This window comes from Triturus cristatus, chromosome 7 (assembly GCF_964204655.1).
Source record: "Triturus cristatus chromosome 7, aTriCri1.1, whole genome shotgun sequence".
Classification (NCBI taxonomy): domain Eukaryota; kingdom Metazoa; phylum Chordata; class Amphibia; order Caudata; family Salamandridae; genus Triturus; species Triturus cristatus.
The window spans coordinates 1,041,320,709-1,041,897,424 of record NC_140590.1 but is presented as its reverse complement, the minus strand read 5'-3'; the positions used below and the strand labels follow the sequence as shown (position 1 = coordinate 1,041,897,424).

At 44.2% G+C, this 576,716-nt stretch overlaps 1 protein-coding gene and 1 pseudogene across 2 annotated transcripts; both read right to left on the bottom strand.

The window, feature by feature from the left end:
* Positions 1–88,254: 88,254 nt before the first annotated feature.
* Positions 88,255–93,169, bottom strand: LOC146811061 (uncharacterized; annotated as a pseudogene).
* An 88,708-nt stretch (positions 93,170–181,877) lies between these two features.
* On the bottom strand, positions 181,878–536,295 carry JAKMIP2 (janus kinase and microtubule interacting protein 2). 2 transcript variants are annotated; one of them, XM_085618096.1, is made up of 23 exons: positions 536,164–536,295; positions 370,975–371,021; positions 362,270–362,554; positions 335,173–335,670; positions 317,922–318,137; positions 317,173–317,271; positions 315,787–315,933; positions 314,893–315,033; positions 312,406–312,462; positions 307,986–308,105; positions 299,197–299,325; positions 277,790–277,873; positions 258,745–258,807; positions 255,285–255,383; positions 254,020–254,118; positions 249,425–249,478; positions 238,458–238,523; positions 237,877–237,945; positions 236,599–236,676; positions 212,512–212,715; positions 205,482–205,547; positions 201,356–201,428; positions 181,878–187,208 (listed from the first exon to the last, which is right to left on the bottom strand). In XM_085618096.1, the coding sequence occupies exons 3-22, from the start codon at positions 362,399–362,401 to the stop codon at positions 201,378–201,380; spliced, it is 2,472 nt and encodes an 823-aa protein (XP_085474222.1). In that variant the 5' UTR covers positions 362,402–362,554; positions 370,975–371,021; positions 536,164–536,295; the 3' UTR covers positions 181,878–187,208; positions 201,356–201,377. The 2 variants fall into 2 exon arrangements, with proteins under 2 accessions (XP_085474222.1, XP_085474223.1); XM_085618097.1 differs by lacking the exon at positions 201,356–201,428.
* Between the last annotated feature and the right edge of the window lie 40,421 nt (positions 536,296–576,716).

Here is a 576,716-nt window from a genome sequence, read left to right as displayed (position 1 = left end):
TTTCATGTTGTAGTTCACCGACATCAGTCCCATGTCAGTAGCTGTACTGAAACTGAGCTGACTGGCATTAGTAGCTGTACCTTGAAGCAAATGGATGGGTGCTTGCACCTTCGTCTTCTTGTATTTCATTGTCACTACATGCCTTTTTATGGGCGTCGATGCAGCCCATGTGTACACTTTGGTTTTCAATGGCGTAAATCGTGGTAATGGAGATAATTCATTGTATTTCTCTTTAGGCATTATGTTTATCGACGCATCACTGTTGATGATGAAAGGTATCAAGCAACCATTTATTTTTTATGTGACATTTGGATAATGTTTGTATGACTTTGATGCTTTGTTATGTCATCTTTTCTTTAACTGACATTTTTCCTCACATGCAGCCAGTTCCACATGTGAACATTTCTCTGAGGTAAACATCGAGATAGCACACCCATATTCCTCACTTTCACTTGATATTGAGGTGGAAGAACTGTTTGACAATGATTTAGATGATGATCAACTTCGTTCGGTGTCAATTTGCCTCAATTGATGTCACCGCTTGGCCTTGTGGATGTGGGTCGAATGTTGCTTCTGGACTGTTCTGGCGGCCATTTTTGTATCACAGTGTGACGCACTTACATTTTTCTTTGCTTTACAAACTGTCACAAAATGTTTCTCTTTCCTACAGCCTTTACATATCAATGATTGGACATTTACCTTCCTGTGGAAATGAAAACCCACATCTAAAACATAACTTCTTTTTACATGTAGACATCATTTTGTGTCCTTCAGTCTTTTGCTCACTTTTTATACTCATGACTGATACACCCTGGGCTCCTCCGGCCTCCATGTCAGCAGCTCGTCTTTCAACATGTTCCTCCGCTCTGTCAGCCATCAACACTCGCTCCAGATTAAGAGTTTCTCTCAGCATTCGTCGTCTGAATAAATCGGACAGGCATCTCTAAGACGTATACAAAGCACAGCGATCCAGCACATCACATGATCATTATAAAATACAATATTGTATAACGAAGAATATCATTCCATTCAGCAAGTCTGGTTTCAGATTTCTTTATTTAATTTCTTCTTTAAAATCAGCGTAGCCAACGTGTTTCGTCCTTACGGACTTCTTCAGGGCTACAAATAAGTACACACATAATATACATTATATTTACAATAATAATCATAGCTATATTTACAGTTATATATACAATATGAAAAAAAAATTGGTATCATTAATTCTAGCGTCCAAAGACCTAAAAAGCATTTCCTACTGACACTTACTTGTGGTTCAAAGTAACGGTCCCTCCATCTCGCAGTCCATGTGGTAATGGAACAGTCATAGAGCCTCACTTTAAATAGCCCATGTTATGTGTCACCTGAGGTGAGTCAGGACCATAATTAGCCCTAAATGATCGTAAGAGCGTCCGCCATCTTGTAGGGGCATAAGTGACGCAAATAAGTCGAAAGAGTGGTCAAAAGATGGCTCTCCAATTAAATTGTGTGCTCTCATTCTATGTTGTAAAAGGTGCTGTGCATGAATTGGTTTCATTTGTTGATACTTGGGATGTTACCAGCAACACTATATCGCAAGTCACATGGACTGCGAGATGGAGGGACCGTTCCCTTGAACCACAAGTAAGTGTCAGTAGGAAAACGCTTTTTAGGTCTTTGGACACCAGACTTAATGATACCAACTTCTGTCCGTGTACATCAGCGCTTTGTTTTAAAAAAAAACAAATTCTTAGTGGATGCAATGTTGAACATTTGGCATTTTACATCCTTATCCCTGTATAATATTTTGTTAAGTATACTGTTCTTACATAGAGGCTGGCGTTTTAAACCTTCTTATTTGGTTTACTACCCCTCAACTTATCATGGTATTAAATGACCTCCGTTTGTTGGGAACCATCTTTTTAATATATCTAATGGCATATTATACCTACACACCTGTGCATTGGTTTTAAAAGATATTTTTTCCTTAGCTGATGCAATGCTTAACATTTGCACTTTATACTCAACATTGTATGATAATGCGCTGAGTATATCGTTCATATATAGAGGCTTGCGACTTAAACCCCTTAATTGGGACCACTACCCCCTAATTTATCATGGCATTTAACGGCCTCTATTAGTTGGGAACCATTTCCTATTACTACTTTTTAAGCACTTTTAATGGTACGCTATATCAATATACCTGCACAAAGTTGCATGCCTATATAGCAGGTCACTGTTTGTGAGGATTTGGCTAGTACTTAATATATTAGCTTGAATTTTAAGAAAAATTAGGTACATGATCTGAGAGAACCTTTCTTTTCTCCTTTTTTTCATTGTAATCTACAGATAGACAAAACCTTAGACCCCTATAGGGCAATAGCCGCACCGAGAACATCATACAAATCCGTGAAAACGAATACGGTATGCCCTGCTTATTTTGCACGGTAGAACTGAGACTGTTTTATAGGCTCAATGGATAAATCAGTACATCTTATATCTATGTCTTTCTTTCTGTCATATATCTAGGCCATACACAAATTTGTTTTTATAAAAGGGAGTGTCTGCCATAGATTGTAGCACTAAAGAAATACAAGACTAAGCCCCTTTTATTACAATTTTGGTAAGATTGTGTTTGTTTTAAAAAATCAGCCCTTAAATGTAATACGAGATATACTATTATCTGACAAACCTGTATATCTTGAAGCTATGTTTTTTCTTTTATCAAACACTTGGGCTGCATATATTTTTTGTTTCTTAAGGAAGCGTTTAACATGACTTTCAGCATTGAGGAAACCCAAGAAAAAGCCCCTCTTATCACAATTTGGTAAGATTGCTTCTCTATCTTTAATCGAGAAACTTGTCCTAGTCCCCATGTATAACCAAATGGTACACTTATGTTTAATTAGTTGACTTTCACAGTATATTATTAAAACGTTCTTGCCCCATCCATGTGCTGGTTGAAACATTAACAATAAATGTAATCTATAGATGTTTATTTGAAAGAAATGCATCTAAGGATGTGATATTCAGGCCAGATTCACTTTGAATACAATATGTGACAGCTAGTGATTCAGCAGGTTCAGAGCTAATGATGTCTATCTCGAGTCTTCAAAACTTAATGTGCAGAACGTAGTTGTAAAATATAGGCTGTTGATTTGTTTTTTTTTTCATATTGTATATATAACTGTAAATATAGCTATGATTGTTATTGTAAATATAATGTACATTATGTGTGTACTTATTTGTAGCCCTGAAGAAGTCCGTAAGGACGAAACACGTTGGCTACGCTGATTTTAAAGAAGAAATTAAATAAAAAAATCTGAAACCAGACTTGCTGAATGGAATGATATTCTTCATTAAACAATATTGTATTTTATAATGATCATGTGGTGTGCTGGATCGCAGTGCTTTGTTTATGATTTATAGGATCCTAGGAGGTTTAGAGGTATTGAACCTCAGATCCTTGGCACCCGAGAAATTAATATAGACGTTGACCCCACTGAATGATAGGTGCAGTCATTATTGCCCCATACCTCGTTCTCTTTGTGCATGGTTAACTCTAAGACGTATAACTTCTTCATCATTACATTAATTGAACTTGCAGTGTTTGATAAGTTGATTAGTCTCTCAACAAATTCATCAATTCTTTCACCAACTTTTTTTCGTTCTTGACTGAAAATGTTTCTTTCTTAATCAATTTTAGAGCTGGGGTTTGACTCCATATGCATGAAGCATTGATTTCGCACTTCAAAAGTGACACATGTGGCATGCATGAGCAGTTTACTTTGACCACAGAAAACTCTCTGGGAGAGCACATAATTCTTTGGGTTACTTATCCTTTGTCTTGTTTCCAGTTGTAGCGTCCTCCCCAGCCTGGGCACCTGCCAATGACTATGCCACACACACACGGAGCTCAATATTACACATCTTTATTTGTCTGCATCATTCTAAAACAAGCTTTCATTGCGTTCCACTCTGACACCTACATCACAGCTCTACAGAGTCCTTTAGGAGCCAAAAGGGTTCTATCTCGCCTGATAGTACAGTATGTTAGGAATACTGGAAAAAGTATTTGTGGTTGAATGGATATTGTTAGCTCAAAACATAAAATCCCTCCTTTTGCCTTGCAAATAATGTTGCAGATGCAGCAGTGCATCTGCCCTTGTGTCATGACTCACAGAAAGAATTGTGTATCACAGAACAGGAAGCAGACTCACAGCACTCTCTTTATCTACTTATATGTAAATGCAGATTCAGCCAGAGAAAGTATTGTAAACTTTGGAAGGCTGTATCGTGGAAGTTGCAATGATAAACTAGACTGATAACTAGCACTGAGATATTCCCTTACAAGTTATTTGTTCACTTCCGTTTTGACATAGGCAGCACAAGTATCTAAACCAGTTGGGAAGTTGTCTGCCAATTAATTACTTTAATGGCTGTTCCACTTGCCAGTTAGGGCAACGCAGCGCAGCGCAGCACAGCACAGCAAGACAACTTGCTGCACTGCATTGCGTAACAGGGAGAGGGCAGGAATGTACCATATATACTAAGATATGGTGCATTCCTGTCTTCTCCCTGGCAGGCTCACTGAGTGCTGTCTAGCACCAATGCCGGCACTCTTCATCATGGTGCAAGGGTGCCTGAGTTACAGGCAGGATTGTTTTTGACACTTTCCTTCACAAAAACAATCATCTGAGGCTTTTTCTCTCTGCAGAGCACTTAGAAAAAGGGAAAAACAAGGAGAAATTAAGCAATTTCTCCTTGTTACGCCTCACCTGGCAAAGCATAGCATTTTGACTCATTCCCAGATTTACTAGTGTTAGTAATTCTGGAAAAGCCCCACAAACCATGGGTGGATGCATGGGAACACCCTCGCTCCAACCATGGTATGCCTTCCAGAGCAGAGTAACGCAATGCAGCGAGTTGCACTGTCTTCGTTACTCCAGATTTACTATGCTATGCAGAGCCAAGGTGGTTACTCCTGGCATGGTAAATATCACTTAAGGGCTTGCATCACCTTGGACGTCTTGCGTAACGCAATGACAACACAAGTCTTAAGTAAATCTGGGCCTTAGTTTGTCACCCAGCTTTCTGTTCATCCACTTTGTTATTTTCCGATACACCCAGAACCCCTAGATCTGATGATTAGAGAAATGTAGTATCTTCTCTCTCTCTCTTTGCTCTTTTGTTTGCTTTCCTGCTTAAATTGCTTAGCTGGTACTCTCATGACTCCCCTGTATTTAGGTTTCTAATTGAAGCAACTGCTCATCACTTCCTCATTTGCCCTGGAGCTTGGTAATCTTCAAACGTAAATACCTATCAATGCTTGCATTTGTGCTACTTTTCTCTTAAAGTGATCACAAATACTATGAGCACCACACATTGGAAGACTCCGCTACTGAACCTTTTTGCCACAGATGCAGCTGCCTCCTGTATGTATCTCTTTCCTGTCCCCATTTTTGTTCTGCATCCTCATTAGGTGTGGAGGTGTCAATCTTGAACTTGACACCTTCGGCATCACTCTTGAAAGCCCCAAACAAGACAGTACTTGGTTTGAGATCCACTAGTAACCTCCTTGACACTAACCCCTCACTGGCCCTACAGATACCTTGCATTTCTAAACAAAGCCATCACCAGTGTAAAGGAACATCATGACCGTTTAGAAACAGATCCAATTCAAGATTATCAATGCACCACAGTTTACAATTATTTTGGAAATGCATTTGCTAATCCAGCATTATTGTCTTACGGAAAGGTAAACATACACTATCAAATTTGCATTCCTATATTAGTCAAACTTCTTTATATGCTGATATCTGGAATTCAGGTGAAATCACCACCAAAAGGTGCGATTTCTCATACAATTGCCAATTAGAAGTAATGGAGTAATTTTGCAAGCAGTATTGACATAGTCAGGATATGATGGGTGTTTCCAGGCGCAAATTTGTCAGATCACAATTTTAGGAAACAGTCCAAAATGGCCTGAAAGTTTGAATGTCATGCTGAAATCGCATGCAAGAGCACTGATTTAGCATGTTATACCCATTCACTAGTAGTTTACTTATAATCCTATGATAACTATCCATTCCAAAGTTACTTATACCCTCTTCGTCTGTAAATTCAGGTTCAAAATTACTGATTCTGAATTACTGCATAACTTAGACTATGGGCCTTCATATTTACTGCAACACATTTACAAATACAAGCCAAGCATAGGCCATTCATGACAGAAGAAAATTATACTTCCTTCCTCCCCCAATATACTTTATTCCAAGAAGATGTTATGCCCAGAGACAGGAAAAACCTTAGGTCTAAGGAACTTTACAATTGCCATGTTGACCTAATACATCAGGTAGCTCTTCCATGCAGCTCAATACATGTGCTGATGGAACAGTATGAACAGTATCTTAAGGAGGACTTGCATAGTAACCGGTAATGGATTTATTCGACCTTCCCCATCTTATTTTTTTAACTGTCAAACTGGTGGGCATATTTACAAGAAACTAATGCAGAGCGGTGCAGGAAGTCATTTTGCTGCTCCGCGCTGCGTTAGTTTCAAAGCACAGGGATGCAACATATTTACCACAATATGTTGCATATCTGTGCTTCTCCCTGCGCTGCATTACAAACTGCTGCCATGCGCCGGCGCAGGCACACTTGCATCATGGTGCAAGAATGCCTGCGTGATAGGGAGGTTGTTTTTGTACAGAAAGTGGCACCTTCCTGGACAAAAACAATAAATTGAGGGGATTTCCTCTTCTAATGTGTGCTGTAGAATGCAGCACACATTGAAAGAGGGAAAAAATGAGGACAAATGAAAACATTTCTCCTTGTTGCACCTCGCTACAGCATTCTGACGCATTTCCAGATTTCCGATTCCTCGTAAATCTGGAAATGCATCAGTGGACATGGGTATTGCGTGGGAATACCTACAGCAACACCTCTGTCACACCCCTAACACGCAAAGTGTTGCATGAACAGGTGCGATATTTACAAGCACAGGTTAAGTCACGCAGGGTGACTTTACCTGTGCTGGTAAATATCACTCAGCAGGCTGCGCCACCGGTGCGCCACACAACTTGATGCACCGGCAGCGCAAGGGGCTTGTAAATCTGCCCCTGAATGTGCTGAAATATGTACAATAATTCTTTGAACAGTCAGTGCATTCTAAAGTTGCATTAACGGGCATTAACAGGTAATGCATAACTTATCAATTCAATAATTTGAAGTGTTTTGCTTTGCACCACCATTTCACCTTATGGCTGCTTCACTTTCATTAATGTGCCAGGCGGTATAGATCTAGGAAAAGACTTGCAAAGGCAATTCACTTGGCTAAGATTGATATCTCAAGAGTTAACACTCCAAATGTAAAGCTGGGAGATGGGTTATTGGTAGCTGTTCTCAGTGAGCATTAATTGGGGACAGCCCCTTTATGAAGAGACACAGCACTGATGATGTTTTTCTCTGAGCTAATAAGTTCCTTGAAATAGATTTTGTGGGTGTTTTATATAGTGCTACCTTGACCCAAGGGCATTAGAGCACTTCTCTTGAAAACCTGATTACATTATTTTTTTTAATGTAGTTTAGAAATGGGGACATTAAGGGTGTTAGACTTGGCAAGCGTAGTGTGGGTTCCCCTGACTTTTTGCCTCTCCCCTCTGCATTTTTACAGCGTACTGGATTTTGTTTTTGCTGGCTTAGATGCTTTGGGCATTTTGCCACTGCTGATCTGTGTAAAAGTGCAACTGCTCCCTGTGTAAATTGTAATTAAGATTGGTTATTCATGATTGGTATATTTGATTTACTGTTAATTCCCTTGTAAATGCACTGTGTGTGCCTGTAAATCAAATGCTACTAGTGGGCCTGCAGCACTGATTGTGCCACCCACACGAGTAGCCTTTCAAAAGTGTCTCAGACCTGACACTGAAGTGTCTACGCACACAGTTCTAACTGCCATGACGACCTGGCAAGTGCACCCACTTACCAGGCCCTAACCTTCCCTTTTCTTACATATATGTCACCCCTAAGGTAGGCCCAAGGTACCAACCAGGGCAGGGTGAGCTGATTGTTAAAGGTAGGACATGTACTGATGTGTTTTACATGTCCTGATAGTGAAATACTGTGTAGGTCGTTTTCACTATTGCTAGGACTAGGTCTTTCATAGGCTATCATTGAAGCGTCACTGCAACATTTTACATGTGTAACTTTCCATTGGGAACAGCTAGAGATTTGGAGTTTAGACTCTCTGAACTCAGAATTTAATAACTTACCTTTTCGTAAAGGTGGTTTTTAAATTGTGTGTTTGAAAATGCCACTTTTAGGGAGTGGCCATTTTCTAATTTAACCATTCATTCTGTGTGCCTCTGCCTGTTTATGTATTCCCCGTCTGGTTATGGAGTGGCAGAAGCTGGGGGTGTTCATTCACTCTAGACAGTCGCAAGTGGGGTGAGGTGTGTCCTGCCTTTCCTGGATGACTCATAGACAGGCTGAATAGACCTTTCTGCATTTAGGGGCAGATTTACAAGGAAGTGACGCATCTGCATAGATGCGTCAGATTCCTTGCGTCAGTGCCAAATGTCTGAACGCATTTATTGGCGCAAAAGTGACGCATTGCTGGAGTTGCTCATGAAAGTGATGCAGCTCCAGCAATGCACCACAATAGATGGGTAAGTCCCATTCAAAAAGCCCTGCGTCATTCCTTCCGCCTGGTCTGAGCAGGCGTAAGGATTTGGACGCAGTGAAGGCATAGAGTGAAGCAGTGAAATCTTGTAGATTTCACTGCGTCAGTTCTACATGACTTATTGCGTGGGAAAGCCCACCCTGCATACATTATACCTGACGCAGGTATAATGTGACGCAGGGGTTTACAACGTGATGCATCTCCCTAGATGCGTTGCGTTGTAAATGGGCCGCAATATTTACACCGCCACTGTGTCACAAAAGAGACGCAACGGCGGCGCAAAAGTCACGCAAGGGGCTTGTAAATCTGCCCCTTAGAGTCTTGGGAGGAGTTTTCACTAGCACCTAAATAGGCTGTGTCTGCTCTGCATAATTCTGTCTCCACCTCCTGTTGTGAAGCCGAACCAGGGAGGGCAGAACTGGTTTGTACTGAGCTCAGAGACACTTGAAACAAAGATACATAGAGAAAATGGGGTATAAGTAGTGGACCTAAACCCCCAGAATTTTAGATTACTTCTGGACTAAGAGGACCCTGCAAAGACGAAGAGCTGCAGACCTGTCAGGAGGAGTACTGCTCCTTTGCTGTGTGTTGCTTTGCAGGTTTGGCCCGCAGTTGCTGCTTCTGTCACTGGGCAGTGGAAAAGACTGGATGTTTGCCTTGCTGTGGTATCCTGCTTAGGAAGATTCTCCAAGGGCTTGAAGTAGAGCGTGCATCCTGTTCTGAAGTCTAAGGGACATAAAGACTTCACCTGCAACTTGCTAAACAGCACCTGGACTCTTCGACTGGACTCCTGATTGCCAAAAGGTACCAATTCCAGTTTCGGGGCACTTGGAATTGTGTGGAACATCAATGGCGTGAGCTGCGGCCTGGCCGGGGCCCTGGGCACCGCTCGTGAAGTGTACGACGCATTGCCCCTCTGCAATGCAGCTCCGACACCCGCCAACGCCTGCAAGTTATCGACGTGGGTGACTCCCCGAACTTACAGACACAGTACTACTGAACTGAACCAACACCTTATCGCCGATGCCACCTCACCTTCCTTCCAGCCCGGAATTGATGCCTCGCATCCTCGTGAACTCGACGCCTCACCTTCCCTTGGCCCATCGACGCCTCACCTCTGTGCCACCCTGCAGCGTATTTTGACTTCATTTCCAAGGTACCGTTACTTGGGGGTCCGTATGACTTCGTTGCTGGCCCGCACACCTTGCGTTCTGGCCCATACTTTGGATTTGTGCCTCTCATGACATCGTAATAGTTCCAGTTGGAGCTATATGTTTCTACAAGCTTTATTTTTGCAAAAATTGTTCTAAAATTGATATCTTCATATATGTATGGTGGATTTTTTTCGTTTGGGTCTTGCTTGGTTTAGATAAAGATACTTTATTCTTCTAAACTGGTGGGGTGTCCATTTGTAGTGTTTTCCTGTGTTACTGTGTGTTTGGGTATAATACTTTACACATTGCCTTTGGGATAAGCCCGTCTGGTCCAGCCAAGATACCAAGGGTGTGAGCAGGGGTTCTCTAAAGTGTATCACTCCCTTATTTTGACTAGAAGGAAGGGTCCCTACTTGGACAAGGTGTATACCTCTGCCAACTAGAAACCCCCAAATCTAACAATGGGCCTGATTTACTGTTTGGCAGAGGGGTACTCCATCACAGATGTGTCAGATATTCCATTTGCCTTATTACAAGTGCATTATATCGTAGTCCAGCATGGTATATTTATGGGACATTCTCCTATCACTTCTGTTGTGATTTTTCTCTATAGTTTATTTATGGTGAACTCATGACATGTTTGCCAATTAACTGAATGGTTACATCAAGCAGACAGTGCTGCGACTGATTTATTCAGCCTTTTTTCGGGCATTAGGTCCCATACTTATCAAGGTGTGCATCACCCTTGCACCACGCAAGCAGGCACAAGGGTGAAACAAAACCTATATGAGATTTATCAAGCCACGCAAGGCCACCTCGCATGGCCCTGCATGGGTTAATAAATCTAGAGTAACGCAAGGCAGCGCAAATTGCTGCCTTGCGTTACTCTGCCCTAGGGAGGCATTCCATGGGTGGAGCGTGGGTGTTCCCACGCATCCACTCATTGGATTTTGGGGCATTCTCAGATTTAAGGTTAATGCTAGACCTGGGAATGCGTCAAAATGATAAGACTCCCTAATTGAAGCGAAAGAGCAAAATGCCTCTCAGCATTTTTTGTGTGCAGGACGGTACCCCTTCCTGCACAAATGCAATCCTGCCTACAATGCAGACACCCTTGCTCCATGACACAAGGGTGCCTGCTTCGGCACGAGGCAGCCAAAAGCGTGTCAGCGCTGGGAAAGGTCTGGTACGCGCTGTATAATGTTATATACAACACATTCCTGCCCTTTCCATTTCATGTAGCCCAGTGAAGTCTCTTGCTGCGTTGTGCTGCATGAAAGATTGATACATTTGCCCCTATGTCTCTTGTACCAACCAGATAATAACCAAACTTCAACAACACCATTCGTTCTGTGTTCCTCCAGGGAGTTGCGGGTTCAAATTTCAACATTTCGAATTGTTCACAGCACCTGATCTGCCCGCACAAACTCTGCATTTTGTGCAACAGGATTATTGGTATTTGGAAAGTACTTGAAAGAGAGACCCAGGCTTGGGTGCAGAAATGCATGAAACTTCCAAGCAGTGGCAAGGTGTCTTTGACCTTTATTAGTTTCCTTGTTGCTTAGAGGCTCCATTCGAGATATTGATTGAATGTGTGCAGATTTAGCAAGTGAAACATGGTGTGTTTCCTACTATAAATAGTATCCTTTGTAAACAAGCCAAGCATCACTGTTCAGTGAGGTTTAAGTAATCTGCCTGGCAGCTGAGGCCTATTCCATCGGAAAATGAATTACTTCAAAGTCACTGCACATCCGGGGTTAATTGATCAGAACCTGCAATGCTCTGTCTGTGATATTCCTGTTTTACAGCCCTGGGACACCGACAGCTGCTAAAAATAATGAAACATCTGCAAATGTAACCACTCAGGTAGTACAGGGGCGATGCCCCTGGAAAGAATTTTTGCCATCATACTCGTATCTGCAGTTCTAAAGGTAAAGCGCCTTGTGTAAAAATGGAATCATCATTGGTGGTACAAAAATGATACTGCAAAATGCATCATTTCTAGAATAACCATTTCGGAATATACGTTTAGGTAAACGAAGCCCGATACAAAAAGTAGGCGTCACAGCGAGCGCAGAACAAATAGTGGCTTGTGCCTCGAGGCTAAGAGGTCACAGTCCATATTCCGACCCTGAGACAGGCCCGCCCCCCCACCTTGCATGAAGAAAACTTGGTTGCACAGGTCGCCAGATTCTGATCACCCCAAGAACTGATTAAATGCAGCATGAGGATGTAATGTACGACAAATAGAGATGTCCTCAAGATATATTTTATGAGCCATCAAGACCACCTGTGTTGCAGCTGAGAACTCACCACAAAGTTTATGTTAACTTTCTTTAAAATAGCATATGTCAGAATGTGGGACTAGAGTGAATGAACTGATATGAAAGCAGCACCAAGGGGTCTCAGTCACCATTTTCACTTTCCTTAAAGGTTTCGGTTGGCACCCGCCGCCATGTCACAGTGGCCATCTTGAACCCTTCGCTTTGTCCTTTCTGTCTCCGTCTCTTCCCACCTTTGCAGGTGGCTAAGGGACCGTGGAGGGGCATCATCAGGTGTCACCCTGAAAGAGAGGACAGGCTGCCTCAGGAGAGGCAGCAAGTTTAAATACTCTAGGAACCACGGGCTCGCTCTCCTTCGACGCTGTGACTGCTACGGGGTCCTGCGCCCCCTCTGCTCCTGGGCCGGGTCCACGTTTTCCTGTTCCTGAACAGGAAAAGGCATGCTCCCTCCCCTCCTGTAAGCCAATCACAACGCTGCAATGGCAGCCTTTTGATTGGTGCAGAGTCCCGGACAGCGCCCAGTCGGGCACCTGTAGAGAGGCCATTTTCTCTATGTAGGCTGCATGCAGAAAATTTAGAGTGCGCATGACTGCTTAGGTCGGCCCCAGTGCTGACCAAACAGTCAGGGTACTCAGAGTGGTGCAAGCCACTCCTCCCGACCCGAAAACCCGCCTGCCCCAACCATACCCCTGCCTTCTCCTTTCTCGCACCGCAAGAGGCAGAAAATAAATGGGTATTTAAAATACCATTTTATTTTCGGCTTCTCACACCACGAGAAAGCAGTGGGGCGGCGCTCCTCCGCCCTAATGGAGGAGCCGCCCCTGGACTCTAACTTGGGGTGTGGCTGAAAATAGAAACTAGAACAGAGAGGCCTAAAAGCACACAATATGATGTTCAATCTGGATCGGTTAAAGCTTTTATGTTGGTTTGGGGTTGGCTGTTGTGTTAGGTTGGCCTAAATGTCGGTTTGGCTCTCTAGTCCTAAACTAGGGTTGCTCGCATCCCAAATTCTGCTTTGGCCGTGAAGGGAGGGTGTGGTTGGGGTTTGCCATGAGTTCTAGGCCCCCTCTGTGCTTTGGCTTTCAATCCGTGCAAATATTAAAATCTACAAGAACTGGCAATCAAGGATGTCTACTACACACACATATATATAAATGTGTTTAGGTCACATTTTACTCTTAAACTATGCTAGGACATCACACATTCTGATTCTCATCCTCGATGCTAGATTGAGACAACTGCAAATGTATTTGCGTAATTATTTGAAATTTGAGTATTTGTGTGAAATTTAAACACAGCATTTGGTGCTATTTTAGCACACAAAAAAACACAAGCACCACAAACAACAGGCACTTGCGTTTGTGTTGTTTCTGTCTGCTTCCACTACATTTTTGTATAGAATGGCGCACGACGTAGCATTATAGTGTAATTTTACATAGCATGTGTAATGCAAAATTAGACAGGATTGTACCCACATAATGGAAAAATCTCCTCAGTCTATTAGCTTCTAGCATTGGGTGAGGCAAATTTTAAATTATGGAACGAAATTCCCAAATTTTGGCTTTAATGGAAGTTCACATTATGTACTTTTTCCTTGCTGACGTTTTCTGCTTAAACAACCCTAAAGCCCAGGACTGGAATGGGAACCCAAAGCAGCCCTGGCAAACGTTATCAGACCAGCCCCCACATGGTGCATAGCGAGCGAGCGTAGCAAGTGAGCCTAACCACTACAAGGTGGTTTGGGGGGGTGTTCTTCCACCATGAAAAACTGAAAGACAATGGAGCATTCTGCAACACATTTTCATTATATTTGCAAATGTATTCGTTTTTAAAGCATGATCTTAAAGTGCACTAGGATACGGCAATCTGTAATGGGGCTCTTCAATGATTCCCTCATTATCACCCTCCAACGCAGCCTCTCGTGTCTCCATAGCCCCTCGCACACACATGTATTTTATTTGTTTTATAGCACCCTTCATACCAGTTTAGTGTGTCAGAGCATATTACATCACACACACACACAGAGACAATGAATCATACGTATGTGAACCTGTGTATAGAAAATGTTACATAAAACAAAGAGGACAACAAGGTGTAGGATTCACATGTCATCCATACTGGAAGGCGTTTTTTAAGAGTCCTTGGTCTGGGAAAGCACAGACTTAGGATTCAGAATGTAACACAGTGGTTAGGGATGACTTTATTAATAAGAATGTATTTCTACCCAAAGAAACTCTTTCTAGCAAAATTAGGACAATGAAAGACTGGGGGAAAAAGACATAACGTTCTAACCTAGATTACGATTGAAATTTATGAACTGCACAGTAACAAAAGAATCTCTGTGGCAAAATCAGTAACCCACTGAGCTATGCACATAAAATAATGTTCTGTGATCTGTATAGTGCATGCTGTTTGCAGCAGGCATAGTAACCCTCTGCACTAACTTGGGTGATCCAAAACTGCCAATAGACAAAACTCCAATCTCCCTCCATCAGGTACATTAATCACCAGGGTTATCTTGGCCCTTTTATTGTTGCCTGAAAACTGTTGGATATGCAAGGAACTCTGCAGTGCTTTTAAACCCACTGCATTGTTTCAAAACCGGACCCCAGCAACAAAAGCGCCCCCCAGCCAGCCTTCCAGTCTCCTGAGTAAAGGCGCGATGCCCAGTTCTGCCATTCCAGCCTTGCTACAGCCGATATCTCATATCACCTTTTTGCACAAGGTATGCCCTCTTGTTAAAAAATAATAACCATCCTAGATACCAACAAACCACATTTTTCTCCTAAAGCATAATTTCACAAATTACGTGCAGTACTTCATGATGGTTCTAGATGAAGACATTGGTCTTACAGCTTTCCCAAAATGTGACCATACCAAGGCAGTAGACAATTAATTTACTGTTCTAATCAGCCTACATTTCAACACTGTTAATTGCACAACAGAGGCAGAGTCATGAATGGTGGGGTTGTGATTATGTTTGTGTTTGATAAGTGTCTCTGTATATTATAGTAAGACAGTGTCTTTTTAAATAATGAACACAAAATATGGAGCCTCATTTACAAAAAAAGGATGCAGCACTGTGCCGCAAGCCACTTTGCTTCATTTTGAAAGCACAGAGATGCGCTTATTAAAGACAATACGACACATACGTGTGTTTTCCCATGCACTGGTGCCAATTGGCTGCCATGCTCTGACACAGGTACTCTTGCGCCATGTTGTAAGAGTGCCTACGTTGTGGTGATTATTGCATTTGTAGGGGAAGGGACAGCTTCCTGAACAAAAACAATCATTGGTGGCATTTTCCTTTTTCTATGTATGGTGCAAAATGCAGCCTACATAGAAAGAGGAAAGAATGAGGAGAAATAAAAGTATTTCTTCTTGTGCCATTCCTTCGTGTCACTCTGGGAGGCGTAGGATTCTGAGGCATTCCCAGTTTTACAAAACTTTGTAAATCTGGGAATGTGTCAGGTTCCATGGATGTTGCAGGAAAACACCCACGGAACGCCTCTTTCATGCAGGGTAGTGCATGAAAGGGGCTCATATTTACCAGAGCATGAAAAGTCACGCAGGGTGACTTTACGTGGCCATGTACATATGGGCAGGCACACTGTGCCACAAGTGCGTCAAAAATAGTGATGCACTGGTGGCACAATCGCCTTATAAATGAGGCCCAAAGAACCTTAAACTCACCTCTGGCCTGACACAGCAGATAATTACTATATTTCGATAACACCATCAAAGGTTGGCACTCCATGAAATGAATACCAGCCTTCACAGTGTTTCAGTACATGCAGATGGTACTTTAGTTGGCACCCTGACAGACAAGCACACAATGCACTGGCTACATCAATTAAAGATCTTATGAGGGTACCAAGTAGAATAAAAGGCATGAAGTGGTAGCAAAAGGCTGCGCTGACTAGTGCAAACCACCGGGTATGGGTTTATGCTGTACAAAGTAGCTGACACACTGCGCCATTAGAACAGCAGGTGGACACTGTGTCTAAAAGACAATGTTAACTTCACATACACACTTCTACAAACTATAGAATTCTTTTTAGTATTTTTGTTTTAATTAAGGTATTTATTACAGCCTCAACTGTGACGAAATGTCCAGTAAATATACATCACTATAAAAAAGAACAGAAACATGTACATGGTTAATTAATAAAGAAAGTAAAGAAAATAAAAGATTAGGACAACTCAGAGTCAGTAGGTAGGAATAGTATAACACAGAGAAAAATAAGAATTATCCAGATATTAAAATATCAAAATATCAGTCTATGAGTTAAACCTACGTAAAAAAGGGGGGAGGTAGAGGTGGAGACTAGGTTTATCCTCCTTTATGATACGTAACACACAAAAATCGAATACTTCGAAGAAAACCTGCCCAAAGGAATGGTGATTGGATACAGTGAGAATCCACTGTAATCACTTTCCTTTTTGTTATTACTGATATGGAATAATTCATTAACAACTGTATGTATATTGAGTGCATGTGCATTATGTGTGCATGAGTGCATCCTTATAAGAGTATCTATTACGAGTGGTACTCACAGGACTAGTTCCCATGTAGTCCTGAAGAAGAGCCAATAGGGGAAGGGCTCAAAACATGTTGACTATCCATTACTGAGACAATCAGACTCATTGTGGTCTTTGTTTTCAGTAATAACCCCTGATTTTAACCTCTGACTAGGGGTGAGATTAAAATAGTGACCCACTAGTTAGGTATTTCTAACTTCACCTTTTCCGCTGCCCTTTACTTCACCTTTTTGAATTACACCAGTGAGTGCTCCTGCGTAATCGCTAAATCGCAGCACTCCTCAATCCGTAGAGGATCGTGATGAACCCCAATGATGAAGCATGCCACCTAGGGGTAACCCTGGTGGGTGAGGGGTCTCTAGAGAAAAAGGTTTTCTTCTAGTAAGCGATTGCAGTGAATTCTCGCTGTATCCAATCACCATTCCTTTGGGCAGGTTATGAGTTAAACCTGACAAGATGACCACATTGACTAAAGGAATGCTAAAACAAGATCATTTTTAAGTCACTCTGGAAAATTAAGGACGAGGAAGCTAACCATAACTGGGAGAAAGACAATTCCAGAAGCGGGAAGCCACTGCTGAAGGGATCGGGTGTATTTTTAATCCTTTTATACCCTCTGGATTGTTAAGGTTTACAGGTCTCAACTCCTCATTGTCTTCCAGCATAAACATGGCTGTCATGTGGGGATGTTGTTTCCAAACCCAAGGAAGGTTTTTTTTAGGCAGTCCAATTTGACTTTAATCAGACCCTCACTGATCGCCCAAATGGAAATCTTCAGAGTGGGCATCATGTGACTGGATCTGAGAAAGATGACAAATTACCTGGCAACAGCTTGAAACACAGTTTTTCAAAATAGTAACAGATGAACCCAATAGGTTTCTCTTCATAATCTGACATACGTGGGAACACTTTGGACTGTGAAGTTTCATGTTTAAGTTGGAGACTGATGGTGCTTGGGACTGTGAATTTATGTTATAGTGTTTTGGAGAATGTGCCCGGTCTCTGAGCTTTCAAGGAAAAGGTGAATGGGATATGTGGCCTAACGACCAGATCTGCTGACTTGGGAACCGGGGAACCAGGCTCAAGTTCGGCCTTGTTTTAACAACCTTTAATTTCAGGCAAATTACATAGGGCCTGATTTAGAGTTTGGCGGGGGTACTCCAACACAAATCCCATCCGCCTTATTACAAGTGCATTATAATTATAATCAGGCCCTAAGTGATTTGGCCAGAACCACCGGATGTTGAGTCAAGACTGGGACTCGAACCTTCTTTAGAACAAGATTCAAAGATGACTGGGCTATGTCTAGGATGTAGATGCACCTGAAAGGAACACATGCTTGGAGAGGGTCAGTCAAACATTTGATCTTCGTCATAAAATTTCAACTTCTCACAAAACAGCATGCCCATTCTTAAATTGATATTCCATTTCTGTAAATTATGTCACAGACAAAAAGAGGGAAAAAGTGTATGCTTTTGTGCATATACGTGTATGCACGTTCGTGAGTGGGATGGTAATGTAGGATCTTCATTGAAAAAAACTTGGGTTTAGTGTTTGCCAAAATTGCTATATCACAATTGATCAGTGAACAGTGGATTAACGAATCTGCTGCAGAGATCAACATGCGTGTATCCTGCAGCTCACTTCATTGATTACGCCGGACCATAAAGTAAGCCCATAAACAACCAACAAACTGACCCACTCACTGACTGTCAGACTAGCACTTCTTGCAACGCAAGGTTGCCTACTAGGCCAGTCCTACCTTGACATCAGTCACAAAGCATGTGACCAAGAGACGGCTTATATTTGTATTGTTGGCTGTATAAATAGTTCTTATAAATGCTACATAAATTAAGAAGTTTCAAATGATTGTTTAACTATACTTTGCACAAGTCGGCGAAGGCTAAAGGAACAGCGGCTCCCTAGAAAGCTTCCAGTAAACCCCATCTCAGATTTATTTGGCATGATTACCGAGCATCGATTGGTTGTGAGTGGACAGGCGCGTGAAACACGTGAACCAGCGCGCGCGCTCACTCACATAGCAAGTGCAGAGGTCTGGGCCTTTCAACCTTGTAAATTGTTGGAGAAGATTCGCTCTGTCCCTTTGATGTGTCCGGAGTGCAGCCTCGGCCAGGGCCTGCTCTAAAGCTCACAATCCCCCCCGTATGGAAGAGGGATGAGACGGTTCGCTGACGCCAGCCCGCCGCGCTGCTTTGCTGTCCTGTGTGAATAAAGCCACATAATGCCGCATTTAAAAAAAGAAATTTCACTCCTCCAGACCGTAAACGTTCGTTAAACCACAACAGCTCAGTCTATGAATCAGAGAGATTGTTTCTCTCGGTTGCCATGGTAATCCATAAATACTGGCCAGGAGAACAGAGAGGAATCCGAGTGTGTCTTTGGGCCCGACCATGTCGCTCCCCTCGGGGCGTCAACGAAGAATGCAATAATTCAGTGCCTATTATCGTCTGCAAATATTTCAAAAGAAACCATGTGAAGGGTGGACGGGTCGTTTCAGATCCGTGCAGTGAGAAGTGTTTCTGGAGTCATTTTTGTTTTTCTTGCATTATAGTGCTTTCATTGTGTGATACTTGTTTGCGATAACAGATGCTGTCACCTCCAAACTCAAAGGCATTTACTTTCATCCTTGACCTTGTTAGGTAGGTCGCTCCCTCGCCGCACATCACCGCTGCTGTGGTAAGTTCTGAGCCCCGTGATCTGTGTCCCGTTTTTTTCCTCTGTGCCCCATTTCATTTCTGTGCCCCGTGATCTGTGCCCCGTTTTTTTCCTCTGTGCCCCCGTGATCTGTGCCCCGTTTCCTTTCTGTGCCCCGTGATTTGTGCCCCGTTTTTTCCTCTGTGCCACGTGATCTGTGCCCCGCTTTTTCCCTCTATGCCCCTGTGATCTGTGCCCCGTTTCCTTTCTGTGCCCCGTGATCTGTGCCCCTCTTTTTTCCTCTGTGCCCCCGTGATCTGTGCCCCGTTTCCTTTCTGTGCCCCGTGATCTGTACCCCGTTTTCTTCCTGTGCCCCGTGATTCTGTGCCCTTGCCCCCGTGCCATCCACCGCTCCCGTTCCCGCCGCTGTATCCCCTGCAGCCCCGCCCCCCTGACTGTCCACTCGCTGCCCCTGCCTCCCGCCTCCCAGCTGCTCCTCCCTCCCTCCTCCCCATATATGGCGGCCGCTGCGCGGTGAGGTGAGCGACCCTTGACCCTGTTATGTAGGTCGCTCCCTCTCCGCACAGCACCGCTTGTGCGTCCTGTCCCTGCCCCAGCTGCTGCTGCTGAGGTGAGTTCTGTGCCCCGTGATCTGTGCCCCGTTTTTTTCCTCTGTGCCCCGTGATCTGTGCCCCGTTTCCTTTCTGTGCCCCATGATCTGTGCCCCGTTTTTTCCTCTGTGCCACGTGATCTGTGCCCCGCTTTTTTCCTCTGTGCCCTTGTGATCTGTGCCCCGTTTCCTTTCTGTGCCCCATGATCTGTGCCCCGCTTTTTTCCTCTGTGCCCCCATGATCTGTGCCCCGTTTCCTTTCTGTGCCCCGTGATCTGTGACCCGTTTTTTTCCTCTGCCCCCGTGATTCTGTGCCCTTGCCCCCGTGCCGTCCACTGCTCCCGTTCCCGCCGCTGCATCCCCTGCGGCCCCGCCCCTGACTGTCCATTCGCTGCCCCTGCCTCCCGCCTCCCAGCTGCTCCTCCCTCCCTCCTCCCTATATATGGCAGCCGCTGCGTGGCCGTGCTGCGGGCGAGTCACTGGCGCACCTAAGGCAAGCCCGTGTGCGCCCGTCCGCACCTGGACCTAGCCCAGCGCCAGGACCCCTGGCCCCCGCGAACGCCACGACGCCCGCCTCTGCTACGACTCCAGCACCCTCCATGTACTCAATGCCGGCCGATCATGCACCTGCTGCCTGGTCGCCCCGAAGCGCACTCAAGGACCCTCCTCCTGCCGGAACTGCAGCTTCACCAGCATCCGGCCCACCAACCCACCTACCAAAGAACCCAACTACCTCAGATGCATCCTTCTCAACACACGCTCCGCTTGCAAACACTCCGTGGAACTCTGGGAGCTACTGGACTCCAACACCCCAGACGTCGCCTTCCTGACGGAGACCTAGCTGAACCCCTCCTCGGCACCCGACATCGCCATAGCCTTCCCAGAAGGCTATAAGATCACCCGCAGGGACCGCACCAATGGAGTAGGAGGAGTAATCGCCATCGTCCACAGGAACACCTTCAAAGTCTCAACCAACACCGACGACACCCTCAGCACCGCCGAACACCTGCACTTCCAGATCCACACCGATCCCAACACCACCCTCAGAGGAACCCTCATCTACAGACCCCCGGACCACCAGCACAGTTTAGCGACTCCATCACCGACCTCGTCAGCACACACGCCCTCGCCTCCACGGACTACATCCTCCTCGGGGACCTGAACTTCCACCTCGAGAACAACAACGACACCATCTCCTCCACCCTGATCGACAACCTCGCCAACCTCGGACTCCGACAACTCGTCACTACACCCACTCACTCTGCCGGCCACACGCTTGACCCCATCTTCTCCGTAAGCTCCCACGTTTCCTTCAACCACACCACTGAGCTCCACTGGACCGATCACCGCTGAATCCACTTCACCTTCCGGAAGCCCACCACGCATCACCGCACCCAACAGATGCCGCGCCGCTGCTGGAGCAAAGTCACCGAAGACCAGCTTTTCACCCCCCTCACCCAGAACCCACCCACAGATCCGACCGACCCCGACACCGCCGCTCGCAACCCCGACAGTGGATCAACGACTGCGCCAACACTCTCGCCCCCCTCAAGAAACCCTCCAACACCCACGCTAGCAAGAAAGCCAGCTGGTTCACCGAAAACCTCCAAGCCTGCTTGCAAACCTGCCGAAAACTCGAAAAAACCTGGATCTGTGAACGAACACCAGAAAGCTACACCGCCCACAAGCACGCCACCCGCAGACACAACCACCTCATCAGATCCCCCAAAAGGACCTCCTTCAAAGACCGCCTAGACAACAATGCACACAACAGCAAAGAGCTCTTCAACATCGTAAAGGAACTCTCCAACACCAACGACATCCCACCTTCACAAGACCTGTGCGACTCGCTGGCCACCTTCTTCCATCGCAAGATCACAGACATCCACGACAGCTTCAACACCGTCACCACGCCGGCAACCACTGAGACCCCCGCTCCCACGACCACCACCCGCACCAACCGCCTGATCTCCTGGACCAACATCAACGACGACGAGACCATCTAGATCATGAACACTGTCCACTCTGGATCCCCGGAAGACCCCTGCCCACACCACATCTTCAACAAAGCCAGCAGCACCATCGCACCCCATCTCTGGAAAACCATCAACATCTCCTTCGAGACAGCGATCTTCCCGGAGAGCTGGAAGCACGCAGAGATCAACGCCTTACTCAAGAAACCCAAGGCGGACCCCAAGGACCTCAAGAACTTCCGACCCATCTCCCTGCTCCCGGCGAAGATCATCGAAAAGGCTGTCAACAAACTACTGACCAGCTTCCTCGAGGAGAACAGCATCCTGGACCCGTCCCAGTCCGGGTTCTGCAGCAACCACAGCACCGAAACTGCCCTCATCGCCACCACCGATGACATCAGGTCCCTGCTAGACAAAGGAGAAACTGTGGCCCTCATCCTCCTGGACCTGTCAGCCGCCTTCGACGCGGTCTGCCACCGCACACTACGAACACGCGTCTACGACGCCGGAATCCAAGAGAAAGCCCTCCTCCTTCCTCTCCGGCAGTACACAGAGCGTCCGCCTCCCCCCCTTCCGCTCCGAAGCCACCGAGATCATCTGCGGCGTACCTCAAGGCTCATCCCTCAGCCCAACGTTGTTCAACATCTACATGGCACCACTCGCCCACATTGCACAACCGCACAACCTCAACATCATCTCCTACACCGACGACACCCATCCTCTCCCTCACCAAGGATCCCCACACCGCCAAAACCAACCTCCACGAAGGAATGAAGGCCGTCGCCGACTGGATGAGGAACAGCCGACTAAAGCTGAAGTCGGACAAGACGGAGGACCTCATCCTCGGATCCACCCCCTTGGCCTGGGATGACTCCTGGTGGCTGACTGCACTAGGAACACCCCCAACACCCACCGACCACGCACGTAACCTAGGGGTCATCCTCGACTCTGCCCTCTCCATCTCTCCATGACGAAGCAGGTCTACGCCGTCTCCTCCTCCTGCTTCAACACCCTCCGCATGCTTCGCAGGATCTTCAAGTGGCTCCCCACCAAAACAAGAAGGACGGTCACCCAGGCCCTCGTCAGCAGTGGACTGGACTACGGAAACACACTCTACGCAGGAGCCCCGCCCAAACTCCTGAAACGGCTTCAACGCATCCAGAACGCCTCCTCACGCCTGATCCTCGACATCCCTTGCCGCAGCCACATTACACCCCACCTGAGAGACCTACACTGGCTCCCTGTCAACAAGAGGATAACCTTCAAACTCCTCACCCACGCACACAAGGCACTCCACAACACCGGACCAACGTACCTCAACAGTCGACGCAGCCTCTACACCCCCACCCACCAGCTCCACTCCGCAGACCGCGCCCTCGCCCCCGTCCCCTGCATCCGAAAAGTGACCGCCGGCGGCAGATCATACTCCCACCTCGCCGCCAGGACATGGAACACCCTCCCCACCCGCCTGCGGCAGACCGAAGACCTTCTGACCTTCAGAAGACTTCTCAAGACCTGGCTCTTTGAACAGTAGCAGCTTCCCCCCCTTCCCCCCTAGCTCCTTGAGACCCTTGCGGGTATGTAGTGCGCTTTCAAATGCCATGATTGATTGATTGATTGATTCATCCCACTAAGAGTCAAACATGCCCACCTCTCCCAAGCACATCTCACATCTTTCCTTTATCAATCAACTTCAATTAATGTACTCCTATTCAGAACACTGGAGTAAATGTATGAGTTCTCGAGCACACTAACTTAACAAACTCAACACCACTAATTTTACTAGCAAAAGGAAGCACGCATGACAAAACTATTACCTATTTACAACTAATCTTGGGTTCTAGAGAAGTGTGCTGTTCGCAAGAAAGTGTATTAACACCTCATCAGGAGCAGTAAGCGCTATACAGATACAATAAAAATGAGCTGCAGAAGGATGAAAGGCTGAATCAGCCCAGACAAGATTTGAACCCATTGCTTACCCCTCTCACAATTTCTGCAGCGATGACATTTATCTCCTGCACTGCTCAGTCGTGGCGTGAGCAGGTAAGTGCGGTGGGGTGGGGCGGGGGAGGGGAGGGTGTAAGTGACAAGCAACGGAATAGGGAAAATAAAATAAATTAATAAATAAATAAAACCAATTACCTTGAGCTCGCCGCATTGCCGAGTCGGTGATACGGCAAACGCAAGGTAAGTGGTTTTATTTATTTTATTTTCCTTGTTCTGCTGTTTGTCACTTCCACACCCCCGCCCCCGTCCTGCCCTACCGCGCTTTACTGCATGAGCCGCCACTGGCACTACTTTACCGCCATCAGCATCAAGACCACTCCAGAAGGCCTGGAAATGGCCAGAACCATGCTAGGTTAAAAAAAAGGACTATGTGATACAAAACATACGTCACTCTATTCGCAAAAGACTATTTGCCTAAAAAAGGCCCAACGACGAGTGGTAGTTGTGCATGGCTCCCTACAGTTGTGACGTTTTGTGAGAATGTATTCATTTTCATCTAGAAGCACCTGTGTTAGTAAACCATTGGATTGTTTCAATCAATTAGTGTACATCAGGGGTTTTCTGCCTAAAGAGAGACGGGCACCTGTACTTCATCCATTACTCAAGCGTACCTTTTATCTTATGTGGGAAGAATGTGAACCAAAAGTATATATGTGTCCTTAATCTTCTACAGGAAAATACCCAACTTCAATAAAAAAATATTTCTAGGTTAAATCAAGAGATTTTTATTAAATTGTACAATAGCACATACAAAAACTTGGTGGTTGTATCACATACTTAAACGTCTGTGATGTAAAGGTGTAAACTTCTTGCAGACCTGTGCAGAAAAAAAAGAAGGATTTCTGAACACTCTCAGTCTATCAGAAGCATGGTGAGAAGCCCATCAAGCATGTCCATCACGTCTCATTTCACAGTCCATCAAGAAGAATTGACCACTCCCCGTGTTTCTTTCTCTTTTGTCATTCTTTCGATCCTTCTCCTTCCTCTTTAAGTACAGGTCAGTAAATTAGATTTTCTGTTATACCTACATGGTTTTAATCAGATTTTCTGAAATACTAAGGTCCTGGCAAATTTATCTTTGCACCACCTACTTCTTCTCGAAAACATCCTCGTTTGTTTACCTTGGCAATGATTGGCGAGGGGCAGTGGTAAAGGTGCTCACTGCAGTGTTTTCTCATAGTGTTGGCATGCAAGGCCCTGAAGTATATACCTCCAGCAGACAATTCAAATCAAGGCCAGATACCCAGATAGAGAAATATCAGGAACAACGCGGGCAGAGCCATGTGTCCCAGAACACCGCAAGCATAACCACACTTGCCCGAAAAATGCACCTGCCTTAACCACGGATATGCGTGGTTAAAGCAGATATCGCTCTAGTGTTCAGGATGGGCGACTTCTCGTGGAGAAGCGTTGTAACAGGAAGCTCCAGACGCAGATAGGTAAGTGGGGCTGAGGCTGAGTCTGGAGGGTCACTTTCGTGGGTTGGGGTGGGGTACTTTTTGGAAGAGGGCAGGTTTTTAGGGCTCAAGGCGGGGTAGGGGATTGGGGTAGTTTTAAGGACTGGGTTTAAGGGGGAGTTTTTTAGGAATGGGGAGGTTTTAGGGCACAGGGTGCGGGGGGCGGGGTAGTTTAAAAAAAATGGAGGCAGGGTTTTAGGGCTCTGGGCAGTGTATGGTGTTGGGATAGATTTAGGGGCAGTGCAGGGAGGCGGGGGCGGGGTAGTGTATGTGAAGGGGCTGAGTTTTATGCCTCAGGGCAGGGGGAGGGAAAGAGGTAGCATTCGGGGTTCAGGCTGAATGGTAGAGGCACGTGTGGTTTATCCATACGTGCCTCTATCATACAACCACTTAGATAGGTCTGTAATTCCAGGTGCCCATTTCTCTGTAGTCACAACATCAACATTCTCAAAAACCTACACCTCTGTAGGACCAGGGCCATTACTTCCACATTCTTTACAAAACAAAATGGACATTTGGACATAGGAAATCCCAAGAAGACCTCCCACACAGGGCCAAAATCTCTCCTTGAAGCTCTAAATCCTATCCACGCACACACACTTGGTTAGATGACCTTAAATATATTGCAAATATGGGCCTCTCAGTGTGTATAGGATTTAGCGTCTTGTTCAGCTGCAGTCTGGCTGATAACTCCCTGTCTTTCGGTCTAACTTTGACCAAATTTATAAGTCATGGATAAAATATGTAGATGTGTGGGATCGATGACGTAGAGGGATTTCTTACATAGTCAGGTATGGTTGGCTGAAGCCTGAACCAAAGGGCTGCAAGTGCTACTACTAACCTTTCCCCAATCTTTGAAGATGATTTGTCACCAGGGACAAAGGTAGGAGCTGTCTATGCTACCTTATTTCAACAACATAGTCGGTACCTCTTTTTAAGGCAATACCAACTCCCCACTCAGTATCTTCTGCAGTGATTTTCCTAAATGAGATCTTTTGTGGCAAGAGGATCCAGGACATCCTCAGTTAATCGGCATTGGTGCGAAGTGGGCGGTAGCGATAGGGTTGATCTGGGAAGTCTAGAGTGCTACCCAGAGCTACTCTTGGACCCCTTCGAAGTGTGCCCCGATGTAAGGTTTGTATCCCAAACAGACAGAGTCCCCAGAGGACTGACCAGACTCATCACTAGCTGACTGTGCAATGACCAACAGAAAAAGGTGCAATCAAGGGGAAAACATGTTACTTTAGCTCAAGGCTGAGAAAAAACTCTAAAAGTTAACAAATGCTATTGAATTTGGAAAATGATGAAGAGTACTGACATTCCATATGTAAGCCTGCCCCAACTGGATGTGCCCTTAATTCGAACATTATTGATCTGTTGAAGTTCTGAGTCCTAGCGAGAGAGTGTGTTTGCGTTGTGAATTGTCACTTCCATTGTATGTGTACATTGAGGGTCGATAATGTGGAATACAGAATTGGAAGCGGTAGTTTTATGGTGCAGTTACTTTCTGGAGGTTGGGAGATGGAGGCAGTTATAAGGATGATTAGTATATATTGGCCTTGTTTTTGTAATGGAGCTTCAGGCAGGGGCGTGGGTTGGTCAGTATGATGGGGGGGGGGGGGGGGGTGAGCTTCAGATTTTCCAACAACCGGGCTGGCATGTAATGGTAAAATACATTTTACGCCTAGCAGGGTTCATGATGGGAGGTGCCTAAGGGGCAGTGGAAAGAGAGAGGAATACGAATTGGTAAGAGTACAAAGAGAGAAAACACAATATTTTGTAATAACCAACACTTTTTAGGACTTTCAAAACAGAAGGGAGTGTGTGTGTGTTTTTGTCTGTGTGTATGTATAAATTCCTGGTGAAAACCTACAGACATCTCATCATATCTGACTGAAAACACCTGTACGCAACTATTTATCAGAAAGTACATTTATTAGGGGGTTTAACACTCCAAACATCCCCTCTGAAGCTACGCCCCTGGCTTCAGGTAAAATATACAAAACAAGTTTGTGGTCGCAAACCATGTGATCTACAAAATCACAGAATACATGATTTGCAATGTATTAAACCCCTTCTCAGTGATGGTTCCTCCGCTATTGCGGAGGAGCATTGCCCCCCCCCTGCCGGCCGGAGCAAAAGTTGAAAAATAAAAAAAAAATAAAGCAGGTTTGATATCGTGTTTTTTTTTTTTCTTGGCCAAGTTCTGGCAGAGGGGCCTAATCCATGATCGTCATGGGAGAGGAGTGGTAGGTGTACTACTATCAGTGCGCATGTGGGTTTGGCCACCGTCTCAAATCAGCCAAACCGATGTGCACAGTGAGCTGACTACAATCCAAACTGTGTTGCCAGGTTGGAGACAGCAGGCACAACTTCCCATTCTCTCTGGGAATGCAAATTGAGGGCGTTCAGTCCAGTCCGGACACTGCTCTCATGCTGCTGCCAGCAGAATGAGAGCAGCATAAGGACTGGCCGCAGGGGAGTCTGGGAGCCTGTGCTGCACTGGAGTCAGAAGAGTGGTGATGTGAAGATGCGACAGGCATTCAGGTAAGTTATTTTCTTTTCTTTTCTTTTTTTTTGGGTGTTGTTATTTTTGTCCCTTCCCACATCCCCGCGCCCTGTGCTTTGCCTCGACACCAGCAGTGACTGCCCTTACTGAGAGTCAGAAAAGCCATTTTAGCATGAAAAAAGGGTCCGATGGGTCAGTATAAATCACAGTTAGGAGGTTAAGTAAAAGGGATATCCCAAAGTAATTGAAATTCAAAATGGCAGAACACCCAATTAAGGTGGTATTTGCTGCTGTTGTTGCTGAGAGGGGTGGACCACAAGCCCCAGCCATATCCGCAGCAGAGGAGGCCGCAGGAAGCCACTGAGTCCCTTCCATGCCAGGAGGCGCTTGTTAAAAGCACACCAGGCTCCCGCAGCACGTGAGCCATTGCTGCTGATGTTGCTGAGAGGGGGCGGACCACAATCCTCAGCCATCTTCGCGGCAGAGGAAGGTGCTGAGTCCCTTCCACGCAAGAAGGCACTTGCTAAAAGCCCACTGGGCTCCCGCAGCACGGTAGCCTTTGCTTCTGTTGTTGCTGAGAGGGGGCGTACCACAAGCCCCAGGCATCTCTGTGGCAGACAAAGCAGCAGAGTCCCTTCCACGCCAGGAGGCCCTTGTTAAAAGGCCACCGGGCTCTTGCAGCGTGAGAGCTGTTGCTGATGTTGTTGCTGATAGGGAGCGGACCACAAGCCCCAGCCCTCTCTGCGGCAGAGGAAGCCGTAGGAAGCTGCCATGTCTCTTCCCCACCAGGAGGTGTTTTTTAAAAGCCCACCAGGCTCCCACAGCAAGAGACGTGTGCGGTACACGCCCGGGAGCATGTCTGTGTGAAGACCAGGCTAAGAACAGGCCTGTCTGCGCCAGTCCACGGCCGGTCGAGGCTGGGCTGGGCCAACTCTCTTAGCTGTTGTCTGGATCCTGTTCTTAAATTTCTGCAATGGAATCTCTGAAGATTTAAGTAGTAGCGAAGCCTTGTTCTGCGACTGCCAACAGGCCATGATCAATTGAGGTGACAATTTTGATTCCTTTATGTATTGTTTGTATGTAGGATACTAATCATGGGAAGATGTAAAGCTGCAGCAGTTGCAACCCCCGCTAGTGCCACACTGGATGGTATTCTGCAGAAGGCTGTGAGGGTAATTAATAAGGAAATTGAAATGACAGAGCAAAGACTTTCCCTTGTCCCTATTCCATCAGTTTCTCCTCTGGCCTCTTCGGACATTTGTATCAGAAACACTGAGTCCAGGCCCCAATTACTACTTTCGCCTGAAATGAACATTATCGCCAAAGATAGCTGTTGTAAAAATGTTGATTCAATCTTGCCGATACCTAACTTGTCTATGGGGGAGCCCAGATGCAGACAGGGTATATGAGGGAAAAGGAAAAGGGTAGAGGGGCGAAGATAGATCCCAAGTCAAAGGGTCAGTGCCCTGTGCTTAAAAAAAACAGGAACGTGCCTTTAAAAGGGGGGCCAATAGGGCAAGAGGTGGTTTGGGGAGGGGGGCCTCGCAAGAGACACTGGATACTTCCTTCCTTACCAAAGTAAATCAAATGATAGTAGAGGCCTTGAGCCCTATTTTCGAACGTCTGGGTCATATTGAAGATCAGCTATGTTTATTGGTAAGGAATTCTAAAAATGAAACATCACACAGCTAGGTAAGGTATGCGGCTCATCACACTGACAACCATAACGCATTCCCCACTGAAAGAAGCGCCCCCTCGAGTATCACACACTCCTCCACTTCGAATGTAGCTGGCCCCAATAAGTCTACTTTTCTGATTAATCAGGATCCCTGGGTAACAGTTCCATCTGAGAGAACACGGGAGACGTGCCAAGGGGGTGGCACTTCTGGTCAGACCAGGCGGACCAATGGGAGATTGTACCATGCGTACACCAATTGTCCACCACTCTCATGTACTGACAGGGGCAGGGAAGGTTCGCAAGATTTATTAAATCTACCGCCTGACTGCACACCTATACCCTGGTATTAGCTGGAGACCCCCACTGCCATCAGGGTCGCATGAAGACTGTCAAAGCCTTATAAACAAATCTGCCCATTGGTGCTCTAGCAAAATAAATGGCCAGACTAAGTTGCTCGATAACATCATTATGACACGCCGGGTGGGCTGGTTATGCCACACACCGAAATCTCTGGGGGGTGACTGTGTGGTCCTCACCGTCAAGGACCCAAGAAATACATTCTTTGTGTTGCAGCACCTTAAGGATGTGTTGGGGAAGAATGGTCCCGTAAGAGCATAGCCCCTAGGGTTCTTTTATCCTCCCCATATGGGCCTATACCTCCGAGAAAGGCAAAATCAATCCAGACACAAACAAGGCAAATTTAGTAACACCCAGCCTATCACCCTGTCAAATCATTTTTAAGTGTTTTCTGGTCAAACAGATATTGATTGACTGCAGGATTTGCCCAGTCAACCAGACAATGAGAGAAGCCTAGCCAATTTAGGTAAACATCTTTGGGGTATGGCATGTGAGGAGGTAAATGCATCTGTACAAGAGGTTACTCCAGTTGATGACATATCTGAGGTGCCTTTCAGCTTAAACCAGGGCCCTGCTCAGCAGGCAGTAGTTGCCATGGAAAACTTAAAACACTATCATGGAACATAGCAGGCATTTGTGCCAAATTGGTGAATGAGGTCTGGGTGGTTTTCATTGAAGGCTTTGACCTTTTATGTTTACAAGAAACCTGGTCTTTAGATTATAATTTTATGTATGGCTACTGCTCTTTCTGTGTTCCTGCAACTCACTCTTATCAGGGAGAGCAAAGGGTGGTATTATGGTGCTTATTGCGGTTAAACATGGACCTATAGTAGTCAAATGTATAAGTGTATCTCCTTGGATCCAACTAATAACCATCTCAGGTCTGGCAATGGTTAAAATAATATTGGTAAATTGTTACCCTTACATTTTTGACAAAGGTAATTGTCAAGTAATAGAGTCCCTGCAAGTGGAAATTATGAAAGCAACCATGAAATGGCAACCATTATGTCTTTTATGGGTTGGGGATTTTAATTGTACAATTTGTAAGTTTAATTCTCAGAGTGTGTGCGTTGGAAGACATTTAGGGGCAGCCTCTGACTCACTTTACTCACTCTCCCCAGGGCGATGCGCTAAATTCTATTCTTATGGCCAATGATCTAAGTTTTTTAAATAACTATGGTTGCAAGCCTTCTTTGGATCACCCAACTTTCATTGGTGTTGGTAGAGTTAATGTCAAAGCACTTCACCAAGTTGGTCCAGGATTTTAAGGTTAAGCCAAATTGTGCGAGTGATCACTACCCTCTGATTGTTTCTTTTGATCTGCAACCAAATAGTGGGTGTGGTGATAATCACCCAATCCTTTTTAACCCTAACAAAGGATGTAGGCTGCACTGGGGACATGTAAACCCGGTAAAATTTGAGGAAGACACTATTATAAGTAAATATACCCTAATGGATAGATGTTTACAGTTTGATTCTTCCCCAACAGAAGTGGTTCTGGTGTTCGAGCTATTTTGCCATGATGTAGCACAGAGGCTGACCAGAAAAGTCACCCAAAAGCAACCGCTTGAGGTGCGATGGTTCAATACAGAATGCTCCACAGCCCACAAGGAATTCAAAAGTGCACTATGTAATACCCCCCATGACAGGAAGCTAATCGAAGCCACAAGGAGTAAACACAAAAGGGTGATTGAAGATAGGAAAAAGGAATTAAAGAAGATGGTGTGGGATGACCTGGAACAAGCTGGCTCTCTCAGAGATTAAAAAAAGATCCTGGGAAATCTTTAACGCACATTGTTTACAGAAGAGGTGAGGCAGATGGACTCACTGATCCTAGGAGAAACATGGGAAGCCCATTTTGTAGGAATTTTTAATCCCTTGCATAAGGGGCCAGAGGATGAAACAAAGAAAACTGCCTTTGACCTAACTTTAGCCACCGAACTAAGTCTATCCATTACAGTGGACGAGGTAGAGGTTGCTCTATCACAGGGCATTTGTCTGAAGGTCCCTGGCCCTGATGGAGTGCCCCTTGACCTCTTTAAAAATAACCTTAAGCTCTGGGCACCTTTGCTTACGAATATCTTCAAAGAAGACATTATTGGCCCATTGTCCTCCTCATGGAAGGAAGCAACAGTGGTCCACGAATTTAAAAAAGGAGCAAGAAGTGACCCGGCGTGTTTTAGGCCCATTTCATTGATTGATGCCACGGCTAAGGTTTTGGGCAGGGTCCTCCTTGCACGCTTGGAAGATTGGGCAACAGAAAATGGGATTATGTCCAATACTCAGTATGGTTTTAGGAGGGGGTGGGGTACAACTGAACAATGTCTTAATTTATCTCTAATCATTAATAAGCAGGTAAGGTCCATGAAGAGCTCTATCCATCTGGACTTCATCGACCTATCTAGTGATTTTGATACTGTCAACCAAGATAAAGTATGGGCTATGTTGGAAGGTATGGGTGTGGAAAAAGCGTTATTAACGCTACTCCGCAGACTCCACTCTGGCAACACAGTCATAATAAGATATGGCAGTAAAGAGGAAAAGACACACCCAATTATTTCTATGGAGGGAGTCAGGCAAGGATGCATCCTAGACCCCTTCCTGTTTTGAATTTATACAAATGGGTTGAACGCTTTCTTATTAAGTAAGGTACTTGATTTTCCCAAAATTGGCAATAAACCTGTCCCGCTTTTCTCTTATGCAAATGACACGGTTTTATTAGCAAGGACAGCCATGAGTTTGCAGAAATCTCTTGATGCTTTTACAGATTTTATGACCTCGCTTGATTTAAAAGTTAATTTTATCAAATCATATACAATTATATGTGGACCTAAAACCAAAACGTTTATTGTGCAGGGAAATAAGATGGGAGAGGTCAGTAATTTCTCATACTTGGGCAATCTTTTTAACAATCAGTTGACATGGGAACCACGTTTCACCTTAAGAGCACAGCAGACAAGTAGGGAGATGGATGCACTATTCCGTTTTGCTTGCAAATTGGGGCATAAGCCTGTGAAGGAACAAATTACCTTTTATAGAGCCAAATTTCTCTCTATTGCCAAATATGGGGCTGGGGTTTGTGCCTAGACTAAAATCCAACACCCTGTAGTAATCGAAAATAAATGTATGAAAAGATTACTGAAGCTCCCGAAAATCGCTCCTACCCTATTCTGCCACATGAAACTACGCTTAGAATTTATAGAAGACCTGTAGGCAGTGCCTCTTTGCTCCTATGGGCCAAGATATGGACCTCTGAGGATTTAACGTTTCACCTGATGTTTTCAAAGACTGCCTAAAATCAGACAATGTTTTAAAGATTCCATGGTTTGAATATTTAAGGAGGCAATACCATGAGATTGGTCTGGAATATGTTTTTGAAAACAATGAAGGAATTCCCCTGAATGCCAAACGTATTATCAAGGAGGGGTACTGTTCCAGGGGCAATAGGCTTATTAGTTACCCCTGTTTCCTCCTGCCCCTGCCCAATTTTATCTATTTTTTTCTATCAAGTCTCAGTTCTGATTTTATCCAACCGGGTTCCGTTTATCCACTGTGCACTTTTTGCTGGCATTTCCTCACCAAGGAGGGTGGTCAAAAAAGCTTATGCCCTGCCCATGTGATAATGCCTCCGTTCAAAGCACTATGCACTTAATATTATTTTGTACATTGTATAAATCGGAAAGTACTACATTTTTGCTCCCATTACTGAGAAATACTCGCCCTTGCTAGTATATTGATGGTTCTAACTTTTTACTGTCGTTGGCTACTGCTGAAATCTGTATTGCAGTAGCTAATTCCATAAGAGGCTCTATTGCGATCAGAAAGCATTATGAGATAGATTTGCTTAGAGAGGTTAACTTTTTATTGTGAATCTTCTATGTATTGTAATTTAATCCTTTTAATTTGTAAATCTTTTTGTGGATCTCTGAACCGAAATAAAGTTATTATTGACTTGACTTGGTGGTATTGGATCCCATTTGTGAATCATGTTGGGCAGATTTAGGTAAATAGTGATCCAAGGGACTACTGTCTGATCTCCCAGTTGTGTTCCCGAATGATAAATTTAAAGCAGCACCTGTCCCTCCAAGAGGCATGGACTGTTGTTTGAGAACAAAATAGGGTTGGGCAAGCAAACACGTCTTTTCTCCCTTGTAGGTCATCATCCACACATTCATAGCCCATTTCAGGAGCTTGCAAGTAGCAACCTGCCTAATTATTGTTAATTTTTTGCAGGTGGTTGGGCAATTTAGAATGCACCCGGTTTGTACATAAGTCGAATGACAAATTGCCAACTTGTTTGTAAACCAGTTTTTTGGATGTTTTGGAAGCAGACATTAGTACAGTGGGCTCCAGGCACCGGAAATTATCCTAATTTCTCATATTCACAGCAGTGATGAGCTGACAACGTTTACATGCTGTAGATTGCATGACAGAGAACTTGGATTTAGCACAGAAGTAAACACCCTCACAATGTGATGAAAATTCATGAAAAAATACCATCAGGGGTCAGATTACAGGTTAACAAGCAGCAATATCTGGAACAATAACCCTTGTATGAAAATTCAGTGCACTAACGACTTCATAGATATAAATATAATTCACAAAAGTATTTCCCATTGGATTTACACTTTCTTACATTAACCCATATGGGGTGATGTCTTTGTAAATGATATTTAGAACACAGATATGTATGCCAAATGACATTCGTACAACAACTTTCTGGTACCACATGTGTAAAGCAGCTGTACTTTTATATACAGTATCTGGTTTTATTCAGACGAACTACTCTTAACAAATTTTAAAAAACACGATATTTGTGTCTCTTTAGTACAATTTGTCTGTCTATAGTTACACTCTTTAAAGTGTTTTGTTGCATTGCTTGCCGTCTCTACATTAATGTACTGGTAAGTATTCCTTTTATCCAGCGGCGGTCCGTGCAGGTATACATGGTGGGACAGGGAAGGGGCGGGCGAGGGGGAAGTCGACAGATGCTGGAATTGGGAAAATTGGGAAATTTACATACATTTACATAAATAAATAAATCCTATTCCGTCGTCAGTCGACATCCCTCCCCCGCCCCACACCACCGCGCTTACCTGCACGGACCGCTACTGCTTTTATCACTGTCCCAGGAAGCATTGTTTTATTTTCCCATTTTCAGGCTGGTTGGGGCAGGTTAATCAGGCCTTGTTTTAAGATAGCTAAACCTGTTCCTGGAGAATAAAAAACCCTCTGGGCATCATTTAGATGTTGGCATGAGCAGAGTATCTGCCACAATCAACAGATGCCCAGCCCATCTACCTGGCAATTGGACCTGCGAATGTACATTTCCACCGGGGGTGACTCTTGACACAGCAGCCTGCCACCCAAAGGCAAGATGCATTACAGAGACGGTAGCCTTGTCCTATTTAGGGTGGGGCCACCATCACAAACGTGTCTTTCCCTGGACCATCTGTGAAGGAATAGCAGTTCTGGGGTGGAAAATGTGAAAATGTCCGAGTGAGAATACACCCTGTACTACAGAGACAATTGTCTTTTGCTTTTCAGCAGCAATTTCCCTTCGTTTGTTGATGAAAAGCAAATCCAGAGTGGACGCAAAATGCACGGAGGGCTGCTCAGTATTCAAGTGTGGTGAAATTACGCCACATGGGCAGATACATAATCATCACAGAGATATCCGCCCGGGATATGGTGATTTCTGAATGATGCAGTCGCCATCATCGAGGAGGAGGAGGCCAGGGGCTTATTTTCAGATGACCTGGTTGGCTGGCAAGCCACCCACTGAGCCCCTCTGTCTCGGTTCTGCCTTTAAAATATGGGCACTAAGGCCCCAGGGTCCAAATCCAGGGTCCAATTTTTTATCTTTTTTCTATTTAACATTTACATGCGGATTTGACTAAGTTATTCTATCAAGCACCGGCATGATTTTATATTGTTTCAAATGAAACCCAGCTGATCTTTGGTCTATATATCATATTGTCCTGCAGCCACAAGCCAGGAAATCATTAGTATTATAAAAATGTATCTCTCTTATGGGCTGGTTGATGTCTATTCATTTTCTAAAATTGAACCCTGGTCACCTTACCAGATATGTCCTTCAAGATTCACCCTAGAAGATAAACTTACGGGCCAATCGCCCATGTACTTGTCAATCTTGGTATCTACGTCAACAGTAACATGTCCCTAGAATCTCAGAATGCTAAAGGAGAAAGTGTAAACTTCTTTTAGCAGAAAACACTCATAATAGTTCTACCTTATAGCGAGCTCCATTCCTGTATCCCAGTGGACAAAGCCAATCCTAGGTACAACTCTAATTGTCCTATTGGATTTCAGACAACTTATCCTTTGTGGAGAAGAAACAAAATTGGCTTACTTCAAAACTTTTTTAGGCCCTGTGTTTATTGGTTTATCACGGAAGAACCATATCTTATTGACTCTGCTTTTGCTTCAATGGCTACCTGTTCAAAAACAAGTACTCTTCAAAGCCAGGACTAATATTCATAGTGCCACTCACCAAAATTCCTATGGTTCAGTTGATTTGAGTCTTAAATAATTAGCATGCGCTAGGATGAGCTGTTTTTTCAGCTGATCATGTTCTTCTTAAATAAAGATTTTTAAGTTGGTGCATACAAGTTCCTGGAACTCTCTGTCGGTGTCCCTATGGCATGAATCCTGTTTTTTACAATTCAAAAAGTTGCTTGAAAACGTTTTTTGTGTATTAGTCTCATCTACCTTTTCTCTCGGTTTCCTCCTGTGTCATCTGTACATCCCAGTTCCTTCTGATGTCATGGTGCTTTGGCTCCTAGGGATTCCATGACAGATCCTAGTCTCCCAGGTGATGGAATTGTGTTGGTTCAAAGGACTGGTGGTTGTTACCTGTACCTGGGACCTGGATGGGTTTCTTCTTACTAAGAATAAAACCTGAATTTCTACACTACTACCTGCCTCCTGCGTGAACCTTTCAGCTGTTACAAGATCTTACACTGGCGTAGTCGGCAGCTGAAAGGAAAGAAGAACCCAACAGCCCCAACATTTTATTTAACCAGGTACTGTGAGATTTACACACTCAAAGACTGGGAGCTATCACCGTGCTTTCCTTGCTACCTTAGTGAAATAAGCAGCAGGATTCGCAGGTAAGTATAAGACAAGGTTTATTCGATCCGTGAATACACTCCACCCGTAGCATGAGCGTCCTCTCACTCAGACGTCCGAACGGCAACTGACCAGATACCATCGGAACGCCCGTGAGTAGAACACCATGCCCGAGCTACATTTGAAAGGATACCATACATCACCTAGAGGCATCGCGCGCCTAACACTCTACTACGGCGCGCGATACCGAGTACTACCTACTACATCACCTTCCCCTTTTACAAAAAACACAGAAGATACAACGTGCCTACAGTAAAAATATCATTTTCCTCATTTCATTTTTCCCCTGTGACAACACATGTCAATTCATATCTAGAATAACATTCTTACCATATCACCTAACAAAATCCTTAAGTCTTCTGGGAATCCTAGAAGTGCGTCCACTAGAAGTGTGGAAACTGCTCATGCCCCCATAAGACTGTGCTGAAATTTTATTTCCGCTAGAACATACACCCTCCCCAATGAGTCCAGTACCCAAGTCATTAGAACTCGAACCCTCATAAGACAGAGTGCGTGTACCTGACTGGGACTCGTTCAGCTTTAGCCAATACCCCCAGTGAAGTTCATCACCCACATTTTCCTGTCTTTTCAACAAAATATTGGCTTGTATGTCAGAAATCTTAACGAGCTGTCTCTTGTTCCACCACCCCCTACTTCCAACAAAAGCGGCCCCCTTACTTACTTTGCACACCCTTTCTCGTTTTAAAAACTTTGATTCCCCTTTTTTCACTTTAGTTGGTTTCCTAATTAGGACCCAATCCCCCACAACAACATCTTCTAATGTTGGGTGGCACCTTTTATCAAAACTTTCCTTCATTAGTAACTGCTTAGAGCAAACCCTCTTGGCAACGTCCTTAATATCTACCTTCTTTTCAATAGACCTCTCTTTTAACCAAGATGGAGATAGAGATGTGTGGGCTTCCCTACCTCTCAACAACGAAAAAGGCGATACCCCAGTTGTACAGTGAGGGGAGATATTATAGCTCCACAATTTCTCCTCTAGAAATGCATTTGCATCCAAGCCTGCCGCCAGAGCAGTTTGAACACCTTCCTTTACAATTTTATTCCCCCTTTCGACCAATCCGTTGGAGGTTGGGGAATACAATGCTACCTTGAGGTGTTTTACATCAAGCTGCCTCAAAAATGTACACATCTTTTGCGACACAAAATGTGTGCCATTGTCAGTGACAATACCCTTTGGGGCACCCTCGATCGAAAAGATGTTCCTTAAAAACGTTAAAGTTGATTCTGTATCAGGAGACTCAATGAAACTATAATACATCCATTTGGAAAAATAATCCACTGCCAATAAAATGAATTTTTTATCTTGATTAAGCACGGAGTATGGTCCAGAAAAATCCAGGCCAATTTTTTCCCATGGGGAACCCGGGAATTCGGTAGGATGGAGCGGGGTTTTCAAAGTTCGCCAATGCTTATCTGACAACAAGCACTCAGGGCAATTATCGATAGTGGACTTTACTTGTGCATCTATCGCGGGCCACCAATAATGCTGTTTAATCTTCATCGTAGTTTTAGTGGACCCTAGATGACCTGAATGGGCGTTACTTATAATTACAGGGCGCAATTCGGCCGGGGGAACAAACTTGTCCCCCCGCAGAACAACCCCATTTTCAACCGACAACTCACTCGCCACTTGGCCGAAAGTTCTAAGATCTCCGACCAAACCCCTAGGCTCAGGCCATGTACCAGACGAATACTCAACTACCTTCATTAGTATCGCATCCCTGTCACATGCATCTCTCCACGCACTCTCCGACAAAATTGAATCACACTCTTGAATCGCATCCACCACTGCGACACACTCCACATCATCCAACACAGCATCATCTTCATCATCCTTTTCCATTAGTAGTCTTGACAAGCAGTCCGCTCTAAAAATTTTCCCGCCTGGATATGTTTAACCGAAAAATTAAATTCTTGGACTTTGGAGACCAAACGCATTAGTCTAGCTGACATGCTGGACGAATTGATATTGTTAAAAATATACACCAAAGGCTTATGGTCTGTTACCAACTCGAACTTCCGGCCCCAAACATACATTTTGAACTTATGTATGGCCCATGCACACGCTAGTGCTTCCCTCTCTATCGTGCTGTATAGTTTCTCACATTGTTTCAAAGACCGAGAAGCAAACGCCACAGTTTATTCACGTCCGTTTACTCTTTGGCTCAGTACCGCTCCTAACCCAGACATACTGGCATCTACAGTTATAAGGGACGTACAATCGTCCCTAAATGCAAACAAGGCTTGAGCAGATACAATCAGCTTCTTAACGTTCTTGAACGCTGATTCCAGATCATCATTCCATTTAAAACTACGTCCTTTTTTAAGCAATTCGCGCATAGGCTCTACGGACTGAGCATAATTAGGAACAAACCTAGCATAGTATTCTGCCAACCCCAGAAACAAACGCAGGGCGTCCTTGTCACTTGGAGCTTTTGCCTCCTCAATTGCCCTAATCACTGAAAACTTGGGTTTAATTCCATTCTTGGACACCATGTGCCCTAAGTATTCAAATTCTTGTACCGCGAACTTGCACTTGTCCGCTCTCACGGTCATTTCTCTGGCCTCGAGAACGGTAAGGACCTGCCTTAAAACTTTATCGTGTTCCTCACGAGACTTAGCATAGATCAAAATGTCGTCCAAGTATGCCTGGACCCCCACAATCCCTTCAAACAGTGTATCCATTAACTTTTGGAACACACTCCCTGCAGATGCTAACCCAAATGGGAGATGAAGGAATTTATACGCCCCAAATGGTGTCACAAAGGTAGTTAGCTCTTGTGATTCCTTTGACAATGGAACTTGGTGGTACGCTGACCTAAGGTCAATCAAAGAAAACCACTTTGCACCTCCTAGATTTGCAAGCAACTCGTGTATTCTGGGCAGCGGGTGACAATCCACCACTATATTTTTGTTAAGGGTGCGCAAGTCGGCGCAAAGCCTAATTTCGCCAGATTTTTTTCGCGCAACCACGATGGGTGCCACCCACTGAGAAGAATCCGTCGGTGTTATGATCTTTTGTTCGCACAAATTTTTCAACATGAGTTTAAGATCCTCACGAACGCTCATGGGAACCGAACGGACCTTATGAGAAACAGGGTGTGAACCCGGAACCAGCTTAATGTGGTGTTCCACCCCTTTAACTTTCCCTACAGTTTCTCTAAAAACAAGTTTAAACTCCCTGAGCAGATCTTGTAACTCACTGTCGTTACCTGTTTCTATCGTCTCAATGTCGCAAATGGGCATCTTCCCTAGTTTAATTGGATTCTCATCTCCCGGAACTAGATACAACCCCATCCGAGCTAGATCCTTCCACCCGATTAGATTCTTGCCCTTCTCTGCCACATAAATTTTAGTCATGGTCTCTCTACCCAAACATTGTACCATGCCCGTAAAATACCCCAGCATATTTATATCCTTTTCCCCGAAGGCTTTGGGATGTACATCTGACGTGAGCAAGTCTTTGTCCTTCCAAAATTCATAAAAAGTTGTGTCCCTTAAAGTGGTTATCGGTGACCCTGAATCCGCCATAACCTGTAAAGAAACATTATCAATTTCAGCTGAACATAAAGGACCTTTGATACAACACGTTCCACACTCTAAAGTTACAATAACATTGTTCAAAGAACTTGTACAATCATCAACTTCAGCTTGTAAATATCGGATATTAACCGGTTTCTTAGCGTTTCTGCAAACCCCCTGGAAATGGCCTATTTTCTTGCAAATTACACAGCGTTTTGAAACCGCTGGGCATCCCGGAAAATTACCAATGTGGTTTCTAGATCCACACCTATAACAAAATACATTTTGTTTCTTCTGTACAAATGTATTTCCCTTGGACTTAACATTGACTAATGCTACAGTATTTTCTTGATCTGGCTCAATCGAGTCCACAGCATTGATACCAGGTTTGGCGTCAGCTTGCATAACCTTGCTTGTAATCGTTGAACGTTCAATGCTAAGGGCTAACTCAATAACCTCAGACAAAGGAGGGTTTTTACAACTCAAAATCCTTTCCCTGATTTTACGAGATACACAATTAAAAACAAATTGGTCTCTTATATAATTGTCAGATAATGGACCGAAACCGCAGGTGGTAGCCAACACCTTGAGAGCGGGGACGTACTCCTCCACCTTTTCTTCTTCTTTTTGTTTACGTGTATAAAAATTGTGTCGCTCCAGCATAATATTAGGCTCTTCTTCAAATTGTTTTTTAAGTCTAGCGACAGCTTCCACATATACATTCCAACGGCTATCCCTGGACTGTGCGGCTGGAGGTGGAATGGGTACAATACTATCAAAAATCCTTTGTGCTGCTTGACCCAGGCAACCAAAATATATAGCAAATTTGCGTGCAGGAGAATAACCGTCGGTGTCTATAGCTACAAGATGGTTTTCGAAAAGTCTAAACCATTCCAACCAGATGATAGGTGGGCTACCAGGTTTGCTTAAGAAAGGTGGCGGTTGAGTAAGGTTGAGATTATTTTGTTGATTACTTGCAGACATTCTCCTTCTCTTTTTAAAAAAAAAAAAATGTATTTACCAAATGTCTCTCAAATGTCTCTCAAATACTTCTCAATTGAATCAAACAACAAAGAATATCTTAACCGGCTCTCCCTGACCAAACTTGTCGTGAGTATAGCTGTAAAATGTTACGAACACTGCAAGGGTGATGGTGGTACAATCTCGTGAAAGTCTAATAAAAGCAGCCAAACTGAATATGCAGTGTTTTTAAATAAATGGTGTAAACTATGACGTGTGTATCGTCGCAGAATGAATCCAACACACACGAAATGGGGATTTAAATGACGTGTGTATCGTCGAAGTATGCAGCAGTATTTATAATCCAATCTAGAATGACGTGCGTGTCGTCGAATTATTATTATTAGTGACACGCTGGTACTCGTAATATTCCCCTGGCTGAATTAACTTTTCAAAATATGACGTGCGTGCCGTCGAAATGAGGCACGCAGGCAGGCAGTGACCGGTTTAAGCTTTACCGGCAGAGTTGCGAGCATTTGACCCCAATCCAAGATGGCGTCACGTTAATCACGTGTTGACGTCACATGGGGGGTTGAGTAGTTCGGCAACAGTCATGCGCATGCGTGGAGACTGAATAACTCCCCCTCAGCGATGCGCGAGGAACGCCCACACAATTTACCTTCGGATGCCTCTACCTCTCTCGAGACGATCGACGAAGGCTGGACTTGATGGCAGCAATATCGACAGGCCTCGAAAACTTCGTATATGGAGCCTCCAGAAAATCGCCAAAATCTGCGTGGTTCGACGGGTGGAGCAAATCCCGGTCGTCGCCAGATGAAATAAGCTGCAGGATTCGCAGGTAAGTATAAGACAAGGTTTATTCGATCCGTGAATACACTCCACCCGTAGCATGAGCGTCCTCTCACTCAGACGTCCGAACGGCAACTGACCAGATACCATCGGAACGCCCGTGAGTAGAACACCATGCCCGAGCTACATTTGAAAGGATACCATACATCACCTAGAGGCATCGCGCGCCTAACACTCTACTACGGCACGCGATACCGAGTACTACCTACTACACTTAGGGATATCTGACTCGGGCTCGTCTTATGTGTTGTGTTTTGTGGTCTTCATCTCTCATTAATTGGAGTGTTCACAGTGCTTAGACTTCATCCGTTATTACATTTGAATCTTTGGAATATTTGTTGGATCTGAATATTTTCCTTGGATTGTGTACTTTGGTGATCCCCTACAGCAGCAAATATTTAAACAAAGATATTTCCTGGAAGAGTTATGTTTCAAGCTGCGGCGTTTTAATACATTGTCAAAAGCTTCGTCTTTGCTGTGGAAAGTGCCTCATGTTGAAACTGCATTATTTTATGAGGAATGGGGATGATGAAAATTGATGTTTAAAAATCTGCCGTGTTTCTAACTCCAGCGTGCGCAATATTTGAACTTTCAGCGCACGCCTTTATTGTACTGGAAGTCTCCCTGCTCGTGTACTTGTGAAGCTAGCGTCCGCATTGCTTGAAATTTCAGCACGAGCCTTCATTCTTCTTGAAATCTCTCAGCTCGTGTGCATCTGAAGTTTACCTCACAGTGGTGCCTCTTTTGAATCACTTCAGCCTTCGGACACGCCATTCTTCGACGCACTTTCAGGAACAAGGTCTTCCCCTAATGATCCGCCTTCAACATGATCACACGCGTCACGCCTCAACACTAGAACACCTGTTGTTTACTGAGCGAGACGTTCTTCACGCTGCACCCAGCAGTACGGCAGCCACCCTTGGTGTATTTTATGTGCTCTGTTAACCTTTGCACATTTTCAAATGAAAATACAGGTATCATTTCAATTTGCTTTTGAGAGTTAACACACTGCGCTCCTTTTATTTGGACTCATGCATGTTTCAGAAGCAAAGTACATGCATTGTGATAAGTGAGTACTGCAATCACCTTCAAAATTTTAATTTATTTCTACGGCTGTGACACGCACACACAAGTTCTTTGGAGTAGATATATTAATTTTCACTCATTGCTCTTTGCGTGTCATCTTTTTGGCATCATCTCTGTGGCACGCACACATCACTTTGGATTGACTCATAATTTTTCTTTGCTGCAAAATTGGTTATAATTATTCTTATTTTGTTTCTTTATGTTGGTGTCATTCATAGTGTTTAAGGTTCTTCATTAACCTAGTTTTTTTTCTGGGTTATATTTTAGTGTCTAACTCAAAACAATTGTTATTGTATGTTCTATACTAGTACAAGTTCTTCAGTTTAGCTCTGACAGTCATGCAGAACGTAACTGCCCCTCCCTTCTTTCTCATGTCCCCGGGTGAACCTCCCATAAAGTGGCAAAAGTGGATGAAGGTTTTTGAAAGGTATGCAAGAGTGTGTGGGGTAAGTTCGAGCGCTGAGCGTAGGTCTTCTCTTCTGCTTCACTGTTTAGGGTCAGAAGGGCAAGATGTTTTTGATCACCTTCCAGAAATCACACATGCAGTAGAAAAAGATTTGAATGAATTTGAAATCTGCATAAAAAACTCGATAAACACTATTTGCCTAAGGTGAGCACGATATTACAAAGATATCAGTTTTCAAAAAGGTTACAAAATGAAGGTGAAACAGTTGAGGATTATATCACTCAACTCAGAAAGCTTGCTTCATCATGTAAATTTGCTGCTTTGTTGGATGAAAGGATCAGGGACCAGTTCATGCTAGGGTGTAACATTGAGAAGATACGTGAGGAGTTATGGTTGAGGGATGAACCATCCTTAGATGAGGTCATCCAAGTGGCTAAGAGGCTCGAGCACTCTCTCAAGTGTGTGTAAAAAAGATAAGCAGGCTACTGTTCAAGTTGTTAAGAAGGAAACCAAAACTACTACTAAATCTGAAGGTGTTGGTAAGAATAAAAATAAACCAGTTTCATTTAAATGCTAAAGGTGTGACAAAGTAGGCCACTTAGCTAATGACAAGAGATTTCCTGCCTTAAATGTTGTTTGTTCAAAATGTGAGAAAAAGGGGCATCTTTCAATTGTATGCAAAACTAAGGGTCGGTCTTCCAATGTCAAATGTGTTGAAGCTGAAATTCCAGAGGAAGATTTTGTCTGTGGCCAAATAGTTGTCCAAGTTGACTCTGATACACAACGTAAGTTGTGTCCACTTGATGACATACAAGTAGAAGGTCAATCCACCAGGGTGTTGTTTGACTCTGGTGCCAAGATCACCATAGTTTCAAGATTATTTTATCAAAATAGGTTGGCTCATACGGTCTCACTGTTGAAACCTGATATACATCATCATAATCTTTATTTCGGTTGTAAAACCATAAAAGATACACTCATATTCTTCCTTGGCAGTGGAGCCCATGATACAGTTAACACAAGTTAATAAGATATGTAATACACCAGGTTCAAATGGACAAGTATCACGTACTAAGAGTTGTAAACACCGAGGAAATTACTAAGATGCAACATTTCTATGTGTGTACTCAATTAAAAATCAAGTAAAAAGATAAAAACTGAATATAGTGCGAGTGCAATAATGACTAACAATGTCCACAATTTAAAAAGATTTTGATATAAACTTTGAGAAGGAAGTTAAAAACAGGAACCTTGGAATTAAAGCACACTCGAGTTGTAAGGTTTTTACTACAGCTGGTCCCTGGCACAAGGAAAAGTGGACAGGAGCCTTCGCCTAATGGCCCAGACCCGGCCAAGAAATTTTGCAATGGCACATACAAAGGATAGTCTCGTAACCGATCTTAAAATCCGTAGTGCGTCAAGATGGCTATGGGTCCCCAACTGTCTGCATAGTGGGACCAACCAATTCCTTCTTGGTCTGTCGTTGGCTGGACATGCAAAGAAAACATGGCCCACAGTTTCGTTTGGGTCTGGACAGGATGGGCATCCCTTGGGCTGGCTGGTGTTGTTTAGCCAAAGGTTGGTAAAGGCATTGATGGGTAAGCAGCCAAGCCTAAACTGGGTATACAATTTCCTGTCCCCAGGCACTTTGATAATATGAAGATATTTCTCAAGGTATTTTGAGGATTTTATGTCTAAAAATACATCGGTTAAACAACCATGACGAATCCTCGAAAAGGTGGTCTGTTCTACCAATAGCCAATATTGACGCTTTAGCTGGTCCTTTGAGTACCGTGGTGGAGAGCTAGCAGGCTCATTAGGGAGGCCAATTGCTGCCCGAACAGTGTTAACATATTTTATACACCCAATTTTTTTGTTCCTGTCCAGGGCGGACACTTCGTTAAAAGCAGCAACATAAGGGGCCAGGTCGGGGGTAGTGACCAGCCTATACCAAAAAAGCAAGGGGCGCAGACTCGCTTGGTCATGTATAGACCTAACTCCCAGGTCCAGTTTCAAAGGAAGGTGGGGGGTGCTTTGGGGCAGGGCTATAAGACTCCTAAGAAACTTGTTTTCAACTGTTGTTAGTTTCCTTGCGTCCACCAGACCCTACAGTTCTGCCCCTTAGTGTACACTACTCACAACCTTTGAGCTATAGAGTTTAAGAGCTAGGGCTACGGGCTTCGTATATGATAAGCAAATCTCGCGCCGCACTGCCCCTGCTAGCTGAGAGAATTGTAGGGATGCCTTCTTCAGCTGATTATTCCAGGTCATCCTATCAGAGACCACTATACCCAAAAATTCAAAGGAGCTAACTCTCTCCAAAGGGACATTATCTAGGACCAGGTTCCGTTTAAAGGATTTACGAGGGTTCATTATCATCAACTTGGTTTTGTGGGTATTAATAACCAAGCCCCTTGCATCACAGAAAGCCTTACATTTGTCCAGGAGCTTCTGGAGACCCATAGGAGTTTTAGAGACCAAAAGGGTATCATCAGCGAACAGTAAAGTAGCTATCTTCTGGTTCTCCAACGAAGGGGCATCTGCTGGAGCTGAACATAAAAGGTCGACAATCTGGTTGACATAAAGGCAAAAAAGGGTAGGGGCCAAAACGCACCCTTGGCGTACCCCGCGCCGGATCTTAATTGAGTCGGTAAGTTGCCTCTGGTTGCCCCACCTCACACGTGCAAAGTTATCATCATGAAACCTGACCAAAGGTTCTAAAATTTTGAGGGGCATTCCCATATTCATGAGGGTTTGCCAGAGTTGGTCTCTGGGGACAAGGTCGAAGGTGGTTTTGAGGTCTATAAAGGCAAGATATAAGCTGCCTTTGCCCAACACAACCACCTTCCAATATAGCAAGAGAAGGCGAAAAACCTGGTCAATAGTGCTGGTCTTCCATTGAAAGCCTGCCTGTAAGGGAGAGAGGATGTTCTTCTCATCCATCCAGGTTTGGATTTTAGTTAAAAGCGAGCGACAGAAGACCTTTTGAGCGCAATCCATCAAGCTAATTGGGTGGTAGTTGGAGGGCTTAGACCTGTCCCCTTTTTTAAAGATTGGAATCACTTCCGCCCCCTTCCACGAGTCTGGAATCTTTCCTCCTCCGGCAATGTCATTGGTCAAGTTCATAGAATACGTTGCCCAGTTCGCCCTGTCAGCGCGGAAGAGATCGCCTGGGATGCCGTCTGGGCCTGGGCTTTAGCAAGTATAATGGCATCTAAGGAGCTCATAATCTCTTTCCTAGTAAATACAATTATGCTTCGTTGGGCGTCCAAGCTGGGGGGCATCCGGAAACTATTGGCAGTATTACCTAAAGAATATAGCTCATTAAAATGATTGTACCATTCTAGTGGTGTAATGTTGTTAGCCAGGGGAGGGTTGCGTTCAAAATTTGTCTTGGCCACTAACAGCCAGAATTGTCGAGGGTCAGGATGACCAATAGCCTCCTCTAGCTCTTCCTATCTCCCTTCATCCCATAGCTTTTTGGCTATGCCCTGCACCTGTTTATAGGCCCTTCTGCAGTCACGGATGCTTGCTTGGTCGCTGATTTTAATAGCTGTGGTCAATATTGCTCTAGCAAGCCTACAGTCTATATTGTACCACGGATTTGCCCCAAGGTGGCTACCCCGGAAGGATCTGGTCTTTGAAAAGGGGATGTAGAAGAAGATAGCCAATTGCTCGAAGAATGCTCCGTGAAGGGCATTACAGGAGTTCAAGGAGTGAGAGTCGCTACTTGCTGGTTCCAATGTCGCTAAATGCTCGGCTAGAACTTCATTGATCTTTTGCATTTTAAGTTTGTCAGCCAGGGCCATGGGCCATTTAAGCCGACGCTTATCATTTGTGGCACTCAACTCCCTTGTACATAGTGGGGCAGTAGAGTCCTGCCAAATACTCCCCCATAGATGGCTAATAGATAAGTGTAGGGAGTTTGGATCACTGTCGCAGGCCTGGTGTATAAACATGTGCTGAACTTGAGGCCACAGGGTCAGATCCACTAATATATAGTCGATCCGACTTGACCCCTTTGTTCCTATTAAGGTCATCCCACCACTTCTGTTGGAATTGGTACGTCCATTGGTAGCCCTTAGCCTGTATTTCAGGGAGATTGTGTTCAGTTGGAGGGCAGCATGGGACCAATTTTTCATTGGGGTTAATTCCAACGAGGGTACCCTCCAAACTTTGTCCTCTTCGGACACGTCAAGGGACTCGACCCAATCAAGGGGTTCGAATGTAACATTAAAATCACCACCAATTATCAGCGGATAGCTGACATTCCTATCTCCCAATAGGTTATCCAAGGCAAGGAGAGTCGGTGAGCTACCACCTCTAGCGCTCCTGGCATATACATTGTACATATCGACAGTTAATCCATTCCCCTGAGCTAGCCATACCCCAAAATGTCCTTTGGCTTATGGTGGTGAACCCATTCCACTACGTGGTTATTTTGTAGAACTCATTGAATACAAGAACCATTACACATCCGGTAAGATTTATGTTTCTGAGAAAGGTGATAGCATAATCAGCTGTTTCACCTGGGGGATTTTGGGGTCACGCTTGATCCAGGTAGTGACTGTCCCATAAAATTAAAGAATGATGTAAACTTAATTTGTGAGGGACCTCTTGATATTGAAACTAAGGTCAAGCAGTCCCTCCCCAATGCTTTGAGGATGAACTTGGTTGCCTAATGGGGTTCAAACTTGATATCCGTCTATGCCCTGACTCACAACCGTTTTGCTGTAAAGCAAGAAGTGTTTCCTTGTCTGTGAGGAATGAAATAAGAAAAGAGTTGGACAAACTCAAGCAGGGTGGAATTATTGAAGAAGTTAATGAGACTGATTGGTTGACCCCTGTGGTAGGAGCCCGCAAGGCCAATGGTTCTCTTCGTCTGTGTATAGACTTGGGACAGCTAAATAAATGTGTAGTAGTAGACCGTTATCCCCTTCCAAACATCTCAGAACTCTTGGTCTTGCTTGGGGATGCCAAGGTATTCACCACGATTGACTTGGCTGCGGCATACCACCAAATTGAACTTGCAGAAACTTCAAGGGACTATACAGCTTTGTGAGGATGCCGTTTGGTCTCGTGTCTGCGGCATCCGTTTTTCAGCGTGTAATGGAAAAGCTTCTTAAAGACTGTAAAGGAGTTTGTGTTTATCAAGATGACATTCTTGTGTTTGGGAAAGATCATAGTGAACATGAGAATCATCTTAATGTTGTCTTAAGTAAGTTGTGTGAGGCCAATCTTACCATCAAAGCTGAAAAATGTCGATTTGGTACGTCTTCCATTCATTACCTAGGGCACACAATTTCAGGTGAGGGGATTGCTCCTAAGGCTGACTTGGTTGACACCATTTCTCTTATGTCTGCACCCTCTAGTACAGTAGAACTCATGAAGTTTCTTGGGATGATTGAATATTATAACAAGTTCATTGAAAACTTTGCAGAGAACAGTTGTTTTATGAGAGCCCTCTTGAGGAAGGGTGTTGAATTCAAGTGGTGCGAGAAGTGTGATCATGAGTTTCTTTCCCTCAAGAAAAAAGCTTGGTGATGCTCCAAAACTTAAAAGTTTCAATCCCTCAAAAACTTCCATAATAACAACGGATGCCAGCCTCAAAGGTTTGGGGGCTGTCCTGCAACAAGAAGGTGAAGGGGGAATGAAGACTATTATGTTTCTTTCTTGTGGTCTCAAAGACGCTGAGCCTCTCTACTCCGTTATTGAACGGGAAGCCTTGGCTGTGTTTTGGGCCATTAAAAAACGTAAGAGGTTTTTGTGGGGAAACAAGTTTTTGGTAAAAACTGATCCAAAGCCCCTTTGTGAAACTTTTAAAAAGAAAGGGATTGATCTTGTCTCTAGTAGAATTACGAAGTGGGTCACAGCTCTCCAGGAGTATGATTTTGATATCAGATATATTCCTGGAGTAGAGAATGGCATTGCTGATACCCTGTCTAGGCTTGTGGGTGAAGTGGAAAGGGATAGTGTTGATGAAGATTGTGATGATAATGATATTCATGTGTGTGAAGTTAGTGAAGGGATTGTTGATGAGGATCAGTGGTGACTTGAGCTGTCTTCTGATCCTGCTCTTTCAGAGGTATTATCGCCAATTCATAAGGGCTGGAAGTCGAAGAAACAAGGATCTGAAGAGGCTGCCAAGTTTTGGGGCCTTAAGGATGAGATGTCTGTTTGTGATGGTGTGCTACTTGTGGAACAAGGCGTGTTCCACCAACTAAACTTCGCCAAACCTTAATTGATTTAGCCCACAGATCACATTCTGGGATGTCAAAAACCAAGGAGAGACTTCGGTCATCTTATTGGTGGTCAGGTATGGACCTTCATGTGGAGAGAGTTGTGAGAGATTGCATGGTGTGCTCCACAAGTGAGAAGTCTAAGATAACAAGGGTACAGCCTATGGTTATCAGGGATCTTCCCAGTGGGCCGTGGAAAGAGGTGGCTCTAAGACATACTAGGTCCAGTTCACTCAAATGGTCAACAGGGTTTCATCTTGGTACTAATAGATCTTTTCTCCAGGTGGCCTGAAGTGCAGTTTACCTCTAACATTGAGACTGTGAGTGTTATCAAATTTCTAGAAACCCTCATGTCTAAAGAAGGGTATCCTGAAACCATTCTCACAGATAACGGGGTGCAGTTAGTCTCGCGTGAGATGGGGACATTCCTTAAAGGTTGAGGAATCAGGCACAAAAAAAGTTCTCTTTACCGCCCAGAGACAAATTGAGTCATTGAGAGATTCAATAGGGTGTTGAAGGAGACTATCTCTTGGGCCAAGGCTGCTGGTTTCAATTGGAAGGAGGAAGTTCTTAAAAAAGTAGAATGCTATAGGATGACTCCACATAGCATGACTGGGAAGGCACCTTTTGTTCTGTTCAGAGGTAAGTCTCCTTGTACTTTGGTTGAACCTGCTTGGGTGAGACATTTAGAGGAAACTGCCTCTTCCTCTGGTTCGCAGAGGGTTTCTCCTGACTGGCGTAAGAGAAAGAGGCCAAGAGTCTTTCCAGAAAATTGCATTTTGATTCAAGAAAGTCCACAAAAAACTACCATGGTCAAGGTTGGGGACTTAGTTGTTATCAGACAACCTCTTCCGTCAGCGTCCCGGAAGCGGCCAGCGCCAGCTACTATGTGTGTTTGTTTCCTCAGCCTTCTGCTGCACCTCAAAGGTATAGTAGGGCTGAGCTGTACCAGCTCCGCACTCCTCATTGCCAATGAGGTTCTGGAGAACCCTAACACAATTTGTGAGTTTTGTAATTTTTCATCGTGCACCGCTACCACAGACACTCCTGCCCCAGAGCTCCCAGGTGGGGACAGTCAGGCGGGCCCCTCTATCCAGGCAGCCCTAATTAACGCTTGCTCTTTGGTCTGCCACTTGCAGGATGTTTGGGACCTTCTCGAGGGTGAGTCTCTGGATCTGCTTTTTATTACGGAGACGTGGCTCCACGAGTTCTCCAACCATGTTATAGAACTAGCCATACCCAGAGGTTTTAAAGTGTCGCATAATGGGCAGAGGAGGTGGGGTTGCGGTGGTGTATAGGGACAAGTGGTCCCTTCAATGGGGTGATATTGTGACTATTGGAGATGGGGAGGCTTTGGATTTTTCCCTGACCATCTCCCTCCAATTTTCACTGGGTGGTATTTTCGTCTACAGACCTCCGGGTCCCGCAGGCACCTTTCGTAAAGCATTGGATGATATTATTATACCTCGCTCACTGGATTTCTCCCACTTTCTACTTCTTGGTGATTTGAACATCTATTTGGACTGTACTGAGGAAGGGGATATGTGGGAGTTCGCTGATTCACTGCACCTAGCCCAGATATCCCAATGGGTTAATTCCCCCACCCATTGCGGAGGACACATCCTGGACACTATTTGCTCTAACTTTCCGAATGTTATTAAGCCTCTGTGAGACCGGCCTCGTGGCGTGGGCCCTCCCGACCAGCAAGTCACACTACAAACACGCCAAACCTCGTGGGCACGGCCTTTCGGCTTCCGTGGACCAACATCCCGAGGGCCGACCACATCCCCAACACGCATGCCTGGCCGAGGGAGAACTACACCCCCCCCAAACCAGACCGAGAGGCGCCGACTCTGTCACACCTCTGGTCTCTTCCCCGAGGGAGGTTTCGATCGGCCACCAGGCCCCCGTTGAGCGGGCGCCTCTCCTGCTGGGCGTCTGGAGTCCCTCCCGGACACATCTGAACAGATCAAGGGGCTGAGCGACAGGAAACCCCGACACACCACCCCCCAGGCACCAGACCCCTCTCCGCGAGGACTCCGGACTTCAAAGAGGAAGGGGAGTATAACAAGGGGTGCTGAAGGGACGAGAGGCAGAGAAGACCTGGACTGACGAGAGCCTGCTGACCTGGTCGCGGCTCGATCGCTCACCGAACAGAAGATCGCTATCCGAACTCTGAAACCACCTGAGCCCTGCGGACGCTGTTGCGGCTCCCCGAACTCTGAAACCATCTGAGCCCTGCTGACGCCGTCGCGGCTCCCCGAACCCTGAACCATCTGAGCCCTGCTGACGCCGTCGCGGCTCCCCGAACTCTGATCCATCTGAGCCCTGCTGACGCCGTCGCGGCTCCCTGAACCAAGACCCTCCGGTGCCTGCTGAGTGACTCGCGGCCCGTTCCTCCAAGAGAATCGGCAGAGATCGCCGAGAGAAGCAACATCCCCTCAGCTCGAGGATTGAGAGCTGGGCGCCGGATAACTCGCAGAGACACTGATTCAAAGACTGTCCCGCTACCCCCTTTTCCCTCATCACAAGATCGCTGCCGCTTGTGGCATTTACTTTTGCACCTGCTTACCGGATCATAAAGATCCCTGACAACTACCGATAAAGACTTATTGCCTTATAAACGACCTACTGTGTGGTGTCCCTCTATCCGAAGAGAGAGTAAGCGCAGCGCGTGCGATCCTAGGTGCGAGACCCTTCCAGGAAGGGCCTCTCTGCTCTTGCTTGGCCTAATTCTGGGAAAGGTGGGCCTCAGGGTGGTCGGGAGCACACTCCGCAGCCTCCCCGGGGAATGCCTTCCAACATTTTGTGGCAGACGACGGGATCCGAGCCAACACCTAGAGATCGTGCAGTAGACGGCTGACGCACTACCGAGAAGAATGGAAGGAGAAACTTCACTAGGTGCCGCAGGCACCAACCCAAGCACGGCATTTCAAAAAGACCAGTTAGAATCTTATACGCACCGAGAACTGAAACAATTTTGCAAAGACTTTGGAATCGCTACCACCGGACTGAGCACGAAAGAGGACTTCCAGGGGACATTAAAAACCTGGGTCGAGGCAGAAGCTCCCCGGACACAAACAGAAGGAGAAACCCCCAACGAACCACGAAGCAGCCCGGGGAGGAACGGCACCCCCGAGGGGGGCCTATCCCCAGAGGAACTAGCGGACCGAGAAAGAGGTCGCAACCACGAACTGGAACTAGCAAAACTAAAAATCGAAGGAGAGATAAAACTGGCTGAGAAAAAACTGGCGGTGGAACAGTTACGCCTACAAGGAGAACTAGAGGAAAAGAAACGACAGAGAGAACACGAAGAAAAGAAACTCCAACTAGAGCACGAACGTAGCCTAAAAGAAATCGAGCTCCAGGCCAAGAGGGCGGAGGCCCGACCCTCGGAAACCCAACCCATCTCCTCCACTGTGGAACCGAAGGTCCACATCCCCAAGGATGTGGTGAGAGAATATTATAAGAACGACGACATTCAGCAGTGGTTCAAGGCCTACGAAGTCGCCATGACCTCCCACCGAGTCCCGCAGAAAGACTGGGGGGCTGGACTGTGGGGCCGGTTCCTGAGTGAGGGGAGAGATACCCTGCTGGACCTGCCCTCCACGGTAATGAACTCCTACAGTCACATGAAAGAGGCCCTGGTAGCCAGATATGGGCTCACCCCTGAAATGTACCAGCAACGGTTTAGAGACTGCAAAAAGATACCCGGTACCACCTGGGTGGAGTACGTGAACTTTTACAGCCGGGCCTTGGACGGATGGATCAAGGGCAGCAAGGTCTCCACCTTTGAGGAGCTGTTCGACCTAATCGCATGGGAACACTTGGTCGCTAATTGCTTCGTAGAGCTGCGCCAGCACCTCCTGGACAGCAAACTCACAGACCCTCGGAAACTGGCCGTCGAGGCTGACCGGTGGGTGAACACCCGGACCTCCCGGGGGCCCGTGGGAGACTACGGTCGCCACAGTCAGGGACCCCCCCGCCAGAGAGGCGGAGGGAACCAAGGCCGGCCAAGGGAGCTCCCGGGGGGATCCCCGCTCAGCCCTCCCAGCAGAGGACAATCTCCACCCTTTCCAGCTCCACCTCCGGCCAGCACCGGGCCACCCGGGAGGCCGGGGCCCCGAGTGAGGATCACCTGTTTCCGCTGCCAGCAGACCGGACACTATGCCAGTGACCCTCAGTGTCCCCTGTACCAGCGGACCGCCACCACAACCCCGCCGGCTCGACAGATGGCCTCTGTAGCCCTGGGAGAAGAGGTGGAAGACTCTGAAGAATGGGAACCAGCCGCCATGGCCTTGGTCTCCCTAGGGGACCGGGAGATGGTCCCCGGAACGCCCCTGCCCGCCAACACGAAGAAGTACCGACAGCAGGTAACGGTCACCGCATCAAGGGGCTCCGGGACACGGGGGCGAGTGTCACGGCGGTCCATTGCCACCTGATTTCCGAGGATCAGATCCTGCCTGACGCCTTTTGCCCCGTCATATCATCAGACAATTCCGAGAGCCTCTGCCGGATGGCCCTAGTCCCCTTCGAATGGGGGGAGTCACCGGCAAGTTAAAAGTAGCGGTCCGAACCTCCCAGCCCGTGGACTGCCTCCTGGGCAACGACCTGGAGAACTCCCCGTGGGGACAAGTGGAACGAAGGGCCCACCTCGAGATGATGGGCCTACCCGAGTGGGTATGCGCCACCACGCGCTCGATGACTCTCCGGGCGCCTTCCTCCGAGGGGGGAGAGGCCAGGCCCCTGAGCACCGCCACTATCCCCGAGAGCCAGAATACACCACCAGAGGCCAACGACCCCCTTCTGGACGAACCAACCGCTCCCGGCGAAGAATCCGGGCCTTCCGACCCCGAAGCCCTGACCAAACTCGGGGACTTGACAGAACTGGCCCCGTGGCCCTGCGAAGGGGGCCCCTCCCGTGAAGAGGTCTGCCAAGAACAATCCACCTGTCCGTCCCTCATTGGGCCCCGACAACAGGCCGAGGCCCAAGCAGCCGGCGACCGGACTGGCACCCACTGGGTATACTGGGAGAACGGACTGCTTTACAGCGAACAGAAGTCGGCCGAGTTGGGATCGGCCCGAGTACTAGTCGTACCCCTACGCTTCCGAAATCTTCTCCTGGGCCTGGCCCATGAAGTACCCCTGGCCGGACACTTAGGCCAGGACAAGACCTACCAGCGACTCGTCACCCACTTCTATTGGCCCAAGATGCGAGCAAATGTGGAGGCCCACTGCAAGTCCTGCCCCACGTGCCAGGCAAGCGGAAAGAGTGGGGGCAAGCGCAAGGCTCCGCTCCAACCCTTCCCCGTTGTCAGTACCCCTTTTGAGCGGGTAGGAATCGACATTGTCGGACCCCTGGACCCCAAGACTGCCCAGGGCCACCGATTCATCCTCGTCCTGGTGGACCATGCCACCCGTTACCCCGAAGCCATCCCTCTCCGCACCGTGACGGCCCCCGTGGTGGGCCGGGCCTTGATGGGGATCTTCTCCCGCATGGGGTTCCCCCGCGAAGTCGTGAGTGACCGGGGCACAAACTTTATCTCCCGCTATATGAAGTCCCTCTGGCAGCAGTGCGGAGTATCGTACAAATTCACCACCCCGTACCACCCCCAAGGAAACGGCCTAGTCGAGCGCTTTAACAAGACATTGAAAGGGATGATCATGGGCCTCGAGGAACCCCTACGCCGGAGGTGGGACGTCCTCCTCCCATGTCTCCTGTTCGCCTACCGGGAGGTTCCCCAAAAATCCCTGGGATTCAGCCCATTCGAACTGTTATACGGACACCCCGTCCGAGGACCCCTGAGCCTGGTCAAAGAGGGGTGGGAAGCGACCCCCCGGGGGACCCCCCCGGACGTGTTCCGTTACATCTTGGCGCTCCGCAACCAGACCCGAAAATTCAGGGAACTCGCAGAAGCAAACCTTGAGGCCAGTCAAGAAGAGATGAAGCGCTGGTATGACCAGAATGCTACGCTGGTCGAGTTTCAGCCGGGCCAACAAGTCTGGGTCATGGCCCCGGTGAGACCCTGCGCTCTCCAAGATAAATGGACTGGGCCCTACAAGGTGATCGAGCGGAAGAGCCAAGTCACCTATCTCATCGATGTGCAGTCCCCGCGGAACCCCCTCCGGGTTCTCCACGTGAACCGCCTCAAGCCCCACTTTGTACGGACCGAATTAAGTCTACTCCTAGCCACCGACGATGGGGCCGAAGAAGACACCGAGCCCCTCCCAGACCCCCTGGGGGCGAAGGAAACCGATGGATCCGTGGAAGGAGTGAGACTGTCGACCGCCCTCACAGCCCAACAGACCGACGACTGCCGCCAGCTACTAGGGCAGTTCGCGGATCTCTTCTCCCTGACCCCTGGGGTCACCAGCTGGTGTGTCCACGACGTGGACACCGGAGACAGCCCGCCCGTGAGACATCGGGCCTACCGGGTCCCTGATCGGGTCCGGACCTGCATCCAGACCGAGATGGCAAAGATGTTAGACCTCGGGGTGATTGAACCCTCCGACAGCCCCTGGGCCAGCCCGGTAGTCCTGGTTCCGAAAACGACTACCCCGGGTGTTGCCCCCGAGCTGAGATTCTGCGTGGACTACCGAGGCCTCAATGCGGTCACCCGAGCAGACGCTCATCCTATCCCCCGTGCCGACGAACTCATTGACCGCCTTGGGGCCGCCTGCTACCTCAGCACCTTCGACCTGACCAGTGGGTACTGGCAGATTGCCCTCACCGAGGGAGCCAAGGAGCGCTCCGCCTTCTCCACTCCAGATGGGCACTACCGCTTTAGAGTGATGCCGTTCGGAATGAAAAATGCCCCGGCCACCTTCCAGCGGCTGGTGAACAGGGTCCTGGCCGGACTAGAGGGGTTCAGCGCGGCATACCTTGACGACATAGCAGTCTTCAGCTCCCAATGGACGAGCACCTCCAGCACCTCCGTCAAGTCCTGCTGGCTCTACGCCGGGCCGGCCTCACCATCAAAGCTAGCAAATGTCAGATTGGGCACGGCTCCGTAACTTATCTGGGGCACCAGGTGGGGAGTGGGCAGGTCGCCCCCCTCCAGCCGAAGATCGACGCCATCTTGTCTTGGGAACCCCCTGCAACCCAAACGGAAGTCCGAGCCTTCCTGGGCCTCACCGGCTACTACCGTAGGTTCATTAAAAACTATGGCAGCATCGCCGGCCCTCTCACAGAACTAACCTCCAAAAAACACCCCAAGAAAATACACTGGACTCCCGCCTGCCAGACGGCGTTCGACACCCTAAAGGCCGCAATGTGCGCGGCTCCGGTACTCAAAGCACCCGACTACGCCCAGGAGTTTGTGGTCCAGACGGACGCCTCGGAACACGGCATCGGGGCAGTCCTCTCGCAATATGAAGACAAAGGCATAGATCAGCCCATCGCCTTCATCAGCCGACGGTTGCTGCCCCGGGAACAGCGGTGGAGCACAATTGAACGAGAGACGTTCGCCGTAGTCTGGGCCCTCAAAAAGCTACGGCCCTACCTGTTCGGAACACACTTCCGAGTGCAAACGGATCATCGACCCCTGCGGTGGTTGATGCAGATGCGAGGGGAAAACCCAAAACCGCTACGCTGGTCCATCTCTCTCCAGGGGATGGATTTCACTGTGGAACATCGCCCCGGGACTGACCACGGCCTGTCCCGATTCTTCCGTTTCAGCGAGGAGAACTCCCAAGTGGATGGGTAGTTCTCCCCGCCTTTCAGCTGGGGGGGGCACGTGTGAGACCGGCCTCGTGGCGTGGGCCCTCCCGACCAGCAAGTCACACTACAAACACGCCAAACCTCGTGGGCACGGCCTTTCGGCTTCCGTGGACCAACATCCCGAGGGCCGACCACATCCCCAACACGCATGCCCGGCCGAGGGAGAATTACACCCCCCCCAAACCAGATCGAGAGGCGCCGACTCTGTCACACCTCTGGTCTCTTCCCCGAGGGAGGTTTCGATCGGCCACCAGGCCCCCGGTGAGCGGGCGCCTCTCCTGCTGGGCGTCTGGAGTCCCTCCCGGACACATCTGAACAGATCAAGGGGCTGAGCGACAGGAAACCCCGACACACCGCCCCACAGGCACCAGACCCCTCTCCGCGAGGACTCCGGACTTCAAAGAGAAAGGGGAGTATAACAAGGGGTGCTGAAGGGACGAGAGGCAGAGAAGACCTGGACTGACGAGAGCCTGCTGACCTGGTCGCGGCTCGATCGCTCACCGAACAGAAGATCGCTATCCGAACTCTGAAACCACCTGAGCCCTGCGAACGCTGTCGCGGCTCCCCGAACTCTGAAACCATCTGAGCCCTGCTGACGCCGTCGCGGCTTCCCGAACCCTGAACCATCTGAGCCCTGCTGACGCCGTTGCGGCTCCCCGAACTCTGATCCATCTGAGCCCTGCTGACGCCGTCGCGGCTCCCTGAACTAAGACCCTCCGGTGCATGCTGAGTGACTCGCGGCCCGTTCCTCCAAGAGAATCGGCAGAGATCGCCGAGAGAAGCAACATCCCCTCAGCTCGAGGATTGAGAGCTGGGCGCCGGATAACTCGCAGAGACACTGATTCAAAGACTGTCCCGCTACCCCCTTTTCCCTCATCACAAGATCGCTGCCGCTTGTGGCATTTACTTTTGCACCTGCTTACCGGATCATAAAGATCCCTGACAACTACCGATAAAGACTTATTGCCTTATAAACGACCTACTGTGTGGTGTCCCTCTATCCGAAGAGAGAGTAAGCGCAGCGCGTGCGATCCTAGGTGCGAGACCCTTCCAGGAAGGGCCTCTCTGCTCTTGCTCGGCCTAATTCTGGGAAAGGTGGGCCTCAGGGTGGTCGGGAGCACACTCCGCAGCCTCCCCGGGGAACGCCTTCCAACAGCCTCCTTTTCAAGTAACCTGGACTGATCATGTGGTTATTCCTTTCTCCTGGTTTCTTAAGGACCCTCTCCTTCCTAAAAAACCCACCCAGCATAGACCGGCGCCCAAAATCAACCCAGACGCCTTCAGATTATCTTTGGCAGGGTCCAAGCCAGACTTAGCCCAAGATCTGGAGGAAGCTTGGGAAAACGTTAGTAGCTGGATCGCTCAGGCGGTTGAGCTTACTTCCCTTCCTTTCCCCCCAGGAGAGCCAGAGACTCCCCTTCAAAATCTTGGTTCTCTGAGGAGCTCAAAACACAGAAGCGCACATGTAAAAAACTAGAGCGGAGCAGGCGTCAATCCTATTGCCCTCTGGCAAAAGGGCTGTTAAGGAAAGCTCAAAAACTGTATGCCATATTGCAGGCCAAGAGCCTGCACTATAGTGAGAGAATCGCTCTTTCAAAAAACAACGCTAAAGAAATCTTCTCCATTGTACAGAGTTTTCTGGTACCGACTGCTGAAAGTACCATTCTTCCCACGTCGGCTGTCTAGTGTGAGAAACTATTGAGTTTTTTTATCGACAAAATTCTGGCAATTAAGGAACATTTTAAGATATCCTCGACTTCGACTTCATCAGTCGAGTGCTCTGCCCCATCAGCTGTATTAGGGGGACCACATGGATCTTCTGCTCTCTCTGCTTTTTCCCCCACCACTTTGCAAGATTCTCTGGCAATTTTAAAAACTCTTACATCTAGTTCCCCGTCCAGTCCCTGAGCGGCCAGGCTGTTGGCCTCAGTGGCTGAGACAGTCAACCTAGAGGTTAACACTCTGATTAATCTATCCCTGAGGACAGCCACTGTGCCTCTGATGTGGAAGCAAGCTACCGGCCAATTTCGCTGCTTTCAGCCGTGGCCAAAGTCTGTGAGAAGGCGATAAATAAAGAACTTACCTCCTTCGTGGAAGAGGAAGGCTTGTTCTATCCAGCCCAATCAGGATTTAGGGCCAATTATAGTACTGAGTCGGCCTTGGTTGAAGTGACTGAGGCCATCAGAGAGTGGTTGGACGCTGGTGGCAGAGCGGCTCTGATTTTATTAGACCTCACTGCGGCATTTGATACCGTCCCTCACTCGCTGCTTTTGGCCCGGCTGTCTGACATTGGGGTGACAGGTTCCACGCTGAGTTGGATTGGCTTATTTTTGGACCAATGCTCTCAGCAAGTTTGGATGCCCGCGTTCGCCTCTACACCACAATCTCTGTCCACCGGAGTCCCTCAGGTCTCCACGCTGAGCCCTCTCCTTTTTAATATATATGTGACTCCTCTGATTTATCTGGCAGAGGAGCTGGGGGCCAAGATCATCACCTACGCTGATGATACCCAGCTCCTCTTCACTTGGAGTAAAGATGACTCTTCTCCGGTCCAGGCCAGAGCTTGTTTGTTGGCTGTTTTCAAATGGCTTCATGCTGCAGAGCTTAAGTGCAACAAGGATAAGTCTGAAATCCTCTTGTACGGTACCTTTCCCCCTCAGTTCAAAGAATCCCTCTGGCCGGCCGAATCTCCTTTACCCAACTCAGACAGCCAACCAGTAAAAAATCTGGGGATTTGGTTTAATGAGGATCTCAGGTTTACCACTCAGATAGAAAAATTAGCAGGACAATGTTTTGGTGCCCTAAGATCACTTAGGAAGTTTCTGCCACTCCTACCGCAGCCTGCCAAAGAGATGGTTACCCACGCCCTAATACAGTCGTGCATTGATTATGCAAACGCACTTTATGTTGGCGTTCCTGGCTACCAGTTGAAAAAACTTCAGTCTATCCAGAATGCCGCAGCCAGGGTTTTACTGAATATCCCTTGAAGATCAAGCATACGACAACATCTGCGTGATCTCCACTGGCTGTCAGTTGCTGAAAGAGTGAGATTTAAACCCCTTACCATGGTGCACGCAGCCCTGTATCAGTCCGGCCCTGGCTATCTCAGGAAGCGTTTTTAATTCTACATGCCCTCAAGAATTTGAAACCTGCGTTCTATGGCACAGTTCCTCACAGTGATTCCACGTTTCTGCCGGGTGAGAATGGGCGGCAGCTCTTTGGCCTATAAGGCTGCCGTGGCTTGGAACACACTCCCTTTGGAACTGCGCTGTATTCAAGCTGCTAAGCTGTTCAGGAAACAGCTGAAAAAGCTGCTCTTTGTATCAACTCTTCTGTCTGACTCCCACTCTCTCACAAGGTACCTCGCCGGGACACTGCTGATTAGCCACGCGCAATATAAATGCATATAACATAATATAACAACCTGGGTCCAAAGTTAAGTTCTCTAAACCTATACGTGTCATAAAGGTGCTGTTAGAACTCAAGATCATAGAGTATGGAATTTGAATAGGATATCTGTGTACAAAGGAGAAGAGTTTTCTGGGCCTTCAGTGTAAATAAAGACTTCTAACACTGCCAATTTTGCTCCACCACGTGTGTCCTCTAGGATTGTTAAGAGGCCAAGCTATTTGAGTGATTTTGTATCTTGAAATTTTGTTCTTGTATTTTCTCCTGTTTGTTTTGTTCTTGTTTTTTTTTCATTTTCTTTCTCACATTTTTTTTGTGTTAACGGGGGAAGGTGTGTGGCATCTGTACATCCCAGTTCCTTCTGATGTCATGGTGCTTTGGCTCCTATGGATTCCATGACAGGTCCTAGTCTCCCAGGTGATGGAATTGTGTTGGTTCAAGGGACTGGTGGCTGTTACCTGTACTGGCTGGGACCTGGATGGGTTTCTTCTTACTAAGAATAAAACCTGAATTTCTACACTACTACCTGCCTCCTGCATGATCCTTTCAGCTGTTACAGGATCTTACACCTCCCTTATTTCTCTCTGTTGCCGATTACAAGCCGTCTTGTTGCTGCTGGACAGTCCATGACCCTCCGGTCAGTGTGATCTTCAAAAGCATTTTTAACATAAAATTAAAACATTACCATAACGGGATTTTTACTTCATTTTTATTTGATTTAGGCAGCCATGAATTACACCACTAGCTTTTCCATCTGGGACATGGACCATTGCTTTGCTGTTCTGCCAACCTCTCAGTGAAAATTCGACTTTCTCAGTCGAGATACAACCATGTATAACATTTTCAGGAACTCCTGGTTCATTTGACTTTGATCTTGCTTGATTGCTGCCTAATGGAACCACTGCAAATGGCCTTAAGAGGGTGCCAGATTGCAACAATTGCCTTCAAACATGGTCTAAGAGTGGGGAATTTAAAGAAAGGCCCTGCATGAGCCACATCCAGCCCCTCTGAGCATGTTGCAGGAGACAAGAAAGAAGGCACGTGGTACAACTACTGCTACTTTGCCATGGTCATTCCCACCCTGGCTACTGACATTATTTTTGCCAGGTTCGAGCACTATTGGCCAGCAGGAGACCAGACTCAGGGGAGAGTGGGGACAAGAGCGGGAACGGGGACGCTATGCTTTTACATCAGCAGGCGGGTGCTACACATGAAAGGATGTACTGGGGGCAAGGGCTGCTACTGTGGAAGTTGCACTGGACGTTGGCTGCTTGGGCTGTGTCTGGAAAGTAACACTCTAGATTGGGGTTTCAATGTGAAAAGGTTGCAGTGGGCATTGGAAATTGGGACATGACCACCAGAAGGGAGAAGCAGAGGTTGTATTGTCCCCGTGCCCTGCACCTTTTCAGGCTCGTTGTCATGCTGCAATATTTATTGTTAGATTTTAAAATAAGCCTGCCTTGTTTATTGACGAGGAGGTAGCTAATAATGGTGCAAGTTGTTGTATCTGCTGTGTCTTCTCTTTCCCTGGAAGACATATTTTTGTAACTTATAAACAGATCCTTGTCCCAAGCTGCAGTTGTCAACACAAGCGCCACAAGACCACCTTGCATGCCTGTGTTGGGTATTTTGATAGGACAGTGGAGGTTGCACCTAAGCAGGTTGCACAGGACTTTGGAAACTGAGGTTGTGCCTGACACATTTGTATTGTGCTCTGGGGCTGCTTTCGAGGAGGTTCACAGGTCATTTCTGGGTGAGACTTTAGGCATTTTCGAGGTGCAAATGTACGTAGAAAGTCAAAGCTATTTGGCATTTTGGTTGTGCCTCGAATGTGGGACAGCACCTGGTCATTTGCGCTGAAGCTAGGCATATAGTGGGTGTGCCTGGGTTTTTCATGATGTGATTGATTTCCAAATGTGTTTGGCAAATCACCTTTATCCCCCTGGTATATCAAGGAAGCACCCCAATTCATATATTGATGGCAAATATTATGTTATTTTATTACCTTTGTTAGTATTGTAGGGTTAACTCCAATGATGTCACTTACATTGGTGCTATCAGGGTAAAAGGTCGCATAACATGTTTTGTCAGAGCATCGGGGTCAAACATGAAGTGATGCAATATCTGCTCACCTGTTTTCATAGGTCAACAGAAATCTCTCTTTTCAGAAATAATAAGCATTTTACTGACACGAAACCAGCGTCTGTTGGTATGAGGAAAACGTTTATCTCCTGAACTAATCAACCTCTCACAGTGATACAGTCTGAGCTTCAAACAGATTCTCCATGGAATGATCTAAAGCAGTCAATATTTATTATTTGAGGTAAGCAGGAATATGCATTAAATACAAGGACTGCTCGCCCCTTCTCTTGGCATGATGCATCTTGCGAGTGAGCTTGGAGTCTTGTTTAGATTTACACAACGAATTGATCTGAAGCTTGGTGCATTCGGTGCAATACACACAGGTTTAATACTGGCACATTTCATGTTTCTAAGGGCCTCATTATGACTTTTGCAGTCTTGGAGCAGGGCTTCCACACCGCTGCCCTGCTCTGAGACTGCCAAAGCCATAAAAAACTGCCCACCAGAGTGCGACTTTTAAAGTCTCTGGCTGGCCGTTCTTTGGCAGTCCTACGCCAGTGCCTTTGAAAACGGCACCACAATGGAAGATTCAAAGGCAGTTCCTGCAGGGCATAGACTGTTAAATCCATGCCCTGCAGGAATTGGGGGTGCATGCAGAAGGTGTCAGAACATGTGCCGCCCTGCATGGACCCTAGGCACAAGGGGCCCTGTAGAGCACCTTTGCTTGCTCTTTGCCACACTTTTCATGGCGGTCGCACTTCCATGAAAAGTGTGGTGATGAGGAAACTCGTAACATGCTTGGTGGGGGCGCAGCAGCCCCACTAAGCATATTGCAGCCTCAAGACTGCCAAGATCCTTGGCTGTTGCAGTGGTCCCAGGATGGCCCAACCACCCTGGTCATAATAGGGCGGTCGGAAGACCATCATCGACGTGCCCCCATGAGTCTGGCGGTACGTGGACTGCCAAACTCGTAATAAGGCCCTAAATGTTCTTCTTTCTGCAACTGAGTTAAAGTTGTTGCCATGATCATATATTTTGAATCAAGTCTTCAAGCTGGGATTAGCATGCAGGTATCCAGATTCCAAGTCAGAAAATGTATTGCCTGGGAGGTGAGAAGTAAGAGGACAGTTGGCAAAAATGAGCTACAGTTTTATCCGCTCAACTCCTTTCCATTTAGGACCCAATTCCTAGTCAGAAAGCAATCCCAATTCGACAAGTAATGAGTGATGCCACTCAAATCAGGATTTCAAGAATAGTGGCAAAACTGTACTCCCAATAATTTTTGTCCTGGCCCTCTAACTGGCAAATGCCTGGTGAAATGAAACAGACGGGAATTGAGGAATTACTGTGAGCAATGGGTGCACAAATGCTGCTTCCCCAATAATATTCTTAATTTCTAGGGAGAATCCTTGACATCTCGTCTTGGAATCCCTAATCCTCAAGGTGTCAGTAAATCTGGTTTATCTGCAGTTGCATAACGAAACTTGTGGGGGCTCCCTGCAAAGTACATGGAGGGCACCCTGGGACCCAGTCAGGAGCTCTCAGGCCAGGGGCCCGCCGCCCATGCACAGTACCTTAGGGGGACCCCTGGAGCTCAGGCCCCCCCCCACCAACACCTTGGGGGCTGCGGGGTCTAATGTTACGCCACTGTTTCTTCGGGTCACTTACAATGGGAACCTTAGAGCGCAGGAGATGTTGGCAGAATAGCAGCCATCTCCGCCATGGGAAAACACTCCCTACTGACCCAACACAGGCAAAGGTGGTATTGAACGGTCAAACGGTAGCTCATCCTACCCCAGTCAAAGCACCCTTTTCCTTTCCTCTTTGGTTGGATAGTGTTATCTTTTTCATCTGAGTCAGACGGTGTGGCCAAGGAGTTTAACAACTGCATGGCACACATCACCGGATGGATGCAGGAAAATTGTCTCAAGCTGAATACTGAGAAAACTGAGGTCTTACTTTATGCAAAGAAAACGTCCTTTTGGAACAAATCATGGTGGCTGGTCGTCTCTGGACACTGTTCATCTCCTGTTCAAAAAGTAAAAAATCTGAGAGTCATGCTTGATAATCAACTGTCCTTTTCAGATCAGATCAATTACATCACATCTTTATGTTTTTATACCTTGAAGAACTTAAAAAAGATCTTCCCATCTGATCTACAAAAAAATAGTAATTGTTGCCTTGGCTCTATCGAAGATAGACTATTGTAATGTTCTCTATTTGGGAGCACAAAAGCACATGCAGTGAAAGCTTCCATTTTGGCCTGTCCATGCTAGGGTGAAATTTAAGGCCTTATGCATCATCCACAAGGCCCTCCATGACTTTGGACCTGCCATCTTTCAGAAGTCACTTATGTGGCATGTCCCTTGATGCGATCTTAGATCATCCACCGCTTTATTGGTGGTCATCCCCAGGGCCAAGAAGGCAAACTGGGGGGGGGCAGAAGTTCTTTCCACTTGGCCTGTAAGTTGTGGAACACCATGCCATTCACATTAAGGTCTCAAACTAGCAGGTCGGTGTTCAGAAAATCCTTGAAGACTTTGCTTTTTGCTTCTTGTGTCTAAGCATCTCTCCCGGTCTCTTGCTTGGTAATAGCACTCACTAGCACTAAGACGCCTTGGCATTTACGCGCTTTAGAAAAACTGTACTTACTTAGTTTTTGTCTATCTTCAGACGGAAAAAAGAGCTGATGTGTCTGCTCTGCTGCCTTGTTATGGTGGCCATTTGGCCACTCTTATTTTTCCCAAAGCAGCTCCCAACAAGGGGGTGGAGGACAGTGTTTGGAAAAAAGGTCACGAATGCAGTTGCCAATTCTAAATACAACAGCCTGGCTTTGGTTGAGGCATCTTTAGTCAACATGATGTCCCAGCTGTACGGCAGCCTATCGGCTAGTGGCTAAATGAAGCCATTAGTCACTAAATTATGCCTCATTCAGTTCATGAGATGAAGAGGAGGATACTTGAGACAGGAGGAGCAAGTAATGAACAGGATCTTCAACAATTTATTACATTAAAAGATATATGAGCTACTCGAGCAGGTTAACATCAAAATGATCCTAGCAATGAAATATGAAGAGTGAGAAAGCAGGGTTCCACCGACACTGTGGCCGCCTTTTCCGCTCTGCATGTGTCATCTCCACTTGGCGAAAATTGAGGACAGGCTTTCTGAGGTACTTCAGAATAAAGAGTCAAAAGATCATTCCTCTGACACAAAATCTTAACAGAGACGGAGACTGGGACCAATAATCATGTTCAGATGTGAATAATGCAGAGGAACGTGGAGAGCTCGATGCGAGCTACAATTGCTTGGCAGGAGAGGGAAAGAAAAAAAAAGTCCTTGTAAGGAGAGGCTGGCTCTCTCCTCCCCTCCCGCTTTCTCCTCTTAATACGCTCTGTAGACCTTTCAATAAATGGATCCTTGTGTCCAGGGATCAGCGTGCAGATCTACTGAAGTGCGTAACAGGACTAGGAACCAAAAGCAGTCCTGGCAAAAATGTTGAAACCAGCCTTGGCTCCCCCTTCCCCACTCTCTCTGTCCATACATCCATTTTCTGTCTCTTGCCATCTCTTCTGTGTGTCTACTCCATCCTCCATCCTCTCTCTCTCTCTCTCTCTCTCTCTCTCTCTCTTTCTCTCTCTTTCTCTCTCTCTCTCTCCCTCTCTCTCTCTCTCAATCTCTCTCTCTCTCTCTCTCTTTCTCTCTCTCACTCCCTCCCTCCCTCTCCCTCCCTGCTGTTATAAAGAGATAAATGTACCAGTAGGAGCCTTCAGACTTAAAAAAAAAAGCCTCTTAACGAACCAGCCCACCAGGATAATGTGATACAATATATTAGAATAGACATGTGTGCAACAGACTACCATAACAGCACAAATGGCTTTGACTGTTGGCGGATCACCACTATTTCAAGTCAGGTCTAACATTGATCATGAGCCCCCCCTCCCGTGGCACACTGCACTTAGCATTACAAGCGTACTCAATTATTTCCCTTCCTGAGATCTTTTAACATAAACGTGGAAATTGAAAAAGACTTATTGGGTTTCTTCTGTCTCAATTGTTGATACAATGCACTTGGGGGCATATTTATCATAGTGTTGCCTTACCCTTGCGGCACGCAAGCTAACACAAGGGCAACGCAGCACTAAAGTTACATTTACCAAGCAATACTAGGCCACCTTGTATGGCCCTGCAGTACTTAGTGAATCTGGAGTAATGCAGGGTAGCGCAAGTCGCTCCCTTGCAGTGCTCTGCTCCAGGGAGGCGTTCTATGGGTGGTGCATGGGTGGTCCCATGCATCCACCCATGGATTTTGCTGCATTCCCAGATTTACACGAGTGGTAGACCTGGGAATGTATGAAAATGCTGCGCCTTCCCAGGGGAGGCGTCACTAGGCAAAATAAGTTTACTTATCCTAATTTTGTACTCTTTATATGTGTGCTGCATTTGCAGCACACATACAAAGATGAAAAAGACTCAGAATTTTTGTTTTTGTGTAGAAAGGTATCCCTTCCTGTACAAAAACAATCCTGCCTATAACGCTGACACCCTTGCTCCACGGTGCAAAGGTGCATGTGTTGGTGCCAGCACAAGGAATGGACAGGAATGTGCCATATAATGTTCAATACGGTGCATTCCTGCCCTCTACCTTTCACACAGCGCAGCTCACTTAGGTGCCGTGCTGCACTGAGTTGCGTGAAAGTTTGATAAATCGGTACCTTGATGTGACCTAATTGTGCCAAAAAACGAGTGACAGCTGTGGAATTGGGGACCGGTTGAATTGGTACAGAAGGGTTATTTTAATCCAGTGGGCTCTCTTCTATTCCTGCAGGTGAATCCGCTGTCAGAGAAGCCGTTGATTCAGATAATACTGGGGATGTGCGCTCTGCTACTGATTTATTTGATTTTATACCATCAGGGTCCACACGTATATGGTTTGCATCAAATTCAGCTCCTTTTATTTGCTCTAATTGTTCTGCTTCAGATATACTATTCTAGCTACTCTGGCTGAGACTGAGACTGAGAGGCTCAGGTCTGTCAGCAGTATCTCTAGTGCTACAGTGTATTTCTGAAATAGCCTCATAAAGCGCACTTGCTATATTGTTGCAAGTAGAGGAGTTATCTACAGGCGATCTTGCTGCTAAGACTTCCGTTACCTTGCCTGACTGCAATAGACGGAGCAGGGGCTTACCTATTTTCGAGTTGTTCTTAGCGATGTTTCCTCCCTTAGGCTCCTCTGCAGAATCCTCCTGCATGTTAGTGCCTCCACACACCGGCAGCCGTCCTGCTCACACCGCTCGTGTATTCTTAGGCGGAGCCATGCTGTCTGCTTGGCTCGAAAATCTCTTCCAGCTGGCTACCGAGTGATAGCCGCCCCCCCCAGTGCAGCCACCGGCCAGCGCCAAGTATTGCCTGCATTCAACGCGTACATCGCGTTCACCGCCTCCCCGCTCCAGGCGTTCACAACAGCGCACGTGTAAGTGGTTTTTTTTTCCAATTGCAGCTTAAACCTGCATTTCTTGCCTTCCTGTCTTACCACTCTCCTTCTCAGAGAGCAAGACGCTGTTACATTTCCTTTTTACAGCTGATTAGGTATGGGGGCTCGGGAGCTCCTCCGTGTGCTGCCTCTCCTCGGACGGTGTCAATCCGCCATTTTGCCCCTCCTCCCAAGGGAGAGAGGAGTGACTGAGGATCAGTTTGGTGTGGGGCAAATTAATTTCAAAGGCTCTGCTACTATATCTCTTGATGCAACCCCACCCCTGTCTTTGCAAAGTGAGAACCCTGCAATGGAAGAGGAGGGGTGAATGGCCCAACAGTTACCGTTGAGGGACAGTGCTACAAATTGTGAAAAACCTGGTTATTCAAACTGATCCAGCTGCCTTACAGGAGCGTAAGGAAACTACCGAAAAGAAAGACAGCCCAGCACTCAATCTTTCCAATAAAAAGAGGAATGCTAGAGCTAAAGCTGCGAAGGGTGTAAAAAAATCAATATTGGTCATCATAATCCCAACTCTTCGCGGGTTAGAGATCCTCCTGTGGACAGTCCTCTTCGTCGCTGGGTTCAAGCAAAAGGCGGGGTCAGATCTATAATATCACGGCTATCGGGGGCTAGTCCCTCTGATGCTCTGGAGGAAGAAGAAATGGCAGAAATAGGAACGGATATTTCAGATACGGAGACCCCTGCTTCATGTTCTGAAACGCTCCAACAAGTGACACATCAGATAAAGGAGAAAGATCAGTCTGAGAAGACTCAGGACTTAGAGCAAGTATCGCTGTCTTTGATTTTCCAAGCCCTACAGGATCAGTGAACAGAAGCACAGGAATACTATGCTCAAGCCAGAGCTGATAATCAAAGTATCCAACAGTCACTAAAGGAGGTGAATATGAAGATCGGGACGCTTACTAATGATATTGTGGAGTTGCAACAGAGAGTGGAGACCACTGAAGAATCTAACGCTCAGGCTGCTTACTCACTGCAAAAACACAAGGAATTTATTTCAGCCTTGCAGCTTAAGGAAGAACATATGGAGAACCGCCAGAGGTGTCATAATTTAAGGCTTTTCGGTGTCCCAGAGGATGAAGAGGGGTCAGACCCGAGAGCGTTTATAGTCCAGCTTCTACTGAAGGCTTTCCCCGATCTGGAAGACTGGGATTGGGACGGTCAAGTACAAAGAGCGCATAGACTTCCGCTGGCAAAATCTAAACAGGGATCGCATAATCCTAGGCCATTCCTGATTTTCTTTGGACATTTTTTGGCTATGGCAGGCTGTATCCTTAAAAGTTTGTCCTAGCTCTCCGGTATCTGTTGGTGCTTATACTATTTTTGTCCATTCTGACCTCTGCAAGGTGACAATGGACAGATGTTGGAAGCTGTGCTAATTGATTGATACATTAAAGGCTAGTGGGGCACAAGTGTTCTTGCAGGAGCCTGCCCGTCTGAAAGTTATACGGGAGGGCCAATCGTACTTTTTCTTATCCGAAAAGGAGGTTAAATAAGCAATTCATAGATGGCAAAAAAAAAACTCAGACAAAACTTAATGTGTATTTGTGCTACTTTGCATCAAGAAGTTGGGGGAAAAGGGGAGAGAGAGGGAAATGGGGGAATAGGGTTTTAGGATTGATGATTTGATAACATGATTACAATGTTTTAATGTTTTTTTTTCTTATCCCTTCTTTTCTCTTCTCTGGAATTCTCTGGAATTCTCACTCCTTATCGGACCTAGATGGGACTTAAATATTCACTTACAATCAGATTTTCTTTTGGTGAGGGTGTGGGTTCAGCTCGGGTAACACCGTAGCTGCCAATTCAGCAGCAGCTGGTGAGAGGGTATAATTCCTCCTCTACGATACAGGGAGGGTGGACTCCTCAGGAAGGGGAGGGATGATGGGGCGGGTTTAAAAGACAGGAAATAGTCAAAAAAGGGGTATCTGCGAAACTTAGAAGTAAAACTATAAAGAGAACAGATGTAAATGAATTGTTTAAAAGAGCAGAGGGGCAAAAGGAATTGGGTAGTATGAAAATAAAAGGGAATTATACTCATTATAGATCGGATTAAGTGCCTTGTTTGGAATGATGCTGGTCTCAACAGTAGAATGAAACGGCAATTGGTTTATGAAGAGTTGAAAATGTATAACCCCCAGTTGATGTTGTTAACGGAGACACATCTCGCATATAAAGACGGCGGCTTTTTTAAGCAGTTGGGTTTTGAGACAATAGTTTGTACAACACAAGCTACTTCAACAAGGGGTACTGCTATATTAAAAGACAGACAATTTAATTGTACAATATGTAGGACTCTGGCTGATCAGAGGGGTAGATGGGCCATGGCACAGTTGGAAATCAGGGGGAAGAAATGTGTTTTTTGTTCAATCTATGGCTCTAATTTTGACGACCCTATGGTTATTGATACTTTAAATATGGAAATTTTAGACTGGGAGGGGGAGCGGGTGGTAATGGGTGATTTTCACTGAGTTATGGATTATAATATAGATACCACTAGACAAGGGGCTACCCATAGAATGCAGAAGACTCACGCAGCAATTATAGAACTGGGACGGCTGCAATCTATTAGAGATATATGGGGGTACTTAAACCCAACTATTCCAGGGTACACGTACTATTCCGCCCCTCATAAGTTGTACCCTAGAATCAATATGGTATGGATATCAGACTACGTATTAGCATTATTACCGGATATAGAAATATGTCCATGGGTCACTTCTGATCCCAATCCTTTATTTTTGTCATTTGATTTGGAATATGAAGGCAGGACACCCTAGATACCTTCTAACAGATAAGGGATACTTGGATAATATTAGAAGCCAGCTTGAATTATTTCTCAGATAGAATAGAGGCTCGGCCTCCCCATCTATGGTTTGGGATACTATGAAAGCTGTCGTAAGAGGTATAACTCAACAATGTATACGACAACAGAATAAAGTCTGTGCAAAGGCGAGCAAAGAGGCTATCCAAGCAGTCCGAAGAGCTGAGGAATTAAATTCAGTAGCAATTTGTCTCGGTTCTAATGATCAAGATCAGCTGCTTTTGGCATTGATAGATGCTAGGCTAGATATAAGGAAGACATTCAGAGAGAAAAACGCTGCTAGATGCTATAAGCAAAGGGCGATGCAATATGAATATGGAGAACAAATAGGCAAAGTCTTGGCATATAAAGTAGCAGAGGATTGGGCTAAAACTCAAATAAGGAGTATAAAAAGGAGTAAATAATCCTCTGTATTCTCAACCAAAAGAACAATTCTCTTTGTTTTATAAAGAGCTATATACGTCAGCTATAGATCCAGGAGAAGAGGAGATGCGGCGGTACCTCCAGGATAGAACCGTCCCAATAGTGAGCGACAAAACATCAGAATCACTGGAGAGAGATATTACGGCGGAGGAAATAGATTTGGCAATATCTTCTCTGCCAACTGGAAAGGCAGCGGGAGAAGATTCTATACTCATAGAATTTTATAAGATATTCAAAGATATTCTGACTCCACTGTTTAGAATGGTTATGCAAAGTATAGGTATCAGGGGGAAGGCACCAGAATCCTGGAGCTTAACACAAATGGTGTTTTTTCTAAAAGAGAGCAAGCCGGCTGATGAATGTGGCTCTTATCGGCCAATTTCATTAATCAATGTAGATGCCAAGATCTTTGCTAAGATCTTAGCAAACCTACTCTCTTCATCCATGCCTGGGCTGGTCTCTCCTCATCAACATGGGTTTATCCAAGGCAGGGATACTACAGCCCATGTTAACATGGCAATAGGGGCATTTGATGTGGCTAAAAGGCGGGCAATCCCTGTAGGTATGATTTTTTCAGATGCTGAGAAGGCTTTTGACAGAGTCGGATGGGGTTTGTCTATGGGCTATACTTGACAAGTTTGGGCTTAAAAGCCAATTTAAGCGGTGGATACAAGCCCAATATGATAAGCAAATTTATTATACTCAGGCCTCCAGTTAAAAGCCTTCCCGATTTATTCTGGCACTAGACAGGGGTGCCCCCTCTCTCCCTTATTATTTGCATTATATATTGAGCCGTTTATCTGTACCCTGCAATCGCATCTTCAAATTATAAAGTTCAGTTGTATTTCAGGATATAAACTGAATATTTAAAAAAAAAAAAAAAATACTACTTAATTTCAAACCTGAAAAACCAACCAACCTGCATTGTAGCTACCTATCTGGTGGTTAGGCTATCCGCGTGGATAGACAAGATATTCTCCCTGAAGCATGAATTTCTATTGAAAGACACAATTAATACTCTCAGGAAGTGGCGCAAACCTCCGATTGGAATAATTGGATGCTCCAATATTATCAAGATGAAGATTCTGCCCATATGTTTGTATTTATTTAGTTCTATCCCTATGCGGGTTCCGAATTTATTTTTCAAGAAATTGGAGGGAGCTCTGAATAGCTTCATATGGCGATATAAAAAAACTAGACGAGCTATTGGTTTGTTAAAGCTACCTTATGAACAAGGAGGACTTGATTTCCACGATTTTAAAAATTACTTTTGGTCTGCTTTTGTAACCCATATCCGCAGCCTCTTAAAGCCTGACTACATAAACTTCTTCCATCAATTTATACTTGGTGAGGACAGTAATATGTACATATACAGGACTAACAACCCAGACTATTTTAGGAGAGTCAAGTTTAAGACAATAAGGGGTAGCACGTTCATCTGGCGCTCTATTTTTACTAGATGTAATATGTCACTTCCTTATGGGATAATCCGTTACTCCCAGAGATTTTCCATGATGCTGTTAGGAAACGATGGACTAGATACGGGGTGACTTGTTTGGGAGATCTCTATGGCTACAATGGATTTGTTTGCTTTAGTAGCTTACAGATGTTGCACAAACTGCCTGATTATATGTTTTTAAAATACTTACAGATTAGAGAATATTTGGTCAGACACTTAAATCTGATTAAACCAACTAGCTCTGAGGTACGGGAATGTCTATATAGCGGGAAAACGAAGTCTGTGATAAGTGAAATGTATAAATGCTTACAGAATCTAAGGAAAAATGACTCTGAAAGATTAGCGGGCGGAGGAGTATAGCTTTGGGATCAGAGGTCACATCAAACGCTATAGAACAAGCACTGAATACTGTAGCTAGCCCAGTGCATTCCATTAATTTGCGAGGCAGCAATTCCACACTATATGTTTGCTATATTATACGCTGCAAAAAATATCCAAATGAGCTAGGCTTGGTTCGGGCAGTGATAGGACAAAATGCCCCAGGTGCGATCTATATGCTGCGAATATTACTCATATGTTTGCAACCTGCCCTGAATTAGAGACATATTGGCAGCAGATCGGCAAGTATTTTCTCAGAGGCTGGGGATAACGACATCAATAACAGTTACAGAAATTATGTTGGGATGTAAGATAGCATTTGCTAGACTTACGCGATTAGCTTCAATGATTCAAATCGCTGCTAGATTGGCAATAGCCCGTGTATGGCTCTCTTCCAAGCCACCTTCTGTAAATGATTGGTGGCAGTTGGTAAAGGATATGTATGAAATGGAAAGAGCTTTCGCTAAGGCAAGGGGTACACGCTCTATGATAAAGCTAGAAGCAATATGGGGGCAGTTGTTTTAAGCCACGCTATAATCTTCCTTTGAGGTATTTGCTGTTGGTTTGTTTTGTTGCTCTCTCTAGTTCCTGTCTTTATATTATATATTTTGCTTATTTCCCCTGTTTTCTTGTCATTTTCTATGCTCCTTTATTTGATTTTTGTTTGCTTGTATTGTTTTCCTATGTATGAAAATTGGTGTAGTGTTTGTACCCCATTTGTTGCCAATAAAAAATATATATATAAAAAAAAAAGAAGGGTTATTTTACGATCATGGGTCCATTGTTCATAGTGGTCTAGACTCCCTGAATTCAGATGCACAATGTTCAAGGTCCAAGTGTGCTCTTTGACCGTAGACTTATTATCCAATCAAGCTTCACATTTGCAATCCAGACTCTAACATCTATCACATGGTCCATAGGGACATTGTCGTCTTCTCTAAGTTAGCATGAGCACGCTGCAGACAGTACACTGCTTTGCGCACGTTACTATATAGCTTTATTTTTGCACCTGCTTTGTTTGTAATATTCACATGAGAATCGACCACTGTCTCACTCTCTGCAGGTTACTAGGATTTAGTCTGAACATTGTGAGCAAGATCGATAAACAATGCCCCTTGTTATTCTGTGCTGGTCAGGCCCTAGCACCTAGAGGCAGCTGTTGTTTGGGACAATGTACTTTGGTCTTATTGGAATACCCAAATAGGTAGCACACACTTGGAGAGGGACCTTTCCAGGGAGAAGAGCGAGACAGCACCCATGATGTAAAACTACCATCTATGAGCTAAAGTATGGGGTCTGCAGACAAAACCCAGAGATCTTCTAATATGTAATAATACTGCTTCTAAGCAAGGGAAAGGAGGTTAGGCAATACTGTCTTTTTCATGATGACATCTCCTTTCATGATTTATGGACTAGCTGCTATGCTGACCGTATTTGTATTATGCATTTTTCTGCTTGTTGAGGCACGTATACTGCATGTTAGAGCATGTTAGTTAAAATAAATATTTTAAACCGGTTTGTGTTTCTGTCAGATCTTATTCTGGACAAGTACAAGAGTGTGAGTGAAAAGGTGTGCCTTGCAACCGTGATTCCTGAGACATTTGGGAGTGTTGTGTTCTGGGGTGTCTAATCACTTGTTTCTCTGTGAGTGAGTAGGATAGCAAGTGAGACACTATAGCTAGTCGGTCCTGGGCTCATGGGTACTGAGGTGGTAGGATGACTCAGTCCCTATACACTAGAGTCCCATAAACCTACACATTGTTCTATTTTTGGGCAGAATCCCTGCAACACATCACTTTTTGGATGCTCTTAAGACTTCCTTCCCAACTCTCAACCTGCAATCGCAGGTCATTGTTAATGTGTGAAGTTGCCACAATGATGATGATGATGAAAATGATACAGCAATATTCTGCTACTAACTTCCCTAATTAAAAGTGAAGCTGTGAACAAAATGGTTGAAAATCTCACTCAGTTTGTGAGTGGGAATGGTTGCCATGAATCTTTTAGCCTGGCACCATGAATGTAGGGAAACTCTATGAGAGTCCTATAGAGACCTCTTTCCAGATAGCCATTAACTTGGATTCCACTGTTTATATAAAACTTTCTAGAAGCTGAATGTTTACTGCCCAGGAAAGGGAGAGGATGTGGAGTAACAGCCAGACTTTCCTGCTTTGGCACTGGGGAGCCAGGTTTGAGTCACTGCATCAGGTTATACGGAGAAAATCACGTAATCACTCCTTCCCTAAAAAACTGAGGGGCATATTTATTAAGACATTATTCAGCACAATAAATCGCTGCGCTACGTGATAGGGAAAGGGCAGGAATGTGCAGTATCTAAAAATATATGCTGCATTCCTGTCCTTTCTCTGTGCTGGCACATAATGTGCTGCCTTGTGCCAATGCAGGCCCCTTTTGACCATGGTGCAAGGATGTCTGCATTGTAAGCTGGATTGTTTTTGTGCAGGAAGGTACCCCTTCCTGCACAAAATGAATCCTGTAAGGCATTTGCCTCTTTCTCTGTGTCCTGCACAATGCAGCACACATAAAAAGAGGAAGTAATGAGAAGAAATTAAAATAATTCTCCTTGCTATGCCTCACCTGGGGAGGTGTTGCCTTTTGACACTTTCCCAGGTCTACCACTAATGATAAATCTGGGAATGTGCCAAACTGCATGGAATGCCTCCCTGGAGCAGAGTAAGCAACGCAGAGATTTGTGCTGCATTGCGTTACTCTAGATTTATCAAGCCACTCAGGGCCACGCACAAACGATGGTCTTGAGTGGCTTGATAAATCCAAAGTAGGTTTTGCGTCACCCTCACGCCCCCTTGCATGGTGCAAGGGCAACGCACAACCTACATAAATATGCCACTCAATGGGGCTTGTTTACAAGCCCCTGCACCGCTGGTTCGTCACTTTTTATATGGGTCAAAGTGACGCACCAGTAGTGCACGGCGCTTGTAAATAGGCCCCAGTGTGTTCTACTGTAATGTACCTGATGCGCACGTAAAGCGCTCCAATACATTCAGGTCGAGTTCACGCCATATCAAGGTGCAAAAGAATGTTTCTTTTCATTCTCCAGCCCATTTGTTCTCCCACATGGCAGAGATGAGTTCTCCTACAATCAATCCCGCGACAAACAGGACACACACAAATATAAACAAAAAGCAGTGATTATCTTCCCCTGTCAGCAATGCTCCGAGGATAAAATGTATGCACAGTAGTGGCTGCTACATGAAGGGTGTTATGGTGCAGCATGGGGGGATTTAAAAAAATAAATAAAATATACCTGGAATGGCAGGCCGGCCGCCGCCTCACCTCCATCCATGTCCTCTTCCTGTCTCCAGTCCTGGCCAGCAGCAGGAAGCACCCGGTCACACAGGCTCCCCTGAGCCAATCACAACGCTGCATGCAGCATTGTGTTTGATCTGAGTGCCGTGGTTCGGTGCTCAGATTGGAACAGGGAGCCTGTGCATGTTCCTCACCAGGTTGTGTAATGCAGCCTGGTGGAGGACATGCAAAGTGGGCATGACTATGTGGCCGGCCCTCAACAGTCATGAGCACTTAGGGTGTGCAAACCACTCCTCCCCCTGCTCAGGCCAGCCCCGCCCTGCCACTGACTGCAATAGGAAAAATAAAATGATAACAATGTTATATTATTATCATTTTATTTTTCCTTTTAAGCAGTGGGGCAACGCTCCTCCGCCTTAGTGGAGGAGCCACCACTGTGTAAGCAGAAACACCAATTAGACCAGCAGGATTTGTTGAGCAGCCATTTGAATAAACAACATAAACACATTCAAATATCTCACTGCATTCCCCTCCTGCAGCGTTAACCAGAGAAGTTACTGAACCAAAGAAGCAAGAATGTTTCTCAGACATATTCTAGACAGACAAAGAAATAAAAAAAAATCCATGCCCTTTTCATGACCAGCTGGTAATCAAATTGCCTTCGGTATGTTCTCATTGCTAAAGAATGACGAGAGGGCTGCAGATAAGCGCCCAGGCCAGCTCTCGGCGGGGCCTGGCACACTCCCAGAGCTGCTGTTTTCACTTCCCTCAAGAGTAATTTGAACAGCACTGTGATTGGCTTCCTGAAGGACGCTCTCGTGTGCTGCAGTGCTGAGCTAAAGAAATTGACAGGGTGCCTAAAACCGCTGAACACAAAACCCAAACGACAGACTTTCCTTCTTCTTCCTGGCAGAATTGCTAATCAAGAAGCTAAGGTTGTTCTCTCGAAAATTAGCCATGTGAATAAAACTGTGACGGGGGCTTGTGCCAATATAAGGCCTCTGAAGCACCACGCCTTACAGTGCTATGAGAAGGCAATACATTCCTTTAAAAATAGCCTCGATTTTACTGGGGGTAGTGGAGCACCTAGACAGCAGGAACATTTTTCGCAGGGCTCCAAAAACCCTTGCACCACAGCAAGCTGCCATGTTCATGACAAAGAGCCCTCCTTTACCAGAGACAGGAAAATAGTGAAATCAAGCACTGTCATGCATAGTAAACACAGCACAGAAGCCATTTAAGGTTGTAGAATAATTGTTTAAAATTAATTACTGAAGCAATATATCGATCTTCGACCCATTACAGTACAGGCTACTATTCCCCTACTTGACTTGTCCACAAGAAGACTATCCTCTTTGTAATACTACCAGTTCTAATGCGCTAAGAAACTTACCATCAAACTTACACTTTCTTATCCACGCAAATCCACGCAATCTAACTGGCTTCCAGGAAGCACCTCCCCATATAAGGATATTTCTACCATCACCAAAGCCTGCATATATCCCATTCCTTCTTGACCACCTTCTCCACCATTGTCATTCATGGATTAGAATAATTTCTTCCCTAGGGTAGTATCACAGCCGCTCCACCCGGTCTCAACAACAAAGTATGTTCGGTCACTAAGTTCCCATTTCATCCCTTCAATCCCCTCCAGCTTTCAAAAAATCCTGACACTCCCACCTTTCTACATTGCATGTCCTCTTGGCAGCTACATGTTCTTTCACTCTGTCAAGTTCTAGAGGTAGCAACCACTCTGTTCCTTATCTTCTCACTTAGACAATCATTCTGAACGCTGTCCTTATTTTGAGCCTGCTATATCTACACTAGACCACCATCTTCTATCTCCTTGAGAGTTTTGTGTGGTGAGACACTAGCATCCACCCATGAGAGATTGCGATGGATGATGTTTGATCATGGGTCAAGTGTGTTTTCTACATTGGTGGGAAGCACATCGTGTTTCTTAAATACCCCTCACACACCAAAAGGGCCCTTGGTGTCATGCTTCATCATAGGGGTCTTAGCGTCCCTCTACGGAACACGGCGTGCTACTACCAGCGAATGTGTGGGAGCACTGATGTTTTCACTATGTGTAGTGTGAGAGAGGGTGAATAGTCACTGTATGTATCACTTTTGCAGGTCACGATTGCTACATCCGGAGTAATTTTGCATACCTGATGATTTTTAGGTCTCGCCTGACCCAGCGCATGCGCTGGTCTGGCAAGACTTATTGAGAGGGCTCCAAAAAGTGCTACCAGGCCAGCCTAGAGCTACAGTGCATGTGCGCGGGCGCGCGCACCACGCTTTACCGCAATTACTTTCACTTTCGCGGCCGCACGGCCGCTTTGATGTTTGATCGTGATCCAGATCGCGATCACTTTAACTTTTGCGGCCGCACGGCTGCTTTGCATAGCCAATAGGTCTCGCTTTTGGGACCTTATAAGTATTTAGTTATGCAACTGTTGCATGGCTAAACACTGATAAGGTCCCAAAGGCGAGACCTATTGGCTATGCCAATGCTTGTTATATATTGTGTTTCTTTTTCAGATTGTACTTAAGGAATTACCTTTTTGCAAATCAGATTGAGACCATTGTGTCGTATTTGTAGTATTTACTATCTGCCTACACAGAGCATCTAATCATTGTTGACATTGTCACACATTTCATGTGAGTAGGGTAGGGATCTTTGTACGCATCCTGAAGAAGAAGCAGCACACTTCGAAACATGATGACACACAAAGGAGGTCTTGTACATTAACACAACACACCTCCGCCTCACACCTTTTAATATTACCGGCACCAAAGCATATTACATTTTTCTACTCCACAGGTGCTCGGTATTTTTTAACATTCACTTATCACTCACTCCTGACCCTACCACTCACCCTCTCTCACACTACACATAGTGAAAACATCAGTGCTCCCGCGCATTCGCTGGTAGTAGCACGCCGCGTTCCGTAGAGGGACGCAAAGACCACTATGATGAAGCATGACACCAAGGGCCCTTTTGGTGTGTGAGGGGTATTTAAGAAACACGATGTGCTTCCCACAATGTAGGAAACACACTTGACCCATGATCAAACATCATCCATCACAATCTCTCAGAGGTGGATCCTTTTGTTTATAAATAATTGTAAGGGGAGGTCGAATCCACCCTAGGTGGACGTTTAGGACACCAACTCTCCACTCCCTCCTTTGGTATTTATTGGAGACACTAGCATCCACACCTTCTCTCTCACCGTAGGCACCAGTGGGGTCCATCTCAAAAGTAATTCAGTTATAATATATTTATTTCATATACTTGAAATAAATCACAATGTATGCATTTGAAGAGATACAAGGTTGCATTGACGCTCTCCACCCACATGAGACCTGTACCGCATCCTCCTCCACCTTCTGAAGTTGCATTAATGCATTAAAATCTGTATAATATGATGTAAATATTTTCGCAAGGACAGGCCTCTCTATACTGGTCTTTCTTACCAGTTTGTTTTTGTAATTATTGAAATAGTGTGTATTCTTCTACCAGTGACTTCTATCTATCCCTATCCATCACGAGCACACCCATGCCTCAATTTCCCCTTCATGCAACCTTGTATCTCTTCAAATGCATAAATTGTGATTTATTTCAAGTATATGAAATAAATATACTATAACTGAATTACTTTTGGCGCATTTTCTTGTTTTACATTTATTGTATGCTTTAAAAACTCTTATCTTGCTACTTTGGAACGTAGTTGTCTTTCTACATGGTATTAATTACTAGTGTTGACTGTGATTGCAACACACACTAGATAGATTGTAATTCAATTCTTCCTTGAGCAGTCACGGACCAATTTTTTCATTCCCGCATTGTACCCAGGTCTGGTGACAATTATTGGGTTACCCCATTATTCTGTAATGATTTGGACTCAAAGCATAAAATGATAATAAATCTAAGTCATTTTCATTTTTTGTTTCTCACTGCTAAAAAGCAGTGGTGCGATGCTGTTCCGCCATAGCGGAGTAGCCATCCTGATCCAGAGTAGGCACTTTGGGCTTTAAACCTGTATATCTCCAGTTCTACTGATTTGATTTTTATCATTTTAACCTTTTTTTATTTATTAAAGATTACTCTATTTTTCTAAACTGATGTGGTGTTGTTTTGCAGTGTGTTTTCCCTCTGTTACTAATTTAAGTGTTGCACAAATACTTTGCACATTGCCACTGAGTTAAGCCTGACTGCTCTGTGCCGAGCTACCTGAGGGTTGACTACAGGTTAATTTAGGGTTTGCTTGTGCCCTCACCCTGACAAGAACTGTGGTTCTTGCTTGAGTAGGGTCTCATCTCCCTCAACCAGTAACCCAATTTCTTACACTGGAGATCAACAGTGAGGATTTGGACTAGTGTGTGTGCAGTGCCATAAAGTAAATTTAGTGATACTCTACATCACATATAAATATTTTGAGACCATTTCGATATTTTTATATTCTTCTTGATTAGCTTTCTTTCATTTTCAAAATCTACCCTCATTTCCACTTGACTGTCTGAAACCATACCTGCATTAATGTAGTTTGAGCTGGCCACTTGGAAAATTACACTGTGGCTGGGCTTTACCAGTTATGTAAAGAAAGGGGACTAAAAATGAAGAAGGGCACCAACATGTTGGAGCTGCAGAAAGCTCTGAGGTCAGAGGCAGAGGTCCACCAGTTGATGACAGCCACAGGGGAGCAGGATAAAAAGGATTATATGGATGAGTAGGACCTAGACATCAGCCCCAAAATACTGCCTTCAGTGGAAGAGAATGACCCAACTCCTGAGTTAGCACTCCTTGCCAGATTGGGAAGGAGTGTCTCCTCACATAGCCTGTCCCCAGTGATGCTGGCGGAAAGGAAGGCAGAGAGGGAGCTCAGGCTACAGATGGCCCACCTCATAATGGAGGAGAGGAAGTTGGATATGGAAAAGAATAAAACTGGCCCATGAGTGGAGCATTAAGGAGCTGAAACTTACATCAAATATGGCAAATTCCAGCAGAAATGGTGACAGCATATCCTCAGTGTCTGAATGAGACAAGATGGTGTTTATACCCAAAGATCTGATACCCAGTTATGTGCTAAAATGAGACATTGAGAAATGCTTTTCAGCTTATGAGGTGACCCTGAGAGTACACACTATCGCAGAGGAGCACTGGGGGCAGGGGTGGCCTGTGGAAGCATATGCCTCCAGTGGGTATGGAAACTCTTTCGACCCAAGAAATAGAGGAGTAGAGGAGTACACTCCCATGAAAATCATTTTCAAGCTAAATTTGGTTTGACCCCTGATAAGTGAAGTGCTGCCAGAGGTTCAGGGACAGCTACAAAATCCCCAATCAGTCTTGGGTGGATTACTTGGACTACTCTAACAAGGTACTGAATGGCTGGGTGAGGGGCACCAGAGTTAATTATTGGGTTCTATGTACAACTAGATTCTCAGTGAGAGCATGCTCAATATTTGTTTTACAGACCTGTAACAGCACCTAGTGAACAGCAAGCTGACTGCTCCCAGGAAACTTGCTGAGGAAGCGGAACCTCTGTTTCAGCACCAGAATATCCAACAAGGCATCTGGTTGGACTCCCAAAAAGGTCACCAGGAGTTCCACTAGAAGAAAGAGGGGGGAGAAAAACTTCAAAGTAAGGAGTTCTCAATAGGCCCCGAAAGTAATTCTCAAGGAAATGACGTAGGGATTCTGTTGGTAAACAGAACTGTGTCTTGGGATGTCAGGACATCTGAATGTAGGGGCAGTGTCTCTGTATCACGCTACAGCCTGGTAACCTATATCCAGGCTAGCTCTCAGTGCCTCACCTGAACTCCTAACCTTCCCAAAGTAGCAGGTGATTTTGGAAAACCTAGAACATGAACTTCTAGTCCCAAAGGGAACTGTGGTATTAGATAACTTTTCATTTCTCACTCATGCATTTCCTCAGTAAACAAATGAAAGACATGATGAAAGTTTGTAATACATTTATTGAAACTATTGTAGTCTGTTATGAAGCAGATGTGCTGCGATTAGTAAACAAATACAACTAAGTAAAAGTAATCAACATTACTAGCAGATTGTATAAAATGAACAACCAAACCATGGCAAATTATCTAGAGGTCTAGGCCTATTCTTACTATGCAAGCAAATGGATTTATTAGTGATCTCTGGAATTAGCAAAGGACCCCATACCTGGTGTGCGATCATTCTAGGACAGGTCTCTCTGCCAGAAATCTTTCTGCCCACAAGGGGACAAAACACAGTTTATATGATAAAACTATTGTGTTTTAAAGCTGCAGCTGCCCACTGTGTTATATCTAAAAAGTTAGGAGCTGTTGCTGACTGAGCAGAAAATAGTACAGCATGGTGTTATGTATTCTAAACGTCCTTGTATGAAATGTGCAGATGAAATCTAAAGCAGAGTCACTGAATAACAAAACAACATATATGCTAAACTATGGGAGAACCAAGGTGGGCTCAGAAGTGACATCACTACACCCCCTCTTTGGTCTGGAAAGTAACATAGCGAATAACTAAATGATAAATGTCACAAGCTAAGCAAATTCAAAGTGATGCTAAGAAGCATAATAATCAAATGTATAAGTATTTTCGTTAATGAAACTGGAAATTTAAAAAAGGTGGCCCAATTAAGTTGAGGACGGGGCACCCAAAAGTTCTTCCACAAGATCAATGTTTAGCGAATCCAAAATGGATTCAGTCTCCATAGACGATGGATATCTGAAGAACCCCATTCAAATTCTCCAAAGAGCAGACATGATCCTCATTATCAGCCGATGCTGAGGAAGTGGTCTGTAATCGTGCATCTGTGTTATTACAGCTGAAGAGCAGAAATACCGGTGCAGAAGCACCCATCTCACCAGTAGGGAGTAGCTCATACCTTGCATCCTGAAGCAGCTTCAAGGTCATGGGACAACCCTGAAAATGGGTCATAATCGGACTTATCAACAGGTTCATGTCTTTAGGATCAGGCAACTGCAGAGCAGGACTAGGCTTGGGTGGAGCTTGGGGAGTTGTTGAAAAACTCAGTGAAGTTCTGTTGAGTTCCGCAGGCAATGTATTACAGTATTCTACTCTTGAGTCTATACCTAACAGAACACAATATAATCTACTGCAGAGTGTGGGCAGTAAGTGCATGGCTGCAAGCATGACTTGTGCAAAAAAAGGACTCCAAGGACATCATCTTACCAACTGTAAGAACACAGCAACACGGATGCCGTCAGTTCTTCCCTATCTCTTCATTCTCGGACCCTTTGCTGGTTGCAGCTTGGTGGCTTCGATCATGAAAGCAATGCAGAGGATGAACCACTCCTTGCTGGCACGTGCCAGCAGGCCCATGTTGCCAGTGAACAGAAACAGGCTCATCCCTAGAGTCACAAACGGAAGAGAGGCAGCTACCGTGCCTAAAGCCGCTCTCATTCTCAGCTGCTCTGGCCACTGATCCGGTTCTGGACTCAGGAGCAGAGAGAGACCAGGCTCCAGCAGTCTTGCCATTATTTACTGCACAACACTGATGAGCAGCGCATGAGAAATGGAATCCCACTGAATGAAAGGAGGAGCAGCTCAGCACAGCACCTCCTACACACAGGCACCCACTGTTTGATATCTGGCCATCTTTCAGCAGCTGACTTTTCCCAGCTAGCAAAGTCTCTGGTATGAGAGCCCTGTTGTGTGTTTGTTGATCCGTGATATTTTTAATATGAATAGGGCACAGCATGTGTCACCGTATTGATCTGCGCCACTGTTTGGTGGAGTACAGTAGCGCTCTGTGCATGGTATGCGCCCCTTTGCATGTGATGTGTACCTTCCACAGCTCTGCCCCATCCAGCTTCATTAACAGGTATGGAGTGGACTATGTATGGAGACGGTGGAGTCGGAGAGAGGGCACTACGTGCACTGGAGACAGCACAAATGGCTGGGTGCTGTACCTGCACTCTCCTTTAGCTTGTCTGAATCTGCCTTCCTCCTCCCAGCCCCACTCTGGCTGAGATCCCTGCCCTCCAAACCCAGACCAGCACAAGAAGTTGAAGACCCCCCGACCCACCTGTCCCACCTACCCTTCACCTACAACCACCTCCCTGCCTCGCACCTGATCTGCCCCTCTTGGTGCAGTTACCGAAGGTGCTACCTGCATCCAGCACCACGAAGTATCCTGGACTGGTCAGCAGACAAGATGTTGCATTCTGGAACTTGTAGTTTATGGTGTTCGGTGTCAAGTTTTCCGATATGCCAAGTGCTGCTACCTAAAAAAACAGGCATATTGGAGATGCTTCTTCAATTAAGGGAATATTTTATTAGGCACTTCTGACTGGGGGGGGCTGGGGTGATAACAAGGAATGGGAAGGATGAATATTGGGGTGGGGGTGTGACTACAGGTGAAGCAGGGGTAGAACGTACTCGCCAGTGATTATTAAAATAGTTAACATAGCTAGAATAAACATCACATGTTGGATCATAATGTTTTTTTGGACATGTTACCTTCAAGTGCCAATAGAATAAGTGCAGGCTGCCAGCTCTCTGAAAGCCAGCCATTTTTACCACATTTAGTTTTAGCCTAGGAAACATAAAACAACTAATTAACCCGTGCAAAGAAAGACACGTACATTGTATGTTACAAATAGACAGCTTTCTATTAAAGATTTCAGCATTAACACATTAACCTATCATCAACAGCTACATGGGAATGCTGATGCTTCGAGGCATGATGTTTCATAAAGGATGCGTTGCAAGTTTCTTTTTTAAAATATGGATTATGAAAGTGTTCAACCTTAGTTGACTTTTAATCTTCCAAGAATTTGCGAGTGTGGAGGTGCTGTGGACGTTGCTGACTGCAGTAGGTTTAGTTCGAGCCATTATAGTTCTGCCTATAAATTTGACTGATGTTAAACAGTCTATACTGCCACCCAGTGGACAAACATGCCCAGGCTTATTTACTAAAAGTCTCCTGAGCCCCGTCTTTATTAAAGGTGAGTGCGCCGGTAAACTGCGCTCCGGCGGTGGTTGATGGAGTTTTATTTGCTGAACTACGCACTCCAAGCGAAGCGCGGAGTTGCAAAACTCCACAAACTCCACTGCCGGAGTGAAGTGTGCCACCTACCCCTATGCAGCACAGATGTCAAGTGCCCACTCGAAGGGACACCATAGGCAATGGAACACGGGCTGTATGCAAGTAAAAACGGCCGGTCGGAATGATAATGATCAGTCAACATTCAGCTCCTGGAGCAGTGGGACTTAAAAGACATATCATGTGCTCACATCGTAGCTGGGCTGGTGGTAGTTCCATTATCAGTAGGCTTTGAAATAGGGAATTCATTGAGGAGTAACAAAAATAAGACCAAAATGCCGCAAAGGAGGAATAACAACAAAGGTATGCCCCTAAAAATACTCGAAAACAGGGAATGTATGAATGCCGGCATTACTCCAAAGATTTTCTGGAAGGTACTGACTAAGCCAGTCCCAATTGTATTCAAAAGGTGTGACATACAGGCAGTATTTGAAGCATTAAATATGTGATGCACAAGCTCACCAAAATGCTGTGGGAGATTTGTGCTTAAAAGTGACTGTATTTCACTTGACGTCCTTGCAACCTGAGGTTTAAAGGTTTCTTGGGTAGAAGTTAATGCCACATCTTTTTGAAACAATACGGCTTTGAGTCAGCTTAGCTTGTTAAAGTCTGCCTTCAAAGTTGGAATTGAAGGCCGCAACGAACTATGAGAAACCACATGTGTAGGTGGGAAGAGCATGTTATTGCAGCCGGTCAGTATCTGGGAAACAAACAGGACTCATGGGATCCCCGTCTTCATTCCACAACAGTCTTGATCGCTTAACATTAAATAACTTCCATTGGAAAGGACAGTAAGGAGGGGGAGAATTGAAGGGGCTGGTATTCCTTTTAGAAAATAGGCCAGATTAACTACCAAAGTGTTACATGCCCCGTGAATTATAACATGTTTACAATCAAGTGAGTGGCTGATGGATAAGTCACACTGCTGTGTCCATGGTATAATAAAGACATATAATCTTGCATTTTTTTTTATGGAGTTTAATATAGTGCGAACTTGACCCGGTATCGGGTATCAGAGCGCTTTACATAGCACCAGTTTAGTTACATGAGGATTCAATTTTTTGTTAATAATATAAATAACAGACAACATTATGTTATTCAAACTGTAAATGCAAGAAGATAATGTATTAATGCAATTATCAACAAAAGCAAGTACTTTATCCAAAATATCTTGATAGATTAGCCTTAAATATGTAGCTGCTTCCATTTGTGACAATTTCCAAATTTCATTGTAAGCTGCACAAATGAATCTTTTAGAACACAGGGACTTGAGACCCAACAAACAATCAGATAGGTCCATTTCTTCGGACAGAAGGGTAAGATAGTGTTTTACTGCAGATAGTGTGGAATGTTCCTACCATTGTTGGCAGAATTTCCCTACCAAGTAGGTGGTGACTATCCATGAGTGTTGAGAATGGGAATAACAAGAGTTGGGTCTGATTGCCTTAAACCTTGGTGTGAAATTTAAAAAAAACAAGCATAATAACCATTTGTGACCCCTGACTGCAATAACCACCCATTTGGATCTGAAAGTGTGGTGTTAAATGTACCATTTTGCACCATATTATTGAGCTTTCCTTCAGTATAATGTGTTAAAGGTTGCCAATCATCAACTGGGGCAATGGAAGGAATGTTGGGAGAATTCTTATCTTTAATTTTAGCAAATCCCAGACAAGTAGTCTGTTGAACTGTGTCATTTAGAAAAATCATTTGTGTTGGAATTAAACAGACTCTAAATAAAGTGTCTGTTCCCTGAACATGCCAAAGTTTGGTACCTCAAATTGATTTCATGTCAATGGTCTCCTTCCAGCACTCATATCCTTTTAAGGATAATTATTTGACAAACAAATCTGTATACCTTAGCATAGTTGTGTCAGCATGTATGTCTTTGCCAGTATATAGACAAGTTTAAAATAAAAGAATTTCAGGTCTAATGCTTCATGTCCCGAAAAACATGTGAATTTATCTCGATATGCTTTTGAGCTTCTGTGTGGTGGGGTTTGTACAGTGTTCCCTTTGTGTGTAATTGCAAATTGTACGTTCAACACTGGCTCAATGTAACTAGTAGTGTCCATAATGATGATAACAGAACATTTCACCATAATTAGCAGAATTTAGATACAGGCCCTCACTTTCAAAATGAGTGTAATATTCCAACTCTGAGAGCATGGAGTTTACGGTATCATGATACATCCCAATCATCAGAATGTAACCCAGGTACAATAACATCGTCCATAGAGCCTTTAATGACATAAGGAATGTGCAATATTTCTGTAAGGCCAAATATATCATAGGGGACCTTATCCCAAACAATTCCATCTGTTACTGGGACAGCTGAAATGTTTACAAGAGACAAGTCTCTTTTCCGTTTATGAGAAGATGAGTGAGGTGTCAACACCTCATCCACCAGTTCTGTGGCAGAGCAATCTGGAAGATAATGGCCATTGATCAGCAAGAAGAAAACAGTCACAAATCCAATCCAAAGAAATAGAAAATTCAAGGAAAGAGTCATCCAAACATATATCCAACGAGGGACCAGATAGGTGTGTTTCAGCCATAAAAAGGAAACACAGGCCTGTGTAGGCAGAGTTTAGGTGGAACTGTCAAAAGAGTCAAATGAGAACTCATCTGATCCCAATAGCCAGAAACCATTTGTTGAAAAACAGGAGCTATAGGTGAAGTAAGAGAACCGGTAGAGTCCACTAGTTGCAGATCAGTATAAACAATATCATCTGCAGGAGACGCAGTAATAAGTACAGCACTCATGTCCGTCATATGGCTGACATTTATAGTGGTATTAGGAAGCAACTGAAGTTCATTCTTCGCCCCCTTCCCCAGCTGGGGAGAAACAGCTTTGACGAAGATCACAAGCTGCAGAGGAATTTCCTGTATGGCAGCGAGGGGAGTTAAAGAACTACCAAGGACTCCTTGTTGGCTACTGTTTAGAGTCGGCCACATGATGGAACTTGTGATCAATGGAGACAAAACGATTGTCTTTAAAACCAGCAAGCAGTAGCAACATTACAATTCTTGTACCTTGAATGCCAAGGACTGACATGGGTGGTATGGTGGACCAAATGCCTTCTTTACTGCAATATTTTCCCAAATGAGAACCCCAGTTCGTGGTATCCAGGCAAAAAGTGATGTCTGCTCTTTGATTCCAGTAGAGCCAGACGTCTTCAGCTGCTCAGCTGCTCTTTGGATTGGCCTTTGCGGATGTTTTGTAAATCCTGTAAGCACAATGATCATTTATGTCAGAGGGTATGGCCACTGCCACAATGTCTGGACCGTCAAGGTTGGGAACATACATTTTGATGCAACAGAGGACCTCGTATGGGATTCTGCCACCCAGAGATTGTTTAGAGAGATTATTAAATGCCTTTGCACCTCGTATGGGTGAATGATCCAACTACGCCCTGTACCTATTACTCGTGTGGTTAAGGATTGCTTTAAGTCACAGTTCATCCTCTCCACCACTGAATTTCCATCAGGATGGTATGGAGAAGAATAACGCACCTCTACACCCAGGGAAGCCATAGTATCCTTATATGCTTTTGAGGTTAAAGCAGGGCCCTGGTCTGAGTGGAATTTGGTGCATGCACGTGTTCTGATAAAGACTTGCAAATCTTTAATAACAGTGCAAGCATCATCTGAAGACTGGGGCCACACCCAAAGGAACATTGAGCAGCAATCAACTGCTAGTAGGATAAATGTAGATGCTCCATCCAAATTAGGAGAGTCACAATGGTCCAAATACATTTTACCGAAAGGCTTGTTTGAAATCAACAGGTGTGTCTCCGGTGGGCATGCCACTGTGGAACTTTTAATTTGCTGACAAATTTCTAAACAAAGGATATATTTATTGGCCTGTTCATATAAGCAATGCGACCAATAATATTGCAATAGCAACACAATTGTGTCTGCCACACCGGCATGAGCAGAAGCAGCACCTTCATGTGCAGCTATCACTAAGGCTAGCCTGCGGTCTTGGTTGGGAATGAAACAATTGCCAACCCCTGGAATAGGAACAGAAGGAACTCTTTGTTCACTTAAATGGTACATCTATTTAGCTGGAAAGCCTTTAGGCAAAGGACTTCCGTCACGTGAGCAGTCACTGCAGCTAATATATCTTTATCTGCCCTCGTATGAGAATGAGTAATCACCGCAACAGTTGCAGCTGTACATTTGGCCACTTTCTCAGCCAAGGAATTCCCTACAACATGTGGTCTCACAGGCTGATGAGTCAATGTATAAATGACATCAATCCATGACAACCTATCTTGTAGGTCTGCCACTTTTACCTAAAGCAATTTATGCTTTATAGTGTTGCTTTTAGATTATTTGACTCCATTTTGGTGCCAATAGTGCATATTGTCACTAAAAGACACAATAATACGAATCACACACTATGAGTGTTCGGAATTCAAGATCCATATGTTCTAGTGCAAGAAGTCAACCTAGTTCTTGTAGAATGGAGAGCTTTAGCATTAGTAACATTGACTGTTGTGACAGCCTCAAAGGCTGGAATGAGAGGAACAACAATGATGCATTTCTCTTGTGCAAGTGGTCTTTCTTTTAGTATAGCAGTCAGAATTTTTCTGTGGATGCAAAACGCATCTCAACATTGGAAAATCAATGTGATGTATATGAAATCTGCACTGTTTCACCTTCATTAAAGGTGATATGTGTAAAGCCAGTGACACCCACAACTACACGGATGACCAGGTTTGTATTATTTACATGTGTATGTAAGTGATGCGTTGCAAGCAAGTTAGATTGTAATGATCTGATTATGTGTGTATGTTCTGATGTCCAATTAGAACTGGGAAAATAGGGTTGAATTAATTTCTATAATGATTTAATGTGTTGTGCATAATCTGACATGTATGTTGTGCCAAAATTAAGGAATCCTAATAAGGATTGTAGTTTCCTAAGGGTGTTTGGTGGTTAAAGTAAAGCACACTTCTTAAGGAAGTGTGGTGTAAGGCTTTTTCCCTCATGGGTACATTTATATCCTAGAAAAAGGACACTTAGAAATGCTATATTAGATTTCTTAAAATAGAACTTGTAGCCAGATTTGGTAAATCCCACTATAATGTGATCTACTCTGGTCAAATGTGTGTTTAACTCATCGTCTGTCAAGTAGATATTATCTACATAGGGCAATGCGTCTGGGTCAATATCATGTAGGATTAACTTGATGTGGGCAATAAACAGTCCTGGACTATTCTTATACCCCATGGGAAGTAGAGAAAAACAACATTGAAAGCCCAGTGCCAAAAAGGCAATCCAATCCCTGGTTTCAGGCACTATGGGGCTCATTAGGATGTCGGCGGGACGAACACTGATGGCACGTCGGTGTCGCTCCCACCGATATCCGAAGCAGCGGTCAAACAGCTGCACTACAATGCGGTTGGCCCAACTGCATGTCTGAGAGAAAGACCGCTGAAATTCCAACAGGCTCAATGAGCCTGTCGGCCCTGAGGTCAGATTGGAATCCCTACAATGGGGGCGGTGTCTGCTCGGGCACCGCTGTAGGGATTACAATGGCCTTTTCCGATGGCCTTTCAATGGTGGTCCAACCGCTATTGAACGGCCGTCGGAAACTGACTTTGGGGGGCCCCTAGCAAGGCCACCATCCCTCTGCGGCCTCCGCTCTGAGGCCGGGGGTGAACCACAGGTGCACCCTCAAACATGGCCCATGTGGCAGGCACCATGAGGCGCCTGCCACAGGGTGCAGGGATGTTTAAAAGCATGTCTATTGGCATTGTGGCTTATGCTGCGGCCCTTTTCTGGGCCACGGCACAAGCCTCAATTCAAAGAGGAATGCTTCCGAACGCCTCTACGGCAGTTGGACCCTAATTAGATGGTCAGGATTACCGACTACCTGTCGGCCAGTCCCATTACTGCAACAATGCCGGTCGGACACTCTTCCGACCGGCATCATAGTTAGGGCATTTTGGCAGGAAAAAATATCCAAGTTTTTTTGTATTTTTTTACGGACTATATTATTTATAAGTGCTGTACTATTGTGTATTTTGTATTGTAAATGTGCTTGTATGACTATTTAAATGTCTATAGTCTAAGACAATACGATATGAAAGATCCAGTTTTAAGACAGGACATTTGAGAGAGACAGGGTTCAACTACTCCCTGGTACTCTAATTGAGAGATTATGTCTCTAGCAGGTGCCTTAGCATCCTGTTTTGTGGGGTATTGATGTTCAACTTATGGGCTGGGCCTAATGGGTATTATATGGTAAGGCGAATCCTTATCTCAGCCGACATGATTGCAATATAAAGCTGGGGTTAATGCAAGAGCCCATTCTGCGGCATATGCTTGTTTGACCTCATTAAGGACAAGCACAGAAAATGCTGATAGTATAATAACATCTTCACCTTGTTGGGAAGTTCATATAAACTATGGGGGCCAATCGACCTCTGCTAAGAGAATGTCATATGATAATGTTCCATTTTCCCAGAATATTACTCGAATAGTGGGCCATATGTCACCGTCAATTTGAATGTCCAATTCATGTAATCTGTCTAGAGTGGCTACGTGTCTGTCTGGTGTTTCAACTGTTACATATTGATCAGTTGCTTAACCTGCCAGAAACTCTTGGAGATTCCGGCGCACTATAGTGATCTCTGCTGTGCTGTCGAGGAGAGTCACCACCCACCTCCTGTTCAGGAGGAGAGTGCTCATTGTTTGTGGTGTACTTCAGAGTTAAAGACGCAACTTTCTTTTTTAGAAATTGGTGCTTAAATTGAGGAGGTTTCTCCTTCATCTTTATCTTCATGTCAGACAAGCAGTGTGAGTCCTTTTTTGGTTTCATGTACTCTAATTGTCTGCGTTCAGAACTATCTTCCTCTCTCATAGTGTTTCTCAGATGAGTCGTGAAAGGAACGAAAAGGACGAGTATCAGAAAGCTGATACCTATTAGATGTTTCAATTGTGTGCGATCACACAAATTGTAGAGTGTGTCAGAGGGCTCCAGATGCAGAGAACCTCCTCCAGACCTGGCCTTTTCCTAAGGTTTGGGTTTCTCCCATTGTTTTTTAACAAACTCCAGGTTCTGCTTGGCAGTGTCCTTGTTGGAGCCAGGTTTGCCTAGTTGCGGTTTACTGGACCTGGTTCCCAAATATTCCGTCCTATAGAGGTATATACTTCAGTAATAATTAAAGGTATCTCACGTTCCTGTTGACTGGTGCAACCTTCATGTGCCGCTGTCATATAGCCAGAGAAGCTGTTTCGTCTTTAATGTTAGACAGAATCGTTGTGGAAACCAGGGGAACATTTCCCATTAACTTCATCTCCAAATCTTGGGTGGCAGCTGCCCCGTGTTAGTTCTGTATTTGTTTTAACTGACATGTGTGTAGTGCCATATGTAATGGTATAGACAGCGGCAAAGACTGTGCCCCAAGTGTTACAGTCAACTATTTGAAGGACCATCCCATTGGGTAAGCACATAGTCAATATTTTTTGCTTGTCCTGTAGTCCAGTAAGGGGCAACACTGCTTCAATATGATCTATTTTTTGGGATATCTAAAAAGGAATTCCTCACGAATTGTGGGAATTTTACCTATAATTGAATAAATAATTACAGAACTTATTGTTGGTTCTGCAGGCAACTGCGGTTGCCCTGCTAGGCCTGCCCTTGCTAGGACAGCCATCAAGGTGCATGAAACAAACTGAGTTAAGCATCTATATAGTCAAACTATTCCATTGTATAACTGCACTAGCTCATTAGCATTGAGATTTTCTAAACAAGGGAATGGTGTATAACCAGCTAATGCTGTCCAGGTGGCCCCCTCATTACTAAGGGGACCCGATTGGACATGACCAAGTACATGTATCATGGTGCCTCTGAACCAATTATGATGTTCCCAATGTGAAAGTGGAATTTCTAAGCGCTGATATGCTCGGCATTGTTGAAATGCTGCAAGGTTAGTCTATTCATGAAATGTTCCTGTGTTAGCATTCACAGCTGGAAAACTGAGCCAACAATAAAAGACTTCTAAACAGAAAGCCTCAACCACGAAGATTATGTCACCACTAGGCCTGGGCAAAAATTTCGTTCCGTTCGCGGAAATTGCGATAATTTGACATTTTTGCGTTCCGCGGAGAGCGCGAAAATGTCAAAAATTCCGGTTTCCGCAGCTTGGCGATAATTTGTTTCTTGCTCGCGCTGTAAAATGATACATTCTCGCGCGCGCGCGATCGCCTTACCTGAATCCCTGCGTTCGCCGACAAGTTTTCTTGATCCGGTCGCGTTCTCCATGAGATGTTGTATTGTTTTTAGCCATTTGCGCTGTCTCGCGACAGTTCGCGCCCGCAGTGACGTCATGCGTCGCGCGATCACGTCTTTCTTCTCGCGATCATGCACCGCGAGAACAACTCAAAACAAGATGGCCGCGCCCGCAAGCAACCACATGGGTAAGTTGGCGACCCGCAACCATGCAGAAAATCTCGCGAACATGCCGGAAAAAAACTTCCGCATCTTTGCGATATTTCTGCTTGTTTGCGATAATTTTAAACATTCTCGCGATAATTTGCGAAGGTTAATTCCGCAAATTCCGCCCACCCCTAGTCACCACCTATATTGCCAAGACCATGTAAAGTTAAATGTGCATGGACTGTGGGTTTGCAATTGTCAGGAATTGGGATAGGCTGTGGCTGCACCATATACAGAACAGTAATGGAAACAAAGTGCAGACACTAATATGGATAATCCTTTTAAAGGTTCAAGCTTGAACAACCAAAAGAAAAAAATAGGTGCTTCCTAAAATACCATGGAGGATAAATTCCCAACACCATGGATGTTTCCAGAGGAAGTTTAACCCGTTTGCTGTGTGCATCAGCCAACGGCTGTCGTGAGCACTACCTCCCTAGTGCTGCGCACGTCCATTGGCCGACACGGCCCCTCCCGTGCACGGAAACGCCTGCACCGCGGCGGATTTTACGCCGTGGTTAATGGGTTAAGGGTACTATGGGCACGCACAAGTACTACTTCGGAGACCTGTTAAATAAGTACCTGACTAATTGTTGGTGGCGCCATGTTGCAGGGATTCTGCTGGTAAACAGAACTGTGCCTTGGGATGCCAGGATGTCAGAATGTAGGAACTGTGGGCCAGATGTATCAAAGGGTTTTACCCATTCTTTGTCTATGGGAAAATGTGTTGATATATGGCTCTGTGTCCTCTCTACTACATCATTGCCTGGCAACCCTAATCCGGGCCAGCTCACAGTGCCTCACCCGAACTCCTAATCTTCCCAGAGTAGCAGGTGATATTGCCAAACCTAGAACATGATCCACTAGTCCCTAAGGGAACCATAGAAACAGATCATCACCTTTTGACTCTCACTCAAGCGTGCCCTCAGTAAACAAAGGAAAGACACAATGAAAGTTTCCACTACTTTTATTGAAACTATAGTAGTCTATTATGTAGCAGATGTGCTGTGATTAGTAGACAAATACAACTAAGCAAAGTAATCAACAATAATAACAAACTGTATACAATGAGTAACCCAACTACGACAATTTATCTTTCGGTCTAGGCCTATTCTTATTGGGTAACCAAAGGGATAAATTAGTGATCTCTGGCATTAGCAATGGACCCCATACCTGGCGTGTGTTTGTTCCAGGAAAGGTCTCTCTGAAAGAATTCTCTCTGCCCAAAAAAGAGACAAAATACAGTTTGCATGGTACAATTATTGTGTTGGAAAGCTGCAGCTGGGCTGCCAAGTTATGTCTAATACTTTAGGAGCTGTTGCTGACTGAGCAGAAAACAGTACAAAATGTTTTTATGTATTCTAAAGGCTCTTGTACGAAAGAGGGAGACAAAATCCCAATAAGAGTCACTGAACAACAAAACAACATGTACAGCGTATTTCTAAAATAATGTCATAAAAACGAAAGTGTTAAATGCAGCTATGCTAGTAGAAGCAGTCTAAAACATTTAATACGCTAAACTAAGGGAGAACCAAGGTGGTCCCAGAAGGGACCTCACCACAGGAACAGTGGTAACCAGTCCCTATCTGAATCAAAGGCAGCTACCAAGAAGAGTAAAGGTGGGGGGCACTGTAAACCAGCCCCTGACATTCCCGCAGTCCAGACTCACAGGACACACTGTCTGAGCTTGGTGAGAGCAGGCTGAGGGAGGGACCATCAGGGAGGAATACTGCAAGGTGCAGAAAGAGTACCCCACTCTAGACAGCTTGAGGTGGCAAGCTAAAGCCCAGGCAGCAGAAGATACCTCTGGAAATCGCCTTATCTTTTGGGAGAATTACCTGTTCCTAGATGTAGGGCAGCCTTTGTGCTGGTGGTTCCCCAGTGCTTCTGGGGTTGTCTCACTACATACTCCTGGCAGGACATCTGGGGCAAGACAAGACCTTCACCAGGCTTGTTGCCAACTTCTATTGGCCCCGGATAAAGATGGCCTCAAATGCATTCTGTAGGTCCTGTCCAACTTGCCAGGTCAGTGGGAAGTCAGGGGAAAGCTCCCAGCTCCCCTGACCCCATTACCTGTCGCTGGCACTCCCTTTGAGAGGATGGGTATTGACACCCAAGGCACCTTTAGGCAACAGGTTCATCCTGGTCATGCTGGATCACGCCACCTACTACCCAGAGGCCATCCCTCTGAGGTCACTGGCTGCACCAGCTGTGTCCAAGGCCCTGATGGATATTTTTACCCATGTGGGATTCCCTAAAGAGGTAGTGTCTGACAGAGGCACTAACTTCTTGTCAGTGTCCATGTAGTCCATATGGGATGAATGGAGTGACTTATATGTTCTCTACACACTCATCGTCCACAAACAAACAGGCTTGTGGAGAGATTCAGCAAAACCCTCAAAGGAATGATAATGGGCCTACCTGAGCCCATGGGTCATAATTGGGATGTCATCCTGTCAGGCCTTCTGTTTGCCTACAGGGAAGTGCCACAGAAGGAACTGAGTTTAGCCCCTTTGAACCGGTCTATGGCCACCCTGTTAGTAGACCATTCAGCCCTGTAAGAGAGGTGTGGGAGCAAGTTGCCAGGAACTCCCCACAGGATGAGGTTAGCTACATGCTGGCCCTCTGCAACCAGATGCATTGCTTCTGGAAAAAGGCGAAAAGCAATCTTGAGACCAATCAAGAAGATACCAAACACTGGTGTGACCAGAAGGCTACTCTGGTAGAGTTTCAACATGACCAGAAGGTGTGGGTTATGGAACCTGTGGAGCCCAGGGCTTTCCTGGAACACTAGACGGCCATATGAGGTAAAGGAGCGGATGGGGGAGTCCACCTACCTGGTGGATATCAAAACCCCAAGAAACCCCATAAGGGTGCTCCATGAGAACCCCCTCAAACCACACTTTGAGAGGTTTGAAGTCAGCATGCTCCGGGTGATAGATGAAGGGGTGGAAGAGAAGAGCAAGCCTCTCCTTGACCTCCTGTCTGGTCAGGAGCATGATGGATCAGTAGAGATTGTAAACCTCTCCACTACTCTGACTCTAGAACAGCAGATTGACTATCGCTGATTGCTGGGGCCATTTGACGCTCTGTTCTCCCTCACCCCTGGGCTCACACATTTGTGCACCCATGGCATCGACACTGGAGACAGTGCGCTTGTTAAAAATAAAATGTACAGGTTTTCAGACAAGGTGAGAACCAGTATCAGGGAGGAGGTCTCCAAGATGCTGGTGTTAGTGGTGATTGAGCCCTTCAACAGGGCTTGGTCCAGCCCTGTGTTGTTAATACCCAAGGTTGCCCTACCGAGAATCACTCCAGAACTTACATTCTGTGCGGACTATAGAGAAGTCAAATCTATCATGAAGACTGACGCTCACCTCAACCCCTGAGCTGATGAACTCATCGACAGGCTGGGTACTGCCACATTCCTCAGTAGCTTTGATCTTACCTCAGGGCACAGGCAGATTGCTGTGACTGAGGGGATAAAAAGAGAGATCTGTATTCTTGACCCCAGAGGACCACTACCAATTGAAGGATTTGCCCTTTGTCCTTAAATAATGCCACTGCCACCTTTCCGAGGTTGGTCAGCAGGGCCCGAGCAGGGAAAGAGGCATTCTGTGCCAACTGTCTGGATGACATAGTTCTATTCAGTTCCAGCTGGAAGGAACACCTGTACCACATTCAGGAGGTGCTTCAGGCCCTGCAGCATGCAGGCTTGACTATCAAGGCCAGTAAGTGCCAGATTGAACAGGGTTCTGGGGTATATCTGGGCCACATAATGAGCAGTAACAAGATGCAGCCCCTCTGGATCAAGATTGAGACTACCCTCGTCTGGCAACTCCCTAAAACACAGACTCAGATGAGGGCCTCCCTAGGCCTCATAGAATACTAAAGGAGTTTGTGAAGGGGTATGGCATCATTGTTGCCCCTTAACAGAGCTGACTTCAAAGATGCAGCCCAGAAGGGTAATCTGGACAGAGGCCTGCCAGAAAGCCTTTGAGACCCTCAAGGAGGCCATGTGTACAGCACCTGTACTCATGGCTCCTGACTTCTCTAAGGTGTACATTGTGCAGACGGATGCTTCAGAGGATGGCATAGGGGCTGTCTTTGCACAATTAAATGAGGGGGGCCTAGACCAACCAGTAGTCTTCATTAGAAGGAGGTTACTTCCCTGGGAACAGAGGTGGAATGCAGTTGAAATGGAGGCCTTTGCTGCTATCTGGGCACTGAAGAAGCTGAGACCATACCTGTCTAGGACTCACTTCTGTGTTCAGACAGACCACAGGCCCCTCAGATGGCTCATGTAAATGAGGGGTGAAAATCCCAAACTGTGGATGTGCCCCAACTCTCTACAGGGATGCCATTTGCAGTGGAACGCCGTCCTGAGTCAGACGATGCCAGTGCTGATGGTCTATCCAGGTTCTTCTGTGAATTGAACTTCCAAGAGGTAGGGTAGTTCGCCCCACTTTCAGCTGGGGGTGGCACATGCTAGACCAGTTAGCCTTAGGGCGGTCTTCCCCAAACGTTTTACCTTCCTCCTTCATTTTTGCTGATCTTGTTTTTGCTGGTCTTAGGACTCTGTGCACTTTACAACTGCTAACCTGTGCTAAAGGGCATGTGCTCACTCCTTAAAACATGGAAACATTGGCTTATCCACAATTGGCATTTTTAATGTACTTGTAAGTCCATACTAAAGTGGTACTACATGTGCCCAGGTCCTGTCACTTAAATGCTACTCATGGGCCTGCAGCACTGATTGTGCCACCCACTCAAGTAGCCCTTTAAACATGTCTCAGGCCTACCAGTGCAGCCTGTATGAGCAGTCTTCAACTGCCATTTTGACCTGGCAAAATATGAGTTGTAATCTTTTCTTTTCTTTCTCTCTTTTTGACAATTCTCTCCATGTTTAATCCAAGTTTAAACCAGTTCAAAAAGATAAAACGAGATATTCAGGTCTTCCCTGTTTTATTCGCCATGCAAATAGTTTCAGCAAATGACAATCCACTATGCCTTTTTTACAACTAAAATTCACAATTTCATCCATGATGTAACACATCCAATGCATTTCGAGAACAAAGTCTCTACTTCAGGGGTTAACTGAAACCGGAAAATCGGAATCAACGTAAAGTCAGAGTCAAAGTAACATATCACCACAACCAAAATGATTCTGTGATGCTTAATGCTCTGGGTTCACCATCAAGTGATACTTATATTTGTTTATTATCGCCATACAAAACCCCCCCACAAACATTACACATTTAAAATGTACAGCCTCCTGACACTTCGCCCTCGAACCATCCCCCCATGTACTACATTCACATTACTAAAACGCACTGAAAAACAACCACTGTGTGCTAATGAAACAAACATAAACAAACGTACTTGTTTAAATTATGCAGAGACTTCTAACTCAAATGAATACCCATGTGCAAATTCATTTGAGTTAGAAGTCATCAAAGAATCATCGTGGGTGCGGTGTTGGGTGGAACATGATATTCTATTTTGACTCTGACTGCACGTTGTTTCCAATTTTCCAGTTTCGGTTAACCCCTGAAGAAGAGACGTTGTTCTCAAAATACATTGGTTGGGTTATATCATGGATGAAATTGTGAATTTTAATTGTAAATAAAAAAAGAAAGAATAGGCATTGTGGATTGTCCTTTGCTGGAATCATTTGAATGGTGAATAAAACATGGAAGACCTGAATATCTCGTCTCATCTTTTTTAACTGGTTTAAACTTGGATTAAACATGGATAAAATTGTTAAAAAGAGAGTAAGAAAAGGTTAAAAATGTTTAGTACAAGAGTGAATAGACTCACAGTGGCCTACAGGCCAGTTAAGGGCTGAGCACCTGAAGTTTGGTGTTCCAGGCATTGGACATGTATTCTGCTTCAAGTTTCCACACGCTTCAGGCAGAAGCACATACCAAGGATTGCACGCCAAATACTATTGCCATAGAGCATTATTTAAAAATGGGTAAAAACGTAGTAAAGTAAGGTGTGCATTCTGTCACGTATCTTCTCAAAATATACATTTTGCCAGGCCCAAACCTTCCTTTCTAAATCATATGTCATCCCTAGAGTAGGCCCTGGACTGCACAGAGGGCACAGGGTGTGAGGTGTATTTAAAAAGTAGGTCATGTCATTTAAAATTTTACATGTCCTGGTAGTGAAAAACACTTACATTTGTTTTTTACTACTCCAAGGCGTACCTCTCCCTTAGGATAACATTGGAGTTAACTTAATACATTTTATAGGCTGTAATTTCCATGTGGGGCAGGTAAGCAGTTTATGTTTGGTGTCTTTGGAAATGTAATGAACAATTCTCTCTTACGGTAAAGTTACACTTTAAATTGCAAATTTGACAATGACACTTTTAGAAAATTGGCATTTTCCTGCCATAGCCACTTTGTGTCTGTAACCTGTCCCTTGGGCACATGCCTAGGTAAAGCCGACAGTTGGGCTTTGTGTATTCCATCTAGACTGCCACACATAATAGAGAGCTTAGGTGTGCCTGGATGGGCCATCACTGTCAGGATGGGAGGACAGACCTGAGCACAGCCCACTTACAATTGAATAGGCAGTGTCCTTTCTCCACACAATGCGTACCCCCTGTAGGTAACCTGGAGCTAGGACAGAGAAGGCAGGATGCCTGTGGACTTTAAAGTGAAATCTCTAGAAGCATCTCCCACCTTCCAGAGGAAGGGTACCAGGTATAAATATTGGATCTCAGACACCACCTAGTCAGTACACTTCTGGATCTGTGGATACTCTGTTAGGAAGAAGGACTGCTGTGCTGCTGAAAGGACTGACACTTTGCTGGACTACTGCCTCACTGCAAAATACTGTCTCCTGAACTGCCGCCTTGCTGTGCTGACCAGCTATTGCTGCTGCCCACTTGCCTGAGTGTGAAAGACTGGGCCTGCATCTGTTTGGCCCAGGACCCCAAAGTGACTCCAAGGTCTAGTTGGCTGGTCTCCTGACCAGTGCCTCAGGGGCAGAAGACTCCAACAACCTTGAGTCCAGCACCTGGACTCTGCCAGCTGTGAGTCCCAACCTGCAAAGTGGTCTACCCCAGCCCTGAACCCTTGAAAGTGGGCTTGAAGGAGCTCTGCCAGCCCATCTGTGGATCCAGCAGAAACGACACATCTCATCTGCTGTGTGGTACAATCCCAAGCAGAAATGATGCATCACCTCTCCTGCAAGGGTTCTCTCAGTGCAAGGATTGCACATTGACCTCGCAGCCTGCATCGGAACCACAGCATGTGAGAAGCTTACCCAACACAGGTCCTCACATTGCAAATCTCTCTTCTACGGCAGCCTTGATGTGGGTTCTCACATCTCAGCCTCACAGCCCCTCCAAACCAGTGCATCACCTTGAATGCATGACACTTTCTCAACGATGGACTTTGCGTCGCAAGCCCTCATTGACAGGATCCTCAACAACATTGCCGGACTTCGCATCGCAGCTCAGCAGGTCATCAGAACCAATGCATCTCCTTGGCTGCTCGATACATCCTTAGTGCGGGACCTCACAACACACTACAACCAGGACCTGAGGAACTTTGTTCAGCTAGCCTAACTGGATCCCTGTAGCTGGCCCGTGCTCCACAGTTGGCGCTTTGTGCTTTTTGGGGCTATTTCCACAGAAATCTTTAAACCTGCATATCTCTGTTTCTACTGATTGGATTTTTGCCATTTTGGCACTTATTTTATTTATGAAAAATAACTCTATTTTTATAAACTGGTGTGGGGTCTTTTTGTGTTTTGTCACTGTGTTACTGTTTGAAGTGTTGCATAAATAGTTTACACATTACCTCTGAGTTAAGCCTAACTCCTCGGTGCCAAGCTACTCAAGGGTTAAGCACAAGTTAATTTAAGGCGTGCTTGTGACTTCACCCTGACAACGATTTTGGTCCCTGCTTGAGTAGGGTCTCACCCTTTAACCACTAACCCAATTACTTATAATAGCCATTATTTGTGATATAAACCAGGTACAATGCAGCAGAGATTTACGAATGTATGCTTTAAGACCACATGAATGAATCAATGCACCCTTGCCTGAATGTACATGGGTCATTGCAAACACTAAGAGAGGTCTTAAAAGCCACACCCATGTACTATAAAAACCAATGAATCAGAGTTTTTACTTTCAACCACAGCATTGATGAATATATCCCAGTGCATTCAATGTTGTACCAAATAAAGAGGAAAGGTGTTGCTTGTTTGATTTACAAAAATTATTGTTGAACGTTACCAAAGCAGACTACATCAGACAGGATAAGGGTTTTAATGTGCATGTGCGAGTTGAGATGTGAGGGCACGAGCTAGCATTTGTGGTTTTTTTTGTGAATGTATACATATTTGTGTGTGTGAAAATATTTATCTGTGGCTGTTTGTGTGTTTACGTGCATTATGTGAGTTAGAGGTGGGCGAACCAACAAAGGGGCTTATCATCAAGGCGGCGCTATGAAATTATTGCCGCTTTTGCGTCCGTTTTACGGGCGAAAAGCGGCGATAATTTCATCGCCTTATCAGCAAAGACACGCTATCGCGTGTTTTGCTGACTTAGTGCCCGTTACAACAACGCCCAGCTTTGCATCGCTAATGAGATGCAAAGTGGGCGTTCCGTCCCAAAATAACTGGAGAAATGTCGCTAACCGACATTTCTCAAATTATCAATGGGCACGCTAACAAGCATAGCGATAAGAAAAGTAGCACTAACCATGGTTATCGCTACTTTCCTTACGCCTGCTTTTAGTTTGACTTAGCCATGATAGCCAATGGAAGGTGGATATCATGGTTAAGTATGCCCTGCCCTATCAACAACGTAGAGCCATACGATTATCGCTGGATTTCCAGCGATAATCGCACATTTGGCAGCTTGCGCCTGGAATTTTATCATTTTTGAGATAAGCGTTGCTGAGCTATCTCAGCGATAAAATTCAGCGTTAGCCGGCGATAATTATCCTAGCGCTAAGTGCGCTTAGCGATAATTATCGCCGGTTGTTGCTGATATGCCCCAAAGTATCAAGGAGAGCCGAGCCAGAACCGAGCCAAGGGTCTGGCTCAGATCTTAGAGCCCATGACCAAACATCCCTGGAAATATTTGCTAGGGAAATATACAAAAAAACTTGAAAGAAAATATGATAAAGTCTCTTCAAAATGAATAAAAATGTATTTCTTTAACGTGGAAGCTTTAACATTATTAAGGCCCATTACACCACTGCAATGAGAGGTATCAAGAGTGATAGTTTTGTACAACTGGTAGTCTGAACACACATATCTGAAAGTGCTTTCATATGCAATAATGAAGAAAAAGAGTTTTGGCGAAATAATAAATTTGCTTAAGATCATACTTGTTAAGTGGGGAAGCCGCGAATTATCCAGGTTTACTGTTTTCACTTTGTACAAATCAGCCAGGAAATGGACCTCTACTTGTCTTTCCTTATATAATATTAAGGCTTTGTTTTTACCCTTCAGTTCATTTTCTGTAGTTTTTAAATTCAGCACGAGCTCGAACCAAGGCGAGCGCTTCACATGAGCACCAGTCAAGTTACACAAGATGACCTGCATCGTTTATAGGCAGGGGGAAATTTAGTTACGTGCCCAGAATAGCAGAATGTTGAGCCGATGCAGAGACTCGAACCTGGCTTACCTGTTCTACAGTGGGCAGCAGTGAGTAATGCCACATCATGGGTGGAGGGAGAGAGTGAGGGAGAAAGGCAGGCAGGGCACATGAAAGCTCTGCTCGGTATGGGCTTGAGGTTCCACCAGGACCTCAAGTTGAGTCAGTCTTCAGGCTCGAGCCTGGCTTGAGCTTTCAGTGGCCCGCTCGCCTCTTATGTTAGCGTATACATTGTTTGTGCGCGTGTTTGTGAACATTTTTACGATACTGTACATGAGTTATCCAGCAGATTGTTTTTTTTTTTGTTTTTTTTATTGTACGCACATGTGCTTGCATGCAGCACATGTAGATATCTGAAGAGACAAATGTATAAAGCCTGGGAGTGTGTACAAGGAAATTGGCTGGTGGGGAATGGGATCTCTGTTATGAAGGTGTATCTGCTTTATCGCTGTTGCATGCCGAGCGGCCAGCAGGTGTTTCACCCTGCTTAGCATTCTATTTTACAATTTGGCAACAAGTTCCTAAAGTGGAGGTTTGTAGGTGAAAAGCAAACAAAACATGTCATTTACATGTAATGAGTTTTCACCGGTCAGACACACAGGTGCGTTTTATTGTACATCGCGTCCTCTTCAAAGGTCACACAATGGCGACTCTTGGCGTAGGGACTGCCACTTTGAGAGTCCATCGGGACAGAACAGTTGAAGCTACGCTATCAGAAAATCCACGGATCACACTCCTCTGACAGAGACAGGGAACCACAAATCTAGCCGTGTGGCAGCACCGCCAATGTATGGCTTTACTCTCAACACTCAGGGAAGGTTACCCTTCCTGCACAAAAATAATCATCCCTGCAATGCAGGCACCCTTGCACCATGGTGCAAAGGTGCCTGTGTTGGCGCACGGCAGCTCATTGTGCGCCAGTGCAGGGGAAAAGGAGAGGAATGTGCCGTATCTAATAGATATGGCGCATTCCTGCTCTTATCTTTTGCCTGGGCAGCAGGGCCTACTGGCCTGCCCTACGGCAAAACAGCCATAAATGTGGCCCTCAGCCTCTAAATGGGGCAGTTAGTATGAAATGAAAATACAAGAGATGGTCCATGGAATATTTTTCCAAACGCAATAAAACCGAAATGCTCGAGTATTCATCCACTGAAAAGATAGGAAGCCCGATCGTCACTTTAAAACAATGAGTTTTTAGGTCTTGCCTAGCGACGCAGCGCATGTACTACTTGCCCTGGCGAGCTCTATTGTTGTCGGTTTCTTGGGCGAAGGGGGACAGGACATGTGCACGCGTCGGACAGGACAGGCCATGTGTACGCGTACGGCTCACACGTTCAGCACATCGCGTCGGACAGTAAAGGCGATGTGCACGCGTACGGCTAGCGCGTTCAGTACAACGCACGCTCAGCACAGCACGCATAGCACGCTTTCACTTTCCCTCCCACCCCCCATCGGCTCCAGATTCACAGGGCTCTCACATTCTCATTTGTTCTATGAGGTAAATCTCAGATTTCCCTAACACGTGCTTGAGTGTGACCGTTCTGGTCTCGTGACCTTGCCTCTGAAACCATGGAGTCACTCACTCCATCAATGAAGGCTGCATGATTAGATATCACGAGGACACCGGTTGCAATAACGTTTAATGTTAAACGGAAGAGCCGCCTTCACCTGGAACCATACCAGTACTCTGCAGGGGGGCATAACTAAGGGAGAATGAGAGTAGGGTTTGGCGCTAAAGTCCATACAAGCGGAGGGGAGAGGCAGCTTATCATTAATTATGACACCGCTTTCAAAGAAAGGTAGCCATGTCCAGCCTATTGTTCATAACTGCTGACACCCTGATCCAATCAGTTTGCTATGCTTATCATTAAACACTATTCATGAGCAGCCATTGCGTTGCTGAGGGTGGAAGGGGTGCCAAAACCTCTGTAACCCTGCTCTAAGCTCCTTGGACGACTTTCGTCTTGGCTTTGGACTGGAGAGGACTGCAGCATTCTCGGTCTTCGCAGTCAAGTTGGTACCAGGCTAGACGCTGCACTTTGCACCCGTTGCCCAGACATAGCCATGGAGGAGGCAGAACCAAGCGCTGGCACTTTGGCATTCCACATGCCCGACTGGTTGGTGAGTGCTTGGGAAACACTTTCACGCTGCTTCGACTGCCATAGGGGATGCCTTACTGTTGGCTTGTGTGCTAAAAGCTCATGAGTTAATCTCACAAACCATCCCTGGAGTTGGTTTTACTGCAAACCCTCTCTTAGTGCTCTTATCAACTCTGATGATCTCACCTCTTACTACTCTTAAATGTCCACAAACGACATTTGGCAAATCCTCCCCCTCTGAACTTTTGGTTAAGGTGCTAGGAGCACTTCTGCATTTTAGGCGCTATTTTTACACTATGAAATAAAAGGATTGTATTGTAGTCTGCTCTTGCTCGTTCAGGTATAGTGTGCCAGGGTTAGTTCCCTTACAAGTTTACCTTTGTTGCATGAGGTGGGGCAAGTGATCATGCACTGAACTGGCCCTGTGGTGGACGTTGTGTTCTAGAATTGCATGTGTTTATTGCTGTTGGGTTAGTTCAGTATTTGCTTAAATTATTATTATTTTTATTTAATGCTTGAGACCCCCGTGTTGAACCTCTCAGTTGAGGCAGACCATGTGTAAACAATCACCAGGGACTTCTGGTAAGTGTAAAATTAGGACCCGCCACCAAGGCTTCAGCCAGTATTCGATTATTTTTAAATTGTTGAATATTTGTAGGTCGGGCATCTCTCAATGTAAATCTTTGGCTTATCACGTGAACCCGGCAGAGAAAACACGCTGATATGAATCTCTTGTGGGCAGTAACTAAGTCTCAACACTTTCCTCTTTCACCTGTGATAGGTGCGAGGCTCCTGGAAAGGCAGGTTGAGGTTCTCTCATGCTGCTGTAGAGGATGCGGGTCTTCAGTAACCTGCAAATACCACTCCCAAGAGACTAGAAGCGTTTCAAAATGTACTTCATTCTATATAAAATGCGAATGTAATTTGCACATTGTCTTTCTACCTTTATTATTGTAAAGTGCATTGAATGAAGTAGCTTGTGATGGTACAATATAAACAAGCATTTGCAATGCAATAGGTCTTGCATTTGGAGCAGTTTGAGCTATTGGCATTGTAAATGACTGTGCCTTTTATTTATGTGTTATGAAAACCTGCAAGCAGTGCATAAACACGCACTTTGTACAGATAGTCCTTGCTTATGAAAAGCAAGGCTGGCTGTAAAAGAGGCGCAGTTATTGCCAGCCTTGCTTCTCGTAAGCAAAGGCTATAAGTACAGAGTGCATGTTTACGCACCTATTGCAAGTTTTCAAAACACATCAATAAAAGGCATTGTCATTTACAATGCGAATAGCTCAAACTCTCGCAGAAGCGTGACCTATTGCATTGTAAATGCTTATTTAATTGAGGCACCGAATGGCAGGTTTACAGGCTAAGGGTAGGGTCTGGTTTCTCAGTCCTTTAAGAGTTAATTTTCCCTTTCGACATATCGAGAGTTCTTGGGGACTTATTTACAAGGCGGCGATAATAAATTATCGCAGCTTTTGCAGCCGTTTTCGGCCGAAAAGCAGCGATAATTTTATCGCCTAATTAGCAAGGTCACGCTAACGCATGAAACCTTGCTTTAGCGCCTGGAATCTTAACGTCCAGCTTTGCATCTCTAATGAGATGCAAAGTGGGCGTACCTGACATGACAGGAGAAATGTCGCTAAGCGACATTTCTCCTATCATCAAGCCCCACGCTTTGAAGCATAGCAGCAGGAAAAGTAGCGATAACCCCTGTTATCGCTACTTTCCTTACACCTGCTTCAGGACTGACTTAGCCATGATATCCTATGGAAGATGGATATCATGGCTAAGTTTGTGAGTCCCTATCAACAAGCTAACGCCACATTTTGTGAGATTATCGCTGGGTTTCCAGCGATAATCTCAAGTTAGGCAGTTAGCGTTAGGATTTTTATCGCTTTTGAGATAAGCGTTACTAATAGCACGCTATCTCAGCGATAAAAATCCACTTTAGCCGGCGATAATTATCCTAGCGCTAAGTGCACTTAGCGATAATTATCGCCGGTTGTTGCTGATATGCCCCTTGAGGTTTCTTGATGTATGACGTCAGCGACACAGAGGGATGAACCAGGATGGATGGAGAGTATTTGTACCATCACTCTGCATGGCAGGACATATTTCCAAAAACAAGACATAGGCCACTGCGTGAAAATCAGTGGGGGTGTAAAAAGTGTTGTCAGCTTTAAAGGAAGACAATATTTAATTAAACCACACCATTAAAATACAAAAGAGATCAAATGATGGGTAAAACCTACTTCAAAGACACATTTTAAGCTAAAAGCGAGGCTAAACTGTCATCTAATGAGAAGCACATGAATGCAATTGCTAGACTGTACTTGGTTGGGTGCGGTTGTGAAAAGCAGGAAATAATTAAAACCACACAGGAAGGATTACGTTCCCTTGAGAGCGTTTAAGTGAACTGTTTTTAGAACATTCAGCACCGGTGTCCATTCAGCTGACTTCTTAGCGTTTCTAAATTCAGCAAATGGGGTATTGTGAATAAAGCGGATTCACCAGAATCCCACTATTTTCTTAAAATGAGAAACATGGTTTAGAATAGGGGCCTCCTGCTTCTGCAGCCGACAACATGGCCGCCTTAGTAAGTGTCCTGAGGCTCTATGACACCTGGTAGCAGGGCCCCTCCGAACCTGGCGACACGAAGAGATCTCTCGCCTAAATCTGCTGGCCGGTGGTCAGGTGGGCGCTGGGTGAATGAAGTCTAGTGGTTGGACTTGGAGGGGGATCGGGGAGAACGTTTCCAAAGGTTGGCATCTCCTCGGAGTCATGGCACATAACCCGATCCGATGCAATCAATGGGGCTCACTTAAGAAGTGCAGCAGAAGACAGAGACATTGATTTGTGTTTACTGCTTTCTTCTGTGTTTGTGTACAGTGTGGTCTAAAGAGAGCTTAATATAAACCAAAGGTGGTGACAGCCCAATTGACTCGCACGCTCTTTTCCGTCCTCTCCATATGCAGGGACTATACTGCCACCTTGTGGCAATATGACAGAATACCTATTTTTGCTGAAATAGGAGGTGAGGGAGGCCTGTGCTATCGGTGCTGCTGCATAAAGGCCCAGGATGCACACTGTGTCCTCTTGCACCAATCCATTCTCTCAGCCACACCCTCACCGATAAAGACAAGGGGCGGGGTATGCGTAGTTGAGACGTTTGATGCATTTGTCATTGCTGTACTATTGCTGTACTATTTGCTGCCACCAAACGGGAGTCAAGCTGTGCATCGAGCACGTCGCCACTGGAGGAGGCAAATGTGTTGGGATGAAGCATGACCACAGATCCAATTACATAAGGAAAAGTGTGGCTTTATCTTCGTACGCCACACCGAATTTTAGTTGGTGTACAGCGTGGTAAACTTCAGGCTATGGCACAATATATTATATTATCTTAGAACAATATGGGAAAAAGTGACATAATGGTGGCGCAAGGGGCTTGTAAATAAGCGCACTGGATTGAGATTGAGAGGCGAACAAAGGAGCCTGGCTGCTTGATCTACAACATGCATAAAATATGTTTTGTACCTCCACCTATGTAATTGTGTCTTGTAATTTGATGCACATATCTCTTGCAACACAGCCTCAGCAATAAGACAGGTAAACAATAGCGATTTATTTTCATTGTCATCGTATTTATATAGCTCATCACTACTATTAATGTGGTGGCAAAGTTCTGTTACCTTTTCCCAGAAGCACGTGCAAATACATGGCTATATTAATGCAAAGGGTTTTAGACTGTGGGACTTATATGGATGTGGACCCAGATTAACTATGCTTGTGGTCGGGGTTGTGTCACTTATTGGCGCTTCCTGAGCCTAAATCATTTTTGGAATTTATTAAGTCATGCTAAGCCAAGTAGCATGGTTTGCATGGTTTAGAAAATAGAAAATAATGTAATGCAGCACATAGCACTGCTGTTATAAATTGTTTTTTGATTGAGGAAGATGAAGACCCTTTTCAAACAGCAACCACAATCCTTGTCAGGATGTACCACAAAAGTCACTATATTAACATGTGCCTAACTGTCTGGCTTAGCACAAAAGCAGTCAGGCTTAAGTTAGAGGCAAAGTGTAAAGTGTTTATGCAACGCACAAGCAGTAATAAAGTGAGAACACAACACAAAAACCCACACCTAATTTGAAAAAGAGAGTAAAATGTTATCAATAAAATGAGACTAAAACAACAAAAAAACAGTAGAACCAGAGATATTCAAGTTAAACATTTTAGGTAAGTATAACCAGTGCTTAATTTGTGCCGGAGCTTTCCGGTGCTCAGCACCGGCACTTATTTCCCAGGGCCGGGGCTGTTGAATTAATTTTACCCTCCCTGGGCAGCCCAACCAAGTACCACCCATTAGGGATTAGACTAATGCATTTTAGTGCTGGTGTCCGCATCACCGCACTAAAATGCATTAGTCACGCATTCACATCTGCCTGAATTGAATGTGAATGAAGCGCTGCGGCTTGCATATAATTTAAAAAGAAAAGCGCTGCTGCTGCGCTCAGCAATTCATTTACCTGCCTCGGAGCTCACAGTAGATGATGGCCTCAGGGGATTTTGAACTATGTCTTTTCAGACGTTTTTTTTGAAACGGCACCGGATATAAAAGAACACAAATCTGTTTTGTTGAGGGCCGACCTCAGCCTCTGGGACAAGTGGTTCCGGTGCATTCAGTACTGGGTGCATTCTTCCCTGGAGGCGGAAGCAGAATCTGCTCTGCACGGGCCAGGCACAGCTCACGTAGATTCGGGGCTGCTTTTCATGTTTTCCACACAAAGCTCACATTCCTGTTCAATGTCCTGGTGACAGTTTCAGCCTGGATTCACAATTGTCTTAACTGCTGCTGCAACTCACCGGACAAGTGGTGCTGTTTGCGACCCATTTTGATAATAGTGGGCATTGCCTCCTCAAACCATGCACTCCTCTCTGGCCTGCTGCTGCAGCAGCCCCTGGAAATCATGGTTTTTGCCAGCCCTTCAGGCCTCTGTTGTGGTGGCACAGGCCGATGCACGAGCCCTCTTGTCTTGACACCAGGAATTGCTGCTGGAGCGGGAGGAATTACAGTAAAGATCTTCTTGACATATGCTGCCCTGAGTGCCCCCCTGCTTTTGGAGGTTTGCTGGTGGCTATGGCAGTCATGGTGAGAGCTGGCACTAGAGTGGCTAAAGACCGAGTAACAGCTCTGAAGACAGCGTGCCACACCATGCCCTCTCACAGCAACTTAAATCTATAGCTGCATATTAAATGCAAAGCAGTACAGTACCCTCTGCAGAGAAGAGAGCCAGCATCATCTCTTTCACTGCCGCAGCGTGCCCTCTATGACCGGTAACTGACTCCTGTCTCCAGTGCATCATCATGGCAGTCAGAGCAGCTGTCTGCAGTGAAGGACTCCACAGACTACAGCTACATCCACCATCCCGAGGCAGCAGGCATTATCTACCCACAACTGTCAGTGACTCTTCTTGGTAAGTCAAAGATAATGTGGTGATTAATGTTCCTGCTGGAGAGGGTTTTGAGTTTTGGGTAGTGCAGGTTTTAACTCACCAGTAGTACAGTGGGTTAACATGCCTGCTGTAAAGAATGTGTATTTTGCATGTCACAGAACTGTATTTTATGTGAATAGTTCATTGGGTTACTGCTTTGTAACAGAGATCCTTTGATTACTTATAATTCATAAAGTACGATCCTATTCCACACAGTGGCCTAAATAATGTCATTAGTTAGTTTGTGTAAAAATGCATTCTTATTAGTAAAGACAACGCCAATTACTGTGGTACATTTTAAACCCTGAGTTTGTGCTTTTCCAGACCACTCTTAAAATATAATGCCCACCTAACTATAGATGACGTGATCCTACACTTTGTAATCCTCATTGGTTTTTTAACATTTCCTAGGATGATTCATTGTCAATGTACAATGAGTCTATGGTTTAAAGTGCTCTGGCAACCTGCACTGGTATGAGCAGCGCTAAAAACAAATGAAATGTTTGTGAGAGAGGAACTGAACTATGGAGAGATAAGGGCACTAATGGAGAGTGGTAGTAAGAGAATCTGTGGAGAAGGAGGTCATTGGAGGGGGCACCAAAAAAGTTTGTTGTACTAATGCCAGCTCTTAGTTTTGTCTAATTGGGAAGGTGTTGTACTTGGTCAGTCAGGGGAGGTAGTAGGTGGAGCCGGGGGGGCAGGAGGGGGGGTGGGTGCACTATTAAGTGCACCTGCACTTAATATTTTACAAATTAAGCACTGAGTATAACACCTTTGAGCACAAAGGGCAACTCGCAGTCATCTGGTCGTTGTAGACCGGGGAAAGACACAAGTTCAGGCCAATAGTTATGAGGAGTGGGCTGGATACAGGGAGCATGTTAGTACCACTGAAAAAGTTACCATTTCGAAGTCTGGCACAAAGAGTCCAGTTCATGGTGGAGGATGTGGCGAGAAGAGCATCGCAGGTGGTCATTACTGTAACTCAAATAGCAGACTGGGCATCGCATGACAGTCATTGCTGTAGCACGAAGATCCTATCAGGCATTGCAGACAGTCGCTGCTGGAACTTCATTTTGTTAGTCACCACAGACTGTCATCGCTATAGCCCAAAGTGCAGATATCATGTTGCTGGTCGCCACTGTAGCGTGAAGAGTTGGGTTCACCGGAGTTTCTTGTTGGTGGTTGTCGCGGGTGGCAACATCTCATCGAGAACAGGCCTATTTGAGGTTGCAAAGAGCCCAAAACTTCAGGGTTCCACCCTTTCCTCACAGGAGGAGCTCAGTTGATGCCAGCCAAGGGTCCAGGACCTGGGGAGGCACCTGTTGGGGATCTGTAACTCTCTTCAGGAGAAGCCAGTGGCTCAAGCATGTCCAGTTGCAGGTCCAGTTGCAGGTCCAGTGCATCATGTCAGATAGGCAGTTGTAGGGAGGCCTCTGGAGCTTGTTCTAGCCATCTATCACTCAGAACAGGAAGCCAGTCACCTGACCCTGGTAGTAACTCAGGTAGTTCTGGGATCAAACAGCAAGACAGGCTTCAAGAAGCAGGGCAGACCTCTGAGACTACAAGGCAATCTTCAAGCATCAGGGCAATCCTCTGGTAGTAGTAGGACAGTCCTCTGAGGTACAAGGCATCCTTCCAGGGGTCCTCAACGTGGTCCAGGAGTGAAATGAAGAGTGAATCTTAGGATTCTATTTTTATACCCAGTGGCAGATTTGAAGTTGAAGATATTTCTAAAGTTTTCCCATCACAGATGGTTCTGGAATGTCCTTCCTCTCTGCTCAGGTTCCGAAAGTTTTAGGGTTACAACAAATTGGTGCAAAGTTGTGTGTGAGTGTGCTAAAACATCTCCTTTGAAATGTAAATGGGGCAAGGAACAGCTCTGCCCTGCCCAGTCTGGAAGGATGGCCCATCCTGCCAACACCTAGCCCCTCTTTGTCTCTCTGTCTGGGAGAAATACACAAAGACCAACAGCCAACTGTTAACAGTCATGTGACCCAGGACACAGGCTTCAGGAACAAAATGCTTAGGACAAGAAAATGGCAGCTTTCTAAAGTGGATTTTCAGAACTGTAACTTAAAATCTGACTTTACCATTAAAGAAGATTTTAAATTACAATTCTTTTGTGACCAAACATGACATTTCTTCTTGTTCTCAGACCAAAGTTATCACTTATTACATGTAATAAGGTAACCCTATGGGAGAGGCCTTGCAATAGTGAAAAACAAATATAAGAGTTTTTCACTACCAGGACATGTCGAACATAAAAGTACATGTCCAACTTTTTATATACATTGTACCCCACCATAAGGCCTGTCCACACAAACACACACAACAAAACATATTATTAAAGTTATACACATATTAGACACTCACACCCACAGACAAATGTACACATTTCTACACACACCTTACCTACAATAACAGTCAAACATGTTACTAACATACATTGTCAGACACATATCTCTCTCACTCTCATCTCACACACACACACAAAATAACAAAAGGGAAACAATAATTCCAAACACACATAGTAAGATGCACATTTAGGGCCTTATTTATGAAGGCCTTGCGCTGTCGTTGCATCACTGTTCAGTGGCGCTGTGGCTTCGTAATCAATGCGCCACACTGCACCCTATTTATAAAGTGACGCATCTAGGCAGATGAGTCACTTTGCAAAGGCCTGCGCTGCATTATACCTGCATCAGGTATAATGTATGCAGGGTGGACCCTCCCCCCGTAAAAAAGCCTAGTAGAAGTGGCGCAGTGAAATTTAAGAGATTTCACTGCACCACTCCTACGACTTGACTGTGTCACAATCCTTACACCTGCTTCAAGCGTGGATAAGGAGTGACGCAGGGCTTTTCACATGGGACTTCCCCATTTGTAATGACACATTGTTGAAGTTGCATCAGTTGTCCGACACATTCCAGCAATGCAGCATTATTGCGCCACCAGATATGACATGATCCCTGGAATATCTGTTAAAGCATTGTGCCATGAAACTCCTTAGTGTAAATATGGCGCATCCATGGTGTCGCATGGATGATGCTATGGAAAGTGTTGCGTCGCTGTTTTTGCCCAGCGATGCACCACTTTTCATAAATGAGGCCCTTAATCATTGTACTCATACTGCTAGGACAGAAAGTTATTATCTGGTTTCCCTCATAATGCCAGGAGTTGCCAGCAGCAGGCCAAGGGTTCGAGCTGAGGTCCAGTGGTCAAGACGCCTGTCAACTGCTAAATATCATACATGCTCACCATTAAGTTATACATTTCTATGAGACCGGAGAGGCTCATGAACCAAGGGATTTTATCTTAAGTGACCACTATTACTGAAAAATAGACATTTTTTATTCTAGTGCATGACAGGCACGCAGAAATGTTCCAGCTGCTTCAGGCAGTCACATTATTTATCCTATGGGCAAGAGAGCATAGCCTACTTAGTTTAGCAGTAATGTGCTATAAAAAATAAAGAGCGTTCCACTTAAGTAGAGAAGTAAAATAGACTACCGCAGCTTCCCTGCTTCCTTCTCTACCCTGGCATCTTCATCCATTGCTTAACTTGTACACATGGCTGGGTTTCTTAGTCAAGTTTTCCATTCTGCCCTACGTGTTTGATGTGTATAGTTGGTTTGCTTTTGCTGTTTAGGCATTTCTCAGTTTGTTTCATCAATTGTTATGAACCAGGTAGGTACTGGAATATCGACTGCAAAAGAGAAATATCGTGCTACCAGAATATCGGAGCAAAAATACAGAGAAAAAAAATTAACTGGAGGTAAGTGAATACATGTAAAGATATATTGAAAACACTTAACTTACATTCTATGAACCATGATATACAGATATATATATTACAGAGAGGCACATTTTTTGACAAGACTTTCATGGTTAGGCTATCTGAGACTTCAAGCAACCATTTGTAAGAAACAATGGGGCTTATTTACCAGGTCCTTGCGTCACTTTTCCCATGTAATTACACAAAAGTGGCGCGAGGGGCTTGTAAATCTGCCCCAATGTATTTTTACTTTTGTATCCAAAACAATTAATTTTGATATATACTTTCTCTCACTTTTTTGTTATTTGCATTGTGTATAGTGTTCTGTTGGTATCAGTCTTTGAAGTATTGTTGTCTTGCTTGCTTGAGATGTTATTCTTTATTGATGGATGCCTTCTGTATGAATTTGGTGTGAGGTGTATGGGTGACGTATTTGAGTATCAGTTAGGGGTGTCTCTTTGTTTCTTATTGGTATGGTATATTTGTTCTCCTGTGACATGAATTTTAGAAAGTCGTGTATTGTTTTATATATCGACATATGTATAATTTATATGACATTGAGTATAATAAATTATCGAATTTTGATAATAAAAATCTTTGAATTATGACATCGATAATTATCTCAATGTCAGATTATCTATATTGCTAAACATTTAGATATATACTCTATGACTCCAAAAGGACTTGGTAAGCATTCTTCCTAATAAGGTGGGGTATTCCGCCAATTGAATCCTACAGTCAGTTTCTTTTAGTTTTTTTCCTTTTTGTTTATTTTTTGCGATAGCCACTTTCACTCGGCTGATTGGGCCGTTTCGGACAGTAAAAAACGCTTTTACAAAAAACAATGTGTGATTCGGTAACACGTTGCTGAATCGCAATTTGTGTGTGCGATTCGGTATTTGGAAGTGCGTGTTTAGGGTGTTCCTTCCTAAAACCAAATGTAAATGGTATGCACAAATGTTTTGTGATCAAAATGCAGTCGCAAAACATTCGCACTTTACCACCAATCCAAAATGTGCGGTAACCCATTTGCAAGTGGGAAGGGGTCCCTTCCCTTTAATGAATGGCTGAAAAAATATTTTTTAAGAGCAGGCAGGGGTCCTACCGACCACTGCCTACTATTAAAAAATTAAAAGAAAACTTTCAATTTTTTGATAAAACGCATTCCATTTTCCTTTAAGGAAGACAAACTGCATTTACAAAACCCAAATGATTGTTTAATTTAAAAGCATTCACAGACATGGCGGTCTGTCGACCCCAGCAGACCACCATCTCTGTGATTTTTGTGATTCCGAACGGTTCGCAAACTGAAGCCTCCCTCATTAATATTCATGAAGTAGGTCTATTTGCGACCCACTGGTAATCACATGAAGGGTAAGACACACTTTTGTACATTAGTGTTTGCAATACTAAATAGCGATTTACAAAAATTCACTATTTGGTAATCACAAACACATATGTAAGTACCCATAGTGGGTTACTAGAGATACAAATTCCTCTGAATTTTGCTCGCTGATAACTTTGCCCCTATTTGAGGACGCTCCATAAAACTTTGCAGACCTATTGCTTTGTACAGACTGGTGGGCAGGTGATTTGTCAAGGCAAAGTAAAGAAAAATGCGCAATCTAAAAGCACATTTTCCCCCACTGCATTTTCAATGGACTTTTTAGACGGACCTGGTGCGAAAATGACGAAACGGATTTCCATTAAATTTGGCAGGATTATACATTATGGTGTTCAGATGATCATTTTGGGTAGTGCAGGTTGGTAGGGTAACTATTATTTAAGTTATAAGGAATTTTAACTTCATGTTAGATATAGTCACAGTACTTTCACAAAATGTTGTGGTATTTCACTGAAGTACAGCAGTATGTAGCAATGACAAGTCATTATGAGATTGCTAATGACTGCCTTTATAAAAGTTAAGGCAACCATGTTGTTTTTAGGTACACTGTGGCTGTGTTTTGCATTATTCTTTCAGATATAGGTATGTAGGTATGTATTAGGTTTGATATTTTTCCCTAACTAGTAGCACTTTATTAATTATTAATTAATTAAATAATTAATATTAAAGTGGTTATAGGTAGGGAAAATGTGTATAAGTTTCTATATATTTTTTAAAAAGATTGGAATACTGTAGTACTACCTTGGGCATACTGCTGTAATTAAAATTAAAACCAAGGTAAATCAACCCCTTGTAGGGGAGGGCTGCCATAACGGAAGACTGGTCTGCCCGCGACATGGGTACAGAGAGGCTTTGATCGGTGGGGGAGGGGCCCACACACTGTGTTTCACCTCGCTACAGACCTCCGTCCTGCCATTATTTTGTATTTTTACTCAAAGTGAACCATGTTAGCCCTTCCCTTGCCTAATGCAATTCATGCCCTCTCACCTCAAAAACCTCCGGTATGCTTGTCCCAGATGCTTGATCTTAAGATGGCAGACCTTCCTGCAATTAAAGCGCGATCAACACTAACACCCAGAGGAGCACACGTTTCCCTGTCAGGATGAGGGCTGGGGCCAGTCTTAATCACCGCCGTGGGGGACCCCCGTTGCTCCGGGGCACTTCCATACTGAGCTGTTGGCTCACTCCAACCCCTCTCACCTCCTTCTGTTACCTCTATTCTCGTAATCTATGTATCTATTCAAAACTGGTTTTCCCGAACGTTGAGACCTGAGCAACATGGCTGATGCCCGGTGGAGTTGCTAGACAGCTAATGAGGAGATTGGCCCTGGTTTCCCCCTCGACTGTCACCTACCCAGCCAGACATCGGACATCGGACACAGTTCTTCCTCGTCTCCCTGTTATGGCCCATTCCCCCCCTCCTTTCCTACAAATTCTCTCATCCTCGTTGTTTGTTGGCTGTACCTTACTAGGCTATTGTAACTGATGCAATTTGTAACGCAATGTTCCTCTTGTATATCGCTCTGATACCTCCGGGTCTAGCCAGCACTATATATAAACCTTTTTAGATATACCTTGTAATGCAACAATCCTCTGGTTTTGCATTCTGATACCTCCGGGTCTAGCCAGAGCTATATAACCTTTCTCAAATCAAATAAACTAAAATCTGTTTTTCCTGAATGCTGAGACCTGAGCAACATGGTTGATGCCTGGTGGAGCTGCTAGACTGCGAATGAGGAGATTGGCCCTGGTTTCCCCCTTGACCGTCACCTACCCAGCCGGACATCGGACACAGTTCTTCCTCGTCTCCCCGTTATGGCTCCTTCCTCCCCACCTTTCCTACAAATTCTCTCATCCTTGTTGTTTGCTGACTGTACCTTACTACGCTATTGTAACTGATGTAATTTGTAACGCAATGTTCCTCTTGTATAGCGCTCTGTTACCTACGGGTCTAGCCAGCGCTATATAAACCTTTTTAGATATACCTTGTAATGCAACAATCCTCTGGTTTTGTGCTCTGATACCTCCGGGTCTAGCCAGTGCTATGTAACCTTCTCAAATCAAATCATCTAAAACCTGGTTTTCCTGAATGCTGAGACCTGAGCAACATGGCTGATGCCCGGTGGAGCTGCTAGACAGCTAATGAGGAGATTGGCCCTGGTTCCTCGTAGTCTCCCCGCTGTTGCTGGGTGCCCAACATGTACTTTTAATCTGGAACCACACAGACAGAGAAAAGATCAGAGGGGAAGGGCAGAAGATAATACCCAGGATAGTAACATGAAGTTAGGTCCCGTTATAAAAGATGCGGAGCAAGTAGCCGCCAATTCAAAGGTAACGGCACCCAAACATATTAAATGTGTTTTGGTGAATGCTTGTTCTGTGGTCAAACACAGATATGAACTTGAAGATCTCATTCGATTCTCTACACCAGACATCGTCTTTTTGTCTGAAACCGGGACGGATAATTCCTCCGCCCCTGACTGGAATATTGCAGTCCCAGATGGATATGCATATTTTTCCCAGAACAGAGAATCAGGGAAAGGTGGAGGGATAGCTATCATCTATCGGGCCAAATTCAAACTACACACAGAATCTATTTCTACTCTTCCAGCAGAGGCACTGCAGTTCCGAATAAAACTTAACAACATGCAGATTTTTCAGGGTATCCTGGTATATCGCCCCTCAGGCCCCAGAGGAACTTTCGCGCAAATGTTACTGACTCTCCCGGAATCATATACTGATCCCCATTTCCTTACGGTCCTGGGAGATTTTAACTACCATTTGGAACTAAACAATAATTTAGATACCGTCAGACTTCTAGACAACCTTGTGGCTTTTAACCTTGGGCAGATAATAATTGGCCCCACTCACATGGCTGGTCACACGTTGGATGGGATCTTTACTAACCATTCAGACATTACTCTCGCCAACTTACTGGATCTGCCCTGGACTGACCACAAGGCTATCTATTTCAAACTTAAAATTTCCAAGATGCAGTCCACAGCACAGGCAAGACTAATCAAAGTCCCTATTAGACATTGGGACAAAGTTAAGGAGGGAGTCTTTAAGTCAGCCCTGCGTTCAGGTCCTATTGTGTTAGACCGTGATAATAACACTGCAATACAGCACTTTAACGACTGACTTCTGGCAGCAGCAGATAAGACTGCACCAGTAAAAATAGTCAAAATAAAGAGAGGGAAGACATCATCTCCTTGGTATACCCCCGAACTTAAAAGCTTAAAGATCACCTGCAGAACGGCGGAAAGCCTCTGGTGGATAGACTATGATAATCCAAAAAAAAACCAATACAATCTCTCCATTCAAGCATATAAGGAGGCTATAGTGGCTGCCAAAAAACACTTTTTCACAGTTAAAATTAAGGATGCGGGTAATTCTACCAGAGAACTGTTTAAAACAGTGAACTTGTTGGTTAAACCCCAACAAGTCAGTATTTTTAAGCCAGATCAAAGTTTCTGCAATGCCCTTGCGGAACACTTCCAAGAGAAGGTCAAAGGAATCTATAACAATTTTTCAAATATCATAAAACCTCTGGATACGTTGGTACCCCCCACACAGCTTTTGAGTAGGCTGTCTAGTTTTCAGCCGATGAGTAAAGAGGTGGTTAATAACATCCTGCTTTCTCTGAAATCAGGAGCCCCGACTGACCCTTGTCCACCTTCCTTTATGCATCAAGCTGCAGATCCGATCTGTGAATATCTTACACCTATTCTAAATCAAATCATAAAATCTGGACAGTATCCCGCTATCTGGAATGGGCAGCTGTTACCCCCCTCTTAAAAAACCCAAGTTTGGATCCGAGTAACACTAACAACTATCGCCCCATTGCTGGTCTTCCTTTCGCAGCTAAGGTTTTGGAGAAGTACCTGAATAAAATCCTAACAGCTTACTTAGACACTAATGGCTTGTTAGACTCTTCCCAACATGGTTTTCGGCCACAACATTCGACAGAATCAGCTCTGGTTAAGGCAGCCGAAGAGATTCGTAGAGCTGTGGACGGTGGTGGGAAGGCAGTCTTGGTACTCCTTGACCTGTCAGCCGCTTTCGATACCGTCAACCACATGGTTCTGGCGCAGCGGCTGAGGGAGATTGGGATAGGAGGAACAGCCCTGTCTCTTCTGATCTCCTTTCTTGGAAACAGGGAGCAGAGGCTGTTTTGGGATGGTATGAAATCTGATAACTTTCTCCTTCCTTGCGGAGTCCCTCAGGGGTCAGCCCTATCGCCTACCCTGTTTAATTTGTACGTGACACCTCTAGCTGACATCGTCAGGAAACATGGCTTTGTTTTGGTCTTGTATGCTGACGATTCCCAACTTGTTCTATCTACCAACAATCAGCTCAGAACCATAGCGGGCAGATTCCAATCCTGCCTTACAGAGATCATGTCCTGGATGGGTCAGAATTATTTAAAGATAAATACAGATAAAACAGAAGTGATGGAGTTTGGGCCAGGTCTGCCCCTGTGGAACAAATTATGGAGGCCATCAGAGGCGGGAGAATGTCCGACCCCAGTAGAAAAGGTCAGAAACTTGGTCATCCTCTTTGACAATAAACTCAATCTGGGGACCCAAGTTAACAGGCTTGTGTCCTCATGTTTTTTCCTCTTGAAGACATTGAGGAAAATGTTCCCTTTCATTCCATCAGAATTACAAAAAACAGTGATGGTGGCTCTTTTTCTTTCTAAGCTGGATTATTCCAACGCCTTGTTTCTGGGGATCGATAAATATCAACTGTCGAAATTGCAGTCAATACAGAACGCAGCAGCTAGGCTTCTGCTGGGTTTACGTAGAGGACAGCCCACCTCAGCAGGGATACGATCTCTCCATTGGCTGCCCATAAAACAGCGTGATAGAATTTAAGGCGCTTACATATGTGCATAAGGCAATTTACGGCGGTGCTACAGAGGACCTGAAAAGTTTCTTTGTATCCTATGCTCCTGCACGCCCCTTAAGATCAGCCACTCAAGGTCTTGTTAGAGTCCCAAAGATCAGAAGAGAAGGCTGGGGCAGTCGGACGATTACATACTGTGAGGCCAGGCTGTGGAACAACCTGCCTCAGACCATGAGACTGCAACCTGACCTTCAGGTATTCAAGAAAGGATTAAAAACTCGACTTTTTGTAACCATATGAGTGATCTTTTTCTGTGTCCCCTTTTATTGCACCCTCAGCGCCAAGACGCCTCGGCATTCGAGCGTTATAGAAACATATAAACATAAACATATTACTCCTTCCTCCCCTCCCTCCTACGAATTTGTGAATCATTGTTTATGTGTACTGTATCTTACTATGCTCTTGTATCTGATGTAACTCTTAACGCAACGATCCTAAATGTAAAGCGCTCTGATACCCTCTTGGGTCTGGTTCGCGCTATATAAAACTATAAATAAATAAATACCTGCAAATTACTGTGCTCCTTACAAAAATTTAGAAAGAAATTAGCATTTCTCCCAAGCTGTATAAAATATATAGAAATGTATCAATACATTTCTATGCCTATTGACACTTTAATAAAGTGGTACTAGGTAGTGAAGAACAATTAAACCTACTATTTACCTATATCTAAGATCGTAACCCACAACGCAGCAAAACGCAGAATGCAGAATGCAGTCAAACTATGTTGAAAACTACATGGCTGCCTTTTACCTTTGCAAACACAGCCATTAGCCAATCATATATTGACTTCTTATCCGCATGTACTGTGGTATAATACAAATTTACCATGGTATACCACGGCACAATATATAACTACTTTTAAAAAACGTATAACTTATGCACTACTTACACTTTTCACACACACTACCAAATATTATCATTTGCACCTCTTATTGTATATTCCTGACCCATTACATATACATCTGTTAGCACACTTTCACACTACGGCCCATATGTACGACGAAGTAGCAGAGCGTGACGTTAGCCTCCTGGGCTTAACGAAACGCTCCGCCACTTCGGTAATGCAAGGCTGCACCATATTTACAAGAATGTGGTGCAGCCTTGCGTTTCCCCCTGCGATGGCGCTAAGTTTCACAACTTAGCGCCAACGCAGGCACCCTTGCACTCTGGGTGTCTGTGTGCAAGGGAGGATTGGTTATGTGTAGGAAGGTGTCCCTTCCTGCACATAACCAATCCTATAATGCCATTTTCTAACTTTTATGTGTGTGTTGCTTCATGCAGCACACATGAAAGTTACAAAATGGCATTTTTAAAAAGGTTTGTTTATGTACAGGAAGGGATACCATCCTGTACATAAACAAACCACGTCATTTTGCTTTTTCCATGTACGCTGCACAAGGCAGCACACATGGAAAAAGCAAAAACGAGGAGAAATAGTGCATTTCTCCTCGTTTCACCACCTTAAGACCAGGGTTTTTCAGGTCTTAAATTTGGCGCTGTCTCCTATGTACGCCACCCTTGTACATAAGGGGCAGCATCAAATACAATGGGTGTTGCGGTTAAACGCACACCACAACCCCCACTGCATGCCCTTTCACGCTAAACATAGCGTGAAAGGGTGCCTTTTGTACAAGGCAGCGTTAAGATACATTAAGTGGCATAGCGCTGCCTTGTACATAAGGCAAGGCCCCTATCGCCACGGGAACGACACAAAACGTGATGTTCCCGTGGCGATAGGGGCTTGTACATATGCCCCTATGTCTGTTTCAATTACCACACTCCACTCTATGCCACTCCAGTCTTTGCCACTACACTACGCTAGTACACTCTACACCATTTTCAGTCTACATCACTCCACTATGCGCCACTCCACTCTTTGCTAATTCATGTATGCCACTCCACCCTACACCACTGCACTGTATGCTATTACACTATACACCCTTCCATTCTATGACACTCCAGTCTACACCACTTCAGCTCACGCCCCTCCCCTCCATGCTACTTCATTGTATGCTATTTCACTGTATGCTTCTCCACCCTGCAACACTACAGTCTACGCTATTGTACTCTATGTCACTCCAATGCACACCACTATCAGTGTACACCACTGCAATATATACTGTTCCAGTGTACGCCCCTCCACTCTATGCCACTCCACTGTATACCTCTCTACTATATGCCACTCCGTTCTATGATAATCCACTATACACTACTCCATTCTACCCCACTCCACTCTACGCCACTCCATTCTACATCACTACACTTTACTCTACTACACTCTACACTACTCCACTACATACCACTCCACCCTACTTCAGTACACTGCATGCCAGTAAATTCAATCTTATTCCACTCTACATCACTCCACTCTATGCCAATCCACTCTATGCCAATCCTCTCTGCACCACTACATGCTACGCTATTCCACTGTACCTGTCTCCAAACTACAACACTCCACTGTACACACTTCCACAGTACACTATTACACTGTATGTCACTAATGTCTACCACACTACACTCTACCCCACTCCAATCTACAATATTCCACTCTACTTCACTCCACTGTATGCCACTCCACTTTATGTCAATCTACTCTACGCCACTCAACTTTACCCCGCTCTACTCTACGCCCTTCCAATCTATGCCAGTTCACTCTATGCCACTGTGCTGTATGTCACTCCAGTATTCGCCAATCCACTCTATGTTAGTCCACTCCACAATACTCCACTGTACACGACACCACTGTCGCCACTCCACTCTATGCTATTCTACTCTGTGCCACTTCAATCTATGCCACTTCACTGTATGCAACTCCATTATGTGCTATTCCACTCTATGCAACTCCGCTCTACACCACTCCACTGTACGCTTTTCCACTGTACACCTCTCCACTGTACACCACTCCGCTGTATCCCACTCCACTATATGCTATTCCACCTTATAACGCACCACTCTGTGCTATTCTACTGCATTCTACTATAGGGTACCTCACACTACTGTATGGTGCTCCACTCTAAGCAACTGCACTCTGCACTACTCTACTGTATGCTATTACACTATACCACACTCCATTCTGCGCCACTCCACTCGTCACCACTCAACTGTACACTATTCTACTGTACCCCACTCCAATCTGTGCCTCTACTGTCTACAAAACTCCACTGTATGCTATTTCACTCTATGCCACTTCACTGTACATCACTCCAGTCTACACCACTCCACTGTACCCTGCTCCACTTTACACCACTCCAGTATACACTATTCCAATGTACGCAACTACACTTTACGCCACTCAACTACACACTAATTTACTCTATGCCACTCCACTCTACCCCACTACACTGTACAACACTACACTGTATGACACTCCACTGTACACTATTCCACTTTATGGTAATGCACTGGACCTTACTCAACTGTATGGCACTCCATTGTACACCACTGCACTCTATGCCAATACACTGTATGTCCAATCTTTGCCACTCTGGTGTATGCCACTACAGTGTTCGTCACTCCACTGTATGCCATTCCACTCTACACTACTCCACTGTACGCTATTTCAGTATATGCTACTCTTTTGTATGCTATTCCACTGTATGCTACTCTCGTCTATGCCACTTCATTCTATGCCATTCTATGCCATTCCATTCCATTCCAGTCGATCTGTTCTAATTTTAATATCCTAGTTGAGGATCCTCTTCCCCTTGTGTGGTCAGACCACTTCATCACTTTTTTTTCCTGGAAGGCTGGCCAGCCCCATGCTGCTGAATCTATTTCACAGAAACCGGCCTTTAAGAAGGTTGACCCCGTTTCTTTGGCTGGGGCCCTGGCGGCCTTCAGGCCTAACCTCATCAATAATCTCGAGGGTAGTCTTGCTGGCTTCTCCAACTGGTTGGACAAGTCCATGACCCTGCTGGCTACTCCCACCTCCTCTCGGCCCTCGAGAGCTGCGCCTTCAAAACCATGGTTTTCGGCTGAGTTGCGCACGCTCAAACAAAGTTGCAAAAAACTGGAACGAACCTGGCGCCGCCAGGACTACTGTCCTCTGGCTAAGGCCGCTCTGAGGATTAAGCAAAAGATCTATTACTCTGCCATTTTTCAGGCTAAAAAGCAATATTCACCGAGCGTATTGAGCAGGCCTGTAATAACTCGAAGGAGATTTTTCATATAGTCCAGAGTTTTACATCCCCTGTCGCTCTCAACTGTTCGGGCCCGGCCACGGTTGACTGGTGCAATACCCTTTCCTGCTTTTTCTCGGATAAAATCCGTTTGATACAGCAGTCCTTGCCTGTGTGTTTGGCTTTCCAGGCGAAAGATGGACTGATTGCACCCTCTCAGGGCGCTCTGAATCACGCTCTGTCGGTCTTCTCTCCTGTCGACATGGCTAGTACTCTGAAATTACTTAAGGGCCTTAAGTCCGGTTCACCTTCGGATTTATGCCCTGCCAGACTGCTGGCCGCGGTCGCGGAGATCATCAACCCTGAGGTGAATGCTATAATTAACCTTTCCCTTGGGGAGGCTTGTGTTCCGCCAGAGTGGAAACAGGCAAAAATTCTTCCATTACTGAATAAACCGTCCCTTGACCCCGCGCTGCCCGGCAATTATCGCCCTATCTCCCTTCTCCCTAGCCTTGCTAAGGTATGTGAGAAGGTAGTGACCCGACAACTTTCCGAATTCGTGGAAAGTTCTGAGGCCTTGCACCCAGCCCAGTCTGGGTTTCGGGCATCCTATAGCACAGAGTCAGCGCTAGTGGAGATCTCAGAAGCTATTAGGGACTGCTTAGATGCTGGTGGCAGAGCAGCTCTGGTAATGCTTGATTTGTCAGCAGCATTTGACACGGTGCCGCATGCCAGACTGCTCTCCCGCCTCTCTGAGATTGGGGTCTCTGGCTTGGCTCTTGCCTGGCTGAGGTCTTTTCTGGAGGGTCGTACCCAACAGGTTTGGGTGCCACCGGCCGCCTCTTCTCGTCAGGAGGTCCCCACAGGTGTCCCCCAGGGTTCGTCCCTTAGCCCCCTCCTCTTTAACATCTATGTTACTCCTCTGGTCTTTCTGGCTGAGAAGTTGGGGGCTAAGGTGATAGCCTATGCGGATGACACCCAGCTTCTTTTTACCTGGGGCAAGGGGGAAGATTCCGTCTTGCCTGTGCAGAAGTGTCTGTCTTCGGTATTTGGTTGGCTTGCTAGAGCCCAACTCAAGTGCAACGAAGACAAATCAGAGATCCTTCTCTATGGTAACTTCCCCTTGGACTTCAGACGTGAGATCTGGCCCCCGGATCTCCCTCCTCCTCCCTCTAATGGGAACTCCTCTAAAAATCTTGGAGTCTGGTTTGAGGATAACCTGTCATTCTCGGCCCAGGTGAAGAAGGTCTCGGGTGGCTACTTTGGCCTTCTTAAGGTTCTTAGGGGTTTTCTCCCTCTTCTCCCTAGAACTGCCAAGGAAACGGTTGTTCGAGCACTGCTACTCTCCCGCCTGGATTATGCCAATGCCCTGTATGTGGGCTTACCTGGCTACTCCATGAACAAACTACAAGTGATCCAGAATGCAGCCGCAAGGCTCCTCCTTGGAATCACCAGAAGTAGCAGTGTCCGCGCGCATATTCGTGCCCTGCACTGGTTGCCCATGGCTGAAAGGGTTAAGTTTAAAGCATTGGTCATTGCCCACAAAGCCCTCCACAACTTGGGTCCCATCTATTTGCAGAGGCGGTTTGCCTTTTATGTCCCGACCAGAGCTCTCCGCTCTTCAGCCCTTCTGCTGGCCAAGGCTCCGCGTTTCTCCCGGTCCAGGATCGGGGGCAGCTCGCTCGCGGTCAAAGCTGCCGCGGCCTGGAATGCTCTCCCTTTTTTCCTGCGCAACACTAAGGACCCACTCTGTTTTAAACGTCTCCTTAAAACCCATCTGTTTCCATAGCCTCTCACTTCAGTTCTCCTCACTTGGCTTCGCGCTGGGACACTCCTTGGAGTAACTATCGCGCGTTATATATATATCTAACATAACATAACATAACATTGTTTGCCACTACACTCTACGCTATTCTAGTGTATGCCACTCCACTGTACACTGCTCCACTCTATGCCAATGTACTCTCAATATTTAACCTTAGGCAAATCCAGTTTAGGTTGCTTCACCCTATGCTATTTTACTCTACTCTACTCCATTGTATGCCACTCCAGTGTATGCCACTACAGTCTGTCAGTCAACTGTACCCTATTCCACTGTACGGCAATATACTGTATGCCAGTATCAATCTATGCCATTCCACTCTATGCCACTCCACTCTATGCCACTTTGCTATATGCTATTTTACCTTATGGCACTCCACTGTATGCTAGTCCTCCGTACCCTACTCCACTGTATACTTTTCCACTCTACCCCACTCCAGTGTATGCCAGACCAATCAATCGCACTCTACTACATGCAACTTCACTCTACACTACTTCACTCTATGGCAGTGGCGGCACCTTTTGGTAGTGCTCTGGGTCGGTAGGGCTGGGCGGGGGAGGGGCAGGGTTGGGGGTAGTAAACTCCAGCTTAAGGCCGAACGGAGTTCAGTTAATAAATAAATAAAATGAATTTCATTGCACGCGCTGAATTGCAGCGCGCGCAATGAAATTTGTTTTATTTATTTTTTTATTAACTGAACTCCATTTGGCCTTAAGCCGGAGTTTACTACCCCCCACCCTGCCCCTCCCCCGCAGCACTCCCATGAGGAACCGCCACTGCTCTATGGCACCCCAGTTACACCACTCCCCTGTATGCCACTCCACTGTGCTCCACTCCACTGTATGCTATTCCATTGGATACCACTCCACTTTACAATATTTTCCTGTATGCCACTCCACTGTATGCTGCTCCACTCAACAGTACTCGATGCTACTACACTCTATAAAACTATATACCGCTACACTTTAACAGACTATACCACATTCTTGTCTACTCTACTTCACTACACTGTACAACACTGTATTCTACTCTATGTCACTACACTGCACTCCTATCTGCGACAGTTTCACACACTCTACAATAGGGCATACCACTCCACTGTATGACACTCCACTCCACTCTATAACACTTTACTTCACTATATGTTACATTACTACAGTGTACTACACTCCACGGAACTGTACTATACGAGATGCCACTCCACTGTATGACACTTTAGCCCACTATATGCTCCGCCACTCGGCTACACTTTTCAACAGTTTAGCCCACTGTACACCACTGTACAACACTGCAATGTATGCAGCTCCCCTCCATCTATGTACTCTATAAAACTCCATTCTACAACACTCTATGCCACTGAACCCGTGCTGCACTGTATGTCCCTACACTACACTGTACAACACTGTGCTCCACTCTATGCCATTCTACGACACTCCTCAACTCTATGTCACTTGACGACACTCCACTCAACGGCATTCGACTACATGACACTGTAGTCAATGATACTCCACTGTATGGCATTCAACTGTACTGTAGGGCATGGTGCTCCACTGTACAACTTCCCACTACACTCTACAATATTCCACTCCACTATACGACGCACAACGCCAAGCCACTATATAACACTTTACTCCACTAAACGCAACACCACTCCACTCTACTCCACTGTAATCCACTCCACAACAACAGACACTATGGCACTACACTGTAAAACACTGTCCTTTACTATACTCTATGGCATTATAGTTAACCAAACTCAGTTAAAAAACACTCAACACTATGATTTGAAACCCATTTTTATTACATAAAAAAACCATTTAAATTTAATGAAAAATCAACGGTTAAAGCGAAGTAATAGTTAGGAAAATTTTATTTAGTCTTCATATATAAACCCAACCTAAACATTACAACCTGAAGAAATTATAAATTTATAGTTACAACTTAAATTTCAAACCTACGCACCATTAGTTATAACCTACCTTTAAAATGTACACACCACCTTCAATTTACTATACGTCGTGCGACTGTAAACATTCTTCTTGCATCAGTCGCCACACTACATGAACTTTAACTCACTGTTTCTCCATGCACTCGTTATGCCCTTGCATATATAACTTATAGCATATGAAGTCATAACAGTCATAATAAGATGTATGATATCTGAAATTACATAATTTCTCCGAATACAGTGCATTCTAGAGTGTTGGCAAGTTATAGTTAATGTAGTGTGGCAATTGATGCGAGAGGAACATGTACGGCGGTGCACAACGTTTAGTAAATTAAAGGTGGTGCATAATTATAAATGTAAGTTTATATTACCTACTGGCGGTAGGTAGTTATAGTTAGGACCTAGTTTCCATAGGAAAATCGTAACATTCTTTTCCCAATAACTTTGGCGCCGGTTTACGAATCTTCGCAAAATTTTCAAAACTGGTGGGGCGCTCTGGTCAACTCCCATGCTGAAAGCTTGGGGGTGATTTGTCAAGCGGGGGCCGAGAAAAAAAAGGGGGTCCCAAACGCGTTTTCCCCATGTTATTTTCCATTGGAAATTTTAGACACGGCTACAGTCCGAACTACTGAACGGAATTACGCCAAATTTGGCAAAAAGGTAGCTCTTGGTTCAGAAAGCGCCCTTTTTTTGTTTTTTAAATGGTGTAAACCCGTTCAGTAGTTCCTGAGAAATTCAAAAAATAGAGGACACTTTAGACACGGGTATAGCAAAAACTGCTGAACGGAATTACACCAAATTTGGCAAAAAGGTACTGTTTGGCTCAGAAAGCGACCTTTTTAAAAATTTCGTAAATCCGTTCAGTAGTTTTTGAGAAATTAAGAAATAAAGATGGTGATATCTAGAGACAAAAATGCATTTAAAAAAAATAAAAATCGGCCCAATTTGTGCTGGGTGTGCGAATCTGGATGTAAAATTTTTAAAAAACGATGTGCGGGCTAACGTGCTTCGTTATTAATTAGCCCCCGGGTGGGCCAAGTCCCGGGGGCATGTAAAGATAATAATTGCGGGGGCCCAGGGGGACCCCCGCAGCCCCGGGGACCGCCATCCCCCGGGGGCTTTCTATAAATATTTGCGGGGAGGCACACAGCCCCCCGGCAGCCCCGAGTACCGCCACCCCTGGGCTTCTTTTTTTTTAGAAAAAAATACCTGTGTGGGGGGGCTTGAGTCACCTCCCCGGGGCACTAATATGTACATTTGGGGGTCCGTTAAGGACCCCCGAGCCCTGGGGACCACCACCTCCCCAGGGCTTTGTATAGATTGGGAGGGGGGCCGTGCGGCCCCCGTCCTGGAGCCTGTGGTGGCCCTGGGGACTGCCACCCCCCAGGGCCGGCTCCTCCAGTGTCCCGGGGTGCCCAGCCCTGGGACACTGTTGTTTACAATGACAGGTCAGGAGCCCCATGGTTCCCGACCTGTCATTGCAAACTGCTTTGCTTCACTGAAGCGAGAGCAGGGAAACCTGCTCTCTCTTCAATGAAGTAAAGCAGATTGCTTTTCCTCATGGGGAGCTGCATGTTAGCAGCTCCCCATGTGGAAACGCAATGCCGGCTCCCGTAGGACGCTGGGAGCCGGCGGGGACCATGGGGGCATTGGGGCTCCCCCCACGGTCCCCAACGTATCACATAGGCACCGGAGGATGGGGTCCCCGGGGCGAATAGAAATTAATGGTGGGAGACTTTTTTTTTTATGGAAAAATAAGGAGTCGCATACCAGCGCGGCGTTCAGTGCGGCCCCCTAGTGTGCACGTGAGGGGTACGTGACTCCAAGTGCGAAAAGCTATGCCGGCTACCGAAGGTCGCGGGGAGCCGGTGGGACCGTGGGGGCATTGGGGCTCCCCCCACGGTCCCCAACGTATCACATAGGCCCCGGGGGATGGGGTCCCTGGGGCGAATAGAAATTTATGCTGGGAGACGTTTTTTTTTTTACAGAAAAGTAAGGAGTCGCGTACCTAGCGCGGCGTTCAGCGCAGCCCCCTAGTGTGCACGTGAGGGGTACGCGACTCCAATTTGCTCTGGGTGCGCAACTCCAAGCAAAAATATTTTAAAAGTTTTTAATAAAAACCTAGGTTATATGTTAGGATATTGGGTGGCTCTAAAAAGAGCCCTTGTGTGTATTGGGATATTTTTGTAGCTACATGTAAGTGCCGATACAGAGTCTTAAGTTGTTGAGAAGGACTCTGTTTCCCTTATCTGTGAAATGTACACCATAAGTCCTGTAGGTGCCATCCATATTAAAACGCAGATTGTTGTTGTATATGGACCCCATACTATGGTCTCTGAGATAAGCAGAAACAGCTTTATTGACATTTTTTCTAGCTTTCTCAATCTGTGGACAAAATTGATTGGACCTGTTCCGTTTCTGTCTTTGGCATATGTTAGAGTACACAAAGGCAGTTTGGGGGAAAAGCAACATCAATTCTGCAAAGGTCCTTCATTAGCATTTCCAGTGCTACCCCAGTCAATGTGCCTAGGTCATTGCCACCACAGTGCACAATCATGAGGTCAGGTGGTTGGAGGTGCAAAAAGGATTTAACCAATGGCATCAATTGGTGCCACTTTAATCCTCTCTGTCCAATATCCATATTTTGCAAAGCTAGGTCTTTGTCAATACCTCTGCTTTCAGCATACCTATTGCACCAGAAAATATAGCTGTGTCCAATAATCCACACAGAAAGCATCTTGAAGGGATTTCTGTAGGTAATCAGAAGATGACTGCAGCTGAGGTAGGCAGGTGGAAGAATAAAATCTATCTAAAATGGTGGCCAAGATGCTGTTTTTAAGAAAGTAGAGATTTGATTGGTTGTTTAAGAACACTTTACATTCCAATATAGGATGAATTTTACATTGTTTACAAAGCATTTTTCTTCTTGGTTATTAACATATGCTGGAAAGGTACAGCATAAAGGATAAGGTCAAGCATTGCAAAGCCAACCACACCTGCTATTGTGATTTGAAACATTGTGTGGTGAACTTGTGACCTGGCAGCTAAGTTGAATGTTGCATGACCTGTTGCTATGGAAACTGACATTAAGGACAAGGGGTGAAGATGTCAGTTGAGAAGTATTATTCTCTATGACCAATGGAAAATCGTTTTTCAATTTGAAAAACACTGGGAAGCAATGCCATTTGTCTATATGTTTGGAAGAATTGAGGAAAAGTTTGCCAACACTGGTTCAACCTTGCAGAGTCTGTTGATCTACATTCTCTGTATGAAAAAGAAAATCCTGACAGAGTGTGTGAGATTTTGCATTCAACAGATTTTTTTAAATAGGTGAGTTACATATTTTTGAGGTTTATTTAAAAATGATTTGACATTTTTATGAAACTGTGTTGTTTGAAATATATTATTAAATGCAGAGATGTATATTTGGGATTATTTTTATTGTACTTGAAGTTTGTTTAAAAAACAGTATGTACAGTAATATATATATTTAAGTGTGTTGGAAGACATAGTTGAATGAAGGCTCCGATTTACTATTAATTGGTTAAATATGTACTAATATTCATATAAGGTGTAGTTTATTAGGCATGATTATTTCTTCTGTGTAAAAAGGTATAGTTTAAAAATGTAGCATTATTATAGATAGTGTGGTAAAATGTGGTACAATTGTGTGGTTTTGAAGATGATCATATAAGGTGTTAATAATTATGATTCTGTTATTAGTTTGTACAGTTTGTGCAGTTTTAAAAATCCTCATAAAAAAGGGTTATTTATTAATCTTCTTCTTTAAGTCTGTTGAGAGGTACAGTTTGATGAAGTTGCATATTTGTAGATTTAAAGGACAATATGTAGCTGCAAAGAAAGACAGTACATTTTATTCTTTCTGGTATTTAGTAGTTAGTATGTCATGAGTCAGGTATTAGTTTACATTATATTTATATACTTGTATGAATTAATGAGAGGTACCTGATACATTAGAGGACTGCAAAGGTGGTGAAAATGTGATTTTATAAATGCATGAGAAGTGATTTTGTGGTTCTATAATGTCTAATTTCGTAGTTAGTATATAAGTAAATGTGCACGATCTATGCGGTCCCCTTACCCCCTGCACACTACTGATTCACTACTGCAAAAATCCATGCAGTAGCCATACAGATAAGCAATCACACTGTCACACCCTGTCCACTCCTCCTATCATCCTGACTGAACCATGTCCGTATCTACTCTCAGTGTAGAAACACAAGCACTTAAAAACTCACCCTCATGTCAACTACAAGCATTCTCACTATCTAGTCACTGTCCGTACACCTGTAGAATGCCTCAGGCATTAAGACACAAAGTGCTACAGTGAAAAGTGCACAATGAATGCAGTCTTCTAACCCCCTGTAGACTACTGATTCTGTCTTGCAATAAGCCTCGTAGCGTTCATGTAGTGCCCCAATCAGCCTGTCACTCTCTGTCAACTCCTGCAATCATTCTGACAGAACCATTTCCTTATCTAATTTCTGTGTCAACATACAAGCACTTATAAACTCTCTCTGCAGCGAAGTACCAGCAGTGTAAGTATCCAGTCACTATCCATGCACTTGTAGAGCGACTCAGGCATTAAGATAAGCAGTGCTACAGTCAAATGTGCACAATCTATGCAGGCCTCTAACCACTAGCAGACTACTGATTCACCCTTGGAATAAGCCAGGAACTCTTCGTGTAGTGACCCAATCAGCCTGTCACTCTCTGTCCTGTCCTCCAATCATTCTCACAGAACCATGTCCTTATCTAGTCTCTGTGCCAACACACATGCACTTATAAACTGTCCCTGCAGTCAACTACCAGCAGTGTAACAATCAAGTCACTATCCATGCACTTGTAGAGCGACTCAGGCATTAAGATAAGCAGTGCTACAGTCAAATGTGCACAATCTATGCAGGCCTCTAACCACTAGCAGACTACTGATCTACCCTTGCAATAAGCTAGGTAGTATTCATGTAGTGCCCCAATCAGCCTGTCACTGTCTGTCCTGTCCTGTAATCATTCTGACAGAACCATGTCCTTATCTAATCTCTGTGCCAACACACATGCACTTATAAACTGTCCCTGCAGTCAACTACCAGCAGTGTAAATATCCAGTCACTATCCATGCACCTGTAGAGCGACTCAGGCATTAAGATAAGCAGTGCTACAGTCAAATGTGCACAATCTATGCAGGCCTCAAACCACCAGCAAACTATTGACTCGCCCTTGGAATAAGCCAGGAACTATTCATTTGGTGCCCCAATCAGACTGTGAGTCTCTATCCACTCCTGCAATCATCCTTACAGAGCATGTCCTTATCTAATCACTATGCCAACACACAAGCACTTATAAACTCTCCCTGCTGTCAACTACCACCACTTAAATTATCCACTCGGTATCCATGCACTTATAGATTGACTCAGGTATTAAGAGACGCAGTGCTACAGTCAAATGTGCACAATCTATGCAGGCTCCTAACCCCCTGCAGACTACTAATTCACACTTGCAATAAGCCAGGTAGTATTCATGTAGTGCCCCAATCAGCCTGTCACTCTCTGTCCACTCCTGCAATCATTCTGACAGAACAATGTCCTTATCTAATCTCTGTGCCAACACACATGCACTTATAAACTGTCTCTGCAGTCAACTACCAGCAGTGTAACTATCTAGTCACTATCCATGCACTTGTAGAGCAACTCAGGCATTAAAATAAGCAGTGCTACAGTCAAATGTGCCCAATCTATGAAGGCCTCTAACCACGAGCTGGCTATTGATTCACCCTTACAATAAACCAGGTAGTATTCATTTGTTGTCCCAATCAAACTGTGACTCTCTGTTCACTCCTGCAATCATCCTGACAGAAGCATGTCCTAATCGAATCTCTGTGCCAACACGCAACCACTTATAAAGTCTCCCTGCTGTTAACTACCACCACTGTAACTATCCCCTCAATATTCATACACTTGTAGAAAGACTCAGGCATTAAGACAAGCGGTGCTACAGTCAAATGTGCACAATCTATGCAGGCCTCTAACCCCCAGCAGACTTCTAATTCACCCTTCCAATAAGCTAGGCAGTATTCATGCAGTACCTCAATCAGCCTGTCACTCTCTGTCCACTCCTGCAATCATCCCCACAGAAGCATGTCCTTATGTAATCTCTGTTGCAACACACAAACACTTATAAACTCTCTCTGCAGTGAAGTACCAGCAGTGTAACTATCCAGTCACTATCCATGCACTTGTAGAGCGACTCAGGCATTAAGACAAGCAGTGCTACAGTCTAATGTGCAGAATGTATGCAGGCCCCTAACCCTAAGCACAGTAATGATTCATCCTTGCAATAAGCCAGGTAGTATTCATGCAGTACCCCAATCAGACTATCACTCTCTGTCAACTCCTGCAATCATTCTGACAGAACCATGTCCTTATCTAATCTCTGTGCCAAAACACAAGCACTTATAAACTTACCCTACTGTTAACTACCAGCACTCTAACTATACAGTCTAGGTATCCTCATGTCTATCCCATCTACTTCTCCAATCACTTATCCACCACTACACTTATCCTTTTACTCTGCCAATACCAGCAGTATCTTCTTATCCTATCACTCTGCCAATACCTCAGCACTCATAAATTGACCATGTATTCTACTTGCAGCACTGTAATCATTCCAATTACTTGTAATGTATTTATAGAGTAGCTTAGACACTAATACATGTATACCTCCAATATTCTGTACAGTACGCATGCAAACTTCCAACCAGGTACATACTAATTATACATTCATGCAAATTCCCAATTACTACCCTTGCAGCCCATGAATCGTCTTGTTACTCCCATGCACTTCCGCAATCACCCATCCAGCACTATGTACTTATCGTATTACTCTGTCAATACGTAAGTACTTGTGGAGCAGATTTACAAGCCCCCTGCGCCACTACTATATCACTTTTTGTGACGTAGTGGTGGTGCTGGGAGCACCTCCGTTTTTACAAAGAGAGGAAAAGCCACCCTGCATAGGTTTTCTTCTCCTTGTAAATACAGCCTTTTCATACGCAGCACTTTCTGTTGAAGGTGCATTCCATGGGTGTTGCTGTGTATGTTTCCACACAACAGCCATAGAACCAGACACATGTCTAGATTTACAAGAAATCATAAATCTGGACATGTGTGTGAATGCTGTACCACCCTAGAGGTGGCGTAGCAAGGCACAACAAGGAGAAATCTTTTCATTTCTCCTAATTTTTTCCTCTTTCAATGCGTACTGCATTCTACGCCACACATTGAAGGAGGAAAAGGCCTTCCGTGATTGTTTTTGTACAGGAAGGTGTTCCTTCCTGCACAAAAACAATCTGCCCACGATGCAGGCATCCTTGCACCATGATGCAAGGGTGCCTGTGCTAGCACATGGCTACAGTTTGTGCGCAGGTGCAGAGGGAAGCACAGAGATGCGACATATTCATGTAAATATGTCGCATGCCTGTGTTTCAGAAGTGCTGCAGCAAAAGGGCTTGCGGTGCCACATTACAGCACTTCATCATACATCTGCCCCTATAAATTCATCATACACTACTAAAACATTCTTTCAGTCAATCATGCTGTACACATATATTCAACAAACTTTCAGACAATACCATACAATTATAGTTCTTTTTTTTAACCAGATAAGGTAGTTCTGAGAAGAACTTTTTTTTCTTTTGTATTTTCTTTTTATTTTTTTAACAATTTTGTATTTATTTTGGTGTTTTTTCAGAAACTTAACAAAAAAAGGTACAAAGTAAACAGAAAACTTTTGGAATTAGATGACATTCGAAAAACAAAACAAAAATAAATAAATTAACAACAGTGATTCAGATGAGCAGCATAAACTGCATCTACTCATAGTGCTGCGTATGAAAAGGCTGTATTTACAAGGAGAAGAAAACCTATGCAGGGTGGCTTTTCCTCTCTTTTCTCCTCTCCGTAGCAGATAATTTTCTTGCACTTGCAACATTGCTGCTCCAAAAAGGCAAATTCTGGACGTATATCCATAGGAGGTTGGGATGTTGACGCTCCTGATGTACTTGCTCCTGCTGCTGGTAGATTTTTAGCAGCGCGCCTCATTTCCTCCCAAGCCAGATTGCGAGGATGCTAAGTATGCAAGTGCTTATACTTACTGGCAGTCCCACAGGAGTATTTCTTCTGACTGCCTCTTGAAAGTACTCTGTCACAAATTATGCAGGTCACCTTGGTAGCGTTCACTTTTTTTCTCCTGCTGGATAAGTGAAAAAATTCCACACCACCAACTCTGGCCTTTTCTTAGGTGGATCCTCTACCAACAGTTCTTCATCTTTAGATTCTTCCACCTGCTGGTCCTGTTGTGATGCCATTTTCTTTTGAAGTTCTAAAAAAAACACCAAAAAAATGCCAAACTTGTTCTTGATGAAGAAGAGATGCTCCTCTGAAAATACTCTAACAAGAATAAATAAAATGGGTGGGGTCCTTCAATACTTACAGTGGGAAATGTTATAAACCAATCAAATCTTTTATTTTGAGGTCACATGGGATTCGCGCACCCTACGCTCAGGAAGTGCGCACCCTACGCACAGGAAGTGCACACCCGACGCGACTTCGCGAATATATATTTAAAAATAATATAAGTTAATTACAAGTAAAAATATATTATTTTTATGAATATCTTAGATAATCTCTTGCCCTAATATGTACATTAAAGACACATACATATCATTTTAGAATATAAAAACTTTCACGGGATGCGTGCACCCAACACGCCCCAGCATGCATATGATGTCACACGGGGCCCGCCACCGTGCAAGCATCATGCACCGTAATGCGCATGTGTCACGAATACGGGGGAGCAGGAGTCGCGCATCGGTCGCATACCTATCGCGCACACCACGTAATATTATACGTATTTGACATAACTGGAAAACACGCACCCATCACACACCGTATGCGGATCCTTCATGAATTTTTCAAAATAGCGGCTAAAATGCGCACCCGCCGCGATGGGTATGCTGTGGGTGCGCGACTTAAAAAAATATATATAAATAAATTAAAATAAAATAATTTCAGATAAAAAATGTAAAACATTTTTTAAATCATTTTCAGAAAAATATATAATATTGCTTGATAAATATTATATTTACAAAGAAACAGTTAAAAAAATCTAGATATTCATTACAAAAAATATAGGTATAACTACTATAATTCTTACAAATTTTCAACCTTTGAAATTCACTGAAAAAAACCAAAGGTTTCAGGCACGTTATAGTTAGAAATTAGCATTTAAAAAACCTTTGAAATTCACTGAAAAAAACAAAGGTTTCAGGCACGTTATAGTTAGAAATTAGCATTTAAAAAACCTTAGAAATTCACTGAAAAAGCCATAGGTTTTAGGGAGGGTTATAGTTAATTGGACATTTCACTCGTAAAAACCATTGAAATTCCCTCGTTATAGTTAGTTCAGCTGTCATTTGAGATGTCATCAGTGATGTCATCAGTGATGTCACTAACCATGTCATGAGTTATGTAATATGTGACGTCATCAGCAGTGCATTGCGGGGGCGTGAGTTATAGTTAGCTGAACTAACTATAACGGGGGAATTTCAATGGTTTTATACGAGTGAAATGTCCAACTAACTATAACCTTCCCTAAAACCTAAGGTTTTTTCAGGTAATTTCTAAGGTTTTTTAAATGCTAATTTCTAACTGAAATCTTTGTTTTTTTCAGTGAATATATATATGTACTAATATATATCGATATCTCACCATATATCGCTTCAGTCTTTCAAACAACGGATCCGGACCACGGTATGGTGCAATTATAATACTTTATCCAGTGCAGGACGGCATAACGCAATTCAGTTCTCACGGGTGCCTTGATCACATGACTAATATAGATATATATATATATATATATATGTATATATATATATATATATATATATATATATATATGTGTGTACTAAAAAAAAACAATAAAGGGACGTCCCCTAAAGTAACTATAACTCATGCCCCTGCCATGTACAGTGTTTGGGGCAATGATGTCATTTCAGACAAACTTAAGACAAACTTAAGACAGACTTAAGACAGACTTAAGACAGACTTAAGACAGACTTAAGTTAGGATTTCGTCTTAAGTCTGTCTTAAGTCTGTCTTAAGTTTGTCTTAAGTCTGTCTTAAGTCTGTCTTAAGTCTGTCTTAAGTCTGTCTTAAGTTTGTCTTAAGTCTGTCTTAAGTTTGTCTTAAGTTTGTCTTAAGTCAAACTTAAGACAAAATCCTAACATTACTACTACTAAATGCCTTCTGTGAATAACAAAAGTAGTACGTTTAGGATTTTGTCTTAAGTTAGTTCTGTGAATCGACTCCTATCGGCCCATCTCGCTCCTCCCCTTCGCAGCCAAAGTTGCAGAGAAAACAGTCAACAGGAAACTGACACAATTCATTGAAGAGAACGCCGTCCTCGACCCGTCCCAATCCGAATTCCGAAACAACCACAGCACAGAGACCGCCCTACTCACCACCACAGATGATTTCTGCACCCTCCTGGACCAAGGCCACTATGCAGCCCTCATCCTACTCGCCCTATCAGCGGCCTTCGATACCATCTCCCACCGCACACTAGTCGCCAGACTACATGACAGGAATGCAAGGAACAGCCCTGGACTGGATCAGATCATTCCTCACCGGAAGAAGCCAAAGGATCAGACTACCACCCTTCCTCTCCGACCCCACAAAAATCACCTGCGGAGTCCCACAGGGTTCATCCCTGAGCCCCCCCTCTTCAACATCTACATGGCCCCCCTCGCAGCCATCGTCCAACAACACAGCCTCAACATCTTATCCTACGCCGACGACACCCAGCTCATCCTCTCCCTCACCAAAGACCCCACCACTGCCAAACTCAACTTCCAGAAAGGAATGCAAGACGTCACAGTTTGGATAACCAACAGCTGCCTGAAGCTCAAGTCCTTGTCCTCGGTATCATCCCTTTTGCATGGGACAGCACCTGGTGGCCGACCGACCTCAGAAGCCCACCTACCCCCTCAGACCACGCCAAAAACCTCTGCATCGTACTCGACTCATCACTCACCATGACCCGACAGGTCAACGCCGTCACCTCCAGCTGCTTCAACACCCTCCACATCCTCCGCAAGACCTTCAAGTGGATCCCCCCTGAGTCAAGGAAGACAGTCACCCATGCGCTCATCACCAGCAGACTGGACTATGGAAACGCACTCTACGCCGGCATCAACAAGTCCCTACTACGCAAACTCCAGACAGTACAGAACACCACCGCCAGACTCGTCCTCGGCATCCCCCGACACGAGCACATCAGTCAACACCTATGAAGTCTCCACTGGCTCCCCGTGGAGAAAAGTGTAACTTTCAAATTCCTCACTCATGTCTACAAATGTCTACACAACAACTGAGCCAAATACCTAAACGACAGAATCAACTTCCACGTACCCAAAAGAAACCTCAGATCTTCCAACCTCGCACTGACCGAAACCCCGGGTATCCACAGAGCCAGAGCAGGCGGAAGATCCTTCTCTCACATTGCAGCCAAGATCTGGAACGAGCTACCGGCAGACATCAGACACGCCCCCTCCCTGAACACCTTCAGGAAGACATTCAAGACCTGGCTCTTCGGCTACACAGATCTGCGGACCCCTCCCTCAGCGTCTTGAGACCCTCACAGGTGAGTACCATGCTTTCAATTCCCTGAATGATTGATTGTTTGAGTTCTTCAGTGATGGATGCTATTAGAAATGTTGTCTCGAGTTGGCAGAGGTATGCAACCTGCCCAAGTAGGGGCCGCCATCCAGTCAGAGTAAGCTAGAGATACACTAAAAGATAACCTGTGCTCACCCTCTGGTAGCTTGGCACAGAGCAGTCAAGCTTATCTAAAGAGGCAATGTGTAAATTATTTGTGCAACACACACACACACAGTAACACAATGAAAACACCACTAAAAGACTCCACATCAGGTTAGAAATATAACTTATGATTTTATCCCCTTGAGTGCTCCCGTCGGCCAACGGCCTTCACGAGTGCTACCTCGCTAGTGCTGCGCACGTCCGTTGGCCGACAGGACCCCGCCCACTCTTTAGAACTCCCGCACCGCGGCGGAATTTGCACCGCGGTTAAGGAGTTATATAAAAAGAACAAAAATCCAATAAGTAGAATATGAGTCAATAATTTTTTTTAAAATAAAAAGAATTCTAGTGCTTAGGGGTTATCTGGTTGTGCTGGCCCAGGAAAATTCAACAGTTCAGGCTAACTGTGAAGGAGCACAGGCAGAGGACAAGAGCCACGCATGCCCAGTGAACAGAGTACCTTGATCCTAGATGCATCAGCAAGATGTGGGGTGCACACGAGCGATGCGTCGATGTCGGGCCTGCAGTCGAAGTGATGCATCGATTTTCTTCATGCAGAGTCGGTAATGCATCAGGTCTGTTGAGCGTATTACCGGTTCAGGTTCCGAATACGATGTGCTGGGTTAAACCATGCCGGAGGGACAATTACTCGATCGTCTTCACGCAGTGACAGCAATGCATTGGTTCTGAAGTGGTGGTTCCGGATGAGGTGCTGTATCCCAATTCTACTCCTGCAAAAGGGTTGATACCCCGATTCTTCTACACGCAGACTGGTGATTCATTGATTTCTCTGGTGCAAGTATCTAGGTCCACTTCCACTGAACCAGGCACATGAGCAGGGATACAGACTATGATAGCCTCAAGCATCATGCAATAGGAGGTGAGCCATCAAGCCACTGGAGATCACTTTAGTTGCAAGGAAGAGTCCAGCTCTCTTCAGCAGGATCAGAAAGCAGCACAACAAGGAAGCACAGCAGAAAAGCAAGCAAGTCAGGTCAGCAGGCCAGCAGAGTGACAGTCGTTGATGAAGCACAGCAGTTCTTTTGACAGAGTCCAGTTGTAGGTTCAAAAGTGTCTGATGTGGTGGGTTCAGAGACCCAGTATCCATACCCAGCTGTGCCTTTGAAGTGGGGGTGACCTCAAAGAAGGTTCTTTGAAGGGCACAAAAGTTATTTCTTCCCAGCCGTGGCTCCAGACTATCAGTAGGGGGTAATCTGCCCTTTGTGTGGGGACAGGGCACTACCTATTCTGGTGTATCAGCCCCTCCCTCCCTTTCTGCCCAGGAACAGCCATTAAAATGCAGATAAGTACTCAGACACACCTAACCTTCCTGTGTTTGTGGTTGTCTAGAAGGAATGCACAAAGTGTAACCGTCACCCACTCCAGACGTGTAGTAGAGACAGGCTGCAGGCACACAGAGTTATAAGAGCAGAAAATGTCCACTTTCTAAAAGTGGTACAAAAGGGGGTGGTGATGGACGGAGCATCAGAACCAATCAAACACTCACACCCAGTCAACAGATCTGGGTTTGATCCACCACCGCTCTTTAGCCCACTCTGCCACCCCAGTTCAGACATGGCCATATGCAAATCAGTCTGACCCTGTGCCTCATGGGAACAGTCCAGCCCGAGCTGCCAAGCCATGCCTTCCCTGGACCGGGAACAAGCTTCCTAGGACCGGTTTCTGGCATTTCAGCCGTCTTCAGCCAGGCTTGCTTGAATCCAGTGGCAAAGTGAGCAAGGGACTCACGTCTGAGCATACCCTGCCAACTTATGGCGAACAAAGTGGTACAAAAGGGGGTGGTGATGGACGGAGCATCAGAACCAATCAAACACTCACACCCAGTCAACAGATCTGGGTTTGATCCATCACCGTTCTTTAGCCCACTCTGCCACCCCAGTTCAGACATGGCCATATGCAAATCAGTCTGACCCTGTGCTTCATGGGAACAGTCCAGCCCGAACTGCCAAGCCATGTCTTCCCTGGACCGGGAACAAGCTTCCTAGGACCGGTTTCTGGCATTTCAGCCGTCTTCAGCCAGGCTTGCTTGAATCCAGTGGCAAAATGAGCAAGGGACTCACGTCTGAGCATACCCTGCCAACTTATGGCGAACAAAGCGGTACAAAAGGGGGTGGTGATGGACGGAGCATCAGAACCAATCAAACACTCATACCCAGTCAACAGATCTGGGTTTGAGCCATCACCGTTCTTTAGCCCACTCTGCCACCCCAGTTCAGACATGGCCATATGCAAATCAGTCTGACCCTGTTCCTCATGGGAACAGTCCAGCCCGAACTGCCAAGCAATGCCTTCCCTGGACCGGGAACAAGCTTCCTAGGACCGGTTTTTGGCATTTCAGCCGTCTTCAGCCAGGCTCGCTTGAATCCAGTGGCAAAGTGAGCAAGGGACTCACGTCTGAGCATACCCTGCCAACTTATGGCGAACAAAGCGGTACAAAAGGGGGTGGTGATGGACGGAGCATCAGAACCAATCAAACACTCACACCCAGTCAACAGATCTGGGTTTGATCCATCACCGTTCTTTAGCCCACTCTGCCACCCCAGTTCAGACATGGCCATATGCAAATCAGTCTGACCCTGTGCCTCATGGGAACAGTCCAGCCCGAACTGCCAAGCCATGCCTTCCCTGGACCGGGAACAAGATTCCTAGGACCGGTTTCTGGCATTTCAGCTGTCTTCAGCCAGGCTTGCTTGAATCCAGTGGCAAAGTGAGCAAGGGACTCACGTCTGAGCATACCCTGCCAACTTATGGCGAACAAAGCGGTACAAAAGGGGGTGGTGATGGACGGAGCATCAGAACCAATCAAACACTCACACCCAGTCAACAGATCTGGGTTTGATTCATCACCGTTCTTTAGCCCACTCTGCCACCACTAGTAGCATTTAACTTACAGGCGCTGGGTAGATGGTATACCACTTTACAAGGGACTTACAAGTAAATTAAATATGTCAAACAGATGTAAACCAATTATACCATCTTTAGAGAAGAGAGCACATGCACTTTAGCACTGGTAAGCAGTGGTAAAGTACTCAGAGTCCTAAATCCAACAAAAATGACGTCAGAAAAAAGGAGGTAGATGACAAACAGTTTGGAGTGACCCTTCAGAGAGGGCCGTTTTCCAACAGACACTATTTTATTTAACAAGGACTCACTTTAGACAAATGCCAGGCTATTACACATATTTCTCATACTTGTTGGTACAAGTATGTCAGTAACTTGATAACCTTGTGTTCATGTCATCCATTTTTTTATATATCCATATAGTTTTTCATACTGATCATTTTTCCATGTAAAGTACTTTATTCATCCCATCTGATTTTTTAATTCAATTCCGTTGTTCTTTCCAACCTCCTCAAAGAGTCACATGCAGTACATCATTATAATCCAGTCTAAATCTGTTTTTTCTTGCACCTTATGACGCATCATCCTGATTTTATATATTTTAGCTCATTTAACGTGCATATCTTTTGCAGGTCATATAAAGTGCTTCCTTCTTATGGTCTGAGGAAATATGAATTTTGTGATCAGTTATGTCCCCTATCGTAGACCCCAACGGCTCCATGTGCATGCTATAAGTACATGTATGTTCCCTCCAATTCCAGTTTTGAAGACGCAAATACATGTGCGTCCACCGTCAACATGTCCTCTTTCAGATCCACCATGAATGGGTCAGATATTCCATTCCTAAGTATGAAAGGCCACCGACTTTATGTGGTTCACTTTCCACATTTTACAGATTCAGGCGAGTAGGCCCTGAATTCTGCCATCAAGCCTTTCCTGCTTTCTGCCTCTGAAAGATCCAGCCCGAGCCCGCATCTGTATCCATGAACTTTGTCCTACTCCCTGCGCGGCTAACGGTGCCTGATCCAGCCTGTTGCCTGCCAAAAACTGTATTTCACCTTCAAGATTATCTGCTTCGCTCCTCATCCGATGCATTCCTGTCTAGTAGTTTAGGTAAACATTCCTCCAGCTACCGTGCAAGGGGCCAGGCCTCACTGTCCTCGTGCAAGTAATTCATAGCCCCTGTTACCATGGAAGATTCCTGCCCCCTCGCATCTCATGTAGACACTTAGACGCCCGTACACGCACTAACAGTCAGTATAGAATAGATTCCGTCCGAGAGGCCTTTCCTTTTGGATAATACAGTTCTTTAAACATAAGATATTAGATATGATTTGGGATTAGGTTGACATGACCCCTCAGACTTCTGTCTCCACATGTAGAGCTAAATGTCAAGTCCCCTTCACCCTCTAGTTGCACGTCAATCACACGTCATGCGGCTGCGCGCGCATCTCTGCCAAATATTTCTGCTGACCTTGCAGGATTCTCTTATGGATCCACCCACTTGTGACATCATGTATAATGACGTTTTCTAAGTTACGCCTATATGTCCGCCTTTTTGGTTACGTATGCATATTTTATCTCTCTTATCAACTGTTACGCCTCCTGCATCTGTTACACTATAATGTATTTCTTATAAAAGTGATTACCTGTCAATAATGTATTGCCTCTCACGCGCCGGAGGTGCGTTGCAGGCCCGGTCCCCTGCCACAGCTGAACGGACAAAAACGCGTACCCGCAGGATTTCCTGTATCTCCCTCCGGCCAAGCGGGGGTGACTGAGGCTGCGATCAACACCCAGACGAGGCGGTGAGAAGTGCGAAGTATCTCGACCAGAGCCTAGCTGAGAGAGCAAGATCCGAGGTATACAGAGGCCCACCAGGTTCCGAAGTTCCGAGTCCAGACGAGTCGAGTCCAGTCCGGTCCAGTTTCAGTTCAGTTCCGAGGCCTTCCGTTCCGCGCTACCCGGTGAGTACCATTGCCGGGGAGGCATTTAACGTGCACATAGTCTGTGCCGGTCAAGACGGGTTTGGGTACACAAATCCGGTCTGCACTGTTTCAGCAGTGTATCTGTACTGTTTAGCAGTATATCTAGTATGTCTTGCATATAAATAAGTATTACCTAGTGTCAGTATTATGTCAGTAACTAGTTTCCTATTAGTCATCATTACTCGTTAAAATGTTAAATGTTAAATGTTTTAATACGTTCTATACATTGTGGTGTGAATGATTGTTCATTATTATGTTTATTGTATTAAGTGTGTTTAAAATTAAGTAACCAGATCAAAAATGCCGTTCTTTTCAAAACTAAGACAGATCAAAACTAGAAAAGGGGTACTCGAAGAAGCTGTTCCCATTCCACCTAGGGATACTCCAGGATACTTTATGTATCATAAACATGGCTTAGATGCCGTGTTATTTCTTGATTTATGGGTGGACTACACCAAAGATTTACCAGAGAGTCAAAGATGGCCCGCAGCGGGGACCTGGGATGCAGACTGCATCATGAGAGTAGAAGAAGAATTATGGAAAAAGAAAGCCAGACAGTCACAGAAAGATGCCATTGAATTATGGCGTAAAGAATCATATAGACGTACAGAAAAAGCGCTCAGACAGGAAGAGAAAGGTAGGGAGAATTCAAATAAAAACCCGAGAAAATTTATTAATAGAGGAAGGTACCCGAGTAAAAACAGAACAAGTAGATAGGCAAAGAAACACTCTTATGAATGGTATGTATCCTCTTCTGGCCGAAGGGTTACCTAAGGCTACCCCGGAAATACCAAAAGACTTGACTCCTCCATTGCTCCCGATAAAAGCACATCCTAAAACAGCAAAGGACGTTTTCCTTTCCTCCTATTTAGATGACATAGCTCCCGAGTATGCTAATACCATACCACACACACCGCTTGCCGATGGTGTTCAACACCAAGAGCATCCGTCTGTATCTCCGCAGCAACAAACTCCGGCACTAGTTCCAACAGGTCCGTCCGTTTCCACTGTTTTTCCCGCATCTACAATTTCTATCTTACGTCCAACGAATCCTTTCGTGCCCAGCACCTCAGATGGTGCTACAGGAGGTACGACAGACATGTTTGCCACACCGCCACGAAATAAACAGACCCTTAGAGATTTAGCACTCCAACGTACACCCCAACTAGTGACATCCGACATGTTTAAAGAACATCTTGTGGATTGTAGATACGATCCAGTGCCAGGTAAACAGGACATATTGCTAATATCATCACTACGTATACGACGAGCTACATTATATTTAATGACGATACCAGGAATGGTTGAACATCTAGACAATATATATCACTTTGTCCAAACAGGGCGAGGCCCAGAAAGTATTAACGAAGCTATGGAATGTACAAAGACAACTACTACGTTTTTTCATAAACTGCGTGATCAGGAACCAAGACAGGCCTGGGGCAGATCATGATACCATGCAAAAACTTGCCAAATGGGGTCAGAACATATCAGAAGAGAAACATGATAAACAGGCGTGTATAATCGCCATGTATCGAAAAATCCGCAAGGAAGTAGAACGAATACATAAAGAAAGACGAGAAGCAGACAGAATTGAATCAGAGGGAGAGGAGGAGCAAGAATCAGAACAAATAGAAACGATAGCTTACGTAGGTAGAGGAAGACCCCATAATAATACTAGAGGCTTCAATGATCCGATATGTCCGATACGTCCAGAATGTAACAGACATTTTCAAACCCCTATGTTAAATACAAGGTCCCCTGAACACCTATTCCAAGCCGCTGATAAATTACTCCGAGATCGAAGGGGGTACCATATGCTCGATTCCATGGATGAACAAGAATTAGCCAGGTCAGCAGTACAATGGGCCGACTGTCCTGACAAATACAGTGAAGATGCACTAGCACACACGTTTCTGAATCTTACCCCATACGAACAGCGTTTAGCTAGTATATACATGATTCAACACCTCCTTATATTATATAAAAGCCAACACTCCGATCCAGGACCCTTACCTGACATATTGATAGAACTACTCACGAATAAATGGAGAGGGTCAGGTATTGATTTGATTAAAGAAATTCTAGAATTTCGAAACCAGTATATAACTTTCGTGTGCCCAGAACACGTCCCAGTTCCCACTATGGGAAGAAAAATGTATCACATAGATAGACTGAATCCGTTACGCGAAGTGCACCCAATCAGAGGTGAAGGTAATAACTTTACACGCGTGTTTGTGTACACGCCTATAACTAAAATCGAATTATTAGAAATGAAGAAAGTAGTACCCAGCCATGACAAGGATCCAGCAGGTTTCCACCGTGAGATAAAAGACATGCTACTCATGGGAGAGTATACCTACCCCGACATTATGAAAATATTAAAAGTATTAATGCCTGCCGGTGTTTACGAGAAACTCAAGGAAAAGGAATGGGAGGTGGGAGACCAAAAGATAGATTGGACAGCATTAGAAAACGAAGAAAAGGCCCGAGCTGCAGGAGCAGGGCTTGGGGAAAAGACTACAGCATTACCAGGATTATTAGTGCAGGTACTGCCACGTTTATTAACTACGAAAAAGGAGGACTGGGGTGCAATCTCAGCCTGTAAACAAAAGCAAGATGAAGACACTAGTGATTTCTATTCCCGATTTGAAAAATGTTTTGGTATAAACAGTGGCATAAAAGCAAGTAGCGAGTCATATCCGCATCTGTTTGTGACAAAATTAGTTGAAAATTCCCTACCGCAAGTTAAGAATAGAGTATTGAAATTTGAGAGTACCTGGCAGGGTAACACCCCGTCACAGATGTTACAGATGTTACAATATCACCACAATAGAATTAGAGAAGAACAAGAACACGAACAAAGACGTATGAAAGATACAAAAATGAAAATGCTTGTTGCTCAGTCAGTTCCAGCTGATGGTCACCAAAAGGGTGACTCAACAGGTCCGACGAAAGGGACATGTAACTATTGTAAACAACAAGGGCATTATATACACGATTGTCCAGTCTTGAAACATAATATTGCCACAGGTAGAACCCAGGAACGACCACGTCCACCTAGACAGGATCAGAATCAACAACAAATCCCACAGCATGCACAATCTAGGTCAGTTCCGCAACAACTAGCTCCGCAACAGCCAGCTCCACAACAGACCGTAGCACCACCACAAGTGCAGCCTATTGCTGCCACACAAGCAACAACGCAACAGATGTACCAGTATGCACAAGCAGATTATCCCGATTATCAGCGATACACATGAAATAGCCTAGAGAGGGAAGTTGGCTTACCCCTTATTGAGGTTCCTGTAGATCAAGAGGGACCTTATGTACATAGTGAACTATTAGGGGAAGACAGAAAGTTTTTACTTGATACAGGGGCAAGCAGAACAACTATACGACGCAGTGAAGTTCCAGGGGCACCCCTCTCAGGCTCACAGAATATTTCCCTTGGATTCTCAGGAAAGCCTATCATTAATGAAGTAACACAGCCTCTTCCACTTACGGTTGGTCCATTGACACGTACTACAGATTTATTGCTTACTAAATCATGTCCAGAAAACTTGTTAGGTATAAAAACATTGAAAGCTCTAGGAGCTATAATATGTTGTTCTCCGGAAGGAGTACGATTATTTTTACGTGATTTTAAAGGTCACTACGTGTCCAGAGACATGGATCACCGGCTGCAGAGTTTACCTACGCATTTATGGGCACAAGGCCCCACTGATGTTGGTTGCATGAACATTACACCATATCGAGTTACACTAAAAACAGGAGTAGTACTACCACGAATGCGACAATATAGGTTACCACCAGATGCTGTTGCGGCTTTGCTGCAAATCATTGACGAACTCATTGCACAAGGAGTGGTTGTAGAAACCGACTCCAATATATGCAATTCCCCGATAATTCCGATTCTTAAAAGAACGGATCCAAAAGCACCACCAGTATATCGATTAGTTATTGACCTGCGCGAATTAAATAAATGTATTGTACCACAATACCCTGTGGTCCCAGATATCTCTTCACTACTAACTGCTATTGATTCAGAAGCAACGTTCTTCACTGTAATTGATCTCAAGAATGCTTTCTTTAGCGTCCCAATAGATCCGGAAAGTCAATATCTGTTCGGATTCAGTTTAAATGGACGAAGTTTTAAATTCACACGCGCACCTCAAGGATTTACAGAAAGCCCCAGCATCTATAGCCAAGCACTAAAACGAGAACTTGACAGTATCCACATGCCAGTCAACACTGCCTTGCTTCAATATGTCGATGATCTGTTGATCACCGCCCGAAGCGAACCTGAATGTGAAACAGCGTCACTGACGGTTTTAAAATTTCTGGCCGACAAGGGGCACAAGGTGTCCCCTTCTAAGCTGCAATTCTGTGTCCCGCGAGTTGTCTACCTTGGGCACTCGCTGTCCAAGGAGGGAAGACAGCTTACACCCGACCGCATCCAGTTAATTGCTAACATGCCACCACCCAAGACACAAAAGGGGGTGCGGGCTTTTATAGGCCTCACTTCAAACTGTAGGCAGTGGATCCCTCAATATGCATTTCTAGCAAAACCACTCATTCAGTTGACAACACAGGAGGCCGCCACATCGACTGTCCTCCCTTGGACTCAAGAACATACACATGCTTTTGAAAGCTTAAAGAAAGCTTTATGCCAAGCACCTGTTTTAGCAACACCATGTTACAATAAACTGTTTACACTATTTGTTACAGAACGCGAAGGTACTGCCTTGTCAGTACTCACTCAGGAACAAGCAGGATCACACAAACCATGTGCTTATTTCTCTAGTACATTAGATCCAGTAGCTCAGGCTCTTCCTGCGTGCCTGAAATCAGTGGCAGCAACAGCTTTAGCAATCAGACAAAGCGATGCCATAGTGTTAGGACATCAATTGACAGTACAAGTACCACACGCAGTAGAGGTTCTCTTGAACCGCACACAAACGCAACACTTGACTATAGCGAGACTCACCGGTTATGAATTAACATTGTTTCAACCACACATAGAAATCAGACGTTGTAATACGTTAAATCCTGCCACGCTTTTGCCAGTAAAGGGAACAGATCCATTAGCACATGATTGTATTGAAGTCATTACTATCACGACAAAACCCAGACAAGACTTGACAGATATCCCTTTATCAGATCCAGACTTGACATTGTATGTAGACGGTTCATGTATGAGAACAAGTACAGGAGAGTTAGTGGCCGCTTACGCAGTCACAACAGACACTGAAGTCATTGAAACAAATTGTATTAACATTTTGTCAGCTCAAGCAGCAGAGCTCATCGCCCTGACACGAGCCTGTACTCAAGCAAAAGATAAGAAAGTCAACATATACACAGATTCACGTTATGCATTCGGAGTCGTCCATGACTTCGGCGTGCTATGGCGAGAGAGAGGTTATCTAACTTCTCATGGTGCCCACATCCAACACGGACCCCTCATTCAAGCCCTATTAGATGCGATTCATTTACCTACTGCAATATCGATTATGAAATGCAAAGCCCATACAAAAGTTACCGATATCATTTCTCAGGGTAACGACCTAGCTGACAGAACAGCTAAACAGACTGCTCAGAACCAGACTCATACAACTGACGCGACAAAGACAATAGTTCCGACACCAACACATTGCATGACAGTTAAGGATCCCGCCCTTGATATAATTGACATACAGACACATGCTACACCAGAAGAAATAAAGAAATGGACTGAATTAGGAGGGATCCAAACGGATCAAGGATGGATGACGAAGGAAAAATCTATATGGTTTCTTCCCGATTCCATGGTTCAAGTCATCATTAACACAATACACAGTCCAGCGCACCTAGGAGAAAAAGCTATGCTAGACAGTATTCAACACATTTGGTTCAACAAACACTTGCGAGCAGCAGCCAAACAGAAAGTACGTACCTGTATGATATGTTGTCAGTTTAATCCAGGTAAAAGCATCCCCGTAGAGCAGGGTGGATTTCAACCTCCCGATCATGCTTTTGAAGTCCTCCAGATGGATTATATCCAGATGGAACGATGTCGAGGATTCAAATATGTTCTCGTAGTTGTCTGTGCTCTTTCCCGTTGGACAGAAGCCTACCCGGTTTCAGATTACACTGCCCCGACTACTGCCAAACAGTTAGTTCGAGAATTCTTCCCACGGTATGGTTTGCCACGTGTTGTCTACTCAGATAACGGCCAGCCATTCTCATCCGAACTAATGAAACATGTTTCCCTTTTGTTAGGCTACCAATGGAAATTCCACTGTGTCCGACATCCCGAGGCAGCAGGTCTCGTGGAACGCCATAATCAAACTCTGAAAATTAGATTGTCCAAAATATGTAGAGAAAAAGGTGTCGATTGGATAGTAGCCTTACCAGTTGCACTCTTTTACATGAGAATGGTAGCACATTCTGGAACAGGGCTATCCCCGTACGAAGTGATCTTCGGTAGACCACCAAATATGTGGGGGACGCCTATACCTCGCAAAATCACTGATGTTGACTGTAATATGCTGACAGATTACCTGACTTCCTTGATGTCTGCACTACAATCTTGTCGTTCACAGGTAGCTGCAGCTTTTCCCGATAACACTGAGGTGAAGCCCCATGACGTGCGGAATTTCGACCGGAAAACCCAACTGGAGCCTAGGTGGAGATCGCCAAAACTTGTTCTACTAACCACAAGGACAGCCGTGAAGATCGAGGGACGTAAAGGGTGGTTGCACTCGAGTCATATCAAGAAATTTTATGGACTACCGTCCAGTGTGAACACTAAGCCCTGCATTTCCTCACAGACAGACTCAAAGCTCCCCTTGGTTGAACCCACGAAAACGGAACTTTATAAACTGAAATTAAGATCTAGCAAGTCAGACAATTTGATTGTTTAAGTCCTCTCCAAGGTGAATCGGTTGAATTTGTCTCTGACATGTATCCTCTAGACCGGAATAGAGAAAGAAATCAACAGATGCAGTTTAAAAAGCATGCGTATTGTAAATCACTCCGTAGTCACTGCACAGTAACATTATTAATTTTGTTTTTTCTAAGTCTTCTGATCATCATTTCTAGTATATTGCTGCATATGTATTACCCTATTTCTAAACGTGCTTACAATGTTACTGCTGAACATTCTTTTAGTGAATTACCTCCGCATGAGTTGTCCTATAGATTTGCGCTGCGCAACAACACATTCATTAGTATGTTACATCATTCCCATCAGACCAGCAATGCTACAAATTGTTGGATATGTGGCCGACTCCCTCCCTATCAGAACTATAAGGGAGTTTTGCCCCTCTTTCCATATCCATTCACACACAATGGCTCCTGTGGAGCATGGTTTAGTTTGATTAATTCCCTAGATTCAAATGCCGTAGTTTATCAAGACAACTGGGTATGGGGAAACCTGAACCTGGTTTTGCTTAAAGTCTGCTACCCTAACAAGGAGGGACTTCCCAAAAGAACAGGAACTGATCTAGAAAATGAAGTATATGGATTAGGTAATTTTACACTTAACCTCATGATCCTGAATGTTGAATCCGAAGCTACACCAATCTTGCCCGCTATGTCAGTATTCCCAGTTAAAGGGGAATTATGTGTAAGAAAGAATCGTTCCATACACATGGGCCATAGTAAATGCACCACTGTAATAAAATTCAGTGATCAAGGCAAGTCCACGTTTAGAGCTTCCCGTCATTCCTACTTCATATGTGGCCAGACCGCATATATATGTCTACCTCTAGATTGGGATGGTACCTGTTACATAGCATTCCTTCTGCCACCTGTTTTCCTAGCTCCTCCTGACTATCACAGAAATACCCATTTAGTACACAATATACAGCAGAGAGATCTCCCGATTGTCGATTACACTGAAACGACATGGGAGCAATACACAGATTTCAATAAAGGTTTCTTTCCCTATATAGGTACAGTCACTAATAGTAAACTGATACGTAGATTAACTAGAACCCTTGAAGCAGTAGTAAACGAGACTACTTCCGCCTTAGGCAATTTAACAGAAGAGCAGTCTGCTATGCGGATTGTTGTGCTTCAAAATCGTCTTGTCCTTGACGTCATCCTGGCCGATAGGGGCGGAGCTTGTAGGGTCATCGGATCAAGTTGCTGCATTTTCATACCAGAAAATTCACCGTCAGTATATAAAGCCATAACCCGCCTTCATAAGATTATAAGCCAGATACACCAGAGTCCAGGCACCTGGACTTGGTCCGGTTGGTTCTGGAGCGTGTTGTCCGCCTGGGGATGGAGGATCCTATCCTTCCTAGGTATTGGCTTTCTCATACTATTCAGTTGCTGCTTATGTCTACAATGTGGGCCAGCGATTTGTGGCCTGTGTGCCACATCGTGTATCCCACCTCCAAGTTTTCGTTCAAAATCCCGGAAGAAGAAAGAAGAACAAATGATGCTATATGAACAGATCGATGGATTGATGAAGATCGATATCTCCTGAGGGTCCGTAGGGGACAAGGAGGGAATGAGGAAATATGAATTTTGTGATCAGTTATGTCCCCTATCGTAGACCCCAACGGCTCCATGTGCATGCTATAAGTACATGTATGTTCCCTCCAGTTCCAGTTTTGAAGACGCAAATACATGTGCGTCCACCGTCAACATGTCCTCTTTCAGATCCACCATGAATGGGTCAGATATTCCATTCCTAAGTATGAAAGGCCACCGACTTTATGTGGTTCACTTTCCACATTTTACAGATTCAGGCGAGTAGGCCCTGAATTCTGCCATCAAGCCTTTCCTGCTTTCTGCCTCTGAAAGATCCAGCCCGAGCCCGCATCTGTATCCATGAACTTTGTCCTACTCCCTGCGCGGCTAACGGTGCCTGATCCAGCCTGTTGCCTGCCAAAAACTGTATTTCACCTTCAAGATTATCTGCTTCGCTCCTCATCCGATGCATTCCTGTCTAGTAGTTTAGGTAAACATTCCTCCAGCTACCGTGCAAGGGGCCAGGCTTCACTGTCCTCGTGCAAGTAATTCATAGCCCCTGTTACCATGGAAGATTCCTGCCCCCTCGCATCTCATGTAGACACTTAGACGCCCGTACACGCACTAACAGTCAGTATAGAATAGATTCCGTCCGAGAGGCCTTTCCTTTTGGATAATACAGTTCTTTAAACATAAGATATTAGATATGATTTGGGATTAGGTTGACATGACCCCTCAGACTTCTGTCTCCACATGTAGAGCTAAATGTCAAGTCCCCTTCACCCTCTAGTTGCACGTCAATCACACGTCATGCGGCTGCGCGCGCATCTCTGCCAAATATTTCTGCTGACCTTGCAGGATTCTCTTATGGATCCACCCACTTGTGACATCATGTATAATGACGTTTTCTAAGTTACGCCTATATGTCCGCCTTTTTGGTTACGTATGCATATTTTATCTCTCTTATCAACTGTTACGCCTCCTGCATCTGTTACACTATAATGTATTTCTTATAAAAGTGATTACCTGTCAATAATGTATTGCCTTCCTTCCTGAACCCTCATGGTGATGGAGTGTGAAGCCTGCAATTCGAATTGTATTTCCTTTGTAGAGGAATAAAGCCTTTTAGAACCTCTAATACCACGGATTCTGCCTCTTATATTTACTGAGTTATTCTTACTAGACTTTACCGCATAAAAAATAGTACCGGTAATGAAATATTTACCACAGGTCAGCAGTGCCAGTTTGTTGGTCACCAACAATACATCCTTTTTAAAGATCTATACAGTGTTCTGCATTCTTATTGTGACCCCAGGGTTCCTCTGTTCCTATTCTTATGATCATTCATGACTCAGTTTTCGGCAACTTAAACTCTTGATTGCCTCCTCTTCTTACCTTTGCAATATGTTAGATTCCAAAGTAACTCAGATCCACAGTATTCCCAGCATGCGTTTCCCAAAAGTGTTTAGCAATCGGGTAACTGAAGCCCTTATTTTTATGGCTCTTAGACACAAGACTCTCAGTTTCTTAGTTCCTATATATTGTTTCTTGCATGGACACCGAAGTACATAAACTGAATATGCCTCATTACAATGCAAGCCATTACTCCGCATGCCGTTACAACGCAGTCGTTACAACGACCGCATTGTTACCACGCAAAGTCATTACTACGCAAGTCATTACATTGACTTGCAGTAAATGGTGCGCTGACATTAGAAATGTATAATTTACTATTCCAACTCCAGCCTACGTAACAGTAGGGAAGGTGTTGGAATAGTAAACTATACTATTTCTAATGTTAGCACGCCATCTACTGCAAGTCGATGTAACGACTTGCGTAGTAATGGCATTGCGTGGTTACAACGTGGTCATTGTAACGACCGCGTTGTTCTGGCATCGCAATGCGATGCCCACGTTGTTAGGGTTGCAACCCACATAAACTACATCATCTGTGTTGCATGTTATGTGATCCATGATTTTCTTGTTCTTCCACTCACTAGTTTAAAGGTAGTTGTGTTTACACCATGTTTACATGCCTTGCATGTTGAACCCTTCCAGAATACATTCCTCTTGTTTTTCATTAACTAGTTATACGACTCCTTTCATAATGGTTGAAGTTCACTGAAAGCTAGAATGTCAGCTAATGATGATGTTTTTCGATATGTGATTCGTGCGTATTGTGGCAGTTCTTTTCTTAGATCCTCATCCATTAATAATATTCTCCAATTATTCAGCATTATTCTTTTTAGCTCCTTATCTGATTGATTGTAATTCATAATAAATCGTATGTCATATTCCTTTTTTGAATCTCCCTTCTTACAAATTTGCAGTTCTTCTCTTCTTATATTTCTTGATCTCTTCAAGGCATCCTGGAAAACTGTGTTCGGTAATCCCCTTGCTACAAATCATGACATTATCATCTGTGATTCTTTTTCAAATTCTTCATTTCTGAACAGTTTTGCTTTGCTCTTTATAACTCCCCATAGGGGATGTTCCATTTTAATGCGTTGGGATATTCACTATTTGCATGGAGCGAAAGAGTTGTTTGCTGTGATTTCCTATGTTTTTTTGAGCAAATCTTCCAATTCTTGATATACATATGTATGTCCAGATGATCTATTTTTTATCACTTATATATTATGTAAAATATATATGTTCTCATTCATTCCTGAGATGAAGTTCGTTAGTCAGTCGTTACATTTGTGCTATAACACAAATACATATTGTTGATTAATCTAACCCACATACTAATTTGTTTTGTACCGTCTTCGTTCCCTTCTGTCCACATCACTTCCTGTCCCATAATTCCATCAACAGATTTGCATATGGTGGGGCAACAGAAGTTTGCATGGCAGTTCTCTGCCTTTGGATGTAGTAGGTTCCTTCAAAAGAGAACACATTCTTTTCCAAACAAAATTGTAACATCTCTCCAATCATCTCTGTATGTCCTAACAATCTCATGGATCTGGATCGTAGGAAGGGATTGCATGCATTAATTCCATATTTATGTTGGATTGAGGTGTATAATGTGTGTATGAGGGCAATGTGGTAGCATCGTTGAAGAGGAATAGGTATATCTACGTAGATGTATTCCCTAATAGTGAACTCACTATTGGTCTTCCTGGTGGGTTTTCTCTATTTTATGGATCTTTGATAAGAAATATATAAATGTTTGATGGGATTATCATTTCTCAGGTAATGATATACCTCATGGCACAAGGCATGGAGAAATTTAATGGCAAGGCACGCAGTCTGACATAATCGCTCCACGAGGCATCATTGCACATTACAGTAATTATTATTTTTTTAATTATTTTTATTGAAACAACAACTTTGCCACTCATTTGAGATATTTAGCATCACAATAATACGATGAGACATCAGTACGATGATGGATAATGCACATTTATCAGACAGTAGCTGATTTGCCCCAATCCATCCCCCTTCCATTCTTCTGTCTCAATCATCCAGCTACACTGCTTCTCGATCTTGTCTTAATCTCTCAACCGGTCTGCATAACATCCCCTGATACTCGTTCGACTTCCCCCAAATCTTAGTCCAATTTTGTGGGAAGCCTCTACTCTCATAGTCCGCTCTCTCTGCAAGCATACACCAGTCCATATCAGCCTTCCATTCACTCAATGTCGGGGCTGACACTGCTCTCCACATTCGTGCGATGTTACGATTTGCAACCATGAAGCCTAGTGTTACCCATAGATGCTCGCTGTTGGTGAGGTTCGTCTACCCCCATATATTCAGCAGACACCATCTTGGTGATTTAGTCTCCTCCACCTTACATGCTTCTCTCATGTTCGCCAGCCTCCCAGTACTTCTGAAGAGGTGAGCAATCCCATATCATGTTTAAGAAAGTACCATCCCATTCGCACCCCTTAGGGCAGAGCGGCGAGTCCGTTATCCCCATCCTCACCAGGGTGGTAAATGCAAAGTAGGCTCTGTGTAAAATCTTAAGCTGCACTAACCTAAAAACGCAAGACGTGTCAGTCATCTTTAAACACTGGGAACATTTTAATACTGTTTAGAGGAAACTTCATTTAAGAGAACATGCTTTTATTTATTTATGTTTGTAGACGAATCTCAGTGCCAGTCTGTAGGTATAAAGTATCACCCCGTATCAGAATTAAGGGAGACTTTTTTTCTATTTCAATCTTCTCAATATATTGACATTTTGCAGTAAAATGGCTAACATGCACCACCACCACCACCATTTTTCCAGGCCAAACAAGAGCCCTTTTGAAACACTTTACGTGGTGTAGGTCTCAAGGATTTAAAGACTTTGTCACCTTTGGAAATTGTAGATAACATTGATGTTTTTGAATATGTTGTAAAACAACTAAACATAAACTATGGGAGGAGCACCGACAGGCGCGTGCACATTTAATACAATTACTTATATTCAGATCTTAAGACAGCAAAAGACTTTGGGTAGGAACAGAATTGACCCTTAGCACCACTCTCAACATTCCCAAAGGAATTGAGCAGTCTGAGAAATTTGTACAAGAAATTAGAGGAACTAGTTATAATGGGAGCAGTCATTGGAAGTCCCCGAAGTAAATGCTGTTAGGAATCAGCCAAAAGACATAGGGAAGAAAGATCTGACTTATTATAAGACATTTTTTGCTAATTCTTATAGATGTGGTAGTAGCTACCGTCTTACAAATGTTTATGAAGGATGTCCTGCAGTTGATAAAACATGTAATCATTGCAGGAAAAATGGTCATTTTGAAAGGTTATGTAAAGCCAAGGCTGACAGGAACGTTAACTGTGTTCTCGAAGATGAAGAGAACATTTTCAATCCCAATGCTGTACTGAGCTTTAGTGGTAGTAATCTCAATGTTTACCCAAAGTGTGTAATTCGTACAGAAGGGAAAGATGTAGAAGTGATGGTTGATTAATGTGCGTGGTACAGTATAATTGGGAAGTCTTTGATGGAAGCAGAGTGAGGTGACAGAAACTTGTTACACCCAGATGTGCATACTGGTGGTTATACTGTGCATAACATCAATTTACTAGGTTATTTTTGGGCTGGTATAGAATTTGCAGGTATAAAGAATAACAGCAAGATTTGTGTGGCCACTAAAGGTGATTCTTTTTTGGGTTGGCCTAATCAACAAGATTTAGGTATTTGTCTAAATCCAAATTATGTCCCACCTGTTTTGTCTGAATCTAACACTGAAGAATTTGTGAACATTTTTAGTAACGATTTTCCTAATGAATTTTGCAACAAGTTGGGCAAATTTGTTGGATTTAAGCATTACATTGTTTTGTTGGATAAAGCTGTTCTGGTACAACACAAGGTACGTAATGTACCTCTCCCTTATAGAGCTAAGTTGAAAGAGGTGTTAAAAGACTTGTGTAACAAACAAGTTATTCAACCAATTGAGCATTCTCCTTGGGTTTCACCAGTAGTAATTTATTTACAGCATTACAGGAAGAGCTTAGATTATGTCTAGATCTTAGAAGTCTCACCAGTGGAATATGGATAGATAGGCATCCATTACCCAACTTGCATGCATTAGTTTCTACATTGGCAGGAGCTACTGTTTTTTCCACCCTAGATCTTGTCAGTGCTTATCCTCAATTGGAGTTGGAAGATTAATCAAAACATTTAACAGCTTTTGTCATACTTGAGGGCATGTTTCAGTTTTGGAGGATGCGCTTTGGGTTAGCCAGTGCAGAGTCAGTTTGTCAATGTTTAATGAAAGAGACTTTAGATGGGATTAAGGGAGCAATTTTATTCCAAGACAACATCCTTGTTTTTGGTAAGAGTGAGGAAGACCACATGGCGAATATGCTCCTTCATTTAGAGCAGAAAGCTTTGACTTTGAAAGAATCCAAATGTAGGTTCAAATGTGAGGAAGTAGAATAGTTGGGACATCGAATTACTGCAGCTGTTGTTGATGGTCAAATGCTGAAAACTAATGAGCAACTTTTATCATTTCTTGGTTTGACAGAATTGTGTTCAAAGTTTATTGACACTTATGTCACCAAAGTACAAGCTCTCCGTTGTTTTTAAGGCAGGATCATCCATTTGAGTGGAGAGAAGAACAATAAAATCTTTTCATCGAACTTTAGAATGAACAGGCCAATGCTCCATTTCTTAGATCTTTTGAATTGGGCAAGGAGTATGTTGCTGCGGTAGATGCAAGTTCATAAGTGCTTGGTGGTGTATTGTTTAAAAAAAGATAAGTTCAAAGATGAGGTAGTATCGTACGCATCAAGGACTTTGAGGATGTTTGCTAAAAACTATTCTGTAATCGAGAAAGTGATTTCATGTCATGTTTGCCTCTTAAGTCAAATCCTGAAGCTGTAGAGGCGCATAAAGAATATGAGGTAGCGTGTACAGAGGAGGATATTAACAAATGGTGCAACATCTAAACAGACTCATCTGTCATTTCAAAGGAGTTGTGGATGAATGAAATGAAGGATGATGTTGAAATAAACTTGGTTTGTGGATTCCTATCTAAGGGCTGGTCTCAAAAAGGAAAGTTGAGCAGAAATGTGGCTGTTTTTTAAAAGGTGAACGTTTAGCTGATTCTTGATGATGATAAAATAGCGCCGCCTCAAAGACTGTGAAAAAGGATCTTTTATATAAGTCATAAGGGACACATTGGTACGTCAGCTACTAACAGATGACTTCACATACTTTACTGGTCGACTAGCACAGTTAGATTAGTAGATGGGTGGGTTGAGTGATTCCATGGTTTGTTCCAATAGTGACAAAGCTGGTAAACCTTGCATCACTGAATGTTTGCCAGTAGAGTATGCGCCTGGTCCATGGAGAAAATTGGGAATAGACATGTTACTTCCATTTTAGGTCCATTTTGTGGACTTTCCAAGCAAGAAGCTTTTGCCATTGTTCTAATTCAATACTTCTCAAAGTGGCTGGAAATTCGGATGACTGAGAAAGTGAATTTAGAGTTATTGGAAAATGTGTATAAAAAAATGTGCATTCTGGAACAAATTCAGTTTCCTGTCTCTGCATAGGGCCTTCATCTTCACCACTGTGAGAGTTGTCAGGGTATCCAGATCCAACTTCATATTTCCTTCGATTTTTAAAAGTAAAAGAAAACGTAAGTTAAACATTTGTTTAATTGCATTAAAGAAATTGTAGAAATCACAAATGACCCATTCAAAGACCTGATGCAAATTAAAAATCAAAAATCAAATTTTGTTTTCAGTTCTATTTAGGGACTTTTAACTTCCAACTTGATAGCTGAATGGTACTGCTAAACACAAGTTCTGGATCCCAACATTGCACACCAATGTGAGAAAGTGGCTTACTGGGGATAGATGATAGTTCACCACAAGTAATAATGCCACTATTTTTGATAGGTCCAGTAAAGGTTTCAGTCATTTAAATATGAGCTCAATCCCTGGTAGCTATGCCACATAGCTTAGAGGCTTAACATAAGAAAACGAGTAAAGCATTTAGAAGAACCAAAAAAGTTAAAAAGTAGAAAATAGAAAACAATTAAAAATCCCACTCCAATTTATAAAAATAGAGAATAAGTGTAGGAAGGTGGATATCTGACTATGGTTACCCCCAATTTTTTTGCCTAGTGTCTAGCTGGTTTTTCGACTTAGTTGGCCTGAGATCCTGCCATTCAGGATCTCAGCCCATCTGCTCTCTCTTTAAAATGGACTCCATGTACCCTAGGTGCATAACCCATTGGAACTAGATCACCCTGTGAGCCCCTGTACCAGTGTACACTAGGTACCCAGGGCATTGGTGTATCTAAAGCCTACCAGGGGCTGAAGCATGTATTATGCCACCCCTGGCCTGGCCTAACAATTTGACACAACTGGCTGATCACTCAGCTGGGGTAAGTTGGTGTAACCACCTCTTACTTAGGTGTAGTATACCTATACCTAACTTTAAATGGGACACGTGTTAACCTATAAGTCACTCCTATGGCAGGCCTTAACAATCCTGAAGGCAGAGTGCTTGGTTCCATGTGAGATGGTGCTCTGGCATGAGCTGAGCCTGTCTGCAGTGGTCAGAACAACTTCCTTCTACCGTTTCCAGATATCGTCATACCTTATACTCTTAAGTGCATTATGAACCTCGCGGTTAAATGCTATCTTTGGTTTGGCTTTATCAAAACATGTCGAGTAAGGTGTCATACGAATTGGAATACTAACCCCTCGCCAATTCTGGCGACGGGGTTAGCATTCCACCCTTCTAGAGGGACACGACATGTACAGTACCTGAAACCCGGGTAAAATCAAACATAGCCTCAGCTCCACAAAATGGACGCTGCCACCACAGACACAAGTCTGCCCTCCTGCTGCTGGGAGTCCTTCCAGCTTGGGAGACGTGGACAAAGGGTTTCCTGCCAGGGGAGGTGCGAGCACCACCCCAGACAGGATTTTGTGTATTGGTCAGGTAGGGCTTGAATAGAATCAGACATGCCTGAGGCTCACAAGGAGCCTCGTTGCATATGCCAGTTCAAACCGGTCCTGGGGCACACCAGCCCCGGACCTGGGGTGAGCTGGACAAAGGATTGGGGGTGTAACCACCCCCCTTCCTGGTCCCACCCTTAGGGAGGGACCTAGCAGGTAGTCCGGCCCCTAGAATCCGCTTAAAGGTAGGAGCTGTGTCCTAAGACTTCAGACATCCTGGAATCAACTTACTACAAAGAAGAAGACGGGAACTTCGACGCTCTGCTGCACAGAGGACAGAAGGAAATCTCCCCTATGGTCAGGGAGTGACCATCTTGCTAACGCAAGCACCAACCAGCTACTCGACGTCTGCTTTGCCGCCGCCTCCCGCCGGAGCCCGAGCCCAGAGCTCAACAAGACCTGGACCTCCAGACCTCTCACAGCCCGATCCACAGTCCCTGCAAAGAAGGAACCCGTGGAGGCACCGAGACACGTGGAGCCAGCCATCTTGAAAGACCGACGACAAGCTGCAAGCGCGACAACAGAGGCTCCCTCCAAGTTGTGCTTTGGGTCCTGAGAAGCCCAATATCCAAGCAGCCTCTGCACTAAAAGTGAGCCCTCCAGCATCTCCACGATCTGCGTGGGGCCCCTCTGCACTTTGCATCTCGACGCACCTGCCCGGTCCCTGGCCCGTTGGCTAGTGGCCATTTTGGCGAAGAACCTTGAAAACTATGATGCTGGTCTGGTTGCTCCAGACTGGCCCCTGCTTCCCTCCAAAGGAGCAGCCCGTCTGACCTTGCTGGTCAGAGTAATCAGCTTTCTTCATTCTTCACAACTTCTGCTTTTGCCAAAGCTTGTTTGCTTCCTTTGAGTTGCCGACACCGCTGACAGCGAGAGCCTGCGTGGGTCAACTCGTGAATTGACTCCTGGATGTCGTCGACCTTCAGGGACCACGTGGCTGCGGAGACAAGCTACACCTCGTCACCTGTTTGCACCCGACATCGGCTGGTACCTACCTGGTGCCACGCCGGTCACTGGCTAGTGACTGTGAACACTGTCCCCTCTGCTTTCAGGTCTTCTACAACTCCGATCCACCCTTGGATCCACCGCATCTCTTCTGGACCGACCGCCTGCAGCATCTTTGTCATCAGGCTCCATTGAATCCATAGACGAAACCCGACGCACTTCGAGACCTATGCACCCGCTCCCTGTGGGTGAGGTAAAGCTGGCACTCCGGTGCCCAAGTGTAGAGAAACATCTCTAGTGTCTGTGTTTTAAGTCTTAAGTTCGTAGTCCATCCAGAAGACCCTTCTAGCAGTACCTTTTGAACTTTTACGCACCCATTGAAAACCTATGGGAGCCCGCGTGTAACTTTCCTCACTGCACACGCGACCCGTGGACCTCCTGGTCACTAACTGAAGTTAGCTCCTTGTAGGCCCAGCGATTCTAGAGGCCCTAGGCCTTTTCCCTTTCCTATTCGTGGTACTTTTACCACTATTTTAGTATATGGTTTGATCGGCCACCAGGGCCTATCCATATATAGTGCAGCTTCTGTATATTGTAATACTTTCTTGTTTGACGATTTGTGCTCCTGTGCTCATAAAGAGTCTAGGGTATACTTTGAGTAATAAATACATATATATTTTGAATATATATCTGTGTGGTGTCCTTTCATTGGTATAAAGGGGGGTTACATATGGTAAAACAGCTTGCTTAACACGCTTTAACGAGTTTAGCCTCAAAGACTGCTTAGCCTACGCTACCACTAGGGCAGCTAGTCCGAAAAGGTTGACTTACAACCACACCATAAGGGTTACTTGGCATGGTACAAGGTGGTCACTTTAATTAGTGAACAGCATATACCAGGCCAACTTCTCACATTGGTGAGCAGCGGTTGGATTTGAGCTTGCTGTGTTTTACCGTTGTAATCTCTTTGTTACCAATTGAAAGATCACACAGGTACCTGTAGGTACATATAAAACAAGATTAGATATACTTAAGTTCTACTGAACTTAGTTGTTGTAGAGCAAAGGGAGTAGCACACCCTGACTACAACTACTAGATAGGTTTAGTAGGAAAACCCAAGTGTAGGTAGTTGCAACACATCCACCCACACTTAAGAGCAATGGCTGGGGCAGAGGGGTCCAATGTACCCATCTCTGTCGAGAGTGACCCCCAGAGGGCACCAACCATCTTTGCTACCCTATACCAAAATGAGCTCAGGCAGTTGGCTATTATCAGGGGCCTTAAACAGCCCAAGAACCCTACCTCTACTGAGCTCAGAGAACTCTTACAGGCTGATGAAGATCAGAGAGCTCTCAAGAAAGCCTCCCAGTAGGCCCCTCAGGGACTAGAACAGGAGGCCCCCCTTCTGAAAATGCCACTGAGGTACCCCTTTCCAATAGTCACCCCTTAGATGAGAATCAGACTACAGAGTACAGAGGATGAAAGTGATAAGGGTACTGATCGAGATGGTAGTGAGGATGAAGGGAGAACTAGCCCAGTGCCAAGTGTTATACTTGGCCCAGCTAAACTAAGGCTACTGGGGGCTGACAATGGGGTCACCCCATTGGATCTCCCTAGTGGACTTAAACAGGGGTTTGGGAGGCAAAGGAATCACTCAGGTGACTCTAATGCTTCTCATACCTCTAGAGGCTCTCAAGGTCACTCCAGAAGAAGGATGACCAGCCCTCAGAGGAGGGAGCATGTGGCCAGAATGAAGGAAGCTCAGCTAAGGATCAGGAGACAGGAGCTAGAAGTAGCCCTGATGGAGGAGAAACTGAACAAGGCTAGGCAACCTAGAGAGAGTGGGTCTATACCCACTGGTGGCAGCACTGTCCCTAAGGACAAAGATAGGGTCTTTGACAATAGGAACCTGTACAAGGTTGTGCCCCCCTACAAAAGTGGGGATGATATCCACGAGTGGATGACTGCTCTTGAGAGAGCCTGCAAAGTGCAGCAGGTTCCTGAAGACCAGTGGGCAGCAATCTTATGGCTCTCCTTTGAAGGAAGAGGCAGAGATAGACTCCTCACTGTTAGGGAGGAGGATGTCAGAAACTACAGAGTCCTGAAGAGTGTCCTAGTTGATGGGTTAGGCTTAACCACTGAACAGTACAGGTTAATGTTCAGAGATACCCAGAAGACACAGACTCAGGACTGGTCTGAATATGTGGAATGTGCCACTAAGGCTTTGGAGGGTTGGTTGCAGGGAAGTAAGGTTTCAGATTATACAGGATTGTACAATTTGATGATGAGAGAGCAGATTTTAAGTAATTGTCAAAACCAGCTTCTCCATCAACACCTGGTAGACTCAGATTTGACCTCTCCCCAAGAATTGGGAAAGAGGGCAGATAAATGGGTCAGGACCAGGATTAGGCCTAAAAACCAGGGTGGTGACCAAAAGAAAGATACCACCAAGCCTCAAGAGAAGGGTGGGGATAAAGCAAAAGAGAAATCTTCCTCAGGGCCCCAAAACTCCACACAGGGTGGTGGGTCCCAAGCTCCCTCCTCTACCACAGCTAAAAAGCCTTACTGCCATGAATGTAAAATTCCTGGGCATTGGAAAACTGACAGCAGTTGCCCAAAGGCTAAAAACAAAACTGTTCCTCCAATTACTCATGGCACACCACCTATTACTGTCAGCAGTAATCCCCCAGGTGGTGGGAGTGCCCCCAGAAATTTGGGTGGGTTTACTTGGGGAACACAGGGGGACCCTGGCTTAGCCAATTCCCCTACAGCAACTACTCTTGTCTGTGATGGTGGCATGGGGTTTGCCAACTTCACTGCCTGTCCCAACACTTTGGGTAGGTACAGACAGGAGCCCTACATCAATGGTACAAAAGCTGAGGCCTACAGAGACACTGGAGCTAGCATCACTATGGTGGCCCATTGGCTAGTTCCCTCTGAGCAGCTTTTGCCTGGTTTCTCATACCAGGTAACTAACATTGATGGCAAACAGAACAGTCATCCCATGGCAGAGGTATGTCTTAGCTGGGGAGGTGTCACTGGCCCTAAAAGGGTGGCAGTGTCCCCAACCTTGCCTGTAGACTGCTTACTGGGGAATGACTTAGAACTCTCAGCTTGGGCTGGAGTTGAACAAGACACCCATTCTAAAATGGTAGGCCTTTCACAAAAGGGTAGTGGGGTTGTGCCATTCACAACCCCTGTCCAAATAGATTTCCTCCCTGGAAAGGTTGGAAGGACAGTGGTAGCCACAGCCCAGGCACAGACAAACTTCCCTGTAGAGACTGGCAGAGCTGTGACAGTCACAGCTCAAACACAAACTGAGTGCCCCCCTGAAAAGGTTGGCAAGGCTGTAATGGTCTCAGCCTATACTCAGACTGACATAGGTGTAGTGAAGCCTGAAACTATGGATCACTCCACACAAACAGAGAGTAGTGGGGAGGAAGAAAAGTCTCCCTCTCCCCAGACATTAGGAAAAGGTCAGCCTCCTCAGGGATCTGACCTCACCCCTTGTGAAGTAACTGCCCCAGAGGTAGCCAGGCCTGGCCTGGCAGAGCCTCTGATGTCAGTGGCCCCTTCCAAGGTGGGACCAAGTCTGGTGCAGGTAGCCTGCCTCTCTCTACCCTGCCTCCGTCAGCCCAGGGCTGCAGAGGTCAGGGAGGCCAGTGGACCCCAAGAGGGCCCCTGTCCACAAGAACCCCCCCATCAAAAGAATGAGGATTGCCTGACTAGTAGCCTTAGCCAGGTGATGGATAAAAACATTCCTGAGGGATCTCCTTTACAGGTAGTTAGGGACCTCCCCCAGAGGGATTCTGTTGGGCACAGGCAAACATGGGACCTTAGGGCCCCAAACCTGACCTGTCCCTCCAGTGAGCCCACAAAAGGGACCCAGCCTCCAGCTTTAGGTAGCCAGAGGCTGACCCTGAGAGCACAGTGCAACTCAGCTAAAGAGAGAAAGGCATCCATGGTGGAGGATGATTGGAGGAAGCTGAAGCCTCACTTTGAGGACCCTCACTTCAGTACTCCATCTCTACACCAGCCTTTTACTTTGCAAAGACACACCAAAGGTAGAGATTCCCTATGGTGGGGACCCTATGATACCTTTAGGGTGAGGGATTGCTTAGTGGACCATGAGACAGGGGGTAACCATGCCAGTGCTGGTTCTTCCTTATATGGCCACTTGGGCAATAGAGGCTTACCTGGTCAAGGACAGCCTTATCTCCCTTCGCTTGGGGGGGGGGGGGGGGTTGTGTAGGAAGGTGGATATCTGACTATGGTTACCCCCAATTTTTTTGCCTAGTGTCTAGCTGGTTTTTCGACTTAGTTGGCCTGAGATCCTGCCATTCAGGATCTCAGCCCATCTGCTCTCTCTTTAAAATGGACTCCATGTACCCTAGGTGTATAACCCATTGGAACTAGATCACCAGTGCCCAGTGTACACTAGGTACCCAGGGCATTGGTGTAGCTAAAGCCTACCAGGGGCTGAAGCATGTATTATGCCACCCCTGGCCTGGCCTAACAATTTGACACAACTGGCTGATCACTCAGCTGGGGTAAGTTGGTGTAACCACCTCTTACTTAGGTGTAGTATACCTATACCTAACCTTAAATGGGACACCTGGTAACCTATAAGTCACTCCTATGGCAGGCCTTAACAATCCTGAAGGCAGAGTGCTTGGTTCCATGTGAGATGGTGCTCTGGCATGAGCTGAGCCTGTCTGCAGTGGTCGGAACAACTTCCTTCTACCGTTTCCAGATATCGTCATACCATATACTCTTAAGTGCATTATGAACCTCGCGGTTAAATGCTATCTTTGAGTTGGCTTTATCAAAACATGTCGAGTAAGGTGTTATACGAATTGGAATACTAACCCCTCGCCAATTCTGGCGACGGGGTTAGCATTCCACCCTTCTAGAGGGACACGACATGTACAGTACCTGAAACCCGGGTAAAATCAGACATAGCCTCAGCTCCACAAAAAGGACGCTGCCACCACAGACACAAGTCTGCCCTCCTGCTGCTGGGAGTCCTTCCAGCTTGGGAGACGTGGATAAAGGGTTTCCTGCCAGGGGAGGTGCGAGCACCACCCCAGACAGGATTTTGTGTATTGGTCAGGTAGGGCTTGAATAGAATCAGACATGCCTGAGGCTCACAAGGAGCCTCGGTGCATATGCCAGTTCAAATTGGTCCTGGGGCACACCAGCCCCGGACCTGGGGCGAGCTGGACAAAGGATTGGGGGTGTAACCACCCCCCTTCCTGGTCCCACCCTTAGGGAGGGACCTAGCAGGTAGTCCGGCCCCTAGAATCCGCTTAAAGGTAGGAGCTGTGTCCTAAGACTTCAGACATCCTGGAATCAACTTACTACAAAGAAGAAGACGGGAACTTCGACGCTCTGCTGCACAGAGGACAGAAGGAAATCTCCCCTATGGTCAGGGAGTGACCATCTTGCTAACGCAAGCACCAACCAGCTACTCGACGTCTGCTTTGCCGCAGCCTCCCGCTGGAGCCCGAGCCCAGAGCCCGACAAGACCTGGACCTCCAGACCTCTCACAGCCCGATCCACATTCCCTGCAAAGAAGGAACCCATGGAGGCACCGAGACACGTGGAGCCAGCCATCTTGAAAGACCGACGACAAGCTGCAAGCGCAACAACAGAGGCTCCCTCCAAGTTGTGCTTTGGGTCCTGAGAAGCCCAACATCCGAGCAGCATCTGCACCAAAGGTGAGCCCTCCAGCATCTCCACGATCTGCGTGGGGCCCCTCTGCACTTTGCATCTCGACGCGCCTGCCCGGTCCCTGGCCCGTTGGCTAGTGGCCATTTTGGCGACGAACCTTGAAAACTATGACGCTGGTCTGGTTGCTCCAGACTGGCCCCTGCTTCCCTCCAAAGGAGCAGCCCCTCTGACCTTGCTGGTCAGAGTAATCAGCTTTCTTCATTCTTCACGACTTCTGCTTTTGCCAAGGCTTGTTTGCTTCCTTCGAGTCGCCGACACCGCCGACAGCGAGAACCTGCGTGGGACAGCTCGTGAATCGACTCCTGGACGTCGTCAACCTTCAGGGACCACGTGGCTGCGGAGACAAGCTACACCTCATCACCTGTTTGCACCCGACATCGCCTGGCACCTACCTGGTGCCACGCCGGTCACTGGCTAGTGACTGTGAACACTGTCCCCTCTGCTTTCAGGTCTTCTACAACTCCGATCCACCCTTGGATCCACCGCATCTCTTCTGGACCGACCGCCTGCAGCATCTTTGTCATCAGGCTCCATTGAATCCATAGACGAAACCCGACGCACTTCGAGACCTATGCAACCGCTCCCTGTGGGTGAGGTAAAGCTGGCACTCCAATGCCCAAGTGTAGAGAAACATCTCTAGTGTCTGTGTTTTAAGTCTTAAGTTCGTAGTCCATCCAGAAGACCCTTCTAGCAGTACCTTTTGAACTTTTACGCACCCATTGAAAACCTATGGGAGCCCGCGTGTAACTTTCCCCACTGCACACGCGACCCGTGGACCTCCTGGTCACTAACTGAAGTTAGCTCCTTGTAGGCCCAGCAATTCTAGAGGCCCTAGGCCTTTTCTCTTTCCTATTTGTGGTACTTATACCACTATTTTAGTATATGGTTTGATTGGCCACCAGGGCCTATCCATATAAAGTGCAACTTCTGTATATTGTAATACTTTCTTGTTTGACGATTTGTGCTCCTGTGCTCATAAAGAGTCTAGGGGATACTTTGAGTAATAAATACATATATATTTTGAATATATATCTGTGTGGTGTCCTTTCATTGGTATAAAGGGGGGTTACATATGGTAAAACAGCTTGCTTAACACGCTTTAACGAGTTTAGCCTCAAAGACTGCTTAGCCTACGCTACCACTAGGGCAGCCAGTCCGAAAAGGTTGACTTACAACCACACCATAAGGGTTGCTTGGCATGGTACAAGGTGGTCACTTTAATTAGTGAACAGCATATACCAGGCCAACTTCTCACAATAAGGTAATACACAAAATGGTAACAATACAGCTAAATCCAATAGGAGGAAGAGGAGACATGATTTTTTAAAGTTTTAAACAAAAATAGCACCAAAAAGTGGTCATTTGGTTGCACTTGACTGGTACTTAAGCGTGATATATGGTTCACCACGACGGAGAGTGGGCTGGATACAGAAGCAAGGTTTGACCCTGTCAGTATTTAGTATATATTGCCAAAACTTTACAAAATGGGGAGTGGGGCAATGTGGCCCCCCTCACCAACCCTAACAGCCATGGGGGCCCACATCCGAACTAATATTACTTAAAATGGGGAGTGGGTCGTGGAACCCATCTCCCTGAACCATTAAAGACCCTGGGGAGCCCACCCCAGGGCAGATTACTTTAAACCACCCTCCCTGAGCCATTAATGGCCCTAGGCACCCCATTCTCCAGGGGCCAGCTCACATGCTATGTTCTGGGGAGCCCACACCTGGGACATAGCAGTTTTCCTTCCCGCACCAGAGACAAGTCTTTAAAAATGCTCCAGTCCGCTTGGAGTGGACTTTGATCTATTTCCCTGCCTGCACTCACGCGGGCAGGGAAAACAAATCAAAATATTGCTCCAGCCCACAGGAAGCAGCTAGTAGCGGCCCGTGGTGGGAGTGCTGCTGGGCGCTGACGTGGGGCGGGGGAGGGGCAGGGTGGGGGGTAGTAAACTACGGATTATGGCTGATTAGAGGTAAGTAAACAGTTAAATAAATAAAACGAATTTTGTTGCGCGCACTGCATCGCCAAATGCGATGCAGCGCACACAACGAAATTCGTTTAATTAATTTAAAAAAAGGCCCCGGTGATGGGGCATCCAGGGCTTAAAAAGGATCAGGGAATGGGGCCAACCGCACCCCCCTTAATAAAACCATGGCCTAGGGGTTGGGGTCCCCGGGCCCTAATGAGGCTCGGGGAGTGGGACACACGCCCCCTACCCCGTTAAAATATGTATGGCTCTGGGGATGGGATCCCCAGGGCCATAATAGGTTCAGGGAATGGGGGCCACGCAGCCCCCCTCCCCTTTAAAACAAACGGCCCTGTGGCCGACCCCGCATCATGCATTGCCAAAGGCCATATGCAGTGTGGGGTTGGCCTCACAGTGTGTGTCGTGGCCTAAAAACAAATAGTGAACTAATGGCAAATTATGCTGTTTTTAATTGAAAATTTTCTTGATAATTTAAAAGTTTGTTTCGCTTGTGAAGTTCATTCATCCTCCAAAGTAAGTCTTTCAAAACAATGGTGAAGAGCCCGAGATATTTCATATTTTTGAGTGTGAAATCTTCATTCATGTTGATACAAAAAAGAACCCTAATATTTTTTTTAACTGACGCAAATGTGCCAATGTGCTTTTTTCACAAAAATGAGGAAAAGTGTGCCTTCTGAAACTCCTGATTGGCCACAGGATAAGCCTGTAGCTTTGAAATGCATATTCTATAGTCACTGTAAAAGACATATGCTTTCAATTGGAAGACTTTGCACTTGTAAGTGTGTTCATCACTGTATGTGTTTTTATATAAACTCGTTTATACAGAGAGGTGAAGGTAGGAGAATATTAAAAATGCTTTTCCTGTGTCTCAGTGTCAGGAGCAAACACGTATTTTTGTGTTAAGGCTAAAAGTATATCCTACCTGAAAATTAGAACCGGTATGTTCTAAAGCATGTGGTTCTGTTTTGTAGCAATGTATGTTTGCTAAAAAGTGAATTAGCTAGATTTTGAAACCACAGAATGTCTCACAAAATGTACGCAATGGCATAATATGCCTTATGCAATATTTCTAATGCCACCAGATTCACTCAACCCTGTCACAATGCTTTGCTCTAGGTGTGCTTATACTATAAATTGGCCTGGCTATTGTGTTCCAGATGGTTCACAATGCATATAACAGCAAAAAGAAGAAAACAGCTTTGTGGTGCCACTGAAAGAACAATTGGCTTTGCTTTGGGCTGGTTATCAATGGAGGAACTAAGGGCCAGATGCATCAACGAGAAAACTGGTCGCAAACGGGCAGATTAGCAGAATCTGCCCCTTTGCGACCGGTATTTTTGCATTTGGGATGCATCATCCCAAATGCAAAAATCGGAATTTAAGGAATCTGTAAATAGCGATTCCTTAAATTGCGATTGCATTTAAGGAATCCCAAATTGAGATTCCTTAAATGCAATGCATTAAAGTTAAAAAAATTAGCAATTTCGCTAATAGGGGGAGCAAATTACCATGAAGTTGAACTTCATGGTAATTTGCAAAAACTTTGAAAAATGCACTTTTGTGCATTTTTCAAAGTTTCATGTTGCGCACACACATGCCCTTAGAGCATGTGTGTGTGCAACATATGTGCACAGATCCATTTCAGGGGTGCAATAGGGTGTCATTTTGAAACCCTTGCACCCTTGAAATTGCATGAGCAATTTGCGAGTACCTACTGGTACTCGCAATTTGCTCATGCAATCTCCAATTCATTCCTATGGGCCTGGAGGCCCATAGGAATGAATGGGACGGCATTCCTTAATTGCTACTCGCTATTTGCGACTAGCAATTAAGGAATTTTAAGGAATCGCTATTTTTATAGCGATTCCTACATGCATAGGCTTTTGCAATTCCTTAATTGCGATTCCTTAAAAATCGCTATTAAGGAATCGCAAAAGTTTTTGTTGATGCATGTGCCAGATAGTTTCTTTTTCCAGACATGTAACCATTCAGTCAGGACTGGGCAATAGCCTACGATTGTGAACCACAGAAATGAGGAATAACAACACAACCAGGACCGTTTTAGTAGCAGACAAAAATAACAAGAAAATGTACAATGTATATACATTTTTTATATGTACAGCTTGATACATAAGATATATACAAAAAATAAATAGGTGTACATTAAAAACAATACCTAGAATGGCATTTTTCTCATTATTAGGAATACAACTGTAAATCATTACATTGCTAAAGTTTTTACAATTGAATATACCAATATACAGATTATGTACAGATATTATTTGTCGTCACGGGTTAGTGGTTGGTGGATACTGTGTTGCGCAGTAAGAAAGAGATTATTAGGCACAGTTTGTAAGGGTGTGTGTATACTGCACCGCCATTGGATACAAACGAATTCATTAACCAGAAGCCAAGGCTACAAAGACTCTTGATGCAAATGGACTGGGTTTTCACCATCCAGTCCACCTGTTACCACGACCTCTCTCTCTCAACAGTCAAAAAACCAAATGAGGGACATTATGAGGACTTGAACATGCAAACACGCAAACATTCGCCAGGATGCCACATAATGACTCAGAATCCCACTGTTGTAGATTTCGAATTTAAACACGGTAAATGTTACATTTTTTCCCCTCTACCACCTCGGCCTAATTTATTTGTTAGTTTTTTATACAAGGTCCTTGTGTTCATTTTTTATTCTTGTTTTTTGCTAAACGAATTGTGAATTATTTGCAAAACTCTATCTAGCTTTATGTTTTTTTAAAGAATGTAATACTTGGTGCCCTGGCTGAATTTGTTTTTGTAACACATTGATTATTTTGTATAACAAATAGATTGTTGTTGTCACAAACTGACTCTTTCATGTCCATTTTGAACTGATGCATTTTTCTAGCTAATATATTATCTGTAGTCTCAAATTTACTAAGGTAAAACCTGCCAGTTTCGCTTTTAGTCGAAAAAAAATCCCATTCCTATTTTTCACCTTCTTTAGTACTCTCGGGAGTTTTTATTAACCTTGCAGAGAGGGCATCACAAAAGAAATGAGCAGCCCAAATGTGCAAAGGTAATTGAAAAAGGTGGCTCAGTGGTTTGTTGTTTCTGCTGTAGAAAGAAGTGGGTAAGTTGTAGGTCAAAGGTTAGAGATCGTCCTATCATATATCTCTGAGGTACTTAAGTTAAAAATGTTCCTATTATCAATGAACTCTAGAAGGAGGAGTGGCAAAGTGGTGCAGAGGAAAATAAGCTTTTCCAAAATCCTTTGGAAGGCTGGTAGGGTTTGAAAGAGCCATCTCCACTCCACTCTTGCCCTAATGGGCTTTCTGGCACATCAAAATGCCAAGATATCTCCCAACAGTCCTACAGGAGAATGCAGCCGAAAATGCCACATGCTGGTAAGGTAATTTAAAAAAGTTCAATTTACAATCATATTTGGCTTGATTTCATGTTTGTAATTCACAACATGGTAATGGGCACTCCTAGAGAGATTAACACAGTGTAGTCTGATATTATGCATGGGTAACTTTTCTGTCGAGGATGATGAGTAGGCCTTTCGGAGAGAAGCTGTGGGGAGTGGGGTTAATGCGCCGGAAAGTTTGAGAACACCTCCAAATTCGCTAGGTGGGAAGTGAAACCTTCAAAATTGATTAAAAAGAGGTTTTTTTAATGGCAAAGTATTTTTCATGGTCAAGTTGGAAAAAAAAATTGAAAGGGCAACTGCAGTAATGCTATGCATGTTTGCATGCATAACTGTGAGACTACATATAACACCACCAGTGAAACTGCCTCTGCACAACTGTAATTAGAAGTTAGAAAAGTTTTCATTGAATACTCCTGGAAATCTCTGACTGCCTCAGGTCTCTATGAGTAACCATGGAAACTTTTGAGAATTTGAAAAAACTCATACATATGCATCCATACTAAAGAGTAGAGCCATGTTTGCAGATTTAATGCCTTTTTGAGAGTGGGGGCAGGGGACGTGCTCATAACACAGCAGCAGGAGATTGGGACTTCTGAGAACGTTTGCTCTGATTGAGCATATCAGGAGCAAACCATTCATCAACTGGGTTTGTTCAACGAATAGGAGGTTAGTCAGCCCTGGACCCTCCACAGATGGCTTTGACATTTTGTTAGATTTTTCCTGTAGAAACCTAATGATCCCATTGTAAATTTCAAATTTTAGATGTTCGATCGCTCACGAGGAGCAACTAATCATTCACTGATAAATAAATGGATACACAGGTGGGTGAGATAATTTGTCCAGGAGGAGAAAGAGGGTGCCCCTTTATGAAATTTACATTTCCTTTTATTTATAACAATACTGAATAATATAAGGTGCCTGGTTATCTGTTTGTAACTTTTAATAATGTGTATTTAATATTTTGGAAATTGCATGTTTTCCGTGTATCTTTTACTTAACGCTAGCAATACAATAAATATAAAAACTAAAGAACATGATTGGTTGAATGTGAAAAACCGAGCAGGCCACCAAGCTCTAATGCTGACAACTGGACCACCAGACCACATCTCTTCCATGAAACTTCATACACACCATCCGGAACGAGGTGTATCAAAGGGTTTTACTCATTCTGTGTCTATGGGAAAATGTGTTTGTACATATGGCCCTTGTTGTCTTCTAAGGAGAGGAAGGGCATACTCTAAAGATCAAGCCAACAGGCACTTGTATGCACATTATCACTGAGTAACATCCGTCTTTTCTGTTTTTTGTATTGAAAAGTGTATTTTTCAAGCAAAGAACAACCTACCTCATTGCCTTTCAATCACATGCTCATGCTTCTTCCTATCAGCAGTTGCACAAAGTTGAGGTGAGCAGAGACCAGGCAAGGGGAAAATTGGGACAATCCCTCCACAATGTTGGAAACAGTAGAAACAGTAGAAGTGACATTTTCTATATGACTTTTAATTAGAGATCAAAAATGGCTCTCTTGCATACTAGCTGCTATGCATTAAACCATTGCTTTCATTTGATAACCCGTTACATTCTGCGAAGTGTAGTCCTAGTTAACATCAATGGCGGCAATTAGCCTAACAGTGGCTGAAAATAATGGTGTCCCTCGTGACAAGGCGCAATCTGGTAACCATATTATTCATACACAATGTTCTGCGCTAGTTCTTTTGCACAGAGTTTTCACTCCAGAAGGGAGGCATGCAGCAACAGACGTGCAAGCAAACATTTGTTACGTAACACCCACACTTACATTTGATTCCTGAAGCAAAACAGATTACCAAAAAGACAGTTTGGAGGGCTGAGCAAAACCTTAAGCTATTTTTGTTAGTTTAGAGTAGATTTCACTATTCGAAGTCTTCTAGAACCTGGAGATCAGGGAACAGCACTACCCCGTAAGCTGTACATGGCTCTCTCTAGTAGGTACTACTTTAGAAAACTTAACTTACAGATAAGCAGCCATCATGCTTGCAGTTTTTGGTATTTCCATTGCAAATTATAGTTAACAGGTGCGTTAGTCGCGAGCCGTGGTAAAGGAAGCAAACGAAGGCTGCAATTCCCAGAATGCATCAGTTTGCCAACTTTAGGTCCATCAAAAGGAAACAAGTGTCCTGCCAAGATAAAGGAATGAAACATATTGAAAGCTCACTCTTTAACTAATATTTGGGTGCTGATGGGTTTGCTGCCCTCCACTTACAACATTACGTAGAGAGAAGCTGATAGAGTTGTGGAGATCAACCTCTCAACGCTCACCGGTGTTTGCTTTTAATGCTATCGGTGTAAGGCAAAAATACATAACAGTTTCTAAAGCTTTTATAGTGAGACGAAAAAGGTAGTTAATGTGAATCAGAAAGCAGGTTTGCCTTCTGCTCAGCACCACAAACTGTTCGTGTTCTTTTTAAATAGCAAATTATTTCAATACTGTTGAAACAAGTCAACCAAATCTCACTGGTATAGCCCATGCGAGGGAAACTTCTGTCATTGTTAAACCTCTTTGAGAGATGTCTGTCTGTGCCTGTTGTAGTTGTCAAGTGAAACCTACAGCCTCTAGATTGCCTCTAGATAGCCTCTAGATTGTACCATCGTCTTAGATTTATTTAGAGTCATACTATTTAAAATACATTATAATCGTTGGCTCTTCTTTCTTTTTTCAATACAAATGGTAAGGTTGTCTTTCCTAACAGTAGCTGGATCTCTAGTTTTTTGGGCCAATTCTGCCACCTTGGGTTTTACTTTTTTCAAAATGGCTACCATGAAATTCCTAAATGATTTGTCTCTGGGTAAAAACATAAGGCACTTCTAAGTAAAATAGTTTCTTGCTGCTACCACCTACATGGACCACAAGTTGGGAAAAGGCTTGGCAATTAGCAGGAATTTCCAAGATTTTCTGGGGGGGGTGGATCAAAAACGTCAAACCAGGCCACACGCTACCAGTGCCTGTTTCAAAGTGAAAAAAAGACAACCTGAGAGAAAAAGAAACAGGCAACTCCAGTGATAATTCTGGCCATGTTAGATGCCTTAAATAAACCAGGCAGACTTGCTTCAAAATTTATAAATACTAATTTCATGAGGTTAAGGAGGTGTTTGGATCACAGTATTTTGATGCTATGGGTGCAGAAATAGTTTCCCGCTTGCTTCCTATGTCATTGAGTCATATTTCATACCTCAAGTGGCAATCTGGCGACCTCCCTGTGAGGGCACCTTAAGCAGTGACCTACTATTGCTGTGTCATACAAATGGCCCTGTAGGAATTTCAATTGTGCAAATAAAATTAAGAATTTGGAATGAGTTGCGTTATTTTCTCGTCTCTCTGTGGCATTAGTTTCTAAGGGGCATATTATCAAGACAGGCGATAAAATTATCGCCGCTTTACCGGCAGAAAACTGCCGCTAAAATGGCGATAATGGGCTTGATAATATGCTCTATGGAATTCCAATTGAAGCTCAGGTTAGATGTCCTTCACATCTAACATGGGCTTCAATTGGAATTCCATAGAGCATATTATCAAGCCCATTATCGTTGTTTTAGCTGCAGTTTTCTGCCGCTAAAGCGGAGAAAATTTTATCGCCTCTCTTGATCATATGCCCCTAAATTTGTCACAAAAGCAATGCCTTAAAACCTGAGACCAATCATAAAAAAAACAGTTGGATTTCAATCTGACCCTTTCAGATTTGGTAACAGCACACATGTGCAAATAGGAAACTCTAATAAAACATAAGCAATTAACGTAGAGCCTGATAGGCAAATATATTATGTTTTACATAAGATTTGTGATGAATTCATGTTCAAAAACTAAAAATGTGGAGCCAGACCCTGCTGACGTCAAGGCTTAGTTCTCCACCAGCATCATGGCCCTCAAAACAATTCCTTTGTGTGAAAATGGGAGATTGTGACCGAATCAGTATTATTTTTGGGCGTGCCATCTACAGTTAAAACCTAATGTAATGTGCGTTTGGAAGCAATGCAAGAGTCTGTGTTTTCAAACACTGAATGCTGGAAAACAGGCGATTTTCCAATTTAGAATTAATGAATCACGTTAGTCCCCATTCTGAGAAGGGAAACTCAGAGGGCCTCATTTACTATAATTTGATGCACGGCAGCGCAGCAAGCATTCCTGCTGCGCTGCGCTGTATCAAAATAAAAGGGCAGGAATGTGTTTTGCTCCTTCTATGTGTGCTGCAGAATACAGCACACATAGAAAGACCAAAAAATGAGGAGATATAAAAGTATTTTTCCTCTTTGCGCCACTGCTAAACCTGGAGAGGCGTAGGATTCTGACACATTCCCAGGTTTACCACACTTTGCAAATCTGGGAATGTGTCAGGTTCCATGGGTTTTGCGTGAGAACACCCAAAGCAACACCCATGGAACGCCCCTTTCACGCAGGGTAATGCATGAAAGGTGCCCATATTTAAAAGGACATGAAAAGTCATGCAGGGTGACTATAGTGGGCTTGGAAATATGGGTAGGCACACTGCATCAGAAACAGTGACACACTGGCGGCACCATGGGCTTGTAAAAAAGCCTCAGAGTGCTGCAATAGATGCGCCCCAGGGAAATACTAAACCCTGTAGTATCAATAATTCTCAGAGCAAGATTTCTGGCAGCCAATCACAGGTCAATTGAAATGACACTGTGTTCTTCTGACAAAAAAAACATCTTCCTATCCCTGACTCGTTGACAGAAGCTGCTTTTTAAATTAGAAATGCATGTCACTATAATGCTTGAAAGATTTACCATTTGTATGTGGACCCATTTGCAACACGGTTGTATTTTACTATTTATCTTTGCAAAATGGCGGCTTGAAATTGTCTGAAAAGTAGTCTCAAGAAAAGAAAATGCACTTTGCTCATGCTTTTCAAGTTCAAAGAACAATCATTCATAGCGAGCATTTTGCATTCTTTCCGGGTCATGCACGCGGGCCTCCCAAAACTGGTGGCCCATTTCTCCTCCACAGAAACCTGGAGGTGCCGCAAATTCCCGTCCATCTTGTGAATTGCAGAAGACATAATAACTTAATAAAAATCATTCACCCTGGTATATACAAAATGTGAGCTTTCACTACTAATTTTCAATTTGCGGACGTCTGTAATTGGCAAGTACATTCGATCTATTTTTCTGTGTCAGATGAAGCAGCCATGCTAGACAGCTCGCCCACACACACAGACAACATACCATTGTCAGCTGTGCCATAAAACCACACACACCCCTGGGCCAGGTGTGAGCAATGAGCCTTCACAGTAAAGCCAGTGCAGTAAGATGTGTCTTGTCACACACCCATCCGCACAAAATAGAGGTCAAATGTCAAAAAGAAAAAAATATATATTTAAAAAATATAATCTGTAGTCGATATTCTTAGATACATCGAACCACTCCCGAATTCTATCTATTTTAAATATTTACAACTTTTGTAATTTACTACGCATCAAATAATACATGGTTTCAGACTAGGCAGTGGTATTTTCAATAGAGACTAGGCGCTTGTAGCGAGTACACCTGATATTGGTGACGTCCTGAATCAGTGGCGGTGCTCAAGGGTAGGGGAGAACCACTAGCCTCCCAAAAGGATTGTGATCAGAGCCACAAAAGTCAACAACAAAGGTACCCAAGCACACGCAGAAATAAAGTTTACAACAATTAATGCGTTAATTAGAACATGTAACACAATAAGTCGAAAATTCCAGGTCATACAGTCAATCGACGGGGGGGGCCCAATCCTTGTTAGGAAGACGTATTCCATCAGTAGCTGTGCTCAATATTTGTGTGAATTGGAGCCAGACGCGGTTGGGGGCAGTTGCAGACAACGGACACACTCTCCTCTACTCGGAGATGGGAACCTCACACAAATATTGAGCACAGCTACTGATGGAATACGTCTTCCTAACAAGGATTGAGCCCCCCCCGTCGATTGACTGTATGACCTGGAATTTTCGTCATACATAAATGACTGTTAACTATACAGTGTTCAGCCGTGAACAAGTCGCATGTACAATAATACTAGAGGCGACGAAACACGTGTTGGCTTGGGAACCACTGTGAAGACTGCAAACTTACTATGAGAACTTGAATATTAAATGGAAGAAAGAAACGGAGATTCACTTATTGTGTTACATGTTCTAATTAACGCATTAATTGTTGTAAACTTTATTTCTGCGTGTGCTTGGGTACCTTTGTTGTCAAATAATACATGGTTCAAGCTGTTAACGTTTTTTTTGGAATGGGAATTTAAACACTTATAAAATTAAAATAACATTTCACAATGTACCTTTCTGTTGTTACTCACCGAAATTGCGGTGGATAAATTAGTGACATTTGACCGAAATATTTGTTTCGTTCAATCTGTCTAAATTATGTCGCAAAACCATTGAAAATAATTCTTGAAAATACACCGTGATAACAAAATAAACTGGCTCGTGAAAAAACTGAAGGGAAACTAATCAAGCACATACTGCAAACAGGAACTCAACAAAATAGTCATTGCCCCCTAATTTGCGGCACATTTCTATGAATCCAATTAAAATGCAAGCCAGGCCTGCCCAAATACCTAAGTGGAGGGTCCACCTTTTCCTGTCTGGAGTAAAGCTCAAAACAATGGCGTTATCTGAGAGCGTCAGCTGCTTGTAGGGTACACAACAGATTACAAACTAATTTAAACAAAAGCCCTTAACAATGGGATATACAGAGGAAGTCATCTCATCTTGGACATTATAGGACAATAAAAATTATATTTTGACTTCCATGTGCATTGTGCCCATGTGACTCAAAAGAAAATCTGCAAAACGCATGAACGGTAACTACTCAAGATACTTGTGTTTGGTTTGCTCAGATGGCACCTCATACATGTGGGGACCTAGCCTTAACCTGTACATTTGCAAAGCCATAATTTAATAAAGATGTGTGCACATGTGCTACCCACAAAGTCCTTCAGTTGCACTGACCGGAAGCAGGCGTGGCTCAAGGAAAAGAGCGAGGCAGACAGGGATCACACCTTTTGACACCTGCATGGGATGATAAAAAGAATGTCACAAATCTCTGTTGACTCCTTTGACAGGTACTCCTATCACCCATCTGTGCATAATTAAGCATTGTTCTCAAACTGGGTTCTTACTTTTCATGGCATGCCAAAGAGGGCACTTGCGCAAACCGCCCAGACTTCCCAGAGTAGGAAAATCTATGTTTTTAGTAAGGGAACTGAGTGCAGTGATGGCTGTTGCAAGGCTGAGATACCAACACTGCGCATCTTAGACTGTCGACAGATAATTTGGAAATTGTGAGTAGTGCGCCAGGGGTCATATTACACAAAGTGCCCCGGGGGCGCAATGGCGTTTGCGCCCGCTTTGCACGCCCGGGGCACTTTGGTATTGCAGAATAGGCTGCAGACGCTTCAGCAGCCCCTTCTGTAATACCGATAGCACTGGCGCACATAAAGCGCCAGCACTATCTTCAGGGGGCGTTCTCTCATTTGCATGGGACGTGTCAAATCCCTTAGCCGCTGTGCCCGCGTCGTATTACAGATGCAGGTGAAGAGGCAAAGAAGCTCTCAGGGGTGCACTCACAGTGCATCACTGTGAGTGCCCCCGCTGAGGGAAGCCCTCTGGCGGGGCTAAAAGGGTCCTACGGACCTCCCCCAGGCATCCCTTTGCAGGCGGGGGCAGTCACTGTCTGCAAGGGGATCTCTAATCCCCTTTAAAAGTGCAGGCGGGTGCCGCCTGCACTGTAAAAACACAGAGCAGCTGTAAAGCAGCCACTTTGTTTTTTCACTGAATGCACTGCCCCTAGGGCAGCACAAGTTCATGACTTCCCTGGGGGCAGCACATTCATCATAATAGGGTGTATTTTCATTGTTTGCCCCGGTGCACCTTTTAAAAGTTGCACCCCGGGCAAACAATGAAAATGCACCTTGCCTGTACTGCAGCCCCAGGTGTCCTAGCTTCCAGCTGTGGGATTTTATTCAACAACCTAATGCACTCTGGGATTTGTAGTCTTGTTTCTCATAAATTGAAACAAATCGAATCATTTATCATTGTACAATGGTTAGCAAAAGTAAACTGAACGCAGGTAGATATGGTAAGCGTTCTACTCTGGAAACAGATTGTCCAAGGGTCCCCATTCCAATTGAATTATCAGACAAAGAGACTTACATTCCTAACTTTGGAATCCTTATTGCTTGAGGATGATTGAGCAGAAATGATGTTGCCTGAGCAAAACATGTGCGTTTCTAACCCTTTAACATGGGATGTGGACCATGCAAATGGAGGTGGAGCTATCCACTCCAGCTAACAGCAGGTTCTTGTAAAAAAGGTTTTAGAAAAGGATGACTTCACTGGCCTAAAAAATAGCACAGGAGGAACATGAGAACTTATTTCAGGAAAGAGTTCACAGAAACAAAATCATCTACTGTCATGTGGCCAGTAAAGCATTATACTGCCTCTCCTTATACCTTGTTGGCCTTCAACACGCACCGACCAGAAATACAAAAACAGTGCAGCCATTTCCCGTTGCCAACTGCTGTTGTCTGTCTGTGGCTCACCACTGATTCTTGAAGTTTGTATTCTCTCTATTAGTGAATCTTAACCATTTCCTTGGCATGACCCCATACCAGTTTTGTCACCGAAAATGAAGAGTACTGTGAAACCTTCTATTCTCTATTTTTGACACTAATAAATTTATGATGACTTGTAAATGATTTATCATGCTTCGCTGAGGGGCAAGAATAATGGATATCAGTCAATCGCACTGGGATCTGACCCACCAGTTTGAGAAACTATCATTTAATCACCAATAGTTCTTGTAGCATTCCAAAGGGTCTTCCTTGATTCCTAACTCTACCCATGAGAAACATGTATGTTGACAAGCAGATGTGGTCTGTGACACCATGCAATATGCAAATAAACTAGGATGGATGACCGTACCTAAAAAAGTGGTCACTAGTTATTTCAAAGTCCCAGTTTGGCTCCATCCCGAGCAACAGCAAGTAAGCTTACGATCCTTAGTGTCTCATGATACTCCCACTTAAGTACCCTAACTTACCCTATCAATCCTCCACCACTAGTTTTCTAGTGTCCTAAGTTGGCGCTGGTCCACTTGTGCAAACTCTTCTTATGACAGAATGCATAAGAACCACATATCTGTTTTTTAGTCCCAGAAATGAAATCCTTCACAGCAGCGTCCAACCCCTGCCATGAAGGCACCATTTTGATTCCTGTCCAGCATGTCAGAAATTAAATGGGAAAGGCAAACTCGTCCTCTTGTAGTTGAACAGTCAAAAAAAATAATTTCAAAAACCCATCATCAATGTCAAACTATGTGGTACCGGTACTCAGGGCTGTATTTTAATGGTGCAGTAAATGAGTGTTGTGTTGAAATCTAGATTTGATCATTGTGGCACCAAGAGTATATATACACGCACATAGATAATGGCTGTGCTATTGTGGTCATCTTCAAGATAAGCATGAGGGTGAGAGTCCCCTACAGCAAACAATATCTGGAAGTGCTCATTAAACAATGATGAATGTAGTTTACATGAAATATTGATGGAAGCCATAAAACCAGAGGTATGGCGACCAGCATCTCACTAGTCCTCTACCAGCAGCTGCGCTGTGTGCCTGACACACAGAGCAACCACAGCTAAGGACCTCCATGCCTTCTACAAAAATATTTATGTAATCAACACCCGAACCACACATTACCCTTACTTTGCAAAATTGTCCGCTAAAGACTGCCCATACATTTCATTGATCTTTACTAACCTCAATGCATGACTAGAGTTCGTCAGATATTTGGCCTTCATTCTGCATGGTTCTACATCACTTCCGAACCATAAATCCATGCAAAAGCATCGATTCTAAGTGAAGCCGCTCAAAAAGCCCAACTGCCTACCTCTCCCCCAATGATAGTCCCTCATATTCCTCTCTTCCCTTCTCCCATGCCCATTCTTCACCTGTTCACCATGTTGACATGCACATAGAGGGATCACTCTTTAGTTTGTCACACAGAAATCCCTCCGTCACTCAAAACAGACTTACATATCTCCAACTATTAAGGGTGTCCTTCAGTCACAAGAGTAAATGTGATGATGCAAAATATCTACCACACAGAAGAGGAGTAGCAGCTTCTTCACCAGGACTCATGACTAGAGCCCTATGACTTATTGCGTCTTGTCTTTTGATGTATCCCTCAGCTTGTCTAGTTTTTCTTTCATGTCCCACTCACTCACAAAGTATTAAGGCACCATTTGTTGGATCTGTGTAACCTCAAGTTTCAAAAGTTGAAAGTTTGTAACCCTGGCAAAGTTGTCTCAGCCGAGGTAGATAAAATGTGTTCCAAGCCTATTGGCTGAAAAAGTCATGTGTAAATAGACATATAAAGCTCATATACATCCCACTGAATTTGGAAAACTACACAATGACAAGATTGTGTATACTTTTGTTTTTGTCATTATGAACACACAGGTATTCCTAGACCATCCGCTCCTACGCATTTAGACATGCTACCATGAGTGAGAATGCTGCCATCGCTCTATCCTTCACATTAATGTCTTATGATACCCTTAACTATTGCCAAGTTAGAGCTATCTCTTTACCATATGTTGCAAAGGTACAGCCCAAACGTGAGTTATATTTCTACAAGAGGGAACAAAATGCTTAAAGACGAGCACCTTTCAAAGGCTCCATCGAGGAACATGCTGGAAGGACACACTGCCATTTTGGAAATGTATTCGGACGGCTTTGTCTGTCGCACTGATAAATTCTGCTCTTAACAAACTAAACGTAAGACAATGGGCAATTTTTACGAGATGCCACACGACAGGAATCCTTATCCAATTGGATTCCGTGTCTTCCTTCAAATTCCCCCTGCCCGTTCCTGGAACTCTGAAATCAGATCAACAAATTCGCCATTGGTGTGTTTCCGTTGTTTGGATTCCAAGATTTGCAACTTTGCTGTTCCTGAGTTCTTATGCAAAGAGATCCCCCTGGAGTAAGCAAGCCAGACACTGACAATGTAATCATTTATTGTAAACATCTTCTGATGTTTTTTTGAGTACTTCTCCCATTTTTCCCTGTGTGTGTTTAATATGTTTATATTCCATCCCGCTGTTTGATGGAGTTACATTAAAATCACCCCCCTGCACAGCAGGGATACACTGGATGGTTCCTTGGTAACTTTGGTTCCATATCCAAGGTGTGTTCCTTGACCTTCTGTTATGCTGTGTTTTGTTCAAACCTTTATCTTCTTCAATGAAAGCACATAGTTTGGCAGCATTCTCTTTGTCCCTTTAAATCGACATATGCGATTTTAATAAACTGCAGCATATTGTGTAGCCTTAGACAGGAAGCGTCAAGTAGCAAATCCGGCGGAATGGCTTTCAATTGCGTGGCGGGAGGCAGTAGTCCTGGCTACAGAGTTTTTTACAGGTGTAAACACGGTTCTCTTCTAGCAGGTTTGGAAGCATTTGCCTTTTTAAGGAGTTATCCGCACAGCCTGGAACGCTAAAAAAAGAAAACAGAAAGCCACGTCAGAAAAATGCAATACATTCATTTCATAAAAGGGAACTCCATTTAGATTAGGTTTCTCTGAAGTGCACTTAGACATGCGAGATGCATTGTCCCTTTATTGTAAGAAAACTAAGACCCTGGGCCTGAAGGTTGTGATACATCTGGATTCTGCCATTTTTTTTTTTAGGTCTCGCCTGACCCAGCGCATGCGCTGGTCTGGCAAGACTTATTGAGAAGGCTCCAAAAAGTGCTACCAGGCCAGCCTAGAGCTACAGTGCATGTGCGCGGGCGCGCGCGCGCCGTGCTTTACCACGATTACTTTCACTTTTGTGGCCGCACGGCCGCTTTGATGTTTGATCGCGATCACTTTCTCGGCCGCACGGCCGCTTGGCATAGCCAATAGGTCTCGCTTTTGGGACCTTAAAAGTATTTAGTTATGCAACTGTTGCATGGCTAAACACTTATAAGGTCCCAAAGGCGAGAGCTATTGGCTATGCCAATGCTTGTTTTTAAAGCATTTCCTGTTGAATGCTTCAGGGTCTGACCTTTAGTATGTGCAATTCCCTTTTTTCTCCCTTAGGGGCGCTGAAACTCTCCTTCCAGATACTGAAATACAGCACATGAAGGGGCTCCTGAAACATGATATAAAAACAGCAGTCAAAGCATTTCCTATTTCCCAGATTACCTAGTAGTAATCTTTATCACTCGCTTCTTGGTACTCTTCTTTACTCGCGCCTCCCTTCTTCACCCTAGAGGTTACATTGTAAGGTTTCTACATTATTGTAAAAACCTTACGCTTCAGAAAATTCCCGCTCCCTTTTTCAAGTTTCTCTTCCCCCACATAAAGACCCTTTCTTTCCCTACCCGAGTACACTATAATGGGAGTATTCATGAAATACCCCGATATTAAATGTGACACGCCAATCCAGAGATTGGTGGTGAAGAGATGTCCGGATGGCGGGCAGAACCTACATCCTGCAACATTGAAAGAAGAAGCAGACTCACACATAATACTGATCAGTTTTCCAGGCACTAACTCCTCACCCCTTTCTTTGTTCTATTCCCTGCAGAATATAGCAGAGAGGCATACCCTTAGCTCAACCTATAGAGGAGAATAATGACATTTCTGTCACCCCCTGCAATTTAGTATAATTGATCAAGAGAGTAATAGAGTGCATCTTTTGCACTTTGTGAAAAAATACACCATTCATAAAAAGGTTAGAACTTGACCAAAACACAAACATCTGGGAAGGCTGTATCAATGCCCTGGAAACATGTACAAAACAGAGGCAGCCATGCCACTAACGGATCGAGTCTCACTTGAATCAAATTTCTGGCTATGGCTCAGCCCAGGTTCCTCTCGGACACACAAGCCAAAACAATGTGACCCTCCCCCCCCCCAATTACCCCCTGCCTCCTCTCCCTCCCTTGCAGCATTGTTCGAAACCCAACCCCTCTCTTGTGTGCATCAACAGTGCTTAATTTGTAAAAGAATAAGTACTGGGGTCCAAGGTGTTGTTCAGAATCCACGGCCAGTTGAATGCCAAGAATGTGTAGTCTTGATGCCACCTTTTGCCTCTTTAATTCACTGACAGACACTACCATCCTCTTTATCTCACCCTTTAGGTTCTTTCTAACCCTGGCTTTTATCTCTTTGTCTGTCTTTCTGTATATCCCTCTGTTCCACTTTTTGTTTTTTTTCTTTCTTGAACTAGATCATAGCCTTTTCAGGGAAAATAAGTGGTGGTCACCAAAAATGAGCACAAGTGGGCCCCAGCTAAAACCACTGGCAGAATTTAAACACTGATTATCAGAGAGAAAGGGATGACCATTTCAGTGCCTTCTCAAAGTTCCAGCCTGGAGAAAAAGTTACTCACCTTCGGTAGCGCTCTTTCTGTTGGATACTCCATCTAACTGCAGATTCCTCACCTTTAGAATATTCCCAGGTGCCAGAATGGATCCAGAGGATTTCTCAGCATAGCTCTTCTGCTTAAGTGGGTGTTGTCGTATGACTCGGGGTCGACTCCATTCCACCCCAGAAGGGACGTCTGGAGCCACACTTAACTGCCTCCAAAGGGGGCTGATGTCAGTTTCTTTCTTGATACTATCCATGCCCTCTGCTGTGCAACCCAAAACCCAATTAACTGTGTTAGTTTGCAGATATCTAATTTCGACTTTTTTAACAGATAGCCATTCCACAGGACAGGGATGGGAGAGGACAGTGAGGAGTCTGGGGTTAGACAGAGTATCCACCAGAAAGAGCATTACCAAAGATAAGTTACTTGTCCTTCATATGGATATTTCTAACCACAGATACCTTACCTTTAGAATTGTTTTGAAAGCAGTAACTCTTCAGGTGGTGGGTCTGTAGGATGGCTCAGAAGAAAAGGTCCTGCAGGACCAAACAGCCAAAATGTCCTTCCCACTGGACCTGGTTGTCAAGGCAGTAGTGTTTTATGAATGTGTACACTGAAGCCCACATTGCAGCTGGACTAATACCCAGGGCAAACACTCCACCAGCTAACGCTGTGATAGCAGTAGTATGGGCTCTCATTCTTTCTGGGATCTGCTTCTTGGCCAGAGTATAGCAGAGTACAGCTTGATGCATAGTACTATCCACCTGGACAAAGTCCTTTTCTGCACTGTCTTGCCTTTCTTCACCCCAGAAAACCCCACAAAGAGCTGATTTTCTACACAATGGCAATTGGTGAGATATATGTAAATCTCAGCATCCTTTTGGGATACAAATGATGGAGTTTCTTCTCCTCATTTGAGTGATGAGGTGGAGCAAATAACATCAGAAGTGAGATGAACAGTCTGACATGAAAGGGAGTTACAACCTTCTGTCGAATGGCTGCTCTAGTTCTCAACACCAGTTTGCTGTGAAAGAAGGTGGTGTGGGATGGTTAGACTAAAGAAATAAGAAGCTCCCTCACACAATGAGTTGAAGTTATTGCAGTGATAAAGACTGTCTTTATAGTCAGGAGGCATAGAGGGCAACTTTGCATCAGCTCAAAAGGGATACACGTAAGAAAAATAAGAACCACATTAAGATCACAATGTGGTATCACAAATGGCTTAGGAATGTTACAGACAATGCTAACTACCTGAAGCAGCAGTGGCCAAAGTCCGTTCAAGAACTAATTAATAGTCCAATATTAAGGTCCAGTGTCACTAGAAGTTGCAAAGGTAATGTGACACCAGTACCTTAATGGAAGATGACCCGGAGCTCTGTACATATGATTTTAGGGGGGTGGCCCAGCCCGGCCTCCTCCGGGCGATGACGGGCAAGGACGGGCCCGACCTTGGCCCGCGCGCGTCCCGTGCTGCGGGAGCCCACTTCAGGTTTTAAAGTGCCTCCGGGCCCGCCAATTAGCTGCAAGTGATTGTCCAGCTGACGGCTCCTGCCGCAAAGGAACGTGGATCTTGTGGTACCCCCACCACGGAGCACCAAAAGCAGGAACAGATAGTTGCGGGACCCGCGCCGCGTGAGCCCACGTCAGGTTTTAAAGCGCCTCTTGGTGTGCCAATTAGCTGCAAGTGATTGTCCAGCTGACTGCTCCTGCCGCAAAGGAACGTGGATCTTGTAGTACCCCCACGACGGAGCACCAAAAGCAGGAACAGAAAGTTGCAGGACCTGCTATGTTGAACATTTGCAAAGGCCAAAACCAATGAACAACTGCATAGAACTTCTTGATCCAAGCCTCCTAAAGTCGCGAAGTCTAACATGACCAGGAAATTAAACATGATGTGGATAACACTCATTGCACTCTGTTTTAAGAAACCTAAAAAAACAACATCTTTCTACAGGACATCCACCATTGTAATACTCTTTGCAATAACCTCTTTTTAGTCAATTCTCCTACATGATTATTGTGAATACAAAATTTCACTATTTTTGGAATCAGAAGCCCTCTGCCAAGGATTGATGGGGTAAGAAGACAAGCTAACCACAAGATATATATTACATTTACAGTGAAATGTGTCATGCCTTGATCTATGTGAAAACAGTGAAATTTCCAAGCACTTGCTGTTCGATACAAAAATATGTTTCTTTATTATAATCAATTGTTTTTTTAATAATGGTTCATAATCTTTTTATAATTTCATCACATATATCAAATATATATTTCTTTTTATATTTTTTTATCAATCTTTTTATACATAAATTCCAAAAAGCACAAATTGTTTTTCACAAACACAACAAAACAGTACACAAAAGAATTATTATTCCATTAAAAACCTAGAGATGGAGTTATTAAACATTTCAAAGGCTGGCGGTCGATGAAAAGAAAACACGATGCGCGTTTCGGCATAAAAGCCTTCGTCAGGTGGACCCGTCTCAACTTTCTCTATTATTTGCTCTCGAACTCAAGGTTGATAATAGAGACCAGAATGAATATGGCTTCTCCGTAGTTCAGGGCACACCACCAATACTGTGTTATCTGGTTAAAAGATATCCTATTGCAGCATAAGGATAATGGCATTTAAGTAATGACTTCCTGTAAGAGATATACGATAATGTGTCTACAATTAGGTGGTCAGTTCATATGCGATAAGTCCATGATGATCATTCCATATAGAGTTTGTTGAAATGGATACCGTCCTATATGACACGATGTCCACAGATTAAGAACTTCGATATAACAAGTCCTTATAAATCTTTAACGTTCTAGTAATGAGGAGCCAGCATTAGGTCAAGATTTCTACTGAGCTCGTGCAAACTGCCGAATATATCGTTAACATATAAAGGATCCCAGGAAACCTCACGCCCTCTCTATCTCAAAGAGCAGAGCTTAGAAGTAAACATGAATGATGCCTTCAAGAAATTGTAACACACCAAATTATTTGAACAAGGACAGCTGGCCCGGTGAATGCAAAAAGGCAGAAAGGGTCAACAAATAAGAGTGTCCACTGCAAGTCCTTGCTGGGCCAAAGAAGAAACAAACAATACATCTGACAATTGGGCCTGTGATGAGTCCGTATTACAGATGTCACACTAATCCACAAACTTGTCCCAGAGTCTGGCATAAACAGACTTTGTTGAAGGACACCTAGTGGTAAGGATGACATCTACTACTTTGGGAGGAAGATCGAATGTTGTCAACTGCAGATACTCAAACTCCATGCATGAATGTGTAGGTTTGTCAGGCACGGGTGCAAGATTCTGCCCTGCTTATGCAACAGACGATGATCCCAAAGCAGCAGTTTAATCATAATATAGATGTTCATGCCCAGATGTTCTGGGTCCACACTCTCTTGGCACAATCCGGAGCCAATAGAATGACTTAGGCCCAGTAATTTCCGATCTTCCTCAGAACTCAGGGCAAGAGAGGTAAAGGAGGGAAGGCACACAAAAGGCTCTACTGTAGGCAGAACGTGTCTCTGAGAGAGATCCTTCTGTGGTACTCCAGAATACAACAGTGAAGACATTGGACAATCTCAGTGGTGGCTAAGAGATCGAGCCATAGCTCTCCTCACTGTTGAAAGAAGCACTATGCCACATCCTGGTGTAACTGCCATTCATGATCCATTTGGCATCACCAGCTTGGTTAATCCAACCTAGTATTTAAAGATCCTTCTAAGTGGTGCATGGTCAGAGAAACGTCCTGACAGTTCAGAAGTTTCCAGAGATGCACGACCTCAGTCTTGGCACAAGCACTTCAGCCTGCTTGTTGTACTACCACATGGGGGTGGTGTTGTCCGTGAGGACCTGAACAAGTCTCCACTTGATGGACGGCAGGAAAGCTTTCTCTGCCAAATGGAAGGCTTACAACTCCAACAGGTTGATCTGGAGACAAGTCTCCATCAGAGACCAGAGACTTCTGATATCCAACTCTCCCAGATGAGCATCCAAATCCAACATCCATCACCACCTTCAGCTCTGGGTGAAATAGGGAGAGGGGTCTGCCATTGGGCCAATGTCAGTTGAGCAGCCACTGGCACAGATCTTTCGCAGTCTTCTCCAAAACCAGGATGGAATCTGGCAGGTTCCCTTGATGAAGGTCACTGAGCCTTCAGATCCCACTGTAGAGCCCATCTATGCCATTTGGCATGACTGACGAGCAGGATGCAGGAGGCAAAGAGGCCAAGAATACTAAGACCCACCCTCACAGAAAGGCCAGACTGTGGCTGAAACATCAGGATCTTAGCCTGAAAGTCCTGTGCATGCTGATCTAGAGGGAATGCCCAATAATGCACCATATCCAGGATATCTTTACGGAAAGGGAGCCTCTGCAAAAGAGTCACTTGTGCCTTCAGCAAACTAATCATGAACCCAAAATGAAAATGCTGCTTGCCTGCCTGGAACAGCACGTAGCCCCTGTGGGCTTGCAGGACAGGAACATAGAAATAGGCATCCTGAAGGTCCAGCGCTACCATCCAGTCTCCTGCCTCCAGGGCAGATAGAAGCCGAGTCGATAGAATTTGTGCAGAAAGTAATGGAAAGGCCAGAGATCTAACATAGGACGAAGGCATCAGCTCCTTTTTGTCACTAAAAAAATAGCTGGAGTAACATTCATCTATGACTTCCGAGGCCAGTGTGCTCTATGGCTCCTTTTGCCAAACAAGCCTGAGCTTCTCACAGTAAGATGGACATGTGTTCATCCAAATGCCATTCTGATGTCGGTGCAAGATTCAGTAGGTCAGAAGGGAATGGCAGGCAGTAGCCCCTTTGAACAATTTGCAGGACCCACCTGTTGAATGTTATGGCCTGTCACCCCTTGTCTGCAAATCAGTGATTCTGCCTCCCACTAGATGGTCATGTCCTGCTAATGGCCAACTTAAGTGGCCTAGTGGCTCCTGCAGGAGGGGTAGGGATCTAGGAGGTTTGCTGTCCCTGCAGGTCTGAATATTGCCTGCTGAATCCCATACCCGACCCCAAAAGGATTGGGTTGCCTTTTGATGTGGTGCTGAGTCTTGGAGTTCCCTGTATGTCAGGGCCCCTGGAGATGCCACCAAAGGTGCCAAGAGGTGCCACTGGTGAGGATACTGCCTGGTGGGTGTAGAAAGAATGAGGGAGCACACTGTGGCTCTGCTTTCTTTGAAGCACTGTAGTGCAGAATCAGTCTTCTCACGAAATTGGAGTTGCTATATCAAAATACATATCCATGAGTGAAGCCTGAGTGTCACCCAATAAGCCCATGGATCTTGTACATGCATGGCACCGGGATACGAATGCATGTCCCAACTGCTCGTCCTAAGCAGTCAGTAGTGTCCAGTCCTGATCTGATAACGCATATGAATGTGTGCTGAATAGTTTGTACCAGGTAGGCACAGAATTTCTACAGGGCTGACAGAAAGATCTCTTTAACCATGTCCCATAATGCATGGGAGTACTTACCCAGCAATCGACTGGTGAGCAAAGGGTGAATAGTGCTGAGAACTTCCATTTTCTGAATGCCTCAATTCTCTTTGATTTTCTATCTGGGGTGGTCATAGGGAAGAAATTAGGATTAAGCCTGCTAGTAGATGCGTTAACAGGTCCATGCTCTTAACTTCCAGTGGGAGAGGGGGTAATCGATTCCTTTGGTGTTCAGAGATGTACAGATTGGTTTTGCAATCCTGGATAGCCTTTTTATTTTAATGTTATGTTATTTGTAACATGACTCACCCAGAAGAGTATCCTAGCACTGATAAGAGGGGCTGTTCTGGTTGTGTCTGGAGGTCTAGTTAAATAACAATGTCTTTAGTTTCTTGTGAAATCCAAGCACTGAGGACATGGTTCTGATGTGTAGGCGGGGGTCATTCCAGGCTTTAAGAGCAAGGTATGAGAAAACTCTACAGCCAGATATGGCTTTGATGTGCAGGGGAGAGGCCAGAGGAGCAGAGGTTTCTGGTTTGGGTGTGGCAATTGATACAGCTGTTGATGTAGGAGAAGCCTAGATTGTGTAGTCTTCTGGCCAGGTGAGTAGTGATGCCAACATAGCGCATGTTGCTGTTGTGCAATCTGCTAGTGATGAGGGCCAGTGGACGGTTCTGTGGGTGTTGTTCGGTAGCCATTTGAATTTTTCGTTTTTAGGATCTTGAGCGTGACTTCAGCATTGACTTGGCTGGCCATCGCAAGTTGGTGTTTGTGACTATTCCTTGGGTTGATAGGCAGAGTGTTGGCCCAAGATCATCTAACTTTCAAAGGGAGTTCCATAGCAAGGTGCCCTTGCCTAATAGCACCACTTTCGTTTTGCCTGTGTCATGTTTCAGTCAGTTGATCTTGATCTAGCTGATGACTTTGGACATGCAGTAGGTGAAATTGGTCTGGGTGCTGGGTGTTTCATCCAAGAGAGAAGGAATTAGCTGGATATCATTGGATTTAGTATATCCGTATGAAGCCATATAGGTGTTAAACAGTGTCAGGCTCAAAGAAAGTAGCAGATCCACAAGATAGTGGATTTTTGTATGCTGGCTTTGTGGAGCCATTGTATGAGGATGAGGTGGGAGACGATAACAAAGGCAGCACAGAAGTCAAGTATGAGGAGGGCTGTGGTTGTCCTCTGTCATTGATCAGTTGAATGTCACCTGTGGTGGCAGTGAGGGTGGTCTTGGTGCTGTGGTTAGGCCTCAATCTAGACTGGGTGGGCTTTAAGAGGTGGGTGTTGTTTAGGTGGTCAGCTAGTCGCTTGGTGATGATTTTTGCAGTACTTAACAGAGTAGGGCAGAAAGGAGTTTGGTCCGTAGTTAGCCGGCATTTTTGGGTCCACTGTGGGTTTCTTCAGGAGGTGTAGTATCGCAGCATGCTTCCAGGCATCTGGGAAAATGCCCAGGTTGAGGGAGCTGTTGACTATAGTGGTCAGGGCTGAGCAGATGGGGTCCAGTCGTTTGGTTAAAATATGTTGTGGGCAGTTGTATGATAGTGCTCCCGAGTGACTGGAGCATATGGTTGTGGTGTCTGATGTGGTTATGGTGGGCCACAGGATCATGGTAGAATCCTGGGGTTAGTCTTGATGGGCAAGAGGCCTGAAAGGGTAGGAGGGTCCGGTTGGGGCTCAATGTTATTGTATACGTTGCTGATTTTATCACTGAAATAATTGGAAAGGCTGGTGAAGCGGTCTTACAAATGGGTAATGGTTAAACAGCTTGTGGCTCAGCAAGTAGAATCCTTCAATATAGTGAAGATTTCTTTGCCATCATTTGTGCTATTTTAGATGTATTTGGTCAGTGCTGATTGCTTGGTGGATCTGATTTGCTGGTGGTAGAATCTGAAGGCTGATTCGTAGGTGAATTTGTCAGTTTCGTCATGGGACATTGCTTTCAAGTTGTTTGCAGCGCCATTTGGTAAGCCTTAGTCCTTCTGTGTACCAACTTGCTTGAGGCCTAGTCCTGGTGGTGCTCTTGAGCGCTGGAGGTGATCCAAGGCATGGAATTTGGTGATGGATCATGAGAGTTTGTTGTGGTGCTGTAGTTGCTGGGCTGAGAGCTCTGTGTTTCATGACAGTGGGGAATGAAGAGGTTGACGTAGAAGAGAGCATGGCCAGTCAAGGTGAGGGGATTGGCTTGTCCATTATGATATTGTTGAAGTTCCTGGAAATGGGGTCCGGGAGATGTGATGCAGCAGTGGTGGGGCCCACCACTTGCAGGGTGAGTCCAAGTATCGTTAGGTCCTCCAGGAGGTTGTTGAGATTGGTGAAACTCTCCAGGTGGTACTTGAAGTCCCTGAGGAGGTTGAAGGTGTTGGAGTCAAGCATCAAAGGGATGATGAAGTTTTCAATGTTGTTGCCGCAGTTGAATCGAGGTCCGGGAGGCTAGTAAATGAGGGTGACCCCAATGTGGAGTTGTTTGTGATGTGTAGTTTAAAATCTAGGTGTTCCATGGTGTTACTGTTGTTGGCAGATGTAGTGAAATAGTAAATGTTTTGTAGATAATGGCTAGTCTTCCTCTGATTCTCCAAGCTCTGTCCTGTCTTTCAATCTTGTATCCAGTGGAGATCACTGTGGCAATGTTGGGCCGATGTTGGTGTGAGACAAGTGTTAGTCAGGAAGTGCATGTCCGGTGAGTGGGTGTGCCAAAGGTCCCAGACTTCGGTGGTGTGTCTGGCCAGTGAGTGGGTGTTAAGGAGGAGGCTGGACAAGAAGGTCTGGGAGCTGTGTGAGGGGGGAATGTGGGGTGCAGGGTCATGGCTGGGAGCATATAACAAGTAGCAGGTGACACAGCAGAACACATCTTTGGTATCAGCAGGGGAGGCCCAGCTGCAGCAGTAAAAAGAGTGTCTGGGGTTCAAGGTGTTTAGGGCTAAGTCACAGTACTGTCTAATGGGACAGTATGTGAGAGGAGAACCATGGGCCCTGGTCCTAGGTCAGGGGGGTGTGGATAGGTGCAGATGGGCTTGTCTTTTGCTTGTCTTCGATGTACCAATGGACCTTAAGGGCTTCAGCTGGCATTAAGTAGTGGCAGGAGGGTGACAGAGTTCCAGAGGTGGTCCGCAGGGGAAGAGTGACAAGGGAAAAGGAGGGAGGTCCACAGAGGGGACAAAAGGGCAAACAAGGATGAGCAGAGAAATGTAAAATGCTTTAAAAGGCTGAGAAACTGCAAAACGGGGGCAACAGGCATCTGAAAAAGAAGCAAAATAGTTTCAAATGTGACAAGACTGAAAAGGGGAGCGGCAATTAGAGAGCAAAAGTTAGAATATAGAAGCTGACAAAAAGCAGAATATGAGGGAGAGAGCAAAAACCAGAATAAAAGTTAGAGAGCATAACGAGAGGAAGAAAAATGTTAAAAAGGTAAAAAGTAGAATGTGAGCGAGACAGCAAAAAGCTGAATGAGTAGGTGAGCAAAAACGAGACAAAGAAAAGAGACATAGATGCAAAAAGTGGGAAACTAGTGAGAGAGCAAGTGAGCAAGAATGAAAGGGAAAAAGGTAAAAAAGGTAATAAATAATAAACAAGAGAATTACCAGGAGGAGGAGAGAGACAGGAGTGCAAGACTGGAAGCCTCACAACAGGAGTTTGGTACAGGTAGGTGGGAGAGGCAGGGCCAAGAAGTGCCCGCTTAATGGCTAGTCCACACTGCCACTATCATAAAGTAGGAGAGGAGGTAGGAGTTTGGTGTGGTGAGAGGGGCTGGATCGAGTGGCGGTCGTGGCAGGAAGCAGGTAAGACCACTGGGCGGGGAATGAGTGGAAGGCCACAGGGTGGGGTGCAAAAAGAAGAGTAGAGATTGAAAGAAAGCAGAAAACAGCAGTGGCGGCTCCTCTGCTAAGGTGGAGGAGAGTCGCCCCACTGCTTTCAAGCAGTGTAAATAAAGGGAACATAAAATGATAATAACTCAAAGTTATTATCATTTTATGTTTCCATGCTGCTTTGCGGGTGGGCGGGGCGTCTCTGCTCAAAGAGCAGGGCAGGGGAGGAGTGGTTTTCACCCTCCAAGTGCATAATGACTTTTTGGTCAGCCCACCATGCGCACTTTGCATGTTCTCCATACAGGCTGCATTACAGCCTGTGTGGAGAACATGTCCAGACTTCTAGTCCCCGTCTGAGCACCAAACCACAGTGCACAGACCAATCACAATGCTGCATTACAGCATTGTGATTGGTCAGGGGATCCTGAGTGCTTCATGGTTCCTGTTTTGTGGAATCCTGACGCGGAGGAGAGACGTAGCGGCGATAAGGCAAGTTATTTATTTGCATTCACACTCACTCGCCCCTGCCCCGCCACCCCCGATCGGTGCCGGCCGACACTGAAAAACAGCTGAGAAACGGGCCCAATCATGAAGCAAAAAGGGGCTGAAAAGAGGAAAATATGTGAAAAAAACAGATGAGAGGGTGAATGGAGAGCAAAGAGTAAGAGTTAATAACCAAACAAAAACCAGAATTTTTGTGAGGGAGCAAAAATAAGGATAAGCGGGGTCCTAGAATGGGAGCAGAAAAAGTCAGTGTCAAAAAGCAGAATGTGAGTGAGAGAGCAAAAAGCACAATGTGAGTGAGATAGCACAAATAAGAGGAAGATAAGGGACAAAGAGGCAAAAAAGCAGAATATAAGTGAGAGAGCAGGAGTGAGAGGGAAAAGGATAAAAAATGCAAGGAGTGCTGAGGAAAAGAAAAGACAGAAGTACCAGGTGGAGGAAAGAGACAAGAATTCAGGGCTGGGAGTCTTACAACAGCATCGGACCTGGGTTGGCAATGGTCAGACCTGGTCAGAGGACCAGGCACAGGTACCAGGGGCCAGCAGGGATAGGCAGTGCTTGCTGCAGCTGTCTTTAAGTTGGAGCGGGAGAGGGAAGGGGTTCCAGGGGCAGTGGGCAGGGCTGGAGTGAGGCACAGGGGTAAAAGCATGGAACAGATGGGAGAAAAAGCCGTAAAAAGAGTGGAGAGTAGGAAAAAGCAGAAAAATAATTGGGAAACCAGGGGTAAAAAGGAGGCAAAAAGCAGCTGAAAAATAGGCAAAACAGTAAAAAACAAACAGCTGAGAGAGCAAGCGAGTGTGAGAGAGCAAAGAGTGAGAGGAAATAAAGCAGGCAAATAGCAGATTACGAGTGAGAGAGCAAAAAACAAAATGCCGATTAGAGACCAAGAATCGGAGGAGAAAAGGTAAAGTGGAAAAAAACAGAATGCGAGTAGGAGAGCAAAATGCATAATACGAGTGGGAAAGCACAAATGAGAGGATGAAGAAGGTGAAAGGGGCAAAAAGAATGCAAGTGAGAGTGCAAAAAGAAGAATACGAGTGGGAGAGCAAAAACGGAAGGAAGGAAAATCCATAAAGAAGAATTCTAGTGAAAAAGCAAGTGAACAAGAGTGAGAGAAAAAATTTCCAATAGGCAAAGAGAATGCTAAGGAAAAGAAAAGAGATAAGTACCAAGTGGAGGGGAGAGGCAAGAGGGCGAGGCTGGGAGCTTCACAACATAATCTGAGCTTGATTCACAAGGGCCAGCCCTGGTTGGAAGACCAAGCACAGATAGCTGGGACAAGTAGGGCCTTCCAGTGCATAAGGGCACACTTCTCACACGACTTGGATTTGTGGCCTGAAACTAAACACCAGAGACACACTTTTCTGGGTTCTGTCACAGACATCTTCTTGCAACTGTCTCTACAAGATTTAAACCCTTTAGTTTTAGGATGGAACATGTTGCCTTGCACAATAAAAGAATTTTGAGAAACAACTGGAAAATTAGGAGTTAGCTTCAGATCGACGTATGAAGGTGCAGAAAAAAAGAAACTGGCATCAGTGTACATGGGTGGAGCTTGCATGCCTCTCTAGCCATCACTTCCAGGGTAAAACAGAGTAGACGTGGAACCGCATGCCACCACCTACCAGCGCTGGGGCTATGCTGAAAAATCTTCTGTATCCAGTGAAGTCTGACACTTTCCCTAATTTATTTTTATTTGGAGTGGGAATAATAAATCTTACCCACCCAGAGTCCAAAGCTCTAATCAGTGTTGCTTAATCTGGAGTAGAAATAGTATATTTGCCGCACTCCTCACCCCACAGCATCCAACTCTTTGCCCATTATTGCTTAGTTTGGAGTGGCAATAGTAAATGTGACCCCCATCACCGGTATCCGGTGCTTTTCCCAATCTTGCTTAGTTTGGAGTGGGAATGGTAAACATGAACCCCTCCGGAGCCCAACACTTTGTCCTTGTTGTTTAGTTAGAGCGTAAATGGTAAATAAAGTACCACACACATCCACATAATTGTCACTGAAGGTAGCTAGAACACAATCTTCTAAAACCAAGCCCCACGGTGCTGGGCTGCTTTTCACCCGACACTACTAGACAGATAATGCGTTGAGCCCGAGAACCCCACTTCATTCAGTTCATGTGCAATGTTATTCTTGACATTAAACGTGCAGGTTATATTAAATTTGCAGGTTAAACCATGTGTTGAATGGATGCGCCTCTTGACACTACACATGCTCCCCAGTCAATATGAACTTCCCCTCAATTTAGTGCACTACGAAATTAATGATGTGGGTTGTTTCAATATATGGTTAAAGTCGCAGATCCAATTACCCCGATCGGAATTCTTTCCTTTACCCCGTGACCACCTGGCAAGACTTTGTACCCACATCTGAAGTTTGGAGCTGTAGTATTGGAGTTTTCGTTTTTGCCTTTCCTTACATCATTTGCAACTGACCATATTGATCAACACTGAAGAACACATAAGAAGGATACACAGTTTTATTAGGGAAAGGAAACAAGCGAGGTGTTTCTTACCTTCTTAAAAGGCAACGTGACATCAAGGCCAAAGAATAAAGGCAAGGGAGAAGAACAAGAAGAGGAAGAGAAACTGCAGGAAAAAGAAAAGATAAGGAGAGATGAGAATGCGCAAGGCTCTGTTTACAAAATGGATAATTGTGCATATGCTTCGAGCCCAGCTGGAAAGTGGGCAGCAGACTCAACTGTGGGCCTGATCCTCAGTCATGCCTGCCCACAAAACACCATCTTCATTGCCAGCTCTGCTACAGAGAGTTCTTGAGTTCTACTAATTCAGCCTCCTCTACAACTATCAATAGTTTGACTTTCTACTTACTGAACTAATTACGGTCGTTTTAATAGGCATAAACCAAGAAATACAGTCGCGGCCGGTGCAGAAACGTGTGGTGGGGCAGTGGAGCGGGGCGGGGGATAGGTTTTATTTATTTATTTATTTTGACCTATTCTGTCAACTTCCCCCACACCCGGCCCAGCCTCACCACACTTACTTGCGCCGGCCAACGCTGAAGAAATAACAGGGTGTAGGAAGTTGGAGAGGCTCAAAATGCTGGAAGATGGCACTCCTTTGAGGAAGGTTGGTTCATATTAAATGTAACGGCATCTTCAATAGGATGAGGTACCATTAACCATAACCAATGCCATTCAGCAAAAGCCACCTATTCCAGAGGCCCGCTGCTTTCTTTTTCAGCGCAGATGCTTTCCCAGCTTCCTTGCCCATGTTTGCAAGAACGTCAGTTAGCCTGTGTGCTGTTCTTTTGACCCCATGTACCTCACAGTGTCTTCTCTGTTGGCTGTGTCACTCCCTACTCTGAGATTTATTTAATTACTTTCCATAGTTGGCCTGAGGCACTCACCTAGTGCCAGCTTTGTCCAAGGATATCTTACCTAACCAATTTTGGTTGCATTCTCCATTGCCCATCCACTGAGTGCCGATGACTCTCAAAATTCTAGATTTTAATATTCCTGTCAAAATGGCTGCCTCAAGTCAGAGGTGCTTCTGCATTCAATTTATTAGTCAATTATGAGCTTATTTAGGCTTTGGTGGAGCAAAGGGAATGCCATAAACAGGGCTCCACCAATCTTGCGATTTCTCTGCTCTTTTTAGAGTCGGGTAAAATTGTTGGGTAAATACCCCCATCATTTACGCTGGCTCCATTGGCGGTAACCCCGACGAAGCCCTCCACCTGCCACAGATCCGCTGGGTCACGGTGATGGTTGTCCACCTCTCCATGTAGAGCAGCACAACAGTTTCCCTGCCCGTGTTCACCATTAAGTGCACAGTAGACATGGGCATCGAAAATGATAAGTGGTCCCCACATGCAAGGAAATACTTCCCTGATCGTCAATGCCATTAGTTTTTGCTTTTAAAATACAATCTAATCTAATCTAATTTGCTAAATGGGCTCTTTAAGAATCATGCCTGCCCGGCAAACCACCACTATGAAAAAAGCTGCCAGGGTGGTGGATTCCTTCACAGCAGTGAGATCCCTGCCAGACAAGAAGGGATCTCTAAACTCAGCGGGCAGCTACCTGCAAGAGTGGCAGGGGTCATGACCTCCACCCCCTTGGAGAGACAGTGGAACACCCACCAAGGGCTACATTGGACCTTAGTTTCAACCCTGCTGTACAGAACGATAGGATATGTCTAATCAATTATATCTCAAGACAACTTTTGTATGGTCTTATCAATAGTCTAAGTGCACAAAGATAATATCTCAGCACTTGAAGTGTGAACTTGGCAGCAGTCAAAATATAATGGCCTCATGCGCAAAGGCCTGGGTCACAAAGCAGTCACCGTGTTTGACCAGTAACTGGTTTGCTAACCTGGGCTTATTTTGCACTGATCCTTCGACCCACAAATGGACTTTCAGCAGGATCAGAAGATTCCTACTCCATTAATACCAAAGGGACACAAGTCAGTCTGTGACTGCTATCGAATGGGCAGGGAATGCAGGGAAGAAGGACTGCGAGAATTCAATTTTTTCAATTGTACCCTCTGTCCCGTGATGGGAACCTTTGAGGAGGAAGGGCTGTGATCCAATCAGGAAAAAGATCCCCAGCGGTCCGCTGGATTGCTGTGTGCTCCCCTCAATGCCACCCGCTCATATTCTAAAAGTAAAAACTGTCCCTCATGGACAGTTTCTACTTTGTGAAATTACATCTTCCCCTTTTTGGTGTCGGTATCCAATCAAAGATTTGCAGCAAACCACTGAGAGATTAGATTGAAAATTATTATTAAGTGAGGGATGCCCATTTTGGGCACCCTTTTCCTAACACCTTGCAAGGGGTTGTAACGCGTACATTGTGACTCACAAAGACATTTGTCTTTGATAGGTTGCGAATATAGATTTTTCAGCTGTAAAGCCAGTGTTTTTGAGAATTGCAGGCTGTGTGCATGTCAGGCTCAGCAAATTCTGTCCACTGAATTGAAACTTCATTCAAAGATCGGGTGGTGCTCTGTAAAGGGCGTGCCCCAGCATGAGGCTCATGACCTCAAGATACACGCTTATCAGCGGAGGTAGACCAGTCTACATAGGTAGTCTGACAATTCAAAAAGATGAGGCCTCCAAAATCCAAGTAAGGCTGGAAATGTCTCACCAGGCACTGAACAGATGCCAATGCTTGTTATATGACTGACACTGACCCAGCCTTACTGGAATTTTAGAGACTCGGGCCAGTGCTCACATCAAGGCCTCCGTAATTCTGACACCACTAACTGAAACCAAAGTTCTTCTAGCTCAAAGTCCAAGGGACTCTGACAAACTTGTTTGTGGACCATGGTAAAGTGAAATAACCAGCAGTTTGGCAACCCAAGTGCCTGTCCCGTGCTACAAGAAAGAGAGAAATGAAATAAAAGTAAAAGAAAGAAGGAAGGAAGTTCAGGAGTAATGTCTAGCAAGACCAAAAATCATGTCACATTTGCGGCTGCACAGTGTAGATCCCCATCATCACGGAATATTGAGAACGGATATGCTGCAACAGCAATATCTATTAAAATGAAGTTGTTTATCGGAATTCGAAATCAGATATCAGGTCCTCCCTTGGTATCCAATAGAAATATTCCATAAAATATAGTGCAATATTTTGGCAATGCTATCAAAGTACTAAGGGGCTGACATAGAGGTTCGCAGATGGGGTACCAGGCCAAAAAGTGGCAGAGTACCCTGTCCAACAACCTTACTGCTTTCCAGCTCTGCTTGGAGTCACACTGACATTGGGCCGTCAATCAGTAGACATCAGATTGTCTGCCTTATTGGGGGCACGCATTCCATCAGTTTTTTTCTGTTCGGGACCACCAGGGAGGGCCTAGCTGTTCTAAACAGGAAAGAATAATTGACCTCAGTGAATTGGGAAATACCTCCAAGCATGTTAGGGCCATTCGTTTTTTGGGTGCTTCTTTTAAAAAATGAAACACTTTGCTGTGCAGTCGCCTTTAACATGACCCTCACACAGCAAAGACTGAGTGCGTGTAGTGAAGCCGCCTTGGAGGCAGCTCTTCTGAAGGCACAGATATTTCTGCCTGCCTGGCGAAGATCTCGAAATTAGAATTTTTTAAAAATTCCTGAAATTGCTTTTTATTTCACATAATACCATTTTGCCACTTCTTGAAAATATCTCAGCAAAAGATATTTTTTTCTAGAGCCAGTCTCCTGCTGGTCTCTTGTAAGACGTCTTTTACCTGAAGTGCGCACTCACGTTAAAATAAATCAAGCAAGATACCCGCAAACCCCGTTTCTTACTAACAGCATCATTTCTGGACCTTTTTAAAAGCATTTTGGTATATGATATTGGAAAAAGTTACCCTATTTGACCCAATCTATACAAACTATGGTGAGTTGTACTCTGTCATACCATCCCTCAGTAGACCAGCTAGAATGGAGGACAGCCCGCCAAAAAATAAATGAGCCCCAGACTTATGAAAACAACTGCACAGTCATTACTAGCAATCACAATTAAACATCATTTCTTCCCAAATAATAACCATGCATTTTTGGTGAAGTGCGCAGTATTTTTCTTTTTCTCCTGAAAGTCACTGCCTAACAAGAGAGTAGGGTGTGTAGCACTGGGCATCTCCAGTAGAGGGCGCATGTCTGCTGCGGCTAAACGTCGGTGGATAACCACTCACCTTCTCTTCCAGGTCCTTGATTTGTCGCTTCTGGATATCCGTTTTATCTTCCAGATCCCGTATCCTCTGAAAATTGAACAGGGAAACTTTAGAGCTGGAAAACGGCAGAAGCAGACAGTTGTTATAGCTGACGGACAATCTTCACATAGATTGTTTATGGGAAGAGGGTTGGAATGTGCGCGCGCGCGGGGGCATGTGTGTGTTGGATATAGGGTGACCAACTGGCATTGGTGCAAATTCAGGACGGTGAGTGTAAAAATTCAGGACAAAGGGTAAAAATTCAGGACACAAATTCAGGACAGGAGGTCAAAATTCAGGACAAAACTTCAGGACAATAGATAAGTTTTACAGACACATCAGAGGAGGTCGCGCAATAGTATATAAGTAAGCCCAGCCATATCCAAACATATTCAACCATTTGCAAACCTTTCCATCATGTGTCCTTACATCTATCATTTCACTCATCCATCCTTTCACTCATCTATCCATTATCCATCCATCCACCCTTTCACCCTATCCATCTGTACACTCATTCATCCACTCTTCTACCCATCCATCCGTTCACACACCCATCCAGCCATTTACCCTTTCACCCATACAGCCATCCTTTCACTTACTCATCCATCCATCCAGTCACTCATCCTTCCACCCATCCACCCTTTCAGTCATCCACCCATCCATCCCTTTCTCTCTCCATCGACCCTTTCACTTAGCCATCCTTCCTTCCATCCACCCACCCATCCATCTACTCATCCACTAATGAATCCATCCATTGACCCTATCACTCATCCATCATTTCTCTCATCCATTTATCCTTTTACTCCTTCACTCATGTTTTCCTCCTTTTGTCCATCTACCCTCCCTTTCACTCACTCATCCATCCTTACATCCACCCTTTCACTCATCCGTCCATCCATTCACCCTTGCACTTATCAATTCATCAATCCATACATCCTTTCACTCATCCAGCAACCCTTTTACCCATCCAGCTACCCTTCCACCCATACATCCAGCTAATTACCTTTTCTCTCATCCATCCTTCCACTCACTCATCAATCCATCCATCCTCTCTCATTATCCATCTAGTCAATCTTTCATTCACCCATTAACCCTTTCACTAATTCATCCAGCCATCCACACATCCCTTCACTTACTCACTCGCCCACCTTTTCATATTAATTTTGAACTTCACCCTCGCTGCAGGAGCCATTCCAGGACTGGGGCAGAAGCCACCCAGGGCAGAAACAGGATCCACCACAGGGGGGACAGGAGCCATCACAGGCGGGGGGGGGGGGACAGGAGCCACCACATGGGGGGACAGGAGCCACCACTGCTTACAATTTAGTGACAGTAATTAAGCTCTGTGAAGAGAACCACGTGCTGCCTCGGGTAATCAGGGCGGGTTCTAGGATATTTGGGGTCCTGGGCAGAAAGGGAATGTGTGAGGTCCCTCTAAATTGCAGAAACATGACACATTCAAGGCTGTTTGCATCTGAATAGATGCCCCTGCTCCTGAAGCTGCAGCCCCTCCCTCTCAGTCACCTTCAAGCACCTCTTAACAGCTCATCAAGGGCGGAAGGTGTGAGGGTTGCCATCCCGCTGTGCCTCTCCAATGCTGTTGGTATCCGAGCTTTGGTACTGCATCGGAGTCTGTTACACCCAACCTCAACAGCATCGGAGTCAAGCAGGGAGGTGGGTGGAAGCTGTGCCGGCTTTAGGGTGGTGCGACCGGTGCCCGCTTAAAATTACGGACAAATGGCGTCCGTTAAAGAATCATTCACGGACAACGGACAGACGGCCGAAATTACGGACTGTCCGTGAAATTTACGGACGGTTGGTCACCCTAGTTGGATAGAGAAACGGTGACACCAGTTGAAAAATGTTGGCTCAGAAAAAGGAACAGACGGCCATCTGTAATTACGCATGTAAAGCTATTAAACACTCAGTTACAGTCGATTAGACCTCAAAGCTCGCAAAGCATTAAATGAAGAAATGTCCTACTCCCACTCCCCTTTCGGGTTTTCTCATACAGAGGGAAGGGTGTGCCTCTTGTTTCCCTCAAACTGTTCATATTGTGAGCATCCAATGAATGGTGAGATCACTATATAAACCAGGGTTGGTGACATGTATACCTGTGGTGGGCAGATGCATGTGTTCCCCTAGTTTGTGAAAATGTTAAATGAGTCATTTTTAGACCTGAACTCTTCAGGTAGAGTTTCCCTAAACTTTTTGCTTTTTCCTCCAGGGTTTTGCTGATTCTCTTCTAGTGGCCTTCGGGCTCTGGGAACTTTCCCACTGTACATGCAGTGTGAAAGTGCATGCGCCCTTCCCATACAGGTTAGGAAGTGGTGTTTACCTGATGTTTTCTACAACGTGTCCAGCTTGCCATTGCAGGCCAGTGTGTGCATTTGCACCTATGGTGTTTCTAAACACGTGCCTAACCTGCCATTGCAGGTCTGGGTGTGAGCAATTGCGCTTCTATTCAGGCTGGCCTTTCTAAATCACTAGTCGTCCTGGGAAGGACCTTTCACTACCACCCGAGCACCCTTAAGGAGTGAAGTGAGTGGTAGGTGAAAGGCAGGGCAGGTACACATATGTGTTCCCTGCCCAGGTAGTGAAGAGTACCCATGTGTGTTTTCACTACCTATGAGCTTTGTTCTTCCCATAGGGTAACCTGGGGGAAGGGGTGAAATTACTTCTGGTTGCAATAGTGGGTTGCAGTGGAGCAGCTGCATGAGGTTTCCTATAATTGAATGTGCAGTTACAAACCCTTTCCAGTGGTAAAGTTGCTTTTGTCAGGACTAGTGTAGAAATGACACTTTGGTTTGTGGGCTTTTCTATGCTCTAAAACTCTTTGTGTAACTTTGTGCTTGGCTCCAGTCCACACTGCAGGTTGGAGGAGCACACCTGGGCATTCCCCAGCCACAGATATAAAACACTGGGCATGCAACTTGACCAACAGACCTCTGACATTTGCATGCCTGGCTGGATAGATTAGAGGACTGGATTGCATTGTGCGGAGCCACAGAAGTCTTGCCCGCATCAAAGGCTAGTGCCCCCACATCATGGGCACCTCAGTACGTACAAGCATCTTGTTGGTGGTGAGAGGATTCACTGGTGGCAGGATCCAGCTTGGCTCGCTTTGTTGATTGCGCTGCATCTCTCTTGTACAACACGCCGACTGCATGCTCATTGTGTGCAGTGTTCGACTCACAGGTTGCGACCCTCGGAGGTGTGGGCTTAACCATAGTAGTGCCTCATTCAACCTTGTGAGGCTTCCTGAACTTGGGACCAGAATTGTCTGGTGCGACCCATATCAACACACCCCAGACGTTGCGCCTCATTTTAAGGAAGGTATGGAATTTGCAACTCTTTGTTGCTTGTGACCGGAGTTGTCAGGGTGACACATATCAACGTGCACTGGATGTTGTTCCTCATTTCCCAGGGAGTTACAGAACTTGCAACTTTTCATTGTGTTTGACTGGAATGGTCTGATGCAACCCGTACCAACACGCACCAGGTGTTTTACCTGGATTGCCTGGGTGCGACTCTAATCGATGTGTACCTGATGGGGTGCCTCCTTCACCAGATTTGCTCCTCTGCTTTAATCTCCATTCATCGATTGTTCCCTTTTTGGCCTTCAGCACAGTGGATCAACTAACCTATCGTCACCCGGCCCATGATGACATCGTGTTGCCAATATTGCCCGGCTCTGTGCTTGGGTAGTGAGAGTGACTAACTGGGCTGGAGGAAGGCTTTTCAGAATGATCGGTAGCGGGGCAAGAGACTGTGTGAACCGCCTTTGCTTCACAGAACTGTGCTGGTGCTGGAAGGCCCTTGTGGAACCCTTTGGTGTAACCGGCTATTGCCCTCAGCCCGTTTCTGCTCTGCATCCTGTGTGTGAACTTCTCAAGTGGCTGCCAAACCCCTTCAACGACTGCCTCCTTAGTAATCCTGCTACCTACCCCCACCTCCCTGGGACCCTGACTAAGAGTGACTCTGGCCGTGTTAGGCCTAGTGTCCAAGGGGGGATGGATTATCTCCAATCTGTGGGTGCAGGCTAGTTAGGGTGAGCTGTAGGGTGGAGGGAGGCTTGGACCATGGGGTCTTTCGTGAGTTTTCAATTGACCTGTAGGGTATCAGTGTACTGCATTAGTGTGCTGAGTACATATGTGCATGAGTGCTTTCCGTACGGACCTGCCTGATAGCCGTTGCACCGCGTGTCAGTGCGGAGTGAGTGTGTGTGGGAGTGACAGAATGAGGACTGCCTGTGATTCAGGACACTGGCCAGCGGTGTTGCCTTACACATTGATTTCTTGCCAGAAGAGCATTACGTTTGACATTGGTTTTACCCACGCAGCCTCGGATTGTGGTGCTGTTAAAAAGTGGTATAATGCTGTGTTTTACATATATCTGATATCGTTGTGACCTGAGGTGTACCCTCTAAGTATGTGGTATTGAATTATAAGAATTGTTATGGTGGGCCTGACGTGGATAATGTGTAGCACTGCATAAGGGTGCTGGGTGGTACGGGGGGTGTAATATCAGATCTTTTACCAAGTGTGCATTTTACTGGTGTAATTTTAACACAGCTAGGCCTAGTACTGCTAGTAATTATTCCAAGTGTGATTTATGCCCAGAAATACATGATGCTCATGTTGTGTGTTGAATACAAATGTTATTTACATATATTAACTGTGGAGTCTCTTTTGTGATGCACAGTGTATTTATCGTAAGTGATTGCTGTGCCAGTGCTTTACACATTGCCTCTGTGATAAGCCTGACTGCTCAGTGCCAAGCTACACAAGGGTGAGTGCAGGTTATACAGTGTGTATAATCACCCGCCCCTGACGGGAGTGGTAGGTTATGCCTGGCTAGTGCATTGCCTCAGCCAACCAGAAAGTGCCAGTTCCAACAGCCATTGAGTCTAGTGAGAAGGGATCTGTGTCTTATTTTCTGTGATCTAAACGTAGCTAATTCGAAGTGGGTCTGGGTTTTGACCTCTAAAGTGTTGCTATTCTTAGCTAGGAATGGATCTACATTTCAGTGTCTCTCAGCTCTTCAGCTATACATTTTCTGTGTGGTGATTATGTAATCTTTGCCATGATTTGCATAATACTGTGTGCTGAAGGATGTTTCTGTACTTGTTAAATGGTGTGGAAGAGATGATACACCTGTTAAAACATAGATTGGAATTATGGGATGTGTGTCGGTACATACTCAATGCAAAAAAAAAAACTAATCACTAAATTAATTCCAGCAACTCAAACATCCCGTTATTTACTGGGAGAAAAATGGTCAGTACATATGGGGACATGGGGATTTTGCACTGCTAGGCATCAACATTCCTGCCATGCTCTTTGTGTGTCGAAACCCATGATATGTGATAATCATCACACACAACGAATTCCGAACATATTGGTGTAGGTTTTTATGTGCAATAAATTATCTCACATAAAACTAGGTCACTCATAGAGAGTGCTATTCTGTGTCATGATATAAGTGTCAAGCGGTTGAGGTTGGGAAGTACCTGTTTGCCACAGTCTGGTTACCTTTGTAATGAATCTGCTTAGGAAGTGTGGGTTTGGACAGTAGCTGAACGCTATCTTTGTATTCACTTTAGGCTGAGTGTGTATTCAGATCAGATTATTGGGTTCTTTGTGTGTGAACATTTGGATGCAGATATTCTTCATGACAATTGTAGGTGTGCTTTCACTCAGTTAAACACTCTCGAATGAGACTTTAATGTCATCAAGGATTTTGGGAATTGTCTGAGTGAAAGTTGTGTGAGGCACTTGTGAAAAGTGCTTTGACTTGCTCTAAATACCCGGGAGAGCTGCAGACTGCAAGCCTCCTGAACAAGCCTTCATGGAGGCTTGTCCCAGGGTTCAGCTTCTATGGTGGAAACCTACATGGACCTCTCCTCTGTCATGTGAGCCTATTAGAGATGTCCCAAGTTCCTTAATGATGACTCTGCTCCAGAGGAGCCAACCCCTGTGGTAATGCAGTGCTGTTGAGGTCAGAACTCATTTATATGTAGATTCGGGGACCTGAGAAAGTGAGAGCCCCTCTCCAGTTCTTAATTCATTATAGTGTCACGTTTTACAGGAAGAAAAAAATGGGAAGATGGGTGTAGTTTGTTGAGAAGCCATTATAGTGTCTTGCAAGTAAAGGTTCCCTAAACAAATTGTTTTGTTGAGACCACTTATCAGGAATGTACAATACCACCTGCCTCCTACATGACGCAGGCAGATCATACAGTGAAGGCAACGCAACAGGAGTGCAGACAGCGCGTGGCATCCATTGCTGTCGTATTGTCATTGTCCGTTCAATGATCAGGGGAATTTTAGAACTTACGTAGTATGTGGTTCCACCTTGGTCTTTGAAGGGCTGGGAAGTATGTTGTACATTTATTGCTGTATGAGGGAATGATGACGATGTGTGCTGTAGAATGTTGAGTGAATGACTGTTTTCCGTGCCCAGTTAGTTCTGCGCCAAGATTGTTGATTGGCGATATTAGTAACTCATGGGGTGGGTATGCATTTTCTTGCCTTTGAATCTGTTACTAGGAATAGACACTTGTTTATAAATCTCCCAGGAACTCACTTCTTTTTCAGGTTCTCTTATAGTTGGGACCAGTGGCAGCCCATGAGGCAAAATCGTTGGGGCAGTGGCGCGGTGGGGAGGTGGGGGATATGAAAGTGACAAACCACAGAATCGGGAAAATAAATAAATAAATAAAACCTCTTACCTTGCGCTCGCCGAAGCGGCAATGCAGCGTGTGCAAGGTAAGTGGTTTTATTTATTTATTTTATTTTCCCTATTCCGTCGTTTGTCTCTTACACCCCCACGCCCCTGCCCCCACCACACTGCGCTTACATGCACAGGCCACCACTGGTTGGTACAAACTTTCAAGTCAGACTTCTTTTGTCAATGGCTAGTGCCAATGATTGAAGGTCATAAGATGCTAAAAAACGCTTGCATGAGGAAACCCAAATTTGGCACATGCTAGCCCGAGGCGTGATGGTACCTGATGGGCTTGCTGAAGCAGCTCCATTCGCTCCTGCAATATTTGGCAGTCATACTCTCTGCTTTTTCTCAACATCTGCCGCCTCAATTTTTCCACCGCCGTTCGCAGCTCTTCCTGCTGTTTTTCGCTCAACATCTCCCCAAACTTGATGACGGTTTCCTGCTGCAGAGCATTGTACAAGGTGGCCTCCAGCTCCTGAATTCTCTGTTTAACACAACCACAAAAATAGTGTCAGAAATGCTGACTCAGCCTTTCAAAGATGTAACATTGGAACCTCAGCCCCTGAATACTTTTTTCTATTTCTATGTTTTAGCCTCAAACAAGTCAATTAAAGGATCTATACGCACCCCAAGAATTCAAATAAGAAGGGAGTTTTAGATAACGGCTTGGCATACGTTGACTAGTACAACATGTTTCATGGTCCAACATCTTCAATACGCATCAACATCATATTATTAGTGAACTCCTGAACACAAATACTTTGCTTCGTTCGTGATGACCACATCACTTGAGGTAAACAAATTGGCAAACCTGACACAACCTATGACCTAAAGCAATAAATCATCAATGGAATCATTCTGTTCATCCAAGAGTCGGTGCTAGCACAGTATTAGTCTCATATATTTTAAAACTCACCTTTGGAACTAGAGGGAACGAATTTCCCACTACAAGAGGATCCACAGTGCCAAGGACGATGGATCACAAAGAAAAATCTTTGAAAACTATAATCTGACACACAATCTGAGCAGTTCAAGCCTCCACACAGACACAAGGATCAATTTTTACTTCACATACTCCTACTGAAACTCTGACTGATGGAATGCCATCAAATGACAGGAGATCAGTCATGGACGGTCTGACGGCCATGTTTTAGGGATGAGGTTGTCCATTTAGGGCACAGTAGCCTCCCTGTCTCCCTGGTAGTCTGGAGTGTTGGGGGCTGCTTGTAGAGGTAAAAGAGCTTCAAGGACTTAAAGTTCCTCTGGAAATCCAGTCACTTAAAGAGCCTTGAAGGAGCAGCACATAACCTTCTTCTAAGTCTATTACAATTCTGTGCCAAACTCTGCATTTTTACAAGATTACTTATTGGTTTCTTTTCAGTGCTTCCGATAAAGGCAATGTGATAACCAATCCGTTTGGAAAACTGTGCTGTAAAGAAAATCATTTCGCCTAATTAAAAAATAATAATAAAAAAAACCTTCCCAAGTCCCCCTGGAGAGGGTTAGAGAGTTGATTGAAAGGTGCTCCTTTACTCATTGCCATATGCAGCGGGCATTAGTACATTTCACAGTGGTGAGTCTATCTCAAAGTCCATCTCTGGTAAGAGGTCAAAGTATAAAAATGATTAATTGACTTATGATTGGCTGGGTCAGGGCAGAGAGACTAGAGGCCTGGAAGGACGTTGAGAGGAATAGGGGTGGGGTCCAAAAAATTATGGGCCTCATTTATGAAAAGGGTCGCATCACTAGTTAAAAACAGCGATGCAACACTTTTCATTGCGTCCTCCTTGCGACACGTTGGATGCGCCGTATTGACCAGATACGTCAGGAATCCTGATGTATCTTGTGGCGCAGTAATAACGCATTGCTGGAGTGTGTTGCACAACAGACGCAACTCCAGCAATGGGTCAATACACATTGGTGATTCCATCTAAAAGGGCCTGCGTCAGTCCTTACACCTGCTGTGAAGCAGGCGTAAGGATTTAAGGCAGTGAACTCGTAGAAGTGGCGCTGTGAAATCTATGAGCATTCAATGCGCCACTTCGACCAGCCTTCTTTTATGGGGTATTGCCCACCTTGTATACATTATACCTGACACAGGTATAATGTAGTGCAGGGGTTTCCAAAGTGGCGCATCTGCCTAGATGAATCACTTTGTAAATATGGGGCAGTGTGGCGCACCCGAAGGATCAATATGAAGAGTCCTGGTTTCTTGTAATAATTGCTGGGGAGCCCCAAGTGCAGACACCAGCGCCAACCATCTACTGGGTGGACTACCCACAACCAACCAATCATGTGAAAGACCAGCTCCTATGCTTGGCAGGGTGCCTTTCACTAATACAACTGTTATTTGTTTAATTGTACATGAAGAATGCTGATGTCGCAACCTGGCCATGGTAATCTTCTACCCTTCTTGGAACTTGTTCCCAGGAGGGAGGACACCAGGACACCAGGATTTAGGAAATCAGTTCCTCTCCTTGCACCAGAGGCACCACTGCTTACTTTGTGCCAGTGCTTGCAGGCCCCGCCAGCACTCATTTTCATAGGCACTGGGATTTATTTTTCATCATCAGACTTTGACCAGAAATCAAAAAAGAAGGCAGAAGGGGGAGATTGAACGATTAAGAGAAAGGGAAAGATAGGCAAACAGAGACTAAGGGAGGAAGCAAAGTTGAAACTGATTAAGAGACCGGAAGTGAACGGTGGTGAAAGAAAGAGGCCTAAGGTCAAATCGAGACTAGTTTGTCTCGGTATACGGCATCCCCCTGCATTAGGCAGTGACAGAGGCAGGCTCCTATTAAAAACCTTGGGCCCCGCACTTATTTTATTTTACACATTAACTCTGAGAGGTGCTCAGTTCTTTTGTGCCCACGGGCGCCAGGGAGACTAGGGCATGAGTATTTTAATTAATTACATGGGTAATTGGTGGCAGATTTATAGGCCTGCTGACCAGTCACGAAACCAGAGCTGACATTAAATAGATGCAGCCTGCAGACAGTTCATTTATTGCTGTGATGAGTCAGTACTGCTTGAGGGGAAAAAGCCTAATTGTTTGACTCAGAATCTAAGCTGATTCATTCATTTTGAAAGGAAAAACTACCGGAATCATTAGATGACTCTCTCTTCTCCTGCACAGCAAAGGCATTAGCATTGTAATACTCAAATGGACAAATTAGCTCCTGTGCACATTTGTTTATGTTCAAATTTGCTCCTGGGTAGTTCTAAACAAAAGGCAGCAGTCCCAAATAGGTCAAAGACGGTTCAGCACAGGGAGTTCACTGTTACTTGCTCCCCGCGGTGTCTTCTCTTGCAGAAAACCATACTGCGCTTCCGTACACCATCCACGGTAGAGTCTACGCAGGGCAGTGCCACAAGCCAATTTGCTGTGCCGCACTGCATCATTTTAGGAGCACAGGTGTGCGTTGTATTAACAATAATACAACGCACCTGTGTGCTTTCCCCTGGGCTGGCCCACAATTGGCTGTCATGTGCCAGCGCAGGCACCCTCGCGTCATGTTGCAAGGGTGCCTGCATTGCCGGGAATTATTTTTTTTGTTCAGGAAGGGACACCTTCCTGCACAAAAAACATTCAATTATGGCATTTTCCACTTTCTATGTGTGATACATATGCATATATATATATATATGCAACGCGCATAGAAAGAGTGAAAAATGTGTCCACTAGGGAGGCGTAGGATTCTGACATATTTCCAGGTTTACAAAATTTGGGAAATCTGGGGAAATGTCAGGTTCTATGGATGCTGAGTGGAAACACCAACAAGCAACACCCATGGAACGTTCCTTTCATGCTGAGTAATGCGTGAAAGATGCCAATGTTTAAAAGACCATGAAAAGTCACGCAGGGTGACTTCACATGGCCTTGTAAATATGGGCAGGCACACTGCGCCGCCGATGTGTCAAAAAAAGTGCCATTCCGGCTGTGTAATGGCCTTCCAAATGAGGCCATTTGTGCGGTGTTGGGAAGTACCCTTTGTGACTGGAAGGGTTTTTTTACTTTAAAGCTTTTGGTAATTAATCAACAACATGTAAACATGTAAATGCTAATTGTTTTAGTCACGTTTAGATTGAAAATAGATAACGTAAATCTGCATTTTAAAATGGCTAACAATAGTTGTCATCTTACTTTGTGACACATTAACTTTTTATTTCTCAAGAAGCTGGAGTCCTAATTTTCAAATGCAATGTTATTTTGCTTTCTTTCCCACCTGAAATGTTTTCTTTTTATTGTGATGAACATGGACCGTTATAATCGATATAATCGATAGCACACTCACTGCTACACTTGCAGAGTACAGGCTAGTCCCTGTAGCTCGTTTTGTCGCAGTTAATGTAAGTTTGGAGTAAGCTGAGAACACCTGTATTGTGGAAGGTCCTGAAAAGATAATGAGTACACAATTGTATCATTTCACTTTAACCTGATTGGATTGTTTCATAGGAAGTGGGTGTAGGTTCGACAAATGTTCGAATGGTGTGATTTAAATGTTCGAATGGTGTGATTTAAATAAGTGCAGAGTAGATTAGGAGGCAGTCCGTTTCTTGATGCAGCGCAGAGCAGGGCAGAGGAGATATAGAGTTCTCTCTTTATGGGAGAACTGACCTTCTAAACTGTTTCTTTAAGGCAACAAGATGCTAGTTTGTGTTCTTTCTGTTATGGCTTTGATATGCTTTGAACTCCCTATTAATAGACTTAGTCATACATTGATTATTGATTGATATTGACTTGGTGATGTTGCGTTCTGTAAACCTTAAACCTTCTTAAGCCTTTTTGGTTTTAAACTTTAATTAGTCTGTCTTCAGTGGTGAGTCTAAGGTGCTTCACTTAATTTAAATGTAGGGACTTGTGGAACTGCCTCAATTTTGAATTTCGATTCATCAGACAGCGCTCCATGAGCCCACACATTTGCAAAAGGTAAAGCGCTAGTATTCCCCAACTCCATGTGGGCGCGTCTTCTTAAACATGCAAGGGGTGATCCCAAATACCCCACCCCAAACTGTCATATGCTTTGCTTTTTTATTTTAAAAATAAAAAAAGTTATGCCATTCATCACAAAACGGTGGAGAAATAATGCAGGCAAAGCAGTTTACATGAAAATGAAATGTGACTTGCCATTCGTCTCCCCTACTCCCACCCTCTGTGGCTTCAACGTCCACCAACTCCAGGAAGTGAAGGTACGCATCCACAGGTAGGAGGAATGTTACCAAATACAAATATAAAACAGGTTTTTGTACTATGCTTGCTGCATCGTGGTTGACCTTTTGAAAACAGAAGGTGTTACTTTTTAGATCTCACCTAAAACAGCATATGTGCTGTCTTTTGCAAGACTTATTTTTAGCTTACAGTGCGCTTAGAGCCTGCAGTGGTTGGCTTCATTGTCACTTTCTTGTTTGCACATTTTGGCTTAGCTTCCTCTTCTTGTGTTTGATCCTCCCCTTAAGCGTGGACAAATGACTCTGCCTTTTCACTGCTCACTTTTTCAGGTTCTGATTTTTCATTCCATTTAGACACTTTATAAGAGTGCATGTGTTTTCCAACTGTCTCCCTTGTATGCTTCCCCCCCTTCTGCTGCTTTTCATGTTCCTCTCTTTCAATTGTGTGCTTCTCCCCAACTCTCCTCTCATTACCTTTCCCCCATGTGCTTCTCCCCCCTCCAACTCCTGGTTGCCGTCTTTTAATTGATCCCCTCACCTGTGCCCTGTGTTGCACTCGCCATTTTGGGTCCACTCCCCACTTGCGCCTCCCCCCTTGTGGCTTCAGTCCCTTGCACCCCATTTTACTTTACCCCATCCAGCTTCTGTGTTGCATCCTTCCCCAATGTTGCTTTCCCCCAAGTGTTGCTTCCCCCTTCAGTGTGTCTTGCGTCCACCAAGTGTTGCTTCCCCCCTCACCCGCTTTCAAAAAAACTTTTTGCATGATTTTCTTTTTCTTTTTAATTACCAATTCAACTTGAATCGGTAATTAAAAAGAAAAAGAAAGCTGCTGTCACATTTTGTAGACACACACTCGTGGTGAGTGAAAGTAGAAAACGATACACCTGGCCACTGCGATGTATTTGTTTAAGTCTTTTGTTACGGGGCACAGCATGGAGGATGCTGTATCGCGTGGCTAAAACCATTGGCAAAGCCATTGTGTTCCATAGGCAAGACCTAGTGGCTTTGCCAATGCTTGTTAAAGATTAAATGATACTCATTTAGCTAGCCACAGAAGGATGAAAGGCTGAATTGAAACTTGGGACCTTCAAGTTTCATAGAAATCTCAGGAGCAAATGCATTTTTTTAACAAAACAATCGCAAAAATTACGCAGAATTATGCAGATTGCTTGAAATGGGGTTTGCTGGTATCTCATGTACGTTTTTCATGTAAGGGCATACCACATGTAAAAATGTCACGTGAAATACCAGCTGGAGACTATTATGTGTAGAAATTGCCTCTCACAATACAACATTTTCTTATTTTGCAACCTTGGTTACATTTCACACAGGCTTGCCTACAACAGCCCACATCATAAACATTTCCCTAACTTTCCACTGCTTCCAAGGCATCCCTCCAAATTAAAAAGTCAACAACGTTATCAAACTGTTAGAACTAAAAATGTAACTTTTTTAAAATTTCAAAGATCACTTTTTTCAACACCTACAAGAACTATCGCATTTTAGAGGTTTGTAGCTTTGCACCGCCCTTTTGTAACATATATAGGGGCATATTCACGAGGAAGTGGCGGTGACAGGCGTTAGCCTCCTTGCCTTTACGCCTCTCACCGCCACTTCAGAAACCCCAGGCTTACCCTATTCTCAAGAATGTGGTGCAGTCTGGCGTTTCCTCCTGCGACCACGCTAAGTCTCACAACTTAACGCCAACGCAGACACCCTTGTACCAGAGTGCAAGGGTGTCTGAGAGCAGGGAGGTTTGTTTATGTACCGGAAGGTACATAAATAAACCTAAAATACCGTTTAGTAACTTACATGCGTGCTGCTTCATGCAGCACACATGTAAGTTACAAAAGGGCATTTTAAAGAAAAGGTTTGTTTATGTACATGAAGGAACACCTTCCTGCACATAAACAAACCATGGCATTTTGCTATTTCCATGTGTGCTGCACAAGGCAGCACGCATGGGAATAGCAAAAACGAGGAGAACTTAAGCATTTCTCCTCGTTTCAACACCTTAAGACCAGGATTTTTCTGGTCTTAAGTTCGGCGCTGCCACCTATTATTACCTCCCTTGATAATAGGTGGCAGCGTCGAATTCAATGAGTGTTGAGGTGGTACGCCTACCGCAACACCCACTGCACGCCCCCTTTCACGCTAAGTTTAGCGTGAAAGGGGCCCTATTCTCAAGGCAGCGTTAAGCCACTTAACGTGGCTTTAAGCCATGTTAAGTGGGTTATAGCTGCCTTGAGAATAGGGCGCCTGCCCTATCGCCACGGGAACTTCAAAAAAAGTGACGGTCCCGTAGCGATAGGGGCTTGAGAATATGCCCCATAGAATTATGGAGTCAAAAACTGATAAGGTCTAAAATGTGTTATATCAGCTCACAGCATGCTTTTTAAAGTCATTTTCTCATTGCACTCTTAAGTGCTTGATTCAACTTGCACCCAAGGTTTAGCTTTGGAGGGATTTGTTCTGTTATAGTAAAAGTTAGTCTGCCAAAGAGAAAATGTGCTAGTTGAATCTGCGTTGGGACAAATTCTGCATTTTATATATTTACTTTATTGCACTTAGATGTGCTGTGGACACTAGACAAAAACTGCTCCTCAGGGCTATGAGATACAGGACAAATGGGACGATATTGACTTTATATGGCAGAGGAGAGAGTAATGTTTTATGGTGCCCCAGAGCACTGTGCAAACTAGGTAACATGAACTCTTTAGGGCCTGGAGATACTGGACAAATTGGAAAACATCTGCTTCATCTGACACCGAGGCAATGTGCCCATGGGCATTGTGTAAACCAGGCAAAAAGTGCACTATATGGCCTTTGGGCACTGTGCCAACATGCTGACAAGTGATTTCCCTGTGCACAGACTATTTGTGATGATGAGCTGTTAAGTAGAGTGAGCATAATATGTTAATACTTTAGTAATTGCCTAATAAAATTATATGAATTGTTTTGTTGTCGGCTGGGGGTATTATTAGGCTGATATGGCATGGAATACAAATAGACAGAATTGGATCTGCTGTGTGCATGTATAGCATGGCGTAATGGGCAAAATATGTACAGAAGTGTGGGGCTGTTTTACTAATATTGGTCTGGGAAGGGACTGACACAAATTGGGCAGAGGCGGTCCTCTGAAGGCTTGACACTGATTAGGTCGATGGGGGTTCTGTAAGAGATACTAGCGTTAAATGTTAAGTGCCAGCCCTGATTATGGGGCAAGAACGATCCAGTTGATTGGTACCAATCCTGCACATTAATTAGGTATTAAGTAGAAGTCCTCTTTAGAATTGCCTTTGAACACCATCCAACTTTGATTATTGATTTTGGTCATTAGGAAAGGTAAACTTTGCCACTAACTTAAAATAAATTATTTTGACTGGAACCCCAAATAACCTCTATACTTTAACCAATGTTACAAGTCCAATAAACAGTGCATTTCCACTGTCAAAAAATCTCATGGATGAAAGCTGCACAACCTCCTTTCCAGTAAAGTTGTTTTTTATACCTCTGTTCTTTTAACCCAATGTTACTACGATGATGTCCTTTAGCGGCACCAACCTCTACATATTTTTAAAACATCTCTGATAGAAAACACTCCTCGCATCTTTTCAGGGACTTGCCTGTGAGATTATGCGCTAGTGCATGCGCCTCGCTTGTGAGACACTGTTGTTACCAAAAAACGGCTGGGAGTCCGCCCGTTGCTTTCAATTTGTTGGATTGCATGGCACTCTTCTTTACAGCCTTGTAATTTGTCAAGGCAGGCCTAACATCATATCTGTTCCTCTCTGTGGAGCAGAGACCAAGCACTGATCGATTGAATTTAATCAGTTCCCGTCAGCTGCTACCGACGTGATTGAAGTACTATTTTGTTCTTTTTAACTTCTAGTGCCCTGAAAACAGAAGGCGTGTGACTGACACAAATATGCACAGCAGGACAAACAAACTGCAAATATTTATTTTCTGTAGTTAACTTTCTTTTATGTTACCAAGTCTTCTTTTCTCATGTTGCCCTCATATTTTCTTTTGTTTTTGCTTGTGGGAGCTGTTCTAAAAAAATTAGGATTATCCTGTTGCAAAGCAACATTGTTTCTTTCTTATGCATAATTTCTGAAATGATGCTTTAACACATAATCATGCAGGACACCCCAATCCACCCCACTCTAATCCACCCCACTCCAATCCACCCCACACCAATCCACCCCACTCACTCCCATCCACCCCAGACGAATCCAATCCACCCTACTCCAATCCAATCCACTCCAACCAACTCCAACCAACCCCACTACAATCTGCCCCACTCCCATTTTGTCCCAATCCAAAACAATCTGCTCCACTCCAATCTCCCGTACTCCAATCTGCTCAACATGAATTCAAAACTATCTGCTCTACACCAGTCTAAAACAATGTGCCCCATTTCAATCTGCCCCACTCCAGTCCACCCCACTCCAATCCAAAACAATCTGCCCTATTCCAATCTGCCCCACTCAATCCACTCCAATCTGCCCAACTCCAATTCAATCCACCTCACCACAAACCAATCCTCCACAATTCAGACAAATCAAATCTACCCCACTCCAATCCACCCCATACTACTCCAATTCACCTCACCACAATCCAATCCACCTCAATCCAACCCACCCACCCCAATCCAGTTCACCCCACCCCAATCCAATCCAACCCTCTCTACTCCTATCCAATCCACCCTACCCCAGTTCAGTTCACCCCACTCTACTCCAATCCACCCAGCTCTACCCCAATACAATCCACCCCAACCCAGTTCAGTCCACCCCACTGAATCCAATCCATCCAGCCCTCTGCACTTCAATTCACCCTACTCCATTCCAATCCACTCCACTCCAATACAGCCAACTCCAATCCAATCCACACCCTCCACTCCAGTCCAACCCACTCCCCTCCACTCCACTCTAATTCACCCCACTCCAAACCACCCTACCCTAATCCAGTCCACGCCACATCAAATCAATCTAATCCACCCACCCCAATCCAATCCACCCCATCATGTCCACCCACTCCAATCCACCCCACTGTACTCAATCAAGCCCCACTCTACCCCAATCCAGTCCACCCCAATCTACTCCAATCCAATCCACCCCACTATCTCAATCCACTCCAACCCACTCCACTCTATTTCACCCCACTCCACTCTATGCCACTCCATGCTACGCCACTCTATGACACTGCACTCTACAACACTCTCTGCCACTGAACTCTACTTTTCTCTACCAACTCTGCGACACTTTACACCCCTACTCCACTCTACGACACTATACTCACCTTACTCCACTCTATCACACTCTACTTCAACAAACCCAGTCTACAACACTCTACTCCCCTCATTCCACTCTAGGACACTCTGAGCCACTAACTTTTGGCCATGCATATTGGTGTGCAATATGGCAAAAACACATTGCCAAATCCAATAGCTCTTGTATGGGTGAGACCTATTGGCTTTGCTATTGCTTGTTTTCTGGGTAGCCAACCACAGTAATTCAAGACCGTATTTCTAAAACACACAAACTGCAGTGCTATCCACTGATTACTTGCAGGGGAATCTCCTAAAAATGGCACCCAACCATTAATGTCATAGCTGTGATATGCGTAAGCATAAAGCATAAATATCTAGTTTATTTGTAGTGGGCAAATCAGTGCTCAATTTGTAAAACTATAAGCACAGCAGTTCAAAGATTATTTCTGAAGTTTCCTGCCAGCACTGCCGAAAGCTTTGATTACCGAATTCAAGGCTTCTTAGTGTCTTGCTTCTTTCTTTCACCACTCTACACCACTCTACCTTATCTCACTCTAGTACTTTGTGTGAGTTGTCTCGGTCCTAGTTATATTCTACAATCGTCCCCATATTTAAGAAGATGACAAAGGCGATCCTAAATTTTACCATCCAATTTCACAATCTAGAATCTATTTTCAAGTTAATGGTTAGCATATTAATGGAAAGACCGGAGTCGAGATCTGGGCGGAGGACAATGTCTTTCTTGCTGACACTCAGTTTGGTTTTCACCAAAGGTTGGTCAACATTGAACAGTGTTTCCATTTGTATTACATTGTTTGAATTTGTATTTGCTAATTAGTAAATACACTATAGCAAAGTGCTGTCTACATATAGCCTTTAAGGATCTAAGCTGTTCCTTTGATAGTGTCAATCTCTGAAAACTATTGTCAATTATGCTGTATCTGGGTAAGCAAGAACCAAAGTTTTTTGTTATTTTGATTGTGATAATGCAGCAAATGTTAAATGTAGACTCAGTGGGGAATGCTCTGACTCTTTCAAGATTGACAGAGGTGTTTGTCAAGGATGCATGTCAGCAACTTTTCTCTCTATGATTTACATTATTGGCTTCGAAAAGTCTTCGACGATAGCTGATGTGATATGCCGCAGTCCGTTGCACAACCTATTCCTGTGTTACCGTATTCGAATGACATTGTCCTTATTGCTAGATTGGCTGATGGGCTTCAAAAACTCCTGGATTCCTTTGTTCTTTTTATGGACCAACTGGACCTAAAAACATACATATTTAAAATATTTGTTATGGCCTATGGCGCAATGGCTAAGACTAAATGTATTTGACATACATACATACATTGTGATCTACGGCTCAATAAGGTCCAGGCTTTTGCTTATTGAAGTGTTCCGTTGGACCACGCCTGTTACTTGCATCACTTGCTCAGCATAAGGAAAATTCAAGTTGGGAGCTCTATTGAGGCAATATTTAAATTTGCCTCTAAACTAGGTAAAAAATCTTTGAAACATAAGGTGGACATCTACAAGAATAAACGTTTATCTGTGGTTCCTTACGTTGTGGGCCTTTAAGGCTACACTGATGTTTCTGTATCCAAATGGTAAAAAAATCTTTTCGGAAAATCCTGTTGGCTCTTCCTTCAGTTGTTCCTCTTTTGTTTGTCATTGGATCACCTGTTTGGAGGATTTGATCAAACTCCTGTCTCTCTTGTGGCTTTCAATTTGGACTAATCCCGAATCCAGATGGTCATTATGATAGCAGTGAATCCGCCACCTGTAGGCTGCCAGTGGCGGCGGATTCACCGCCATCGTTCGGTCATTATCCGCCCGCCAGAAAAGGATGGCGGGTGGATTTCTGGCAGATGGGCAGTCCGTCCGCCACTTGTCCGACACAGGCAATCGTTACGATTGCCTGTCAGACCCACCCTGCATCCACAAAATGGTGGCGGTGCCTAGCAGGCACCGTCCGCCAGATTAGGATGCTGCATCCCCGCCAGCCTGTGTATGGCGGTTCAACCGCCATTCACAGGCTGGCGAGGATGTCCTTTGGGGGCCCTCAGCGGACCCCCTTAAGCAGGGGCACTCCAGTTTTGCACTTGGGGGGCACCTATGTTGCCCCCCAACATTTCCCTGCACCATGTGGCAGGCGCTGCACGGTGCCTGCCACGTAGTGCAGAGAGGTGCAAAACTTACATTTTTACCATTGCAGCGGGTGCTGCACCCAGCAGCACCTGCCGCAATGGTAAACATGCACAATGTGACCACCACAGTGGCGATCACATTGTAATTGCACTTGCGGGACCGCCGCCATATAAGCGTCCGGGCCCAATCCCCGTAAAGATGGCAGACGGATTTAAGTCCGTCCGCCATCGTAATGACCTCCCTAGCTTCTATCGTCTGGTGATCACCGGCCGTCTTAGATTAGCTAATGCCCTCAAAATACCACGACTAACGTGTGCAAGGCAGAGTTATTTTCTGATCTCAAAACAACTGTCCACGCCATTAGCGACACGATTAAATCGTTCATTTACGAGTTGTGTGGTGATCCGAGGGACTGTACCGAGTTTTTCAAGCCAGCAGCCAGAGCCCACTCTGAATTATCTACAACAGAGGATCTGGAACCCTTATTCAGCCCGATTTCGGAAAGCTGCCTCTGGATGAATGGGCTTCCTCTCTGTTCATGCGACCAGCGGTCTGTTCAGTCCACTGTGCACTATATATTTTTTGTAGATTGTATCAAGAGCCAAGGAAGTGTTATTTGATCCCATTGTTAAGAACTTTAAATTTAATAGATCAGTTTTGTTTTTAAACCTTTTATGAACTTTAAAATTCACCACCTACAACCCGGAAGCCAGAGGGGCCTAGGTATGGAAAAAAGCAGAGTAGATGAAAAGCGAAAATAGCAGAACTTCAGATTTTAGACAATGTCACTCAGACCTTTTTTATTTGCAGCTGTTTTTATCAGATTATTATTGTGTAGTTATGATTAATTTCATTCAGAATGGTATCAAAATCAGGAATACTTTGTCATTTTAATCGTGGTTTTTTTCCATTTTTCTTTTTGTATTGTTTAAATTGTGGTGATTATTTTTTATCTGTGTTTTGCATTTAATTATAGTCAGTTTTATGGTTCATATTAATTACTAATGACAAATATTGTTTTCTTTTAATTAAATTCAATGCACTTTTGTTATTAATAAAATTTCTGATTAAATTATTTCTTAATGGTGTGTTGTATTTGGCTTTGTATTTTTTATCACTATTCGTAGCCGAGTAACGATGAACTGAAACTGAACCCTAATGCAAGTCCAATTTGTAACGTTTGCACGGACAAAAACTGCTCGGAGCTGCTGATGTATCTGTGTCAGGGCAGAGTCAGGCTTCAAGCTCATTTCACACAGGTGTGTCGTTTCTTTGGGTGGTAAAAGGACCACTAAGTGGTACCGGGTTATTATTATTATTATTTTTTAACCAGGCTTTATGGATTCTTTCCTTTCTGTTGGTTTAATAATTAGATGCGCGAGCCGGGCTTTGTTTCTAAGCGTTCTCTGGCCTCAACGAGCATAAAGTGGAGTTAGAAAGCGGCTGGATTTCAGCCAAAACTACACACACTCACTATGACCACCAGAGGCCGCTGTAACATCAGTGAGGCTCTTCTTTCTTCTGCTGTATACAATCGCATCCGCCCTGTATGTCAGACCGTGGAACCATCAGCGTCGAGCCAGGACCATTGATGTTGCTCGTTTGTGAAGGGTTCTAAGGGCCAGATGTATCAATGCTTTTTGCGATCGCAAAAGTGCCGAGTCGCAAAAATGCGTTTTCCTATGTATCAAACATTTTGAATTCGCAATATGGGTAATCGTAATTTTGTGCGATTACCTAAATTGCGAATGCAGTTTGGGAATCGCAATTTGTGATTCCCTAAATGCAATTTATACAGTTATCGCAAATTGCGCTTTTGCATTAAGGAATCGCAAATTACCACCAACTTCTAGTTGTGGCGCACATTCAGGGCATGTATGTGCGCCACATGTGCACACATGCATATTTCAGGGTTGCATCAGGGTGGCCTTTTGAGCCCCTTAAAATTGTATGCGCAATTTGCGAGTACCTATTGGGTACTCGCAAATTGCGAAAGCAATTCCCATTCATTCCTATGGGCCTCTATGTCCATAGGAACGAATGTGAAGGCATTCCTTAATAGCAAATCGCAATTTGCAAGTCACAATTAAGGAATGTGTAGGAATCGCAAAATATTTGCTGAAACCTACATACATTGCATTTTGCAAGTCTTTAATAGCGAATCAGTAAAATTCGCTATTATAGACTCGCAAAATCCAATTTTGATACATCTGGCCTTAAGTCACTAAATATTTAGCAGTTTAAAAGCTGTGACAATCCGAACATCTGGGAATAAAATGATAATAACGTACACTGCTACCGAGTGGCCAGCATTACATCGTGACGGTAATTACCGTGACTCAATGTAGCTAGATCCCACGCGAGTATCTGCACGTTTTGGGCGTCAGATAATACTGAAGATCATTAATGAAATGAAACCTGTTCTGAAACATCATCGTAGGCCTCGGTTTAAATAGTGAAAGGGAGTCACTCAGAATGTTATGCTAAAGCCATTTGTACAATGACTTGTTTTTATGTAGCGCCTCTTACCACTTTTGCTGCAGTAAACATGTACACATTAGGTATTATTTATTATCTGTCAATTTAACTGTTTACTTTGGAAAGGATTGAAGGCGAAGGCCCTGGCCGTGACTAGGAGGTTAATGTTGGAATTTCTGGGATCGCGATAATGATGCCACGCCATCGTTGTTCCTGTCAGATTTAGCTAAATATAAAAACTAACAAAATATATAAGGGGTGGAAAGGCTGTGGGGGAGGTCTGGTAAATGGCAAAAAAAATCAAATTTCTGTTTTATAAATATTGAATCTGTCTTTTATGCTTCCTCTCCTAGACCACAATTTAGAAAATAAGGTACTTACCACACCCAATAAATGCCCCACCCCAAAGTAACAGCATTTATTGTGCAGAGTAAAACATGACACGTTGGGGCATATGTACAAGGAGTTAACGGCCGCGTTAGCAGCACTTTTCTAACGGTTTTGCTGCGTTATTTTCATCGCCATATGTACAAGCTGCCGCTAACCTCTGTTAGCTGCAGTTTTCCGGCGAAAACGTCCATTCTAAAGATCGCCACTTCTGTTAGCGATAATGACATGCAAGGGAGGCATTCCTGTGCAAAAACGTCCGCCAACCCCACTACGCAATATTTACAAGGGGATTCCTGAACTTCGGAGGACCAAAAAAACTGCCACTAACTGCAGTCAGACGCAGTTTTTTAAGATCAGAAAATAGCTGTTCTTAAATATGGAGATAAGCCTTAGGGCCTCATTTCAGCAGGTTTTGGTGCTGGGAAGCACTGCAAGGAATGCGCACCATCAATAAAAGAGTGTGTATTCCTGGGCCTCAGTCATGAAAAGTGTTGCAGCGCTGCGACAAGACAGCGTTGCAACACTTTTCACTACTCCCTTCTTGCGACACCACGGTGCGCTGTATTCACTATACAGTGCTCCATGACGCAAGTAATGGCAGATACATCTGGAATCCTGACGTATTTGTCTGCGCTAAAGTCACACATTGCTGCAGTTGTGTCACAACCATGACGCAACTCCAGCAATGAATGGGGCCAGCCAAACCCTGTGGCACTGCCTCACCTGTATGCCTGTCATGAAGCAGGCGTAAGGTACTGATGCAGTGCTGTCCTTGAGGGGTGTCAGGGTGTCAGAGTAGTTGGAGATCCATCGGTGGCGGTTGCGCGCTGCAGGGCCATTGTCTGTAAGCGTTGGCATAGTGGTGGTGCTGAGGGAGTTGACGAGTCGTTCTTCAGTGGCCTGGACCCAGCTGCGAGTTGGGGCAATGATGGCGGTGGTGTACGGTGGGCATGGTGAAGAGGTGATTTATACAATGATGGTCGGGCCAGGAGAGTCCGGTGGTGTGGCTGTAGTTGAAGTTCCCACTGGCGGAGGAGACGTGCTCGACCATCTGTCCTGCTATATGGCTTGCAGCTGTGACTAGCTGCTTGAGTCTGATGTTGGGGAGCTTCCCTAGGAGAGGGTGGTGTTCTGGTCACTTGGGTTGTCCAGGTGGAACTTGAGTTCGCCAAGTAGGATGCCGTCGGTGGGTGGGAGAGCCTGGGGTGCAATGAGGTCTACAATGATATCGGAGAATGGGGGTCCATGGCCCGGGCGGCCTGCAGATGAGGGTGCTGTAGAGGATGGGGTTGGGGTTGGGCCTGGAAGTTGAGGTGTTCCATGGTCAGCCTTGGGTCATTAGAGTGCGTGGTCAGTCAGAATATGCTTCTGTAGGTGATGGCAATGCCTCCTCCTGGACGGTCGGGGTGGTCCTTGTGGGTGATTTTGTAGCCGTCAGTGATGGCAATGGTGATGTCCGGTCTGGAGCAGATGTTGGTCCTGGCAGGCGATGTGGCGTCCAGGGTTGATGGCGAGTAGGGTGCTGGTGCTGTAGTGGTGGAGGGTCCGAGAGGAAGGGTCTTTGGTGCTATGGCTTGCCTTTGGCACGGGGGACGTCCATTACAATTCAGGCATTAAATCATAATGCGTTTACAACGCAACTCGAACAACACAGGTGCCTTTACATCGCATTCCATTACAACGCATTTTGAGGACAGTAATGAGGTATTTTTAAGTTTTAGGGTGGGTATGGGTTTCGGGTGTTAGAGATAATATTTTGGGTGTATTATGGGGTAAAATTTGAAATTTGGGGTGTGTTTTGGGGTCAATTATGAAAATTGGGGTGTGCATTTGGGTCAAAAATGATTTTTAGGATGTGTTTTGGGGGCTCAAGGGTGAATTGTAGGGTTCAGGGTTTGCTTTGGGGTGCAAGGGTTAGTTTTAGGGTTGCACTCATTGAAGTGGGAATATAGTTACATCTCCGCTATCCAACACCTTCCCTACTGTTGCAATATGCCTAGTATTACTATGCATTGTAATGGAGTGCGATGTAATGGAATGCGTCGTAACTTCATATATAGCTTTGCCACACCAGTGGTACAGCCGCTGCACGTGGCCGCACAGCGGCCGCCATTGAGATGTGCTGCGGGGGGGACTGGACAGCTGGGAGGTGGGAAACGCCAGTAAGGACACTAGATGGGGCGTGGATGTGTGTGTGAGCGGGTGTTGTAAATATTTAAATGCGAGAAATCTTACCTCGAGGCCGGGTCCCGTGTCTTCATTGCTCCTGCTCTCCTGAGTCTGCTTCCAGGAACAGAAAGTAGACAGCCAGGCTCCCTCCCCAAAGCCAATCACAATGCTGCAATGCAGCTTTGGGATTGGTCATTGGCGCCAGGACAAGGCGTTCATGATATATAGAAAAAGATAATGCCTCGGGACTGATACTCTCACATAAGTTTAGGCGAAGAGATAGATGAATTATCTCTCCCCTGGAGTAATATTTATTTCTCCAACAAAACCTGTATTATTAAATTTTGTGACCAAGTCAACGGCGATTCCAATGAAAACCAAAAATGTATCAATTACTTTTTATAAGTGTGAGGATATTTATTTTCTACCACACTTTTTTAAATTCTTTTGTTTTTAGACATATATATACAAACAAATACAATATTTACAATACTTACATATAGCACAATCACTGAACATATACATATCATCAAACGCCCTTTTTAATGTACCAGGATGCTTATGGGCTTTTTTTGAAACAGCATTCCTATATATAGAAGATCACTACTAAAAACGCACTACGAGATTTTGTCGTTTACAATCTCCTAATTATTTTGAGTGCTCTTTCACAAATGAAGTCAAAACATAAATCATAATCCAGTGAGTGTCTTCAAAATAAATGTCGACGCGTTTCAGCCAAATAACTCTTTTGGCCTCATCAGGACTAGGGCATCCGAACCAATAATTTACAACCTGTAAGAACAAATTAATTGTCCCTATTAATATCCATCTTATCTCTATTTAGATTATATACACAGAAACACAGGAATAATATTAAAAGACACTATATTACAGTTATATTACAACAGTTCAAAACTGAAGTGGCGGCTCATACAACAAAACGTAGAACTTCAAATAAAACACCCAGAGTGTATAACAACCTTACAACCCAATCTAATATATCACCGACAGTGAATGTAAAGCAATTAGGTGTATTAATATGTGGTATGTTGAATAAACTTAAAATACCTTATATTGAAAACTGCATATTACCTATTGTCCAATTAGGGTATGGTCGGAACAAATAATCGTCTTTTCTTTCTTTCTTTTTTCTATAAATTATTTTGGCGGGCTAAAAGCAATCAAAACCAAAAATTATCTCAATGGAAAATCACTCCACCTATAATCAATGTATCTATTTCCAAGTCACTGACTCCCACATCCGTTACCCTTTATCTTAAAGTCAGTATAATCTCAAAGTGCATCGATTGTATCGTTATTTAAAACGAGAAAACCCAAAGTAATTGACACCGTAGGTTACACCCATTAGGGGAAATTAGATAATAGAACCTGCCTATTATTGAAAAGGATATGTGGTACATACCGTGTGTATAATTATTCGACCCTTCCAAAACCACTCGTTATACGGTTCAAGTATTCTGCATATGTTTGTGCATATACACTGTTTTAGCACTGCTTGAGGTCGCCTCGCTCTCAACTCTGTCAATAGAACCAATAAAAAAACCAAATCTAAGTATCAATTCTCTTTAGCCTTGGTGTAACGGTAGGTATATTTACACTTTTGCCGAATCGTACGTCTCCTTACCTCGAAGTTTATACACAGGACCCACTTCTAACGTTCCTTCTCCCTCCAGTCTACACGGATCGCGTCCGATGTCACGTGATGCGGAAGTCTATTTAAACCCGGCAAATATTGCCGTAAACATAATAAAAGGACCACTCTCTCTATGTTGATGGTAGACAACGACATTGCCAACCATAGACCTAGTAAAAGGACTACTATTCAACTGAAACGGAGAACAGTAAGTTTATACATACGGAAACGAATAAATACCCAAATTCACCAAAATGCACATATATGTTATTGCCGCCATCATGGAAAGTCCTAATCAGGTCCTAATGGATTCAATTCAGAGTGGGGATAATTGAATAATATTAAATGCCCTAAACTAGCGTTATATGCTCTTCTTTTCTTTTACTCATTAAATACCTGCTTAAACAAGATTGAAAATAAAATACAAAAAAATGTAGAAAAGTTACCTTATATCCCAGTATATTACCGCCACTCCTTACATTCTAGCTATCCACAATACATTAGTGTAGATAAGTACGAACCGACTATTGCAAGCAACAACGTCTGAAGAACATGTGAACCCTTTTTACGCTCCATTATTGTATAAGAGCCCAGATCTCATCTTTATCATTAAGGCCTAGCGTTGTGGTATGATATTTCGCTATTAGTCTGGCCTCTAATCTGTTAAGTTTAGTTTGTAACTCAGTTTTTTCGAAATTACCGACTAAACACATTACTGACCATTTTAAGTCATTTTCTGAATGCAGATGGTTCTGAAAATGCTGCACCAATGGGGCCCCCTGAACTTTACATTTAATTCTTGATTTGTGTTGCAATATACGTTTCTTTACATGCTGTGTTGTCTGGCCTATGTAATATTTATTACAAGGACACTTTATGCAATAAATTGCATTTTTTGAATTGCAATTGGAAAATGTTTTTTGGTAGTGCGTAAGGCCATTAATCTCCAACTGTTTGGAGTCTTCTGTTAGATTACATGCCACACAGTTTTGGCATCGGAAGTGACCAACTACCGGTGGTAATTGCAGGAGGTTCCGCAGATCTTTTCTTGGTATTTCTGTCTGTCTTGTAGCCCTCACGAGTTGTTGTCGGATATTTTTACCTTTTTTAAAAGCAAACAAAGGTTTCGAAATTCCCAAAGGCTCAATTATTTTCCAGTTATTTTGGACAATTTTTTTGACTTTATTAGCTTTTGGATCAAAAGTCAACACACATGTCAATGGAGTGATTTTATCCTTTGCTTTTGGAACTAATAAGACTTCCCTCGGGGTGTACCACGCTCTTTTGAGTGCACCTTTCACTAATTTTTTCGGGTATCCTCGAGTTATTAATTTGTCTTTTAATATCTCTGCATTAGTGAAAAAGTCTTTTTTGTTTGTACAATTTCTTCTTACACGGAGAAATTGTCCGTACGGCAAATTTTCCTTTAAAGTACGTGGGTGGCTACTTGTAAAATGTAAAAGAGTGTTACGGTCTGTCGGTTTAGTGTATAGACAAACCCCCAGTACTTCATTTTCCTGTTGGATAAAGACATCCAGAAAGTTTATTTTGTCATGGTCAGCACTTTTAGTGAAGTTAAATTCAGCTGTTCTTGAGTTTAGCCAGTTGTGAAAGTCTTGTAGACATGTATCATCTCCATCCCAAATCATAAAAATATCATCTATATAGCGACACCAAAACCCAATATTGGTTAAAAATGGGTTGGTGTCACTATATATCCATCTTTTTTCGAATTCAGCCATAACTAGGTTAGCTATTTCAGGTGAAAAACTGCAGCCCATTGCGACTCCCGATACTTGCAAGTACAAATTTTCTTTGAAATTAAAAAAATTATTTTTTAAGCATAAAGTAGCTAGGGCTATTATGAATTCGGTAGGAACTTGATGGGGGCGATCTCTTTCATCCAGTTTATATTGCATGACAGCCAATGCCTCATCTTGTGGAATGTTGGTATACAAGGATTCGATATCGAAGGACACCAGAAGTTGTTTTTCTCTGTTATAAGGTAATCCTTCTACCTTCGATATCAAATCCATTGTATCTCTCACATAGGATGGAGTCTTTTTCACCAAAGGAATCAGAAAAGTATCAATGTATTTGGCCAATGGTTCCAAAATAGAACCACATGCAGACACAATGGGTCTACCTGGTGGATCTATCAATGTTTTGTGCACCTTTGGTAAAACATATATACTTGGTGTCTTAGTTTTGTCACTATTGAGATAATCAAACTCGTTCTTACATAACCAACCTCCCTCTAAACCATCTTTGGTAATCTCAAAGATCTCTGATTTTAACTCGAGTGTAGGGTTAGTTCCCAGTAATCTGTAATGCATTGGATTAGACAATTGTCGAATAACTTCATGATCATATTTGTCTGTATCCCAAAGCACGATTCCACCCCCTTTATCAGCCGGCTTAATTATTATTGGCGTTCAGCCAGGAGCTGGAGGGGTGGGCATGTGCTCCATTCAGGCTGTAATGTAGCCTGCATTGCAAACAGGACAGTGAGCATGACTGCTTTGCACGGCCTGAGTGGGCCGACCAAACAGACATTGCGCACTTTAGTGTGCATGCCACTCCGCCCCTGCCCTACTCCGTGAGTGGAGCAGCACTACCCACCCTCCCGCCCGCAAAGGAAACATAGCACGATTACATCAGGAAGTTATCATCATGCGATGATTTTTCCTCTTCTTGCACTGCTTGAAAGCAGTGGGGCGAGCGCTCTTCTGCCATAGTGGATGAGCCGCCACTGGGGGTGTGTGATCTACAGGTGCTAGGCCTGCGGGACTCGAGCCCCGGGCCTCCTCCACTACACATCCCACCTTCTCCTTACCTGGACATTGACAACGTGGCGCAATCCGCTGCACTCTCTCCAAATCTGTGACTCCGTCAGCAGCAACCTCAGCCAGGTAGGATTTCACAAGCCTGGGTACAGCAGTCACCAACAAGTCCGCTGGTGAACCTCCCGATGCAGTTGATGCAGCAGGGCCCTCTTAGGCATGAAGTTGCAGCGCTCCCGCCACAAAAGTTCGGCGCAGGTTAGGGGCCTCACCCTTCACAGTATCCGGCCAGCGCAAAATAATCCAGCCTGTGAGGCAGAGAGGCCCAGCCCACCGTTGGCAATCCCCTCCGTTCACCCCAGCGTAGTGGTGGATCGTAGTATGTGATGCAGACCTCTTTACGTTGGTGCGCAGGAGCGCCTCTACCATTCACAGCTCCAAGGGGCTCAAGGTGGTCTTCTCACACACGTCAGCAACGTGTCTCCATGCGACCTGCCAGACTTCACCACCAGGTACGGACGATCGCCGCGCCTCAATGTCTACCGCCACTCCTCATCGACTCCACAGATCATCCGCATCCCACTCCAGGCTCCAGACGCAGGTCCAGCAAGGCATCCAGGCTCCAGGCGCAGGTCCAGCGCGGCCTCCAGGCTCCACTCACAGGTCCAGCGTGGCATCCAGGCTCCAGACGCAGAACCAGCGAGGCATCCAGGCTCCAGGCGCAGGTCCAGCAAGGCATCCAGACGCAGCTCCAGAGAGGCATCCAGGCTCCAGGTGCAGGTCCAGCGAGGCATCCAGGCTTTCAACCTGGTCATCCTGGATGTTGGGTGGCTTGAGGGGGTTGTTGATGTGTGCTGCACTTGGCCCTGGCTGGTCCATTCTGTATTTTATTGGTGTTTTTGCCCTATTTTCTATTGGAGGTTGACTGATAGGCTATTTTTTCCAATAGAGGCAAAAAAAACTAACTTTGGGCTGACTAACGTGCGTTTTTTTGCCGCTATGGGCCTTTCATTGGTTTCCACCCACTAACGCCGAAATTCCTATCGCCATCATGCTAATGTTAGCATCAGTTTTCATGCTGATCCCTGAAGCTATCACCATGTAGCAACATCTTGTACATACGTCGCTTACAAGGCGATAGTTTTCAGAGGTACACAGCGGTAAGACAACTGCTGCTAACTAGTGTTAGTGGTAGTTATCGCCCGTCCTTGTACATATCCCCCCTTATCAGCTATGTTTCAGGAGAAAACGTTTAAGTCATTCTGCCAGCTGGAGAATATGTGTTGCTTGAGACTTTGCTGTAATGGCCGAATACCGAAGCATGTGGCAGTCAAAACACAATCAATTAAAGAGGTACATAAATCAATAACGAGGCCCTTATGTCGAAAGAGACAGATTTATTAGCTCTTCTTAAAGGAACATTTTCAAGTCTGCAAGAAAATCATATGGAAAAGATATTTACGTGTTCTGGGCCCCTCCACCTCAAATAAATTCAATATCTGTCCAGAAAACTCATGCATTGCGCTGAAAGTTGACAAATTAGGGTGATGTGCTCCAGTGGCTAAATTGTTGACTATGGGACCAGATTTCATATATTGTCTTTGCAGCTGTACAATTTTGCACCAACTCGTGCACCAAAGAGGTAGTGCAGGAACAACAATTGCACCAGCTCAGAGTGAGTTCAATAGGAGACTGCAGCTGGACCCAAACCATATATGATGCAATAACCAGCTTTAAAAATCAGGAATTTTGAAAGATCAGCCCGTGACTGCAGCTTACCAGTATTAGTTTTTATTCTCTAGCATCAAGTTGAAAAACAATTCCTTATATTTTCGACATGTTTCTGCAGTTTTATTTTTCCTTCAGCCATATTTTATTTTACCCTTTTACTTCAGAAATCTGAAAAAACATGCACATATTTTACATACGTTCCCCACAGATTTCGGCTGCCCCTACTCTTCCTGAATCAGATTGTTTTGTATTCCATTACCCACCTGCTGTCCGCACGTGCTTACCTGAAAGGTCTACCACTGATTGTCAGATATGGCGGTTCTGGCCTTTAAAGCATACAAATGCACTGTACTGATGGTGAACTAAACGCGGAAGGCGAGAGTGACAAAGAGGACCGCTCACCTTGAGTGGTGGTAATGCAGCTTTTTATTGAATCACAGCCACCCAACTCCTTCCACCTCTGGATCCCCAGGCTCCCTGAGGCGACGGGATTCTACAAGGCGCTGCACAGGTTAGGAATGCCACGAGGACAGAACACCACAAGTCCATCGCTAGCCTGAGAAAGTGACTCACCATGTACGCCTGGTCGAGCGCTTGCTTCCTGTAGTCTAGCTCTTCCTCCAGGTAGCCTTTCAGTTTGCAGAACTGCTCCTAATTGACCAATGGAAGAAGGAAACGGGTCAGGAAGGAAGGCATATCAGGCCTTTTTCACTACCGCCTAAAGAGGTGAGTCATGGTTTTCAGATATACCTAAAGAAAAAGGTTCTTTTGAGGGAAATAGTCTGCTGTGGTAAGGCAAAAAACGTATTTTCTTGTGCTTGATTACCCGCAGGCAGGCATATAGAGCCAAATTTCGGGGGTGGGGGGGGGGGGGGGGGGGCTGAAAAAGATTTCGGGGGGGGGGCTAAGTCTTCCAGCCATAGGCAGAGTGGCTGTAAGAAGGGGTGAACACGCAACAAAAGCCTCATTAACGAGTAAATGGTCTTTTAAAGACCTGTGAAGTACTCGGGTCCGGCTGCAATTAGACGAACGCCAGCCCGCGAGGCTGTCTCGGCCGGGCTGGCACACCTGAGGGGGGGGGGGTGGGGGGGGTGAGCCCAATGGGTGTTGCGCGCCTGATTACCCGCATTCCATAGGATTGAAGGAAGGTCCCTAGATTTACCACGCGTTTAAAAAAATTAAGTATTTATAATACTTTTCTAAACTATAACGTATGGAGGGATGTCCAAAGTTTGTAAAGGGATATTGTGTGGTGTGTCTTAGAAAAGACAGCATGCCTAGTCATGGGGGGACATATTCAATATCTACAGAATCACAGTTAACCAAGGCCAAAGGAGATGACCTGAAAGGCAAAAATGGTTCAAATATTCTGCTAAAACATAAAACACAGAAAGACTGCCAGCAGAAGAAACTGTTCCACCTGGTGAAATTCAGTGAGTTTGCCGAATTGGGGAAGTTTTCTGAACGTTTTGTACTATGTGGTGTTTCACGTGGTTCGTGAGCCAACAGAATGTTCCTAAACTGTCAGGTAAATTTGTGCCTCATGGCATATATTTGTAGAATAGTGAAACGAAAGTCTGCAAACTGCTACTGTTTTGTAACTAATATCCGTAAAACAAGAAAGAATAATCACAATACCTAAAATTCAGCCCAAGCCTATACTTTATACATGTTTTATGGCAGAGTCTGGACGTGATGTCTCTTCTGACTCCAAGCCTTCTTAGTTGACCTCTAGACATGAATCCCTGGCATTCTTGCTGTTCTGACTCAATTACAGCCACTACTCTGGTCTTGGCAAAACCCCACAACACTATCTGCAAACAGAAGGGAGAATTGTATGGATGGCCTTACCATGTCACTCTCCAGCTCCATCATCTTCTGGTGCAGAGCGGCTTCGGCACCTTCAATCTGCTGGATCCACTGGAGGCAAGCAAAGGGCAGAGGCAGGAAGAAGAAAAGCGCAGTGAAATAAAATCTTACTACGAGCTTCACCTCAACCATATCAACTCCCCTCCCCACTTGAAGGGTTTCACCCCAACAAAGCAAACGTGTCAAGAGTGATGTTTGTGGTCACCAGATGGCAAGTCTGACTAAAGTTTTACAAATTCATATTTTAACAGACAGTGCCCCAAAAACTCAACTTCCCATTGAGTGTTTCACATTGAGCTTGGAAATGACAATTGTTTCTCTTTATGTCCCATTAGGAGAGTCACTGCGTCACCGGATCACACATCATAGTTTGGAGCAAGGACAAGTGATCTCTCAACCAACATCCATCGACAGCTGACCATGGAGCGGTGTGTTGGGGCTGTAACTCATCCACTAGTGACTTGTGATGGTGAGCACAGATAAAGACTGGAAAAATGGGACTTGCCACCAATGACAACATGGAACTGAACACACACTGTGAGTATAAAACAACAGGACTGTACCTTCTCTGCCAGGGACAGCACGGTGCTCGCCTGGATGATGGCGACTTGCTCTTCGTTCCTTAAATTCTGCATGGAGGGAAGTACTGCAGTTAGTAAAGAGGCAGAGGTCCTTATTGGTCTCAGAGCTGCAGTGGAGGACATAATTCTAACATAGCTACAAATGAAAGGTTAGGCTGTAGATACAGATGTTTAAAAAAACACATTGCAGCAGGATCCTACAGCTGTGTATAGAACAATTAACTTACACCCCTATAATACTAGAGAGGGAACTAACAAAAATATTACAATGGAATAGAGCTTACAACAACCAAGAAAGGAAGGCCACCGAAGGGCACAGCTAATGGTTTTCTTGCAGATTCTTGCCTATGTTTAAATCGGAATATAAATGATATATAGTAGATCACATAATGGAGTGAGCTATTGGGGACCACTTGGTCATATTTATCAGTAGGATGTGTTTCTTATATCTCTTTATAATTTTGAGGGTGAGGACGGTGCACCAGAAACGAAGTCAAGGGAAAACCTCAAGTTCATTCAAAATGTCCTTTACTCTATAAGTTAGTTTTTAAAATTTCCACCACAGCCAACGCGTTTCGTTCCATTGGAACTTCGTCAGGGCTCAGAAAAGTATCTCACGAGGGCTCAAAACAGTCCTATGCCCAAGATCATAAACCCCTCCATCCAATATTGGAGGTTTGTTCAAATCACCCCAGCCTATATTTGTAAATAGTTCGATCAATATTGTAGTATCTTATCCTCCATAAATATCCGGAGGTTTAATCCCAAAAGAGTAGTCACCCCAAGTTAGTGTTGGGAGAAGAATGGGCCAGTGTAGTGGCCTACCAACCTTTTCAATAGAGACGCGCTCTTCGTTATCGTATTCAAAAACTTTTTGGAGCCCTCGTGAGATACTTTTCTGAGCCCTGACGAAGTTCCTATGGAACAAAACGCGTTGGCTGTGGTGGAAATTTTAAAAACTAACTTATAGAATAAAGGACATTTTGAATGAACTTGAGGTTTTCCCTTGACTTCGTTTCTGGTGCACCGTCCTCACCCTCATGATTTTGTCTGATTCTCAGTGGAGCAGAAGTGCGGCAAGCTCCAGACGGGCGTGCACAGATAAAGGACTTTCTTCACTTTGGAATTGAAGTGCTGAACCTTGGTCATCCGCATTGATCTTTTGTAACAATCTCTTTATAGTTTGATGAAGTGAAATGTTTTATTGGTAGTGGGATACAACTGCTACATTGATATAGCAGAAGTGTTCCTTGTAACGTAATGTAATGTAATTAGACACTTGTAGAGAGCTACTGTCACTCCGAGGAGCATCTTGGCGCTGAACAGAATCCAGAGTTGGAAGCCTACTGAGTGACTGCCAAAGGCGAGGGTACAAGTATTAGATAAGAGTTTTGCACAGGGCGTTCAATGCTGAAAAAATCCAGGTCTTTAGGGCTTTCCTAATTCCTAGATTGGATCTGACGAAGCTGGATAGGTAGTTTATTCCATGCCTTAGACCCAAGTACTGCAAGCGATTTTCCTCCTTTTGAGACCAATCTAAAAGCTGGTATTTTTAACATATTAGCATTAGACGACCTAAGATGCCGGGAGGGCCTATAGCGCATAAATCTGGTTCGAAGATAATACGGACCTGAGGAGTGAACTGTCTTGAAGGTAATTATCAGGACCTTGAATAGCACTTGTTTATGAATTGGCAGCCTTGGGCCATGTAAGCACACTACACTTTGCTGTTGTCCTCCAGGTTCGCTACAGTCTCCATGCCGTAGTGCATGTTAGCGGGATAATGTTGCACTAATCCTATTTCATGGAGATTGATGTTGCCTTCCTGGCTGTGTTTTAAATCAGAAAGAAGGTTTCATAGAGAATTTACAGAGAAAGCTGAGAGATTCCTAAGGCATCCATTGGAACATAAGCAAGATGGCTGCCAAGGATGATCCTTCAGAAGTAACTCAATATGGCCACAGTTATCCATGGCAATGACCTATGAAACATGTTAGATGACGAATTTTCCTTCCAATATATATATTGTAAACCCAGAAGATCATCTAACCTCAAGAGAATGTGAAAATTCTGGATGCTCCCTTTCAGATTATTAAGTAGTATTATGATGGGGCATGGTATTAGATATTGTTCTCGGACTAGCAGAATGCAGAAGGTATCGAAACAAGGAACACCGATCTTATACGCACCAACTATAATGTAATGATGCTCAGTGTTGGAGGGCAGGTGTAACTCCAGGAGAAATATCCAAATGTATCCAAACCTTTTCATGAACTATAAACCAATCACCCTTACATTTTGTGCACCAGCTGAATGAAACAGGTTGATGGAGTTTGAATTGGCAACAGAATGTACGTTTTTGAGTTCAATCCCTCTGGAGTTTCATGGGCACTTACGTAGGACAATGGGCTTTGGGGTGAGGGGAGGGCGAGCCAAAGGCAGGGTGTGTCCCACCCGGGGAGTTTGGAACATGGTGCAGCCCAGATTGCACCAGGCTTCTTTTGGGCTTTTTTGGGGCTGGGCTGTGTTGGGCTTTATCGCCCGACCTATAAACGGGCACTTTATTAAATTCTGTCACCATTTTGTGGTGACACAGTGGCAATCAGTAGCAATTAGGACAATTTTTATAAGTTTCAGGCAAGTTAAGGTAGCTAGATTTAGGTAATCATGTCAGATTTCCATGTCCACGAGGCCATGCGCCTGCTAGCTGAGGCAGATCATATGGACTTGCTGACGTCGGGTGCGTGGGTCTTGGTGCACCAGGGAAAAGGGGCCACAGCCTCGTAGTCAGAGGCCTTTATCCCGGTGGTTGCTCTGTAAACATTTATCAGTGCTTCAGCAGATATGCACAGATAAGAGATAAAGGGTCCTGTTCTCGTCTTTCATTTCGGGGATGTCTTTTGGGGATTTTTTGGGTTTTGGAGCCGCTGGGTAGGAAAGGTATCCTGGGTTTGGAGTGAGGGGATGTTGAAGGTTAGGAGGACAGGCTGGAATTGTGCATTAATCAATCTAAAACAGATCAGAGGGCGCTAGGAAAGGGAGTGAGACTTTCTGTTTTTCCGGCCTGGGAGGTGTGTCTAGTAAAGTGAGGAGCAAAGTGGTGGGAGGTCAGTGAGGCATCAAGAGGAGAAGTCGTCCGTTATATGGATGGGTTTTGGGTAACAGCTCATCAACTTCTGTGGGTCAAGCGAGGCGCCTTGGAAAGCATGGGGAAATCCCAAAGGAATTTGGGACACACTCCTCTAGGATTGGTGAGGCCAGAGAATCAGTCCAAAGTGGCTGAGGCAGGGAAAGGATTATGACATTGTGCCAATGGTCGTTAGGCTGCTTCTGGCTATATGTGCATGGGGAAACAGGACAGGGGTTTGTGACACCGCCAATTCCATATCTCCCATTTGTGTTCTTTTCAGGTGCGGTTGCTGGGCTGGAAGTCAGTGATTTGTCAATATGGATTGTGGGACATTCATTTATTAAATGGGCTGAATAACATGAACTACAGAAAGGCTGAGGCGGTAACTTTGGGCTGGATGAACAGCATTTTTGCAGTGAAATGGCATGGAAAAGGTGGTATGCGCTGGCAGGAACTTTTAAATTACTTGAATCAACTATTGAGGAGGCACAGATGTCCTGACATTTTGGTGTTGCATGTAGGTGAAAATGATTTAGTGGTATGTAAAGGTCTCGCCCTGTTGAAAGAGATGAACAGGGACATCCTGGAAATTAGGAGGCAGTTGTCAGGGGCATTTGTTATTTAAACAGAATTTGCTTTGCAGCAACATTGGAGAGGTGTGATCGGGCCAGCCGTCATTGACAAGGACCTGTGTAAGATTAACAGAGATATGTGGATGTTTAGTAGTGAAGAGAGGTTTGGCAGGGTAGAACATCTGGAACTGGAGTTTGAGGCCACATATCTCTTAAGAGGGGATAGAGTGCATCTATCGCCATACTGGCGACAGTTGAATTTGATTGAGGGAAAAGAGTCCTTAGATAAGGTCCTGACTGGGAGCAGAAACAAGGAAGTTTCCTACAGGGAGGGTCAGAAAAGAGGAGGAGGGAGGATAGGCCATTTCTGAGTGGCAGTGGTCATTTCATTTGTTAATGTTAATGTTAATGTTATGGTAATTTATATAGCGCACGGCTGCCCCAGCCAAGGGGCGTCCCGGCGCTGCGAAAAAACCAATTGCAGAAAGAAAGAGGCGCAAAGAAAGAGAGGCAATTATTGAAAAAGGTGAGTTTTAATAGCCTTTCTGAAGGTCAAAAGGTCCTGCATGCCACGGATAGATTCCGGAAGACTATTCCATAACTTGGCAGCTAAGAAGCTAAAGGATCGGCCGCCTACTCTGGCCAGTCTGGTGCGAGGAATGATCGCAAGATGTTGTCCCTCTGAGCGAAGCGACCTCCTAGGAGTATACTCCGACAAGAGGGGGCACAGCATTGGGGGAGAGGCGGTTTTAAGGATTTTAAAGGCTAAACATAGTGCCTTAAACTGGATCCTTTTACCCACCGGGAGCCAGTGTAATTTTTTCAAGGCTCCGGTCGTCGAGGAGTGGCGAGGGAGACCTACCAGCACCCTGGCAGCCGCATTCTGGACTCTCTGTAGTCTGGAGGTTTCGGCAAGGTTCGCCCCTAATAAAAGAGAACTGGCATAATCCAGTCTTGAAAGGATAGTCGCCTGAACAATTAACTGGCGGGTGCGGCAGTCGAAGAACCTCAAAATAGGTCTGAGGTTACGTAGAATGCCGAAGCAGGTGGCCGCCACCTTTTTAGTATGGTGCGTAAACCTCAGTGCTGAGTCCACCCAGACTCCCAGATTTTTAACGCATTCCTTAGGCTTAGGAGGTTGGCCCAAGACATCAGGCCACCAGCTGTCACCCCAGGACGCGGTATTTTTCCCCAGGAGCAGTATCTCTGTTTTCCCCGCGTTAAGTTGGAGAAAATTCGCCGTCATCCAGTTGGTGATGTCAGTGAGTGTCTGTTTAAAGCGATAAGCCTCCAGACCACTGTTGTCATTGAGATCCACCACCAGCTGGGTATCGTCAGCGTAGGATACCAATGCTAGTCCGCTCCTTCTAGCCACCTCTGCAAGGGGGCGGACATAGACATTGAACAGGGTAGGGCTCAGGGAAGAACCCTGCGGCACTCCCTGTCCGATATTATGCTCCTTCGAGATGTAAGGGGGGGTGGAGACTCTGAAAGACCTGTTGGAAAGAAAGTCTCTAAACCATCCTAAAGCTATCCCTGTAATACCAATTTCCTCCAATCTCGTCAGAAGGACCTCGTGCGACACCGTATCGAAGGCAGCACTGAGGTCCAACAGGACCAGTGCTGCCATTCCGCCGCTGTCAAGGATGGTACGGAGGTCCTCTGTAACACTGAGCAGGGCTGTCTCGGTGCTGTGACCAGCTCTAAACCCGTGTTGGGAGTCATCCAGAATGTTATTGGTTAGGAGGAAGTTGGTCAGAATGTTATTGACGTGTGCCTCGATGATTTTGGCTGGCCAGGGAAGCAGGGAGATGGGCCTAAAATTTTCAGGAAGCATGGGATCTAAAGTGGGTTTTTTTAAGATGGGGGATACCCGTGCCTGCTTCCATTTAGAAGGAATGCTGGCAGTAGAGAGAGACAGGTTAATAGTGCCTCGTATATGTTCTGTAATAAGTTCATGGGCTTCACAGAAAGTCTCCGGTTTTAAGGGATCCGCCGGGGAGCCAGATTTAATTTTTCTACAAATTTTTTGAAAACTCTCTTGCTCAAGAGTAGGAAGAGAGGAAAGAGAAGGTCTGGTAGAGTCCAGAGTAACCGAAAGCTGCGGACATTTAGGGAAAGTGTCATAAATTTTCCTAATCTTATTGGTGAAAAAATTAGCCATATTATTGCAAAGGTCAGGGGAGGTAGTGGCAGTGATAGCAGTTTTTTTCGCAGTAAGGTCTTTCAGAATTTTAAAAACAGATTTAGAGGTGTTGGAGCTACTGTTGATTTCATCGGCATAATATGCCGCTCTTGTTCTGCACACCTTTCGGTGATAGGTTTTCTGGAGTAGGGCATAATTCTGTTTGAGATTGGCATCGTAGTTTTTTCTCCAACCCCTCTCCGCCTTTTTGCATTCCTTTTTCAGAATGGCTAGTTCAGAGTTGTACCAAGGACTAGCCGTATGGGTACGGGCCTTGATCCACCTGGCAGGGATCAGGGTGTCTAGTGCCTGGGTGATCCAGAGGCAAAACTGGTCATACCTTACGTCAAGGTCCTCACTTAAGGGAGGAGGATTTACCACCAGGAGTTCATGCAGATCTTCTAAGCGGAGTTTTCTCCATGGACGTTTTTGAACTAGCGGAGTGGGCACCAGAACAGGGCTAGAATTGCAGGAAATTGACAGTATTACCAAATGATGGTCCGTCCAAGTCATAGGAATAGGCGGGTATGCGGATCCACTCGTAATATTAGTAAAGATGGGATCGAGGAGGTGTCCCGCTCTATGGGTGGGACCACTTACGAGTTGATTAAGCTGAAAAGCAGCAAGATCCGCAAGAAAGGTGGCAACTTTAGGCTCGGTGTCTCTGTCTAGATGTATGTTGAGGTCGCCTATGATCGTGAAATTAGCCGTTTTAGTGATGTTAGTGCCCAGATACTGTAGGAGAGAGTTAATGAAGGGGACGTCAGCGCCAGGGGGTCTATAAATCAAGAGGCCAGTTGCGCAGAACTGTGAGTTGGCTTTGATAGAAAAGCGAACGCTTTCGCTGCCCTTAATGTCCACTTTAGTTAGTTGGCAGGCAAGGTGAGATTTGACTATAAGTGCTAGCCCGCCCCCTCTTGATCTCCTGTTCACCGTGTGAGTGGTATATCCCGTAGGAGTAGCTAAATTGCAAACCGAGTCCATGTCATCTTGGAGCCACGTCTCGGTCGTGAACAGGGCATCAAGGGAGTGATCTATTAAGAGATCATGGATTTCTAGATGGTGTTTTTGCATAGATCTAACATTTAAGTGTCCTAGCCTGAGGGCCTGGGGCGGTTTAGATTTCGATTTGGTATTAGAGCAGAGTTTGGAGGGGTGTAGTAGGGGATTTAGAATATGGGCTGGGTTCCGCCTGGTACATGCGCAAGTGGGGTGCTGGAGACTCAACAACTCGGTCTTAGAATAGCACATCTTACCCTGAAACATGTGAGAGGGGGAACAATATATCTGGCGCCAGGCGCTGCCTTAGCGCGGACGGGCGCAGACGGGCAGCTCTTTGGCGGGTCTTCGGCGGGGCTGCGCGCGATCGCTGCGCGCTCGTGGTACTGCGAGGGCTAAATAGCCCATTTGCAATGGTTATACATAAAGAAGATGGTTGTAAACATACGGGAAGCAGGACAATGGGTGGTGGTAATAAAGTTAAACCTAGAGAAAGGAAAAGTTAAGGGTTAGGATACTTTGATGATAAATGATGTAGGTCAAAGTGTTTACCATTGTAAAGGTTAACAGTTCAATGCTGGGTTAGGAGTTACAGTTGCAAGATAAAGATGTTAAAGGGGCGGTAAATTTAGGGGACAGTGTAGGGGGAACTAGGTCAAGTAATATATAGTGGGGTCTAGTTTTGTGAGGGAAAGGCCTAAGGTAAATTGTATGTGATGTGCACCTGTCTTCAATAAAGCAGCCTTTTTTACACAAGAAGCAACGCTCTTTATGGCCCAATGGGCTTTGGAGGGGCAGCCACTCGGTGAGTTTGGGCCATGGTGAAGTCCAGGCTGTTTTGAGCTTCTTTTGGGCTCTTTTTGAGCTGAGGTAAGAGTGTGGAGGGAAGAGCTGGTGGCCATACACATGTGAGGCACTTAGAGTTGAGTGTTCTGACCAGTGCCGCCCGTGTTTTGTGTTTTTTGTCCAACAGTAACGCAGCACCGTCTGCCTCCCTTACGAGCCCATGATACGATTCGATTAAGAATCGCGAGTGAGTTTTGAGTCTTTTCCTCATTTTCACTGTGTTCTGTTTTTAAATAATTTCCTTAGCGCACGCATGTCACAAATAGAGTCGTTTTCACGTGTGTCTGGCCGCTCTGTAGAATTACACATCAAGTATGCTCACCATTGCTGTGTAGCCGTAAGACACCCACGACTTCCACAACGATTTAGTGGGTTGATGCTAATTTCGCATAATATGGAACGGATGTTCGGTTCCAATAATCACTGGCAATTACCGGGGCGTATAACTCAGAATGTGGTGATTATATGCGCAAAAATGAGAGTTCACACGGAAATGGGCACTGTTCACTCTAATTTTAAATAGATTATTTTCTGACTGCCCAGAACTGTATGTGCTTTTTTCAGGTTCATCTGTACACAGAGGACTCCCTGAACCCTTTTACCACCTCCGCAAGTATAAGTAGGTGGCACACAGACGCTCCAGGGTTGGATGCACCTTAGTGTGTGTAGACCGCCCGGTGTGTCGATAGGTCCTGACGAAAACCTGTGACTACATTCAAAGGTTGAATATTTTTGGATAATACTTTAGGTCAAATCAAACCTACATTAGTATTACACCTCACCACTTTTTTAACTGTGATCCTGCTGCTCCATATTAAATTCATTAGGGAGTACAGTAGGATTACTTTTAACTTTATTTCACTCACTCACACACGTCACTTACACGTACTGAGATAATAACAAACCTGCTCCGCTGTAATCAGGCGTTGAAGCACACCCGGGTGGTATTCGGCTGCCCGGGTGGACCCCGATGATGAAGCACGTCACCAACTAGGTTGGTGAGTGAGGGGTTTCATAAAAAAGAAATAATTTCTCTTTTTACTTCTCTGTGAACTCTCTAACAGATAGAAGGTTTTTACCTTCTCTTATTTAAGGATACCCCCTTCTTTGTTTATTGTGTATACCTTAGGGGACTGGGAGTACCCCTTACAACTTAGTTGTGAAATCCCTTTCTCTCTCTTTTGTTATATTGTACAGTGGCAGTTATGACAGTAGCAGTTATGACAATTTTCCCACCCATCCTTCCGTAGATGGAAGAGTTTTCGGGTTTTGGTTAGTTGAAAGAGGGGTGTCCTTTGGCATTCGAAAGAGTGCTGGTAGTTTTAGTGGAGCACAGGTGCACAGGCCTAGGGTAAAAAGTGTGTGTTGTGCACCTGTCTTCATTAAAGCGGCCTTTTTCACTCAAGAAGCAAATATGTGGTCTGTGCTGCTCCCTATGGCCCAACAGGCCCATTAAGGATTCTGGACAATCAGGCACTCGTAATGTGACTTACAAAGCTGTGAAATGCACCTGAGTCATCACTTCCTCTCTGTTTTATTTCCCCCTTCTCTCACTTGTTCAACAATTGCTCACCAAGCACTTTAAAGCACAATGCTTAATTTATGTTGGTGGTTATAGATGGTGGGCGCTGGCATTAATTTTTGGGAACCGGACCTTATTTTCATCAGACTTAGACCCAAGGCAAGGTAGTTAAAGGCAATCTGAGAAAACAGAATATAAAAAAATCAAAATGGGATATTCTTGGTATTTGACCCTCCCCTCTCCACCTGGCCCCCTACACTGCTAGCAGCGAGCTCCTAAGAAAACGTTTGAGCCCTTGCCTTATGTAAGTATTTATTTGCAAATTATGCACTATTTAAGGAGCATGCGAGGAGCACCTAAGAAATCGCCACTAATTAAATAAAAATACATTTTGTTATTAGGGATTCCATTTATAGTGATTAAGGGCACATCTGTATCTTGACTTTGCAGATTGAACACCTTATTCACTGTATTACTGAATTGGACAGCACTTCCTGCTCAATCAGATGATTACTAAGGAGGCCAAACACGTGCTGTTTTATGCTGCTGAAAGTCAGATCTGACTTGCGGTGCTTATTTTATAAAAGAATAAGTGCAAGTAAGTGCAATTGTCCAAAGCTCTATTTAGAAGCCCTCAGCCAGTGACATTAAATGTCAGCACACTAAATACCCGGGCTGTCTACTATTAAGTCCCCCTCATGCTGCTTTAATCCACTACCAGACAATCCCTGACAATTTATGTCACTCTTGCCGGTTCCTATTTTGTCCTTTTACAATGGTTTTTTCTATCTTTCTCTTCTTCTGTGTTTCCTTTTTGTGTGTTTTTCGTTCTCTTGCTCTCCATAAATGTCTAATGCAGAAAAATAAGTTCCAGTCCCCAAAAATGAGTACTAGCGGCCCCACCAGCAACCACCGGCTCAAATTAAGCACTGGGGCTGTGCAAATGTGAGTGACCTGCCATGCTTCACGTAATGTCTTCAACTACAAGTTTTACCTACATATTACATATTATTTGAAAAGTATGGAGATCTTCCAATGAGATTGATAGCACATCAGTGCAACAACTATGCCCTGGCAACATTTTTATTACAAGGGTGAAATCATGTGAAATTTGTATATGTTACCTTAGGTGAATTTTGTGAAAGTCTGCCATTTCATGGTCACACTCATATAGACAATATTAGCGCTCGGGAGAGTAGCTTAAGCAAAATATTCAAGTTGGAACCATAAAACTGTGACTAAGAGCACGGTCTCAAATTATCTTTCATGCTCTGAACACACGCTATGCCATTGTGTACCGTTTTCACACACACATTTGCATAATACGTGTGTTTCTCCCAAAAATTACGTTTGCACCCTTATACCAATCTCCTTTGGGTTATACCCAATGCGTCCTCAGACACATAAAGGGCCACTCATGGATGTGTCTGTCTTGGTCACACTCTGTTTGTGTTGCAGTTGTTCATAAGAAATCTAAGACGGTAAGGACTAGAACTCCCCTGGGTGTATCACATACACCTAGGGGAGTTGTAGTCCTTTCAGTCTAATAGAATCTGTCCCCTAGGTTCAGAGGACTTACTCTCTTTCTATTTCTTGAGTTCAGAAGAAATCTTAGCCTTAATTGAAAAAAATCAAAAGGTCACTGGAATTTTGTTTACATTCCACATCACACATTTTAAGGAAACTCATACTTACCCCGTTGTCTCCCAGAATATCTAACTGCTTGATGAGGCCCGGGATGCTGACATCCTGCAAGAAAGTGAAAATAAATCAGTATTACTTTTGGTAATACAATAGATAGTAAATAAAGTGCTACAAAGAGGGACACCCAACTGGGACTTAGGCATACATGGCCTCAGTTCTTTGTCAGCTGACAGTCAGCTGGACTCAACAAGCATTGCTGGTACAATATTTCCATTTCAAAAGTCAGCTGTGGAGTAGAGACCCTGCGAAGGCAAGCTCACCCCTTCCATCCTTACTTTTAAGACAAGGTAGGATGTGCTCCTAGAGAGGCACGGCATTTGTGTACCTATTTGTATCTTAAAATACAAGCGGGGTGGGCTGATATAAGTGTAGATACCTTTGAACACAAGGCTATGTTTTGTGCCCCACCATTGACGCAAGTCTAGTAAAGCTTGCAATAAGACGAATGTCAATCAGCGTTAGGCAATCACCCCTACAGCTGGTCTTCGTCCAATTGTACTTTGAAGAAGAGTCGCTGACCTCAAAGTGTCTTCATTCCAGAAGATCTGAAGATCATTGGAGGCGGCGGTGAGTGTGTGTGAGGGGGTGGGGCCGTAAGGTAGACACAGTGTAACACAAACATCCCAATCCCAAGAAAGAACAGTGACTACCAAGAGTTATTGCTCGGAAAGAAATAATTTATAAGATTATAGGGCAGTAAAAATCAGAAAGAATGGCAGTGTTCCGATGCTTTTAACACAAACGGACGATATAAAGTTCCCGGATGTATTTGGAATATCTCCCTGAGGAAACAATAGCTAATGGTTAAGCTGCGGATTTTGAATAGTTCTTTAGATGTCTACTTAGATCAAAATGTTTAAGTTTCAAGTGTAGAGGTGCCCTTGTAGACCCAGGATTTGTGTTTCGCCCCAGTCCTGGGGAGACAGGCAGTAGGCAGCTCCAGACATTCAGGAAAGCACCAGGCGGGAATCGGTTGGAACACTGCGGCCTCAGCCACGCGCGTTCTGACATCGTAAGTGTAACCACACTTGCCTTACCACGCATATGCCTTAACCACACATGTGGTCTAGTTGCTGGCTGCCGGAAGCAGGAAGAGGAAGGATCGGGAGAGGATGCGACAAATCGAGGTAAGTGGGGTTTTGGGAGTAGTTTGTATGAGTTGGGGGTAGTTTTCAGTGCTGGGGGGTCAGGGTAGTTTTCAGGGCTGGGAAGTCGGTAGTTTTAGGGATCAGGGCAAGGGGCAGTTTTCAGGCCAAGGTTGCAGTTGAGCTGGGGCAGGATAGAGGTGGGGTATGTTTAAGGGGTGGGAGCTGGTTTTAGGGCTCAGGGAAGGGGCTGGGGTCGGTGTAGCTTTTAGGGGGCTAAGTTTTAGGGTTCAGGGCAGGGGACAAGCAAGGGGTAGTTTTCAGGCTGAGGGGGCAGTTGGAAAGGAGAGGAGGGAGGTGGGGGGTAGGTTTTAGGGGGTGGGGCTGGTGTTAGGGCTCAGAGAGGGCGACTGGCGTTGTGGTAGTTTTTTGGGGCTAGGGGGTTGGGTTTTAAGGATCAGGATAGAGGGTAGGGTAGTTTCTATGGCTGGGTCGGGTAGAATAGACTGCAGGAGGGCCAAATGTTAGGGCTCAGAGCAGAGGGGCAGAAGTGTGATGTTTACCACACATGTCCCTTTAACAATCATGTCTTTACCATGAAATTGCGTGGTAAAGGCAAGCGTGGGAAAGACGCCATCATGGTTAAGACCGCGTGGTTCAGGCATTCTTTCTTGAGGCATGGGTTGTTCCATAATACAACCGCACCAGGCATGTCGATATCAGTTTTGTTTTGATGAAGTACTTCATTTTGCTGGAGTGAAGCTCCTCCTTATATTCACTGTCCCTGGTAGCTGGGTAGTAGTCAACTGGCAGTTTAAACATTTTGGCACCACTCAATCAGTTTGAAGTTGTTTTTCTCAGGCATTTTACCTCTGTTCGGATCAGATGTGGATTCAGGGTGGCTTCCCTGGCAGTCTTTATTGAGGTGAGGAGATGTGGCTGGGTATGGCAGTATTTTCTTGCTCACAGCATGCAGTGATAGGGTCAAATGGCTCTTGGTAGGCATGATTCTCTTCAAAGGGGAAACACGTGCATCCAAGCCAGATAGATTTAAGGGGAGATAGGAGGTAGATGGGCTGACCTTGTTGGTCTACTGGTAGAAGCTTTCCTCCATCTTTCAACATCAACATTCCCAGGCACATGCACACAAACCGGAAGGGAGCGAATGCACTCATGCTGAATGGGAGAAGGATATTCAGTGCTGGTGCTGAATAAAAGCAAAATTGGTGGGAGAGAATAGATATACCGAACAACTGTGAACATGGATCATTGCAACGAGTGCATTTATACAAGAAACTATCTCTAAGTAACTGGGTTACAGGTTGGGAGGGGTGAAACCCTACTGAAACATAAACCACAATCTATGTCAGGGTCAAGTCACAAGCAAAACCCCAGATTAACCTGTGCTCAACCCTCTGGTAGCCTTGCACAGAGCAGTCCGACTTAACATAGAGGCAATGTGTAAAGTATTTATGCATCACTTTAAACAGTAATATAGTGAAAACACCACACAAGGAAAATCCCGCACCAATTTAGACAAATTGAGTAAATTGTAATAAAATAAACCAAGACCAAAACAACAAAAATCTAAACAGTAGAACAGAAGATATGCATTTTAAAGATTTCAGTGAAAATAGTCCCAAAAGCACAAAGCTCAAACTGTAGCTATTTGGTTGACCCGGACCGGGACAAAGTCAGGCCACTAAACAAGTGTACTTTAAATCCTGGTTGTGAAGAGTTGCAGAGTCCTGTGTCGTAGATGGGTCGCACAGCCAAGGCGATGTGAGCACCTAGTCGGAAATGCATTGTTTCCGAGGAGTTGCAAGGGCCTGCATTGTCGCTGTGGAGGATGTCGACAAGGGAGTTTGTGTGGTGAAGTCCTGCATCGGACATGCAACAAGCACCGGCTGATTTCGAAGAAGCTGCAGGGCTTGTGATGCAGAGTCCTGGGGCATTATCCAGGTTGCTGTCGATGAGAGGGTTGCAATGTGAGCTCTTGCGTTGAGGATGCAACTCACAGCAGTGGTTCTGATGGGGCTGAAATATGAAGTCCTTGCATTGGGAAAAGTCCATGCAGCACAGGCGATGCATCGTTTCTGCTCGAGGTTGTGCCACGCAGCAGAGGAGATGTGTCGGTTTTGCTGCATCCACAGGTGGGCTGGCAGAGCACCTTCAAACTCACTTCCAATGGTCCAGGACTGGGGTGGGTCCACTTGGCAGGGTAGGACTCACACATGGCAGAGTCCAGGTGCCGGGTTCAAGGTTGTTGGAACCTTCTGTCCTTGAGGCCTGAGTGTGAAGGACATCTAACTAGCCCTTGGAGTCGGTCTGAGGTCCTAGGTACAACTGATGCAGGTCTATTCCCGCAGGCAAGGCGGCAGCAGGCCAGTACAGCAGGCTAGCAGTATTTCAGAGCAGCAGTCCAGCAGAGTGGCAGTCCTTTCAGCAGCACAGCCATCCTTCTTCCTGGCAGAGTCCACAGGTCTAGAAGTGTACTGAGAGTTGGGGTCTGAGGTCCAACATTTATACTTGGTGCCAAGCTTTGAAATGGAGGAAGCTTCTAGAGGTTTCCACCCCCCTGAAGTGTCAGGTCTCCCTTCCTCCTTGTCCTAACCCCAGCTTTTCTGGGGCCACGATAGACTAGTAGCAAGCCCTTTGTTAGAGTGCTCAGGCAGAGCCTTTGTGATGTGCAAGTCCAGTAGTTGACTGCTCCTACTCCTCGTTAACTCAGAGTAGCTCATCCTGCCAACACCTATCTTCCCTTTGTCTCGCTGACTGGGGGCAATGCACAAAGTCCAACTGCCAGCTACGCCCAGTCATGTGACACAGGATCATACTGCAGGCACTAAATGGTTAGAACAAGGAAATGGCAACTTTCTAAAAGTGCCATTTTCAGCTTTGGGATTAAACATCCAACTTCACCATTAAAGAGGGGCTTTAATTTAAAAATTTCAGACACTAAACTTGACCTGTGTACCCCTTCTCATTTGGAAGCTATAGCTTATTAAATGTGATCAGGTAACTTCAATGCTATCCTATGGGAGAGGTACGTCTCACTGTAGTGAAAAAATATTTAGGGGTTTTTCACTACCAGGACATGTAAAACGTAATTGGGTGTAAGCCAATTATGCCATGTTTTAAGGAGAGGGCACAAGCACTTTAGCACTGGTTAGCAGTGGTAAAGTGTGCAGAGTCCTGAAGGCCAACAAAAACAGGTTCAGAAAACAAACAGGAGTGTGAAGGCAAACAAGTCTCAGGATGACCCTTCAGACAGGGCCAAGTCCAACACTAACTCTTAAGGACCTTTCCAACTGGATTGTCCCACAGAAGGATTGGCAATACAAAGGATTCCAGATATGAAGAAAGATTAATTTTACAGCAGTGGTGTTTGAGCTGTGGAAAGAATCAGGGCTGATGAAGCGGATGATGGCAGCCAGTGAAGGATGTGAATGTTTAGGGTGGTTTATCGAGTATCACCCAGAGCATTGGGGCCCTCTTTACCTTGACACCTTCCTTCATGCAGTATATCTGGAGGGCACTGACACCGTCAGCAAAGGGATGGATTTGCAGGTTGAATGGCGGCGACCTCCTTTCTCGCTCCTACAATATACCAATGGAAGATATGACAATCCAGGAAAGTTATAATTAATGAATAAGTTAATCAATTACACCTTGTTACCACCTGTTCTTTCTAACAGAACCCTTTTCCAAGTGCTATTAAGTCATTACATTTCTGATTGATGTAATGGATAAGAAAACATGGTAATGTTTTGTTTTTAAGGAAATACACATATCTGTTTTGTAAATAGGAATAGAGGACTGAAATAATGTAGATGGTACTATTCTGTGAACTCTCCTAACATTAAGTTTCTCTGGCTTACAGTATACAGATGCATTGGATACCAGATATTGTGACATGGATTACCTCACATAGAAGTATCCAAATATGGACATATCTCCTGTGTTTTTGGTGGAGATTTGTGTTATGGGAATAGTGAGAGCGAAAACAGATGCAGTTAGTGGGGCTGCCTTTAAAACTCTGCCTAAGGGGGATGGATGGTAGGTGCTTCCTAAGAATCCATAATAGACACAACTATATTACGAGTTGTTGCAGAGGGTGTTGGGAGAAAGGAAAAACATTTGCCTGTTAATTTAGAATGAGGAGCAGAGGATTATTACTCATATTCAAACAATGCTGACCAGTGGCTGGGGTCATTCACTTACATTTTCATTTTGTTAGAATATGCAACCATTGTTCCAGAATATTTTGTTATACTGTAGACTATCCCATTATTGAGCAATAATAGTGCCTCTATTGTGGAAAAATATTTTTTGTGGTCACCATTATGACTGAATATATTATAGCATTGTCCCTATTCACAAAACTATTTACATCCATAAACATATGTTTACTGCCAAATATACCTCCATTTATGCCCAGGAAAGTCCTAAGGATTCCTGGAAGGCGTAAATGCATCAATTACTACAGGTTTCTCCGCCACATATGCAGAGATATCTGCAGTAATAAATCCTACTGAAGAGGTTGGAAGGGTTGTTCCAAAGTGCTATTTGCCTTGAACGTTTGGGAAGGGAACACCCACAAATATGTCCATGTGTAAATTTGTGAGCACTCTGAAACTTCAATCTAATCTTTCCCCATCATAGAAATGGTCTGATATTTACTCCTGTCAAGGGATGTCGTATTTAAGGTTTTCCCCAGTAACACTACCCTTCACCCCCGCCACCTGAGCCTTTCTATGACCAACCTCGAGCTCCAGGTTCCGGAACTCCAGCAGCTCGTTCTGATCACGCGCGTCCTGCAGGTCCTGCTGCAGTCGGTTGTTCTCATTCTCCAGCTTGTCTATCTGCCATGGGAAGGTTCAGAGTTAAGTTTACACTGACAAAGTAACACAGACACCACTCAGAGCAAGAGGGATCACAGCACACCATGGCAGACACTGAAGAGGCTATGTAGGCACAGATCACATGCTTGTGATGTCACAGAGTATCAGGGAGTAGGGTCATCGAGGAAAGACTGGTGGATGCATGGAATGGCCTTCTAGCTGAATTCTTCTCATTTTGATGAACTTTCACTTTACAGTTTGGTAACTGGGACTTGAACTAAATTATGGTAGTTGCACAGGATCACAAAATATGTCCACAATTAGGAGTCTTGAACTTATGAATTCTTTACTCCAAAATCAATGTGTTTTTCACATAAATCACTTGGGCCCTTGGATGTTTACACTCTGTAGTGTTTCTGATTTTGTGTGGGATATGTGACGTTACAACATATGCCATTATCCCGCATGTAGTTGCAATGCAAAACCTTACCCCGACTTACTGTCGGGGGCGCCGGAAGTTGGAATATTTTAATTTATTATTCCACCTCCAGTGTGTGCAACAGTAGGGAAGGTGTTGGAGTTAAATTCAACACCTTCTACCCACTGCTACACACCTTTTGCATTGCAACGGCATGAGGGATAATGACATGCGTTGTACCGCTTGCGGTGTAACTGCTGTTTGCCTTTTGAGTGTAGCACTCACCCTATTGCTGCAGTTCCATTCCACGTCCAGGTGGCTGAAAACAGCAGTGTGCAAGACTTTCTCTGTTGTCTGCATCCAGTGCAGGTTTCATGAATGTGTGCATGTAAGCAGGAACAGTGCAAGGATTTTCTGTGCTCCAGGAAAATAGAAATGTGCCTGCTTCGGTTTACCCCATGCACTTATGAAAACATTTTTCAAACCTTTTTCAGCAATTGTATGCCACCCCTAAAGGACATTTTATGGCTGCTGTCTTATCTTTTTCATGGCAGCACCAGCCCTATATTTATGCAAAACCATTACCTGCAAATCTTTGCTCTGGAACAAATTAGAGGATTACTGTTTCCCAGATACAGAAGATCATATAGCATAACCTCATATAGCATAACCAATTTTTTAAATTTAAATATCATTATTGTATATGTAGTGGTACCGTATATTTTCAGTACAAGAACATGCTTACATCTTCATTCTTCATAATACAATATCCCCTACAAAATATTTATAGATTTTATCCATAACTTTTCTCCCCAGGAAATTACAACACGCGGTCGTTACAACGACCGCGTTGTAACCTCACATACCATTGCTCCTCAAGTCAGAACAACGACTTGCAGAGGGGGCAGAAGGTGTTGGATTTGAAATCCAACACCTTCCCTACTGACGCACAGACTGGAGTTGGAATTCTGAATTATACTATTCCAACATCCAGCGCCCCGCCTCCGCAAGTCGTTGTTACGACTTGCGGGGTAATGGTATGCATGGTTGCAACGTGGTCCGTGTAACGACCACATTGAAATTCCCTGCGGGGAAAAAAGGATGCGTAAAAAAGCGGTATATTCATTCTGAAGTGGTCCAGGGTTATGAAAGCCTTTAATATTGAGTCTGTCGGGAAGTTCCTCGGGATACCAGTACAACATCCTAGTAACATGCATTTGAAATCAGGCGTCACCATAGGCTGAGCAAATCCTCTGGCTGCTGGGCTAACCTATCAATTGGTAAGGTGACCCCAAAACATACCATAAACTACTATCTCTTAAAAACCTCAAGTTGCAGTCAAAGAATTGCATCTCCTTGTGAATCAGGAACAATCTGGTTGTCTCCCTGTTATGTTTAGGAACTCTCTGGATTTGTAAATCAATATCTCTGGTGCCATTGTCACAGGCCACACAGGCTTGAGACCTCAGATTCTAAACCACCATAACCAGTGCTCATGATGTTGCTTGTCATTTGGACTTTCTTGGAATCTTAAATAATCATATTTCCAGCCTGATTGGGCCAAAGTTTAACAAAGGTAACACGTGGTCTGCAATCAAATGCTCAGGATGTCTGTGTACAGGATCCCGACTAATGCTGCACTGCTACACAGTAGACACAGGAAAGGGTGTGACCAAGGGATACTGTTTCAGCACCCAGGCCTGAGGCTGTTTATTGGGCCCATAAATATCAAAATGGAGAAGGGCCTGCAATCTCAAAGGTAACTTAATGCTTCATGGCGGCATGTTTGCCAAGAAGAATTGTGGTTCTTGGGCAGATAACCTTAATTTTGTCATTGTTGTGGTAGATCACCACCAAGTCAGATGACCGGCTTCTGGAGGATCAAGACTGTGAATGTGGCATTCTCTGGTCTCCTGGGCTGGTTGAAGGGATTCATCTTGGGCAGCACTTCCAGTTAGGCAGTGAGCATAGAGCCTGGGGCCATAGCCAGAATTTCAGGCTTGCTATCAGGTTGGAAGGGACAAGAAGCTCCTGTTCTGAAGGCACCAAATGGTCCTCACAGATCCTATTCAGGTGTAGCTCTTCAACTGCCTGGACTCATGTTCAATTTTATAACCTTAGTCTATGACAGATGGATCTACAGCCAACCCCAAATCGGATCAACTACACGTTAAAACATTGGTGCCAACTAACTAGGCTGGCTCTTCCTTGCATTCTGGAGGAGTTGGGTGTACTTTCGAAAGAAACAATTCTGACATCCGGAGCAGGGGTATTGTATTGTTGGGCAGAACAAGGGCCGCTCTCCTCTCAGCATGCCTTCCAGGCTTCTGCACAGGAGACATTGGTTCCTCTGTGCAGGAGGTGCACAGATGGGAAGATCTGTGATTTCACTCCAGACAGGTATGATGCAAGAGGGATGGGGAGAGGTTTGAGCATTGTTGTTCTTGCATACTCCTCTCCACCACAAATCACACACCTGTGTAATTTTTAATACGTTCATGTGCTCTATCCATCTCATAATTTGCTACTAGGAAAAAATGTGTGACTGTGTCACCTTGTCTTAGCTTTTTAAGCAATAAGGTTTCTACCTTTTGCTTCACTGTCTTCAAACTTGCTTCTTTACCTTTTCCAGGGACAGTTTGATGGTTCACTGGACCAATTCATCTAATACTAGTCTGCGACGGAAACTGAGGAACGATATGGAAAGTGATTCCTGTATTACTAAAAGTGCTTCAAGGTAAACTCATTGTAGATTGTGCACTATAGAAACGATAAATAACAATCACTCCTTAGCCACATGGTAACCGGTCTGAATACCTGCAAGTCCACTAATGCGTTCATTCCTGCAAGTTCATAAAATGAGCACAGTTCAGTTGAGTAACACTACATCTGCTATCAGTGCCAAGACAGTGTTGTAGCAGTTAACTTAGGCTATGCAAAATACTTTTATATTTTATTGTGTACCTTTTCTAAAATTTCCTGGTTCCGCCGAATAAACAGCTGTTTTTCATCCACCCAGTGAGAGTCCTGCGAGAATAGAAAGATGTAGAGGAATGAGGTGGGGACCAAGTATGAAACTGTACACAAGAGTAATCACCCTAATTGCAGAGAGACCATTTAGAATATTGAGGAACTACGTATGCAACGCTTCCTTATACCATTATTTTACCGGGTATTTGTACAGTACAGGATTCTCCAATTATTGTGCATCATGGCTGTTATGGCAGATAGCTGTTTACAGTTGTGATTCATCCAGCAGTGGTTCTCCACTGGGGAACTTTGATCCCATTTTAGAGTATGGCGTAAATGGTTGTATGCGGCAATGGCGATGGTGTACTCTCTCAGCCAAACTGAAGGTCCACCCACCTCTTTTAGAGCTGGCTGGACCACCGGTATATTGACATTGGAGACTCCTCGATCTCCACCGCCAACATACACCTACAACAGCCCAAAAGAGTAATGGCTGACAGAGGTTTTCTCATTTGTTGCCCTCCCATATTCATAGTGGGCAGACAAATGGCAAGTTTTTATAGTCCATCCCCACCATGTAAAACCTGGCAGAAAGGGACAGTGAAAAGAGTAAAATGTTCCGCACACTATGGGAGAACATCCTGTGGCGATGGGGTCATTTTGATGGAACAGTTCGTTGAACTTTCAAAGCATATAAGGCACTGTTGTGACAGCGGTTCCAGTAAATGCAAGAGATGTCTGCTGGGCCTTCGGAAATTTCGAAATTTGGTGGACGGGTACTTCCTCCGGGCAACAGAGTATTTTACTCCATCATCCTGGCGGAGTAAATTCCTGTCTGCCACACTCTAAATTGGGCCTTTTGTTCGTAAGCCACTTTGGTGGTTTGGGTCTCTGTTGTCAACATTCTGGAGGTGAGTCTATAGGTTGTGAGTTATCCTCAATGAGGTGTTCCATGAGGAGGTGAGCCTTGAGACCTTCCCACCAAACCCAGGAGAATGCATTAGAGTCTGTCCACCTAACCTGTTTCAGCTGTGATGTGTCACTGTATGACAATAGATCTGGGCCCTCACAAATGCCCTACGTGATTGCATCTCACAGTTATTCTTGTGCAATGTTTGAGGATCTGTTTCTCATCTGTGGTGTATTGTTCTTGACCTAGGTTCTAATGGAAACTTGCTCTCTCTCTTTCTATCTGTGTCTCCTTGTCATTGAAATGAATCTGTCCCCATCTTGCAGTGTTTCTGCTCTGAGTTTAATAGTATTCAATTATTTAACTTTGTAAATCCAAGTGGGCACATAGCTAATGCACATGGTCGTAAAGTGGAAAATGATGGGGTATTAACATTAGCATGTTTGAACAAGGGAAGAAAGAGAGTTTTATATATATATTTGTAAATTGTTATGGTGTTATGTTCATAGAAAACTGTGATTCCTACCAACATTCTGGAGCTTCTAAGGCTGCAGTTCTAGGGCACCTTAAAAGTGATGGAGTTTGAACTAGCCATACCATCCACTCCTAGACCCTGGCCTGTCAGGAAATCTCACAACTTTCCTGTCGTCCAAACAGCTCCAGCCTTAGTACTGTTTTATAGCGCACTAATCTCTATCACTTATGTGTGCCTAACTCGTTTTGAAGAAGATGCTTCATCCTTTTGTTTCTTCTCCTAAACATGCACCATTCTACTCTGACTTCTCTGAAAATAGATGGTGGGACAGATACAGCCACTGACCCATGTAATGCAATTTCAAAATGTGTACCTGGTAAAATTGGTCTTTTGAGGCACCTGCACATTCATTATAAATCTAAGAAACACCAGTGCAAGCTGAGGGGCTACTACAGTGTACCTGGTTTGAATTTACAGCCAAGATGGCACACAGGCAAACAAAAAGACGGAGAGAAAGAGTGGCGGTGTCACGGGTGAGGCTGGTGGACAGATGGGCCGTGCCCAATGCAACAGATCTGATCTGACACGTCAGTGCTCGCAGCTTTCGTCATTCGGGGTAGAGTGTGGAACCCTTAAAAGAGAGGTGGAAGTAGAGATCAGTATCCCACCTCCAAAGAGAGCGTATTTTGGATCATTGCCTATAGCAGAAAGTTTTGCTTCACTTTCTCTGCTTCTACTACCATCACTTGCCGAGCATGGGCGAGACGTGTCTGGCCTAACAACTGTACCTCAGGGTGGTACGTGGTTGGCAGGAACTCTCTGTGTGTCGATTTACCTCGAACCTTGCAGCATGATGCAGCTGAGGCTCCTAGCTGATCGTGGTGACCTTGGTGACTAAGTTTTTTTTTCCCCTTTCAATTGATATCTGTCAGTCTTCCTGGAGATCACTCAGAAGCCGAGCTTAGAAGACAGGCTTAAAAAATGCATTTTAAAGTTCACAACTAAACTGCCTTTGACCCTACACCCTCAAATTTACTTTGTTCAGCGGTTCAATTTCATTGTCTTATTTGAAGGGTGGGTGCCTGCTACTTTTTAAAAAATATTTTTTTTTTATTTGGCGATAGCTCATCTATTCATAGTACAAAATTCCTAAAAAGAAAACAGAATTGACGTATTTACACTATTACAACTGATGATTAACAGCCATACATAGTTCATGAACTTAAAAGGTCTAAAATTTACAAAAATTCACATCTTTAGCAGTACAATATAATTTAACAATATTTTAAAAGCTTATCTAATCCAAGAAAATAGCAGCCTGCCACTATAGTTTAATCCGAGTCTTCCCACAAAGCCTTGAACTTCTTATAGGAGCTGGCTCTTAAAGCATACTTTCTTTCCTGCTCTTTAATTCTAATCAATTTACTAAATAGCTGTGTTGGGATGGAAAAGTCATTCGATCTCCAATTTTGAAGGATCAGAGATCGTGCAGCTAAAACCAGGATACATATCAGTTTTTTCTGTAACATAGTAGCTGTAAACCCTGTGGAGTATCCTAAGACTATTGTCTGGGTATCCAGTGGTTGAGAGACTTTCAATATATCATGACAATATCTATTAACGCTTTCTCAGAATTCACCTAGTTTCGGGCATTCACAAATAATATGAGTCCAGTTCCCCCCTTCCGTTGAATTGCATCAAAAGTAATTTGATGAAATCTGGGGATTCATTTTGTGTAGAAAATCTGGGGTGTGATATAGCAGCCACTTGGAGTAAAACTGCATCCGCTTAAAATTAGCCGCTTTCAGCAAGGTGCTGTTATACTTATTGATCTGATTCCAGTCCATACTGGAAATATGTAACCCTTCCTGGTTTACCAATTTTTTGTGCTTTTTGATATAATGTGTTTGCCCCTTGAGTCCGGAACAAAGAAACCCAAACACTTATTGACAAGCGATGCGTTTAATTTACTAGTTGCTTTACAATCTCACTAGCATCACAGATATGTGTAGGGTTCAGATTCATTAGAACACTTTTTACCCTCACGAATGACCATTGCAGAATGACTCTGCTGTGTCTAAGCATTGGTTCTATTTCAGACCAGGTCTTCCAGCCTCCCATCAAAAAATCTCCTATTTTACTGAAACCCTTATTTTTGCAATTGGACATAATTTCTGGTTCTAATAATGAATCTTGCCCAATTTGGATATCTGAGAGGATGGTTACTTCATTTATAGTAAAGATCGAATAATGTTTATATAGCTGTTTTTTCCGTTTAATGTTCCATTGAAGGGTTTTATACCTTACTTTTTTGGGAGCTATTATTAAAGGCATAAAATCTTCGATTAGATATTCCTTATGAATTAAGTCTAGAAAAAAATTATCATACCTATTAATATTTAAGACCTTCACAGTTCTATATGTAATGTGTGCAAAGTTAGCGTAATAGTACTCTTTCAAATCAGGAAGAGCTAGTCCCCCTTCTGATGCTGGTCTAAAAAGCGTATCCATTGAAAGCCTAGACGCTTTATTTGCCCATATGAATGTAGAAATAAGACCTTGAACTTCCTTATAAAACTTCCTTTGGACTGCATTGGGAATGGCTAAAAAGAGAAAATTACACAGAGGTAGTATCATCATTCGAATTATGCCTACTCGACCTATTATTGAAACTGGGAAATCTTTCCAATTTAACAGTTTTTTTCTTTATTTTATGTATAAGGGGGATATAATTTAAAACATAAAGATCATTAATGTTTTCTGTTCCGTATATCCCCAAATACCTCTTGGGTCGCATTTTAATCAAAGGAACTAAGTCCACCAATAGCGAATCAGGTGTGCAGTTGCAAAGCATAATCTCTGTTTTAGCTGTATTTATTTAATAACCGCCAACCGATTGAAATTCCTTAACCCCTTCAGTGCCCGCCCCTTTCCCCGCCCTGTGCCGGGCGTTACATTAGCGGGCGGGGTTTATGACGAGCTGATCTCGTCATGGGCACAGCGCAACCGCGGCCCATGACGAGACCAGCTCGTCATGGGCACTGAAGAGGTTTAAGAAATTAAAAATTTGCGTCTGCACTTCCCTTTCTGGTTTTAAAAAAAGGGCTATGTCGTCAGCATAAAGCTTAATATTAGTCATTCCCGGCATTGGAAATTTTGTATTACCTACAGTACGAATGGCTATAGCCAGAGGTTCTATAAAGCAGGCGAAAAGCAGAGGAAAAAGGGGGTATCCTTGTCTGGTACCCCTGACCACTCTGCAGGCCCACACCTTCTTACCATTCACTATTATTTGAGCTGTTGTCCCCTCATAAAATTTTGAAATAACTTTAACCAACTCAGGGGGAAAACCAAACTTTACTAGTGAATGAAAGAGGCTTTCTCATCACACCAAGTCAAAAGCCTTTTCGGTGTCTAAAAGCATGATCTGGGTTGGAATTTTATTTTGTATAAAATAGTCCAAAGCTTCAATTGAAAAAGTGGTGTTAAAAGAGAGTTGATGCCCTGCGACAAAGCCACACTGATCTTTATGAATTATTGACCCTATACAGTTGCTTATTCTATTGGCTATCAATTTTGCTATGATTTTATAATCTGAATTCAGCAAATTGATAGGCCTATATGAGTTTACATCCTCTTCATCTTTTTCCTTTTTTTTAAAAGCTAACGACCACTGCGGTGCGAAAGGAGGATGGTATTTCCCCACCGTGCAGAATATGATTAGCCAAAATTACGAGTTCGTTTTTCAGACTTGCGCTAAATTTTGTAAAAAATTCAATCGGGATACCATCTTCCCCGCAGGCTTTACCATTGCCCGTTGATTGAACCACCCCTTCTATTTCTTGCGCTGAAGCATCGACCATTAATTTCATACGGTGATTTGAAGTTAATTCTGGAATTTGTAATCCATTAAAAAAAAGATCTAACTTCTTGCTATCAACCTCTTGTCTATTGGAGTAAATGGATTCAAATGTCTGATAAATTCGCTCTGTTTCATACTTTCATCTGTGATGCGGCTCTTAGTGAGCTTGTTGGTCAATGCATGCACCCTATTCTGAGCTTGTTTATCCTTAATTTGCCAGGCTAGGAATCTACCTGTAAATTCACTCTCCTCGTACACTTTCGGCAGATAAGCAGAATTAGAGGCATAAACTTTGGTGTAGTAATAATCTTGCATTTCCCGGCGTACTATTTCTAAGGCCTTCTTATTCCTAGTGTTTTTATCCTTTAGATATTGCTCATTTGTAAACTTAACTTTTGCTTCAAGAAGATTTCTCTCTAGCATTTGTGCCTGCCTGGCAGCAATCAGGTTAGATTAAATGACGAAAAAAACAATTAGTTAGGGGGTCTTACGGGATTTAAAGACCTGCGCGGACAAATCCCCAAATCACTAAGACTTTAACAACACAAAAGTCCGCGGGTCTACAACAGTCTACCTGAAGCACCAAAACAACAAACCAGCATATTCAGACATAAAGAAGTCCTTCTACAAGGGACCAAGTCCCATCACACACCGAAGTGGCATGCTTCATCATCTGGGACCTCCCTTAACCACACCTGGTGTAGTTAAAGAGCTACAACACCTTTATTTACTGTAAAAAGGAGGAGCTCAAGGATGTTTTAATTGATGTAACATGGAGGGTAAAGATCCCCTGGTGAAAAAGGCTGCCTATAGTGTGGTGAAGCTAAGTGCAGTGTGTGAACTAGAAAAAGTGGTTTAAAATTGATTACCAGAGGAGCCTAGCGCGCAACCAAGATGGCCGCGTAGGTGCGAGGCTCCCGAGGACCTCCGTGACCTCCTACATAAATCCTGAAAATATCCTGTTCTAGATGAGGGGACTGTGTTGGTGAGCCCGAGCTGAGGTGTCACCCGTTTTCCGCTTCCAAATTGGACCTCGGACACCGGCGGGAGCACCGATTGAGGTTTGCGGCCTTCTCCACGCCGGCCCCCCGGATTGGAGTTGCGGGGCGATCCGGAGACAAAGTGATCAACAGCGGCGGGCAGGGCTGGGCGACTCGCGTACCCCGCACTTTCACTTTCGCTTTTGCACCCTCCTTGCTGTGTAGGCGAGGTTGGGTTGCGGGGCGGTGTGCGGTGGTGTGGCCTCGTTGGGGTGCCCTGCTGGCCCGCCGGCTGTGATCCGTCCTGCGGACCTGTGGTTGCCCCCCCCCGGAGCCCGTGAACTGGTTTGTCGGCTTTTTCCGAGGTGATTGGCACGATTTGGGGACTGAAACCATGTCCACAAAGCAAGATGGCGACCGGGCAAAGGTGAAATCGACCCGCCGTGGCGCAGCCCATCAGTCCAACAGCATGGACCGCTACACCCTCCAGAAGGGATCTCCCGAGGTGCCGCGTGGGTCCCCTGAGGGCCCGACTGATGCTCCTGCGCTGCCCGCGGATCTGACCCTGCGAGATGTCATGGGCGCTATCGCTGAGATGAAGGCCTCGGTGGACCAGCGCTTTGACACACTGGCGCAAAAGATTGACTCGGTCCACGTGGATGTTGGCCTGGTGAGGGCTGATTTATCCAAGACCAATGACCGGGTCGATTCTTTGGCCCACACCACCTCGGGCCTTGCAGCGGACGTGGCAGCCCTCCAAAAGGAGGTGCGCCGGCTTGGCCAGGCGAGCGCCCTGATGGATCGTCGACTGGAGGATTCCGAGGGTCGGGCCCGGAGGAACAATGTCCGCATTGTCGGGGTGCCGGAGGGACGTGAGGAGGCGGCGGCGGACCTGTTTGTGGAGGACCTGATTCTCACCCATCTCCAGCCCCGGGGGCTGAGTAAATTCTTTGCGGTGGAACGTGCCCACAGGGTTCCCGGAGGAAGACCTAAGGCCGGAGCCCCTCCGAGGCCTCTCATTGCCCGGATTTTCAACTTTCGGGACAGAGACGCTATCCTTCAGACTTCTAGGCAACAAGGACCGGTCAGACTTGACAATATGGACGTAAACTTCTATCCTGATTTCACCCCAGCGGTCCAGAAGCAGAGACTGAGCTTTCTCGGAGTCAAACGTCGTCTACGGGACTTGAACCTCAAGTATGCGATGCTTTTTCCAGCTAAGTTGCGGGTGGAAGTGGATGGCCGCACGCACTTTTTTGATCGTCCCGAGGCGGCCGGGGACTGGTTGGACTCCTTGCCCGGGGATCGGGGCCGGGGGGGTGGGGGGGGCGCGGTTGGAGGGGAGGGCTCGCCGGATCAGGACTGAGGGACTAATAGTAGGCCTCGCTCTGGACAACATTGTCGTCATTTTTGACTGTTCGTTAAGTCTCCCTCCTGTGGAGGTGGTACGGGGTCTCTTGGGGGCTCTCCCTCCTCCTCTGGGGGACTAGTTAGTTTAATCATTCATGGGGCGACAGGCACACTGCACTTTGGGGGGGCTGTTTGGGCTCATGCAGGGGTGCAGGGAGGGGGGAGTTCTGTTGGGATGGGTGGGTTGGGGTGGGGTGTTGTTCGTTTTTACCGCAAGGCAAACCCTTTATTGTATTGGTGTTTTTAAGGTGCTCTCGGGGGGACGAATGATGGCTTCTGTATGTGATGGGGGGTAGGGACCTGACTTTATTGTCCTGGAACGTTAACGGACTGGGGGATAGGATTAAGCGAGGTGTGGTCCTGCAGTATTTGAAACGACTTTCGCCGGATGTGGTCTTTCTGCAGGAGACACACCTTATTGGTAATTCCTATTGTGCCATGAATCGGCGTGGCTATCGCTTGGTGGCCCACTCGGGCTTCACGTCGGGCTCACGGGGGGTGGGCATCATGGTGAAGAACTCGCTCCCGTTGGAAATAGACGAGGTGCGCCATGATGAGAGGGGACGCTACACTGTCTTAGTGGGGAGAATGGAGGGTAAAGTAGTTGTCTTTGTATCAGTGTACGTCCCACCGGGGTTACAGTCTACGACTTTTGCAGACCTAGGGCGCCTCCTCCTTGACCTTCCGGGGGGGCTTCTGGTGGTTGGGGGGGACTTCAATGCGGTGGTTTCTGGGACCGTGGATCGTCACCCCCCTAGGGACCTCCCCCGGGCGCAGGCGTGGCTGTCCGGCTTCTTAGATACACTGGGATTGGTGGACTGCTGGCGCTTAAAACATCCCACGCAGCTGCAGTACACTTTCCACTCGGGTGCCCATGGTAGCCTCTCACGGCTTGATTATGTCCTTGTCCCTGCGGCCTATGTTGGGAGGGTAGGAGAGGTGCGCCATTTGGCGCGGGGTATTTCAGATCACTCCCCGCTCCTGTTGCACGTTGATGTCTTCCCGAGGGGGGAGGGCAGGGTAGCTCCAATCAATGCCTGGTACCTGCGCGACCCCACTATTCGCGCTGATTTGATTAAATCCTTGCAGCGGTATTTCGATGAGAATGTGGGGTCCGTCCCTTCGGCTATCTCCCTGTGGGAAGCCTTCAAAACAGTTCTTAGAGGGGAGGCCCTCTCCTTTATTTCCCATGCCCGGAGGCGCGAGCAGGAGGAGGTGACCCGGGTGGAGGCCGAAATCGCTGAATTGGAGGGTGATCTAGAGGGTGGGGTGACAGATGCTGCACTACATGTCCTACAACTTAAGCAGGCGGCCTACAGGGCCCTCGTCACGGAGGCGGCCAGGGGCCTCTATAGAGAGCAACAGGGGCGACTGTATGATGTGGGTGATAAGGCTGGTAAACTGCTTGCATGGTTGGATAAAAAGGAGAGAGCGAGTCGTGTGGTCCCGCTGATTGAGAGGATGGATGGTGTGCGTGTCACCGAGCCAGAAGACATTGTCTCTTGTTTCGCGGATTATTTCCGCGAGGTGTATTCCCCGGTTTCTCCCTGCTCGGAGGAGGATTCCCATGCCCTGCTTAGGGATATCGCGCTGCCTTCCCTTTCGGTGGAAGACAGGGTGTCGTTAGATGCCGCTCCTACCTCCGACGAAATTGCCCTCGCCATACGCTCGGTCGCATCCGGCAAGGCCATGGGCCCGAACGGTATCCCTGTCGAGTTGTATAAGCTGCGACCGGATGTACTGGCACCCCACCTCCGTGCGATGTTCCTGGCGGCCCACTCGCTGGGCTCCCTCCCGCCGGACCAACGTCTGGCTACAATCGTGGTGATCCACAAGGAAGGGAGACCTCGAGACCGGGTTACATCCTACCGGCCTATCTCGCTCTTGAATGCGGAGCCCAAAATCCTCGCCAAGGTGCTAGCCAACCGGCTGGTCGGCGTGGTGGGCGATTTGGTCCACCAAGACCAGTCCGGCTTTATTCCCCATCGCAATACGGCCCTTAATCTGCGGCGCTTGCACGGGGTGCTCGCGCGTGTCCCGTTTGTGCGGGAGCCGGCCATATTGGCGTCCTTAGACGCCACCATGGCGTTTGACACGCTCGAGTGGCCATACATCTGGGCTATGCTGGCGAAGTTTGGATTTGGCCCGGGGTTCATCAGCTGGGTCAAATTGTTGTATTCGGGCCCATTGGCGCAGGTGGTGGTGAATGGAAGAGTATCGGTCCCATTCGAGCTGGGACGGGGCACGCGACAGGGCTGTCCCTTGTCGCCGCTCCTGTTCGCGCTGGCCTTGGAACCCCTGGCGGAGTGGCTGCGGTGGCACCCTTCCATCCGTGGTCTCCGTTGGACCCCCGAGTATGAGGACCGCGTGTCCCTATACGCTGACGATATCCTTTTGTACCTAGCCTCCCCGCGTAAATCACTGATTGTCCTGGTTGATGTTTTGCGCTCATTCGGCCGCAACTCAGGCCTTGTCATCAACTGGGCTAAATCATGTGTGTATGTGCTTTCCGGGGAGGCTCCCGTCCTCCCGCGGGGCTGTCCGATCCAGATTGCTTCACAGGGGTTTCGGTACCTGGGGGTTTACATTACTCTGGACCCGGAGGCCCGCTACGAGCGGAATTTGCTTCCCCCCCTCCAGCGCTTGAAGGAGGACGTCGCGCGCTGGCGGCGCCTGCCGCTTTCGCCGCTCGGCCGGGCGGCATTGTTTAAGATGATGTCGTTGCCACGCTTCCTGTACGCTCTCCAGAATACTATGGATTTAGTCCCGGCGCGCTACTTCCGTGAGGTGGAGAGTCTACAGCGCCGCCTGTTCTGGGACGGGAGGCCGCGTGTTGCCCTGGCGAAGTTGACGCTCCCATGGTACGACGGGGGGATTGCCCTCCCGGATATTAAACGGTATTACTGGGCCTCCCAGCTAGCTGCAATTAATCATGGCCTTTACGGGCCCGCCTTAAACCCGGCATTTGAAATGGACAAGATGCTCCTGCCTGGTGGCGACTATAATCGAGCGCTCTACTCTGGCGCGCCCGGACCCCACCTGACGGGACCTACGCGTGTCATGGTACGCGTATGGCACGCGGCTAACGCAGCTATGGGGTGGAAGGACCGTTTGACCCGGGCATCACCGTTGTACGCGTCTGAGAGATTGGGCTCCCTGTGGACCTCGAAGGGCTTCGAGAAGTGGGACACGATCGGCATCAGTAAAGTGGGGGACCTCTGGACGAGGGGGGGATTTAAAACATTCGAGCCGCTGCAGACGGAGTTTCAGCTGCAGGGCAGTGAATACTTTCGGTACTTGCAGGTCCGTCACGCGCTGGGCTCAGTCTTCCCAGACGTCGCCTCCATCCCGGAGTCTTCCCCCCTGGAGGATAGAGTGCTGGATGGCCACGTTCCGGACAGCACGATCTCCCTTATTTACAAAAAATTGATTAATGACCGCTCGGGCTTGCTGACTGGCCTCCGCGAGGCTTGGGTTGCCGACGGGCTGGAGTTGGACGACGAAGACTGGATTTCCGCGGTGGCCTCTCCGAAGGAGGTGGCCATACCGGCTCGCCTTCGCTTCGTCCACCTTAAGATACTCCATCGGGTTTACATGACGGGGCCAAGGCTTCTGCGTATGGGCTATGCTGAGGATGGGTTGTGTAAGCGTGGGTGTGGTGCTTTGGCGACTTTTTTGCATATTTTGTGGGAATGCCCGAAGGTGGAGCGATTCTGGCGTGGTGTGCATGAGGTCCTGCGAGTGGTTACGCATGTCGCGCTGCTACCTGAAGCGAGGAGATGCCTGCTGAATGTGTGGGAACCAACTGACTACTCGGTTCCGCAGACGCGATGGGTGACTCTGGGATATATGATAGCTAAGCGTGACATTGCTCAACTGTGGGGATCCCAGAGGCCCCCGGCGGTGTCGGCCTGGAAAGAACACATGGATTGGTGCATGTTTCGAGAAAAGGTGGTGTATGTGGCGAGGGGTAAGCCTGGGGCATGGGTGAAAGTATGGGGCCCCTGGAACGCCTACCGCGGGGGTATCTGCGCGCCACCACGGCTGCCTGCGGCCTCACCAGCCCCGTCCCCTTAGTTGACTCCTTTCCCTAGCCCCGAGCACGGAGTTCCCCCAGTCCTCGATCTGTTCCCCTTCCCCTCTTTAGACTCCTGTGGATGGCTGGGGTCCCCTATTCGGGGAGCACGTGCTGTTACTTTCGATTGCGGGTTGCCTTGCGGGTGTGGTTTTTGTGTTGTTTGTATAAAATGAAACCGTATTGTGGGGTCAGAGTGATGTGGCCCACGACGCTGATACCTCCTGATTTTGCTTCTCTGCAACGCCAAGTGTTTTTGTACGTATGTCAGATGCTCCTGTCATTCTAGCGGCCGGCCGGAAGGTTGTAGGCCCATACTTGTATATTCTTGAGATTGCAATAAACGGTTTCAAAAAAAAAAAAAAAAAAAAAAAAAAAATTGATTACCAATAGAAAAATATTTTTATTCAATATCCAGTGGTATCAAAATAAAAAAGCAGGAATATTAGAGGAGACCGTGTACACAAATGTTATAGGAACACGTCCTCAAAGGTCTACATGTTTCAGCCAACCTGTGTCTAAACAAAATGACAGTGGCTTTCGTCAGGACCGTATAATAACACTACTGCAAAATTGTGGAAAACAAGTTAAGAAAGGAACGAAACAACCTACACATGTACCTGCTTATCTGAAGATATGCTGCACCGTAGGGATGTACATATATCACCAGTCATGAATCGGGGATGCGTCCTACACTCCTGGTAACAACTCAGGGCGTGAGGCAACGCTCTGTCCGTCGTTACCCCGGACCTTCTTCCCGGTTGTTTCGAGTGGTAGATTAAATGACCCCACAGATTGTGGTCTTAAAGGCCTCACACACATTCTCTAGCGAAGCGGTATTCTTGTTGATACTAAAAAATGCATCTATTTCCCCCTGAATTTGCCTACACCATTCATCATCTTCCAACTGTACTCTATTAAATGTCCATTTTAAGGTTTTTTCATCCCTGCTTATTCCTGATAGATCTAATTTTAATAGTGTATGATCCGAAAAACTATTTTGTATATAAGTACAGTTAATTTGGGACAATTCTTTAGAAATTAAAAAATAGTCGAGTCTGGCGGCTGAGTTGTATTTTGCTGAGTAGCACAAGTGCTCTCTTTTCTCTGGGTATCTTGACCACCAACAATCCAGTAGATTTAATTTAATTTTGCATTCCTTTAATATTGCCCCAACTTTTTTTGTTTCCGCATCCCTGAAGATGAATCTAATCCTGGATTCTGTAAATAATTAAAATCCCCACCTAAAAAAATTGGTCTGGGAATTAGCAACAATGCATGAAACAGATCCTGTAGGGAACCAGGATTATCTTTTATTAGGGCATAGATCGTGGCTATGGTCAGCCTAATCTTATTTACTGTGCCACTGACTAATCCCCACCTTCCCTCTTTGTCTATCTGGGAATGTTTTCGCCAAAAAGGAAAAAATGTGTTTAAAAATATGGCACTTCTCTTTGAGCTGTGCCTGACGATGATAGATAGCTGCTACCAGCCCACTTCTGAAGTATATTAAATGAAAACCTTTTATTTGCAATATAGTGTGTTTCCTGCAGAATAATAATGTCTGGGGAGTAGCCCTTTAGCCATTCTTCCACTGCCCTCGCTTTGGTTTTATTATTCAAACCATTAGCGTTAAAGGAAAGAATTCTAACCCTGTCTCTAGTTGCCTGTTGATTAGGTACCATTACCGATAAAAGTAAATATTTGGTTTCGTATGCACATGCTTATTACTAAATCTTTTCTATGCATTGTGAAGGATAATATATAAAGTGACAGTGCAATCAAAGTACATCAATATCAAACTATAAAATAACTTTCCTAAATTAATCTCCATATTTTTTCCATAGCAGAAAAAGAAAAGAGGGGGGGAGGTGAACTCTCCCACCCCCAGATTTGTACACAGTCAACAACCGACAAGCAATATAATAAAGTGTCAGTGCTGTTAATAATCTTAATTGGAGTAAGCAGCTTCGTAATTTCCCTGAAAGCGTGTTCATTATCAATATCTAAATAACTATAAATATAAAGTGACAATGTTGAATAAAGTGCGTAGTGCTTAGTGCATAATACATAATTGCATACTATAGAGAAATGTGTTTAGTCATACTATCCTTTGACTCCCTGAAGGCATAATTAACATTTGCTACAAAGCAGCCAATATTCAGTACAGCATTGGAAAGAGTTCTAACCAGAATATTGCCTTCAAGCACTGAAGATCCTTTATCGTCAAGCCTAAGGTGTAATAAAGTGCAATAAAATACAATATGATGCCTAAAGTGCTTTAAATGCATACTAAATTTAACAACACAACCCAAAAATCTCATCTAACTATAATAAATGAACAAATATCCATAATCACAATAACTTAGCTCTAAAGTGCAACTAGCGCCAAAGTGCATAATAATTACAGTACTATTCAAATCTCTCACCAGACCGTTGTAACTGTTATACAATTTCCTTCCATTCCGTCTTATAATGATCTGTATATTCTTCATTTCGTACGTATCCTTAGATTCAATTGAGCATCTCCTTTTTTTCCCCTTTGCTCCCTGACCCCCTGAACCCCCCCCCCCCCCCAGAGATGTGGTCGTCCCCTCAGGTACCGCAGCTCACATCTCTCCCTGCCTTTGGCCTATGGGGTGCCCTGTATCTGCACCCTACCCCCCCTACCCCCCCCCCCACATAACAAAGAAGACCCAGTGAGCATAGATCAAACTGAAGTCATTTCCAAGAATTCAATTCAACACCGATTCATCTCGAAGCAGTAATCTCATTCAATAACTCCTGAGCTTCCTCTACACGCGAAAGCATATGAAACTTTCCTTTAACCAGCACCCTTAATTTAGATTGTTGTGCGATGAACGCCTGAGCTCCCTGTGCCTTAAATAAATACAAAAGCTTAATAAATTATTTATGCCTGCGCGCCGCTACAACAGACATATCTGGGGAAATCCGACATTTAATACCATCGCTAATAACAAACTGTCTCTGCTGAATAGCTTTGGTTAGGACAATCTCATTGATTCTGTAATCAGCAAAATGTATTAAAATTGTGGGTGGGATGCGAAGGAACCCGATGCGCCCTAGTTAATGTCAGATCACCAGTAAAATCCGGTAGAACTCTTTGCTTAATGAGTGCTTGGACCCAGAGGAGGGTATTGGTCCCCTCGCTCCCCTCCGGTACTCCCAGAGTTCGAAGGTTAGAGCGGCGTGAATGATTCTCAAAATCTTACAATTTTTTCTCAAGGGCAATATTGTCTGATCCTCCAAATGAGCTATCCTTGACTCTGCCTCTTCCAATCTAACAGGGATACCAGAAATCGATTCTTCAATATTCTTCAGCCTGAGATGGAAAGCGGCTGTCTCGAGTGCTTGGGACTTTTTCATATCCCTGATCTCCTCCAAAATGATATTAAGTAACGTTTTAATTTCCATCTGTTGCGTGTTGGCCCCGGTAGATGAGAGTTGTGGCTTTTCTTGTGTAATAACTTGACCCAGTAATAGTTCTGGGCCCTTCTCTCTTGTTGCACAAGATATTTCCTGTAGATGCTGTAGATGCTGCAGACTTTCTTGGTGCTGTTGTGAGATGTTTTCTATATTAGAAGACTGTTCAGGTAGCGACTGCTGGTCAGATGAGACAGGTGAACTGGCCTGAGAGAGCGACCAGTTTCCCCCCTCTAAGTAAGAAGATGTTGAGGGTGCCAGAGCTAGAGCTGGGACTTGGGAGGATAGGGAAATATTTGGCCTCTCAAGGTGATTACTTACTGTCTCTACTGTCTCTTTTTCTATGGTTACTAACGGGGCAGTACTTGGATGTGATGAGCCTTGAGTATCTAACAACGGGATATTCTTGTTGACGAACAAGGGAAAATCTTTAAAAAATGTTTGTTCTGTCTTGTTAGTTCCAGGCGTGGAGTTGCTAAACTGTCCCTTTTCACCTTCATTAGGTCCATTAATTACGACATTTACAGGACTGAGGTCTTCTCCCCCATGCTGTAGCCCAGGCTTTAGCTCAGGCTGTGACTCATATAGTTCTTCTGTGGAGCTCTCAGAGCTTAAAATTAGCCCTGCGCAGCTAATCACGTCTGGATCTTTGGCTAAAGTCTGTGCCCCTTTAGCTTGTACCAGGCGTTTTTTTGCTTTCAGCCCGGTCGCTCCATCGACTTTTGCTACAGCATTAACTTGTTTCTGATGTCTGCCCATTTTATTTTGAGTTTTAAATTTCTCTAAAACCCTCAAACTGCTCGGTGGCCCAGCCGATAATACACAATGCCTCTCTCACCACCTTGCAGTCTTGACTCCTCTTGTCTTCTCTTGCAGCTCCCGCTTGCTCCCACTTGCTGCTGCTGGCTCTTTTAATCACAATTTAATCACAATTGAGCTTTCCCTGGCAGGGGATTCGTAACTTTTTGCTGTCAAAAGAGAAACCCCCAATCTGGCTGCATAGCCTTACACCTCAACAGTAATGTTCACTGGGCTGAAAAAATGCTTTATGCTCTTACTGAGCACAGATGCAGTGTTTACCGGTGTTACCAGCAACCAGCAGCCTTCCGCCTCCTTCAGCCTTCAGCTTTCGGCCTTCTTTTTTCCCCCTGTGAATTTTCGGCAATCCAGTCTGAGTCTCCACGGCTCCGCATTTAACAATTACGCGAGATTTGGATGGGATTCGCGGCTGCTCAGGACGACATCGGAGCTGAGCGGCATCTCAGCTAAACTCCCGTAATCGCTGCTCGAGTGCTGCTGTTCAATTACGAGCGATTAGAGAGCCCGGTCGCGGCTCCCTCAGCTCCGCGTTCTGTGCATCCCGGAGCAATCCCGGAGCAGTCCACCATTCCACCCTTCACTGCGGTCTACTCTGCAGTGGGTGGCGTGATAATCACCTGTGCTACGGAGAGGCGGGAATCTCCATATCCACAGCGTGCCTGCTACTTTTCATTGATTTATTGCATGCATGTATACATACCCACAGGCATATTAATGGTGATGCATGGTGACAAACATCATATGTGACCTTTGCATTCAAACCTAGCTTTTGAACCAACATACGCTTGCATTTTGGCACTCACAGTTTTGGTTTTTTACCATTATGAACATGAGCTTAAAACCTGATAAAAAGGTGGAGCCACCTAAAGGTGTCACGCATGATATGGTGGTACTTGGTAGTTGAGGCCCCCTATTCCGTCTCTGCTCCCTAGAGTGTGCCTATTTTGTGAAATAGGCTTGCACTGGTGCTGAGGACATTGCTAGTCTGCACAACTGCCCATTCTGTACTTTTTTGTGCAAAGGCTTGCACTGTTGCTTGCTGCACCTCTTTTGTACCAGACTCTTTCACTGCTGAATAATTTACCTTTCCTGTCTTTTTATGACAGAGATTCCCAAAGCAGTTATCCACGTTTGTTCATATTCAGTGTGAGGCAGGCTTGCATGGCTCCTTCTCACACTGTTATGTGAGGGTGGTCTGCGCTGATGTTTGTCTGTTACACTCATTTAATGTTGGGGAGATGTGTACAGCTCGTTTCTGGCTTGTGATTGTTTTATGCGAGGGTAGTTTTAGAACTGCAGCCCATGATGTCCATTTTTGTGTGGGGAAATAAAGCTTGCACTTCTGCTGCCCGCGTTGTGCCCATAATAAAATAAAAGAAGCTTGCTTCCATTACTGCTTATCATGCTGTAGCTTTTTTTATGTTGGGCAAGCTTACACCACCTCTGGGCACGCTGCACTGTCATGCTTGCACGCCTACTGCGTGCTGAATCTGTGTGTGCACGGGCATCATACACCGATGCTGTTTGGGCTGCACCATGTTCTGTTTAGGAGGGAAGCTGGCACTGTTAACATATTTTGTGTGTGAGGGTAACTGCACTCCTTCCCTTACTATACCTGTTTTGCGTATGAAGCTTGAACAGTACGGGGCAGATTTACTGGACTGGCGCATTCCTGCTGATATGCAGGCAAGATGCGTCACGCAAGTTTACCCTTGCGCCATCACAGATGCGCCGCATGTACAATGCGGCACATCGTGGTGCAAGGATAAACAGATGCGTGACGAATCTGATGGCGTAAGGGCGGCGCATTGCTGTAGTCGTGTTGCAAGAGCGACGCAAATCCAGCAATGCTCATGGGCTGCCCATATCTAACATGCTGCATCACGCCTTACGCCTGCTTCAAGCAGGCGCAGGGTTTTGACGCAGAAGCATCAGAAAAGTGACTCATTGAAATCTTGTAGATTTCACTGTGTCACTGTTCCGAGGCTTTTTCCGAGGGAACGCCCACCCTGCATACATTAAACCTGATGCAGGTTTAATGTGGTGCAGGGCTTTACAACGTGACGCATCTCCCTAGATGCGTCACGTTGTAAATAAGGCGCAATATGGCGCATGGTTTACGCCACCGCTGCATCACAGAAGTGACGCAACGGCGGCGTAAATGTGTCGCAAGGGGCTTGTAAATCTACCCCCATATTTTTTGTGAGTGAAGCTTGAACTGCTTCCTCAATGTGTTCCACCTTTCCTGACAGAGAAGCTTTCTGCGTTCCTACATTTGCTACTGCATCCCTTTTACATGTGGAAATGATTGTGTTGACCCCATCATCTCTACAACTAGTACAGGGAAGAAACAGGCCCCACGTGGCTGCGGGGCAAACGTTGATGGTTGACAGCTGACTGAGAGAGACAATGTAAACAAAAGAGAAAAAGAAGGCAGGTTGAGGGTGTGGAAGAGAGGGTTTGATTAGGCTAGGAATTTTAAAGGGGAGGAAAGAATGAAAGAGAGAGGCAGAGAAAGGATAAAAAAGTAAAGGTAATTAAAAATAAATGTTCACAACTAAGATGACGAGGGTGAAAGGGAGAGGAAGAAAGACAAATAACAAAAGGTGATGTAATGAAAGAGAATAAGTGATAGTAAATACAAAGCAAATGAAAGAGAGGGAAAGTGGTAAACGAGGAATGAAAAAAGAGAGCATGAAAGCGAGAAAGAAAAAGAAAGAAGTAAAGGGAACAATGAGCTAAATAGCAAACATAAGTAAAATGTTCTCATTTCAAAAGTCTAACCTGGGGTCTCAATACCCCTAGCAGTTATGGGGGTTTCCTTTATTGTGGAAAAGTTAAAGACAATGATGGTGGCCAACCACAGCTACTCGTTTGCAGTTAATATTTGCTGCCATTGGAATTAGGGGCTTGAGAGAGGAATTTGGCAAGCGTGGGGGGTGGGCATCTTTTTTGTTTGGGCAACTATTGTTGCTTTTCCTTTTTCAACTTGTTGCAAACAGTGCCATAGTGATTTCAGTCCCATAGAAAGACATTGGCACATCAGTTTGAACCATATACAAACCTGCCCCTTCTGGGCGAGAGCTTTTTCCAAGTCTTCGATCTTAGCTTTATACCGCTGAACCTCAGTCAGGAGTTGTTCCTGGGCCTGTGAAGAGAACAAACAAAGTACAAATGTAAACCTTATGACTATGCTTTTCTGGGAAATCAAGACATTGCTTAAACAAGCACTGGAAAATCCAATATGTCTTGTCTCTGTGACCTGTGGGCTTTGCCAGTGTTTTTTGGCATAGCGTCCCACTTCCTTGATGCATGGCTAAAGTTAAAAACAAAGGAAAATAAAACACTAAAGCATTTTTTGTTTCTTCTTAAAGTGAGCATTGAGAGTGGGGGAAGCAACACGGAAGAGGACGGGGGAACACAGAAGCAACATGGAGGAGGGTGGAACCATGAGATTGATTTTTAATTCATCATAGAAACTTGGCTTAATAAATCAGTTTACCCAATCCTTGACCTAGTCCCTCCTGGGTTCTCAATCCTCTAGAGAGGCAGAAAGGATCATGAAGGCAGTGGCCTAGCCATAATCCACAAGAATACCATTATGATGGTTGAAGCAGTCACCTCTACCTACAGCACTTTTGAATATGTTAGCACTACTATAATGATGGAAAACAATTTTAAAAAAACTAATTGTTACCTTCTCTACCACTCTCCTGGCAACACTCTCTCTTTCCATGAACACCTATCAGACCTGGTAACTCACTGCTCACTCTCCAATGCCAATAACATAATCGTAGGTGACTTCAACCTCCATTGGAATGATTATGAAAACAAACTAACCCAATCTGTAAACTAACTCTTACTCAAAAACAACTTTACCCAACACTGCAAAAAACACACCCATACCAGAGGTTAAACCCTTGACACCATTACAGCCCAGGACAAGGCAATAACCATTAAGAACACTCTCCCAGTCAACTGGTGGACTACCACCCCATTCTGTTCCACTCGAACCAGGCACAACCACACATCATCCATAATACCAAAGCTCTCCAGTGGACTAGAAACATAAGCCAGATTCCCCTAGCTGCTCTGGCAGAAAGAATGATTTCTCTACTTCCTCCAACGACAGATCACCTCTCAATGAATGAACTCACAACCCACTTTAGCTCTACAATTTCAGCCATCCTAGATCAAGGAGCCCCTCTGAAACTAAAAATAATTAGAGATACCCCCTCGAGGTCCTGGTTTAACAAAGTCCTCAATACAGAAATAAGGCATCTTAGAGTTGCAGAAAGAATCTGGCGAGCAAACCCATCCTTAACTAACCTTCACCAACTCAGAGCAGAACACAGGAAATATAAAAATCACATAATGAAAGAAAAAGCAGCCTTTATCCTGCAGCACTCTAGACATTGCAAAAAAATGCCCGAAAGACCATTTTAACATCATAAAAAAACAGACTTACAAACTACCCAAAAAAGTCCCTCAGGTCACCAAAGAACACTGTACCAAATTTGCTAAATTCTTTGATGAGAAAATTATGATGATCAAGTCCTCTGTAGAATGCCACACTCAGGCATCTACAGAAATACCACCCCCTTGAAGGTGATGAAACCCCCCCCTTGCTTTCCTCCGACTCCCAAGTAGTGATCGCCCCTCCTGAGACCGATGAGTGCAAGCAAATCCTACGATTCCCTACAACCCCCAAAAGCTGGAAAGTATTCAACACACTCATGGAGATGGACATCTCAAAATTAATTGCGAATTCAAAGCCCGCCTCCCACTTTGCAGACCCCCTCCAGACCTCCCTGGCAAAAAATCTTAATCCCGTTATTACCTCCTCTGGACAATGAAAATAAACAGCTCCTTAAGTACTGGGGTTATGCCAGATTGCCTAAAATTAGGCCAACTCACTGAACTGCTAGAAAAACTGGGATCAGACCCTGATGACCTCAACAACTTCAGGCCAGTCTCCAACCTTCCCTTCCAGGCTAAAATTCTGTCCTATTCCAAGTCAACCAGCACATCAACACCAACAATCTCCTGGACTCACCACAATCGGACTTTAGAAAGGTCTGTAGCACAGAAACAGCTGTACTAAATATAGCAGATGACATCCACAAATATATGGATGCTGGTCAATGCTGCCTACTCATCCTCCTAGACCTATCAGTGGCTTTCAATACGGTGGACCATAAGCTTCATCTACGCACCCTCAACCAACAAATTGGAGTGGATGGTCTAATTCTGCAATGGATCCCATCATTTCTTTACAACCGCTCTCAACGAATAAAAATAAACAACGGAACTTCAAATACCTCTGCTATAACCAGAGGTGTACCCCAGGGTTCAGTTCTCTCACCTAACCTCACTACTATAATCAAACAAGCAAACATCCACTTCTATGCAGACGACATCCAGCTTTACCTGGAAATGTCCACTCTAGATGACATAGGCCGACTGAATGTTATATTAACAATAACCAAGAAACTGGCTATCACGCAACCACTTGAAACTCATCCAAAAGAAGACAGAAATACTTCTCTCAAACAACGGACAGAGCCTACAGATTCAAGAGTGAGTAAAGCTTATCAACTCTTTCAACTATAACCTATCCATGGCTGGTTATGCCAAATTGCTGGGGATCACACTGGACCAAAGCCTGAACATGAGCTCACATATAAAGAATACAGCGAGGAATCCCTTCTACAACCTAAAACTCCAGAAAAAATGTAAGCCTTCCTCCCTTCAAAATGACCTCAAAACCGCAGCACAATCCCTGGTTCTGTCCAGACTAGACTATGGGAACACTACTCTCACAGGCACAGCAAAGTCCCACTTTGCCCCCCTGAGAACCACTCACAATGCAGCATCAAGGATGGCCACTGAAGTAAAAAAACACGATCACCTCTCCCCCTCCCTGGAAGATCTAAAGTGGCTTCCACTTGAAGCTCGCTGTCACTTCAAAATGGCTTGTCTCACTCACAACGTCCTTCACACTGGTAAACAAGCATACTTGGTTGATAAACTCACCAAGGCAGGCCACTCAAGAAACCTGAGAATCACCAACACCCTACTTCTTATACCTCCAAAGAAACATAAAAAGAAAGCCCTGCCTCGCTCCTTCTTGGGCAACGCCCACAAAATCTGGAACTCCCTACCAGTAAATCTCAGGGCCAACCCCTCCTTCATGATCTTTACGAGAAAACTAAAAGGTCTCCTCCTCAATGCCACCTTAATCCTCTGGACAGTAAATCATAGCGCTTTCTGGCAACCTCCACCTTGCTCCAGGTATAGATGGTTGTGTTTCTCTCACCACCAATCCAGTTTTAACGCTCAACTCTGTTATTTACCTTTAATTACTGCTGTCTGATAATATTGCCTGCGTAAACGTTGTAAAGCACTCAGATACCCTCAGGTCTTGCCAGCGCTATATAAAACTCTCTAAATCGATAAATAAATGTCAAAGCAACATGGGGGGGATGCAAAAGCAACAGAGGGGTTGAAGATGGAATACAGAAGGAGTGGGTTGGGATAAAGAACAGAGAGGGTCTGTTGAGGCAATGGGGAGAAGCATACAGGTGAGCAACAGGGAGGGTATGGGGAAAAAGCCCTCAGGCAACACATAGCAGCATGGAGTGCATGGGGAAAGAAGTACATGAAGGAGACAGCTCTAAAACACAAGCAATCTCAAGGAATGATTAACACAAAAGAAAAAAGTAGTTCTTGAAACACAAGCACTGGAAGCAGAGATGCCAGCAAATAAAAGAGACAGTAAAGAGGCAATGCTCCTTGGGAGGAACAAACAAAAGATTGACAAGTTGGGACACGAAGACGACGCAGGCAAGTGAGAGTGACAGGAAAGCCAACCAATGACAAGCTATGTGTGGGCTCCAAGACCTTCTATGTTCTTAGTAAGCCACAATTTGCCTCACAACAGAGCGCATGTACTGTCTAGTAGGCTAAACCTAAAAAGGGCTAAAAAAAGAGCAGAAACAATCGGTAAAAGCCAAACAAAGCCAAGCTTACACAGAAGGCAAGAGTGACTTTCAAAATTACAGTTCCAAGTGAGACTATACATTAGGTCAGACAACCATCTTCTCAAAGGATGCAAAAGGTAAAGCATACGCTAGGACTTGCCATACGTAACATGATATTGGACTTCAGATTGGAGCTATCTGCACGCCACTCAAGTTTTTTGAGGTCTTGAATGCGCGACCAAGTTACAGCTATATCATCAAAATGTGTGTAGGGATCTGGCTACATATGTAATGCCCACTGGCTTTGACAGTTGTAAGAATGGCTGAAGATATGGTTTCCTCAAAGTCTATGCTAAACAGAAGCACTGTGAGGCTAGAAAAAAGGCCTGAGCACACATAGTACCAATATATACATATATTTAAAAATATGTTTCTGAACTATTGTAATATCATCATAAAATGGTAACGTGGGAGATAACACAAACACGTTCATTTGGGGTGACATTAAAGTGTATGAGACATTTTAGAGAAACTTTACACTTCTGCAGAAAATAGAAAAAGTTAACAGTTTTGCCCACCCAAAAATATGTATTTCTTTTCGCATTGCCATAGTAGTAATATAGGATTCCTCCTCCTGGATGCTTTACTTTACATTCTGCCACTAGAACAGAAATCCTCAGAAAAAGAGTAAGGTGCAAGCGCAATTTTAACACTAAAGCAAGGTTGATGAGAGATTCGTACTAGGACATGTTTTCTGCAACATCCTAAAGGGGACCATTCCCGTTGAGAACCATTGATTTGCAAGATAAGCAACTCATCTTATGCCAGCAAGCAGACAAGACAGAAAAAACCCCAAATTAGACTGAAAGGGGCGGAGCCAAGAGAGCCACAGGAGTGGCTATGATGTGCCCCATAAATACTTGCAGTTGTTGATGGTGTAGTTTTGCAGTGGAGTAGTAGCTCAGACTGGCAGTTTCCACTGGAGGGGACCAGTGGGGGTTCTTCCTCCGCAGATAGTGGTTGGTGGCAAGACACAGGTGACAGCCTGGTAGACTCAGGACAGGAATTAGATGGGAGGAAAGCTGCATGAAGCATGTACTTTTGCTCATTGGTCAGGCTGACAGTGTAAGGGGCTTTGAGTTAAGATCTCCCGAATCTAAAAATAGAAAAAGGCTTGAAGGTGCTGTCTGTGTGTGCTTGTGTGTTGGGTCTAAACAGGTGGAATCAAAATCCTCTCAAAGCTATCTGGAGTGACCGACAAAAATTAATCCAAATCCCACTGGCAAATGCTTAGATTTATTACGTTAACTACATTTTTGCTAAGATGGAATTTAAATACTGATAATATATTTTAAACTTCTGGTTTACCAGATTTTTCAGGTAGGGGCAACAGTATCACCCTCGGTTATATGTTTGCCTCTAGCCAGTACACATATGTAGCAAATTTTGGGGTCCTACCTAGTTTATATAGTGATCCCAATGCACTTGTGTTAAGGTTAGGGATTGACTGCACCACTAACAGATTTTGTAACATTTTCCCAAGTTCTAAAACCATAGCTAATAATGGTACACGTCTTTGCTGCAACTTTTTGTCCCTGGGGTAATTGAAAGTAAGGTAGTGACTGGAGCACAAGCAGATATTTTGGTCCACCTAGATGACTCAAGTTCTGGAACTGATTTAAGCACTGCATGTAATCCAGTTGTTTGTCTGATTAGGAATGTTTTATGGACAGGTAATCTCCTGATAGTGAATACTGCTGTTTAGAAATGATTTGATTTTACCTCTTGCAAGACCAATAGTACTTGAGAAATGCTCGGAGCACGGATCCATGTGACTATATTATTCCTTCTAAAAAGGCCACTAAACCTGATAGGGGCCTGTTTGACTTTTGTAAGTACCAGATTGATTTATGTGACCCTTTTCTATTGAATGTATTGTACAGTGTTTGTGCTAACCATATACTTCTTCCTGGTCTACATGTCATGGTTACAGACGAGCTACGTGACCTCCGTACAAATGCGGAGCGTGATTGCGGCTTCACGATGTAGAGTCGGGTTGGCGGTCCAGCTTCGGTGGCCAGAAGCAGACACCACTGCAGTCACAGCGCTTCCGGGATGACCCGCATAGTAGCCGGCAGGTCCCGCTGCTTCGGCGCTTTGGATTAACACCGTTGCCACCATCGGACGAGATAGAGAGACCACGCACGTCCTTCCACAGGTAATCGGACCTCTGGGAGAGCCTGCTATTCCTTCGTTGCCATGCCGGTGCCCAAGGTTGGGACGCGCAGGAGTGCTGTTCCTTGGTTGCCTGTTCTAGCGAAGTGCGGCTGCACTTAGCTATTCGGAGAAGCGAGACTGTCAGTACTAGCAGGCATTCCCCTTGCCTGTTTGTCCTCGCTGAATCCTTGTTCCTTGGTTTCTCTTATCTGTACACACAGGAGTGTGTTAGGATTATCACATACTGTTCTTCTTTATTATTTGCGCAGAAGCGCTGGGTTTTGATTTTGGTTTTCATGCGCAGGAGCGCTGGTACTTTGTTTTGGGCTACATAACGCAGGTGCGTTTACACGTACATTTCCAGGTGCGCTGGAGTACTTAACAATTTCCTAGTATACACGCAGGAGCGCTTGTTCTTTTGCAGTCCTTGCTGATGACTTCCTTGGTATCACATATGAGCTAACCTTACTGTCCTATATGTGGTTTGTAATCCTTATTACAGAAGGGGGTTGGTGTGAAGCAAAGGTAAGAGTTGTTCCCCTATTCTTCCATTCCAGACCGAGTTTCTTGAGGGAATCCGGGGACGTAGCGAGACCCTCAGTCTGGTATACAGGAAGACATATTTTCCCCATCTCTAGCTTCTACCCCCGGTCCCATCTCCATCCTGGTCAGTACACACGCATCTACTAGGGTAAGGGTGGAGACAGCGGTGGTGGTTCATGTCGCCTCTGTGAGATCGCCTCACAAGTACAAGGTAAGACTTGTGGGACTCTGACACTACATCAATCATTTTGAAAATCAGTTTGAAAACAAGGGGTAATTTAAACCCACTATGCTATAACCCTTATTGATACCATGAATAAGGTAATAGGGAAGATATTCATGACAAGAGACTGGCCTTCTGAAAAGGGGATAACTACTGATTGCCAATATAGGTTCTGTCAGGTCAGAAGTACAACTGAGCAGTGCTTTAACCTATATCTTCTGAAATGTAAATATAAAATATGGGAGTTCCCTTTGTTTGGAATTCATGGTTCTACCTTCTGCTTCTGATAGGGTCAGTAGGGCAAAACTCTGGACGATCCTGGGTAAAATGGGTGTAAATATGATTATAGTAAATTTTCGGAAAACAACTTAATCATGGCTTAGCAGCACCTTAGATATGGTCTTGGCTGTGGTCTGTCTTATAGCTTTAATCCATAGGGAGGAGTACATCAGGGGTGCACCCTAGCTCCACTGGTGTTTACTTTATATACTAATCAGCTAGGACATTTGGATGGTGAATCCAATGATACTCTATTACTGCAGCATAAATGTATTTCTGCTCCTTTTTACACAGCGGATGCTGTAATCATGTCTAGGTTAAAACCCCTAGAAGGGATATCTTAGATCACTGTTGGGTGATGTGAATTTTAGCAATTGTTGTGCTGCCTTCGTGCATCGTTTAATGTTAAACTTCTGGAATGGTGATCTATTCTGTGTGTTAAATTTATGAAAAAATACCATATTGTTAAATTTATTTCATCTATTTCCCCCTGCTTTTACAAAAAGTCACTCTTACTTGCATCATAAATTGTGCCCTCACCGCGGCTTCAGCGGGTCCTTACTAGCGCGTTTTGCGCTCTTTGGTGAATCTCGGCGCCATCTTGGGTAGGGGACGCTGACAGGACGCTAGGCCAGGTAGCGCTCTAGCAGTCAGGTGGACTGGCTAGAGGCAATTACCAGCGAAAAGTATTTAAGGGGCATTGGAAGGTAGGCTTGCCGGTTAAGGCTATACATTACTGAGCGCTGCGCTGTGGCATTAGTTGCTGTGCCTAATTTTAAAATTACCCGTTTTTGTCCTTTTGTTAAATTTATTTCATCTATTTCCCCCTGCTTTAACAAAAAGTCACTCTTACTTGCATCATAAATTGTGCCCTCACCGCGGCTTTAGCGGGTCCTTACTAGCGCGTTTCGCGCTCTTTGGTGAATCTCGGCGCCATCTTGGGTAGGGGACGCTGACAGGACACTAGGCCAGGTAGCGCTCTAGCAGTCAGGTGGACTGGCTAGAGGCAATTACCAGCGAAAAGTATTTAAGGGGCATTGGAAGGTAGGCTTGCCGGTTAAGGCTATACATTACTGAGCGCTGCGCTGTGGCATTAGGTGCTGTGCCTAATTTTAAAATTACCCGTTTTTGTCCTTTTGTTAAATTTATTTCATCTATTTGCCCCTGCTTTTACAAAAGTCACTCTTACTTGCATCATAAATTGTGCCCTCACCGCGGCTTCAGCGGGTCCTTACTAGCGCGTTTCGCGCTCTTTGGTGAATCTTGGCGCCATCTTGGGTAGGGGACGCTGACAGGACGCTAGGCCAGGTAGCGCTCTAACAGTCAGGTAGACTCGCTAGAGCCCTATATAGGCTTCACATGCAGGCGCGCAGCGTGTGCGCGCGGCGTGTGTGCCGGAGTCACGCCAGAGTCCAGCCCGTCTGCGCCCGTCCGCGCTAAGGACGGGCTGGGAGACTGGACATACCGACCGCGCTACCACAAGAATTGGTTATTCCTGGCAGGACCTGATTACTCTAAAGCCTCCAAAGCTCCCTTGTCATCATGGGTTTGTACCGGAGGCGTTTCAGACCTTCCCTGGCTGCCACTGTTTCCGGTCCTCTTCCTCGATGTTGGCTCCTGTTGCTGATGTCTCATTTTTAGATCTGAGTCTCAAGTCAGGAACTAGCCCGAGGAGCGATAAGGGGTTTCTCGTAAATGCGAGGTCATTAATTAAGAACAATCTTGCTTTCAAGGATTTCGTATTGGCCAGAAGGCCCGCCTGGGTCTTTATTACGGTAACCTGGGCTAAGGACTCCTCGGGCCCTGATTTGGTTGAGGCAGTACCAGAGGGCTACACGTTGGTGAGAATGGACAGAGTGGCTCGTATGGGTGGAGGGCTTGGTATTCTCGATAGAGACTGCCTTTCCTGCCATGTTACCCCACTAGATGAATTCCAAGATACTTTTCAGGCCCTTCAGTTTTCCATTAATGGATCATATGCAGTGCCGTTTACTGGCTTTCTTATCTACAGACCTCCGGGGACCAGAACTGATTTTGGCCATCAAATGCTCGACATTTTAGAGTCACATTTTGGTTGTGAGCACTGTACTGTTCTTGGGGACCTGAATTTCCATTTGGAAAATCTGGAGTCTACCGAAACTCTATCCTTATTGGATATTCTCTCTGGTTGCGGGTTGAAACAGCTAGTCAAGGGTCCCACCCATCAGGCGGGTCATACGCTTGATGGGGTCTTTTCCAATGATACTCGGCTGACCATTGAGACTCCTATCCCTCTCTCTTGGTCCGATCACTATGCGATCCCTATAGAACTAAGGACTGCTTCTATTAGTAGCAAGGGGAACGAGCCAAGTAAGATGGAACTGAGACGTAGCTTAAAAAATATAACCAATGACGCGCTCGCCCCTAGACTACCTAATCGAGCGATTTCCCCAGAGGAGGATGTAAGCTCTGCAGTAGTGAGGATGGGGAGTGCCATTAAAACAGCTATTGATGAATTGGCTCCTGCCTCATTGCGCTACTCTGCGAGGAAAAGTCCTTCGGCCCCGTGGTTCTCTGAATCACTAAGATTTCTTAGGCAGGGACTACGGAGACAGGAACGTCTCTGGAGGACTACCTGGGATATACTTGAGAGGGATAGTCATAAAACCCTCCTAAAGAACTATAAGGTGGAGGTGATAAGAACTAAGCAAGAGTATTTCACCTCTCTTACCTCCTCCCTCTCCTCGCCGAAAGAGCTGTTTAAAATCGTAGACACGCTCACATCATTGAAGGTGCCTGATCCTGTTGTTAGTTCACAGCAGCTTTGCAATGATGTTGCACAATTTTTTCAATCTAAAATTGTTGACATTTATTCGGCACTAGAGTGTCAGAGGCTAATATTATCTACCTCTACATGCTCTCCTGTTACATCGTCTACATTACCCGAGGAGATGCTTTCAGGATGTCTGTCCAACTTTCCACCCCTTTCCCTCCAGGAACTTGAAGTTCTCCTGACTAAGACCAGGTTGGGGTCCCCTTTAGACCCTTGCCCCTTGAAGCTCCTTAAACAATGTAAGGAGAGTCTTCTGCCTCTGTTATTGGATATTATGAACAGGGCAATGAGGGATGGGACTTTCCCCTCTCAGTGGAAGAAAGCGGTGGTCAAACCTCTGCTAAAAAAACCTACATTAGATCCGGGGGTTCTCAAAAACTTTCGCCCCATTTTGCTGCTCCCAGCACCTGCAAAGATGCTGGAAACCCACCTTAACCAGCATCTTGCAGCCTTTCTGGAAACCTCTGGCCTGCTAGATCACTCGCAGCATGGATTTAGGAGAGAGCATAGTACGGAGTCTGCCCTTACCATTGTACTCGATAACATCCGCACCAGAGTAGATAAGGGTCAGACCACTCTCCTTATCCTGCTTGATCTTACGGCTGCGTTTGATACCCTGTCTCCTTCAGTTTTAACATCTAGGCTGAGGGATATAGGGGTGGAGGGGCCCGCACTCAGTTTGCTGGCCTCCTTTCTTAGCCAGAGGGAACAGAGAGTTAAGCTGGGGGAGTTTTTATCTCCATCCCTTCCTGTGCATTGTGGGGTCCCTCAGGGGTCGGCACTAAGTCCGACCCTCTTTAATATCTATGTGACCCCCCTTGTCAGGCTTATTAGATCTTATGGGATGGAGATAATCTCCTATGCCGACGACACGCAGATATTGATGTCTTTCGCCCAACCTGCCATCTCTGCTGCCTCCAATTTTAGACACTGTATGGAGGCAGTTGCTCAATGGATGATTTGCAATTCATTGAAGCTTAATGGCGAAAAGACAGAAATTCTGGTGTTCGGAGGAAAGGAGGACTTTTGGTCGGCGGATTGGTGGCCCACTTTGCTGGGTGTGTGCCCGATACCTACTTCCCTGGCCAGAAATCTAGGAGTCATGATTGACTCTACCCTAGGGATGGGTCAGCAAGTAAAGATGACTATTTCCACTTGCTGGGGTTTAATAAACATCCTACGGAAGATTAAGCACTATTTGTCCCTTCAAGCCAGAAAACAAATTGTTATTGCACTAATAGGCTCACGACTTGATTACTGTAATGCCTTATACTTAGGCATTAATAAGGGCCTGTTAATGTGACTTCAAATGGTGCAGAATGCCGCCGCTAAGTTTATATTAGATTTGCCTAGGCGGGCTTCTGCGTCGGCTGCCAGAAAGACACTGCACTGGCTCCCAATTGAGGCCAGGATTTCCTTTAAATCTCTGTGTCTGATTCATGGGGCTTTGGCCAATAATAGATCTGGAGGCCTAAGGGACCTGTTGGCCCCTTATATCCCTTCCAGAACTCTGCGTTCCGCGAATAAATCCCTGCTATCAGTCCCCTGGGCTCGTAAAGCCAAGTGGGGCGGCAGAGCTTACTCAACTTTGGCTCCTAAGTTGTGGAACACTCTGCCAGTGGAAATTAAATCCCTTCCCTCAAAGCAAGCCTTTAGGAGGGCCCTTAAGACGTGGCTATTTGCCAAAGCCTACCCTTAGTTTTGGATCTGCCTTTTATGATTTTACTTGGTTAGGCGCCTTGATGCCTTCGGGCTTAGTTGCGCGTTTATAAATTTTCTTTCATTCATTCATTGTTAAGATCAAAATTTTGATTATCTTTATAAACGTGTTATCTTTTTAATCTTTTAATGTGGATTGGCTTTCATATTTTATTATGTCCTTTGTGTTTTATGGCATTTATTGCTGAGTAAAACAAATTTTGATGATGGTTTATAACTTTCTGTCTTGAAACTTTCGATGTATTATCAGAGCGTTCAACCTGCTTGATTGGGATCCTTAAAAATGCATTAACTGAAATTTCTTCTGTTTTGCTTTCAAACCTGAAGAATACACATACACTATTTGTGAAGTGTGCCTTTTGCTAATGAGTACCTGTGCCTCCTATGTCTGTTCCTTGCCTTTTCATTTTCCTAGCTTGTGGCTCTATATGGCACCAGCACTTGGAGCTCATGGACCTATAAACTATAGCACTAAAAGTCTGGAAAATAAAAAAAACAGGACACAGTCAAAGGGGGCATAGAAAGGTACACACTTCACTGAGACATTGCACAAATAGTATATGAGCTTGAGTGCAAGCTGTATGTGCATGTGTTACCACATTAAAGCCAGACCGATTGGATTTGCCCATGCTTGCTGTCAATGGGTTTGCAGTATCTAGACTTTATTGGGTTTGTTAAGGTCAGATTTTTTAATGGAATGAAGACAATGGCTGGTCAATTTAATACAAAAGAGTTAGAGATTTGCATGTGGTGCTTCATTATGTAAATCTGGTTCCAGTATAAGCTTTGATTGTGGGTAGGAAGGTGACATTTTGTAGTAGGCTGTTGTCCAATAGGAAGTATTCAAAGAAGGATGCATGGGAGTCTCTGTCAGTTGAGTATAAAATTGAATAGAAAAATCTGATCAGAGAAATAGATGTGTGAATTAGTTATGTTATCAATGATACAATATTGTTTTTTCTGAAGTGCAATATGTTTGGCATTAATTGTTTAGGTGCTGTGTTTTTGATCTTCAGAGGGAGGCATTAGAACAAGAAAGAGTTTATTAAGTTAAGTTGACACGTTAATTTAAGGGACTTCTTGTGAATAAGTGTAATTTTCCAACCACTTTTACTTCTCTACCACAGTTGAAGATATTATATCCTAATGACTAGATACTAGAATGGAGGGTGAACATAGCCTGGATTCAAGGACTGCAATAGCATCAAGGTCAGAGTCTTAGATTCAGACATTCCCTCCAGGAGGGCGGCTTTGATGTGATCAGAAAGAAATGGGTCACTGGGTTGAGAAGATGTGATTCTTCTGACGTTGCTTCAGCAGAATAATTTGTTATTGTGCTTATGATATCTCACTCCTGAGATTGTGGTAATTGGATGTGTTCTGGAATCTGTGACTACTAAGATTCAGGTTCTGTGGGTGCATTAGAGGTAATGTGTGGGAAGGAATGCTCTAAAGCAGCAGCATGCACTGCCAGGATCAGTTTTCATGCAATAGGAAACCCTACGGGTCTATGAGGGCTTTACACAAAATTGTTTGAACATAGTATAACATGCTTTTTGTGTTTTTAACTTGAAGTTTTCCCCTCACCTCTCTCGTGCCATGGTTTTCTAACAGACTATTGTATTTATTTGACCCTACGAAAAGCCTTAACTTTTCATATGTGTTCTTTTGAAGAGACAGGCTGTTTCCCATGCTTAGAGGCATTTATTGAAAGTCTTCAAAAAGGAATCACATTTTTTTTAAATTCTTGTTTGCATTTAATATACAGGGGTGTAGCTTGGTCGATAAGATTGAGGGGGGGGGGGGTTATGAGCACAAGAATTAAAACAATCACGCTGGGATATCGTGATAAAATTCATAATATGAGAATCACAACACGAGGGGGCTCAAGAGGCAGTGGAAAGAGAGAAGAGGAAGTATTGATAGGGGCACTTAAAACACACCATTCTGAAAACGAATCAACATTTCTTATGGCATCTAAAACAGAGACAAAAGAGAGTGTGTGTGAGTTTGTGCGTGTGCGTGTGTGCGTGTGCGTGTGTGTGTGTGTGTGTGTGTGTGCTTTTGGAGGTGTGGACATGTAAAAGTCCCTGGTGAACTCTGACAGGCACTTCACCATACCCGACTGAAAGCACTTGCTCCCAACTATTTACTACAGAATAGATATTTAAGGGGGGGGGGGGGTAACACTCCAAACAACCCCCTGAAGCTACGCCCCTGTTAATTTAGACCAAATGTAAATGAGGACCTACATTTTTTCACCGGAATATTCTAACTTTTGTAAGGCACTATGACATTTTGTCAATGACTAGGCTGGCACATGAATTTCATTTCATTAACAAACAAACAATGACAAAGCCAATAGGTCTCAGCGGTTGGAGAGCTATTGGCTTTGTCAATGGACTTTAACAAACATCTAAAGAATATGGTTGAATAGCTTTACCATTCCATCAGGTGTTTGGAAGAGAGGGTGTAGTGGAGATTATAGCAGTGGAGCATCAAATCAAGGTACAGAAGGAATGTGCTCAACAGGAAACATCTGCATGTAAATTGATCTCTGTGAATCCAGGTTTATTCTGAGGGCGGCTTTACTGCCTGCAACGAGTCCAAACCAATAGCAGTGAGGGTGTGGGAGGGGTCAAAAGCGGACGGGAACCACCGTAACATCACCTGCCGAGACTATGTCCTCTGTGCGCCTTTGACAGTCAGCACTCTTCCCTGATACAAAGCTTTTCAAAAAAGCCTAATATATATATATATATATATATATATATATATATATATATATATATATATATATGAAAACAAAACTGAGCCCACATCTTCGGCATCCTTACAAACTGACGCTTTATTGGTCTGATTGTTGTGGCAGCTAAAACAACTCATAGTCCTTACGCGTTTCGGCGCCAAGCGCCTTGTTCACAGGTGAGTCGATTTGTGTTCCTGAAGTCCAAGTGGTCACATGGTCAGCATTGAGACCACAATACCCAAAATGCAAGTTGTTAATTTGAATTATGATGCATTTTGGGTATTGTGGTCTCAATGCTGACCATGTGACCACTTGGACTTCAGGAACACAAATCGACTCACCTGTGAACAAGGCGCTTGGCGCTGAAACGCGTAAGGACTATGAGTTGTTTTAGCTGCCACAACAATCAGACCAATAAAGCGTCAGTTTGTAAGGATGCCGAAGATGTGGGCTCAGTTTTGTTTTCGTCTGTGCTAATTACAGGATTTTCCATTCCTGTTTGTGAGCTCGCCCTGCAGAGTTGGAGGCCCCCGGTAAAATGGATAATCTTTGTGTGCATATATATATATATATATATATTTTACAATGGGATATGTCAACATTCTTTACCCTTGCATGTTGCTATACAGTGCCAATCGCCTAGTAGTGTGGTGTCTTGGTGCCGTGAGCTGTCTAACTGCCACGCAGCAGAGGGAAGAAATTTCAAGAAGGTCTGGGACCCCTCCATTCAGGGATATTCGAGAGCTAAAATGGCTTGTTAGATTACAGCGTGCCATTTCTCGAGACTCCAGCAAGTTTCAGCAGACCTGTGAACGTACCAGAAAAAGATCACCAAGCTCTCCTAAAAAAAGATGCAAACGTATTGAATGTTTGTGCATACATTTAAAGCGAGATAAAAAAAATTACTACAGCTTTGAATTCGAAGCATGGTTGTAAAAAATGAGATCCCTCCATGAAGGGCTGTACTGCTTCTTGGAGACGGCGGAGGAGTGAAAAGTAATTTTTGTTTATCAGGCAACTCCCCAGAGATCTTGATGCCACTGCTCTTTTCTCTATTCCTTTGTTTTTTCTGCCTAGAGCAACCGATTTGCAAACACCTGGGGTCAAAACAGCGGAAGAGAACCAGTTCCTATCCTCACACATGCCACAGCTTAAAGAACTAAAAAAAAGCTCCCAAACCTCAGGACCAGAAAAAATTCCAAAAACTTAAATGCAAATCAGATGAAAGACGGATAATGCATTCTCCAGAAGCCTAAAATGCTTCTCCTAGGAAGTGGAAGGAGAGCAGGAGAACCTCGTTTTTTTCCATCCCACATGTGACAGTGAGATCTGAAAGCAGCATTTCGGGACACTTTAAAAAATAAAGATGTAAAGGGCCATCGGAGCTCCAAGCGACTGAAAACTCGAGCGCTCATGTTAAGAGCTCAAAACAAACAACAGAAGTAGTTCCTAAAACAGATGATAACATGGATTGATATAGCAATTGGTCCCTGCTCTCGGGGAGGGCTCAACAAAGCAAGAGGCATGGCACATGCATACCATGGACAAGTGAGGAGAAAGATTAGGAGAGTGACGATGGTGACAGCAAATAGGAAGTTTATGGGCAGGCTGAAGCCCACCAAGTATATACAACATCTCTCTTCGAGACAACGCATTCGCTGTCAGGAGCCGAGACCTATAAAAAGAGAGAAAAAGAAAAAAGGTTATCGTGCCACGGTTATTCAGCTCTGTTCGGGTAGTAAAATGCAGCTATTTCAATAGCCATAAAAGTGAAATGTTGTGCCGGGGTCTCTGTATGATTCAAATACATTTTCAGAAAATGCAAAAATCATCTTAGTTCTGCGGACCTGCTGGTTGGGAATATTTTTGTGGCATCGGGACATTCTGCTGCAGGACATATTACTGCACTGCAATACGTCATTTCCTTTTAAAGACTGGTCTGTATCACTTCCATATGGCTATGAGAAAATAGTCAAATACGTAGCATGATAGTTTAGGTGAAAAACACTGGTCTTGGCCTAGCTATGGCTACTTAAAAAGGCAAGTGCTAATTTTAAAATACGCTATTATTATTTCAAAATCCTTTCAGCCATTCCAACTCATTACACATGAAGTTCAAAATAACTGTGCATTTCACGCAAGCTGTGGACTGTGATTTCTGAATGCAGTGATAACATATGTCTAAAAAATACGATTTCATTCTTGCCTCAAACTTGAGATTAGATTCTGATTCAAAATACGATATTGAAATACAATTTTTTTGTAGGTGAAAATGCACTTGCTTGGCCTAGATCAAATTACACTCAATATCGATTTCTCAAAGGAGGCAGTCATTTTTCACTCTCATTGTCCATGACATGCAACTACTGAAGCAAAAAGGTGCAGTGAAATGTGCACACCCTGCCTATACGTTAGTTATGGGTTAAAAATCCTTGTTTGGAATTCATCTGCTAGATATAATGATTAATCATTGTAAAAAAAAAAAATCTCCTCACCATATTTTTAAATCGTTCGCCAGTCTAATGGTGAAAGGCAAACAGTTGCATATCATACTCTAGAAGTATTGGCAATTATTATTATTTTTATTATTAAACATTTATAGAGCGCATAGCTACCCTCCGGCATCCCAGCGCTAGCGGCTTGAACAGAAAGTGAGTGAGGTTACAGAGCTGGTTGTTGGAATAGCCAGGTTTTCAAAATTTTACGAAACGGAAGGAGTTGAGGTTCAAAGCGGAGGTGAGGAGTTAATGTGTTCCAAAGCTTTGCCACATTATAGGCAAAGGATCTTCCTCCGCTTCTTGTCCTCCTGATTTTGGGAACAACTGCAAGATTAAGATAAGCTGATCGCAGGTCCTTCTTCGGGCGGTAGGGGGTGATAAGGGATTTGTAAATGGCCGGGCCCATTCCCCACATAGTCTTATGGGCAATGCAGAGGGCCTTAAATGTTACTCTTTCGGAGATTGGCAACCAGTGTGGGGTCTTTAAGGCTGTCTTGGCTGACTGAGTTTTTGGAATCCCAAGTAGCAACCGGGCTGCACAGTTCTGAGCCACTTGGAGTTTCCTTAATGTTGCCTTGGGAGTCCATAAGTAGAGGGAGTTGCCATAATCCAGGCGTGGTAGAACCAAGGCCTCACTCAGGGTTCTTTTTGCAGCCATTGGAAGGAGCAGAAGGACTTTTCTGAGTGATCTGAGTATACCAAAGCAGGCCCCTGTTACCTTCGCTGCTTAGTGATCAAACTTGAAAGAGTTGTCTCGCCAGCCACCAAGACTCTTTATCCTAGCTTTGAGGATTGGGGGGGCATAGGCACTTGGGCCATATTTGATTAAGATCCATGCTAGAGTGTTTTCCTAGGAGCATGAGTTCTGTTTTGCCTCCATTGAGTCTGAGACAGGAGTGCTCCATCCAAGAGGCAACTTTCTTCAAACATATTTCGAAGTTAGAAGGGAGGTTGCAGGGCCCGTTAAGAGTTATGACCAGCTATGTGTCATCTGCATAGGTGATGATCTTAATCCTGTGAGGCAAAATTATATCGGCGAGTGGCCGTATATACACGTTAAATAGTGTCGGGCTTAATGAGGATCCCAGTGGGACTCCACAGCTGAGCTCTAGTCTCCTGGATATAGCGTCCCCTGAAAAAACTTGAAAGATTCTGTTATCTAGGTAAGATTGTATCCAGGAGATCGCCTCACCCTGGATCCCTAGCCTCTTGTGTCTCTCCACTAAGATGGTAAAATTAACTGTGTCGAAGGCAGAACTTAGATAAAGGAGGATGATGGCGACTGCTACTCCTTGATCTAGGATTTGTTTAGAGTCCTCGACCACAGCAAGAAGAGCGGTCTCTTTTTTGCAGTAATTCAGATATTAACTTTATTTTTTCTTTGTTACTTTACTTTAGTAGCTTACGTTCCTTTACAGTTGGGTTTTACTCTTTCTCCAAGTTCTCTTTTTGTGGATAGACATTTTCTCCTTGCGTTTAGCTACAATGAGAAATCTGGATCCTTTATATGCCCTGTGTTAGCCTGTCCTGTTATTGCACCTGATGTTCAAATATTGAACATCATGTCGATCTATTTGTAAATTGTTCCCTGTGGTTTGCAGAAACAGTCTTGAGAGTCGTAAGATCACAAGCAGAGCAAGAAATAGGATTGCTGTCTTGAGAGTGATGCAACAGGAATGCATGTTCTGCTTCACAGGTAACTCAAAGGTTCTGCATCAGTTTGATTTTCCCTGAATTAAAATCTGGAAACTGACAAAGAAAATTAAGATTCTTGACAGCTCATTTCACTTTAAGAGCTTTTTTGGCAAAATAAACCTTTCCTAGGGGCTATGCTCAAGATCTTTAAACTACAGTGTGGAGGTCAAATAACCTTCTCATTGGAAAGGTAGGGAGATCTTCTTGTACACCAAGGGATGCAGGGGATCGGTTTTTCCTGGAATCACACAGCAAGCATAAGAGTATACCTCTGCCTAATGAGGAACAGAAAGGGGGGAGGAAGGGGTGTGTGTGCACCACGACTGAACACCACTTCAGTGAGAAGAGGGAAAAAGGAAAAATAATCCTTTTTTATATACAACCCTCACCCACTCTACTAGTGGCATGCTTCATCATCGGGTTCACCCTGACTCCTAAAGGTCACGGTGGGCTCAATCGTGTTCCAGGGACCTCCTTGTATATTAGTAGTCAGGGGAATTTACATATAAATAAAAGTTCCTCATCCACTCCCAAGGTAGCCCGGTATTAGCGGGTTGGATGGGAAATGATTAAAATAAACTATAGAATGGGCAATAGGGATACAATGGTCCTTTGACCCTATAGTGCCAACATGTTTCTGCCCTACACTGATGGCTGTACAAGGTCCAGGGCATACATCAAGGCAAGTTTGTTTTTCTAATACTCCCCTGTGATGTTTCTGTTCTCAGAATTTTCATAACATTGCATGCACAATAAACATTTTTAGGCATGCATAGGCAGAGTATACTTGGTACCACAAGCCAGGTGCGAGGAGACCGCAGTACGTATATCGATGGTAGTTACCCTTGATTGAAGTTTGACTACAGGGCCAACCTCCCTTCACTCCGGTTTGAAAATAGTCACTGGCAGTGTACCTTTGAACCGGCAAGTATTCACTGCCTATGCCTGCCTGAAAAAAATGATTGTCCATGCAATAATATAAACCTTCTGAGAACAGAAAAACCACGGGGAAGTATTAGAAAAACAAACCCGCCCTGACAAATGCCCTGGACCTTGTTCAGTCCTCATTGTAGGGCAGAAACATGTTGGCACTATAGGTTCATAGGACCATTGTACCCCTATTGCCCATTCTATAGTTTATTGTAATCATTTCCCATCCACCCGCTAATAAAGGGATTCCTTGGGAGTGGTTGAGGAGTTTTTATTCATATGTAATTCCCCCAACTACTAATCTACAAAAAGCACCCTGGAACACGGTTGAGCCCACCCTGATCTTCAGGAGTCAAGGTGAACCCGATGATTAAAGATGCCAATACTAAAGTGGGTGAAGGTTGACTAAAAAAAAAAAAAAAAATGAAAAATGAACTTTATTGCATGATTTGATAAAACCTTTGCAAACACAGCAAATAAAAATATCACAGTAATTTAATTTGTTAAAAGAACCCCAGTTCCTGTAGATAAAAGCACCCAACATCCCAATTTGTAAAACTCTCTTGTTAGTACACTGTCCATAAATCCTGTAATGGTGTTCCCTTAAGGGAAAACTGTAGTCCTAGTTGAAGTAGCGCTTGAGTCCCGGATATAGCTAGCCTGTGAGCCGCTCCCCTTCCGATGGCCATTTTGTTTTGTTTTTTCCGACAAACTGTTCATGTGCCTGACTGCCCCACAAGAAGAGTTTGTTCAACGACTATTGTGGTGAGCCAGGGGTCCGAGTTTCAGGCCGAGGAAACGTTAAGTAGTTCTTGCAGCAAGTAATAGGTAGAGTGGTATGAACCACCAAAGCCCTGAGCCAAATATCTGCAGTGGCGTGGCTAGACCCAGTGCCGCCTGTGGGGGAGCCTGTGTTTGCTGCCCGCGGCGGGCATATGCAAGAGCAGGGGCGACAGCCACAGGTGAGAGCAGGGGGGAGGCTGCCGCCCCAAAAACCTGTGCCGCCCAGGGACTGACCCCGCATGCTATGCCACTGAACATCTGTCCTCTTTCTGAAAGTGACAAAAGTGACAGTGGAAACCACAAGATAGGTTTCACTGTAAGGGGTGATATGACTGCTTCAGCCCAAGCCAGCGATAAGGTACTGCCAATATTAATGTAAATATTAATCATCTAGTTAGGAACGGCTCTAGGTACGTGTGTGGTCAGTTGGGCAACCTTGCTTCTGCCTGCTTTGTTATATTTTTAAACCTTCTCAAACTTTGTGAATTTCATAAAGTGAAACATCGAAAAAAGGAGGATTTTGTTGAAGAAAATGACCACAACAAGCTCATAGTGGGTTAATTCAATGAATCACAGTTTTACCAGGAAAATACCTTTATTGAAGCCTTTTTTGGTAAACTGACAGGGACGTTATTCCAAATCCACAAAATGTGCTGCTTGTCACAGTTGCAAAGTTGTGGAATACAGCCAGGTCTGCCTGAGGGAAAGACCTACACAGCCCCAGGTCACACATTTAGCAAGGTATGCTCTCCTGAAAATGCGCACTGAGGGTGGTGTGTGAAGTGAGGTAGCAATAGAACAGGAACTCTTGGATGGCTAATATCAAAGATTGTATTCTATTGTGAGTAAAAATATGTAAATGTTGACAGTGCGAATAAGCAAATCCTTTTCCTCATAAAAACTTTCCAGGAAAACTACTGACGAACGTGTTGACTGAAGAACACCATTTTGTTTTTGACCACGCCTCCCATATTTAGTCCAACACACACATTACTGGTACACGAATCATAAATAACAGTATTGTATGTATAGACCCAGACCTTTGCTTCTCTCTCTGCATCTAAGATGCCACCGGATTGCTCCTGCAACAGTGCGTAGGCCCTCTGAAGTGCCTGGTACTCCTTGGTGAACTGCCGAAACCGAAGCTCAGACTCCTCCACTGCCAAACTCTTTATGGGAGAAAAAAAGAGTAAACATAGCATTAGGAGTGAATGTGGTGAGACTGTTTCTTTGTGTGGCGGTTTTTGTTGAGCATGCACGAGGCCAGTTAGACAAAAGGACTAAGGATTAAAAGTAGGTGTACAAGTAAAGCATAAGCAAGGTGTATACCAAGAGACTTAGGGCCTGATTACGGCTTTGGGTGTGCGGAGCCGGGTTCGCCCTGCCGCCGCACTGCCAATGTCGTGGTCAGACAGCCCGCCAGATTAGGCATTTCCTCTTGTCTGGTGGTCTTTTTTTAATGTTCCCACAGCGGTTCCCTGAAAATGGACACCTCAATGGGAACGCCAAAAACAGTTCCTGCACGGCATGGACTGGTAAGTCCATGTCGTGCAGGAACTCAGGTGCATGCATACAGGGGCACATGTTGCATCTCCATGCAGAGGAGGCACAGTGGGTCCTTCAGGGCCCCTTTTGTTTCCTCTCCGCCATGGTGTTCATGGAGTAGGAACCTCCATGACACCGGCAGCAGAGAGGAAACTCGTGATATGTTTGGCGGAACCGCCGTGTACCCACCAAGCCTATTGAAGCATTCTGTCCATCGCAACTCTGCCAGGAAATGGTGGTTCCCTGGCAGCTGAGGCAGGGCAATGGCGGTCCAACCACCCTTATCGTAATATGGTAGTCAGGAGCCCTAAGTGGATATTACATGATTATCTTGGACTGGATCTATGTGGTAGACAGAAGAATTGGTGTTGATAGCAAGATCATCTAGGATGGGTTAATATCAAACATAAGTGTTGGGTGAAATCACTCGTTTTCTTTTTTGGGAAATAATTACACATAATTTTTGGAAATTCTGTTGCCAATAGGTCATGTGAAAATGAAAAGGGCAAATCTTTCATTAAAACACTTCCTATGAAATACCTTCAGGAGCTAGTTTGAGGAGAACATGTATCTCACATGGCATTTCCAATGTGAACATGTCTCCAGCAGGAAACATTAATGTGAAGTTTCACGCTTGAAAATTTCGAAACGTTTCACAAAGTGCTTGCAAAACTAAACAGACAAATATCTTGTCTAGGAACTATACTACACCTATATGAAATACGATAGTCAATCTGAAAAATGGTCATGAAATAATTATATACGTAGGCTACATTTTATTTAGAGTTTAATGAATTATAATATTAGAAAATAGTTGTATAAAGCATATTAAAGTCTTGTTCCCTTGTTAAAGTCCCTCGCCTTCGGCTCGGGCCTTTAACGCAGGAGCGGGCCTTTAATAGCCGGTATACCCTACTACGGCGGCCTATAAGGCTATATTAAACAGAGGAGTCAATTTGTTGGTAAATTTGTGGAAGTGAATGCATATTCAAAATTAACTGTTCAATAAACACTGATACATGCTGAAACATCAAATATCACGGCTAGGAACGACCTTTAAGCTAAAAGAAAGCTGACTGTTGATCACAACTCAGGCATATAATAAAATCCCGCTGCTGGCTAATCCTATGTAGTCTGTGCAACCACAACGAAATATCAGATTATGATTTGTTTTAGAAGGAAATAGCAAGCACAATGCTTTCAAAGATCATCTTTGTCATTTATCCAAGAGATAACAACTAGTTTTAGCTGTATAATTCATTTTGATAATCCACTGTCATCTTGAGTCAGATAGTAATACATTCTGTTGCCTTTGGTAAAATGTATTTCAATTACACTTTCTCACAATATGCCTTGGGTATGGATCCACATCAATTCTGGTTGAGCAATTTCCTCAAACTGAGGGGCATATTTACAATGAAGTGGCGGAGTGAGATGTTAGCCGCCACGGCTTAACGCCTCACTCTGCCACTTCAGAAAAGCAAAGCTGCACCATATTTACAAGAATACGGTGCAGCCCTGCGTTTCCCCCTGCGCTGGTGCTACACTTAGCTACCCAGCGCCAACGCAGGCAACCTTGCACCATAGTGCAAGGGTGTCTGCGTGCAGGGAAGGATTGTTTATGTGCAGGAAGGTTCCCCTTCCTGTACATAAACAAACTTTAAATGCCATTTTGTCACTTTTATGTGTGCAGCACACATGGAAGTAACAAAATGCCATTTTTTTAAAGAATCGTTTATGTGCAGGACGAGTCGCCTTCCTACACATAAACAATTCAAGGCGTTTTGCTTTTTCCATGTGAGTTGCACAAGGCAGCACACACAGAAAAAGCAAAAAACGAGGAGAAATAAAGCATTTCTCCTCGTTTTGCCAACTTAAGACCAGGTTTTTCCTGGAATTAATTTTGGCGCTACCACCTATTTACGCTGCCCTTGTAAATAGGTAGCAGCGTAAAAAACAATGGGTGTTGCGGTGGAACGCCCACCGCAACACCCACTGCCCACCCCTTTCGCGCTAAGAATAGCGTGAAAGGGGGCCTTATTTACAAGGCAGCGTTGAGCTACGTTAAGTGGCTCAACGCTGCCTGGTAAATAAGGCAAGGCCCTTATGGCCACCACAATGTCACTGAAAAGTGATGTTGTGGTGGCGATAGGGGCTTGTAAATATGCCCCTGTGTATTTGAAGTCTTTACATAAAATGCAGCAAATTCTAATGCGCAGCAGACCGTGAAATGAGCAAGTCAGACATGCCTTCATCTGATCTGGCTCAGTCCCTCTCATGCATACACACCAATATGGAACAAGGCTCATTTTCCTCAGGCAAGTGATACTAAAAGGAAGGCAAGGGCTGGGAAAAAGTCAGTCAGGTGACTTGAAAACAAGAATCACCAAATAAACATGATTCCTAAAAAATTGATTCTAGAGCTTAAAATGTGCAATTTACTGTTATACGGAATCAGATTAACAATATGAATATCCTATATTATCCTACACTACGTTCGTACACTTCTAATAACCTTAGATCTTGTGGCGCTGTACTCTTCAACATAGGTATTGATACTGGAGGCAACATCTAGTGAAACAAGTTTTAAGAAAAAACTAAGAGTCAGTTTTAGTAATATTGAATAGAAAACATTGCAGGTGTGATCAGTGAGAAATGAAAAACGTGTCCATCTTTGGAGGTGACCTGAAAGGACATTCTTTGACTGAATCAGGTCAGATGACATTTTTTTTACCTTTGGAACACAAATATGAAAAATTCCCCCATTTTTAGAGGTAATCTGAATGGATAACTCGTTAAATGTAGCAGATCAGATGACATTACCTGGTTTAAGAAGGCAAATATACATTAACAAGGCTGGGAAAATACTAAAAGCTAGTAAAGCCATCATAAAAGAGACTAGAAGCATATAGCAGTCTCTGTGGGAAGGATAGAAAGGATTTATTCTCCTCTGGCCAACCATGATGCACATTGCAGTGTTCTGTGCTTTCTGCATGTTTCCAATGTACCCTTTAGAGATGTAACTAAGGAGGCTATTGTAATTGTCAGTGCAAGGGTTCATAGCCACGCCTACAATTGAGAAAAACAAAAAAGTTGATGTATGGCACAGTGAGCATGGGATCCATATCTGGGCAGATCTATCGCACTTGGTTGGTCTCTCACTTTGAAAAACAAATGTAATAGGTGGATTGTGTTAATTTATCTCAGCCACTAGTAGTTACTTGGGACCACATTTTAGTCCATTGTTTCTCATCCACTATCCCACTACAGACAGACACCAGCCCTGTTCACAAGAGCCTCGGCCTTGTCCCTGCTCCAATAGGACAGGTAAAGCCTGAAAATGGCAGACCCGCTCCCCTACAGACATCAACACAAGCAACTGCACACCTGTTCTGACATTCTGTTTCTCCTCAGTTAGGTGTAGCTTGAGTCCAATGGCACAGTGAGCACAGGAGTCATGCATTGGCACTGTTATGTGTCTGAGGTAGGCCCATATCGAACCAATGGCATCTATTATCAAGGACACGTTTTTTTCTTAAATTGCATTCCCTTTCACACAATAACCTTTATAATCAATCAATCAGGGATTTGTGAAGCGCGCTACTCACCCATGCAGGTCTCAAGGCCCTGGGGGGGCGGGGGTTTGTGCAGCTCCGTCTCACTCAAAGAGCCAGGTCTTGAGGGGCGAATCGTGCAGCTCCGACTCACTCAAAGAGTCAGGTCTTGAGGCTCTTCCTGAATGCATGCAGCGTGGGGACCATCTGATGCTGAGCTGGAGTTTGTTCCAAGGCTTTGCTGCAATGTAGGAGTAGGCTCTTTCACCTGTTCTAGCTCTGCGGATGCGAGCGGTTTCTCTTGGGTGCATAGAAGGAGAGTCTTTCATTGAGGTATTGGGGTCCAGTGTTGTGGAGGGATTTGTAGGCATGCTTGAGTAGCTTGAAGGTTACTCTCTTCTCAACGGGGAGCCAATGGAGGTCACGTAGGTGCTGGGTGATGTGGTCTTGCCGTGGGATGACGAGGATGAGTCTGGCAGCGGTGTTCTGGATGGTCTGGAGTTTTTGGAGCAGGGTTTTGTTGATTCCGGCATAGAGGGCGTTTTTGTAGTCCAATCTGCTGGTTATGAGTGCCTGGGAGATGGTCTTTTTGGATTCGGGTGGGGATCCATTTGAAGGTATTGCGGGGTATGCAGGGGGAGTTGATGCACATGGAGGAGACGGCATAGATCTGTTGGGTCATGGTGAGGGAGGAGTCGAGTATGATGCCAAGGTTGCGGGTGTGGTCCGTGGGCATAGGGGGTTTGCCGAGGGTGGTGGGTCACCAGGTTTTGTTCCATGCGGAGGGGGTGGGTCCGAGTACCTCTGTCCACATTTGCATGCGCAACAATGTTAGATTTGTTCTCCGAAACTGCTTCGCTTACAGATTTTGCTTTGTCTAATATTACCACGATTCCTTGAACACCATGTACAAGGTCCTGACACACATTGTGCAAATGTTGTTCTATTTTTCATCCACGGGGCGACATAGCTATCTATAAACTAAAACAATGCTGGCTTGCACAGGACTCACAAGGATGCTTTTCATTATAAATAAACAAGCATTTCCTTATTCAGGCAAAGGAGAATTTTGCTGGTATTGATGAAGTCTCCACATGCTGATCCTTTGGCCCCGCAGCTTGCTGACTTCTTCTTTCAAAGGTGCACAGCTCGTGATCACGATGTGGACTTACATTCTTTCCCATCAGGTAACCGAAGTTGGATCATCCAGTACAGGGATTCTTGGTTGTACATACACACTCTCACCCTAGACACTTAGGTTAGGGACTGCACAGTAGGAGTACGACCAATTATCTATATTGTTTTGTATGCTTGCATATATACATTGTGGAACCTTTTATTCTGTTCACTGTTCTGGTGCTTCTCATCACTTTCAATTTCTTCTTTCTATTGATCATTTCAACACATATGTTTTATACAAGAATCATGCTGGTTCAATAAATATTGATAATGTCCCTCTGAGTATTCCTTGTATATTTCTCATAGAGTACTAGAGCAAAAGGCAAAAGATCTGTTACCATGCTTCCTGGGGACCTGGGTTGACATGTTCAGTGGCTGCCAGAACCATTTGCTTCCCAACTAGGTTTAGGGGGGCTTATAGTGGAACTGTGAGCTAGCTAGTCTGTATGGCAACATACCCTGAGGGGTGTATAGAATCAGTCTGGCACGTTCCAGCGTTTATTCTGTTCACAAATGTGCAGTTCCTAGTGTAGATTGGGAACTGCACAACAGCACATCCATCACACTTATTACGGCTTGCTTAGAAAACTGAAGGGCTGGAATGTGGTCCGAGCAATTGTCAGTGCCTGAAATTACATTAAGCATTCCTTCCATCATTTTGTCATTTTTGCAGCATATCCCCTACGAATGCTGTGTATGCCTAGATGTGGGTCACATGACCACCCTGCCACAGGAACTATATCTCACTGATGAGTCATCAGGCCAAAACTGACCCAGGGTTGTTTGTGTTCCTATCTGGATTGGACGTGGTATGAAAGTTCAGGCTAAACCATTGTTATTGGAACCAGACCAAAATTGATTTGGATATTGCTGATGGCACAAATGGTGAAAAACAATAAGCTACTATGTGGCGTGAACAATCGCCAGTGGCTTGGGTTAATTCAAGCATTATGTACGGGGAAAGGAGTTGGCCTAACGGCTAGGGCGCTCGACTTCGGACGTGGGAAACGGGTTTGAGTCTCGTTAATGACGCTGAACTTCCTGTGATTCTGGGCAAATCACTTAATCTCCCCGTGCCTAACAAAGAGTGAATGTGTGTCCTAATGTAATGTAACTGGTGCTATGTAAAGCGCACTGATACCTGATTGGATTCGGATCAAGTTCGCGCTATATAAAACTCTGCAAAAATAAAAATAATTCCTTTCATTATTATTATTTTTTTTTGTTACACCTAGACCTACCAACAATAAGAGGTGTGAGTCCTCTGGAAGAACCAAGCAATTTAGTGTTTTGGAATGATAAAAAAAAGTGTTATATTACAGACTTTCGAATGTGTAAGGTCAATGTCCTAATGCCGTCAAATTGAAAGGTTTCTAGATGTTGCCAAACTTCCTGCTTGAATTACTTTTGGACATATGTTGAAAAAGACTGAGTGATCTTTTCGGACAAAATGATTGGAATTCAATCTAAGTCTGACTTAATAAGAAGAGCTGTTAGCCATCTTTGCGCTTTATTAGGCTAGATCTGGTGTCCTTGATAACAACCAACACATTAACGGATACAGTGAAAGAAGGTGAAACAAAAGGACTACATTTTAGGGCCAGGAAGAAATGTATTTGACCCTAAAAGCAGGAGCAATGAAATAAACCAGCCAAATTAAACCAAGAATTAAACCCGACATTAAATACATTTTCAGGCACCAGCGAGAGGTAATAAACAGATATTGTTCAGCTTTTAGGATCGTACCCTCACTAAAATTCTACACTTTTTGTGCAGTTATTGAGAACTTACCAGTGCATCCAGTAAAATGAAGGCAGCCATGCTTTTCCTAGACATCAACGCGGTACAAAAGGGGGTGGTGATGGACGGAGCATCAGAACCAATCAAACACTCACACCCAGTCAACAGATCTGGGTTTGATCCATCACCGTTCTTTAGCCCACTCTGCCACCCCAGTTCAGACATGGCCATATGCAAATCAGTCTGACCCTGTGCCTCATGGGAACAGTCCAGCCCGAACTGCTAAGCCATGCCTTCCCTGGACCGGAAACAAGCTTCCTAGGACCGGTTTCTGGCATTTCAGCCGTCTTCAGCCAGGCTTGCTTGAATCCAATGGCAAAGTGAGCAAGGGACTCACGTCTGAGAATACCCTGCCAACTTATGGCGAACAAAGCGGTACAAAAGGGGGTGGTGATGGACAGAGCATCAGAACCAATCAAACACTCACACCCAGTCAACAGATCTGGGTTTGATCCATCACCGTTCTTTAGCCCACTCTGCCACCCCAGTTCAGACATGGCCATATGCAAATCAGTCTGACCCTGTGCCTCATTGGAACAGTCCAGCCCGAACTGCCAAGCCATGCCTTCCCTGGAGCGGAAACTAGCTTCCTAGGACCGGTTTCTGGCATTTCAGCCGTCTTCAGCCAGGCTTGCTTGAATCCAGTGGCAAAGTGAGCAAGGGACTCACGTCTGAGCATACCCTGCCAACTTATGGCAAACAAAGAGGTACAAAAGGGGGTGGTCAGACTGATTGGCATATGGCCATGTCTGAACTGGGGTGGCAGAGTGGGCTAAAGAACGGTGATGGATCAAACCCAGATCTGTTGACTGGGTGTGAGTCTGAACTGGGGTGGCAGAGTGGGCTAAAGAACGGTGATGGATCAAACCCAGATCTGTTGACTGGGTGTGAGTGTTTGATTGGTTCTGATGCTCCGTCCATCACCACCCCCTTTTGTACCGCTTTGTTCGCCATAAGTTGGCAGGGTATGCTCAGACGTGAGTCCCTTGCTCACTTTGCCACGGGATTCAAGTAAGCCTGGCGGAAGACGGCTGAAATGCCAGAAACCGGTCCTAGGAAGCTTGTTTCCGGTCCAGGGAAGGCATGGCTTGGCAGTTCGGGCTGGACTGTTCCCATGAGGCACAGGGTCAGACTGATTTGCATATGGCCATGTCGGAACTGGGGTGGCAGAGTGGGCTAAAGAACGGTGATGGATCAAACCCAGATCTGTTGACTGGGTGTGAGTGTTTGATTGGTTCTGATGCTCCGTCCATCACCACCCCCTTTTGTACCGCTTTGTTCGCCATAAGTTGGCAGGGTATGCTCAGACGTGAGTCCCTTGCTCACTTTGCCACTGAATTCAAGCAAGCCTGGCTGAGGACGGCTGAAATGCCAGAAGCCGGTCCTAGGAAGCTTGTTTCCGGTCCAGGGAAGGCATGGCTTGGCAGTTCGGGCTGGACTGTTCCCATGAGGCACAGGGTCAGACTGATTTGCATATGGCCATGTCGGAACTGGGGTGGCAGAGTGGGCTAAAGAACGGTGATGGATCAAACCCAGATCTGTTGACTGGGTGTGAGTGTTTGATTGGTTCTGATGCTCCGTCCATCACCACCCCCTTTTGTACCGCTTTCCTAGACATCAAGGCATCCCAAACATTTCAGAAAGTCTTTACCATTGTAATTACACTCGAAGGAAGGTGGCAAAATCATTTATTGATACAAAAGCACTATTTGCAACCCTGTGTAACTTGCTTGGCTGGTGATCAACATTACCTCATCCAGGTCATCATCCGGGGTGGCCGGCGTCCGGTCAGTACGATAAGATGCCACAGAAGAGGTTTCTGAATCCATGGAGTCATCATCGTACCCAAAAACAGTGTCCACCAGATGTCTCTGAAAAGTAGAGATAAAGAGGGCAACAGGAGCTGAGTCTGGGAAACCAAGTGAGAATCTCTGAAATATTTTTAATTTGTGACTATGTGTGATGAAACATGTGTGCAGCCTGAACATAGAAAAAGGGAAGCTTCAGAACGATCGATGCATAAGAGACAACCACATTGGACCTGCCTACCTCAAACACAGCCTACACATATACCAACCTACCAGACAACTGCAATCCATGTCACTCTCTCTCTCTCTTTAACTCACACATATCACATGGCCACCATAACCTGGAATGATCTCACTCAAAACATCTGCACCTCTTCTTCACTACTCGACTTCTGCAAGATGCTATAGACCTGGCTTCAAAACTAACCCCACGGATCTCCTTCGGATGACCCACACCTACTCTTGCTTGACCTACACACCTGCTCAAGTACCTGGATAACCTAACGGCTGAAAAGTGTGCTCAACTAATCTACATAACATAGCATAACAAGTATCAACGCCCCACTCACAAAGTAGCAACAACCCTCTGTCCAATAGCTCAATAGCCAGCCAAAATCAACTCTTTGACAAAAGCGTTTTCCTGCACGCATTACGTGCATACAATCCAAAGAACGTCGTTCCACATTAAACCAAATACAGTCTAGTTGTGAAGATAAAGTACAAAAATGAATTTGGGGAGTGTCCCGAGAACCACTGGGACTAAAGTTCTTTATTAAATTCAGAAGGATCTGAATGGAAATGGAGTTCAATAATTAGTGTTATAATAAAATGGTTACTTTTATGGAGTGTCAACTCAGTGCAGTGTTGAAGCACTGTAAACATGCCACTGTTCACCAACTTTTCAGCCTTAGAGGGAGAAAATGCTCAGTGAACCCAAAAAATTGCTACTTCTAACCCGCTTCTTACACATTTTACTCCACCACAAACTATTTCACAAGCATCATACAAACACACATATATGTTTCTCTGCATATTATATGAACTACTGAGAAAACCTCAGACTAGCAATATGGTTTGGAATTGTTGAAAACAGAATTTTATTATGTTTTAATTCAAAATATCCGTATTCACGCATACATGGAGCCTTATTTAGATCTCAACGTATGGAATACTCTGTCACAAACATAATGGATATCCTGTTTGCCGTATTACGATCTCCATAGGATGTAATGGGATCGTAATACGGCGGACGGGATGTCCGTCACGTTAGTGATGGAGTATTCCTCTCCGCCAAGATCTAAATCAGGACCATAGTTACACTGGAAGAAAGCACTTCTAAACGACCTAGAAGGGATTGAAATCTCATATTTGTCTTCAAAGGACCGTCATCGTTCTCCAACTTTTTTTTTCAAAATCAGTCATGCAACTTTATGTTTTATAAACTATGTCTTCCATCTGATATAGACTTTTAAAAGTTTGCAACCATGTTTCATGTCAGGCTACCACCCTAATCTGAAATTTGCGTTAAATTAATCCGAGAAATTTAAATAGCAGTAAAGCAAGGACAGAAGTTTTTGTGATATTGCCAAATAGTGTCATGCCACCAGGAAAAGTTAGATTCACTCCACTCAGCATGAAGTGTAAACGATGTAAAATAGATAGGAACTACAGTTATGTTCCCATTTTCAGCAGAGAGAACTCTAAAGTGAAACACGCCAACCTACGCATTGCACTCTGCTTTAGCGCATTCACATGGCAGTATTTCTGCAAAGGGGCCGATTCCGATCTGGGTTGGAAAGCTCTCCGACCGAGCCGGATCCGGAGTGTTTTCGGACTGAGCCGAACTCCTGCAGTCCGACCGAGCGAGTACGATGCGGCCACATGCTGCCTGACTCGGTTCGGTCGGACTCCCATAGAAGTCAATCGGAGCCAGTCGTACGACACGTACATGGGCTCCCATTGACTAAATGGGTACGTCTCGCACAAGAGCGCCCCCTACAGTGTGTACGCGTCGGTGCCATTCGTACTGTACATGCCTGTGTTGGGGAGACCCTTAAGTCTCCCACTGTGTCCGAGTCATAAGGCTGCGGGTGACGGGGGGTCCGACGCGGACCCCCTAAGGCAGTTTGCCGGACGTTTTGCGAGCCGGAAACTTCGGCTCGATCCAGCTGTCCGACGCGTGGATTGTACTGGCTCGGTCGGAATTCGCCTCCATTGCACGGCACGGTTTGCTTACCGACGAGGCGTACGGAGTGGTTTGGACCCGGAAACGAGTCAGTCGGCAATTTCGCGTATCTTGCATCGTACTTGCTCGCTGTACGAGTCAGTCGGTAAACACGTACTTTTTACGGCCGGATCGCGTTCGGAGCCCTTCCGAGCGAGATTGGAATCGGCACCCAAAATCTTGAAGTACTGGATCGTGAAACTACTTTTTACACCGGATCTGACCCAGGAATCCAATACCCAATAGTAAGCTATTACACCAGCATTCCTGTACTCAAGAGACATCTATCCTCCACTAACCAGGCCTTGCTTGCCCAGTTATCATGACAGTAATGATGCTAGCACTAGCAAATCATTGGTGCAGCAATCATTCCTTTATTATCCAGCGGCTATACTAGTAACCATTCCTTTATTAGCCAATCATGGCATCATATCCCAACCCAATCAGCAGTAGGGGCAAGTAAACGTCAGAGAGCAGGTACACCTTTTTTAACTTGTTCCAGTTCTTTCAATTTAATACAAACAGCAAAACAAATTGTTGTCCTCTTTATCTGCGGGCGTCTATTTAGATGGCAAACACCAGGAACCTTCGCTTTTTTTTTTTTACTTTTGAGTAACGTCTACACTTTCTCAAAAACACATTCTTCAGTTTCCCTGTGAATCCTTATAACAACATTTTATTCTGTTGCTACGCATATGCACAATATAAATGACTATAATACACATATAGGAATATCCTATTCATAGTATGTCTGCTCTCATTCACATATGGTCGGAACCTGTTTCCATTCATGATTAACAACAAGGCCACTGGAATTATGCGATTTTGCAGCTGCAGCGATTTTCACATAATTATGCAAGTGCCAGATTTATTACATAATCCTTCATCTGCTTCATAATCTGCAGATTTTAACAAAAATATTGTTTCTAGCTCGAAGGGTTCGAAAATCACTAAAAACATGGCAACACATGTTCCTGTGCAGTGGAAGGCCATTTACAAGCATTGACTGGTAATCTTTTATGTGCTTATTGCTGTATTTGTGTGCTAAATTGGTACTATTAAGGTGAAACCCCTTTTCCCAGACACTTACCATGTGAAAAAATGACAAAATAAAGCGATAATACTAATAGAAATTGTGCTCTTTACACCACATAATTTGCCTTTTTTGCTGCATAATTTGGCACTCTTCTGCTGCATAAATCCAGTGGCTTTTATTACCAACACCAGGTGGCTCATTTAGAGCGTAACAGGTGGTCATCCATCTCATCAAGCCATCGGAGGCTATGGCCCACCCTATTGTGAGATCTCCACGTGCCTGGTGGGAATCACTGCCTTCAACCCAACTGTTGGAGCTTTCCTGCAGCTTTCCTACGAATACAGAAAAGTTTGCTGAGCAGGCACCATTTTGTTTGGGTCCGGATCAGTAAACATTCCAAAAGCAGGAGTCTGATTTTGAAAAAAAAAAAAAAATGGCACGGATGTGTAGGGAGCTTCCTCCCTGTGCTTCAAGGTCTTTTCTTTATTTCCTTGCCCGGGAAGGCTCACACTTGGAACCCCTGAAGCCCCATAATCTATGAATGAGGTGAAGGAATCGCAGGATGGTGACATGGGTGAATCAATTTATTGAGGTCAACCTGTTCCACAAAACTCTAAAAGACCCATCATGTCAAATACACTATCCTTTTCTTCACATTTAACAACCACCTTTGTTTCCTGTGAATACAAGCATACTTTCTCTACTATGTTATGTTGTGTGAATTTATATTGGATGATTTTTTTACTTCTTTGATACATACGACATGCATCAAAGAGGGTGAACTGTGCAATCGGTGCCCCACCACTTATTTTTCATGTTAATTTGCTTTTTTACTTGAATTTCTTGCTGCACTTAAAGTAACACCCTGGGCAAGTGCATAGATTGGCATTTGGAGGGGTAGCCCATGCACATGCGTGTACACACACACACACACACACACACACACAACCACACACACACACACACAGACACACACGTATATATATATGTATATATATATATATATATATATATATATATATATATATATATATATATATATATATATATATATATATATATTTCCCATCCACTGGAACACCCTGTTTACAATTTCCAAATACCTTGATGGGTTTGGAGCTCCTTTTATGCTTTCTGCGTCGGATGAGTTTTTCTCGGTCCTGAAAAGTTAATTAAAAAAAAAAGTTAATTAGAATCAATATTTGTGTTATTAACTCATACCTCTTCCTAAAAGATTCTAGACATGGCTCTTTCCTTGACAAGCTGCAGCGAAACTTCCCCTTTATGATTCCTTTGGAAAGCATCAAGGGATAATCTGTGATGTTCTTGTACTCTGCAAAAACCTAAGACATGACAAACCATTATTTGTGATTACTGGACAGCAAGTCACCAACAACCTATGTGCAGCTATGGTTTCTACATTTCCACCTTTTTGTAGACTTGCCCTAGCGGCAGAGGGTCTATCATTTCTGTAGATGAGGAAACGAATTGTGTTGTGGGAACTCTCTTAATTTAACAAAGCTTTCACCTTCTATGCCTCTGAGAGTAGATTTTAAAATGACCAGTTTAAGTAGGTTTATCTCTGGTCAATCAATGTTAGTCAGAGCCTCCAATGTTGGTTGGTGTAGCAATCAAAGCAACGGGGAGACAAAGGAGGTCAGTCAGACTTTAGTGCGGGTCTCGCCAGCCAACCAAGTCAGCATGGCCTCCGCTCCTCTGTTGAAGGACCCTCCACCATACATTGAGGTACTCTATTGTTGATGGGGATTTCACTGCCTTCTGTCTATCCAGCAGTGCAGCAGTTGCACAGAATCCACAGCAGTTTTCCAAGCAGCCTCCATGTTGTTTTGGCTCAGCTGGCAAGCGATTTTGTTTTCAGAAACGAACCCCTGAAATTAGGGGTTTGTTTCTGCATAACAAAAAGAAAATGGTTCTGATATGTGGTGAGTATTCTTCCAGTCCATAGGGGTCACTAGCATTAGTCCTGGTCCGGGCTGCCTGGACAGAAAATATATATGTTCGAAGGATTCCCTTTAATAGGGGGGTCCTTCCCATATCCATGGACTGGCGGGTCTGTAGTGGACAGCCTGCCAGTCGAAGGGTTTCCAGATCAGAGAAAGCTAGGGCTCAGTCACTGGAAACCTGGTGCTTCACCCACCTCTAAATGAGTGGGGTGAAGAGTGAGTTTGAAAGGGCTACCACTGCTTAGATTCTAAGTGAGACTTGAAGGTATGTGCCTAGGTTCGAGTCACGTGCAGAAAAGGAAAGCGATCAAAATCTTCATGACAAAAACATCAGTGCTGAGGGTAAATTACCTACCGCTGAGAGTAATGCTCTTTTTAACATAACTTTACAGTACTGCCTGGCATATTGCAATTATGCATTACTGCCAATGGTATGAAAATTCCAGCAGACATAAATGGCACTAGGGGCTACTGCAGCCTGCCGTAAAAAATACCCCCTAACATACTTTCATGCTTTCAGCAGTAGATCAAATACCGCTGGAGTGAGAAATTTACACCTGTGAAGTAAAAGTCATGCAGATCAAAAAACGGGTTTTCAGTGTATAAGGCCACAGAGAACAAAACAGTGGTGCCTCATTGTATAGAATTTACACACCATATAAAACCATGTACCCAAAGTTTCATGCTATGGAAGTTGATTATGGGTTTATTTAGCCATTTTAAGATCAAGTTAAAACGGATCCTATTTTGTACAGTAAACTCGCATCAACTTTTGGTAGTATTTTTTTAATGAGAAAAATTGTTGGTGGTGGTACGGCCGTCGCAGGCCATTTTATTACCGGTGGTAGCCAAGTGCATCAGAATTTATTAGCAGGCAGTAGTGCCTCTTTCTCGCATGAGAGCCACTTAACTACAGAGGTTTCACTACTTTCTTTGGGAAATTAGGTCTCAGCTTTCCTAATCCCACTGCTAATAACGTAGGCACTAGACCACTTCTCCCCATCCCAGTTTCTGATTTTCCGCTCCGAGTTCTGATATTCCCAGATATTATGTGAAAATGAAAGTTACAACACACGTTAAAGATTACGCGAAATAAAAAGGATGCCAGACAAGGAATGTATTTTTAGATCCTAAAATCTACTCTTTGGGTATGTTTGAGGCTAGGATGGGATCTACATATAAGAGAATGGAGCTTGTTTTAGTTCCACTCTCCGCATTATACTGAATTATGAGATCCTGTATAGAACTCTACTGTACTGCTCCTCAGTTTCCTTACTCGCCAAACTCGTGGAGTTAAGGACTAAATGCGCTACACAAAATGTTTGATTTACTAACTTGGGGATAGTTATTCACTATAATTGATCGCTCAAATATGGAAATACAAACTATCAGGAAGGACCCATGCTTGGGGAGTGGATTGGAAGCGGTATGAAGGTTTTAGATATTTTACCTCCATCACAGGTGCAAAATAGCCCAGCCCAGGTTGCCAATATTGCAGTGATGTATGTGTGGGCATTTTGTGCAGCTTGTGGAACCCTGGCATTGTTATGTGAGGGTTCCACGTGCTGGGCAATCAACAGAGAGACGGTTGGTGGTGGACTGAGCCGCTACCCTGTCTACACCTACCCGTGTCAACTCGTCAATCACGTTCTGCTGTTCCACCACCTGCATTTTGAGGAACTCAATTTCTTGCTCATCATTGGCTTGATCGAGGTCATTCAAAGATCGCAGCTTCTTTATTGGGGCATGAGTCGTGATTTTTTCTTTCTGTGGTAAGTAAAACAAGTTATACATTAGCAGCAATCAAACGTTAAAAAAATATATTAAAATAGCTGCTTACATATCCTTTTGAGACTTGTAAGTATATGTTAACTCAATTTGATCTCTCTTGAGTCTCTCTGCCTCACCTCACACTTAAGCAGAGCAACAAGTTTCCTAAGATGCACTAAGAGCAAACCTCTAAACTGCACACACTACAACAAAACATATCCCACTCAGGCCAACATTTCAAACCCACACTCTCCCAACCGCAGGCAATAAAGGGAGTAGCCTCATACTGTAAGTTAATGCAAAGTATGACTGTATGTTTATAACACTTCTTCGCTGCAGACCATGCGTAAGCTACAGTTTTCCACGATACAATTGGAGATTTTCTCAGAATATTAGGCACAGCAAAAATATTCCTTCCACATTGGAATCTCTATAAATCCACCCCATCCAAGCACACAGAACAAAACAGTCAATCCTTTACTCGCCCTCCTGGAATTACTTCCGAGTACCATGAAGGGTTCGATGTGTTATACAAATACTATGATACAAACTATTCCAATCTATTGGCCATCCAAAAAAATGCTGTTGGTGTATGCTGTGTTGTCTGATTATAATGTGCTTGCAATTAGCTTCACTGCATAACTGATTGACAGCACACTGTCCTGCATACCACGAATACAAGCAATGCTTGTTAAGATGTTTCTACAAGTGGTAGAGCAATGAAGCATTCCCTGATGATCAGTCACCCACCATTTCTGCATTCTCCTTTGTGATGGTCTTGAGTTTCTCCTCCATACGCTGTAAAGAATGCGTCAGTTCGTCATTCCGCTTGGTGAGGCACTTGTTTTTGTCTAGAAGAGGTTTGCACTGTTTTTCTGCTTCCCGGACCCGCCTTAGCTGGAAAGAGAAAAACACCATCATGTCAATTGTACAGACCCCCTGTTTCATAGCCACTGCAGGACTCTGCAATATTTCTCTCTATGATTACAATGAGTGTGTCTCCGAAATAGTTTGACAGCTAAAGTTTGGGAACAAGTTTAAAATACTGAAATCAAGTTTTTTCGGGCAACATTTCTCCAAATTTCATGAAAAGCATTTGAAATTACACAAAATTAAAATGTGTGGTTTGCCAGTATTTTGCGTGAATTTTGTAGGGAATACCTCTCGGAAAACTGCCATGCAATCTACCAAGAAAAGTACAGACAGGGGTAAGACACAGCGGGAGGATATGTACATCCCGAAAAAGGCGAGTCTTTTCTTCACTAAAATAAACCTTGTTTCTGGCATGCTTTCATCTATCCATGCGATGATGCAAGAGAATCGAAGGGCAGGGATCTTAGCCCTGAGAGCCCTACAGAGAGGATGTTGCCAGAACATATACAGCTCAAATCCTGCTTTTAAAATCATATGTTATTTACATTCAATGAATTAGTGCGCATTGAGAAAACACCAGGCTCTGCCTAGAGCATTCTTAGTGTATGCATGGCACTTTATTTGTTTTCAAACAAGCTTTGCTGACCCAGCTACAGGGATGTAAGTGATAGCAGACTGTGTGCCCATCTGTGCCTGGCATGAAGCTATTCCCATCTGTAGAAGACCAACCAGGCAGAAATTGAGCATTTCCTAGAATTAAAGGGCCTCTGTTCTCATTTGGGTTTCAGACAGAATGATCTGAAATTATGTCGAAATTGGAAAAAGAAGAATACCTCGTGGAAATCACCTGTAAAGTGGACCACTCATCATTATTCTGGCACACCGTTATTTACATGAGTTATCTGAGTATCATGGAATGGATGTCATTTCTAAAGTGTACGGTTGTTGGGCCTGGACAATGGCCTGCTCTTGAAGTTAATGTTATCACAGCTTTTTAACAATGTAAGTATACTATCAAATCGAATTCTGCTTGTCTAGTGACAATATGGTGCAACCATGGTCCCAATTGAAGGAAGACAAGTGGTACAACACAGTGGGGCTAGAGTTGTGGTGTACAAAACTGGTCCCCAAAGGCCACAGCCATGGATGTTTCAAGATTCCACCATTATTGTTTGTGAATTAAATGTCCACACCTTTGATCCAAATAGACTGCGTGCACCCTTTGGGCATGGTGGCATAGGATGGTTTCCAAATGATGCTTACCAGTTCATTCCTTTCATCCACTAGTAAGGTATTCCTGTCTTCAAGTTTACGTATCGTGGCATTCAGTTCTGCCATTCTCCGTTGGTTCCTCCGCATGTCCTATCAATGAAGGACAACAAAGTAAACATGTTAAATAATTTTAGCTGTAATTGAAAAAATTTGTAATTTGGCAAGCAGAAAATGGGAAATGGTATGAATCCTGGAGGATTATGGCAGAAGTGGGCAAGGAGAAAGTCAATAGCTTGAATGGCATGAAAAGGGAAATGAGGGATTGAATGGGGGTTAGTGAGAGAAATTGCTTTGAATCAGCAATCTGAACTTCCAAAAGGATGTCCAATGGTTTCCAAAGGCATTTATGTAATTACTTTTTACCCAGCCTATTATTCAACACCTCACACTTCTTCCTCTGTTCGTTATATAGTTGGACAACAAGATATTTTAAAGTTCAACACCAGCATGAAATCTTTCTCTTGGTTACATGTAACATCATTCAAGGCTGTTACTTAAAATCTCTACTATTCCAGACAGATGGGCTCCAGAGACATTAAGCAGGAGTACGGGTCTCTCAGCCTGAGAAGTGGCCTGGCCACTGCACCATAGTCCTTCATAAAACTCTTGCACCAATATCACACACTGTAATTCAGGATAGTTGTCAAGAACGAGACCTGACTCCAGCAAAGGTCCAGAAAAGAACTGGAACCCTATGCTACCAACCCTGAGTCACAGAAGCCTACTGTTTACAAGCTTACGGGGCTGCCGCAGTGCTCCGACCCATCGCCGGCCCGGCCTGGGATCTCTCTCTTGGGGCTGCTCGTGCCTAGGTTGCACTCAGCTTCTTTTACTAAGAACAGCTGCTCATCCAGGGCCTCCTTCTGAAGTTGCAGCTTTTGCAGGAAGCCAGTCTGTGTCTCCAGCTCTTTTTCGAGAGAGAAGATGATCCTGTCCTTCGCTTTGATTTCATCCATCTGAAGGAAATGAGCAAAATAAAATCCAATATCATTAGTGTACACAGAGCATATTCCTCAACAGATATCTATATGTGATACAAACTGCCAAGAAATGTCTTTACCAAATATTAATAATAAAAAAATTCTTCAAGTTGCAAGTGTGAACATATGCCACTAAAAAACACATTTTAATACTTAAGAAAAAACTATACTCATAAATTCCAAATTGTCTTTACATTCAATGAACAATACATTTAACATAATGTATCCTTATTAATAATGTAAACAACTCAGAGGGACCTTATCACAGTCTCTGCAACGCATTTGCGTTGCCAACCTGCGTAGATGACAGATGTCTGCATTTACACATAAGTCTCAACTTGGGGACCTGAACACTGTATCATGGACTGTCAGAGGGATGCTTAACAAAATTAAAAGAGGCCCCGTTCTTCGGCAAGCCAAGCGCTGCAAGGCTGATGTTCTACTCTTGCAAGAGACCCATCTCTTAGGCAACAAAACCCCTTGTCTCACTTGATTCAGGTACGACACAGTATACCACTCGGGGTTCACACGGGGCTCTCAGGGCACAGTTATTCTAATACACCACCGGGTTCCCTTCACTCTATTGTTTGGTCGGACTCTTGGGGTCGATACACCATAGTGAAGGGCAGCCTACATGGTGAATGTGTAACCATAGGAAGCATCTACGCCCCGCTGATACAGGCATTTATTGACAGACTCACACAACTTTGGGGAGAACTCCCAGACAGCCTGACACTACTGGGTGGGGACTGGGACAATGTCATGTCGCCCTTGGATCGCAGGTGGGGGCCGGGATGCGGGCCCCAGCTGGGGGATCCAAACTTCAGCAGCTGGCCAACACACAAGGGTGGTCTGATGTGTGGCAGGCATATCACCCCTCTGAGTTAGGATTTACGTTACTCTCAGCAGTGCATTGCTCATTATCAAGAACAGATTTTTTTTTTTTACCACATAGTTACATACACAGGGTTTCTCCTGTCTCTATCTTGCCCAGAGGACTGTCGGACCACTCCCTGGTCTTACTCAAGCTGCACATAGGCCCCCAAAAGCACCTCCTTAGGTGGGGTAGGTCACCCTGGCACCTTCGCGATACGAAATACCAGCACGTCCTCCATCAGGTCATTTCAGACGATCTTTCGTCCAATGTCGTCTCTGCCCCCTCTGGGATCATCCTCTGGGAATCTCTCAAACCCACAATCCGCGAGATAGATAGTAGTTTTTGCGTAGGCAAAAAGTTTAACCCCTCACCCAAATAGTAGAACTAGAAAACCGCGAGAGGTCACTTGAAGCCGAAAATGTTACATCTGCCAATCCAATACCACAACGTTTACTCCCCCAAATAGAAAACAAATCCACCAACATCTCACTAACGAGGCGCATGAGATCTGGCTAGCGATCCAACACCGGATCTATCAATGGGGATACAAGTCAAGTAAAATGCTTCATCAGTTGTGCCAAGCTGGGATGTCTCCCACTCCTGTTCCGGCGCTTCGCAATACAGATGGAGTCCTCTGTACTAACCCAGATGATGTAGTACAAACATTTGCGGCTTACTATACCACCCTATATGAGCAGAAAGAGCTCATATTGATTGTTTGATAGAGGAATTCGTAATACCTCCCAAAAAGATCCCTGACCACGTATGAGACCAATTTGATGCTCCCATAACCGTAGAACTCAGTGCAGCGTTAACTAATATACACCCAGGCCGGGCGCTCGGCACTAACGGCTTCCGCAGTGACTTCTTATGGCAGCACATGGCACAGCTCAGCCTGTACTTGTTGGAAGCACTTCATGAGGCTCTTGAGTAACACATCTTACCTTCTGATTGACGCCATGCCGAGATCATAGTATTCCGTAAACCTGGCCACCCTCCAGAAGACCTCTCTTCGTATCGCCCTATCTCCCTCCTCAACTTTGAAACCAAACTCCTTGTCAAGGTCCTCGTGGACCGCATCCGCACTTATATCCACGACCTAGTCCATCTGGACCAGTCCGGTTTCATGCAGCACTGATCTACCCGGCACAACATCTTGCGAGTTCATAACGCCATAGAGAAGGCTCCGGAGCTGGGCCGTTCCGTGGCTATCGATCTGGCAGACATAGATAAGGCGTTTTATTCCTTGAGTTGGACATATTTATTCAGCTCCTCCACTCTCTCAACTTTAGTCCACGCTTTATGTCCTATGTCTAATTATTATACACAGAACTTTCGGCATCTGTGCGGGTAGCGGGGTTCAGGTCAGCACCCTTCCCCAATCCGTCATGGCACGAGGCAGGGTTGCCCCTTGTCACCTTTATTATATGCACTAGCCATAGAGCCCTTGGCCACATGGATACGGCAGGACCCACTGATTCGGGGTTCGAGTGGTCATGGGAGAGGTCTGACAGAATTGCGTTATACACGGATGATGTGTTGTTTTTCATGGCGGATCCTGGGTTTCGGGCCCCCGAGTTCTCCAGATACTCCGGGTGTTTGGGGAGACCTCCAGCCTTGAAGCCAAACCAACAAAGTCAGTGCTGTTTCCCGTGTGTGGGGACCAGGGACGCGGTACCTGGGCAGCGCAGCTATCCCACGCTACAGGAGGTTTCAAATATCTAGGTATTTTTATCTCGCTGTGCCCCACGACATCGTGGACACATAACATTAATGCTGCTTTCAGGTATCCAAGATGATACCAAGATATGATCCCCTCTACCACTGTTACTGTATGGGCGCTCAGCAATATTTAAGATGGTCTCCTTGCCTCGGTTACTCTATCGGTTGCAAACTTTCCATACCAATATCTACACACTTGGTTCGGCCAAGCCAACACACTCGTGAACAACTTCCTATGGGGCGGGGGTGCTGCCTGAGTAGTGCTGCGAACTTGCACACAGTCGACGTACTGTGGCGGGATTGCCACGGTCGATATTTATGCTTATTATGCAGCATCCCACCTGTTGAACATTAATGAGTGGTGGTACAGCCCGCATACAGACCCAGCATTTGCTGTGGAGCGACTGGCAATGGAGGGCATACCCCTTCTAAAGCTTCTTTTTAGCCGCATAAACCTAAACTTCCTACCCCCCGCCAGCAGAACAGCTGTTCAGTTTTGGTGCTGTACTGTTAAGAAAATGGGCTGGGATAGAAGTCTGACACAGATGATCCCACTATGGCAGGGTACTCACCTACGTCCCTTTGTCGAACTTCCAGGATTCCACACATGGGATCTTCTCGGAATCTCTACCCCAGGGGACATTACGCAGGGATCCACCCTTAAATCATTTCAGCAACCGCAAAAAGAATTTTCAGCTGCATCGGACACAGTTTTATAAATATTTGCAGCTGAGACATGCTCTGACTCCCTTGATTCGTTCGCTGGTTGACCTTCCCTTGAGGGATGCTCACTAATGGGTGATCTAGGGGCACACAAGATCCAGCAGATTTATCAGACTTTAACCACCCACACTCAAACTTCACTACACATAACCTGACAGGCATGAGTGGCGGACTTGCCCGACATGACCGACGATGACTGACAGAGGCCCTCGCTAGTCCCTGTGAAGCCACTTTTGCCACACAGTATTGACTTATCCAGTTTAAATATCTCCACCAGGCTTACTTCAGACGCTCCCGCCTCTGGAGGATGGGAGTCATCCATTCCCCTATGTGCCTCATATGTGGTGATGCAGAGGGTACCTTTTTTCACATGGTGTGGAGCTGTGGGGCATTGCAGATGTTCTGGCAGAAAATGTTGTCTTGTCTAGACCGGGTCCTGTCCTGGAGTCTTCCATTTGACCCTAAACTTTTCCTGCTCCATAGTACAGGGGGGATAGGGGGAACCGCTATAAACATTGTTTTGGGCCTAACGCTCGCTAAACGAGACATCACCCAATTATGGAAGGAATCCTCCCCGCCAATGATGGGTGGGTGGAGGGTGGCTATGGACAGATGCATGGGGGCGGAAATCGTGGTATACCTGGCACGTGGTTTCCCGTGGAAACTTAGGAAACTATGGTCCAGCTGGGCGACGTATCGGGGTAAAGACCTGCCCCCTCTCCACCATCAGAACCTCTATAAACTCGGCAACTACATCTCACTGACCCCTATATGCCCAAGGTGAGCCATTCTGTCATCGCTACACATACCATTAGACACATCACGTTCAATGAATAATGTGGTAACCTGTGCCTCATTTTAGTCATTGGGCCTGGCAGTTAGCAGGCTAACTTGTTGTTTAAATATAACTGGTACTACCTCTGCCAAATTGTATCTGTAATGTATGCTTCGGGCTCCACCCAATATGTACCATTAAACTCAATAAAATGTGTTATTAAAAAAAAAAATAATCCCCTGGCTTAATATAACTTTTGTTCAAGATTCCATCCCATATATTAGTCTTGGTATTTATGACCTTATTAAATCGTTTTGTTCACTATTTTCCTGTGGTGACATATTCTTCGAAAAATACATATATAACCTACTTCTTTGCTATTCGTTTAACACATACATTATATATGTAAAGTGCCATATAAAATCCACTCATTTAAAACTACTTTAAAAATCAAGGTACTTCTTGAAAATATTTTTAAAAAGGTGTTTAATTTAATTCAATCATATTGCAGGCTTATTCTTTCCCTAAATCCAGTACATTTTCCTGGCCTTGGGAAACTTGGGCAAAAACAGGTTATATATTATTTGCATAAAACAATTGCTTGTGCATTAAGTATGTTGCTTCAATGTCAAACCCGTCCATGATCCCATCACCATTAACACCTTTAACTTACCAAATCTAAAATTCATTTAAAAGGGTGAATATCATATTAATAATCCAGGAGAGATATGATTGCACCACTCCGATCAAGGTTTGTTGTACCAGAAGACCCTTGCATATAATATGGCTTCAATGGTAATAATCTTAAACTTTGCTGATTGCTACTTTCAATAACAAGATGGGACCTGACATTCATACGACAGACACAATTTGGGCCAAAATTCACCGCTGCGTTTGAATAGTTATTCACACCCTATGCACTGTCATCTAATATGCTTATCCAGGTCTCGCAGGGAAAAGCCCCAATAATAGATAATTGCTTGGCCGAAATGCTCAGGCTCAGGCGGTCAACTTTCTCAAGAGCCATCATGAGATCAATAAAAGTGGCATATAGCTTCTGCCTCACTTGGAGGCTGTATCTAAACTAAATTATGCAGCAAGAATGCCAAATTATGTGCATTATGTGACACATTGTGTGGCTCATAAACTCTTTATTTTGTCATTGTAATACAGATGCATGGAAAAAGGGATCTCAAATGCTATGAAAAATACAAAGGTTTCTAAAGGTATACATATCCTCCTAAACTGTATTTGCCAACATGTAATGATTTTGTCTTGCTTGTAAGTGCAGGAAAACTAAAACACTAATCTGCTAACATTTTTTTTCAATGGCAAAAGTAAAATAGAGTATTGGTCCACATTATGTAGATTTACTAAGTTCCTCTAAGAAATTGCAAGATTTTCAGAAAAAAAACAGTCATCTCTTCTGCTAAATGGTGCACTAATCTCTCTTCTGCAGGTGATATCGTGAACCCCAGCCATGAACCCCAAAATCATTATTCACATAGGTATTGACAAGTATTGTTAATTTACAATAAACTAGAATTTATTATGTGCTATTCTTCTTCAAATAATACAGAAATTATAATAATTCTAAACACCTACGCGATCACAATGGATGCAAGTGTGAAAACAAGGTACACCAAAATCAAATTTCATTGCACATACCCCTTAACAAATTAGTTTAAATCCTACCGATGATACAATTAGTTGCCTTATTAAAATGTTTTATGCCAAGTCTTGTAGAAACACCAAACACATACCTTTAGTTCTAAAGGCCAGTTTTTCAGCATCCCTCTAGCAACGGGTCCATCTGCTTACGGCCCCCCCAATCACCTTTTATACCATTTTCATATATTATGGTCAGAGGGGTTGATTGCACTTAGCTGTTATGCTTGCCACAGAGGGTAGCAGACAATGCCTCATTTCAGATGTTAGGTAGTGCTCGGAAGCTTCTGTTGTTGTATCTTTCTGGTTCTTTCATACCATCTAAGGTCATTTACAGAATCAGACCAGTCCCTAGATACCACAAAGTGTGCAATGCCTCAGGAAATGGAGCAATCCCTTCTGTGACGACTGCGCACATATAATTTGTAAGTCTACATACGTTCCAGATGCCCACATTAGAAGGGAAATGCCTGTTTTCTAGGTCGTAATAATCTGGTATGCACTCCAATGCAATGCATTCAATGCACAAACAGGGGTCATGTGTACATAAAGTCTGTGTTGTAGGTAACATTATCTGAATAAATAGATAAGGCCATGATTTACATGTCAGTTTGTGGCAAGATGTGTGCACGTGTACGCTTATTTTCTGCTCAGTAGAGCGTTGTTGCTGTAGTCAGCAGAAAACATGCCTACATGTGCACACTTTTTTTTATAATAAAAGCTGTGCCTCTCTTTTTCTCCATAACCCAGTTATGTCTTAGGACTGCCCTTCATTTTGGGTTTACCCATGTCTAAACTATGTATTGTTAAAAGAACCTGTTTCCAATTGTAAAGTGTCCTGCAGGACAGAGTTGTACATAACATGCCTAAATTTAAGTGTCCTGCTAGGAGGCCCTGTATAATTCAAGACGTCAGATTTTAATAAGATATGAAGTAAAAGGTTCATGAGTTCTTGTACTGAGTGCCTGCAAGAAAGAACTGCTTCTTTGAGGTCAGGGTCTTGGGAGTAACATATATTTACATGACTGAAGAAACAAAAGTGTTTCCATCCAAAGAAAAAAACATCCATGATGTAGTCCATGAACTAGGAACATTAATGGTATCCAGGCAACAGTTTTACCTCATCAGCAGCGGTGTATCTTCTAAATGACACAATCAAGAACTGAAAGATGGCCAGTTAACTTTTTGAGTGTCTGTTAGTGCTTTACACAAAGGGAATGATTTTCATTTAGTAACCATTTAAGCTATAAACATTTTTTTTATTTGTATCTTCAATTTATGCAGTAGATGGTGGAGAATGTGGCACAAGTGTTAAATATACAACTGTACGGGAAACAATGCAGCCTTACATTCATATAATTAGATTGGCAAGTTTTTGTTTAGCCCAGATAAGCACGCATGAACTGAGGCTGAGGTGTGAGATGAAGATTTAGATCATACACTACAGAGAATGTTTGGATATGGATATATGTAGGTTCCATACCTTCCAGATCAGAGATGTAACAGATGTTAAACATATACAAAAGTAACAAGAATTGGCAAAGCCAATGGCTCTCGCGTTTGGAACTCAATTTCTTTGCCAATGCTTTTGGTGAAACTTTACAGCATCGGAAAATGCTGAGCGCAAAGGGCAAAAGAATAGTGTGATGATACGGCAGGAGTAGCTGCATCATTTTATAGGCACATCCATGTGTGATGATGTGTGCATGCACATATACAAAATTATGGGAAAAAAAAAAGTAATGAGAAAAGGTGAGGAGCTGGTAGCAATTTGATGTCTGGTTGAAGCTGACCGCGATATAGCACAGGTCAGATACAGTTCCAGATTCACCCGCTGAAGGTTTACCTTCTCAAGATTTGTTCCAAGAACCCTGATTGCATTCAAGAGGGTTCCTGGGAGCAGGGAGAGCACCATGGGCAGTGGCCGGTGCGGCATGAAGAGCAGGCCAGGCATAGCGGAAAGGCAGGCTGGAGCTTCATGTTGGTGGTCTTCCACCAGCGATCAATGCTTGCTGTGCAAAAGCGGCAGCTCGCGCTGATTTTCAATGTGAGTGGCGCAGTCTTGGTGTGAACGATCCCCGTTTATGTTCGCGAAGAGACTTTAAGAGCCTGTGGGCCACACCAAAGGTCAAGGACCCGAGAGGCACTACTCCGAGTGAGGGGCTCGCTGCAGCTCAGTCCAGCAGCTGCTTAGGACCCTTTTATGTCCCTGAGGCTCCCTGGACTAGCCCTTTTAGTCACTCTCAGGTGCTGGGTTCAGGGTGAAGTTGCAGGTCCAGTTCTTCTTTCCCAGGCAAGAGGGCAGGGGGTCAGCACAGCAGGGCAGCAGTTCCTTTATAGCAGCAGTACAACAGAGTGGTAGTCCTTGTGGCAGCACAGCAGTCCTTCTTCCAGGTGGAATATCCACAGGCCCAGAAGTATTCTGAGGAGTTGGTGTCTGAGGTCCAGTATTTATACAGAGTTGTGCCTTTGAAGTGGGGAGAAGCTTCTAGAGAAATTCCTCTAAAGTGTACAGATGCCCTGCCTTCCTTGCCCTGGCTCCAGACTAACTACAGAGGGGTATGCAGCCCTTTGTGTGGAGGCAGGACACAGCCTACGTACGTGTAAGTGGGCCAGAGCCCAGCTCCTCCTGTCCATCCCATCCCATCAGTGATGGCCCATCCAGTCACACCTAAGTTCCCCTTTACGTGTGGCTGTCTAGAAGGAAAACACAATGCCCAACTGTCAGTACACCCAGTCATGTGAACACAGACAGGCTTCAGACACCAAATGGCTTAGGTAAAAAAAGCCAGCTTTCTAAAAGTGGTATTTTCAGAATTGCAATTCAAAATCCAGGATTTTACATTGTGATTCCAGAGACACCAAATAGGAACTAGCTATCTCTTGCCTTTTGGAAATTACACTTATAAAATGTACTAAAGGAAACCTCAGTGTTAGCCTATGGGATAGATAGGCCTTGCAGTAGTGAAAAACAAATGTAAGAGTTTTTTACTACCAGGACATGTAAAACTAAAAAGTACTTGCCCTACTTTTCAAATACATCGTCCCTTGCTCTGTTGGCTGACCAGGGTCCACCCTAGTGCTGCAGGCCCACTAGTAGCATGTAATTTACAGGCCCTGGGCACAAGGTTGTGACACTTTACTATGAACTTACAAGTAAATTAAATATGCAAATTGGGAATAAGCCAATCTAGCATGTTTTCAGGAGAGAGCAAAGGCACTTTAGCACTGGTTAGCTGTGGTAAAGTGCACAAAGTCTGAAGGCCAACCATAAAGAAATCAGCAAGAAATGTAGGAGAAAGGAAAAAGGTTTGAAGATGACCCTGCAGAAAGGGCCCAGCCCATCACTTGTCTAATGAGCAATAACATTATATTAAATTGATAGGTGAGTTTTCGACACAGACCCAGAAAATAATAATGAGGAGAGACAAATTAGTCCCACCTGCAGGTGGGAGAAGAAAACTGTTTTATTTAGCAAAGTTCTGTCTCTTAGGGCAGATTCTAAGGGAAAATTGAGATCAAAGTTTTGGTTGTCACGTATGCATGAGGTCGTCATGTCGTAGGTGGAGCGTGGTTAAGAGTGCAAAGAAGGGGAGAAATGCCTTAAGTTTAGGAGTCAAACTAAATTAGTTCAGATGGTTGATCCCAGAGTGGTGTGGCACAGTATGTGTTTGGAGTTTGTTGGTCCATTCTCAAGAGTCAGAAGAGACCAGAAGTTTGAATTGGTAATGACTGATGTCCATCCCAAATGTTTGATAGTAAAATTCATGCCAGAAGTGTCCACTAGGGGCACAACAAGTATTTTGGAGACTGTCCAAATTGAATTGAAAATCTTTATTTGATTATTATTCAATAATCAAAAAAGTACAGAGCACAGAAAAAAATCACCAAAGTTAAAACACATGTTTCGAAATAAAAGAAAAATAAATACAATTCATAAGCCGATAAAAGTTATTAAAAACTAAGACAAGAAAAAGCATCTAAAACATACAGTTCATGCAGCTCTTATCAACAATTTTCAGCTTAATTAAAACGCAAATTATTGATTCAGTGCTGCATTCAAGTGCAAAGCATTTTTCAATAAGGACTCAACAGCGGTTATAATGGCAGGTTCAATAAGCACCTGCAAATAGTTAAAGGCTGTTCTATGCTGGTAGAAGGCCCTGAATCTAAGGATAGGCAACAAGTATATGCGCCGAGGACAATCATCAAACTAAAAAATTAAATTAAATGTTCCAAAGTCTGTGGTGATCTCTGATCTCAGGGGCTAATCAAAATATTGTCCTGGTGGAAAACATACCCTATACCGAAGTGTACCCAGTCGAAACTTAGTAAGTAAAAATCTCCCCCACAGGCTTCTGACTAGGGAGAGGTAAGGCTCAGGACGACATTAGTTGGGACAATCATACAAGCTCTCAAAACTGGCTTGTGCAGTGCAGCATTCTCCCTCTCCTCTGCAACCCGTTTAAGAAACAGCTTTTTAAACTTTATTCCATAGCTTTTGTTTATCAACTAAGGGGCATGGTACAATTCTGGACATCCCAAAAATGAAGCATATTTTTTTTAACTTTATTTATTGAATTTTCTTCACAGTACACAGCAGTTCATTTCATGGTAACAGCTCAAGTACATATGAAGGAGTTAGTCCATACAGCATACGACATTTGTAGTTTATAGTTTTTCCTGCTATTGGCATATATTCGATAGTAATCCTCTTAAGTCACGCCATTATTTCTGTATTCCATACCTCGATCATAGTACATCAGAATAAAATTATTCGTGCTCATATAGCAGCAATCACAGTGCTCGCTGTTTCTCAGTCCGGTTACACTTGGCTGTTTGCCTCCTATGTAGGCCATATTACTCTATTTATTAAAGATAGAGCCAGTAATCAGTTCCCGCGCGGTGGGAAAAGAAAAGGAGGTGGGGCAATGAGAAACTCATATGCATTCAGTCAGCGCACGAGCGCAGGTAATCCAATAATGGGTCCCAAATATCCCGAGGCCGTGACGAGCGTGGCAATAGCTCACTATATATAGTGAGCAGATCCTTCTTGAATATCAGGTCAGTGATCCACTCCTTAAATTTGGCAGCGCGTCCCCAACCCCATCTACATGCCACCCGCCTTTTTGCTAAAAGAATACTTAACGCTGTAAGTTTCCTGTGCGGTGGTGGTAATTCTTCAGTGTCTCCCAGTAATGTGATAATGGGCGATATTGGAACTAGAGTGCCTACCATTTCAGAACAATACAGCTAATTTTTAATGTAAATCAGTCATGGGATTTTGTGACCATATTCAAGCAATCTTGAATGACTTCCCTATTGAAAGCTGTATGTTCCCTGCTCCAGACTGTTATACACAGAAGCAGTGGGGCTAGTTTTACATGGTCTTCAACATACCCCAAATTAAGCTCTTCGTGTACAAAAAAAACCACAAAAGAAACCTGGGGTTAGCAGGGCCCACTCCAAGTAGTTTCCTACAGAACCGGTTCTCCTCCTGTTATATTCTCAAACAATTTTATTCCCCCCAAATGGCGGCACCATATGTAAGAACTGGTAAGCATTTCATTCTATAAATTTGAAACAATGGAACAATTGGTTTGCTGCCTATCACTGAGGAGAACCTAAAGAGAATCCCAAATGTTTTATTAAAACGCTGACTTCTATTGGCCATACAGGGGGTCCAATTATTCTGTTGATCAAAGGTTATGCCAAGATAGGAGAAATAACTCACCCTTGACATGACCTTTCTTTTGATGGTTATTGGTCTGGCTTTCGAAAGCTGCCTCCCACAGACCATATAATGAGTTTTGGCAATGTTTGTATCAAGATCAATCTCGTACATAAATTTAAACAACAGGCCCACTAAGCCCCTGCGACCGTTTGCGGTACGAGAAAGCAATACCACATCATCTGCGTATAACAGGGACGGAACAAAGGAAGAATAAAACTTTAGGCATGCCCTTCCCATTTACTGCCAAAAAGTAATTCAAACCATAAATATATAGTAGAAATAAAAGAGGCACCATGACACAACCCTGCCTGACACCTCGAGGGAGGCAGAAGGAGTTCGTACATTCCCTATCCACACCATACCTAACAGAAGTAGCGATATCTATGTGAAGAGCCCACAGAAAATCAATTCATACCTAAGGCATTCCTAAATCAACCGGTAAGTTCCACAACTTTGACCTGTTAACCCAGTCAAAGGCGCTACTCAAGTCCATGTACACTAAATATATGGACCCTTTTTTAGCCCCAACATATTTCCATATCAGCAGATTGAGGTTTAAACATTGCTCCTGTGTGCCCCTACCCTCTCTAAACGGAACTAAGAATGCTATTGAGTTGGGCTCAGTCATCTATTCTTTTCAAGATTATTCTGCCCACCACTTTGATTATCAAGTTTAATAGGGAAATGGGTCTATAGCAACATGGATCAGGTACAATAGAAGCAACTCTCCAAGACCTAGGGATGCTGTTTATTGCATCTGCATTTACATTTTTTGTTAATAGAGGGATCCAAAAATGGATATTCACCTTGTAGAGGTCCATAGGGACCCCATCCAGCCAGGGTGCCTTATTAGAAGGGCTTGCCTGAATGGGAAAGTTTGCTTCCAACACCGCAAAGATAATACCTAATAGGACCTTTGGTACTGCCTCAATGCAATCCAAAGGTTTCACTGTTCCCATTGAATAAATCATTTTAAAATGTGTCACCCATTGTTCGGGGGTTATGTTTGTACCTAAATAATCGGACAGACTTAAAGACAACTGTTTCCCTTTAACTATCTCCTTAAATCCTTTTGCATCACCAGAATTACAGTATGTATCAGTCGATCCCAAGCTTCCTCTTTCATGGTTTGCTTCCTATGCCTAATTGCTGCCCGGACGATGGGAAAAGGAGAACAGAACCTCCCCCAAAACTTTGTGGGAGACTATCTTCAGAGATGAGGGTTTTCCACATACTCTCTTCACAGACAATGAAACATAGTTGACTTCCAGAGAGATGAGGAATTATTTAAGTGTGTGTGGGATAAAACATGTGTGCATGATTCTTTATAATCCATTGGCCAATGGGTTGGTCAAAAGAGCAAACTGTATGATTAAAGGAGCTATCCACCTGTTCAGTGAGCACGGTCTTTAGAATGTTTGGCATGCTATGTTATGATTTTCTTTTATTTACTTGAGTAGTGGAGATTCTACTGTTAGCCAGTTGTGCTGGCTGAGGGGAGAGGGGAGGGGTGAGTGGGGGGAACCACACTCGGGTTGCTTGTCTCCAATAAACGTATTTCATTATTGGATCTTGGAGTCCTGTGATTACAACATAACTCTTCTCATTCTATGCTCCAAGATGTCATTTGCCCTGGAAATTAAAAGGACAATAATGAGGACAATTGGCCAGTCATACTTTGAAAAGGGTAATGACATCTTAGGAGACAAATTATGAAATACATTTTCCCATCAACTTTTGGAAGGAATCTATTGATGAAAATGAGGGCTTCAAAAACTCATATTTGACTTTTAAAACATTTTCTTCCTTTATTTTTCATTAAATCACATGAATGGCCAACAGATTTTTCACTACTCTCATGTCACTGCTTCAGGGACAAATAAAATTCAAATGCATTCAAAATTATAATAGTATCTTTTGACCTTTCCATAAAGTGCAGTAATTCACTTTCAATACCATGATAGTTGATTTGTTATTTCCTGAAACAGGTGTTAAGCATAGTGCCTGGTGACAAAGACCATCTGCATTAGAGTGACATTTGTTACTCAAGTAGTGACTGGAAAATCGTGAAACACGTGTTGGCCATTCTTGGCATTTGATTTGTTTAGTTACTAGGTTGGGGAAACAACCTTTACAACGCAACTATTACATCGCACTACACTTACAACGCAGGCATTACAACGGAACATCCTTTACAACGCATGACACTACAACGCATACCATTACAACGCATACCATTACAACTCAGACACTACATCGCATGGCATTACAACGCATACCATTACAATGCATACCATTGGAGTTAGAATATTAATTTTTAACCCCTACACTATCCAACACTTACCCTACTGTTGCACCCCCTGGAGTTAGAATAGTAATTTTTAACCCCTACACTATCCAACACTTACCCTACTGTTGCACCCCCTGGAGTTAGAATAGTAATTTTTACCCCTATACTATCCAACACTTACCCTACTGTTGCACCCCCTGGAGTTAGAATAGCAATTTTTACCCCTATACTATCCAACACTTACCCTACTGTTGCACCCCCTGGAGTTAGAATAGTAATTTTTACCCCTATACTATCCAACACTTACCCTACTGTTGCACCCCCTGGAGTTAGAATAGTAATTTTTACCCCTATACTATCCAACACTTACCCTACTGTTGCACCCCCTGGAGTTAGAATAGTACTTTTTACCCCTATACTATCCAACACTTACCCTACTGTTGCACCCCCTGGAGTAAGAATAGTAATTTTTACCCCTATACTATCCAATACTTACCTTAAATGCAATTTAACATTATGCGTTGTAATGGTATGCGTTGTAAAGGTAGTATGCGATGTAATGGAATGCGTTGTAAAGGTAGTTTTTAAAAATGCGTTGTAGTGTCATGCGATGTAATGGAATGCGTTGTAGTGGATGTTGCATTGTAAAAATTGCGTTGTAAGTGCATGCGTTGTAAAAGTATGCGTTGTAACGTCATACATCCCTAGGTTGAGCATACCGAGTTGAAGAGTGTACGTCCGCCGGTCAGAAGAAGTGATGACTTACCCCAATGACAGAAAAGTAGTTGTTTGAGGGAGCAACATAACATAACATAGTCCTAAGCAAGCTCATGGAGGGATTTAAAACTGGCAGGTATTCAGTAAATAAGAGCGAGCACCAATAAATCTGCGTACTTCAAAGTCGGATTGATCCATGAGGGCACAATATTATGCTTGAGTGAAACTCACCTAATTGGTGAATAATGAGCATTTGAGGTTTTCAGCCTTGAACGTTTGTCAAAGCCAAGAAAAATGCATGCTTGTGGTGAATGCCATTAAAGATGTGTGTTTGTGGCAGTTCTTATACTTGTCTGTAGCCCTTGTTGTTCTCCTTTCAAAGACTGAGGAAATCCCTTTCTAGGATTGGAAGGAGAACAGAACACCCCCAAAAACTTTGAGGGGGTGATGAAGGAGGTTTCTTTTCACGGAGATAATTTTGTCCCTGTTTAGAAAATGTATGAAAAGAAAAGAAAATGTCTCGTAAAGAGGTGCTCTTTTTCACCAATGTTGAATAGTACCATGAACATATGGGAAATTTGTTTAAACAAAAAAACCAGGAGTCACATCAGTTTCCAATAGGCACACGCAGCATCCGTCAATTGGGGCAGTTTCCCATGTATGCTCATGGAAAGGTTTGTGAATTGCAAAATGTTATGAATCTGCACACATTCAGAAATGCAACTGGGCAGTGCAGATTATTTCTTTTTTCTTGAAACAAGGGGCATATTTACAAGCCCCTACTGCCACCATATTGTCACTTTTTTTGATGTTGTGGTGGCACCTTGGGCTTCACCTCATTTACAAGGCAGCGTTAAGCCACTTAACTCTGCCTTGTAAATAAGGCCTCCTTCACACGTTGTACTTAGCGGTAAAGGGGAGTGCAATGGGTTTTGCGGTGGGCGTTCTGCCGCAACACATATTGATTTTGACGCTGCCCCATATTCACAAGGGTGGCATAAATATGGAAATGTGGAGCTGTGCCAAAATTAAGACCAAAAGAAACTGGTCTTACCCTGGCGAAACGAGGAGAAATGCATTATTTCTCCTTATTTTTACTGTTTCTATGTGTGCTGCATTGTGCAGCACACATAGAAACAGCAAAATGCCATTGGTTGTTCATGTGCAGGAAGGTGTCCCTTCTTGCACATAAACAATCTTTAAAAAAAAATGACGAGTTGCAACTTTCATATGTGTGTGTGCATTCTGAATTCTTTTCCAGTCCAGGGAGGACCTGGCTTGGCAGTTCGGGCTGGACTGTTCCCATGAGGCACCAAGACTGATTTGCATATGGCTGGGTTCAAACTGGAACGGCATTGTGAGCAAAAAAACGATGGATTTAGGCCCAGATCTCTGTACTGGAGTGAATGTATGACATTGTTCTGCATTCTGTCCATCAATTGTTGTTTTTGCATTCTGCAGCACAAATAGAAATTTTAAAACGCCATTGGTGATTGTTTATGTGGAGGAAGGGACACCTTCCTGCACATTAACAGTCTTTCCCTGCAACGCAGGCACCCTTGCACAATGGTGCAAGAGTGCCTGCATTGGCGCTAGGCAGCTGCAATTAGTGCCAGCGCATGGTGAAATGCAGGGCTGCACAGTATTCTTGTAAAAAGTAGCGGAGCACTGCCTTAAGCCACCAAGGATAATGCCACGCCCGTCACTTCATTGTGAATATGCCCCCAAGTCTTTTATTCTGTGGGTGTAGATACACTGCACTTGAGTTCCAGTTTTATGTTTTGTTCCATATATTTAAATCCACGTCAAACCACAACAGAATTCGAAAATAGGAGAATGTTTAATTAATGATACACTTGTGAAGTTGTGCTAAGTTCACAACTTTGCACTTTGAAAAGGAGTAAAGTTTGACAACTTTACAAAACTTAGGCTGCCAGTGAAGATTTAGAACAAAATAATTTTTGGTGGCCATATTTCCTGTAAAATCGTTTTCTAATTAGGCATTTCCTGAACTTATGTTTTCAAAGTATTACAACTGTCTTGGTAAAATGCATGAGGTGGAAAGGGGAAACGTTTAAAAACTTCACAAACCTCTAACCTAAACAGTCCTTACCCTGCTCCCGATGTAGACCATTTACTCTCCAGCACTCAACACTGGAGAATTTTTCTCACTCAGAACTGCCATCTCCCAGAGCAGTTTGAACCACCTATTAAGCATCACCTCGCCAAGCCTCCACTACGCCCAATGGCCTTGTCAAATTCACACAGTTAATAATAATCCCTTAATGGACACTAACGTGTGTTCTTCAAAGTAAGTGTTGTAATCAACTTGTTCTGTTTCACATACCATCCTCCCCCGAAATAATGGTTCCTTTTACAGTCCACTCCTAAGTCAGTTTCTACTTTTTGATCAGCATTTTGGATTGTAGCAAAGAATCAATCAGAAACACAAAAAGAAAGAAATCCAAAAACCTATGGTGACTGCTGTAGCCTGGCATGACTTACCAGTCTTCGGATGTCCCTCTCACAGTCCCACTTGATTTTGCTGATGGCTTCTTGGTGAGACTGGTGCTCACTTCGCAAGTCCCCAGCCTTGAGTTTGTCCGCATGAGTGATTTGGGTGAGGGACTCATCCACTTGCTTCTTGGCCAGTTTCAGTTCTGTGATCTCCTGCAAGAGTTTAAGGCGCTCGGAGTCAAAGAGCCTCCTGGCCTCCTCGCGTGCCTCGGAGGTCAGGGCAGTCCTTACTTTATCGCTACTGCCATCCCTCAAGGCGTTGACCACCGACTTGAGGCGCTGGATCTCCGCCTCTTTGATCTTGCCTGTCCGCGCCATTTCCTGCTCGTGTTGCTTGATGAGGTTCTCCCTTACGGCCTGCAGCTCCTTCATCTTCTCCTCGTGCAGCTTGGCCCTCAGCTCAGTGACCAAGACCGTCTGCTTGTGTTGCTCCTGTTCCTTAATCCGCTTGGTTTCCTGATTTTTCTCCCTTTCCAGTTTAGTCACCTGTGAGATGGAAAGAAGCACACAGTTACCAGAAAGATTACATTTACATGAGTCTTCTAGTTCTGCACCAGCAGGGAAAACAATGGAAGGACACACATGATGAATTGTCTAAAATATGTTACTCATTAAATAAAAAAGGAGGAACTGAGGAGTAAACTTTGCAGAAATTAAACAGGGATCTATGAAAGGGAGTAAAATTGGAAGTTCCTGGTAGGGCTTTAGCTTATAAATCGAAGTGTGATTTTTACTAAACAAGATACAACACCTCTCCAAATCAGGTCTAAAATGTATTAATTTACATTCATGCTCCACAGAATGTATAGCAGCCATGAAAAACTGTAAAATGGGATAATATTGGCTCTCAGTTATAACTAAAACATATTTTTTTTTAACTAAAAAATGCACCAATGCAGGGACAACAGCTTGCCTGGCACAAAGCACACAATCGACAAGGTATGTCAATCGTTAGGGGTCAATGTAGCTCGTTCAGTGACTTTTGACTGATGGGACGCTGTGTGCCATAACATCCAATGTCCCTTGTAGGATTTGGTGGGTCGGCATTTGGATCAAAGGCGCAACGCATCATTACAGGCCCTTGTTTGCAAAGGATAAACTTGGCAGTCTGACTTGGCAGAAGCAAGTGCACTTGGCACGGCTACTGCCGCACTCCTGAAACGTTGTCTCTCTATTCCAGGCAAATGATAGCAATATACAGTGCAGCAGAGATGGTTAGCGTGGCCAATCTGAATGATATAAACAACCCGGGATAGTCTGAGTGAGCATTAAATTCTCTTCCTGCCTCTGCACCCTACTGGAACAGGCACAGGTCGGAAGATTAGATCCCCTTTCTTTTAAATCTGACTTGATCGGGTAAGTGCTGCTGTTCTCCATAAAGTGCCTAAGAGAGCCTCTCATTTCTGTGTCAGACACATCGGCGATTGAAATAACGCTACCATATTCTTTGTCCATACCGTAGCACCATCGGCTAACACATTTTATTTGATGTATCACATGTGGATCCATTTGCACAAAGGTTTTAACTAATTTCTTTCATATTATAATTTTATAGCATTTTGACCTTGCCCTCCCATCGTGTCCAACAGACATAGATTTGGTCTGTCTGTTTAGTACTGAACAGAATACTCTCATATCAACATTTTTCACTTTTTTGCTAGCTTACTGTATCTCAGATTTCCACAATCAGATACTACTGCCTCCTTTAGGCACATTTCTGCAAGAGTATCTATGTAGAAAGAGGGTAATTGACTTGTTCTCGTTAGTGAATGTGTGTGCGAGAAAACGTCAATGAGAAAAGTGTTACCATGGTCACGTGGGTTCAGCACCAAGGACAGCAGAAAAGGCCTCAGTTCATCACGGCCCAGTGGTCTCCAATCGTTAAATGCAAACACAATCGAACCACGGCCTCGTTGTCCCACCGGGACATCACGAGCACCGAGATCATCGTGCCTTCAAAAACAGGCGAAGTTGAGATGAATGGGCACATTGATGTTTTTAAATAGCAGTCCCGGGGGCTTTTCTTATTTAAAAAAAGGCTGAAAAGCAATGGCCAATAATCTTCAAGGAGGACAAAAAATACTCCGGGTGTCTATTGATTGAGGCACAGTAGCGGGTCCTGGTTTACAGTCGGAACGATTGGCTGATCGGAGCTTGAAAGAGGCCGTGACCTTGATTCATGGCCAGGCAGGGAGCGTCTTTTCAAGGAAAGAATCCGACAGCAGCAGAGCTGCAGCAGAGAGGCCTGGAGTGAAATGCAGAGGTTTCATTTCAGGCAGCAACTAAGAGAGGCTGAGATTCTTGCTGCAAAGTTAGTTACATACCATATGTAGTTTAAGATTGAAGGCCTCATTTACAAGCCCATTGCGCCGCAGTGGCGTCACTTTTTTAGACGCGCCGCTGGCTCAGTGCGCCTGCTCATATTTACCAAGCCACGTATAGGTACCCTGCGTGACTTTTCTTGGCCTTGTAAATATGTTCCCCTTTCACTCATTACTCTGTTGAGAGCGGCGCTCCGTTGGTGTTGCTGTGGGTGTTCCCACTCAACATCCATGGAACCTGACACATTCCCAGATTTGCATAGTGTTGTAAATCTGGGAGTGCGGCAGAATCCTACGCCTACCCAGGGGAAGCGTAGGGAGTGGTGCAACGAGGAGAAATACTTTTATTTCTCCTTGATTTCTGCTCTTTCCATGTGTGCTGCATCCTGCGGCACACATAGAAGGAGCAAAACACCATTAATGATTGTTTTTGTACAGGAAGGTGTCCCTCCCTGCACAAGAACTATCATCTCTGCAACGCGGGCACCCTTGCACCATGACGCAAGGGTGTCTGCGTTGGCGCATGACTGCTGCTTGTGCACCGGTGCAGGGAGAAGAGCAGGAATGCGCTTTACCTTATAGTTACGGCACATTTCTGCCCTCTTATTTTGACACACAGCCGTGCAGCAGGAAGACTTGCTGCGCTGCCGCACATCAAAATATAGTAAATAAGGCCCTGAATGTGAATATGGGATTTATGTATGGTGCTTATATGGCACAAGGAAGCCCTGTAGTTATGACCAGGGGGTAATTTATAGATACGATTTGGCATTATCACAATATGCAAGAAGCGTGTAGATTGTTTTAAGACTGGCACAAAACAATGCACCAAACACCAGAAAGGTATCTGTGCCCTTCAAAGTGTTAAGTTTGCACTTGATGTAGATTGACGGCAATTGAAATAACAACTACTGATGTCAATAGGGTGCCATTCAGCCTCCTCGTTTTTTGCAGTTTTACGTTTATCCTCAGAGCTATGAGACAAGATCTCAGCTTTTGGCTGAAAAAATAGAACTGACTGACAGTCTTGAACATGACGCGAGGCAGCTTTCCCGATATGCCAAAGCATGCCTTGATATTTATTTTAATTATAAAGTAGGATCTCGATTTGCAAGGGTGCTTTGCTGAACAATGCTGCAAGATGAATTACAAATATTTGGCCTCCTCAGATTAATGAAGGAGCTCTCTGGCAAGTATAAAAAGAAAAATATTGCCAGCGTACTGTGGGAGATAAAGAGACAGAAATTTTCAAAGTTGGATAAATAGATTTTGAATGGCTATTTGATAAGGTATTATATGCTACTAATTAATAGTTTAAATATAAATGAACTATGGGTTAGAGGCTTTATGAGATCACGTTTTTGTGGCACATAACCAGATTAGTAAGTAAATGCCTGCACTTTCTACAAGAAAAGAAATATGACCATTTTGGCCCAAAAATATCTAGACTTGTGCTTTTCGTGGCATCATGGCGTCATGAAGGGCAACGCAGCTAACAAATAAGTGAACTAATGATGAAAGTCATTAGAGTTGGCAAGACTGCTTCTGAACATATAAACAACAGTCTTACTACAAAGGAAGCAAAGCAGCGTGAATAGCCTCTTGACCTCTATGCTTACATCCTTACATACCTGCAGGCGCGGCCTGTACCGGTAAGACCAGTGGGGCGCGGGCGGGGAGGGGGGAAGTTGACAGATGACTAGATAGGTAAAAAATAAATAAAACCACCTACCTTGCGCTCACGGCATCACTGAGTCCGCGAAGCGGCGAGCGCAAGGTAAGTAGTTTTATTCATTTTTTTATTCAAGTTTATCTATCCCGCCGTCTGTCGACAAACACCCTGCCCCACCGCTCTTAGCTGTTTGGGCCATGCCTGCATACATCCACAACTCTTCCCTGAGTAGAACGGTGGCAACAGGAGTGGGATGACTGATATCTTCAACTAGCCAGTACCATTTTATGGCTCATTTTCACTCTCTTGATGAGGACTTGCACAATGGGATGGACTGAGGATGAGTTTGGAGTAATTCGACTGAAGTGTGAGGGGCTTGAAGAACTTGTACATACAGTGTGAGGTAGCAAGTGAAGACATGAACAGACAGTGGGAATGAGCTTGAGGCAAATAGAAAGATGGTGCGAGGTTGCTTGGACTAATAGACAGTGTGAGGTATCCTAGTTGTAAGAAATTGGGTTGCTGGTTGACTAGGGTGTGAGCCCTGGTCAAGCAGCAACCATAGTCCTTGTCAGGGTATGGAACAAGCAAACTCCAAATTAACCTGTGCTCCGCTCCTTGGTAGCTTGGCATAGAGCAGTCAGGCTTAACTCAGAGGCAATGTGTAAAGTATTTGCACACCTCAAACAGTAAAACACTGAAAACACACCACTAACACAAGCCCACCACAGATTTAGAGAAATAAAGCAATTTTTAATAACTATAACAAGACCAAAATGACAAAACCTAGTCAGTAGAACCAAAGTTATTGAAAGTTAAAGTTTTTAGGTCAAAATACCAAATAGCACAAAGCTCTAACTGTGGATATCTGATTGTCCCAGACCAGTACAAGAGTCGCAAGCTCAGGAGGACTGAAATGAAGCATGGGCCTGCTACAGGCCAGTTAGGCCCCCTGAACAAAGTACCTTAAGTTCTGGTTGCTGAGTGTTGAGAGGATCTGTGTCGAAAATGTGCCACACAGTCAAACCGATGAGTCGGTTCTGAGATGCGTTGAGACTGCGGAGCGAGGTATTGTTGTGTCATTGTTGAGGATCCCCCTCAACGGGGCTTGTGATGTGAAATCTGGCATCGGGGATGCAGCGGACAGTCGGGGCGATGCGTCGGTTCCAAGGAGATGCGAGGCTGTGATGCGACATTCAAGGTCGTCTATGAGGCAACGGTTGATGAGAGATGCAAGGGCCTGTGCTATGGATGCTCTATGCCTTCGGGGTGGTTCATCAGTTCTTGAGGACTGCAGAGGCGATGCAGGTCTTTCTAACGCACCCAATCCCCACAACAGCAGTGATGCGTCGGTTCTAATCAGAGTTTTCTCTATTACCCGGTTGCCTTTTTTGCTCCTTTTCCCACTGCTGCTGCCCCTATGGCCCCTAGCTTCCTGCGTGTTGCGGCTCCAACCTCCCAACTGCTCTCCCTCCCCTACTTAATGGCAGCCACTGTGCGACCACGTGCAGTGGGCGGGCCAAAGGCAAACCCGTCTACGCCCATCCGCGACCAGCGCCAGGGACCCTGGTCCTCAGACCCCCCCCCCACTGCTACGACTCAGCAACCCTCCATGCACTCAACCCCGGAAGAAACAACAACTGCCAACTGTCAACGCCGAACACCACCCAAGGCCAGTTCTCCTACCGACACTGCAGCCGCACCTTCACCCACCTCCGGACCCCGACAGCTGCCACCAAACCATCAGATGCCAGTGCACCCAAACCCCTGAGCTGCATCCTCCTCAACGTATGCTCCCTGCACAGACAGGCAGTAGAAATGTGAGACCTCCTCAACACCCTTGCTCCTGACGTCGCCTTCCTCACAGAGACCTGGACCAACAGCAGCTCTGCACCCCACATCGCAACCACCATCACCGACGGGTACAAGATCCAGAGGAAAGACCGCCCCAACCACTCTGGAGGTGGCCTCGCCATTGTACACAAAAGCTCCCTCTGACTCACAACCACCATCTCGATCGACCCCTTGCCCCCCATGGAACACATCCACTTTCAGATCAACACCAGAACGACTATACATAGAACTCTAGCCCACAGACCTCTCGGACCCCGGGCCCCGTTCACTAACACCATCGCCGACCTCATCGCACCCCAAGCCCTCACCTCCATGGACTGTGCACTGCTCGGAGACCTAAATTTCCACCTCAACAACCTCAGTGACCCCAACGCCACCGCCCTCCTGGACAACCACACCAACATCGACTGAAACAACTCATCACCACCCCCACCCACAAGGCAGGACACAGCCTCAACTCCATCTTCGCAGAAAGAAACAACATTCGCTTCAATCACACCACTCAGCCCCTCTGAACAGACCACCACTGCGTCCACTTTTCCTTCTCCAAACCCACTGCACACAAGCCTAAACATGCCCCATGCAGAAACTGGAGCAAGATCACCGAAGAGCACCTCAACGCCGCCCTCAGTTGCACTCGTCCACCCACCACGACCGGTGCCAACTCCGCAGCCAACGAACTCCACAAATGGATCACCGACTGCACAAACAAGCTCGCCCCTCTCCAGAACTCTGATAGACAACACACCACGAAAGCCACCGGCTTCACCACAGAACTCCGAGAATTCTTCAATCACAAGATCAGGACTCTCTGCGACAACTTCGACAAACAGAACCAATTCACCGACCCAACACCGGCCCCCAGCAACGCCAACCAGTCGACCATCACCGCCTTGACCCCTGTCACCACAGAAGACAACACAAACATCATGAGGAGCATACACTCCGGAGCTCCCACTGATCCCTGCCCGCCGCACATCTTCCACAGAGCTGCCTCCGCCATAGCACCTGAACTACGACATACAATCAACTGCACCCTTGAAACAGGCACTTTCCACGTCATCTGGAAATGCGCAGAAGTCAACCCCCTCCTCAAGAAGCACTCCGCAGACCCGACGGACCTCAAGAACTACAGACCCATCTCTCTCCTCCCTTTTGCTGCCAAAGTCACCAAGAAGATCCTCAGCAACCAGCTCACAAAATTCATAGAATACGATTCGATCCTCGACACTTCTCAATCGGATTCCGCAACAACCACAGCACCGAGACCGCCTTTCTAGCCGCCACGGACGACATCCACACGCTCCTCGACCAAGGCCACACAGCAGCACTCATTCTACTAGACCTCTAAACAGCCTTCAACACCGTCTTCCACCGCACACTAGCCACCAGACTCCACGACGCCAGCATACAGGAAACTGCCCTAGACTGGATCCGCTCCTTCCTCGCCGGTCGAACTCAAAGAATCAGACTCCCGCGCTTCCTCTCCGAACCCACAGAGATCAGATGTGGAGTACCCCAAGGATTCTCCCTCAGCCCTACGGTCTTCAACATCTACATGGCCCCACTTGCAACCATCATCAGAAAACACAGACTCAGCATTGTATCCTATGCTGACGATACCCAGCTGATCTTCTCCCTCACCAAGGAAGCCGACATCACCAGACCCAGTTTCCAGGAAGGTATGAAGGACGTTGCATCCTGGATGAGTAGCAGCTGCCTGAAGCTCAACTCAGAGTAACGGAATTCCTCGTCCTCTGATCCACCCCCTCCGGGTGGGACAACATCTGGTGGCCCCCTACCCTCGGCAACCCTCCCACACACACGGACCACGCCCACAACCTCGGCATCATACTTGACTCCTCCCTCACCATGAGCCAACAGATCAACGCCGTATCCTCCACGGGCTTCAACACCCTCCACATACTCTGCAAGACCTTAAAATAGATCACCCCCGAATCCAGAAAGACCATCACCCATGCACTCATAACCAGCAGACTGGACTACGGAAATGCCCTCTACGCCAGAATCAACAAATCTCTACTCCACAAACTCCAGACCATCCAGAATACCGCAGCCAGACTTGTCCTCAGCATCTCACGACAAAACCACATCACCCAGCACCTACGAGACCTCCACAGGCTCCCCGTCGAAAAAAGAGTGGCTTTCAAGCTGCTCACACATCCCTACAAGGCCCTCCACAACACCTGACCCCAATACCTCAACAAAAGAATCTCTTTCTACGCCCCCAATAGAAACCTCCTCTCCGCCGACCTTGCACTGGACGAAATCTCCCACATCCACAGGGGCAGAATGGGAGGGAGATCCTTCTTCTACCTCGCAGCCAAGACCTGGAATGAACTCCCCTCAGCATCAGATGACCCCCACACTGTAAGCATTTTAGAAAGAGCCTCAACATCTGGCTCTTCGGATGAGCTGGAGCTGCCCTAAATTCCCCCCTTTCCCCCAGCGCATTGAGACCCTCAATGGTGAGTAGTGCACTTTCCAAATCCCTGATTGATTGATTGATTGAGGGATGCACCGCTTAGCAGAGTAGATGCATCGGTTCTGCTGGGGAACACACTACTCAGCAGAGAAGATGCATCGGTTTTGTTGACAAGCACCTTGGGCCCACTTCCAAGGCTCCAGGACTGGGGTGGCACCACTTAGCAGGGTAGACTCACAGATAGCAGAGTTCAGGTGCAGGTGTAAGGTTGTTGGAAGCCTATTATATCCCTGAGGCTTAAGATCACGGAAATACTGTCTGAAGTAGCCTGAGGCACATAGACAGAGTAATGTTCTAGGTGTACATAAAGAGTCTTAGGTAGACTGGTCCACATGGATAGATATTGTGGGGAGCTTGGAGCACTTGGACAGGCTCTAAGGAGTTTGGGCTCATGGGTAGACAGTGTGTGTAGCTAGTGGCACATCCATAAATAGTGAGGTAGCTTGTGACCCATGGACAGTGTCATGTCCATCAAAAACATCAACTTGACATCAAAGGTGCTCGCTCCCACAGTAAGTATTCTATCCCATAGCACTGCAATGCCACACCTTCTGCAAGAAGTACAGCCCAACCAAAGAGTCAAAGCAGATCAACGTAAGCACTTGGATGTATATTTATAAGTTTTCACCCAATGCAATGCAGTGAATCGACACAACTTTCTGGATTGTGATGTGTTGCATGAAAAGGAGAAAGCAGAATGGTACTATATCTACTGGTTCTCTCTCCCCATGCGCTGGTGCACTCTAGGCTTGTGTCAAAACACACACAAGGGTGTGTGAATGTTGTCAATTATAGGTTTTGTACTTGATTGGTACACCCTCCAGTATGAAATACTATGCTTAGATGTAGTTTAACACTTGTTCTACTTTGTACGTGTGCTGTACAGTGAAGCACACATGCGAAGTGTGAGAAGTTGGCCTGGTATATGATGTTCACTAGTTAAAGTGACCACCTTGTACCATGCCAAGCAACCCTTATGGTGTGGTTGTAAGTCAACCTTTTCGGACTAGCTGCCCTAGTGGTAGCGTAGGCTAAGCAGTCTTTGAGGCTAAACTCGTTAAAGCGTGTTAAGCAGGCTGTTTTACCAAATGTAACCCCCTTTTATACCAATGAAAGGACACCACACAGATATATATTCAAAATATATATGTATTTATTTCTCAAAGTAACCCCTAGACTCTTTATGAGCACAGGAGCACAAATCGTTAAACAAGACAACGTTATAATAAACAGAAGTTGCACTTTATATGGATGGGCCCTGGTGGCCACTCAAACCATATACTAAAATGGTGGTATAAGTACCACGAACAGGAAAGGGAAAAGGCCTAGGGCCTCTAGAATCGCTGGGCCTACAAGGAGCTAACTTCAGTTAGTGACCAGGAGGTCCACGGGTTGCGTGTGCAGTGAGGAAAGTCACACGCGTGCTCCCATAGGTTTTCAATGGGTGCGTAAAAGTTAAAAAGCAACTGCAGAAAGGGTCTTCTGGGTGGACTACGATCTCAAGATTCGAAACACAGACACTAGAGATGATTCTCTATACTTGGGCACCAGAGTGCCAGCTTTACCTCACCCACAGGAAGCGGGTGCATAGGTCTCAAAGTGCGTCGGGTTTCTTCTATCGATTCAATGGCGCCTGATGACAAAGATGCTGCAGGCGGTCGGTCCAGAAGAGCTGCGTTGGATCCAAGAGTGGATCGGGGTTGTAGAAGACCTGAAAGCAGAGGGGGCAGTGTTCACAGTCACTAGCCAGTGACCGGCGTGGCACCAGGTAGGTACCAGGCGATGTCGGGTGCAAACAGGTGGTGAAGTGTAGCTTGTCTCCGCAGCCACGTGGTCCCTGAAGGTCAACGACGTCCAGGAGTCGAGTCACGAGCTGTCCCACGCAGGCTCTCGCTGTCGGCGGTGTCGGCGACTCGAAAGAAGCAAACAAGCCTTGGCAAAGGCAGGAGTCGTGGAAGTTCAAGAAAGCTGATTGTTCTGACCAGCAAGGTCAGAGGGGCTGCTCTATTGGAGAGCAGCTAGGGCCAGTCTGGAGCAACCAGACCAGCATCGTTGATTTCAAAATAGGTCGACAAAATGGCCACTAGCCAACGGGCCAGGGACCGGGCAGGCGCGTCGAGATGCAAAGTGCAGAGGGGCCCCATGCAGATCGTGGAGATGCTGGAGGGCTCACCTTTGGTGCAGATGCTGCTCGGGTGTTGGGCTTCTCAGGACCCAAAGCACATCTTGGAGGGAGCCTCTGTTGTTGCGCTTGCAGCTTGTCGTCGGTCTTTCAAGATGGCTGGCTCCACGTGTCTCGGTGCCTCCACGGGTTCCTTCTTTGCAGGGACTGTGCATCGGGCGGTGAGAGGTCTGGAGGTCCAGGTCTTGTCGGGCTCTGGGCTTGGGCTCCGGCAGGAGGCGGTAGCAAAGCAGATGTTCAAAAGCTGGTTGGTGCTTGCGTTAGCAAGATGGTCACTCCCTGACCATAGGGGAGATTTCCTTCAGTCCTCTGTGCAGCAGAGCGTCGAAGTTCCCGTCTTCTTCTTGTGGTTAAGTTGATTCCAGGATGTCTGAAGTCTTAGGACACAGCTCCTACCTTTAAGCGGATTCTAGGGGCCGGACTACCTGCTAGGTCCCTCCCTAAGGGTGGGACCAGGAAGGGGGGTGGTTACACCCCCAATCCTTTGTCCAGCTCGCCCCAGGTCCGGGGCTGGTGTGCCCCAGGACTGGTTTGAACTGGCATATGCACCGAGGCTCCTTGTGAGCCTCAGGCATGTCTCATTCCATTCAAGCCCTACCTGACCAATACACAAAATTCTGTCTGGGGTGGTGCTCGCACCTCCCCTGGCAGGAAACCCTTTGTCCACGTCTCCCAAGCTGGAAGGACTCCCAGCAGCAGGAGGGCAGACTTGTGTCTGTGGTGGCAGCATCCATTTTGTGGAGCTGAGGCTATGTCTGATTTTACCCGGGTTTCAGGTACTGTACATGTCGTGTCCCTCTAGAAGGGTGGAATGCTAACCCCGTCGCCAGAATTGGCGAGGGGTTAGTATTCCAATTCGTATGACACCTTACTCGACATGTTTTGATAAAGCCAAACCAAAGATAGCATTTAACCGCGAGGTTCATAATGCACTTAAGAGTATATGGTATGACGATATCTAGAAACGGTAGAAGGAAGTTGTTCCGACCACTGCAGACAGGCTCAGCTCATGCCAGAGCACCATCTCACATGGAACCAAGCACTCTGCCTTCAGGATTGTTAAGGCCTGCCATAGGAGTGACTTATAGGTTACCAGGTGTCCCATTTAAGGTTAGGTATAGGTATACTACACCTAAGTAAGAGGTGGTTACACCAACTTACCCCAGCCGAGTGATCAGCCAGTTGTGTCAAATTTGTTAGGCCAGGCCAGGGGTGGCATAATACATGCTTCAGCCCCTGGCAGGCCTTAGATACACCAATGCCCTGGGTACCTAGTGTACACTGGTACAGGGGCTCACAGGGTGATCCACTTCCAATTGGTTATGCACCTAGGGTGCATAGTGTAAATTTAGTTAGAGAGAACAGCAGGCTGGGGGTCTGATTAGCAGGCCCACAGCCTCAATATGTCAAACACCAGTGAAGCAAAAAGCAAAAATTTGGGGTGACCATAGGATAGCAGACCCTACTCTCCTACACAACCCCCCCCCCCAAACGCAGGGACATTAAACTAGCCTTGACCAGTCTCGTCTTCATGTCCTAAGTGGAAGTACCTGGAGAGACCAAAAGCATTCCCATGGTCTGTACCTGGCCGGTGCTCCACTGTAAAGTCCATACTCTGTAGGGAAATGGACCACCTAAGCAGTTTGGGGTTTTCACCCTTCATCTGATTTAGCCACAAGAGGGGCTTATGGTCGGTCTGAATCTTGAAGTGAGTGCCAAACAAGTATGGCCTCAGCTTCTTCAGGGCCCACACCACAGCAAAGGCCTCCCTCTCAATAGCTGACCAATTCTTCTCTCTGGGGGTCAACCTTCTGCTAATAAAAGCAATGGGTTGGTCTTGACCATCTACATTAAGTTGTGACAGCACAGCTCCCACACCCAACTCAGAAGCATCTGTTTGGACAATAAACTCTTTGGAGTAGTCAGGACTTTTCAGGATAGGTGCAGAGCACATGGCCTTCTTCAGGTCATCAAATGCCTTTTGACAGCTTACTGTCCACTGAACCTTTTTGGGCATCTTCTTGGATGTCAGATCATTAAGAGGAGTCACAATGGACCCATAGTTCTTAACAAACTTCCTGTAGTACCCAGTCAATCCCAAGAAAGCTCGAACTTGAGTCTGGGTGGTTGGAGGAGACCAGTCCTTGATGGATTGTATCTTACTCTCTAGTGGTTGAACTTGGCCTCCACCTACAAGGTGGCCCAAATACACAACCTTACTCTGCCCTATCTGGCACTTAGTAGCCTTGATAGTGAGGCCTGCCTTTTGCAGAGCCTCAAGTACCTTCTTCAGGTGGATCAGGTGATCCTCCCAGGTGGAGCTAAAGACATCAATGTCATCAAGATATGCTGCACAAAAGTCATCCAACCCAGTAAGGACTTGATTCACCAACCTTTGGAAGGTGGCAGGTGCATTCTTCAGACCAAAGGGCATCACCAAAAATTGATAATGCCCACCTGGGGTTGAGAATGCTGTTTTGGCCTTGGACTCCTCAGCTAATCTGATTTGCCAATAGCCAGCTGTTAAGTCAAATGTGCTCAAAAACTTAGCAGAAGCTAGTTTGTCTATGAGCTCATCTGCCCTTGGAATAGGATGTGCATCTGTCCTAGTGACAGCATTGAGTCCTCTGTATTCCACACAGAACCTCATCTCTCTCTTGCCATCTTTGGTGTGAGGTTTGGGGACCAGAACCACTGGGCTAGCCCAGGGGCTCTCTGAGGGTTCAATGACACCCAGTTCCAGCATTTTGTGTACCTCAGCCTTTATACAGTCCCTGACATGGTCAGGTTGTCTGTAAAGTTTGTTCTTTACAGGCAGACTGTCACCAGTGTCCACCACATGGGTACACCAGTCAGTTTGACTAGGTATCAAGGAGAACATATGTTGAAATGATTGTAGAACCTGTCTACATTCAATCTGCTGATGATCAGTGAGGTTGCCTCCAAGGGTCACTCCTTCAACTGAGCCATCTTCAGGGTTCTGAGACAACAAGTCTGGGAGAGGGTCACTCTCTTCCTCCTGTCCCTCATCTGTAGCCATGAGCAAGCCCATGTCTGCCCTGTCAACATATGCTTTTAACCACCTGTTAACATGGAGTACCCTGTGGGGACTCCTGGGAGTTCCTAGTTCCACCAAGTAGGTGACCTCTCCCTTCTTTTCCAGGATTGTATGGGGTCCAGACCATTTGTCTTGGAGTGCTGCTGGGGCCACTGGCTCCAACACCCATACCTTCTGTCCTGGCTGAAACTCAACCAAGACAGCCTTTTGGTCATGCAAAGCTTTCTGTAAGGCCTGGCTTGCCTCAAGGTTTTTGGATGCCTTCTCCATATACTCAGCCATCCTGGAGCGGAGACCAAGTACATAGTCCACTATGTCTTGTTTAGGCTTTTTGAGAGGTAACTCCCATCCTTCCTTCACTAAACACAGTGGGCCTCTCACAGGGTGCCCAAACAACAATTCAAAGGGGCTGTAACCAACTCCTTTTTGTGGGACCTCTCTGTAAGCAAACAGAAGGCAGGGCAGAAGGATGTCCCATCTTCGCCTGAGCTTTTCAGGTAATCCTTTGATCATACCCTTTAGGGTCTTGTTGAATCTCTCAACAAGCCCATTGCATTGTGGGTGATAAGGAGTGGTGAACTTGTAGTTGACACCACATTCCTTCCACATAGCTGTCAAGTATCCTGACATGAAGTTGGTACCTCTGTCAGAAACCACCTCCTTAGGAAACCCCACTCTGGAGAATACTCCTAGCAGGGCCCTGGCCACAACAGGTGCTGTAGTGGTCCTAAGGGGAATTGCCTCTGGATACCTGGTGGCATGATCCACTACCACCAGTATAAATCTGTGCCCGGATGCAGTGGGAGGATCCATGGGACCCACTATATCTATTCCCACTCTTTCAAAGGGGACCCCCACCACAGGTAGTGGTATTAGGGGGGCCTTTGTTGTGCCACCTGATTTGCCACTGGCTTGGCAGGTCACACAGGAGCGACAAAACTCCTTTGTATCTTCATTCATGTGAGGCCAGTGAAAGTGAGGGACAAGCCTGTCCCAAGTCTTGTTCTGGCCTAAGTGTCCTGCTAGAGGAATATCATGGGCCAAGGTAAGAAGGAGGCCCCTAAATTGCAGAGGTATAACCAACCTCCTGGTTGCACCAGGTTTGGGTCTCTAGCCTCTGAATAAAGGAGCCCATCGTCCCAATACACTTTATGGGTACCTTGAGCATTCCCAGCAGCCTCAGCAGCAGCCAGCTGTCTGAGGGGTTCAAGAGATGAACAGGTTAACTGAGCCTGCCCCAAGTCAGCCCTGGAAGGTCCCCCTGTCCCCAAAAACTCAACCTGATCAGGTTCAAGCTCTTCAGGGACAGTTCCTTCAGGGTCCTCGAGATCATCTTCCTGGGAAGGCTGATCATCACTTTGAGGCAGGGGGGAAGGCACAGCCTTTACCCTCCTGTTCTTCTTCTTGGTAGGTGCTTGGTCCATTGTTCCAGGATCCAAGACCTGTGGTTCAGTAAGGCACTTTTTGGCCTGTGACCTGGTCACAGCAAGGACATGTGGTGATATACCTAACATCTCTGCATGTGTCCTGTACTCCACTTCTGACCATAGAGAACTCTCTAGGTCATTGCCCAACAAACATTCTACTGGGAGGTCTGCACTAACCACAACCCTTTTGAGGCCAGTTACCCCTCCCCATGAGAAGTTAACAACTGCCACACTATGTGAAGTAGTGGCATTGCTGGCATTGGTCACCAGGTAATTCTCACCTGGTATGTACTGTCCAGGATCCACAAAGCCTGGTGTCACCATAGTGACACTGGCACATGTGTCCCTGTAGGCTTGAGCCACTTTTTCATTAATTAAAGGAGTCTGTCTGTACTTGCCCAGGTTACTGGGGCTCACAGTCAGGGACAAATCTATGTCCCCATCACAGATCAAGACTGCCTGTGTCAGGGTTCGGTCTAAGTCAGAATCTCCTTCAGTTCCCATAGTGATTCCCACTACACCCTTTGTCTGGGGACCAACACTGCTAACAGTAGTACTGGGAGCAGGTGCCTTAGGGGCAACAGTGTTGGGGGCTCCACCCTTCTTACAATCACTAGTCCAGTGAGTTGTATTCTTGCAAAATTTGCACCAGGGTTTCTTTGGACCTTCTTTCTTCTTCCCTTTAGGCTGGGACCCTCCCTCGTTAGTACTAGTTTGGGGCCCTGTTGAAGACTTCTGGTCTTTAGATTTCTGATCTCCACCCTTCTGGTCTGTTTTCTTCTGATCACCCCCATAGGCCCTGGTTCTGGTTCTTTTGCTTAACCCTGGTTCTGACCCATTTGTCTGCCTTATTTCCCAATTCTTGGGGAGAGGTCAGATCTGAGTCAACCAAGTGTTGATGCAGTTGCTGGTTCTGACAGTTATTTAAAATCTGTTCTCTCATCATCAAATTGTACAATCCTGTATAATCAGATACCTTACTTCCCAGCAACCAACCCTCCAAAGCCTTAGTGGCACATTCAATGTATTCAGACCAGTCCTGAGTCTGTGTCTTCTGGGTGTCTCTGAACATTAACCTGTACTGTTCAATGGTTAAGCCTAACCCATCAACTAGGACACTCTTCAGGACTCTGTAATTTCTGACATCCTCCTCTCTAACAGTGAGGAGTCTATCTCTGCCTCTTCCTTCAAAGGAGAGCCATAAGATTGCTGCCCACTGGTCTTCAGGAACCTGCTGCACTTTGCAGGCCCTCTCAAGAGCAGTCATCCATTTGTGGATGTCATCCCCACTTTTGTAGGGGGGCACAACCTTGGACAGGTTCCTATTGTCAAAGACCCTATCTTTGTCCTTAGGGACAATGCTGCCACCAGTGGGTATAGACCCACTCTCTTTAGGTTGCCTAGCCTTGTTCAGTTTCTCTTCCATCAGGGCTACCTCTAGCTCCTGCTTCCTGATCCTCAGCTGGGCTTCCTGCATTCTGGCCTCATGCTCCCTCCTCTGAGGGGTGGTCATCCTTCTCCTGGAGTGACCTTGAGAGCCTCTAGAGGCATGAGAAGCATTAGATTCACCTGAGTGATTCCTTTGCCTCCCAAGCCCCGTGTTAAGTCCACTGGGGAGATCCAATGGGATGATCCCATTGTCAGTCCCCAATAGCCTTAGGTTAGCTGGGCCACGTATAACACTTGGCACTGGGCTAGTTCTCCCTTCATCCTCACTACCTTCTGTATCAGTACCCTTCTCACTTTCATCCTCTGTAGTATGATTCTCATCTAAGGGGTGACTATTGGAAAGGGGTACCTTAGTAGCATCTTCAGAAGGGGGGCCTCCTGTTCCAGTCCCTAAGGGGCCTAACTGGGAGGCTTTCCTGAGAGCTTTCTGATTCTCATCAGCCTGTAAAAGCTGTCTGAGTTCAGCAGAAGTAGGGTTCTTGGGCTGTTTAAGGCCCCTGATATTTGCCAACTGCCTGAGCTCATTTTGATTTAGGGTAGCAAAGAGAGTTGGTGCCCTCTGGGGGTCACTCTCGACAGAGATGGGTACCTTGGACCCCTCTGCCCCCTCCATTGCTCTTAAGTGTGGGTGGATGTGTTGCAATCTACCTACACTTGGGTTTAGCTACTAAACCTATCTAATAGTTGTAGTCAGGGTGTGCTACTCCCTTTGCTCTACAACAACTAAGTTCAGTAGAACTTAAGTATATCTATCTTGTTTTATATGTACCTACAGGTACCTATGTGATCTTTCAATTGGTAACCAAGAGATTACAATGGTAAAACACAGCAAGCTCAAATCCAACCGCTGCTCACCAATGTGAGAAGTTGGCCTGGTATATGATGTTCACTAGTTAAAGTGACCACCTTGTACCATGCCAAGCAACCCTTATGGTGTGGTTGTAAGTCAACCTTTTCGGACTAGCTGCCCTAGTGGTAGCGTAGGCTAAGCAGTCTTTGAGGCTAAACTCGTTAAAGCGTGTTAAGCAGGCTGTTTTACCAAATGTAACCCCCTTTTATACCAATGAAAGGACACCACACAGATATATATTCAAAATATATATGTATTTATTTCTCAAAGTAACCCCTAGACTCTTTATGAGCACAGGAGCACAAATCGTTAAACAAGACAACGTTATAATATACAGAAGTTGCACTTTATATGGATGGGCCCTGGTGGCCACTCAAACCATATACTAAAATAGTGGTATAAGTACCACGAACAGGAAAGGGAAAAGGCCTAGGGCCTCTAGAATCGCTGGGCCTACAAGGAGCTAACTTCAGTTAGTGACCAGGAGGTCCACAGGTTGCGTGTGCAGTGAGGAAAGTCACACGCGTGCTCCCATAGGTTTTCAATGGGTGCGTAAAAGTTAAAAAGTTACTGCAGAAAGGGTCTTCTGGGTGGACTACGATCTCAAGATTCGAAACACAGACACTAGAGATGATTCTCTACACTTGGGCACCGGAGTGCCAGCTTTACCTCACCCACAGGAAGCGGGTGCATAGGTCTCGAAGTGCGTCGGGTTTCTTCTATCGATTCAATGGAGCCTGATGATAAAGATGCTGCAGGCGGTCGGTCCAGAAGAGCTACGTTGGATCCAAGAGTGGATCGGGGTTGTAGAAGACCTGAAAGCAGAGGGGACAGTGTTCACAGTCACTAGCCAGTGACCGGCGTGGCACCAGGTAGGTACCAGGCGATGTCGGGTGCAAACAGGTGGTGAAGTGTAGCTTGTCTCCGCAGCAACGTGGTCCCTGAAGGTCAACGACGTCCAGGAGTCGAGTCACGAGCTGTCCCACGCAGGCTCTCGCTGTCGGCGGTGTCGGCGACTCGAAAGAAGCAAACAAGCCTTGGCAAAGGCAGGAGTTGTGGAAGTTCAAGAAAGCTGATTGTTCTGACCAGCAAGGTCAGAGGGGCTGCTCTATTGGAGAGCAGCTAGAGCCAGTCTGGAGCAACCAGACCAGCATCGTTGATTTCAAAATAGGTCGCCAAAATGGCCACTAGCCAACGGGCCAGGGACCGGGCAGGCGCGTCGAGATGCAAAGTGCAGAGGGGCCCCACACAGATCGTGGAGATGCTGGAGGGCTCACCTTTGGTGCAGATGCTGCTCGGGTGTTGGGCTTCTCAGGACCCAAAGCACAACTTGGAGGGAGCCTCTGTTGTTGCGCTTGCAGCTTGTCGTCGGTCTTTCAAGATGGCTGGCTCCACGTGTCTCGGTGCCTCCACGGGTTCCTTCTTTGCAGGGACTGTGGATCGGGCGGTGAGAGGTCTGGAGGTCCAGGTCTTGTCGGGCTCTGGGCTTGGGCTCCGGCAGGAGGCGGCGGCAAAGCAGACGTTCAATAGCTGGTTGGTGCTTGCGTTAGCAAGATGGTCACTCCCTGACCATAGGGGAGATTTCCTTCAGTTCTCTGTGCAGCAGAGCATCGAAGTTCCCGTCTTCTTCTTGTGGTTAAGTTGATTCCAGGATGTCTGAAGTCTTAGGACACAGCTCCTACCTTTAAGCGGATTCTAAGGGCCGGACTACCTGCTAGGTCCCTCCCTAAGGGTGGGACCAGGAAAGGGGGTGGTTACACCCCCAATCCTTTGTCCAGCTCGCCCCAGGTCCGGGGCTGGTGTGCCCCAGGACCGGTTTGAACTGGTATATGCACCGAGGCTCCTTGTGAGCCTCAGGCATGTCTCATTCCATTCAAGCCCTACCTGACCAATACACAAAATCCTGTCTGGGGTGGTGCTCGCACCTCCCCTGGCAGGAAACCCTTTGTCCACGTCTCCCAAGCTGGAAGGACTCCCAGCAGCAGGAGGGCAGACTTGTGTCTGTGGTGGCAGCATCCATTTTGTGGAGCTGAGGCTATGTCTGATTTTACCCGGGTTTCAGGTACTGTACATGTCGTGTCAGAATAGAAGGGTGGAATGCTAACCCCGTCGCCAGAATTGGCGAGGGGTTAGTATTCCAATTCGTATGACACCTTACTCGACATGTTTTGATAAAGCCAAACCAAAGATAGCATTTAACCGCGAGGTTCATAATGCACTTAAGAGTATATGGTATGACGATATCTGGAAACGGTAGAAGGAAGTTGTTCCGACCACTGCAGACAGGCTCAGCTCATGCCAGAGCACCATCTCACATGGAACCAAGCACTCTGCCTTCAGGATTGTTAAGGCCTGCCATAGGAGTGACTTATAGGTTACCAGGTGTCCCATTTAAGGTTAGGTGTAGGTATACTACACCTAAGTAAGAGGTGGTTACACCAACTTACCCCAGCTGAGTGATCAGCCAGTTGTGTCAAATTTGTTAGGCCAGGCCAGGGGTGGCATAATACATGCTTCAGCCCCTGGCAGGCCTTAGATACACCAATGCCCTGGGTACCTAGTGTACACTGGTACAGGGGCTCACAGGGTGATCCACTTCCAATTGGTTATGCACCTAGGGTGCATAGTGTCAATTTAGTTACAGAGAACAGCAGGCTGGGGGTCTGATTAGCAGGCCCACAGCCTCAATATGTCAAAAACCAGTGAAGCAAAAAGCAAAAATTTGGGGTGACCATAGGATAGCAGACCCTACTCTCCTACACGAAGTTTGAAACGTTTTGAGAAACAAAAATGCTTCTCAAATGTTACGTCTACCTAGAAGAGGTGTTCATTTTTGTCCAAAATCCCTTTCCACCTTTTTTAGTAAAATGGCTTTCTGTCAAAATCCATGGGTGGTTGCATTAGGACACCCGTGTACCACCAATGGAATTCTCCCGTGATGCAAAAGTACCCAGTGCAAAGTGCTAGTAAATTACCCCCAAATGCCATATTCTATAGGGTTTCTTTTGCATCACACACAAAGAGAGATCAAATGTGTTTCATTGCTTGTACACACCTTTTTAGTGTTCATGTTCCTTTTAAACTGTAAAGTCATTTTCAATTGTCGGCTACGGTAGCCTTGTGTTTGCCAACAAGGAAAGCCTGTATCTCAGTACACTACACCAAAACTCAAACACAGTTGGCGGTGTTTAAACAAATATATTCATTGTGGTACATGTTTGCTGGACATGGCCTGGTAAAATAGTTGCAGGGTCCTTTCCTTGGTATCAGCCATCCACTGCATGGCCACGTCTGGCCATGCAAGCATTATTTTGTTAATAAACCAAGAATATTTTTCATTTCCTCAAAAAATATAATCCTAAAAACAGAGAAACAAACTCAAAACCAGTCCAAGCGAAGATTCTCATTAAGTATCCAGTACATGCTCTAGTCATCCTATTATATATGGATTATATTTGGGTGTTGCTTCATTATGTAGACCTTCTGTAAATACATAAGCATTTTATGAAAACCTTTTGTAGCCAACACCAAAGCATCTATTTGAGACTAACTAACTTTATCAGCAGCATTGAGGGAATTCTATTGTCTCCTGAGACACAATTTGGACATGTAGGGGCGGATTTACAAGCCCCTTGCGCCACTTTTGCGCCACTTTTAACATGGGAAAAGTGACACAAAAGTGGTGCAAGGGGCTTGTAAATCTGCCCCGTAGTCCTTATACATCAATATTCAGCAAAATGGAGCTTCCACGGTGCTCAATAAGCTCCTGAACTCCATTCCATATATTTGCACCTTCTGATTTCATCATTGCATCAGTTGAAGGGCACTGACTATGTATTTCATTAATTTCCTCCATCAATACTACTTACAAATGAAGGGCATGGCTATGGGAGTCAGCTTTGCTCCATGTCTAAACAAACCTATTCATGAATGACCATGAGCACGTACATGTACGATCCATCAAGTTCTTACAGACAAAGGGGCGGATTTACAAGCCCCTTGCGCCACTTTTGCGTCACTTTTAACATGTGAAAAGTGACGCATAAGTGGCGCAAGGGGCTTGTAAATCTGCCCCAAAATGTCAACAAATAGCGTAGGCGCACAGACAACATTCTTCTGATGTTGGACTGTTGATCACAGAGCTTCCTGTGATTGGCCTGGCAGTCGTTCCACAGACATTCAGTGTACAATGAGCTCACAAAAACAGGCCATTCGTGTCCTCGACCTCAAGGTCAAATGCGAGGATAACAAATTATCCAGCACGTTGTTCAGGAAGCAGATTGAAAGAAATATTAAAAACTGATTAGTCCAGCCGCCATTCCCGCAGTCTCCACCATAGTATACCCTTGGGACAATTTCTCAGACTATGACATAACTGTTCCCATAAAAATGATTTGTTTTGTGACTCTGAACACCTCTTCCACAGTCTACTGAAGATACACAGAATGATTACTAACACATACACACAAGCAGGCTTGTATTTGGCCCGTAAACATTTTCTCACCCCAAAACAGACCCCCTAAAACTACCAGAAGACCAACCTGTGTGACTAAATATAACCTTTTCAGTAACAGTCTCAAAAGATTTCTGGCAAATATTAGTGCAAGCTGTTCTTACTCGACGTTTCCCTAAATAAAACCATGTTTGCCTTTAAAAGAAGCAGACACATTAGGGGTCATGTAATGAGGGCACAGGACCCCTCATCGATGCCCACCTCTTCAATCACCTAACAGTAGGTTCTACCACGCATCGTTGGCCATTTCAGGCGTGGTGCTTGCATGGCTAGCAAACACAAGACCAATATTAAATTATACACACAGGAGACACTTGCATTAAATTACAGCGTCACGCCAAATGTAACTATGCCATTTGGTGCACCTGCCAGAAGCCCAATATTGCCCAAACTAACCTAAACATCAAAGCAAGAATTCTTCAGCAGATGAGCCAGAATAGAATCAGCACACCCAGGTCATGTCACTGAACTTAATAATTGAAAATAGTTGCTTGCTGATCAAAAAACATGTCACCCTTAATGCTTGAGAGGGGACTTCGATCTTAACCTTTGAATACAGGAAAGGCACTGACAAACTAAACTCCTTAGGGTCTGGATTTAATGACTCTGAGGAACTGCCCTCAGCGTAGCTGCCAAGGTTTTAGATTGCTATGTGTGACATTTTCATATGTTCTGTGTAATTATGAGTGACATTTCAATGACTATGAGTGACACTTTTTCGCAAGCAAAATCAGGCAATGAACAGAGGGAAACATATTAAATTAAATTAAATTTGAGCAACATAAAAAAAATTAAACTGTCAGCGAAGAACCTGAAGGTGCATAGAAGTCTCAGGCATAGCCAACAGCTTGTGCGCTGTAGTGCTTATAATTTTATAATCGAGTCTCTCTCAACACTTAGACAGTTGTTTACAGGTTCTTCAAGGAATGGGCCGTTCAACTTGAGGCCACTCAGCACGAATTAGTTAATATGCAAAATAAACGTCCTGCTCTATTTTCCATCCACATGCTCCAATAATTAGTGTATTTTTGATGCACTTTAACTTCAGTTTAGCAAGCAGTCATGTACCACACGTATACATCCTGGTATCAGCCGCCGCATAAACACGGGCAATACCTTCGAGAGACACCTACAAGCCTCTTGAAAGTGCTGACGTGGTTCCCGTGCTCACTACACCGCTGGATTCAAGCAAGCCTAGCTGAAGAAGGGTGATGCCCTGAAACCGGTCCCAGGATGCTTGTTTCCGGTCCAGGGAGGACCTGGCTTGCCAGTTAGGGCTGGACTGTTCCCACAAGGAACAGGGTCAAGACTGATTTGCATATGGCTGGGTCCAAACTGGAGTGGTGTGGTGAGCAAAAGAATGATTGATTTAACCGAGATCCTTGTGACTGGGGGTGAATGTTTGCATTGTCCAGCATTCTGTCCATCAATTTTTTCTTTTGTATACGTTGCCCTAAGTGGGTAGGGTATGCCCAGACGTGGGTCCCATGCTCACTACACCACTGGATTCAAGCTAGCCTGGCTGAAGAAGGGTGATGCCCTGAAACAGGTCCCAGGATGCTTGTTTCCAGTCCAGGGAGGACCTGGCTTGGCACTTCAGGCTGGACTGTTCCCACAAGTAACAGGGTCAAGTCTGATTTGCATATGGCTGGGTCCAAACTGGGGTGGTGTGGTGAGCAAAAGAATGATGCAGTTTAACCCAGATCCTTGTGACTGGAGGTGAATGTTTGCATTGTCCAGCATTCCGTCCATCAATTGTTTCTTTCGCGAATTTAATTCCCTATCATCACCCAAGTAAAGCACAGTTGAGCTGTTGGCTCGCCAGAGTGCAGTCAAGTGAAAACTAACAGGGTCAAACAGTAGCACGCACCCCGGGCATTTTGGGCAAGGCAGCCTCAGGCGCTGTGAAGCACACACTTACTTGGTCAAATCCTGCGTGGCCGGCAGCTTCAAGCTAGTAAGCAATTATGTGGGAGATGATAGATCATGTATAGTAGCATTAGTAAACAGTGTCAAGTGAGCATTTAGGCCAGCACAGAGAAATCATGTTACATCAGCTGGCCTGAGAAAGGTGCTGTGTCGTGCATGTTGTGTGTGCATGTCACTGACTGTCCGCTATGCGCAAGTCTGTGTGTGGCTGAAAGTGTGGGTGTGACTTGTGTGTGCCTGGAACTTGGAGGAGGTTGGAAGGCAAGCTCAGTACAGATTTGCAACTTGATTACCGGCAGCAACTCTTATTGTACGCCCCTCACTGACTCCGGCTGCCTGGTTTCCCTCTCTTCTGTGGTGACCGGCTGCCTGTATCAGGCATGCTTAAACCCTGCTAAACTTCAGTCAGGGGTCCCGGTGCTCTGGGGCCGCGAACGAACCACTCGGGTCACCCCACTCAGTCCGGGTATTCTAAGTGACACCGCCGCTGCCCGGGCCATGGTAGGACTAGCTGGGTCGGTTGCTCGCAATGCAGCAGGCAGCGGGATTCATTACTGTGCCGGCAGCGGAGCCCATGAACAGCAGGGGGGTATTTCTGAATTCACCTGCTGCCCGCTTGCTTCACGGGCTGCAGCCTCGACCCATGACTAGCGAAACTGAAAGTATGACGTGCTGCTGTGCGGTGATTCAAACTAGTTGTTACATTGTAGCAAGCAGGCAGCTCAGAGCCCAGCCCCCAAGAGGTCTGCTGAGCAGACTGGGCTGCCTGCCTGTCTGTGCCACTAACACTACTGTGTTACAATAATAGCAGCCACCGGCACTACTCGGGCCACAGCTCTTGACAGGCATAGGCGCTTATATGCGTTACTTCACATATCAGTGTGGTGATGCGGACCACCTCACTGAAATGCGTTAGTCTAACGCCTGATGCGTGGTAATTTGAAGGACTGCCTCACTGACTACCCTAATGCAACATTTTCCATAGTATTTCTTGACACTCTGTGTTTTGTCTGGCTGCTAAATGTAATTGTGTAGTATGTGCTACACCGTCTTAATACTGATGACATTTTACACTTCATGTATTTATTTGCATAACGTGCTCAGAATGTCTGTGTAATGGACGTTTTTGAAATACTAACCATCGTTTTTCCCAGGTTATTGTTTATTACTAATGTAGTTGTATGTTTTTTTACATGAACGCAGCACCATTTCACCATTGAATGTTCCTTTTAATTCTTAATCTTTAACTCTCATCTTCATAACCGTACCTCCTGGATGGTTGCATTATCACGGGGCAATATTTTTCTCTGTCTTTTTTCGTTAAGTATCTCATTTTTCTTCATCCACATTGTCTGGAGGTGTAAGTGGTACTTGCTGGTGTGAACATTATAGTTGCATTATCTTGGTCACTACCCTAAACTAGTTTTACAGTATCACCGGTATTTTGGGGAGCTCCTTTGGATGGCACCATCTTGTCACCGCCAGCTTCCCATAAGACGCACATGGGGGTGTTGATGTGCTGCACCTTGAGGACAGTGACAGTGCGCTGCTTCCGCTCGCAGGCTGCAAGCGAGTATTCCACAACCCTGGGCTCTAACTTTTATATTTGACCTGCTTTTGCCTACTAACGACCCTGTTTTGACAATTTTTCAACTACACAAGTCCAACATTCCGCTAGCAGTCTAGTTCTGTGCCGGGTCATTGCATTGATGATTAACCCTCCTGTGACACCACCCCTCTTTTATTTTCCATCATGTCTTATACCTCACCATTAGCACTGATCACGTGTTTTTTTTATTTTCCTTTCCCATTTTATAGATTACCCCAAAACAGACATTCCTCAATTTTATCTTCTGTAAAGTGAGCATACACATATACTTCCTCTGCTGTAGTTTCTAATGTTCTCCTGAGTGCCTGTGACTAATTCAATACATCGCGATCATTTTCCTTTACTTTATTTTTGTAGAATGTTTTTCTTTTTAAGGGTTTCTACTCTCAACAAAAGTAAGACCCAGTCTTGTAAGGACCATCCTGATTACACCACAACCTTGCTGACATTTGTATATTTTATTTGTTGCTCCATAGGGATGCTGGTTCCTTATTCTTTCCTGATGATGACCCCTGAAATGTAATCCTGCTGTGATTGAAATGAGTATCCTGCAGTTTTCTACCTGTTTCTCACAGGACAGACTTCACTGGGAATACATTTGGTTCCTTCCTAAGGTCTAAAGCTGTTTTCCATCCTTTTGGACAAAGCATCACCGTTTTGTCATTTCAATAGCATGCAATGCCTAGTGGCGTCGGAAGGTGGGTGCGGTTGGTGCGGTCCGCCCCGGGTGTCATCACTGTGGGGGGTGACAAAATGGCAAAAATATGTGTTATAAACACAATATTTTTGCCAATTTTGTCACCCCTCTCAGTAATATCTTGTCACCCCCAGCTTGACAAAATGGCAAAAATATGTGTTATAAACACATATTTTTGCCATTTTGTCAAGTCGGGGGGTGAAAGAAATTATCCGCACTGGCTACCACCTGACCTTGCTACGCCACTGACTAGGCCTGTGTCTCCAAGGTCTACATTTTCCCCAAACGATTAGTGAAAGTCATCATCATCAGATAATCTTTATTCAGTAGAAAAGACCATAAAAGCACAGCATAAAAGAAGTTACAAACAGACCACACATGATAAAATCATGAGATAAAATTACTCAGTTACACATCATCGAATTGTCTTTCCATAGTGTCTTGACCAAGTCAAATAGCATACTTTTTCCTTAAACCCCTGAATAAATTTCAATACTGCGAAACAGATTGTGGCAGACTCACACCGTTGTAAAAACAGCAGACCTTCTTGATGAGTTTTAAAACAGTTCCCTGCTAAAATTGGATGTAAAAGCCGGGTTCTAAAAGTGGAGTATAAAGTGCAGAATAACATAAAATGCTTGGTAGACTGTAAGGACACTGAATCACATGGGCAGCGGGGTAATGAAGCAAACCGTGTCCCAGTAACGGGGAAAGACACCAGGAAGTGAATCATATTTATTCAGAGGCGGGTTAAACACAATCTGTATTGTGGTGCCTTTATCCATAGTAGGTAAGGCTCCATCCCTACACAAGTTGATACAGGGATATACGCGTGGATAGTTGCCATGTTCAGAACTTTCTCAAGTCTTATCTTGTCGCTATTTAGTGAAAGTAATTTTTTAACTGCTCAAACTAAGGGTGCAAGCTCCAGTGGCTGTCTTTCTCTGTCAGCACCTTCAGTCTCTCTGTTGCTCCTGATCCACCTTCCACACATCTACATGTAAATGAGAATGCTCACCTTTGACTTTTCCTGGTGCAGCTCTATCTGGATGTCAGTCAGCTTGGTCCTGAGTTCTTCATTGGCCGCTTGGAGAGCGAGGATAAGAGCTTCGGGCTTCTCGCCCTTGCCACTCCTCCACTTCTTTGCCATGGCTGCTAGCTAATGTCCACTTTCCCTTTTTTTGTTGACAAAATTTGTTTCAATGGGTGAAATCCATGTTTCGGGGATGGCGATGGAGCCGTTGACGTATTACATCCCGCAGTATGTGCTGCGCGATCCACCGCAGCGGCAGCGTTGGGCACACTGAAAAATATATAAAAGAGTATGAGACGGGTAAGAGTAGTAATCTTTTTGTATTGCACTAAGATACAAACAAAAAAGCAGAAAACGCAATACAACGAACTAGATTTTAATCGTATTTGTATTTTAATTGACACTATTGAATGCACTGTTTCCATTAACGTTTTCCCTAATATTGTCATTATTATGATCTTTATTACTAGTAGTAGTAATCATAGTTAGTTACATTAGTGCAACTAATATTACTACTATACACAATATTATGGATAGTTCTACTAATTATCCTGATTTACACATCAACATTGAGCTCCCTGTAGCCACGTACGTAAGCAAACATTTTAATCTGCTGTGGGAAAACAAAAATCTCTATTCACAGAATTAGGATTTGCAGATTTTACCATAACACAAATTCCACTTTTCACCAGGGAAAATCTGCAGTTGTGAGCTTGGAGGTAGGAGTGAGAAAAGTGGAGGTTAGTAAACACCCAAAAAGATGGAACTCATTTGCAATCATTTTATATGGCCACTGCCGTCCTGGAAATATTCCAAGGTGACAAAGGATACGAAAAACACCCATATTTCATGGGATTGTTCGAAAGAAGTTTCTCCACCTCAAAACGTATTATTCAGGAGGAGGAGAAGAAAATAAAGGGGCATATTTACAAGCCCCTATCACCACAGGAATGCCACTTTTTTGACGTTCTTGTGGCGAAACGGGCTTTGTCTCATTCAAAGGGCAGTGTTAAGCCACTTAACGTGGCTTAGCGCTGCCTTGTAATTAAGAAACCCTTTCATGCTATACTGAGCATGAAAGGGGAGGGCAATGGGTGTTGTGGTGGGTGTTCCGCCACACCGCCCATTGATTTTGACCCTGCCCCATATTTACAAAGGTGGCGTAAATATGGGGCAGCGCCAAAATTAAGACCAAAAAAAACCTGGTCTTAGCATGGCGCATCATGGAGAAATGCTTTATTTCTCCTTGTTTTTGCTCTTTCCACATGTGCTGCATTGTGCATCACACATAGAAACAGCAAAAGACCATGCATGATTGTTTATGTGCAGGAAGGTGTCCCTTCCTGCACATAAATAATCATTAAAAAAATTATGAGTTGCAACTTCTATGTGTGCTGCACAAAGCAGCAAACATAAAAGTCACAAATCGCCATCCACAAAGCAGGCACTCTTGCACTATAGTGCAAGGGTGCCTGCACTATGGTGCAAGGGTGCCTGCATTGGCGCTAGGCAGCTATAATCAGAGCCAGAACAGGGGGAAATGCAGGGCTGCACCATATTATTGTATATACAGTGCATCCCTGCATTTTCAAAATGGCGGTGCGCTGTATTAAGCCAAGAAGGCTAACGCCGTGCTCCATCACTTCCCTGGTATATATATCACCATGGTTACATGAATTTGTCTGCTATGCTCACTCCTGTGAATTATTTGTTGTTCTAATTGTAAGCAGATGTAAAGATGGGGAGAAACACTGAGTTTTTTGCGAATGCCCTTAGATTCGGAATTGTACTACACACAGAAACCTACGAAGTACAGATTTATGACTTTAAAAAAATCTTTGTGAATAGACCACCATATGGCTATATTAATATTTATTATCGCTGCAATCAAATTATTACTAACCAACAACATAACCATTGTTGTTCTTTTTGATGCTACTTGTATTATTACTGTAATTATCGTTCTTGTTGTTACTGCTAGTCCTACGCAGGACTTTCAGACCAAGGGGAAGGCAGGGAAAATAAGAATATTTTCTCAACATCTAAGTGTTTTCACTAAATATATAGTAGTGGGTGTGGCTAAAACGATAACCTCTCCATAAATATGTTTATGCAGATCTCTTCAGGATCAATGATGGGTGACTGCAGACACCACAAGTTGTGAGTCTGATCCAAAACGCCTCATTCTTTATTTATTGCAATGGCGCAATAGGCTTTAATGGTGTTTCTCCTCTTGGAATGGACATGTTTCTATTAAACTATGTTCAGGCACACTGGAATTATGTGGCAGGGGAGGGCCAAGTTATGTGACGGGGTTGAGTAAATTATGTGACAAGAAACAGCAAATTATGCGGCAGTATGCGGCACACTGTGCTATAGTCTTACTTCATTATTTTGCCATATGTTAACTTATTAATACTGTCTCTGCATTAGTTGCACCTCATTTGTACCATTTTAGCTCCCAAATATAGCAATTACCTACAGATAGGTGACCAGTCAACCTTTGCAAAGGGCCTTCCATTGCAAGGCAACACGTGTTGCTGCGTTTTGAGTAACTTTTGAACCGTTCAAACTAGAAACAAAATTTGTTTTTGTTAAAATCTGTGGATTATGTGGCAGATGATGAATTAAGTGGAAAATGGGGAAAATCTACAACCATGTGAAAATCGCCGCGTCTGTACAATCGCATAATTCCAGTGGCCCTACCAATGTATGAATCAGTTTCAAACCCTTGAAGTGTCCGACCCAGGTGACATTGAAGCCAGAGGTCAATAAAAAACTGTCCACATTTTTTCGGCACAGTTTTACCGATCTCTGGATAGAGTAGTTTTGTAGTATAAGCCAACATGGGCTGGCAAATTTGCAGAATTTTCCATATATTGACATTATAAAAGGAATATTGGAGATTTGCGGGTGATTTGTAGCCAACTGGTCTCAAGAGGCTCCTTCATCACTGAAGAGTGATAACATTATGCCAGCAGGTCTGGAAGACCTCAGGTGATACAAAGACTCAGCTGGCACCAGGCTGACTCTGCCCTAACTATTAGAGCATTTCTAAGACAATGGCCTATCAAGAACTATTCTCACTTTCGAATAGGCTGTCGGCATTAATCTGTACCCAGCGTGGTGCCAGGAGGTTTAAAAATAAAGCATGTGGTAGCTTTTTGAAGCCTCTCACAACTTCTGTTGCTTCATTAAATAAATACTGTATGTTACACTCGCAAAGAAGGGTTGCACCCTCTCTGTAGAGATATTCATACCACAATCCTGGGGTTTAGTATTCCCCCTGACCAAAGCTTCAATGGGAGGCAGAACAGCCAGGATCTTCTGTTGAACATTCCACCAGGGGGCCAAGATGTCATGGGTTTACACCATCCTTCCCATTGGATCTTCAGTCTGATCCCAGGAAAACTAATTATTTCCTCTAATTCTCAGTTCTCTTATTTGCAGATCTGTGGCTTTCAGAAACAGCACCGAACTACTGTCATTACCATTCCTTTCAGCACAGCGAGGCCACATTAGTGACAGCCAGTGCTTAATTTGAGCCGGAGCTTTCCGGTGCTGAGCACTGGCACTTAATTGGTTTCCGGTGCTCAGCACTGGCACCTAATTGTCAACACCACACTTAGGGCAGTCTGCCCGAGGGGCGCTGCTCATGTGATTTAGAGATGAGCAGTATAACAGTTGTTTAGGAAAACAATATACATAAAAAAATTGCTAATACCTGCCTCCCCGGCCATTTCTTTAGCTTTGGGGACCTTGAATAATCGTAACTGTTGCATTTACATGCAAGAGAGATGGATAGTAGTTGTTTTGGCAGCGATGACAGGGGCGATAGGTGGTGCAAGCTGCAGTGGCCTCCTAGTCAGAGCCCTGGCACTTAATATTTTAAAAATTAAGAACTGGTGATCGCAGTGTCCTATACAATGCATGACCACTTGGTGTTCTGAGGATCTGTTGGTGGTTAGGTTGTGGTTCATTCAACAACAACAAAAGCCCAGAAGAAGCAAGAAGACTTAAATTCACTACCACATAAACTAAAGTACCTGTTACAATCCAATGGACTGAGCCAGCTCTGACTAACTGATGAACTGATAAATTACATTGAAATCTACACAGCGGTTAAGACATTTATTTGCAATGCCAGATAGCCCGACTGTGGCTTCAGTTCATCTCGCTAATGTCCTCAGTGGACTGTTGCCCACAGCAAAGAAAAATAAAATAAGTATTAGTTTAGCACCTTTGTTGACTATATTGGCTGGCAGGGTACAGAGACTGAAAAAGAGCTGGGACTGAACACCACTTTCACCATAAGTGGGACGGCCCTTCCAGAGCTGGGTTGAGCCACAGGCCAAGGGGGCCATCTAGTCAGAACTGCAGTTGGCATTTTGAAGAAGAACGTCATTACATCCACCATTCATATTTTGGAGTAAATGACTTTCATGACTAATGAAATGAAGGTAAAAATAAAAGTGTTGGGACAGATGGAAATAAACCTTCTTTCTTTATTTCTATGAGCAAAGCAGAAGGTATTATAGCCAATGGAAGTTGTAAGATTCCTAATATCTATACAGGAAATTTAAGGAGGAACTGTGTGAGAGATAAATATTACCAGGAAAACGAAGTAGTATAATGCAGATGGTGTTAGGGACTCTCTTGGGTAATAAATATAAACCAGAGGTGAGAAATATTGGCTTATTTGCCTAAAAAGAGAAACAAGTTAAATCACATTTTTAACTTGTTTCTCTTTTTAGGCAAATAAGCCAATATTTCTTGAAATGGGTATAATGAAGTGATGAAATGTATGCACCGCTGTTGCTCTGATTTAATAAACACATAAACATTTAGAATTATCCATAGAGATAAACGAATTAAGCAGCTCAATCATTCTTGAATATTAGATTGCGCGAGCAGGTGACAACCAACGGAGTCATATTGATGTTTAGCATTGGCTTGGTGGAACTTGTTGCTCTCCCCGTTCCAATGTCTGAGCCTATGAGAAAGATTCAACTAACTTGACCTTGGTGGGCGGAATTTGCATAGTCGCGCTATGCAAAGCTCCGCGAAACTGTAAAAAATCTCCACGAGCACACAGAAATTCTGCGAATATGCGGAATTGCTTGGAAGCGATCCTTTTTTCCTGTTCGCGAACGCTGTTTGCGTGCTCAGGGGCAAATATCTTGCGAACACGCATTTTGAGAACGCGAACAAGCAAAAAATTCTACGAAGCCGGGGGAACGCAGAATTTTGGGCAATTCCCCGTTCTCCGCGGAACGCGAAATTACCCAAATTCCGCAAATTCCGCGAGCGGAACGGAATTTACCGCCCAGGCCTAGCTATAGCCTGTCCGTGGCGTAACGCAAAATGAAAAGGCCTCCCCGCAGAATGTGATGAAGAGCCCCTGAGTCTCCTGTATCTCACCAATATTAATTACCAATTGGCTGAATGGGGGAAGGCTGAATGGTCGGCAGCCCCAGACGGACTGGGGCTCCCTGCACCACATGAACTGTAGGGGCCTGTGTTATGCCCCAGCTGGAGGTGAGAATGAATTAACATATGAGTACACTTATGATGTCCACACTACAAGCAATCAATCTGTTGGAGAAATTACACCATGCAGGAAAATGCAAGTCTCATGACACTAATGCTTATTAGAAGTTAGCTCAGAAAGTGGTGGTCAAACAAATCAAGCTCACCCAGCCTGCCTCTTAAATGTTCAGAGGGCACCCAATTCCCCCCTTGAGCCTTTAATCTCTGCTTCATGGCTTCTCTCATCTTAACTCTCTTCCTGAGAGTTGTACTCTTTTCACTTTTCCTTCATTTTAATTTTGTACCTCCAATTTCTTCCTATTTTAATAGTACAATCTACTGTTCACCTTTGAACTTTAGAAATGGAGATAAGATGGCCACAAGGTGTGTTCGTTTCCAAAAAGTTGGAAATGTAGAGACGAAAATATCTGTAAATTATGCTTTCACAACCCTTTGGATTATGTTTTCATGACCTTTTGTCAGCCTCTTCACCAAAATTAATTATATCAGATCGCATTCTCCAAATTTCATGGGCACTTTCATAAAAAGCTCTGCCTTTTTAAAAAACTGCTGATTTCACAATTTATTTTGCAAATCACGAAATCCTGGAGGGTTTGCTAAAGGGTGGCAACAGTTTGTGATTCCGTCATACATGGTTGCAAGCTAGCAGGTCATGCTGGCAGCAGTGAAAGAAGCTTCCCTCAGATACGTAATAGCGCCTGGATGGGCAGCATAAGGGCAACCTCCCTGGCCAGCCGCACTTCAAATGTCCCAGAGCCTGCACACTGAAAGGCAGTGCTTGTTAGACTGTGGTTGCTACAGACTTCCACCTCCCCTCTCTCTCCTGGAAAAGATGAATGGCAACCTGCTACAATCTTTCCTTTCTTCCTCCCTTCCCTTTCGCCACTTTCACATTCTCTAAACCCCCTGCAAGAAACAGAGGAGAAGCGGGACAATGCCATGGGCCTTTTGAATTTTGATTATGTAAGTGTAGAAAACACAGCCTCACACCCTGGCCAGTCAATCCTCTGCTGCACCCAGAAGAGAAACTTGACAGCTCAACTAGAGGTGCACAGAAGTAGCATGAAGGCTGGGTTGGTCTTGGGCTCGAGGGACCAAGAGGACCTTGTGACACACCAGGAATATGGCATGCGCTAAGCTCGAGCCTTCAGAGGCTTGCCCATCCCAGTTATTTAGTATTTATGAGTCGGGTTCCCTCGTGCTTGCACCACGCAGTGAGGTGCAAGCACGACGCAAGCCCAAATTGCAATTTATGAAGCTGGCTTCATAAATCCACAGTAATGCAACGCAGCACAAATCACTATGTTGCATTACACTCTGCCAGGGAGTCTTTCCATGGGTGTTGCATGGGATTCCCAAGCAACATCCATGGATTTTGACACATTCACAGATTTACAAAAAGTAGTAGACCTAGCAATAAACCAAAAGGTGAGGCATAACGAGAAGAAATATCTTTATTTCTCCTCCTCATTACTTCCTCTTTCTATGTGTGCTGTGTTCTGCAGCTCCCATAGAAAGAGGTATGTTCCTCAGGGTATTGTTTTTGTGCAGGAAGGTGAACAAAAAAACAATCCTCCTTACAACGCAGGCAACCTTGAACCATGGTGCTAAGGTGCCTGTGTTGGCGCTAGGCAGCAAAAACAACACCGGCACAGGAACAAAGGCAGGAGCGTGCAGTATTCTTTTAAATACAGTGCATTCCTGCCCTTTACCTGTTGTGCAGCGCAAGGTGACTTGCTTCGTTGCAGTGCTTGACTTGTCATAAAAATGGCCCTTGATCTCTTGTTTGTTTACGGTGTTTTCTTTGCCGTCTGCTACTTGTAGTTGTGATTTTATAATGGGCTCAACAAGAAATAAAGTCCAAGAATGGCAAAAACAGTCTAAAGCAAATTAGCCCCTCACACATGAAGCTGGGAAAAGAGAGCTCTGGATAGAATTGCATTCCTTTACCATGTATGCCTTTACCACACATGCCTTTACCACACAATTTCATGGTAAAGGCATGTGTGGGAAAGGGATGTGTGGTAAAGTTCACGCCCCTTTCCCTCCACTCTGAGTCCTAAAATCCTGGCCCCTGCCCTATAACCCATCCCCTGGGCCCTAAAAACAACCTCACCCCTTAAACTATCTTGACTCCTGTTTAAAAAACTGCCCCCTTGCCCTGGAACTGCTCCTTCCCCTCTTGCCTGAGCCCTAAAACTCTGCCCCCTACCTAAAACCTACCCAGAAACCCCTCTGCCCTAAGCCAAAAAAACTGCCCCCCTGCCCTGGAAACTGCCCATCCCGCCCCCTGCCCTGAGCCCTAAAATTGCCCCCTTAATTAAAACCTACTCCCCACTCTAAGCCCCAAAACTGGGCCCCTCCCTTAAATCCTACCCCCAGCCCACCTTACCTCATTGCAGCCCCATCCTTTTGGTAGGTACTCCTTTTTGGGTCCTCTCCCCGCCAGTCAGAAGCTAGAATATCGACTGCCTTAACCACGCAAATGCGTGGTTCAGCCATATGCGTGGTTAAGGCAAGCGGTGTTCAGCTTGCAATGAGACGGTCCACGTGCTTGAAGCAGCGTTGTAAAGTCTGTTTCCCCCTTTTGATCCAAAACCCTATCTATAAACAATTGCAGACAATGTTTAGCTCCAAAAGTTAACTCCACTTCAAAGGAGGCGCTAACAGGAGATATATTATTATTTTGCCTTTCTTTTCCGACTATGCATGCATGTTGCACTGTGCAGCACACTTACAAAGTGGGCAAAGCTTTAAAACTTGTCTAGGCATGGTACTTTGTACAAGAAGGGCACCCTGCCTGTAACAAAACCTATACTAGACTCACTTATACACCCTAGCGCTATGACGCTAAGGTGCTAAGGTGTGTGCATGGGGCTCAGCAGCTTAAATCAGCGCTGGCGCTAGTGAAAGGGGATGAGAGAGCCATATCTCTGAAGATATGGCGCTCTCCTGCTCCCTCCCTGTCATGCAACGCAGCGCCGCGCCGCCTCTAGAGTGCTGCGCTGCTCTGCGTTGTGAGTATTTTTTGAAAATCTGCCCCCAGGACTGTTTGAAAGCATCATACGTTATATGGGGCCACTAGTCAAGCATGCAAAAGGCATTCAGAAAAATGTTCACATGACTCCTGCCAAACTCACCTGGGTGTTCAGCCGTCAACGTCCATCCTCTCTGAAGCAGCCAAGATCTACACAGAAGGAAATAAAGGCAACAATAAATCGGGTGAACATTACATTTGCAACAGTTCAGTCACGAGTATTGTGCGATTGTTTTTCAATGTTTCCATTCAGAGACAAATTGTCATTGGCAAACAAGCGTGAAAGCAAAAAACAGAAGCGCCTTGTTCGATTCGCTCCTGAAAACCTCTGAAGTGTGGCGCTGGCGCGAGAAGCAACTGCAGAAAGAACACAGGATTGCCGCGCGGCGAGAAACACCCATTATTTGACGGTGAAAATGTGGAACCCTTTTTTTTGTGCCTCACCCAGGGCAGGCAAGGAGTGGCTGCTGCAGGCCTGGCATTTTGTTCACGGGGTTTCGGCGTGCTTGGGAGAGAGAGGAGCCTCCTGCTGCTCGCGCCAGTTATCCGCATGCCATTCCTTTCTAAGCCACAGGGATTCCACATGGTGGGAACCGCGGGCGCGCGCGCACTCTGCTGCTGCGCCTTCCTGCAGTCAGTCCGCAGTCATTCATTCCACAGTGACTGATGCCAGTGTGTCGAATAGAACCCAGCAGTATTCCCTGAACAGCCAATCAATGACAATTCCTCCTATCTGGATCTTTGTACATCTTTACATTAGTCTTTCCATTTTCCAAAATATATTTTCTCACCAACATCTATATTCATTTGGAATACAGCAGGCGCGCTCCTTACAATTCTTACAAGCCCTAACCTGCGAAAAACAATGCCCACCTCCCTGACAAGCATGGTCGGTTCTGAAGCCAATTTTTCATAATTGTGTGTTTGCACTTATATTGACTTTAATATCTGCACATGAAAATGTATTTACTGTGTGTGATTCACTTTTAGATTGATCATAGCTAACGTAGGCTTGTATTTCAAAATGGCTGACGTCTGGTTGCCATCTTGCTTCACATCACGTGTTTTACTTTATTCTCAAAGAAGCTAACTCCACACTTACAATGCAAATGTGGCCTTGGTCTTGCTCTCATGTGAAATGTTTTCTTATACATGATAAATGCAGAATGTCCTATTTAGTTGCTAGTGTGCACATGCGGAGTACAGCTTGGTATGGTATATCCTGTTAGTGACAGATAACTGTAAGTTCAAAGGACATATAGAGAAGCCTCATTATGTAGGAGGATCAGAAAATAATTAGTTTGATTAGCTCGTGCACTAACTCGGATTGGTTCGTTATATGGGAACCCAGTGTAGGTATAGCAAATGTTAAACTTGTGTGGTTTAAACTAATGCAATGCAGGTGAAAATTCAGAATCCTTCTTTCCTGACTTATTAGAAGAACGTTTTCCCAGGTTGTTTGATAGAGGCACGGATGGCGCCCGAACAGTGAATATGTCTGAACAATGCTTTCATTTACCACCCATGCTTTTACCATGCATACCTTTGCCATGCAATTTCGTGGTAAAGGCATGATTGGTAAAGGGATGTGTGGTAAAGAGCACCCCAGCCCTTCCACCCTGAGCCCTAAAACCCTGGCCCCAGCCCTATAGACAACCTGCCCTCCCTCCTGAGCCCTAAAAACGACCCCACCCCTAAAACCTAATACTACCCCTTTCCCCCTGCCCTGAGCCCTAAAACCCTGGCTCTGCCCTATAAACCGAGCCCTAAAAACTACCCCACCCCTAAAACTACCCCACACCCCACCACACCCGGCCACAGCCCCTCTTAACTGTCAGCATGGAGCTTTCTGTCCTGACATTTCCTGTTCCTGTTCTTGTCCATCAGGATATCTAGACTACACACTGTCTTAACCACACATATGCATGGTTAAGGCATCTGCGTGGTTAAGGCGAGCATAGTTGCGCTTGCGGGGAAACGGCACGCTTGGCACTGCCCGCAATGTAAAGACCATTTCCCGTTTTCCCGACTTAGCAGAGTAGGGTGCCTTCTTCATGGGAGATCTGATTTTATTTATTTTTTCTTTTTCAGACAATTTTATTACAGTTCATCTTTGCTTTCCTTTGCTTTCAGGACTTATGGATTGCTTTGAATTATATATTGACTCATGCACTCATATGTTAATTATTGATTTACAACTAATTTGTTGATTTGTGTTGTAACCTTGCTAATCTCTTAATAAACCTCTATGGTTTTGAATTTAACTACTCTCTGTCTTCCATTTCTAATATGCTTCACATGATGGAAATGTTTTGAATTATGATGTCCAGCCTAATCGACAACTTACCTGTGGAGTCACGCTACGCCATTGCCACCATTGCCGCCACCGCCAAGGGTCAAACGCTCACCAGCTTCTTCCGCGTCGCCGCCCCGGGACTGCAATTCCCGGCAGCCTCAGCGGCGGCGCGACGTGCTGACGCGGACCAAGCGCCAGGAGGCGCATAAAGGCACAGAGGGACCGGCGGAGCGCGGGGGAGCAGCCTAATCGACAACTTACCTGTGGAGTCACGCTACGCCATTGCCACCATTGCCGCCACCGCCAAGGGTCAAACGCTCACCAGCTTCTTCCGCGTCGCCGCCCCGGGACTGCAATTCCCGGCAGCCTCAGCGGCGGCGCGACGTGCTGACGCGGACCAAGCGCCAGGAGGCGCATAAAGGCACAGAGGGACCCGCTTCGCGGGACGCGCCGGGCTAAGCCCGGGCCAAGGGCGGGCCCGTTCAAGCCCGTTAAAGACCGGGTAAGACTGGACTGGGCCACCCCATTGACATTTACATCCTGATGTGGTATTGTAGTTATTCCATCTAGTCATTTACAGTCCAAAATTCCTCTGGCAAATTGCCAACTGCTTAACTCAAATTGTGTGAAGGCCCCACATATCAGTACATGTCTGAAAGGATGACGAGGGGTTCTAGGAGCAAAAATGCTCAGGGGGTGGCACATACATCTGGCCCGATTGACCAATTTATAACTAGGGCAAATGAAGCCATTAATCAAGGTATATCACTCTTGGAGCGAAGAGTTTCACAAGATTTAGCACTAGCAAGACGCTCCTCGTTAGGCCCTATGGCCTTAGCTAAGACACCTACAAGCTTAAACACCATTAGGCCTCTCATTGAAGTCCAGGTTGAAACTCACGGTGTACCTAATACGGTTGATCTGTCAGCTTCTTTAGCCCTCTCAGATATGCACTCTAGCAAAGATCTTGAGAGGACGCCTAATTTGTTTTTAAGCCCAAGGCAGGAGGGGCCCAGTCCAAATCTCCCAAGGGGGGCAAGGGAGGGTGCCATCCCCAAACGGAAGAAGCCTAGGGTTCCGAAAAAATGTAACTCCAAAGCCCCGAATAAAACTTTGACTACTCAGATGTCAAGGAAAATCAAAAATAATCCTGTCCATAGTGCCCTAGATAAAACAGCCATAGTTACAGCAGACCCTAGTATGATTCCACCGGCCCCTAGCGATCCAAGTAGTTTGGGCAAGGGTTGCAAAGTTTGTGAGGCTGACAACCAACTTTTAAATGTACTAGGTGTACTCTTCAGAGAATATGTGCAACCTATTGCACTTTCTCTTTCTAATATCGAAAAGCACCTACTCTCCATGAACCTATCTTTGAATGCACTTAAGAGTGATGGATTGGCCAACCACCAGGAGCTCCGGGCTACTCCCTCGACCGTGAGGATGGAGCAAGTAGTGGCGAGTGCTCCCCCGGTTGATTTAAATTTGTCACCAAAATCTTTGCCAGCAAAATCTTTGTTAGCTGCTTCTAGGATAGCTGGTGAACCCACCAAACCCCCTACCTCTGGTGCAATCTTAGAAAACACGTTATCTAAATGCCTGGGGTTAGTACATCAAAACACTGCAGTAAAAACACCGGGGCCAGTTCACCAAAACCATTTACCTAAATCCATGGGGTTAGTAGAACAAAAAGACAATTTCAGGGGTGAGTCTGGTCATCCTATACACTTACCTCCAGAATGTGACCCATATGTCGTGATCATGACTGGTGTTCCTGAGTTAAGGCCTCCCAAAGAAGAACCAACGCGGTCCTTAAAAAATAAGGTACAGCATTGGCTTAATGTTAATAGACCACTCCCTCACTTTTGTAGTAGCAGGATCCTTATGGTGCGTAGGGTTCCTTGGATAGGCAGTGAGAAGAAAAAGATTCAGGGAGATTGCATTATTGTCAATTTTGATAATTCTCGAACGGCTGATTATATCTGCCGTCGTAATACATGGCCCAAAATTGACGGAATAAAGGTGAGGAGACTCTCTTCCTTTTATCCTCCTATAAATTGTTGTGACGACACTCCCGATAGGGGCACGTCTAAAGCAAGATCTTGGAACAATAGAAGGGAGAGGGAGGCTTGGTTAGGCTATGAGGGTAGAGATACAGCTCTTTCTGAAGGCTGGAGTGGCATACCACTTGCTAACAGATTCAGCTGTTTGGAAGAAGTAGATTGACCATTATTGGGTTCTGGATCTGTCCCTGAGGACAATAAATGCACTAGCCTCAACCCAGTCCAACTCGTAGACTGCTTTTTACCCATAAACTGCTTATCCCCCATCCAGCCTACTTCTTCCCCTGACCCTACTCCTCAAAAAGATCTGCAGACCCCCTCCCACTGCCTACGCTCCACCCTTGTACTAGGGTCTGGGAAGGCACCACTTGTGCCCTGCATCGAGCCTGTGAGCCATGATGTCTTTCAGCCGCAACCTGAATGCCCCAGTATTCCAAATAGAAACACTCCTATTAAACAGGGCGACACTATTAAGATCCTAAGCTGGAATGTAGCTGGCATCCACAGGAAACTTCAACTGCCTGAGTGGAATGCCCTAGTAGAGGCGCATACGATCTGCCTATTTCAAGAGACTTGGAGCATGGAACCCGTGTATCGGGTAGGCTATATTACCCATTTCGTTCCTGCAGTACCTCCAAGAAATGGGTCAGGTCGTCCGTCGGGAGGCCTACTCACCTGGGTAAGCATTGCCTTAAATCTCCAGATTGAGTCAAAGCTAATTAATTCTCCAGATATTTTAAAAATCTCTCTGAGTGGATCACAAAGAGGACCCATCCTTGACTTATATAATGTATACGCCAGAGGTACCAATATGGCTCTCCATCCCCGACAGTATCTATTCTTGAAATGGCTCTGAATGAAAATTTAGCTGGATCCCAAGTTTTGGTTGCGGGTGATTTCAACTGCACCTATGAGCCCCTTATACAGGACAACATTTATGACCCAAGTGAGGATGATGTTAGATGGGGTATCCCGACCTTAACCATCCCTCCGATCAAAAAATGGTCCAAAACTGCTATTCAGCTCAATGCCCTAACGCTGGAATTTGGGCTAAGAGCAGTTAATGGTCGCACGCGTTCTGATCCTTTGGGTGCGGCTACGTTTAATAGAGTCAACCACACCTCTAGGATCGATTACATCTTGCTAGATTTCATTCTTTGGAGCTTTGTTCAGGACATGGTAGTCCTGCCTACAGTTGAAAGCGATCATAATTCGCTTTCATTGTCCCTTAGGAACCCATGGCCTCACGAAAAGACCGCAAAATCCCTGAACCCAGCCCACAAAAAATTCTGTATCTTCGTGTGGGAAACGTCTAAAATGGAACATGGTTGCGAAGGATGAAGCTAAACTAAAAATAATCAATACTGTACTCATAGATGCACAGTTAGAATTGGAATTGGATAGGTCAGACAAGGGTGAGCTAAATCCCGGCCGTGTTACCCCTATTTTTGAGGAGACCATTAAGTCTATTGGGAATGTATTCCTAAAAATGAATCAAGTGGGCAAAAATAAGGTAATGGGGCTCCCAAAGGGAAAGCACGATTGGTATACACCTGCTTGTAGGCACGCCAAATCGCTTTTGATTAAGGCCGTCAAAAGCAAAACACAAGGAGACATTCAGGGAGCTAGGCTAAATTATAAGAAAATCCTGGCTAGTGCTAAAAAGGAGTGGGAAATCGAATATTGGCGCTCTCTAAAAGAGGCAAGCTTGGGGAAAGACGCAAGACGTTTTTGGGATAGGATTAGAGCCAAAAATAGACCCGATACTGACTTCATTACATGCAATATCACTAGCCAAGTTTGGGTCAACCACTTCTCTAAACTATATGCAAATCAATCAGGTGCCACCCCTAATGCTCTCTCCATGGACATTTCTAATGAAAAACATATAAGGGAGGGGGCATTAGCAACTCCGGATTTGCTAACAAGGAGTGATGCTCTAGCAACTGGAACATTATGTATAGCTCTGCCAGTAAACAACAGGGTGGCTGACTCCATCTTCTCGATCAAAGAAGTGGAGTATGCAATTACTACCATCAGGCCCCAAAAAGCAGCTGGCCCAGACGGCTTACACGGGGACTTGTTGCGAGCGGACATCCCGAAATGGGGCAAATTTATTAACTGCCTGCTTAATGCCATTAGTGGGGGAGCGCCAATCCCGGCATCCTGGAAAGGGGCGGAGGTCGTCCCCATCTTCAAAAAGGGGGCCAGGGACGACCCATCAAATTACAGACCCATAAGCCTGCTAGATATAACACAAAAGGTGGTCGGGAAGGTGTTGCTGGTCAGATTATTACAATGGATCGACGAAAACGGCATCCTCTCCGACTACCAGGCTGGCTTCAGAGCAGGCACCGGCACAATTGAGCAAGCGTTTAGATTGCTGCTTGTGTATTGGAAGGTGGTGGTCTTGGGCAAAGGCAGTCTTTACCTTGCCTTTATTGACTTGAAGACTGCCTTTGACCTAGTACCTAGGGAGGCTCTTTGGAAAGTCCTTGCTGCCATGGGGGTGCCCAACTACTTGCTCCTGTTATTGGTAAGGCTGCATGTAAACACTTTTGCCCAAGTTAGGTGGGGGAGGAATGGTGAGAAAACTAACAAAATCCCGGTAGAGAGAGGGGTACGCCAGGGATGTGTTCTAGCTCCCACCCTTTTTTCGCTATATATCAACGGTGTGGTTGAGCATCTATTGAAAGACCCCTCAGATGAACCATCCCTGGCGGGGGAACGCATCCCGACCCTCCTCTTCGCGGATGATACACTCTTGCTCTCCAAAACCCCAATGGGCCTCCAAAAACTCTTAAATAATTTCCAGCTCTTCTGTGCAGAGCGGGGTTTGGTAATTAATAGAGATAAAACAAAGTATCTTGTGTTAAATCCCCCTAAAAAACCCATACGCCCCCCAAAATTGAATGATGAACCTTTGGGGAGGGTGGATGTGTTTGACTATTTAGGGATTCGTTTATCCCATAATATGCAGTGGGGCCCCCATTTATGCAAGATGCTGTTATCTCATAAAAGAGTTACAGGGGCTCTCGTGAAGGAGCAGCGCTCCTGTGCTATAAGACCGATAGCCCCCGTTATTGACATTTATGCAGCAAGAGGAGTTAGCTCTGCCCTTTATGGTGCCGAGCTCTGGGGCTTTTGTGACACTGGCGACTTATCACGAGCAGAGAGGAAGTTTTTCAGGGTCATTATGTCACTTCCCCAAGGCACCCCCACAATTCCATTAATGCTCGATCTTGGTTGTCGCCCCATCGGTGATCTGGCGAAACTTTGCCCTTTATTGCTATGGGCTCGCTTGTGGCGGGTCCCGGAACTAGCCAAATATGCCAAAGGTCTCTCGGAAATCATGTCACTCCCAGGTTGGCATAGGATAAAATGGTTGTGTGACATGAAGGCCCTTTTGCATAATCTGGGGCTAAATGCATCATGGGAAAATAAATCTTCCCCTCCGAAAGCCACGCTTAAGCTCTTATATTGGAACTGGATTGCGACCCAACGGATCACGAATACATCATTGGGGAGACTTACTGAGGACTTCCTGAATTTTAAGGATCACCCAATCCGGGAACTATATCTCGACATCATCGAGAGCTCCTTTGATAGAGCTTTGTATTTTAAGTTTAGGACCGGGACCCTCCTACTCTATAGCTTTACATCACGATGGAATTCCTTCCCTCAGACCTCCGATCTTTGCCCTTTTTGCACATCCAGACGTGAGTCTGTGGCTCACTTTTTATTCGAATGTCATGAGTACGCCCTCCCAAGGAAAAGATGGCTTAAGCAACTGTGCCGCTCCTTGGGAACTAGACACTATATTGTGGCACTTCGTATTTTAATGTCAGATGCTCGCCCTTTATACGTTTGTGCCCTTGCAAAATTCTTATCTTGGCATGGCGTATCAGAAGTAAAAGGCTTAAGGAAATTGTTTAATTCATTCTTAAATAACTATTTATGATCTGTTTTGCACTTTATTGTAAAAATAGGTTTCTTCTTTTTTAAATGAAATTAACTTATTCCATTTTTAACTGTTATGCTTTTATGATATGTTTTTATCGAAATAAAGCCTTTGACTGACTGACTGACTGACTGATGTCCAGCCTTAGTTGTGAACTCAAATTTATCAGAGAGCACTTTAATGGGCTCCAAATGTGCACAAAGGAAAGTGCTCCAACAGTTCCAAGCTTGTGCACAGTGGGTACCAGCGAAGCCCAAAAGCTGGATGTGACCCAGTGATGTCCATTTTTATTTATTTTTATTGGATTTACATAGTGCTAGTGTATCCAAAAAGGACTGGTATCGCACTTAAAGGGAGGAGGTAGTGGGTGGTGAGAAAAGGGGAGGACTAAACTGTTAAAGAAGACAATCTCAGGCCTTTTAGCCTTAGAATAGTTCCCAGTCTGATTATATTCGATTAAACAAGCTTTGGTAAAGCCAATAGGTCTTGTCAGATCTAATGTTTTACCTTTTTTAATGGCATACATTTGGCATACAAATTATATGTAGTGAAAAAAAATATACTGCTTAAAAGTCAGAGCCATATACTTAAAATAAAAAATATCAATTAAAAAATAACCATTCCATTTAATTTTAATGGAGCAGAGCAAGTACTTAGAAATGGACTGGAAACCCTTTGTAGATATATGACTTGTAGTGTTGGTTATTCTTTTATACAACATCACTGCAAGCCCCATAATTCGAAGGAAAACATGTGGACTTGAGCAAGATATCACACACGGGTTATGAATGCACATCACAGGATAATATGATTCTCATTGCTGCAACGAAGAGGCACTCTTTGCTTTAAATTGCTATAAGCTGAAGGTATAATGTAAAAACAAAAAGGTGACTAAAAAATATATAAAAAAGAATTGAAAGAAAATAATATGAACTGCCTTCATGTTTATAAGAAAGTAATAACCAAAGCCTTGGAAAAAAAGGGAAATCTTTACGTTAGAATGTCGTCCAAAGCAATGCTTGGAACGCCAGTAAAATAATGTTACATTTCGCTTTCTGTTCCTACTTCTTGATAACCAAGTAAAAAGGACCCCCTTCACTGAATACAAAATGCTGAGAGTCCATTTCCCTGCCATATGTGCTATGCTGTGCATTTCAATTCCCCACAGAAATTACCCCAATCCATAAAACATAAGAACTGTTTGGAAAACCAATGCGGTGAGATCTTAGGGTTGGGCTTAGAAAATAAAAGTCTGTGTTGCGTCAAACTGATTTCACAGCAAACAACTGAAAAATGAATGGTTAAAACTTTGTTATAAAGCAGACAGTCCAGAAAAGCATTGCTTTTGCTCATTTTCTCCGTAATCCGATGTTAACGAATTTAAAGCAGTAACAGTTTTCAAATATACCTAACACCCTAGCACCATAATATCTCCAAAAAGACCTACATTGCAGTAGCGGCTCGTGCAAGGAGTGCCGCGGGGAGGGGCAGGCTGGGGGGTAGTAAACTCCGGCTCACAGCCGACTGGAGTAATGTAACTAAATAAATAAAGAAAACAAGTTTCATTGCACGCACTGAAACGCATTTGGCATGTAATGTGGTAGATTAGGATGGAGTGCAGTAAAGTGGAGTGAGGTAGATTGGAGTGGGATAGATTAGGGGGTTAATGGTAGGGTAGGTTGGAGTGAAGAGGGATCGATTGGAGTGGAGTGGGGCAGATTGGAGTGAGATAGATAGGTGTTGGGTAGTTCAGAGTGGAGTAGACTGGAGTACAATGGAGCAGAGTGGGGTAGATTGGAGAGGAGTAGATTGGAGTGAAGTTGAATAGAGTGGTGTGGGTAGATTGGGTTAGGGTGGAGTAGATTAGAGTGGAATTGAGTAGATTGGAGTGGAGTAGATTAGGGTAGACTGGAGTGGGGTGGATTGGATGGGGTAGGTTGGAGTAGGGTAGTTTGGGGTAGGGTAGGGTAGATTGGGGTGAGGTGGGGTGGATTAGATTGGAGTGGCATGTGGTATATTGAAGTGAGTTGGGTAGATTGGGTACAGTGGAATGCATTATGGTAGATTGGGGTAAGGTGGAGTTGAGCAGATTGGGTGGATTGGAGTATGTAGTTAGAAGTGGGGTAGATTGCAATAGAGTGGAGTCGGTAGATCAGAGAGGAGTGGGTGGAGTGGAATTGGATAGATTGGATTGGGGCCGAGATAGATTTGGGAAAAGTGGAGTGGGGTCGATTAGGGTGGAGTGGAGTGGGGTAAACTGGGTGGATTAGTGTAGGGTAGAATGGAATGGAGTGGAGTAAATTGGAGTAGGGTAGATTTGAGTGGGGTAGATTGAAAAGGGATGATTGGAGTGGGATAGTTTGGAGTGGGGTAGATTGGAGTGAAGTGGGGTAGACTGAAGTCGAGTGGGATGGATTGGAGTGTGGTAGACTTGGCTGTGGTGGTGTGGAGAGGGAAGTTTGGGGTACAGAGGGGTAGTTTGGAGTGGAGTGAAGTGGAGTAGATGGGGTAGATTGGGGTAGGTTTGGAGTGGGGCGGATTTGAGTGGAGTGGAGTGTCATTGAGTGAAGTGGGGTAGATTATAGTGGAGTATATTGAGTGGATTGAGTGTGGTAGATTGGAGTGGAGTAGCGTAGATTGTGGTAGACTGGAGTGGGACAGATTAGGGTATATTGGAGCGGGGCGGAGTGGAGTGGGGTAGATTGGAGTGGAGTGGGGTAGATTTGAGTGGAGAGGAGTTGGAAAGCTTGCAGTGGAACTTGGAGTGGGGTAAATTGGAATGGAGTGGGGTAAATTGGACTGGGGTGGATTGGAGTGGAGTGGAGTAGAGTGGAGTGGGGTAGATTGGAGTGGAGTTGTTTAGATTGGCATGGAGTGGGTTTGATTGGGATACATTGGAGTGGGATGGATTGGGGTAGAGGGGAGCGGGGTAGATAGGAGTGGAATAGAGTGAAGTGGAATAGACTGGGGTAGATTGGAGCAGAGTGGGGTAGATTTGGGCCGAATGTTGTAGATTGGGGTGAAGTGGGGCATATTGGAGTGAGGTGTGGTCAATTGAGTTAGATTGAGTAGAGTGGAGTAGGTTGTATTGCAGTGGGGTAGATTGGAGTGGGGTAGATTTGGTTAGGGTGGTGTAGATTAAAGTGGGTTGGGGTAGAATGGGGTGGAGTGGGGTAGGTATATTGGGTGGGGTAGATTGAGTGGGGTAGATTAGAGTGGAGAGGGATAGATTGAGTGGAGTGGGGTAGATTGGAGTGGAGTAGCTTGGGATAGATTGTAGCAAAGTGGAGTGGGGTGAGGTAAATCGAGGTACATTGAGTTCAGTGGGATAGATTGGAGTGGAGTGGGGTAGATTGGAGTGGGGTAGAATGGAGTGGGGCAATTGGTGTGGAGACAATAGGCATAGAATGGAGTGGCTTGGCGTGTTGTCCCGTGGAGTGAGTGGTGTAGATTGGAATGGCGTGGAGTCAAGTGACATGGCTTAGTGTGGCGTAGAGTATCTTAGACTGGAGAGGCGTAAAGTGGAGAGGTTGTCTTAGAGTGGAGTGGAGTGGCATAGAATGGAGTGGAAGGGCATAGAGTGGGAGGACATAGAGTGGAGTATGCATGGTGTGGTCAAGCACTGCCAAAACAGACAACACATTTTCTATTTAAATGACCATTGCACTTTCCCCAAATATGGTTTTACTGCACACAAACGATAATGTGTGCAAATGTCATCACCTAGTATATTGATGTTTTCGTTTGTATTCAAATATGTGTTTCCAGCACACTTTAGAGTTACCAAAAAAAGTGCTTTATTTATACTAATTCTGATATGTTCTGAAATATCCACATAATTATTTTTTTTGTTGTGTGCTAGAAAAGAAAATCCTACACCCTCTCCTTTTACATGGGTACTCCACAGGATTGTCACATAAATTCTCTCATGTTGAAGTCAGAGAAAGAAAAGGAGACACCAAGTTCCCTCAGAAGACAGAGCATGGCATTTGACCTCTGTCTTTGAATGCACAGCAAATGTGACAAAATAAGAACAAGATTTAAAGTGAGTTTGTGGGAGAATACAGTAAACAAGGATTGGGCAATGAGAGAGACAAACTCAAGCTGGACAGCCTAAAGCAAATAAAGGCAGCCCATAGAAAGCCAGAAAATGTGAGTTACAAATCAAAGAGCCAATGATAAGCAACGGGCAGAATGCATTCATAGGTCAGCTTCCTGAATGCCCCCAAGATGTATTTAGCAAACCAGACAGCTGTGCTGTATGGTCAGCTTAGACCTAAAAAATCTAGTCCATCTCACTAAACATTGAATATGGGACAAAATAAAATAGCTGTCACAAGTTGGTCACCGCCTTAGCTGCCTTTCAGAAAAGATACCGATCTGAGGAAATGACTACTTAACAGACAAATAGATGAAGAAGGCTGACAAATAAACACTATATGTAAGCGTGATATACATTATTTTTTTCTTGAAAACAATAGAATGGTGAGAAGATAAAGCTGTCTCAATGGCCAGACCTTAAAAGGATGTATCTTGGCGAGGTGGTTGTCATGGAGATGTAATGCTTTAGCAAATTAGGACGGCCTGGGCTGCCAGTCCTACATTTCAAACAGCAGAAACAAATGTTGCTGTGGCCCCCTCTCAAGCCCAGACAAAAACACAAAACCCTCAAAGGAGTACTACAATTGCAGAGTCTTCACACTACATGGAAATTAACTCTGTGCAAATGTTTCCAGCTGCCCATGTGGTGATGTTTCTTCGCCGAGCGGATGTGTGAAGGGTTACTGAAACCGTGTTAAACGCAGTGGCACTTTGTGAAGCAGCAGGTCAGCGATCTATAAAAAGTCAGAAGTTATCTTCTTAAGAAGGATTTTGGAAGAGGTAAGTCTTCAGTGACTATCAAAATTTGAGGAAGTCGTCTTCAGCGCAGAGGAAAGATGGAATCTAGTTTCCAAGAAAGAAAGTGTGTCTGTGTCCCTAATGTGCAGGGACCTCCCAGAGGGGATTAGCAAGCCATAACTAGGGACCAGGGTAACATTGACCCAGAAGCAAGATTACTAGGTGCAGCCTGCAGGCCAATGCACTTCCAATGTGCTTCGGAAACCTCTCTGAAGCTAAAGAATGCAATGGAACAGTGCCGGAGGAGCAAGGGCACCTTAGTTTTGATAATATGGAAAAAAGTTTGGAGTTCGCCTATAAGCACCAAGTTCTCCATCAACAATATAAGCACCACAATAACAGTGAATGATGTATTTAAAACTGTGGAATACATTGAAAAACTGCAGTTTATGTAACTTTCATTTATGTTTGTCCTGGATGAACTGATTTGGGCAAATTTAATTGTATCTATTTTAAAAATCTTTTAATTTTTTTTTTTTATTGACATTTGTATTTTAAATTTACAGTACAATAACATTCAAATGACCATAACTGCCAAGTGAGAATATTGCAGCAAACATATCACATGTCTTGAGCATCGATGACATGAGTACACTGTGTCGGATATGGTGTGGAGAAGTTATCCACAACAACGCTTCACTTGAGAGGTAGTGTGCGCTAGTGCACAACCCTGATGCTGCACTTTGTGATGCTATATTATGCGTAATACTGCCTAGTAATGAAGATTGGGAAGAGGGTACAACATAATGAGGACAAAATAACTTGACTAAGGGAGTGGGGGTAACCGCCAGTGACCCAAGGCCCTGAAGTGTAGTGATGACTAAGGAACTGCTTTTGTAGCGCTTAAAGACCTCACGCCTCAGCGAAGCGTGTAAGGTTTGTGTGAGGCTGCCCCTCTTATGGCGTTGTGCTGGTTAGAGTGGAGCACCCTCTTGGCGCTGAGGCGACCTCCCTCTCCCCCTGAGTGTCTGCTGCAGGCATGACGACTCCCACCATTCAATCACCATAGCCCCCAAATCTGCAACAATAGGGAACCTGCGGAGTCCCAGTAAGTCCTCCCTCTGCAGGCACATTACATGTTTTCATATGAAGAAAATGGAGAAATAATAGAAAGTTGATTGAGGTTTCACATAAGGGGCCATATCATGCCCGATGTGTGTTATGCACACATTAGTTTAAGCACCTCCATTTGCACACATGCACTAGCCATGTCACTGATAGGTCAAATCATCTGTTGCAGACATGCTCTCTGGTGTGAATAGTTGTTTAACAGAAGGGAACCCCAGTAATCACCAGAGACCTGAGGCAATTGGCAGAACAAGGAAAAGATGTCTTTAGCTGAAGGAATATGCTGACATTATGCTCAGTCAAATGACAATTTGAATCAATTTAAAAAAGTGACAAAAATTACTGTAGTGAGTGTCGGTGCAGAACAACATGCTCGGTGCTTCTTCATTAGTGACACACATAAGTGCAAAACATGATCATTGCGTGTGTCAAAATAACAAGTACAACACAGCCCATCATAACAAATTATATATTCAAAAGTGGATGTGTAATATAATCAGTCGACTGCGTTTCAATCCTCAACAAAGAACAGGATCATCATCACTCTATCTTGAGTATAATGATGCCAAACATGCAACAGTAGAAGAAGGTGACATGAACAGAAGCTGTGCACCCTTTTTAAAGGCAGGCATACTGCCCACTGCTGTATAAAGACACCTCATGAGCAGTTAAAGAAGTGAAAGAGGAATCAAGCTAGCTCAGCAAGGTGAGTGCAAACTACACAATATTTAAATGGCTAAGATTTCCCTCTAAACTAATGGAGGCTAAAATTTTGAGCACGCCCCTAGTGCCACTCACACGCCTTTAGGCCCCACAGGCAGATAAGTACCAGACAAGTTCAGTCCCGGTCAGCACTGCACCCTGCACATGCGAGGACAAATTGACAAGCGCTTTGTAGGATACCGCCATGATAGTACAAGAATGACTTGTGCTACGCGGTGTTCAGTGGTTAATTTGTAAAAAAAGAAGTGTTGGGGCTCTCGTCAGGAGGCAGTTAGCACTAAAACAGAACCAACCATTAACCATTAAAGAGGGGGAGGATGTGGCGTAATGTGGAGAGCTGCCGACTTTGGAGCTGGGGAACCAGGTTCGAGTCTCAGTGTCAGCTCCACATCCCGTGATTCTGGGCATTTCCCTTAATCTCCTTGTGAATGAATGTGCCCTTAACTGGTGCTCATGAAAAGCACCGGTGTTGATGATTAAGTGCTAGTACTCAGTGTCACAACACTCACCTGCGAGTCCGCCGTGAGGGAATCGGCCAGCGTAGGGGCTCTAAAAACTTCTTCTGCCCAACAACCTTCAGCGCGTCCGCCGTGAGGGGAACGGCCAGCGGGAGAACCACAACTCCCAGCAGCCCTTAGCCCAGGCGCCTGCCGCTGAAGTCATCAGGCAGCGCCTGGGAGGCTTTTAAGCACCGCTGTTGCCCCGCCACGCGGGACGCGCGCGGGCGAAGCCCGGGCCAATTGCGGGCCCGTCCCCGCCCGTCTCAGCCAGGAAGAGCCAGGGCAGGGCCATCCACCTGACATCTGTTGCGCGCCATCGACTGATCCAAATTGACTGTGCTGCCACCGGACTGCCCACAAAGGTACTGTTTATATTGTCCGCAAACATTCCCTTCGTGGCCTTATAATGGGCAAGAGGAAACTTATGGAGGGAATAGGGGGCGTGGGGGGATCGAATGCTGCTAATGTAGGCCAGGGGGCCAGAAAATCCAAGCAAGCTAAGAAAAGTAAGAGAATGCTTAATGATCATGTTATGGATCGAATTGAAACACTAGTTGATGAGTGTGAGGGTATACTAGCGGTAGATTCCACCCAAAGTCTAGAAGCTAATAAACGACCACCGCCAGTTCGTATACCCAAGATGTTTTGTAAAACGCCAAGTATAAATTCGGCTACTGGAAATAGCAATATAACACTTAGTCAATCTAGTTCAGGGTTGACCATCATCTCGCCTGATCAACCACCCCTTCCCTCTTTGGCACAGACAGAAATGAGTCATCTAGAGCCTTCTGTTATAGTTTGCACTAATCGCTTTGCTGCCCTGGCAGAGGAAATAATAACTCCACCTGATTATCTGGTTACCCAGGTTCCACTAGAGGTACACTGTCTTTCCCAAATAAATAACGAAATAGACCCTAATGCAAGTGACCGGATCTTGATGTCAACTATAAACTCACTTGAAGCCCAGGTGAGGGATCTTAAATCTTTAGTTCTAGACTTAACAGCTACCGTCAGGACACTATCTCTCCAACATATAGCTCACATACCTCGAGATGCTCCTCCCCAACCTGTTCTGACACAAGATAATGCTATTACTGCAGATAAATCTAATTTTGTGCATGTTAGTCTCGCACCTACTGCTCCTCTCCATCCACCGGAAGGGCAAAATGCAACATCTCTGCTGACCAAAACCAGAAGGCAAGTTAGAGCTACACAGAATAATAGCGATATCCATCTCGCAACTCTAAGAGCCAGACCCCTACTGCTGACTCCAATTGCATCTGGCCCGCACTTTCCTGGACCTGCCACCACACGTAAGAGGCAGACAGTGTTTATGGTTAATGTCGCAAAATATCTGGGCCATGAACCCGAGGATTCCCTTAAGAATAAGGTCATCCATTGGATTTGTCACGTTAGAGGGTGCCGGTCGCTGATAAGAGAGGATATTGCTAAGGTCATAAGGCACTCCTCCCATGACCTCCGAATAGACACATTGGAAATCACTCTGACTTCATCTCAGCTGGCCGAGGACCTATTACCCTTAGAATATAGGACCTCTGCCCCTGATCCATCTGATATCCAATTTAGATCTACTCCATTTGATTCTAATACAAACATGAGGGCCACAGCTCCCAAATCCAAATCATCTAGGGGGTCGCAACAAAAATGACTGACTACTTCCAGTTGCACAAATCTCTCTTGGGCACATTACAGTTCAGGAGTGTGCTACTTTGGCCAAACATTCTAACATGTCTATTGTATGGTCTAGTTTATCTAACCAGGCGTTACCATCTGTCATTGAACTGCCTCATACATCTATTAATAAACAACATTCCCTGCATATAGACACAAGTATTGGTGAACAAGGGTGTTCCAGAGATAGTATTTCCAATCTTAAAGTTATCTCTTGGAACATAGCCGGTCTTTCCAAGAATCTAGCCATACCTGATTGGAACAAACTCATTGACAACTATACCATTTGTATCTTCCAAGAGACCTGGAGTACGATTCCCCACCATAAATTTGGTTTTGCCTCCTATTTTATTCCTGCAGTATTACCAGTATCAGGAAAGGGGCGGCCATCTGGTGGCCTCCTTATTTGGGTTAGCATTACGCTGGATTGCACGATTCAAACAACTGCGTTCAATTGTCCAGATCTTCTAAGACTGACCCTTAGGGATAACAAAGAAGGGAGGACTCTAGAAATTTTTAACATTTATGTACGTGGCACAAAAGGTGGAATCCAATCTCCAATAATCAGCTGTTTGGAAGCAAAACTTTCTCGTTGCCACCCCGAATCTGGCATCCTGGTGACGGGAGATTTCAATTGTACATTTGAACCTCTTGCCACCGAGGATATGTTGGGCTCGGAGGAGGACGACGTAAAGCAGGGATTCCCCCTGTTGAGTCTACCCCCGATAAAAAGGTGGACTCAGCTAGCCATCCAGCTAAATTCTATAACATTAGAGTATGGTCTTAGGGCCACTAATGGAAGATCACCCTCTGACCCCCTAGGAGCACATACATATAATAGGGTGGGTTTCTCCTCACGTATTGATTATATTTTGCTAAACCAAAATCTTTGGAGACATCTAATAGACATGGAGGTTGTACCTACTACCGATAGCGACCATAATTTACTGTCCCTGACGTTAAATCCCATATGGCTCCCCAACCCCGAAAATATGAGTAGAGAGGCCCACATGACATCAAGGGACGTTACTCCCTCGAATTGCGGAAGGAGCCTCAAATGGCAAAAGGTAGCAATGGACGAGGGAAAATTATCTGTTATAAAGGAGACCCTGACAGAGGCCCTGAGTGACCTACAAGAGATCACCACAGATCTAAATAGTACACAGAAGGTATCTTCAATCTACAAGGGTTTGGTCAGTACTTTGGGACCCTTATTTTGTGCAACCATGGGCAGCAAATTATGTACTTTGAGCAGGTGCACTACCAACCCATGGTATATGAGGACCTGCAGACGGAAAAAATCTGCCCTAATTATGTCCGTTAAAGGCAAGTCCCCTGGCAGGATCCAGACTGCTAGAAAGGACTACAATATGACGGTCCTTAAAGCGAAGAGAGAGTGGGAGGAACAGCACTGGCAAGCATTAAAAGCAGCCAGCATAGGGAAGGATGCTAGCCTTTTCTGGAATCTGGTCAGGAGAAAGGTCCGCCCTGACAGTGAACTGATAACGAATAACATCCCGAGTAAGGGATGTTATGATCATTTTTGAACTTATACTCTGGTCCACAGGAAACCACCTTAGTTGGCCCAATTATCGATCCTCTGGCCCCGGGCCAGGAACCAAATATAGAACCTTTTTCTGAGCAGGAGGTTGAAGCTGCTATTCAGCGAATAGTCCCGGCCAAGGCAGCTGGGCCCGATGGCCTGCCAGGGGACCTCTTCCGAGCAGACTCGGCGAAATGGGCAAAATTTATTGCATGTCTAATTAATGCTATTAACCGTGGTTGTTCCATCCCAGACTCTTGGAAGGGAGCAGAAGTTGTGCCCATTTTTAAAAAGGGGGGTAGGGATGACCCTGCCAACTACCGCCCGATAAGTCTGATTGACTCAACCCAGAAAGTAGTTGGTCGGGTATTGCTAGAGAGGATCCTTGCATGGGCTGACGAAAATAGGATCCTTTCCGACTATCAAGCTGGCTTTAGAGCGGGTACAGGAACAACTGAACAGGCGTTCAGGTTATCACTCCTATATTGGAAGGTCGTTAAGCTAGGCAAAGGCAGTCTTTACCTCGCATTCATTGATCTAAAGACTGCCTTTGACCTGGTCCCTCGCGAGCGCCTGTGGCAAGTTCTGTCAGAGCAGGGGGTGCCTAGGTACATCCTTAATATGCTAATTCGTCTGCATGAGGACAATTATACCCAAATAAGATGGGGCTCACAAGGGCAAATAACAGCACGGATACCGGTGAACAGGGGAGTCCGCCAGGGCTGTGTGCTAGCTCCCACCCTATTCTCCCTGTATGTCAATGGGGTGGTTGAGCACCTACAGCAAATACCATCAGACACCCCAGCCCTGGCGGGGGAAAAAATCCCTACTCTCCTGTTCGCCGACGACACCCTCCTCATCTCAAAAACCCCAAAGGGCCTGCAGACTCTTCTAAATAGCTTTGACCAGTTTTGTAACATCAGAGGGCTGTCCATAAATGTCCAGAAAACAAATTTCCTAATTTTAAATCCACCTAAAACATTTAGGAACCCTCCTTTACTCAACAGCGTACCGCTGGAGAGGGTTGCTACATTTGATTATTTGGGAATTCGTATTTCTGATTCCATGCTCTGGAGATCCCATGTGCAGAAAATGCTCTTGAGCCATAAAAGGGTGGTGGGGGCAATTCTTAAAGAACATCGTTCTTCATTAACTAAACCAATTGCCCCAGCACTAACAATCTATAAGGCTGGAGCTGTAAGTTCGGCACTTTATGGTGCCGAACTGTGGGGTCTATCCAATATAGACCAAATCTGCAGATCAGAGAACAAATTCCTGAAGGATCTATTGATGCTCCCCCAGAGGACACCCACTAAGCCCCTTCTATATGATCTTGGCTGCCACTCGCTTGGAGACATAGCAAGATTACGTCCTCACTTGCTGTGGGCCCGCCTGTGGCAGACACCCGAACAGGCTAATTACGCCGCAGGGCTTAGAGAGGTAATGGACATGGATGGGTGGTACAAGTTTGACTGGCTAAAAGGTGTGAAAAAGCTTCTATATGATCTCGGCCTCGAAGAGGCTTGGACCAATAGAACCTCCCCACCAAAGGCAGAAATTAAGAAAGCTTACTGGTGGTGGGTTACTATGAATGACCTCCTCAACCCTAGAGTTGGAAGATTAACAGAGGAATTTATGCAGCACAAGCATATAATGTATTTTGAACCCTACCTGGACCTAATACAAAATCCATTTGACCGAGCTTTGTATTTTAAGTTCAGGGTAGGTATTCTCCCCTTGCAAGAATTGACTGCGCAGTGGAAGCCACCTTACCAAACTCCCCCCTCCTGCCCAAGCTGTGCGGCTGTAATAGAGTCAATTCCACACTTTATGTTTGTCTGTCCTGCCTATAAAGTACCAAGGGGGCGTTGGCTGAAACCACTTTGCAGGGAGTTAGGTACCCGTGGCCATCAAGTAGCACTACGCATTTTAAGATCTGACTCAAGGGACCTCCATGCCTGTGTAACAGCCAAATTTCTTAGATGGGCATGGAGCATTAGAGCGAGAAACCTGAGAATTAATCCCTAAATAACTTGCTTTCTAGCACAAGCACTTTCCCTCCTACAGGCACAATGTATATACAAATTGTAATTCCTTTTAATGACCTTGTTTTTAAATGTCTCTTTTAACAATTTTTTTTAATGTACATTGTTCCTAAAAAACGTATCTTGGAGTATTGTAATTGTCTACTTGGGACTGTATAGCTTTTAAGATATTTTTTTATCGAAATAAAGCTTATATTGATTGATTGATTGATTGATTGATTGATTGCTAGTACTAAACACCGGAAACTCCCGGCTCAAATTAAGCACTGCTGTTACCCTTCTGCCTTCACTCATCCAGGTGAGTCCAATACGTTTTTCTAGGTCTCAGAGGCCATTGATGTTCCGGCTTCAGGTGAGGAGGCATGCCTCAGCCATTCTAGAGTATCCTCCCAGACCACTGCCACTTCCGTTATTAGTGGGGAATAATATTTCAGTAAAAAAGGCAGAATGTGTTGAAAGGCTGCGTGTCCTGTTTCTGGTGTTTCAGCCAAGACAGCAGGAGGAGGGGCAGGCTGTTCCTGGTTTTTCTGATGGCCTCCAGGTGAGCAGAGGCACAAACACATGTTCTCTTAGTGAGTCCCCAGGAGCTGAAGGTGGCCAGCACTACAGTTGAGGAGATGTAACCAGGGGATGGAAGAGGGAGCAGGTGTAGGGGAGATTGTGGCAGGGAAAAATGAGGGGGGGAGGGGTGCAACAGAACAGGAGAAAAGGTCCACCTGAGGGAGGAAGCCGATAGACTTACAGGGAGAAAAAGACATACATATGGAGCTGCAGATCCTTTAATGGGTTTCTTTCTAGCATATTTAGCAATAGATCAAAAGTAATCTAACCTGAGGAGCAGCCCACTGCTTTTCCAATAGGCATTGAGGCCAGAAGAAACACAAAGGCAAGTACTCTCCATGCATCCAGGAGTTAAAGAAAGGCATGCACTAGAGGTGGGCAGGGGTGACCAGAAGAGAGGATCTGTCGAGATTGAGTGTTGAGCGGAGCCCGGAGCGAGAGGAAGGCAAAGGGGAAACAAGCAGCAGAAAAGGGAAATGACCCACCTGAAGGAGGATATAAAATATACATGCTAGAAGGAAGGAACAGACAAGTTTGGGGTGCTACTCCTAGAAATAGGCTTCTAGAAGCATTGCCAATTGAGCACAGTTCATCGAATCTGAGGACCAACCCTCTGCTGCTGTTCCAGCATAGGCAAAAAGACAGGTTCTCTCAGTTCCACCAGGATCAAAAAAGAAGCCCACATCAGAGGTGTCAAGGGTTCACCAGGTCAGAGAAGGCCAGAAGGGGGTGGGAGGTTCAGCGGAGCCTGCATCTGACTCAACACAAAAGAAGGTATGTGTACAAACTGGGAATCAGACATACAAAATGATAGCACTGTGGCACGTGAAAGCGAAACCAATTTCTGAATTTGTGCACATTGTTCATGATATTGTTTCAGTGACTTTAGGAGTCGTGAGTGCACAGCCCGTGCACTAAAAATTAAGCTCGCGTAGTTTGTGAAGTTCGCGCTACTTCGCACTACGCGAACTGCACGTAACACAGTGCGAACACGCGTAGCGTAGTGTTGCGTAGTGCATTTTTTAATTGCTCGCGGTCCTCAACGTCAAGTTGGCGACCGCGAGCAAGCAAAATGACATCCCGGCGAGACTTTTTCCTTGTTCGCGATCAGCAACATCAAGTTAGCGATCGCGAGCATGGAGAATAAACCTCCCGGCGAGATTCCCAATGCGAGGAGGTCAGGTTTCTCATTGCGAGTGGTCGCGTATGCTCGCGACCGCTCGCGATGAGAAACTACCAGTTCGCGTTGAGAAAGCTACCGCTCGAGTAAAAATCGACTCGAGCAGCAGAAAACTACAGCTCGCACTGTGCAAGATACCATTTTCAATGATTGCACAGTGCCGGTTGCTTGTCCGCACTGTGCAATCATTGAAAACGACATCTGGCACAGTGCGAACAAGGTACTACGCAGTTCGCGAAGTGCTACGCGTAGCTCGCGTAGTGCGAACTGCATTTGCGTAGCTTCGCGAAGTGTTACTTCGCGAACTACGCCCAGGGTTACTAAAAATATATCTTTCGTTATTTCCTGTTGACTCAGGATGTAATTATTGTGGCCCGCAAATCCTGTGGTCAAATTGGTGGTGCCACTAAAGTGAGCTTCTGACTGGGTCCTCCTCGAATACCTCATATTCGCCAGACAAAGTAACCTTTTCCAGCAGTAAAATTAACATAAAATCACTCCCTGATACTTTTCAAATGTTTTGCTACCCAAAAGATTAAAACAACCAGCACTTAATTTGCGCAGGTGGTGGTCCCAGTCACTTAATTTTGGGGACTAAGGCTTATATTTCATCCTGAAACTATGACCCAGCCAGACCAACATAGAAAGAGATAAAATAGAGAAGCAATGAGGAAGTGACAAAGAGAGAAAGCTGGGATGGAAAAGAGACAGGAAGCGTTTGGGATTTGAGGTTGAATGAGGACAAAGGTGTTTGGTAACCCTGGCATCCAGCAGTGCCTACAGAAGCCCCTAAGAAAAACGTTGGCGCCTGTATCTCTATTTTTTGGGCAAACTAAGCATTGCAAACAGCTCACCTTATTTGTCAGTTCTTTCCCATATTCAACCACAAGCACTTCACAGTAAATGACATGAGTCCAGACCAAAAAGGAGAAAAAGAAGACAGAAGGCTTTTTCCACCTATGCCCCCAGAATATAGAACATCATCCCCATATGCATTAGGACTTCCCCAGTGCTGCTCCAATTTAAGAAAGAGTTGAAGACACACCTCTTCAAAGTACACTACATCATAATGCAATAACAGTCTAAATACCAGCTACCTCTCCTACCACTCCTTGACTTTATGCTTGTCTTTGACCGTGGACAGTTGTCCGCTGCCTTTTGGCTTGGTTTGCATTATACAAATACCACATAAACACATACAGCTACATTGGGCCTCCGAAAAGGGTGAGTGTGCTTAGAACCTGTGGGATGCAGGTGCATGCATTCTCAAAACCAATCACATTATCTAACGAAATATTTTTTGGATTCTGAAATGCGCCTTGCCATTCCACTCAAATGCGTAATAAAAATAGAGCTGAGAATGAAAACTCATTTTTCAGATTTCAGTGTGTACTGTTACACGCCTTCGAGTTTCAATTTTTGGCACCTTTCTTAGAAAGTGCAATTCTTCATACTGCTCATGCATTGTTCTATTTAGGAAAACACCATTTTAACATTTAAGTGCTGTCTTTGGAATATTTGATCATTCAGGTATCATATATACATCTATAGGCAATGCCCACCTGATGTATATCACAATGTGATTCCTCAGTGGACTAACACATCCACTGCACTGATTTGTGTTAAATCCAATGAATGAATGAATAACAAATGTCTTGAGTGCACTGCTGTGAGCAAAAAGGGTATGAAGTTCCTCTGAGTCAAAGTGAATGAACAGTGAGATACAGGTGGGATCTAAGCCAGGGATGATGATCCCACACTATGCACAAACAGGGGGAGGAATTCCACTTTCGGAATTAGGGCTCTCACACACCTAGTAAGCTAGGTGTCATGCTTCATCATATGAGTCTGCCCCTTGTCAGGTCGGTGCTGCAATACCCGACGGGCACCCAGTACGGGGCTCTTTAGCGGGAATCTTTTGTTCCTGCCGTTAGGTGCAGTGGGAGTAAGAGGCCTAGTCAGTGCTTAATTTGTAAAAAAATAAGTGCCGGTGCTCTCACCAAGAGGCCAGTACAGCTAATGCCACACATTTCTCCAGCCAGCGCTACCCCTGACAGTACCAAAACAACTATTAACTATCATACTCCTAAAATTTTGACTATTCAGACTATTCAAGGCCCTCAACGCTATAAGCATAGCTTGAGCTCTTGTTAAAGTCATTTTTAATATATCTTGAATTAATAAACATCTGTTGTGCTCATCCCTGAATTAGAAAGTCAGTGCCACTGTGGTGCAGACTTTCATAAGTACCGGTGTTGACAATTAAGTAAGTGCCGGTGCTGAACATTAGAAACCACTGGCTCACATTAAGCACTGGGCATATAGTTTAGTCTGGCTTTGCATTCTATAAGCAATTACGAAAGACTGGGGAAAAACAGCAAGGTTCAACTCTTAATGCCGTGCAGTTAGCATGCAGCTCCTTGATGTTGGTTCATAACTCGCTGAGCTACATTAGAAGTTTTGTAACTGGTGAGAAGCAGGCAACAGAAGGAACTCTGCAGCAATAGCAGTAACCCCCTGAACTGTTTAAATGAAACACAAACCTGTGACCTGCATCCTGGAGCATGTGCTTTGCAACAGACAGATGGATCTTCTATGATATTTTATGATGAGCCAACCTGCCTAGTCTGCAAACAATCTCTCCACTAAGCACTTTAACCGCCGGAGATATCTTTCTACTATTATACAAGCAGTATGGAAGATGGGTTCACAAAGAGATCTGTAGCTGGTGCCTTAACCCCACGTTTTAAAAGGCAACCTGCCTATGACCATTTAAGTAAGTTTTTACCCCCAATTTATGTGATCACGGAGTACATTTTTTCTATGTTCACCACTGCCTACTAATCAAATAATATCTCCAAAATCTAAAAACAATGCCTTGAATTTTTTCTGTATAGGTTTAATACTTCCAGGTTTTTTAGCTGTTGAAATGCAACTTTCCACTTGTTTCCTCCTGTGAAGCACTTAAACCCCCCACCTGTATCTGGTACACTTTATATAGAACTGCTAATCAATCAATCAATCAATGGTGCACCCACCATCTAACACCGAAAGGCTGCTCTATACAGGTCTGATAAAAGATAATCACATTAAGGATGGTAAGATGGAAGGACAGGGAAAGACCTCTGCTTGAGATGTGAAGGGGAATAAATGATGCACTCCACCAGCACTAATTCAACCCCAGACAGAGTACACCCTGTCTTATTTCGCTTCACAAGTTAAATCAGCAGCAGTGGAGGAAGTGATGCAGCCGTGACCCCCACACAGTATAAAATGTTATTTAGCACAATCAGCAATCTGAATGCTTTATTGACAAATATAACACTGAACACTGGCACACAGCTGATTTCAGAAAAACAAGATAACCTGAACATGCCACTCGAGGCAAGTTTTCATCGAGTGGCATGTTCAAATAGTCATGTATTTCTGCCATCAGCTGTGTACTAGTGTTCAATGTTAAATTTGTCTACAATTCATATTGATTAATATGCTAAATAACGTTTTATCGTGTGGGGCCCATGGCCGCAGTTCTTCCGCCACTGCTGCTAGCTTTTAACTTTAGAAAAAAGATTTCGCTCCAAAAGTTAAAAGCCAGCAGCAGTAAAGAAAGAGCTGCAGCCATGGGCCCCACACTATAAAACGTTTACCATAATCATACATTTCTATGTTAAAATTGTAGACAAATCTAAGTCTGGTGAAAAGCATTACTTACTGGCACTGCGGGACAGTCTTTTTACTTTTAATTATTCGGCGAGGGAGGAAGCCTGCTGCACCACACGCTGATTGCTTGTGGCATCGGATAATGATCGATGCCGCAGCTGCGCAGTATGCTGGGCGGGCCGCTGGTAAAAACACTACTCATTGGTCCGATTCGGGGCACAAACGTCATGATTCGCCAAGGAGGGACGGGACCAGGATAATATATTTTGCAATCGTTTATTGGTAGTGCATAACGCAAGCGCGCTACCAATAAATGACTGCAAAACGGAAATGGGGTGTGACGGTGTTGGTGGCCTACGCTGAGGCAGGGACCTAGCCCAGGCAGTTTCAGAGGGTAATTGAATGTGTGTTGCTCACGTTTAGGCAGGCGGCAGAGCCACTGCATTAAATTTGAAATATCTTACGCACGCATGCAATCATGTACAATATCCGCTCTTCACGGGAATGGCAAGAGACTGGAACGGTGGCACCTACTTTCAGAATGCGCATCCAGTTATTACTTATACTGCATGTGGACTTGACAACAGTGTAGACCCGGCCCGGAGAAATAAGTGCCGGTGCAAAGCAACGGAAAGCACCGGCACAAATTAAGCACTGGGCCTAGTGTGTGTAGATGTGAAGGGAGTGGATTAAAACAGGTCAGTTAGCCCTAGCAGTAATTTATCAGGAGGGTAAACTGCCTGATTAAAAACAGGGAGAGTGGCGGTGAACTAGAGGCTATGTATCTAGCTGTGTACGCTCTACTCTCATTCGGTCAACATGTTTCGAGCCCTGGGTGTCAGGAGGCTCAATGCACTTCTTCAGGACCAGAAAAACGCTATCTACACAACGTGATAAGGGAAAAACTACATACCACGTTTTCAGGTAAATAACCTAAATGCAGGGACAAAAGGTATGTTAGCAAAACATTTTTTCAGGTATCTCATAAATCTGTTAAAAAACACATAGATTTAAGTGTACTGGTGTATTGTGAGGTCATACATCCATGCTCTACACCGTGCTCGTGGTGTAGTTGTAGGATAACAATTCATGCACTGGTAGTGTATTAAAAATCCCAGGTGTATAGGATAAGCACAATAGTACTGAATAATACAATTACAATTACAGATAAGGTAGAACAGGTGCTCACCAAAATTGTTGTCTAAGGAAGGGGTTTAAACCTTTAATCCATCCGATTACAATACTGACTACACACCATCACGTTAATGCGTGTACATACGCATTCTCTGCACGGGCATAATTGACTTACTTTCTCATTATGTACTTCCGTTTCACCATTTCAAGATGGCCGTACCATCTTCCAGAGGTCCGGAACCCCTTCCTTCCTCTGTCTCAAGTCTCGCGAGAATCCCTTTACTCGCGGGAACGCCCTCCTACCGTGGATGACTGGGAGGTATACCTGCGCCCCAGACACGGCGCAACCCACCATCCCGGTTCCGGCGGCAGGGTAGGTGACGAGACGGGCGTTCAGTGAATGCTGGTAAGTAGCTTTCTCACAGCGAGGATTCCCATGACGCCATGGACTACTACATAGGTGAGTTTACACAGCGGGGCGATTTGAAGTGCCTTGTCCCACCCTTGAACTTCCCCAACTACCCGTGCTTCCCTCTCATTGGTGTGTGTAGCCCTTGTGACCTTGGCGTTTCGGCAGTATGTACTCTGTGCAAGTTACTGCCAGCACTCGTACCGCTCTGAGCAACACAGCACATAGCCCCATTCTACCTGGGACACACGGGCACTCGGTTTCCACTATGGCGCAGGTCAATCTGGACTGGACCTTCGGCACCTCCCACCTGTCAACTGCCCATCAAACGTTTTTGTCTCCTGGGCCCGCTTGGCTTGTACATTAGATATGAGGTGGTTTTTAATATTTTAATATTGCATTCAGCATCCTCTTTCCTCACCTTACTCATTTAGGACACACATTGGTGTCCTTATGACCGCCGGATACTGTTGCAGGCTACCTTAGACAACAGTTTTGGTGAGTACCTGTTCTACCTTATCTGTAATTTTCATTTTATTATTCACTACTATTGTGCTTATCCTATACACCTGTAATTTTTAATACACTACCAGTGGATTAATTTTTACCCTACAACTACACCACAAGCACGGTGTAGAGCATGGGTGTATGACCCACAATACACCAGTACACTTAAATCTATGTGTTTTTTGGACAGATTTATGAGATACCTGAAAAAATGTGTTGCTAACAAACCTTTTGTCCCTGCATTTAGGTTATTTACCTGAAAACGTGGTATGGAGTTTTTCCCTTATCACGTTGTGTAGATAGCGTGTTTCTGGTCCTGAAGAGGTGCCTTGGTCCTCCTGACACCCATGGCACAAAACACGTTGACCGAATGAGAGTAGAGCGTACACAGTTAGATACATAGCCTCTAGTTCACCGCCACTCTCCCTGTTTTTAATCAGGCAGTTTACCTTCCTGATAAATTACTGCTAGGGCTAACTGACCTGTTTTAATCCACTCCCTTCACATCTACACACACTAGGCCTCTTACCCCCACTGCACCCAACGGCAGGAACAAAAGATCCCCGCTAAAGAGCCCCGTACTGGGTGCCCATCGGGTATTGCAGCACCGACCTGACGAGGGGCAGGCTCATATGATGAAGCATGACACCTAGCTTGCTAGGTGTGTGAGAGCCTAGTTCCGAAAGGGGAATTCCTCCCCCTGTTTGTGCATAGTGTGGGATCACCATCCCTGGCTTAGATCCCACCTGTACCTCACTGTTCACTTTGACTCAGAGGGACTTAAAACCCTTTTTGCTCACTGTACCTGTGGGGCATATATGCTGGACCTCTTTAAACTTGCCCCTCCGTCCCTCTTGTTTGCAAATAGAGTGCACTGCTGCCACAAGGTGTCCCAGTACTAAATGCAAGGTAGCAAAGAAACAGAGGTAACATAAAGTAGTGTTTATTAAACAGCCAGGTCTTCAACTCTTTTCTGAAAGGGTCCTCATTGGCAATAATCGCGGGTTCGAATCTTGGATAGGTACGCTCAGCCTTTCATCATCATGAGCTTGATAAAACAAGCAGTGTTTGGTAACAATACCCATGTGTTTTCCCACTCCAGGAAACTCACACATGACTGAGCAGCTTACGAGTACAGATTATGTTATAATGATGCGGATTGGACAATAATCAAAAATTTTTTTAATGGTGGCATTTACCATACAGACCATTGTTTTCTGTGATCGAGGTGACCCTTTTGACCGATGGGAAAGGCTCGAACCATATAGATAGGCCATACTGCAAAAGACAAAGGGACATATGTACAAGGGGAGTGCTCCACTGGAACGTCACTTTTTCCGAGGTTCTGGTGGCGCAATGCCCTGCACCATTAACGCCGCTTTGTAAATATGGTACCCTTTCACACAGTTTTCAGCATCAAAGTGGCGTGCAATGAGTGTTGCTGTGGGCGTTCCACCTCAACACTAATTGCTTTTTGATGCTACTCCAGATTTACAAGGATGTGTAAATCTGAAGCAGTGCCAAAACTAATGCAATGGAAAAACGTGGCGCTACATAATTTGCAGCAGCATCGCGCTGTGTCGTCGTAATTATGCCCCACAATGTCATGGCTGGTTTGGGGAACCAAAAGCACCCCTGGCAAAAATGGTCAAGCCTGCCCTTTTCCCTTCGTCCCCTCGCGCTCTCTCTTTCATCCATCCATCCTCTGTCTCCTCTCTCTCCCTGATCGCTTTCCTTCTTACTTCCCCCTCCCTCCCTCTCTTTCTCTATCCCTTGAAGCCTCCTGTGCCTGATGTAGGTTACCTCAGGGAGCTTGGAAAGTGACAAAGGCACCAGGAGTAGCCTTGGGGTTTCAAATCCGGCTCCAAACCACCGGGGAAATACTCAGTGGAGTAAAAAGCCTGTGCAATCCTGCACATTGTTGCCATACAATAAGAGCAATATTAATAAATCAGTTAGTACCCTCCTCGTTGCTCACATATTCTTTTGCATAGGGCAAGATTTCTACCCTTGCATTTCTATCCTTTCAGTAGGTCAGGACTGCATCATTTGTATTTCTAAGTATTTTCTTCCCTTCTCCTATCGAGTTGTTTTTCGGTTTTTGTCTCTTGCTCGAGATCAATGTGACAAAGGGGGAAGGGTGAATCCGGCCTTTGTTTTACAGAGGAACAGGATGAATTCCTATATTAATGCAGGTCAGAAGATAGCTGAACTTTGAAATTTTAGATGTTTTTTTTTGCTTTGCAAAGTTTGATATTTTATGTTTTTTACGAAATGGATGTGTGCTTGGGATAAGTTATATTTTCTTTGAGTCTTCCAGTTTCTTGCTATGTATTTAAAACATAAATGGGAGAGCCATGCAGTGGATTGTTTTTCTTATCCTTAAACAAATAAAATAAGTTCAACTGATATAATATTGTACACATTTGCAGAGCGCCTAATGTTGCAGGCTGGGAGACAGGCTGAAAGCTCACATACCTGGCTTATGCCTAACCAATGAGAGCTTCTTCCTATTAGAGCCAGCTTTCCAGAGGCGCCAGCCTGCCCACAAATGTGCTGACAGCCCGGCAACCTCTGCTGAATTAGATACTACGTCAAGATACTGAAAGGGCTGTTCTGGGACGAATATATTTTGTAAATTCAATAACAATCTTTTTCACTGCACTCAGATCAATTTTTCTATCTTAGCAGCCTTCACACTAGACCAAAGGGAAAAAGTGGAGAAAAGCTGCATGATTCCTGGCAGTAATATTTGAGGCAGCGAGACTCAACCAAACCAAGCCCCAGAACGTTCAATACGCAGAAGGGGCAGGCCTGGATCCAAGACGATTAAGATTGATTTTGTGGCTCTTTACACATGAATAGTTGATTAATGCACGTCGGCCCATATTCGCGTTAATCACCCTTTGAGTAAATTGAGTATAGGAAGACGCGTTACTGGTTAATCAAATAATCTCTCCAAAGCAGATTCCTCCATTGCGCTCTCTTGAAGTTACTGAAGCGCCTCTCCGAGGGATGCAGGAGCACACGTTGGCAAGATCTCTGGCTGGCTACGTGATCCTGATTAAGAAAGATCTCAATTGATTTGAAACATAGAAATCACACAGTTGCTTCTCCAATTTCAGAGGATGGAGTATGTGCAAAGAGTAGCCAAGCACTTTAACTATGTTAAAAAAATGGAGGTGTTATTTCAAAAAGGTTCACAAAGAAATGCCTGCAAACCTGTGCCAACCCTAAATGGGCATAGGTGAGCAGGTCACTATTTAGCAGAACATCTAAATTCATAAATGTACCAGATGTACATAACATTCTGCCTGTCCTGATTCCTAGAACACGGTTTGAGAGTTTCTATGCAAAGAGTGGTCATTTAGTGCACATAAGTTCATTTTCAGTGCACAAAATGCTTTGCAAATCGAGCTTGCGAATCTGCACCCCCCCCCAATACCGAAGTGCTGCATTCGCAGTTCAGCCTGAATAATTAGCATTAGTTCATGTTTTTTTGTAATGTAGCATCAGAAGCCCAGAGGGGACAATGACAGCAAGGAGCAGAGAAGAAGTGTAGATGATGGTGCGGAGCAGACAGGGGCAATTTATTAAGGTGCATTGAAAGTTTTAGGATCGAAGACTCATCAGCTGTAGAATGGACGCCATAGACATCTGAAAACTAAAATAATTAACAAGGATTGGCGTAGCCAATTGGTCTCACCTTTTGGATGCCAATGCTGACCTACTAGTTTTCCCCTTATGTTTTTACCACACCAGTTTACTGTGGGAGGGGCCTCCGTGTAAGAAGTACACCTGGTTGCATATATGGAGTCTGAATACTATGAGAGTTTTTAATGGTTGGTAATTACACAAACGGATGTGAAACAGCACTGCATTCACGCCGGCTCAACATTCGGGCCAAATCATGTAATCTCTCTGTGCACTCATGTAAAGAGTTGAATAACTTCGGGTCGAGATCATGCTATATAATGGTGTGGGTTCAAGTCTCAACATTCTGAGGAAATTATTTAATCTCCCTGTGCGCTCATATAAGGCGACTCAATACCTTCAGGTCGAGATTGAGCTATATAATGATGTGGCCACAATGGTGACAGACAGCACAAGGCAATGCAAACATTGAAACAAAAGAAAGACATGATTGCTAATTACATCACGTGATATGCATACTGAAATATACAAAAGACAAATGATCACTTTTTTAATGAAGTTACAGTCGATGACATTCACGGACATTTACATTCTTGCGAGTTATTGCAATTTAAACCTCATTCAATCTTCACAGCAGTATTTCCTAATGAAATATTTATCTGTTTTGATGTTTTGTCACTTAAATTAGCAATATAGTATGTTACCCATATAATCTGCCTGACCTTAAAATGACTGTCTTCCAAGGTCATAATTGAAAAAGGATGTGGAGTAACGGCATAAGCTGACAATTTTCAATTAGAAGGAACTAGGTTTAAGTCTCGGCGTCAGCTCAACATTCTGGGCAAATCATACAATCTCCCTGTGCGCTCATGTAAAGCGTTTGAATACCTTTGGTTCTAGATTGTGCTATATAATGGTGTGGCTGGGATGGTGAAACACAGCACGCGGCAACGCAAACATTGAAAAGCACAAGTACTACAGCACTGCTCAGTGGGAGTAAACAATTGACGAAAGGTGGGACAAAGAGGGAAGATTAAGCACTCTTCAGCAAGGACTTTTAAAGGACACAGACATAAACAAATGAAAAGCAGTGGGAGGCCTGTAAGCCCACAAAGTATATACAGAATGTCTTGGAGAGACAGGGCGAGAGCTGTCTAGGCTCGACCTAATAATGACAGTGACACAGAAATGCTCTAGTGAAAATTCTGGAATTTCACTGCGCAATGGCCTTTAAAAGCAACCTGCAGTCAGGGGTTGTGGGTGGTGAAGCAGTGGATTGCCACTTGAGAACCTCTTTATTCTATTAGTAACCCATAAGACCTGCTTCCCAAAAACTCAGAGTTTTCCCAAATCTTCCAACCTAGCAAACTTCTTCATCATGTGAGAGGGACTGAAATGAAGCGGGCGGGAAGTTTTAGATCTTTACTGCCTAAGAACCTGTAGAGGGGCAGTAGAAGAGGGAATGGCAACTGAGAGGGGTGTGGCAGGAGCATAACACAGGCCCCTGAAGCCCATGGGCTGCAAGAGCACCCCCGCCCTTCAGTGGGGCCCGAACTCAACCTAAATTCTATGAATATCTGAATTGTTAGGGTCCCCTCACCAATTTCTGCAATGGTCGTCCTATCATTTTGTATTACACCACTGGGGTTTGAAGCCAGTCAAGACCTACAAAGCTTCTTCTACACTTCAAATCTACAAAACAAATAAGTCTGTACCTCCTCAGTTGGAAAGGAGGACGGAAAACCCGCAATACATCTTCAGGGCACAGAGCCTCTAACATTCAACAAGAGCTGGAAAGCTACTCTATGCATGGCTTCCCAGCTCACTGTGTGATATCGGCTGTTCACAGAGTGACCAGCTGAAAAGTGCTGACCTCATGTGAAACATGGTGGCACCGTGTGAGTTGGCAGGTCTGCCTTCATTTTGGAATCCACTTATCCTAATGAAGTGAGTATTGTTGACCTGGAGTATATACCCAGGGCCACTGGAGTTATGAGCAATAGAGGCCCAAATTCTGCAAGATAGTTGATGAACTTGAGCAAAACAAAATTATGCAGCATTCTTTGTGGTTAGAAGTAAATTATGTAGGACATTTTGTGCCATTATTTTAAAGCTATTATGACATTTTAACACACACACGTTTTGGTATAAAATGGATCCCAATGTTAAAGAAAAGACAGAGTTTCTAAAGTAGGAAAAATACTCCTACATCAGTCACCATTTAAAACATTGACCACTCTGTCTTGAAATAAGCAGCTACAAAACTCTTTTTTCAGTTATGCTACCCCATCTACCACCGGCTGCTAAAACTATTCCTTCTTGTTTCAGTTCTTTACCACAACAGTGATTCTGGACGTCATCATAATTTAATGGTATTGACTGAATTATTGAAATTGTGCTGCCATGACATAAGTGGCCTCATGCTGGCAGTAGTCGGCGTACGTTTCCAAGCAGCTTGTTTCAGTTTATTTTATTTCTGTATAATTTTGGGGAAACAAGAAAGTTCTATCTGCTACTTTCTACTTGTGTCTGTAAAATATGGTGTAATGTATATATATAAATATATATATATATCAGTCAGTCAAAAACTGTTAATTTCAGATATATATAAAATCCTTATAACCACACTATTTAGCAAGCATGTGCGATAGGCTGGCTAAAACAACATACAAAATGAAAATTACAGTACATAAAACATAATGCATAAAGTGCCATCAATTACATACAAAGGACCAGCGGCGATGCACTTAAGGTGAGAAAGAAACATCCCAGAAAAATGAAACAATCTATGAAGGCATTGGACAGACTGATTCTCAAAAAGCATAAATTCTTAAAAGTCTCAGCATTATGACAGCAACATTCAGGTAAAAAGGATAAAGTGCATATGCTCCTTCAAGGATCACTTGTGTCGGTATCTCAACAGGTAATATAGTCATGGCTGTGAAAAAGAAAACAAATAGTGTCCCTATCGTGGAAATCTTGAAGGGAAAGACTACCTAGAACTGTTAAGGAGTCCATCATCTAGCCTAAGATAAAAAGTGAGTCCCATACAATACAAAAGAAATATGTGTTGAAGGGATCGTTAACAGGTGCTGTCAGAATCATATCACGCTCAGCAAATGGACAATACAAATGCGAATGAGCCAGGCAGTGTGCAAATATTTTTTCAAAGCAATCACTTCGCTAGTGTCAGAGCGCAAGATATGTTGTGCAGGTGCATATTGTCTAAGTCCCAAGTGCTTGCATACAGGTTTAAGCCATTTTCCATGTGTTCAAACGTAAGCAGGGCAGACAAAAGGCAAAATGATGGAAAGTTTCATCAACGGAAATACAGGAGGAAACACTTGCTGGAGCTATAATATTTCTGCCCCTCCCCCCAATTTAACACAGTCACTATTCACAGGCAAGACCCCGTAACTCCATTTAAACTAAAATTGCAGGGGGAGACACCCTGGGACAGTATCAAGGAATGACTCAATGACATGGATAATCTTGAGATCTAGAAACACATCCATCAAGCTCCCCGTCTTAACACACTTTGGTTCTCGCAATCACAAATAATCCTTGAACCGCTCTTTAACTAGGAGCGAGAAACTGATTTCGCAGCATCCCGGGCGTCCCAAAGGGAGGGCAACCCAATATCATAAAACATAGATTTGATGTATGCAATCCAGGGGGTCCTCTCACAACCCAAGGATCTTAGGAGTGTCTTTGTGGTTGTTCTAAATGATTCCAGATGATCTGTGTTCCAGGGTCTGTACCAATACATAATGGGTCAAAACATCAAACTAAGCTTGATTGGATCGATACCAATGTCCGTGGGGGAGGCGGGATTACTCTGAGGTTGATTAAGAAGACTCCTAACAAACTTCTTTTCAGCCTTGGAAAGGTCGTCAACACTCAGGTGACCCCATAGCTCCGCTCCATACATAACTGAACTTTTAGCTTTTAGATTGTAACTCTCCACTGCAGGAGAAAGGGGAGATGCCTGGACTTCCTTGCACATTTTATTCATGGCGCCTGATTCTTGCCAGATGTTCAGGAGCTCTTACCAATGTGCACAGACCAATTCATCGTATGTGTTTAACACACTCCTAGGTACACAGATTCCTGAACTTGCTCCAAAGGAGCACCCTGGACCAGAATGTTCTCTCTTCCTGCTTTGTATGGGTTAAATACCATGAACTTGGTTTTATTGATATTAAGTTCAAGGCACCTGGCGCTGCAAAATGTATATATACATATAGTCACTGGCTACCCTCCATTGAGTGACTGCATTTGGCCTGCATGTTGCCCCTGCACACTGTGCACATTCGCCTTAAAAGTGTCTCATTTTTTGCAGGGCTACAACTGCTGCTGTGGACTCAGCCTTGCCGGCTCTCATACTGCTGCCCTGTCGCCTCAGATGCAACCTCCGCTTCATGATACTTATTTATCTCGTTATGTTTTCAGCGCATAGCGGGGGAGGCACTAGAGTGCTTTCAGGGTTCATATCCACAGTTAGCTTGCACTTCAACAGGCCTGTGACGTTGGCCTTTTTTGATGTTCGTATTTCGTTGTTCTGCTTTCCTCTTCGAACCGTCCGTGATAGCGATTTAAAAAAAAAAATCCTTGATACAGTTTTATAGGGCGCGCACACGGCCCTAGGAAAAACCAGATTAGTAACACATGCTTATGTTTTTAGGCAGTAACACAAATGTATGTTTTTAGGCAAGGGGAGATAACGTGATGTGCTCAGAATTAGAGGATGGTCATTTTTCAAGGTCGGCAGCTCTAACTGATAGCAAAACTCTCCTCCTTGTTAGATAGCCATGGGAGTTTTACATGGGTGTATGTGTAACTGAAAAGTAATTGTTTCTTGCCTGTATATTTGTAAGTATAATGATGTTTTGTTTCCCTGGATATGGTACACATCGGATCAAAAATGCAACCCCACGCACGACTAAAGCTAAACCCTCACAGGCCACCCGACAGAGCGTTTATCGCAAACTAATGGGAAACCAGGTTCGCTGACAAACTTTAGCAGCTCGTGGTGAGAGATCTGGCTTTATATTTTCCAAGTATCCGCGTCAACAAATAAGGAGATAAGATATGAGGTCGGTAATGATAGCTTTAAGAAGCAAGTCTAAGCACATAATTGCTTTTTTTCTCAGTGATCATGACCTGAGCTATATGTCGTCCCGAGACTTGTATCAGGGTAGTGTAAGACGGTCGCAATGATCTGTTGCAATAGTGATATGTGGCATAAATGTATAGTTACTATAGTATCACAAAGATGATCCTTATGTCCTGGCATTCCTTTTGTGTTTGCAGCTGGAGTACTTGTGTTTTTTACTGTTTATTTTGTTTAGCCCACTGTAATCCACAAAAGCACTAACAACCCAAACTTTCTTTTAAAAAGAACGTCCTTTTGGGCTCCAAGCAATCTTTTTAGGATTATAAAAGTATTAACGGAAATCTACTCTGTCAGTCCTACTAACACCTACGCTAAACGATTCCCTGTGCAAGGTAACTTGTATTTGAATGGCGTCATGGCGAGCTCATCAACCGCCCCTATAACCATGCTCTCCCACTATATTATTTATTTAGTTAGGAGTTATGTATAGTGCTACTGCATGACTCTTCACAGCTCTAGACAGGATGCCCTAACTAGTATGTACAAAAGTTTATGAAATGTAGAATGTGTTCCTTTGCTCATTGCATCATATCGCTCTATGTTCTTTTCATCTCTGTCCCTTTTTTCTCTCTTACTCGCTCTCTCTCTCTCTCTCCTCTCTCGCTCCTCTGCCTGCTGTAATTATTCTCAGGGAGAAGTAAGACAAGCCCCAGCTCCAGCCATTGACCATCAAAAAACAGACTCCAATGGCTCCAGTCCACTGGTGAATTGCCCAATAGGATAAATAGCCCGTCCAGATCTGGATCCAGAGGGGATGACTTGGAAGATTTATTGTTGGGTATCTGTACCTCAATGCAACCCAGCCTACTGCTTGGTACAATAAATCTGTAAACACCTCTGCCCTAAATCTTATGTTCGAAAGCAAGCTCACAGTACTAATCATAAGATATTAAATACTGGTACTCTCCAAAATGGATCACACTTTTATTCATTCCAATTTCTTGACTGGCACAGAAAAAATATTTTTCATTTGGAATCTTTGATTTTTTGTGCTTCCATACTGTTTGAATTATTGGTCTTTCAATCAAATTGGGAACAGACATAGCAATATACAATTGGTTTAGAAATATGTTTTAAATACTTACCCACACAAAGGAATTGCAAAACATCATATAAAAAATACACACACACACACACACCCACACACACACACATGCTTGTGCTAATGCTACCTACTGACCATTAGCATTGCTGCTGCTGTGCCAACCCTGTACTTGGTTCATGTGTTAGAGACTCTGACATCCTACTTCTATGCAATACTTGAGCGATATTTCACAACAGTTGCAGAATCGCTACATTCCTGGGACTGTGCCTATAAGGTAATATGGAGATTTCCCAGCTGCAAGGGTAATGGAGAAAGTAAAATAAAAGTGCACCAGGAAGACCAGTAGAACTTAAGCAAGGACAGTCACATTTCAGTACCAATCTCTGTTTAGCAATGGGTTGGAGACCTTGTTGCTGCATAAAATTCCAACGACTTCATTCGTCTTGATCAATTCACTGTCATAACACAGCTTATATTTCTCATTACTGACAACAGTCATTGATGCACTTGCCACATATAAGTACAAAGTGTCAGAAGATGAAGCTTGCCCTAGACACTAAAATTAACCTTTCTCCCACAGACCAGGCAAGCACCATCTTCCATGCTGGCCTTGTATCAGCATCAAGACCTTTATCACAGACATGACAGTTTCTTGCATAACATTTGCATATTGCAATCCCATCTGCATAGCAAAAATCTGTGACACCGTGTTAATAAACAAGTTTGTTAATAAACAGATTCACAGCAGCACGAAACAGCGGAATCCACTTCCATTGTTGCTGACCCAGGAGGTCAGTCTTTTGGGTCTTCCTGGTTTATTTGAGATACATATTTTGTGACATACTTTCTAAAACAAATTGTTATTGATTGTCATCACCAAGATGTGAAACCTTTATCAAAAAATAGACATTGTAAAGTAAACCTGCGAATCAGGTATATACAATAGACTCCAATCTATGCATACTTGGTATCCTAAACATATGGTTTGACAAACCCAATAAGACACATCCAAAAACTATCATTACTGGGGTAGACACACTGAATGTACATCAGATCATCCACAAATCAACACACATCGCTGGACACATCCTAGATGTCATTTTTTGCAAATCCAGAAGTAGTAACCATTCAAAGGATTACCCCAGTCACATGGTCGGACCACCTTCTGGTATCTTTCCACACAAAACACCACAAATCAACATAGTGAAGGCTACCACAAATGCATCCACTTATTGACAGTGGAACAAACTAAAGTTTGAATACTTAGAAACACAGCTAACTTCCATCACAGATCTAGACACAATAAATTCAGTTCCAATATTTTATGAGTGGCTCCAGGAAGCTCTTGATAACCTAATACCACTAGGAACAACAAAATAGGATAAAAGAAAACAAGCACCTTGGAGGAATCCAGAACTGAAAACGATAAAACAGGCTTCCCCAAAGTGTAGCTCATGAGCTACTGGTAGCTCTCCAGCTACCTGCAGATAGCTCTCCTGTGTGCAGCCAAACTTGCAAAATTAAAAAGGTTTAGCTTGGTTGAATTAATATATGTACACTAAACTTGAAAGCATGTATTCAGGACGAAAATATGTGTAATGTTTGGCGAAAGATGGTTTCATTTTCAAAATATATTTCACAAATATGCTGCATTGGGGACATCTGTTACTAATATTATTACTTGGTACCAGGGGCATTGCAGCTATGGCTGTTATGCATTACGAATGCAGAGGTATTCCAAATTATTAAAGCCTTTCTTTACATTTCTGCTGACTACTGCCTGAGGCACTGAGGTGATATCTCCTGGTAAACTTACATATGTTGGCCACTAATATTATCTTGTCAGATGTGTAACTATCACAATGCTAATAATAATTGTACCTCACAATGATTTTCAGTTAACACAAGTTGCTCTTATTATACAAAAGGTTGGAGACCCCTGAAAATCAAGACAAACCTCACTGAAACAAACTGAACAGATAATATACAAGTCAACAATCAAAAAAGCTTTTTAAAAAAGGTACTATTTAGACATGTTTCAAAATGCTAAACGTGCAAATAAAGAATTTTATAATTTTTTTATTGAATTTAAAAAAAAACAAATGCACTCGGGGAGCTCATCCCATGACTCAAAAATGTACTAACAATCTGGCAATTCATTTCACAACCAAAGCAGGCATCTTGAACTCCTATTTAAAATAAAGGAAAACCACCTGTACCAACCTTTTTCCAACAATCCCCTTCAAGGGTAGGCTATCCCAGCCTCTTCATTCCTTCAAACAACTAAAATTTATGGATCTTGTCAAAGCAAGCAGGACAGCCATCTGCTCTTCTGACACTTGCCCACTACAAGTCTTCAAGAACATTCTTCTGACTACCTCTTTTATTGTACCAATCAATAGGCTGGGCTGCATTACGATGCAGGTACAGCAGTAAGAAAAATCATCAAAAATGTGTTATCTACAGGAATCTTTACAGTAGACATAAGAAAAGCTTAAATACAACCATTATTAAAGAAAACAAACCTGGACCCACATGACCCAGACAGCCACAGACCTATTTCAAATGGACCTTTCCTGGGCAAACAATAGAAAAAGCAGCATGCGGCCAGATGGCACAGTTTATTGAAGACAGCTCCATACTTCCCGACTCCCAAATAGAATTCCGTCTAGAAGCAGGCACGGAATCTGCCCTCATCGCCATATGGGATCACCTTAAAAACAAAGCAGACTGGAACGGGGTCGCTGCTCTACTTTTCTTGGAACCTTTCATCTGCCTTTGACACAGTTGACCATGACACTCTAATCCAAAGACTCTATGAAGCCGGCATAGAGGAGACTGCTCTCGACTGGATCACATCCTACCTTCAAAACAGGACAAATGTTATCCATACTCCCCCTTTCTCATCCAAACCATACTTCACAAAAGCAGGAGTCCCTCCAGGCTCTATCAGCACTCCCATGCTTTTCAACATCTATATGAAGTCATTACCAATAGTGATCAATGAATTTCAGTTTGCATTCCATAACTATACAGGTGACACACAAATACTTCTTAAACTGGAAAACCCCAAAGACATTGTAAACTCAAAAATCTTCAGTTGCTTCAGAGCCTTTGATCAGTGGATGACATGAAGCCATCTCAAATTCATTACTTCCAAAATAGAAACACTCACATGCGGTGACTTGAAAACCAACTCTGCACTTGGCCTGATGATCTGGGACCACCTCTAAAAGAATCTAAGGACATAAGAAACCTTGGAACTACCATGGATCCAAATTATCAATTAAGGCCCAAGTGGACAAGTTAGCAAGATGAAGCTTCATTACCATAAGAAATCTGCGACGCATCTTCCCATACCTAGGATTTTCTCACAAGGTCCAGGTTACTATCTCTCTTGTATTGTCTAACTTGACTACACCATTGGCCTCTGCCATGGATCATCTTTATCAACTTTAAATAAACTACAACAAATTCAGAGCTCTGCTGCCAGACTACTCCTACATGTAAAGCCACAAGCCTGCATCTCCCCTGCCTTGAGGGCTCTACATTGGTTACCGGTTGGCAGAAGATCCACCTTCAAGCTGCTTTGTATCACCCACAAAGCAATACATGAAACATGACCACTTTTTCTCAGGAATAAAATCCCCAAATACATGCAACAAAGGAACCTCCGCTCAAGATTGGTATCTCACCTCAAAACCGCAGCATACATTAAAAAACATGGATGGTACATCTTTCTCTGTTCAAGCAGCCACACTATGGAATTCATTACATAGGTGCTATAGATAATTATATTATCTTCAGAAAACTATTTAAGAGCTGGCTCTTCCTACATGACCACCACACGCAAACACAAATGGACAGCATATGCCTGTGAATGAAATAAATATGTATAATTTGATTATATGTATGTATTTAGATTTGTGCATTTCTTTGTACAAAATGTTTACTTATGACTTAAAAATGTACCGATATTGTTTAAGTCTGCTGAACAAATGTATATATTAATTATAGTTAAAAAATATTTATATAAATATATATTTATACATTAATTTATGCTTAACATGTATACAGGTCACTGAGTATCTTTCACATATGTTATTTGATTATATGCTTATGCATCTCTATTTATTTATCTACCACAATATGTAAATATGATCATAACAATTGTATCTATAAGTGCTTCAATATTGAAATATTGAGGAAAACATCAAATAAAATGTTTTAAAAAAATATATATATCTACATATATATTATATATATTTTTTGTATATACATATAAACACAAATAAATTAACTTTTATGTACAGCAACACCTGAAGTCTGTAAGGGAAACCGTGGTACGGGAACACACTGGTTACATTTTGCTGCTTTGAGAACAACCTGTCCTAATTGTGAGACGGATTTTGGCTGCCGCACCAATCCGGTGCAATCAAATGCCTTCAGCTCCCAGCAGAGATCGATACATTTATCACTAAATCCGAGGTAGTCATATTACACAGGGCCCTGGTCAAGGGCCTGTCTCTATACACCTCAGACATGCTACACAGTCCTTGGCAAGGAAAGCTCAATATCGAATGGCTGCTCTGTAACACACACAAGATCAATGTCCAGGGGATCCGGCTCGCGCACTGTGGACACACACTGTCGGTTGCATACTTGAATAATCACAGTATGGATGTCTTCCTGGAGGTTTTCACAATGTAACACTAGTTGCAAAATTTAGCACTGATAATTGCAGCAGCTTCACAAGTTTGCCTTTCCAGGAACTCACAGCCAGGGCCTGGAACGTGATTCGAGCAATTTTGTAACAAATAATGAAATCATGTCTTATTTCACCTTAAACAATTACCACTTTCATTGGGAAAACAATATTACATCTGCCTCACTCACCTCAATTATACTGCATGTTAGAAAGCAAGCAGGGTAAGAACAGAACGCCAAGATTGAAGACAAGTTTATTTAGCATTTCTAGGCTGATATAATACATATTCATGATTCATCTTGTTGATGTAGCTGATACAAATACATATTGATCTAGCTGATTTTAAGTCGTGTCAATCCATAAATTGGTTAGTGGTGTTATTTATTTATTGGTGTTGTTTTTTTTTGTTAGTAGTTTTATGAAGAACTAACGTGCTGCCACTTGGCCACGAGCAGGAGTGTACACAGGTCAGTGAATTATGTGATTCTGCGTCCACAGTGTTTTCTGCATGATTATAGATTTGACACATTTGCCACATAATCCATAATCTTCTGTAAAATTTTAACAAAAAAGATTGCTTCCAATTCAAACAGATCAAAAGTTACTAAACACACTGTCACACGTACTTAGATGGATCACCTCCTTCCTCACCGGAAGAACACAGAGGGTCCGCCTACCACCTTTCACCTCCAAACCCAAGAACATCATCTGTGCTCAGCAGAGGACCACAAAGAAAAATTAAATAAATAATTAAATTTCCCTTGTTGTCTGTCAAAATCCCCCCCACCTGGCCCCATCGCTCTTACCTGCAAGGGCTGCACCTGTCTGTGCTGCCCCCCTTGGCTCATCCCTCAGCCCCACACTCTTCAACACATATATGACCCCTCTGGCCAATATCGTCAGACCTCACTATCTTAGCATAATACTTTACACAGACAACACTAAACTCATCCCTTCACTCACGGATGACCCTACCACCACCAGGACCAACTTCCAAAGATGCATGACAAGTGAAGCCAAACATGGACAAAACAGAAATATTGCTCTTCGGCAACAACAGCAACCCATAGAACAACGTCTGGTGGCCATCAGACCTAGGACCCGCCCCCACCAACGACCATGCTAGAAATCTCAAAATTATCATTGATGACAAAATTACCATGAAAACTCAGATCAATGCCATCTTCTCTGCCTGCTTCATCACTCTGTGCATGGTATGTAAGATCTGCAAGTGGCTACCCCTGCACACAAGACACACCATGACACAGGCCCTCATCGGCAGCCGACTGGACTATGGCAACGCTCTTAACTTAGGAATCGCCACACCCAAGATGCCTGCTTCCAGTCCATGGAGGACTTAGCTTGGCAGTTTGGGCTGGACTGTTTCCATGAGGAACAGGATCAAGACTGATTTGCATACGTCTGGGTCCAAACTGGAGTGGCATGGTGAGCAAAAGAACGTTGGATTAAACCCAGATCATTGTGACTGGGGATGAATGTTTGCATTGTTCAGCATTCCGCCCATCATTTGTTCCTTTTGCTTCCACTGAGATTACAGCATCAATGCCAGGATCGTCAACCCCTTTAAAAAATGGTCTAGTGATCACTTCCTAAAATTTAGTACTGTCTTTCAAAGTTCCAGCCTTCTGGCGGTCCTCCCATACTTTGTTTCTAATCTCGACATTTCTGTCTTCCACAACCTGTTTATATAAACCCCTAGCTTGTTTGACTTAGGATACTACCCTGGGATATCTTTTTAGTGTAGCTAGCAAAGTTCTATGTGCGGCTGAACATTAGCGAAATAAACCAACAGGAAATGGCCTCTCCTGGGCAGAATTAAGAGACATAAGACTAATACAAATTGTTTACAGATTTTGGAGAATTGGATTGGTGTCAGTCCCATTTCTTCTGAAAGACAAGCCATAATAGAAATCCTTGTTTCATCAAAAATTAGATGATTAAATGCAACTGGATTAATTTTGCCCCATATATTCTGAGGACTTTATTCCTAGTCAGTTTACCTTAGTGGTCTTAATAAGAGAATTCAATTGAATAAAAAGGGGGTTATGATCGCTTATGCAGCTACTGGTTATCAGGAAATCAATTAAAAAAGGGCATAATTCAGATGACAAAAGAATATAATCTATAGTACTGCCCTTATGATCACCTAGAAAGGTTGGGACACAGGTGTTTTTGTGCCACAAACATCGCTAGTGAACCCCAGATTATATGTTAAAACCAGATCATTTAGTGCCTCATCATAAACAGAATGAGAAAAATGGGTGGGGTTGCCAAAATGACCTTCACTAAGGCCACAGACCCTAGCATCTGAAAAGCTGCATAAGGTGATGTTAAAATCACCAACCCAAATGATACACACAGTGCATTTAGCCTTCCGGAAGAAGTCCTTTAAAAAATCACATAGCTGATCAATAGTGTCCCTGGATGACTGATTAAAAATATTATTATAAAAATTAATTAACAATATATCAAAATCACCCCGCAATTGTTAAACGGTAACAAGAAAAAAGGGGGAAGACCAACATTTTGTGATAATTATATTCGGGATTTTAACGGAGAGAAAGGTGGCCAACCCGTCTCTTGTTCTGCTTGACTTTGAGGGCAATGCAGATTGAAAAAGGTCCTGATTCCCATTTGATTGCATCCAGGTTTCTTGACAACATATAATGTCATGAGTGTGAATAAAATTTATAAAATCAGGATATATAATTTTTAGTCAGGCTCCCGCAATATTCCAGCAGACTATACTGAGAGCCTTTTTTTATTCATAGGCGTTGCTTCTGGCTGGACCTGTGCCAGTTCTCTAGGAACTGTATACAAATGAAAGGGGGTTGTAATGCGGGAATGAATACGCATAATGTAGCTTGTCCAATAATTACACTAATTAATCACTGGCAATCTCTGCACGATTTCTGCAAGTTTATTTTAGACAATTCAATTAAGCTTATAATCGTTCACTCCTGCAGTGAAAACCTGGGTTCTCCAGTGTTGTCAAATGAATTAAACACACACAAAAGATACACCCTATTACACATACTTAAAACACATCAAATAAACAGAATATGTATAAGGGACAATTACCGCAAAATATTTACTCATACATAAAACACATCTGACAAGTCTTCAACATTTAATGTACTGACAAGGAAGTTTTTTCTTAGTCTTCCTATTGTTTTATCAATCATGGCTGTGTTGTTACTTTTTCACACAGTCCAAATTGGAGATAGTCTGTGGGTTGTATACACATGAGGAAAAGTTTTCTCCTATATATTTTTAGATGTGTATCCAAATGTATTTAAACAAGTTGAATCAAGGTTATAGAGAGTCCTCTAACAGAAGTTTTAACGCGTTTCGGCCAGGGCATGACTGGCCGTAGCGGGCATCGGGTATTTCCCCAGGAAGCTGGATGGGTGGAGGGCGATTTTTCAGCGGTGAGGGCCGTTTTTGTTACTGGGGGCTGGTTTTGCACTGGTGCTACAATATCGGCCCTCAGTAACAAAAGCAGCAGGGGGGGGCTGGCCCATCAAAATTGCCAGGGCTGATTTGGGTTCCCAGTCCGGCGCTGGTTTCGGCCTGGAGATTTCAGGCCTCTTCAGGACAGAAGAAAGACAAAGTACCCACATTGGGGAATATAAATACATATGTATATATTCAGCTAAGTGCATCCGGCAGAAAAAAATGGTGCACCGGCTGAATGTGACCAGGTAAGTGTGCTTAACAAAAACTGGCCCACCATACTCATATGTAGCGAGACATAATAAAACTTCAGCTTTTGTTCTCCTTTATTCACATGTACCAGGAGGACGGTAATGGATCATAGTGCCCTGTGTTGTTTGAACCCTTATGTATCCATAAAACGACAATAGGTGGTATTAGGTCATACATGGAGGCTTTGAAACATGCAGAGAAGGTGCGTGTAATGTGCCGCCTCCTGGGGCTGAAGAAGGCCAAGTCATGTGACGAAATACCTGAGATGAGTGCAGGTCCGGCCATGCAAGGGAGTAAACCGAAACATTGGGACTTACTGAGAGTCCCAATGGGAGGATGTGGTCCTCTTCTGGAGGAAGACTCCTGTAAAGTTCAAATGCCAGGAGTACTGTGGAAAGGAAGGAAATTCCTGGGAGCGCTTTAGTGAAGCACACAAAACGGAAAGTACAGGCCCTATGTAAAAAGAGGGACAAAGCATCAAACAGTGGGCAAGGTTCTGGGGTGTCGACTCATCTACAGCCTGTGGTCCCCGCTACCTATTCCCAATGATCTACAAAACTAGCAAGAAGATCATGTACAGGGGGAAGCATTCAAATCCCACAAGGGAGCAGATATAAACCATGAAGTGATCACACTAGAAAAACTGGGGAAGGAGAAAGGAGCCTCAGATTGAGGGCTTCTAGTGATACACAGGGACATTTACAGGTAAGCTACTGCAAGAACACTGTGGGGTATGGACTCTCCTACGTCAGTCACCAGGAAGCCCTCTAGTAACTGAGTCAATGTATTGCTCATGTGTGCAGTTGTCCCTTATTGTCTGGGTGCAATGGATTCAGGTGTGGCAGATATTGTAGGTTTAACAGATATGTTGCAGATGGGAAAGTTAGAAGATTTCCTGTAATATCAGTCAATTTCCTCCAGTGTGGGCAGAGGATCAAAAACATTTCCAGTTGGAATGTAGTACCTGCAGCCCATTGAAATTGGACAGTCTTAAGCGTCAACAGAAATGGGTTTGGATAGTATTGATGGTCTGTAAAAATAACCTAGAGGGAGTACCGGAATGATACTTAAAGATTGAAATTGGGTGCCCTGCCCATCCGAAAGGTTCTTTGCCGCCATCTTGGTTTTAAAATGAACAATCACACAGTCTCCTGTTGACTCTATTCTACAAGGGCCCAGCCAGGGGGGTTCTCCGCACCATCAATATCTGGGAAGGTGGGTCCATCATCCAGCCCCTCTTATCCTTGAACCAATGAATAATTTTATTCTTCAGGCCCAGATAATCCTCCTGTACATGTTGCGAAAGGGTGGGGACGTTTTCTAACACTATAACTTAAGGAGTACATTTGGGTGGGGGGGGGGTGAGTTGAGGATAAGCATACCTGGATTCTGGAATGGTTGGGACTTCATTAGATGTACCCTTCCTGGCAGGGCCAACTTTATCCAGTTTGAGGGCCTTCCTATTATGTATCTGGCTCACACTCAAAGTGCCTGTGCATGCATTTAATGGGGTTGATAGATGCATGGGGGACCACAGCTAGTGGTTTGGTTTGTTGCAGGTTGGGATGAGGATGCCCCCGGTCCTACACCTGGTCCTGCCCCCTTGCTAATAATGGAATGAGATGTTAAAGGGGGAAAGTTGATTCAGAATATGTTTGGTCCACTGCTACAATACCACCGGTGAACACTAAAGAAACAAGTTTTTGAGATGCAATAGGTCTCGCATTTGTTGGAGTAGGACCTATTGGCATTATAAATGGTAATGTGTTTTACTTATGCAATAAGTCTTGTATTTGAAGGAGATATTGACACTGTAAATGAAAAAGTGCATGCTATAAAGTATGTCTGTTAGAAACCCCAAAAACATAGTAAGGTTTTTAGTAGGGTCGCCAATTATTGTTCCGCAATTAAAAATAACAGACCATACAGTATGATAGACTCCACGACAGGATCCCGTGATAGACCAACTAAGATGCCCTCATGTGCTTCAACATGTGAGACAAAATGCAGTGAGTTATCTCCCATTAGAAAACTGTGCAAGGTGAAACACAGACAAGCGGCAGAGCAGGGAAAGTGCCTAGTTATTGTTTGACCATGAAACTGTGAATTAGTATTCTGTGAATTCTGAAACCGAAACCAATTGCTTACATTGTGTGCTGTGTCCTAATTACTATTTGCTGAAGCCTGAAGAAAGTGTCTGTATGCCAAGGACAGATGTCAAGAAAGCGAATTTTAGGAAAAGGATATCATTTATGCAGTGTGAGAGGAATTTTGGATGCGTGCATGAGCGTATGTGTAAGCAGGAAGCGCCAAGGGAGTCAAATGGTATGTAGGAGAGTTGTGGGAAAGGAGGGGAGTGGCATGGTGACTTGGTGTGGAGCGGGTGTTTCATTAGTGAAGGGAACAAGGTAGGAAAAAAGTGGAAAGAGAAGAATGAAAATAAGTTTTTTATGTGCTCCCCAGACACCCCCGATGATGGACAATGCGATGGTTCAGCTGCAGCTGATAGAGCTCCCACATGGCGCAGTGCAGCCAGTGCCGCTCTGCCCCTCTGTGACACTGCAGACTGAGAGACAAGTGTCCCTGACGCGACAGTAAGACGTCTGCTTTATTGTATGTATCAGGGCCGGCGCTAGGCATGGGCACTGTGGGCAGCTGCCCAGGGCCCCGCTCTCAGCTCACGAACACAAGGCCCCACACCAGTGTGTCACAGCTAAGCCAAGGTACACTGGTCCTCTCCTGACCCCTGCTCATCTAATTTGACAGGAAGGTAGCTCCTTGTAATTGTGCCCATGGGAAGGCACCCCCTGGGCCTCACAACCATGGTATAGTGAGGCTAGACCTAGTGGAGGGGGGCCCTCCTATTGGCCCAGTTGCAAGGCGACACGTTTTGCAGGTTTGCCTCCTGCCCTGTGGCTCATTGAGAGGCACCATAGGACGCCCATTGTCCTGCAGCAGTTATAAAGCTTTCTGATGAGAAGCAACTTTCACACATTCAGCCCATTATGAGCAGCTAAGAGGTGCTTGCAGGTGTCTGAGAGGGAGGGGCTGTAACCCAGGAGGGGTCTGTGCAAAAAAGCTTCAGGATCAGGGTAATCAACTGAGATGCAAACAGCCACGAATGTGTAAGGTTGTATGCTAATTAGAGGGGCCTCGCACATTGCTTTTCTGCCCAGGGCCCTCCAAATCATAGAACCGTCCCTGGTATGTACCCTGCTGCGACTTCCCGTTTTCTTCTCCCAAAAAATCCCAACAGTGCAATGAGGAAGTGATCCATAGAGGGCAAGGTATTCGCATCTAAAAGTGAATGTGGATGTTTCCCAGACTCACTAAACTTGCTTCCTTTAACTTATTTTCGAGCATGGTGACGGCTGCCTGTTTCTATCAGAATGTAACTGACAGGCTCTGCGCGTGTGACATTTGGCTGCTTCTGTCACGCATTTACACACACAGGGTCAGTTCGATACCATCACAGCAGCCATACTTAGCATCCCCCGGGCGCCACCATGAGAGAGGGGGCTGTGGTTTGAGAATGTCTGCTGGGTTAAAGAATGCACTGCACAGATCTTGCATCTGTGAAAGGAATTGACGCGTGGCGGCTGAGACAAGTTGCGTTTTGTTAAGCGGTCTTTGCATAGCGCTTTGGTCGCCATGTCGTTGGCCCGTGGGCAATTTGGCTGCAACAAGTTAGCCCGTGGAACGCCCACTGTCTTAATTTGCACTGGTTCAAAACATTGACAAGACATGTTTTTCATTGAATGCTCAATGTTGTAAGTTGGTCATTTTTGTGAAAAATGCTGTTGTTGAAGAAATTCACAAGAGTATGTGCTTTTTCATCTCAACCTTATCACATTTCGCGACATCACTTCCAAAGAGGCTCCTTCACATTACGTCCTGCCTAACAATCAAATTTGCGACATTGACCCCCATTCAACTGAGCACTGGCGTTCTGGACTTACCTATCAGACCTGCTTAACTCTGGCTTCTCAGAAGCCTTCTTTACCTGGCTCCTGTTGTGGACATGGAAGGGCTCCTCCAACAAAAAGCAACTGCTGGCTCAGAGAGAGGCAGCTCGGAACAAGTATGAGGACACCATGGTACAGTTTTGGTGCTGGGAAGTGGAGGCAAGAACAAGAAAATAGAAGAAAGGAAGTTTACAGAAACTGAGGCAAGGTAAACAGCGGGATTGTTTACACACCAGCTCACTCCGTGTATGCTGAGAATTCACCGCATCAGAACATAGCATTTGTGTTTGCGGCCCGTCTGATTAAGGGAAACACTGGGTATGTGTTCGAGGGTGGTGGGAGGGTGGAAGCAGCGATGGCGTAAAGAAACCTTTTAAAAAAAAGTTTTTAAAACAACAGATAAAGAAACTAAGCGTAAGAAAACTGTGCTTGGCCTGTGCTCCTTAGCCTTGACTGGAAATGAGGTATCAGCTGTATGAATGACTTAGGAGGTAGCAAAGAAGAGTGACACAGGTGTGAACCAATGGCAAGTAGCAGGGGGGATTAAAGTTATTTTGTTGATTACAAAAATCTTACAGGCATGCAAATGCTATGATTACTTACCGGTAATCCCCATTACTCTTAGTCCTACTCGTCTTCGACCCAGTCATCACTAATGAGGTATTCCACTTGACAGGAAACAAAACAAGAAACGCTTTTAGGCTCCACCCACCCTCCTGCCAGGGACTATAAGTACGTAGCCACACAGAAAGCACATCACTGACATACCCAGCAACAAAGGCCTGAACAGGGAGGGCGGGTGGGAAGCATGACTGCGTCGAGGACGAGTAGGACTAAGAGTAATGGGGATTACCGGTAAGTAATCATAGAATTACCTCTACGTCCCTCATCCTCGACCCAGTCATCACTATTGAGGCATACCAAAGCACCAAACCAGAAGGCCTTTGGAACACCACACACAGAACAAAGACCGAACACAAAAGCGGAGTGCAGCAAATGAAAAAGCTTTAATAAATACACAGATCAGGTAGGGGGAACACACCCCACAGTACGCAACACACCACAACCAAAATTGGTCCGGTCAGACAGAGCACAATTGAAACGATAATGCTTCACAAAAGTAGAATCAGAAGCCCAAGTCCCAGCCCGACAGATCTCATCGAGGGAAACTCCATGAAAAGCAGCCTAGGAGGCAGAGACACCCCTAGTGGAATGGGCCTGAACCCCAGAAGGGCAAGGCAAACCAGAGCCCTGATAAGCCAGAGAAATTACAGCCTTTATTCAGCGACCCAGAGTAAGACGAGAAGCAGCCTTACCACGACCAGCCAGACCAAAGGTCACAAAGAGAGAGTCGGAAGAACGATACAACGCAGAGCGGTCAACATAAATAGACAAAGCGCGCTTCACATCGAGAGAGTGAGGCAACAGCTCAGCAGTCGAGAAAGGAGAAGGACAAAAAGAAGGAAGAATCAACTCCTGAGAGTAATGAAAATGAGAATGAATCTTGGGAACAAACCCAGGATCCAAGGAAAGGACGGCAGCGTCATCCCAGAAACGTAAAAAGGGAGGAGAACAACGCAAGGCAATCAGCTCACCCAACCTCCGAGCAGAAGTAACAGCAACCAGAAAAGCCACCTTAAAGGAAAGGAACTTAAGGTCAACAGATTCCAACGGTTCAAAGGGAGAATACTGCAGAGCAGCCAGGACCAAAGAAAGATCCCAAGGAGGAACAGGAGAACGAGCAGAAGGAGAAGAGAGAGAAAAACTCCGGAACAACTGAGAAACCAACAACCTATCCGAAGAAGGGAGCGAAGCCGGATCCCGGAAAGCCCGAACAACAGCCCACTGACCCGTCAGAGTAGACAAGACATAGTTCTCCAGAAACCCATCCAGAAAAAACTGAAGGATAGAAGTGATGGCAGAAGCAACCGGGCTGAGCAGCCAGGGAACCAGACCCCAAGCATCCGCAGGAGGGAACACACCCCCAGGGCAGAAGACTCACCAGCACCGAAGAGACCCGCAGCCATGACAAAGAGACCTGTTCAGCCCAGCAGCACAGGAAACAAGGCACGGTCGGAATCTAGAAGGCCAGGGGTCCCGACTCCTGCATCTCCCACGTTGGTCCAGAAGCACCCCCAGAGCCCAGCAAAGGAGGGAACAACAGGACAAGCAAGTAGCAGGTAAGTGCCCAGCACCTACCCCAGCGTTCCCCGTCAGGTCCACCCACAGGAAACAAAACAGGAAGTGCTTTCTGTTGGCTATGTACTTATAGCCCCTGGCAGGAGGGTGGGTGGAGCCTAAAAGCGTTTCCTGTTTTGTTTCCTGTCAAGTGGAATACCTCATTAGTGATGACTGGGTCGAGGACGAGGGACGTAGAGGTAATGAGCACTGCCTGGGCTCGACCTAAATACGAAAAGCAAAACTGCCCAAAAGACACCCCTTCCGTTAAGGCGCATTTGCTGACTAATTTCTGCCCGTCGCTTTTTGGTTCTCTCAAAGCATGAACAACGTCAGGCCGGGGGTCAGACTCGGCCAGAAAATAGGCCCGGGAACCAAAATAAATGTGGACCCCATTAATTCATTAGAAAGCTAAAAAGGTGCCCCATGTTTGCCAACTGGGACAGTTTTGATGTATGTAAAGCTGGATGAGTAAAACAAAGGAAGGATAAGTGAAAGGCAGGGTAGATCGATGTCTGAATGAAAGGATGGATGGATGGATGAACAGATGGATGGCTGAGCAAAAGGGTAAATAGAGGGATGTATGAGTGGATGGATGGAGGGTTGGAGGGTTGATGGATGGATGGATGATGAATGTATTGATGTATAGATGGATAGATGGATGGATGGAAGGATGGAACAATGGATGGATGGATGGATGGGACAAAGGTTAGATGGATGTGTGTAAGGATGGGTGGCTGAGTGAAAGGGTGGGTAGATGGATGAGCCAAAGAGAGGATGATGGATGGATGGATGGAGTCAAAGGATGGATAGATGGTTGAAAGGATGGATGAATGGATTGATGAAAGGGGGTGTATAAGAGAAAGAATGGATGATTGAGTGTATGGATTGGGTTGATGGATGGGTGTCCCCGGGCCAGTGGTGGGTCTCCTTTATGGGCTCCACAGCTAGACTACACCATCCCTGTTTTGTGGTCCACTTTTATTGTATCAAGAGTAAATATTTATTCACTCATGGTACAATAAAAATAAAATGCAGACCCCCTTCGGCTTTAGCAACAATCTAAGGCAGCTAGTGGTATTGTTTCTTTGCTGACACAGGGCATGAAGATACCTGTGCCATTCCAGCACACTGTGAGCATGTCTGTGTGACTTTGTGTGAGTTAAAGTGAGAGAGAGTCAGTGAAGGCATACGTCAGAGAGAGTGAGAATGAGTGACAGTAAGGACGAGTATGTGTGAGAATTAATGTGAGTGAAGGAGGGAGAATGACAGTGAGTGTAACTGAGTGCTACTGTGTGTGAAAAACAGTAATACTGAGTAATTCAGAATGAGTGAGACATAGTGGGTCGGAAAAGAATGAGTGAGACTGCATGAATTAGTGAGACAGAGTGAGACTGAGTGAGTCAGTCAAATTCACTTTATTCGGTTAATTAAAACCATAAAAGCATGCTACAAAATACACAATAACCTTATTTACAAGAATATTATAAGATCGCATTCATCAGTGAGTCAAAGTGAGACAGTAAACTTAGGGGATTAGTTACAAGAGGCCGGCGCTGCCGGAGCATCACTTTTTTAGATGCGCAGGCCTCTCAATCATACCTAAGAGGCGACACAAAGGCCCCCTGCATGACTTTGCATGGCCTCATAGATATGACGTGAGGCAAGGCATCACAAAGCGCTGCATGCCTTACTCTGTGTCAAGGAAGTGTTCCATGGGCATTGCAGTGGGTGTTCCCATGCAACACCCATGGATTTTGATACTGCCCCATATTTACAAAGGCATTTAAACCTGGGGCAGCACCAAAACCATACGATTCCCCAGAGCAGGTGTAAAAAGGACAAATGTTTTCATTGCTCCTATCTTTTTTCTTATTTCCATGTGTTGTGCATTCTGCAGCACACGTAGAACGAGGACCATGCCTCCACAGATTGTTTTTATGCAAGAAGGTGCCCCTTACTGCACAAAAACAATCCTGCCAACAACGAAGAACAAGGGTGCCTCTGTTGGCTTTAGGCACCAAATTGTGTGCTGGCGGAAAGGACAGGATATATTCTCATTCCTGTCCTTTCGATTTGGTGTAGGGAAGCACCGCAAAAAGACTTGTAGCACTGCACTACGCTAAATATTAGTAAATGAGGCCCTTAGTGCTAGAAAGTCTGAGAGAACCCTTCAAGAAGAAGCTAATTTGAACAAAGGATTCCTCGCACCACTTTTGAAGGTCACCAGCCACCACTGTGCACTAATCCCATTATTGCACACTGACACATTAAGCTCCAAACCTTGCACGTGTAAATCATTATGCACAATGCCCAATGTCCCTTATACCCCCACCCCTGTTCCTCCCTCATTCTGTGCAAACAGTTGGCAGCCCCAGAATTCATATATCGGTTGCCAAATGGGTGCTCAATGCACTTCAAAAGGATATCAGACCATATCCAAGTTATGGCGAGAATATTGTCCAGATTTCTTCTTGTGCTTCAGAGCCAATAGTGCTAAACTTTTTATGTTTATCTGTTACTTATTTTATATACCATACAAAGCGGATTGAGAGCTGACTTGATTCACCTTTTAAGCAGCAAATGATGGCACTACTGCACGATCGAATAATCCAGGTGCAAAACATTGGTCCTAGCCCAAAACTTCCTCAGCGACTTTAAACTCCAGTAAATGCAGATCATGTGCAGTAATGATTCCTCTGATTTACTACACAGTCTGCATTGCTTGTTCATATCTCAATTTCTGCATCTAAACCTTTAACTTTTTAGGGTTATCAGGTCGCATCGGCATCTCATATATTTAGTTTGGCCCTGCTGGGGAGATGCAAGCTCAGATAGACTGGAAGGCCAACAGTGGATTACAAGTCCAGGGCCCAACTGCAATGCTTCTTGTTCCCTAACTCCCTTAGGTCTTGTGTGACCGATAAGACTTGTGCGTTCTTCATTACCAGTTTAGCCATAACCTTTATAGGAAGATCTGAATTAGTCATGTTTTCCACACTATTTATATATGGTGTGGCAAATCACCCATGACGGTCTCAAGGCGCTATAGTTGCTAACTGCCTGTGTTTTTTAAACGAGATGAAAACAAGGAGAAGGCGCACAATAACTGTGGGGAAAAGCAAGGAGAAAGCAATGAAAATGAAGGGAAAGCAAGGAGAAGGCACTCAAAAAAAGTGGGGAAATGCAAGGAGAAAGCAGTGAAAACAAGGGGAATGCAAGGAGAAGGGCCTCAAAAACAGGAAAAAGCAAGGAGAAGACAGGAGCAAGAGAGATGCAGCTGCAAGGGGAGAGCTTAGCCTGGGGCCTTCTCAAAGGGGTTGCGCTACGGCCTCCATTGAGTAGGTCCTGGGAGGAGTGATGGGTGATGGACGGGGTCGGCAGGGCTAGATAGAGGTTGGAAAAAGGCAAGAGCGGAAATTAGGGAAATTCGACTATTAATGAGACATCTAAAAAAGATCTTGGCTTGCCCAAATTTGCAAGCATTATTAAATATTGTGGCCAGCAAAGAGATGCCTTCTCTTTCCTATGGTGCTATAATGTTTAAAGACCATCGCTTTGACCTGCTGGATACACAGCCATGTGCACAATATAGCAGCCTGTTTGCTTTCCCAGTGTGCACCCGTCATCCCAAATTAGGCTGGAATTCAACATCTATAAGCAACATCTGGTGCTGTGTGCCAAATGGATAGTGTACTGTGCTGCCATCTGAGGTCTAGGGCAGTTGATGTGCGGGGGTGGGGGGGGATGGAGAAGGAGAAAGAGCCAGAACAACATGACCGGATGGAGAAGGATCATTTGTGTCCTTTTCATGATGAAAAGCATCATCAGTGGAGGCACAGAGTGAATCAGGAAGAACTAGGGAAAACTGAGCTGCACACTGTTACATAGACATTGATCTGCATATAAAAAAATCTCAAGCCATGCATGCACAGAAATGCAGTGGCAGCACTATTTTGCAGGAAGCTAGAGAGACGAGAAAGGATAGATTAATTTAATGTGTCACTTCGGTGTCTCCACTGTTTAATTTGGATCAGTTATTACTGCAGTAGGTCTCTGATGTCTAGTGGCTGAAGAACCAGATGGCACAACACAGTAAAAAGCGGATCAAAAATATTATTCAGTTATTTTATTTCTAGAACCAAGCCAAGCCTGGTGCAGGTAAGTGAAATAATACTTTGCAACATCTTATGCAGTGATTTACAGTTGAATGCAGGTTCAAATGCAGTTGGTTGAATTACAGGTAAATCACTAGTTTGAAATTACTTTTCAGTTACTTTACAGATTACTGTGCACGTTTTGTTATAGATTACTTTTTAAGCTACTTTTGATAATCAGTGTGATATGCCTAGATATCACACTGAGACATTTTTTAGACAAAAGGTAAGTAATTCGCTTTTAGTACACTTGCACTTTTTCAATGTTTCATACAAACCAACTCCACACTTGAAAGTCAATGCAGTCCTATTGAAGGAAATTAAGTTAACGGTTTGCAGGTAAGTACTTATTTGTGGGAGTTGGTATTCTGGGTTTAGGGAACCAGGGTTCCCCCAGGGTCGAGGATGCACTCTCAGAACACCCTCAGCGGCACTAGGGTGGCGGGGTGCAGAGTGAAGAGGCTCAATGTTATCCAGTGGTGGATAGGGGGCCTCCAGTTGGTGGCTGCTCACGAGCAGGCCACAAGGTTGTGGGAGCAAAGCTCTGGGTGTTAGGCTCAGGACAAAGGGGGATCCGATGTAGTACAAAAGGTGCACCCACAGTGGCACTGGGGCGGCTGGGTGCAGGGTGTTGGTTTTGCGTCGGGTGCCCTGTTGTTTTGAATGGGGATTGCTGGTTTTGTTTTTTAGCTGCAGGCTCGGTACAGGAAGTCTTACAGGAGGAACCAACAGCTGGGCAGGTAAGTCGGAGGGCTCTGGGACGTAGGTGCACCTTCGGTTCTCTTCTCCAGGGTGCAGGGCAGATGGATGCATGGGTGTCTTTTGAGGTCAGATTTTACCTCACATAGCCGCTAGTGGTTGGGGGGGTCTCCGAGCAGAGGCTGCAGGCGAGGTCGGGGAGTCCTGGAGGGGTCAACCCATGGTGGACTCAGACTCTGGAGCACTGGGGAACCTTGCTGGGACCGGTGGGCCATTCTGACTAAGGTTGTAGTCGTTGGGTGCAGTGGTGGTTCCAGGCGTCGGGTTTCTTTGTCCTCAGCAGGCTCAGAGTCTTTCTTGGCTGTTTCTTTTGAACAGAGCTGCTGTTCTCAGGAGATGTGGTCTTTATTAAAGGCAGTCAGTCCTCCCAGGGGTTCTGGAGGTTGCTGGCTGCAGGACAAGGTGACTTTTGACTCTGGAAACTGCAGACGGGCCGGTAGGGCTGGGGCCAAGTCAGTTGTTCTCTGCAGTCTCCTCTGCTGGGCGTCTTCTTTTGTCCTTCTTCTTCATAGTTTGCAGGAATCTGTCTTCTTAGTTCAGGTCTGCCTCCTAAATACTGTATTCAGGGGGTGTTTTAGGGGACTCAAGATCAGTAGCCCATGGGTTACTCACCGTAGGGTGACTACAACCTTGGTGTTCTCATCCCACATGGGGGAGTGGGCACAATTCCTAATCCTGATTGGAGAGTGCCTGTCTTCTGCAAGATGGCGGGCACTGAAGAGTGGGCTTCACCTCGCCTCCCCCACCTGAGGTGTTCGATTGGTAGAGGTGGGCACACCTTCTGGACTGTGCTACATTTTCCCGGCTGTCTTCCCGAAAAGGAGGGGAGAAAGGAAAGAGGCCTTCTCCTGATAGCAGGAGAGGCTGGGGGTCGTGTTACGTAGGCAGCAAGGCCTTTGAAGCTCCCCGGTCACAGATGGCTCTTCATGGCCTGGGGAGATGTGACCACCTCTGCCCAGGAAAGGCTTTGTGTCTGGGCTCAGGGAGTGAAGGCTCCCACCCCAGGGGTCCAGAAACATGCCTTTATGTGGCAATCTGGTGTGTACCAGTCAGGGAACCCACCAGAGGCTGGTCGTTTTTCAGGGGGCATCTCTAAGATGCCCTCTGAGTGCATTTTTCATTAAATTCCACATCAGTGTGGGTTTAATGAGCTGAGAAGTTTGATACCAAACTTCCCAGTTTTCAGTAAAGCCTTTATGGTGCTGTGGAGTTCGTAGTTACAAACTCCCTGCACTATATACTCTTAATGGCATTACTGCACTTACAATGTGTGCCATGTCGACTCTTCACTTTGTTCTGCACCAAAACATGCAGCCTTCAATGGCAGTGTGTGTGTGTGTAAAGGTACAGGGCCTCTAAGGGTGGCACAATAAGTGCTGCAGCCCTTAGAGGCCTTCCCTGGCTACAGTGCCCTTGGTACCCATTGTAACTTTGACAAGGGACTGGCATGTGGCCAGACAGGTGCCAATTGAGGGTACAAGGTACAGTTTTGGGAAAGAACACAGGAACTGGGAATCTGATTGGCAGAATCCCAGGGCACATCAAGTCAAAGTGCATCAGTAGTCTAGCAAAAAGTGGGGGTAATGCAACAGAAACACAGTTTCATACAGATGTGGCAACTGCATCGTTCGAAGGAGATGGCTGGGGTTCTAATCCCGACTTGCTATTTTAGCATCATTTATGTTCCTACAAAATCCCTTCACCTCTGTTTGCATGGGATCAATTAGCCACAAAAATGATTAGGGCCCACGTAGAGGCCAGCCAGATCAAAACCCAACAAATATTTAGTTCATAGTAATCCTTCATTATGTAGGACTCATTCTAGGTATGTCTGTCATGCTATAACCTAATGAAATACTTTGGGATGTCACCACCCCTGTACTTTTACGGTCAATGGTTGTTCTGCAAATAACACACTTTAATTTATGCCATTTCTCTGCATCTTTCCACTTGGCATCCAGAAACAGCATTGTGTTATATGCAATACTACCTTTACTAGGTGTACAGAAATTGTGTGCTAAAACCAGGACCACTTCAGCCAGGTGTACAGACACAGTGTCACAGCTGCACATCCAACTCCATTACATGAACAGAAGCAGTATGAGAGGAGAAATGTTGGGATGGGATTGTCAGCTGTTTGGTAAACTGACATTTTATTTTTGCAGCGTTTTATATAGCGTGAACTTGACCCAAATCCAATTAGGTATCAGAGCGCTTTACATAGCACCAGTTACGTTACATTACATGTGGACACACATTCATTTTTTTTTGTTAGGCACGGGGAGATTAAGTGATTTGCCCAGAATCACAGGATGTTTTAGCGTCGTTACCGAGACTCGAACCCAGTTCCAGCAGGTCCGAGGTCGAGCGCCCTAATCGTTAGGCCAACATTTACCCTGACTCTCAGTACCTGACTGCATGTGAAACCAGTTTGCTGACTTTTGTTTGTCCCTTGAATCATGCAACCTACAGTCTGTGTGCAGGCCTGTCTGTTGTGAAATGAGGTCCAGAACCTGTTCTGTTACCTGGATAGGAGCACCAACCATGCCCTCATAGTGGGCGGTGGACAAAAGCCCATGCGCTAGGTGCATAACATCTAGCAGTGTTTTGGTGGTGTACCATGTTTTATGAATTAGCAATGTGGCCAGTCATTTTTCTATGTGTCTTTGAGATGGTAGCATACTGGCTCCTTTTGTGTAAAGTTCTACTTTGCTGACATTCTGTGTGTGTCGAGAGTGTGCATGGGTAGAGGGTGTTTAGCATAATTATGGTAGTAGGCCTCTGAGTGTTGTGAGAGTGTGAGTGCTAGGGAAAATGGGATCCATTAATGCCCCTGGTTTAGCATGACACCAGATGGGAAATGGACGTGGCCTCTAAAACAGTGGAATGTATTGCCAGCATTCCTGTGGTTAGAGGGTGGAGAAACTGAAGAGTAGAGGATGGAGGCAAGGCTATCCTTAGAATGTCACTGAGGGGCTGGTTAGCAAAAGGCCCCTGAGAGTGGCCCCTGACCGTGATGGCATTAAACAGCGGGGGGATGCTGATGGATTTCTGCGACTGCCTGGGGGGTGCTGGCACGATTCCCGCTTGGCTGCCCCCCTGCAAATGGTCGCTGGTATGAGCGAGGGGGTGGGGGAGACTGCCACCCCAAAACTTGTGTCACCTGGGGCAGTCCGCCCCACGCCCCCTCCTTGCTATGCCACTGGTCCCTCATTAGTTCTTCCTGAGCACTGCTATTTGTTAGATACTACAGGTGAGGTATTAGACCGTAGTTTCTGTTGTTCAAGGTGAGGAAGATTCTAGGAAGTGCATGCCATTTTATCTGTCCATTATTACTGATTCAGAAGGCTGAAGACAGGTCGATACAGAGATCACACACTCCATTGTGCTGTTGTTTGGGATAATACTACTTGGAACCAGCATCATTTCAATACTCTGTGACAGTCATCACCTTGCACAAAGACTATGTCTGAGAAACAATCAGAAAATGACGTAAAAAACCACCCCAAACTGTTGATGAAGCCTTAGACAAGGAATCTGCATCCACTGTCTGGAAAGTGTGTATAAAAGTGTGACACCAACCAGCCCTCTTTTTTCCAGTCTAGGGTTTTCATGACCAAAGAACACAGTGCTCCTCAGAGTACTTGAAGGAGGACATTGTGACCAAGGCTGGTGTATACATGACAGTCAGTCTCCCAGTGGTAAAGGGATTTCACCTGAAGTCTGCACTTTCTCCTGAGAAGCTATGGGTCTGCCTAATGCCTAGGAGCCTGTCTGCCTACTGAAAGAGGGAAAGTGAGTGCCTGACCCTGAAGGACAAGAGACTTTCAAGGGGGGAAGTCCAATGTGTTCCTGGGGTGAGGAACACACAGGGAAAGCTTGCTGCCCTTGAGAACAAAGCAGAGAGACCCATGCTCTGATGGTGTCTCCCAGTTTCTCTAAGTTGTTTTAATTTGATCTGTATACAGACTTGCAAGTACCATTGTGCCTTCTGACAGCCTTCCGTGACTTAGAGCGCTGGTGCTGCCACTGCCAACACAGTAGAAGAGAAGTCGCATCACTCCTGAAGTAGGAGGTTGACCATCCTGGAAGGCAAAAACTGCTGAAGATACATCATTGCTACCAAATTGGCTCGCAAAAATGTTATGCTGCAGGACCTACTGTGCTGACTCTGTTCACCGATTCCTGTTCCAAAGAGAGGACACTGCTGAGGCCCTCACAGTGAGAAGCGGCCAGCACGAACTGCGGGGTGGCAAGTTGCACCCATCGCACCACTAGATCTGCAGCAAACAGTGAGGGCTTAACTGTGAAAATAACAAGGTGCAAAAAGTTTGCAGAGAAATATGGCACAAGAATTTTAAGACTTTTTGCCTGATTGGAAGTCTAGGGTGGGAACTGTTGATCTAAGTTGCTCATCTAATCAGTGAGGTAAACAGAAGTGAAGATCTCCACATATGATGCCTATGCCCACATCATTCTCAGGGACAAAATAAATTAGAGATGTCCTAGATGAGGGAGAGGGTTTCAAGAGCGGATGTAGCGCCTTACTGAAGATCGTAATTGGAATTACAACACTATAATTGTGATTACTATTGAATCGAGCAGTATTTCATATTACTGTGAGAGTAAAGTACTTTTTTGTATAAAACAATAGCACTGGGTTGGATAATACATTATTTTGTCAATTGGTTTACTGTTTAATTCTGAGCTCTTGACCTCCCTCCCCCTCACCCCACCCCCACTTCATCCTCGAGAAGCATCTGGCTGTTCGCCATCACTACTCTGAGTGTCACAGGTGGACAGGGGTGTACTTGGATTAGCTTGCAGAGACACAGTACCACAGCCCAAAGCAAAACACCAAGAACCACCATGGCTGAAGCCCAAAAGCCCCGTCTGCCTTGCAGCCCTTTAATGTGGTCCAAGAAAAAGAGCAACTAGCATGTATGCAACTAAACAGGACCCCCACACAAATACTGGGTGCACAAAACACACAGAAACAGGGCAATTGTGGAAATACTAGTCGACATAGGTAAGAAAAACAGTCAAAGATATTGACTGTCATACTTAAACTTAAACTTTGTCTCAAAGCAAGTATGGATAACCTGCACACCAAATTTATTACAAAATTAAGCACAAGTATAATTGATTATTGTAAAGTAAACCTATATATACTTAAACTTTGTGACAGCATGACTGAAGCATGCACAAACTGTAAGTAACTAGTATGAATGCAACACCTGCATCAGATGCCTAGAAACGTGCACATCACCTGTACTTTTCCACATTTTGTGCAGTCACAGCCAGGCGGCTATTACAAATCAATATTGTGCTTTTAATATCGACCTGCATAAATATCAACTCCTTAGTATAGACTACCAATATATCAAGGTGGGTAACCAAAGTAAGCAGCTTTGGAGTGAAGAATAGTAAATATATACACTTCGATATATGCTTAACTTGACTATATAGTGGTAGTAAATATTGTAAAGTCAATTTAAAAACTATGGGGCCGATTCACAAAACTAATATAAGATAAAATCCTAAACTTACTACTTTTGGTATTCACAGAAGGCATTCAGTAGTAGTAAAGTTAGGACTCCCAACTCTACTACTACTAAATGCCTTTTGTGAATACCGAAAGTCGTAAAGTTAGGATTTTGTCTCCGTTTAGTAGTAGTAAAGTTAGGACTCCTAACTTTACTACTACTAAATGCCTTCTGTGAATACCAAAAGTAGCAAGTTTAGGATTTTATCTCAGATTAGTTCTGTGATTCGGCCCCTATGACATTCATTGTGGCATACAACCATCAGACAGGAATGTACTACTTGATAAAAGTATATAGAGAGCAACAGCAGTTCCTGCACTTGGCATGCAGAACAATATCACAATAGCACTACTGCCTTCAAATATTGCACGCATACAATAATAAGAGCAGAACCAGCTGCACAGCAGGTATTAAAATGGTCTGACATCAGTTATAATTCACACACAATTTGCATAACAACAGTTATTCATGCACAACTTGTATGGAAACAACTTAATAGCAGCATTGCTGTAAGAATGTAATAAGATTGTGGCTGCATGAGTGATGACTTCAGCAGGTGTGCAGAACCACCATGTCAGCAGTAGAGAAACAGTTTGGCTACATCGTTTCTGCTTGCACAATATGCAGAAACCTGCATTGGTAAAGCCAATAAGTCTGATGTTGGCTGCTAGCCCTTTGGCTTTGCCAATGCATGGTTTGTTATTCTATGCTTTTGTAAAATGTTATTGCTTGGGGATCTGCTGGACGGCCCACTATTAATATATAAAATAATATTAGCTAAAAGCAAACATATTTTAAGCCTTGTCTGCTATCATTCACAGTGAAGTTATCCGATAGCAGGAGTGGCCTAATGCTTTGCGGTAGTGAGTAAAATAATTATGTAGGGCTGGCTATTTCACTGTAAAAAAGGTTAAAGGGGATTTAGAGTTCAGTGAAAATGACAGTTAAAACATACTGTTTTAAATTAATAAAACTGCTGAAATGGAATGGTTATAGTTATCACCAGTATCTATAATTCATGTCCTGAAGTAACAATAACTCACCCCCACTGTGCACAGTATTGTCATCAATGATGGCAAGATGTTGCAGTGATGTTATCAATGATTTCATAGAATATGTTATGGATGATGTAATAGAGGCGATAATTGGCAGGGCATGACAAGAACACGAGTTATAGTTACTTTAGGGTATGTAATATAGGTACTCAAGATAACTATAACTGGTGTATTACAGTGGTTTTCTTAATTGAAATGGTATGTGTTAATTTACATTTTCATCTAACTATAACATCTCTTCATCCTTTTTTTGTTGCTTTCTAAATTTCTTTTAATATAAAGTCTATATGATGTAACAATATAAACAGATAACCATAATCAAATGTACATTTTATAAACTTAAACATAGCAATGTGTAATGTTGGACCTAGTCCTTTCTGCAGTCATTCCCAGACTTTTTGTGCCTTCTGTCTTCCTCCTCCTACTTTTTGTTGACTTTAGAACCCTTTACACTTTACCACTGCTAACCCGTGTTAAAGTGCTTGTCTCTCTCCTTAAAACATAGTGGAATTGCCTATACCCAGTCGGAATATGTAATTTACTATTTATTACTTAAATTAACTAAAGTCCCTAGTAAAGTGGCACTACATGTGATCAGGGCCTATATATTAAATGTGTTGGACTTGGCCCTTTTTGCAGGGTCATCCCTAAACTTTTTGCCTTTCTCCTAGCCTTTTTTCTGACATGGTGTTGGTGGTTTTAGGACTCTGGGCACTTTAGCACTGTTGTCCAGTGTAAAGTGTGTGTGCTCTCTGTTTTAAATATGGTAAGATTGGTCTACACCTGTATTGGCCTATTTAATTTACCTGTCAGTCCCTTGTAAAGTAGTGTCTCATTTAACCAGGGCTGGTAAATTAAATGCTACTGGTGGGCTTGCAGAGCTGATGGCGCCACCCACCAAAGTAGCCTTGCAAATCTATCCCAGTCCTCTGCCATTGCAGTGCCTGTGCGCGCAGTGTTACTGCCCCTGTGATGTGGCACCTAAAGTGTGTGCCATGTCCGTGACCCCCCTTTTACTGCATATCAGTCACCCCTAAGGTAGGCCCTAGCTAGCCCTATTGGCAGGGTGCATTGTAGGTAAAAGATAGGACATGTACCTTAAGTGTGTGACATGTCCTGGTAGTGACAAAGAGCCACTACTGTGGGGCTGCCCTCCCATAGGAATGCATTGGGGATTCCCTGATAAGTGTTTCAGTGCTAATTCCTGATATGGGAGGTGCAGTGTGGTCAATTTTGGTATGTTTGGAATAGTGATAATAAATGCTACGCAATGGTGTGCGCAGATTTATTATAACTATTTTACATAAAGTATCATTGGCCGTTTGCTGTTTTCATGTGTGCTGCACAACACAGTACACATGGAAACAGACAAAACTAGGAGAAATTAGACATTTCTTCTCATTGTGCCAGGGTAAAACTAGGTTTTCTCTGGTCTTAATTCGGGCATTGCCTCCTATTTACGCCTCCCTTGTAAACAGGGGGCAGCGTCAGAATCAATGGGTGTTGCAGTGGAACGCCCACAGCAACACCCATTGCCCTCTCCTTTCACGCTAAGCATATCGTGAAAGGGGGCCTTATTTACAAGGCAGCGGTAAGCCACGTTAAGTGGCTTAACACTGCCTTGTAAATAAGGTGAAGCCCGTATTGCCACAGGAACATCGTAAAAAGTGACTTTCCTGTGGCAATAGGGGCTTGTAAATATGCCCCACAGAAAGAGCAAAAAAAACAAGGAGGAATAAAAGTATTTCTCCTTGTTGCGCCACTCCTATGCCTCCCCGCTTTAGAAATAATATAAACGTATGTGCCAATGAATGACATTGTATTACAGAGAGTGATGGACAGTTGTTCTAATAATGTGCTATCCCTTTTGGTGGCTTGCTACTGTGAAATAGTTTTATTTTGCCATCTGTATGACGTATTGTGTACTGTTTTATCGCCTTATCCGATAGCTCTACAGAAGGGATAGAGCATGTGAAATAAATAGAAACACTCACTTTAACACATGTATTTAAAATTGAGAAAATGCCTGCATGAATAAATATTTTTCAATTAGCATTTGTAACAACATCTGCTGTCATCTTGGACAGATGGTTAGTGGGACCACAGTGATTCAACAGTAAAATGTAAAGTGCATAAAGATAATGTCATCTTTACATGGAGAGCTACACAGTAGGGCCTTTGCTATTTTGCTCTTATTCTGTTTTACGAGCATAGAAATCAGAGAAGGCAAATCACAAAGCTTTTTTTGAGATCTGGCACTGAGATAGATTCAGCTGTTACCACTCTCAAGAAATGAAAAAAAGCATAAATAAAAAATAGACGTATATATAAATAGAGGGACTTTAGGTTAGATTTCTTCATGCATTAATCTGTTGAGCTGTCTGTCATTCATGCTTTACTTGTGTCCACCCCAGCATACAGCATTGGATCAGATCACTTCAGAGTTGTCTGTCTTGCATTGATTCCATGGGCATATCTGCTCAAGAAGCAATTGCAATGCTCAGGCTGGTGAGGCATTACTTTCCAAGTGCTTTTTCTTCCCATGCTGTTTTTTTTAATGTTGTATGTTGTGTCATATTTTTGAAGTCATCTGTGTATGTTTAAACTATATCATCTGTTTATATTCAAGCCAGTAGAGTATTTTTGCTTCAGGTGGAATCACATTGTCATGTGAAGTGTATTAATATTAAAAATGTGTGGGTATTTTTTCAAATTAATATTTTGTAGCTTTTTTTGGTTTAGTACAATCATAGGGTCACCAATTTAGGAAGTGGTGTGTGTTCTTTTTACTTTTTATATTTTGTTGAATGTGCTTGAAATACAAAAAAAATAGACATTGGTCTAGCTAGCCAATGCAGTGCTATATGGTTTCCAAAAGCTTGCTTTATTCTGCATTTTTGAAGACTGTAAACAAACCACTATTTCTGCATGTGTATGTTCACTAAATGGTACCATGCAACCCAGATGAGTGGAGGGGTCTGATTCTTCCTATAAAAAAGGCCTGTCAGTGTCATTCCACCTTAGTGACTCATGAGGGCAGCGAATTCAAAAGGATCAGGCATTAACCAGCTGCTTCAAAATTGTTGGCCAAGGGTTAGCCAAGAACATTCAGCAGCTTGGTATGTTTTTTTCTGAAAGTTTGCAGAATTGCATACTAAATTTATGAAATTATGCTTTTTAGAGTGAAATGTGGTTTGTAGATATCTTATGCTGCTTTTTCCATATAAGCCTTTACCACGCGCAAAAAATGTCTCATGCGATATCAACAGGCCGGCGACTGACTCTAATCGAAAAGTTTCTCAGCAAAATATTTTCTGCATATACCTAACTCTGGCGTAGATAAGCTTACACAAACCGCGCCGTTCGAAATTCTGAGACATTTCGTGTCCCACAAAATATGAAAATTATTTGAATTTGGAGGCATAGTTAACATTTCACCCAGACCTAGGCATCACCCTCTTGCTCCACCGGAAGCAGTGTCCTGGTCCCTGCATTCTGGTCTCCTTGTGAACCAGGATCTGAATGATGAGAGAAAATTCACTTTCATATTGATGCGGTTTAACTAACTCCTCCTAAATATAGGAGTGTATGTTTTTTAAATAATGAAAAGTGTTTGAATTCAGTCTATTTAGACAAAACCAAGGTTGACATGCTGCTAATAGCAATAATATTTATTAGGTCTGAGTAATTACGTCCCATTACGTATATGTCTCCAGCCCCTGGTTTTTAGAATTTCTTGCAAATCAGCGTAAAAGAAACAAGGTATCCCAGAAGGCTGTTCGGGCTGCAGAAAGCAGAACATTCGTCTCAGGCTGGAGTTGAGACAATTTTATTCACTGCACTGCAGACAAGCAAAATATTCGCAAAGCAGCACCACGGAAGACCAGATTTATTGGCGAAGGCGCATGACTGCACTTAAAGTTAATTAGCATTGCCTCTGAACTAAAGGAGGCAGCCGAGAAGCATACTTCGCTTCGATCAATATCTGCTCGGCCGTGTGATATTAACGGGCAGGGCGAGCTTATTTTTATGCCTCTTCTCCCCCTCGCGAAACAACACGAATACATTCTCCTCGAGTGCAGCTCTGAGCTGAAGACAGCAGTGCAGCAATGAAGTCTGTGCGGACAGAGAGGGGCCCTAGAACTGTCGAATAACGCATTGCTTAATTTGATCCGGGGTTGTCGGTGGGCCCACTTGTACTGGTTTTTGGGGACCTGCACTTATCTTCCCTCATCAGATATTGACAAGCAAGGCAGGAAAAAACACACAAAAAGGGAAAGAAGTGGGAGGATAAAGACAGAGAAACCCGCAAAAAGGAGCCTGCAAGAGTGAGATAAAAGGGCAGCAGTGTCTGTTAGGGGCTTAAAAAGGGTGACTGGTGCGCCCATTTTAATAGCAACACCGGAGCAAAGCTTTGGGCCCGATATTCATTCTTTTACAAATTCTAACATTGGTAATGTTGAGCGCTCCATTGAAGACAGTGGAGTACTCCGGGCTCCTAATGGCTTGTAACAGCCCAGAGCATCAACATTCTAATGTTTTTTCACAGCTATTGATGTGAACAAAGGCCTCAAGGGCTCCTTCAGGCCTTTGTTTTACACATTAGAGCATTCTGTGCTCCAGGGGTGGAATGTTTTAATAGCCTTAGAGCCCTCTGTAGCGGGCTCTACCGGACAATAATGCCCTGCTCCCTTGCTAAAGGCCCTTGCCTTCGGCTCGGGCATTTAACGCTGGGGCGGGCCTTTAATGGCCGGTAGAGCCAGCTACAGAGGGCTCTAAGGCTATATTAGAACACTGGAATGTTCAGAGCTCCATTGAAGACAATGGACCAGCAGAGGCCCAAATGAACTGATAAAGGCGCGCTGCTCTCAACATTTCAATGTCCTAATACCCAGTCTCTGCCTTTCTCTTTTCCCAGCCTTTTCAAAATACATGGGGTGGGCAGGGGGAAAGCGAAAGGCAGAGGCTGTGCTGCAGGGCTCACCGGAGCCTTCCTCTTTCCTAGCTCAGAGTCACTGGAGCCTTGAAGGGAGGAAGTGGTAATTCTTCTCAGCTCCTGGGTCTCCCTGGCTTCGCTGAATAAAAAAAGGAGTTTAGTCAAGCCGGGTGGAACCAGGGGCTGACTTCAGCCGCCTTTCACAGCTGTTGCTGTGAATGCTAAATATCTAACAGCAATGGCCCTGCGCGCTCTGTTAGCTGTTGAACAATCACAGCAACAGCAGCGAAACGAAGTCTTTGGAGCTTTGGGGATTTCAACCCCTTCAGGCTCTGATGCCTTTGTTTTTATAATTAGGACATTCTGCCCTCCAGGGTTGAGAATGTTCTAATAACCCTATAGCCCACCATAGCTGGGCAATACCAGCCATTAAAGACCTGCTCCCTTGTTAAAGGCCCAAGCCGAATACTGGGGCGGGCCTTTAATGGCCGGTATAGCCTGCTATGGTGGGTTATAAGGCTATATTAAGCACTGCCCTTAAGGGAAGGAGCTGGGCCAATAGCTAGTTAGCTATTTAAACTCTTCTCCTTTAAACTTTCAGAAGCACTGTTCTGTTAGGAAATCTTAGGATCCTTCACATTTAAGTGTCTTCCCTAGGAGGTTGGTTTTTCAGGAGCCTAGACTGTTGTCAAGTTTCCTGTTTCCAAAAAAAACAATATACAAATATTGCTTTTTGCTTTCATAAACGTCTTAGGCCCCTTTTCAGTTCCCAGGTTGGCAGGAAACTATTGAACATTCTATTTAATACTTTAAAAAAAAAAAAATACATGTTCACACAATTTTTCACTGTGAGTATCTCTGGTTCCACTGAATAGGTGTTGGCAGGGACCTTCTCGGTTAGAGCTTGTGGGACTTTGTTGGATGAAAGGCCAAGTGGGCTAAATGCACAGCTTTGGGAAGCATTAAATGCGTGTTGCATTAAATTCACAGCACGGGATCCTTTCAGTGAGTTCCAGAGAACCAATTTGGCTGTGATATTGGACTCTTAATACCATATAGCTAGGAGACCCCCCCACATGGTCTCATAAATAAGACACTAAGTGGCAGCAGAGAGTGACAGAGTTTTCGAGTGACATGGTTTACTGACAACCACACTGGCACATATAGCCTCCATCCTTGGGGCTGTATCTCACACTTGTACATCTAAGCAAGTGCAATGGTCTGTTGAATAAATAGAAGGTAAATAAGCACTGGTTTGTGAGTGGACACCAGCACCCTCTGATCTCATCCATCTGTCCTTTCCTATGTGTTAGGGCTGTTAAAGTATTATCTGAAAGGTGTAAACAACATTGTCTGAACTTACCTCAACAGGGCACGTTACACAGGACACGACACACACATGCAGCACAGCTTGGATGCTCCATTAAGTTGTGCATTGTCACAATTGTATGCTTCTCTAATTGCATTTCATGGGGCTAACTCATAACTTCTAAAAGTACCCAACAAACAGAACATTGTACATGTGCTCAACATTGATCAGATAATCTATATAATTTGGTGCCATTGAGCTGATCACAGCATTGCTTATAAAAATCACAACATACACTGTCATTCAGCAGAACACCTTACGATAGAACTGTGAAATGCACATGCAACACCATCCAAATTTACAAGTAACTGGTCATTAAGGCTCCTAACAACACATTCACTCAAATGACACACATCAAAATCCATTGATCTGCCACGCATCTCTACAAATTGAATGACTACGCCGTAGTGCCACACTAGTGGCAGATTGGGCACTACACAAATTTTAAATGTCAATAACACAGAGACAGAGAAGTCTGCTGTGGAAGCCCATTTGAACCTAAACATTTGTGGCTCAGGGCAGGTTTGCTGGCACAGGGGTAGACTCATGCCACAGTGTCATTTTACATGACATTTCTTAATGCCTTGCAACATAGGGATGTAGTGGCATAGATGAAGGCTGGGTCTCATCACATGCAGGAAGCAGCTGGAGAGGAGAAGGCAGAATTGGAAAGTCCATAATCATTGCAGTATGCCCATTCTTCAAGGAGTGATACAGAAGAACACCTGGTAGAGCATCATGGGAATGCCCCATCGACATTTGACTCTATACTGAGAGCAGAACTGAGGGCCTCTACTACATTCTTCAGTCCTGAGCAGAGTCGGTGTGTGAGAGCTGTGCTTGGAAACACATCAGGCTGTAGACTTTTTTTGACTCCATGGTAACCCTATCTGGTTCTGGCTGCACTTCTACACATTGGAGCACGACTAAAGACTGCTTCTGGTGAAGGTTTGGAAATTGGTCCAGAATTATTTCTAAGGAATCGCTATTAAGGAATCGCAAATCCTTATGCATGTAGGTTTTGCCAAAATATTAGCAATTCCTACACATTCCCCAATAGCAAATCACAAATTGCAATTAGCTATTAGGGAATGCTTTCCCATTCATGCCTCTGGGCCTAGAGGCCCATAGGCATGAATGGGAAAGCATTCGCAATTTGCGATTACCAAATAGGTAATCACAAATTGCGAATGCAATGTCAAGGGTGCTAGGAGGCCATAAGACCCCCCTGATGCAACCCCAAAAACGGTATGTGTGCACTTAGAAAAATTCAATTTTATGCATTTTTCTAAGAAACTGCGAATTACCATCAACTTGAAGTTGATGATAATTTGCGATTCCTTAATGCAAAGTCGCATTCTGAAAGTGCTTCTTGCATTGCATTTAGGGAATCGCAAATTGTGATTCCCTAACTGCAGTCGCAAAATAGGTAATCACAAAAGTTGCAAGTACCTATTTTGCGAATGCATTTTGGGTTGATGCATCCCAGAAGGCTTATTACCGGTCACAAACAGGCCGCATCTGTGAATCGGCCCGTTTGCGACGGGTAAAAAGCTTGATGCATGTGCCCCTATGTCCTGAAGTCTGCTGGTTCCAAATACTATTTGGTGTGAAGTTTCTCCTCCAAGTATTCACCAAGGAATTGGATCTGATGGCAAAGGTGTTATAAGACAAGTGAAATAGTGTTGTTTTCATACCTAAGTGCATGGATGAGCTTTTGAAAAGAGGAGGTGGGGGTTGCAGTGAAATATTAATTCTAGGCAGTTATGGTGTCCCCCTAAATCTCTGAAAATCCCCTCTTCTGCATACTCATAAGTTGGAGTTCATTGTTGTAAACTTCCTTAGGCTAGATTGGTTTGATGTTCAATCCAGAGACATGAGGTTTCAGCCTAAGGAAGAAGCTGTATGGTATGTTCTTGAAGCATGTGTCTTCAAAAGGGAGTGGTTACAAATGGAAAAAGACCGGTGTGCTATTGGCCCATTGGCTCTCCAATACGGAGCTGACCCTGAGTTGTGGTGGTCTGAGCCAATTGGGCTTCTGTAGTTTTACACTTTCTTTTGCCCCCTTGGCACATCTGCAACCGAGTTCTCTGGCATATCCAGTAGTGTAACAAAACTTGAAAGGCCCACCCTGCAAGGTACAGGGAGCCCCCACCCGACTCATTTAGGATCTCTTAGGCCAGGGACTGTGCTGAGGGGACCCTAAAGCCTTGAGGGCCCCCCGCACTGTGCGGGCTATGGGGTCCTCTGTTATGCCACTAGGCATACCATCTGCTCCGGTTCTGGAGGTTAGAAGCACAGGACCATAGGGCTGGAAACACTGTGACACTAAGTTTGGTGGTGCCCTTCTTGCAAAATTTCCAGAGAGGTTGTTTTCTTCTTCCTAGTGTAAGCAGCAACACCGAGCTCACCCTTTAACTAGCATTGTCAACTCATTATTATAATTTTTTATATAATTAATTGTCTATTAGGAAGGAGCTTGTGTCGATACTGTGGGCTCTGGATAAGATTGCCCCATCAATAAGAAATCAAGCTGTTGTGCTTTGAACAGACAACATGGTGACTAGAGGCTATGCGAATAGATGGTGCACTGTAAGGTTTCCAGGCTTTGACAGACTGTCATCCTTAATACAATCCTGGAAGAAAATGAACCTCAGGTCCAGGACGCATCATGAGTACGGTGGTCTGCCCTTCTAGAACACTTCACCTTCCATCAAACCTGTTCTCTGCATTTTGAAGGATGCCTAACTACCCAGGAACATTACTCTTCTTCCTTCTTTTCATTAGGGTTTGTAAATATGGAGTTAGGAACAGGGCCGGACTGGGAACACACACCAGCCCTTGCACTTAAGACTGACCGACCTCAGGGGGGGTGCTGGTAGGACACAGCTGCTGCTTTTGGTACAAGGGGCCGATATTGCAGCACTGCTGCAAAACTGACCCCCTGTACCAAAAATGCTCCCCCCCATCTGCCCCCACCCTTCCGGCCCCCTGGGAGAATGTCCGTTGCCCACTACGACCAGTCCGGTCCTGGTTAGGAATAGTAAATCTATACTTACTAATACATACTTACGGTCACTATCTTATGGTAGTCAGTATTTGGTCATGCTATTCTAGCAGGGGAATTTTTTGTTATTCAATAGTGTGACAAACAACTCTGCCCACAAAATGTGGACTAGGTGTGGGTGGAAATACAACATTGTTTTTTGGCACTCACTAAAATGTTCTCCTGTGTTTTCCGAGCCTAACCTATTTACTTACATTTCAATTTAGTATGCAGTAAACTACATTTTCTCACACTATTGGTGGTGTGTGTTTCTTTTGGTGTGAAAGAAGACACATGCCACTACAGTATCTCCACACAAAGTGTTTGCACGAGGAAGTAATATTACAGGTAAGTAATCAGAACATTTTGCCTCAGTGTAGTTAGTTTGATTTAGGATGTTTGGAGTGCTAAGATTTCATCATTCCTGTTTGGAGTGAAGTGAAGTGTTTGCATTGTAGACCTTACTAAAATTCATAGATGAAACCTGGTCTTGGCAAGCTGATGATAATGAAATCGGTTTCAACATTTAGATTTGGGGCTGTAGAGCCAAATCCTACTTAGGACTCTCATTTGAGAAGGAATGATACAGGACCTAGACCATCAGAACCTCCCTTTATCACTTGCTTGTTGTTAGAATGAATCGGTATACAGTTATGACAAGAGCTGAAAAACCACTTGTTTTGTTAATATTGAAAACGTTGATGTCAATATGAATAACAACACATTCAAGTATATAAATAAAATTGCATCTTTATTGAACTCCATGTTAACTCCAACTCAGAAATACGTAGTTATGCACGATATAAGACCCAGGCCCTAGGTCACTGATTGACAGGTCACAGGTAGGATGGCACGTAGCTGGCAGACAAATGCACAAACAGGAAACCCAGGATCAATCCCACAGATAGACGCAGCAACACCACAATGGTCCAGGGAGATGGAACTCAATAAAGTGCACATGACCGGAGGGGTGCACGTGTTCCTAAAACACCATAACGATAGATGCCACATGAAGTTAGGAACACATGGCCAATCAGGACACAGTACATGCAGTGATCATGTGCTCCCCATGTCGGACATTGGGTCACATTACTCACTGGCCGCATTGTGTCCATGCAAGGTCAAGGCCCACCAGGATTCCTCATCCAATACACTAATTGATGGCACCAAAGACAGAGGTTCACAGTGCTTCCCAAAAAAGGATTGCCTGAACGATTTTACTGCATTCAATGAACTGTATAAAAACCCATGTTAGGCTGATTGCAAATTGAGACAGTCCTCAGACCCTATGACTGTAACTGTGCTCCCGGCAGTATTGTTTAATTAAATGTAGTGTTCCTGTTTTGCCAAACGCCTCTTGTATTTTTTTTTTCAAGGTATTTCATGTTCAAGCAACAGTTTATATGTCACTACTTTAAATATGCCCTTGGGTTTCAATTAGGAGACTGTAATCTCTGGTGTTTCAATACACCATGGCATACGTGTGTTAAATAATACACCTGCATAAACAAATAATAAATAAATAAAATAAATACATGCATGCATAAATAAAAAATAGTCACTATAATAAACATTTCTTTGTGACAGCAGTGCAAGGGTTCTACATCTGCAAATTTTCGAACTGCTGGTCACAAGCGATGCCTGCCTCCTTTCGCCATGGACTCATTTTGTCTTAAAGGCCAATCAGTTTATCCTTTCCACAATAATACATCTTGATTTCAAGGATGTAAAATCCTCTAATTCTGTAGTGTTTAACCCTCGAACGTTCATGGTATCAAGTTCTCTGATAACATCACAATTTCAATCAACAAAGTGAGTGGGTCTGGTGTACAACCACAATTCCTCTGTTATGACACAGATGGACTTCACTCATATCTGTAGAGTTCTACAAATAAAGCGATGGTGTCTAGTGAGTGGTTCACCCTGTAGTCTTTTGTTAGTCCTCGATGCTCTGTCACTTATGGATGACCTTATGGACCAGGGCAGGGGTGCTAAAAACTAAAGCATTTGCCTGTCTCGGAGACAGTGAAGAGAAGGCAATGATGTGGGTCATGAAAAACTGCCCTAATCCAACTGGGACGTTCAAGCAAGATGAGACCCATCATGAGCAAGTCTGTGTGATCAGATCTTCCCCCAACATTGGGGCTGTGGCACATTCTTGGGGCAATGTCCATTCAAACGTATGGGAATGCTGTCTGTCTGGCCAAGTTGCTTCTTAAGATTCTGAAGGTTTTCAACCAGCCCCTGGTACATGCACTAAATTCGCATTTAACAAATTAACCAAATTGATTAAAAAAAGCTTTTTTCCTTGACATAGTTCAAGATGAGTTTTTGATCCACCGTGAAGAGCGTCCCTTGTGCCGCTGTCATTGGCTATTGTGCATTTGCCGGAGCCTGAAACAGCACAGCAGTAAACCAAAGGTTGATGAGGGCTGCTTGCTCAGCAGATCCCACTGCACTCACCGCAGCCTGAAAGCGAGTGATACAGTTTATGTGTGGCAGCAACCTGCACCAGCCACTAATAACAGCATAGCCCTTTGACAGAGCAATGACGTATTCCCAAGCCTTGTGCTGCCAAAGACTCAGAATCACCATTAATCACTTTGAGTAAGACATCAAATGGCTGACCCACAAAGACTAACCCCCATCCTGAAACCTGAATGATTATCACAACTAGAAGTGTTGGGTGCCAAATAGGATTTGTTCAAATTCCTTCAGATGTTGTCCTTCCTCCCCATGTCACAAGGACAATGCATGCATAATGAATAGGTCAACTCATATATTTTGCTGAATCTTGTAACTCCTTTAAATCGCTTCATCTGGGTATATGTTCATCAAAATGCCCCTCGCCCCAAATGCAGGGCTCAAAGCGAAAGACAGAAGTGATGGTACCCGTAAGATGGAGTATCTCCTGCCTCTTGGAAACTGAGAGATACCCGTTCGAGAAGGCAAACAGCCATTAGTACGCAGATGTTAGTCCGCGTACCATTACTTCGCAAGCGTTACAACGCATGCGATGTTACAACGCGTAGCCTTTACTATGCAAGTTGTAACATCGCATGCGTTGTAACGCTTGCGAAGCAAAGGCTATCAACATCGTTGTGTGGAAACGGACGGGCTTCCGTTTCCACACAACGACGTGTACAACTGACGCTGGAAGCCCGGAGAAGAGGAACCACAGCTGAAGGAGAAGAGAGGAACCGTGGAGGGAGAGGTAAGAGGGGTTGTGTAGTATTTAAGGGTTAAGGGTAGGGGGGGTCATGCATGGGGTAGTCTTTTTGGTTTTAGTGTAGTTGCGTTTTTGTAGTATAGAGTAGTGTATTTTGGTTTAGGGTAGTGTTGGGGGTTGTGCAGGGTAGTGTTTGGGAGTAGGGACAGCACTGGGAGTAGGGGCAGGGTCATGCTGGGGGTAGTGTTTTAGGGTAGTGTTGTGGTGTTTGTGTAGTGTAGGGTAGTGTTTTAGGGTTTAGGGTAGTGTCAGGGGGTCGTGAAGTGTAGTGTTAGAGTGTAGGGTCCAGGCAGGGGGAAGGGGGGAGGTCGTGTAGGGGGTAGTGTATTAGGTTTTAGGGTAGTGTTGTGGTGTTAGTGTAGTGTAGGGTAGTGTTTTAGGGTTTAGGGTAGTGTTGTGGTGTTTGTGTAGTGTAGGGTAGTGTTTTAGTGTCAGGGGGTCGTGAAGTGTAGTGTTAGAGTGTAGGGTCCAGGCAGGGGGAAGGGGGGAGGTCGTGTAGGGGGTAGTGTATTAGGTTTTAGGGTAGTGTTGTGGTGTTAGTGTAGTGTAGGGTAGTGTTTTAGGGTTTAGGGTAGTGTTGTGGTGTTTGTGTAGTTTAGGGTAGTGTTTTTTGTGTAGGGACCGGCTTGGGGGGTAGAGTCAGGGTCGTGCTGGGGGTAGTGTTTTAAGTTTTAGGGTAGTGTTGTGGTGTTTGTGTAGTGTAGGGTAGTGTTTTAGGGATTAGAGTAGTGGTGTAGTGTTTGTGTAGTGTAGGGTAGTGTTTTAGGGTTTAGGGTAGCGTTGGGGGGGTCGTGAAGTGTTGTGTTAAAATGTAGGGTCCAGGCAGGGGAAAGGTCGTGTAGGGGGTAGTGTATTATGGTTTAGGGTAGTGTAGTGGTGTATAAGTAGTGTAAGGTAGTGTAGTGTAAGCATGATTTTAGTGTGATGTTTTTAATTAGCATAAGCCATAGTACATTTATAACCATTTGCGTTATAAATGCATGCGCAGTTAAAACTTGCGAAGTAATGGTTTATGCTAAGTAAAAACATTGCAGTAAAAGCATGCGAGGTAATGGTATGCGAAGTATCGACATACATTCATCTGAGAAGCGCTAGTAGTCGTCCTTCAACTGAAAATGTGCAGGAATGGAAGACTGTAAGACGATTGCATTTCCAAGCAGTGCTGCTATTTTTTCATCAGGGCGGATTGGAAGGGGAGCTGCCTATTAGAGAGGTGCTGCTCGCTGAACCCGAACTGACGTGTTGGCAGGCCCGGGGAGTTGAGGGAGCAAGGGTGAGTTTACAGCCTAAACTACGCTGATTGTGAAATAGTGGGGGTTTCTGGAGACGGGATGCAGGAGGATGGCAGGCGTGTATGTCACATTGAGTAGACTGTCCAGAACAGTGTAGAACATGAATTGGACAGCAACAGGGGCTGGATGGGAACACTGGACTGTAACCCCTCACATGACAGGCAGTATAGGACTGTAATTTTGTGCATTCTGGCAGCCTAGCACTTCCAGATGGCTTAGCTTGAAAGAGCCATGTTGAACCTGGCCATCTCTGGAGGGTCACACCCAAACCTTTTGCCTTTACCCTTCCCTTTTTTACTGAATTCGTTTTTGCTGGCCTTAGAACTCTGTGAACCTTACCACTGCCAACCAGTGCTAAAGTACTCCTACTCTCTCCTCTAAACATGGTAACATTGGCTTATACCCAATTGGCATATTTAATTTTGTTATAAGTCCCTAGTAAAGTGGCACCACATGTGCACAGGGCTTGTAAATAAAATGCTACGGGTGGGGCTGCAGCACTGACTGTGCCATCCGCCTAAGTAGCCCTTTAAACATGCCTTGGGCCTGCCACTGCACAGCCTATGTGTGCAGTTTAAACTGCCATTTTAATCTGTCAAAAACAAACTTTTGCCAGGCCCAAACCTTCTTTTTCAATTCATATAGGTCACCCTTAGGGTATGCCCTGACAGCCAGAGGACAGGGGGCAATCTATTTAAAAAGTAGGGCATGTACTTTTAAGTGTTACATGCTCTGGAAGTAAAAAACTCCCAAATTTGTTTTCCACTACTGCAAGACTTATCTCTCCCACAGGTTAACATTGGAGTTACTTTATCACCCTTACTACATTTTATAGGAGTAATTTCCAAAAGGAAATAGATAACCAGTTCATGCTTGGTGTCTTTGAAATCAGAATTTACAATTCTAACTCATGGTGAAGTCGAATTTTAAATTGCAATTCTGAAAATCCCACTTTAAGAAAGTTGCCTTTTTCTTGCCTTAGCCATTTAGTGCCTGTAGCCTGTTTCTGGCCACATGACTGGTTGTAGCTGGCAGTTGAACTTTGTGTATTCCTCCTAGACAGCCATACACAATAGGGAGCTTAGATGTGCCTGGATGGGACATCATGGACAGGATGGGAGGGATGAGCTGGGCACAGACCCACTTACACCTGACTAGCCTGCGTCTTGCCTCCAAACAAGGAGCAGCATACCCCCTGTAGCTAGTATGGAGTCAGGGCATGGAAGACAGGATGCCTGAGGACTTCAAAGTCAAACCTCAGAAGCTTCTCTCTCACTTCAAAAGGCACAACTGGGTATAAATACTGGCCTCCGACACCAACTCTTCAGTACTCTTCCGAACCTGTGGATACTCTGCCAGGAAGAAGGAAGCTGTGCTGCTGAAGGACTGACACTCTTCTGGACAGAACTCTGCTGGATCCCTGCTTTGCTGTACTGACCTGCTGCCTGCTGCCTTCTGCCTGAGTGAGAAGGACTAGACCTGCATCTTTTGAATCCAGAGAGACTCCAAGGGCTAGTTGCCTGCCTGATCTGAAGCCTAAGGGACACAACAGGCTTCCAACAAACTTTTATTGGCACCTTGACTCTGCCATCGGTGAGTCTATTCTGCCAAGTGGTGCCTCCCCAGACCGGAGACCCTTGGAAATGGGCTTACGGTGCTTAGGAGCCTCTGTGGATCCAGCGGAACCAATGCATCTCCTCTGCTATGCGGCGCAAACTTGAGCAGAACTACCATATCACCACTACTGCATGGATTGGACCCGTCACAAAGATCCGCATTGCATCGCAGCTCTTCAAGACAGCTGCATTGCCCTGACTGCGTGACCCATCCTTGGCACAGGCCCTCACATCCCTCATCGACGGCAGCCTCGATGACGGAATCAGACTCTGCATCGCAGCCTCACAGTCCTTCCAAACTGACGCATCCTCCATGCTGGGCTTCACATCACAAGCCTTATCGACGGAATCCTCAATGACAATACAGGTCCTCTCATCGCACCCTCGCCACATCTTGGAACTCACGCATCACTTTGGTTGTACGACTCATCATCGACACAGATCATGCAATGCTTTGCGAACCAGGATTTAGGGTACTTTGTTCAGCTGGCTTAACTGGGTCCCTGTAGCCATCCCAAGCACCATCCCAGTCGGTCTGAACTTGTGACTTTGTCCCAGTCCAGTGCCTTTTGACGCTATTTCCTCTGCAAACTTTAAAAGTCAATATCTCTGGTTTTACTAATTGGATGTTTGTCATGTTGGGCTTGTTTTATTTATTAAATTAAGCTCTATGTTTCTAACTTCATGTGGGATCCTTTTTTATTGGATTTTTACTGTTCAACTGTATGAAGTGTTACACAAATACTTTACACATTGCCTCTAAGTTAAGCCTGATTGTTCTGTGCCAAGCTAGCCGAGGGTTGAGCACATGTTAATTTAGGCTTTGCTTGTGACTTAACCCTGAGAAGAATTGGGGTTGCTGCTTGAAAAAGGTTTCACCTCTCTTGACCAGTGACTCAATTTCTTACATCCATTATACTGGCTATTTTTTTTGTTCTATGAGCTGTGAAGGGACCAATAAAAAAAAACAGCCTACAAACTTAACCTTTCAAGGTGGCCCATCTGGTACTGCCAGATTGCTAGACTGCCCGAAGGACCAGGCCAGCAATGACAGCTTGAGGATTTTGCAGAGATGCTGCAATAAGTGGTGTGGGTCAGTGGCTGAGAGTGCCTCGGTGATGGTTTGGGCCTGGGCGGTGGAGAGAGGGCTGTCAACTCTGCTGTTCCTGGAGATCGGATCCTCCAAAAGAACTGCTAGCGCCATGACCGTGATCCTGAAAAGGGCTTGTCTGCAAAATGACAGTGGCAACTGAGCCATCAAATGGTGTTATTTTATGGAAAGTTCCCTAACATGAACTGAGGCCTACAAATGGAGTCATGTGACACACCATGGGCCCTGGTCAGCCAACTGTGGGGACATGATGCAACATTTACAGGTGCTGAGGGGTGGAGATACAAAAACAAGATGATGGATGGAATGCTTGAATTATTTTCAACCACTGGCAATCGCTCGGGCCGCATCCCAATACATCATTTTTTGTCAACCATGCCACCTCAGGTTGGACCAAGCAATACAAAAATCAATCTTAACCCTGCACCTCCTGGGAACAGTCCAGGCCAAACTGCAAGGCCAGCTCCTCCCTGAACTTGAGCACAAGCAACCTAGCACTGGTTGTGCCCTAGTTAGGGCTTTTCAGTCAGGTATAACTTGGTTCCAGTGGTACAGTGAGCCCAGGTTCCACGTCTGGCCATAACTGTTGCACTTATGGCAGCAAATGCAAAAACAAAATAATGGACAAAATGCTTGAATTAATCTCAGCCAGTGGCAATCGCTTAGGGCTGCATCCCAATCCATAGTTTTTTGCCCACCATGCCACCTCAGTTTGGACCCAGTTATATGCAAATCAGTCTTTACCCTGCCCCTCATGGGAACAGTACAGCTCTAGCTGCCGGACCAGGTTCTCCCTGAACAGAACACAAGAAACCTAGGACCACTTTTGGCCTATTTAGGGCTCTTCAGCCAGGATATACCTGGGTTCCAGTGGCACAGTGAACCCAGGACCCACGGCTGGGCATACCCGGTGCACTTAGGGAGGCAAATGCAAAAACAATAAGATGATAAATGGAATGCCTGAATACTCTCAGCCACTAGCAATTGCTGTAGGGTGTATCCCAATCCATCGTTTTTTGCCCACCATGCCTCCTCAGTTTGGACCCAGCCATATGCAAATCAGTCTTGACCCTGCTCCTCATGGGAACAGTCCAGCCCGAACTGCCAGCCAGATCTGCCCAATGTGCAACTGATAAAATGTGCATACTCTGCAGAGTGGTACAACTCCTAAGAGAACGGTAAATTAGATATGGACAATTCTATTAACTCCTTGAGGGAAAATAGCATATATTTAAAGTGAGATAATAAGTGTAGAGTGTATATTTGAAGCCCTACTGGGCTTTTTAGCCTGTTAATTGCAACCTAGCCTCTCCAATCTGTTGTAATGTCAGCAAAAGTGAGATCCCTTGAAAGCAGTGAATACACTCTGTTTTTGAAATACTGCTCTGTGACTGTGACCTGAGGACCACATTCTTTAATCTAAAAAATTCAGTTCCACACACTAAATTTAACGAAAAGCGATCAATGTGAAAAATCAATGCCAAGCACATTCGATCAAATAAATACTGGCACCAGCATCACAGACCCAGCATTGGAATCATGTGCTGACAGGGACACAGAAATAAAAGTGCTACGTAAAGAAATCAAGAGCAGTTTTACCACAATTGATAGGAAAATAAACTCTCATGTTCCGCCTATATCAAATGAAATAAAGAATGGTAAAGCATGCCTCTAGATTAGACATGGTTGAAAGGACAATATCCAACATTGAAGATGAGGCCACAACATAGAAAGAGGATTTACTCAAAGTGGAATAACTGATGGAAAACATCCATGCTAAAAATGAGGCTGTGAAGGGGTCTCACCGTAATAATGAGTGGCAGAGACCACACCCGTAGGACGGATGGAAATCATCATCGCAACTCTTCTGACGATTGTGTTTGCAAAAATACTTTTGCATCAGCAATGATTGTTGAAAGAGCACAAACAATATTGGCACCCCAGTCCTGCATGCCTGCAACCTAACCTGCCTGCAACCTAACCAGATCATTCCAAGATTTCTAAACCATAGAGATGGATCGTGGTAGTTTGCCGTGCTAGGTCCAAGGATGCAATGAACTCTGAAGAATCGAAGAAGCTTCTTCTTGGATTTCACTTCCACATTTCAAGAAGCCACCAGATGATCCATCTTGATAGTGAAGAAATGGTGGAGAAAATTGGACCTGAATTATGCAGTTCTGTTTCCTGCTATGAGGCACATGGAGCACAGCAGAAATACCCCCTTTTCCTTGACACCAGGCACTGCAATGAACTACATTCAAGTTCATAATAAAGACCTGAGATAAGCTGCCAGGGCAGCACCCTATCCAGTGGAGCTGGAACAAGTTTCAGAGTGGGGGCGCTGCAATTAATGTTATATCACTGAAGTCACACATGTAGTAAATGTGCTAACAGGCATTCAGCAGGAGAGTGGCGAAGGTGTGGATTTAGAGCTGGTGGAGCATTGTGGATCACAGGTGAGGTAGCGCAATGTCGTTTACAGAAACTACATTTTTTGTTGAAATGGCCACTAAATATGCATAGACATTTAATTTTACTGGTAAAACTATATAGCACACAAACAATGGTGTGTGGAAATGGGGTTTCAGCGAATATTTATCATTTGCACCAAGTAAAGTGTCTTGCTTTGTTCCTAATAAAATATTTATTTCTATCGCACTTCAGAATTTCCACAAAAAAATGTGTTTCATTTGTTTTTTTCTAATTGCTGATATATTTGGAAATATGTGTACAGTTCATTTACAGGTATTTGAATGTTGTTCTTTATTAGAAAAAAGTAACATTCTGCAGCTGTTCCTTTCACTTCCTGTACCCCAGCATGATTGTCAAATAGGTCAATTTAACAACATCCTCTCAATTTGCAGTCAGAGAAATAGAAGTAAACACCAGTTTCCAAATAAGCAGGGATTTGTCAGAAGACAAGCGCAACAAAGGGGACATTATAAAAACAAAGTGTAAAGGTATCTTTATCGCTGATTCACCTTCTGAACTCCAACATGTCTGTTTATAGGCATGCTGCAGCACCCCCAGCACCCCTACTTCCAGCGACTATGACCCTACCCTGCAATAAGTAAAACTGTTTAATTATCCACTATATCCTACTAAATCTGCTGATGAAGGGGTTATTTTGCCATGTTGAGTTGACAGAGTTAAACCTGTCCGGCTGCAGAGGCTGCAGAGGGATGCGTAGAGTCACATTTTCAGCTTGTCACTGTAGTGGTGGCACAATTATTTCTTCTATCTACTAGTGACATTTAACTTATTATTACTACTATTTCGATGTGAGAGTACGAGTGTTTTTAACAGCAGTTCTGAAGCCGCACTTTGGAAGTAATGGTTTAACTTTCTTTTGAAGGGAGAACTGTTACCAAGCCATCAGGGTTCATAGCCATCCAGGTTCATGTTATTGAGCCAGGTTTGTACTCTTTCTTGTTCACAGAAACTTCGTCATGGTTGGGTTGAGCTTGAGTTAGGTGCTGGCAGTGTTTCAGGTGCTGGATGACTGAAGAAGAGGACAGTGGCGGCTCCTCCACAATGGCGGAGGAGCATCGCCCTAATGGCTCAGAGCCAGCAGCTAAAAAAGAAAACAATATCTTACCATTGTTTTATTTTTTAGCTGATGGCTCTGAGCCAGCATGTACAGGGAGGGGTGGAGCTGGTGCTGGGCCATGGGAGGGGGGAGGAGGAGTGGTATGAACACTTGGAAGCGTGCAAGTCAGTTTGACAGGCCGTCTCATTCTGGTCAAACTGACATGCGCACTTAGGTATCTCCAACCCAGCTGTATTGTACAGCTGGTTTGGAGAAACAGCAAAGACTCCCTGTACCTGAGCGAGCATTGATCCAGCCCACTCAGGCCAGTCTCCACGCTGCTTTCATGCTTGAGAGCAGTGTGAGATTGGATGGGAGTCGTGATGCTGTCTCAGGAAGTGCTGGGAGCTGGAGCTGCAGCAGAGGGGCACAAGGCGGACAGCAGCACCAGGTAAGAAGACTTTGTTTAGTAGTTTATATTATTAATCTCCCTGCCACACACACTCTCACATGCTTCACACTAACCCACCTTCCCCCTGCACCTCATCCACCCCCCTGCTGGCATTTTTCTGTGTTGGCCGCCACAGGCAGAGGAGACTATCAAGTAGAGTATATCACCAGCATATTGGTGTCATCTGTAAGTAGAACAATTATATCCACACAGGGGATCTGATGGGATAAGCTCAACCAGAATCATACTAATCCCTAATCATCATGAAACTTGCAACATGTACGCCTGGTTTTAAAATGAAGCAGAACTGCAAAATCTCATACATCTAAGTTGTGTCATGTGTACTCAGTAGTGTATGTGTGATAGAGCTGCCAAGGAAGAGATCTTTTCAGGACAAGAAACCTCACTCACCTGAAGGTGACCTGCTTCATCATTGGGTTCCTTCTTCACACCCGGACTGAAAGTTCCATGGTGTGGGCTACAACTTCCCAAGGAGGAGCTGAGGTGTTTTTCAAGGATGAGCAGTTGGATGGGGTCAGTGAGGGACAGAGTTAGGAAAAGTGCAAAAAATGGTGATAAATAAAATGTCTATAGGGGACCGGGTAAACTTTATTTAATTGGCCACTTGGATAGGGTTAAAAAGACTAGGGTTTAAACAAATATCAGTGGTCAACATGTATCTGTACCCAAAAGGGGTTCCGGGGCATTTGTCAGGACCTAAAGAAATATATAGTCACTCTGCATAAGATTGTGATAACAAAATAAAATATACTGGCCACCAAGGATAACAATGACCTTCTGGGCCCACCATCTTTCTGAAAGTAATAATAAGAACAACAGGTTATAGAATGAAAACAAGGGACATATATCATCACAACATTCAAGGATTTCAAAGGGCAGCTTAATTGCACCAATGCATGGTGTTTATTCAAACTTTTTTAGACAGTTTAGTGATCTGGTAAGTATCACCATATCATTTACTACTACATAAAATATCTAAACAGTTTGAATTTGTAAGTGTCCTTACAGTTTGATTTACTGTGGGCACCATGACCCTCTGACTCCTACATGTTTTAGCGCCCTGAGGAAGGTGCTACCAGGTTTTTTGGGTCATCACCAAAAAGCACCTGTGCGCAATCTCAGAAGACAAGACGAGAGGAATAATACACTCAGCTATTGCCTTGAATGTATAAATAGGTCTATTGGAGAAAGTGTTAAGTTGCAACACTTAGAGAAATTATATAAGCTTTGCTCGGATAAAAGAGATGACTGTCTCTAAAGACCCTATCAGATATAAGACACTTCTTGTGTTTCTGATGTTCGTTATATTCAATGTTTCTGTTTTAGTGTGTTAATGAATGAGGTATGAATGAGAGAGTATGGGAGGCTTGCATGGTCAGAGATATATATTATATTTTGTTGGTGCTTGTTCCACAGTATTGTAATTTTGCTACATATGAGAATGTATGTTTTTGCAAATAAACTATGTAAAGAAACTCATTTTCTACATAAATATGACAATAAAATACCAAGGGCCATATGTAGGTAATTTCTATATACCGATTCCTAAATACCGAATTTTACCGATTCGGTATTTAAGAATCGCTAAATAGAATGTAGGTAAAAAACCGGTAATATTCGGTATTACTGATTCGGTATTAACCGAATCGGTAATAAGGAATACCTTCCTATTCATTCCTATGGGCCTGGAGGCCCATAGGAATGAATGGGAAGCCATTGACTATTACCGATTCGGTAAATACCGATTCGGTGATAGGGGGAGCATATTCAAGGGTGGCAGGGTGTCACATTGACACCCTGTTGCACCCCTGAATCGTGCATGTGTGCACATGTGGCGCACATACATGCCCTAAGGGCATGTATGTCTGCCACATGGCATACCTAGAAAAGCACAAAATTGCTTTTTCAAAGGTATTCAGTATTTACCACCAACCTGTAGTTGGTGGTAAATAACAAAATCCTTAAAACAAAAAAGCACTCACTTCAGTGCTCCCTACATAGGAATTAAGGATTCGGTAATTTGCCGATTCGGTATTTTACCGATTCCTTACAATACCGATTCGGTAAATTACTGAATCCTTAAACCTGCCTCCTACATTGGAAAGGGCTAAATACCGGTCGGTAATGGGAAAATTACCGATTTTCGGCCGTTACCGACCGGTATTTAGCTATCTACATATGGCCCCAAATAACAAGATCTAAATAAGTTAATATATATATTTTAATATATGTCTAGAAATCATGGCTGTATATATAGATGCTTTTGTTTCTTGGCTCCTTTGGGACTCTTAGTGAGCCTTTGTGAGATGGTGAGAGATTCCGCCAAGCAAAATATCTATAGGTAGGAAGCCTTGTCTTTTGTCTTATTGGAATTGTAGCCCACACCATAGACCTTGCAGTCCGGGTGTGACGAGGAAAATCAATGATGAAGCATGTCACCTTAGGGTGAGTGAGGGTTTTTGTCCTAAAAGGATTTCTTTCTTGGCAGCTCCATCACACATACACTACTGAGTACACAGGACACGACATGGATGTACCAGATCTGTCAGTCCTGCTTCATTTTAAATCCAGGTGTACATGTTGTGAGTTTCATCTGTAAGCTGGGGACTATGTGGCTCCATGTAGAGGTGGAAGATGACATTGGACAGTATGGGACTGTTGGAACTGTTGTGAACTCCACAGGTAATAGAGTTCTCTTGGGACCTGGAGGTGTCCATGTGAAAAAACTGGTGTTGGTTGGAAGGGTAGGAGGAGAACAATGAAGGCACTGCCAGTGAATCCCATTCAAAACTCAAGGGTGCATATGATGGTAGGATGGTTGACTGTGTCAAAGGCAGCTGAGTGGTCTAGCAATATCAGGAGAAATGGGTCAGGAGGCATCATCTACAATGTGTAAGATCTCCATGCTGCTGCGTGATCTGAGGCCAGACTGGTAGTCATGCAGGAGATGGTTAGCATTAGTAGAATACTTTACCCTTTATTAGAAGACTATACACTCCCATCTTCTAAAAGTATTTGTTTGTCACAGGCATATTTATAGGACATCAAGATAAGCATAAGCAGCTGAAACCAATTCTCCACAAAAGATTGGAAATTATTCCCTAGGTCAGGACTACAGTCTTCACAGGTCTCCCAGGTAGAGCAACACATTTGAGTATAAACTGGAATATGCCCCAGGCTCTCTTAAAAGAGCAATCTGCCTCCAAAAAGCTACAAGTAATATTGCATGTTAGTGTTCTGTAAAGCCAGAACAGCACAAATAAGATAAAATAATAAACAAAGGAAAATCTATGGGCAATTTGTAATTCAGAAACTGGCCCATTCATGCTTCAACTAAACAGACTACCAAAAAGATGGACACAAAGTGATTTTGATAGGTCTAAACGTGAATTTGAGCTGATTTGGCAATGATAGCAAATACTTTACCCTTGAGCTATTTGCCATGGAAAGTCACAGCTAAAAGCAACAAAAGGGAACCACGTGTCACCAATCTCTGTCATACCACATACCATATACAATACCTATCTAACTTGTGACTCCAAAACAGGGGATGGATATCTGCTGTTCCAGGTACTCAAGTTCGGACTGCTTTATTGTGGCAGTTAAAACTTCCAATTCAAATACTATGAAAATATAATTTGCCACGCTTCATTAAAAACAGTGTCCATCAAACCCTGCTTTACTTTGACCACTATCCCAGTAAACACATGACTCAAGATACAACATCCTACAAAGATTCAATCTATTTGTCACTACAATCACGAGGATTTCAATATTGAAGAGAGTTTCAACATCAATATTGACAATTGCCTGACCCAGCAAAGCATCAACTACTTCAATTAAACCATTGATAAAGGCATTTTTGGCATTCCACAACTGAGCCTCACCTTGGCAGCGGAAGGTACAATGGTATGAAGCTCAGCCATGGCTGGTACAGGTAAGAGTGGTGGGGCGGGAGGGTGGGGTGGGAAGGAGTCAACAGACGACGAGGAGCAAAAATTAAATTTAAACCACTAACCTTGCGCTCGCTGCATCATCAAATGCGAGGTAAGTGGTTTTCATTTTTACATTTTTATTTTCACTAGTCATCGTCTGTCGATGACCCCATCCTGCCTCACCATTCTTACCTGCACCGGCTGCCGCTGATGAAACCAGAGAGGAATAGTGACACACATTCCATTAGGTTCCTCTTGCACAATACAGTGACTTTTGCCTATCTTAACTGGCTCAGCCAACATTAAAATGGAAAAACTAAAACAATTTGCGCTCGAGGATCTTGGGTACCACTGGAAAAAATGCAGTGACCATGTGAGTTTTATTCTTCTTGGAGAATGAATGCTCCTGGTTTCTTTGTTAAGGATGGAAAGCAACATTGAAATATCAATAGTGGCAATGGTAGATAACACCATAACTTCTTTGATGAAAACAATAGTTTCCTCCTAATTCTTTTAGACAGATCATTGGCCTTTACATGGTGGACCATATCATCTTTTTTTTTACACTCAAAGAAAGGCTTGGACTTATTAGCACAACATTGAAATAGATTAAATACTGTAAAGTGATGGGAGTTATATATATCATTACCAATATTAAAAATCCTCCTTCTCAAATCCTGGGGAGGGAAAACCTTATCAGAACTTCAACGAAGCCAGAATTTCTTGGATATCATAATTCTTAGTTCATGGGTGCTGCCCCAACTGATAGATGAAAAAGACTGGAGCAGCTATTTAAGCTATATTAATTAATCATGAAAACAGCAACAAAATAAACGAAAAAGACCGGCTACCTGAACTATACAATACAGTGGTTAGGAGGTAGGCTAGAAGTAAACACATTATGTTCTTGAAAGCACAGAAAAAGGGTTGTAAATAATACCTACAACGATCGTGTAGAAAGAGCATTAGTCTTGTTACAAATGGTAAATCGTATTTCATATCCAAAGATCTTAAGTTGCCCAAACAGTTAAAAATGCTGCACATTGCAGAATGATGTAACACACAACTCATTGGAAGCAGAGTATCTAAAACTTCAAGATCGCTGCACGTTGCGGAACGAAGTAACATGTGGCATATGATTTCAGCGTGGGGTGAAGCCCTGACAGCATCAGCAAGAAATGCCTGACTTTCGCAGAAGAGGTTGACTACATTAGAAATTATTGTGGACACGCCAGCCCACACCAAGAACCGAGGTAAATAGCTTGTTTTGCCACACAGCAAGGAAAACAGCAGTGGATAAGCCTAATAGAGCCAAAAGCGTCATGGATCGAGTGTGAAACTGAGATCTGCAACCAGGTACACCAGCGAACATTTATTCCTTTTATGGTCTGTTTGCTCCTTACTCCTGCTTGCTGTTAATCCTTCTCCAATTGTCAATAATTAGAATTCCAACTCAACCATTCCCCCACGGTATTCTACATGCATGCCCAAAGTATTGTGTGTGCAGCAAACAAGATACAATATATACTATCTTTCTAATGGGCATTAATGTGTTAGAATTAGGGGGACTCTAAACCGAATTCATGTTATTTGTATTGAACCACAGGGCTTTATTTTGGCACCATTTCAGTTCAATATCTTTATTGAGCACCTCAGCATTAGCAAAAACATTTGCTAAAACAGTATTTCTCCAAATCAAAAAAACTGTCTAAACCTGACATCCATCTGAATGAAAATTGGATAAATGTGTTCCAAGCTATTGTCTTTCACTCAAATTGTTGAATGGACAATATCCCTAGGATTTATACCAGACACAAAACGTAATCTTAAAGCACGTATTGAAATTCTGGATAAAGGGGCAGTTTTACAAATAAAATTGTTTGACAATGGTAAAACATTCCAAGAGTTTAATGTCCGGAAAAATGCAGTGCGGTCGCAAATTCTCTCTCACCTCAACAATGGAAATACTCTTCACATTGTACTTCTTAAGAATAGCCAGCAACCTCTGAAGGTCTCATTGCTGCAGCTGGGATTGTGCACAGTACCCGCAAATATAGTAACATCACATTAGTAATCTCCTCGTTAAGTTAGTTTCCAATTGAGGCAACATGCCTTTACTATACCACCTGTATGAGCACAGCAACAGTCCTACCAGGTAGCATTAAAGATAGAACAAGAGTTTGATAAATTTAAAAGCTAGTGTTAAGTACTATCAAATAGCAAACGTTGCTCATAACATTTTCAAGGAGTCCTTTGTAGGTCTCGCCTAGTGTTAGAGCGCGCATGCGCTTCTTGCTCTGCGAGGCGTCTTGTAATCAATAAGATTTCTGAAGGGGGCTTAATTATTTATGCAAAACGCTGGCCTCCGATTGAAAATGAGGATTCTTGGTTAATGCCCTGTCTCCTTTTGGCCCCGCCAATATGGACTCTATCGTTTACTTGCGGCGTTACAGGGTGGGCTTTATCTGGTGGGTGAGCACTATTTTGAAACTGGACATCTGATGGGAACAATGGCGGCTGCAAGAGATGGAAGGCTACTCGGATGAGAACAGGATTTCTACTCGTGCTACAAAAAAAAGTCAGAAGCCGCTTCTTCTACAAACCCTGTGCACATCGAGCAAGCACCACTAGTACCAACGAGTTTTACCACTGAAAGAAATCACACTCCATCTTTACATACCATTAGGAACTCAAAAAAGAACACACTCTGGCCGTGAAATTCTATCCTGTAAAACGGGCAGCCTGCGGAACAAGCGCGGCCACTAAATAAACCAAGCATGTCCGATTGCTTCTACTTTTTTCACCAATCACTTGTATTCCCATACTAAAGCTTGTGCTCTGAAAGGGTTAACCCTGGTCAGGCAAACACAGCCCACTCCAAGCACTATATAAACGCTGGGGAGGAGGAAGGCCGGGTGCACTCTCCACCTCTCCACGCGCTCATCTTAAACAGACACCCCACCACAGATCTCCAGGGCAGCAGTGCCAGACAGAGAGCAGGCTTGGGTCAGGCAGCAGCGTGGAGAACTCCAGGATGTTGTGCCACGCGGGAGCCACAAAGATGAGGGGCCTTTTCTGGGCTCTGATCTGTGTTATGAACTTTTCAGGTGAGTGTTTAGAGGGCAGGGCAATAAGCGCGTGCTATTCAATGAACGTAGCCGGCAGTAGCGCTGTGCAGACAGTTGTTACCCCACTGCCCGTTTCTCCCTGCCCACTTTGTGCAGAGCTGCCCTTAGGAAGGTTTTAGACTGATGTGTTTCTTTTGCTTTGTATTATAAATCTGCAGAATTGAAAGCATGCCTGTTATTTACACAGAGGAAGTAACAAAGTATTGCTGTTTTCCTCTATATATGTATATATATATATGTGTGTAGAATGTAATTCGCTATTTTTATTGCCATTGAATGTGGTGAGGGGCCATGTCTCGCAAGAGGTGATGCCTTGAATCGATCGTGCTGCCCCCATGCCCCCATCAACATTGATAATGAATAGCGTATTACATTTTGCGCATGTTCTTATATACCACATGTATTACACTATACATATATTAATATTGTTATTTTAAGAATTTTGCTATGTCTGTGTACCTTCCAACACACAATAAGGAAAGTCAAAGGAAGATACAGTGCCACGTTTGCTTGGCTGGGCACAGTGGAGCACAGGGATTGGTCCATGTTGGTGGCAGAGGGAGTAGTCAGAAGGCACACCTGAGCTCTGTAGATGCTGGGACACCCACAGGTTGCACCCGGTGGGTGCTGGGGTCCTGATATGGGACACAGCTGCAGGCTGTGGGCAGTGGTCTAGGCAGGAGTCTAGATTACAGAGCATGCACCTGCCCTTCTCCAGACATCCGAGCACTGTGGACAAGGGCTATCCTTTAGCTTTCATGGAACTTATTCCTCATGCTGATAATTAGAGGTGTTCCTGCTTCTGTTTTCCATTGGTTTTCCCTACTGTTCCAGGCGCATGTTTTCCGTTTGCCTGTGCTTTCCTCCATGCCTTGTGCTGCCGAAGTGCACCTTGTGTTCATTTATTTGCTTGATTAATTGGCTTATTTTATGAATCTTTTTAGGACCCATTGCTGGCACTTTGGTTGCCCACCTTTCTAATTCCTGTAATTATATGCCAATGCCAAGCATGTACCATTTGCCCACCTTCCCATGCTAAGTGTTACTTTGTCCAGTGGAGTCTTGTCCCAAAACCTCTGGAAATTTGTTCCAAAATTCCCATCCTGATTTCCCATTTCTGTGCGCTGAATTAATGTGCATCCAACTGGTTACTCACTGTGAACTGTGCTCAAACAGACCTGTATCCCATGAGGGGAGGTGGATTTCATATTTCTTATAAAAAGAGCTCAACCCCACTAGTGCAGCCCAAATTGGACTAGTTTCTGAGACAAGTTTAAAGGACAAGTTGTAACAAAAAAAACGCTACCAGCTCACTGTATGTCGGATGCCCTTGTTTCTTCCTGCTCTCCTCAAATAGTAGCCAGAGAACTGGTAATACTTTGATATATCAAGTCCTGAAATGTGTGATAATTTCCACTTATGCTATAAATAGTGTACATTTCCTTTTGTTTTTTTAATGTCCTTATGCCATTGTCTTTTTCTCACAAATATTCCAACAAACATAATGAAATATGATCTCTAACAATCAACACATTGCACAGGGCACGACTGGCGGTCACACCCTGTACACAGTAAGCTATGGGCATGTTGTCCATATGTAGAGTTGAACAGGTATAAGGAGCTTGGTTAGTGGGTTAAGAGTGTAACCAAGAGCTATGCCCTATGTGCATAGCTTATTTGCATTATGTTGCGGTATTTATATAGCGCTTACTACCCTGATGTGGGGTGCGGAGGCAGTTGCCTACATGAGTAGCTCACCATACGTTTAGGGTGTGTGGTCTGAAGGATGTTGTTTTAGTAGTAATACTATGTAGGAAGTGTTTCCATGTCGTGCGAGATGACCACCGAGGTGCGGTTATGGGGCGCTGCGCGTAGCGGTGTGTTGGATGATGAAATATAACAGACAGACGCACAGTTTTACGGTTTTCAGCCTGCTGGTAGCTTAAAGAAGCTGATATGGTCATGCCCAGTGTTAGAACAGGATACTGGTACAGGATATGGATGAGACCACTCCTTGTGCACAGTGTAATCTAGCCATGGCCAGCAGGCACTGGTGGCTGGGCAAATGGTATGCCCATTGCCGAAAGGCCTTCGCTTCCCTTGGGTCAGATGTACTACAAAAATAGGGGCACTAATTGAAATACACTATTTTAAAGCTAAAAAATAATGTACTTATTAAACTCTTATTATGGAGGTGTAATTGTTGTCTAAGAAGATCAGCTACAAAGCAACACAGTGGAAACTCTGTACAAATTCCCTAAACTAATATTCAATTGATCAGAAGTCATGATTACAATCTAAGGCCTAAAAACCAGCAAAACTTAGTAGATATGTTTAACTACACCACAGAACGCTCCACGTGACCTGTTCTCAATCTCACGCATTGAAGTTATGGGTGCTGTCTTCACAAATGACTTCAGCAAGGGCATAATCAATCACATCTCTGAAGGGATAAGCAATTTTTTTTATTGCATGCCGTAGGAAATGCTGTATAGGTCTCGCATTTTTTAAACTTTGACCTATTGGTATTTCAGATTTTTTAAACACATGAATCAAATTCATTGTCATTTACAATGCCAATAGCTCAAAATCTCACAATTGCGAGACCTATTACATTGCAAATGCTTGTCCCTGTTTGTTTCTGGCAGCTCCTGTTGTAAATACAGTAACGTTCAAGAGAATACACCTAAAGAGTCCTAAATATCTTCCACTAGGGGCAGCTCCTCTGTCAAGGCGCAGGAGCGTCGCCCCACTATTAAACTGCCCCCAGAGATAGAAAGGTAAAATGGTAAGAAAGTTCATTTATTACCATTTTATTTTTCAAAACTCCGAGCCGAGTGTCAGGACGGGGGAGTGGGGCTTTCTGATTTCTGCTGCTGCAAGTCAGGCAGCAGCAGAAAGCAGTGATGGGCAGGGCACATAAAGTTTAAAGCGCGCATGTCTTTTTGACAGCCAACCAGACATGTGCCTTTTAAACCAATCTAGAGGCTCCAGTGTCCTCGGGAACGCGAGAGAAGCTGCTCCCTCCAATCCTGATGCTGCTCTCATGCAGCATGAGAGCAGCACCAGGATTGGTTACTGCAGTTTCTTGGTGCCTGCCTGCCTGGAGAAGACCCGAGCGAGGAGGAGGAGGAGGAGGACGACGATGTTGTGTCAGGAAGGTAAGTTAAATTACTTTTTCTTTACTTATTTGTTTACTTTTATTTTTGTCCTCCCCCACCCCACTACCCTCCTTACATTCCAGCAGCCACTGCTTGCACAGAGTCTAACCATGACCATGGAATCCTAATGATTAGGAGCAAAGTTTACTATTGACTACAGATCACATAATCCTAGCAAAGTTATAGAAATCTTTGCCCATGTTCATTAAAATGCTCAAGTTCTTCATCTTATTTAAGAGTTCCCTACATTTCTCAAGATCACAGCTAACAGCAATACAGTCTTGAAATCCCGAAATATATGACTCTGACACCTAGTGCAAGAAAATCTCCAGAACAGGGAAGTCACATACACACCTTTATATTAAGGAAATGGCAGGGGGGGGGGAGTCAATATCCACTCTAGGCGTCCCTTAAGAAACTTTAGATCATTGAGGCTAAGAACGTTATCGTTCTGTATTTTCTATGTAGGATCTACAGATGTGGCAACAAAAAGATGTGTACATTAAAAATTGTGATTATGATTGAAATTTTTTACTAACAATAGGATTACAATTATTTAGGCTCAGCAAAGGTCCTTGGAAGGCCATGGGGTAATTTACATAAAAAACTATTGATCCTGAAAAGCTATAGTTGACATAAGAGGGAGAAATACGCTAACATTGATGAATGATGTGTAACACTGTTTACCTTTCTATGTCAACATTATTTGCATAAGGTTATTATGAAGTAATATATTTAGTTTCATAATTGGTTGCCTCTGAAAAGAGAAGAAATCATGACACCTAAAAGAAGTATAATTTTGAGGAAATCCCTGCTGCTGTCACTTAGAGGACACACACACACACACACACACACACACACTAAGCACAGAGCTGATTCATGGCCCTGGAGCCAACGTGGCATGAAATTCCTGCTTAGCAGTGACTGGGGTTTCAGACTGGAATCTCATCACACATCAGGGCTGGAATAATGGAAGTGCAATGGGATCGTGGTGCCCTTCTGTGGTAATGGGTTCTCGAGATTACTGTGTGCCATGGATGACCCCAAGTAACAGCTAGAAAAGGCAGTCGGCTAAACGGAAGCACATCTGCTCGCCTCTTGTGCCACCACATCCTGCGGCCAGCGTTGTCTCCTTGCTACAAACCTCACTTTTGTGTCGGATATTCGCGTCTACCTACAAAAGAAATCAATAAAGGAAGGCTGGCCGTCTTGGCCTCCGGCATTTCCCATAAAACATTCGGGGTTGTATGTCTGAATGCAATAAGAAAAATATCATTTAACATTAATATTGCGGCTTAAGTATCCTTTACAAAAATATCGCTGCAGTAGGAATACATTTTCTACTATTAACTTCAATGGGGCAATATTTTTGTTAACGGTGTTTTAGTCACAACGTTTTGCCAGGCGATATTTAGGCCTCGGTGTTCTGGTACGTTGTTTCTGTATTTAGGTATGATTTAAGCACAGAAAAAGTCCTAATTTCCTTATGCACCACGTTCTTGCACTGTATAAAGCTTCACTACGCATGTAAAAGTTATTTTTGCAGAATGTATGCAAAGTATGTGTAAATGACGCAATTTTAAGTTCTACGTTGCAGCCTGGAAATAGCTGTTTCCAACGCAGTGCATGTTTTCAACTACTTCTTTCGAGGAGAGGTTTAACGAAAAGAGGGATAACACGAAGAGAGGTAAATTCCTAAAGAACATAAACACAGTACGGGGTCTGCCTTTAAACTACAGGCTGCTGTTGCATAAGAACAGTAGGAGTCTGGCTCCAGTGCATCGTTTGAGGAGAGTTTCGTTAAAAGTTCAACACATAAATAAGACAACTTCCAAAAAAAGGTGCAGGGAGCCTGGGTATGCAAGTAACCCTGAAAAGGGAATCCAGTAGAAAGGGAAGCAGTCATGTTGAGAAAGCGCGGGTGTAACGCTTGAAAATATTACACTGTATATGGCCTACTTTTTTTGCTGTCTTTGGTATTTTTTTCTCGTTTGCTTCTATTTTCTCAGTTAACACCATGCGTGGTTGAAAAGTAAATGAACAAATAAAGAGCAGGCGGGGAATTGGCAGACTGGATGGGCCAGATAATGCTAAGGCGCTGTTAAGTTCTATTTTTGACAGTAGGTGGGCGCTCTACTCCCAGGGTGCAGGCATCCGCTGCCGCGCTGCATCTCTGAGGCCAAACGCTTCCGAAAGCATCACCCAGCCCGACCTTAGAGAGCGTCTGTGGCGGTCACCCTGGGGACGTTGCCTAGCAACTCAACGTGATTCCCGCAGAGGCTGCCACTCAGAGCATGAATACCAATGTGGATGACAAGGCGATGGTGTGAGACTACCTCCCGCGGCCGTGTTTACTTCCTATTCATAAATTGATTACATGAAAAAATGTAATGAAATGGAACAATAGGCCTGCCTTTTGTAGAAAAAATGAACAATACGAAATTGCGTATTCAGAGTATAATCTTAATAGGATTGTAATCAGTCAGAACAGTTGTTAAATAGAGGTGCAATGAGCATGTTTTAAATCATGAGTAAAGTGTTTGCATCTGCATAATGAATTTAATATATAAATACAATAACCCAAGAATCAATTCCCGAGGAGTCACTTTCTTCTTCCGATTAATTGCTGGGCGATAAGCTTCTAGCATAGGACACAATTCTGCCAGAGCACAGAGCATTTACAATTAAACAGGCCTGGTGCCTAGCAGTGAGCATTACTCATTCAAGTAGGCCCTGAGTGCGGGGGTAAAGGGCAGCCCAGCAGTGCACGTGCTTCAGTGCCCTTCGATGGCTTGTCTTCCAGGAGTATCAAAGCAGCTGGAAGGCGCCCACTGTGTATTGGCTCCTGTGAGTCCCAGGGGATGCTGGTCTGGGGTGGCCCACCCATGTCTGCCCCTCCAGGAGCGAGGATCATTGGGCGCATTTTAGCTTCAATTACAGCTTGAGGGAGATAGATCCTCCCAAACAACTGACCTGGGATGGCGGATTTCTGAATAGCAGAAAGAGATGAACTCCGTTTACACACCTTTAGCCCATCACTCTGTGGAAGATCTCTGTGAACTGCTGTCAAAGATAATACAATCAAACACGATAAAAGTAAGCTTAAAAACCACCACAGTTGCTGAAATCGACATGACCACAGACGCAAGGTATTCCAAACACATAAACATTCGGGAAGGTTTACAAATTGGACACTAAAAAGACCCCCAGCAGTAAAGCAACGCCCTTCTATTATATGCCATCATTTCTACTTCTCTGGAAATGTGGTAGTAAAATTTAGAAATAACACATATTTCTTTTCTAAGGTATTACACTTTATATATAAACACAGTTCAGAAACCTTTTATATCTCTCTGGAATATTTTCAAAATATATCCAGAGATGAGAGTAGAAAACAAGGTGAAGAACGTGTGCCTTCTCCAAGTAGAGCCACATTATGAATGTATCAATGAACGCTTCTGCACACCAGTTTAAAAGGGTGGTACACTTTAATCCCTTTTTCATTGCTCAGTGCTTCCTATTTTGCTGTTGGCCATCTTTTGGCCGACGTCCTGCACGTGTCAATTACAGCACTCAACAAAATATACCCCCGCCCCCCCTCCCCCCTCCAAAAAAAATAAAAATAAAGCATGACAACAAGTTTCAAATGTTAATGCACGGTATATATGTAACGTCCATCATTAAAGGAAATAGTCTGTAATAATCATTCGATTTTTTGCCATAGATTAAAACCGAGGAGAGAGAGTGAAAAGGAAGTGCACTGGGTCACAGTGCTACAAAGAAGGCAAGCCAGAGTTGGTAACCTAGACCCTTAGAGGCAAGGGCAGCCATGTATACACATTAACAAATGTCAGTGTCTGTTTATACACAAAACGTCGTATTTATCATTTTTTCACGTAATATAGCAAGACAACTTGCTGCCAAGGTCGCACATAGAGCCAAATTTCGGGGGTGGGGGGGGGAAGGGGGGGTGGAGGGCGGCTAATACTTCTAGCAATGTGTTCTTGTATAATGTAACTGTTGCTTCATGCAGAGAGCCTCAGTACCTTAGGTTGGAGCTCGAGCTGTATAAAACTGCAAAAAACACAAAGCCTAAGGCTACTTTTCAGGAAATGCATTCTCACACTGTGGCAGCAAAAGTAATTTAGAACTTTAAAGAATAGGCAGAGTGGAGATGCTGGGGCTCTAGGAAGGGGTGAGAAAACAACAAAGCCTCCTTATCAAGCAAGTTGGTCTTTTAAAGACTTGTAAAATACTCAGGTGCGGCTGCGATAAGACACCAGACCAGCAGCCCACAGCAGCTCAAGAGCTGTCTGTGTGTGTGCCTGGGAACCTGTCTCAGCCCGGGCACACACACACGACGGGGCGGGGGGGGGGCTGTAGCCCTTTGAGCCCTACGGGTGTTGTACGCCTGCTTGCTGCACTGTGTGAAAGGTAGAGGACAGGAATGCGACAAATCCATCAAGATATGGCCCATTCCTGCTCTCTCCTTGCGGTGGTGCAATTTTTGCTGCCTAGACTAATGCAGGCACCCTTGCACCATGGTGCAAAAGTGCCTGCGTTACAGGCAGGATTGTTTTTTTGCAATCCTTTGAGGCTTTTTCCTTTTTCTATGGGGCTGCAGATGCCAGCACATGTAGAAAGAGGACAAAAACAAGGAGAAATGAAGATATTTCCCCTGGTTACGCCTCCCCTGGGAAGGCGTAGCGGTTTGATTTATTCCCAGGTCTACCACTCATGGTAAATTTGGGAATGTGCAAAAATCCATGGGTGGATGCGTGGTAATACCCACACTGCACCCATGGAACACCTCCGTGGGGCAGAGTAACACCAGACAGTGCCCTGTGTTGCCTTGCGTTGCTCCATACATACCAGCCACCACTGGGACATGCAAGGTGGCCTTGCAGAACAAATATCATCTAGGTTTTACATTGCCCTTGCATTATGTTGCATAGCGCAATGGTGACGCAAAGACCCATAGTACTTAATAAATACAATAAACAAGAAAGCATCATTCTTCACTCTGATGGACTAGATGAAGTCAACTTACAAGACAAAGAGCACCTTCAACCTTCCTTTGTAATGCATTGGGTGGATTTTTGTTGAGTAAAAGGAAACTATTTATAGCTAAATATCATACATAAAATACATTTTATCTCCAAAAGAGTGAACATACTCTTCGAATGTTGAGTTTACCACTTTGCTGCACTTATCCTCACCCTTTGCCCCCTCCCCTTGGTGCCTAGATGTATAGAAGGGGGTATATGATAAACAAAACATATTTATGTGAGTAATAAATAATTATGAAATAGAGTGCAATTATGGCAAAGCGTCTTGGAGACAGAATGTGACTTTCTAATTCCACTTCAGCATTTTTAGTGTTGATGGAAGAATCATGTGAGAAATATGATAAAACGATGTGTATACTTAACGCACATAAGCATCAAGCGTTAATAATTAGTCTCTCTGCATCCCTTCAATGTTGTTGAAAAAAACAGATCACAGGCATCCATCGAGCTTCAAAATAGTAAGGAAAATGATTTTAAAGCTGACTTATGGGAAAATGTCCCATTCATTCTGATGGGGAACCCGCACTTGTGAATAATACTGCCACTGAGGGGAATAGAAATGCCAGGGTTTAGATGTAGGAAATGTTTGAAACACAGGGACCTAACAGCGGCTCAATAATTGTAATCTACACAACATTGTGCTGGCCTAATAAAAGCTTCGAGCACTCCTACCGCACTTGGTACAAAGAGCATTCTGTTTTTCAGATCACATTTCACATTTAATAGGATCATTTTATTTTTCATGGTAATAATGTGCTGAGTAGATTCACAAACTGAATGCTCATAAGTAATGGTATTCCAGGTTGTGCCTGGTTGGCTGCTCATGACAAAGGGTGTCTCTATCGTGTATCTGGTTTACCTATAATGCATAGGTGTTAATTTAGACAAATACTGCAGCTTGTAGCAGACTGGACACAACACACCCCTCTTATTTCACCGTTAAAGGGGCAAACTCATAATTTACAGAAAATTCCACTGATCGACCCGAACCTTCATCATTAATCAAGCGGACTAGCGCAGCAAAGCGGTGGCCAAAGCATTACTGCAGCTCCCCACAGAATGTCATCAATACATACATATTTAAGCAAATAAATGAATAAATAAATAATGGTTACACCTGCTTCAGCCATCACAAGGGAAGGCATGCCCTTTGTTGTGAACCACAATGCAGACCAATTATCACTGTTTTTGCGGTCCTCTGATCACCAGAATGGAAGGCGCCATGTCTATGCCAACCTCCACTCTACTTTGTACTGTGTCCACAACCTTCAACCAGATGCTTTTACCCCTTCTGTGTGATTTTATCTGCCATAATAGACTTTCTGCCAGCTGAAGGGGGTTTTATATGAAGACATTTCACAAGCCACCTTGACTTCCAGAAGTCACTCCGTACTGTGTGTCCCAACGGAGTCAGCAGAGTCCTTCTTTCCACCACAAGCTCTGCTTCAGCTTGCTAGGTTGTACTTAATGCTGGTATAATTCCTAGTCTAATGTCTCAGTTACAAGAAGCATCTACCTGCAGATTCTCATGAAGCAAGTCTTTGTATTGTCCATAAACCATTAGAAAGCTGATGCAATTTTCAAGCTCCAAGTCTATTAGCTGAATGATGTAAGAGTCTGATGACCTGCATGGCCCAAGAGATTGTCAGACTTACAGGCGTAGAAAATTGTGGTCTTGCTCATCTGAGAATTTATCTAGGAACTAGAATATCTCATCCCAAGCTGCCTTTTTTAAACTTTATGCACAAAATGTTGCGGTCCATTAAGGGTTTCCAAGGATGGGTGTTCATTTCAAGAGAAATCAGTAGGTGAATATACTTCAAGGGAAAGCCAAACAAGAAAATGTAAGCAAATATCTTTTTTGAAAAATCTGTTCGCATTTTCCAATGAATTTGTAACAAACCAACATTTTTTGCTAAATAAATTGAAAATAAATTGATTTAATATATAAAAAAGAATATCTTGACTAGCAAAAACATGCTTGTAGCAGGAAACCTATCAACAGCCATATTTGTATCTATTGGACTCATACCCACTTCCCTTACAGTTTAGAAAGATTTGGCCTCGAATATTGGACCTTTTCAAAACTCGTAAGAAGATGTGGCTGCAAAACCGCTAACAAATCCAAATAGGGATGGATTTGGTCAATATCAATCACCAATAGAATATTTAGAAAATAAAATCTTCCTGGCCCTGAGAAGAATATGGGAGCACGTGAGTTTCTCCCTGCAGCCAGTACATGCTCTCGGGAGGTTGAAAAGATGATAAGGAGAAGCTTTCACTCAAGCTGTCCTGAAATAAGAGATATGATGAGACACACAAGCATGAAACAGTGAGGAGTGAGTTTCATATTGCTCAACGCCAGCAGCGGTCCGTGGAGGGAGTTCCGTGGGGCGGAAAGGCAGGGCGGGGGGTACTAAACACCGGAATATGGATAATTGGAGGTAAGTAAACTATTAAATAAATAAAATGAATTTCGTAGCGCGCGTTGCACCACATTTTGTGATGCAGGGCGCGCTACGAAATTCGTTTTATTTATTTAATTGTTTACTTACCTCCAATTATCCATGTTCCTGTGTTTAGTACCCCCCACCCGACCCCTCCTCAGCCCCGCCTTTCCGCCCCACGGAACTCCCTCCACGGACCGCTGCTGCTCAACGCTAACTGATACATCTTTAAACTACTGGGAACATTTAATGTGTATATTTAGTGCTTATGACATCACAACACCGTCCTGTGCCAAAACACTAAATTCACGAAAGACAACGTGGAATAACACTTGAACGCTTCGCCCGACCCTCATTAACGCGTGCTCCCTCTAAAAATATAACATAGAAATTGCTGACCTCCTGGATAGTCAACACTATGATGTACTTTTCGTTACTGAGAGCGAGGGCGACCCGGGATCCAGCCCTGATTTTGGTATTGCAGTCCCCACTGGCTTCTCTCTATTTAGAATAGGCAGACCACACAAAAGTGGTGGTAGTCTTGTTTTGATATATAGTAGCTGTCTCACTGCTATCGGTGATCCAGCTCTATTTTCAGACTGCGAAACCCTCTTCTTTAAATTAGGAATCAACTGTGATATCACTTTTAAAGGGCTGCTTTTATATTACCCACCAGGCACAAGAAATAGTTTTTTGATCAAAGTTGGCTCACTATTAGAAAACAGCCTCTGTGCTAACGATTTCACAATACTAAAGGGTCTATTAGGATGGCGGATGGATGGCCGACGCCGGGCCGGCAGCAGCTATCCGTCCGCAATCGAAACCCAGAAAACCGCCGGTCACATTAGCAAATCCCGACCGCTACCAGTAGCAGTCCTCCCGCTTGCCTGGCGGGTGGAACTGGACCGCTAAAATAGGGCCAGTGCTGGGCCAGGCTCCGCCAGCACGATTATCTTTCCGCTGCGATGGAACCGGCATTGAAAAGCTGGCGGAGACAGATTCCGGGGGCCCATCGCGGGCCCCCATTTCATTGGGGGGGGTGGGTGCACTAGGGGGTATCCATAGTACCCCCTACATGTCCCTGTACCAGGTGGCAGGCACTGTGCAGTACCTGCCACGCAGCGCAGGGAAATGCAGGACATGCTCCTTTTGACATCGTGGTGGTGCTGCTGGCAGCAGCAACCGCCACAATGTTAATGACCACGATTGTACCGCCGCGATCGGATTTCGACTGCGGAGCATACTAATTGGACCGGCGGTTATGCCGTGGTCCTTGCGGGCGGTCTTTTCAGGCTACCATGGCGGTCGGGGTGATTTTCAGACCGACATCCTAATAGACCCCTAAGTGATATTAATTTTCACATAGAATGCTATTCAGACAAAGACATGGATGCTCTTCTAGAAATGATAACATCACTTGGACTTACTCAACTCATTAAGCAACCCACACATCAAGCGGGGCACACTCTTAATGGTCTTTTTACTAACAACCCTCTCATTGTGCTAGATGATGTGCTCCCTCTCAGCTGGTTCGACCACCAGGCTATCTTTTTCGAACTTAACATCCCATATAAACACCATGTTCCTTCTAAAACAGGTGGTCCCTCCTGCTGGAGGGCATGGAGTAAAATCAATAAAAACATTCAAACCCACCTCCTTCTTCAAATCCAACCTAGTCTACCTTCATATGCTGAGGTAGCATCCGCTTGCTGTATGGACTGGCTCAACTCCTCCTTTTCTAAACTCATCCCACCCAAAATCTCTCACACTAACAGAAGGGAACCCTCAGCTCCTTGGTTCTCTGAGGCGTTCAGACTTGAGAAGCAAGCCTGCAGTAGACAGGAAAGATGATGGCGCATGAACTATGATTTGCAGGAGAAGCACTCCTACAACTTAGCACTGACCAAGTTAAAAAATCTTTTAATTTAAGAAAAAAAACGACTACTACGCTCAACTAATTGAATCAGCCACAAACTCCACTAAGGAAATATTTCAGGTAGTTACTAAGCTCACCTCCGTTCCCAGTAATAACGCTGTTGCACATATCCAACAGTTCTGTGACACCCTTGCTTACAGCTTTAGAGACAAAGTGGACCAAATATTCCAGAACTTTGACATCTCCTATATGGTACATGTCAAAGACCAGCCCCTCAGGCAGAACTAACCTATGCTCCACTAACTGAATTCTCACCCACCTCCCCTGACCAAGTTGCAACAATACTTAATGGCTCAAAATCTGGTTCTCCACAAGACCCCTGCTCTTCTAGTATACTCAAGCTTCCACCGTAGGTGATTGCTACTAATCTGTCATCTATTTTTCACTCCATGTTCTCAACCAGAGTTTTTCCATCAGTTTGGAAAAAAGATTCTATTCTTCCCTTAATAAAGAAAATGAGCCTGACTCCTGCAGACCGTAATAATTACCGACCCATTTCCCGCCTTCCACTTCCTGCTAAAATCATGGGGAAAATACTGAACATGCAGTTTGCCCAATTTATCCATGTAAACCATCTTCTGGATCCAATCCAGTTTGGGTTCAGACCAGGGCATAGCACAGAAACTGCCCTCATCAAAGTCACAGAGGTGATAAGAGCTGCCTTAGGCATTAAAGGACTTGCATCTTTTATTCTCCTCGACCTATCCGCAGCCTTTGATACGGTTGATTATAAAACCCTGATCAACCGTAAGTAAGTAAGAGATTTATAAAGTGCTCAATTGCTAAGGCATCTTGGTGCTGGAATAGCAGAGCTATGAGAAAGCCCAAGAAGGAGCCAGTTGCTACTGAGTGGGAAAGAGCCAGGTTTTCAATAAGGCCCCGAATTGTGTATGGACAGGTTGGGACCTAATGTTCAGTGGCAACTTGTTCCATAGCTTGGGAGTGAGATGGGAGAGGTATCTGCCTCCCCATTTTGTCTTCTTGACTTTTGGGACATTAACCAGTGCTTGCTTTGCTGAACTTCTGGCTGAATTAGGTGTTAGCGATAAGGCCTTGTCCCTCCTGACCTCCGTCCTCTCAAAAAGGATTCAATCAGTGGCTTTGGGCTGCTATGAGTCCTCTCCTTTCTCACTTCCTTGCGGGGTCCTACAGAGATCCTCACTTAGTCCAACACTATTTAACATATACATCTCTGAACTGGCTACCCTAATCAAAAGCTGCGACTTCTCACTTACCTCCTACGTGCACAACACTCAAATAGTAGTGTCAGCCTTCAACAATGATGCCACAGTGTCTACCCACTTCCAAGACTGCACGAGAACGATTAGTTCATGGATGAACGGGCACTGTCTGAAGCTCAATTTAGGGAAACCCACCGAGGTTGTAACATTCAGCATCCTTTCGCCTTCCTGGTCTCCGTCTTGGTCGCCAGTGGAGCTTGGTCCCCCCACCCCTGCGACCAAAGCCAAGAACCTAGTTATACAAATTGATAACAAGCTTAAGTATAGTGCTTAGGTTTCAGCTGTAGTCTCTACTGCCTCCCATACTCTCAGGATGATCAAGTTGAAAATTGTTCCTTGCATTCCTTCAAAAACCCTAAAAAGGTTGTCATCGCTTTAGTACTATCTAAATTAGACTACTGCAAAGGCCTTTACATGAGCCTTCAAGAAAACCAATTAACAGACTTCAAACAGTATAAAATGCTGTGGTCAGAAGGGTTCTAGAATCGCCTAGATTCTATTCACCATCCCCAGGAATCCAGAAGCTTCACTGGCTTCCTGTGCAAAGTCACGTAAAATGCAAAGCCCTGTGCATCGCCCACAAGGCACTGCACAACACAGGCCCCAAGTTTCTGAAACACATCTTCCAGTGGTACTCTCCTAGCAGACGCCTGCACTCCTTGGGCGCCAGAAGTCTCACAACCCCCAGATTCAGGAAGTCTAACTGGGGTGGAAGAAGTTTTGTCACCAGTACAACTAAACTTTGGAACAGTCTTCCTCCCCATATCAGAGCCATCCCCTCCTTGGTTTCCTTGAAGAAAGAACTCAAAAACATGGCTTTTCAATAATTAGGGTGTTCAGTTTGTGCTCTGGTACAGTTAGTGCCAAGACACCCCAGGGTACAAGTGCGCCTTATGAATTTTATTAACGTAACATAACCATACCCTATATTATTACCTGATTTAACACAAATGTATAATGAGCATGCCATTCAACGTTCACTTTCTATTTCCACACAATCATTAAAAATTACATTGCATTGTTCGCAATAATTTCAATATACATTAGGAATGTCATACTTTTATAGTTCAGCTCCATGGTGTTTAAAAGGGGTTAAAACAGTGTAAAAAGTATCCAAATGGTTCACATGCTTTGAAAAGCACATGTTCACTACAGAAGCAGAATGTTGGCACTTATAGAAATGGTTATTATTAACCAACTCAACTGTGCTACTTGTACTGACTTCAGAAGGATGAAGGGCTGAGTGGACCTTCTGGGATTCCCAGCTGTGTGCATACATTTGAATATTAGTCGCATTAAAGATTGAGTTACTCCACCTGGCAACTACCAGTGTAGGTGTGCACTTTAAGATGCTTCTAATGTCTCATGTACAGTTATTATAAATCAAAACCAATAAAAATAAAAACAACTGAATGCCAAACCAAATAGGAACTACATATTATATGTTCAGTCGCACCATCGACTTTCTTCAATTTGTATTGTAATGAATGCTTCATTTGATTTCGGAGGAGATTTCATAGCTTGAACCCATCTCATGAATGGAGAACATAAAATCCCTGTTGGCCATTTTTAGACATAATTGCGATATTTTATTGGAAAGCTAGATTACTTCAATTAAAGGATGAAACCATTCTTGTCGTTAATGGGCCGTGTTAAATTAACCCAACCGCCCTTCCTCCCTTGTTTCTTAAATTTAAATCCTACAACGAAAATTAAAAACATCCAGCATTTCGATAATTAAAGATTTTTTTTTTAAAGACACCGTCCGTAAAATGTCTTGGCAAAAAATAAATTAAAGCCTGGTGAAATAATCACCTACAATAGAACAGTCTGGGCTGGGTGTGGAAGATGATTTAGTGACATTCAAGATGGAATATACTGTAAAATATCTTCTATGGCCAAGAAACGGACCAACATCTTTACAGGGCCCCAAAACATTTTCTTTTCTGAGCGATTGTGGTTTAGACATATGCTGTGCTTTGGGCATGCATTCACCTCCCCAAAGCGTCCATCTGTTGTGCAATTTTGAAATGCAGATTGTCAACAATAAAGAAGCTTATGCCAAGCCATCTCTTTAGCTTGGAAATGAGGGCTGATGCACCACTGCTGAGGTATAAATACAGTGTTAGGAGAATTATCTTTGGAATTCGAAACTATATTATAAAACTGACAAGGGCATTTATATTCTCCAAAGGCTTGTAAGGTGGGCTCACCAAGATGCAGATCTCTGCACACGATTTTGCGGTAAATTGTTTTCTTACTTAGATTATTGGAGATGACCTAGGATTCTCTGGAACTTCACCTGAAGACATATTTCAACAGATATTCTGCCTTTACTCAGAGGAGGAAGCCTCTATTTACCAAAGAACAGGCCACTATGACTGAAGGGGCCCAGGACGCCATGAGAGAAAGTCCAAGAATCAACATTTGGTAGCCCTTAAGAATTCCTACTTTGTCCTCCCCCATTCTTACATAGAGTTGCTGCTGTCAGGATCATTCTGCACCGCATTTTAATGACTATCAATCAATCAATCAAGCTCTAGCCCTATAAGATGAAATACAGGAAAAGACATTTGTAGTTTTGCACCCCAATACTGTTTGTATGTTTCTATCTCTCGAATCTTGAATTTTAAGCCTTTTTAGTGAATTGTTATGAGTTGTTAGTTGATATTTTGTACATTTTATTTTTAATTGTAATGTATGATTGATTGAACTGCCTACTTTTATGACATTAAGTTGTCGAATAAAGCATTTGATTGATTGATTGATTGACTATCATAACTAAGAATGATCAGGGCATATGGTTTTGGGTGAGATGGCACAGTGTTCATGACTTTTGACATGTGAATAATGGATTAGACTGCATCATGAAGGAATGGATGTGCTTTGTTCTGCTATGTCTTACTTATGCTACTCTATGCAACATTCTGCTCAGTCTTTGGTGTGGAACCAAGGCTATCAAGGGAGAGAAGTCAGCTTGTATATCAAGAGAACATATTTTGCTACCAGAGATCTCTCAGATTACCATGGATAGTACTTTGAGAAACATGATCAAAAAGGGTTATCGCAAAAGTCATATATTACTGTAAAATGAAGCCGCTCCCCCTCCCCTTGTTGTACAAGGCAATGATTGGTTGATGAAGTTTATGTGGAGGCAGCAGTGCAATGGACTCAGTCAGAATTCGAGGAGGCTGGGCTGAATTGATTAGGATTTCCAATAATGTAGAGGAGAGACATCCTCTGTCTAACAAATCTTCCTGCACTAATAGGAAGCCCCTAATTCAAAGATTTGGGCACAAAGGGGCTAAACCCTGGTAATGGATGAATTTAAGAAAGGATATGAAAGTAGGAAGGACTCTTTATTTGAGGCAAAGGGTTGAGCGACCAAAGGACATGGGCAATACATGGGTATGTATAGTTTCTTGGGGATTTTGCAGGTCTTTTTGGATGCCTAATGAACAACCCTTAGGTGAGGAGCTCCCCCTTCTACTGGGAACACGCTGTAGGAATCCAAACTTATACCGCATGCAAACCATAACCAGATTCCACTAGATAAAACACTCTTGACATGAACGAAAGCCATCCTAATGCCAAACACTCTTAATAAGTGAGCAGAGAGCTGGAGCTCAATTCATAATAGTAGCCCTGTCCACCCCACGGCTAGTCTCACAGCATTAGCAGGTGCGTTGAAACCGACACTCTCACTATAGGTGAAAGGGGCCCACCCGCATAAAGCCCCAAACTCTACTCCACAACCAACGTTTATCCAAGAAAGAGCAGACAGTACTCCACATCTCCTTATTCGGCCACTTGTAATCTGACCATAAGATCCTCAACCGAAGCCCAGACGCGCTGCTGCATTTTGCGCAGGCTGGTGATTAATCTTTGATAGGGCCCATACAGCAGGCTCAGTCAGAGAAACTGCAGTAAGATTCAGACAGGAGACCTAATATCAGCTTAACCTAATTTCACATCAATCTCGAAATTTCCTGGATACAGTTCAATGCAGTCCCAAAGATACCCCCTGACAAAATGGCAATGGATTAAGGATGAAGCACTTGCTTTAAGATGGACAAAGACTTTCTTTTAAATAAGGATGAGGTTCAAGGCAGGACTAGATAATATGCAATCGCAGAAAACAGATTTCTGCTGCAAATTTGACGAGCGACCACTAACCAGACCCAAGTACCTAAGGAATGTTTGCATTGGACAAACATGTCTGTGGATCTTCCCCAGCACTCTCAAGGCTTGATAGCAATTCTGCTAGCTTCCACTATGAGAACTATTATCGCTTCAAGCCACTGTAGCCTCATGCTGAGTCTTTCCCATTATTACATATAACCATTCAATTGTTGCACCCTTCAAATAAAATGTTTTCAATTGGAAAAGATGATGCACAACATACACTGTTTTTATTGTTTACCACAATTAAGCAGTGCAACACATAGGGGCTCATTATGATGTCAGGCGGAATCACTTCTGCCCGACTCTAACTCGGTCATGGGACTGACCGACACTCGGTCATCGGTCCAACTTGCCCCATTAGGATGTGACCGAATACTGTTTGATCGCATTCCTATATTTCAGTATTGGAGCATGCATTACGGATGTAAACTGGCTGTAATGTCTGTTCCCATAGTGCAATGGGAGGTGTCTGCCACAAGGTGCAAGGATCAACAGGGGGGCCCCGTAGGTGCCCTCTCGCCTTCAACCAGAGACCATGCACCAAAGGGGGCCCTGCTGGGGGCCCCTAAACACGTTTGCCGACATGGTTTCTATATTTGACAGACCAACATGGAAACCATGTCAGAAGCCATACATTGTAATCTCAAGTGTGGAAAGAGCCGCACTTGAGATTATAGGCCGCATTCCGACTGGCTGAAAGGTCTCCAAGCTTGTCGGAAGCCAGCCGAAATGACCGGTTGGATTCCTTTCCGACCGCCTCCATCAAAATGAGGCGGTCGAAAAGGAATACCACTGGCCCATTACGATGCGGACCTAAAGGCTCTGACCTTTACAGGCCGTATCGTAATCGGCCCCTGAGAGTTTTGGAAATATTTCAACAACTTGCATGTCTCATGGCATTTGTTCTATACCCTGCCATGGGCCTTTCTTCCATCAACCAGATGTGCCCAATAAATTGATTACTGCCACAAAAGATTATGCTATACGTATAGCCGTATGTCCTGTAATTGCTATAAGATAGACAGCACAAATAGGTTGAAGCTAAACACATGTCACTTGGTGTGTGAGGGTCAAGAGACTTTCTCACACTCTATTGGTGTCATGCTTTATTATCATATCTCATCCTGGTCTCTTAAATAAAAAAGAAATAAAACCACTTACCTTGCGTTTACCTGTCTATCCTAATGTAATTACAGGATGTACGGCTTTATGTATAGGATACCCTTTTGTGGAGGTAACTGTTGAAGGTAGGACGTATCTTACACCCTCATCTCTTATCCCCTCCATTGCTCCGGATTGTTATCCATGGGTTTTTGGTTTGTGTGGAGATATTAAATTGATTAGCCACAGAGAACAATCCCAAATGTAGCTCTAAATTGTTTCTGAAGGGCACATCTCAAGAATACTGGGAGACCTAGTGGACTATAACTATAGCAATTAGATCTATAGAAGTTATTTTAAGTAGATGTTTTGTTCATGGTGGCACTGGCCACCCTTTAGCATGCCTGGAAACAAGTGATACTGGTCTGAACAGAAAATATCTATTGGCAAAATTCTGCATCCAACAATTTCCCATGAGTAAATATTACATGATATTGCTTAATGCAGAAGTTTGAGAATTTTCTAACATTTTGAACATGAACATGTCATTAATTTTAGCCATGAAATGTAATGAATTTCACCTGTGAAGATTATAATTTTGCCTCAGCATACTCTTTACAATCATGTTGTCCACCGCCTTTCTGCCTTGAAAAACACACAAAAACACACAAAAAGGCAAGAGTCTTATGTTTCTGAGGAGTGATGTCCTATGAAACACCACAATATTTTATATAATGTTTCGCCACTTAGAAAGTTGGAGAAAAAACAGAAGTTACATTTGCTAATGCATACTACTGCCGTACTAGCTCTTGAAAATTGGCTGCCCTGTGGATTATTTGAAGGAGTGGAATGAGAGAGGAAAAGATTGCACAGAATGTAGTGGATCTGATTGGCAAGGTGATTGATGCTGTGAGTAGTTTTGTCATGTTCTATGGCCTCAGTTCACAAAGGTCGTTTGCTTTGTTTTACCCTTGTAAATATATGAGTATATCACAGATAAATCTCGAGTTAAGACATATCTGCTTAGAATTTTTTTGTAAATCATTGTTGGAAATTCAGGAGTAATTTACAAATTAGAAAGTAAGAGAAAATACTCCGAAAAAAAGGTGTTGCGACACCGGTCCTTAGTTTTTTCTAGATTTGCAAGTATAATCGTGGGATTTTTTTGTGAATCCTTTGAAAGTCAGAAGTCATGTATAAATCACAGAAGGAAACTTCTAATATATACATATCAGACTTATTTCAAATTCTTTGTGAATCATGCTTTAGACCATAAATTCTTATGGAGGAAAATGTTATTATGTAACCCCTTCAGTTGCTTACCACCAAAAGTACACACATTCTTACAAACACCTTCCTGAGAAAAGGGATGGTTCCATTAAACATCAAGATAAAAACTGAAATGCCCACAACACATCCAAGTGTGTGGATGATTTATCTCCTATAATCCTGCATAACGTTTTTTTTCTTTTGCAAATTGTGAACCACCTTCAAAACCACTGCAATCAATCCATTCAAAAGGCTATGGAATTGGTTGGTATTGGTACCAGCTCTCAACTTGGCGCCTTGCACTTTTAGTTTAAAAAGGGCAAGAAAAACCTTAACCAGTGCAGTAGTGGCCTTGTCTGCAAAAAGACACATAGCTTTGTTTCAGACAGACAGCTCCTCGTGATTGGGAGTTATTTTGACAGTAAAGGCTTTGCGCGCAGGAATTGATGTTGGCATTGCATGATATACTGCTGCATAAAATCTAGTGTTTTCCACGATTGACAGATGCAGCAGAGGGATCTTCTGAACCTAGACTCATGTAAAGGCAAAAAAGTACATTTCCAATTTCCCTCTTATTGACTCCGAACATTTATCAACGGAAGGTTGTAGCCAACCACAAGGATTTCATTGCATTTACATTTCTCAGCAAATTCCCATCACTTCCAAATAATCATTACATATTCCGTGAGCATAATCAGGTTTTTGTCAACAGTTTTTAAGTTTCTATTTGAAGAATAACATCTATGCCAGAAAGGTATGGAACACTTTCAGTTCCCAAATTTGGGATTTGGGCAAGAAGCTACATTGTAGATGTTATCCACTGCAGAAAATGAAAAAAAGCACCTTTAAACTATACTATTTTTTATTTTAACAGGTTTATGTAAGGTTGACCTCAGTGAGTGATATTAGTGTGATTTATGCTAAAAAAGTTATTACATAGACAACAAATTAAGTTTAACTATTATAATAAAATGAGGTATAGATAAAATGAGAAATAAGTAAAATAAGTAAGGAAGGAAGAAGAGAAACGAAAACGAATACTTAATTATCATGTGTTCATGATCTGCCATTCTCAATGCATTGATCAAGACAAGTGTCTCTAGTACTAATGGGTTTTCCTACATACACGGTTTCTTGTTGAAATGCTTCACCAATCAGTAAATTAACAATAAACAGTCTAGTAAATTACTTGGTTTTTCAATGGGTGAAGTTGTAGACTACAATAACAAACTGCTGCTCTATATGGAGGATGTCTTAATGCATTTTAATCAAATGTTTTATCATGAGGCTATAGTAGCTAAGAATAAAATAGTTTCTAAAATTGCCCTTCCAATCAAAGAAAGTGTTCTAAGAAAAGTAACCTATCAATTGTTCTTGTAATAAGTGTTAGGGCAGGTGGTAGCTTTGGAAACTTTAAATGTAATCCAGCTGTCAAACTTTGGTATCAGTGGGGATGTGAAGCTGATATGACCCTGGTTAAGGATGAGTTTAATCAAGGCAAGGCAAGATGCCACCATATGAGATCAAGTGCCAATTGGACACCGCTCACCACAGATGACACACTCAACACCATGAAGAGCATCCACTCCGGAGCCCCCTCAGACCCTTGTCCATATCACATCTTCCATAGACCAGTCACCATCATCGTCCCCGAGCTTCACCACACCATCTACTACTCCATTGAGACTGTTACCTTCCCTGACAATTGGAAACATACCGAGATCAACCCCCTGCTAAAGAAGCCATTCGCCGACTAGACAGACCTCAAGAACTACAGGCCCATCTCCCTGTTCCCCTTCCCAGCCAAGTTCATCGAGAAGGCCATCAACAAAATGAGTTAATCGAAGGGAACCACATCCTGGACATCTCCCAATCCGGCTTTTAAAGCAAGCACAGCACTGAGACCACACTGCTCGTTGCCACCGAATACATCTGCTCCCCCCTAAGGTAAAACCACAGCCCTTATCCTACTAGACCTCTTGGCCGCCTTTGATATGTCTTCCACCGCACCCTAATCACAGGACCCCATGACACCGGCATCCACGACAAGGTCCTGGATTGAACCCACTCCTTCCTTACCAGCTGAACCCAGCTAGTCAGACTACATCAGTTCCTCTCAGAACCTACAGAGATCAGCTGCGGAGTGCCCCAGAGTTCCTACATGAGCCCCACCCTCTTCAATGTCTACATGGACCCCTCACTGCCATCGCCAGGAACCACGGACTCAACATTGTCTCCTACGCCAAGGACACCCATCTGATCATCTTCCTCACCAACGAACCCACAGCTGCCAGAAACAACTTCCACAGTGGGATGAAGGCTGTTGCCACCTGGATGAAAGATAGCTGCTTCAAGCTCAGCTCGGACAAGACTGAAGTACTCATCCTGAGAGCCATCCCCCAGCATGGGAGACTCCTGGTGGCCTGTCGCACTGGTAACCCTCCCCAAGCCCACGGACCACGCACGTAACCACTGCATCATACTGGACTCCTTGATCATAATGAACTGCCAGATCAACAGTGTATCCTGGTCCTTCCAAACACTCCGCCTGTTTCGAAAGACATTAATATGGATCCCCACAGAATCCACGAACTCATCCCCAGCAGACTCGACTACGGCAACGCACTCTAAGCCGGCGTCACCAAGAAACTCCTCAGGAAACTACAGAACGTTCAAAACGCTGCAGCCAGACAAGTCCTCAACATCCTCCGCCTCAGTCACATCACTGAACACCTTTGACAACTCCACTGGCTCCCAGTCAACAAAAGAATTACCTTTCAACTCTTCACACATGCCTACAAAGCTCTCCATGGAGTAAGACCGGCATATCTGAGCCACAGCCTCTCATTCCACATACCCTCCAGACACTTTCGCTCCGCCCAATTGGCCTTGGCCCCCATCCCACAGATCCACAAGACCAAACCAGAGGAAGATCTTTCTTCCACCTTGCCGCCAAGACCTGGAAGACCATGCCTCTCCATGTCTGGCAAGCACCGTCACTGACTCCATTCAGGAAAGATCTCAAGATCGGGCTCTTCGATTGAACCCCTGCACCCAGACAGCTCAGCACCCCCTCACCCCCCCACCCTCAGTTCTTTGAGACTCTTATGGGTGAGTAGCTGCACTTTATAAAATCCTGATTGAATGATTGAAGGGCTCTCATTAAGTGATATTGGAAGGGTCACATCGAAAGGGAAGCATGTCAAAGTCTATCTTGGCATCTGGTCGTGTCATCATCCAGTTTGCATTCAAGTATGGATGTTCAAATCTCAGTTGTCTTTAGTGTCCTGCAGTTTCTGAAGACCATTAGTCCTTTAAGTCTTCCAGCTCATATATGCATACAAAGAGAGTTTTCATGGCAATGTGTTTCTCTCTGCTCAGTTCTTGTAGTGTCACTCCCTGCCTCTACATCTGCAGGCATAGTCTACTCCAAAGAATATTGTATGATCTGGTATGAAGTGTTTGGACCTGGAACCTCCTCTGCCTCCAAGTTTCTTTCAATTGTTGCCATTCAGTGCCAGCATTTGAAACATCCGTATTTCTTTATGCATTACAGGTTCACAATAGCGTACCTGTAGTTATGGTTGCATCAGATTTTCTGTCGGAAAGGCATTTCTGTTTAACTAATACTTTGGCACCATTCAACAAATGTGCAGAAAACTTTTCCCCAGAATTCACCCACTCTGGTTCCTTCATGTGAACTTTTGTACAGATACATCAAGCAGGGGCCCAGTAACAATGGGGTGGGGTTAAATGCCACTTTCCATTTAATTACCATTGGATGTTTTGCTCTTTCAGACATATAAAAGGCTTAATGGAATTGCACCTATTTTGGCATGAAGTTAGAACTTTACTCAATGATTGTTCTTTTGTTGGCTTGGTGTAAATCGGTTTAGCAGTGTAAGAAACCGGATTGTTATTTGAGGTGAATGTCTACCCAACTCAAAGAACAATCGCAACCTTTGTCAGGAAGAACCCTCATCGTCACTAAATTAACCTGAACTCAAGCCCCTGGTATCTATGGCACAGTACAGATAGGCTAAATTAGGGCAATGTGTAAAGTATTTATGGAGTACCAAAACAGTAATAAAGTGAAAATGCAAAACAATAATGCCAAAATGGATTTTAAGAAATAGAGCAAAAATTCATAAACAAAATGATACCAAAATTACAAAAATACAATCAGGGGAACTGGGGACATGAATTTTTAGAGTTTTAAGTACTAGTATCCCCAAGAGTCAATGATAGTCAAGGGTCGAGGTAGATCGGACCTACGCATAATATGAGGCCGGGCGCGATGGAGCACGGATCAGATATAACAACCAGGTTTGTCCTGGTGTATGATTTTTAGGTCTCGCCTGCGAACGCAGCGCGAAGCGCTGCTTTCGGCGAGATCTATTGTTGCTGACTTGCCTCGGAAGTGGGACAGGAGATGTGCACGCGCAGGCTTTTGGCGGATTTGAGTTGGTGTACGCGCTTACAGCCACGCGGCGTGCACATCTCCTGTCCCCCTTCCCTCGCAAGCCAGCTAGCAGTTTCACTTTCGTCCTCACCAGCCTCGTAATTTTTTAGGTCTCGCTCTCGCTGTGAACGCGCTTGCGCGTTGAGTGCCTTGTGAGTTAATTATAGGTCCGCAGCGTGGGGCGCCTGTCGGCATGCTGTGATAATGACCTTTGGTTTTTTAAAGCACGAAGGCTGTGTTTGCACTTTTTTTTTTTTTTTAAATAGGCGGACACGTGCAGAGAGACCACAACTGATAGAAGAACTTCCGGCAGCAAGGGGGACCAATAGTTGATTTCCCGTGATTTCGAAGATACCAAGTTTTGCCAAAGCGCAATAACAATGCTTCAAAATAAACTATTTTATGCACATCGCGTTACAGTTTTCAACCCGATAACTAAACAGTTGACAGGCTTATCTACCACCGCTTATCGCTGCTTAAAATCATCCCCCAGGGGCACAAAGAAAACAATATCCTGCGGAATACTGGGGGGGAGGCAGGGCTGACCCTGCTCCCTGAGGGCACAGTCCACAATGCCGCAGATCACAGGCAGTTATGGGGGAGGGACAAATGGTTGTAAGAAGGCTGAGGGACAATATGGCACGAAAAACGTTTGAGTTCCTACCCATACCAGGCGCACCCAACCCTCCCTCCCCAAGATGCCGCGGTACTCACAGGGATCTCTGCCATGGCCAGCATCAACTCTTCTTCCTCCATAGCTGCTCCCACGGGTGCAGGCGCTCACACGCCCCGGCAGCAGGGATTCCGTGGGCGGGGCTTGAGGCGGGGAGGAGCGGCCACGCGCCGGGACTCACGCGATTCTTGTGATGTGGCGGTTGGGGTCCAAGCGGCTGGAACGGTAGACAACGCGCACCCTCCCTACAATCCGCCACTTGCTGGGATGGGGGCGGAACCGCTGTACACTCACCCCCGGCCCGAGCGGTTGAAATCCCTGCCCGCAGTGCCGGATCCGCGGGAAAGCAGAGGGGGTCTACTGCATCACAGCCAACCCAACTGCACAGTTTGCTGACACAGGGAGGAGGTAGCCCAACTAATGCCCGCGTAGAGCAACAGCATCGACGGGCTGGTAGACGGTTGGTGACCGGGGCTAGTTTCAAAGTAGCTCCTGATGTGCACCTTTTAAGATTATTTTAATGGCAGGTCTATTGTCGAAGTGTGCCCAGGGTTTTACGTGGGGTGCGTCCTTCCGCTTCTCAGACCTAGCAGTAATTAACAAGCATTTGCCATGCAATAGGTCTCGCATTGACGCGAGTTTGGGCTATTGACATTGTAAATAACAATGCCTTTTCTTTTTGTTTTCTTTTTCAAAACAAAAATAAAAGGCACTGTTATTTAAAATGCCAATAGCTCAAACTCGTTTTTAGATGTCATTGAAGAGCTTTCTGCCAGGTAAGCCTGCACTGTGTTTTTGGGGAGATAGTAATATGCAGACGTGTTTTAGCGATTGGACGAATTTTAAGTCTGGTTAAAATGAAATAGCACACGTTTCATAACTTAGTATTACTTTGCACAGTTGCTGTCAAGAGTTGGTTTCCCAGGCTTTTTGCACGTTTAAATTGTTTAGCACTCGGTGAAGCTTGACAGAGTGGGCGGAAACTCGTTTTCGATCTGCTTTTCTCAAGCTGGGGACATAACAATAATTTAGTGAGCCACGTTTTGCAATCTTGCATTCATGCCAAAAGCCGATAACACATGATTCTTGCAAAAATTGCTGTTTGGTCAAGCAGAATTCCAGACGTAGCTTTGCCTGAGATGTGGAGGTTGGACAAGAAACAATCATTTGCAATGCAATACGTCTCGCATTTACGCACGTTTATGCTATTGGCATTGTAAATGACACCGCCTTTTATTTATGTTTTAAAAACCAAAACATAAATAAAAGGCATTGTCATTTACAATGTCAATAGCTCAAACTTGCGTAAATGCGAGACCTATTGCATTGCAAATGCTTGTTTACTTCTGACATCGGCCTTTAAGTCTCGATCCACAACAGGAGTACACTTCGAAAGCCCCCCAGTAACTCAGGGGAAACACTTAAGGCCTGATTTACAAACAGCCTTTGTAACCGTGGCAGAGGCTCTGCAGTCATGGCGGATATTCACGCTGCAATTCTCATAGTCGAAGATTCCGCAACAACTGCAGAGCCTCCACCACGATTGAAGAGCCTCCACCACGACTGTGGTGGCTCTTTGTGAATTGGGCCCCAGAGTCTCACAGGGTGTCAGGTGGATGCCAACTGCATGATCAAGTCCAAGCCCAGTTGCCATTGGTAAGCTGGGCGGCTGCAGCAAAGGCTCCTTGTACCCTGTTGTATCCCTGTAGCTTGAAAGGGAGGTCAGCCATATGACATTGGAGTCCACTTCTTTGTTCTGGGTACAAAACGGAGCAGGTCCAGCCTGCCAGGGCTCCTTTCAGTCGCAGACAGCAGGTCCAGTCCGCTTCTGTTCTTCCTCAGGTCCAGAAAGTGTTCGAAGGTAGGTGCCTGGATGTGCCACTTTTATGCCTGGCACTAACTAGTTGGTGGAAATGACTCCTGGACACAAACTAACAAATAAGGTGAAAGTTCCCGGGGCTGACCCCACCCACTTCGGGCATTTCAATATGGCAAAAGTCTTCGGCCACAATAAACTTGGGCTCTGATGGCTGGATGGGTATCTCAAAGAATAAACCCTAGCCACTCAACTGACAACAGGACCAGAACACAACACCCAAACTATATCATAACGAGTTAAGTCACATTCCGGTGTCCTCTGAAATTTCAAAATGAAGAGCAAACAAGGCCATATCAGTGGCTGGATGATCCCTATGCAAATGCTAATAACATCAATTTAGAAGTTACTTCTGTTATTTAGATGGGACCCAGCATAGAACCGCAGACTCCATGAGCCTCTGACAAAGATGGCCCCTGTGGAACATACTAAGCAGTCAAAACAAAGGCTCTGCAGCCTCTACTTTAACAAGCATTGAAAAAATCAGAAGGATTGGGTGTTGTATAGCACTTAGACAGAGCAGCGAATGGGCAAACATGCACTCCATGATCAGGCGAACATGTACTCAGAACAAATCATCTACAAAGACACACTTTCAATTAGTTCCACAGACATATATGGACAGATGTACACAGACCAACAAACATACATGCATCACCACCCAAACTTACCAAGACTTATACACATGGCCTCAGGGAGTATGTGGCTATAGAGGATCAAATGATGTGGCAGTTCTGACTAAATTATGCACACAAAAAAAAGATGTGGCATAATACTGCACATTCCGTGGCAGTATTGTTTAGCTCTTTTGTCATTTGAAAACTGACTAGTAATTTGATCTCTTTAATACTCATTTGCTTAAACTCACCTGTTATCCTTTGTAAAGGGTGTGACATTGTAGGGCACTGTTGGAACTGGCACTTTCTGGTTGGCTGAGGCAGTACCCCAGCCAGGCGGAACTACCACTCCTGTCAGGGGAGGGTGATTACACTCACTGTATAACCTGCGCTCACCCTTTGGTAGATTGGCACTGACCGGTCAGGCTTACCACCAAGGCACTGTGTAAAGCATTGGCACAGCACTCACTCACAATAAATACCTTGAGCATCACAAAAGAGACTTCACGCGTGATGCATGTAAATGATGTTGGTATTCAACACACACAATAATCAACACAACATAAGCATCATGTATTTCTGGACATAAGTCACATTGGGAATTATTACTTGCAGTACTTCGCCCAGTCATGTTCAAATGACATCTGTAATAAGCAAAAAAGGAGGAAAATATATTTTTTTAAATTAGCTTAAAGTACAGCAACACATGAAAGTCTGGGTTTTATTAAATACAACTTAAATCTAGCTATATTACCTTTCTTATACAGCTATACCTTCCATGCACGTATGTATCTTTATATTTATTACTTGACTTCCAATTTAGTTGCTCCATTATACTAACCTATATCCCACACTATACCTCTCTCAATATATCCTCTACCTCCACTCACTGACTCATCCCAAAGCTCATTCCACTAGTCTCTCCAATGCACTGCCTTATTTCTCAAACTATACCTCCCTCAATGTATCTTCTACCTCCACTTTCTGACTCATCCAAATCCCATTCTACTGTTATGATCTCCAAAATAACCCTTTCTAGACGTTACCCTCCTCTACCCCTCCTTGCATCATCTCAAACCCCTTTTACTACTTAGATCTCCCAACAATCCTTTCTAAACCCTTCCCTCATGTATCCATCCTTTACTCATCTGATACCTCTCTCCCTAATCCACTTCTAGAGACTCTTCCCTCCTCCATCTCTCCTTTACTCATCCCAAACCTCCTCCTACTGCTATGATCTCCAAATAAACACTTTTCAAGACCAGTCCTCCTTCTACCTCTCCACCATTCTTTTCAAACCAACTAACAGACTTGCATGTCCAACGCTCAAATGTATTTCATATTTTCCTATACTAATTAACCACAAATAACTTTCTGGGTTCTGGAGTAGTGTGCTACTTGCCGAAAAGCACTTTGATGCCTCGTCAGGGGTAGTAAGTGCTATATAAATGCAATTACAATTACTTGGTAAAGATGCTAATCTTAACCCCATCAGCAACCTTATGCAGTGCAATCCGTTGTCCACCCCAGGCCCACCCTGGCCATTCTAATAATTCAATACCACACAGTTAGAGGGTGCGCCCCAAGTCACAACAATATCAGAAATATGTATGTACAACAAATTATAACACTTTTTAGCACCACAACGGCCCGAGGCCACAGGTAAAACCAATGTCGAACTTAATGCTATTCTGGCAAGAAATCAACGTATCAGGCAAACCGTTGTCCAGTGCACAACATACTCCCTTCGCACCGCTCCCCACAGTGCCACAGAATCAGACAAGTCCATACAGAAGCGCTCACACACATACGCACTTAGCACAGTAATGGAGTGCACTGATACCCAGAAGGTCAATTGGTTATATGCTGCAGACCCCGTGGCCCCAAGTCTCCCTATGCTGTCCAACTCACCCCAACTATCCTATGCCAACAGGTCGGAAACACCCCATCCCCCTTCCCGGGCACTAGGTCGCTCACGGCAGAAGTCATACTTAGTCAGGATCCCTGGAAGCAAGTGGGGTTAGGCAGCAAGGTCAATTAGGAGGCAGTCGGCAAAAGAGGTTTGGCCACCACTCGAGAAGTTCACCCACAGGATGGGGTGCAGACATGGACTAAGGGGAATTGGAGCAGACATGGACTAAGGGCAATTTACAGTCACACCAAAGGTGTTCTCAAGGGCTTTCCGGCACCAGACCAGTTCTTCTAATCATTCTCTGAAGCATTCCTCCAGCCCAGTCAGTCACTCTCGCCACCCAGGCCTGAGCCACGTAATACTACCTGGCAACACTGTCGTCAGGGTAAGCAGGTTGAGGAGAGGGCAGATGGTCCGCCGTGCTGAGGGCCAAGTATGGGAATGGTAGATGAATGGAGAATGAAGCAGGAGGGGGGGCCTGTCGGAAGGAGTAAGCACCCCTCAGGTACTCGTTGTTCAGAGTCGCACCCAGGCAATCCAGGCACAACGTTGGGCATGTGATGATATGGGTCACACCAGACCATTCGTGTCACACACAACAAAGAGTTGCAAAATCCGTGCCTCCCAAGAAATGAGGCACAACGGCTGATGCAAGTCAATATTGGTTACATCAGACAGTTCCGGTCAGACACACAATGAAGAGTTGCAAATTACGTGCCTCCCTGGAAATTAGGCACATCCTTTGGTGCACATCGCCATGGGTCGCACCAGACACTTCCAGTCCCACACACAGGTGCAAGTTCAGCAATGCTTCACGAGGTAGAGTGAGGGACTACTATGGATATTCCCCCACCTCCGAGGGTGGCAACCTGGAAATTGGACACCGCACGCAATGAGCATGCAGTTAGTGTGAGCATGTAGTTAAGTGGGCCACGTGGGTCCCACAATCAGTGAATCCACTCACCAACAACAAGACGTTTATGCGTACCAAGGTCCCCTGGATGGGGGTGCCACACACTTTAGATGTGGGCCAGACTTTGGGCTCCGCACAAGGCAATCCAGTCTCCAGGCACAGTTTTTAGTTCCCTGCCCACACCATGCGCTACCAGTTGGAATCCAGCAGATGATGTGGGCGCTTGAGAGGACACTGTGCTTCAGGTGTCACAGGTAGTCAGTGTGGGTCCCGCGTAAGAGATATTTGATTTCCCTGAGATTCATGAAAGAACAAGGGCAAGATCAACAAGCCCTTGGAGAGCACACTTCAGGGTGCCATACAGCAGCAGGTAGTCGGCCCAGGCCAGCCACGATTCAGGAAAGGCACATGGCACTAATCCTCATTCTGCACAAGAGTCCTGTGGTAATGTGCACCACATAGTCCAGGTTCTCCCGTCTTATGTCCCCACAAGCATATCTCACCCGCGCTGAAGTATGGAACCACTAGTTGTACAGTAGTGTGCCTTTGAAGTTGGTGGTTCAAAGAGTCTCCCTTTGAACCAAAGATGTCTCCCCTAAATTTCAGTCCATTGGTGCACACTGCATGCCAATGGCAGGCTGGACACGTCTTTCAGAGCACCAATGGTGTGAGGGCGCAGACCAGCATTCAAAGGCAGGCCGGACACATGCTTGCAACCTCAGATAAGCACCACTTCCTAATGTCTGTTGGAAAGATGCGCACACTTTTGCACTCAAGTCACAGGGGGAAAGTGCCCCAAGAGAATCAGCAAAACCTGGGAAGGAGAAAGCAAAATGTTTGGGAAACCGCTACCTGACAGGCACCAAATGTGGATTTTTGTAATATTTGTATCTATTTTGGCTAGAAGGAGCAGGTGATGTGCATCAAGGGTGATGTGAACAACTGGGTAAAAGACCCTTGGTGATGCACCTGAAGGGAGCACGGGTTCATGTGCCTCTTTTGAGTGTTGGGTGCTTTGTCGCAGGTGATGACTTTTTCTACAGACAGGTGAACGCTGTGTGTTGCCCTTTAAGGGACTATATTGTGATGCAGAATAAAAGGCCTGTGATGTGTGGCAACTGAAGTACATAGAGATGTATATTGCAGGAACATGGTCATGTACAGTACGGGGCACACGTGGATGTGACCGCACCATTTTTGTACAGCCTCATTTGTCCTGCTTGAACTCTCGACCAGACACAGTGTAAAACACGATTTGAAAGTATTTGTCACGATCAACCGAGTTTGGCGGTACATATCCCAAATCCTCGTCAAAAGAGAAAGGTTTTAGGGCTTCCGTGAGCAGAATCAAACCCCGAATTTCAATCCGCCCAGGAACAAAAAGCAAGCTGTTAAATAGGTAATTATACTGGTTGGCAGCACTGACGCTGTGCAAAGCATACCAATTCCGCGCTGTCCTCCGCGGATAGCGTGTCTTACTTTCAGAGCTCATGAGGTGACCCAGATTGCCTGTCCCAGCACAGACTGTTTGTGATTGCCGCATCATTGCTGCCAAATTCCGGTTCACTTTTGCATCATTTTTTGCTTCGCTGTATATATGTCATTTTCAGTTTCGCAAATCCTGTTCCTCTATTACACATTTTAAATTGGATTTTTTATTTAAACTAAATTTAATTTATTATTCTGGCAACGAACTGTGATGTCACAAATACAACTATCTGATACCTCTTTTAGGGCATAATTTAGAAAGATTTTTCGAATTTAAGTGGAATATCTATGCAGAAAATCTGGTCTGCGGATAGAAAATCTTTGATCTTATTTCACAGACATTTGTGTCTGCGGATTAGATTTAATGCTAAGGAGGACGCGGACTGTCCGTGGTCTTTACTTCCGGGGACGCGGACTGTCCATGGTCTTTACTTCCGAGGTGTGATTGACTATGTGGGCCGCACCACGAAAACTGTGTCGATCATACACGATCTCATAAACTTGTGTATACTGGCACACCGATGGCAAGGCACTTTCCATGTAGAAACGCAGGCAAGTTTACTGAGTGCCTCTCCATAGTGGGTGAAAGGGGGAGCCAATGGCATATTTCAAGGGGTTTCCTCATAGGAATATGGTTTCCCTCTGGAGATCTAAAATTAAACGAAAAAGTGCGTTGTGCCTCAAAGTATAATTCAGTGGAGTGAGTGTCATGTCCCAGTCCAATAAAGCACTTATGCTTGAATATGCACATTATTGCGCAAACACCTTTGTTAATACAGTCAATAACATTTGCCTTCTAGCCAGGGTCCTTGCGCTTCAAAATAACTTGAAACCACTCTTCATGTGTGTTATATTATATGTATTTCACTACCATCAAATACGCTAAAACTATAAACCATGCGATACAATAAATATCAGAGAGTAACACCTGAAGTGCGAAATGGTCGGCGTATCTAGGCTCCTTGTAAAAAATTGTGACAAGTGGAAATGCAAAGCAAGGAGAGATTTAATATGCGTGGTTTTATAATCAATTAAAATGTGTGGTGTGCCAGGCTGGCACAATTAGAGTTTCTTCATACAGCCGAAAAACCCTCTAGGATATGTTAAACTAAGTATAACCAAGCTGTATGAGATTTTAGAGGCCTTGCCTGTATACTTTCTTATCCACAATCATCAGCTTTTGTGGAAAACAGAGTACAAAATAGACATTTGCGAGATACTAGATCCAACATTATCACCAACACCACCAAACAAGCCCAGACTGATGGAACAGGGCATATTTAAACCCCACCAAGCCAAAAATGCACATTCACTTTGATATTTGGTGAACACCATGGTCTTCTTCAGCACTCTCATTGGTACGAAAACTCTGAATTGCTGTTATCACCCATTCCTCCTGCACAGAGTTAGACTCTACCTTCCCAAAGTAGATTTCAAAAGCCCCATCTAAGAGTTTTTCATTTTACAACTGGCAGTGACAATGTCTTTTTCGCTTGCATCCCAGACTCTAACCCTACTCTGATAAAGAGGTCTTGTGTGCCGTCACATGATTATCAAAGAACCAAACTACGATGGCCAACATTATGAGGGCCCTGCACCGGAGACCTCTAAAGGCCCACGCCGTATATACAAGCTGCTGCATCACAAACCAAGCAAACTATGCCATGTTGGAGGACCAGTCGTGCATAATGAATTTAGTCTCCTCACCCCCACAGAAAGGAGAGGACAGTTCCTCTCCTCAAGGAGCACCTCATTTCCCACCAATGGGGAACTTTTCAGCTTCTCTTACTCCAGGACAATAATGTAAAGGTGACTCCTCTCTACTCCCTTCCCCCTATTAAACTAGGATCTTGGATCATTCCCTACTCTGCTAATATTTCCAGGGTCTTGCACTTTCCTGATCCATTCACACTTTATAGGTTCTGGGAAGGGTTAAATCCATATATACATATAAATAAGATGTGTGCCAGGAAGATGCCTCCACTAAAGCAGGGCACTAAGGAGAAGGTTTAAATGATACATCATATTGTAAACAATCTGTGAACTGCCGCTGGTCTACTCTACCCATTTGGAGTGGTGGCCTCCAATACTGGATGGAAAGTTTTGAGTGAGGCCTGAACAGTGATGATCATTCTTCTAATGCATCTCACATTTTCACTCAGTATACTCCTCCCTATGCATCACTGCTGTTAACGAAACTTGAGGGGGCCCCCCTGCAGGGCACGTGGAGGGGCCCCCTCCGGACTCAATCATGAGCTCTCCGGCCAGAGTAATGTGCTGAGGCCCCTTGGAGCTTGGGGCCCCCCGCACGGAGGGGGCTGCGGGGGCCTGTGGTACGCCACTGCTATGCATCCCAACAATCCTCTTGATTTTATTTGTCTTTTTCACATTGCTTATCCACTTTTCATTCATTTCTTATTAGGACTCAAAAAGGTTTACCCTCAAATGCAATTGACTCAGATATCTTAAAGATCCATGGGATGAAAAAAACCTGTTGATTGGCTCATGCATCAAGTGATGTTTGTCCTGATGAAGACCTAATTCCCTACAGTGGTGCCTGCTGCAAGGCTATGGCCTTGTGACTGAGGAGCTCAGTTGAATAACTGGACTCTTCACAGCCTAACACATTGCTTATTTCAGCCAGGACGTCCAGTCCTGTGACCCTCAGTGGCACACCATTTATTGTCTGTGAGAATATACTGTGGTTAGTTGAATGGAACAGAGGACTAGCACTGTGTAAATTTAGTGTTTTAAATACAAGCTTCTGTTGATTTTAATTGAAAATGTTTTTACTGTTAGATGTGATGGAATTGATCCTGGTAATCACCTTCCGCACTCATCCTCGCAGTGGTGACGATTCTTTATGTTACAGATTTAAATCAATGGAAATGACATGCTGCAGGGGGGTGAACATTGAACATTGATTCAAGCACAAATTTATAAAGATGGAGCTAGAATGATGTCCATGTGCTGTCTGTGATTGAGTAATTGTGTATTGATGGCAATGGTGGCTCCTCCGCTAAGGCGGAGGAGCGTCGCCGCACTTCCTTGATACAGCAAAAGAAAGGACAAAGTAAAATGATAATAACATGATGTTATTATCATTTTCTTTCGTCCTCCTGCTGCGGCAGCTGGCATGAGGGGGCGGGGCTGGACATCAGTGGAGGAGGGTACAACCCTCCTATGTGCGCAATGACTGTTTAGTCGGCCTTCTCGGGCCGCCCAAAACAGTCATGTGCACTTTCCCTATTCTCCATGCAGGCTGCATTACAGCCCGGTACAGAAGGGGGTGGTGATGGACGGAGCATCAGAACCAATCAAACACTCACACCCAGTCAACAGATCTTGGTTTGATCCATCACCGTTCTTTAGCCCACTCTGCCACCCCAGTTCAGACATGGCCATATGAAAATCAGTCTGACCCTGTGCCTCATGGGAACAGTCCAGCCTGAACTGCCAAGCCATGCCTTCCCTGGACCGGAAACAAGCTTCCTAGGACCGGTTTCTGGCATTTCAGCCGTCTTCAGCCAGGCTTGCTTGAATCCAGTGGCAAAGTGAGCAAGGGACTCACGTCTGAGCATACCCTGCCAACTTATGGCGAACAAAGCGGTACAGAAGGGGGTGGTGATGGACGGAGCATCAGAACCAATCAAACACTCACACCCAGTCAACAGATCTGGGTTTGATCAATCACCGTTCTTTAGCCCACTCTGCCACCCCAGTTCAGACATGGCCATATGAAAATCAGTCTGACCCTGTGCCTCATGGGAACAGTCCAGCCCGAACTGCCAAGCCATGCCTTCCCTGGACCGGAAACAAGCTTCCTAGGACCGGTTTCTGGCATTTCAGCCGTCTTCAGCCAGGCTTGCTTGAATCCAGTGGCAAAGTGAGCAAGGGACTCACGTCTGAGCATACCCTGCCAACTTATGGCGAACAAAGCGGTACAGAAGGGGGTGGTGATGGACGGAGCATCAGAACCAATCAAACACTCACACCCAGTCAACAGATCTGGGTTTGATCCATCACCGTTCTTTAGTCCACTCTGCCACCCCAGTTCAGACATGGCCATATGAAAATCAGTCTGACCCTGTGCCTCATGGGAACAGTCCAGCCCGAACTGCCAAGCCATGCCTTCCCTGGACCGGAAACAAGCTTCCTAGGACCGGTTTCTGGCAGTTCAGCCGTCTTCAGCCAGGCTTGCTTGAATCCAGTGGCAAAGTGAGCAAGGGACTCACGTCTGAGCATACCCTGCCAACTTATGGCGAACAAAGCGGTACAGAAGGGGGTGGTGATGGACGGAGCATCAGAACCAATCAAACACTCACACCCAGTCAACAGATCTGGGTTTGATCCATCACCGTTCTTTAGCCCACTCTGCCACCCCAGTTCAGACATGGCCATATGAAAATCAGCCGGCATGGAGAACATGCCCACCCCTCCAGCCACTGGCTGAGCGCCGTATCACAGCTCTCAGACCAATTACAACGTTGCATTGTAGCGTTGTGATTGGCTGAGGGGAGCATGGGAGCCCTGGGCCTCCTGCTTCCTGTTTCTCCAAAGAAGGGAGAGGGTGCAGGAGAGGTGGCGGCAGCCGGCCAGCCAGCCAGCGGCCGGGAGGTAAATGATTTGTTTTTTTGTTACCCGATCCACCCCCCCGTCCACCCCTTCCCCTCACCCACCCCACTGCAGATGGGAGATAGCAGCCATGAATAATTGATGGCTGACTGAAGGACACTTGTTTATTTTGGAGTCCACCGCCCTAGCATACGAACGTGTGATGTGCAAGCTATCACCGACCTCCACAGCATTCTGCATCAGGTCACTGAGCTAGCTTGCAGGCTTCAGCGGCTGGCCGAAACAGGAAATGCATCCGAAGTGGTCAATTCTGCAATGGACACTGCTAAAAGTAATCGAATGTTAAAACATATGAAACATCCAACTTATGGAGCGAGAGAGAGATTGCTCGTGCCCTTGAAGCTCTGATCTGAAACCTCTCTGAAATCAAAGACTCTCTTCAATATGGAAATTGCACTGAGAGATACACACACATCATTAAGTTTACTGTTGTTTTGCTGGAAATTACCACTTATAACACACATAGGACTGTTTCACAATTCAACCCTTGTGTTTCATATTGAGGTAAGCATTGTTTGTAATTGCATTTGCTGTGTGCTGGTCTCTGGACCACTGTTTCGTTCCATTCTTGTTTAGAGAGATTAACTACAGGCTCTTTGGTTTCCCTGTTCTGCCTTTTTAACTGTACATTTTGTAGCACAGCACCTATGGGGCACATTTACGAGCCTCTTTCGCCACCGGAGTGGCACTTTTTTTTACGCTTCAGTGGCGTTGCGCCATTTCCCATATTTAAAAGGTGGTGCTAAGCCACTTAACGCGGCTTAACGCCACCTTGTAAACATGTCCCTTTTCCACCACAGTACCCTGCGGCAAATGGTTGTGCAATGGGTGTTGCTGTGGCCGTTATGCTGCAACACCCATTGCTTTTTGACGCTGCCCCAGATTTACAATGCTGGGGCAACGCCAAAAACTAAGGCCAAGTAATACCTAGTCTTAGAATGGTGATACGAGGAGAAATTATTAATTTCTCCTCGTTTTTTGCTCTCTCTATGTGTGCTACATTCTGTAGAACACATAGAAAGAGCAAATCACCATTATTGATTATGTGCAGGAAGGTGTCCCTGCCTGCACATAAACAATCACCCCTGCAGCACTGGCACCCTGCCAACATGGCAGCAGGGTGCCAGTGCTGGCGCTAGGCAGCTTTTTTTGTGCCAGCGCTAAGGGAAACACAGGGGTGCACTGTATTTTCGTAATTACGGCTTATTCCTGCGTCTAGAAAATGTCAGAGCGCGGCGCTGCTGAATTTGGGGAAGCATTGCACTCCGACATTTTCTTGTACATATGTTCCTCTGTGTGTTTTTCTACTTTTCCTGTCCCACCTATCTCTGTGCCGTCATTGACTCAGGGCCATGCAACTTTCAGAGACATCCCCATTATGGTCCTCCCACATTTTTACATCTCCTCTGTGTAATCCTCCTTCAGGGCCTCTAGCCCAGGCTCTCGGGTAGAGGGCAGAAGACTTAAGGGTATGTTCATGTAGCATCTTCCCTGTTTAAGAGTGATAACGTCTGGAAATGGCTTTGGGTCTAGGGCCGAAAAGCTAAAATATCCGTTGCCAGCTGGACAATTCAGGTAAGTAATTGACATTCTCTCTCAAGGACAAGAATCCATCAAGTGCTCATCTCCTGGGGGACTAGTACAGTGGGTTTTGTGGTTCCCATAAGTTAGCCAAATCTCTTCTCTTGGGTGGACCCCATAATGCCCCACTACTGTGGAATATGCTATTTTCATAAGATAGAGCTACCTCCTTTCCAAGTCGAAGCCCATAGATCCACTATATTGGGTTCTGTGGCTTCTATATTAGAGGGGCTTTTCCTCTTTTGGATGGCCACTATAGACCCTCTACTGAGGTTATGTATATCTTATAATCACACTGAAGATTATGCAGGGAATGCTTGCAATTTGTCAAACCCAGGGTTCGCCAACCTTTTCTGTAGAGAGAGCTACATCTGATCAGTGAAAATCCTCATGAGCTACTGAAGACTAAGCAACTTGTGCATTGTTATCAGACACCCATAAGCCCAGCTTCATTGGCTAAGCCTAATGTCCATTGAGCCAGATACTATGGTTTGAACAAAATACTTTTGCTAGGGACAAATGACAGGGCTGCCAGTTGTATCAGTGAGATTGTGGCCTTTGGGGATGTATGAACCGGTGTGCATATGAATGGAATATATGTGTATGGGTGTCTGAGAACCTGTGTCATATGTACTTGTGGCACAGGGTATACCTTTTGCGGTATGTAGCTCTGTTACATGTATAACACAAACATAGAGCCATTTTTGTTAATGCGTGAAATTTAAAGTGAAGAAAAATAATGTCCTGGAAAAATGTCCACAATTTGGAACATTTTTCTGCACTTTAAATTCCTCCCACTTAAAATGATGGCTGTATTTTTCAGTTATAAATATGAAACCTTGTCTATCAGCCTCTGGGAGCAAGGTGCCAACTGTGTGTAAAGGTGGCACTTTGAAATGGGAGAAAAAAAAACTAAAGAGCGAACTTTATTTTTACATGGATACCATAAAACTCATCATTTACATTTTCTCCCATTTCCAAGAGTCACATTTACAAACAGCAGGCATCTTGCTCCCAGTGGCCTGTAGACATAGTGCAAATTAATAACAGAAAAAATACAGCCATCTGTTTAAATGTGAGGAATTTAAAGTGAAGAAAAATGCTTGATTAAACATTAAGATGTAATTGGCTTAACTGAAAGTGGAGAAAATCATTAAGACTTAATGTTTCATAGAAATATTTTTCTTCACTTTACATTTCTCCCATTTAAAGAAAAAAAAGACTGCATTTTCAGTTATGAATATGGTGGTATCTATTGGACACTGGGAGTAAGAGACCTTCTGTTTGTCAATGTGACACTTTGAAATGGGAGAAAATTTAAATGAAGACTTAACTTTATCATTGAGGTAACTTTTCCTTTTAACTTTCTCCTATTTAAAAGCATTTGGAAACATAATTTTTTTCTCATGCTTAAATATTCAGTTGACAAGGACTTTTATTTAAGAGTTATATACCTCAGTGTGTTAGTTCTCACATTTGTGCCCCAGCCTGGGTCATACATCGGGCTGGCACTGCTCATTATCAGGCCCTGCTATCTGCAGCCTGATGATAATAATGTAAAATAAACACAGCCGTCCCTTAACTTTAAAAGGACATTGCGACCCAGTGCTTATTTAAGAATAAACTCAAGGCTGCAGCTACTCTGAAGGTGTCTACACTTGGGTACACCTGGCCTAACCAATCACAATCACTCTGGGTAGCATTCCAACTAGAACCAAGCTGGACCCAACTGACAAGCCCCATTTAGGATGAAACCGGTCATGGGTTTCTTGTCTTCCGATTAGAGAGGACCTGACTTGGCATTCGGTATGGACTGTTCCTGTTGGAGCTGGGTCAAGACTGATTTGCATATGGTTGGGTCTAATCTGAGATGCTATGGAATGCAAAAGAATGATGGGTTACAATGTTACACAAAGCGACTGCTAGTGGTTAGACAAATTGCAGGCATTCCTCCCATCACCTTTTGTATGTTTATCCGGCCAAGGGTGTGCCCAGACAGGAATCCCTTGACCACTGTGCAACTGGAAATAAGCTGCACCCGACTGACGAGCCCCATTCCTGGCAAAACAGGTCTTGGGTTGGTTGTGTTGCGGTTCAGAGAGGACATGGCTTGGCAGTTCTGGCTGGACTGTTCCTATTGGAGGAGAACCAAGACTGGTTTACATATGGCGGGGTCTAATCTGAGGTGCTATGGTGGGCAAAAGAATGATGGGTTGGAATAATACCCTGAACAACTGCAAGAATCCCTTCGATTACCTTCTGTGGGTTCTTATAAGATAGTCAATCCCTCTCTGAGGTAGAGCTCAGAGATCCACTACTATTCATCTATAGACTCATTACTCTGACCTTCTCGTCTGAGATCTACAAGCTCATTCTAGGGTGGGTTAACACTGCTCCTTGTTTCACACTACCGACCAACTTCTGTCATTTTTATGTAGAGTGTGTTCTGGGTTGGGCCATCATGATCTGGGAATGGACCATCAGACCTATAACTGTAATAGCTTGAACCCCCTGAGTTGGGCAATTACCAGAGCAGATCACCGGACTTCTAACAATGACTCTCATTAAACCAGTGCATTAGCTGAGCTTCCTTTGTTCCAGAATGAAATAGAAGATACCGAAATTAGAAACTCTGGAACTCAACAGGCAAAGGAAATAATGACGAAATGAGTTGGTGGCTGACCTTCCAATGCATCAAACTGAGACTTAAAATGCCTAAATGATGAAATCATGAAATTCAAAAGGTAAAGACAATATCACCGAAACAACCCGTAGATCTTGCTACATCTGACAATAAGAGAAAGAGAATCAATGCCTGCAGAAAAACTCCCTTGCTACAAGACCTGACCATTTTATCAACTCCCAGCATAATGACATCATATGTCAGAGAGAAGCTCCATGGTAGGTCAGAGTGTGCCTGCCTTCTACTTTACAACAGGATATACGAATCAGCCATATAAACTGCAAAAAGACTCCATTGATCCACACAGATCACTATTGCGGAATGTCCTTCAAAAGAACTGCATATGATCCTCATGTAGTTCTGTAACTCATAATGCACCGCCATCAACATGACCCATTGGCAAGCATTCTGTGGCATCAACACTAACAATCGTATTTCCAAAGCAAAGAAACTACCTAATGTACCTAAGGGCTTCCCCTTCGTACTTTAAAAAGGATTGAAAACACTGTAGGAGGAAGACAGCTTCTTCTGTACGTCCAATGGAATGAATCAGACTTGTGCTCCACTGCGTACCTATATGCAAACAATCTTCCTTCAAGACACTTCATTATCCAAAGGTCTAAGCTGTGGTGCATTGTTCCTCCAAGCTAAATATAATAGAACCAATAGAACAGAACACCACATGCAAGACTGCCACTTCAACTAACAACCTCCTCTAATAAGAAAAAGAGCGTTGGTGGAACTTCACTCCCAGACCAGACAGAGAAAATGTGCAACTCCTTAACAGTCAGGACAAGAAACATACAAACCAACCTGAAGTTCAGGAAAGAACACCTGGCTTAACCCAACTAAAGTATGCAGTATCTCATCATGCCAATCTTTTCATGGGAAACTGGGAGGAGAATATTTTCACTGATCCCGGGTTCCGCAATGACATCGCACATGTCTCGATATGGCTACGCTACATCGATGGCCTTTTTATCATCTGGGTAGGCGATCAACATGAGGCCAAACAATTTATTGACAAGCTTAACATCAATGAGCAGAATATCAAATTGAGTGGCAACATCAGTAATCAAACTGCTGAATATCTTGATGTCAAACTGGATATCATAAATAATCAGATTCATACGTCCCTCTTCCGAAAATCCACAGCGGGGAACAGTGTACTTCATGCCCTCAGCAGCCACCCTGAGGCTCTCAAGTGGAGTATTCCTTATGGGGAGCTGCTCAGGGCTAAAAGGGACTGCAATACTGAGGCTGGGTATCAAAAAGAAAGGGATCTGATGTGCGAACGCTTCAGAGAGAGAGGATATCCCAATTGGGTGCTTAAGAAAGCCAGGGATAGAGCAGACGGCATTGAAAGATCCTTGACGATCTCAGAAACTGTTAACAAGGACAGCAATGATGATGGTGATAATACGAGAATTATTATGACTCACAGTACAGACTCTAAAAACATCAAACGCATTCTGACTCAAAATTGGAACATACTCAAATCAGATAACATCATTGCGAACACTATGGCTGACAGACCCAATATAACCTATAGAAGGGGTAGAAGCATTAGGGATCAGTTAGTGCATAGTGATGTTACTAACTATCCTGACAGGAATTTGCATGGCCTACAGGGTTTTTTCCTTGTGGGCACTGCAAAGCCTGTAGAAATAGCAAATTCTTCAATTATGTAGAGTATAATGGTGTACGCAAGGAAATTACGAAGTTTCTAACTTGTAGCTCCATTTTTGTTATCTATGCGATTGTCTGTGAATGCAATTTGTGGTACATTGGATCTACAACTCTAATAGCCAAAAAACGCATTTTAGAACACTACAGGGCTATCCTGTATTGTGATCAAAAATACCCTGTAGCCCATCATTTCCAGGATAGGCACTTTTCCAATGCGATGGGTCTCAGTTTTCTGATTCTAGAACAAGTGAATAAAGGATCCCGTGGAGGAAATAGGGTTCTTGTACTCAGACAAAAGGAGTCGAGACACATTATCCATTTTCAAACAAGAGCCCCTGGAGGCCTTAATCAGGATGAGGAATTAGCTGTACATCTTCATCTTCAACATAATTGTTTATCCTGTTACATTACCTGCCTTTTATTGTGCTTTTGAATTCTATTAGGGTTAGCAAGTAATTTTGATGATTTTAATATTAGAATATGCAGTGTATGAGCATGTGAATTTTACCCTGTGTGCTATTGTTTTTCCTCTACAGCAGTTAAACAGATACATATATATCTATTGATCATTTTGTATTTGACATTCATTGAATGGCAATATGACACAGTAATGTGGAACGTGATGTCCACACTATTTTTTAACCTTTTTTCTTTCTCTGTTTTCTTTTCTTTATCTATGCACAGGAGGAAGGAAGGGGCCCACTCACGGGGTTCACCTACATGGGCTGCCTACCCTTTCTACTTCCCTCCTTTTCCTGTGTGGCACTTCAACACCCACATAAGACCCTTATCGAGCACTTATGAGATGGGGTTTTGTCTCCAGCATTTACCCCAGTAGGACCTTTATATTTCGGATTATAATGTAGCGACTACACACTGGTGTAAGATGATTTTGGGCACTGGCCCTTGTTCTCTCTTGTCTATGCCCTGATGCATATGCCGGTTATCGATTGTGGCTATTTTGAGTATACTAGAGGGTGCGGGCGATATATTCCGCATCATGTCTATTGTATCCACTGGGATTGTGATATTGTATATGATATGTACTCTTAAAAGGAATTTCATGAATGGTAATATTTGTGTGCAATGAAGGGATACACAGGTGCAATTAATTGCAATTACCTGTCTGCGAATAATTCTTCTGTTGAATGTGTATTTTGAAGTAGATGTGTACAACACACTTCCATTGCGTGTATCTCACACACATAGATACAATGTCGCTCGAGTCGGGGATCGATAAAGTTCATGTTGAAACTAACACTGATTACTCGTTCTGGTACATACTATTGTGGAATAGGATGTATGACGTTACAACGCACACTTTTACAACGCATGCACTTACAACGCATTTTTTACAACGCATAATCCATTACAACGCATGACATTACAACGCATGACACTACAACGCATTTTTAAAAACTACCTTTACAACGCATTTCCATTCCAACGCATACTACCTTTACAACGCATACCATTACAACGCATAATATTAAATTGCATTTAAGGTAAGTATTAGATAGTATAGGGGTAAAAGTTACTTTTCTAACTCCAGGGGGTGCAACAGTAGGGTAAGTGTTGGATAGTATAGGGGTAAAAATTACTATTCTAACTCCAGGGGGTGCAACAGTAGGGTAAGTGTTGGATAGTATAGGGGTAAAAATTACTATTCTAACTCCAGGGGGTGCATCAGTAGGGTAAGTGTTGGATAGTATAGGGGTAAAAATTACTATTCTAACTCCAGGGGGTGCAACAGTAGGGTAAGTGTTGGATAGTATAGGGGTAAAAATTACTATTCTAACTCCAGGGGGTGCAACAGTAGGGTAAGTGTTGGATAGTATAGGGGTAAAAATTACTATTCTAACTCCAGGGGGTGCAACAGTAGGGTAAGTGTTGGATAGTATAGGGGTAAAAATTACTATTCTAACTCCAGGGGGTGCAACAGTAGGGTAAGTGTTGGATAGTATAGGGGTAAAAATTACTATTCTAACTCCAGGGGGTGCAACAGTAGGGTAAGTGTTGGATAGAATAGGGGTAAAAATTACTATTCTAACTCCAGGGGGTGCAACAGTAGGGTAAGTGTTGGATAGTATAGGGGTAAAAATTACTATTCTAACTCCAGGGGGTGCAACAGTAGGGTAAGTGTTGGATAGTGTAGTGTAATATTATGCGTTGTAATGGTATGCGTTGTAATGGTAGTATGCGTTGTAATGGAATGCGTTGTAAAGGTAGTTTTTAAAAATGCGTTGTATTGTCATGCGTTGTAATGTCATGCGTTGTAATGGATTATGCGTTGTAAAAAATGCGTTGTAAAGGTAGTGCGTTGTAAAGGTTGTTCCCCGTGGAATACAGCCATTAGGCTTATGCAAGGGCTGGTTCAGCATGACAATATTTACAAAAGTAATGTACATAAGAAATCAATTTTGCACTTGCAGTATTACATTTTATTTGCCATATACAGTGTTTGCTTTTTGCCATTGCAAGATGTCCGACATGAAATTATGTTTGGTCCTTCTTTACTTTCTGTATTACTGAAGAAGTTGTCTCGTGATTGGGTGCAAATTTCATGTGATCAAGGTTCTCTGAACCGAAACGCGTTGTGGAATAAATGGTGGATTAACTACTCTCACTGAGTTCCGCGATTTTCTGAGAGCGCGCTTACTAACTTTTACGGTGTGGATATTGAGTGCCGCTGTGCTCCGCCGGCATGCGCGCCACCCTCCGAGGGGCCCAGACAGTTCGGAAGGAGCAACTCAGATGATATATATATATATATACTAACAAGCACTGAAACCACTTACTTTGCACAACCATGCACGACACAAAAAGCCTTACTATATACACTAAACTCTAATATGACACCCATCCACCTTATGCATACACTTCTCACAGAGTAACTTACAACTCGTCCAATAATGCTAATTATTTCCAATTTGAATGCAACTACAATGCGATAATCTCAAAGAGACATTTTTCTATTATATCGGCCCAGTCAGCGATATATCACCATCTTTTTAGGAGTAGTAAGCGCTTTATAAATTTAATTTATATTCAACTGAAACAAAAACTCAATAATCAAATCAATAAATAGCATTTCTTCCTGGTGCAGTGTTAATATATAGGCTGTCTGATCACCCTAGTTTATCTAGAGGAAGCCTTGGAAATTCATTGTTCAAAGAACCACTCCACAAAACTGTTCATCCCTAACATTCCCTTAAGGGATGCCTTTGCTACGGTTATGGATTCAATTGCTATGGCAACAATTACACATCTTCCTGGAGATAGCCCTTCAAAGACCAAGCCATACTCACTGACTGGCAGTCCGAATGAATCATGGAACGAATGCAGCTTTCAAACAAGTTTCTTCCATTACTACTGCAGTTTTTTAAAGACTGATATAGCTGGCAATACCATAAGGCAACACCGCCCACAGTGTAAAAGGAAGTGACGCATGCAATTCACAGAACAACAAGAATTAGCAAAGCTCACCACTGCATCCTGTGTACAATGCAACGTTTTCTTAAACTTTAACTAGGAGAGATCCTGAATGCAGGCAGTGGTGCCTACAACTTTAAAAATACGGTGAGCACGATGGCGCCAAACTCACTTATTTACTGCAGCACATCTCTCGCCATATGTCCTCAAGCAGGAGAAGAAAGGACTTCCTTCCTGCTCAGGGGAACACCAACAACCAATCCTGGAGCTGCTTTCAGGATGAGAGCAACTCCAAGATTGGGAGGATCAGGCTAATCTACCGCTCATTTTGAGGTTTGGGGCCTGTGCCAACAAACCCCCAGCTGTTTCACAGCCATGGGATTGCTGGGTGCGCACTGTGCATTTTGAGCTGGCCGTAGCATACCAGTCTGCCAACCCGAAATGCGCACTGCAGGGGCAGCTGTAATCCTGCAATCACAGGATTCAGCACCGCCCTCCTGCATTCACACCGCGCTTGTAAGTAAAATGACATTGATGTGACATTTTACTTATTTGTGTGCCTGCTGCACTCGCCGAGGGTGGGGCGACGCTTCTCCGCCCTCGAGGAGGAGCTACCCCTGAGTGGGCTACAGCTGTGCAATTTTCGCTCACATACTGACCAGCACATGCAATAAAAGTCTAAACTCCTCTTGCACATAAGGAAAAGCAGCCTTCAGTGAGACCTAGCTGGTGTAGCACGTGCACAAGTGTTGTAATCTCCCCCCACACACAAACCATGTCTGGGATATCTAGCAGCAGTCCACACTTTCCTCTTGAGTTTACACATACACACACGCAAATAACACATTGTGACAACCAACGCCAAATTGGCACGAACTACATAACAGGCTTGTTACACTTACTACACCTAATAAACTGGACCCGAACCTAACCATATCTCTTCCTCCCTATAGCTCTTACCCACACTGAAAACTCTGTCCTAGTTTCAATGAACCAGTGTGAATAAGCGTAAGAGCTAATTACAGTAGCGCACTTGACTGCATGTTCCCGGTTACCTGCAAATCACAGACAACATCAAGAATACAAAACTACCCATACCTGAAACATGTACCTCAACCACAATAATTGACTTCCTCTACACTATACATGGCATGCACCTAAATAGTCTGTTGAATTTATCAGTGTGGTTTGTTACTTGCCTTTCCAAAATAATTACAACTAGCAGTAGAAACCTACTCTGGCTCCATGGATTAGTGTAGTGCTTGTCCAAAACGTGTGCCAATGCCTCGTTAGGGGTAGTAAGCGCTATACAAATCCTCAAAACAATACAAGCACCTCGCCCCCCCCCCCACACACACACACATTGCAGTAGTGCCACCAATAGGCAGCATGGCCGGTTGGGTACAGAGAAATCGATATAATCAGCAGAAAAATACAGTGATATCATTGCACGGTGCACACATCACTTGCTCACCACATCTACATCACTCTATGAGTCCGCCCCTGGAGTCTTTAAAATTGTGCAAAACATTCAAACCAAGGGGCAGGGAATTATGTTGTGTTAAATAGAGCATGAATAACCAATTTCTTAAACCGTGATTTTCACAACTGTGACCACAATCAACCCTCACAAACTTCACTCCTGTTGGATAGCCCTGGTGAGGTGCCGCATGGGTCACCAGGCACTAGGAAACATACGTTTTACGTCATTGATGATGACCAATTAGGTCAAACACACCGTAAGTTGTTTGCGTTCTCATTTCGATGGTAAGTGATCAAGCTATTCGGGCTCAGCTGCTTTATTTGGGACAAAGTAAAGGCTGATTTCATTTTGGCTGGTCTTGACCTGCAATTGCATAGTAGAGCTAAAATGATGGAATGCAATGTTCCCATGTAGTTATCATGTAGTTGATTTAGCCGAGAACTTCTTAACTGTCGTTTATGAGTGAGTTATGCATGAAAAAGGATAAGGAAATAGATTTATGTGACATTTCAATATCAATAACAAAAAATTCTTGGTGTTGCTGATGAATATACGAGCTGGGTTAGAGACATGTTGTTTTATGCAATGCTCCTAGCCAGGAGAGAGATCTGCCGAAAATGGGTGAGCAACATACCACCACAGTATGCAGAATGGTCGGAGTCTCTCATGTATATGTCCAGGATGGATCTATCCGGAAAAAAGTCAAAAAAGAAAGCCTCCTGGAATTTATTACAGCTATGGTTGGAGAGCACAGAAGGGTTGCTATAAAGTTTCTTTTTGCTATCTTAAATTATGCAAATAAGATCTTAAATAATGTCCAATGATTACACCGGCAAACAAACTCTTTGACTGCTACAGGGTCTTGTCACACTCTTAAAATCATAAGCAGTTCCGGTGTTTACACTGTGTGAGAGAGAAAGCCGTAGAAAGGCGGGGTTCTATTATAGTAAGCACATTAATGGTCAGTATCATTTCTCGAAAATAAGGGCAGAAATAATGGACACCTTGTTTTGTTTTTCTTCTCGAGGTGAATGAGAACTAAAAATAAATAAATAAATAAATAACAAAAAAATCCATCTACGTGTTTGTAAATTATACACTTTTAGATTAGGTGCTCATAGAAAAAAATGTGATTTAGCAAAGCGTCTTTATTCAGTCACCTCACAAGGTATAATTTAGCCATTGATTAAGTTGTGAGTTTTTGAATGTGTGTCTTTGATTCTTTGTCTATCTGTGCACAGAGATTCTACTAGTTTAAATTTATATTGTTTATGATACTTTGCCTTAGACCCTTCTTCCAAAAGGCCCAAGAAGTGGACCATTATTTGCCCACCCCTGAAGACACCAATAACACAGGTGCAGGTCCCTCCAGGGGTGGACAAATAATCACTCCAAGAAAAGTACAAAAATAAAAGAACATACCAATTAAAATTCCCAAAATACAAGATTTTTTCTTAAAATTCCTTATAATTCAAAGGCAATATGAAACGACTAACTCAGTCAAACGTTTGTCAAAGTTCCCTGTGAAAATTGTATAGTGAAGGTGTTAACTGTAATTTAGGAGGTGGGTAGGCAGGAATGAATATTTTTTATGGCAAAAAACATCCAAAGTTGGCTACCTGTGTGCGCACATTCATGAGCTGTTAGTCAGCTTCGAATAGGATTTTCATTAAGTGCAACCAAAATCATTACAGTATGACTCCACGTCTGTGCACAAATGTGTTGGTACAGGTGGCCATCTTGGAATGTTTTTTGACATACTTCAATATTGCTGCGAAAATTGAAGATGGCCGAGATGCATTTACAAACAGTAAAAAAGTAAGTTTTTTTTAAAGCAGATGTCTTGCGAGTAATGCAGGGTATTTGTGAAGCTGCAGTCTACAAATTAACATTTTATCTGTCTCATTTGCCTCTGTGGTGTGTCTGATGTCAGGACCATTGCTAGTGATAACAGGAATTCTCCCTGCAGGAACGCCCACAGACATATCCTATATGATGCTTCTCTGTGATGAAGAGATGTCTATGTCAAACTGTTTTAAATTTTAACAGTAAAGAATGAAGCTTATGTGGTGTCGCACAATCTTCCAACATTTGGAAACTTTTAGGAACCCTTTTAAGCTAGATTGTTGTCATTTGGCAACATGCATCAGCTGTGAGGTGGGAATTGACATTTATTCTTCTGGTGCATACTTGATGTGAGGTACCCTGACTTTCAGTGATGTCCCTGCTATCAGTAAAGTCTAGTACACTTTCTCAGGGCTGCAGACTGGTCTTGCGGGTCCATTGTAGAACATTGTATAAAACACAAATTCTTTAGTGGCTCAGATTGTTGTTGAAATGCTTTAAAGTTGGAAGATAAGACCTTATATCTTGAATTTGAATCAAGGTTCTCCCTCGCTAACGAAAAAGAAGATTTAGATTTTGTTATACACGTGGGGCCTGATTCACACATTTGTTGTTTCACCGAAGTATAACTTAGTTGCGCAACACAAGGCATTTACAATTCTAAATTCTACATATCTTGATGTGTGACTAGGGACATTTGGGATCTTAGGAACATAACGTGTAGTAATGAAGCAAAGTCATTGCAGGTTTAGAAGACTTTTGGTTATTCAGAATTTAGGCTTTAGCTAGGGAAAAGTACTCAAAAGTAGTAAGCATATAAAATCCTTAGAATAATCAGCAATTTGTACACTATTCACAAACATTTTGCAATGTTGTTCTCTCCCTGGATTTTTCAGGTTGAGAAATGGAAGAAAACTCCAAATTTCGTGGGAGGGAGGAGGCAGAGAATTATCCACAGGAAAACCTATTTTCCTAGTGTAGGAAAACAGAATAAAACCTTCCCCCAAGGTGGAGTCTTCAAATAACAAAACTCACATGGTATCCTCAGTAGTACTTCTGAAAAACTTTAAGGAGCCCAGCTGCCGAAGTACACAACTGGCAAAGTACGTGAATATCCAAAACTCATAAATCTACAGCCTTGCGCAGGAGAACATGTATTTTTGTGAGTTGGGCCAATGACTTGTGATAGGAAAGCCAATAAATCAAACATGTCTTTCCAACATGGAGTCACCTGGATATCCAAGCATTCTGGACCTTGTTGAATCTCAGGTAAGAAACTCCCACCACTTGGCTTGGTCCTGTGGAGATGCTACCAAGGCCAGGCCGTGCAGCCCCCAGATTTATTTTCCTTTTTGTTTTTTCATTTCAATGTTAGCTCTAACACCTGCATGTCCAAAGTGAAGTTTAGTAAACAGTTAAGGACTGCCAAAGGAGTCACACATGATATGGGTCCACTTAGTGGCTGTGTAATTGGATGACATTTGAACTTGATGCACCTCCTGCACTACATTTCCATAATCTGCGCTAACCATATAACTCTCATAATTCCCAAGTGGTTAATGGCATGATTGACAACTTCAGTAAGTATTGACTTTTCAGCTAAGTGCATTCTGAAAGCTGAGAATTATAAACCTCCATAATTTTAATGCATAGGGAAAAAATTACAATTCCAAGAATGTCTGTGTTATCAAACCAAGTTAGAAGTGGTTGAAAAGCTCAACATATGGCAACTACGCTTCAGCCTGCAACAGCCAAGGTTAACAACTGGCTTAAAATTAAGATGTAACTACTTAATAATGTTACAGATAAAAAAGAATCGACTTTATATGAGTAAATACTGAGTGTACTAAAGGCTAAATTATCCATTGCCTGTGGCATAGAACATTCTTGATCTATTTCTGTGGGCCACTATAAAGGTAATGGGCTAGTAGACAGTGACACTCCTTCCCACTGAATCTCTGAGGCCGTTATGGGGTAGCCTGGACTGCAACCAATGTGTAACTGTGGCAATGAGCTGACAACCAATATAGCAGTACATTTTGTTTGCTAACAGGTACCTAGTTTGGCTACAGTTATACTTGTGATAAGTACAAAGTACTATTGTACTAGACTGGGTTGCACTATATTGAATGCTTAAAAGGGTTGCCCTCTAGAAAAAAGGAAATGATGACAGGAAAGGGTTAATGACAGAGAGAACCCAGGAAATGGAGAGGGAGGGAGAGAGAGGGGGAGGGAGAGCTTGGAATGATAATGCTGCAATTGAACATAATAACCTTCAGATGGGAAACTTGGGCAGCAAGGTCATGCATTGAAATGGCAAAGCAAACTGCCTTATGATGCACTTATTATTAAAAGAAAACCTTCCAGTTATGGCTGTAAAATTGAACATTTGATGCGAGGTATGTCCAGTTGCCTATTTTTTCATGGAATGTAGAGTCAGTGCCTCAGATCTGAAGTATCAAAACAGAAATAACACACTAAATCAAGTACATACACGAGAAATGTATAGCTCTGAAAACACACTGGTAAAGCTCCAGCCCACATGGCTTCTGTGTGGGACATCTGGAAAGACTGGATGGGAGTGGTAGTGCGGATTTGGCCACAGATTCTGCCTTTTTAATGTTTTATAACTTTGTTATACATGGGATTCTGCAAATAGCTGTATAAAAACCCTGTCAATAATTTCTTTATAGTCAGCGGCTTGTGAGGCACTTAGTCCATGTTGTCAAAACTCAACTGTAGTGGCTTATAAAAGTAGATTTCTGATGTTGGCCAGCAGCTGAGGTGAAAGCCAGGTCAGGTCATGGAGTCAAACAAAAAGGAGATATTTATGGCAACATGTTTGTTTCTTGCACTCTTTAGGCAATTACAGAAACCTTAGATTCTCTCTGCATGTTTCTAAACATTCCAGGTTTCTGCAGGTTTTTTTTTAAACTGACTTGTATTAAACTGATTCTAATATATTTCTGGCAACAAATATCAAACCGTTTTTTGATGTGTTTAATTTTGCACTAGAGGGTCTATTTTCATTCTAATGTTTTGCAAACATGCCCTCTCTTTAACTCCTTGAGTGCCCATGACGAGATGGTCTCGTCATGGGCCGCGGTTGCGCTGTGCCCATGACGAGACTATCTCGTCATGAACCCCGCCCGCTAATTCAACGCCCGGCACAGGGCGGGGAAAGGGCGGGGCACACAAGGGGTTAAAATGAAAAAAAAACACACAGCAAGGATTTAAGTGGTTGTTGGAAAGATGATGGTGTGACCATTTACTTTATTGAATAAAGTACCCCCTGCTGTAAATGATAAGGATATTTCAAGTCAACTCTGAGTTCCATAAACTTATAAAGGAGCTCAACCTTTGGACTGGTTCCTCTATATTGTCATGGAATTCCCTTGTGACTTGCAATATCCTTTTAAGGTACTGCAGGGGATACTTTATCCCTTACATCTTTCTTAACCTTAAAATGTTACTATACACACAACACATAGGGAAATCTGAGGTTTGAGTGGCCTTAATCTAGCATAACACAGTTCAAATTGTATTTACAAATAAAAAGCTTATGCAATATATAGTCTTCTGCCGGCCCATGCTTCCCAAAAGGTGAGAGGTTATGGGCAACCCAAATGCTACAGGCCCCACCCCCTTCAATAACGGGAGTGCATAGCTACACCACATTACCCACACCACATAGTGGCTTCTGTGGGTCCAAACACCTCAGAAGGTGATGAGAACCCAAAAATGAAAAGAGCGGACAGCAAAATGTGCTTAAGGATTGGTGGGCAGAAAAAAAAGAATTGGTGGGAATTCGTGGGTATACCTTCAGGCAGGGTACCTCCTAAAGGGAAGCAGAGAAAGCACAATATGATTCAATGTTTGGGCAAACAAGTGGCAGTATCGACATAATCACATAAGTGTAGCCTCTTCGACAATGACATGTACCTCCATCGATCATCTCCTCGTTAGCCCAAGCAACTTTCAGTGTCCAACAGGGGGTAAAAGGTAGCAATGGGACTGACAACCCAAGGGTAAAGAATCAAAGAACTCCTGCATAAACATCTCTTCCTTACTAAAACCCAAATTATGCATAAGGTGCACTGTCTCCGTTTGCGCTGGGGTGCACCTTTAAATATGGATGCCCAGCTCGGAGCGGGACAGTGCACCTGATTACAATGAAAAATACACCGGCCTCAGTACAGCTGCAAACTCTGGCAAGATTGGGGAGCCAGTGTGCTCACAGTAGGCCAAGTGGTCTATCTTTTGGAATGTGCAATAAACATAGCTAAACAACTGATGCTGGGTGGGATATGAATATGTGACATTACAACGCGATCAAAATGATCGTGGAATGTTACATAGCAGTTTTTACAATGCAAGTTGTTACAACGACTTGCGCTGGAGGGCGCTGGACTTAGGAATAGTATGATTTACTATTCCAACACCAGTTTACGTACAGTAGGGAAGGTGCTGGAATAGTAAATCATACTATTCCTTAGGTTAGAGCGCCATCCAGCGCAAGTCGTTGTAACGACTTGCGTTGTAATACCCGCGATGTAAAGGCATTGCGATGCAATGCCCGCATGGTAATGGATGTTTCCAGTGGGATTTTGTCCACTCCTTGTACCCTGTCTGTACCTCCCTTCCATTTGGTACTGTACCTACACCTTTTCAGTACATGAGAATTCAGTTATTTGGGTGGTAAGAGCAGTCCTTGCGGCAATTCAATTGATCGGTCTCCAGAATGTGCAAAATCATTGCATAGGACAATGCTTTGCGGATTTCTTAAACTGTCCGAGGTGAGAGTTTCATCTAGTTAAATATTTTTCTTTACATTTTAATACTTGCAGTTTTGCTTTTAGCATTACAAATAATTACAGGATGCAATGTACCAGAACGGAAAGAAACAATAGAGCCGCGTAAACTTCTCAGGCCATTCGAGGAACAACTTCAGTCCTTTGTAGAGTTGAAGTGGAGGCATCGCTACCAATGGTGCTGCAGGTGCACAGGCAATGAAAAACAGTGAGATTCCCTCTGCACCTAAAATAAATATGTTTTAGCCTACTCAGCATTGGAATATGGTTGCCATTTTTAATGCTGGTATTGGGGCCTATGACACTCTTGTTATGCCACTGGACAAAAGGACATCTCGCCTTGAGAAAGCTCCATTAGGAACGAAACACGTCAAATGATCTTCCAATAAGAATGTACCTTCTCAACGCATCAATCATTGAATCCACATCTCTTGATTCGATTACAGAAGTCATTTGACTTTAGCTTACATTATTGAACTAACTTCTTGTGATTTTAGACTGCAAGACATTATCTTGGACTGTGTGAAAGAAGACTTTTTTGGGGGGCTCAGTCGTAAGTTACCAAATATTGCTCATCACAATAGTGTGTTTAGTCAATGCCTTTTCTGAATACTGTTTTTCTACATTATTTAATAAACATATTACTACCATGCAGTAGCGGCTCATGGAGGGAGTTCGGTGGGGCAGTGAGGCGGGGCGGGGGAGGGGCAGGGTGGGGAAATGTAAACACCGGAATATGGATGAACGGAGGTAAGTACACATTTAAATTCATAAAACGAATTTCGTTGCGCGCGCTGCATTGCATTTTGCGATGCAGCGCGCGCAAAGGAATTCTTTTTATTAATTTAAATGTGTACTTACCTCCGTTCATCCATATTCTGGTGTTTACTAGCCCCCGCCCCGCCTCACTGCCCCACCAAACTCCCTCCATGAGCCGCTACTGCTACCATGACTTATACAATACCATTGTCTGAACTAGATTGCTCACTTAGGATATGCAACCATGTATTTTACATCATCTAGCAATGGGTCCCTGTCAATGTCTCCATCTCATTTGCCAGCTTCCTGCTACCCTAACCTGTAGGTCAACCATGCCAGTCATCCAGGCTGGGAATTTTGAATCCTTCTGCCACCAGTTGCTCCTGTAATCCACAATTCGGCACCCTCTACATGGCCTGAACACTCCCAGTCATTTATAGTTGAATGATCCTCTCACATTGTCAGGAATACAAGTTATTTCTGATGAATAAATAGTTGTATATGATTTTGAATATTTTCACACTTTATAAAAAAACAACTTTCCTTAAGTTACCCATACTAGGCCTCGGCTTCATTTTGAATTCTGCAAGTGACTCTAAGGTTTCCGTTTTTTTCTCCGTCCACGTGCATTCAAAATGCACACAAGTGAAATGCTTTGCAGCAATATTTTGTTCTTGGTGAACTCAGCTGTCCTTTCAAATTGTAGCCATTCAAGGTTCTGCCACTATGTCTGCATAAGTTTCAGAGGGCCAATTCATTAAATATGTCTATCAATCGGCACCCGTGATTTCCAGTGGCAAAGCAAGGGGGCGGAGTGGTGGGCTGTCTCGGGCAGCACGAGTTTTGGGGGCAGCGTTCTCCCCTCAGCTCTTACCTGCCGTTTCGGGACAGCAATCTCTCAAACCCCCCCCCCGCTCTTTAGTGCGGCCGCCCCGGTTCGGCAAATGCAGAGACTGCCCCGGGCGCTCTAAGGGCTAGCAACGCCACTGATGATGCCGGCGACGGACGCGGATCTGACCGATGCAGCCTGGTGACGCGTGGGGGTGCTACTGATGGGGAGATCTCCGGATCCAGACTGATGCCTGGGGGAGGTTCTGCAAGATTTGTGCTGTGAAGTCCAATAACATTAGGTCAGAAGGACATAAATGATTATTCATTAAGTAGACGATGTTTAGTAATGCTGCTTCTGTATTATGATCGGTTGAGACTATGAAATATTTAGCTTACCTTATGCTGACTGTGTGATTTTCACTGTGTATTTTCTTATAAAAGGGGCTCATTGTGTAGGTGAGCCAGAGCTGCTTGCCCCGACTCTTAGAAAGCAGACCTATGCCAGTCTGACTCATGATTTGAACTCAGAAAAATGTTAGGAGCATATCTACAACGCGGCGATAGAAAATTATCGCCGCTTTTGCGGCCGTTTTCGGGCGAAAAGCGGCGATAATTTTATCGTCTAATTAGCAAGCTCATGCTAACGCGTGAAACCTTGCTTTAGCGTGGGGATTCTTTACGCCCAGCTTTGCATCTCTAATGAGATGCAAAGTGGGCGTTCCTCACCTGACATGACAGGAGAAATGTTGCTAAGCGACATTTCTCCTAGCATCAAGCCCCACGCCCTGAAGCATAGCGGCAAGAAAAGTAGCGATAACCCCTGTTATGGCTACTTTCCTTACGCCTGCTTCAGGACTGACTTAGATATGATATCCTATGGAAGGTGGATATCATGGCTAAATTTGTGAGTCCCTATCAGCAAGCTAACGCCACACTACATGAGATTATCGCTGGGTTTACAGCGATAATCTCAAATTAGGCAGTTAGCGCTAGGATTTTTATCGCTTTTGAGATAAGTGTTGCTAATAGCACGCTATCTCAGCGATAAAATTCCACGTTAGCCGGCGATAATTATCCTAGCGCTGAGTGCGCTTAGCGATAATTATCGCCGGTTGTTGCTGATATGCCCCTTAATGTTTCTCCTGAGGCTGATTCTATGTTACAGCTCCAGATGCATGTGACTGACATAAATGGTAATTCCCTATACATTATATTGCTATGATTTTGCTTGAATTAAACCTAACTATATTTTGCCTTCTATAATGAACCTTTATACTTTTAATAAATCTCCATGGCTTCATACTTTGCTGCTGACTAAAGAAGGCTTATTTCTTTGACGATGCTATCTAATTTATAGACTAATACGTTCTGTTAGGGGTGCACTACGGCATTTACTCTTGAGGATAACACCCCCGCGAACCTGTGCAGACGCTTCATCTACTGTCGTATCAGCTTATCATAGAGAGTGTCAAAGCGGGACACCGTGTTTACACTCTAGGCCTTTACTTTTTTGCAAATCTGTCACCAGATGCAGTTCAATCAATTCATCAGGGTTGGTAAAGCGCAGCTACTCACCTGCGAGGGTCTAAAGGTGCTAGGAGAATTTCGTACCAATGGCTGACTGTAGGACAACAAATCCACAATGCACTCATTTGGCATATGCGAGACATGGGCCGGCACTGTAAACAAGACACCCTGCCAAATGGAGAGATTGGGCAACTTCTACACATACAAATGTCCTTCGCGGACATCACGGTTCCCTGCACGGGCCTCCTCACCATCTCAACTCAGCCGAGCCCAAATCTCTGGCAGGCTGAACCAGGCCGATGTGGTGAGGCAAAAAGGTGAGTGCCAGCCGGCTTGAGAAGTACCCTCCTTACCAGCTGCTGCCTGTGCAGGTAAGAGCAGTAGGACCTGGTGGGGAGGATTTCGAGGGACGATGACGATGGGAAATTAATTATTTATTTCATTTTCACTCGTCATCGTCCGTCTAAATCCCAGCTGCCACCGGGCTCACCGCCCCACCGCTCTTACCTTCACGGACCCGGCTGCTCCCATCCTCAAAGCCCACATTTCTCACTGCTCAAAGAAGTCTGAAAGACAATAGGAGTGAGGGGGTGTCCGCCATCCTCCCAAACTGCCACTTTATCTGCAAGTTTTGCTCATTGATGCCTTGTTTAGATGGAGAGAAAGTGTACACGGGAGCAGGAAAGGTCTATGAGAAGAAAGCGGTAGGGTGAGGCACATACACCCGATTTTCCGCGCTTTCTTTCCCTGGCATTAACTGTCCTCCGTCAACCCCCCAGACCCTGTTATTGTTACCCGTTATGTCCCCTTCATCATTAAGTCTGCTCCCAGTGCCTCCTCAGAATCCCACATAAACACGATTATTTCATGGTACGCAACAAAATCCCAGCTTTCACTCTGCATTTTGCCATTGGGAGGCACATCTTTGAGTTAGTTGCATGACCGAGCATTACTTTATTCTGCTGTTAAATTAAAATAGCTCCAGGCAGAAAAGGAGATTTCATAAGAGAAGGTCTTCCTGTAGCACTCATCTGGACATCCTTTATCGACTAGCGAGACGCACGTGTGTGCCACACAGGGCAAAAATGGCCTCATGTTTTACCCTCACTCCAAACCATGTGTCTGCCCCGGGCTTTGTGTTAATTCATTTACTGTTTTATTTTCTTCCGCTGGGAGGCAGTTTCATGCATTCAGTTCCCTTTCCGTGAAATGTCATTTTGATTTCCTCAGAGCTTTGTAAAAACGATACCTATTGCATTATGGAATTAAATGTTGCAGGCCACTGTGGGGCGAGGAGATTCTGGTTTCCCCCACTCCCCCCTTTATCCTCTTATCCGTGAAAGCACATTCTGAAATTCTCTTTAAAGCAAGTAAATGAATCTACACACCAAACTGGCCGCACTGCAAATAAAATATCTTGAGTTCCCTTTAGATGCAGCAGTGACGGTGCTGTAAACATCTGAAAGCAAACATCTGAGGGCTAGTGGATGCACCCGTCTTACACAGGTCAGGGGAAATATGATGATGGTCTTGGCTCAATAGTTTGGTGTGGGTGAACCTTCTTTCTCCAGAATGTCATAATTTACACGCATTTTATTATTCAATCCAAAATAGCTGTGCAAAAATTTCAAAGTTCATCACAGTCGTTTGGCACAATAGGCCACATGTAAATATATAGATTAAAAAAAAAAACACAAGAAAATAGCTTTAATAACAAAATAATTATGAAAAGTATATATGTTATGGTAATTCGTTGATATAACGTGCAAAAGAATTCGCACTTTTAGTTCTAATGTATTTTACCCCAGGAAGGGTAACTGCTCGGTTTGGTGTCTTAGGGGACTAATGCGCCCACTGTAGGGGTCTGTGATTGACCTCATGGCCACAAGTTCAAATCCTAGCGGGTCCACTCAGCCTTTCATCCTTCTGAGGCCGATAAAACGAGCACCCTTGAGTTGGGTAACATTTAACATCCCTTATTCACCACCAAGATACCCTTGTTATGTTATGTTAAATAAACTTGTAAAGCGCACGTACACCAAGCGGTTTCATGGCTCTGGAGTCCAAGGGGTACTGCCACTTGACAGGTTTAGTCATATGCCTGGCGGAAGAGCCAGGTCTTTAAAAGTTTCCTAAACTGAGCGTAGGAGGTCAGCAATCTAATATCCAGAGGGAGGGAATTCCAGAATTGGGGGGCCAAGACCGCAAATCTTAGTCCTCCATGTTTCTTGGGTTTAAGGACGGGGTGACCAGAATATTCAGATGACAAGACCTGAGATCCCGAGAAGGGACGTAACGTTGAATCCGAGAGGATATAAATGCCGGGCTGTTGCCATAAAGAGCTTTAAAGGTGATCTACCCCAGCTTTAATGCGCAACCTTTGGCTACTGGGAGCCAGTGTAATTTTTCCATTAGTTGCGTAACATGGTGCCATTTAGTACCCTTCTGAGTGAATGTAGGTTATGTTAACTAGTTATATATGAGTTCAAGCCAATGCTTGGCACTTTAGACTCTCAAATACATTCATTTTTTACCCCTTAAGGCAAAAAGAATTGTTTAGGAGCAGGACAAGCTAAGAACATAGCGGGGATCTGTGTTGGGTGGTAATCGAGAATTCTGAATTTCTGAAGACAGTGTTAATTAATGGGCTAGTTCACCAGTAGATTTTACTCTACTATAGCGATAGGGAAATTCCATCTGTGTAATTCCCCATGAATGCGTCATTTGCCACATAAATTGGTGGAATTTCCGTTACCAGCTGTAAAGTTAAAGTCCCTGCCCATCTGTGCTATGGATAACCACAATTTCTTTTTCCTGGAGTTTCCCTCTGTATTTTTCCCTCTTTGGCCCAGTTGAAGAAGCTGTGAATGAACTAAAAGCAACCTACAGACTGCAAATGTAGTGCTCTTTAGTAGTACCCTTGGTGCGCCATAGATGAGGTGATTCCCAATTTGTCTCCCCACTATGTATTCTTGAAGGGGTAGCTCCGTCAAGCCCTTTGTATAGAGCCTAGTTAGGAGCCGCATCTAACGGTTATTGGGGTGCTGTAGCTCACCCAAAGGTAATGCCTTGGGACCTTCCCATGTAAATTAAATGCTGTCAACTAGGGCAAATGAACGTGGACATTACAATCATTATGTGCAATGGTTTTGCAATAATAATCAAAAACACAAAAATAAACGTGCAGGCCCAAGACTTCTCTCGGTATCCTTCCATGATGGGTGTGAGATGAGGTTGGTGATGGCTGCTGCTGTTCACAAAAAGACAATGGCAGTCACACCACCCGCTGGGTCTGCCTCTCCCAGATTGTATTTAGATCCTATCTGAGAGGAATACACAAACTTTCCACCAGATTATGCCCTTGCAGATTGTCCTTGTCTTATTGTGCAGAGGCATCAGCCCTGACAGTGAAGTCTGGGAGCAGGGTAAGGTTTGGCCTTCCCCAGTACTGAGGCAGGAATCTCTACACATAACTGCTTGGTTGGAATTTCAGATTTTGGGAATGTACTGGCACCATTGACAGAGGACTGCTTCCAAACTACCAGGGACTGAGAATATAAATTTAAGTCCAATGACCACTTGGGGAAGACCGCCACCAACAAACATCTGCTGGACCCTGCTGATACATGTCCTGGATTTGGAGCTCTTTGATGCCTGATTTCTCGTGGCGGAAACTAAGCCTTGTGTCATACTCAAGCTCTGCTGACATGCCATTCTGTTGACCTTGCCTGCACGAAACCTCCTAACCAGCCTAATCTGTCCAGCGACATGGGCACAGCACACCAAGAATACCTCCCTGGAAGATGGCTGTACTTCAAGTGCAATTGAGAAGTATGGAAACTCTGACCGGTGAGCACAATTTGTCCATGCACAAACATTTTGCTTTGTTCGACTCTCTGAGATCTCCCTTACTTATCTTTTTCCTGTTCCCAATTGGCTTTTCCTGGTGAGGAGTGAGCACAGGACCATCATCTGCTGTGGTGACCTGATGCCACCAGCCACAGTTGGATGTCCCCTCTCGGGCAGAGGCGCGGTATCTTATCAGCCCCTGAGCTGACCAGATCTAGACAGCTAAAAAAAAAAAAGCCAGTGTGGTCCTAATGTGTACCATATATCTGTGACCTGGCACCCCAATTGTGCCCTGTTGATCATCATGTGGCATCCACTGCACCTTCCAAACCGTTATCGGTCCCTCAGAATGTAATGTCATTTTAGTGATTCTGAGCAGTGTAAACTGTGTGTAACTGGGGTTTCCCAGTTTGCAACTGCCTTTCATTGTGTAATTTTGTTGCTATATTAAATTTCCATTATCTGATTACTATTTAAATGTATCTAATTAAATGACTTGAAATATAATTAAAATATTTTTCTTTGATAAAAAATAACAACTCTGTCTAGACATTCCTATCTTTATAACTATAATACTGGTGCTGTACTGACCCTCTGAGTTAGTCATTGACTGAGACATTGAGAACATGTCCTGTGTGACAGCTACCCCTTGCTGCTTCGCTGCCTCCCTGGTTTCTGAATTGTTTTGTTATTGTATTACTGTGCTAAACCTTGTTTAACTCATCTTTGTTCAATGTTGTTCTACTTGTTTAGTTTTGTACTGCCTTTGTTTTAATTTCTATTTGTTTTTGTGCCCACTCACTATCCTGCCATGTTTCCTGATACATCTTCCTCCCACCCACCACCTCCCAGTGTGCCTCTCTCCTCCCAGGACCTACTTAATGGAGGCCACAGTGTGGTTGCACCATAGGCAAGCTCATCTGCTCTCATCTGCGCCTAGACTGCGCCCAGTGCCAGGAACTCTGACCTTCCCTCAACTTGTAATTAGCTCTGAGCCCTGGACCCTAGATTCTGCAAATACAACTGCCGTCACACCTCTCCCTTATCAACAGTAGGACCTTTTTCCTGCCAGCACTGCCTATTCTCCTGCAACACTGGGGCACACACATGCACGATGCCCACCACGGCGACCACAACCACTTCAGAGCAACTTCACTGCCTCCTGCTCAACGCATGATCACTCTACAAGGATGCCACCAAGATCTGGAGCACCATCACCTCCCTCACCCCGATGTTATCTTTCTCACCGAGACCTGGCTCAACCCCACATCTGCACCCAACATCAACTCAGCAATGCCCGAAGGCTACAAGATAGCACATCGAGACTGCATCAACAAACAAACACAGAACGGAGGTGGAACCACTATCATCCACAAAAATAGCATCCACTGCACCACCATCGCAGATGATACCACCCTGATCATGGAACGCCTCAACTTCAAACTACATACTGACAGCAAATCTGCCATCAGAGGCATCCTCCCCATCTGACGTCCAGGACCTCGCCCCAGCTTCTGCAACGCTATCCCCAAATTCAAAGCCTGCTCGCCATTGACTGCAAACACTACATCTTCCTCAGAGACCTCTCAAGTTTCACAACAGCCATCTTAACAACACTAACCCCGCCAACCTCTTTCAAAGCAAGAACATCAGCCTTTCACAACTTGTACCATTCCCTCATACATTGCATGACACACTCGACCCCGTCGTCACGGGCAGTGAAAGAGTCAAGTACAGGCATCTTATCAAGCTCACCTGAACAGACAACTCCATCGTCAACTTTACCATCACAGGATCCCAGGGTACCACCACAAAGCCACCCAGCACCTCACTCCTCAGCTGGAACAACATATAAAAGAGCCAGTGGACCAAAGTCCTCAACACCTCCCACCCTGACGCCGCAAACAACCTAGAACAGGCTTTCAAGCACATCTCTTCATAGATCACCAACTGCGCAAAAAGGGTCACTCCGTCACACCCACCAAACTCAAGAGATCCTCCAAACAGTCTAGTTGGTACACCATGGAACTGAGAACAACAAAACGCAACTGCAAGCAACTGGAAAGGAAATGGTGCACCAGCCAGGAACCCACAGACAGAGCCACTTTCAAGACATACCTAAAACAATACTACCAACTCCAGAAAGAGACAAAAAGGGTCACCCTTGCTGACCACATAGAAGCCAGTTCTAACCGTAGCAAAGAACTCTTCAACATCATCAGAGAGTTCTCCAACTCCCGAGGCCCTGAAACCATCATCACCCCCTTCCAGGAACTCTGTGACACCCTGGCGGACTTATTCCATGACAACATCTCCACCATCTACATAAACATGAACCCCAGCCCCTTACCACCCACATTCTCAGCCTCCTCATTTTCACAGATGCCAACCCCTACCACCTGCTCACCACATGGGACCAGCTCACCACTGAAAACACCACAGCCATCATTATCTCAATCCACTCAGGAGCATCCAAGGACCTCTCTCCCCACGACATCTTCAACCTCGGGAGCAAGACAATATACAACAACCTCAGCACCATCTTCAATGCATCTATCACCACAGCCACCTGCCCTGAAGAATGGAAACACGCAGAGGTCAAATTTGTTCTAAGAAAACAGTCCACCGACCCCAGTGAACTCGAAAACTACTGTCCCATCTCTCTGCTCCCCTCAAAAAGGCCATCAACTGGGAACTCACGGAACACCTGGAGAACAAAAATCATGTGGACTCCTCCCAATACAGATTCTGACCCAAACGCAGCACCAAATTAGCCCTAATCACTGCCACCGACAACATCCGAGGCCTCCTTGATTGGGGAGAAACGGCGGCTCTGAACCTCCTCAACCCTCAGCAACTTTCAACACCTTATCCCACCACACGCTTATCAAGAGGCTTCACCACATTGGAATGCAAGGAAACACCCTTAAATAGATTGACTCCTTCCTCACCAGAAGGACCCAGAGAGTCCTCCTTCCTACTTTCACCTCTGAACCTAAGAACATCATCTTCAACATCCCTCCTGGCTTGTCCCTCTGTCCTACACTGTTCAACACTAGGCCCGGACGGAGCTCATGGAGTTCCACTCCGCGCAGTTCTATGGAGAGACCAAAAACCTCTGCCTAATTCCGCGGAGTTCCATGTCGGGTGTAGTAGGCAAGTAAGGCAACCTGATGTAAAATGCAGAGTTCGCTTGGGTGTCAGAGACAACAAGGGCCGCTACACCATTGGATGACCACCCATCTCAGCACCCCAGCTTCCTGTTGGGACTTGTGTACCTGCAAAGGAGGCATGAAACATCACATGAGGCACTAGGAGCACATGACTCAAGTTAGGCAAATGAGGTCAGGTGACATGAAAGTGAAACACCGTAAGCGCTATCAGCCTAAACAGTAAACACTCCACCCTTGACATACAAGTGAGCAGTGCATCCAGGCAGTGGAGGATGATGTATTTACGGGAGTTACTCCGAGTCCAAAGCTGCTTCAGCTCCACTACAGCCACATCCCAAGGCCTGTGCAGTGGTAGGGTGTCGAGGGCTGCTCTCATTCTGCGGCACTGCCCATCATGTCCCAGGTACTGCTGCTGGTGCTGGAAGTCGTGGGTCACTTCCTCTCTGCAACTGGACTGTAGCTCCAGTGGTGCAGCCAGGGCACTCGTGCTACCAATGTGTGGCTGATAATGGGCGGATCACAGAGTTTTTTGCTGAACTTCGTGCTCCAAGCAGAGTGCGGAGTTGCAAAAACTCAGCAAACTCCCACAGTAACGCGGAAATTCCCTCCTGCCCCTATTCAACACCTACATGGCTCCTTTGGCCAGCATCGTCAGAACCCATGGACTACACATTATACCCTATACCGACAACACCCAGCTGATCCTCTCGCTATCAGAAGACCCTTCTACCATGATGGCCAACTTCCCCAGGTGCATGACGAGCATCGCCGACTGGATGAAAGACAATTGCTTAAAACTCAACACAGACAAAACGGAAGTACTAATCTTTGGGAACAACATTTCCCCGTGGAGCGACACCTGGGGCCGTATTATACATGCAGCGCATTTTCCTTCACTGCGCTGGGCACACCTTTGAAAACGTGCACCTGGTGCAATGAAGGAAAATGTATTATGATGAATGTGCTGCACTCAGCGCAGTTGCGAACTCGCGCTACCCTGGGGGCAGCGCATTCATGTGAAAAACAGAGCGTATGCTTTTAAGCCATTCCGTGTTTTCACAGTGCAGATGGCAACCCGCCTGCTCTTTGAAGGGGTAATTGAGATTCCTTTCAGGTGGGTGAAGTGAGTCACTGCACCCACCTGCAAGAGGATGACTGGGGGTCCATGGGACCCCTTTTCCCCCCTCCGGGGAGCTGTTATCAGGGGGTGCACTGGCAGTGCACCTCCTGAGAGCTTCTTTGCATCTGTAACCCCGTCTGAATCACGACACAAGTGCAGAGGCAAAGGGATCCCCTCATTTGCATGGGGCACAACCTCTCTGAAGATAGCACTGGCGCTTTATGTGCGCCAGCTCTATTGGTCTGACAGAAGGGGACGCACAAGCGTCTGTGGCCCCTTCTGTAATACCAAAGTGCCCGGGGGCATGCAAAGCGGGCACTTGTAAAATATGGGCCCGGGTGGCCTTCCGAACTAGGACCCTCACGCTCTTCAACAGACCTTGCCCACAACCTTGGCATTATCCTGGACAGCTAGTTCACCATGATACCAAGATCAATGCAGTCTCCTCTGCCTGCTTCCTCACTATTTGCATACTTCATAAGATCTTCACATGGCTCCAGCCAACACCAGATGCACTGTCACTCAAGCCCTAGTCACCAGCCAACTGAACTACAGCAACGCACTCTACGTAGGAATCACATCGCACCTTCTGAAGAGACCATATACAATTCAGTGGCCGGACTCATCCATGACCTCCCAGAGTGAACCCACATCACCCTCCAACCTCAAGAAGCTACAATGGCTCCCCTTTCAGAAGAGATGTCAATTCAAGATGCTTATCCACACCTACAAAGCCCTACTCAACCAAGGACCAGCCTACATCAACCACCGCCTGAACTTCCACCAACTTTTTAGAAACCTGTGCTCCTCCGCTTTATCATCACTCACACTCCTCGCATTCACTGAAGCAACAGCGGAGGCTGCTCCTTCTCCCACCTCACTGTGAAGTCATGGAACTACCTCCCTCTTCCCCTCCAGACCTCATCCTCACTGTGGGAATTCAACAAGGGACTCAAAACCTAGCTGTTCAACTGAACCCTCCCTTAGCTGCAGCTTCTCAGCATCTGGATACTCTTACAGGTGATTAGCCACGCTCTATAAGTCCTGTTTGGTTGATTTATTGTTTGACTGCGTGAACAAACTATGCAGAGAGTCTACGGGGCATCGGAGGTACGCTTTCTGTCACAGAAGAGTATCCAATGTCCTGCGTAGAGAAGGACAATGTCTGCAAACTCACCTTTGCCATTGCAAGGTTGTCCCAGCAAATTCAAGCATCAAAAGTACAACATTACCAAATTCTAAATCAAGCCCCATATTATGTATGTGTTTGGTTGTCATGCTGTTTCGAGTGTCTTTCTGGAGATCTTTGCCACTTTGGGTAAATGGTATCTGAGAATGGGGTTTGTGCAGTGCCCAGTTTGTGTTATGAGTATGGAGTAATTGTCTATGGTGTCTTGTAAGAGTGTCCAATATATTCTTAGATCAGTCTGGCTGTGGGATCTTGGGTGTGCATTGATTTTACTGTGTTATATGCTGTCTTGGAGAGCAATACTGCTTTATGAAATGTTATGTGCTGTTTCGAGCTAGGTGAGGTCTAACTATGCGGTGCATCTGAGCTGGGTTGAATAAAAGTCTGTAGCTCTGACTAATGTATACTTTTGGCGGTTGTGATTGTTAACCATTGTAGGTGGTACGTTTGTGAGATCAGTGATAACCAACTATATGGAACATCTGAGCTTTACTGTGTGTGCTGAATGCTCAGTCTAATAAGCTATTTTGGATGTTACCTTCATTCTAATGAAAACATATTGTTGTGTGCATGTCAACTTTCAAGTACCAGTCGTATCCACATTGCACTGCACTCCCTAGTGCAGTCTCGGCAGGGGTGCAGAGTTGTAAGTGTTGTTTGTCATCAAGTGTGCTGTTGTAATTTACTGATACCCAACTATATGGAATGTCAAAACTGTGCTGGATGTGTGTACTGGGCATTCTCTGATGTGTTTTGCCTGAGGCTCCGACTTGTTGGTACTGACACTCATTTCTGGGGACTGAGATGTATGTTTCATCATAAGACTTTGCCAAGAGCGAGGAAGAAAAAGGCAAACAATAGAAAAGGATGAAGAGAAAAATAGTAAAACCATGACAGGGAGAACGTCAGAATGAAAAAGAACACATAAGAGGTAATCAAAACTAGATACTCTTGGTATTCGGCAACCGCAGCATGAGGGGCGGGCCACCTGTACATTTTTTAACAAGTTAGGCATTGGCACCATATGTGCCTTCCACCTCCATGTCTCCCATCTTGGCACTACCGGAGATGGTGAATGTTCTATGGCTCAATACATCAATAATACACACTTATTTCTACAGATTATGCACTCACATATCATGTTTATTGATTGGTAGTTTCTTTTGGACCACCAAAAACAAGATGCCACTCAACAGGTTCTAATAGACACTAAAACAGATCTCCTTCTGCATAACCTATGGTCGTTGAACCTGGGCTCCACTCCAACTGGTGCAAAACATTGCTGACTCAGAAAGGAGAACATCTCATGACTCCATGACTGCTGAGTAAAATTCAGGTACCTAAGCATTATTCGTAGAGAATTACGCACTAAAGACCTAACGGGTCAAGCAGCCAAAGTTCATCCCACACAGCAAACAGACTTCATTAGGCACTCTTTCGAGGACTCAGTGAATCTGGATTCCACTCCAGACCATGTAGAGTGATGCCCTCCATCCATGTCATTAATGGCACTGTTCCCAGTCCTGGGCATTGGTGAGATAGCCTAATGCAGTCTGTGTTGTAGTCTTGTTTGACTCCCACTGATCTAATTACATCGAAACCTCTGTAATCAATAATAGGTAGGTGAAAAGTTCAGGACTGGGGCCATGCCTGTAATGACCTGGAGTGTGGAACTGGCAGTCAGGCTGGAAATGGTCTAAGACGCTACCAACACTGCAATGACTGCACTGGTACCCCCTACCACAACTAAACTTCAGGTTCCTTAATATCATCCAAAATGCCTAACACACACTTATGATTCCACAGTTGGCCTCCAAAATGCGAGACATGAAAGAAAACAGCTATCCCTGCCCTCTCTGCGACTAAGCGAACCAGTGTTCCAACAATTAATTCAAAGGTAATGTTCTCACAGATACTCTCATTGAAGGAAACACTTGTCGGCATTATCAGTCATACCAATCTGAGATGTTTGAATTTTCCAGCTTGTTTCCCAAGATCATAAGTTTGGATCTTAACAAAGTTAACTTACCTTTTCTTTCTTCAGAGGTCTGTAAATGGGATATTAATAAATTGGGTGATAAGAACTATTGTTTACAGCAAAACTGCAGTGCGACGTGGCTTATAATAAATTATTTAGACATACGAAAGCCTATATCCAGAAAATACTGTGGAATTAAACATCAGTAATTCAGAATGTTTGATGTATTATTGAAGAAATCTTGCCAGTTCAGTAAGATGTTTCATTTGTATTCATTTGTTTTTTGGGAGCTTTATATAGCGCAAAGTAGACTGGAAGTATCAGAGCGCTTTACATGAACACCAGTTGCATTACAGATGGACACATTCATTTTTGTTAGGCACGGGGAGATTAAGTGATTTGCCCAGAGTCACAGGATGTTGAGCGTCTGGGCCAAGACTCGAACCCGGTTCCCCAGCTTCAATGTTGACCGCCCTAGCCATTAGTCCACATCCGCTCCCCACATATGTAACACACATTCATGCTTATGTGAGGAGGTTTCTAGGCAGGGCCATTGCTTTTGGGACTCTGATTGCTGCTGGAGGATGGCTGAATGACAGCTGGATGTGGGATCTCAAAGTTCATTGTGCCTGTGTTGTGGGTTCTCCAGGTTTGGGACAGCTCCAGTGCTGCCTGCCCTGAGTTGTATTGCTTTATACAAACTCACTAAAACAGACTATTTCCTTCATCCTGTCCTGATGCTCAGAGAGGACCAACTCTAGCACAAACATTCAAATTACAAAATTCCTGGCTTTGCGGTTTCCTCCCAGCCTATTTTATAGGAGAATGAAACTATATTTATTTTAATTCTATTTACACAGGGGATGATGGTGGGGTGTTTGGTGCTGGTGTTCTCGTTGCCTAGAGTCATATTGCAACATATGCAAGTAATGTTTCTTTCTACAATTTTGCATCCTGTCTCAGAAAGCTTCCACAATATTCCTAAAACCTTGAATGAAAACGGACCTTGACTTAAACTTTTGATTGTCAAGTCTCCTTTGTCTTTCGAATGACTGTCTCCTTCCTTTCTAATCCTTTGCATTTCGGCTCTCTCTGAGCACAGCCTACTTTAAGTCGCATGTTTGCATTAATCCCTATTATTGTATCTATGCAAATTGCCCTAACCACATTTCAAAAATCACAACCTCTCCTTTAACCATCATACCCCTGCAACCTAACAATATCTCATACTACCAACCAATGCATGAATTCACATATCCGCTCTCGCTGCAGATCACAGATAACTACTATTAATTTAATCAGTTTTATGAAAACTGGAGTAAATGCATGGCATGGCTTCCTTAAGAATGTAAGACTAATATCAATAACCAACAATCACACCTCCTCCCACCCCCACGAAACAAAACAATATCATTGAGTTCCCGAGTAGCGTGCTGCCCCATGTAAAGAACTTCAACGCCTCATCAGTAAGTGCTATATAAATGCAGTTACAATTCAATACAATAGACAACCTACTCTGAAATTAAAACCATAAAAAGTGCCTTATACTGCTTGGCGCTCTTACCCTCACACAAGCGAAAACGTCCAAGGATCAAGTCCATCACGCACTACTGTACCAGTACACAGGAGTAAACCACCCATTTCCCACCGAACAAGCGTAGAATAACTGAAGAGATGTTCAACATGCCAGTGGCCAAAAGAGGACATTACCACAGTCCACCACTGGAGGACCCAACTAGCTACATACTAGAACTGCTTCTAGACATCTCAAACTTACAATCAGATATGGGATGATATTAACAATATAATAATGCCCATCCCAGTAGATCTCACCACCTTTTATCCCTTTAACCTATGCCTGCTCAGGACCATAAACTTTAAATAAAATATCTCAGAATGGACAAACCAATGCAGTATCCAGATAAGTGAACTATGAACATAAGAAATATCATAAAGGGACCTGGAGAGCTGCTCAAAGCGGAGAGCTTACTGAAATCCATAAACTGTGTGCCTGTCTCTCACATTTCTTCAACCATCACAGTGATAACACAATCACCACACCTCGGTGGACATCATGCATAACATGGAAAGGCTTCCCACACAGGATAAAAACAAAGACAATAGACTTCCAACCACACACCGTACACAGTGTAGAATGCCACACATGTAGGCAAGAGCTGCAGCGCCCCACAAAGGGACAACGTAAATCCAATTTTTGGTATAAAGAAAAAAGTTATTCTAAAGTGAGTATGTTTTCTGTTTGCCATCCAACAAAACACAGACTTGGTCTTCTCCCCACACTGGAAACAATCTGCAAAACAAACTTTTTTCGAAGGGAAAAGTATTGTCTAGGTAAGATTGTGTGGGCTTGGTGGTTGAAAATCCTTCTCTTGTAGTTATTTTTGTGTTTTGGATGGTCAAGAAATGGTTACGCTTTTCTTGACTTTTTGCTGCTGCACATATCCTCTGGAGCATCAGCCCGAACTGATTTTTGGATAAGAAACAAAAAAAAAAATGATTGCTTTAACAATTCAAGCTGAATCTGAAATTTAAGTAAATCCGACAGCATTTTGCAGCGGGGGATCCAGGCCAGCTTTAAATCCTTTGTATTCCCAAGTCATCCCGCACTGCTGTTGTGAAGCATCATTTTGCAAGCCGCTGCATGTCTGTTGCATTTGTTCTGCCCATGTGTATCTGGTTGCTCTATTCGGTGTGGAAGGCAGGATAGGGCATGTGTGCAGACAACTGCTGCTGAGAGTGACATGTTGACACAGAGTAAGAGGGCAAACACCAGGGCCCGTATACCTCGGCCTACATAAGAGGACACCACTGGCAAGTGATGAAGAAGATCTGGCAGGCCATGCATTAAATCATACTGAAAATGACTCTTATGTAACAGACGGCAGTGGGCTTGGAGCACAATATGCAATGCAACCAGATACAAATACATTATTAAAACAGCAAAGGAAAATGGTCTCTCTCAGAGAAAATATTGCAGGCTGATCAAAATGCAGCCACAGTTGTGTCCGCTAGTCTACAACAATCGACTTGTCCATTTTTCTAGCACCATGCAGTAACCTTTGGGCAACAACCTGATTTTTATTAAAATCGTTTCTTTCTTGAGTAAAAAATGCATACTTGTGGGTTGCTTCTAAAGTAGCTCTGCTCCACCAGCATCCTCTGATTCATTCTGGCTACCTTGTGGTCTCACCCTCTTAGACTTTAGGAATTACTTGTCCTGGTTTTAGTGACCATCCCATGTTTCTTCAAGGTTATGTGATCCAGTTTGTATTAGCCCTCTTAGTCTGAGCCCACAACCAGGACACAGACGTCTGCCCCAGCCCTCGTACGTTCCCTCTCTCACACCCATCTGCACCGATGGCTTCCCAGACGTCAGCCCCTCTATAAGCTGCCCACCACAGAATGGGTTACAGAACTCTACAGAGCAAGAACATTTACTACAGGAAACGGAATGTTAGGAACCACTTGCAGTACAAAGGCCCTTCTATAGCAGGCTCTGGCGCCAATTTCTAAATTCAAGCAAAACTCGAATTGCCAAATGCAAAAATGAAAGAGGCCTTTGAGAAACAAATAAAAGATCTGTTAGTCAACCCAAAAGGACTCGTTTTATGAACCTTAGAAGGATGACAGGTTAAGTCAGTCCAGCCAGAGTTTGAACCTGTCACATGCTCACACATTCCGACATTGGATAGGTCACGCACTAAGTTCCCATACGAGAATTTGAATTTGAGATTCACAATCTCCGAGGTGGTCGCTCAACCCAGTCACTTGATTTTGAATCGAACTTCAGACCTTCGGACTGTATAGATATCAGCGGCAGGCCCCAAACCGCTAAGTTATCCTATTAGCGTCCCAACCAGTGACCTAGTTACCACACTAGGACTCAAGCCAGTGACGTACAGGTCACGCGCATTTCCGAAGCGGGCAGTCCACTCACGAGCCCTGTCACAGGCCAGTGCACTATAAAATAAGAAACAGCCAAACGCAAACCCGGAGGGATGCCTTTAGCGCATTAATAATGTACATCTGCTGTGCACCCGTCACGTGCAGTGCTTGGCAGGAAAGTGTAGGACCCCTGCACTGGAAACATCTCGCGCTAACCACAGAGGATAAACACGGATACACAAGGCACCATTCTAAAGGGGAATCTGTGCGCCTGATTTGCAGCTGGGCTTGTCGGAAGACGGTAAGAGCAGGCCCGTCCCATGGCAGTCTCATTCATGTAAAATATAAAGACACAAAGGGAGCCCAGCCGAATCCCCGTAAGACACATGGAAGCCGAGAAAGAAACCAAGGTGAATTCAGTATCAATGAGTACAGCTATCGCCCACTGCCATTAGAGGCCAACACTCCGCAGCCGAGGGCACTCCCTGGCACCAACTACCGCCCATGCTGGCTCTGAAAAGGACTGTAAAGGGCGAAGAGGATAAGCAAGAAAGACGACAAAACCCTCCGTCGCTTACCAGGTCGATGCTCGGGAAAGGCGGCTGCCCGGAGGCTGGGAACACGAGTCCATTTTGAGGCCGCTGCCGCTGCGGCTTCCTGGAGCCCAACATCAGCAGCTGTGCTCTGGTGATGCTGAGGATGGAGAGAGAGTGGTACCCGCCCCCTCCGCCCCCTCCTCTTCCGAAGAGATGCAGTGAGCTCATGGAAGGAAGGCCGCGTCTCTCCCCATCTCTACGATGGAACCGGCGGTTCCTATGGCAACGACTATCCTCCTAGCCAGGCCCGAGCTACTGTACTTGGTACATTAGGGGTGAGAGGACGTGTATTTCTGGCAGACAGACTGTGACATGCAGCGGAAGCTGGAAAAGGGATGGGAGGCTGAGCACCTCCCAAGGAGACACCACGGACTGGAGGCCCCGGCGCCAAAGCCTCAGACTGCAGGTTGCTTACACTAGCACTGTGTCGTGCATAAATACGGCACTGTGTTGCGTTGTATTGTTCAGTTTTGACACCGCTGGCCACGCTATAATATGGGGAGATGTCTTGGAATTCTAATCGCCGCTTCAGCTCTACCCAACCGGCTCTACGCAATGTGTTGACTCGGGAAGGATGAAGCACCCAGATAGCGAGAATTCAAACCAAAACTCGTGTCTGGAGCTGGCGCGTTAATCTATGTAGACACCCGCCAGAATCGTTTTAGGGTCTATGTGACTCCAAAATATAATTTGTTGCGAGTAACACAATCCCGTGAGTGAGTTCAATTGAGATATTGGGTCTAAACACGGTTCAATGTTCTCTGCCTTTTGTTCATACGAGAGTGACATATCGTGCCGAGGTGGGCCTATAACCCTTGTATTTACAACAGCTTGGAACCGCAGACGTTTTGTAATAAACGCAACATGAATAACATTTCATCAAAGATGCTGCTTTACTGTCCCTGTTGAGGCAATAAAACACATCCACTTCCACAAAATGTATTTTATCCCGTACTAGCACCGCGTCTAAACTCCGCTTAAGGTTATTGGAGCGCTCATGCACTGAGGCAGAGTGCAGCCTTGTGCAACGCAATTAACCCACCCCCTCACACTTATCTTTTATTAATAGGATCTGTGCATATGTGAACATGTGAGGAAGGAGGTGGTCTGAGTGAGAAAGGCAGAAAACAGAATCATAGACAGTGACGACAGAGAAAAACCATCAGACTCACATAGAATTTCCATGTTCTTATGTATTTGTTAAAACTTTAGGGAGGTTCTTAAAAAATGAGTGAGTCGCCAGTCAGATAGAGGAGGGTGTCTTCTTTATTTACCTGTTAGGAACTTAGGTGGTGCCAAGTACATTGCTCTATTCGTACATAGATCTAATATAGCCTTAGAGCCCTCCGTAGAGGGCTCTACCGGTCATTTAAGGCCAGCTCCGGCGCGGGGGGGGGGATTAAATCCCCTCCTACCCCCAGAGGCCTTTGTTAAGAGCAACAGCTGTGAAATGAAAAAAAACATTAGAATGTTGTTATACGTGCTTTTAATGGCCATTAGAAGCCCGGAGCACTCCATTGTCTTCAATAGAGAGCTCAACATTCCAATTTTTTAATCTCTATCCACCAACTGTAACTGTTTTGCAGCTTCCACTCTACACACACATATCAACATTCTATTACATTATTCCCCATCCACATTCCAGACACCAGCTCAGACAAACAGAGAATGCTACACACCTCCCTTTCTTATGTACAATAAAACAAACATTCATTCCCTTCCACAGGGACAAACATTCACAATCACACAATCTCCAACATGTCTAGTTTACATATTCACCCAACAGCCTATTAAACTGCTCAACACGCACCCACACAGACATGTGAAGATAACAACTATCCATCACAGTACAGTGACAGGCCAATGCATGAGGCTTTCCACATCTAATGTCAAACAAAAAAAGAGACAAATAGAGTGACTAACATTGCAAACTGGTCAAACCCCTGCAAGTGCAGTAAACTCTTTAGAAAAAAGGCAATACCACCACACGTCTGTACACTCATCATGATGCCATATAACACATTTACACAGAGGACATAGTCACAGATGCCCAGTCACGCGACAGCCAGGGCACAGAACCCTGAGGTATCCTTCGACATATGGAATTCCTGTCATCCACAAGTCTATACATTTAAGGCATAAATAACACGAAAACAGAAGGTTTAACCACACATTACCTCAACTTAAAACTCCCTTGACCAGACAACAACACAAACCTGTCATTACAACAACAACCATATACAATATGCCCCAGACATCAACATCACCGGACTAAATTATACAGGTAACAAGGTCACACGCAGTCCCCATACACAACAGAAATCTTCAAGTGCACGCAGGCCATCACCATCATGGCTCCAGAGTGCTTCTGCATTTTCATGCAGACACTTTCAAAATCTTATCGCCAGTTTGTTATGTCTCAAGGAATGTTGTTAAAAAATGGGTGAGGAGCCAGTCTGGTACAGGAGGGTATCTAAGTTATTTACACAGGTATAGTGTCCGGTACAAAGCTCTAGTCAGTGCTTCATTTTCATCTTCCCATCAACTGCAATTATTGCCCAGCTTTTATAGATATATATATATATATATATATATATATATACACACACACACACACACGCGCGTTCTATTTCATCATTCACCCTCAGTATTCAAGACACTAGATCAGCTACACAGGGAACAGGGCCACGTATGCGGGCTACACAATTGCATTTCTGTAAGGCCCTACTCTATTTCTAGCTTTATCCTAACTCTCTCCAACTCTTCTATTTGCGAAACGTACAATTTATTGAAATTGGCCACCTCTGTTACATATTTTGCTTTGTCACACGCTACCATTGTCTCTGGGTGATGCAGGATTAACTGTTAACACTCAACTCATTCTATGTACATCAAAATTATGAAATTCTGAGTTCAAACTTCCAAAATATAAATCTTTGACCTGCAGTTCATACACTCAGTGATGCCTCAGGTACACAACCAGTGAAGCTATTTGATCAATTAATTTGCATTCTTGTTTCGAATCCTTACTAATGAGAGGTAAAGTATTCATGCCCTGGGCCGAATTTGTGCACGGAAAATTCATAGAAATAAAACATAGCACAGTTGCCCGAGGAGGCATTTAGGTGCCTCACACTAAAGAAAATTAGGGGCATAAAATGCAGCTGCGGCTGGCACGAATTGGAGGTAGGGGGCAAGGGGAAGCGGGGGAACCAGGTATTAAAAAATAAAATAAAAACTTACCTTCTCATCGCTTCCTTGCCACGTCTCTCCTCCATTGTCCTTTCTCGCTCAGCCTCACAGCCTCCCAGTCAGCCAATCACAATGCAGCTTAGCAGCGTTGTGTTTCGCCTGAGCACCGTGTTTCAACAATGCTGACTGGGAGCCTTGGCATGTTCTCCATGCAGGCTGTACTGCAGCCTACATTGAGAACATGCGAAGTGCGCAAGACAGTTTTGTCCGTCCTGAGAGGGCCGGCCAAGAAGTCATTGTGCACTTACGAGGGTGCTACCGCCCCTCATGCAAAGCAGTGGAAGTCCCAAAGCTTAAACCAGGCTAGCTGTCATGACTCCTTTTTGTTATCTCTGTTGTCGTTCCTCAGTCTAAGCGCCAGGATGCCCGTAGGGCGATAGTTGCGCTATATAAGTTTCCCATCAATCAATCAATCAATCAAGTAGGAGAAAATGAAATGATGATAATGCAAGTTATTATCATTTTATTTTCCCTTTGTTTCACTGCAAAAAAGCAGTGGGGCGACGCTCCCCCGCCTTAGGGGGGGGACCGCCACTGATAAAATGGTATGCAAACTGCAACGGATGGTTTGAAGAAAACAGAATATGCAGACAAACAAAAGCAATGGAAATCTTATAGACAGAGAAGAAAAGCAGATTGAAAAAATGAGAGAGCAAAACAGACAGTTCTGATTTAGTTGGGAAAAAGGGAAATCAGTGCATCTTGGATAGCCTTTATGAAGGTGAGGAGCTATGACTGAGGTTTGATGTTGCCGAGAAGTGAGGTAGATGCTGAAAAGATTATGCATAGCGAATCTTTGCAAAAAGAGAACAATTCGTCGGAGATACCAATTATACTCTTCAATATCAACTTGATTTGCACGATTAATAGAAACCATTGCAATCAGGTAATGAAAAAGAAACATAGCTATTACGTCAGTTGCATTAAAATGTACCAGAATGACAACTGTCAGGTGTCATCTGGTAACCTTAATGCAGGTATTCCCTAAAGCATTGCACCAAGTTGTTGTAGCTGACAGCCACTACCCAGTGGCTCTGGATCCCTTTGAGTGGGGGAGGGGGTCTCAGGTTCCTTGAGGGAAGTTGAGTCTGTGTATGCCTGTGGATTGTCTGCTTGGCAATGACCTGGAGCACACCATCTGGAAGTAGGTGTAGCTCAAGACCCACATGGAAATGTTTGGTTTTGCCTGAGTGGGTGTGCCTGATAGTCCAAGGCTGCACTAGAGGGTAGCTCGGAGGACCTGGAGCTTGGAAGAATAGCCCAGGTGCTTGCCAAAGAGAGGACAAGAAAGGGTGCTGGAAACCCACTTATGAAACTCCTACTGTCCAGAAGGGAGCTGAAACTGAGGGAGTTACCCCAGAGCCTACAGGGGAGGATGTTATTACCCTGGGGAAGCTACCTGAGCTGGCCAACTGGCAGCAGGAAGGGATTCCCATCAGAAAGGTATTCTGCAAGGAGCAGATGGCATGTCTTGATCTTGTAGGTCACCAGTATCAAGCCAGGCACCTGGCGACACCTCTGGTGACCACCTAATTTACTGAGAGAATGGTCTCCTGCATAGTGAGTCTAAGGCTCGTGAGCCTGGTCCAAACCATGTGTTGGTGGTCCCCCAGTGCTACAGGGCCTTCCTACTGGAGCTGGCTTATGATGTACCCCTTCAGGTCATTTGGGGTAAAACAGGACCTTTGAGAGGCTTGTCACCAAGCGGAGGGCCACCGATGCTTTCTGTAGATCCTGTCCTACCTGCCAGGTCAGTGGCAAGGCAAGCGGGAAACACAAGGCTGAAACCTTTCCTGTCACAGGTACCCCCTTTGAAAGGGTAAGCATTGACATTGTTGGGCCTCTGGACTTCAACATAGCCATGGGCAACAGGTTCTCCCTGCTCTTGGTGGACCATGCTACCCGGTACCCGGAGGCCATCTGTCTGAGGATGGCGACTGCACCTGCAGTGGCCAGGGCACTGATGGACATGTTTACCCATACAGTATTCCCCAAGGAGGTGCTGTCAGATCATGGGACCAACTTCAATTGGCCACATATAAAGGCCATGTGGAAAGAGTGCAAATATGCAAGTTTTTCACTCCGTACCACCCTCAAGCCAATGGTCTTGGTGAGAGGTTCAACAGAGCCCTTGAGGCGGCAGTGGGACATCCTCCTGCCATGCCTCTTATTTGGCTATAGGGAGGTACCGCAGAAAGGGGTTTGCTTCGACCTCTTTGAACTTCTGCATTGGGCCCCCTGTGAGAGGACTTCTCAGTCTGGTGAAGGAGGGCTGGCAGCAAGCTCTGAAGAAGGCTCCCTAGGATATTGTCAGCTACATGCTGGCCATCCATAACCAGATGAAGCATTTCTGGAAGAAAGTGCAGGAAAGTCTAGAAGCGACCCAGGAGGTCATGAAACACGTGTGTGACCAGAATGCCACTCTGATCGAGTTTCAGCATGGCCAAAGAGTGTGTGGGCTATGGAGCCTGATGAGCCCAGGTCCCTGCAAGACCTCTGGTCTGGGCCCTGTGAGGTGAAAGAGCGCAAAAGTGAGGTAACCTACTTGGTGGACCTTAAGACTCCCAGTAACCCTTTACAGGTTTTGCATGTCAATCGTCTTCAACGCGACTTTGGGAGGTGTGAGTTAAACATGCTCCTGGTCACGGATGATGGGGTGGAAGAGAAGAGTGAACCTCTTCCCAACCTCCTTTCTTCCAAGGAGCAGGATGGGTCAGTGGAGGGTGTCAGCCTTCTCCCTACAATGACCCTAGAACAACAGAGACTGTGCCAGTTGTTGAGGCAGTTCGCCTCACTACTCTCCCTTACCCCAAGACTCACTACATGGTCTACCTATGATACTGACACTGGGGATAGTAGGACTGTGACGAGTAAAATCTACAGGCTGTCTGATAAGGTGAGAGCCAGCCTTAAAGAGCAGGTCTCTAAGATGCTCAAGTTAGGAGTTATTGAATACTCAAACAGCCCTCGGTCCAGCCCAGTGGTGTTGGTCACAAAGGCTGCCCCTACAGGTTTTACTCCAGAACTTAGGTTCTATATGGATTATTGTGGGCTCAATGCAGTCACAAAGGCCGATACACACCCCATCCCCAAGCTGATGAGCTCATAGATCGGTTGGGAGCTGCCAAGTTCCGCAGCATGTTTGACTTAACATCTGGGTAATGGCACATTGCCTTGACCGAGGAGGTCAATGAGAGGTCTGCATTCTCTACACCAAAAAGGCACTTACAGTTCCGGGTAATGCCCTTCGGGTTGAAGAGCACCCTGCCTCCTTCCAGAAGTTAGTCAACCAGGTCCTGACTAAGTTGGAGAACGTCAGTGCCACCTATCTAGATGACATTGCGGTCTTCTGTTCTAGCTGAGAGGACCACTTGTGTTACCTCTGGTAAGTGCTTCATTTTCTGTAGAGGGCAGGACTGACTATTAAGGCCAGTAAGTGTCCGATAGGGCAGGGTTTAGCGGTCTACATTGGTCACCACATGGGAGGAGGCATGGTACAGTCCCTCCAGGCCACGATTGAAACCATTCTGGCTTCGGAACTCCCCAAGACACAGACAGAAGTGAAAGCCTTCTTAGGCCTCACTGGTTCCTACAGATTTGTCATGGGCTATGGCACCATTGTTACACCCTTGACAGAGCTGACTTTTAAGAAGCAGTGACATCAGGTCATCTGGAATGAGGCATGCCAGAATGCTTTTGACTCCCTGAAGGAGACCATGAGGACAGCACCCATGCTCAAGGCCCCTGACTCCTCCCAATAATTCATTGTGCAGACAGACACATCAGAGCATGGCTTAGGGGCCATGTGCTCACAGCTAAACAAAGAGGGCCTGGATCAATCTGTAGCCTTCATTAGTAGTAGGATACTTCTCTGGGAACAGAGGTGAAGTGCAATAGAGAGGGACGCCTTTGCAGTGATCTCGGTGCTGTGGAAGCTGAGGCCATACCGATTTGGTGCTCACTTCTGGGTTCAGATAGACCACAAACCCCTCAGTTGGTTAATGCAGATGAGGTGTGAGAATCCCAAACTGTTGAGATGGTCCATCTCCCTAAAGAGAATGGACTTTATGGTGGATCACTCTTCTGGAACAGATCACACCAATGCTGATGGTCCCTCCAGGTTCTTCCGCTTTAGTGAAGAGAACTCCCAAGGGGTTGAGTGGTTCTACACAGATTCAACTGGAGAGGACACATGTTAGACCTGACATCCTTAGTGTGGTTCCCCCCTCAGGTTTTGCCTTCAGACCTACTGTTTTTGCTTACTTTGTCTTTGCTAGCCTTAGGACTCTTCACACTTTACCATGGCTAACCAGTCCTAAAGTGCTTTTGCTGGTCCCCTAAAACACGGTAACATTGGCGTAAACTCAATTGGCCTATTTAATTTACTTTTAAGTCCCTTGTAAAGTAGCACTACATGTGTCCAGGGCCTGTAAATTAAATGCTACTGGTGGGCATGCAGCATTGGTTGCACCTCCCACTTAAGTAGCACCTTAAACATGTCTCAGGCCTGCCATTAGAGCCTGTGTGTGAAGATGAAACTGAGTTTGGACCTGGCAAAGTAAACCTTATGCCAGGCCCAAGCTTTTCTTTTTAATACATTTAAGTGTCCCCTAGGGTAGGCCCTGGACAGCCCAGAGAGCAGGGTGCAATTTATTTAAAAGCAGGACATGTAACTTTAAGTTGTACATGTCCTGGTAGTAAAACACTCCTCACTACTGCAAGGCCTAGCTCTCTCATAGGATATCATTAAAGTTGCTTTATCGTGTAAGTATAATTTACAATAATGGGAAGAGATGACCAATTCATGTTTGGTGTCTCTGGAACCACAATTAGAAATCCTAACTCTTGTTGAAGTCGGATTTTAAATTGCAATTCTGAAAAAGGCACTTTTAGAAAGTTACCATTTTCTTGCCTTAGCCATTTGGTGCCTTCAATCTGTCTCTGGTCACATGACTAGGTTTAGCAGACAGTTGGGCTTTGTTATTCCTTGTAGACAGCCAAACACAATGGGGAGCTTAGGTGTGACTGGATAATCCATCACTGACAGGATGGGAGTGAGGAGCTGGGCACAGCCCCATTTCCACCTGCATAGGCCATGTCCAGCCTCCACACAAAGGCCTGCATAACCTCTGTAGGCAGGGCATCTGCGTGTCAAAGGCCGGACTTAAAAAGCTTCTCCCCACCTCAAAGGCACAACTGTGTATAAATAAGGACCACAGACATCAACACTTCAGTACACTGCTGGATCTGTGGATACTTTGCCAGAAAGAAGGACTGCAGTGCTGCTACAAAGACTTCTACTCTCCTGTACAGCTGATCTGAAGGAACTGCTACCCTGCTGCACTGACCTGCTTCCCTCTTGTCTGGGTAAGAAGAAGAGTCTACAACTTCATCTTAAACCCAGGACCCCGGACTGATTCCAAGGGCTAGACTGCTAGCCTCCATATCTGAGCCTCAGGGATGTAAAAAGCTACCCAACCAGTTCCTAACTCCTAAGTGGTGTCTCTCAGGCCCTGTATCCTAGGTGTGGCTCAAGGGCTCTTAAATTAAGCTTTGGGGTCTCCATGCATGGGCCCGTTTGCACCAAGACTGCAACACGAGCAATGAAATCTAGCACAAGCCACAGCCAGCCCGTCTCTTGGCACAGCAGCATTGACCGCCAATGTGAAGCACCAACCCACCTGTCCGCGACACCCGACCTGCTCTTTGCACCACAACAACAACTGCCTACAACGCTCTCCTTGCTCTCAGTTACCATCGCCAGCGCGAACGGAACACTTGGCACTAAACTTGAGAAGGTAAACCTTCAGCAGGACTAACATGAGACGGTATCCAACCCGTGCTCCATCACAGTTGGCCTGAACATTTTGACTTTGACCCGGTCCTGCACGATCAAATAGCCGCGGTTGGCACCTTTTGCTTTTAGGGTGCTATTTCACATTTTATTCTTTGAAAGTTCCTAATTCCAGTTTTTCTGATTGGATTTTTGGTAATTTTGGTCTTGTTTTATTTATTGAAGTAAGCTCTATTTGTTATTGCGGTTTCAAGTGCTGCAGGAATACTTTACATATTGCCTCTAAGGTAAGCCTAACTTCTCTGTACCAAGTGACTAGAGCACAGATTAATTTGGGGTTTGGATGTGACTTAACCTTGACAAGGATTGTGGTTGCTGCTTGAGTAGGGTTCCTCCCCTCAACCAGCAACCCAATTTCTTACACCAATGTTTCTAGCACAATAGCTTATATTTATCTTAATACCTCTCCATTTACAATAAAAAAAAGTGCTCAATTGACACATCAGGTTATTAAGTTTTCGAGTGCAAGCAATATTGTCTCTGCCACACTTCGCTGATGGTATCCGATCTCCATCTAAATATCCATCGCTGCAGCACCAAAAACCATCAGTACTGGGTGGTAGTCTGTTGTTTGTCTATATTAGTGCACTAATGTGTTCTGTTCATGTTGTCATCCAACAATGTGCTCCACCCTCCTCAATTCTATTCACGATGAAAACTGTATCAGAGTCCTATATCTGTATCTCTGGTTGCCACATATCCAGTGTCTCATACAAGTAAATTTACCTTTTGGCAATACCATACTCAGACAGCCTGACCTTACTAGAAAAAAAGCTTGCCATTAGAAATGACCAATATAGCCATCAAATAGTAGTCATGCAACGAGAGATACACTTACTAAAACCACCTAATAATATGAATGTGGATCTAACAGCATAAACATCTGTAATGCTGAACCCCGTCATTCCAGCATAAAAGGATGGTAAGGTCAGCTAATATTTGCCATAAAAATTTCAAGTTAAATAAAAATCGCTGTAATGAACACTGACATAGCAAATTTGCTAATGTAATTTTATCCTTACATTAATAAACGTAAAACTGATTATATATACAAACATTATAAAACTGCATAAGGGAGAGTACCACAATCAAAATACGAATATAGTAAATAATGCATAGAACTAAATTAAAGTGTGCCGTCTGGTCATTGCTTTAAAAGATAACTTGTGTAATCTATTCATTCTTCCACCCCACCCCCACCCCCGGAAGAAACCTTTTGTGCATCTATCCAAAAGTTCTCCTTTCTTCGATAGCTTTTGTCAATCACCCCCTACATGAAAATGAATACTAGGTTAATCATTTGTAATTTGCCATGAGAGATGTAATGATGCTGGTCATCAAATTGTCTGACCTCTAGTGATGTTTGTGCTTTTTGGCAAATCTCGAAACTATGACTATTAAACTGAAGCTTAACCTCTCTGGTAGTGTGCACCACATAGTAAATGCCATTAGGGCATCTAATAGTGTAAATAACATAAACTCACATGTCTGTAAGCTTTGAATCTTGAACAATGATTGTATCTGTGTAGGGGTTGTGTATCGAATCAGATCTGATAACATATTTAGGGCCATACTTAAGAATTTAGTGGCACAGTGCAGTGAAGCAAGTCACCTTGCTGCGCTTCCCTGCACCACAGGGAAAGGGCAAGAATGCGCAGTATTTATCTAATACTGTGCATCCCTGCCATTTTCTCTTGCGCTGGTGCTGTTTTGGCTGCCTAGCACCAACATTGACACCCTTGCACAATGGTGCAAGGATGACTGTGTTGTAGGTACTGTTGCTGTTGTGCAGGATTGGGCACTTTCTTGCACAAAAACAATCCTGAGAGGCTGTTTCTTCTTTCTATGTGTGCTGCAGCACACATAGAAAGAGAAAAAAAACGAGGAGAAATACAAATATTTCTCCTTATTATGCCGCACCTGGGGAGTCTTATCTTTTGGCACTTTCCCAGGTTTACAAGGTCTTGTAACACTGGGAATGCGTCACCTACCCAGGGCAGAGTAACGCAGCGCAGAGATTAGCGCTGCTTTGCTTTACTCCATATTTTTGGAAGCAAGCAGAGTGGATTTGTGTGGCTTCAAAAATTTGACTTACGGTTAGCATCCCTCTTGCACCACATTGAGTGGTGCAAGAGCGATGCAAATAGGGTCATAAATATGGCCCTTAGTCTCTATGCAAGTGGCTAAATCATGGAATTCATTACCGCCAAAAGTAAGGTCTACTAAGAACCTTCTCAGCTTCAGGAGAGTAGTCGAGAGCTGTCCCTTTTCAACATGATCATAATATTCACATAACAACATTCTACAGCAATAATAATAACAAGATATTAAAAAACTCTGCTATGTTTATAGCAATGCATGCATAGTTATACCTTACACATTTATATATATCTATGTGCATAGACATTGTAACGTATATGTATGTGTGTATGAGTGAGAAAGTGGATTATTAGTTGCAGTAGATGGTAATCCACCACAAGTAATAATGTCACTATTCTTGTTAGGTCCAATAAATGTTTCAGTAATGTAAACCTGAGCTCAAGCCCTGGTAGCTATGGCACATATCCTGTCTATGGCACACAGCAGAAAGGCTTAACTTAAAAAAATATGTAAAGAATTCAAAAGTACCAAAACAGTTAAAAAGTCAAAAACATAACACAATAGAATTTCCACTCCAACTTATATCAATAGAAAATAATTTAATGAACAAAATGACACAAAAAAACACAAAACTCCAATAAGAGGAACCAGAGAAATAAAGTTTTTAAGTTTTACATTAAAATAGCACCAAAAAGTGCTAAGTGCCATCTGTGGTCATGTGGTTATGCTTGACCGGTACCAGGTGATGATTTAAGGCCAACCACGATGGATGATGGGTTGGATACAGAAACAAGTTTTGTCCTGGTTGGAAGTTTTACCATGTGAGTTTGTCTCTGAAATAGAAGTCAAAACTCCTCAGCGGTAAAAGACAGCAGGCTGTGGCAGAGAAGGGCATTCACTTATTTGTAGTTCACACAGAACTGGTGTTCCAGGGTCCCCTCATTCGGGTTTACTTGGGTCACAACAACAATGTGATGGCCCAGGGATTACTGGAGAGCTCATTCATTACCAAGGACAAAATGTTGGCAACTTCTTCCTTGAATGCTGGCTCTTACTTTCTGTGACAACCTGCAGATGTTAACAAAAGACACTTTGACGGCGGACCGTAGTTTCTGCACCTCACTCTAGTTTCATTTATGTCAGGGGTTCTTGCGTAACAAGCCCTGGCACCAGCCATCAGGTGATGCCTCTGTAGATCAGATCCTAAGCAGGGGAAGGGTTGGGCGTGCGCCAAGTAACGAAGTCCAGAGAGTCAATGTTATAAGTTTTCAGTAAGCCTTTATTTGCAATTTGTGGGTTCTCACGAGATTGGAGATTTTTAGGAGGCAGCCAAAGCGTTTCGTTCTCAAGATGAGAACTTCGTCAGGGCTCAATGACTAGTGTCTTTCCATTGATGTTACAGTTGCTACACTGGTTTGCAGTCCCAATTGGGTGCAAGGTAGAATATAGGAGTCGCCAGATGTGGCCTGACTCCAGCAAGACCTTTTGTTTAAAAAAGAGTAACACGAATGAGTCATCCACAATTAAGATCAGTGTTTCGAATAATATTTCTGGAAACGCTAGGGAAATAACAGGGCCTTGGTTGGCTTCGTAATTGAATCTTTAGTCAAAAGTCTCCTGCCAGAATAAATGCTTATTCTGGCAGGAGACCTTCGAATAAAGAGTCACCAGAGGAACCACATGCTATACACCCCACACATTTTGACCTGGCTGATACGCCACCAAAGTTTGTTTGTGGTCATTCCAGTGCTTGATCATCTACTGGACAACCTCCAGCATTTTAATAGCCGTTTCATGTACTCAGCCATGGGGACTGCAGGCCCAGCGCATTGTCTAAAATGTCCTATTTGGTTTCTTTGAGAGGTTTCGCCCATTCTTCTCGGTCAAGACTTAAGGGACCTATGACAGTGTTCCCATACAAATACTCAAAAGGGCTGAAGCCCACTCCCTTTCGTGCTACCTCCCTGTAGGCAAAAAAAAGCATGGAAGTAGGGTCATCCCATTTCCCACAGAGTTTCTCATAACCACATCTTTTAGGTTTTTGTTGAATCTCTCCAACCCCTATTGGTTTGAAGGTGAAATGGGGTGGTGAGCTTGTAATTCACCCCACATTCATCCCACCTATCCTTCCATGGTCTGCGATTACCACTTTGGGTAACCCTACTCTATATATACATATATATATACATATATACATACATACAAACATTCATACATACATACATACATACATACATATATATATTCACTGAAAAAACCATAGGTTTCACACATGTTATAGTTAGCGGAAATTTTACTGATAAAAAACCAATGAAATTCCCCCGTTATAGTTAGTGCAGGCAACTATAACTCACACGACCGCAATCCTCTGCTGATGCTAATACTGTATTTAGACACTTATTTGCCCATGTCTTCTTCCATACATTTTTAGCTATACATATATTACAAATATTTTTTTTTCATAAAGACACATATGTCATCAGCAGAAGATTGCGGTCGCGTGAGTTATAGTTGCCTGCACTAACTATAACGGGGGAATTTCATTGGTTTTTTATCAGTAAAATTTCCGCTAACTATAACATGTGTGAAACCTATGGTTTTTTCAGTGAATTTGCAAGGTTTTTTAAATGCTAATTCCTAACTATAACGTCTGTGAAACCTATGGTTTTTTCAGTGAATTTGTACGGTTTTTTAAATGCTAAGTTACTTTACGCCATTCGTGGCGTGCGCGCCCACTTAACGCAGTTCGTTCCGTGCGCGCACGGTGCGCTTCGCGCACCGTGCGCGCACAGTGAGCACGCGGTGCGCTTCGCGCACCGCGCGCCCACTTTACGCAGTTAGTGCCGTGCACGCACGGTGGGCACGCAGTGCGATGACAAAGCAAGAAAGCACGTCAACAAATCTGTTTCTGCTTTCCTCCGTGACTATGGTATGGGTGCCATTTACCACAACAACTTGCGTTATGACATGCAAGACATTTATAGAGGAGATGGTGTGCACTTCAATGATGAAGGGAACAGAGTCTTCCTCTTGAACCTTAGACTCTGCATCGGTACTTACTTGTAGGTACCACTAAAAAATCATTTCATAAACACAACGGCTCTTTTTAGAGCCCCCTAATATCTAAACACTTAAATCTGATTTTCATTTTTTTTTTTTTTTTTCCTACCGTACGCTTACCGTAAGCTTACCGTACGCGTACCCCGTGATTTTTTTTAAAATCAATAAATGTTTTCTTTGTACTTTTCTGTCCTTCTTTGACCCCCTTACAAATGTTAGGGGGTCTGTAACTCTCCTCATTGCCCCCTTTCCTTGTTTTCACTCTTTTTTTCAGAGTGAAATACACAAAATGGCGGCCGCCGCTTCCTGGTTTCGGCCGATTCGAATGTTTACTAAGATGTAAGAGCCAATCAGAATCGCGCTCGCGCACGCCACCGTACGCTTACCGTAAGCGTACGGTAAGCGTACCGTAAGCGGGCTCAGATATATATATTGATTTAAAGGCTATTTTCTCAGAATCTACTGAACAGATTTACACCAAACCTACAAAAGGCACTTCCTTGACCTAGGGACTACCTCTCTGCCAAATTTTGAGTAATTCTGTTCAGCCGTTCGGGCTGTAGCTCGTTCTAAAGGTCCTATGGAAAAATGCATGGGAAAAACGCGTTTTGGGACCCCCCTTTTATCTCAGCCCCCGCTTGACGGATCCCCCCGAGACTTTCAGGGTAGGAGCGGAGCGTAGCGCCCCACCTATTTTGAGAAATTCGCGAGGATTCGTCGACCGGCGCCAAAGTTATTCAAAATAGAATGTTGAGGTTTTCCTATGGAAACGTGGTCCTAACTATAACTACCTACTGGCGACCGCCAGTAGGTAATATACATACATACACACATATATATAGATATGTTTTTGTACCAAAGATACGCAGCACTCCATAAATCCAAATTATCTGAAGTTTAATTCACTGAGTCGATTCACACCAACGCGTTTCAGCTCTGCTAGGCCTCGATCAGGGCTGAAACTCGTTGGTGTGAATCGATTCAGTGAATTAAACTTGATCTAAATCGGATTTATGGAGTGCAGCGTATCTATTGTACACAATTAATTTCAGGGCTTGAATCCAGCCTATCACGCTAGCACCCATTACAGAGCGCGCTGCATGAAGTATTCTTTTGGAGTGAATATATATATATGACATCTCAAATGACATCACTGATGACATCATCCAGTGAATGTGGTTTGGTTCGTTATTTAAATATGTATTATATATATAGCAATCTGCATTGAAGAATGAGAGGACATATAAATATCTGCATGGAGGATTTAGTAGCAGTGTGATTGACTGTTTACTTGACTAATTTATAGTGTCTCACTAAATATATTGGATAGTGACTAAACTGTGTGAATATCTGTATCACTTTGTCGGATGTATGACGTTACAACGCACACTTTTACAACGCATGCACTTACAACGCATTTTTTACAACGCATAATCCATTACAACGCATGACATTACAACGCATGACACTACAACGCATTTTTAAAAACTACCTTTACAACGCATTTCCATTACAACGCATAATACCTTTACAACGCATACCATTACAACGCATAATATTAAATTGCATTTAAGGTAAGTATTAGATAGTATAGGGGTAAAAGTTACTTTTCTAACTCCAGGGGGTGCAACAGTAGGGTAAGTGTTGGATAGTATAGGGGTAAAAATTACTATTCTAACTCCAGGGGGTGCAACAGTAGGGTAAGTGTTGGATAGTATAGGGGTAAAAATTACTATTCTAACTCCAGGGGGTGCAACAGTGGGGTAAGTGTTGGATAGTATAGGGGTAAAAATTACTATTCTAACTCCAGGGGGCGCATCAGTAGGGTAAGTGTTGGATAGTATAGGGGTAAAAATTACTATTCTAACTCCAGGGGGTGCAACAGTAGGGTAAGTGTTGGATAGTATAGGGGTAAAAATTACTATTCTAACTCCAGGGGGTGCAACAGTAGGGTAAGTGTTGAATAGTATAGGGGTAAAAATTACTATTCTAACTCCAGGGGGTGCAACAGTAGGGTAAGTGTTGGATAGTATAGGGGTAAAAATTACTATTCTAACTCCAGGGGGTGCAACAGTAGGGTAAGTGTTGGATAGTATAGGGGTAGAAATTACTATTCTAACTCCAGGGGGTGCAACAGTAGGGTAAGTGTTGGATAGTATAGGGGTAAAAATTACTATTCTAACTCCAGGGGGTGCAACAGTAGGGTAAGTGTTGGATAGTGTAGTGTAATATTATGCGTTGTAATGGTATGCGTTGTAATGGTAGTATGCGTTGTAATGGAATGCGTTGTAAAGGTAGTTTTTAAAAATGCGTTGTAGTGTCATGCGTTGTAATGTCATGCGTTGTAATGGATTATGCGTTGTAAAAAATGCGTTGTAAAGGTAGTGCGTTGTAAAAGTTGCGTTGTAAAGGTTGTTCCCCCACTTTGTCAGTTGTTGTGTAAACTGCTGCACCAGTTGGTTACTAGCTATGTGAAAGTCTATATTAAGTATTGGTTAGTTAACTGAGCATTTGTATGGGAGAGTGAATGTGTGTGTGACTGCCCAAAGATGTGTGAATAGTTGATTCAGTAGGTATATGATGTTAAGACTACATGTTATAACAGTTCTTTGGGTGAGTAAATATCTTTATGGGTGTGGTGATGAGCAAATATATCTCTCAATGGTGCATGTCCAACAAACTAGAAAAATAAAAGACAGTGTATGTGACAGTTGTATATAAATAAGTATACATAAGACTGATTGTATGAGTGACTGTATGGATAACTGTATACTTTTAATAGTGATTTTATAACAGACTAAGTATGAGTTACTATCTATATGAATAAATGAAGTGGTGTTTGTATAAGTGTGTAGCTGAGTAAATGTAAGTATGATCCATTGTTTGCATAAGTGAGTAGGATGACTGCATAAGTGAATAGGATGTGTGCTGGTGTGTAATGCGATATAGGTGTATAAGTATATTTGATAGTGTTCTATTGATCATTGACAGCATGTATGAGTGAATCTATAGGTAAGTGATTAGATGTGTGTTTAGATCTAGGAATCACTGAGTGGGTTTTTAGAAACTTGTATTGGTGTGTCAATGGATTCAAATATGGTACTCTGTATTGTACAGTGAGTGATGAAAGGTTATACTACTGTATGATGAGGTGTATCTGATTGTCACGTGGATGATGTCATCAGTGATGTCATCAGTGATGTCATTTGAGATGTCATTTGAGATGTCATCAGTGATGTCACTGACCATGTCATGAATGATGTAATATGTGACATCACCAGCAGTGGATTGCGGGCGCGCGAGTTATAGTTAGCAGAACTAACTATAATGGAGGAATTGCAATGGCTTTGTACGAGTGAAATGTCCAGCTAACTATAACAGTCCTGAAACCTATGGTTTTTTCAGTGAATTTCGAAGGTTTTTTAAATGATAATTTTTTAAATGTAATAATAGTTATATGTATTTTTTTATACTGCTTTTCTACAGTTTTTTAACTGTTTATTTTTACATATTTTATTTTTTTAATTACATTATATATTTTTAATATAAATGGAAAAAAATGTTTTTTAAAATATTGAAACTGATTTTTATTTTGTTTTATATTTTTATTTTAATATATTTTTATTATTTTCTTAATTTTTTTTCAGTTGGAATTACCAATGTTATCCTATGGAAGGAAATTCAAATTGCAGGTAAAGTATGTTCACGTTACTTTTGTAATCCAGTGCTGGACTCCTAGGTTCAGCACTGGGACCTCTATCTAAAACAGGCAAGTAATTACGTTTTTATCGTTGGCACGATTTTTAGAGAATATTTGTAAGTTTCAAAAATCGATATTTAGAAACTTTTTCAGCAAAAAGCAGGCAATGATATCCTATGCAAGTTACTGGTAAGTACGGTTAGAATTACTTTTCAGGATCAGTACTGGGCTCAAAGATGCAGCACTGAGGTCTCTCCTGATAACAGGTGAGTAAATTGGAATTCGTAGTTCGGCTGATTTTACTTTGGTCCAGTATATATACAGCCACTTTCCTACACCATCCCCTCCTTTCACCACTGTGTAAACACACCCTGTGTCCATTTTAAATTGGGAGATTAAGTCCCCTTCAATCCTAAGGGCCCCTGGGGGCCAACTAGCCCACCAGGTACCTCCAGTAAGCGCCACAGAGCTGTGTTGCAGAGAGGTGTAAAAAGGGGCATGGCCTCTGAACACCCCTCTGCAATGCAGCTCCCTGGCGCATACTGGACGTACCTGATGAGCTAGTTGACCCCCAGGGACCCTCAAGATTGAAGAGGAATTAATTCCTCAACTTAAAACGCACCACTATCTACAAAGCCCAGGGGGGTGGTGGTCCCCGGGGCTGGCGGGGGTCCGTCACGGACCCCCCAATTTAAATAGTTAGAACCCCGGGGAGTTGGCTGTCCCCGGGGCGTGTGGGGGGCGTGAGGCCCCCCACACAGGGTATGTTTTAAAAAAAAATAAAGCCCCGGGGGTGGCGGTCTCAGGAACTACTGAACGGATTTACACTATTTAACCAAAAGGCACGACTCTGAACCAAGGTCTACCTTTCTGCCAAATTTGGTGTAATTCCATTCAGCAGTTCGGGCTGTACCTGTGATTAAAGGTCCCTATGGAAAATTGCATGTGGAAAACACGTTTTGGGACCCCCCTTTTTTCTCGGCCCCCGCTTGACAAATCACCCCAAGACTTTCAGGATAGGAGCAGAAAAGAGCGCCCCACCACTTTTGAAAATTTCACGAACATTTATCAACCGGCGCCAAAGTTATTCCAAATAGAATGTTGAGGATTGCCTATTGATAATAGGTCCTAACTATACCTACCTACTGCCGTCCGCCAGTAGGTAATATATATATATATATATATTATCTACTGGCGGTCGCCAGTAGATAGTTATAGTTAGGACCGAGTTTCCACAGGAAATCTAAAAATTCTACTTTGAATAACTTTGGAGCCGGTTGACGAATCCTCGCGAAACTTTCAAAACTAATGGGGCGCTCCGCTCAGCTCCTACCCTGAAAGTCTGGGGGTGATTCATCAAGCGGGGGCTGAGAAAAAAGGGGGGTCCCAAAACGCATTTTCCCCATGCATTTTCCCATATGACCTTTAGTCGAAGGTACAGCCCGAACGGCTGAACAGAATTACTTGAAATTTGGCAAAGAGGTAGTCCTCAGGTCAGGCATGTGCCTTTTGCATATATGGTGTCAATCTGTTCAGTAGTTCCTGAGAAAATTGCAGTTAAAAGTACATAAATATCTATAAGCGCGCACCGTGCGCGCACGGTGCGCGCACCCTAACGTGCGCAAGCGTAATTCTGATTGGTGGTTACATGTCAGTCAACATTCGAATTGGTCAAAATCAGGAAGTGTCGGCCGCCATTTTGTGTGTGTTGAGTGCGACAGTGAAAAAGAAAGGTGGGGAACGTGAAAAGGGGGCAGGGTAAAGAGTTCCTGACCCCCTAGCCTTTGTCAGGGGGTCCCTGAAAGACCCCGAAGGGTGAAAAAAACATTTTTATTTTTTTTAAATCGCGGGATGCGCGCACTGTGCGCGCATCGTGCGCGCACGGTGAAAAACCTTAAAAAAATAAATAAAAACATTTTAAACGAGCTTTTCCATATTACAGGATACAGTCAATATATAACTATATACATAGCTAGTTTATTGTAAAATAAATAAATAAAAAATAGAATAATACATACATAACTTAGCATTTAAAACACCTTACAAATTCACTTAAAAAACCATAGGTTTCACACACGTTATAGTTAGGAATTATCATTTAAAAAACCTTGCAAATTCACTTAAAAAACCATAGGTTTCACACATGTTATAGTTAGCTGGACATTTCACTCGTAAAAAACCATTGAAATTCCCCCGTTATAGTTAGTTCAGATAACTATAACTCGCGCGACCGCCACTCTATCACAAGGATGATGTCATCAGTGATGTCATGAGTGATGCCACTGACCATGTCATGAGAGATGTAATATGTGACGTCATGAGCAGTGGATTGCGGGCGCGCGAGTTATAGTTATCTGAACTAACTATAACAGGGGAATTTCAATGGTTTTTTACGAGTGAAATGTCCAGCTAACTATAACATGTGTGAAACCTATGGTTTTTTAAGTGAATATGCAAGGTTTTTTAAATGTTAATTCCTAACTATAACATGTGTGAAACCTATGGTTTTTTAAGTGAATATATATATATATACACATATATAGATGTGGTTCTCTGGTTTTGATAGTTTAAAATGGTATGTTTTAACTGACATTTCCTCCGAACTATAACCTCTCTTTGGACTTTGTATGTATATATATATATTCCAAACACACAGCACTCCTTCTGGAACAGCAGACCCGTGGGGAAGTGGTGCGCACTCCAGCGGAGTACACTGACACGTGATTGAGAAAATGTTTGTCACCGTACACAACGTACTCTCAGGACCAGGCAGGGTGTGTGACAATCCGAGTCACACACCCTGCCTGGTCCTGAGAGTGCATTGTGTAAGGTGACAAACAGTTTTTTCATATATATATATGAACTGAAAAAAACGTAGGTTTCAGGAACGTTATAGTTAGTTGGATATTTCACTCGTACAAAACCATAGAAATTCCGGCGTTCTAGTTAGTTCAGCTAACTATAGCTCATGCCCCCGCAATGCACTGCTGATGACGTCACATAGTACATGATTAATGACATGGTCAGTGACATCACTGATGGCATCTCAAATGACATCACTGATGACATCATCCAGTGACTGTGTGTTTCTGTAAAGTTTAATTTTGTTTTATATATATGCCAAGCTGTATTGCGGAATGAGTGGGTGTATAAGTGTCTGTATGTAGGATTTAGTAGGTATGTGACTGACTGTATAAGTGAGTGATTAAATGTGTCTGGGTTAGTGACTAAACTGTGTGAAAGTCTGTATCAGTCTGTCTGTTGTTGTGTAAGCTGCTGTATGGGTTGGTGAGTAGCTGCATGAGTGTCTATGTGGGTTATTGATTGCTTGCCTGAGTATTTGTATGGCTGCCTGAGTGTGTGTGTGGGTGGGTGGTGTGTGACTCTGTGCATAGATGTGTGAGTGGTTGATTAACTGGGTGTATGGGTTCAAGAGTACATGTGGAAACAGCTGTATGGGAGGGTGAGTGTGTGTATGGGTGTGTTGGTGAGTGAATGGATATCTCAGTGGTACATGTGCAAGTAACTACATATGTAAAAGGCAGTATATGTGAGTGATGGTGTATATAAATAACCATATGTGAGAGTCAGTAATTGTGAGAGTGGTTGTATGGATGAGTGTGTATTTGTATCAGTGATTCTATAAGAAAGTAATTATGTGTTAGTATCTGTATGAATAAGTGAGGTTGTGTCTTTATAACTGTATAGGTGAGTAAATGGAAGTATGATTGATTCTTTGCATGACTGACTAAGTGTGTGAATATCTCTGGATAACTGGCAGTGTGTGAGTGTCTGTATAGGTGTATGAGTGCATATGATAGTGTTGTATTGATGAGTGACTGCATGTATCAGTGACTGTATGGGTGAATGAATAGATGTGTGTGTAGACCTAGGAATCAGTAAGAGAGTATTTAGTATTGATGTGTCTACTTTTTCAAAAATGGTAGTCTGTATTTTAGAGTGGGTGTATCAAAGGTTATATTCAGGTGTGAGGAGGTGCATCAGATTTTCACGTGGATGATGTCATCAGTGATGTCATTTGAGATGTCATCAGTGATGTCACTGACCATGTCATGAATGATGTAATATGTGATGTCATCAGCTGTGCATTTTCGAGGGCGTGAGTTATAGTTAGCTGAACTAACTATAACGCCGGAATTTCTATGGTTTTGTACGAGTGAAATGTCCAACTAACAATAACGTTCCTGAAACCTATGGTTCTTTCAGTTAATTTCTATGGTTTTTTAAATGTTAATTTCTAACTATAACGTGCCTGAAACCTATGGTATTTTCAGTGAATTTCTATGTTTTTTTAAATGCTAATTTCTAACTATAACGTGCCTGAAACCTATGGCTTTTCCAGTGAATTTCAAAGGTTTTTGAAATGAAAATTTGTAAGTCTAATGTACCTCAATCCTATGTTTTTTGTATTTTATATATATATATATATATATATATATATATATATATATATATTCACTGAACAAACCATAGGTTTCACACACGTTATAGTTAGCGGAAATTTTACTGATAAAAAACCAGTGAAATTCCCCCGTTATAGTTAGTGCAGGCAACTATAACTCACGCGACCGCAATCCTCTGCTGATGCTAATACTGTATTTAGACACTTATTTGCCCATGTCTTCTTCCATACATTTTTAGCTATACATATATTACAAATATTTTTTTTTCATAAAGACACATATGTCATCAGCAGAAGATTGCGGTCGCGTGAGTTATAGTTGCCTGCACTAACTATAACGAATAACTGAAAAAATCTTCTGGTAAGCAGAAAAAACAATTTCTAAAAAATATATTCAAAAGAATGAAAAATGTACAAAATGTCTGTACTCGAAAGGATGTTTTGAACAAAAAAGGAGAGGAAAAAATTGACAATTTAGTTAATGCAAATATACCTTTAGCAACTGAAAAGATTTATATAAATAGAAAAACAGCGTTTAAAGAGATACGTAGAAAAATGTTTCAGAGAAGAGTTATGTCCAATTTGATGAAGGATGTGAAGAAATATAAGAAAAAGACAAAGTTTTATAAAAGAAAAAAAGAAATAGAAGCCATTGCAGCAAAGGCATTAGAATTAAAAAGGAAACTATTCATTTTAATTTTGAATAGGATGCGTACATTAGACAAAATGGTTAATGTACTGAAATCACATAGCAAAAGGAAAAGAGTAGTGAACAGAACAAACTTTTGTAAAGTGTTTTTAGGAAAGTGGATGCATAGTTCAAGTAGTGAACCTTTTTTTAATGAAGAGAGCTATTTTCAAAGTAATAGTTTGCTGCATGCAGTTGACACCAGAGGTCGTTCTTACGAAGTAAAAAATGGTTGCATAATGGAGAAGGAGATAATGGTTCCAAGAGATGAGGTACAAGTGATGGCAGATGAGGCTATGGGGAGACGTCCTAAAGCCCCAGTGTACACTTGGAATTGTAGTAGTATTTGCACTGTGCGTCAGGAATCTATTGACAAATTTCGAGAGTTTCTAAGAGAATATAGTAAAAAAAGTATAAAACAGAAGATTAAGGTGCTTCAAAGTCTGGATCCATGCAGAGTGAGAGAGAATACTGGTTTGCAGGGTCATTCTCTGGCTTGTCTATCTAGAAAAGTGTGCAATAGTGTTTTCCATCATTTTAGGATGCTGGCTGTTCATCATACTGAAATGAGAAAGTTTGTGAGACGGTTGTATTTTGCCAAAAGTCCAGCAATAAAGTTAAATGAATTGAATAGGGCTCTGTTCCGAGGAACGGTATCAGATGTAGAGAAGGTTGTGGATGAAATTCAGTTTTGTTACTTTGGTCCTGAACAAAACAGTGCAGAGAAGGACACAGTAAATGAGGAAGAAGTGGAAGAGAATGTAGAACCCTCTGTAAGTAACACATTTAATGATCATATAACAAAATTTGCAATAGTCTCTAATGAAAGACCAAATTTTACTTGTATTTGTTGCCGCAGAACTCATTATAGAAAACAAACTAGGAATGTTGATCTCTACAGAAAGAGTGAAAATGAAGATAATTATAAGTGGAAGGATTTTGCCACATATATATTTCTAGAAAATTGTTTTGATTTGGGTGAAGATCAGCGTATTTGTAAATACTATTACAACAAGTTAGAGGAAAATAGAATGCCGACCAGAGCTGTACATAATAATTTAGAATTGGATGCTATTCCTGCTGAACTTTCTGAATTAAATACATATAAGTCTATACTCATTCAATGTGTTCATCCGTTCCAGACCATAGTACGTATGGAGCCCAAAACTCGTAAATTGCCTCCTTCTGATTTACTGAGAGGTTTAAAAGGAAGAGTGGTGTATTTGCCCTTGGATTTGAAAAAAAATATGGAAACTATTGATGCGGATACTTTGGAAACTGAACCATTAATTATTCTGGTTAATGGTGTACCTACAAAGAATAAGAAGATTTGTCAGGAGCTGGTAGATGTGCGGAACGTACAAAGAGCAAATTTGTATTTGAAAAGGAATAACAAATGGTATGAATCAATTTATATAGAAGAAGAAGAAGAAGAAGATTTACAAGAAGACACAGAAACACCAACTGGACAAATTGAAAAAGTGGACAAGTCAAAGGAAGAAGAAATTTATGAACATTTTAGCATACATCCTCTTCATTCAAAAGAAGTTATGGGAGATAATATTGATCTCTTTCAGATGAAGAAAGCAAAAGGAACTCCCGTGAGTGTATGGGAGGAGAGCTTGGAAGCTCGATGTTTTCCCCAGCTGTTTCCTAAAGGAAAAGGAGGACGATACGATGAACGTCCAGAACAGATTCCAGCTTCTGAGTATCGGACTACAAGACTATATGCTGAAGATCCCAGATTTCGACAAAGTATTCCTTATTTGTTCCATCTTTTATTTGAAAGCGACTTGTCTGCACTGTCTTATGCAGTAAATCACATTTTAAAAAGTGGAGTACATTTACAAAATGTGTCTGCTAAGGATTTTATGGAGAAAGTGCAGCACCGAGATGATCATTTGGAAACACAACTGATCAATCTGATGGCTTGTCAGCGTGGGACAAATGAATATTGGTACCGACGCCATGGTGAACTAAAATGCATGTTACGGAATTTAGGAACACCAACATGGTTCGTTACCCTAAGCTGTGCGGAGTACGCTTGGGATGATTTACTGGATTTTCTACGAGAGGCAAATTCAAACATTAAAAACATTGAATACAAGACAGCAGGAGAACTGTGCTCATTGGATCCGGTTAATGTTTGCAGATATTTCAATCATAGATTTGAGGCTATGATGTCCTTCATCTGCAATAAAAAAAATCCACCTCTTGGAGAAGTAGTAGATTTCTTTTGGAGAAAAGAGTACCAGGCAAGAGGTGCTCCTCATATTCATATGCTGTTGTGGATCAAGGATGCCCCAAAGTTTGGAACAGATACTGATGAAGCAGTGTTATCTTTCATTGAAGAATATGCAACATGTGCTATACCAAAAAGCACAGAAGAGAAAAAGTTAAAGGAGCAAGTTTTACGTTTCCAAAGTCATCGGTGTGGAAAATACTGTCGACGGAAATACAAGAGCAAAGATAAATACTACACTAAATGTCGATTTGGATTTCCTAGACCTGTTCTTTCAAATGGAAGAGTCAACAGTTTTATGTCAGCTGTGAGACATACTATCACAAGGAAATCACCTAAGAATACCTACAACCTAAAAAGAAAAGAAGAATCCAAAAATATAAATGACTACAACCCAGTCATTTTATCCATGTGGAACGCTAACATGGATATACAGTATGTAGCTGACAATTCCATTGCTGTTGCTCGATATGTAACGTCTTACATTACGAAATCAGAAAAAACAGAATTGAAGGAAATGTGGGAAGAGATTTCTCACGAGAAGACTGTCAGTAAGAAGCTGTACAGTTTCAGTTTGAAGATGTTATCGCATCGAGAAATTGGATCCTACGAATGTTCAGATAGGTTATCTTCTGCAAGTCTCTACTCGAAGTCAAGAAGAATAATTTGGGCAAGTTTAGGCCTTGCAGCAATGAGAAATCGGGTACTGAAATCTGTTGGAGAAATTGAATATTTGGCCGAGAATGACCCAGAAAGTACAGATATTTTGAAATCAAACATGTTGGACACATATTATCCCAAGAGAAGTCAACATCTGGAGAACATGTGTCTCTATGAAGTGCTGCAGAACTACATTTATTCACGGAAAGCCGCAGAAGACATCAACAATGGAAAATATAAAGTCGTTGGTGAGGAAGGATGTTTAGTGAAGCAAACAAAAGGAAGTTTGATAAATCACAGGAAGCTGAGTTGCGACACTACTGACAAGAAGGAATTTTACTACTTGGCTCTTTTACAGTTGTTTAAACCATGGCGTACAGAGGATGAACTACTGGGAGAATTTCAAAGCTATGAAGATTCTTTTAATGCTTGCAAAGACAGCATACAATGCAGTACATTCTCAAGTTATCTGTAAATGTTAAATGAAGAAATTGAACAGGAAACTACAATTGCAGCAGAAATAGCTAGAGACAGTTCTCAGGACAGCCAAAGTTCAGGAACACTCAGTCAAGATCCCCTAGGACAACCAATCGTTGAAAATGAAGCATCAATAGCCATGAATGAAGTGGAAACGGCTATGAATCAAGCTCAAGAAGAATTTATAGACTTAGAAAATTTGGAAAGACAACTGAATCAACGCGACCGCAATCCTCTGCTGATGCTAATACTGTATTTAGACACTTATTTGCCCATGTCTTCTTCCATACATTTTTAGCTATACATATATTACAAATATTTTTTTTTCATAAAGACACATATGTCATCAGCAGAAGATTGCGGTCGCGTGAGTTATAGTTGCCTGCACTAACTATAACGGGGGAATTTCACTGGTTTTTTATCAGTAAAATTTCCGCTAACTATAACATGTGTGAAACCTATGGTTTTTTCAGTGAATTTGCAAGGTTTTTTAAATGCTAATTCCTAACTATAACGTGTGTGAAACCTATGGTTTTTTCAGTGAATTTGTACGGTTTTTTAAATGCTAAGGTACTTTACGCCATTCGTGGCATGCGCGCCCACTTAACGCAGTTCGTTCCGTGCGCGCACGGTGCGCTTTGCGCACCGTGCGCGCACAGTAAGCACGCGGTGCGCTTCGCGCAACGCGCGCCCACTTTACGCAGTTAGTGCCGTGCACGCACGGTGGGCACACGGTGCGCTACGCGCACCGCGTGCCCACGTTACGCTAGATGGGCCATGTACGCACGATGCGCTTCGCGCACCGTGCGCACATGGAGGACATATGATGCACTTCGTTTTGAAAGGTAATATTTTAATTTTTCGTAATTTTTATAAGCCATGCACAAATGGTGCCCTTCGGGCACCATTTGCACACGGGGTGGAGAGAGTGTGGATAATTTTTTCTTTTATTATTTTTGTTTAAAATATTGTGGTTTTTCACACCTCTAATAAGCCCTGCTCATTTGGTGGCTTGCGGCCACCAAAAGCACAGGGGGTGGGGAAAGTGTGGATAGTGTTTTTTTTTATTACATTTTTTACCGTACGCGTACGGTAAGCGTAATCGGCGAAATTAGCGAAAAAATAAAAATTCAATTTTTGGCCTTGGGGGGTCTTTGGGGACTCCCTCAACATGGCTATGTGTGTGGGAGCTGTCTAAACAGCCCCTTTACATGTTTATTGGTTTTATTTAACAACCTAACTCTCAGTGCGAGAGAGAAAATGGCGGCCGCCGCTTCCTGGTTTCGGCCGATTCGAATGTTTACTAAGATCTAAGAGCCAATCAGAATCGCGCTCGCGCACGCCACCGTACGCGTACGGTAAGCTTACGGTAAGCGTACCGTAAGCTGGCTCAGATATATATATTGATTTAAAGGCTATTTTCTCAAAATCTACTGAACAGATTTACACCAAACCTACAAAAGGCACTTCCTTGACCTGAGGACTACCTCTCTGCCAAATTTCTAGTAATTCTGTTCAGCCGTTCGGGCTGTAGCCCTGTCTAAAGGTCCTATGGAAAAATGCATGGGAAAAACGCGTTTTGGGACCCCCCTTTTATCTCAGCCCCCGCTTGACGAATCCCCCCGAGACTTTCAGGGTAGGAGCGGAGCGTAGCGCCCCACCTATTTTGAGAAATTCGCGAGGATTCGTCGACCGGCGCCAAAGTTATTCCAAATAGAATGTTGCGGTTTTCCTATGGAAAAGGGGTCCTAACTATAACTACCTACTGGCGACCGCCAGTAGGTAATATATATATATATATATATATATATATATATATATATACACACACACATATATATATTTAAAAAAATTGTGAATAATCTTTAGTTAGGAAAACTATATTCATTCTTTTAAAAAAAAAAAAAATATTATACAGAAGTCGCGCACCCTTCGCACACCCTACATGATGGCTGCGCACATTCCTGTAGTCATTTTGAAAAGTCACACTGGGGTCGCGACTTCGGCGTGATTTGTAAAGTATGGAATAGCTTTAAATTAATTATAAATAAAAGTTTTCCTTTAAGTGTTTGTCTAAATTTATTAATTAAAGCATTTTTAAAGTATTATTTTCAAAATAATTTTGACTAAAACGTTTTTCGATTATTATTGGATTCGGAGGTTAGGAGGGATGGCTATTTCGCTCGATCTGTTTTGCAAAATTTTTTGGTCTAGGCAGGTGGACACCCTCCTCCGGGTGAGGTACAGCTTGAGGATTCTATTCAAAAGGTGAGGTATCAACAGGCATAAGTATCCATCAGAAGTGCAAGTTACTTACCTTCGGTAAAGCTTTTTCTGGTGGATACAGTATCTGCCTGTGGATTCCTCACTGTCCCACCCACCTCCCCGTTGTCCACCTGTTTCTACCAAAAAGATGCTTTTACTGTTTGGCATGAATGTTTTTAATATTTCTTAATCATGCTTATGTTTTAATAGTGAGAAATGCTTGATCTGTTGCTATTTCTTTATGCCTTTATTGGCTATGCATTTGTATATATTACCTACTGGCGGTCGCCAGTAGGTAGTTATAGTTAGGACCCCTTTTCCATAGGAAATCCGCAACATTCTATTTTGAATAACTTTGGCGCCGGTCGACGAATCCTCGTGAATTTCTCAAAATAGGTGGGGCGCTACGCTCCGCTCCTACCCTGAAAGTCTCGGGGGGATTCGTCAAGCGGGGGCTGAGAAAAAAGGGGGGTCCCAAAACGCGTTTTTCCCATGCATTTTTCCATAGGACCTTTAGACAGGGCTACAGCCCGAACGGCTGAACAGAATTACTAGAAATTTGGCAGAGAGGTAGTCCCTAGGTCAAGGAAGTGCCTTTTGTAGGTTTGGTGTAAATCTGTTCAGTAGGTCCTGAGAAAATAGCATTTAAATCAATATATATATCTGAGCCAGCTTACGGTACGCTTACCGTAAGCTTACCGTACGCGTACGGTGGCGTGCGCGAGCGCGATTCTGATTGGCTGTTAGATCTTAGTAAACATTCGAATCGGCCGAAACCAGGAAGCGGCGGCCGCCATTTTGTGTATTTCACTCAGAAAAAAAAGAGTGAAAACAAGAAAAGGGGGCAAGGAGGAGAGTTACAGACCCCCTTACATTTGTGAGGGGGTCAAAGAAGGACAGAAAAGTACAAAGAAAACATTTATGGATTTTAAAAAAAATCACGGGGTACGCGTACGGTAAGCTTACGGTAAGCGTACGGAAGAAAAAAAAAATTAAAAAAGAAATGAAATGCAGATTTAAGAGTTTAGATATTAGGGGGCTCTAAAAAGAGCCGTTGTGTTTATGAAGTGATTTTTTAAGTGGTACCTACAAGTAAGTACCGATGCAGAGTCTAAGGTTCAAGAGGAAGACTCTGTTCCCTTCATCATTGAAGTGCACACCATCTCCTCTATAAATGTCTTGCATGTCATAACGCAAGTTGTTGTGGTAAATGGCACCCATACCATAGTCACGGAGGAAAGCAGAAACAGATTTGTTGACGTGCTTTCTTGCTTTGTCAATTTGCGGACAGAAATGATTGGACCAGTTCCATTTTTGCCTTTGGCATATGTTGGAAAACACAAAGGCAGTTTTAGGGAAAAGTGAAAACAGTTGTGCAAAGGTGTCCTTCATAAGCATTTCCAGACCTACCCCAGTCAAAGTGCCTAGGTCATTGCCACCACAGTGCACTATTATGAGGTCAGGGTGTTGGATTTGCATGAAGGATTTCACCAATGGCATCAATTGGTGCCACTTTAACCCTCTCTGACCAATCCATTTAATGTCTACATTTGGCAAAGCAAGGTCTCTCACCATACCTGTTTTCTCTGTAAACTTTTCACTCCAGAAGACATAGCTGTGCCCTACAATCCACACTGTGAACATCTTCAAAGGAGAACTGGATGCACTCAGGAGGTGTCTTTCAGTAGAATGGCAATAAGAAAAGAAAGACAGTTTGGAAATGGAGGCATACATATTTTTTTCAAAACAAAAAGAACTGATTGGCTGTTTCATACCATTCTAGAATAAAAACTAGGCTGTATGTGTAAATTAATAGAAGCATGTTTTGTATTGGTACAAAAAAATGTGTTACCAAAGAACAGTACTATGGATTTGCTGTTAGGTTTGAAAAGTCAAGCACTCTTGCTCTGTGGAATTGAAACATTGTGTGGCGAACTTCTGACCTAACTCCACACAGCAGTGTTCCATGAGCTGTTGCTATGGTAGCAGGCAGAAGTCAAGTTGGGGGAAGGGTACTAGGCAGAAGTCAAGTTGGGGGCAGGGTACTTTTGGAAAAGGGTTGGTTTTCAACCAATAGAAATGTGTGATTACATTTGAAAAAAAGGGGGAAGCACTGAGATTTGAAACTTACATGTATATGTGTGGAAAAATAGAGGGAAAGTTTGCCATTATCTGGTTCTGCTGAGAGGAGAGAGGTGTAGAGAACAGAGATCCTGGCTCTGATAATCTGCTGTTTGAGTGCCACATTTCTTTCACAACTAACTAATTTTAAAGGTGAGTTTAGAGTTTGAGAGGGGATGTATATGGTAAATTAAGAAATGAATAATAGAATTGGAATTCCTTTTGTAGAAGTTGTGTTTATTATTTTCTGTTTTGGGAGAAATTTAAATGTGAGGAACATGTAAAATAATATGGACAATTTTTTCATGATAAATTAAGGTGTACTGGTAAAAATAAGGAATACTTTAAGGGTTTGAGGTTGCAGTCAGTAATGCAAATACATTCAGCATCACTAAGGCTGGTTGCCCTTGCTGGAGTGTAGGCAGTCACCGAGGATACACATGGTGGTGGTCTGAAAAAGCAGTTTGGACATGGGCTTTTTAAGAAAATCTAAAAAGTGGATTCATAATGTGTCAGTCTGTAAAAGTGATTTTCACTTGCCAAAAAAAAAGAGCAGTAAGTGTGCATTTAAATTGGCAAAGAAATTTCGTTTTGTGACTAATGTGAAAACATGACTCTGTGTGCAAATAGGAATTACAGGCAGAGATTTATTGCGTATTGCTCTGGTGATTTCACAGTTGCATTAGATGGAAAGGGGGAGCGATTTTTTGGTGCAGAAGCAGACTCTTAGCACACACCCAGCTCCTGTCCATGTATAATCATGCACAGTATTTACAAGCGAGTGGGGTTTTCAGGTTTCAGTCTGTAATGCAAATACATTCAGCATCACTAAGGCTGGTTGCCCTTGCTGGAGTGTAGGCAGTCACCGAGGATACACATGGTGGTGGTCTGAAAAAGCAGTCTGGACATGTGCAATTTAAAAAAATCTGAAAAGTGGTTTCATAATGTGTCAGTCTGTAAAAGTGATTTTCACTTGCCAAAAAAAAAGAGCAGTAAGTGTGCTTTCAAATTGGCAAAGAAATTTCGTTTTGGGACTAATGTGAAAACATGACTCTGTGTGGAAATAGGAATTACAGGCAGAGATTTATTGCGTTTTGCTCTGGTGATTTCACAGTTGCATTAGTAGGAAAAAGGGGGAGCGATTTTTTGGGGGAAGAAGCAGACTCTTAGCACACACCCAGCTCCTTTCCATGTATAATCATGCACAGTATTTAGAAGCGAGTGGGGTTTTCAGGTTTCAGTCTGTAATGCAAATACATTCAGCATCACTAAGGCTGGTTGCCCTTGCTGGAGTGTAGGCAGTCACCGAGGATACACATGGTGGTGGTCTGAAAAAGCAGTCGGGACATGTGCAATTTAAAAAAATCTGAAAAGTGGTTTCATAATGTGTCAGTCTGTAAAAGTGATTTTCACTTGCCAAAAAAAAAGAGCAGTAAGTGTGCATTCAAATTGGCAAAGAAATTTCGTTTTGGGACTAATGTGAAAACATGACTCTGTGTGCAAATAGGAATTACAGGCAGGGATTTATTGCGTTTTGTTCTGGTGATTTCACAGTTGCATTAGTAGGAAAAAGGGGGAGCGATTTTTTGGGGGAAGAAGCAGACTCTTAGCACACACCCAGCTCCTGTCCATGTATAATCATGCACAGTATTTACAAGCGAGTGGGGTTTTCAGGTTTCAGTCTGTAATGCAAATACATTCTGCATCACTAAGGCTGGTTGCCCTTGCTGGAGTGTAGGCAGTCACCAAGGATACACATGGTGGTGGTCTGAAAAAGCAGTCTGGACATGTGCAATTTAAAAAAATCTGAAAAGTGGTTTCATAATGTGTCAGTCTGTAAAAGTGATTTTCACTTGCCAAAAAAAAAGAGCAGTAAGTGTGCATTCAAATTGGCAAAGAAATTTCGTTTTGGGACTAATGTGAACACATGACTCTGTGTGCAAATAGGAATTACAGGCAGAGATTTATTGCGTTTTGCTCTGGTGATTTCACAGTTGCATTAGTAGGAAAAAGGGGGAGCGATTTTTGGGGGGAAGAAGCAGACTCTTAGCACACACCCAGCTCCTTTCCATGTATAATCATGCACAGTATTTAGAAGCGAGTGGGGTTTTCAGGTTTCAGTCTGTAATGCAAATACATTCAGGATCACTAAGGCTGGTTGCCCTTGCTGGAGTGTAGGCAGTCACCGAGGATACACATGGTGGTGGTCTGAAAAAGCAGTCGGGACATGTGCAATTTAAAAAAATCTGAAAAGTGGTTTCATAATGTGTCAGTCTGTAAAAGTGATTTTCACTTGCCAAAAAAAAAGAGCAGTAAGTGTGCTTTCAAATTGGCAAAGAAATTTCGTTTTGGGACTAATGTGAAAACATGACTCTGTGTGCAAATAGGAATTACAGGCAGAGATATATTGCGTTTTGCTCTGGTGATTTCACAGTTGCATTAGTAGGAAAAAGGGGGAGCGATTTTTTGGGGGAAGAAGCAGACTCTTAGCACACACCCAGCTCCTTTCCATGTATAATCATGCACAGTATTTAGAAGCGAGTGGGGTTTTCAGGTTTCAGTCTGTAATGCAAATACATTCAGCATCACTAAGGCTGGTTGCCCTTGCTGGAGTGTAGGCAGTCACCGAGGATACACATGGTGGTGGTCTGAAAAAGCAGTCTGGACATGTGCAATTTAAAAAATCTAAAAAGTGGTTTCATAATGTGTCAGTCTGTAAAAGTGATTTTCACTTGCCAAAAAAAAAGAGCAGTAAGTTTGCTTTCAAATTGGCAAAGAAATTTCGTTTTGGGACTAATGTGAAAACATGACTCTGTGTGGAAATAGGAATTACAGGCAGAGATTTATTGCGTTTTGCTCTGGTGATTTCACAGTTGCATTAGTAGGAAAAAGGGGGAGCGATTTTTTGGGGGAAGAAGCAGACTCTTAGCACACACCCAGCTCCTTTCCATGTATAATCATGCACAGTATTTAGAAGCGAGTGGGGTTTTCAGGTTTCAGTCTGTAATGCAAATACATTCAGCATCACTAAGGCTGGTTGCCCTTGCTGGAGTGTAGGTAGTCACCGAGGATACACATGGTGGTGGTCTGAAAAAGCAGTCTGGACATGGGCTTTTTTAAAAAACTGAAAAGTGGTTTCATAATGTGTCAGTCTGTAAAAGTGATTTTAACTTGCCAAAAAAAAAGAGCAGTAAGTGTGCATTCAAATTGGCAAAGAAATTACGTTTTGTGACTATTGTGAAAAGAAATGTAGTAATATATTTAAATAAAATAAAGGATTTTTTTTTTAGTTTTTTTCAGGTATTGCTGAAGAGCAGTGGACAAAATTTAAGATGCCTACAAAATCCAGAGTTCAAAAAACGCACAAAAAAAACCTATATTTGAAGACAACTAGAGGACCAAAGTTAGTAGAAGATGCTCATGTTGGGAAAAAGAAAAAATCTTCTGGTAAGCAGAAAAAACAATTTCTAAAAAATATATTCAAAAGAATGAAAAATGTACAAAATGTCTGTACTCGAAAGGATGTTTTGAACAAAAAAGGAGAGGAAAAAATTGACAATTTAGTTAATGCAAATATACCTTTAGCAACTGAAAAGATTTATATAAATAGAAAAACAGCGTTTAAAGAGATACGTAGAAAAATGTTTCAGAGAAGAGTTATGTCCAATTTGATGAAGGATGTGAAGAAATATAAGAAAAAGACAAAGTTTTATAAAAGAAAAAAAGAAATAGAAGCCATTGCAGCAAAGGCATTAGAATTAAAAAGGAAACTATTCATTTTAATTTTGAATAGGATGCGTACATTAGACAAAATGGTTAATGTACTGAAATCACATAGCAAAAGGAAAAGAGTAGTGAACAGAACAAACTTTTGTAAAGTGTTTTTAGGAAAGTGGATGCATAGTTCAAGTAGTGAACCTTTTTTTAATGAAGAGAGCTATTTTCAAAGTAATAGTTTGCTGCATGCAGTTGACACCAGAGGTCGTTCTTACGAAGTAAAAAATGGTTGCATAATGGAGAAGGAGATAATGGTTCCAAGAGATGAGGTACAAGTGATGGCAGATGAGGCTATGGGGAGACGTCCTAAAGCCCCAGTGTACACTTGGAATTGTAGTAGTATTTGCACTGTGCGTCAGGAATCTATTGACAAATTTCGAGAGTTTCTAAGAGAATATAGTAAAAAAAGTATAAAACAGAAGATTAAGGTGCTTCAAAGTCTGGATCCATGCAGAGTGAGAGAGAATACTGGTTTGCAGGGTCATTCTCTGGCTTGTCTATCTAGAAAAGTGTGCAATAGTGTTTTCCATCATTTTAGGATGCTGGCTGTTCATCATACTGAAATGAGAAAGTTTGTGAGACGGTTGTATTTTGCCAAAAGTCCAGCAATAAAGTTAAATGAATTGAATAGGGCTCTGTTCCGAGGAACGGTATCAGATGTAGAGAAGGTTGTGGATGAAATTCAGTTTTGTTACTTTGGTCCTGAACAAAACAGTGCAGAGAAGGACACAGTAAATGAGGAAGAAGTGGAAGAGAATGTAGAACCCTCTGTAAGTAACACATTTAATGATCATATAACAAAATTTGCAATAGTCTCTAATGAAAGACCAAATTTTACTTGTATTTGTTGCCGCAGAACTCATTATAGAAAACAAACTAGGAATGTTGATCTCTACAGAAAGAGTGAAAATGAAGATAATTATAAGTGGAAGGATTTTGCCACATATATATTTCTAGAAAATTGTTTTGATTTGGGTGAAGATCAGCGTATTTGTAAATACTGTTACAACAAGTTAGAGGAAAATAGAATGCCGACCAGAGCTGTACATAATAATTTAGAATTGGATGCTATTCCTGCTGAACTTTCTGAATTAAATACATATGAGTCTATACTCATTCAATGTGTTCATCCGTTCCAGACCATAGTACGTATGGAGCCCAAAACTTGTAAATTGCCTCCTTCTGATTTACTGAGAGGTTTAAAAGGAAGAGTGGTGTATTTGCCCTTGGATTTGAAAAAAAATATGGAAACTATTGATGCGGATACTTTGGAAACTGAACCATTAATTATTCTGGTTAATGGTGTACCTACAAAGAATAAGAAGATTTGGCAGGAGCTGGTGGATGTGCGGAACGTACAAAGAGCAAATTTGTATTTGAAAAGGAATAACAAATGGTATGAATCAATTTATATAGAAGAAGAAGAAGATTTACAAGAAGACACAGAAACACCAACTGGACAAATTGAAAAAGTGGACAAGTCAAAGGAAGAAGAAATTTATGAACATTTTAGCATACATCCTCTTCATTCAAAAGAAGTTATGGGAGATAATATTGATCTCTTTCAGATGAAGAAAGCAAAAGGAACTCCCGTGAGTGTATGGGAGGAGAGCTTGGAAGCTCGATGTTTTCCCCAGCTGTTTCCTAAAGGAAAAGGAGGACGATACGATGAACGTCCAGAACAGATTCCAGCTTCTGAGTATCGGACTACAAGACTATATGCTGAAGATCCCAGATTTCGACAAAGTATTCCTTATTTGTTCCATCTTTTATTTGAAAGCGACTTGTCTGCACTGTCTTATGCAGTAAATCACATTTTAAAAAGTGGAGTACATTTACAAAATGTGTCTGCTAAGGATTTTATGGAGAAAGTGCAGCACCGAGATGATCATTTGGAAACACAACTGATCAATCTGATGGCTTGTCAGCGTGGGACAAATGAATATTGGTACCGACGCCATGGTGAACTAAAATGCATGTTACGGAATTTAGGAACACCAACATGGTTCGTTACCCTAAGCTGTGCGGAGTACGCTTGGGATGATTTACTGGATTTTCTACGAGAGGCAAATTCAAACATTAAAAACATTGAATACAAGACAGCAGGAGAACTGTGCTCATTGGATCCGGTTAATGTTTGCAGATATTTCAATCATAGATTTGAGGCTATGATGTCCTTCATCTGCAATAAAAAAAATCCACCTCTTGGAGAAGTAGTAGATTTCTTTTGGAGAAAAGAGTACCAGGCAAGAGGTGCTCCTCATATTCATATGCTGTTGTGGATCAAGGATGCCCCAAAGTTTGGAACAGATACTGATGAAGCAGTGTTATCTTTCATTGAAGAATATGCAACATGTGCTATACCAAAAAGCACAGAAGAGAAAAAGTTAAAGGAGCAAGTTTTACGTTTCCAAAGTCATCGGTGTGGAAAATACTGTCGACGGAAATACAAGAGCAAAGATAAATACTACACTAAATGTCGATTTGGATTTCCTAGACCTGTTCTTTCAAATGGAAGAGTCAACAGTTTTATGTCAGCTGTGAGACATACTATCACAAGGAAATCACCTAAGAATACCTACAACCTAAAAAGAAAAGAAGAATCCAAAAATATAAATGACTACAACCCAGTCATTTTATCCATGTGGAACGCTAACATGGATATACAGTATGTAGCTGACAATTCCATTGCTGTTGCTCGATATGTAACGTCTTACATTACGAAATCAGAAAAAACAGAATTGAAGGAAATGTGGGAAGAGATTTCTCACGAGAAGACTGTCAGTAAGAAGCTGTACAGTTTCAGTTTGAAGATGTTATCGCATCGAGAAATTGGATCCTACGAATGTTCAGATAGGTTATCTTCTGCAAGTCTCTACTCGAAGTCAAGAAGAATAATTTGGGCAAGTTTAGGCCTTGCAGCAATGAGAAATCGGGTACTGAAATCTGTTGGAGAAATTGAATATTTGGCCGAGAATGACCCAGAAAGTACAGATATTTTGAAATCAAACATGTTGGACACATATTATCCCAAGAGAAGTCAACATCTGGAGAACATGTGTCTCTATGAAGTGCTGCAGAACTACATTTATTCACGGAAAGCCGCAGAAGACATCAACAATGGAAAATATAAAGTCGTTGGTGAGGAAGGATGTTTGGTGAAGCAAACAAAAGGAAGTTTGATAAATCACAGGAAGCTGAGTTGCGACACTACTGACAAGAAGGAATTTTACTACTTGGCTCTTTTACAGTTGTTTAAACCATGGCGTACAGAGGATGAACTACTGGGAGAATTTCAAAGCTATGAAGATTCTTTTAATGCTTGCAAAGACAGCATACAATGCAGTACATTCTCAAGTTATCTGTAAATGTTAAATGAAGAAATTGAACAGGAAACTACAATTGCAGCAGAAATAGCTAGAGACAGTTCTCAGGACAGCCAAAGTTCAGGAACACTCAGTCAAGATCCCCTAGGACAACCAATCGTTGAAAATGAAGCATCAATAGCCATGAATGAAGTGGAAACGGCTATGAATCAAGCTCAAGAAGAATTTATAGACTTAGAAAATTTGGAAAGACAACTGAATCAAGAGCAGCAACAAATTTATGAAGAGATCAGAAGCAAAATTGAACACGGATTTCTACATGAAAAAAAAGAGTGCTCATGCACATCATTTCATCCAATCAGGATGTATGTAAGCGGACAAGCTGGAACTGGAAAAAGTTTCCTCATAAAAGTCATCAGAAGCTACCTACAGCAAAAAACAGATTCTACTTTGTCTTGTGTGGTTACTGCTCCAACTGGGTTAGCAGCATATAACATAAAAGGAATCACTTTACATCGTTTGCTAATGTTACCAGTGGAGCATGAGAACAAAATACAATACAACAAGCTAACTGGAGAAGCATCCTTGGAAGTTTCAAGAGTATTGAAGAAGATGCAAGTTCTCATTATTGATGAGGTGAGCATGGTATCAAACTTAATGCTTGCCTTTGTGCATTTAAGAATGCAGCAAATTTTGAAGACAGACTATGACATGTTATTTGGTGGAAAACACGTCATAGTTTTTGGAGATCTTTTGCAACTTACTCCAGTTAAAGGACAACCAGTGTTTAGTACTGTCACACATGAAGACACGAAGAAGTCATTGGGAAGCATCGGAAATACAAATATTTGGTCCTTCTTTGAGTACAAGGAACTTACTACTAATATGAGGCAAGCAAGCGATGAAGAATATGGAAGTATTCTGAAAGATATCAGAATTGGACTACTCACAGAAGTTGGCAAAAAAGCATTACAGAGTCGGCTGCTACATAATTTATTTCCAAAGGAAGAAATAGTTGCAGAGAAGATATACAAGAACATTGCAGAAAACAAAAGTGTCATCTGCTTAATGCCAACTCTACGTGAATGCTCAATATTTAATGAGGAGCTTTTGAAATTGGAAAAGGAAGAGATCAGGAAATTGGAAGCAGTGGACAAAATTGAGGATGGAAGAATTACTGTCACAGTAACAGGCAAACTGAAAAATAAATTGGACTCACTAGAGAAGAACATCTCCAAAACAGCTGGATTAGAAAAAAATCTATATGTTTGCATGAACTGTAGAGTATTTTTAAGAAGAAATTTGGATGTTGAAAAAGGTTTAGTTAATGGAGCTATGGGAAGAGTTGTGGGTTTTATTAATTATCAGAAAAAAGATGGAATTGAATGTTTAAAAATAAAATTTGATCAGATAGAAGAAGTTAAAGATATTTGTCGTTGTACAGTTCGTTTCATGCTTGTGAAAGACTTATATGTACGTAGGAAGCAGTTTCCGTTTTCTCTAGCATATGCTGTAACTATTCACAAGTCTCAAGGATTGACTGTAGATTGTGCATTTGTGAACATTGGTTCAACTGTATTCAAAGAAGGTATGGCATATGTTGCTTTGTCACGAGTGAAAACATTATCAGGTTTATTCATGATAGACTTTGATGATTCAAAAGTTAGTGCTGATACAAACTGTGTAAAGGAGTATAATAGATTAAGAAGAAGCTATGCTCCTCATTTAGGTCAGTATCCTGTGTTGTAAAAGAAAAGATGAGAATATCTGTAATGAAGATGTAGAGAAGAGGAAAAAAAAGAGGAGTGATGTAATTGCAAGCAAAAAGAAAAAGGAAAATGAAGAACAGGTTGTAGGATGTCATTTTGAAAATAGCTCTGGTGTCAACTGCTACGCAAATGTAGTGCTGAATGTTGCATTTTATCTGGAAAGTTTGCAAGAGCAGATAATAGTAAATCAGGGAAAAAGATTCTGTTCTGAGCTGAGTCTCCTTTTTCAAAAGCTGAGTAAAGATAAAACTCAAATAGAAAGTGCTACTGAAATTAGAAAACTTTTAGATATATGTTCAGGACGAACACAGTTTTCTCAAAATGTACAGCAAGATGCACAGGAATTCTTGATGTATTTTCTTCAGGTACTGGAAGAAGAAGGGGTTCCCATTGAAAATGTATTTGGTCTCTCTTATAAATGGGAACATAGTTGTGAAAACTGTTATAATATATGTGGCTCTAATGTTGATAATGAAAGGTTTATTTATTTGACATTGCCAGACAGTAAAACAGTCACTTTTGCAAAATTAGTTAAAGATGCTAATCATAGCATGAAATGCGGTGAGTGTAAATCTGACATGTTTTCAACATTAATTTTAAACGAATACGGAAAGTATGTAATTTTAATGATGCAACGATGTAGAGCTGATGGTTCAAAATTGGATACTTTAATAAAGAAGTTTACAGGACAGCAATTATCAATTTCAGGAAAAACTTTTGTAACTGTTGCAATAATTTTCCATGATGGACCTACTGTTACTTCTGGACATTACACAGTTTATCTTAAATGTGAAAAAGGCTGGACACTGTGCAATGATTCC

Coding starts and splice junctions, on each gene's coding strand:
- JAKMIP2 (XM_085618096.1), bottom strand. CDS start 362,401: ATGGCAAAGAAGTGGAGGAGTGGCAAGGGCGAGAAGCCCGAAGCTCTT. Junction 312,463..314,892: donor TGATTGACGAGTTGACACGG/GTAGGTGTAGAC, acceptor TTAACTTTTCAG/GACCGAGAAAAACTCATCCG. Junction 237,946..238,457: donor TGCTGTCCCTGGCAGAGAAG/GTACAGTCCTGT, acceptor GCTTGCCTCCAG/TGGATCCAGCAGATTGAAGG.